Source organism: Chiloscyllium punctatum, chromosome 24 (assembly GCF_047496795.1).
Source record: "Chiloscyllium punctatum isolate Juve2018m chromosome 24, sChiPun1.3, whole genome shotgun sequence".
Lineage (NCBI taxonomy): Eukaryota > Metazoa > Chordata > Chondrichthyes > Orectolobiformes > Hemiscylliidae > Chiloscyllium > Chiloscyllium punctatum.
In genome coordinates, this window is record NC_092762.1 from 38,674,599 (window position 1) to 39,173,506 (window position 498,908).

Genomic DNA, 498,908 nt, shown 5'->3' on the forward strand with positions numbered 1-498,908 from the left:
TCTTGAACAGGGGAACCACATTTGCTCTCCTCCAGTCTTCTGGCACTATTCCTGTAGACAATGGCGATTTAAAGATCAACGTCAAAGGCTCGGCAATCTCCTCCCTAGCTCTACAGAGGATCCTAGGATAAATCCCATCTGGTCCAGGGGACTTATCTATTTTCACACTCTGCAGGATTTCTAATACCTCTTCCTTGTGAACCTCAATCCCACCTAGTCTAGTAGGCTGTATCTCAGTATTCTCCTCAACAACATTGTCGTTTTCTAGAGTGAATACTGTTGAAAAATACTCATTTAGGTCTTCCCCATCTCCTCTGATTCCACACACAACTTCTCCCTACTATCCTTGATTGTCCCTAATCTTACTCTTGTCAATCTTTTATTCCTTAAATGCCTATAGAAAGCCTTAGGGTTTCCCTGATCCTATTCGCCAACAACTTCTCATGTCTCCTCCTGGCTCTTCTGAGCTCTCTCTTTAGGAGGGCTAATTGCCCAGGGAGCAAGGAGGTGATTCCCCACCCCCATGGACAGCTTATGGTGACAGTCTATCTCCTAAACTATGGGATATCCTACTGACCAATCGCATTTCGGTTCATTGCTGTAGCCTCCTGCGCAGTCCCATGACTATGATCCAGGCCGCACATCTTCAGAATGCTGTCACACCCTACAGTCTCCATTGCCATATTCATTCCGCCTTTGGGAGTGGCCCCTAGGACTCTCCTGCAATTCCTCTCTCTTCCTCCTCTTCTGGATGACCATCCACTTTCCTGAACAGCTCCTGGCTGAGGTGCAGCCCTCCTGATGAAATGTCCAAACCAGGAAACTCTCAGTTGAATTGCTGCTCCAGTTCCGGGAATCCCATTCCTATTTCCAGAAGGGATTCTATAACTTGTTTAAACTCTGTATTGTTATCCTTCCCTGCCTCCCACAATTCTGCAATCATGCTTTCTACTGCTACCTTTTTCAGACCATTCCTTTTTCTTAACAGAACAGTTATCCCTCTTCCTGCATTGCCCCAAGTTCTGACACTCAGTAAACTACCCATGCTCAGTACATTGTTCAAGGGGTTGCTCTGAAGACCCTTCAGATAATGTTAGCAAAAGCCTACCTGCCTATCTCCTTTTCCACCTATCCACTCCACCCTGTCCTCCCTGACCTATCACCTTCATCCCCTCCCCCACTAATCCATTGTACTCTATGCGACTTTCTCCCAACCCCCACCCTCCTCTAGCTTATCTCTCCATGCTTCAGGCTCACTGCCTTTATTCCTGATGAAGGGCTTTTGCCCGAAACGTCGATTTCAAAACTCCTTGGATGCTGCCTGAACTGCTGTGCTCTTCCAGCACCACTAATCCAGAATCTGGTTTCCAGCATCTGCAGTTATTGTTTTTACCTCAATGAGGAGGGTGTGCCAAGCAGGCTAAGATAAAAGGTAGGGAGGAGGGACTTGGGGGAGGGGCGTTAGGAATACGATAGGTGGAAGGAGGTTAAGGTGAGGGTGATAAGGTGAGGGTGATAGGCCGGAGAGGGGGTGGGGGAGGAGAGATCAGGAAGAAGATTGCAGGTTAGGAAGGTGGTGCTGAGTTCAAGGGTTGGGACTGAGACAAGGTGGGGGGAGGGGAAATGAGGAAACTGGAGAAATCTGAGTTCCCAACCCTCGAACTCAGCACCACCTTCTTAACCTGCAATCTTCTTCCTGACCTCTCTGCCCCCACCCCCACTCCGGCCTATCACCCTCACCTTATCCTCCTTCCACCTATCACATTTCCAACACCCCTCCCCCAAGTCCCTCCTCCCTACCTTTTATCTTAGCCTGCTGGACACACTTTCCTCATTCCTGAAGAAGGGCTCATGCCCGAAACGTCGATTCTCCTGTTCCTTGGATGCTGCCTGACCTGCTGCGCTTTTCCAGCAACACATTTTCAGCTCTGATCTCCAGCATCTGCAGTCCTCACTTTCTCCTATATAGGGTACTGAGCCTACAGGGTCTAGTATGAGTTATGTCTCAGGATGAAAGGGTGGGTGTCTCTCAGATACTGAGTGTGTGCAGAAAATATACTTTTGTTTCCAGACAAGGTATGTGACTACAGTACAGCTGTAAGATCTGGGGTTTCTTTAAAGCAAAGAAAAACATTGCATATGAAACAGTTTCCAGGAGTTGAGGCTGAAGTTGAGGTTTGACAACTGGTACGAATCTCAGACAAGTGAAATCAAGATTGAGTGAGCGCCAGACATTTTCACAGACAGCGACGTCAATACACAGATACTTGCTAATCCTTAGATGTGGCGAAGATAAAATGTTCAGCAGCACCACCACCCATCTAATCTCAGCGAAGGGATACAAACAGGGCCCAGACTCTTGTTGTTTAAATTATGAAGATGTCAGAAAACCAGAAATAAATACACCTACAGGACATCAATAGACAACCAGCATGGACTGACAACATTTCATCATCACCAAGACAGCAACAACCAAACAAGTGACAAACACAACATGAGCATAACATCCCTATAAGGCTTTTGCTAACATCATCTGAACGGTCTTCAGAGGAACCCCTTGAACAGAGTATAGAGCATGGGGAGTTTGGTGAGTGACAGAAATTGGGCCAGTGCAGGAAGAAGGTGTTAATGTTCTGTTAAGAAAAAGGAACAAATCTGTCCAGTTCCACAGTAAGTGACTCTTATCCTACCGAATAAACACTGTCTCTGTACAGTTAACCAGTGAGTGACCCTTACCCTGCTGAATACACACTGTCTCTGTAGAGTTACACAGTGAGTGACCCTTACACTGCTGAATAAACACTGTCTCTGTGCAGTTACACAGTGAGTGACCCTTCCCCTGCTGAATAAACACTGACGCTGAACAGTTACACAGTGAGTAACCCGTACCCTGCTGAAAAAAACACTGTCTCTGTACAATTACACAGTACATGACACTTACCCTGCTGAATAAACACTGACGCTGGACAGTTACACAGTAAATGACCCTTACCCTGCTGAATAAACACTGACTTTCTCCAGTTACACTGTAAGTGACCCTGACCCTGCTGAATAAAGACTGTCTCTGGACAGTTAGACAGTGAGTGACACTTAGCCTGCTGAATAAACACTGACACTGTGCAAATACACAATGAGTGACCCTTACCCTGCTGAATAAAGACTGTCTCTGTACAGTTACACAGTGAGTGACACTGACCCTGCTGAATAAACACGGACTCTATGCAGTTAAACTGTGAGTGACCCTGACCCTGCTGAATGAACACTGTCTCTGTGCAGTTACACAGTGAGTGACCCTGACCCTGCTGAATAAATACTGACTCTGTACAGTTACACAGTGAGTGACCCTTACCCTGCTGAATAAACACTATCTCTCGACAGTTACACAGTGAGTAACCCGTACCCTGCTGAATAAACACTGTCTCTGTACAGTTACACTGTGAGTGACCCTTACCCTGCTGAATAAACACTGACTCTGTACAGTTACACAGTGAGTGATCTGTACCCTGCCGAATAAACACTTTCTCAGTACAGTTACACAGTGAGCGACCCTTACCCTGCTGAATAAACACTGACTCTGTCCAGTTACACTGTGAGTGACCCTGACCCTGCTGAATAAACATTGAATCTGTCCAGTTCCACAGTAAGAGACCCTTACCCTGATGAATAAACACAGACTCTATACAGCTCCACACTGAGTGACCCTTACCCTGATGAATAAACACTGACGCTGGACAGTTACACAGTGAGTGACCCTTACCCTGCTGAATAAACACTATCTCTCGACAGTTACACAGTGAGTAACCCTTACCCTGCTGAATAAACACTGTCTCTCGACAGTTACACAGTGAGTAACGCTTACCCTGCAGAATAAACACTGTCTCTGCACAGTTACACAGTAAGTGACCCTTACCCTGCTAAATAAACACTGACTCTGTACGGTTACACAGTGAGGGACCCTTACCCTGCAGAATAAAGACTGTCTCTGTACAGTTACACAGTCAGTGACCCTGACCCTGCTGAATAAACACTGTCTCTGTGCAGTTACACAGTGAGTGACCCTTACCCTGCTGAATAAACAATGTCTCTGTACAGTTACACAGTGAGTGACCCTTACCCTGCTGAATAAACACTGACTCTGTACGGTTACACAGTGAGTGACCCTTACCCTGCAGAATAAAGACTGTCTCTGTACAGTTACACAGTAAGTGACCCTTACCCTGCTGATTAAACACTGTCTCTGTACAGTTACACAGTCAGTGACCCTGACCCTGCTGAATAAACACTGTCTCTGTGCAGTTACACAGTGAGTGACCCTTACCCTGCTGAATAAACATTCTCTCTGTGCAGTTATACAGTGAGTGACCCTTACCCTGCTGAATAAACACTGACTCTGTACAGTTACACTGTAAGTGAATCTTACACTGCAAAATAAAAACTGACGTTGTCCAGTTACACTGTAAGTGACACTTCGCCTGCTAAATAAACACTGACTCTGTACGGTTCCACAGTGAGTGACCCGTACCCTGCTGAATAAACACTGTCTCTGTGCAGTTACACAGTGAGTGACCCTTACCCTGCTGAATAAACACTGTCTCTGCACAGTTACACAGTAAGTGACCCTTCCCTGCTAAATAAACACTGACTCTGTACGGTTACACAGTGAGTGACCCTTACCCTGCAGAATAAAGACTGTCTCTGTACAGTTAAACATGTGTAACCCTTACCCTGCTCAATAAACACTGACTCTGTACAGTTACACTGTAAGTGACCCTTACCCTGCTGAACAAACACTGACTCTGTACAGTTACACAGCGAACGCCCCTTACCCTGCTGAATAAACACTGTCTCTGTGCAGTTACACAGTGAGTGACCCTTACCCTGCTGAATAAACACTGACTCTGTACAGTTACACCGTAAGTGATTCTTACACTGCAAAATAAACACTGACGTTGTCCAGTTACACTGTAAGTGACACTTACCTTGCTGAATAAACACTCTCTCTGTACAGTTAAACAGTAAGTGACTCTTACCCTGCTGAATAAACACTTTCTCAGTACAGTGACACAGTACATGAGTCTTACCCTGCTGAATAAACACTGACGCTGTACAGTTACACAGTGAGTGATCTGTACCCTGCCGAATAAACACTTTCTCAGTACAGTGACACAGTACATGACTCTTACCCTGCTGAATAAACACTGACGCTGGACAGTTACACAGTGAGTAACCCGTACCCTGCTGAATAAACACTATCTCTGTACAGTTACACAGTGAGCGACCCTTATCCTGCTGAATAAAGACTGTCTCTGTACAGTTAGACAGTGAGTGACACTTCGCCTGCTGAATAAACACTGACTCTGTGCAAATACACAATGAGTGACCCTTACCCTGCTGAATAAAGACTGTCTCTGTACAGTTACACAGTAAGTGACCCTTACCCTGCTGAATAAACACTGTCTCTGCACAGTTACAGTGAGTGACCCTTACCCTGCAGAATAAAGACTGTCTCTGTACAGTTAAACATGTGTGACCCTTACCCTGCTGAATAAACACTGACTCTGTACAGTTACACTGAAAGTGACCCTTACCCTGCTGAACAAACAATGACTCTGTACAGTTACACAGCGAACGCCCCTTACCCTGCTGAATAAACACTGTCTCTGTGCAGTTATACAGTGAGTGACCCTTACCCTGCTGAATAAAGACTGTCTCTGCACAGTTACACAGGGAGTGACCCTTACCCTGCTGAATAAAGACTGTCTCTATACAGTTACACAGTGAGTGACCCTTACCCTGCTGAATAAACACTGTCTCTGTGCAGTTACACAGTGAGTAACCCTTACCCTGCTGAATAAAGACTGTCTCTGCACAGTTACACAGTGAGTGACCCTTACCCTGCTGAATAAAGACTGTCTCTATACAGTTACACAGTGAGTGACCCTTACCCTGCAGAATAAAGACTGTCTCTATACAGTTACACAGTGAGTGACCCTTCCCCGGCTGAATAAACACTGACTCTATGCAGTTACACAGTGAATGATCGGTACCCTGCCAAAAAAACACTGACTCTGTACAGTTACACAGTAAGTGACCCTGACCCTGCTGAATAAACGCTGTCTCTGTGCAGTTACACAGTGAGTGACCCTTACCCTGCTGAATAAAGTCTGTCTCTGCACTGTTACACTGTGAGTGACCCTTACCCTGCTGAACAAACACTGTCTCTATACAGTTACACAGTGAGTGATCTGTACCCTGCCGAATAAACACTTTCTCAGTACAGTTACACAGTACATGACTCTTACCCTGCTGAATAAACACTGTCTCTGTACAGTTACACAGTGAGTGACCCTTACCCTGCTGAATAAACACTGACGCTGGACAGTTACACAGTGAGTGACCCTTACCCTGCTGAATAAACACTGACTCTGTACGGTTACACAGTGAGTGACCCTTACCCTGCAGAATAAAGACTGTCTCTGTACAGTTACACAGTAAGTGACCCTTACCCTGCTGATTAAACACTGTCTCTGTACAGTTACACAGTCAGTGACCCTGACCCTGCTGAATAAACACTGTCTCTGTGCAGTTACACAGTGAGTGACCCTTACCCTGCTGAATAAACATTCTCTCTGTGCAGTTATACAGTGAGTGACCCTTACCCTGCTGAATAAACACTGACTCTGTACAGTTACACTGTAAGTGAATCTTACACTGCAAAATAAAAACTGACGTTGTCCAGTTACACTGTAAGTGACACTTCGCCTGCTAAATAAACACTGACTCTGTACGGTTCCACAGTGAGTGACCCGTACCCTGCTGAATAAACACTGTCTCTGTGCAGTTACACAGTGAGTGACCCTTACCCTGCTGAATAAACACTGTCTCTGCACAGTTACACAGTAAGTGACCCTTCCCTGCTAAATAAACACTGACTCTGTACGGTTACACAGTGAGTGACCCTTACCCTGCAGAATAAAGACTGTCTCTGTACAGTTAAACATGTGTAACCCTTACCCTGCTCAATAAACACTGACTCTGTACAGTTACACTGTAAGTGACCCTTACCCTGCTGAACAAACACTGACTCTGTACAGTTACACAGCGAACGCCCCTTACCCTGCTGAATAAACACTGTCTCTGTGCAGTTACACAGTGAGTGACCCTTACCCTGCTGAATAAACACTGACTCTGTACAGTTACACCGTAAGTGATTCTTACACTGCAAAATAAACACTGACGTTGTCCAGTTACACTGTAAGTGACACTTACCTTGCTGAATAAACACTCTCTCTGTACAGTTAAACAGTAAGTGACTCTTACCCTGCTGAATAAACACTTTCTCAGTACAGTGACACAGTACATGAGTCTTACCCTGCTGAATAAACACTGACGCTGTACAGTTACACAGTGAGTGATCTGTACCCTGCCGAATAAACACTTTCTCAGTACAGTGACACAGTACATGACTCTTACCCTGCTGAATAAACACTGACGCTGGACAGTTACACAGTGAGTAACCCGTACCCTGCTGAATAAACACTATCTCTGTACAGTTACACAGTGAGCGACCCTTATCCTGCTGAATAAAGACTGTCTCTGTACAGTTAGACAGTGAGTGACACTTCGCCTGCTGAATAAACACTGACTCTGTGCAAATACACAATGAGTGACCCTTACCCTGCTGAATAAAGACTGTCTCTGTACAGTTACACAGTAAGTGACCCTTACCCTGCTGAATAAACACTGTCTCTGCACAGTTACAGTGAGTGACCCTTACCCTGCAGAATAAAGACTGTCTCTGTACAGTTAAACATGTGTGACCCTTACCCTGCTGAATAAACACTGACTCTGTACAGTTACACTGAAAGTGACCCTTACCCTGCTGAACAAACAATGACTCTGTACAGTTACACAGCGAACGCCCCTTACCCTGCTGAATAAACACTGTCTCTGTGCAGTTATACAGTGAGTGACCCTTACCCTGCTGAATAAAGACTGTCTCTGCACAGTTACACAGGGAGTGACCCTTACCCTGCTGAATAAAGACTGTCTCTATACAGTTACACAGTGAGTGACCCTTACCCTGCTGAATAAACACTGTCTCTGTGCAGTTACACAGTGAGTAACCCTTACCCTGCTGAATAAAGACTGTCTCTGCACAGTTACACAGTGAGTGACCCTTACCCTGCTGAATAAAGACTGTCTCTATACAGTTACACAGTGAGTGACCCTTACCCTGCAGAATAAAGACTGTCTCTATACAGTTACACAGTGAGTGACCCTTCCCCGGCTGAATAAACACTGACTCTATGCAGTTACACAGTGAATGATCGGTACCCTGCCAAAAAAACACTGACTCTGTACAGTTACACAGTAAGTGACCCTGACCCTGCTGAATAAACGCTGTCTCTGTGCAGTTACACAGTGAGTGACCCTTACCCTGCTGAATAAAGTCTGTCTCTGCACTGTTACACTGTGAGTGACCCTTACCCTGCTGAATAAACACTGTCTCTATACAGTTACACAGTGAGTGATCTGTACCCTGCCGAATAAACACTTTCTCAGTACAGTTACACAGTACATGACTCTTACCCTGCTGAATAAACACTGTCTCTGTACAGTTACACAGTGAGTGACCCTTACCCTGCTGAATAAACACTGACGCTGGACAGTTACACAGTGAGTGACCCTTACCCTGCTGAATAAACACTGACTCTGTACGGTTACACAGTGAGTGACCCTTACCCTGCAGAATAAAGACTGTCTCTGTACAGTTACACAGTCAGTGACCCTTACCCTGCTGAATAAACATTCTCTCTGTGCAGTTATACAGTGAGTGACCCTTACCCTGCTGAATAAACACTGACTCTGTACAGTTACACTGTAAGTGAATCTTACACTGCAAAATAAAAACTGACGTTGTCCAGTTACACTGTAAGTGACACTTAGCCTGCTAAATAAACACTGACTCTGTACGGTTCCACAGTGAGTGACCCGTACCCTGCTGAATAAACACTGTCTCTGTGCAGTTACACAGTGAGCGACCCTTACCCTGCTGAATAAACACTGTCTCTGTACAGTTACACAGTGAGTGACCCTTACCCTGCTGAATAAACACTGTCTCTGCACAGTTACACAGTAAGTGACCCTTCCCTGCTAAATAAACACTGACTCTGTACGGTTACACAGTGAGTGACCCTTACCCTGCAGAATAAAGACTGTCTCTGTACAGTTAAACATGTGTAACCCTTACCCTGCTGAATAAACACTGACTGTACTGTTACACTGTAAGTGACACTTACCCTGCTGAACAAACACTGACTCTGTACAGTTACACAGCGAACGCCCCTTACCCTGCTGAATAAACACTGTCTCTGTGCAGTTACACAGTGAGTGACCCTTACCCTGCTGAATAAACACTGACTCTGTACAGTTACACCGTAAGTGATTCTTACACTGCAAAATAAACACTGACGTTGTCTAGTTACACTGTAAGTGACACTTACCTTGCTGAATAAACACTCTCTCTGTACAGTTAAACAGTAAGTGACTCTTACCCTGCTGAATAAACACTTTCTCAGTACAGTGACACAGTACATGAGTCTTACCCTGCTGAATAAACACTGACTCTGTACAGTTACACAGTGAGTGATCTGTACCCTGCCGAATAAACACTTTCTCAGTACAGTGACACAGTACATGACTCTTACCCTGCTGAATAAACACTGACGCTGGACAGTTACACAGTGAGTAACCCGTACCCTGCTGAATAAACACTGTCTCTGTACAGTTACACAGTGAGCGACCCTTATCCTGCTGAATAAAGACTGTCTCTGTACAGTTAGACAGTGAGTGACACTTCGCCTGCTGAATAAACACTGACTCTGTGCAAATACACAATGAGTGACCCTTACCCTGCTGAATAAAGACTGTCTCTGTACAGTTACACAGTAAGTGACCCTTACCCTGCTGAATAAACACTGTCTCTGCACAGTTACAGTGAGTGACCCTTACCCTGCAGAATAAAGACTGTCTCTGTACAGTTAAACATGTGTGACCCTTACCCTGCTGAATAAACACTGACTCTGTACAGTTACACTGAAAGTGACCCTTACCCTGCTGAACAAACAATGACTCTGTACAGTTACACAGCGAACGCCCCTTACCCTGCTGAATAAACACTGTCTCTGTGCAGTTATACAGTGAGTGACCCTTACCCTGCTGAATAAAGACTGTCTCTGCACAGTTACACAGGGAGTGACCCTTACCCTGCTGAATAAAGACTGTCTCTATACAGTTACACAGTGAGTGACCCTTACCCTGCTGAATAAACACTGTCTCTGTGCAGTTACACAGTGAGTAACCCTTACCCTGCTGAATAAAGACTGTCTCTGCACAGTTACACAGTGAGTGACCCTTACCCTGCTGAATAAAGACTGTCTCTATACAGTTACACAGTGAGTGACCCTTACCCTGCAGAATAAAGACTGTCTCTATACAGTTACACAGTGAGTGACCCTTCCCCGGCTGAATAAACACTGACTCTATGCAGTTACACAGTGAATGATCGGTACCCTGCCAAAAAAAACACTGACTCTGTACAGTTACACAGTACATGACTCTTACCCTGCTGAATAAACGCTGTCTCTGTGCAGTTACACAGTGAGTGACCCTTACCCTGCTGAATAAACACTGAATCTGTACAGTTACACAGTGAGTAACCCATACCCTGCTGAATAAACACTGTCTCTGTACAGTTACACTGTGAGTGACCCGTATCCTGCTGAATAAATACTGTTTCTGTATAGTTCCACAGTGAGTGACCCTTACCCTGCTGAATAAAGACTGTATCTGTACAGTTACACAGTGAGTGACCCTTACCCAGCTAAATAAGCACTGTCTCTGTGCAGTTATACAGTGAGTGACCCTTACCCTGCTGAATAAACACTGACTCTGTCCAGTTACACTGTGAGTGACCCTGACCCTGCTGAATAAATATTGAATCTGTCCAGTTCCACAGTAAGAGACCCTTACCCTGCTGAATAAACACTGTCTCTGTACAGTTACACAGTGAGTGACCCTGACCCTGCTGAATAAACACTGTCTCTGTGCAGTTACACAGTGAGTGACCCTGACCCTGCTGAATAAACACTGTCTCTGTGCAGTTACACAGTGAGTGACTCTTAGCCTGCAGAATAAAGACTGTCTCTGTGCAGTTACACAGTGAGTGACCCTGACCCTGATGAATAAACACTGTCTCTGTGCAGTTACACAGTGAGTGACCCTTACCCTGCTGAATAAAGACTGTCTCTGCACAGTTACACAGTAATTGACCCTTACCCTGCTGAATATAGACTGTCTCTATACAGTTACACAGTAAGTGACCCTTACCCTGCTGAATAAACACTGACTCTATGCAGTTACACAGTGAGTGATCGGTACCCTGCCAACAAAACAATGACTCTGTACAGTTACACAGTACATGACCCTGACTATGCTGAATAAACGCTGACTCTGTCGAGTTCGACAGTAAGTGACCCTTACCCTGCAGAATAAAGACTGACTCTGTACATTTAACCAGTGAGTGACCCTGACCCTGCTGAATAAACACTGACTCTGTACAGTTACACTGTAAGTGACACATACCCTGCAGAATAAAGACTGTCTCTGTACAGTTAACCAGTGAGTGACCCTGACCCTGCTGAATAAACACTGACTCTAAACAGTTACACAGTGAATGATCTGTACCCTGCCGAATAAACACTGTCGCAGTACGGTTACACAGTATGTGACCCTTACCCTGCTGAATAAAGACTGTCTCTGTACAGTTAACCAGTAAGTGACCCTTACATTGCTGAATAAACACTGACTCTGTGCAGTTACACAGTGAGTGACCCTTACCCTGCTGAATAAACACTGACTCTGTACAGTTACACAGTGACTGGCCCTTACACTGCTGAATAAACACTGACTCTGTACAGTTACACAGTGAGTGACCCTTATCCTGCTGAATAAACACTGACTCTAAACAGGTACACAGTGAGTGATCTGTACCCTGCTGAATAAACACTATCTCGATACAGTTACACAGTGAGTGACCCTGACCCTGCTGAATAAACACTGACTCTAAACAGTTACACAGTGAGTGATCTGTACCCTGCCGAATACACACTTTCTCAGTACAGTTACACAGTACATGACCCTTACCCTGCTGAATAAACACTGATGCTGGACAGTTACACAGTGAGTAACCCGTACCCTGCAGAATAAAGACTGCCTCTGACCAGTTACACAGTGAGTGACCCTTACCCTGCTGAATAATGACTGTCCCTGTGCAGTTAACCAGTGAGTGACCCTGACCTTGCTGAATAAACACTGAATCTGTCCAGTTCCACAGTGAGTGACCCTTACCCTGCTGAATAAACACTGTCTCTGTACAGTTACACAGTGAGTGACCCTGACCCTGCTGAATAAACACTGTCTCTGTACAGTTACACAGTGAGTGACCCTTACCCTGCAGAATAATGACTGTCCCTGTGCAGTTAACCAGTGAGTGAACCTGACCCTGCTGAATAAACACTGTCTCTGTGCAGTTACACAGTGAGTGACCCTTACCCTGCTGAATAAACACGGACACTATACAGCTCCACAGTGAGTGACCCTTACCCTGCAGAATAAAGACTGTCTCTGTACAGTTAAGCATGAGTGACCCTTACCCTGCTGAATAAACACTGACGCTGGACAGTTACACAGTGAGTAACCCGTACCCTGCTGAATAAAGACTACTCTGTACAGTTACACAGTGAGTGATCCTGACCCTGCTGAATAAACACTGTCTCTGTACACTTACACAGTGAGTGACCCTTACACTGCTAAATAAACACTGACGTTGTCCAGTTACACTGTAAGTGACCCGTATCCTGCTGAATAAATACTGTTTCTGTATAGTTCCACAGTGAGTGACCCTTACCCTGCTGAATAAAGACTGTATCTGTACAGTTACACAGTGAGTGACCCTTACCCAGCTAAATAAGCACTGTCTCTGTGCAGTTATACAGTGAGTGACCCTTACCCTGCTGAATAAACACTGAGTCTGTACGGTTCCACAGTGAGTGACCCTTACCCGGCTGAATAAACACTGTCTCTGTGCAGTTAGACAGTGAGTGACCCTTACCCTGCTGAATAAACACTGTCTCTGTACAGTTACACAGTGAGTGACCCTTACCCTGCTGAATAATGACTGTCCCTGTACAGTTAACCAGTGAGTGAACCTGACCCTGCTGAATAAACACAGTCTCTCTACAGCTACACAGTGAGTGACCCTTATCCTGCTGAATAAAGACTGTCTCTGTACAGTTAGACAGTGAGTGACACTTAGCCTGCTGAATAAACACTGTCTCTGGCCAGTTCCACAGTAAGTGACCCTTACCCTGCTGAATAGACACTGATTCCGTACAGTTACACTGTAAGTGACCCTTACCCTGCTGAACAAACACTGACTCTGTACAGTTACACAGCGAACGCCCCTTACCCTGCTGAATAAACACTGTTTCTGTGCAGTTAAACATGCGTGACCCTTACCCTGCTGAATAAACACTGACTCTGTACAGTTACACTGTAAGTGACCCTTACCCTGCTGAACAAACACTGACTCTGTACGGTTACACAGTGAGTGACCCTTACCCTGCTGAATAAAGACTGTCTCTGTACAGTTACACAGTAAGTGACCCTTACCCTGCTGAATAAACACTGTCTCTGTACAGTTCCACAGTGAGTATCCCGTACCCTGCTGAATAAACACTGACTCTGTACAGTTACACAGTGAGCGACCCTTATCCTGCTGAATAAACACTGAGTCTGTGCAGTTACACAGTGAGTGACCCTTACCCTGCTGAATAAACACTCTCTCTGTTCAGTTACACAGTGAGTGACCCTTACCCTGCTGAATAAAGACTGTCTCTGTACAGTTAACCAGTGAGTGACCCTTACCCTGCTGAATAAACACTGTCTCTGGCCAGTTCCACAGTAAGTGACCCTTACCCTGCTGAATAGACACTGACTCCGTACAGTTACACTGTAAGTGACCCTTACCCTGCTGAACAAACACTGACTCTGTACAGTTACACAGCGAACGCCCCTTACCCTGCTGAATAAACACTGTTTCTGTGCAGTTAAACATGCGTGACCCTTACCCTGCTGAATAAACACTGACTCTGTACAGTTACACTGTAAGTGACCCTTACCCTGCTGAACAAACACTGACTCTGTACGGTTACACAGTGAGTGACCCTTACCCTGCTGAATAAAGACTGTCTCTGTACAGTTACACAGTAAGTGACCCTTACCCTGCTGAATAAACACTGTCTCTGTACAGTTCCACAGTGAGTATCCCGTACCCTGCTGAATAAACACTGACTCTGTACAGTTACACAGTGAGCGACCCTTATCCTGCTGAATAAACACTGAGTCTGTGCAGTTACACAGTGAGTGACCCTTACCCTGCTGAATAAACACTCTCTCTGTTCAGTTACACGGTGAGTGACCCTTACCCTGCTGAATAAAGACTGTCTCTGTACAGTTAACCAGTGAGTGACCCTTACCCTGCTGAATAAACACTGTCTCTGGCCAGTTCCACAGTAAGTGACCCTTACCCTGCTGAATAGACACTGACTCCGTACAGTTACACTGTAAGTGACCCTTACCCTGCTGAACAAACACTGACTCTGTACAGTTACACAGCGAACGCCCCTTACCCTGCTGAATAAACACTGTTTCTGTGCAGTTAAACATGCGTGACCCTTACCCTGCTGAATAAACACTGACTCTGTACAGTTACACTGTAAGTGACCCTTACCCTGCTGAACAAACACTGTCTCTGGACAGTTACACAGTGAGCGACCCTTATCCTGCTGAATAAACACTGACTCTGTGCAGTTACACAGTGAGTGAATCTTACACTGCTAAATAAACACTGACGTTGTCCAGTTACACTGTAAGTGACACTTACCCTGCTGAATAAACACTCCCTCTGTACAGTTAAACAGTAAGTGACTCTTACCCTGCTGAATAAACACTGACTCTGTACAGTTACACAGTGAGTGATCTGTACCCTGCCGAATAAACACTTTCTCAGTACAGTTACACAGTACATGACTCTTACCCTGCTGAATAAACACTGACGCTGTACAGTTACACAGTGAGCGACCCTTATCCTGCTGAATAAAGACTGTCTCTGTACAGTTAGACAGTGAGTGACACTTAGCCTGCTGAATAAACACTGACTCTGTGCAGTTACACAGTGAGTGACCCCTACCCTGCTGAATAAACACTGAATCGATACAGTTACACTGTAAGTGACCCTTACCCTGCTGAATGAACACGGTCTCTGTGCAGTTACACAGTGAGTGACCCTTACCCTGCTAAATAAACAATGCCTCTCTACAGTTAAACTGCAAGTGACCCTTACCCTGCTGAACAAACACTGACTCTATACAGTTACACAGTGAGTGATCTGTACCCTGCTGAATAAACACTGTCTCTGTACAGTTACACAGTGAGCGACCCTTACCCTGCTGAATAAACACTGACGCTGGACAGTTACACAGTGAGTAACCCGTACCCTGCTGAATAAACACTGTCTCTGTACAGTTACAGAGTGAGCGACCCTTACCCGGCTGAATAAAGACTGTCTCTGTACAGTTAGACAGTGAGTGACACTTAGCCTGCTGAATAAACACTGACTCCGTCCAGTTACACTGTGAGTGACCCGTACACTGCTAAGTAAACACCGTCTCCGTACGGTTACACAGTGAGTGACCCTTACCCTGCTGAATAAACACTGAGTCTGTGCAGTTACACAGTGAGTGACCCTTACCCTGCTGAATAAACACTCTCTCTGTTCAGTTACACAGTGAGTGACCCTTACCCTGCTGAATAAAGACTGTCTCTGTACAGTTAACCAGTGAGTGACCCTTACCCTGCTGAATAAACACTGTCTCTGGCCAGTTCCACAGTAAGTGACCCTTACCCTGCTGAATAAACACTGACTCCGTACAGTTACACTGTAAGTGACCCTTACCCTGCTGAACAAACACTGACTCTGTACAGTTAACACAGCGAACACCCCTTACCCTGCTGAATAAACACTGTTTCTGTGCAGTTAAACATGCGTGACCCTTACCCTGCTGAATAAACACTGACTCTGTACAGTTACACTGTAAGTGACCCTTACCCTGCTGAACAAACACTGACTCTGTACAGTTACACAGCGAACGCCCCTTACCCTGCTGAATAAACACTGTCTCTGTGCAGTTACACAGTGAGTGACCCTTACCATGCTGAATAAACACTGACTCTATGCAGTTACACAGTGAGTGATCGGTACCCTGCCAACAAAACAATGACTCTGTACAGTTACACAGTACATGACCCTGACTATGCTGAATAAACGCTGACTCTGTCGAGTTCGACAGTAAGTGACCCTTACCCTGCAGAATAAAGACTGACTCTGTACATTTAACCAGTGAGTGACCCTGACCCTGCTGAATAAACACTGACTCTGTACAGTTACACTGTAAGTGACACATACCCTGCAGAATAAAGACTGTCTCTGTACAGTTAACCAGTGAGTGACCCTGACCCTGCTGAATAAACACTGACTCTAAACAGTTACACAGTGAATGATCTGTACCCTGCCGAATAAACACTGTCGCAGTACGGTTACACAGTATGTGACCCTTACCCTGCTGAATAAAGACTGTCTCTGTACAGTTAACCAGTAAGTGACCCTTACATTGCTGAATAAACACTGACTCTGTGCAGTTACACAGTGAGTGACCCTTACCCTGCTGAATAAACACTGACTCTGTACAGTTACACAGTGACTGGCCCTTACACTGCTGAATAAACACTGACTCTGTACAGTTACACAGTGAGTGACCCTTATCCTGCTGAATAAACACTGACTCTAAACAGGTACACAGTGAGTGATCTGTACCCTGCTGAATAAACACTATCTCGATACAGTTACACAGTGAGTGACCCTGACCCTGCTGAATAAACACTGACTCTAAACAGTTACACAGTGAGTGATCTGTACCCTGCCGAATACACACTTTCTCAGTACAGTTACACAGTACATGACCCTTACCCTGCTGAATAAACACTGATGCTGGACAGTTACACAGTGAGTAACCCGTACCCTGCAGAATAAAGACTGCCTCTGACCAGTTACACAGTGAGTGACCCTTACCCTGCTGAATAATGACTGTCCCTGTGCAGTTAACCAGTGAGTGACCCTGACCTTGCTGAATAAACACTGAATCTGTCCAGTTCCACAGTGAGTGACCCTTACCCTGCTGAATAAACACTGTCTCTGTACAGTTACACAGTGAGTGACCCTGACCCTGCTGAATAAACACTGTCTCTGTACAGTTACACAGTGAGTGACCCTTACCCTGCAGAATAATGACTGTCCCTGTGCAGTTAACCAGTGAGTGAACCTGACCCTGCTGAATAAACACTGTCTCTGTGCAGTTACACAGTGAGTGACCCTTACCCTGCTGAATAAACACGGACACTATACAGCTCCACAGTGAGTGACCCTTACCCTGCAGAATAAAGACTGTCTCTGTACAGTTAAGCATGAGTGACCCTTACCCTGCTGAATAAACACTGACGCTGGACAGTTACACAGTGAGTAACCCGTACCCTGCTGAATAAAGACTACTCTGTACAGTTACACAGTGAGTGATCCTGACCCTGCTGAATAAACACTGTCTCTGTACACTTACACAGTGAGTGACCCTTACACTGCTAAATAAACACTGACGTTGTCCAGTTACACTGTAAGTGACCCGTATCCTGCTGAATAAATACTGTTTCTGTATAGTTCCACAGTGAGTGACCCTTACCCTGCTGAATAAAGACTGTATCTGTACAGTTACACAGTGAGTGACCCTTACCCAGCTAAATAAGCACTGTCTCTGTGCAGTTATACAGTGAGTGACCCTTACCCTGCTGAATAAACACTGAGTCTGTACGGTTCCACAGTGAGTGACCCTTACCCGGCTGAATAAACACTGTCTCTGTGCAGTTAGACAGTGAGTGACCCTTACCCTGCTGAATAAACACTGTCTCTGTACAGTTACACAGTGAGTGACCCTTACCCTGCTGAATAATGACTGTCCCTGTACAGTTAACCAGTGAGTGAACCTGACCCTGCTGAATAAACACAGTCTCTCTACAGCTACACAGTGAGTGACCCTTATCCTGCTGAATAAAGACTGTCTCTGTACAGTTAGACAGTGAGTGACACTTAGCCTGCTGAATAAACACTGACTCTGTGCAGTTACACAGTGAGTGACCCCTACCCTGCTGAATAAACACTGAATCGATACAGTTACACTGTAAGTGACCCGTACCCTGCTGAATGAACACTGTCTCTGTACGGTTACACAGTGAGTGACCCTTACCCTGCTGAATAAACACTGTCTCTGTACAGTTACACAGTGAGTGACCCTGACCCTGCTGAATAAACACTGTCTCTGTACGGTTACACAGTGAGTGACCCTTACCCTGCTGAATAAAGACTGTCTCTGTACAGTTACACAGTAAGTGACCCTTACCCTGCTGAATAAACACTGTCTCTGTACAGTTCCACAGTGAGTATCCCGTACCCTGCTGAATAAACACTGACTCTGTACAGTTACACAGTGAGCGACCCTTATCCTGCTGAATAAACACTGAGTCTGTGCAGTTACACAGTGAGTGACCCTTACCCTGCTGAATAAACACTCTCTCTGTTCAGTTACACAGTGAGTGACCCTTACCCTGCTGAATAAAGACTGTCTCTGTACAGTTAACCAGTGAGTGACCCTTACCCTGCTGAATAAACACTGTCTCTGGCCAGTTCCACAGTAAGTGACCCTTACCCTGCTGAATAGACACTGACTCCGTACAGTTACACTGTAAGTGACCCTTACCCTGCTGAACAAACACTGACTCTGTACAGTTACACAGCGAACGCCCCTTACCCTGCTGAATAAACACTGTTTCTGTGCAGTTAAACATGCGTGACCCTTACCCTGCTGAATAAACACTGACTCTGTACAGTTACACTGTAAGTGACCCTTACCCTGCTGAACAAACACTGTCTCTGGACAGTTACACAGTGAGCGACCCTTATCCTGCTGAATAAACACTGACTCTGTGCAGTTACACAGTGAGTGAATCTTACACTGCTAAATAAACACTGACGTTGTCCAGTTACACTGTAAGTGACACTTACCCTGCTGAATAAACACTCCCTCTGTACAGTTAAACAGTAAGTGACTCTTACCCTGCTGAATAAACACTGACTCTGTACAGTTACACAGTGAGTGATCTGTACCCTGCCGAATAAACACTTTCTCAGTACAGTTACACAGTACATGACTCTTACCCTGCTGAATAAACACTGACGCTGTACAGTTACACAGTGAGCGACCCTTATCCTGCTGAATAAAGACTGTCTCTGTACAGTTAGACAGTGAGTGACACTTAGCCTGCTGAATAAACACTGACTCTGTGCAGTTACACAGTGAGTGACCCCTACCCTGCTGAATAAACACTGAATCGATACAGTTACACTGTAAGTGACCCTTACCCTGCTGAATGAACACTGTCTCTGTGCAGTTACACAGTGAGTGACCCTTACCCTGCTAAATAAACAATGCCTCTCTACAGTTAAACTGCAAGTGACCCTTACCCTGCTGAACAAACACTGACTCTATACAGTTACACAGTGAGTGATCTGTACCCTGCTGAATAAACACTGTCTCTGTACAGTTACACAGTGAGCGACCCTTACCCTGCTGAATAAACACTGACGCTGGACAGTTACACAGTGAGTAACCCGTACCCTGCTGAATAAACACTGTCTCTGTACAGTTACAGAGTGAGCGACCCTTACCCGGCTGAATAAAGACTGTCTCTGTACAGTTAGACAGTGAGTGACACTTAGCCTGCTGAATAAACACTGACTCCGTCCAGTTACACTGTGAGTGACCCGTACACTGCTAAGTAAACACCGTCTCCGTACGGTTACACAGTGAGTGACCCTTACCCTGCTGAATAAACACTGAGTCTGTGCAGTTACACAGTGAGTGACCCTTACCCTGCTGAATAAACACTCTCTCTGTTCAGTTACACAGTGAGTGACCCTTACCCTGCTGAATAAAGACTGTCTCTGTACAGTTAACCAGTGAGTGACCCTTACCCTGCTGAATAAACACTGTCTCTGGCCAGTTCCACAGTAAGTGACCCTTACCCTGCTGAATAAACACTGACTCCGTACAGTTACACTGTAAGTGACCCTTACCCTGCTGAACAAACACTGACTCTGTACAGTTAACACAGCGAACACCCCTTACCCTGCTGAATAAACACTGTTTCTGTGCAGTTAAACATGCGTGACCCTTACCCTGCTGAATAAACACTGACTCTGTACAGTTACACTGTAAGTGACCCTTACCCTGCTGAACAAACACTGACTCTGTACAGTTACACAGCGAACGCCCCTTACCCTGCTGAATAAACACTGTCTCTGTGCAGTTACACAGTGAGTGACCCTTACCATGCTGAATAAACACTGACTCTGTACGGTTACACAGTGAGTGACCCTTACCCTGCAGAATAAAGACTGTCTCTTTACAGTTACACAGTAAGTGACCCTTACCCTGCTGAATAAACACTGTCTCTGTACAGTTACACAGTGAGTAACCCGTACCCTGCTGAATAAACACTGACTCCGTCCAGTTACACTGTGAGTGACCCGTACACTGCTAAGTAAACACCGTCTCCGTACGGTTACACAGTGAGTGATCCTTACCCTGCTGAATAAACACTGTCTCTGTGCAGTTACACAGTGAGTGACCCTTACCCTGCTGAATAAACACTGTCTCTGTACAGTTACACAGTGAGTAACCCGTACCCTGCTAAATAAACACTGTCTCTGTACGGTTACACAGTCAGTGACCCTTACCCTGCAGAATAAAGACTGTCTCTGTACAGTTAAACATGCGTAACCCTTACCCTGCTGAATAAACACTGACTCTGTACAGTTACACTGTAAGTGACCCTTACCCTGCTGAATAAACACTGACTCTGTCCAGTTACACTGTAAGTGACCCTTACCCTGCTGAATAAATACTCTCTCTGTACAGTTAAACAGTAAGTGACTCTTACGCTGCTGAATAAACACTGACTCTGTACAGTTACACAGTGAGTGATCTGTACCCTGCCGAATAAACACTTTCTCAGTACAGTTACACAGTGAGTGATCTGTACCCTGCCGAATAAACACTTTCTCAGTACAGTTACACAGTGAGCGACCCTTACCCTGCTGAATAAAGACTGTCTTTGTACAGTTAGACTGTGAGTGACGCTTACCCTGCCGAATAAAGACTGTCTCTATATAGTTACACTGTGAGTGACCCTGACCCTGCTGAATAAATATTGAATCTGTCCAGTTCCACAGTAAGAGACCCTTACCCTGATGAATAAACACAGACTCTATACAGCTCCACAGTGAGTGACCCTTACCCTGCTGAATAAACACTGTCTCTGTACAGTTACACAGTGAGTGACCCTTACCCTGCTGAATAAACACTGTCTCTGTACAGTTACACAGTGAGTGACCCTGACCCTGCTGAATAAACACTGTCGCTGTGCAGTTACACAGTGAGTGACCCTGACCCTGCTGAATAAACACTGTCTCTGTGCAGTTACACAGTGAGTGACTCTTAGCCTGCAGAATAAAGACTGTCTCTGTACAGTTAACCAGTGAGTGACCCTGACCCTGATGAATAAACACTGACTCTGTGCAGTTAGACAGTGAGTGACCCTTACCCTGCTGAATAAAGACTGTCTCTGCACAGTTACACAGTAATTGACCCTTACCCTGCTGAATATAGACTGTCTCTATACAGTTACACAGTAAGTGACCCTTACCCTGCTGAATAAACACTGACTCTATGCAGTTACACAGTGAGTGATCGGTACCCTGCCAACAAAACAATGACTCTGTACAGTTACACAGTACATGACCCTGACTATGCTGAATAAACGCTGACTCTGTCGAGTTCGACAGTAAGTGACCCTTACCCTGCAGAATAAAGACTGACTCTGTACATTTAACCAGTGAGTGACCCTGACCCTGCTGAATAAACACTGACTCTAAACAGTTACACAGTGAATGATCTGTACCCTGCCGAATAAACACTGTCGCAGTACGGTTACACAGTATGTGACCCTTACCCTGCTGAATAAAGACTGTCTCTGTACAGTTAACCAGTAAGTGACCCTTACATTGCTGAATAAACACTGACTCTGTACGGTTACAGAGTGAGTGACCCTTACCCTGCAGAATAAAGACTGTCTCTGTACAGTTACACAGTAAGTGACCCTTACCCTGCTGATTAAACACTGTCTCTGTACAGTTACACAGTCAGTGACCCTGACCCTGCTGAATAAACACTGTCTCTGTACAGTTACACAGTGAGTGACCCGTACCCTGCTGAATAAACACTGACTCTGTACAGTTACACTGGAAGTGACTCTTACCCTGCTGAATAAACACAGAGTCGAGAGTGTGGTGCTGGAAAAGCACAGCAGGTCAGGCAGCATTCCAGGAGCAGGAGAATTGACATTTCAGGCAAAAGCCCTTCATCAGGAATGAAGTTGACGAAGGGTTTATGCCCGAAACATTGACTCTCCTGCTCCCTGGATGCAGCCTGACCTGCTGTGCTTTTCCAGCACCACACTCTCGACTCTGATCTCCAGCATCTGCAGTCCCCACTTTCTACTGAATGAAACACTGACTCTGTCCAGTTACACAGTGAGTGATCCTTTGAGAAATTAAGAAGTGTTTAACAGACAGAAGACAAGTTCGTAATAAACGTGTCATTCTCAGGTTAAATAAAGGCAAAAGGCAAAATGATGTGGATGCTTGAAATCCGAAATAAAAACATGGACCAAATATAATATTTCCAAGTTATGAAGACGGTGAAAAGAGACTTCAGGGGAATATAGCCAGGTTGTGGGAAGGGGCAAGAATGTGGAAATGGAAAAATCGGAAAAGCAAAAATAAGAAGTATTTCTTAAATGGTGAGAGGTTGGGAAATGTCGGAGTCTGAAATGGTCTGGATGTCTTTGGTCATGACTTACTCAATGTGAATGTGCAGGAGCAGCAAGTAATTAGGAAGGTTAATGTTGTGCTGGCCTCCAGAGCAAGCCCGTTTGAGTAAAGGTGTAAAGACGGCTTGCTATAATTATTGTGGGTGAGGGAGTGCCTGCCATTTGCTTGGAGATCTGGTCGCGGGTCCAAATCCGTCTGGCAGGGGGATAGGAACCAAACTGGAGGCTTAGATGGGTCATATTCAGATTGGGAAGCAGGAAGTAGATCATTATTCGGTAACATAGTCAGTGACTCAGAAAGATAAAAGAAACACGCGTTAAAAAGCATCCAAAGGGACTTGGTGGGGTTGAGCTGTTTAAACTTCAATGCAAGGAGTATTAAAGAAAAGGTAAATGAATTAAGGGCGCAGATAGACACGTGGCAGGGCAATGTCAATTCTATAACAGATACCTGGCTAAAAGAGGGCAATATTGGTAGCTCAATATCCCTGGACGTGGAGTTTTCAGGCAGGATGGAGTGGGTAACAGAAAAGGAGGGGGTAGTGGTATTGGTTAAAGAATTAATTGCAATTATGGTGCTGGTCCTCTACTTTTTGTCATTTAGATAAAAGATTTGGACGTGAGCATTAGAGGTATAGTTAGCAAGTTTGTAGATGACACCAAAATTGGAGGTGTAGTGGACAGCAAACAAGATTACCTCAGATTACAACAGGATCTTGATCAGATGGGCCGATGGGCTGAGAAGTGGCAGATAGAGTTTAATTCAAATAAATGCGAGGTGCTGCATTTTGGGAAAGCAAATCTTAGCAGGACTTATACACTTAATGGTAAGGTCCTCGGGAATGTTGTTGAACAAAGAGACCTTGGAGTGCAGATTCAAACGTCCTTGAAAGTGGAGTCGCAGGTAGATAGGATAGTGAAGAAGGCATTTGGTATGCTTTCCTTTATTGGTCAGAGTACTGAGTACAGGAGTTGGGAGGTCATGTTGCAGCTGTACAGGACATTGGTTAGGCCACTGTTGGAATATTGCGTGCAATTCTAATTGCCTTCCTATCGGAAAGATGTTGAGAAACTTGAAAGGGTTCAGAAAAGATTTACAAGGATGTTGCCAGGGTTGGAGGATTTGAGCTATCGGGAGAGGCTGAACAGGCTGGGGCTATTTTCCCTGGAGTGTCGGAGGCTGAGGGGTGACCTTATAGAGGTTTACAAAATTATGAGGGGCATGGATAGGATAAATAGGCAAAGTCTTTTCCTTGGGGTCGGACAGTGCAGAACTAGAGGGGAAAGATATAAAAGATATGTAAGGGGCAACTTTTTCACACAGAGGGTGGTATGTGTATGGAATGAGCTGCCAGAGGAAGTGGTGGAGGCTGGTACATATGGAACAAAGGCATTTGGATGGGTATATGAATCAGAAGGGTTTGGAGGGATATGGGCCGGGTGCTGGCAGTTAGGACTAGATTGGGTTGGGATATCTGGTCAGCATGGACAGGTTGGACCGAAGGGTCTGTTTCCGTGCTGTACATCTCTATGACTCTATGACTGCATGACAAGGGATGATAAAGCTTCATTTGTTAACCTGTTTAGTTTATGGGTTGAGCTTAGGAAATAAAAAGAGGCAAAGACACAGAGGAATATACTACAGACCACCCACATTGTGAGGGGAGATAGAAGAATGTTTGCCTACAGGAATAAGAGGCTAATAACAATAGGAGACTTTAACTATCCCAATATGAACCGGGTTTCAAAAAAAATAAGGGTGAAAATGTATATACAGTGTTCAGAAATTATATTTAAACAATATGTGACAAGACCACTGAGAGGAGACACACAATTCTAGCTTTAGTTTAGGGAAGTGAAGATGATAAAGTGGGTGAAGTGACAGTGGGCGACCAGATTGAAAATTATGCCTCCAATTCAGTTAGATTGAATATTATTATGGAAAAGGACAGAGATAAATCAGGAGGAAAAGTTTTAAAATGGGGGAAGGCAAACTTTACAAAAGTGAGAAGCGACTTGGCTGAGGTGGACTGGACAGGACTCCCAAAGGATAAATCAGTGGGAGACACTAACATATAAGATCCTTAGGGCACAAAGCATACATGCGTCCTCCAAAAATAAGAATGATCCTGCCAAGTCTAGACCCCTCTGGTTGCCTAGAAAAATACAAGGAAAGATTAAACAGAGAAAGGATGTTTATGAAAGTCACAAAACACTCATCTCTGTAGAAAGCTAGAAGGAGTATAGCAAGTACAGGGATCAAGTTAAAAAAGAAACTAGGAAATCAAAGAGAGGGCGTGAAAAATTACTAGCAAGCAAGATTGAGGGAAACCCAAAGATGTTTTACCAGTATATGAAGAGCAAAAGGGTAGTTAAGGAATATGTGGGTCCTATCAGAGATGAAGAAGGGAACTTGTATGAATATGCAGAGTATATAGGAAGAAATTGAAATTATTTTTTTTGTCTCCATATTCATAAACGAAAGGGATGATATAGATACAGTAATCCAAGAGGAGCAGAGTGAAATATTGAACAAAATAATCAAAATGGCGATAAAGTGTTACAGGATCTAGAATCCTTGAAAGTGGATACGTCACCAGGGCAGGATGGCTTGTTCTCTGGGATGTTGAAGATGGTCAGGGAGGAAATGACAGATGCCCTGAGGATTGTTTGCCAATCTTCACTAGATACAGGTGAGGTGCAGCAGGACTGGAGGAATGCAAATGTTGTTCCGATGTTTAAAAAGGTTACAAAGGGAAGGCCAAACAACTATTGGCCAGTTAGTCAGTGAGCAAATGATCATATCCAAGAGATCAGATAAAACTGTCATTTAGAAAGACAAGGACTAGTCAGGGATGGTTAATGTGGCTTTGTTAAAGGAAAGTCATGGCTTACAAATTTGATTGAATTCTTTGAGGAAGTGACAGGGAGGTCAGTGAGGGTGGTGCAGTGGATGATGTCTACACTGATTTTAGTAAAGCATTGGACGAGGACCCACAAGGCAGACTGGTCAGAAAGGGTAAAAGCCTGTGGGGTACAGGGTAATGTGTTGAATTGGATCCAAAGCTGGTTTAATAACAGAAACAAGGGGTAATGGTTGGTGGTTGCCCTTGTGAATGGAAAGCTGTTTCGAGTGGCAATCCGCAGGGCTTGATGTCGGGACCCCTGCTGACTGTTTTATACGTTACTGATTTGGACTTGAACATGGGAGGCACAATTGGGAAATCTGCAGACGACATAAACATTGGTTGTTCATGGATTGTGAAGGAGATAGCTGTAAGATCCACAATGATAGAAATGGGTTGGTGAAGTGGGCAGGAAAGTGGCAGATGGTGTTCAACTCTGATAAGCGTGAGGTGATGCATTTAGGGTGGTCAGACAGTAAAAGGGAATCAACGATAATGGGAATACACTGAGAGGGCTAGATGAAGGGAGAGATCTTGCTGTGCAAGTCCCTAAAGGTAGCAGTACAGGTGTCGACTCTAATCTCCAACATCTGTAGTCCTCACTTTCACCAAGGTTGTGAAGAAGGCAGATGGAACGCTCTCATTCATTGACAAAGGGATAGAATACAAAAGTTGGGATGATGATGATGAAACTGTGTAAGACAGTGGTGAGGCCACACCTGGAGTACTCTGTGCGGTTCTGGTCACCACATTCCAGGGAGAGAATGCAGTGAGAATTCACTGGAATGTTGCCAGGGCTGGAGAATTGTAGTGATGAGGGGAGATTGGAGAGGTTGGGGTTGTTATCCTTGGAATAGAGAAGGCATTTGGGTGGGATGGTGGGGGTGTGGCAGGGTGACATGATGACAGTATATATAAATGTGAGCAGTATATATAGGCTAGTTGGAGGAATTTGTTTCCCTTGGCTGAGAGTTCAAAAACCAGAGTCAGAGATTGAAACTAAGTGGCAACAGGATTAGTGAGGATGTGAGGAAGAGGATGGCAGGGGTCTGGAATTCATTGCCTGAGTTGGTGATGGAGACAGAGACCCATAATGCTTTGAAACAGTATCTGGATCTGCATCTTCAGTGCTGTAGGCTGCAGGGTTATGGGCTGTGTACAGGGAGATGGGATTGGAAAGGGACATCATGCACAAGATGGGCTGAATGATTCCTTCCTGTGCTGTATTGTTGCTATGGCTCAATGGGAGGATATGTTTGCCATAGACGGAGTGGATTGAAGATTTCTGGGATGGTGAAGGATTCCTATATGGAGACCGAACCTGTACTCTGTTGAGGCCTCATTGAAGCTTACAAAATTCCGAAAGGGTTTGACTGGCTAGATACAGGAAGGATGTTTTCCCACCTCAGCTGTCGTGAAATAGAGAGGAGGGCACCATTTCAGAGTGAGCTATTGAGCTGAAATTAGGAAACATTCCTTCACCCAGAGAGTGGTAAAGATTAGATTCCCTAAAATGTGGAAACAGGCCCTTCGGCCCAACCAATCCACACTGACCCTCCGAAGAGTGAGCCACCCAGACCCATTTCCCTCTGACTAATGCACCTAACACTACGGGCAATTTAGCATGGCCAATTCACCTGACCTGCACATCTTTGGAGTGTGGGAGGAAACCGGAGCACCTGGAGGAAACCCACGCAGACACGGGGAGAATGTGCAAACTCCACACAGTCACCCGAGGCTGGAATCGAACCTGGGACCCTGGTGTTGTGAGGCAGCAGTGCTAACCACTGAGCCCCACTGTGCCACCCCCAAAGCTTTGCAAATCTCCAACCCCGAAAAGCTGTGAAAGTTCGATCATTCAACAGCATCAAAATGGCGACAGGTTAAAGATATTAACGGATGCGTTCCAAGTGATGCGTGTCTTTGATAGCAGCCACTGATAGTCATGTGACTGCTTCTGCACTATCATGAAGCAACATTAAAATTGAAATCATTTCTGGAGGCCTTGTAATGTTGCCGCTCTCCCAGTAGAACCCACATGCATTATCGTCGATGTTCATCTGATCTCTGCTCCCTCCTGGGGGTGGTGTTCCTTTTCAGGGAATCAGGCCATTGGGGGCTGGGTGTCATCCTGTGTTCACTGATCCACTTCCGATGCTGGGAAATAGTGGATCTCTGGAACTCAGATTGCTTTCTCTGTAGCGGTGGAGGAGACTTGATAGAAGTCTATCAAATTATGAGGTGCATAGGCAGGGTTGACGGTCAGAACGTTTTCTCCGGAGTTGAAAGGTCTAAAACTAGGGGACATGCATTTAGGGTGAGAGGGGGAAAGTTGAAAGGAGATGTGAGGGGCAAGTGTTTTTGCATACAGAGTATGGTAGGAGTCTAGAACGTGCTGCCAGAGCTGGTGGTGGAGGTAGATATGATCGGGGCTTTTTAGGGACTTTCAGATAAGCACCTGAATACGGGTGGAATGCAGCGATATGGACCAAGGGCAGGCTGAAGGTTTCATTTGGTGGCAAGTTCAGCACAACAGTGCGGGCTGAAGGGCCTGTTCCTCTGCTGTGCTACTCTCTGCTCAACCTTCTCTGATGGCCCTGTGCCAGCAAGGGGATCACATCGGGATCTCCTGCCTGCTGTAAATGGACACAGATATTTGTGATTGTGCTGGTATATCTGCCTGTTGTCGTACTGCGTATGATTGAGTTACAACTGCTCAGCACATTCTCCTTGTAGGCTGACTCTTGTTCGGAACATTAAACATTGCTCTCTGACTGACTGGCTTTTCCAGTGCTCAGCTCTAGTAATGATTTGACAGTTTTATCAAAGTTAAATTTAACTTTCTGTCATTTCATCGTGATTCTGTTACTCACGGCTGTTGTTACTTCTGGTTTCATTATTTACTCATTACTGGAACAGCAGCGTGGGTACAGTGTGACATTAGTCTTTAGACTGGATTACCTTCCCATGGCTTCAGTGGGTGTGTTTTCCCACTCTAGGGTTACCTTGTACAAGTCTGTGATGGATTTGTACAATTTCCTTATGACCCTTTTGATGATTGCATTGCTGCCTCAGCCTTTACACTTGACTGGGGATAGTGTAGGGATGAGAGGGTGGTGTTGAATTTCTCACTCATGGGTTGAAGGCCATTGTCACTCATCACAATGTCAGAAAGGTCTGGACTGTAGTGACTGAGGAGCGTTGTCGGGTATTCTACAATCTCCCTAGTAACCGTTGCTGTCAGCTGGTCTAACTCCATCGGAGTTATATTTAGTATCATTATGGAAAAGAATAAAGATAGAACTGGAGTAAGTGTTCTCAGCTGGGGTAAGGTAAACTTTACCAAGTTGAGAGATGATCTGGCAAAAGTGACTGGTTATATATACTTGAAGGAAAGTCAGTGGTTAATCAGTGAGAGCATTCAAAGGCAAGGTTCTACAGGCACAGTGTAGACACATCCCCACAGAGAGAGATAGGATGGTACCGCCAAATCTAAAGCCACACAATTATCCAGAAGCAAAAACAGTTAGATGCAGCAGAAAGATAGACCCTGTAACAATCTCTAAAAAACTCTACATTCAGAAGCCGAGAGGAGCTTGAGGAGTACAGTGGTGAAGTAATTCAGGAAATTAGAAATGCAAAACAACGATACGGAAAACTACTGGCCTGTACAATTAAGAAAAATCCAAAGATAGTTTATCAGTGCATTAAGAGTAAGGAAAAGGTTGGGCCTGTCAGATGTACCTGGTAACATCTTCATGGATGCAGAAGGTGTGGGCAGGTTTCTGAGTAAGTATTTTGTTTCTGTCTTTACAAAGAAGAGGGTCGATGCCGATATTCTGGTTAAAGAGGAGGAAAATGAAGTCTTAGATGAAATAAGGAGGATGAGAAGGGAAATACAGGGGGAACTGACGTCCTTGAAGGTGGATAAGTACCAAAGCCAGACAAATTGAATCTTAGGCTGTTAAAAGAAGCTGGGGAGGAAATAACTGATACTCGGGAATCATTTTCCAATTCTTACTAGATACAAGTGAGACATAAGAGGATTAGAGGTCTCAAAACATCGTGCCATGTTACAAAAAGGCTGCAATGGATAGGCCAAATAGTTATCGGCTGGTCAGTCTGACCTATCAGAATCCACACTGAGAGAGTGGATTAATTTTGTTTTAGTTTACTCATGGGATAAGGGCATCACTGGCTGAGTCAGCATTTATTGTCCATCCCCAATTGCCCAGAGGGCAGTTAAGAGTCAGTCACATTGCTTTGTTATATAGAAAGGCATTGTTTAATCAGGGATGGTCAGCATGGTTTTGTAAAGGCAAGGTCATGTTTCCTTAGTTGAATTATTTGAGGAAGTAACTGGGAGGATTGATGATGGCAGTACCATGGATTTTGCCTACGTGAATTTTAATAAGGCAATCAACAAGGATCCAACAAGGTAAAAACAATGACTGCAGATGCTGGAAACCAGATTCTGGATTAGTGGTGCTGGAAGAGCACAGCAGTTCAGGCAGCATCCGAGGAGCAGTCCGAAACGTCGATTTCGAAGCTCCTCGGATGCTGCCTGAACTGCTGTGCTCTTCCAGCACCACTAATCCAGAATCCAACAGGGCAGACCATTACAAAGAAAGCTCATCAGGTCTATGGAAATGTGGTGAGTTGGATCCAAACTTAGCTCAGTGCAAGGAAACAAAGGGGTTCTTTTGTAAATGGAAGTACTTTGCTGTGATATTTACAAGGCTTAGCAATGTGTCCCCTGCTGTTAATAACTTTGAGTTAAATGTGAGAGACAAGATTGGGCAATTTGCAGAAAAGACAATATTTGGCCAGGTAGTGAAAGGGATGGCTGTTAACCACATTGGTCGAGTGAGTGGAAAGTTTGGCAAATGGAATTCAGCCTGGAGAAGGCAGGAAGTGCAAATTGCTATGGGCTCGGCCAGACTACGCAAAACATTTTGAAGCAGGCAGCTCCAGACCATAACTTTGCAATTTGTTTCAGTAAGTGTACAGTGAAAATTACCCAGAGCAAGGCAGTTTAGGTTGACTCCTAGATTTTAAAAGACAAAAATTTATTCACAGAGTTACACGATGAAACACAAAGAACAGAATAACCCCTACAGAACTCAAGCCATCCAAATAGACTTAATTACGCTGTTCTGAAATGAACACATGCTTACAGGTTGAAGTTGAAGGGCAGAAAAGAGAGAGAGTTTCCCCACAGCTCCCTGTTGAAGTTCCCAGTCCAAGAGTGAACTAAAACCGCTTAGCGCAACTCAGCTCAGCTAGAGAACTGTCTACTTCCCTTTCAATATACAGGTCATCTCGAAAGCATGATCCCTTTGGCTTGAAGTCTCACCTGTTTACATATAAACAAAAGGCCTCTCAAAATCCTTTGAACATTGGGATTATACACCAAATAATGGTGTCAATTCCTCATTTTTATACTGTAGTTATTTTCTGATCCACCTGCTCAGAGCTGTTACTACAAGGTCTAGGGCAGGTAGGACGTGGCCAATATTAACAACACTAGACACCATTCCACTAGTAAAAGGTGTAATCCACCTGTAAATCTAACTGTCTTTACTAAGAAATCCCAGACATAATGACAGATTTCATCCCGGAGCTTTCAATGTGACAGCTATTGAGGCAGTCAATGTTGCTTTCAATTTTCCAAATCTTATTAGATTTGGGGAAGGTTTCATTAGATTGGAAAATAACAAAAGTAACTCCTTATTTTCGAAAAAGCAGAAAGCAGGAAATGACAGGTCAGTTGGCTTAATATTTGTCAAAGGGAAAATGTTAGAAGCTGTTATTAAAAAGGTTATAAAACGGCACTTGGATAAGTTCAATCTAATCAGGCAGAGCCAATATGGTTTTGTCAAAAGGAAATCATGGTTTTACTAATTTATCAGAGTTCTTTGAAGAAGTAACTTGTGCTGTAGGGAAAGGGAAACCAGGGGATGCCCTGCATTTAGATTTTCTGAAGATATTTGATAAGATGCCAAATCAAAGGTTATTGTGGAAAACAAAAGCTCATGGTGTAGTTGGCAACATCGGCATGGATAGAAGATTGGCCAACTAACAAGAAACAGAGTTGGAATAAATTAGTTTCTCGGGTTGTTAGGGTGCCACAAGAGGTTATGCCACGGGGGTCATGCTTGGGACTCAACTCCTTACAAATTATTTCGATGAAAGGGTGGAAGGTTCCAGGAGCCATGCAGTTGGTCAAACCACTCGGTTTTAAACAAAACAGAATTTATTTACACATGAACAAAAGAAATCAGAATTTAGAATAACATACCTCTTTGAAAACTCAACAGACATGAAAACACAACTTAAAGAGCTTTCCTCATCCACCCATATGAGTCCCCTCAGGATCTTGTATGCATCAATTAGGTCACATTGGGCTCTTCTAAGCTCCAGATCACATAGGCCTAGCCTGTCTAGCCTTTTCTCATAAGGCAATCTGCAACACCACATAAACACACCCCTTGGCAAAAAGGTAAATTCAAACACAGGATCTTATAGGAGAGACAGATGTCAGAGGGAGATAATCAACATGGAGCTTGTTTCTTCAGGTCCCCAGCTAAAACTAACCCAAAGCTAGAAAAACCCCAGAACTGGGAGAACTGGCTGCTCCTCTTTCAGCGTGCAAGTGTTTTTTACAAAAAAATCCTGAAAGCCTTTTGTGATTGTTGACTTCGGCAGCATCTGCGAGCCATTAATAAAGTAGCCAGTTCAGACATTTCAGCACCTCTGCCTTTACAACCCCTCTTGAAAAAAAACCAAGGACAGAATAAACTTGTTAAAGAAGCAGCATTGTAACAAGGAACAACAAGCAATCGGGAAAACTAATAGGATAACATGGTTTATTGTAAAGGGAATTGAATACAAGAGCAGGAAGGTTATGCTTCAGTTATACCTGACATTGGTGAGACTGCATCTGGTGTACTGTGACAGAACTGGTCACCGTACCTACGGTAGAATGTTAACGTGTTGAAAGCAATTCAGAGAGGGCTTACTTGACCAATACCAGGAATGAGCAGATTGCCTCATGAGAAAAGGCTGGACAGACTCGACCTGTAAGATCTGGAGCTTAGAAGAGTCCGAGGTGACCCAGTTGAAAAATACAAGATCCTGAGGGGACCTATAATGGTAGATTGGAAAGTACATTTCCCCTTGTGGGAGAATCGGAACTAGGGGTTACAATAAGGGAATGCGCATTTAAATCAAAAATGAGAAAACATTGATTTTTCTCTCAGAAAGTTGATAGACTTTGGAATTCCTTTCCTCAAAAGGCAGTGGATGCAGAATCTTTAAATATGTTTAAGGCAGAGGTAGATAGACTCTTGATGACCAAAAGGGAAGGAGAGATTATCTGGGCTGTGCAGGAGGGTAGAGGTGATCAGCTGTGATCTTCTCAAATAGTGAACAGTATCAAAGGACAGAGGGGCCTACTCTTGTTGCTTGTTCGGATTTTCATCATGTACATCATTGCAAGAGGAAGGCTAACATTCCTGTAAAATGGATCCATTATGCAGTCACACCTGATCCACCATTGTTTCGTGGGGGGAGTCTACCTGACCCACAATCCCCTGCCTGCTGGTATATTCATAACATGGGTACGGTGTGAAAGCAAGACCTTTGCAAGGTCATGGGGAAAAGGCAGGGGAGTCACACCGAACGGATGAAAGGGGGGGGTTGGTTTAGCACAGTTGGCCTGCTGATGTCAGCAGTGCAGGTTCAATCCTCATACTGGCTGAGGCTTTCACGAAGGACTCTCCTTCTCAACCTTTCCCCTCACCTGAGGTGTGGTGGCCCTCAGATTAAGTCGTCACCAGTCGGCTCTCTCCAATAAGAGCACAGCCCTATGGTCTGGCAGGACTGTGGAAACTTGACTTGACTACACTTCATTCGGAGGAGATACTTAGAGATAGCTTGCATGAAGACCTCTCTGAGCTAAAGCCAAAGATCACAGTATTCCAAAGTTTCTTTTGTAATTCATTCATAGCAGACGGGCATACCTCCAGAAGGTGGGGGTGTGCTGCCATTTTGAACAGCTGCAGTCTGTTCAAACTGCTGTGGGTTGAGCCTTGGGGAGGGAATTCCAGGATTTTGACTGAGCAACGGTGAAGGAACGTTGATATATGTCCAAACCAGGATGGCAAGTGGCTTGGAGGTGTTCCTATGTATCTGCTGCCCCTGTGTTTCTAGATTGAAGTGGATGTGGGTTTGGAAGGTGCTGTCTGAGGATCTTTGGTGAGTTGCTGTAGTGTACCTTGTAGACAGTACGCACTGCTGCTACTGAGCGTCGATGGTGGAGGGAGAGACCGTTTGTGGATGTGATGCCAATCCAACGGGCTGCTTTGACCTGGATGGTATCAACCATCTTGTGCCAGGTGTGACTCCAGTCAGCAGACAGCGTTCTCCCTGAATCCAGTTTTGTTCAGGTTCCTTGATGCCACTCTCAGTTAAGGGTGACCTTATGACGAGGGCTGTCACTCTCCCCTCACCCTCTGGAATTCAGCTTTCATCCTGTTTCTGATAGATCTTTCAGACACTCCACTTCAGAGCTGGGAAACAAAACTTGTTAAACAATGATGGGCATAATGGCCTCATTCTGTCACGAAACTGTGACACTGTGGAACCATAGCAGGTAAATGGGGTTAAAATAATCACTCACGATCAGACAGATTGACTGAATACACCAGCTTGGTCAGGGTATTTAAAAAACAGCAAATTAACTGGACCACAACAAGAACAACTTGGTGCGGTTCCATTGAAACCACATAAACCAGATAAAGGTGATCACGTCCACCAAAGTCAGGCTCCAATTCCAGATATAAATCCTCCAACTACAACCAATTCGAGCGAGATCTGCACAAACCAGTTTGAATCCTGGTGAAAAGGGAATAAGTCTTTTCCCTGGGGTCGGGGGGTCCAGAACTAGAAGGCATAGGTTTAGGGTGAGAGGGGAAAGATATAAAAGAGACCTAAGGGGCAACTTTTTCACACAGAGGGTGGTACGTGTATGGAATGAGCTTCCAGAGGAAGTGGTGGAGGCTGGTACAATTGCAACATTAAGAGGCATTTGGATGGGTATATGAATAGGAAGGGTTTGGAGGGATATGGGTTGGGTGCTGGCAAGTGGGACGAGATTGGGTTGGGATATCTGGTCGGCATGGACGGGTTGGACCGAAGGGTCTGTTTCCATGCTGTACATCTCTATGACTCGGTGACTAATTCCTTTCAAAACTCAGTGACAAAGTTTGTGAAAGGTCCACCAGGAGCACCAAGTCTGCAGATTGGAAAATCTTCCCATTCCTAAAACTTTAAACTAAAAACCCACAAAATTTTCTCACCTTTTGATAGCAACAGACCCTACTTTAGCTGAGAGAAGGTTCCTGGCTCTGTGTTGGCTCTTCTGTCGGCTAGGCAGCTTGTCACTAACCTGGGAGGGAATGGGGCTGACATTGAAGATTTTGACACTCATAGCTGGATAAGGGATGAGTCAGATGAAACCACAGAGTCTTTAGCAAAGACAGAGTTCCAGCCAGCTTTCCAGTAAAGAAGGCTGTCTGTATTGGAGCTTCTTTCGGAGGGAATGCTGTATTTGAACTTCTGAAGCCAATAGACAGTGTGCGAATGGACAGGCACCTAAAGGGTGAGGTTTAGACTGATATTGAAAGACCATTTTCTCACCTTTTAGTGCTCCCAACAGAAACCTGACAGGTCGACTGGAAGCCTGGATACATTGCACAGCCTGTCATTTTAAACTGGTCAGAATAACCAGCAGCTGCCAGTCATCGTCCAGGTGAGGTCAGAGTTAGAAAATAACCATTGACATTTCATAGATATTCTGATAAGAAAAGCCCAAAATGATTGCTGTAATACTGTTTGATTATTTGGTTGTTTTTTTTAAATCAGCCATTGCCTGTTACAGTGTTAACTCCATCATCCAGTGATGTGTGTGAGTGATACATTCAGTAAACCACAATAAGGGCTTTCTGTGTAACCTCAGTGCTAAGAAGATCGTAGGTCCAGAAAGCTATTCAGCCCCTCAACTCTGCTCTATCATTCAACAGATTATAGCGAACTCGACATTTGGGAAAACATTAAGATTGATAAGTCCCCAGGGCCAGACCAGATTTCTCTTCGGCTGCTCCGGGAAGCGAGAAAGGAGGTTGCTAAGCTGCTGGCGAGGATCTTTGCCTCCTCACTCTCCACGGGGGTCATACCGGAGGATTGGAAGGAAGCGAATGTTGTTCCTCTTTTCAAGAAAGGTAATAGGGAAATCCCTGGCAGTTATAGACCAGTCAGTCTTACGTCTGTGGTCAGCAAATGTTTGGAAAGAATTCTGAGGATTTATGACTATTTGGCAAAGCACCGTGTGATTAAAGGCAGTCAGCATGGATTTGTGAGGGGCAGGTCATGCCTCACAAATCTTATTGAGTTCTTCGAGGAGGTGACAGGACAGGTTGATGACAGTCGAGCAGTGGATGTGGTGTATGTGGATTTCAGCAAGGCATTTGATAAGGTTCCCCATGGTAGGCTCATTCATAAAGTCAGGAAGTATGGGACACAGGGAGATTTGTCTATCTGGATTCAGAATTGGCTGGCTGACAGAAGGCAGAGTGTGGTTGTAGATGGAGAGTATTCTGCCTGGAGGTCAGTGTTGAGTGGGGTACCGCAGGGCTCTGTTCTTGGGCCTCTGCTCTTTGTAGTTTTTTATAAATGACTTGGATGAGGAGGTTGAGGGGTGGGTTAGTAAATTTGCAGATGACACAAAGGTTGGAGGTGTCGTCGATAATATAGAGGGCTGCTGCAGGCTGCAGCGCGACATAGACAGGATGCAGAGCTGGGCTGAGAAACGGCAGATGGAGTTCGACCTGGATAAATGCGAAGTGATGCATTTTGGAAGGTTGAACTCAAATGCTGAATATAGGATTAAAGACGGGATTCTTGGCAGTGTGGGGGAACAGAGGGATCTGGGTGTGCAACTACATAGATCCCTCAAAGTTGCCACCCAAGTGGATAGGGTTGTTAAGAAAGCATATGGTGTTTTGGCTTTCATTAACAGGGGGATAGAGTTTAAGAGCAGCGAGGTTTTGCTACAGCTCTACAAGTCCCTGGTAAGACCACACTTGGAATATTGTGTCCAGTTCTGGCCACCCTACTATAGGAAAGATACAGAGGCTTTGGTGAGGGTACAAAAAAGGTTTACCAGGATGCTGCCTGGACTGGAGGGCTTGTCTTATGAAGAAAGGTTGAATAAGCTCAGACTTTTCTCTCTGGAGAGGAGAGAGGAGAGAGGAGAGAGGAGAGAGGAGACCTGATTGAGGTGTACAAGATAATGAGAGGACTAGATAGATTCAATAGCTAGAGACTTTTCCCCAGGGCAGGATTGACTGGTATGAGGAGTCATAGTTTGAAGATATTAGGGGAAAGGTATAGAGGAGACGTCAGAGGTAGGTTCTTCACGCAGAGAGTTGTGAATGTATGGAATGTGTTGCCAGCGGTGGTGGTGGAAGCACAGTCATTGGGGACATTTAAGCAACTGCTGGACAGGCACATGGAGAGCAGTGAGTTGAGGGGTGTGTAGGTTAAGTTACTATATTTTACATTAGGATTAAACCTCGGCACAACATCGTGGGCCAAAGGGCTTGTTCTGTGCTGTACTTTTCTATGTACCTTTGAAGGCCATTTGTCTTCAGTAAAAACTAAAAATACTGGAAAACCTCAGCATCTGTAAAGGCAGAGACTGAGTCAACGTTTGGAGTTTAATGAGACTTCACCGAAACTCAAGACTCAGCAGCATTTTCTTGGGTTTTATATCTTTTGCATTACAAACCTCTTTAATGCCCTGGTAATCTGTTTCTAATGATAAGCCACCAGTAGAATCCTTTCTACATCTGAGTAGCGGAGATGCTTCTTTCATCTCAATGCAAGCAGGCAGTTGGAGATTTGGATAAACAGCTCTGGTCGTGCTGGATTCTCTCAGGTGCTGTTCTTCACAAGGGCTAACCAAACAAAATACCAGAAACCATTACGCCTAATCAATGGGAGGACTAACAACGCTGAGGTACACCAATATTAAATGCCTTTGCTCTTGTATTTTTTCTGCTTCTGGGGTGTGATGACCCTCAAGTTAAAGCGCCGCCATTGTCTCCCTCTAATGATGTGGAGCAGCTGGGGTTGTCTGGGGTGGATGAAGGTAAAAATCACACAACACCGGGGTATTGTCCAACAGGTTTATTTGGGAGCACTACTCCTTCATCAGGGAGTTAATGGGGCAGGATCATAAGACACAGAATTTATAGCAAAAGATCACAGTGTCATACAACTGATGCGATATATCGGACAAACCGAGATTGCTGTTAGAATGGGGATGCAGGTTTCGATTGATTAATGCGTAAATCTCAGACTTTCTCTCAAGTCACAGCCCCGAGATAACCTAAGGATTTCTCAGTGGATAACAAAAGGTCACATCTCAGCTCAGACAATAAAATAAAGGTGTGAGGTCAGAGTCTGCCTGAATCCTAATCTGGAGTCAGACTGGTTTTAATTCCAAAGTAGGAATTTGTAAAATGCCACATTGACTGCCTGCCTCCAGATTGTGTGCTTTTTGAACAAAACAGAATGTATCTGAAAATGCAGCGACAGAGGGGAAAGGGAATGTGTGAGTGTGTGTGTGAGGGAGAGGGAATGTTTATGCGTCAATGTGTGTGTGAGAGAGAGGGGTAGTGTGTGTTCGGGAGAGGGAATGTGTGTGTGTGTGTGTGAGAAAGAGAGAGGGAGAGGGAAAGTGTGTGCGTGCATGTGTATGTGAGGGAGAGGGAAAGTGCATTTGCATGTATGCGTATGGGAGAGGGAAAGTGTGCGAGTGAGAGGGAGAGAGAAAGTGTGTGTGTGTGTGTGTGTGTCTATGTGTGAGAGTGTGTGAGTGAGAGAGAGAGAGAGAGCGAGCACGGGAAAGTGCATGTGGGTGGGAGAGGGAACGTGTGTACATGGGAGAGGGGAAGTGTTGGCGTGCATGTGTGTGTAAGTGAGTGAGCGGGAAAGTGTGTACCTGCTTGTGTGAGGGAGAGGGACAGTGTGCACATGTGCGTGAGGGAAAGGGAAAGTGTGCACGGGCGCGTGTGAGGGAGAGGGACAGTGTGCACGTGTGTGTGTGAGGGAGAGGGACAGTGTGCACGTGCGCGTGTGAGGGAGAGGGACAGTGTGCACGTGTGTGTGTGAGGGAGAGGGACAGTGTGCACGTGTGTGTGTGAGGGAGAGGGACAGTGTGCACGTGCGCGTGTGAGGGAGAGGGACAGTGTGCACGTGTGCGTGAGGGAAAGGGAAAGTGTGCACGTGCGCGTGTGAGGGAGAGGGACAGTGTGCCCGTGCGCGTGTGAGGGAGAGGGACAGTGTGCCCGTGCGCGTGTGAGGGAGAGGGACAGTGTGCCCGTGCACGTGTGAGGGAGAGGGACAGTGTGCCCGTGCGCGTGTGAGGGAGAGGGACAGTGTGCCCGTGCGCGTGTGAGGGAGAGGGACAGTGTGCCCGTGCGCGTGTGAGGGAGAGGGACAGTGTGCCCGTGCGCGTGTGAGGGAGAGGGACAGTGTGCCCGTGCGCGTGTGAGGGAGAGGGACAGTGTGCCCGTGCGCGTGTGAGGGAGAGGGACAGTGTGCCCGTGCGCGTGTGAGGGAGAGGGACAGTGTGCCCGTGCGCGTGTGAGGGAGAGGGACAGTGTGCCCGTGCGCGTGTGAGGGAGAGGGACAGTGTGCCCGTGCACGTGTGAGGGAGAGGGACAGTGTGCCCGTGCACGTGTGAGGGAGAGGGACAGTGTGCACGTGCACGTGTGAGGGAGAGGGACAGTGTGCCCGTGCACGTGTGAGGGAGAGGGACAGTGTGCACATGCGTGTGAGGGAGAGGGACAGTGTGCACGTGCACGTGTGAGGGAGAGGGACAGTGTGCCCGTGCGCGTGTGAGGGAGAGGGACAGTGTGCCCGTGCGCGTGTGAGGGAGAGGGACAGTGTGCCCGTGCACGTGTGAGGGAGAGGGACAGTGTGCCCGTGCGCGTGTGAGGGAGAGGGACAGTGTGCCCGTGCACGTGTGAGGGAGAGGGACAGTGTGCATGTGCGTGAGGGAGAGGGACAGTGTGCACGTGCACGTGTGAGGGAGAGGGACAGTGTGCCCGTGCACGTGTGAGGGAGAGGGACAGTGTGCACGTGCGTGAGGGAGAGGGACAGTGTGCACGTGCACGTGTGAGGGAGAGGGACAGTGTGCCCGTGCACGTGTGAGGGAGAGGGACAGTGTGCCCGTGCACGTGTGAGGGAGAGGGACAGTGTGCACATGCGTGTGAGGGAGAGGGACAGTGTGCACGTGCACGTGTGAGGGAGAGGGACAGTGTGCCCGTGCGCGTGTGAGGGAGAGGGACAGTGTGCCCGTGCGCGTGTGAGGGAGAGGGACAGTGTGCCCGTGCACGTGTGAGGGAGAGGGACAGTGTGCCCGTGCGCGTGTGAGGGAGAGGGACAGTGTGCCCGTGCACGTGTGAGGGAGAGGGACAGTGTGCATGTGCGTGAGGGAGAGGGACAGTGTGCACGTGCACGTGTGAGGGAGAGGGACAGTGTGCCCGTGCACGTGTGAGGGAGAGGGACAGTGTGCACATGCGTGTGAGGGAGAGGGACAGTGTGCACGTGCACGTGTGAGGGAGAGGGACAGTGTGCCCGTGCGCGTGTGAGGGAGAGGGACAGTGTGCCCGTGCACGTGTGAGGGAGAGGGACAGTGTGCATGTGTGTGAGGGAGAGGGACAGTGTTCACGTGCGCGTGTGAGGGAGAGGGACAGTGTGCCCGTGCACGTGTGAGGGAGAGGGACAGTGTGCACGTGCGTGAGGGAGAGGGACAGTGTGCACGTGCGCGTGTGAGGGAGAGGGAAAGTGTGCACGTGCGCGTGTGAGGGAGAGGGACAGTGTGCACGTGCACGTGCGTGAGGGAGAGGGACAGTGTGCCCGTGCACGTGTGAGGGAGAGGGACAGTGTGCCCGTGCGCGTGTGAGGGAGAGGGACAGTGTGCACTTGCGCGTGTGAGGGAGAGGGACAGTGTGCACGTGCGCGTGTGAGGGAGAGGGACAGTGTGCCCGTGCGCGTGTGAGGGAGAGGGACAGTGTGCCCGTGCGCGTGTGAGGGAGAGGGACAGTGTGCCCGTGCGCGTGTGAGGGAGAGGGACAGTGTGCCCTTGCGCGTGTGAGGGAGAGGGACAGTGTGCACGTGCGTGAGGGAGAGGGACAGTGTGCACGTGCACGTGTGAGGGAGAGGGGCAGTGTGCACGTGCGCGTGTGAGGGAGAGGGACAGTGTGCACGTGCGCGAGTGAGGGAGAGGGACCGTTTGCCCATGCGCGTGTGAGGGAGAGGGACAGTGTGCACGTGCGTGAGGGAGAGGGACAGTGTGCACGTGCGCGTGTGAGGGAGAGGGACAGTGTGCACGTGTGTGTGTGAGGGAGAGGGACAGTGCGCATGTGTGTGTGTGAGGGAGAGGGACAGTGTGCACGTGCGCGTGTGAGGTGAGAGGGACAGTGTGCACGTGCGCGTGTGAGGGAGAGGGACAGTGTGCACGTGCGCGTGTGAGGGAGAGGGACAGTGTGCCCGTGCGCGTGTGAGGGAGAGGGACAGTGTGCACGTGTGTGTGTGAGGGAGAGGGACAGTGCGCATGTGTGTGTGAGAGGGAGGGGAAAAGTGTGCATGTGCGTGTGCGAGGGAGAGTGAAGGTGTGCACCTACATGTGCGAGGGAGAGTGAAAGTGTGCACGTGCATGTGTGAGGGAGAGGGAATATGCTTGTATGTGTGTGCGAGGGAGAGGGAAAGAGTGTGTGTGGGTAAGTGAGAGAGAAAGACTGTATGTGAGAGAGTGAGAGGGAGGTGGGAAAGAGGGTGTGCGGGTGTGTTTGTATGTGAGCGAGCGGGAAAGTGTGTGAGATTGAGGGAGAGGGAATGTGTGTGTGCGTGCATGTGTGTATACAGGAGAGGGGATGTGTGTGAGGGAACGCGTGTATGCGCACGTGTGAGGGAGAGGGAAAGTGTGTGCGTGCGTGTGCACGTGTGCATGTGCGAGGGAGAGTCGAGAGTGTAGTGCTGAAAAAGCACAGATGTGCTTTTCCAGCAGTACACTCTCAACTTTGATCTCCAGCATCTGCAGTCCTCACCTTCTCCCTGTGTGAGGGAGAGGGAAATTGGGTGTGTGAGGGAGAGGGAAAGCGTGTGTGTGTCTGTGAAGGAGAGGGGAAGTATGGATGTAGGTGTGTGAGAGGAAGAGAGAAAGTGTGTGTGCGTGCGCGTGTGTGTGTGTGTGTGTGTGTGTGAAGGAGAGGGAAAGCGTGTGTGTGTATGTGAAGGAGAGAGGAAGTATGGATGTAGGTGTGTGCGAGGAAGAGAGAAAGTGTGTGTGCATGCGTGTGTGTGTGTGTGTGTGAAGGAGAGGGAAAGCGTGTGTGTGTGTGAGTGAGTGAGTGAGTGAGTGAGTGAGTGAATGTTTGTGAAAGAGAGAATCTGATAGCTAAGCTCAGTATCCATGCATTCATCATCAACAGAGATATTGGATTCATGTCACACTACAGGTGACCCCACTACAGTAAACACTCTCACCCTCTCACAGACATACTCTATCAAGCACACACACACATCTAAGTCGATGGGGTGAATTTGCATTTGCAGATACGTATTTGCAGATACATGCTAATTAATCAAAAAACACACAATCTGGAGGCAGGTAATCAATGTGGCATTTTACAAATTCCTACTTTGGAATTAAAACCAGTCTGACTCCAGATTGGGATTCAGTCAGACTCTAACCCCTAACCTTTATTGCATTGTCTGAGCTGAGATGTCACCTTTTGTTTTCCACTGAGAAAACCTGAGATTATCTCGGGGCTGTGACTTGAGAGAAATTCTGAGATTTACACATTAATCAATCGAAACCTGCATCCCCATTCTAACAGCAATCTCGGTTTAAAGGAGAAAGTGAGGACTGCAGACGCTGGAGATCAGAGCTGAAAATGTGTTGCTGGAAAAGCGCAGCAGGTCAGGCAGCATCCAAGGAGCAGGAGAATCGACGTTTCAGGCATGAGCCCTTCTTCAGAGAAAGTGTGTGTGCATGTGTGCGTGTGAGAGAGAGAGGGCAAGTGTGTGTGCATGTGTGTGTGTGTGAGAGAGAGGGAAAGTGTGTGTGCATGCGTGCGTGTGTGAGAGAGAGGGCAAGTGTGTGTGTGTGTGTGAAGGAGAGGGAAAGTGTGTGTGCATGTGTGTGTGAGAGAGAGGGAAAGTGTGTTTGCATTGTGTGTGTGTGTGTGTGTGTGTGTGTGAAGGAGAGGGAAAGTGTGTGTGTGTGTGTGTGTGTGTGAAGGAGAGGGAAAGTGTGTGTGCATGTGTGTGTGTGAGAGAGAGGGAAAGTGTGTGTGCATGTGTGTGTGTGAGAGAGAGAGAGAGGGAAAGTGTGTGTGCATGTGTGAGGGTGTGAGAGAGAGAGGGAAAGCGCGCATGTGTGTGTGTGTGAGAGAGAGAGAGAGCGAGAAAGAGAAAGCGTATGTTTGTGTGTTTGTGAAAGAGAGAATCTGATAGCTAAGCTCAGTACCCATGCATTCATCATCAACAGATATTCAGAGATTCCTGAAGAGGGACTCATGCCCGAAACGTCGATTCTCCTGCTCCTTGGATGCTGCCTGACCTGCTGCGCTTTTCCAGCAACACAGTTTCAGCAATCTCAGTTTGTCTCAGTTGTATGACACTGTGATCCTTGATTTATAAATTGTGTCCTACGGTAGCTCAGTGGTTAGCACTGCTGCCTCACAGCACAGGTTCAATTCCCGCCTCAGGCAACTGTCCGTGTGGAGTTTGCACATCCTCCCTGTGTCTGTGTGGGTCTCTCCAGTTTCCTCCCACAGCCCAGAGATGTGCAGGTCAGGTGAATTGGCCATGCTAAATTGCCCGCAGTGTTGGGTGAATATAGGGGAATGGGTCTGGGTGGGTTGCTCTTCAGAGGGTCAGTTGGGCTGAAGGACCTGTTTCCACACTGTAGGGAATCTAATCTAATCTACCTGCCCCAGTAGCTGCATGACGAAGGACCAGAGCTCTGACATCTTGTACTTTCAAATTAACCTGTTGGATTATACCCTGGTGTTGTGAGAGTTGTAACTCTCTCTCTCTCATGGGAGAGCTACCCTAACATCTGAGTAGATTATGGTGACTTTACTGTTTTACCATTTATATAAAAAGTTAGGAACATTTAAAGATCCTGATGAGAAGTTGGATATTGAGTTTGAAGGTCGCGTCTTTGGAAATTGTGAACAATGCACATTTTGGGGATAATGATGGGAAAGTACATAGAAGTGCGCATGAGAGACAGGACCAGCTTGTTATATGGATCTTGCCCTGCCAAAACTCAGAACTCTGGCCAGCAGTCACCAGCTCCTTGAAGTCCAAGTGTTTGTGACTAAGTCAGGCTGCAATGTGACCGAATGATATCACTCGAGCTAGCACGCAGAGCTGGGAAAAACAACTTGAACAAAACACAGCCATGGTCAAAACCTGAGACCAGAAAAGACAGCTCAAAAAAAGTGTTTTGAACAGATACGTTTTATCTGATTGTGGGATCTTGTGTTGCTAAACCAAATTGTAAAAGAAACAAGGGTGTGGCTCTAATAAGACAAGTACACAAAACATCCTCAAGAACAATCATCTCCCCTTTGCTGCCCTGTGCTGCTTAAAGGGACAATGACAGCAGAATATTTTCCTCCCACTCCCTCCCTGGGCAATTGGGTTCAGATGACGCATAAGGAGGGCTCGAGAAGACCACCGTTGGCTAAAGCAGACAGAATGCAGGGCCAGCAGGCAAGGAGTTAAATCAGTCGCCCAGTTTCAACGATCTGAAGGTAAGTAACCACACTGGGCAGGAAAATTAAAAACAAAAAAGGTGGGGGAGGGAACTTCAGAAAGATGAGCTCTCCCTCCCACAGCCCCACACCCCAATCACCACCAGAGTTGAGTTGCTGGCACAGGACTGGTGGCATCTGGATAATTTTAATCCCAGTCCCCCTGAAACTCCGATATAACTGTTAGAAAATCCTGTTCAGTGCCAAAAATCTGAAACCTCCCTTCAGCCCAATTACTCACCGATGACCAATAAAACTCCAAGAGCAGCTGATTAAATACATCAGCCTCCACGATGATTAACAATACCGAAGAGCTGGCAAAAGGGCAATTTGCACAAAAATATTCAATTTTCAGATCATTAAATTCTTTAAAATGTCATTAATTCACAACACATGGTGTCTGAATCAAATGGGAGATTTGGTGACTTTGTGCCTCACCCAAAAACAGACCCATAACTTTCCCATTACAGCTCGTTATCTGTTTCCTGTCATAATTCACAAAAAAATGATTCTGTCATCGTTTTCACCTGCACCAGAATTTGATTTTGTGTGACTTTAGTTTGTCTTCTTGTACTGTGAGATTAGCAGGTCCATGTTCTTGGCTCAGTTGTCATGTTTTGAAGATGCTCTGCTCAAACTGGGATCCCTGGCAACCCCACCCCCCATCACAGCTGGACCAGCGATGGGGAGATTTCATTTTCTGTTCAATGCTATCTCAGAGAAGCAGAGGGGAAGGGATGATGATGGGACACTGGCCGCTTTGCCCTCAGAGCAGAACCATGTAATACACTTCAGCAGGCCATAGGCCATGTAGAACCCCAGGCCTGAGAGACCTGTACTCTAGGAGTGGATTGCAGGCCTACTGCAGCCAATATTATACCTGCTCTGTTTCGATGGGACCCCATTACCTGCTCGGCCTGGAAAAGGGAGGTCACATGCAACCAAGGCAAATGTCACTCAAAATAAACAGAAGCACACAGACAGGATGCTACACCCTCTCTCTCTCTCTCTCCCCCCTTCTTTGCTGTCTGCACAGACATTACAAACTGCTTTGGGTCAAGATGATTTGGACAAGTCAGCCCAGCTCCAAGGAGAGTGATCAGCTTAGCTCAATCCCAGCACTCTCTGCTCAGAGTACAAAGGAGAAAGTGTCATTCCTTGGGACTTGGCTTCATAATGAAAGCTTACTGATCAACCAAGGGCATCCTGCAGTATTATGGGGGGGCTGTCTTTCAGATGGCAAACTTGGCATATTCAGACAGACCTGAAAGATTCCACATGCAGGGTACCTTGTAAAACTTTTATTCCTCAACACCACCAAATTATTTATCTTAGACCATATGATATCAAAGCAGAATTAGGCAAATTGGCCTATGCAATCATGGCTGACACATCATTCTCCCCATAACCTGTGATCGTCTTACTAATCAAGCACATATCTATCTCAGTCTTAAATAAACTCAATGACTTGGCCTCCAGAGTGCTCTGCAGCAATGAGTTCCACTGACTAACCACCCTCTGGCTGAAGAAATTCCTTCTCATTCTCAGTTCTAAAGGGTCATCCCTTCACTTTGAGGCTGTGTATTCAGGTCCTAGCTTCTCCTACCTGTGGAAACATCATCTTTATATCCACTCTATCCAGGCCCCTCATTCTTCTGCAAGTTTCAATGAGATGACCTCATAGCTATCTAAACTCCAACACATGCAGGCCCACACTCCTCAATCACTCTTCATATGACTGCCCTGTACCCTCAGGACCCCCTCCAATGCCAGCATATCCTTCCTTAGATACAGTACTCAGGACTGCACACAATATTCCAAATGCAGTCTGACTAGGGCCCTATACAGCCTCAGCAGTACATCCCTGCTCTTGTATTCTAGTCCTCTTGAAATGAATGTGAATATTGCACTTACTTGCCTCACTGCCAACTGAACCTGCACGTTAACTGTTAAGAGAATCCTGAACCAGGATTCCCAAGTCCCTTTTAGCTTCAGATTTCTGAAGCCTTTCCCTGCTTCATTCCTGATGAAGGGCTTATGCCCAAAACATCAAATCTCCTCCTCCTCAGATGCTGCCTGACCTGCTGTACCACACTCTGGACTCTGATCTCCAGCATCTGCAGTCCTCACTTTCTCCTATGCCTGTATTTTTCCTACCAACGTGCATAAATAACCTCTCACTTTCCCACTTGGTATCTCATCTGCCTGTTTGCCCACTCTCCTGGTCTCTGCAAGTCCTTCTGCAGCTTTTCTCTTTTCTCAACACCACCCGTCCTGCCACCTCTCATTTGTGTCATCTGCAAATTTAGCAACAATGCCCTCAGTGCCTTCATCCACATTGTCAATATATAACATGAATAGCTGTGGTCCCAACACTGGCCTCTGCAGAACTACAGAATTCACCAGCTGCCATCTCAAGAAACACTCCTTTATCCTCACTCTCTGCCTTTTGCCAGTCAGCCAACCCTCTGTCCGTTCCAGTACATGTCCCGAATACCATGGGCTCTTATATTGTGTAGCAGCCTCTTGCGTGGCACCTTGTCAAAGGTGTTCTGGAAATTCAAATAGATCACAAGTCTCTCCATGCCATCACAGCACATCCCCTGATTCACTTACAGGGCACTGGTGACTATCATTAGGATATTGCTGTGTGTGAGGACAGGCACCCAGCTCAGACTGCACCAGGGCATCTCAAGGCTGCTTGCTTGCTCTTGCAGGGCCTACCTACCACATGTATATTCTTGCTCATGCTGCCCCTATTCAGGGATTAGAGTAAACAGGCAGGAGGCTGGAAGAACACAGCAAGCCAGGCAGCATCGGAGGTGAAGAAGTCAACATTTGTGGGCGACACGGTGGCACAGTGGTTAGCATTGCTGCCTCACAGCACCAGAGACCCGGGTTCAATTCCCACCTCAGGCGACTGACTGTGTGGAGTTTGTACATTCTCCCCGTGTCTGCGTGGGTTTCCTCCCTGTAGTGATAGGCGATGGGGTAAATGTAGGGGAATGGGTCTGGGTGGGTTGTGGGTCGGTGTGGACTTGTTGGGCCAAAGGGCCTGTTTCCACACTGTAAGTAATCTAATCTAATCTAATCTAAATATCCACTGGCTTTCCTTTGTTGAAACTGTTCGTTACCTCCTCAAAGAATTCTGAGAGTTTGTCAGACATGGCCTCCCCTTGACCTAGCTGTGCTGACTCAGCACTGTTTTACTATACACTTCCAAGTACATCACAATCTCGTTGCTAATATTAGACTCTAAAATCTTGGCAATGACCGAGGTCAGGCTAACCGACCTATAACTTTCTGTTATCTGCCCCTCTCCCTTGTTAAACAGGAATGTTATATTTGTTATTTTCCAGTTTTGTCAGATCGTCCCGGATTCCTGAAAGATCACCATGAATGCCTCCACAATCTCCTCATCCATCTCCATCAGAAGCCTGGGGGTGCAGTCCTCTGGAACAGGGTGATGTATCCATCCTTCAGACCTTGTGGCTTCCCCAGCACCATCTCCTCAGTGATGGCCATTACACTCCCCTCCGTTCCCCGATTCTCTTGAAGTCTGGTATGCTGCTGGTGTCTTCCGTTGTGAAGGCTGATGTAAAGCACCTATTCAGTTCTTCCACCATTTCATTGCTCCCCATTACTACTCCTCCAGCCTAATTTTCCAGTGGTCCAATCTCTATTTTTGTCTCTCGCTTGTTTCCAAAATAAAAACTCTCGCGATCTCCTTTTGTATTACTAGCCAGCTTACCCTCTTATTTCATCTCCTGCTTCCTTGTTGCTTTTTTAGTTATCCTCTGCTGGTTTTAAAAGGCATCCCAATCCTCTGACCTCCTACTAACCTTCACCACACTGTGTGCTTTCTCTTTTGTTTTTATGCTGTCCTTGACTGGTTGCCTTGTCCTTCCTTTAGTCCGTTTCTCCTTCCTCGGGATGATTTTCTGCTGTGCTTCTCGCATGACCCCCCCCCAGGAACTCCTGCCCTTGCTGCTCCACTGTCTTCCCTGCTAGGCTTCACATCCAATCAGCTCTGGCCAGCTCCTCCCTCATATCTTTGTCGTTACCTTTACTCAATTATAATACCATTACATCTAATTCAAGCTTCTTCCTCTCAAACTGCAAGATGAATTCTATCATATAACAGTCACAGCCTCTGAGGGTCCCTTCACCTTAAAAAGTGTCCTCATCAAGTTTGACTCATTACACATCACCAGATCCATTACTGCCTATTCCCTAGTGGGCTCACCACAAGTTGCTCTTAAAAATAAAATACCTTGCATCTCACAATTATTTTTCTTGCGATATGTTACCTACTTGATTTTCCCAGTCCATCAGCATATCGAAGTCCCCCGTTATTTCGTAGTGCCTTTTCTATCCCCTGATTTATTTTCTTCCCCACATTCTGAATGCTGCTCATGGGAGCTATACATGACTCCCATCAGGGTCTTTATTCCTTTGCGTTTCCTAAACTCTACCCACATAGACCTTATGCTTTCCAACCCTACGCCACTTGTTCTCAGTTTTAATTCTTACTAACAAGATAACCCTAACCCCTCGGCCTAGCTTTTTGACAGGACGTGTATCCTTGGATATTTAACTCCCATCCCTGATCCCACAACATCGTACCCACCAACTGCAATCTGTGCTACAAACTCCCTTACCTTGTTTCATATACTGCATGCATTTAAGCACAACCCCCTCTTGTTAGCAAGAGGTGACATAGCTGTCATGAGTTTGGCTTTATAATCCCTCTTTGTGCACTTCATCATTGCCATGATGTTCTTGGGAGATGCAGAAATAGACGTATCACTTCCTATTAGCAAGTGATGTGGCATTTCAATTTGATGTTCATAGGAACTGCACAGCATGTTGTTCATGGGCTGCAAGTCCATTAAAACAAAGGGAATTGCTACAATTCTCTACAAAGCAATGCCATGTGTTCCAGAAGTGATTCATCATGCTCTCCTTCTTTAAGACCATCCTTGATTCGATACATCAAAATACTGGAAATACTCAGGACTGACAGCGACTGTGGAAAAAAATGTTAACATTACAGATTCCCACGACCATCTAGAAGTACAAGGGTAGCAGATACGTGGGAACACCACCTTCAAACCACTCACCATCCTGACATGGAAATATATTGCTTTTCCTTCAGTGTTGCTGGGTCAAAATCCTGGAATTCCCTCCTTATTGGCATTGTGGGTCTACCCACAGCAGATGGACAAGTGGATATCAAGAAGGCAGCTCACCACCGTTTTGTCAAAGGCAACTAGGGATGCCCAATAAGTGCTGGCACAGCTAGCAATACCCATGGATGAATACAAGAAAAGATTGATCAACTTCCATCAAGATATTTGACCAAGTGTTTGATCACCTATTTCAATGTTTTCTCCTTTGAGCAATAACATTTATTAATTTCTTGTGAAGTGTATTAGAACAATTTACGTTAAAGATGCTATTTTTTAGGTTAGATTAGATTCCCTACAGTGTGGAAACAGGCCCTCCGGCCCAACCAGTCCTCACTGACCCCCTGAAGAGTAACCCACCCAGACCCATTTCTCTCTGACTAATGCATCCAACACAATGTGCAATTTAGCATGGCCAATTCACCTGACCTGCACGTCTTTGGACTGTGGGAGGAAACCAGAGGAAACCCACGCAGACACAGGGAGAATGTGCAAACTCCATGCAGACAGTTGCCTGAGGCTGGAATTGAACCTAGGTCCCTGGTGATGTGAGGCAGTAGTACGAACCACTGAGCCACCGTGCCACTCCATAAGGGGCAACTTGTTCACACAGAGGGTGGTGCGTGTATGGAATAACTTTGCAAGTTGTCTGTGAGGCTCGACTCGGGCCTCCAGCAACTTTGTCACGATTGGAAATTTGCAACACGGTCTCAGCAGATCACTGACGAATACAATGTCAGCAGCAAAACTCAGTTCCAACTCTCATCAGTCCAAGTCTATATAACAGCAGCAAGTTGAGAACACCAACACTTCCAAGTCAAACAGCCAAGTGAACATGGACATAGATCATGGACTCTTCTTGTCACTGGAACTCCCTAGCATTTCAGGGGGTCCACCTCACACAGGCTCACACAACTTAGACAGCTCACTGTTACCCACTCATCAAGGGATGGACAATAACTAGTATTCTTGCCAGCGTTGCCCACATCCTGTGAAATGAACTAAAGAAAAAATTTGGTAGCATAGTTGTGACAGAGTTGGTTTCTCTTTAAAAATAACTAAAATGTTGTCCAATTGGATATCACCAGACTTTCTCCCTGAAATAAAAAAAATTCGGGTAAGAGAACCCAGAGGGACATTCCCAAACAGAGGTCTTACTCACTCGCTCTATTGTACCATGTATTTACACCTGCTCAGAACCAATCGAGGCAGGTAACGCATTTGCACAGGGTTCAGGCAGCCACGAGAGACCCCTGTCTGTCAGGAGCTGGCTTCACTAGCCCGGTCTCATGCAATATAACAACAGCTTTGAGAATAAACAGAGGTTTGAAAGGCTGCAATAGCTGCGTGCGGCTTTTCAAAGCAGGAAACAACAGCTTATGTATGGTTAGGGAGGAAATACGCATGAATGCTTGCACACTTGAACAAGTCACAAAATATACAAAAACAAATCAGGGACAGGGAAAAGCAAAATCCCACTGGTCCCCTAGCTGCATGGTCAATACTCCCTCGTGATTTTGCACCACTGTCAACCCAACACCTCCAGCTCCCGAGTAAATTATTCTGATAACTTCACACTTTTCAAGGATGATTTGTCAAATTTGTGCCACTGATTTGCCCCTGCGGTGGCACGGTAGCTCAGTGGTTAGCACCGCTGCCTCATAGCACCAGGGACCAGGTTCAGCTACACCCCATGTCTGTGTGCGATTCCTCCAAGCATTCTGGTTCCCTCCCACAGTGCAAAGATGTGCAGTTTAGGTGGCCTGGCCATGCTAAGTTGCCCATAGTGTACAGGGATGTGTACGTTAGGTGGCCTGGCCATTGGAAATGCTGCCCCTGCGGTGGCACGGTAGCTCAGTGGTTAGCACCGCTGCCTCATAGCACCAGGGACCAGGTTCAGCTACACCCCATGTCTGTGTGCGATTCCTCCAAGCATTCTGGTTCCCTCCCACAGTGCAAAGATGTGCAGTTTAGGTGGCCTGGCCATGCTAAGTTGCCCATAGTGTACAGGGATGTGTACGTTAGGTGGCCTGGCCATTGGAAATGCAGGATTACAGGGATAGGGTAGGGGGGGTTGGTTCTGGATGGAGTGCTATTCAGAGGATCAGTATGTACTTGATGGGCCAAATGGCCTGCTTCCATTCTGTAGGGATTCTATGAATTGCGACTTCAGCATAACTGCAAAAAGGCCTTCCCCTGATCTCAATAGATGGAAATTACAGATAGCTGTGAATGATTCCAACATGCCCAGCTGCCAGCTGTCAACCCCATGCATTGCAGACTCGGGGTAAACACAGCTCTTGAATTTAAATTGAAAATCATAGGTTCTGGACCTACATTCATAAATCACTTTTCGACATTAGGCATGTTTCAGTGGCAGTATTCCAACACAGAAAATTCCAAATATTTTGATGGAAGATTATACATCTTTCCTTGTATACATCTATGGGATATGGGGTGTTGCTATCTGACCCAGCTCGAAATGCCCATCCCAAGTTGCCCCTTTCTTGCTATGGACAGACGCACAGTGCCAGTAAGGAGGGAATTCCAGGATTTTTATCCAGCGATACTGAAGGAACAACAGTATATTTCCACATCAGGACGGTGAGTGGTTTGGAGGGGAACTTCCAATGCAAAAACACAACTCTTTAATGCTGCATTGATTTAGGAAGGAGACTTTAAATTGAGTTCTTAGAACATAAAACTTTACAGTGCAGTCCAGTGCAGGTCCTTCAGACCTCGATATTGCACTGACCTGTGAAACCAATCTGAAGCCCATCTAACCTACACAATCCCATTCTCATCCATATGTATATCCAATGACCATTTGAATGCCCTTAAAAGTTGGCGAGTATACTACTGTTGCAGGCAGTGTGTTCCACACCCCTACTACTCTCTGAGTAAAGAAACTACCTCTGACATCTGTTCTAGATCTACCACCCCTCAATTTAAAGCTATGTCCTATTGTGCTAGCCATCGCCATCTGAGGTAAAAGGCACTCACTGTCCACCCTATCTAACTCACTGATTATCTTATATGTCTTAATTAAGTAACCTCTCAACCTTCTTCTCTCTAATGAAAACAGCCTCAAGTCCCTCAGCCTTTCCTTGTAAGACCTTCCCTCCAGACCAGTAACATCCTAGTAAATCTCCTCTGAACACTTTCCAAAGCTTCCACATCCTCCCTATAATGCGGTGACCAGAAGCGTACACAATACGCCAAGTGCAGCCACACCAGAACTTTGTATAGCTGCAGCATAAACTCATGGTTTCGAAACGCGATCCCTCTACCAATAAAGATGACAAACACCTGATGAAGGAGCAGCGCTCTGAAAGCTAGTGATTCCAAATTAACGATTTGTTGTGATTGTTGTGTTGTGTGATTATTAACTTTCTACCAATAAAAGCTAACACCATATGCCTTCTTAACAATCCTACTAACCTGGGTGGCAACTTTCAAGGATCTATATAGCTGGACACTGAGATCTCTCTTCTCATCTACACAAACCAAGAATCTTACCATTAGCCCAGTACTCCACATTACTGTTACTGCTCCCAAAGTGAGTCACTCACACTTTTCTGCACTGAACTCCATTTGCCACCTCTCAGCCAGCTCTGCAGCTTATCTATGTCCTTCTGTAACCTACAACATCATTCGTCACTATCAACTCCTCCATCAACCTTAGTGTCCTCTGCAAGTTTACTAACCCACCCTTCTACGCCCTCATCCAGGTCGTTTATAAAAATGACAAACAGCAGTGGACCCAAAACAGATCTTTGCGGTATACCACTAGTAACTGAACTCCAGGATGAATACTTCCCATCAGCCACCACCCTCTGTCTTCTTTCAGCTAACCAACCTCTGATCCAAACCACTAAATCACCCTCAATCCCATGCCTCTGTATTTTGTGCAATAGCCTACCGTGGGGAACCTTATCAAACGCCTTACTGAAATCCATATACAAACATATCAACCGCTTTATTCTCATCCACCTGTTTGGTCACCTTCTCACAGAATTCAATAAGGTTTCTTCATTGCCTCTCAGGTACATGCAAAGGATTCTATAGTTCTGTTCAACTATTTGACTGGTGCTGTAGGCAAATTTAAATTTCAACAAACTTCACTGAAGCTGACTAACTTAAATCCATCCTGGTCCACAGAGTGTGTAATCTGCCTTTTTTTGATGGTCAACAACAGCAACTAGACTATAAAAGCAAGTTATTGGCTGCTTTTAAACATCATGAAGATATAAAAGTCACTATTAAAATGCCTTTTAAAAATTCTGGGTTTATTTTACAATTTTATGTAGTAAAAAAGAAAATGGTGAAAATAACAAGTCTGGAAGGCATCTATGCTGAGTAAAATAGTTAATGCTTCAAGTCAATAAACATTAAGTTTGATACAATTATTTGTAGTAATCTTATATACTTTTATAAGCCCATTATTCTCAGGAGCGTGTACTTTTATAGCCATTTTCGCAACATGGCATATCCAAAGATTTTAGTCATTAAATTATTTTAAATGTCGGTGCTGTTAAAATGAAGTGAAATGTAGTACAGTAAGGTTCTATGAACAGTAAAGAGATGAAGAATCTGTTTTAATTAATGTAACAATTATTGGAAAAAGAGAAAATTGCCCTATCCTTCTCCAATGGTACAATGATTTCCTTTACTATATCTGAGGTAAAGAGGCCACCTGTTCAATAGTAATCTTAAAAATGGCATGTGCAACCTGTCCATCCCTCTCACCCACTCCAACCTCTCATCCTCACAATACACAACCATCCACTCCCTTCACTCCAACCCCAATCTCACCATCAAACCAGCAGACAAGAGGGGGGGGGGGGGGGGGGGGGGGTGCGTAGTGGTAGTTTGGTGCACTGACCTCTACACCGTGGAAGCCAGGCGCCAACTCGAAGACACCTCCTCCTATTGCCCACTTGACCATGACCTCACCCCCCCCCAATCACCAAACCATCATCTCCCAGACCATACACAACTTCATCACCTCAGGGGATCTCCCACCCACAGCTTCCAACCTCATAGCTCGGGAACCCCGCACCGCCTGGTTCTACCTCCTACCCAAGACTCACAAATCTGACTGTCCCAATTGACCCATCATCTCAGACTGCTTCTGTCTCACTGAACTCATCTCCACATACCTTGATACTGTCCAATCCCCCCAAGTCCAGGAACTCCCCACATACGTTCAGGATACCACCCACGCCCTCCACCTCCTCCAAGACATTTATTTTCCTGGCCCCCAACACCTCATCTTCACCATGGATATCCAGTCCCTATACACAACCATCCACCATGACGAGGGCCTCCAATCCCTCTGTTTCTTCCTCTCATGATGCCTTCACTAGTACCCCTCCACTAACACTCTCATTCGTTTGGCTGAACTGGTCCTCACCCTCAATAATTTCTCTTTGAATCCTCCCACTTCCTCCAGATGAAAGGGACAGCCATGGACACCTGCATGGGCCCCAGCAATGCCTGTCTCTTTGTCGGTTACGTGGAATAGCCCATCTTCCACAGTCACACCGGCACCATTCCCCATCTTTTACTCCGCTACATAGGAAGGGCTCTTGATTCTCCTGCTGCTTGGATTCTGCCTGACCTGCTGTGCTTTTCCAGCACCACACTCTCGACTCTGATCTCCAGCATCTGCAGTTCCCACTTTCTCCACGTGCAACATGAAGTCCAGCTTAGCAATAGACTACTTGCTTAACCTTGGCAAGTCAGGGAATTCGATGCGGGGACGGAGGAAGAACTGTCTGGCTTTTTACAGAATAAGAAATAATCCTAAAGTCATGGTTTGGAGGTGCCAGTGTTGGACTGGAGTGTATAAAGTTAAAAATAACACAACCTGGTGTGCTGTGATTTTTACCTTTGTAATCCTAAAGTGGGTGTGAGATATTGGAGTGCTCTGTTCTGGAGTTATTCACTAAGTAAGCAATTGGTTGGGTTTTACTGTATTTTCCCCCTGTAAATGAGATCGGTAGTTTAAACTAGGTCTGGGGAATACAGGTACTGTATTACATTTCTAGTTAACTAGTTAATGATTATTCACTTGCTATAGTTAATGATTATTCACTGTTATATAAAGTGGTTTGATAGATTTTCTAAACTTGAACCTGTTAGTTAAAGAGAATACAAGAAAGATGGCAGGGTAGGCGAGGTGATGTGTTGAAGTTGTAACATGAGAGAATTGGTGGACCCAGTGTTATCCACATCAACCACATCTGTAATAAAGTGTTAGCAGGTTCCAGAACTTTGATTCAGAGTTGATGAGCTGAAGTCTGAGATTTAGACACCATGATGATGAAAATTAGGGCTAAAGAGAGAGCTTAAATTAAATAGTGATAGAAGGGGAATGTTCATGATGGGATATTTCAAAATTTAACGAGAAAAGGGCAAGGAAACGGAGCAGGTCAGTGATGCGAGGAAGGATAACCAGAACGTGACAGGAAGGAACACAGCATCTGATCATGTGCACCAACAGTTTAGGTTGCGGGAGGGAAAAATAGTAAAAAGATAGAATTCTAAGTTCTTTATCAGAATACTCTCACATTTGTAATGAGGTAGATAAATTAACAGCATAAATTTAAGTAAACGGGCATGAACTCTCTTGGCATTGCATTATTCCAGAGACTTGGTAGCAAGGTGACTAAGGCTGGAATCTGAATATTCAAAGATATTTAACATTTGAAAAAGGTAGGTAAAAAACAAAAGGAAGTCAGGTAGTTTTGTTAGTTAGGGATGAGATCTGCATGGTTATAAAAAGTGGTCTTGGTTCTGAAGAACAAGATGTAGTGTCAGTTTGGATGGGAACAAAAACAGTAAAAAGGAAGAAGTCATGAGCATGAATGAAATATAGGATTCCTAATAGCAGCTAGATGGTAGGATAGTGTATAAATCAAGACAGATTGGGGCTTGTAAGTAAGTACTACTACAAATGTGAGTTGCATTCACCTTCATATAAAGCAAATGATATATGGAGTAAATTAGTAACAGGAACCTTAAAGATCAGTTTGTAAAATGCATTCAGAACACAATCCATCCAAGAACTGGGAAACAGTTATTTTAGACATGGAAACATATGAGAGAGGACTAATTTATTACTTCATAGTAATGAATCTTTTAGGCAATCATGATCATAACAAACTTCATATTGAGTTTGGAGTTGAGAAACTTTGATCTGAAATTATTGTCTTCAAACTTCTGGAAGGACAATTACAAAGATATTAAAGTTGGCTCATAGCAGACTTGGAAAATAAGTGAAAAGGTAGAACAGTAGAAAAGCAATGATAGACATCTAAAGAAATAATTCCTCACAGTAAATAATGTTAAATTCCATCCAGAAAGACGCAACATCAATAGGTACACACAGAAGATGTCAAATTGAAAGAAAGGACATACAATGCTGCAAAAAAATGGTAAACTAGAGACTGGAAATTTTACAAAATGAGCAGAAAGTAGGATGAGAGTAAACTAACAAGAAGCATGTAAGTAGACAATAAAGAATAGCTAATGCCTCTATTCAAGAAAAGAGGGATACTGATAGCAGGAAAACCATAGCTCAGTTAGTCTAACATCTATGACAGAGAAAATGCTGAAATTCATGAAGGGAATAATAGCAGAAAATCATAATACAATCAGAGTCAAGACGGCATCATTTGAAAGGGAGGGTGTAGTGAAAAAAAAAGCTTTCTTTAGGATGTAACTGTATTGAGAAATATATTCTTTAGGACGTAACAAGCAGGGTGGGTAAAAGTAGTTGTATTGCATTTGGATTTCCAAATGGCGTTCGTTAGGATGCGACGTTACAGGTAAGAGCTGACAGACTGGAAGTCTGTATTGATATGGTTGGAAAATTGGCTAATGAACTAGAACAAAGATTTGGGATAAATGGGTTATTTGTCAGTTGGCAAACTAACTAGTGATATAGGAACTGACTATATTGTAGCCAAATTTGCCAGCAATACAAGATGGGATGTCAAGCAAATACAGAAGAGTTCAAAAAGAATCTATGAAGGGATATAGCTACAGTACGAATTGAGCAATACTGGTATATGGAGTATAATATAGGAAAAAGGCAGCTGGAGCATTTTGTTGGCAGTGGAGAAGCAGAATAATCCATACATGTAGAGCCGTAGAATGTTGTGGTAGGAGGAATATGGGTGGCCTTGTACGTGAAATATAAGAAAGTAGTTTTCAGGTGCAGTATGGCAAATGAATACCAGTCTTTTTGCAAGCAAGAGAATAAAATTAAGGAAATCTTGCTACACCTGTGCAGAGCATTGGTAGAACTCACCCACTGTGGTGTGACTTGATACTTATATTTAAGGAATAAACTTGCTTTGGGGATATTTCAGAGAAGTTTCACATGGTCAGCTCCTCAGATGGTGGGTTGGTTTCATGAGGAAAGGTTGAATAGGTTGGGCCAATACTCATTGATTGAATTTCAAAAGAATAAGCGGTTCTTTTATTGAAACGTACAAGATTCTGAGTAAGTTCTAGGGCAGATTCTGAGAGTATTTGCCCTCGATGGGGAATCTATAAACAGGGCATGCTTTCAAAATACATAGGCTCCTATTTAGAATCAGAATCCATGACAGAATCCATAAATGGCTGTCACAATGGGTCATAATTTTAAGGTGATTGGAGGAAGATATAGGGGAGATGTCAGAGGTTGGTTTTTCCACAGAGAGTGGTGGGTGCATGGAATGCACTGCCAGCGGTAGTAGAGTCAGAGACATTGGGGACATTTAAGCAACTGCTGTACAAGCACATTGATTAGTTCAGTAGTTAGCACTGCTGCCTCACAGCACTGGGTTCCTGGAATCGGTTCTAGCCTCAGGTGACTGTGTGGGGTTTGCATGAGTCTGCATGAGTTTCCTCCCATAATCCAGAGATGTGCAGGTTAGGTAGATTGGCCATGCTAAATTGCCCACAGTGTCCAGGGATGTGCAGGCTAGGTGGATTAGCCATGGGGAGTGAAGGGTGACAGGGATAGAGTAGGGGTGGGTCTGGGTGGTATGCTCTTCAGACAGTAGGTGTGGACTCAATGGGCTGAATGTCCTGCCTCAACATTGCAGTGATATGCATCTATTTAAGATGGCGATGAGAAGGGATTTCCTCTCTCAGAGTATCGTAATCTTTGGAAATTCTTGATTCCAGATAGCAGTGGAAGCTGGATTACTGAATCAAGTTAGGCAGTTTCCTAATCTACAACGGAGCAGACAGGAAAGTGGAACGGAGGCCATGATTTTATTAACTGGCGAGCTAGCTCAATGGGCCAAACAGAATACTCCTGTTCCTATTTCCAATGTTCTCATGGTCCCTCAGCACTCCACTGGATTATGTGCTCAAATGTCAAGATTGGTGCTTAAATCCATAACATTCTGATTCAGGGCCAAGAATCAAGACTGACACCATAATTAATGTTGATTTAAAAGAATTGAGTGCAAGTGCTAATTCCACTCTCTCTCGCTCAAGGAAATCTTCCCAATACCTCATCTGAAATTCCATCCTCTCAGTATTCAATAATGTCATGTGTAGCCTCACTCTAAAAATGACTTGAATTTGTATAGTGTTTTTCAAAACTGTCAAAGCACTTTACAGTCAATGAAGTGCTTTGTTTAAGGAAGAGTGTTAATTTTAAGAGTAAAATAAATACAAAGGCACCAAAAAGAAGATATTAGCTTAGTTGATGACATTTGGAGGGAGCGGTAGGTTTTAACACAGAAACAAATAAGATAGGAGCAGGAGGAGGCCATTTGGCCCCTCGAGCCTGCTCTGCCATTCATTACAATCATGGCTGATCGTCAACTCAACAGCCTAATCCTGCTTTCTTCCCATAACCTTTGATCCCATTCGCCGCAAGTGCTATATCTAGCCACCTCTTGAATATATTCAATGTTTTGGCATCAACTACTTCCATGGTAATTAATTCCACAGGCTCACCACTCTTTGGGTGAATAAATATCTCCTCGTCTCTGTCTACTTCTGAATCCTCACGTTGTGATCCCTGGTTCTGGACGCATCCACCATTGGGAACACCCTCCGTGCATTTACACAAAAAAAGGGCAGAAATGGCTTTCACTAGGGGTCAGAATTTTAAGGTGATTGGAGGAAGATATAAGGGAGATGTTCAAGGTAGATTCTTTACACAGAGAGTGGTGGGTGTGTGGAATGCACTGCCAGTGACAGTAGTAGAGTCAGAGACATTAGGGACATTTAAGTGACACACACATGGATGGCAGTAATTTGAGGAATGTGTAGGTTAGGTTGATCTTCGATTAAAGTAAATGCTTGGCACAACATCGTGGGCCTGTGCTATACTGTTCTATGTTCTATTTGCGTTTAAGGACTGTCTTAAAGGAGTACAATCAGATTGAAGGAAAGTGAGGTGTGGAGATAACTTATGACAGTGTGGGATAGATGCAACTAAAGACGAGACCATGACATTAAAACAGGGTTGCATGACAGGCCTGAAATGGAGAATGTACACTGTTAATACAGGAAATGTAGCTGTGAATTTGCCAACTCCCCCAAACAGGATTGTGATAATCACCAGATAGCATGCCTTTGGCCAATGTTTAAAAGCTCACCTGAAATACGGCATCTCCAACAGAGCAGTACTTGATTGTTCGCTGTGATTTTTGTATTCAAGGCTTGGAACTTTGTGCTTCAAAGGCAAGAAATGCTACCAACTGAGCCACAGCTTCAGTTACATGGATCCAACGAGAGCCTTTTGTGAAATAGTTCTCCTTTCACTTGCGGTGAACGTAGCCATTTTCATTTCTCACCCCAGCCTTGCCCCAGTCACACTCCGAGGACAGAATGACCAGCAGCTTTGAGGGGATTGAAAAAGGTTTCTCGTTCATTGGTGATGCTTCTCTCTCTCTCTCAGACAGAGGCTCAGGATTTATAAATCTCAAGTTAAAACAAACCTTTCCAATATTCCGAGGGAACAGTGAGGGTTTCCTCTCTCACTTTAACAGTTCTGTGATTCTGTACATGGAGATATCAGGCCATTTGGAAGCTGCCTGGTACAATCTGGTGCTGTTAAGAAGTGTCTGATTTTCCACATCAACACACTGCTAATAACCAAAATCAAGATAATCAAAAAATGTCTTTGATTTATTACATTAAAGGTGATATATATTCACTATAAAGCAAAATAAGAGACAAAAGCACCCAAAAAAATTAGGTTAGTTGATGGCATTTGATTGGAGAAGTGGGTTTTAAGGACAGTCTTAAAGGAGGAAAGTGAGGTTGAATGGCAGTGAGGTGTGGACACAACGTTTAGAGCATGGAGCTATTGTAACTAAAGATGAGGCCACTAGTGATTAAAGTCAGGATGCAAGACAGGCCTGAATTGGAATAATGCAGGTATCTGAGGGTTGTGGGACTGGAAGAGACTGCAGAGATGCAGAGTAGCAAGGGATTTGAAGAGAGACTAGAACTTTAAAATGGAGGCATTACTTGACTGGAAATCAGTTGAGGTCAGAGGTGATAGAAGAACAAAACCTGGTACAATCCCAAAACATGGGCAGCAGTTTTGGACAACCTGAAATTTACTGAGATTCCATCGCAGACTAGGTTTCAGATAAAGGCAGGTGAGCGTCTTCAGTATCAAGTTCCTCAACATAAACCCCATATTTTTCCTCTTTTCAACAGATGGTGACATCTTTTGTTTCAAATAAGCCTGTTCTTATAGGTCTAACATCCCCTCAGTGGACATTCTTCAAGTATGTGCTGAAAGAGGTGGGAAACAGCAGTACATGAGGAAGCTCTGGAAAGTGCAAGGGATTTAAGAGCCTCCAAATTACGACACAAGCGAGATTGAGAACATGTCTGGGACATAGATTGCTGCCCCTTGTCAAAAGTTGCAGGGCTTGACTACTTGGATTTAGAGAGCACCTTTAACATAGCAAAATGTCCCAAGGCACTTCACAAGCACATTACAGACAAAACCTGACAATGGACCACAAAAACAGTTACCATAGCAGATGACCAAAGCTTAGTCAGATGTATATTTTAAAAAGCATTACAAATGAGAACAGAGATATAGAAAGAAAATAGTGTGAAAACATCAACAAAGGAGTAACAAATTCCTCACTTCGCGAAATTTATAGGTTTTTAATTAATTACTGTTACACAGAACTGGGTTCCGTTAACACTTTCTTCAATAATTGCAGGAACTCTTTATTTCCAATTATTCCTCAATAAGCTGAGCCTAGCTGTTCCTGATTTACATCCAATCCTGTCACAGTCACTGCCCATTCATAATTCCAGATGCCAGCACAATCCCCTCCGAAATACAGATTTTATCCATTAGATCTCAAACCATCCTTCCTGAGAACACAGTTGCTCCTAAATGCCCAAAGAAAAACAAACCAAATCTTGGGTCTAGAGAACACAGCCAGCATTGTTCATTTATGAAATGCAATTAATTTACTTTAAATGGCCTGTAAGCTATGGGGATTCCTTGTTACGCCCTGTTCACTGTTCATCTAAAGACTTCAATACAAATTAAAATCAACCCAATTACCATCATTGCATTCAATTATTTTGTAACTATCATAAGCTGTTCAAACAAAGTTCCCATTCAACCTGCACTGTATTAAGCAGTCAAATGTCGCAGAGACATGAGGAACAATTTGTGCTACGCCAGAAAAGCAGAGTAGGAGGAATAATCAAAAACTCAAGGAAATAGGTGCTAAGAATTGGAGATGGAAAAAAGGATGTCTTTGATACAGAAGAGATAGTGGATTCGAAGTTAGCGCAGCGTCAAGCAGGGTGGCTTAACCCAGGGCTGTGGGCAGATCCAGGACTAGAGTCAATGGGCGGGTATGGAATTTGTGATGAAAACCAAAGAAAGGAGGAAGAAAGTGGCTCATATCAGTTTGTGACATGCAGCTAATTTTGTGGAATGTGGCTGAGGGAACAGTGAAGAGGTAGAACTTATGTTAGGATGAGATGTGAAGGCTCAATTAGGGCACTTGAGAGTTACAAGTTAGCCAGGTAAGACCTAAAGAGAGAGCTAAGAAGAGCCAGGGGGGGACATGAGAAGTCATTAGCAGATAGGATCAAGGAAAACCCTAAGGCTTTCTAGAGGTATATCAGGAATAAAAGAATGACTAGAGTAAGATTAAGGACAATAGTGGGAAGTTGTGCATGGAGTCCATGGAGGTGGGGAAGCGCTAAATGAATATTTTTCATCAATAGTCACACTGGAAAAAGACAATGTTGTCGAGGAGAATACTGATATACAGGATACTGGAGTAGACGGGATTAATGTTCGCAAGGAGGAGGTGTTAGCAATTCTGGAAAGTGCGAAAATAGATAGGTCGCCTGGGCTGGATGGCATTTATTCAAGGATTTTCTGAGAAGCCAGGCAGGAGATTGCTGATCTTTATGTCGTCATTGTCTCCAGGAACAGTGCTAGAAGAATATAGGATACCAAATGTTGTTCCCTTGTTCAAGAAGGGGAGTCGAGACAACCCTGGAAATTATAAACCAATGGGCCTTACTTCAGTTGTGGGTAAAATGTTGGAAAAGGTTTAAGAGATAGGATTTAGAATCATAGTCAGAGAGAGAGGAATAAGTCGATTAGGGATAGTCAACACGGTTTTGTGAAGGGTAGGTCGTACCTCACAAACCTTATTGCGTTCTTTGAAATGGTGACCAAACAGGTGGATGAGGGCAAAGCAGTTGATGTGGTGCATATGGATTTCAGTAAGGCATTTGATAACATTCCCCACGGTAGGCTATTGCACAAAATATGGAAGCATGGGATTGAGGGTGATTTAGCGTTTTGGATCAGAAATTGGCTAGCTGAAAGATGACAGAGGGTAGTGATTGATGGGAAATGTTCAAAATGTTTGTCATTTTTATAAATGACCTACATGAGAGAATAGAAGGATGGGTTAGTAAATTTGTGGATGACATTAAGGTCGATGGAGTTGTGGATCGTGCTGAATGATGTTGCAGGTTACACAGGGACATAGATAAGCTGCAGAGCTGAGCTGAGAGGTGGCAAATGGAGTTTAATGAGGATGTGTGAGGTGATTCACTTTGGAAGGAGCAACAGGAATAAAGAGTAATGGGCTAATGGTAAGATATTTGGTAGTGTAGATGAGCAGACAGATCAGTGTACATTGATCCCTGGCACCCAGGTTGGTAGGGTTGTTAAGAAGGCATATAGTGTGTTAGCTTTTATTGGTAGAGGGATTGACTTTCAGAACTACGAGGTCATGCTGCAGCTGAACAAGACTCTGGCGGGGCTGCTCTGGGAGTGTTGCATACAGTCCTGGTTGCTGCATTATCAGAAGGCCATGGAAACTTTGGAAAGGGTTCAGAGGAGATTTACTAGGATGTTGCCTGGTCTGGAGGGAAGGTCTTATGAGGAAAGGCTGAGGGACTTGAGGCTGTTTTCATTAGACAGAAAGTTGAGAGGTGATTTAATTGAGACATTTTTAGCTAATCAGAAGGTTAGATAGGGTGAACAGTGAGAACCTCTTTCCTCAGATGGTGATGGCTAGCACGAGGGGACATAGCTTTAAATTGAGGGGTGATAGATATAGGACAGATGTCAGAGGTAGTTTCTTTACTCCGAGAGTAGTAGGGGTGTGGAATGCACTGCCTGCAACGTAGTAGACTCGCCAACTTTAAGGACATTTAAATGGTCATTTGGATAGGCATATGGATGAGAATGGAACAGTGGAGAATATATGGGGTTCAGACTGGTTCCACAGGTCAGTGCAACATCAAGGGCCAAAGGGCCTGTATTGCGCTGTAATGTTCTCTGTAACTAGTTAATAGGAGCCTTGATGTGGAAGAGCCAATGTTGGACTGGGATGGACAAAGTTAAAAATCACACAACACCAGGGTATGGTTCAACAGGTAGTTGTGAAGGACCAGAGCTCTGAAAGCTAGTGCTTCCAAATAAACCTGTAGGGACTATAACCTGGTGTTGTGTGATCTTTAACTTGGTTAATGGGAGAGAAAACTAGGGTTACAGTTGAAAGGAGATTAGGGGTTAAATCTCAGAGATGGTTGAACATGATTTTCATCTTGGTGAAGAAATAGATCATAGATCACAGCACAGAACAGGCCCTTTGGCCCACGATGTTGTGCCGAGATTTAATCCTAATGTAAAACTCACTGCTATCCATGTGCATGTCCAGCAGTCACTTAAATGTCCTTAATGATTCTGCTTCCACCACCACCGCGGGCAACGCATTCCATGCATTCACAACTCTCTGCTTAATGAACCTACCTCTCACGTCTCCTCTATACCTTTCCCCTAACATCTTAAAACTATGACTCCTTGTACACGTCAATCCTGCCCTGGGAAAAAGTCTCTAGCTATTGATTCTATCTATTCCTCTCATTATCTTGTACACCTCGATCAGGTCTCCTCTCTCCTCTCCAGAGAGAAAAGTCTGAGCTTTTTCAACCTTTCTTCATAAGACAAGCCCTCCAGTCCAGGCAGCATCCTGGTAAACCTTTTTTGTACCCTCACCAAAGCCTCTGTATCTTTCCTATAGTAGAGTGGCCAGAACTGGACACAATATTCCAAGTGTGGTCTTACCAGGGACTTGTAGAGCTGTAGCAAAACCTTGTGGCTCTTAAACTCTATCCCCCTGATACTGAAAGCCAAAACACCATATGCTTTCTTAACTTGGGTGGCAACTTTGAGGGATCTATGTAGTTGCACATCCAGATCCCTCTGTTCCTCCGCACTGCCAAAAATCCTGTTTTTAATACTATATTCAGCATTCGAGTTCAACCTTCCAAAATGCATCACTTCGCATTTATCCAGGTCGAACTCCATCTGCCATTTCTCAGCCCAGCTCTGCATCCTGTCTATGTCGCCCTCTATATTATTGATGACACCTCCAATCTTTGTGTCATCTGCAAATTTACTAACCCACCCAACTTCCTCATCCAAGTCATTTATAAAAATCTACAAAGAGCAGAGGCCCAAGAACAGAGCCCTGCAGGACCCCACTCAACACTGACCTCCAGGCAGAATACTCTCCATCTACAACCACTCTCTGCCTTCTGTCAGCCAGCCAATTCTGAACACAGATAGCCAAATCTCCCTGTATCCCATACTTCCACACTTTATGAATGAGCCTACCATGGGGAACCTTATCAAATGCCTTGCTGAAATCCACATACACCACATCCACTGCTCGGAATTCGTCGACCAGTCTTGTCACCTCCTCAAAGAACTCAATAAGATTTGTGAGGCATGACCTGCCCCTCACAAAGCCATGCTGATTGCCTTTAATCACTCTATGAGTTGCCAAATAGTTACAGATCCTATCCCTCAGAATTCTTTCCAAAACTTTGCTGACCACAGACGTAAGACTAACTGGTCTGTAATTGCCAGGGATTTCCCTATTACCCTTCCTGAAAAGAAGAACATTTGCTCCTTCCAATCCTCCGGTATGACTCCTGTGGAGAGTGAGGAGGCAAATATCCTCACCAGCGGCTTAGTAACCTCCTTTCTCGCTTCCCGGAGCAGCCTGGGATGAATCTGGTCTGGCCCTGGGGACTTATCAATCTTAATGTTTTCCAAATTTTTCAGCACATCAACTTCATCAATCTTGATCTGTTCAAGACTGTATCCCTGCTCCTCAAAGTTTTCATTCATAACAAGGTCCCTTTCCTTAGAGAAAACTGAAGCAAATATTCATTTAGGACTTCCCCTATCTGCTCACACTCCACCCTCAAGTTCCCTAGGCTATCCCTGATCGGCCCTATCTTCTCCCTGATCATTCTCTTATTTCCCACGTATGAGTAAAATGTCTTTAGGTTCTCCCTAATCTTATTTGCCAAGCCTTTCTCGTGCCCCCTCCTGGCTCTCCTCAGTCCATTTCTGAGCTCCTTTCTAGTAAGCCTGTAATTCTCTAAAGCTGTGCAAGATCCTTGCTTCCTCCACCTTACATAAGCTGCCTTCTTCCTTTTGACGAGAAGCTCCTCTGTTCTCGTCATCCAAGGTTCCTTAACCTTACCTCTTCTTACCTGTCTCAGAGGAATAAATGCGAGCATCACTCGCAACAACTGCTCCTTAAACAGTATCCACATGTCTGCTGCGCCCTTTCTGTGGAATAACTGCTCCCAGTCTGTACTTCGCAATTCCTGTCTGATAGCGTCATAATTTCCTTTTCCCCAATGAAATATCTTCCCTCGGTAACTGCTCCTTTCACTCTCCAAGGCTATGCTAAACGTGAGGCAGTTGTGATCACTGTCACCAAAGTGTTCTCCCACCGTGAGATCTGACACCTGCCCTGGCTCATTGTTGAGCACCAAATCAAAAATGGCCTCTCCCCTCGTCGGCCTGTCTACATACTGAGTAAGGAAACCCTCCTGAACACACCTGACAGAAACGGGTCCATCCAAACCATCTGCACTTAGGAGGTTCCAGTCAATATTGAGAAAGTTGAAATCACCCATAACTACAACCCTGCTACCTCTGCATTTTTCCAGAATCTGCCTGCCTATGCGTTCTTCAATCTCTCTCCTGCTATTAGGGGCTCTGTAGAAAACCCCCAATGAGGTGGCTGCTCCCTTGCTGTTCCTGACTTCTGCCCATACTGACTCAGCAATCTTCGTTTCTGTAGCTGTGATGCACCCTCTGATTAGCAATGCTACACCCCCTCCTCATTTTCCACCCTCCCTGTTCTTTTTAAACATTCTAAACCCTGGAACATTAAGCAACCATTCCTGCCCTTGTGAAACCCACATCTCTGTTATGGCCACAACATAGTATCCCCAAGTACTGATCCATGCTCTAAGTTCGTGACTCTTATTTCTGACACTCCTTGCATTGAAGCAGACACACTTTAACCAGTCCCTGTGTTTTATCACATAAGAAACCTTCCCGATAGATTCACTACATCCTGTCACTGCCCCATCTGCAACTGCCCCTTCTCAGATATGTGGCTCTGATTCCCCCCCCCCCCCTCCCCCCCCCCCCCCACCCAATCTAGATTAAACCCTCCTGAATCACATGAGCAAATCTTCCTCCCAGGACATTTGTGCCCCTCCAGTTCAGGTGCAACCCGTCCTTCATGTACAGGTCCCAACGTCCCCAGAAGGTCTAGGTATCTGAAGCCCTCCCTCCTGCACCAGCCTCGCAGCCACGTGTTAAGCTCCTCACATTTCTACAAGCTCCTCACATTTCTTAGAGGTGAATGTGGAGGGATAGTTAGAGGTTTTAAGGAGCTGATCTGTGGCAGACAAAACACATTAAGTTCAGTTTACGTTGCCTTGCAGGATAATCTTTGGGTAATGCGTGCTCTTAGAAAAGGATAATGAGGCTCAGTTCAATTTGAAGTGGTCAAACCAGTTATGCAGTAGGGAAACTCAAGCTTATGCCTTTTAGACATGAAGGAATGAAAATTTGGGGAGTGGAGAGGGAAATCACTGGAGAAGGGCTGACATGCAAGACATGAAGGGTTTGCTGAGAAAAGTTCGCAAATGTAGAAGTGTGGGAATAGCTGGAGAAATCACCAGAAGTATTCCAATGAATGGAGTGCCAAAGATTAGGAAGTTTGGAAGTGGGAGGTGGCTCTTCTGCAAAACTAAAAGGAGTAAAGGAAGAACAATAGGCGGAGATGATCTGACCTGAAAGGACACAGTATACTGCAAGATGGAAGAGTTTATATGTAGTGAGAAGTCTGGGGAGATTAGGAGCTAAGATGAAGATTGAATACTGTTCAGAGGATTGGAAGCTGGCATCTGAAGTGTGTTTGTAAGAGTCATCAAACATTTGGTTTCAGTCTTGCTAATATTAATCATGTAGTCAGATGCTGTTGCTTCCATGTACAAATAGCACCACTGCACATTCCTGACAGCAGATTCTTTAATTTCTATGGCATAAGATAACTTTCACAGAGAGCTAAGTGTAAAATCTCTTTCAGCTTTTAAAGATTATCAAGCAAAATTACAGCATTGACACAATATTAAAGTAGACATGAAACAAGCCTAACCGGGAATGTAACTAATACATCTAAGCTGGTCTGGATTTGTTGTCCTCCACCCATTAATTCACTCCAGCTAAATTCTGCCTGTGCCAGAGTAGAATCACAACTACCTTGGGAACACGGATATCTAACAGAATATTAAAAATATTACTAACCCCAACATAACTGATGCTGTAAAAGACATTTCTATACCACTGAACACTTCCATGGTATCTTAATTTAAAAATAACTACATCAACTAGAATATTGCACTTTACAATTCTTAAGATGCTTACTTTGAAATGATGGTAGATGCTTAGGTTGGCTAATCTTGATGCAAAATTTAGGGAGTAGTTTAGCTCTGGGAGACAGTTTTAAAAATATATGCATTCTCCCGCTGTTTATTAAAATAATGATGTGAAGGTGCTAATGTGGTACTGGGGTGGACAAAGTTAAAAATCACACCACACCAGGTTATAGTCCAAAAGGTTTATTTGGAATTACTGGCTTTCAGAGCGCTGCTCCTTCACTTGGTAGCTTTTAGGGCAGGATCATAAGTCACAGAATTTATAGCAAAAGATCACAGTGTAATTAAAAGGATGTATTGAACAAACCTAGATTGCTGTTAAGTCTTTCATCTTTTAGAATGGGTTGCAGGTTTCAGTTCATTAATTGGTAAATCCCAGAACTACTTTTAGGTCACATTCTCGAGATAACTTAATGTTTTATTAAAAAAGGTGACATCTCAGCTAAAATTCCTACCTTGGAAATAGAACCAGTCTGACTCAAGATTGGGATGCAGACAGACTAACCTCACATCTTCAATGTATCTTCTGAGCTGAGATGTCACCTTTTTTAATAAAACATTGAGTTATCTCGAGAATGTGACCGAAAAGTAGTTCTGAGATTTACATATTAATGAACCAAAACCTGCAACTCATTCTAAAAGATGACTTGTTCCATGTATCGCTTTAATTGCATGACACTGATCTTTTGCTATAAATTCTGTATCGTATGATCCTTCCCCACTAGTTACCTGATGAAGGATTTTACCTGAAAGATAGTAGTTCCAAATAATCCTGTTGGATTATAATTTGGTGCTGTGTGATTTTTAACTTTATTAAAATAAAACTGACATGAAGCCTAAAGATTTCAAAAGCAAAATTGCTAAAATAAATGGCTGCAATCTTATATGTCACCACATACATTCCAACTCAAGGGTCAGTCTCTCAGTTCTGCTGGCTAGCTATAGGAACAGGCCTGACAAAGAAGTTGATGAAAAATGAGAAAATAAAACAACCAGCCAGAAGCAGCATGAGACACACCTAAAACTAAAAAAACAAAATAAGACCAAATGCATAGAAAAAGCTGAATATCATGGATAAATCTCAGCGATCTACAATAACAGAGCATCCAAGCAGAAAACTGCTCAGCCACAGAAAGCAGAACAAATCCAATTTGGCCAATATCATCAACCTACACCTAACCATCAGAGATGAAAAGTTTGTCGATAGTGCTATCAAACAGCACTTAATTATTAATATCCTGCTCAACCATGCTCAGAGAGGATTCCAGCAGGATTACTTGTCCAGACCTCATCAGAGTCACAGGAGAATCGATGTTTCAGGCATAAGCCCTTCATCAGACCTCATCAGAGTCTCAGTGAGTTAACAACTATTTTCATCAACACCACGGCTGCATTTGATCAAATATGTGTGAGGAAACTTCTAATTAAATTCAAATCAATGGGAAATGAAAGAGAAACGTTCACAATGTCTGGAGTCATATAGATAGGAGAAAAGGCAGAATGTTATAAACTGGAGAAGGATTATACCTGAAACGCCGACTCTCTTGCTCCTCAGGTGCTGCCTGGCCTGCTGTGCCTTTTCCAGCACCGCGCTTTATCAACTCTGGAGTCATATACATCATAAAGAAAAATTGCTGTGAATTTTTAAGACCAACCATCTCAGCCTCAGAACATTTATGCAGCAACCCTTCAGGGCAGTGTTCGTCTTACCAACTCCAACTACTTCACCTTCTTTCCTTAATAAGGTCAGAAGAGAGGATATTCACGAATGATTGCTGATGAAGTTTATTCAATTCAATTTAAAATTCCTCAGGTGACACAGCAATCATGGACAACATGACTTATACTGACTGGTGCCAAGCAACACAAGTCCCATACAATGACCATCTGCTTTAAAGAGAATTCTAATGACCTCCCTGTCTTTTTTCAATGGCAGCTCTATATTGAATGATCCACTATGAAGAATCTGTTTTTGTTTTGTAAAGGGGATGGGGTGAGTGGGATCCCCACAGATCAGAAAATTAACATCAGCCAAATGAACACTGCTTCAAAGAACAGTTCAGAAGCTAGGAAATCTGATGAGAGACTCACCTCATGAATCCTCAAAGCCTGACCACCATGTACAAGGCACAAGACCATAAAATGTAAATGATACACAAACAACTGTGTAATCACAATTCTTCCAAACCTCAGCCAAGACTGCATGTGAAGACATAAAAATGTATATAAAGCAAGTACTTGGTGTTTGCAGAGGGGGGCAGCTCAGCTGATGGAAAAGTGCATATACAATGCAACAACTTTCACGGCACTTAAACCACTAAACCTAGATTGTGTGACGGAATACTTGCCTGGGTGAGTGCAGCTTTGACAATGCTCAAGAAGTTCATCACTATCTAGGACAAAGTATCCCATCCAACACCGTAAACATTCACTCTCTCTGCCACGAGTGCAAAGTGGCAGCAATATATACCAAATGCATAGGACTTAAACAAGCCTCCTTCAACAGCACCTTCAAAATCCACAAGTTCTACCACTTTGAAGAAAAAGGTTAGCAGATGCATGGGAAAATCACGTTCATGTTGCCCAAGTTACATCTAAACTTGAACACATACCACTACTGTTTCTTCATCACCGAGTCTAAGTCTGGAACCTCCCTTTCTGAGAAAGCTTCTTCAACACATGGTTGCAGTAGCTCAAGGAGGAAACACTACACCACCTCAACAATTTTCAGGGATGAGATATAAATGTGGATGACATCCACCTCCTGTAAAGGAAAACACAAATGGGAGAAGCAAAAAACTGTCAAAGGTGGAGAGTTATGGATAAACAATTAAATTTAAACCTATTCTATGGAAGTCAAGCAAAACAAAGTGAAGGCATCACGCAATTCTGAGTGTTAAAATTAAGACACAAACTGAATTTTAAAAAGTCATGTCTGTTTTGATGAATCCAGAAAGATGGGTATTGCTGTGCACTGTCCCTCTTCCAATCTGTTCCTAATATTATATATGAGTCACAGAATGTGCAGAGACAGACGCATCGACATTCAGAGTCCATAAAGAGAGCCTATCTGGGCAAATCTCCACAGATTCTACTGCTGAACAAGCACAGTCTGTTCTTATGATAAAGGAATTTCTGTGCAAGTGTTATACAACAGCACAGAACTGTGCTCCTTTCGAGACAACTTCCCAAAGTCATACAAGGCATGGACACGGACAAACCACAGAATCAAGTGGGATGAAGGGAACTGTAAGATATACACAAAGGAAAGATGCAGCTCATCGTGTTTTACATAAATTGGACAGGATTTGATGTGTATGGTTATCACTAGGATTTCAGCAATGCAATCATAATCCTGCCAAACTTTGGCATTGCCTGGTGTAAACACTTGAAAGATACACAAGTATGAAGACATGATGCTGACTTTAACAAATGAATTAAACGCTTCCAATGAGACGCTTAATAGTATAAATCCATATATATAAACTGTGACAATTCTCACAGCAAAACCTAGAGTCAACAGTGACTACACAGGAATGACCTATTACTTTCCCTTCAGATAGAAAGGGTGAAAATCACAGACAAGCTTTAAAAGTGGTTTCACTACTCCTGTTTGCCTTTAATGACTGTTGAAGGAACATAAAAACAGGAAGTAATTTAGCCCAATGAGCTTATTCCATCATTCAACTTGATTATGGCTGATCTTCTGCCTCAATGTTACTTGCCCTCCTTTCCCCATATTGCTTTTATGTCATTAGTATTCTGAGGTAGACAGCTCTCTGGGGCAGAAATTCCAACAATACACCACCTGTATATTTCCACAGTTACCAAACTGTGATACATAAGCTAGAATCTAGTAGCAATCACACAAACTGGCATAATCATACATACATGCACTGTCACTCTGCAATGTGCATGCTTATTGGGCACTATTTAAAAATGATCAAACAAGGATTAACCAACAATTAAGCAACAGGTTTAAAGTATTTACATGGTATAAATAATTAAGTTCACTGGAACTGACGACTTTTTTTCCGTTATTTATAAACCTACTGCTACTTACTTCACACAACATAAAGGGAAATGTTATGGGGTGTTCCAAGTGCTGGGGAAATACAAATTGTTACCATTTGACAGCAAGAACAAGCAATCAAAAATTAAGCTGGAAGAAAAACCTCAGTATAAGGTTAAATCATGCATGACAAAGGGCAATTTTCTGCATTGGATGCATTGTATTCAGAACACTTGTTAAAAGACAGACAGTACAAGACCCAAATTAGTTTCATTCCACTCATGCAGAAAGTTTAAAAGCAATGCCACACTTTCTCCCATTTAATTGTCTCTAACTTCAGTTCACTGCAAACTATTCCACCTTCCGTGCATTCAAGTTCCTCATGCCTCCTTGTAAAAGACTCAAAACCAAAATTTCAGGCATATGACATCAGCATGTGCAGTGTGTCAGGAAGAGTCTGTACAATCTTATCGGAGGCTACAAGAACACATATTTCCACTGTGCTACAATCAAAAAGTACTGAAACGTCAGGAACGCGCTGCATTGTCCAGTTGTACAGGAATGTCTTCACACATTTATTATATTAAAGAAAAGCAATGTGCAATGAGTTAAAATCTGATAGATTTTTAAGTTACACAACATTCTATTGGACAAATATAACTGACATAATGTACAAGTCTTTACAGGTTAATAAGCTGTACTGAACAGGATGGTTCCTGTCCAGGGTTTTAGTTTACTGCAATCTTGCAGTATCACTAAGGCATGTTTGATGGGGAGGTATGGGGTGGGTTGTTATAAAACATAAAACAGAACACTGTACATTTAGAATTTGCAGAAACACCACAAGGCATTTTGCACCACAAAGAGGAGAACAAACTGGGCAGTTTATATATATTATGTAATTTTTCCTTTGAGAGAGAGGGTGCAGGGGTTTGGCTTTACTTCTCTCAATACCGCAGGTAAATTTGTTAGCATCAGTAACAAAGCTTTCAAGTCTTTCATGTGCATAAACACAAGAACTGAAATAGCTGATTGACTGAGAATATTACAGGTTCTCTCTCCTTTTTAATTACAAAAAGTATCCTTTAAGTAATATCACTTCCTGCGCCCCCCCAACCGAGTCCATGCAAATGATCCCACTGGTCCACAAAGTGATTGTTTAACTGCCCCCTGGAGAGGAAGGGGAGGTTGGAGCCAGTTACTGTCCAGTGCATTCAGAATACCCAGTGTCTGCTCATTTTCTCTTTCCTTTCCATTGCTTCCGCCTTTCACTTTGACAATTCACATTCCTTTGATTAAGTGGACCAGGGCATTATTTACACATTAGACATTTCTGCTTTGCTGAGTGCTATTGCAAGCTCTAGGTCCTCTTGTTCTTGCCTTCGCAACCTTTCCAATCTCTCACGTTCTGCTCTTTCACTCTCCCTTTTTGCCCATTCCAGCTGCTGCTCTTCATTACCAAACTGGAAAGAGAAAAAAACACAGGGAAAGTATTAATACATCTTGATGGAGACATGCAGCCCTTAGTCAGAGCAACCAAAACCATGTGTGAAAAGCTGAGAAATCAACTCAAAGTGAGACAGCAACATGACAGCTGATTGATGATCAGCAGAGCTTCCTCCATACCATGACCAACTACAAATTAGATAAAAAGACCGATGTACAATTAATTTTTTAAAATTGTGCTGCACGTTTCGAGCATTTGACTGTTAGTACTGTACATAAAACTGTATTTAGCCCTTCAGGTGTTACTGCCAGGCTGTACAATTTACCCTCGAACCTGGTATAGCCTGCCCAATTTATGAAGTCAGTCAGCTAACCAGAGTCTATACTACCAATTGATTAAGATCTGCAAGCCCTTTCTGACACTCAAGTTTATAACTCCTGGATACTCGAAACCTTACTCCAACTTTGTAGGACGTTGCTGTGTGCAAATTGTTTACTGTGTTTTCTTTGAAGTAGAGCCACGATTGTATTAAAGAATTTCATAGATTGTGGAGAAGCCTAGGATAAAATCAGAAAGTGTTGGAGAAACTCAGCAGATCAGGCAGCATCTGTGAAAACAGAAACAGAGCTAATGTCTCAGGTCTGACAGGACTCCTCTTTGAAGAAGATGCAAATGAAACATGAAACAGTAACTCCTTCTCACTCTCTACAGATGCTGTCAGCCCGAATTGAGTTTTTCCAGCCTCCACAGGACTTTGCTTTTATTTAAACATTTTGGGATGGCCAGATCAAGAAACACTTTACAGCACCTTTTAATACCTCTTACCATTCAGTGAAGGTAAACCAATACACTTCATAGATTTCTTATAAATAGTAATCCACTCTAATTCTGCCCTACAAGTTGTATCCACACTTCTCCTTTCTTATATCCCATTTGCTCATATTACTCCAATTATGGTTTTTGATCCAATGTGTGCAGACCATGGAAAGTGATGGACTCACTTATTTGAGGCTGGTTACAGATTTTAAATTTGCATTCTGCATTTTTTCAGATTTCCTACAGTGTGGAAACAGGCTTTCAGCCCAACCAGTCAACACTGACCCTCCAAAGAGTAACTCACCCAGACCTATTTCCCCCTGAATGATGCACCTAACACTATGGGCAATTAAGCACAGCCAATTCACCTAACCTGCACATCTTTGGATTGTGGGAGGAAACCCATTCAGACATGGGGAGAATGTGCAAACTCCACACAGACAGTCACCTGAGGCTGGAATTGAACCTGGGACCCTGGTGCTAACCATTGAGCCACCGTGCCACTCACTCTGCAATCATATCCTCATTTGATTTTCCTTTCTCCAGTTCAGTTATTTGCATCTCTCTACACAATAGAGCCTGAGTGTGAGAATCCTACTACGTTTCACTGAACAAATGAAATGTGGTTGAACATGGGTGCCTAAGATCACACGTACAAATTAAGTGTGGTAACAAGTACAATGGAGTTAAAATTATTCTGTAATTCTCATATTCTTGAGTCACCCATGATTGTGAAAAGTTGTTATAAAGTAGCTTCGTTACAGAAGGCTGTCACGAGACTAGTCATAGAGATGTACAGCATGGAAACAGACCCTTCGGTCCAACCTGTCCACGCTGACCAGATATCACAACCCAATCTAGTCCCATTTGCCAGCACCCGGCCCATATCCCTCCAAACCCTTCCTATTCATATACCCATCTAAATGCCCCTTAAATGTTGCAATTGTACCAGCCTCCACCACTTCCTCTGGCAGCTCATTCCATACACATACCACCCTCTGCATGAAAAGGTTGCCCCTTAGGTCTCTTTTATATCTTTCCCCTCTCACCCTAAACCTATGCCTTCTAGGTCTGGACTCCCCGACCCCAGAGAAAAGACTTTGTCTATTTATCCGATCCATGCCCCTGATAATTTTGTAAACCTCTATAAGGTCACTCCTCAACCTCCGACGCTCCAGAGAAAACAGCCCTAGCCTGTTCAGCCTCTCCCTGTAGTTCAGATACTCCAACCGTGGCAACATCCTTGTAAATCTTTTCTGAACCCTTTCAAGTTTTACAACATCTTTCCGATAGGAAGGAGACCAGAATTGCACGCAATATTCCAACAGTAGCAGAGGCCCAAGAACAGAGCCTTGCGGGACCCCACTCAACACTGACCTCCAGGCAGAATACTTTCCTTCTACAACCACTCTCTGCCTTCTGTCAGCCAGCCAATTCTGAATCCAGACAGCCAAACTCCCTGTATTCCATACCTCCTGACTTTATGAATGAGCCTACCATGAGGAACCTTATCAAATGCCTTGCTGAAGTCCATGTACACCACATCCACTGCTCAATCTTCGTCAACCTGTCTCGTCACCTCCTCATGGAAATCAATAAGATTTGTGAGGCATGACCTCCCCCACACAAAGCCATGCTGATTGCCTTTAATCACGCTATGCTTTTCCATATAGTCATAAATCCTATCTCTCAGAATTTTTTCCAAAACCTTGCTGACCACAGACGTAAGACTGACTGGTCTGTAATTGCCAGAGGTTTCCCTATTCCCCTTCTTGAAAAGAGGAACAACATCCACCTCCCTCCAATCATCCAGTACGACTCCCATGGAGAGTGATGCCCTGTAATAGTTATCATGAGGTCAAATTACAACATTTCCAGTATAGGTTGGGTCAAAAGAGAAGATACATAGGAAGTTTTCATTTAATAGGACCCATTTAATAACATCCAGGTTTCATGTATTCTGATCTGAGCCTTAGATTTTAAGATGCCATGACAATTACATTAAGTCCCAACCTCCACACGATTCCCACCATTCAATCCTACTGGATGTTATCAACGTTCTTTGCATTAGTCAATTGGCAAAATAGCTTGATGCCAAACGTACTGTGTTAACAGAATTCAAATAAAAGTACTTGCTTCCACATATCAGATAGCAACAATGGATATTGAACTAATATCTTGAGAACCAGTCAGGGAGATTTTTCTGATGTCCTGCTCAACAGCTATTCTTTTCATAATGTTAGTAAAACAGCCACTCACTTAGCAATCAGTTGTGGAACATTGCTGCGCACAAATTGGATGCCACATTTCCCTCCATCATAACAAAGACTGTATTAAAAGCAAATAAGCTGCGAACTGCTTTGGTGTAGCTCAAAATAATGCCAAACACTAAGCGATTCTTTCCTTTCCTTGTCAAGGCTGTGCTATAATGTCATATTTTCTTTTACTGTTTGAGACAGTGTTCAGAATCAAAAGTGCAAGGGAAGGAGGGATGATTGACTGGGGTTCTGTACAATATTAGAGGGTTTTAGTTCATTGCAAGTTCATTAAATGGAAGTAAATGTGAGGACTTCTGGGCCACTACAATTCTGTACGAGTAACCCAAAGTTTGCATCAGATATTCATTCATTTCAAATAACAGCAGCAAAATTTAATTCAGCGTTTGGCTTTGCAAATTAACTGTTTCGTAATAAAGGTTGCTGCCTATCGTGGTATTAGAGAGGACAAATTACTCAGAGTACATTTAAGCTGTAGGTGTGCATTTGCCCATTCAACAATCTGATTCAGACAAATGTGGCATTACCATAAAGCAGGAAACCAAGTGAGTTGCTGTTTCTTGTGTGGTAACATGAGAAAACCATATTGGTCATGTGGTCTTTCTTCTGTGTATGCTGCACAGTGGACTTGATTCAGAATTATTTTCCTTTCTTTCAAAAATTTCATTAAGAATTTAAATGCATGTACGTTAGGAAGCCAAAAATGTGGGGGCCAAATTGAAAGGACACTGGTAAATTAAAAGAATGAAGAAAACCACCTCTCAGGGAATTAATCAGTACTATCAATTTCCAAAAATAAAAATTATGCAAATACTATACGAGAAGTGATGCAGTAGGCTGTAGAATTGTCCGAACTGGAAGCTCTGTAGCAACAAAGTAGTTTCTACCAGCTTAGACTGACTTGTCAGCACAATAGAAGAGCACATAAATCTCCAAAAAAGATAAAGAGAATATTACTGGATGCTGGGCCCCAATGTGACCCAGTTGTAAGTTTACTTAGCAGTTGCTGTTTTGACAAAAGTGAGTTCAGCTAAAGTTTTCGGTCTAAATATGCATACCTCTAACATCGCCTTAACTAATCTACAGGGAATATTCAGGCAGAGGAGGGGGCGTCCTTTATTCCCCACAACTGCCCGATGAGACCACAATACCAGACCCTGCCACCCTGGTTAATGTGGTCTCAGTTATCTACAGGAATGGCCAGCAATATAGGAAGGTCGATGACCTCCTTCGCACTGCTAGGTTAAATGCCTCTCTCTACAACATCCCACTCACCCCATTTTTGCTACTGCACCTACCTTCCACCAAAGCTCACACTCTAATTCTCTCATTATTGCCTGCCAAGTATTTCCTCACTCCTCTCACTCACCTAAACACCACACCCACACACACACACACCCCTTGTACTGCCTGAATACTCTCACTCGGAACACCTCACTACCTTCCTCCCCACCTACCACAGCACTAACAGCTGTGCCATCAACGTACACCTCACTGAATCACTACTTCTCTCTTAGTAGAGGAGAAAACAGCCCACAACAAGCAAAAAGAGCAAATATGATGGTAGGATGCTCTACAAAGAGAACATGCTGATTCTACCTACCCAGAGGATCCAAATGACGATGTCCAAACCCCTGGACTTCTCTTCACTTACTGTACCGGGGCCCCTAGAACAAGTGTCTCCCTAAACTTCAGTGAAAACCGCTCCCCTTAGACTTTCAGACCACGTCGTTTGCTTGCAATACATGTAGTGTGTTTACATAAGCTGCTGGCTTTTGGTGCAAGCATGAGATTGAGGCAGCAATGTGCTGTACAGAAAGAAGTCCCTTTTGACTGATGACTGCTGAACAACATGCCATACCACCTGACTTGGTGAGGGAAGACAACAGTACTGTGAACCTTTAAACTGTGGCTCAAGGAGACAAATCACAAAAGGGGAAGGCAAAGATGCTGAGAGAATCTAGTTAGGTGCTACAAGAGCAAGCAAGCAAGCAGTCCTAAGATGCCCTGGTGCAGTGTGTGAGCTGGGTACACATCCTTGTGCATAAAGTGGCCTTGCAAAGTACTGCAAAGAAGCCGAACCCTTAGAAAGATTGCACATCTACAGTTTTCTCAACAATTTCTCTTTGCATTCATGTATAAACTGGGTAAATCTGAAGCAATGAACCTGATTATATAAATACATAGGAAATCAGATGATAAGGAACAAAATGAGACTGACCAGAGTTTGTGCAAAACAGGAGTTAAGTCCCAAGATCCCATTGCTGGCTGAACAAAATGTTTAATTTTCCACCTGCCTTTTACAAAACGTTGTTGCTATTGGAAGTTTCCCAACTGAAGAGGGTAGATAGTGGTCACTCCAATAAGTTATGCAAGGGCAGAACAAGGTTAAACATCAAGAGATTGTTCTTTTCCCAAAGAATGGAGAACACTGGCGGCGACAGGGGATACGAGATTGCTGGTTTGTACAAAGGAGAATGATTCTCTAAATTCCCTCTACAACAGATAGGTCTCCTGTAAAGTTAATCAGAACCAGGGTATTGTCCTGGACTAATTTCATACGCCAAGGGATCTAGAGAGAAATGTTCAGATTTCCACGTCCACAGGCCCTTCCAATTTGTGCAAGACTTATTTGCTGTTTTGGCTGGGGTGGGAAATGTAGGTATTGTGATTCTCAAGACATTGCAGAGGTAAAAAGAAAACAAAACTGAATGGAGTAGTGTTTCTATTCCTGCCCTTGCTTCCAGAAACTTTGAGAGGTTAATAAACCCCAAAAGCTGAGATAATCAGAACACCTCAGTTTTTACCTAGGCATGAGTGAAACACTAGCTTCCAGCTGCATTCTAACCAGGTTGTGAATGTTTACAGAATAATCAAACTGGTCAAACCTTTTCTACTTTATTTCCACCAAAGATGCTTATTTGGTAGTTACAGATCTAATCATCGGCTAGTGCCAGAGGAGAATCACATTGAAGCCCGTCTTTTCTTATCCATCTCTTATCCATTCAATTTAGTGTCATCAGCAAACTTGGATATGTTACACTCTGTCTCCTCTTCCAAATGATTTATATCATGAACAGTTGCAGGACACCGGGCACTAATGCTTTAGGCCATCAGCTTTATGCCATGGTTGCTGGCATCCAACAGTCTCTCCATGCCATCACAGCTCATCCCCTGATTCACTTACAGGGCATTGGTGACTATCATTAGGATATTGCTGTGTGTGAGGACAGGCACCCAGCTCAGACTGCACCAGGGCATCTCAAGGCTGCTTGCTTGCTCTTGCAGGGCCTACCTACCACATGTATATTCTTGCTCATGCTGCCCCTATTCAGGGATTAGAGTAAACAGGCAGGAGGCTGGAAGAACACAGCAAGCCAGGCAGCATCGGAGGTGAAGAAGTAAACATTTGTGGGCGGCATGGTGGCACAGTGGTTAGCACTGCTGCCTCACAGCACCAGAGACCCTACTTCAGGCGACTGACTGTGTGGAGTTTGCACATTCTCCCCGTGTCTGCGTGGGTTTCCTCCGGGTGCTCCGGTTTCCTCCCACAATCCAAAAATGTGCAGGTTAGGTATTCTGGCCATGCTAAATTGCCCGTAGTGTTAGGTGAAGGGGTAAATGTAGGGGAATGGATCTGGGTGGGTTGCACTTCGGCGTGTCGGTGTGGACTTGTTGGGCCGAAGGGCCTGTTTCCACACTGTAAGTAATCTAATCTAATCTAATATTTCGGGTGTGTCGCTTCCACGTTTCGATTGTGACTCTATTCAGGGATTAAGCTAAGGACCGTTCTCAGCACCACACTGGATGTTGCATCTATACAGAAACCAGGAGAGGAATCAACCACTGTTTGAAATCACTGGTTAGTTATCTCATTATTGATTTCAATCAGCTGGAAAACAAAGTACCTCTTGAAGCATGATCACTGCAATAATCACAACAGCAAACTGCAATCAGAAATGGGATTGTTTTGAGGTAGTAGTGAGTCCTGACTTCTGTGGCCTGTTTTGTTTCAAATTTGATTAATGGCAACAGGATTATTTCAAACAGTATTTTCAACCTTTACCTGTGAACTGGAACTTAAATGAGGAAGTACTTCCTACATAATAAAGATCAGACTAACCGACTTAACATCTGCATAACATACCTCCTCACCCTTGGTTCGATGAAGAGTGCAAGAGGGTACGCCATGAGCAGCACCAGGCAAACTTAAGAATGCAGTATCAACCCAGATGAAGTTATAACACAAGGATACCTGAATACTAAACATCAAAAGCAGCTTGCAATACACAAAGGAGGAGATCCAAGCTCTGCAATCCTGCTACATCCAGCTGTGAATAGTCACCTTACCATTGGAAATGTTTTTAGGAATTAAGCACACTTGCACTCTTAAATCAAGTTCTTCAATTGCAGAGCCAGATAAAGGTTTAAATTGTCATTAATGTATCCTGCAACAGGCCATGTTTGCAGCCTCAGAAGAACATCTCCCTTTTGAAATTAAAGGTCACCTACATAACAACAGTTGTTCCTTATGATCTTGAATTACTATCCCATCCTATCACACAGGCAAGCATGGTAGTTCAGTTACTCAATTATGATGCTAGAGTGAATCAAATTTGAAGAATGCAGATTCAGTAAATATTGCAGTGTCATACAGCCACCACCACCATAAAAGATCAATGTTTTATGATTTGTTTAACGAAGAATGTTATAACTCCTCTAGGAATTTTAATGTCAGTTTCAGGGTCACATTGGGAGTGCTGATGAAAATCAAAGCTAAGAAATTTATTATGAATTTTTAAGTCCTAAACCATATTTCAGACTGTTCTATTTAATTAAATAGTCAATGCAGCATATGGAAAATGACTGATTTCACAATTTAACAAGCAATGCTATGTACTCTATAATAATAGTACAGATCTGCAATAAATAACCAACTTTCACTTGCATAGTATCTTGCACAACCTCTGGATGTCTCAATGAAATGTAGTCACTGTTACTTTATGGTCAAATACAACACTCAATTTGCACACAGCACACCATACTGTTTTTTTTTCCCAATAACAGTACATGTTCTTGGGATTCGAATATTGTAGGCCATCACTATCTATACTTGAGAAAGTGGTGATGAATTAACTTCCGTTAGTGGTGTCAGTTAAAGGCTAATAGGCTGGAACACAGAAACTTCCCACGTTCTTCTTTAGTCTTTTAGTACAAAACCAAATGTGTAGAATGTGCTTAATTCTCATGTGAAAAGTATGAAAAGCGCACTAGACTCTTGGGTGAGACTGTGTGCTTGAGTGCTAATTTTCCGACTTAAATACTAACCAAACTGAGTTCTCATGCAAGGTGCGATAGTTGTGTTGAATAAAGCTGAATAGTACTGTTGGTTTCAGTTTGACTAGGAAGACAGGAGCATTAGGCCATTCAGTCCTCAAGCCTGCTCTACCACTTGGCTAGATCATAGCTGATCAACCACCTCAATGCCAGGAGTCAGAGGAAAAAATCATAGTTTGCATTTGGGACAATTTCTTAATGACATTGATCAAACCAGTGATCAGGCTACTTTAGATCTGGTACTGATGTAGATTTAATAAATGATCTCAGAGTACAAGATCCCCTAGAAAAGAGTGATGATAACTTAGCAAAATGTAGTTTGAAAGTAAGAATCTTGGGTCAGAAATTATTTGCTAAACTTAAATAATGGAAATTACATAAGAATGAGGGCTGAGTTGGCTGGGATGGACTGGATGAGGAGCTTAGTAAAAAAGATGGCAAATAAAACAATGGCCTGCCATTTAAGATAAACAGTTAATAACCAACAACAAAGATATATTCCACTGAGGAAGTTGGATTCTAGGAAGGGATTAACTTACCATGGTTAACTAAGTTAGCTCAGGAGAGCAGCAAATTGAAAGACAAAAACATAAAATGTGTCAAAGATGAATAGTAAACCAGAGGATTTGGCAAGTTTTAAAAACTAAAAGATGACCAAAAAATAATAAAGAGGGAGAAAATAATCATTGAGGGTAAATGTACAAGTAATATTAAAGTGGACAGCAAGACCTTCTTTTAGGCCAAAGTGAGCATAGGCCCCTTAGACATTGAAGCTAGGGAAATTTAAAAGGGGAAATGGCAGAGGAGTTGAGGAAATAATTTGCATTAGTCTTCATAGTAAAAAACACTAGGAGCATTCCAAAAGTACTAAATAATCAAGGGCCAAAGGCAGTCAGAAAATAAGTACAGTAACTATCTCTAGAGAAAAAATGAAGGAACAATGGCCGACAAGTCACCCACCCCTGACGGGTTGCATTCTAAGAGCTCAAAAGAAGACAGTGAATGTACTGGTAGTAATCTCCCATGAATCCTCATATTTTGGAATAATCCTGGTGGATTGGAAAACTGCCAATGGAGTATCCTTATTAAAAAGGGAAGGGGTCAAAAAATAAAGTCGATTATAAAAAAATGTAACAGCACAACATTTAGAAATATGCTGTATTATCAAGCAGAGTCAGCATAGCTTCACAAAAGAGAAATCATGCCTGACAAATTTATTCAGATTCTTTGAAGAGACAACAAGAGGATAAATAAAGGTAACAAGCAGGATAGCTTAAAAAAATATATATTTAGATTCCAATAAGGTGCTTGAAAAGGTACCACAATGAAGGCTATTTAGCCTACTAATAAGATATGAGCCCATGGAGGTGTTATATTAGCATGGATAGAGGATTGGCTAATATAAGAGAAAGTTGGCATTAGGGAGCATTTGTATGGTGGCAATCTATAACTAGGAGTGCCATAAGGATCACAATTATCTACTATATTAGTCACTTGGATGAGGAAAGCTAAAAAACTATCACCAAGTTTATGGATGACACAAAATTAGGAAGGAAGGCAGTTAGTGAGGATGACAGAGACTACAGAGGATTATAGACAGGTAAAAAGCAAGTCAAAACTTGGCAGACAAAATATAATTTGTAAAATATGTGGTTGTACACTTTGGAAGGAAGAATAACAGAGCAGAATGCTAGTTAAATTTTAAAAATGGCAAAAAATGTACCTGGGAGCATCATGTGCAATTCTGGTCCCCTTACCTGAAGGAGGGTGTTCTGGCTATGGCGGGATGCAACAAAGACTTACCAGATTGATTCCTGGAATGGCAGGATTAATGTGTGAAGGGAGACTGAATCGGCTAGGACTATATTCACTGGAGTTTAGAAGAATGAGGTGGGGTGATTTGGGGGAATCTCTCAGAAACCCACAAAATCCTAAAAAGACAAGACAGGATAAATGCAGGAAGATGTTTTCAATCACTGGGGAGCCCAGAACTAGGGATCACAGTCTGAGGACATGGGAAAGGCCATTCAGGCAGAGGGATTTCTTCACCCAGAGAGTGGACAGCCTGTAAAATTCTCTGTCACACAAAAACACTTGAGGCCAAACAATGAATATTTTCAAGAAGGTGTTAGAATATTTTTATGGCTAAAGGGATCAAAGGGTATAAGGAGAAAGTGGGAACAGGATTTTGAGTGGGACAATCAGATATGATCATACTGAATGGACGAGCATGCTCAAAGGGCCAAATGGCCTACTCCTGCTTCTATTTCCGATGTTTAGTGAATTGGTGGAATTCATTACTGCAGAAGGTTGTTGGGTTTGGTTTGTTCATAATATTCAAGGTTAACACTGGCAGACTTTCAATTAGTAAGGGAATCAACAGTTATCAGGAAAAGGCAGGAATGTGAAGTCGAGGATTTTAAGATCTTACTGAATTGGTGTAGCAGACTCAATCGACCAAATTGCCTATTTCTGTTCCAAAGTCTTTTAGTCTGTTACAGTGCAATAAAAAGAAAAAAAAATTATGAAATATTTGCAGAATTCAAGTTGAAATTCCCTGTTGGCTCGTTCAGCTATGATAAACAACATCCCTACACCACCCCCACGTTCGGAGTTCAATGTCAAGTTTGAGCAGAATGAAAGGCCACTGGGATAAGGCATTTATGGATTAGTGGCCCAAGCAGCCACAGTCAGACAGGACAGGGAGCCAACTGTAGAGAGAATGAAGTCTTCAACGTCACAGGAAACTTTATCAGGATTTGTAAGACTGCTATAGTGGCAGGGAAACTTAATAAATATCTATAAAGGAAATGTACCTGGTAGTGCAGCAGTTATTTTTTTTATGGCTTTTTCAGACAACAGGGGTTTAACATCCCACAATAACAATTTGAGAAACCAAATTCAATTTAAAAGAAACCTAGAAATAAAATTGACAAATATAAAAGTGACCATGAAGCTGGCAAAATTTGTTGTAAAGGATGACTGACTTCACTAATGTTTTTTAGGAACAAACCAGCCAACCTTACTAAGATGACGTCTCAGCTGCTACTTCAGAAGAACTAGGGGGAGGCAACAATACTCCACATTCAAAAAATGAAATTAAAATGTATGGTATTACACAAGGCATTGAACACAAACTATTTACAGATCAAAAGCAAATTATTTCAAACTTGACGGAGATTGGATCTACAGATATATCAAAACTGGCATAGGTACTGATGTTAACAAAGGGAACAGAACTGCCTGTGAACGAATGTGACACAATTCAGGTCTCTGGTGATGGTGTATTCCTTTCTCTATATATAGAGGTGATGTGCAATTCTGACAGATACTGGTTGGAGGTGTGATTATGATACACACTGCTGTTTATCAACACTGTGAAGATGAACGAGCTTTTACAGAAGTATTTGCTGTGAGAGGATATGAAACTGTAGGGTTGTAGATTGGTCACCTGGAAGACTATAAACAAAATCACTAAGCGGAGCCGTTAGGGTCAAAGCACCCTGTGAGAATTACCCAATCTTGATCACGTACATTTATTTAATTAGTGGAAGGCCAGGGTTGGAAACAATTAAGACTGAGGTGATTCAATAGTTCACAGACATGATCAATTCACATTCAAACAAACAGCTGTTCTTTACAGGATTCATTCTCTTTAAGGTGGCAGGGCTGGCTTGTTCATCACTCATATCTCGTTCTGGAGGTCATGGACTGAAGTATCACTTCAGAAACTTAAGTACATACTCTAAAACTAGATTCTTCTGGTGAAATATTAAATCAAGAATCACCTGTTTTCTCAGTTGATGCAAAATGTCCCAATCCAAAGCGCCAAGAAAAGTAGGGAAAAATATAGAACATTTTACTAGGTTTTTAAGCTTCATTACTGTTTTAGGGTTCAAACAGTGACAACAAGTCAAAAATACTTAATTGGCTGCAAAACCCTTTGGGATAACCTAAGGTTGTGCAAGACCTTTTGAAATTTTCTGGCTGGCACTTTTACTAGAAAACTGGTTACAATGGAAAATACATTCGAATATATTCCATGTTGGGAGCTTAAACGGTAAAGTGGTTAATAAATAAGTCAATCTGCAGTTACAAATATACGTAACAGTCCAAGAATAAAGATGGACTAATTTCTAACCACTTCAATATATAGTATAAAAAAAATTCTTATATTAAAGTTAGCTTGGAACATACTACATAGGTGGTACATATGCAGAGTGAATAAAAATTGAATTAGTCAAATATCATCGTATTGTGTGCATTCTGGCACTAGTTCTCACATCAGAATATATTTTAACACTCTCATCTGCAATAACATAAGCAGTTTGGGACTCCATATCTGAGGAAGGATGTGCCAGCATTGGAGGGGGTAGATGAGTTTACAACAATGATCCCAGGAATGAAGGGCTTGCCATATGAGGAGTGGTTAAGAACACTGGGTCTCTACTTGATAGAGTTTAAAAGGGTCAGGTGGAAACTCAGAAAATTATAGAATACCAAGAAGTCTTTGAGAGGATGTTTCCACTAGTGGGAGAGACAAGAACCTAAGGGTACAGCCTTAGAGTGAAGGGACGACCCTTTAGAACTGAGATGAGGAGGAATTTCTTCAGCCAGAAGGTGATTCATCTGTGGAACTCATTGCTACAGAAGATTGAGGAGAAGTCATTGAGTGTCTTTAAGACAGAGATAAATAGGATCTTGGTTAGTAAGGAGATCGAGGAAGGGCTATGGGGAGAAGGCAAGAGAATGAAGTTGAAAATCATATCAGCCATGATCAGTAGGCTGAATGACCTGATTCAGCTCCTAGATCTTATGGTCTCATTGTCCATAAAAGAATGGGGGTGTATCAGAGATATTTTGCTTATAATAAATATCAGTGGAAAAAAATCCCAGCCGTCTTCAACCATTTCAAAATTGCTGTCAATATGCAAACTCTAAGAGGGAGGTCATGTACTACATAAATTCTTAAAAATGCAAACAGAATTTTGTTTTTTAAGAGTCAGATGTGATGGGTGGGAACAGCTTGGCTGGGAACAGCAAGTCAATTCTACATAGCTCAAAACTGGAGGGACTGTTTAAAGATTTTACTTTGAATGGCTTGAGGGGAGGTCTTCATTGCTTACTGTTCCTCCTCAGCAAAGAAACTGGACTGCACTGCCTGGAAATAAGTGTTTATATATTATACCAGTTACTTCAAAACTGTACACATCCTATTTGTAATAGGAAAGCTAACAGAAGTCTACTGTAGGCAGTGAAACTCAGACTGTGTGCATCAGTGTCTAATCTACTGTTAATTAAAGAGAACTTGCAATGTTTGTGAAATGTCACTCTTATAATGTTCAAAATATTATTTTGAAATATTATTTTAATGAGTGTTACTCCTCCAGCAATAAAGTACACGAAGCCCCACCATGTGGTTTAGTTTAGCATATGGCCACCATCGTAACCTTACGGAGCAGCGTTGTGTGTTACCACAGTGAGCTGTGGTCATGTGGCCTAATCAGACGTTACCAAACAATTGCGACTTCCAAATGAGATAACAATGACTGGAGCCACCAGCTACAAAGGCACAAGCTCAAAAACTTCAAATAAATGCAATGACATGGGTATAGCACTGCAAATGCTGCTCCTTTACATGATGAAAGTTCACAATCCTTTCACATATAGATACTTCTGAAATCGTGATACTCCAGTGTGTCCTTGATTCTAGCCAACTGTACAGATAAAGCCTCTGGGACGTGCTATAGATAAAGTCTTTGTGGCACGGGCATTGAACTTTGCAGTATTGTCACTTTCTGACATGCATAAAGCACTCTAGTTGCATTGTTCACAGTGCTCAATGCGCTAACCATGTATTAATCCTTTTCAGTTGGTAGGGGAGATTACTGGTTACTGTCTCCAAAAAAAACTTGACCATTGATTCGACTTTTTTGATAAGGTGAAACAATAATTCGAAAAAGTATTGAATTCTCTAAGTTTGAATATGAACCTTTTAACACTGTCATTGATGTGATAAAATTCTGTCACAAATATGAATAAAAAGTTAGCTTGTCAGTGGGGTCTAAAACTTTGAAGAAACCCTTACATCCTTATTGTAAAGCTTTCAAAAACGTTATACTTCCTAGCAGTGATTGGGTATTACCGAATCAGTTCCGAACAAATGCAGGTGCGAATGAAAGAACTGGCACTAATTATCCAAGGCTTACTCAATGATTCATCACATGCAACAGAATGTTTTTCCCTTTGTTCTTGATGATCAATTGATGTTCTTGATGGCCAGCAGTTGTTGTCCATCCAAAGTTCCCTTGAACTCAATGGTTTGCTAGGCCATTACTGAGGACAGTTAAGAGTCAGTCACAATATTCTAGGAATGGAGTCACATGTAGGCCAGACAAGGTAAGTGCACTATCAGTGAACTGGATGAGTTTTCAAAACAATTGACGGCAGTTTCATGATCACCACCGAGACAAGCTTTGAATTCCAGGTTTATTAGCTGATCTTAGTGGTGGAATTTGAATCCTCATCCACAGGCTGGGCTTCCGGATTATTAGTCCGCAATAAGTTTGTGAAGACTCCTGTCTGTTAAGAGTCATTGACTGTTGGCTGCTGTGACAAGTAGTGACAGGTAATCAGCTGATTCAGGGAGATCTTCCTAAGGAGGGTTAAAGGGAAGGGAGGTGAGTTAAAATTCAGGATTTCAGCACAACTAATATTGAAACACTTGTGCATCCATTGTCCTTAGTTACCTTAGCTCCAAGTTCTGAAATTCTTTCCTAAACCTCTGCACCTCTCTTCACTTCAAGCCATCACTTAGAAACTACCTCTTTTACCAAGGTTTGAACCATGTTTCAGATGTTTAATTAAATAATATTTGTTGTTTATTAATTTCTGTAATAATGTATAAGCACTTGATGCCAGTGATGCTATGATTCAATCTGCAGTATCAAATTCAGCAGAGGGGGAATGTTTAGCATTCTGAATGAGGAACAGACAACATTTCCATTTTACAAGGGCTGGATATTGCTGTGGACTTACAGTAAGACCATCAAGTTCTGCACCCAGGCAAATCAAAGATTCTATGCTCATTGCACTATCTCTCATGCAGCTCCCTAAGGGGATATTAAGCATAGTTTCCACCCATCCCACAGCTGAAAATGAATTGCTTTTTGCAATAACCTGTGGTAGAAGAATTAGGGTCCTGAGAGCACAATACCCCAGGTTTTGCCTAGCAGAGAGACACAAGGCAAGCAAAGATCAGGAGAAATGACAAAATACTTCAGCGAAGCATGGTAGCACACAAGAACCCAATGCAGATGTTGAGGTGAGAAGGTGAAGGAGAATGGTCTCATTTGAATTTGAAAGGGTTAAAAGAAAACCGTTCTCTCTCTTCAATTTGCTGATAGGGGTTGAATCTTCTTTACTTGGAATAGGCTAATATAGTTGACGTAATTCCTCTTGATCTGTACCATGGCCAAGTGTGACAGTCTTGTTAACTTTGTGCACTTTTCTACCTAACATATTTGCTTGAAGAACTTCTTCAAGATTCATGAAATTCATGTTTAGATAATCTGTACGACACCCAAGTGAGCATTAAACAGTGAATCTGGTTATGATCAGCAGAAGTGCATTGCGCTTTAAAATTACAGCAGCTGATAGATTTCATATTAAAACCCAATATTCAGAAATTCAATCCTCCCCTTAAGTTTAATTTAACAAAATGTTCTCTTCACGCTAACACTTCCACTGAATGATGCAATGAACTTGAACAGAGACTCAACCTATGACCTCACCAGAGCAATAATTCCCTTGGATCACGGGGTGCAATAGATATTTGGCTCCAAGATCTAAAATTCTAAACATTTTGTGAATTAGTAACCCATTACTTGTCAAGATTTGAGATGGCGTAGCAGTTTTAGTCAGTTTTTGTCCAATTCCTAAATTTTTTGTGCCTTCATAGTCATGAAACAAGACTAAGACCTCAGTTTTTCAGATGTAATTGGGTGAAGTATACTACTTTGTGACAATTTCACAAATGTATCCAATTACTGCAATGCTTGCTCCCAAATATCCCTGTTGCCCATTACATGTTTCTGGGCCAGGTAAAACCCACATCAAGGGATACACATAGGAAAAGGGGTCAAACCATTCATCACCTCAATCTGCTTAGAATCCAGTCAGTTAGAACTTAACCCTTCTGAATCTTCACACTATTTACTAACAATACTACATACTGTAATTCTCAAAATCCTCAACACCAAATAAAAATTTGGTTTAGAGGTGATTTGAGGCAAACCTTTTTCATCCTGAAGATGTTGTGAATCTGTAAGTCTTTGCTTAGGAGGGTGATACCTTTTAAAAAGTACATGGGTGAGTATTTGAAGTGTCACAACATTCAAAGCTATGAGCTGAGTGCTGGAAAGTGAGATTAGTGTAGATGGGTTAGTGCAGACTCATTGGGCTGCAGGGGCCCTTCTGTGCTGTATGACTCCATGACTATCAGATCGGTATGGAATGAAACTCTTCAATATACCCCTGCTGTCCAATTTAAGATCCATAACAAAATAATTTGTACTTTACAACAATTATAACTGTGTAAAACAGATTACATAATTTTAAGTAAAAGATTTTTAAAAATCACTCTTTTTAATCTATTCTGGAATGTTTATGACAGTGTTTTATGCAGGACTACTAACAGATGCATTTTTGTTTCTTTCTGATGTAGGGTTTTTGAAATATTGATTTGCAGGGAAAAATGTACATAAACTCATATTGTGGTCTAGCCCTTAATGGTTATACTGCTTCATACATTTTTAATGCAGTTATATACTTAGAACCTTTCCTTTTACTTTGAAAAGTGCTGAGTTTTTTTAAATGCAAGGAAAGCAGATGCAAGTGCAATCCTTGTCTCCTACTCTAGGGAATATAAGCCATCAATATTGGAGAGCCTGGCAAGACAATTTACATAAAGTAGTGCCCAAACAGTGGGATGCATCCTAAACTTAAATTCCAATCTGTACAATGCTATTTGGACTTGTAACATTTATTTTGGTTTAGATTTTTTGGGATGAATGTTCAGAAAGGACTTTGCCCAGCACTGTTTCACTGAGAGTTAATCCTACTTCATTAACATGGGCAAGTCATAGCATACAAAATAACTAAATATAAAAGATAATTTTACTTGTTGTAGAAAAAACTAAATATAAGATAGTCACTAATAAATTCAAATACAATCTAGAAGAAATACTTTAATGAAAATATAAAACTTGCTACTACAAAGAGTAGTTGAAATGAATGCATTTAAGAGAAAGGTCAGCTGAGCAGATAAGAAAGGGTAAAAGGATATGTTGATGGTGTGTAAAGATGTTTGTATGGAGCATAAACGCCCAGAGTGGAACATTTGGAGTGAATGGCCTTTTTCTGTGTTCTGTATTGAAGCATGTATTGAAAGGTTAAGGTACCTCCATCATTGTCATTTTGTACAAAGTCATGTAGCTGAAGGCAACAAAGTGCCCAGGTACCCTGACAAATACATTCATATCATCCTGAGGAAACAAACACAAGAGAGGTTGCGTTAGAGATCTGACTGCTGAATTAGAGCCATCCATTCAAAATTCTGAATGGTGTGAAGCCAGTTATTGTTTTCCTTCCACATGTTGCATTTTCCAGGATTTCAGTGAATGGCGAAACAAGCTAAATGGCTAAATGGCCTCCTCCCTTACTTATTTTACATCTTAAACTTATACGTTGTTAAGTTTCCATTTGTGTAGGTTTTCCCACTCTCTCTCTGACTAAATCTGTTAAAATACGTGATGAAATGAAAAAAAATGGAAAATTTTGAAAAAGAAAATACATCTGAAGGGTGGGTCCGACAGATCAGAACTCACTCATCCTCACAAACACACATTCCAGAATTGTTGGTTCCTTTCCAACAACTGCATCTCTTCAGGGACAAAAAAAATGCAAGAAACATTTTGAAAGAACATGCTCAAAAAGAAATGCTATCAAATGCTTTTTCTCCCCAATGTATGATAACAGTCCAAATCAATATTTCTCTCTTCAACTATCCTAGAAACAGCAAACCATTTTAGTTGATTTAGATATCAAAGCTGACAAATATGGCACAATCCCACAAAATTAAATAGAAGAAACTCACAATATGAATCATTACATTCGGGGGATGTATTGGGGTGGATAATGTAATTTTTCGGGAAGGAGGGAGAGAGATATAGAGGAAAACAGGCAATTGCAGAACAACGAATAATATGACCAAATCAAAACTCTGGTACTTGGCGAGTCCATCTGTGAAATATTATGTGCAAGCAGCGCACAAACTCATAAAACAGAAGATTCAGCACATTACATAGTATAAGAAAAACACAGGTACTGGTCTCTCATATCTATCTAGTTTATCTAGTGAAAGCGGAACCATTTAAACTAAAAAGGACCCAGTTTAAATCCATTTTACTTTAAATCATAGAATCCCTACTGTGGAAACAGGCCATTTGGCCCAAAATTCCACACCCACCTTCTGAAGAGTAACCCGCCCAGACCAATTCCTCTACTACTCTACTTTTCCCCTGACTAATGCACCTAACCTACACATTCCCGAACAATTCGGGCTAATTAGAATGGCCAATTCACCTAACCTGCACATCTTTGGACATGGGAAGAATGTGCAAACTCCACACAGGCTAGAATCAAACCCGGTTCCCTGGCACTGCAAGACCATTTAGCCCTTGAGCTTCTTCCTTCATTCATTGAGCTACTGCTGACCAGCAGTCAAAATTAATTTAACTTGGGGTGGTCATGCAACATTTGATAGTTCCAATTGTGAAAAAGTAGCAATTAGGGTTCTCACTGCATAGAAAGTTAACACAACCTCACTGCTATTGATATATGCTGTGTATTTTCTTAGTGTTCTCCTGCTCTCAAATTCTCTTGTTACACTAGAAACATTAGAAACAGCACCTGAGAACACTCCTGTACTCAAACATAGCCCAGACACACACATATTCTAACAAGGTTCACTGCGTAGTGATCAGGAGGAGGATCACTGGTTAATTGTTAGCACAGAAATCAACTGAAACATTCACAATAACTGCCCTGGCTGAGAGTAGCAAAACAAAGCCAAAACTGGAGCTGGACCCTTTTGATATACGTGCCTCAGTATTACATATATGTTACAATGTAGGACATTGTGAAAGTGACTAGACAATTCAATTACTCTAACGCCTACCATAACTGGGCATTCTTAGCGATGTACCTAACTATTTTCACAACTGCATAGAGATTCACTAGAGACAGCTGTAGTCTTTAGGAAAGAACATCAAAGCAGCAATATTACAAAGATTCTCTTATATGATTGTTATGATGACAATTATACATCAGGGCTACAGCCTCAATCCAACAGATAGCACGAAGAATGAAAATGACTTGTACACTGATTTCCACAAATTTGTGAGACATCGACAACTTTTTAAAAATTGAATCAAATAAAAAAAGAAGTAATTTATCTTGAATTTTCAACACTCCACAACCGTTACATTCGCAGAAACTGCATATCAGTTGTAGTCAGTCATTTTCTCAGTTGAAAAGGCAGCACATGTACCAAGGCCACTTGTGGCCAGCAGAATGCAAGTTTGGGTCACTGATGGATCTTAGGTTACTTAACTGCTGCTTTAAATTTCCTCACTCAAAGACACTCATTTTGCTGATTAAAAACAGGAATTGCGATCATTCCATGAGAGATTGGGCACACCTTTTTTGGAAATTTGCACCAACATATGACTATTTTGCTATATTATCTTCTTCCATTCCACCCCATAATTTTCTCGCTTCTCAGAAATCGCACCATAACCAGCAGTGTGATACAAACAATAACTGAATACTCAAAACCTACTGCAGACCAAAGCAGCATCAGGTCAGAAAACAATGAGAGTAGTTGACTGGAAGATGTATTTTCTAGAACTAGGAAGGTCACACTTAAAAACATGAAAATGAATATTCTTCCAAATTTGCTCAATCTCCAGGTACAAATATAATATGCACCATAACACCACAGAACCAAACATTGAAACTCAACCCAATGGCACTGTGCCAAAGGTCTTACAGTGAAGAGGTAGCATTGGAAATGGGCTCAAGCTTTCTCTAACGAGCACACTCATCTCTGTTTCATAATACACTCGTCAGAGACTCAGTCCTTTCGGAAGGAAGAAATTCCATGGAAGCTGATAACATTTTTTTGATCCGCCGAGAGTTGTAAAATTTGTGCAAAGCAAGACATAATTTATCTCAGTAGAGGAAATGAGACAAGATAAAAACATTAACACCTTTCTGGAGGCAAGTATAAATTCTGGCGATAAATATTCAGTTATGAATTTCAACAATTGAGAAAGATGGTATCTAAAAAGATATTTGATCTGCTTCTCCACCTATAGTGGGTTCAAAAATAACAAATTTTTAATCCTTTTTGTCAAAATCATGTTAAATTTAAGTGCTATTGTCATAAAAATTTCAAATGCTGTCAATATAGTTATTCAAAGCACAATTCAAAACTAAGATGGAAGAGTTTTTCTGAGCTATGAACAGACATCAAAAAGAAATGTAAACTTTCAATAAGCTGAGTCAGTGTTCTCTAATCAGACAAAACCTATCAGAATATCAAAGCAGAATACTGTCACTTTCTCATTTGCAGTAAAAACCTATGGAGTTAAAACTTTACATTCTCTGGATCACTACCACAACCATGCATCAAACCTTGCTGTGCCTTACGTGGTACACAACTACAGCTCTTATAAAAGGACAGACCCTGTCCCAACAATATTTAGGTTTACAACGTAAACCAGCCTGAATACATGGCTTGAATATCTACTTGACACGTGTGATGATAGAGACGTCCACAACTAGGCAGCTTGTAGCAAAATGCCCCAATTCAAGGAAAAGCTCAACTGCATTGAGAGAGACATGGAATGTTAGAGAAACCATAATTTTTACATCACAGGAGGAGTGGCCTTATGGCATTAGAACAACAGACACAGTTGGTTTAAAGTCATTGAGTATTACAATTTGTTTCTGGCTACTGCATTTTCCTCCAGTCCCTGGAGAGAAGATTAATGCAGGCTAATGAGTGAAAGACAAACTTGCTGTCTGTGTGGGTGGCCTGAACTGTTCAGTTTGCAGCAGACAAAATGGCAGCCTCTGCTGGCAATGTTTGGAATATATTTGATGTTGATTCTGAGGTCTTCAGAGGTAGCCGTGTTAACATATTAAGTGCAATATTGTTAACAGATTACAGATAAAATATGAAAAATTACAGCTAGGTGATGTCTAGTCTGCTAATGCAATTAAGAAGCTGAACAACATTGTGTTCTGGATACAGACTCATAGTTAAGTAATATCAACTAGTACATGACATCACCATCTTGTGTGCTTGGCCTTAGTTCATAGCACTCTTTCTAAAGCTCTGTCCTGTGCCAGTCTTCATTTGCCAACTTCCCTCAATTTTCAAACCAATCAGAATCAATGTCATTTTCCTTCCTCTTCCACTTTTTCAAGGTAGAAGATGGAATTATTCAAAGCCTGTTGCCCATCTCAGCAAGTGCCCTGGAGAGCCACCCTTCCCTTCATGTGCATCCCAAGGATAGCACATAAAACCACCAGCTTGAGACAAATCAGCTAGTACTACTGTTATCTAATTACAAAGCTGTCACACTGAGGTTGAGAAAGGAATTTATATTCCAGGCGCATGTTGGTTCACGCACAATATCTACACGGTTGCACGTATAGCACAGTTAGATGCAAAGTATCAGCTTCCCTTATTCTGCTCCAACAGGGTGACAAGACATCCAGGTTTCTCCCCCAGAGCAAACTGGTCTGCCTATAGATTGCTCAAATATCCATGTTTTGAGTTCTGCTGAAGCCCCGGACTTTTAATACACCCAAAAGTGTTCACCAGCTGAAGGCTGCATTGTCAAGATAGCATATGAAGTCATGACACAGTCATCCTGGTACGTGGACCTACAAATCTCACCAGGAGGACCAACATGTAGAGACCTCCAGCACAGAAAATAGTCTTTCAGCCAGTCAAAATCAAACCAACAACTAATCTAATCCCATTTTCTAACACTTGGCAGATAGCCTTGTTAGCCTTGGCATCGCAAGTGCACATCTACTTACTTCTTAAATGTTATAAGAGCTTTTGTCTCCACCACTATAGCAGGCAGTGAGTTCCAAATTCCCACCACCCAATGGGTGAACATTTTTTTTCCTATATCTCCCCTAAAACTTCTGGCTAAAATCTATGCTCCCTGGTCATTGATCCCTGTCTTTTTTTTAATCTGTCTACTGTAGCGATTCCTCTCATAAGTTTATACATTTCATGTCTCCTCTCAATGTTCTCTGCTCCAAGAAAACACCAACAGTCTGTCTAACCTCTCTTCGTAACTGGAAACTCTGCAGTCCAGATAAGATGCTGGTAAATCTCCTCCACATCCCCTCCAGTGTGATCACATCCCTTCTGTAACACGGATTCCAGAACTGCACACAATACTCTATCTGCGATATGACCAAAGTTTTATAGAGTTCAGCATAATCTCCCTGCTCTTACACTATCTGCCTCAGCTAATAAATGTAATTATTTAATATGTCTTCTCAACCACTTTATCTACCGAGAAACCAGTGGACACGCACACCAAACTCACTTCAATCTCAGTGCTTCCAGGGTCCTACCATTCATCTTGTATTTTCTTGCCTAATTGGTCCTACCCAAGTACATCACCTTACATTTATTCAGATTGAATTCCATTTGCCACTGATGAGCCCATCTGACCAGCCCCTCGATACCCTCCTTTAATCTAAGGCGATCCTCCTCACGTTCCTCTTCATTTAAATCAGGCTAACCAATCAAGGTGTTGTGTACGTCAGACAGGTTTAGAGATTTTCTAACACAATATTAAGAGATTTACTTAAATAACAAGTTTGTGGCTGAGTTAACTGTTGCGTCTGTAAGATTTCATAGTTATTGAGACGTACAGCATGGCAACAGGCTCTTCAGTCCAACTTGTCAATGTCGATCAGATCCCTCTAATCCCTCCTCATTCATATACCTATCCTTTTAAATTTAATTGTACCAGCCTCCACTACTTCCTCTGGCAGCTCATTCCATGCATGCACCACCCTGTGTGTGAAAAAGATCCCCCTTAATAGGCGGCATGGGGGCTCAGTAGTTAGCACTGCTGCCTCACAGTTCCAGGGACCCGGGTTTGATTCCGATCTCGGGTTACTGCCTGTATGGAGTTTGCACATTCTCCCTGTGTCTGCGTGGGTTTCCTCCGGGTGCTCTGATTTCCTCCCACAATACAAAGATGTGCCGGTCAGGTGAATCGGCCATGCTAAATTGCCAAACTGTTAGGTGCATTAGGCAGGGGTAAACATAGGGTAGGGAAATGGGTCTGGGTGGGTTACTCTTCGGAGGGTCAACGTGGACTTGTTGGGTCAAAGGGCCTGCTTCCATACTGCAGGGAATCTATTCTAATCTAATGTAATCTTATCCTCTTATGTCCCTTTTAAATCTTTGATCTCTCTAACCTTAATCTATGCCCTCTAGTTTTGAACTCACCCACCCCTGGGGAAAAGACCTTTTGTTATTTTATAAAATCCTGAAGTTCAAGAACCATTATAAGAGAGGACCAGGAATGGAAACTGTCGACAATTCCCCCTACCCTCATCTTCTCACTGAAGAAGCACTGAAGTCAGTTTAGAGTAGCAAGATTTACAAAGCTGGGGACAGAGAATTAAAATCACTGGTGGGGAGATGAGGCTGAGACAATTTAGAAGGTTCCTTTTAGTGGAAATAATATGGAAATAACTGCAATCAAATACCTATTAGAAAAGCAGAGATAGCACCCACAGTCCATTTCATTCTAATTGTGGAAGGCTCACAGTTCTTATAGTTATGATCAATAATTCTAATTGGTATGAAACACCAATGTTACTTAGCTGAGTGCTGAGCATCTGATGTTTAAAACCTCTGTTGGAAAACCCTATTAAATAAAAGTTGTTAGCAGTTCGGAGTGTAATTTTACACTGTTTGGACACTCGACCTCTGTTCCACTCGAAACCACTTCACACTTGTCTCATTCAAACTTTGTGCTTTTGTGTTCAGAATACATAAACATAAAAGATAGATGTTGTCTATCCAGGAATACAGAATTAATTCAGGACTGAGGTTCTGGATTTGAATCTCAAGAGTAGCCCAGTTCTTTGCCTTAGTGGAAATTTGACTTAAGAAGGTGGCAGAAATTTTAAAAAGATCTTGAAGAAACCTGGCCTGAACTGGGAAAACGTGAGTTGTCACCAGTTTTCCAGCGGTTATTTATAATCTAGATACAGGAAATCTTTTAGACTGAACCTTTCATGGTCAATTGTCCTGATGACTATTGACTACTAAAGGTTCAGTCTCAAAGATATTTCGTATATAGATTACAGAAACTGCTGGAATAAGTATCTACCACAATACTGTAATTATTTCCCAATCTCCAGCTGGTGGTCCATCATAAGGTAACGATGATAAATAGTGGCCTGCTTATACTCGGTTAAATTGACTTTCACCAACCATGTCCTTACGGGAAATTTCGAGCAAACAGGATAGTATATGCAATAGCTATGTTTGCTAACTTTAGAGCTGATTTCACAATTCTGAAAGTTGTGCAGTAGCTGAGGACACTGCAAGCAGGTGCTATATGCTGTGTTGTAACACAAAATCCAAAACCACCAATCTTGACTTCAGCTGAAGATGAAATAGTAAAAATAAACAGGTCATGAATGCTTTAGATGGGCTGTTACTGCAGCTTGAAAAATCATCTGAAGTGGAATGATTTACAATGACAATACTGAAACTATAATGTTAATTGGCATCGCACGTAATAACAAGAACTTATTTAGAACACAACATCTCCACAGGGCAAAGGCATTTGGTTAATATGCAAGCACAACAGAACTGGAATCTTTTTTGTGTGCACATTTAATCTGTCCACAAGGTGACTACAATACTTGAATGTTGTTGAATAAGGAATACGTGGTAAATGGGACAGACTTAGAACAGATCCAGCAACTCAAAACTGGACATCCATGAGGTACTGTGGGCCATCAACAACAGCAGAACTGTACTCCAGCACAATCTGTAACCTCGTGGCCCAGCATATTCCCCACTCCAACATTACCATCAAGCCAGGGGATCAACCCTGCTTCAATGGAGAGTGCAGGACTGTATGCCAGGAACAGCACCATGCATATCTGAAGGTGCCAACCTGGTGCAGTCACCGAACAAGACTACTTGCATTCTGAACAACATATAAGCAGCAGGTGATAGACAGAGCAAAGCAGTCCTACAACCAATCGATCAGATCTAAGCTTTTGAAGCAACCTTCATCCAGGAGTACTGAGTGGATGATTTATCTTGACTTCCTCCAATGGTCCCCTGCATTACAGATACCAGTCTTCAACCAATTTGATTCATTCCATGTGATATCAAGAAACAGTTGGAGGCACTGGATACTGCAAAGGCCCTCACAACATTCCGGCAATAGTACTGAAGACTTGTGCTCCAGAACTTGCCACTCCCCTAGCCAAGCTGTTCCAGTACAGTTACAAGTCTGGTCTCTGCCCAACAATGTGGAAAATTGCCCAAATATGTCCTGTACAGAAAAAGCAGGACAAATTCAGCTAACTACCCGCTCCATCAGTCTTTTCTTGGTGGAAGATGTCAGCTACAGAGCTATCAAGCAGCATCTGCTCAGCAATAACCTCCTCAGTGATGCCCAGTTTGGGTTCTGCCAGGGCCACCCAGCTCCTTGGTTTAAACATGGACACAAGAGCTCAATTCCAGAGGTGAGGTGAGAGGGATTACCTTTGTCATCAAGGCTGTATTCAACTAAGCGCAGTACTCCAGAACCGCAATAAAATAGGAATCAATGGATATCAAGGGGAAAACTCTCCAGTGGTTACAGTCAAACCTGGCACGTGTGAAGATGGTCATGGTTGTTCAAGGTCAGTCATCTCAGCTCCAGGACATCTCTGCAGGAGTTCCTCAGGGTAATATCCTAGGCCTAATCATCTTTGGCTGCTTCATCAATGACCTTCCCTCCATCATAAGGTCAGAATTGAGGATTGCATAAATGTTCAGCACCATTTGCGACTCCTCAGGCACTGTTTAATATCCACGTTTAAATGCAACAAGATCTGAACAATATCAAGTCTTGGGCTGAGAAGTGACAAGGAATATTCACACCACACAAATGCCTGGCTATGACCATCATCAACAAGAGTCAATCTAACAACCACCACACTGGCATTCAATGGTATAACCGTCATGGAATCCCCTACTATCAACATCCTGGGAGTTATCATTGATACTAAATCCAAGTGAACTCACCACATAAATGCAGTGGCTACACGAGCAGGTTAGAAGCTAGGAATACTGCAGCAAATAACTCAGCTCCTGACTCCCCAAAGCTTGTTCACCATCTCTAAGGCACAGGAGTGTGATGGAATACTTCCCCATTTAACTGGATGAGTGCAGCACAACAGCACTTAAGAAGCTTGACACCATCCAAGACAAAGCAGCTCGCTTGATTGGCACTGCATCCACAAGCGTCCACTCCTTCCACCACCAACACTCCGTAGCAGCAGTGTGTACTACCTGCAAGATGCACTGCAGAAATTCTAAGATCCTCAGATAGCACCTTCCAAATCTACGACCACTTCCATCTAGAAGGACAAGGGCAGCGGATAGATGGGGACACCATCACCTTCAAAGCTCCCCTCTAAGCCACTTAGCATCCTGACTTAGAAATATATCACCGTTTCTGAACTGTCGCTGGGTCAAAATCTTGGAATTCCCTCCCTAACAGCATTGTGTGGCAACCCATAGCAGGTAGACTGCAGCAGTTCAAGAAAGCAGCTCACCACCCCCATCTCAATGGCAACCAGCGACAGGCAATAAACGTTGGCCAGCCAGCATTGCTCATATCCCACAAAATGAATAAAAAAGTAATAAGGTGGAGGAAAGACTACAAATATCTGATGTCTTGTTTCGCTGAGATGTGATCACAAATTTAAATAAGGGCATATTTGATATGCTAAGTCTACAACAGAACAATAGCACATCAATTAGGTTGGAAACATAAAACAATGGAGGAGGCCACTTGGTCCTTCAAGCCTGCTCCACCATTCAATATGATTATGCCTGATCATCAAACTCAGTACCCTATTCCTGCTTTTGCCCATACCCTTTGATGCCTTTAACTCAAAGAACTTATTGCTTCTTGAAAACATTCAATGTTCTGGTTCAAAAACTTTCTGTGGCAGAGTTAAAAATCACACGCCAGGTTATAGTCCAATAGGTTTAAGTGGAAGAACTAGCTTTCGGAGCGCTGTTCCTCATCAAACACCTAATGAAGAAGCAGCGCTCCGAAAGCTAGTGCTTCCAATTAAACCTATTGGACTATAACCTGGTGTTGTGTGATTTTTAACTTTGTAACACCCCAGTCCAACAATGATATCTCCAAATCATGAGGTTATAGTCAAACAGGTTTACTTGGAGGCGTTAATTTTCGAAGCGCTGCTTCTTCGTCAAGTGGGTGTGAAGCATGATCATAACACAGAATTTATAACAAAAGATTACAGTGTCACGCAGATGAAATGATATATTGAACAAACCTAAATTCCACTTTAGAAATAGAACCATTCTAACTCAAGATTGAGATACAGACAGACTTTAACCTCACACCTTTAATGCTTTGTCTGAGCTGAGATGGTACTTTTGTTATAAAATCTTAAGTTATCTTGAGAATGCAAATTTAAAAAAATTCTGGGATTTACATATTAAAGAAACAAAACTAGCAAACACATTCTAAAAGATTTAATCTAGGTTTATTCAATAGATCATTTCACCTGCATGACACTGTAATCTTTTGCTATAAATTCTGTGTCTTGGGATCCTGCTTCACAACCAGCTGAAGAAGAAGCAGCTCTTCAAAACCTAATGCCTCCAATTAAACCTGTTGGACTATAACCAAGTGTTGTGTGATTTTTAACTTTGTATACCCCAGTCCAACACCGGCATCTCCAAATCATTTCTGTGGCAGAGAATTCCACAGGCTCGCCACTCTCTTAGTGAAGAAATTGCTCCTTATCTTAGTACAGAATGGCCTATATCATGCCTTTAAACTGTGATCTCTGGTTCTGGATTTCCTGATCGTTGGGAAATCCTTCCTGCGAGTACACTGTTTAGTCCTGTTAGAATTTTATATGTTTCTATGAAATCTCTCCTCATTTTTCCAAACTCTAATGAATCTAGTCCTAACCAATCCAGTCTTTCCTCCTACATCAGAACTGTCATCACAGGAATCAGTCTGATAAATCTTCATTGCAATCCTTCCATAGCCAGAAATTCTTTCTCAGATAAAGAGTCCAAAACTGCACCAAACACTCCAGATGAGGTGTCACCAAGGCACACATAATTGCAGCAGGACACTCCTAGTCCTGTATTCAAATCTTCTTGCTAACATACCATTTGCGTTCTTCACCATCTGCACGCTTACTTCCAGTAACTGGTGTTCACAGACGACCAGGTCTCATTGCACCTCACCTTTCCCAATATACCAGCATTCAGATAATAATCTGCTTTCCTGTTTTTGCCATCAAAGTGCATAACTTCACATTTATCCACATTATACTTCATCTGCCATGCATTTGCCCGTTCACTCAACTTGTCTGAATCGCAGTGAAGCATCCTCTGCATTCTCCTCACAGTTCACCCTCCCACCCAACTTTGTGTCAATTGCAAACGTGGAGATATTATGTTTAGATCTCTCATCCAAATAATGAATACATGTTGTGAATAGCTGGGGTCCAAGCACTGATCTCTGCAGTATCCTACTGGTCACTGGCTGTCACTCAGAAAATGATCCATTTGCCCCTACCTTTTATTACCTGTCTGCCAACCAATTCTCTATACATGTCAGAATGTCACCCCAATCCCATGCACTTTAATTTTACATGCTAATTTATTATGTGGGACTTTACTGAATGCCTTCTGAAAGTCAAAGGAAGTCACATCTAATGATTCCCCTGCAGACTTTTCCACCATCTGCAATTGGTAGATGAACCCAGGTCCCCGGAACAATGCCTGGGTCCCTGGATTAACAGTCCAATGACAATTCCACTAGGCCATCGCCTCCCCTTTGTAATGTATGTATCATAGCAACTTGCCTTAATAGTAAATTTGGAAGAATCATGTCATGTGAGCACACCTTTTTCACTTAATTTTTGCATTCATCAGCTGACTGAGATAGAACAGCTCTTTGGTATGTGCACATTAGTCATGGCACACCTTCAAGGTTCCTACTTCTGAACCAGACCATCATGCACCAAAAACCACTAATAAATAAAGTAATAATTTTTTTAAAATGTATCAGACCAACAGGAACACATCCAAGATGAATGACAAGAATGCTGCTGCAAATGCATTGACAGTGGTTTAACACACATGAGTTCCTAATGCTGATTGCTTTAGAAGGAAGTGCTTAACAATGGCCAGGCACTCCTCACAGATCCAGGTGTGATTACTAAGAACACTTCTCTCCACATTGGGAGAAGTAATCCCTTGAGTAGCACCAGCATAGATTCTGGGCAGGATCATTCTTCTTTCCCTATGCCTGTCTGTCTCCAATTTCTTCACAGTTTAACACATTTCTTTTTAACAAGGTGGAAGGAAATTAACAGTCAATTATGTAAACCGGCAAACTTGTTATTGCATTTTTAAACGGTTCCTTTTAAACTGCCTTACATGTATGTGCCGTGAGGTTAATCTATTGGCTGTTACAAACAGCCTCAACTGATTTCTCTGATTTTGATCAGGAGTGTAGCCAAAGTAACGCAGCGTGCTAAAATTCAAAGAATTCTCTTTCATTTCAACTTTTGCAAATACTTGAGTTTATTATTCATAGTTCAGGAATCTAAGAATGGCAAAAGACAAATAAAATCAGCTGCTAATTTAGCAGAACAAAGAAATGCTTAGTTTTACTCGCTTGTATCAGGCCTGCCACACCCAGATACTATTCACCAGGTGACTGATGTGGTTATCCTGAAATAACAAAAATTTAATGCAAAAGGGCAATTTGCAGAAAATACAGCAGACTAAATCAAAGCATCTTAACTTTGATCTGTCAGCTCAGCAGTTTGAAAACCATATTTCATTATCTTGTAAACAGCTTACTCAGGAAATCTCTCTCCTTCCAAAAATGTTATCCTTTAAAACTAGGCTGAGGCAACTCCCTTGATTGCTCCAGTGAATAGTTGAGCTAGTTCTAATCATTAATCTCCCAGGTTACACAACCAATCTGATATGTGTAAAACTTGGATACAGCAAGGATACTGTAGGTGATCTCAGCACTTACAATGGTAGTGGTGGTGGGGATGGGATGTTCATGGGATTCGGCTAAGAGGATACGGAAGAGAAGATTGCAATGCCACAGGTGATTTATTATTATCCAGTGACCCCTCACTAGAAAAATATGCAAATCTGCACGAGGTGGGGTCTCAGCTATGATGTTGCTTATATTCTCCTTGCACACAGCTGACAAAGAAAATGTGCTTTGGTGAGCTGCCACATCAACTTTGCTACTGTGTTGTGGTCTGAAAGACTTTCAGGAGGGGGAGAAGACGTGTGAAGCAAGTTTGTGTTAGCATTAGGCTTTCATAGCCCCTCCCTGATCATCACTGGATTGTTTCTACAAGTATGAACTTAAAATATTATCAATTGAGCAACAGAACAGAAGGTTTACGTATTCATTGATCTGCTTTTGCATGAAGGTAATGAAAGCAAAGCAGATTGCGATGTTAATGTAAATTTTAACACAAAACATTTATTCTCAAATAGCAAATATGGCTTTCTCAAGAATTTTGACCTGTCAGTTTCTTACTTAAAGAAGCTTCTACATGCATTGTGGGGTGCACAAATCTGATAAGATCAAATCTTTGCTGGGATCCACCTTTGCTTTGGTTAAAACAGACAGTTGATCTCACATGCTGTATGTAGGTCTGCACACAACTTTGAAATGTATTTCTTTTTAAATTTTCATGACTTCCAAGAAGCATAGCAAAATGAAACACCATTTCCTGTTGATACATCAACACCAGGGAAACAAAAAAAAATCCTGCACTGCATATTCTTTTACAAGGAGGGATGAATGGGATGGGGGAGGCAGGCAGGGTTGGTGCACAAAGGACGAAAAGAGAGGGATTGAGCATGAATACTGAAGAAGGCATGGGTAGGAAGGATGGTGGATGCAAGAGGTGTAAGGCGAGAGTGTGGTGGTGGAAAAACACAGCAGGTCAGGCAGCATCCAAGGAGCAGGAGAATCGACATTTCAGGCATAAGCTCTTCATTAGGAATAAGGTTTGTGGGCCAGGGAGCTAAGAGATAAGTGGGCGTACATATGCAGAGTAGCAAAAACATATGGGTGCATATAAACAGACACACATACAGAAAGACACAGACATACCAAAGGTCTTACAGTCATACAGCACAGAAACAGACCCTTCGGGTTAACTCGTCAATGCCGACCAATTTTCCCAAACTAAACTAGTCCCACTTGCCTGCTTTTGGCCCATATCCCTCTTAATCTTTCCTATTCATGTACCCATTCAAATTTCTTTTAAATGTTGAAACTGTACCTGCATCTACCACTTCCTTTGGCAGTTCAGTCCATGTACACACTACCCTTTGTGTGAAAAGGTTTGACCCTCAGGTCCCTTTTAAATATTTCTCCTCTCACCTTAAAAATATGGCCCCTAGTTTTGAATTCACCCACCCTGGGGAAAAGACTTTTGCTACTAACCTAATCTATGCTCCTCATGGCTTTATAAAGCTCTATAAGATCACCCCTCAACCTCCTGCGCTCCAGTGAAAAATGCCCCAGCTTATCCTTATAACGTAAATCCTAGTCTTGCTTGCTTGCTGTGGAGGTGAGTCTTTTATTTATTGACCCACCTGGGAAGTAGGTGGAACCTACATTTAAAACCTTTCCCAGTATAAAGGCAGGTCAACATTCCCATCTCACTTTCCTGAGGTAACATTATTGAGTATGAACTGAAATCTGATTTATTAGAGGACCTTCTGGGCTAAATAGCAAATGAAAAATTCAGCCAATTGGCAAATTCCTCAGTTTGCTTAATCATCTTTTCAGGCAATGAGCTGCCAGAGAACATGGTGGAGGCTGGTAAAATTACAATATCTGGATGGGTACATGAATAGGAAGGATTTAGAGGGATATGGGCCAAGTGCTGGCAAATGGGTCGAGATTAGTTTAGGATATCTGGTTGGCATGGACAAGTTGGACCGAAGGGTCTGTTTCCACGTTGTACATCTCTGACTCTATTTACTCTTCCAATTTTTAAAACTTTTAAAATTAAAGTTAGTCACAGTATCTTTCCATTTACAAATGTTTAATTTCTAAATTATACACAAACTATTCACGTGAGTTAAATTGTGCACATATTTGAAAATACTAATTATTTAAAATTCAGAAATTGCTTCCATTTCTGCAATTTTGTTTTCTTGTAGTCACAGTTGACTCTTACACAATCCATACCTGAAACTTCATTTGCCTCAGTAATAAAATTGCATGCAGCCTGGCTCAATCATATAATGACATTGTTATGGAAGGAGGTCATACTGCACATAGCGTCTGTCCTGGTTCTTAGGTAGAATTGCCCAATTAATGCCAAACCCTTGCAGCCCTTTGTACATAACCCTGCAGTTTTTTTTCCCTTTCCAAGTTATTATCTAATTCCCTAATGGTAACATCTGGGTCTGGACCCAGTTTGTATTTTCATCAAAGTAAACTGCTCGCAGTTCAAAATCCCAATAACCACATCATTGCCTATAATATGCCTAAGAAAATGAAGACAATCTAAATGACAAAAACAGCTTTGTTAGCACATCCTACCGAAAACTACGTAACCAGGTCTTTGACAACACAGATCTATGCAAGAGTTTGCTCTCACCATCTTTCCATCTGCCAGTGAAACTTTCGTCTCTTACTAAACACAACCTTCAAGCTTTTGAGGCTTTCCACTGATGTACTGTTTCTTTCACAGTTTTTACCTTTCCCTGCCACCTTCCAGCTCCTAAAGCTTCACCTTATACTTTCTTTGCAGCCTACTTGTCTCTTTCCCACTCATTCATATGGAAGATCCCCTGACTTCAGCTGAATAAATTCTGTCATAATGGAGGAGTTGAGAGGAAGTTATGAGGTAACGATAGACGTCGTCAACATACATCAGAAAACAAATGCTGTGCTTTCAAATTACATCACTGGGAGGAGCACATAGATGAAAAATAAGAGAGGCCTAACATCATTTTACTCATTCCTGGTCAGTATATTTCAGTGATATCAAACAATGTATTTATCCACAAAGTATGTCTGGAGATTTAACCAAAACAACATATTTAGATTAGATTCCCTACAGTGTGGAAACAGGCCATTTGGTCCAACAAGTCCACACTGACCCTCTGAACAGTAACGCACCCAGACCCATTTCCCTTTGACTAATGCATCTAACACTATGGATAATTTCCCCTGGCCAATCCATCTGACCTGCACATCTTTGGACTGTGGGAGAAAACCTGAGCACCCGGAGGAAACCCACGCAGACACGGGGAGAATGTCCAGGCTCCACACAGACAGTCGCCCGAGGCTGGAACTGAACCCGGGGTCGCTGACGCTGTGAGGCAGCAGGGCACTGAGCCACCGTGCTGCCCTTAGCTCAGCTTTCCTCTCCTCTCCCAATTCATAGTTACATAATTTTATGCAAACTGGTCAAGTAACCGTTTGTACATCTGACAGTCTAGATTGTAAACGTCAGTAGGTATTTGTTCATGCAAAGTCTTCATGCACATAAGTATGTTTCTACTTACTGCTGAAATGTTGACAGACCTGGTAAGACTGCACATAATGTCCATCCTTAGCCATATCAAAAACTTGTAGGCCTTATGGTGATGGTGCTGGCATGAAGTTTGGCAGAACGGTCCAGAATATTGATTCCAGTGATGATACAGAAATAGCATTGCATACCCAATTCAGTGTGTGACTAATAGGAAACTTTGAGGCTTTGATTTTGTAACAACTACGTGAAGAGGGTTGAATGAGACCCCTATCTTTTCAACCTTCACATGTGGCTGCAACAAACGGCCAAGTTATTTTTAAACACTTATACACTTAATGGTGAAGTCCTAGGGAGTGTTGCTGAACAAAGAGACCTTGGAGTGACGGTTCATAGCTCCTTGAAAGTGGAGTCGCAGGTAGATAGGATAGTGAAGAAGGCGTTTTCCATTATTGTTCAGAGTATTGAGTCCAGGAGTTGGAGGTCATGTTGTGGCTGTACAGGCCACTGTTGGAATATTGCGTGCAATTCTGGTCTCCTTCCTATCAGAAAGATGTTGTGAAACTTGAAAAGATTACAAGGATATTGCCAGGGTCGCAGGATTCGAGCTATTGGGAGAGGTTGAATAGGCTAGGGCTGTTTTCCATGGAGCGTCGAAAGCCGAGAAGTGACCTTATAGAAGTTTATAAAATCATGAGGGGCATGGATAGGATAAATAGACAAAGTTTTTTCCCTGGGGTGGGGGAGTCCAGAGCTAGAGGGCATTGGTTTAGGGTGAGAGGAGAAGAATATAAAAGAGACCTAAAGGGCAACTTTTTCACGCAGACTGTGGTACGTGTAGTGAATGAGCTCCAGAGGAAGTGGTGGGGGCTGATACAATTGCAACATTTAAGAGGCATTTGGATGGGTATATGAATAGGAAGGGTTTGGAGGGATATGGGCCGGGTGCTGGCAGATGGGACTAGATTGGGTTGGGATATCTGGTCGGCATGGACGAGTTGGTCCGAAGGGTCAGTTTCCATGCTGTACATCTCTATGACACAGCTACACCTTTCCCCACTTAAAATGTAGGTCAATAAGATGGTCAAGACAGCTTAAAGTAGGGAGGTTACACTGGAACTGTTCAAATCATTAGATTAGATAACTTACAGTGTGGAAACAGGCCCTTTGGCCCAACAAGTCCACACCGACCTGCCGACGCACAACCCACCCAGACCCATTCCCCTAACACTACGGGCAATTTAGCATGGCCAATTCACCTAACCTGCACACTTTTGGACTGTGGGAGGAAACCAAAGCACCCGGAGGAAACCCACGCAGACATGGGGAGAATGTGCAAACTCCACACAGTCAGTCACCTGAGGTGGGAATTGAACCCGGATCTCTGGCGCTGTGAGGCAGCAGTGCTAACCACTGTGCTGCCCACTTAGGCATAACTTATGAACTGTGTGCATGCAGCAGGGGTGCAAAAAGGATTTATAGGGACAGTGTCAGGACATCAAAGCTGCAATGTCAAGCATTGGGCGGCACGGTGGCACAGTGGTTAGCACTGCTGCCTCACAGCGCCGGAGACCCGGGTTCATTTCCCGCCTCAGGCGACTGACTGTGTGGAGTTTGCACGTTCTCCCCGTGTCTGCGTGGGTTTCCTCCGGGTGCTCCGGTTTCCTCCCACAGTCCAAAGATGTGCAGGTCAGGTGAATTGGCCATGCTACATTGCCCGTAGTGTTAGGTAAGGGGTAGATGTAGATGTAGGGGTATGGGTGGGTTACGCTTCGGCGGGGCGGTGTGGACTTGTTGGGCCGAATGGCCTGTTTCCACACTGTAAGTAATCTAATCTAAAAAAAAAGTAATCTAATCTAATCATATGTCCTCTGTTCACAGCACATACCCCAGCAGCTACCTCTCCCAACCTCCTCCTCTTCCCGACTCATTTAAAAGGCATCTGGACATGCACCTCATGCTATAACCTCCAGGGATACAGACCAAAAGCTGCAAAGTGGGATTAGGTTGGATGGCTCTTTTGCCAGCTGGTACAGCCATGATGTGCTAAATTGCTTTTTTTTCCCCCTCTGTGCCACAAACTTTCTATGATTCTTAGGTCAAGCAAAGATGGTTAGACCCTTGCTTGCTAGAGATCATCATTAACTGACACTTACGTGTGGCACAAATGTCGCCTGTTCCTTATAAGTCCAAATCTGGATACTGCCTATGCATTCCTCATGATGTTGGGGTTGTAAAATATAACGAAAGATGATAAAATTGTGAGTAAACAACTTGCCTTTTGATTTTAATACGAAGAAACTATCACTGAGGAAGCCAGTAAAGCTAGACAGGACAAGGATATCGATCTCGAACTCCAGAATATCCATATCGATCTCGAACTTGGAATATCCAAGCTTACGAAGATTCATTGTCAAAAACAGCCAATCACTGGTGTGTTTTGCATATGATTCTTCATTTTTGCTGCGACATAAAGTCATACAGCATAGAAACCAAACCTCCAGACCAACTTGCCCGTGCAAACCAGATATCTCAATCCGCCCTAATCCTCTTTGCCAGCATTTGGCTCCTAGCCCTCTAAAACCTTCCTATTCCCATCCAGCACCTTTTAAATGTTGTAAATGTACCCGCCTCCACCAGTTCCTCTGGCAGTTTGTTCCATACGTGCACCACCCTGTGTGTGGAAAATGTTACCTGTCAGGTCTTTTTTAAATCTTTCCTCTCTCACCTTAAACTTATGCCCTCTAGTTTCAGAAACCCCTGCACTGCGAAAAAGACCTTGGCTATTCACCCTATCCGTGCCCCTCATGATTTATTAACGTGTTTGTACCTTACTTGGAAAAATTGTGCACTTATGCTGAGGACAAATGCTTCAACCTCTCATCTTGTATTTAGCTTCATCTATGTCTGATTCAACACTGCGACAAGCCCTATAGCTGAACAAAAATGAACCTTGTTGAGCAAGTCCATTTGCTGCCAGTATTGATGGTTCTTTCTACTGTTAATGATAACAGAAAATAAGCCAAAGCAGTAGTGATTAGCCCAGTTCAATTATGTTGTTTTTATTATCAACACATACTTAGCCAATATTGGCAGGTGGAAGAAAAAAATCATACTGATTTTAGAGCCACTGGCCTAGATCTAATGCAAGGTTTCAATCAGATATAGTCAAGATCCATAGCCTTCACTCCAACCACGTGAACAGCTACTTTTCATCATATTTCTCTTAATAGATTAGTATATGATACTAAATATCAGCTATGGCGCTGGTGTCACATATTGGTTGGAGTCACACAAAGGTAGCTGATTCTCTTCCCTGAAGGACACATATAGCAGTGAGGGTTTTATAACAATCCAGCAACTTTCACTGACATTTGTCAGTCACTAAGCTACCATACCCTAATATGAGGTGGCTGGTTATGATGGGGGAAGAAACGGCCAAGATTTATTGAACAACTGGTTGTAGTGATAGAACAAATTTGGAATCTTTCACACTTTGGCACACACAATGCCACATAATGTGCCCATTCCTAGTTGCCTGGAGAAGGTAGTAGTGGTGTTTGAATATCTATATATATTGTGCTGATTATATTCTCAGGTGGAGAATACTAGGGTATTCGCCCAGTGACTTTGATAATACATACAGTAACCATGATGGTGTTCAATTAGTAGTCAATGGTGTTTTAATGGCATTTCTGTTTCATGTTCTTAGTGGGGGAACTTAACGTTGAAGTGATAGTAGTAAATTAGAATGTAGATCATACACACTGTAGCCATTGTGTACCCGTTCAGGTAAAGACAATATATCATCCGAAGGTAACAGCCATCCCCATCTATATCAATCCTGTATAATTACACATCCACATTAAATAGTTTACCTCTACTCACCTTCTAATCATACAGATTACCAATTGAGTCATAGAGATGTAAAGCACAGAAGCAGACCCTTCGGTCCAACTCGTCCATGTCGACCAGATATCCCAACCCAATCTAGTCCCATCTGCTAGCACCCGCCCCCTATTCCTCCAAACCTTTCCTATTCATATACCCGTCCAGATGCATTTAAAATGTTGCAATCCACCACTTCCTCTGGCAGCTCATTCCATACACGCGCCACCCTCTGGGTGAAAATGTTGCCACTTAGGTCTCTTCTATAACTTCGCCCTCTCACCCTAAGCCTATGCCCTCTAGTTCTGGACTCCCCCATCCACACCCCTCATAATTTTATAAATCTCTATAAGGTCACCCCTCAGCCTCTGACGTTCCAGGGAAAACAGCCCCAGCCTATTCAGCCTCTCCCTATACTGCAAGTCCTCCAACTCTGGCAGCATCCTTGTAAATCTTTTCTGAACTTTTCAAATTTCACAACATCTTTCCGATACAAAGGAGACCAGAATGGCATGCAATTTTCCAACAGTGGCCTAACCAATGTCCTGTACAGCCGCAACATGATCTCTCAACTCCTGTACTCAATACTCTGGCCAATAAAGAAGAGCATACCAAATAACTTCTTCACTATCCTATCTACCTGTGACTCCACTTTCAAGGAGCTATGAACCTACACTCCAAGGTCTCTCTGTTCAGCAACACTCCCCAGGACCTTACCAGTAAGTGTATAAGTCCTGCTAAGATCTGCTTTCCCAAAATGCAGCACCTCACATTTATCTAAATTAAACTCCATCTGCCACTTTTCAGCCCATTGGCCCATCCGATCAAGATCCCGTTGTAATCTGAGGTAACCTTCTTCACTGTCCACTACACCTCCAATTTTGGTATCATCTGCAAACTTACTAACTATATCTCTTACGCTCACATCTAGATCATTTATATAAATGACGAAAAGTAGTGGACTCAGCATCGATCCTTGTGACACTCCACTGGCATAGATTCACACTTCAGTATTTCAGACTTTAAAAAAGACTTGAAGAAAAATGAGAAACGGGGACCATAGGCTGTCACGATGATCACTTTTTAAAAGTGCCTTCAAAAGTGAAGCAAACACCACCATTTAGATGGCATTTCATCCATTCAGAAACAGGAATGCCAGTATGTTCCAGACTGAGCGTACTGCATAAAAAAAACACACCTCTGACATTTGAATTGGTTCATGGCTCCACATTACTCACCTTTGTTTAGGCTGCTAGAGGAAAGTGGTAACGGGCACATAATCCATTGAAAGTAATTATTTCCTTTTCCTAAAATCATCATCGGCACAGTCTCATCTCTAAACACTAACAAATTTTTGTTCTGGAAACTGTGGTAGCACTGTCAAAAAGGTAATGATGAATGAAGACGTGTCTATCAGGTTCAACCTTATAATGACATGCGATTGATTTTTTTCCATTGGACAACTGCTAGAACACAGAGGTAAAGCACTTCTAGAAACTCTTTAAAAAAAAAGACAGCCTCTACCTAAATTGTAAACTTTACAAACAAGTAAATTACTTTAAAAGATAAAGAAAAAGAGATACTTCCAATATCAACATAAAAATATAACAGGGAATCTTAAAAGCAAAGCTTACATTAGCTTATTGCTCAAAACCTAGTGATGCCTCTCCCATGTTTCTTGTTGGCTTGGCTTAATTCATAGTTCACTCATAACACTAAGTTCATGAACTTTATACAACTTAAATGTACACACATAAAGAATGGACACTGGTGAACACTAAACTCACACGAAACACACACTCAGTTCTGAGAGCGGAGTAGTGATACTGTTGATACAGGTTAATAAAAATTCCAGTTCATCATCAGTGCCGTGCATGCACCAGCTGAATATTACAGGAAGCTAATTGCTTCAGGCAGGGCATGGTGGAGAGATGGTGGGCAGTGGGCTGGGTAGCAGAGGAGGTGAAGGGTGTAGGGAGTGGAAGAGAGGGATAAGAAATGTTAACACTCATCCACCAACTAAAATATGCCTGGTCAAAGGCCTTGATGAATCTGCCATCATGGTTGCACTTTATTTGGAAAGATTTGTCAGCTTGGACAGAACCAAAATAAACACTTCAATCCAGTTTCTGACAGTCTCCGAATAGTCATTGTATCCAGCTTATTGATGGTAGGAATCAGTTAGCCCCTTGCCAAAGCAGAATTGGTCAGTTGCCAATGATTACAGAAATACATTTCCCCACTACATCCATCTCAAGAATACGTGGACAGGCTGCTAGCTGTCATTTAAGTTTGGCCACTTATTAGAAGATTTTTTTTTCTTCACTATGTTAGACAGAAAGAGAGGAAAGGGCAAGAGTTATTTAAGAGATCAGTATTATTATGGAGAAATGGCTAGCATGATTTTCAAAAGAATGGTAAGAGAAGCTGGTGAGGTGTCCAGTTTTACGCTTTAGTAGAATGATCATACTAGCAGAGTGGAGTTGCGAGGGGGGACAGGAGGGGGTGATTGTGGACAGAGAGTATCACTGATCTCAACTTACAGAGCTGAAGTCTGCAAAACCCAAAGAAGAGTCTTTAGAAGTTTTACTTGAGGAAGTAGGCGTGAAGGGATCTTTACCGCTGAATGGGTCACCGAGCCCCTTTTTACTTTGAAACGGGTCACCGTCATCAGCGCCAAAGGGCTGGAAAGTATCGTGGGACTTGACAGAGTCGGCCGAGCCAGGCCTGTTTACAGGGGTACTTTTACCTGGAAAGTTTAGAAAGAACAAAATTATTTCCCACCAGGAGATAAAGTCAGTCTTTAACCCCTTCACCAAAGGCAATGGATTTTTGTTGTTTTTGTCTGGGAGGGAGTTGAAGGGAAACCTTTACAATTAACTATAATAATTTTTTTTGGCAATTTGCCCAAAATTTTGAGAGTGAGCACAGGCACAATAGATCAAATGGCCACCGCCTGTACTATATAATTGAATGAAGAGCAGCACACTGACATTCCAATGCACCAGAGTAGAGGACTGCAGGTTGGAAACCCCTGCTCTACTGCACTTCCAGCCTTAGCTCTATGGAGAACCAAGCAAAGGCTACAAGTAAGTGTTCAGTATATCTTTTCGCCACAGTGTCTTTTGCATACCTCCTGGTCATCAACTCAGAGAAATGTTAATGGAGAGATAGCAGTGGCCATTGTAAATTGTGCAGCATGTCCAATTGGAGAATACATAAAACAGAAAACCTTTACACTTATCACAAGTCAACGGGGTTGGGAAAATCGCACTGTAAAGCTGAATGCAGGTCAGTGTGATCCAGATAGCACATCATTGAAATGGCGGTGAAGAGGTTAATCTGTCTTTTAGAAAATGGAAGCCATTATTTCCTGTTCGATCATACCTAGAAAAATACATCATTTTAACTGGCTGACTGATACAGCTTGAATGGCAATTGCCTGAAGGCAACATTGGCATTTGGCACTCTGCTACCTCCAGCCAAATCTGACAAGAGAACATTTTGATAATATCAAAGTTTTTGCCAAATGGAATAGTAGAGATGCTGTTTAGAACTTGCAAAGGCATGATCGAACGGCAATGACATACTTGCACCACCTGTACTGTAGCAGAGAGTGAGAGTGTCCAGCCTACCCAAGATTCTCTGGTGCAGTACTTACAGCTGTATGTTATTGCTCAAATTACTCCACACATCACTATCCCCAAGACAGAGAGAGAATGAGTTGTTACAGCATGGGCTCGTATAGGAATATAACACAATTAAGGAGTGAATAGATTCTTACAAGATTAAATAACAAGGTTAAGCATGGCCTCCTATAGGATCGAACACAATACAGTAGCAAAAGCGTGGGCACTTACAGAATTAGAAACAAAGAGAAAGGACATGGGTCTTTACAGTTAAAGGGTCTTGGTTTCTTACAGCATGGGCTCTTATGTCATTAAACACAGATTGAATGGGTAGAATTGTCTTTTACAGGATTAAACACATAGGGAGGATATGGACTCCTACAGTGTTAAAAATAATATAAAACTTGTACATTTAACTAAATAAAAGTACATCTGAAAATGTTAATTATCAGCAGCACCAAAAGGTGTTACGAGGCTTAATTTCCATCTGCTTCATCATCACATGGACCAGTGGATTCCAGCCTATTATTGTTAAGATACACAGAGGCATGACAATTTAATCAAAGAAATGAAATCAATGAGAGATCATCCCAAGCGAGTTACTGCCTGGCTCAAAATGCACAACTTCTAAAGAATACCTTATTCAGGCAATGGCAACAGCAGTTTGCTTTTTTCCTATTATAGTCAGGAGATTTATTTTTAAAAAAAACTGACAATGCAAAAGAATACCACATCAGCAATCAAGCCATTTGCATGAAGATTCAGAATGTCATTAAGTGTTAGTCAAGGTGTCTATCTGAGGCACACCACTCTGACCAAGTGACACGCAGAGGCCAGGACTTCTTGAGTGAAGGGCAAGTGGTGAGAAATAATGTCTGAGAGACTGGCCATGGATGACTCGTGTGCATGCGTACTCCAGTTCAAGAGTGGTCTGAAAAGTGATAGGCCGACCCTCCAAGTGAAACTTTATTGAATGTTAGTGGATAGGTGAGGAATAAATTATTCAATAATTAATCACGTGTTTCTCTGTGTTTAGAAATAATTTGAAGCATTCCTCCCAGGTAAGAGTGACTGAGTTTTAGCTAGATGGAAAATCCAAGGTTCAATGTCCATCCCATGCCAGTATAGCTGACCTAAGCCAGGGCTACAGTAGATGCTCAGTGAACAGGGGTAAAAAGGCAAGATCTCAATACTTGATGGTCAAGCAATAGCCACTGCCACGTGGATATTAAGACAATGATGCTCAGCTATGATGGACGTGCTGACACTCACGGTACAGCATACATTCAACACCTTCTGGACAACAGGAAGCAATTTGGCTATAAACAAAATGAAACACAAAAGTATAACCACTGCCATGCTAGCCATGATCCTTGGTGTTAGACAGCACGTTTAGGAAGGCAGCTGTTATTCACACTCAAAGCTCTCTGACTGTTTCTACAGTGTCGGAATATTATGGCCGTTGTGTGGGAAGGAAGTTCCCAATCATATCAATAGCACCTCTGAGGTTGTGTTGTTAGGAGTGACTCATTTTGAAGCATACTTTCAGAGAAATTTGCAATCGACAGAAGCAAAACCCAATAAGATGAACAGTTTGTTGGGCAGAATCAATGAATGGTACTATAGTACCTAATGTGAGTTGCTATAAAGCCACAGGTGGTTTTAAAATCTCATTGTGAAAGTGGTTAAACTGCTGCTTTTGAACTGTGCATAAATAAGCTGAAATACTTTTTTTTAAAAAATAGAAAATTTTACCTAATATCACATATTTAAACACTGCTAGTGAAAACAGTACTAGGAAATATCACTTATTCAGATTGAAAGAGCAAATTCTGTTAAGATTTTGATTTAGCTCAGTCCACCAGCATAACTGACACCTGATTATGGATAGTCATATGAGAGAATGTACTCGTTCAATGTTCTGAGAACAACCAATAACATTTAATTCGCTTAACAAGAGTTAACAAGTAAAAAATTCATAAATTACCTCATTGATTTTAGACCTTAAGATTTACAGTTGTTTAATTAAAAAGCAATTTAAAACAAATTTTCTAATGAGTATTAATTATTGTTCGCAATTTTTATTGCTTAATATGAAATTTACAGCAAGGTAATCAGAATCCCAACGTTGCATATGGAGTTTCTTTAATGACTTCTTGATACGATGAAACTCTATTCCCAGTTCACATCATAAATCATCAAATTGTTATTTCTGAATAAAGGACTTGCTAATTCTCCCCATAACTCAGCAGCAAGCTTCAATATGTCTGAGTTATGGAGGAAAATATTCTGATCATGTTTTCATGCTCAGCTAGGATATCCCCAAATAGCCCAGAAATAGTTACTGCAAAGATTTCCATTTGAGTTCACATTCAGTGACCATTTATTGGCTTCCCAGCAAATGAGGCAATACATTGATAAAATAGAGGGGGGGGAAACAGGAGAAAATTAATTAAGAATGGGGTAAGGGGACATTGTGAAAGAGACAATGAAATTACAACAAAAAAACCTACAATTCTATATACCAAATCCAGTAAGATTTGTATAGATATTCAAATCTAAACAAGACATTTATTTCTATGATTTTTAATCACTTGAACACCTGAAATCAAAGGATATTTTAACAAGATGTTAGCAAGTAAAAGTAAAATTTGTACAGATGAAATGTCTTTCCCCCAAATGACAAATGCTTCACAAACAAGCTAGAATCTATTTAACTTAAATGTACAGATTTTTCTCTTCTGCATAACTTGTGGAAAGAGACTGAACTTCAAAACAATGATTTGTTTCATTGATCAGCTCAAATCCCCTACCGTAGGAAGCTCCCCAACCTGATTTCTGACTTTCCAAGAGCATATGTGGACTAGAGATGAAGCCCTAGTGGTGTGCTACATTCCTGTAAATATCTCCTGCTGCTGTATGGATCTCCAAGGTCCATACACAACAGCTGTTTCTCAAAGACAAAATAATGCAGCAGCTGTGTAGTCATTGAATATTAGTGGTGTGTGTATTCATCTGGGTCAATTAAATTAAAGGATGTACATGGAACCTTCGAGTTTTGATAAGTGGACATCCTAACCAGCACTCCAGACATTTGAGCTGAAGTACTGATCCATGGGTTTTCTGTTTACCTCCCCCCGCCCCCCACCAAGTCATTCTGACCATGCAGTCAGTCACATTTGCTTAACTGGAGTGCTGCTTGATTTGGCACCATAAATATGCTATACCTAGAGCCATTAAAGCAAGATACATATTCTTGTAATGGAGCAAAAATTGGAGAAATGTACAGAAATTAGATATGGAATATTTTGATAACTCTCTGGTTCAGGTGAAGACCATCCTGTTTGTAGAGGTCCCACCTATGGGGTAAAAACAAGGACTGCAGATGCTGGAAACCAGACTCTAGATTACAGTGGTGCTGGAAAAGCACAGCAATTCAGGCAGCATCCGAGGAGCAGGAAAATCGACATTTCGGGCAAACGCCCTTCATCAGGAATAGAGGCAGAGAGCACCCTGCCTCTATTCCTGATGAAGTGCTTTTGCCCGAAACGTCAATTTTCCTGCTCCGAGGTCCCACCTACCCCAAACTAATCTCAAACTAAATGCTAAATTCTACCATGCTTATGGTCACTGCCCTGTACAGGATTTCTTATTCTCAGATAATTTATTAAACTTGCCTCATGACACATTACCAGATCTAAAACACACAACACATACATCACAAACAAAGGACAAAGAAAAATAACTTCCAAAATAAGTACATGAAATGAAACAAGAAAGCACATTAAATGAGAGATTACACTTACCAGGCATTTCTATAATTATATTCAAGACCTGTCCCCGTACTGCTGACAACCAAAAGTTGAATTGATTGAAGAAACTTCTCTAACAACTTTCCCCCAAACCCATCTAACAATCTTCCATCAAATCAATCACTTCTCCCAAATCAATCTCTTAAACTCTTGTTCTCTACCCTGCCTTCCATCTACTATGACTATCCTCTGAAACCTACCCAATCAGGTCTATTCCCCAAACCCACTCCAGCCCCCACCATTGCCCAAATCCACTTCTTAGGTTTTCAGTCTTCTTGGGGAATTGTGATTTTGTTTCAATACTCATCATCCCTGCTCAAAGAAATTGATTCTGAATCCTTTGTTTACCCATTAGCACTCCAGTTCTATTCTCAGAAGTGTCAAATATGTTGCCACTTCTGAGTATTGTACTCATTACTCACATAGTATGCTGTTTAAATCTTTTCTACAGCTGCAAACAGTTCTAACAAAGGCTTAAACAATGTTTGCTGTGGCTGTGACGTCATTTTAACTCAGTCATTCAGGCTCAAACACAGTCAATCACACCATAATCCTCCAATCTCTATTCTCCATTAATAAAAACAAAAAGTGCTGGAGAAACTCAACAGGTATAGCACTATCTGTAGACACAGATATAGAGTTAACATGACTGACCTCATTTCCTCCTGATCTCCCCTCCACAATTCCCACCTAATATTCTCCCACCTTGCACATCCCACTTCTACATCCTTCACAAAATTAACTAACAGGACCGGCTTGACAGACTCATTGGCTCAGCCTCTTTCTGCCTGACAGAACTTATACTTTCCTATCTTGACTGTGCCTTGCCCCCCTCGTTCAGTCTCTTTCCACTTGCATTAGTGATTCTTCTGATAACGTGGAGGTGCTGGTCTTGGACAGGGGTGGACAAAGTCAAAAATCACATAACACCAGGTTATAGCCCAACGGCTTATTTGAAACCGCAATCTTCTGGAGATCCTGCTCCTTCCTCAGGCAGCACAAACACTCACACTGACCTTCTAACATACATACACACTCACTCACACGCATATAGTCCCTCACACATTCTCTCAAGCACACACACAAACACATGTATACTCCCTCACACTCTCACACACATAAATCTGTGGGGTGAATTTATATTTGCTGATACACTCTACTTTTTCTAAAAAGCACACAATCTGAATACAGTCAGTCAATGTGGTAAATTGCTACTTTGGAAATAAAACCAGTCTGACAGAAACTGGGATTTACATATTAATCAATCCAAACCTGCACCTCCATTCCAACTGATTAAAGAGTTGATAACCATCTGATTTTTATCCTTTAATCATATGACCCTTTGATGTTTCACTTATAAATTCTGTCCAGTGTATTCTCTCACTAGCTGCCTGAGGAAGGAGCAGCAGCTCCAAAAGCTTGCTGTTTCAAACAAATCTGTTGGACTATAACCCGGTGTTGTGTGCTTTTTGACTTTTCTGATGGTTTACATTGGCACTACAACTTACAGTTTTCTGGCCTTAGTCACCTCATATTCAACATTGGTGTGCAATACCTCTAAACATCTATTCCCCATTGGGATGGTCTGAAGGCTTTCCATTTCGGCTTTGAATAAAGGGCTGCACTGTCTCCATCCACTATCGTCTTCCTTCGCTAAATAAGCTGAGCTCATTGTCACTTTGGACAAATTTTCATTCAACTCTTCTCACTTCTTCCAAGTCAAAGGTGTGGCTATGGGAACTCACATTGGTGCCATCCATGCCCAACTCTTTATTCCTTATTCCACCCACAACTCTTCCTCCAATACAACTATGGTGCCATTGGTGCTGTTTTCCTGTTTTCGACTGGACTATGAGTTCCATCATTCTCTCACCTTCACCTGGTTCATCTGTAACTCTTTTGTTCCCTTCTTTGACTTCGCTATTTCCAATTCTGGGGGATAGGCTGTCCATCAACATCCAATCCTAACAACTCCAATTATTACCTCTAATACACCTCCTGTAAGGATTCCATTTCATTTCTCAGTTTCTCTGTTGCATCTATTCTGATGATGCCATCAGTCATCAGGCTACCTCTAACATGACCTTTATTAGTCAACAAAGGAATCCTACCCCTCACCAAGACCCTTCAATCCTCTCTGACCATCTCCCTCATCCTTTCTCCTCCTTGCAGAACAATAATAATGTTCCCCCGACCTCACTTTTTACTCCATCAATCTCCATATTCAAACAATCACATTCCACTATTTCTGTCACCTCCAGCAGGATGCCACCACCAAACATATCTTCCCCTGTAGAAACAGACCCTAATCCACTCATCTTCAACAACACCCCCCTACATCAACCCCACCATGGCATCTTCCCATGCAATTGTAGAAGGTGTAACACCTTCCCACTCACATCTTTCCTGTACAAGGTCCTAAACGTACCTTCCAAGTGAAGAAGCATTTTACTTGTACTTCTTTTAATCTAGTCTACAGTATTTGCTGCTCATAATGTGGTCTTCTTTAGACTGGTGAGACCAAATGCAGACTGGGTGATCATGTTGTGGAACAGCTCCACTCTGTTGCAATGACATTGATCTTCCATTTATCTGTCATTGCAGTAAATTACTGTGCTTCTGTGCAAACATTTCTATCCAGAGTCTGCTAGAGTATTTCACCGAAGACACTGCAAACTAAAGGAGCAAAAATTTCATTTTCTGCTTAGGCACCTTTCAGCCTCCAAGACTCAATATTAAATTCAGAGCATGACTTATGTGACATCCATTTTGCTCAAAACCTCCAAAACCAGCCCCCAATAAATTATTTGGTTCTGAAGAGTTATATTGGACTCTAAATGTTAACTCCACTTCACTGCACTACACCTCTGCAACTTTCTTCAATTCCTACAACTCCAGACTAACTCTTTCTCCCACGACATAATGGATGTGCTTTAAGACATTTCAGCCCCACATTTGAACTTCTTCTCAAGTTCTCTTGACATTTCTTTGTAGAACTTTGTATCCTGAGAGTTTGATCCAGTATACTTGATATCCTTGAAGGAAGAATTGCAAGTAAATTTGTGTGTAATACTTAATGCTCTCAGAGGTCGGGAGCTAAGGTTTTGTTGTGCTGAGTTATTTTATTTATTATTACCTGTACTGATTTTCCTATTTTGCATGAGTATAATTGTGTTTGGTTTGTGTTGTTGTTTTTGTTCATTGTTATATACATATAATGTTCAGATCATGTCTTTGACCGCCTCATAAGAGAACTTGGGTAAAGGGTTTTTAATACATTAACTGGTCAAACTGTGTGTGGGTGTTTGCATGTGTTGGGTGTGTGGAGTGGTGTGGGGTGTATGTGTGGCAGTCTAGGGTGTGTGTGTGTGTGTGTGTGTGTATATTTTACGTATACATATATGTGGGTGGGTGTGTGCTGGGGGTGTGGAATGTTTACATGGGTGTGGGGTGTGTGTGGGTGGGGAATGTATGTGCATGTGCGTAGGGAATGGTTGGGTGTGTGCGTGTGGGTGCGGAGGGAGTGCACATCCAACATGTCAAAGTTTTTAAATTTGGTATTCAGTGATTAATATGCATTAATCTAAATGAAGGATCGCAGTCCCATTGAGCGTGAGCACTGATATCAGTGGAAGACAATACACTGACTGGGAATTGACATGGAGAACAGCACACCTGAGTACACTGAGGACAGAAAGGATGCTGGGAGTGTCTGTACAGATGCAGTTTGAGGATATCATCAGGTTTATTTAGGACCCCTTTCAAACAGCCTACACATGTTCGATGTTTAGGCTGACACACAGAATGCATCCTTCAGAAGGTTCATGATGCAGCTCCATCTGTGGAATTGCACTGCCTTGCAAACCAGCATTGCCCGTGAAGGAAGGTAGGAAGGACTTTGCAGACTGGGGCAAAAACAGCAAGGAAAAATGAATAAAAATGTGACCAGGGAACTGTCTCCTAGATCATTTCAACTTTAGTTTTTGATTAAAGAGTGGGTCAAGTACATAATGGCTAATTCACCATCAACTGCTTACACCTACAGATGCACTGCCAACCTTTTAATGACCAATGTATATGAATAGGAAACATTAGTGGCTGTTCACCAGCTGCTAATGCAGCATTTCTGTGCTAACAATCTCATATAAAAGTATAGTATTGTCACAGCACAGCTGGAATTAATAGGGTGATCCATAATGTTTGATTATGTCTAATGCACTTTCCATGCAATACTTTGTACAATTTTTTTTAAAAAGAAACCTTCTTTGTTGGATGTTGAATGGAAGTTAGCCACTGGGGGAGATGATGGCTTCATGGTCATATCACCAGACTTGTAACCCTAAGCAAAGTTAAAGCTCTAAGGACATGCTTCAAATCACAACATGGCAGCTGGTGAAATTTACAGTAATAGACCTGGAAGCTAGTCTGAGTAACTTTAGAGAAGGAAATCAGTTGTCCTTACTTTGATTTACACGTGACTCCAGACCAACAGCAATGTAGTTAACCCATAACTGCCCCTGAAATGTTCTGGCAAAAGGTGGGCAATAAAAGTGTCAGTGATGCCTAAATTTCACAAAATATTTTTAAACATCAATTAATCAGAGAGTCATACAGCATGGAAACAGACCCTTTGGTCCAACTAGCCCATGTCAAACATAATCCCAAACCAAATTAGTCCCAACTGCTTATTCCTGGCCCATATCCCTCCAAACCTTTCCCATTCATGCAATTATCCAAATGTCTTTTAAATATTATAATTGTACCCACATCTACCACTTCCTCTGGAAGTTCATTCCACTCGCAAACCACACTGTTAAAAAAAAATTGTCCTCATGTCTTTTTAAAATCTCTCTCTCACTTCAAAATGTGCCCCCTACAAGTCATGAAATCTTCATCCTACGGAAATGACAATTACCATTAAAGTTTATCTATACCCCTTTTCATTTTATAAATTTCTATTAGGTCGCTTTTGGTCTGGTGCATGACAAAGTTCTCCACTTTGTCCACGTTAACCTGATCTTGGTAAACACTGCCCACGCTGAAGTTTTTACAGAAAAACTGTTTAATGTGAAATGCAAGTTATGTTCATTAAAACCATCACCCTCAAACTACTTAATTGTGGTGGTCTGTAATACACTTTTCATGAAATGCAGGCCAAATGGCACACAGAATGCTGATATGGCTTTGAAGAGGGAAACAAAACAAAAAAAAAGCTACAAGTGATTGAGCTTGTAAGTACATTGGTACTTTATCGCCCTACAGTCTGATAACAAAGATAACAAGATGATAAGCTGAGAAACCTGGTGTCAGCCTCCTGCTTACCGACAATGTTTGTCACAAACCAAGAGCTGAGCTCTTTCCACAGTAAAACAAAATGCCTGGGGATACAGTGGCATTGTAATTATGATACTGATCAATCATGTTTACATACCTTTAGAGCAGTTGGGACTTCAACTCAAGCTTCCTAACTAACAACAAGAGTTTTTTGTTAACCATTCATCAGTTAGGGGTTAATAATTTTCAGGCAATGAGTACTAACTGTTGACTCATATTTCAAACTTATTGTCAGTTAGATCAGTTGGCTGAATGAGTTGATTTGTGATAGAGTGATGCCAATGGGTTCAATTCCTGTCCTGGTTGAGGCCACCACGAGCCTTCTTCACTTCACCCCTCACCAAAGTTGTGGTGACCCTCAGTTAAACTCACCAGCTGTTATCTCTCCCTCTCTATCTAATGAGACATCAGCCCTCTGGTCCATTGGAATTATGATGACTTTACCCAAGGACTCTTGTCGAACAAAGGCAGTGCAACTACCTCTGAGCCAAGAGGCATGGGTTCAAGTCCCACATGTTCTAGACGTGTGTTGTAACATGCCTGTAACAGTGTTTGTGTCATAACATGCCTGAATAGGGTGATTAAAATTTCCCTAGAGTCCAGTTTCAAGTCCTAATGTCCCAGAGATGTGTCATAACATGTCCAAATACGTCAACTAGAATCAGTTACACTGAAGCAGGCTGAAGCATGCTTTTTGGCAGCAGATGCACAAAGCATGTCATCACTTTGCAAATGAAAACCTGCATGTCCAGTTTCATCTTACATGATCTTACTACCCAATTTATATCATGTGAGATTCTCAATAATCTGACAGACTCCTCAGTGTCCTTGAAAATGCTCTATCAAGCCACTGAAGTATCTTCAAATAGTGGCTCATCAGCAATTTCTCAAATGACTATGCCTACTAGGCAATGATTGCTGGACGCACCAGCAATGTCCACATCCCATGAATGAATAAAAATGTTCCAACAAGTGCCTTTCATCATAGGACTGTATTTCTCACTACTTTAATATTGCACTATAAATTTCACTCAGTGGCTCATGCAGGAAAAGCTGTGTGAAAGCACAGAGGAAAACATGCAAAAGACAGCACGTGGAAGAGTAAGGAAAGCAAAGTGAGGAGAAAACATGATCATGGGAATTCAGAAAGCGGACGGTAGACAACAGACAATGACAATAAGGGTGTGCAACAGTGCAGAACTAAGAAAACACAAATGACAAGAATGGTGGTGATTCTTGCTCTGCAGCAAAAATACAAGGCAGTAAAAGTAATCCTCCTTTGCTGAAAGCAGCCTGTTGAGAGCAGGGGATTTCATAAGCAGCAGCAAAACTCCACGGTGACAACTGACAACTTTCAGTAAAAGCCAGGGTTTAGCGGAGGTTACCTGAACTTCACTGATTGTAGTTCCACCTATCTATCAATCATGTTACCGCCGCCCCACACCCACCCATCCAACCTTAAACATGGCCAACGCCCTTCTTCCTCAGCTTCAGCAACCGAGGTTGCAGATTTTTCAGATCATCTTATTCTAAGCAAGGGCTGGGCGAGGATAATTTGTCAGAGGACGTGGGTACAGGAGGTGAAATTTTCATAAAATATTTCCTTTAACTTATTTTTATAAAACATATGCACCTTAAAAAAAACAAATTATCAGAAAGATAGGGTCACTGAAAAACAGGCAAAAATAAAACAATGTTACACCAACTACCTTCACATTGAAACTTGTCAGTTACTTGAAAACACTTGTCAAAAGCTATTAACACGGAGAAACCTATGCTCGTTACAAGCTTTGAAACATTCTATTCAGTGTACCAAATACCCCGAAAAGCCACAGTAGCTTTTAGCCCTTACCGTGTTGGTATACCAAAACCACAACAACCGGGACCTTCAGGTTTTAGTAGAAAAACAGTTTGTAGAAGTTTCATTTAAAAACAATGTGGTACTTCAATTACTTTCATGTAACAGTAACTAGGGCAGCTTGTTCAAGATAATAGGTGGGAGACACATTTTACAGTCTATTAAAGCTGCAGCCACTGAGATTTTAATTCAGAAATGTATTGTGTGAGTTCTCACAAAGGATAATTGAATTAGCCACAATCAGAACTAATCATCGCAACATTCCTGATAACAACATAAGGGTCCTCCAAATATGGACAAATGAGCAATTACACATCAGGATTAAGGTACAGCAACTAAATTTCAAAACAAATCTGGCTCCCAACTGAATGACTGCATTCAGTGAGGTTTAAGAATGGATTTCATCAGTTAGCAGAGTTTGACAAAGAAATAAAGAGAAACAATAGAGTGAGGGAGAGAGAGATGACATAGTACAGACGAGTAGCAGTGTAATGGAGTATCAGGGTCTTGCAGCAGGGTGGAAGCATGTAACTAGGTCAAGGAAATCTGCTGGAGGGTAGGGTCTTGAAAGAGACAGAAAGAAGTTTGGGGAAATATGAATGTAAAATCCCAGCAACTCCATCATGCAAAAAAAAACTTATTAACCCGTTTGGACATGTTACGACACACCTCCATAGTTGATTGAATTTGAACGTGGACCTTCTGGCCCAATGCACACCACAACTGTGCAATGTTATTTTAAACACAACTAGATAGATTGCAGGAAAAACTAGCTGGCTCAATGACTGGCATAGACTAGATGAGGTGCTAACAAGAAGAGGGTTCAATCCCTCTTCTTTCTGGGACAAGATTTGGGATCTGCGACCTTGTACTTTCCAAATAATGGAGGCTGTGGGCAGGAAACAAAAGATGATAGGCTCACACAGCTTGTCACACCCCACATCCTGCAAGGATACAATCCCATTCTCCCAGTTGCTTCGCCTATGTTGCATCTTTTCATTCGATGCCACCTTCCAAAACAGCACTGCTGACATGGCTTGTTTCTTCCATGACCATGGCTTCCCACTGGTTGTGGTTAGCAGGGCCCCCAAAGGCGTCCGACCTATCACCCGTGCTTCTGCCTTTGCCCCAACAGTGTGATCAGGTTCCCCTTGTCCTCACTTTTCATCCCACCAACCTCTGCATTTAAAGGATCATTGTCCGCCACTACAGACAATTCCAGCAGAACGTAACCATTAAACACATCTTTCCCTCACTCCCCTTGTTTATATTTTGCAGGGACCGTTCCCTCTGGGATACCCTAGTCCATTCCACAACTACCAACACTACCCCCTTTTCCATGGTACCTTCCCAAGTAAACGCAGAAGTTGCAACATTTGCCCTTCACCTCCTCCCTGCTCACCATCCAAGGGCCTAAACATTCTGTCCAGGTGAAGCAGCATTTCACCTGTACCACCTCCAATCTTGTGTATTGTATTCGCTGCGCCCAATGTGGCCTACTCTACATTAAAGAAACTAAACACAGACAGGGTGTTTGCGAAACACTTTGGGTCTGTGCACAGGCAGGATTTGACCTTCCCATTGCCAGTCATTTTAACACAGCACCCTGCTCACATGTCCACTTGTCTGTCCTCAGCATGCTGCACAGTTCCAGTGAATCACAGCGCAAACTGGAGGAACATTTCATCTTCAGACTAAGCCCTTTATAGTCTTCTGGAGTAGTTTTGAGATCAACACCATTAAATTGTGAACCAACTCTCATTTCTTCCCTTTCTTTCCGCTTGTTATCATGTCCTCACCTCCCCCATTCCACTTACTGAACATTCAAGTCTGGCAGGAGACACATCAATGTTCTGCCTTTCTCGCATTCCAATCTCTTAATTGAATTGTCAACATCTTTTCTCCAACAACACCCTACATCCACTATACTATCACCCCTCCATCCCCCAAACTATTGCATAAATGCTGTCCCCTCCACACTTCACTTCAACTCTGATGGAGAGTCATCTTGACTTGAAATGTTAGTTTGCTCTCACCAGGATGTTGTCTGACCTGCTGTGATCTCCAGCATTTACTGTTTTCAGTAGAGATTCCAGCATTTGCAGTAATTTGTTACTAGGTTCCACTTATACTTTGCATACTTGTTCCTGAATCAGGAGGAGATTTGGTCACTTGTGGTGCAATGGCTCTGGGCCAGAAGACCTGGGCTCAAGTCCCACCAATGCCAGAGGTGTGTAATAACAGGTCTGAACAGGGAGATTAGAAAATATATTAAGTCAGGAACCTCACTCTAAACAGTTAAATAGTTAATCTGGAATGAGATTTCAATGCACCTTAAGGGGTTGTTGGTGTTGACTGTGTCAGCATGTTATACGAATATCAAACTCAGGCTTGGCTATTGTGCAGTTCAACATGCATTGCTCAATTATCTCCATCAATAATGGATTTAGTCAATTTTCTGCTCATGAGACTACTGATATGGAAAATCAGAGGAGTCATTTACCTAAATAACAACAATTCCCTCCCCAGTGTCTTTAAAAAAATCCACCGTTTGCAAAATATTTTGAAATGGCCCAAGAATGTAAAATGCAATTATAAAGGGAGAATTCTACTGTCATCTTCTACTTGAATGAAACAGCATAAATCCACCCACTGATACAGGTTTCAAAACTCAATGAGAGGTTCCATGAATATTCTGATGTTTTCTATAAACTTCAGGCAAGTAGCCTATAGGCACCTCTGTGTTAATGTGCAACCAGAATATCAAAAGGGAGCTGAGTTTCTATTGTATTTGTGTGAACACATCTTAAGTAATCCTGCACCTAGTTTGTGAACAGCCAAATTGCCGCAATGTCAAAAGAGAAAAAGCAAATGTATGAGTATACATGTTAAGAATAAGATCACATGAAAGCGTAATAACCATGATAGTACATTAAAGACAGCAACTGAATATGGATATGACAGCAACAGTGGATGTCAGAATGAGAAGGCTTTTGGGGAAAATAAGAGAAGACCCCTTGAGAGCATGCAAATGTATATGGCAGAGCATGAGAGAGTATCAATGTTAGACAGTGTGTACAATTGTGAAATAATGGAAATCTATTTGACATAGTGCAATATTTTTTATTTGGTTATGGGATGTGGGGGTCACTAGCTGGGTCAGCATCCGTTGGGAAGTTAAGAGTCAACCACATTGCTGTGGGTCTGAAGTCACGTGTATGCCAGACAATGTAAGACAGATTTCCTTCCATCAAAGACATTAGTGAACCAATTGGAGTTTTAGAACAATCAACAATCGTTACGTGGTTGCCACTACATTCTTCTTGTGAATACAGATTTCACCACCTGTCATGAATGGATCTTATAACCACGTCCTGAGAACATTAGCCTGGGGCTCTAAATTACTAGGCGAATGCCATTAATCGCCACAGCGGCATCTTCTTAAGTATAAAAGTGAGAGTGAGCTAAAGATACTACTTACTTGAACATTAATCTGAGTTATAATAATGTATAGAGAACAAGGACAAAGGGCTGGGGAAATGTATAATCGCAGAACACGTTTCCTTGCTGACAGTTCGGAACTAAGGGCAGTGATATGTTTGTGTAATGTAGTTTTCACACTGGCAAAAATACTAAAAATATCAATTTTTTAATTGTATTTTTTGATCTATCCTATTTGTTTTTAGGAAAAGCTGTTCAAGCTTTTGTAACTTTGCCTGTGTCAATATTAATAGTTTCTTATTTTCCCCTGAAACAAAACAATGAAAAGCAATCAATGCAAATAAATAAACCTCTACCTTTTAAGTCAGATATCTCAGAAGATTTGTCTTATAACGTACAAAATTAAAATGAGTGGGAGTAAGGTGGTCACAATTTAGATTGAGGAGCTTTGAAAGATTACACAAGCCACAAAAGTGAAACTTGAATATTTAGAATTTCAGGTATTTTCTAATCAATCTGTTTAGAGACACCACTGGAGCAAGTAGGACTTGAACTCAGACCTCTTGGTTCAGAAGTGGGGACACTACCATTGCAAAAGGACTTTCATTTAACTGATATAGATATGTTTAATCAACCTGTACAAAGGAGTTGTTAGACCGCTCTAGAGCAGATGAGACTTGAACCTGGGCCTCCACACTAAGGGACACTATTACTGTACTAAAAAAACAAGACTCCTCAAATTTGAATGGTTTATGTTTACCACCCAGACCCTTCAATTATACTATGGCCAGCCTACCGATCAGTCATCAACTTGCTCAACCATCAATAGCATTGACAGCTTTAAATTCGCTGGAGACCAAGAAGCAATTGCAATGTTATAGAACTATTTTTATTAAAAACGTAAAATCAATTTATCATTTTAAAGCAGCCTGTTACTTCCAAAACAATACTTAGAATGTCACTTACAGTCAGCACAAAGTCCCAGTGTGGGTCAACAGACCAACACATAATGCATCCTACGCAGATTTCATTTCTCCACCACAACCAATTTTGTCAAACACTTCTCTAGCTCCTCGACCATATTGTTTCAATGGGGTCATGGACTTTTTCATGATAATGTTAAAACATGCACCGAGTTTCACATGGACTGAATTGGCTTCAAAGAGGAAAGAGCACTGAATTAAAAAAGGCCACAGTGATCAGCTGATGACATGTTGAGCCAAGCTTCAAGAAATCATCAAAAATGAGCCAGAGTAATCTAGAGTTAACATGTCTCAGAGACTTAAACCCTTCAGCCAGATCTGTATCTACTGTTTTTAATTTATACCTGAATGGGAAATTTCATACTTTGAAGATGAAGGGCTCACTTACAATTATTCAGCTCAGAAACAATGATCACAGACTTGGGAATACATGAATGAGCTTTAATTCAAACAATCATTTTGGCAGGAGAGTCACAGTTGGATTTGACACCAGAACTAGACCCATCTCTCTCTCTCTCTCTCTTTCTCTATCAAAGAACAGAGCAACTGGTGATATTCCAAACTGGAGAGAAATATCTGATTGTTAAATATTCAAAAACAAATTTGGGAGATCCACAGCTGCTGTTAATCCATGACATCTCTAGCCATAGTCTCATTTCAGAATGTGATACCTCAAGGACATTCCAAGAGTAAAATTGCACCTACTTACATTTTCCTTTTTGCACTCCTTTTTGTTTAAATTTCACACTTGTGCTTGCATATATTTAGCGTCATATGTCAATTATTTTTCTCAGTGTTAGCAATAATAAAATTGCTCTTCTTTCCTTAGTTGTTTTTGATGAAGTAAGACCATTAAATCTCTGTTCCTGAAGAAGGGCTTATGCCCGAAACGTCGATTCTCCTGTTCCTTGGATGCTGCCTGACCTGCTGCGCTTTTCCAGCAATACATTTTCAGCATTAAATCTCTGTTGCAGACAACCGAAGAGCTTGAAGAGAGGTGAGCTGATTCACTTCCCTTCATCTGGCCATAATAACTTACTTGTTATTAATTACATGGAAGTGCTGATGGTGGACAAGAGTGGACAATGTCAAAAGTCACATGACACCAGACTAGTCTCCAATAGGTTTACTTGAAATCACAAGCTTTTGGAGCACTACTCCTTCATCAGGTGAATTCATCAGTGGGTGACAAGTGGTAATCTGCAAAAACCTTGAAAGTACCGTGATCTTTTATTTATTCTAGATTCATTTCCATTTCCTTCCAATTGGCTTTCCATTCCTGCCATAGTGATGAAATAACTCCTACCAAAGTAACAAATGACAATCTATATGACTGATCTATCTCTCCTCATCCTTTCTGGCTCATCAACAATCTTTCATGTGGTTGACAGCACCATCTTCCTCCCTACTGTCATCCAGTTGCCTGGTTCGTTGTTAGAGAATCAGAAAAAACTTCTCTATCTGCTCCCACACCTCTGGCATCATACAAGGATCTATCCTTAGACCCTCCTATTTCTCATCTACAGACTGCCACTAGGAGAAATCATACAGAAACCAAGCATTAGGTTCTACACATGAACTGACAATATCCATTTCTACCGCCTCACTACTTCTTGCAATTCTTCCAACCCCTCTAAACTGTCAGACTGCCTATGCAGAAATTTCCTCCAACTAATGCATAGGAAAACTGAAGGTATTGTTTTTAATCCTGATAGGAAACTCATTCCCTAGCCAACGCCATCCCTTTTCCCAGTAGAAGTAGACTGTATTAAACCTAATTTCATATCTGGAGCAGATATGAATTTCCAACCACACAACTACACCACACAATAGATAAGTCCCCTGGGCCTGATGGCATTTATCCTAGGATTCTCTGGGAAGCAAGGGAGGAGATTGCAGAGCCATTGGCCTTGATTTTTGTGTCCTCTTTGTCGACAGGAGTAGTGCTAGAGGACTGGAGGCTAGCAAACATGGTTCCCTTGTTCAAGAAGGGGAGTAGGGATAATCCTAGTAACTATAGGCCAGTGAGTCTCACTTCTGTTGTGGGCAAAGTCTTAGAGAGAATTGTAAGGGATAGGATTTATGCACATCTGGATAAGAATGATGTGATCAAGGATAGTCAGCATGGTTTTGTGAAGGGCAGGTCGTGCCTCACAAACCTTATTGAATTCTTTGAGAAGGTGACTAAGGAGGTAGATGAGGGGAAAGCGGTAGATGTGGTATATATAGATTTTAGTAAGGCGTTTGATAAGGTCCCCCATGGTAGGCTACTGCAGAAAATACAGAGATATGGCATTGAGGGTGAGTTGGAGGTTTGGATTAGGAATTGGCTCTCTGGAAGAAGACAGAGGGTAGTAGTTGATGGCAAAGGTTCATCTTGGAGTGCCGTCACTAGCGGTGTTCCGCAAGGATCTGTTTTGGGACCATTGCTGTTTGTCATTTTTATAAACGACCTGGAGGAAGGGTTAGAAGGTTGGGTGAGCAAGTTTGCGGATGATACGAAAGTCGGAGAAGTTGTAGACAGTGAGGAAGGATATGGCAGGTTACAGCGGGATATAGAGAAGCTGGGCAGAAAGGTGGCAAATGGAGTTCAATGTAGCTAAGTGTGAAGTGATTCACTTTGGTAAGAGTAATAAAAAGATGGATTACTGGGCTAATGGTAGACTACTTGGTAGTGTGGAAGAGCAGAGGGATCTTGGTGTCCATGTACACAGATCTCTGAAAGTTGCCACCCAGGTAAATAGTGCAGTGAAGAAGGCATATGGCGTACTGGCTTTTATTGGTAGAGGAATTGAGTTCCGGAGTCCTGAGGTCATGCTGCAGTTGTATAAGACTCTGGTGCGGCCGCATCTGGAATATTGTGTGCAGTTTTGGTCGCCATACTATAGGAAGGATGTGGAGGCACTGGAACGGGTGCAGAGGAAGTTTACCAGGATGTTGCCTGGTATGGTAGGAAAATCCTATGAGGAAAGGCTGAGGCACTTGGGGTTGTTTTCATTGGAGAAAAGAAGGTTTAGGGGTGATTTGATAGAGGTGTACAAGATGATTAGGGGGTTAGATAGGGTTGACAGTGAGAACCTTTTTCCACGTATGGAGTCAGCTATTACAAGGGGGCATAGCTTTAAATTAAGGGGGGGTAGATATAGGACTGATGTTAGGGGTAGGTTCTTCACTCAGCGAGTCGTAAGTTCATGGAATGCCCTGCCAGTAGCAGTAGTGGACTCTCCCTCTTTATGGGTATTTAAGCGGGCATTGGATAGGTATATGGAGGATAGTGGGTTAGTGTAGGTTAGGTGGGCTTTGATCGGCGCAACATCGAGGGCTGAAGGGCCTGTACTGCGCTGTATTCTTCTATGTTATATGTTCTATGTTCTACACCATTACGAAGATTATTTCCACTTCCATAACATACTAACCTGCAATGTTCCACCTTCCATAAACATGCCTGTGTCCTAACTTGCATTATAAGTTCCAGTCACCCCTTCACCTACGGATCATTACTAAATTCCATTTAAGAAATGCCCAGATTTTAAACTTCACATGGGTTTTTAAATGCATCCATAGCCTCAGTCATTTCAGTAACATCCTCCAGCCTCACAACCCTCTAATATCTCTGTATTCCTCCAATGCTGGCTATCTTGAGCATATCTGATTTTAAGTACTCTTTTTGTCTTCTGTCTAAAGGTATTTTGGTTCCAGATTCTGTAAAACCTTGGGTTGTCCCCTTTGTTCAATGAATACATATACATGCAAAATACCACGCTCACAGATTCAGCTGCAAAAACTCTAGCATATACAGCTGTTAGCTTTAGTGCGCATTCAGGGCTTCAGTGTGTAAACTCTACAGAAGTACAAACTTACATGCACAATGACAACACACTGAGATGATATTACGTCAAACTCAAGATTCAACATATGGAACTATATTATCCACTGACTCGTGTGCTGAATCAGCAGCTTCAGATATTATACATTTTGTGCCTTAATAAACTGAGATCCCCTATTCCAGCCCTAAAGCTGTTCGGCTATTGACATAAATCAAGGCTACATTGCTTTTTAAACTAAGCCTCAGAACTACACCAATTCTAGCCTCTTACTCTTTTCCAATTTTAGTTGCTCACTTTTGTCAGCTGGGGCTTATGCAACAGAAGGCACAAGCTTCCCTGCCTCTCTCTTACTCCTCTGTTTAGATGCTTCTTTAACACTCACATTTGTGACCAGGAGTTTGGTATATTTTTGGGCTAGTTTTTGTCTAAGAATGGTGGCGTGAAACATCTTAGAACGTGTTATGCGATTTAATAGATTATTGACCAGTTTTTGTAATAGGTCATAGAGTCATAGAGATGTACAGCCACGTGTGATAAATTCAATTTTATAAAACTAGCATTCTTCTGGCACCACTAAAAATGGAACAAAAGTCGCAAGGAGTGAAAAGCCTGCAGTCTATATTCACCGCTGTCAGCTGAACTATCAGAGCCACATTTACCAATGTTTGAAAATGCGGTTAATTCTGGTATGAATGGGTAGTAACATGTGGTAGAGGGTTTTATTAAAGCAACTTTTAGACACTCTAGAATTGTGCCTGTAATGGTAGCAAATTCTCTCAAAAAGTAGATTTAGCTCACATTCCTTCACTTCTCCCAAGGCACACACCATAGCCAAAACCACTAGGATACATCACCCCAGAGCCTGCCAGCATAATCTTTGCAGTCAGTTGCTACGAATCCAACATAATTTGTTTCTCTCAACTCCAAAAAGCAAAGTTCCCATTTCCTTAGATGTCATTATTGTTTTCATCAGAGGCTAGACTGATACAGAGAACTCATTGCATGGGAAATCATAAGTACACAGCAGTGAATTTTCAATTCAAGCAGCAACCTTTTGGTACATTACCATATGACAGCATCACACTGACATTTCAGCTTGACAAAAATTTTGGGCATAAGTATTCTTGCTGAAAAGTGGCAATAATTTAGGTTCTTTCTTTAGTCATTTCTCCCTCAGTTTTCCTCTCAATCTTGCACTTATCCTTGGTTTTCGCTTCTTCCAATCTTCCTGCTCTTGACCTTCAAGGTCATTTGCCAAAAGGCCAGCTACCTATCCTTTGATCCCATTTCCTTTAAACTCCTATCCATCTGACTGGAATGATGGTTACTGGGTATGACATGTGATATCCTTTTCACTGACATTGTTGCACCTTCCCTTTAAAATCTACCATCAATGACGTATTCAAAGGCCTAAACCATGAAACCGTCTACATCAGGCCTAATCGACTTGTTCCAACATGATTTGAACAGTTAGCTACATGTTATATGTACCTCCAAAAGATTTTCGCTGTTGTCCATCTTGATGAAACTGTCATTACTTGGTTCCTTAGCTTTAATTGGAGGTCAATATCCCTAGTTTTGCTTTGCATTTTATACTCTCACATTTAGCATATTCAAATTTCACCTGTGCTACCCTTCTTATTTGTGATATTATGTGAAGATACTATGTGGCTTCTAGATATGGGCCAATGATATACTATTCTCCTATTTTCATCATTGTATCATTCTGAACAGATAGCTTCTCTTACAACTAATGTCAGGTAAACTTTAACACCCTTTTGCAAAATACTGGGAAGACTGAAGTTATCACCTTTAGCCATTGCCAGCCTTCGCTTGCCTACTGCCAACTCTAACAACGCCTGCAGTCCCTGTGTCAACAGTAACTATTCACCGACCTTTGAAATCTCAGTTAATATTTTTGATGAGTCAGCCATGCCAAAAGTCACCTGAACGGCCTTCATTCCTCACCCTCCATTGACTTATATAAAACTTTATTATTTCAATCCTATCCAATATCAAGGCCAGCTTCCCATCATCCTGTCCTTGATAATCTACATTATCTATTTTTCCTCCAATAGCTCACATTTCAACTTTTCATTCTTTAAATTCATGCATGTCCTTGCTGCAACAGCGCTGCAAGTCTCTTGAACTACATGTTCCATTGATCCCACTGCTGTCAATACTTCCTATGCTTTTAATTAGAAACTCTATTCTTGGTCACTTAGATAAAACCTGCACATTTTCTCACCAACCCATCCACTTCTCCTGCACTGACAGACTTTGTAACATTCTTTCCTTTGGTCACACCTCATCATTCCCTCTGTATTGGGTATATTTGTACTAAACACAACATTGAAGTCCCTTTCAATTTTTTTTTGTTAAATAACACTGCAACTTATTATTTTATTAGGTTAACTGACAATGGGTTGCAGAATTTCATAATCCTGTTTAATAATTTAAAACAATCTGACCTATGACAGGATTTCAGACACCAGTGGGTTTAATTACATGACATGTATTCATGTCTACTCATTAACATTTTCCAACCTTCTATTTAATTGAGATTGATAAAATTATGAAATGCTGAGTTAGAATAGGATGAACTTTATTCACTTTGCAAGGAAGCCAGTAATCAGGGATATGTGTTTAATGTAATTAATAGAAGGATCACAGGGAAGATGAGTGAGTAATCTCTTAATTGCTCCACCCAGAGGAATAAACTCTGGAAATTTCAACCTGAAAGTGAATAGAGACAACTTTTACCAAAGAATTAGTTTTGCGTCTGAGTTCCAAAATTGGACAGTTAATAACAGAGAACTGTAAAGTAGCATCAGACTGCTGGACTCTTTTCCATCTGATGACTTCTGCACTTTAGACTTGTAATATTTTAACTACAATATTTCAATACAGCCCTAAGCTTCACTCATACAGTCATAGAGCTATATAACATGGAAACAGACCCTTCAGACCAACTCATCCATGCCAACTAGATATCATAAATTAATCGAGACCCATTGGCCATCATTTGGCCCATGAGTAGGAAGGGTTCTCCTATTCATCTACCCATCTAGATGACTTTTAAATGCTGTAATTGTACCAGCATCCACCACTTCATCTGGCAGCTCATTCCATACACACACCACCCTCGGCATGAAAAGGTTGTCCCTTAGGTCCCTTTTAAATCTTTCCCCTCTCACTTTAAACCTATTCCCTCTAGTTTTGAACTCCCCCATCCCAGGGAAAATAACTTATCTATTTACCCTATCCGTGTCCCTCATGATTTTACAAACCTCTAAGATCAGTTTCCGACGCTCCAGGGAAAATAGCACCAGCCTGTTCAGCCTCTCCCTATAGCTAAAACCCTCCAACCCTGGCAACATCCTTGCAAGTATTTTCTGATCCCTTTCAAGTTTCCCAACATCCTTCCTGTAGCAGGGAGACCAGGATTGAACACCGTATTCCAATAGTGGCCTAACCAATGTCCTGTACAGCTGCAACATTACTTCTCAACTCGTACAATCAATGCATTGACCAATAATGTCTTCTTCAGTATCCCTTCTGGAGAAAGTGAGAATTGCATAGGCTGGAGAGTCACAGTTGACATTGAAAAAGCACAGCAGGTCAGGCAGCATCCGAGGAGGAAAACTGACGTTTCGGGCATAAGCCCTTCATAATTCCTGATGAAAGGCTTATGTCCAAAACATCAACTCTCCTGCTCCTCGGATGTTGCCTAACCTGCTGCGCTTTGCCAGCGCCACACTTTTCGACTATCTACTCTAAATAGGCTAATTCTTAAAAACACTGCTGATGTTTCAACTGATAAGATGCATTCCAAAAGTATCACACAGAAGGGAATAAAGATCTTTCCAGTCAAAAGTCAGTAAAAGTGTGAAATTCATCAACTTTAAAAGAACCAGTACATATGTCCTTTATGTAATCTCACCTGAACCCAAACCTTACTTTACCCACCCATCCAGCCAGTTTGGGTTTAACTTCCTGACAGAGGACTACAGTCTAATTCATTTTCTCACAGAGTGAATTTTGTTTCCTTTGCAGATTTTGTTTTGCTGTGGTGGGTGCTGTTTCCTCTGAAATGAAAAGCAGCTTTCGCAAAATGCAGAGTACCACAAATTGCATGTTTCAGCATGCAAGTTCGTGCAGAAAGGGTACATAGAACATTACAGAGCAGTACAGGCCCTTTGGCCCTGGATGTTGCGCCAACCTGCGAACCAATCTGTAGCCTATCTAACCTACACTATTCCACTTCCATCCATACGTCTATCCAATGACCATTTAAATGCCCTTAAAGTTGATGAGTCTACTACTGTTAGGGGAGATGGCTCACCAGGGGAAGGCAGCTGTTGCCAGGATCATGGTACCGTGGCAGTTCTGCTGTTCAGAAAGGCGGGAAAGAGACTTGTAGGGCCATAATTATAGGGGATTCTATTGTAAGGGGAGGAGATAGGCAGTTCTGTGGCCGAATACGAGATTCCCACGTGTTCAGGTGGGAACCGATCGGCTACAGAGCATTCTGAAAGGGGAGAGGGTGAACAGCCAGGTGTCATGGTGCATATAGGCACCAACGATAGAAGTAAAAAAATGAGATGAGGTCCTGAAAGCAGAATTCAGAGAGCTAGGAGAGAAGTTAAAGAGGAGGACCTCAAAGGTAGTGCTACCAGTGCCACATGCTAACCAGGAAATAAATGAAAGAGTAGGCAGGATGAACACGTGGCTTCAGGGATGGTGTAGGAGGGAGGGGTTCAGATTTGTGGGACATTGGGACCGGTTCTGGGGAAAATGGGACTATTACAAATTGTACGGTGTACACCTGAACCAGACTGGAACTAATGTCCTCGGGGAAATTTTTGCTACTGCTGCTGGGGAAGGTTTAAACTAATGTGGCAGGGGGCTGGGAAACAGAAGAGAAGACTAATAGACAGTGAGGTGGAAAGGGACTGTAAGGAACTGAATCATGAAGTTGGCATTACCAAGGGGAAGAATAGACAGAGAGCAGATGAACACAAAGGAGCTATACTTTAATGCAAGGAAGATAATGGGTAAGGCAGACAAACTTAGGGCTTGGATTGGTGGCTGGGAGTATGTTGTTATCGCGATTACAGAGACTTGGTTGAAGTAAGGGCATGCTTGGCAACTAAATATTCCAGGATATAGATGCTTCAAACAGGATAGGGAGGAGTTGCATTGCTGGTCAGGGATGATATCATGGCTGTGCTAAAGGAGGATACTATGGAGGGCTCAAGCAGTGAGGCATTATGGCTAGAGCTGAGAAATAAGAAGGGTGCAGCTACATTGTTCAGGCTGTATCACAGGCCTCCCAACAGTGAGCGTGAGGTAGAAGAACAAATAAGTAAACACATTATGGAAAGATGTAGAGGCAACAGGGTAGTGGCAGAGATTTTAATTTTCTCAACTTTGACTGGGATACACTTAGTGTCAGAAGTCTGGATGGGGCAGAATTTGTAAAGAGCATCCAGGAAGGTTTTCTAGAGCAGTATGTCGATAGTCCGATGAGGGAAGGGGCCATATTGCACCTGGTGTTGGGGAATGAGCCAGGCCAGGTGGTAGAATTTGCAGTGGGGGATTTCTTTGGGAACAGTGACCACAATTCTGTAAGTTTTAGAATACTCATAGACACAAATGCAAGTGGTCCTAAGAGAAGAGTACTAACCTGGGCCAAGGCCAATTATATCAAAATTCGTCAGGAGTTGAGATATGTGGACTGGGGGCAGTTATTTGAAGTCCATATTTGATATGTGGGAGGCTTTCAAAGATAGGTTGGAGATGGTGCAGGAAAGGCATGTCCCTTTGAACACAAGGAATAGGAAAGGCAAGATTCATGACAGGAGAAATTGTGCGACTAGTCAAGAGGAAAAGGTCCAGGCAGCTAAGAACAGAATGGGCATTGGAGGAATATCGGGAGAGTAGGACCAATCCTAAATGAGGAATCAAGCGGGCTAAAAGGGGTCATGAAATAACTTTAGCAAGCAGAATTAAGGAGAATCCCAAGGCCTTTTATACATATATAAGAAGCAAGCGGGTAACAAGAGAAAGGGCTGCTCCACTAAAGGATAAGGAAGGAAGGTTGTGTGTTGAACCTGAGAAAATGGGTGAGATTCTGAATGATTACTTTGCATCAGTGTTCATTGAGGAGAGGGACATGATCAATGTTGAGATTAGAGATAGAAGTTTGTTTACTCTGGATCACGTTGACATAAAGAGGGAGGATGTGTTGGGTAGGCTAAAGGATATTAAGGTGGGCAAATCCCCAGGACGCAATAGAATCTATGCCAGGTTGCTGAGGGAGACAAGACAGGAAATAGCTGGGGCCCTGACATATATCTTTGACGTATCCTTCAACACAGGTGAAGTGCTGGAGGACTAAAGAGTTGCTAATATTGTTCCCCTGTTCATGAAGGGTAGTAGGGATATTCCAGATAACTACAGACCAGTGAGCCTGACATTAGTGGTGGGAAAGTTGCTGCAGAAGGTACTGAGGGATAAGATCTATTTATATTTGGAAGAGAATGGAATTATCAGTGATAGGCAGCATGGTTTTGTGCGGGGGAGATTGTGCCTTACCAACTTAACAGAGTTCTTTGAGGAAGTGATGAAGTTGATAGATGAAGGAAGGGCTGTAGGTGGAGGAACACATACAGAGGAACCTCAATTATCCGAATATTGGATTATCTGAAGGAGGTCCCGAAAGAAACATTACTTGAAAGAGCGGTTTCAACCCGCATCATGTCTTTTGTTTACACTGATTAAAAACAATCTTTGCCCAGAACAGACCTGGACATAGATGAGAGCCCAGGCACCATCTCCAAATGACTTACCTCCTGCCCTCTCCTCATACTTTCCCTGGAGTTCTACATTGGGGTGAACCCTAAACCCCCTTTCCCCAGATATTCTCTCTAACATTGTCCCGTACAGGGCAGAGGTGGAACTTGTCAAAAGGTTGCAATTGTGTGCGCGGCTCTGTGTGCGCACGTGCGCACACGCTATTTGGAGACTTACCCCAGAAAGGTAGCATCAGTCTTACTGTTGGTGTCCAGTCCGGCTGCCCTGGAGGGGGAGAGAGGCGGCCAGGGGCGGGGGTGCATGGGGGGCTGGAGTGGCAGGAGGGTGGACAGGGGTCAGATGATAGGTGAGGGTGGACAGGATTGAGGGCGGACAGGGCCTCATGCGCGGTGTGCTGCTGCCTAGCCTTCTGAACAGGGAGCAGACTTAATAGAAAACCCCCAAGCCCCAGAGGAGAGGCATTGAATTGACTAACCGAATGATCAATTATCCGAATGAAATACTGCCCACCTATCTTGTTCAGATAACCGAGCTTCCTCTGTACATGGACTTCAGTAAGGCGTTTGATAAGGTTCCCCATGGTAAACTAATGGAGAAAGTGAAGTCAAATGGTGCACATGGTGTTCTAGCTAGGTGGATAAAGAACTGGTTGAGCAACAGGAGACAGAGTAATAGTTGAAGGGAGTTTCTCGAAATGGAGAAAGGTGACCAGTGGTGTTCCACAGGGCTCAGTACTGGGCCCACTGTTGTTTGTGATATACATAAACAATCTGGAAGAGGGCATTAGTGGCCTGATCAGATGGCACGAAGATTGATGGAGTAGTAGAAAGTATAGGGGACTGTCAAAGAATACAGGAGAATATACACAGACTGGAGAGTTTGGTGGAGAAGTGGCAGATGGAGTTCAATCCAGGCAAATGTGAGGTGATGCATTTTGGAAGGTCTAATTCTGGAGCAAACTATACTGTTGATGTTGATGAGCAGAGAGATCTGGGAGATCAGGCCCACTGTACCCTGGAAGTGGCTGCACAGGTGGATAGAATGGTCAAGAAGGCATCTGGTGTGCTTGCCTTCAACAGATGAGGTATTGAGTATAGGAACTGGCAGGTTATGTTAAAATTGTACAGGACTTTGGTTCAGCCGCATTTAGAATACTGTGTGCAGTTCTGGTTGCCACATTGCCAAAAGGATGTGGACGCTTTGGAGAGGGTGCAGACAAGATTTACGAGGATGTTGCCTGGTATGGAAGGTGCTAGCTATGAAGAGAGGTTAAGTAGGTTAGGATTGTTTTCAGTAGTAAAAAAAAAGATTGAGGGGGAACCTGACTGAGGTCTACAAAATCATGAAGAGTATAGACAGGGTGGATAGAGATAAGCTTTTTGCCAGGGTGAGGGATTCAGTAACGAGAGGTCACACATTCAAGGTGAAAGGTGAAAAGTTTAAGGGGGATACATGCGGAAAGTATTTACACAGAGGGTGGCAGGTGCCTGGAACGTGTTGCCAGCAGAAGTAGTAGAGGCAGACACGGTAGATTCACTTAAGGTGCATCTGGACAGGTACATAAGTAGGTGGGAGTAGAGGGATACGGATGCTTAGGAATTGGGCGATAGGTTTAGACAGTGGATTTGGATCAGCTCAGGCTTGGACGGCCGAAGGGCCTGTTCCTGGCTGTGAATGTTCTTTGTTCCCTTTGTTCTTTTAGGGATCTATGTACATGGACACCAGGATCGCTCTGCACATCTACACTTCCAAGAATCTTACCATTAGCCCAGTACTCTTTATTCCTGTTGCTCCTGCCAAAGTGAATCACCTCACACTTTCCCACATTAACCTCCATTTGCCACCTCTCAGCCCAGCTCTGAAGCTTATCCATGTCCATCTATAACCAACGACCTTCAGCACATCCACAACTCCACCGACCTTAGTGTCATCCGCAAACTTACTAATCCATCCTTCTACGTCTTCATCAAAGTCATTTATGGGGCAGGGGCCCCAAAACAGATCTTTATGACAGACCACTAATAACTGAACTACAGGATGAACATTTCCCATCAACCACCACCTTCTTTCAGCTGGCCAATTTCTGATCCAAACCGCTAAATCACCCTCAATCCCACGCCTCCGTATTTTGTACAATAGCCTACCATGGCGAACCTTATCAAATGCCTTACTGAAATCCATATACACCACATCAACCACTTTCCCTTCATCCACCTGTTTGGTCACCATCTTTAAGAACTCAACAAGGTTTATGAGGCACAACATATCTTTCACAAAACTGCGTTGACTATCCTGAATCAACTTATTCCTTTCTAGATGATTATAAATCCAGTACAGGCCCTTCAAACCTTGATGTTGCAATGACCTGTGGAACCAATCTGAAGCCCAATTATCCTACTCTATTCCATTTTCATCCATATGTTTATCCAATAACCATTTAAAATGCCTTTAAAGTTGGCGAGTCTACTTCTGTTGCACACAATGCATTTCATGCCCCTACTACTATGAGTAAAGAAACTACTTTTGATATCTATCACACCTCAATTTAAAGCTATGTCCCCTATCTCTTATAATCTTTTCCAGTACTTTATCCACAACCAAAGTAAGGCTCACGGGTTTTAATTACCAGGGTTGTCTCTACTCCCCTTCTTGAACAAGGGGACAACAATTGCTACGCTCCAGTCTTCTGGCATTATTCCTGTAGACAATAACAACATAATGATCAAAGCCAAAGGCTCTGCAATCTCCTCCCTGGTTTCTCAGAGAATCCTATGATAAATCCCAACTAGCCCAGGAGGCTTAGCTATTTTCACAATTGCTAAACCTTTTTCTAATGAACCTCAATCCCGTCTATTCTAGTAGCCTGTATCTCACTGTTCTCCTCAACCATATCGTCTTTTTCCAGTGTGATTACTGACGAAAAATATTCATTTCGCTCTTTCCCTGTCTCCTTGGACTCCACTCATAACTTCCCACTACTACCCTTGATTAGCCCTAATCTTTCTCTAGTCATTCATTTATTCCTGATACACCTCTAGAAAGCTTTTGGGTTTTCCATGATCATATCTGCCAACGACTTCTCATGTCCTCTCCTGGCTCTTCTTAACTCTCTTTAGGTCTTTCCTGGCTAACTTGTGCTAACTCAAGTGCCCTTATTGAGCCAACAGACAACAGACAATAGGTGCAGGAGTAGGCCATTCTGCCTTTCGAGCCAGCACCACCATTCATTATGATCATGGCTGATCATCCTCAATCAGTATCCTGTTCCTGCCTTATCTCCATAATCCTTGATTCCACTATCCTTGAGAGCTCTATCCAACTCTTTCTTAAACGAATCCAGAGACTGGGCCTCCACTGCCTTCTGGGGCAGAGCATTCCACACACCCAACACCAGAAAGAGGTTTCTCCTCATCTCTGCCTTCATATCTCATCCTAACATAAGCCTTCTTCTTCCTTTTGACAAGAGATTCAACTTCTTTAGTAAACCACGGCTCCCTCACTCAACCACTCCCTCTCTGCATGACAGGTACATACTTATCAAGGACACACAGTAGCTGTTCCTTGAATGGGCTCCACATTTCAATTGTGCTCACCCCCTGCAGTTTCTTTCCCCATCTTATGCATCCTAAATCTTGCCTAATCGCATCTTAATTGCCTTTTCCCCAGCAATAACTCTTGTGTTATATACCTATCCCTTTCCATTGCTAAAGTAAACATAACCAAATTGTGGTTACTATCACCAAAGTGCTCACCTAACTCCAAATCTAACATCTGGCAAGGTTCATTACCCAGTACCAAATCCAATGTGGCCTCACCCCTTGTTGGCCTGTGTACATACTGTGTAGGGAAATCCTCCTGCACACATTGGACAAAAACTGACTCTTCTAAGGTATTTGAACTATAACTTTCCAAATATTGACTGGAAATACTAAAGTTCCCCATAACAACTACTCTGTGACTCTCACTCCTAACCATTTGCCAACAGTCATGAAGATTTTGTCAGATTTTATTAGATACCAAGACCACTGCTCAAACCCCAGCTTCAAATTGGTATCAGAATTTAAAATCACTGTTCAAACTCCAGCTTCAATGAGTGAGGATCAGTTAGTTCAGCTGCCTGGACGGCTGGTGTGCAATACAGAGCAATGTCAATAGCATGGGTTCAATTCACACACCAGCTGAGGTTACATGAAGGACTCTCCTTCTCAACCTCTCCTGGGGTGTGGTGAACCTCAGGGCAAACGACCACCAGCCACCTCTCTTTATTTAGGAAACAGTCCTGTAGTCTGCTAGGACTACGGTGGCTTTACCTTTATCTAATATCAGAGTCTCTGACCACTGTTCAAACCTCAGCTTCTACGTAAAATCAAAGTTTACTACTGCTTAAACCCCAGCATCCACCCAACAACAGAATCTAAGACCACTGCTTAAACCCCAGCTTTCACCCAACATAAAACTGCAAGGTCACTAATCAAGCTCTGCTTCTATCCAATATCTCTCTAATACCACCAATCAGCACAGTTAAGTGCAAATTTTTTTTCCTTCCATTTTGCTAATACACATTCCTATTACCTGCAGTGATCTAAGGTGTCTTCACTTCATTTCAGTACAAAATGTATTAAGATAATATTATACAGAATGAGAGTGTGAAAGAGAAATGCAAGCATTCTGGGGATGCGATTAACGGCCAACTGGGCCAAGTGAAACATGTTGTTAATGAGACAACATTTTCAGAATATTTATTGGAGAGGCTCCTTCCTGACCATCAATTTCTCAATAGCTTAAAAGTATGGAGCACATTTGACTATGACTTGATGGTTGTAATTCACTAAGTCAGAGCTGAAGACATGGAAAGTTATACTATGGTAGGACTTTCCTTCCTGAACCTAATTTTTCCCACATAGTTGCTGGTGTCAGTCCCTCACCCTGGCTTACAAAAGCAAAGGAAATTGTCAACTCTTAAATTGAGGGATTTACTGAAGCTCAAGATCAGCCATAATTGAATGGCACTGCAGGCGTGATGGGCCATGTGGTTTACAACAGTTCATATTTCTTGTGTCCTTCTAAATGTGATCCATGCATTTGAGAAAGTTTTTCCGGTGCCCCAAACTGAGGTCATCTCACATACTGAGTTGCACAGAAATCCAGACAACATCCAGACTCAGTCACACACAAAGCTAGTCACAAGTGACCCATCTAACATAGACTGACACATGAATCCAGTCACAAGTGACCCATCTAACATAGACTGACTCATGAATCCAGACAACACCACTGACTGAGCTACAACTCAAACCTAACGAAGACATGGATACAGCCAACAGAAACTGTGTCACCAATGCCAGGTAATCTAGCAGAGCAGTCAAAAACTAAGCCATATATTCAAACACTGAGGGACACTACAGAGCAGATAATTTACTAAACTAACAAAATGCAAGGATCGAGACAAACAATAATGGCATGAACCAAACCTTCTGCCAAACCTAAAGCTATGTGAATGACCAGACCTGCATCTACCCTGCACAGTGTCACAGATCAGCCATGCAAGTAAAGTTAATTATTAACAAATGAAACATACAGACCAGGAAACCAAACCGTTTTCCAATACTGAGGCTTGAAAATTGTTACAACCTCTCAGTGAGAACTGCAAGAGTGGGGTAGGGTACTGAGAGACTGGAAGTCTCTTATAGTAATAGCACAGTTGCTTTAACTCAGTTGGAGGTCCACAACATTCAATGCTGCCTTACAACCCAGGATTCCAAAATTTCAGAAGTTGGGGTCTCAACCCCACTGTGGGAAGCCCTGATAGAGACTGAACATTATAGAAGCACATGACTATATGGATTCACCAAGACTTTACAATAGCACAGGTCTGTAAAGTGAGGAAAGAGTTTTAGACACCAGACAGCCCAAGGTATAACAAGGTGACCAATGTCACCAAGTTTCTGGGCTTTAAAATCTTGAGTTATAAATGAATTCTTTCCACTGACTTAATGCATGTTTGGAAAAACTACATTTCTAAATTTTAGGTGCGGCATTTTAAAAACAAACTTTACATTTTCTCCAGAAGAAAATATTACAACTTGGAAAGTAGCTGCCTGGTGTGTTAAATCTGTTTGAATCAGTAAACTGGACCTTATTTTGGCATGAATTTTTCTTTTGCAACTAAAGTAATTGTTCAAACAGATGAATAAAACTTTAAATGTTTTCCATTGTTTTTAATGCAAACCTAAAAAAATGAAGTGAAAATTAAACTGTCACAATCTTAAGAACATAATGGCGCAATGTGAAAATTAGCAAAAATAGAACTGATTATGAACAATGTGAGCCGTTAATCTGTTCCTCAAATTGTGCTTGCTAAGAAATTATGATGGAGATCAGCCATTTTATGCGCATGCGTATCCACCTTGAATTTTTAGCATTTGCTTGTGCCACTCAGTGTAGCACTATGTCATACAGGGCAGAAGATCTCTGATTTAATTCCAAAGTCCACGTGGACCTCATTAATCTCAAGGTGGGTCAGTAACTGAGACACCATAATTGGTCTTGGCCCTCTGAGTCAGATTGACAATAGACAATAGACAATAGATGCAGGAGTAGGCCATTCAGCCCTTCGAGCCTGCACCGCCATTCAATATGATCATGGCTGATCTTTCCCAATCAGTATCAGTATCCCAATCAGATGTTGGTTCTCTTTCGTTTTCATGACAACTATGCACATGGGAGACAGAGAGAGATGGGACACAAGAGTGTTTGCACAAGCAAATATGAAGGACTGAAAGGGAAACAAGTGAGTGGTCAATGTGATCCAGAGAGAGTTCACAGCATTGAAAGTGCATGAGTCAGCAGAAAGGAGGGAGCGAAAATGCTCAATTAAATAAAACAGAGCTTGTCATCTGCCCGTGGATACTGCTGAAAGTGATTTTTTTTTTAAATAGCACCTAATTTCATTTGAAACTCACAACTCTTCTGACTCCTAATTGTTTTTTTAAACCCATGTTCACACTTTAAGTGTTTTTGGTGGATGCTTAAATGGGGGCAAAAGGTCACTGCTACGGTTGGCAGTAAATACGCAGCATTGTAAAGGTGAAAGGCTGGTCAGTGGTGCACACTTCCACCAAGTCAGCAGCAAGCAACATACCGAAAGCCACAGGGAGGAAAGTTTGCTGGTACAGAGGAAGTGGATTAGGGTGGGGACTTGCAGATGGTTCCAACTTATCAAAGTACCACTGCACCCACTTCTCCTATCATCAATCATCAACACCTACACTGAGAAAAAGAAAATCTGTTATTTAACATTGTTTACTAAATGGCTGACAATTTCCAAGAGAACTGACAGAAGATAACTACAGTTTAAACGGATTTGGCTGTTTATCAGTGAGCAACTATCTTTATTACCGATTAATATCTTTTTTTTAGGTCAGGGAAGACTAATGCTGTTGAGGAATAGATTGTTTCCCTGCTTTCTGTGGCAACTCCACCTCAGAAAACCACTCCCACATAGGGCTGGGGCAGAGGCTTCACCCACTTTCGCTACTCTTAATTCATGACACAACTGCAGAGTTTGATTGATGCCAGTTACCAATGGGTAAACTACTTCATATTTACAGTATCACTGCACACAGCCAGCGCTCGTAGGATCAGCTCCTAACATACAACTGCAACGCAGAAGTACAGCTGTTGGGGTTCTCCAAGGATAAGAACATCCAGTAATAAGGGTCTATAGTTACTTGCACTCATAGATCTGAGCATATATATTTTCAAGCTGCAGCTGCTGAGATATTCAGGTCATCTCAGCACAATGGAAAAGCAACAATTTAAATGAACTTTTAATTTATGTCCATATGTTGTTCGAGCATGAAAATCCTATAATCAGTTTGTTAGGAGGTTCTCAGTTTGAACACCAGATTAGATGTTTAAGAGACATGGTTGGATGCTACATTTATGCATGCTTTTTTTCCAGAAATGCTGCCGTTTAAAAGCTTAAACTGCAATACTGCAAAAATATATTACATTTTTAACCTTTGTACCATTGTTTTATTCAAATGAACTAAATTAATTTTGTTTCTGATCCCAAGTGTATTTGAGCATTCGTATCAAGTGTTAAACTCCCTTGAGAGGATATCAAAATGAACCTCCATTTATACAACTTAATCTCAAAGAGTTTAGCTTGAAGTTACATTATAGTATGCTGATATTCAGGGATCAAATATTTGCCAGGGGTTTAAAATGATTGGATGCTATTGCAGAAAATGTAATGTGCATTTGATCAACAGTGTGGTCATGTTTAAAGTTAAAACACCTTATGATTTTTCTTTCGGATTCATGACTAGTTGGTATTTGCCAACTTGCAACATATGCCTGTTAAGGCAAGTAAGGTTAATACTTGGAATGGAACATTACACATAGGGTAAACATTCCGAACTTATCATCTTCACCACAGCTTCAGAACATCCCCTCTCCCCAGCTTGAGTACAAGCTGACTAATGCTCTTCTACACAACAGGAAGCATATCGGAATGATCACAGACCCACCCATTTTGACTACAGTGGTAAATGCGGATAGATTTAAAGAGGGCTTTCATTTTTGATTTGGATACTAGGTAATATGCAACACATAAAATCGCATACATTAGATAAAAAAAATGTAGAGGCAGGATCAAGAAAGAAAGGAAGTAACATGAACATCCATGTGAACAACAGTTTTAACATTGACAGGTCTGCCTGCAAGATGTTTTATACCCAAATGGTGTGGACAGTTTGGTAATAAACAGCTCTAAGCTGTTTTCAATTGTCACTTAGCACTAAGCACAACTGCTTAAACACATCTCCTGGTCTCAACATTGTATAGTGATCCCAAAACAGTTGTGGTTACCAATGGATTAGGTTCGGATAGCTTCAGTGTGGGTAGGGGCTGCCATCAGGGATGTCCTCTCTCGCCATTATTATTTACGCTAATAATTGAGCCACTAGCAGAAGCTATACGGGCTGATCCTAATATAACGGCCCCGAGGATTGGTACAGGTAAACATAAAATTACCCTGTATGCAGATGATGTTCTTTTATTCCTCAGTAATCCTCTGATGTCCGTACCTCGCCTAATCCAAGTTATTAATATATTTAGCGCATTCTCAGGCTATAAAATTAATTTCTCAAAATCGGAGGCTATGCCAATGGGTGGCCTTGCTATGATACCCCACTTAGTGGATGGATCCCATTTTCCCTTTCGTTGGTCCCTGGAGGGTTTCTTATATTTAGGCATTTTTATTACCGCAGTATTTGGTCAGTTATACAAGGCTAACTTTGTGCATTTACTGGAAAGGATAAGGCAGGACCTCCAGCGATGGGGAGACCTTCCAATTTCCTGGCTGGGTAGAATAGCATTAATTAAAATGAATGTCCTGCCCCGTCTCCTATACCCTATGAGAATGCTTCCGGTGATGCTGCCGAGGCTGGCACTATGTAAATTATATGGCTGGTTGGGTTCCTTTATCTGGAATCATAGATGGCCCCTCATTAAGCTGAAGAAGCTACAGCTTCCACAGGCAAGGGGAGGATTGGATTTCCCAGATTTTAGGAAATATCAGTTAAATTCCTTATTAAGTTACATAGCTGATTGGGTCTTGTTTGATCCACAATCAATCTGGCTGGACATCGAGGCTTCTCAAGTAAAATGCCCACTTATTAACCTTTTATTTTCAGATAAGAGGAAAATTATTACGGATTACTGTAAAAACCCTATGATACTAAATACAATTAAAGCTTGGAATATAATGCGGCAAAATGAGGGCAACTCACATAAAACATTCCCCTATGCGCCGATAGTGGGAGCATGGGGATTCCAACCAGGGTTTACAGACGCCACTTTTAAACTCTGGAGATCCAGGGGTATCTCATGTCTAGGGGACCTATTGAAAGATGGGGTCTTGATGTCTTTTGAACAGCTGCGTCAGAAATTCGGATGACCTAATGAAGACCTCTATCGATACTTCCAAATTCGAGACTATATACAGAAGAAGACTACGTTATTAGATAGTCTTTATAAATCAGATAGAGAATGTAGAGTACTACGACCAATGGGGATATCCTCCATCAGTACCATTTATCATTTACTACATGATGAAGTATCGGGAGATATGGACAATCTGCTTAAAACATGGGATCAGGAATTGGTTCTAGAAATCTCTATAGAAACGTGGAATGACAGTTGGGAAAACGCCAGAAGAATCACCATCTGTAACAGAACTCAGGCTATCCAGGTGAAGATACTTCATAGGGCCCATATAGCACCGGATTGATTGGCAAAATTTAAGGCAGGGGCATCTCCAATGTGTCCCAAATGTAAAATAGAGTTGGACACTCTTTTCCATTGCCTATGGACCTGTCATAAGATCCGTAGATACTGGACTAAAGTAGCAAGTGCCCTGACAGAAATTTTAGGAACGGAAATTAAAGTGGACCCTATATCTCTCCTTTTGGGCTTTTCGAACTTACCCTCCCTGGATATGCACGGGAAGAGACTATTTTCTATTCTCTTTCTGTGCAAGGAAAAATATTTTGGTAAACTGAGTGGCTGAGAGCCCCCCTGGATTTTCAAATTGGCACAGATTAATTATGGAATGTAGTCCCCTTGACTTCCTTACAAATATGGTACACTGAAAGACCGAATTATTTTATAAAATATGGCAGCCCTTCTTGAATTATATGAATTCAGATATTTTGGCTATCCTAACAAGGGCTTTTATTTAATTGAGATTACGAACCTGGCTGGGCCGGGGCCCCTTCGGAGAGGAATCCCGCACGAATACGGGTTTTGTTACATTTGATGTTAACACATTCCGAGCATGTATCTCACTAGCCAATTTCTATGTTATCCGCTGTTTTTTTTTCTCTTTCTCTTATTTGAATAATGTAAGAGACTTAAATATACACTCTGGTTAGTTGTAGGTTAGATTAGTAGTTAGTTGAGTTTTGTTTATTTTTCTCGGTATTTTTCTTTTGTTAAATTTTGGTTATTATATATTTAAGATTTAATTGTATATCAATGTTTGTACTTGAGAGTTTTGTTTATTTTTGTAAACTTGTAAAAAATGTTAAATTTCTAATAAAACTATTAAAAAAAAACAAATCTCCTGTGAAAGAGAGGGGACCAGAACGCCAATTAATGGGATTTCACTGGATCACAGTGTATGGGTAACATCAGCATACTGCTGTTCTTGGACATGACCAATCAACTGGATACATTAAACCATTTTTGTTTTAGGGTATCTGTGGGATGAGCTGCAACTCAACATCACTTTCTCAAGGTCCCAATAAATGCCAGGCTGATCACCAACACTCATATCTCAAGAATAAATAAAATCAAAACTGAACCACTTTTACCCTGTCCACACACATTTATAGTTAGGTGCTGGCATGACTGATGTCAGATAACAAGCAACTTGCATGTGCATAACACTCACCTATGTCAGTGCAGTTCCTCAGCACTTACCGGCAATTTTCCAAACTGCGTAGACAAATACATATACCTAAATTAGTACTGAATCCCAAACCATAATAGTCTAGTCCTAATTCTAGGGATATATCCTCACTGCCACCAGTTGACATATTTGAGTCAGCTGATATTCCTATTTTAGAATGCATATAAATATCCATTAAAGACATGATCAAACTTCACCATGGTGCTCCCACAGTCAATAAACCTTTTCAATATTCACTGTTAAGGCTCACCAATTGAAAAATGCTAGATTGATAGAGGTTCCCTTACTCCAGAAGAAACCAACACTTTGAAAACATGAGAGACTGAAGGGATTAATGTTTTGTTGAAAAATCTGTTTGAAAGGTTCTCATCGGTTTGGAAGCTCAATGATATTTTTGTAAATGTAAAGAGGGGTGCATCAAATCAATATGTTTTCTCACACTTAGCCAAAGTCTGGTATTTCTGGAAAAGTGCACACTAAGAAGCCTGTGTGATGATGCTAACATATTTTCCTATCACTTAAATATTCTTAACTACAATTAAACATTGCAGAGCCTAACGTCTGCTGCAGTAAATATGACTACTGCACAAACCCATTCCAAAATCACATTCGGTGAGTTGGCTAACCAATGCATTATGGTATGCAGCGACAGGATGTGGTTTTGTGCCCAGTTTCCCACGCAAACTCCTTAACTTAAATTGAGCTATAGAAAAGGGTGAATAAAGATGAAAAAGGGTGGAAAAATTAACGCTTTGAATGAGTCAGCCCCTACTATTTACTTGCACCTTCTAGTGGCTGGTAGAGAAACAAAAAGATAAATTCCACATAGTCTGACCAGACCATGGTGTTGCTCTCTCAAAACAGGGAGAGAGTATTGGGGGTGGGGGGCAACTGGTGAATCACCATGCCTTAGGCCAGGGGAGGAGGAGAGCCCTTCATGATAACCTGAGCTGGTAAAGGAATTGAACCTAGACTGTAGGCATTATTCACAAATCAACCATTCAGCCAATGAACTAACCAAAGTTGTCAAGGACTTGTGGAAGCAAGCTGCTTGCCTATTTTCCTTGGTCAAAGAACAGAAATAGGGTACTGTAAGAACTTTGAAATAGTAACTCATTCAGCAATTAAAGTCTTCAGCAAACTTTGGGATGGTATGTAATTACAAGGGCTGGACAGCAATTTTCAGAATAATTTTATATTTCTGAGTTTTAGAACAAACCAGCTAAAGATTTTTTCACTGTGTACAGGAAGTACCAGGTTGTGTCGGTAATTATGGGATGCAGTGAAAGATTAACACTTTTTACAAAGTGATAACAAACAGTAAACCTCAAACAGAACCGATAAGAACTCCACACCTCTCTTAACAGACAAGCTCCTGTTAGCAATACCAGACTCACTTATGATAATCACAATACATAAATATATGATAATTTAAATACTAGGAAACTGCTTTTATCTACAGAGTGACAAACAAAAGTAACTCTCTCAACTTTAAGAATGCATTCACAAAATCAGCATTTGCTGTAGAGCGCTCTCTGGTACATTGTCAATTCTAACTTTTATGTGGTGGCCATGGATACTATCTATTTCTCTGTTTGTTACTCTCGGGTCATCTTCTAAATTCATAAATCAGAACACAAACTCATCCTCTTTAAATTATTATCTCTCCGGCCACAATCTAACAAGAACAAATAAAATTTAAACTATTCATATCACAGAATAAATAAAAATCTGCATGATCCAGATACAAAAATACTCTTTACAAAGCTCATGACTGAGGAAAAACTTTCCATAGCAGCACTGTTTAATGTGTGGTGTCAAGGATATTATCATATGCTCCTGAACAGTAAAGTCAGAAAACTTTGGTTACAGTACATCAGAGAATAGATGTCTGAGCCTCTCCAAGTCTTGCGCATGAATGGATGCACAGCACTCTACACCAACTCCATCTTTTTTAGTTTTATCACATTTGTTTTAACTTTTTTTCAAAGTAAACGTGCCACCTCTTCAACATCCAGCCCAACGACCTGAATCCCAAATCATAACATGAATTCCATCTTTATGACTGCAACAACTCACCAAGACTCCTCCAACAGTATGTTCCAACCTTTTATCACCTAGAATGAAAACAGCAGCAGATTCATGGGAACCCTATTGCATGCAAGTTTCCCCTACAAGCCACAAACCATTTTGACTTAGAACTAAATCACTGTATCATCAGTACCTCCGGATCAAAATGCTGGAATTCCCTTCGTTACAGTACTGTGGATGCACCTATTCTCCATGGATTGCAGAAATTTAAGAAAGCAAGTCAACACCACTGGTCAAGGGCAGCTAAATATGGGCTGATGCCAGACAGGCTAGTGATGCCTACAGCCCATGAATAAAGTTTTTTTTTGTCCCTTCTTTAAAAACACTGAGATTGTGTTAACTCCTTTTCTAGGGTTTATGAATTAGCTGAAAAGCTTTTTCCTTTTAACTTATGTCTTTTTTACAAGTTCCCTTTACGTAAAATAAGATCATGCTGTCATGGGTTCAATCCATTTCATCTGCACAATAATTTTCAAGCTCTGAAAGGTTTGGGAAAAACTGATCTAAGACAATTTTAAAAGATCTCACATAAATCACAAAAAGTATTCAATCCTTTTTCTCAACAATATATTTTACAGGCTCTCAGCTCCTGAAGCCTCACTACAAGCAAGCTAGGATTACTGCGGTGAGTAACTCACCTGACTCCCCAAAGCCTGTCCACCATCTACAAGGAACAAGTCAGGTGTATGATTGAATACTCCCCACTTGCCTGGATGAGTGCAGCCTCAATAACACTCAAGAAGCTGGACACCGTCCAGCACAAAGCAGCCCGCTTATTGGGCACTGCATCCACTCCCTCCACCACTGACGCTCGGTAGCAGCAGTGTGCACTATCTACAAGATGCACTGCAGAAATTCACCAAAGATCCTCAGACATCGGCTTCCAAACCCAAGACCACATCCATCTAGAAGGACAAGTGCAGCAGTTACATGGGAACACCACCATCTTCAAGTTTCCCTCCAAGTCACTTGCCATCCTGACGTGGAAATATATCACTGCTCCTTCACAGTTGCTGGATCAAAAATCCTGGAAATCTCTCTCTAATGGCATTGTGGGTCAACCCATAGTAGGTGGATTGCAGCAGTTCAAGAAGGCAGCACACCGCTACCTTCTCAAGGGCAACTAGGGATCAGCAATAAATGCTGGTCAGTCAGCGTTGCCCACATCCCGCAAACTAACTTCTAAAAAAATCTTCACTTTAAAATTTTGCTATCAAATTATGAGGTTTCAAGCATTTTCTTTTGGCGATCTTCCGCACAATCACCCTGCATAATTTTCTAAGTCTCTGTGAGACCCACAGAGAATTTAACATATTGACCTTTCTCTAACTTTGAATATTTTGAGGCTGCTAAAATGGTTTAAGACTTCTTTCCAGCTCTGATACTCTGAAGACTTCCACAAACTAAAAAAAACTTCTGCTGTAATGAAAAAGCTATAGAAATCTCTCTCTGACCCTCTTAATTTTGCCACCTTTCTTATTTTGTTTAAGATGCTTCTTAAAGCCTGCTTCTTTCATCAAGCTTTTGGTCATCTTATATCACATTATGTGCCCTACTATCTCATTGTGCATTATAATGCTGCTATGAAGCACCTACGGATATTTTATTACACTAAAGGTGCTTACTTAAGTAGTATGATCTACGAGATGAACTGTAGCAACTCACCAAAGTTTTTTTTGACAGAACCTTCCAAACCCTCAACTCTACCACTTAAAATAACATGGGAAGCATATACATTCAAACACATTACTTGCAAGTTTCTGTCCAAAAATACATCACTCCAATTTAAAAATACATACAACATTCCTTCATTATCTCTAGTTTAAAATTCCAAAACTTCTTCTCTAACTGCACTGTGGCAGCACCAGCAGTTCAAAATGATGACTCATCATCACTTTCTCAAAGGTGATTAGGGATAGGCAATAAGTTGGTCTTAACAAATGAATCCACTTGGTGCCTCAAAGTTCATGTGATGTGTGCAAGACCAGGATATATATCATGTCCAAGCTTTTACTAGCTATATTGTGAAACAAGAAAAACTGATGGTTCAGTGCAACAACATAGTGAGCGATTCTAAGTCAGAGTAGGTCCTCCTTATCAACCAGCTTTCTATCTCAAACAGATGACATAAGAAAGTGTCAGGGATTGAGTGGAAGTGAGAATGAGTCAACCAGGATTGAGTTTACATTTTACCTGCTTATGGTAGGAGTAAAGACAAAGGAAGAAGCCACGCCTACCCTGCCCAGGAACTTAAGGGGCAAGGTAAGTAGAGAGCTTGCAACATCTGCCAAATAAATAGCAGAACGTATTATTTCTGCTGGAAATCATTCAGCAACAAAACAGAATTCTGACTGCCCAAGCCAGCCGCAAACAGCATCCTCACATAGTACTTCTCTCACGGTCATTCCTCACTCAAACATTATCTAGAGATCACTAAGGAACACAAAGTTCTTTAACCTCTCTTTCTTAAAAGCAAATAGGCCGTATAGTTAATATTTCTGCAATCTTCTAATCCTCTTCAGGTGATATGAAGGGTTTCCTGAAGAAGGGCTCATGCCCGAAACGTCGATTCTCCTGCTCCTTGGATGCTGCCTGACCTGCTGCGCTTTTCCAGCAACACTTCTAAATTATCCAACATCTCAACTTATCCAATCCAGCCTCCTTGATATTCACCTCTCTCTCATTCTTCATTCATGGAATGTAGGCATCACTGGTTAAACCAGCATTTTTATCTCTCTCTAATTGCTCAGACGAGAGTTAAGATGAACCACATTGCTGTGGATCTGGAATCACATGTAAGGCCAGACCAGGTAAGGTTATTAGTGAACCAGATGAGCTTTTCCAACAATTGACAATAGTTTAATGGTCATCATTAGATTTTTTTAAAATTGAATTCAAATTTCACCGTTTGCCATGACAGGATTTGAACTCAGCTCTCCAGAACATTAGCTGGGACTCTGGATTAAGCAATAATTGGAGCCTAGCAATAATTCCACTAAGCCACAGCAGTCATGACTTCAGCCACCTATGTAGAAATCAGCTGGGTTCCATTCAACTTCCTTCACATCCTTTCTCTTCTTTTATGACCCTGCTTAAAACCCAAGTTTTTACTCAAGCTTCAAATGTTTGATTCACTGGGGGACATTGCTAGCTGACCAGAGTTTATAATCTGTGCCCAGTTGCCCCTGATAAGTTGGTGATGAGCTGCCTTCTTGAATCATTGCACCAAGGGTGTCAGGGACACTCCTAACTGTCTCTTTTGACTTGGTGTAATACTTAACCTCATAAAACTGAGAAGCGCTTCCAGATATTAAAAATGTTGTATGAATGCAAGTTGTCATTTGATCTTACCTGTTTACCTCCAAGACTGTGGCTTTGGGTTACCAAGTCAATATCCGTCCCCCTTCAATATAATTTAACAGAGGTCAGACTTATGCAGCACTGAGACTGCTGCATGCTTTTGACTAGTAAACTCTATAACGTGTCAGTTTCTCTAAATCAGCTATGCAGTTCTTTTGGCCTTCACTCAATCAGTGATTCTCTATGTGTGGTCCATCTAGGTACTCTCACCTCAACCACTCACATGACATCATGTAACCAGACTGGCTCCTGGTACATACCCAAATTGTCACAAGCGCAAGAAACAACATAGTTTTAAAAGAAGTATTTATGTTATTATTGTAACACACAACTGCAGCATTGGATTTTCAACACTTGAGGCTTAAAACAAAGAGGAACCACAAGCTCAAAATGGTGCATGCCAAAACTGAAGCCTTCCAGACAGGCACCAGACATCAATTGGTGTTTTATCAAAAGCAGCATCATTCTTCCTATTAAATCTGATGGCAAGTGAAAGTATGTTTTGTTGGGCTGCAGGGCGTTTTTCTCTACATAAGCAGTCCTGGAGGAAAAGACTTGCGAACCATTACTCTAAATGCCGACATAAGTGTAGCTGTAACATAATTACACATGGTCAGAGAGCTGGATCCAACTTCAGCTCAAATCAAGAGGTGATTGTGGTTTGTTACAAGGGCCTGAACATCTGGACAATCTCAAGACCAATAACTAGTTTCTCTTGCTTGTTGAAGTTTATCAAATTTCTAAACAACTCCCCTGATTTTTACACAGCTCTTCCTCAGCCAGTATATGGATCCTGATTATCTTCACTGTCGCTGGCATATTTGGCTGTGCACATAGTATTTCTTATAGCACTGGAGGTAAAATGACCACAGAATATTTCAATGGTTACTCTGGCAATGTTCAAATGGGAATTTTAAGGTTTTCAACTCAAAAGCCATATTATCATAATCTGGATGACTCATAAATTAGAAACAAGACTGCAATACCCAATCAGTTAAAATGAGCAGGTTAAAACATTATCAGGATTGAAACCTTAAAGATAATTTTAATGCATGGCCAAAACTACAGAAATTTCTATGTCTCAGTTGCCACAGGAAATACCATTTGCATGGGCAGTAAAAGTAATTGCAAGCAACCATGTGATAAATAAATCTGCAAAAACATCAAATGAGGCGTAGAAGCCAATTCCACTTTTACACAGCCACCCAAAACAACAGTGACAGCCTCGGTGGGTCACAGTCCTGTGGCATTTCTATCAATGTGCCTGTCACATTACAATTAGAGGTCACAAAAACATAAATTTTATTTTTGACTTCAATATTATAATGACATTCCACACCACCAATACTTGCTGAAAAAGTAACTTTGAGAATTCCTTTTGAAGCACAGGTTTTACTGTGCTGTTATTAATGTGAAGCGGCCATCCAGCCTGCCTTACTTGAAAGACATGGGCAACTTGAATTCTTCCCAGTGAGTTCTGGATGATCTTGAGGGCTGGACAATTGAATGGACTGGGTGCTCAAAATTGCACAGACAGTTAAAAGCTATGTTGTGGTCTGCTCGGGCAATCTGGGCAGCTTTAGTAGGCAAAGCCCTGATCACACATGGGTCTATAAATCTTTGTTATGCTAAAACAAACTCTCAGGTAGGTGGCTTCTGTCATTTGACGTGCTACAGGTACAATGTGCTCATTACATTATCAGTAAACAGAAACTCTTTGCAGAAGCTCCCTCACTCCACATCCACACGGAGAAAACATCAAAGAGAAAGTTCAAAATGAAGCATATTAATGAACAGTCATACGGGACTCAAAATGTTAACTTTGTTTCTCCCTCCACAGATGCTTCCAAATCTGCTGAGATTCTCCAGTGCCCCTTGTGCTTGTTTCGGTTAATGAGTTTCCAATAGTAGGAGTTTTACAATAATCTGACTGTTTCATGGTTTTTATTGATTATGTTTAGTTTTCATAAAAAGATAAACTGAAATTGCCATGGTGAAACCTGAACATATATTCTCTGGTTTACTGAGGTTGACTACAACCCACACAAACCCTTCACTATAAGAGATTACCAGCCTCCTTTCTATTTAATTCAGCAACATGCACACATATAGTGGTCCAAGGCCAACTCCAGCAGGCCAAAGGCCTTCAAAAGAATAAAAAAAAGACATTTATTACGATTCTAATGTCACAAAACCATATGCAGACCAAAAGTTAACAAAAGTAACGGATAAGAACACACCCATTACAAGTGCAGCTTAATGTGAGCAGATCTACGCTCTGGTCTGGACCGCAGAAAGCGCATCCTCAATGTCTAAGCAGAACTGTTAAATTAAGGGTGTCATTCAGGCAGCATCCGCAACCACACAGTATCACTCAGCCCTCAGTACGAAATAAGTGGGGACTTGATAAGATCACCCCACTGTTTACTAAAGGGTCAAAATAAATAAAATGCACACAGGATCTTACTATGAATTGCTAACCAATTAAAATATACTTCTACAACAGGTCATTTGTACTCTTAGAACAATCCTTTCTGAATACATCTGTTCCAAAGATTCAAGGCTCTTTCCTTCAATACAGAAAATAGTTTTTACCAATCATAACTTAATGTACAAATTACTGTGAAAAAATGTGTTTCTTTTAAGAAATGACTTTCTGCTTGTAATTAAATTAAATTATAATTTGGCTCCCATTTAGAGGCATGTATTGCACGTGAGAAATGCCCTAATTATTTTCCAACAAAATGGATCATGTTAAACAATGACTGCCCACCAACTCTAGTAATCCACCTGAGAACCCTCCCATAGTTTTGCACTCCACACCAAGCATCATTCTATGCCTCAATCTTCACAACCACCACGTCCTTCAACCTGTGACAAGGCACTTCATCCTGTGACATTCCCCCATCTAACCATAAAATAACTTTCTAATCAGTATTGAGCGTTTATGATTAGTATCATAGAACCATAGAATCCCTCCAGGTCATTTGGCCCAAGAAGTCCATACCAACCCTCCGAAGAATAACCTACCCAGACGCATTCCCCTACCCAATCACTCTATATTTACCCCAACTAATGCACCTAACCTACACATCCCTGAACAGAATGGGCAATTTAGCATGGCCAATTCACCTAACCTGCACATCTTTTGATAGTGGGTGGAAACCAGAGCACCCGGAGGAAACACTCAGACAGGGGGAGAGTGTGCAAGCTCCACTCAGACAGTCGCCCAAAGCTGGAATTGAACGCCGATCCCTGGCACTGAGGCAGCAGTGCTAACCTCTGAGTCAGCATACAGAATACTTAACAAATTTCTGTATGATTATAACTCAAAAGGGAAAATTTAGGAAGAATGGCAATCAAGTCATTGACTAATCATTGTAATCAATTTTTAGCAGTTAGTCTCTGAGTAACCCAGATATTATGCTAAAAAAAAACTACACAACTTTCTCTGGGATTCAAAGTCACATGCCCTTCGAAGCAGACTACACGTAGCTAATCTTGTCTGTCAAACTATTCAAAGAAATTGCAAAATATCGACTTCAGGAAGCCAGCTTACTGCCACCTTCTTTAGTTCAATTTGCTCCTTTTCTGAGAGCAACCTCAAAGTGAAAGACAAGAAATTTAGGTTTTATAATTCATACATACAGGCTTTCAGTCCTGTGCTGTGACTGAAGGACAAAGTCAGCTGCTGCCTGAACTGGAATAGACATTTCAAATTGAACAAATCAAGTAATTATTTTAACAGAACTCAAAACTTGCGTAATGACACATAAGTTACATTTATTTGATGAATATAGTTGCACTCTCAAACTATTGGCTTGTCACTGCATCAATTTTTTATGTTCACACAGGAGTGAATTTTAAAACATTTCTTTACTTATTTTATGCTGAATTGTACCTCCCCATTTCGGATTTACTCGATGTTGAAAAATGTATGTCAGGAGAACCTGCAATAAAAGCATAATACTGTGGATGCTGGAAACCTGACACAAACACGGGGTATGCCAAAGAAACTCAGCAGGCCTGGCAGCATCTGTGGGAGAGAGAAACAGGGCTGGCATTTTGAATCCTTTAGATCAGACCTGAAGCAAGCAAGAGCAGGGTGAAGGGGTTGATGGGACTTAATATCCTGCAGACATTTGATTTTTTTCACAAGATGTGAATTAACATTTACTGCCTATCCTAATTGAGCTCAAAAGGTGACAGTAAGCTGGCTTCCTGAACCACCACAATCAATTTGGAGTTACTGCACACAGCCCCTTGGAAGGGAGCTCTAATATTTTGACCCAGCAACAGTGAAGGAACGGCAAAATATTTCCAAGTCAGGATAAGCGTGTGGCTTGGAGAGGAACATGCAGGTGTTGGTGTTACCATGGAGGCTGCCTTTGTCTTTAGTGGTGCTGGAAAAGCACAGCAGGTCAGGCAGCATCCGTGGAGCAGGAAAATTGACATTTTGAGCAAAAGCCCTCCATCTTCCTGACGAAGGACTTTTGCTCAAAATGTCGATTTTCCTGCTCCTCAAATGCTGCCTGATCTGCTGTGCTTTTCCAGTACCACTAATCTTGACTCTGATGGAGTATGGCTTCCAACTCTGATGGAGACATTGCTGGAAGTTTCATCATGTGACACTCTGACCACATGATTTTCATAAATGTTATTAAAAAATTGGTGCCCTGGAATTGACTATTCTCCTGGCTTTGCACCAGCAGCTACTTTGTGTGAAGTTTTTGAGAACAAGTCAAACAACACCAGACGAAGAAGTGAGAAACGTGGAAACTGTCTTCTAAACCACCAGCTTACATCTGCTCCCATCCATTCTTTACCTTCCAATAACTTGAGCATTATCCATTGTAAGCCAAGACCCCATATCGTCAATTCCTCACTAATTCCCACCTCTACAGTTTTGTCTTTTGTGAGATGGAAATCATTTTAACTAATATCAGGGGTCAAAATAACTTGCCTTTCACCCACTGATCAAAAGTTCCCCTTGAGATTTTCTCAAGAGCTAATTTTTGATTTTCAGGGCTACCTTTTAGTTTCCACAGACTATCTTTTCATTGTGTCTAACTCCTTTTTTAGGTGCTGCATTCACAAAGTAACATACCTCATATACGTGTGCTGATTCTGTCAGCAGATTTAGAAGAACTTTCCACAGGTTTTAATGCATTTTCTCTCTCTGCAAAGATCATTAAAACTCAGCGAAATAAATTTTGATGTTTTGAAAACAATTCACATTATAGAAGAGGTGGTGTTGGAGTTCTTAGAAAACACAATGGTGGATAAATCTCTGGGACGTGACCAAGGGTATCCCAGGGCATTTTCGGAAGTTATGGGGAAAATTACAGGGCCCCTAGAAGAAACATTTGTATCGTCAATAATCACAGATGAGGTGCCAGAGAACTGGAGGATGGCTAATGTGCCTTTATTTAAGAAAGGTTGTAAGGAGATGAGAACCATAGACCTGTGAGTCTGACATCAGTGGTGGGCAAGCTGTTGTAGGTGAATTTGAAAGATAGGATTTACATGTATTTGGAGAGGCAAGGCATGGTTAGGGATTGTCAACATGGTTTTGTGCAAGGGAAATCATGTCTCACAAATTTGCTTGAACTTCCTGAGGAAGTAAGATTGATGAGGGCAGAGCAGTAGACATTGTTTACTTGGACTCTAGTAGAGCCTTTGATAAAGTTCTGCATGGTAGTCTAATTAGTAAAACTGAATCACATGGGATTTAGAGTGAGCTTTCCAATTGGATATAAAATTGGCATTAAGATAGGAGATAGAAAATAGTGGTGGAGGCCTGTGACCAGCAGTGTTTCACAGGGATCGGTACTGGGTTGACTTTTGTTTGTAATTTGTATAAATGATTTGGATAAGAATATAGGAAGCACAGTTAGTAAGTTTGTGGATGACACCAAAATGTGGACAATGAAGAAGGTTACCTAAGATTACAAAAAGATCTTAATCAATTGGGTCAGTGGGCTGAGAAGTGGCAGATGGAGTTTAATTTGGATAAACATAAGGTATTGCATTTTGGTAAAACAAACAAGGGCAGGACTTATACAATTAATGGTAGGGCTGTGGGTAGTGTTGTAGAACAGAGCTCTGGGGGTTCAGTACATATTTCTTTGAAATTTGCACCACAGGTAGACAGGGTGATTAAGAAGACATTCATTGCCCAGACCTTTTGGATATAGAAGTTGGGACAACATGTCATGGTTGTACTGGACACTGGTTAGGGCTCTTCTGAAGTACTGTGTGCAGTTCCAGTCACCATCTTATAGGTTATAAGGATATTATTAAACTGTAGAAGATTCAAGCATTTACTAGAATGTTGCTGGGAATGGTGGGTTTGAGTTATAAAAAGAGGCTGGATAGGCTGGGACTTTTTTCACTGGAGCATAGGTGCTTGACAGGTGATCTTAATGATGTTTATAAAATCATTAGGGACATAAATAAAGTGAATAGCAAAGATGTTTTCCCTAAGAAGGGGGAGTTCAAACCTGGAGGGCATTTTTTTTAAGGTGAGGAGAAAGATTTAAAAAGGACATGAGGGGCAACATTTTTAACACACAGAGGTTTATGCGTGGATTGAACTGCCAGAGGAAGTGGTAGATTCAGGTACAATTACAACATTTAAAAGATTTTTGGATAAGTACATGAATAAAAAAGGCTTGGAGGGAAATGGGCCAAATGCAGGCCAGTAGGACTAGTTTATTTTGGGAACCTGGTCCGTGTGGACTAGTTAGACCGAAGGATCTGCTTCCATCTCAATGATTCTATAAATCTTAAATTCTCTCTAAAATCACTGCACCCATCCCAATTTGTGTATATCAGTATAAAATAATAACATACGGATTACACTGCTTTGAGAAAACAGCTTACCACCAACTTAAGGGCTATTAGAGATAGACAATAAGTTGCCAGCAATGCTCACAAGCCAATAAAGAGAGAGGAGAAGTATGCTCTATTACCAACACCAGTGAACCCCACTTCCATTGATTCAATAAATTTTAAAAATACATGATACTCCAAATGATATTTCTACAATCGTTATTTTGAAGGTCTTTAATTCCCTCTTAAATATGTGCGGCAGCAATGAACTATGCTTGCAAATGTCAGTTTAAAATTCTTTTTTGTGACAACACAAATTGAGAGATCTGCTCACCATCTATAAAAAATTGCCAGACTGAAAGGTTCCTTAAGATTTCTCGAACAAAACATTGATAAAGAATAAAAAGAAAATATAACATTGATTCAAATAGGAAAGTACTGAGAAGCAATTACGCAAGGTATTTGTGGCCGTTTGTATTTTTCTTTGGAAAGCATGCTCTCGTTCACACACAAATATTAAGGTTTCCTCTTTCACATCCCTTTTCCAATTTCGTTTTAGCAATGCCATTCTATGCCCATTTCCGTTCTCATCCCCAAACAAGATTTGAAAAAGGAACACAATTTCTATCAATAGCTGCATTTAAGAACATTGCAAAAGACCAAGTATATTAAAGAAAAATTATGAGAACTTAACAGATATTTAAGCTTACTATGTCTTAATATACAGTACTACTTGGAAATGAGTACAAATCAAGATGAGACTTTTCTCTCGCAGCCATACTTGTTGTTGACCCGCTGAAAGTCAGCTCAGAAAAAAAACCCAAGCCACCCTTAACTAGCTCTTAACAGCTGTCTCAAAGTATCGATTTTAATTACTAAAGTTCCCGAGATCTTGGAAAAGTCTCAAAAGGTTGGAAAAAGCAGATGTAACTCCTCTGTTCAAGAAAGGAGACAGAACATAGGGAACTCCAGACCAGCTGCTTAACGACTGTTTCTGAATAAATTTATTATTAAGAATGTCATTGCATAGCATTTAAAAAATCTCAATGTAACCAGGAATAATTAACATGATTTTGTGAAAAGTTAATTGTGTTTAACTAATTTATTAGAAAGCCTTTGAGGAAGTAACAAGTATGGTGGACAGAGGAGAACTTATAGATGTTGTATAAAAATTAGATAAAGGAGAAACTCAGTAGATAAGCCAGTATCTGTGGAGAAATAAATACAGTTCACATTTTGAGTCCAACGGAGCTATGTTGGACTCAAAATATTAACTATTGAGGGATCCAGATAGTTTGAATCAGCGGGCAAACCATCGAAAACTGGAATAAAATGAGGGAAAATACAAACTAGCCCACTCTGGCAGGAAGAACAGAAAAGCAATGTGCTAGTTAAATGGCAAGAAATTGCAGAACAGAGAGATACAGGGGAACCTGGGTCCTGATACAATAATCACAGTGAGGCACAACAAGTGATTAGGAAGTCAACTAAAATGTTGTAATTTGTTGCAAAAGAACATAAAAGTTTCTATAAAATTATTTGACACAAATAATTAACAGGGTGGCCATTTGCCTACCTCCACAAAGCAGATTTCCAAACAGGAAAGAAATTACTGTCTCAAATAATTTTTGCTAAATACAAATCTCCAACTCTCAGAGTTGATAATTCCAGTGGCAAGTACTAAGTAACATGTCAATTTAGACCTTTGTGAAGGAGACACACATTAGTATTTCAGAAAGTTCCTGACTCCAGAGCCCACTTCCATTAGGGAGGTCCCTGGCCAACATATTTTCCTTTGCAAGAGGGTAGGTGCAAAATGGGGTCTGTTTCATCACTTCCAAAACAATGCCCAGGCAACAATGGAAACAGGCGAATTGCAATTCTGCCAGGCTGAAATATCTATCTCTATTTACTTGGACTTCAGTCAAGATCAATATCAAGCTCTCAACTCTCTCAGCTCCTTCGACCCTACACTTCCTTTAATACCCTTCAAATCTCTCATGTCCCATCAGTATCCCCCATTACCCTTTTCATGTACCCCCATAACCCATCCCTCTTTGTCCATTCATCTTCCATACCCATCTCAGAACCAGTTATGTAAAAACCATTGAGCCATTGACAAGTATAGCAAGTCTTTGAAATTATCCTGAAACATTATGCAAAGACTTTGGAAAGAGCCTTTTTAAATCAAAATGGCTCAATTTAGAATCTCGTGATCATGTCAATCAAATATCATAATATCAATGTCAGAAGGTTTCATCCATTTCAGACATCTTAATGCTATACACGTAAAAGCGGCAGTGAAAAAAACTTTGTCAAAGAATGCAATGAACCAACTTCTTGAACGGGTCCCATAATTATTTCACTCTCTAACCCATAGTTAAAGCTCATAGGGGCACACTGAGGAAATATCTCAATTTGAATTAGACAATTTTTTTTTTCATTTTCAGAAAGCTCTGCATCTTCTGTGATCTAATTCTGATTATTGGTGCAGAAAGCACTTTTTTATTGGAGATTTGGGTGCCCGAATTAATCAATCAAATACTGGATACCGTTGCCCCTCATTGACTCTTTCCCAAAAGAACCTCAAAACGAGTTTTAGAAGTTCCTTCTATGTGGAACAGGAAAGAAATTATAGTCTCAAATGATTTTTGTTAAGTATAAATCTTTGGCTCTCAGAGTTGATCCTTCACTAATCACTTTTCTCTCTCATCCCACAGGCTTCTAACCTGGCTGGGGAATCTGTTGAATGCTTCTGGTAGTAGGCACGTCTGTCGCCATTTATTAATTCTAAATAAAGTTGTATAAAAGATTTTGATAGGAAATAGTTTCTCTCTATCTACCCCATGATGGAGGAATCCGGAACCAAAACTACAGTCTTAAAATTAGAACCAGGTCATCAGGAAGCACTTCCTCACATAATGGGCTGTACAATTCTGAAACACTCCACAAAAAGGTGCTTAGGTCAATTAACATTTTTAAAACTGAGATTAACAGATTTTTGTCAGATAATGTCAGATAACATTAAATGATACAGAGTTATGATGAGCAAATGCAATTAAAATGCTGACCAGTCATTATACAGAACAACCTTGGTTATCCGAAGTTTGGATTATCCGATCAAAGTATTAAAGTCCCATAAAAACGTTATTTATTTATTAGATTCCCTACAGTATGGAAACAGGCCATTTGGCCCAACAAGTCCACACCAATCTTCTGAGCAACTCATCCAGACGCATATATTTACCCCAAATAATGGGCCCAACACTACAGACAATTTAGCATGGCCAATTCACCTAACCCTCACATCTTTGGATTGTGGGAGGAAACTGAAGCACCTGCAGGAAACCCACGCAGACATGGGGAGAATGTGCAAACTCCACACAGATAGTTGCCTGAGGCGGGAATCGAAACTGGGTCCCTAGTGGTGTGAGGCAGCAGTGCTAAGCACTGAGCCACCGTGCTGCCCGTCTGTTTTCTGAACAATCAGTTATCTGAACAAAATACCCATCTTGTTCTGATAATCAAGGTTGTTCTGTATAATTAAATGGCAGAACAGCCTTGAATGCCCTACTTCTGTTTCTGTAACGTGACTTTATTCCTGCTTTTTTTCTTTTCTCATTGCGCTTCAATTGTGGAGTTCATTCATGCTTCACTTATCATGCTGGATAATTTATCCAAGATTACCTGGTACACGTGAGCTCCAATCTTACTTAAACATATTTCATAGATTGATACTAAACGGGACCAGGTATTCAGACTATCGTGTGCGTTTGCTCTTTGAAACCGGTATCCAGTTAGCGCCATTCCCTTGTGCTTTCTGCATCATCACACAACTGTTTCCCTTCAAGCATTTAGTATCTTTCGAAAGTGAGAATGAACCTGTTTCCATTACCCTTTCTAGCAGTGAAATGTAAACCATAGCAATTTGCCACATAAAAAAGATTATCATGGTGTCTCTGCTTCCTTTTAATGGCTAGCCTAGAAATCAATTACTTAATTTTTCTAGTCTCTCCATGGATCCAAAACCTAATGTTGTTTTGTTGTATGAAGTGTTCAAGTATCAATAAGAAGATACTTTTAACAATATTTTCTCTTTTCCAGCTAAGAGTCCACTTTCCACATCAAAAGACAAGCAGACACTCCAGAAGTCAGATGAAAACATACACCTAACCAGTTTGCCTCACTCAGAATTAGTGCAAACTGTTAACTTGGCACCTAGTGAAACTGGCTGCAAGAAGCAGAAGCATAATCAAGCATAACTGAACAGAAAGGAATTACTGTTTTTTTGAATTTCTGCTTTTTATTGATTTATGACATTCTCTTGTCCTATCTATGATGCTTGGCAATTTTTATTAGGTCAGAATGTTGCTATTTGTCATTTTAAAGGGGTGCTTGCTGGCGGGCTTAATTATGGAACAATGTCCAGACACACTCAGTACCAAATGTCAAAGCAAAGTTTCAAAATATTTAATTGACCAACTATCATCCCATTGGTGTAGGTGAACAGATTTTGGGCAAACCACTTCATAAAGTACTCCACAATGGGAGTGGGCAGGGGATACCACAACATTACAAAGAGAAAGAGTGGGATGAGAATGAAAGCAATGGCGCGGTTGTTGTACACAAAGAATGGTAGTGGCATAGGGAAGATTTGATGGTATGGGATAGGGATTTCAATAAGTACTATTGGAATAAAGACATTAACTTCTCTGCACATATTTTGTGGTTGCATGCCAGTACTTATTTCTAAAAAAGCACACTGAACAGCCAAACAAGCATAGCACATGATGAAAAAAAAAACTAGCTAATGTCTATGCTGGGGGATTACAGTAATCAAATGTATACTTACCAATGAGCCAATTCAACTTACCACTAGGGGGTGCTTTAGGTCGTGGGGGTACACTTTTCTTTGGGGGCAGTGCTGGTGTATCCTGTTTACTTTGAAAAGGGTCATCAGTGAATCCATGCCCTCCAAACTGTCCCGAGCCAGAAGTAGCAAAAGGATCTGGATTTGAGGGCTGTAGATACAGTGCAGAGAACACATGGTCAATCCTTCTGTACCTTCCAGGGTCTGAGTTATTTCTCAAAATTCAAGCACAATGCTGAATTCACACCCTCCCCACAGCAAGGATGGGGCAAGAGTGATAAGTGGAATTCAGCTTGTGAAGCAACAGTGATACTGCTCCACAAGTAGTTGGAAGAAAGCAAAGTTTTATAAACAGCAACGTACCACCGCACTCTCGCTGGGAGCAGGGCTGGGATATGAAGGGAATACAAGGGGAGGTGGTGAGAGGAGAAAAGTTTATTTTGGGGGGGTGGGGAAGAGAGAAGTAGAGGAGATTGTTCCTTTCTGCCACTGGACTAAATGATTTCTTATTCTCGAGAGCTTCAACTTAATTCATCATGTTCTCTCTCTATTTCGCTGCACTCTTATCCTCCCTCCAGTTAAACATCCCAAACAATACGAATGATCAAGTCTTGACTTTGTTACCTCGTGTTCATGCTAATCATATCATATCAATCACAGACAACAGATAATCTGATCACTTTCTTGTACCACTCTTGGTCAAATGCTCTGCCCTCACCCACCTTACCTAACTCTAAATCCATCCCCAGAAAAAAGCAATCCCCAAATTACTTACAACTTCTGGCTTTTGGCCTTCTGTTCACCTTAATATTTCTGTCCCTATTATCCCTGGTACAACTGTCATCTCCACTCCCCTAAGTTCAAGGGACACAGATTTGAAAGGAAATGATGGACAAATAGTCCAGATCTGACTGGACCTTTTAAAAGACTGTTCAACTCTGCTTTCGTCTCCTAAAACAGCCTACTGTTCCAGGAACACTTGGAAAGCAAAACCAAAGCTTTTTTTCCTTTATTGTAAATATTTTTTCTTAAATAACTCTCTCTGCTGCTCTCCTACCCTCACCTCAAAACTTGTGGACTACTTGATAAATCCAATTAACTTTTACCATGTCTGCCCATCTCCTCGACAAACTGGCCATCTTCCTTTAATGTTTACCCATCCTATGAGGTATACAGGGGCCTGAAAACCAAAAAAGGTGGGGCCTAGAAGGGGAACTGGGGTTGGGGCGGAGGTTAAAGGTTCAATCTCTTACACTTTTGCTTTACTGTTCAAAATGCAAGTATATCCTTCCTTAAATATGACAGCAAGTCTGCACACTGTATCCCATGTGTAAATCACCAAAACCCTGAACAACTATAATAAGACTTCACTCTTGCACTGCAACTTTGTTGCAATGTGGATCAGCATGTTGTTTGTCTTATTGTTTGGTGCCTCTATGCTGTCTGTGTAACTTGTAGGAGTGCTGTATACATAAGCTCCTTGAAACACCAGCATTAACGACTCTTAAGAAATATCCTGCTTGTTTAGTCTTCCAACCAAAGTACTAAACCTCTCACTTCTTCACGTTGTACTTCATCTGTCAACTTATTGCCTACTCTATTGAGGAGTTTCATCAGGTGCCAGTGGCAGAAAAGCTGAGACCTTTCAGAGACCAGAATAAACTACAGTGATAGACTTCAATTCCTAATTCTCACATGTACCTTTTCAAAAAAATCAGTTTCTATCTATAAAACCGATTTTATACCCTAAGTGAGCAGTATGCACCAACTTTACTCCATATTCACAGAAGCCAGACTAATGTAAACTATTGACTCTGATAAATAAGGGATTTCATTAGGCACTTCACTCACAATCTACTCACTTCCAGAACAAATCATTACACTTGTGATACAGTGATCCACTCGTGATATTTATCACGGTAATAAATAATCTTATAAAGTTTCAGATCATATTGTCTATTGTATATAAAGACATAACTGAGATTACTGTTTGAACAGATTCACAAGATTACAATGCAAACTTTTCTGAAGGTCAAAATTCTGTGATTCAATAAAATCAACCAATGAAGTCCAGTCAATGCTGAAGCTGCTTTGATATTGGATTCTGTTGCTAATCTTGTAGTTTAGGTCTTGCAAAGCTTGTAGTTACACTGAAATCAACTAGATTTTCCCAAATAATGGCCAGAAACCCTCATCTTGTGCTGGGTCATTTTGAAACTTGTAAATATTTTGCAATGGCGTTAATTCCGTTTGTGTGATATTGTGATTCAGGGAAGGAGTAAGAAAAAGGTGGCAATAGGCTAAGGGATACTATTGCAGAAGTGTTTCTCAACAGAGGAAAAAAAAGCACAAGGTTCCTCTCAACTGGCACCAATTCCCTTAATACCAACAATTATCTTTTCTACAAGATAATCAACATGCCACATGCTCATATCTGTAATAGTCAGTTCTGTGAAAATGTGTTTCTTCAACACAAACTGGCTTGAATGCGATTGAAGAATTTAGACTATTACTTGTGGAATGTGAATTTTCCTTACCTGTACTGGCTATAATGTGATTCCAGCCCCATTACATTAGATGGCATGGCTAATCTTATAACGCGAGATCACACGAGAACAGAACTATTTCATTATATAAGAATTAACTGTACTTAACACTCCACAACATTCTTTAAAGTGAAACCCTGCACATGCAAGCACCTCCTGCTGACGTCCCTGTTCTGCAGTTTTGTAGTTGAGACAATCTATGTAAACATGTAGAATGGCATTTTCCCATGTAAAAAATAATTTGTTACTAGGTAACTGTAGATTCTAGACACTTGGTGACAGTGTGGTTGAAATTTCAATTCTCTCAACTGTGCCAACGATTTGTTTTAACCCATTTTGCCTTCAAGTTTTATTTGCAGCATCTTATCAACTTTTTATGTATTTCAAATATGTTTCTCATACTTTCATTGTCTTACTTCTCTTAACTTGGTTTTGGTGGGCAGTCTTTAGAGCTACACTGCAGTTCCCTTGCTCTAACTATAGGTCTTCAGAACCCAAATCACACATACGTAGACCAGACTGAACCCCTCTGCTAATAAATAATTGCATACTGTGGTACAAGTCTCATACCTCCAGGGAGAAAAAACAAATCTTCTGAAGCACTTATTTTATCCAAATTCAAACACAGACATACCATGTGTGCAAACACACACCTGTAACACAAGACATCCATAACAATAGGAAACACATTCTAAACTTAAAATCCTGATAACTGTAAATTAAACAGAAACAGAGTCCTTTGATAAATATCAGGTGTATGATTCAACATGACGCCAAGCTGAATATAAAAAGCAGAGAGGTGATTTTTTTAAAAATTGAAAGGATATTGCGAGGCTGGTCTGTTTAGGGTGTGAACAGGAGTTAGTGTGGAGGCACAACTAAGGATCTAAATAAGTATTGTGCATTTCCAAACAGTATGTTGCAAATGTCACAATCAAGAGATAGTGGCGATACTGAACAGGGTAAAATAAGCAATGAGGTGATATGTGAAGAGATCATAGTATTTAAAGTCAAAAAAAGTCATCCAGTCTGAATCAGACCCATACTCGTTTCTGAGGAAAGGTTCTTGGGACATGAGCATCACTGACAAGGCCCAGAGTTACTTCCTATCTCAAAGTGGTGGTGGTGAGCTGCCTTCTTGAATTGCTGCAATTCTAGTGGTCAGCTACACTCTCAGTGACTTTTTTTTTCCTCTGGTAGTTTAATGTGGCACAGTGGTTAGCACTGCTGCGTCGCAGCAGAGACCCGGGTTCAATTCCAGCCTTGGGTGACTGTCTACGTGGAGTTTCATCATTCTCCCAGTGTCTGTGTCGCTTTTCTTCAGGTGCTCTAATTTCTTTCCACAGTCCAGGTTTGTGCAGGTTTGTGCAGGACTGGTGCGGTTCAAGAATGCAGCTCATCACCACCTTCTCCAGGGCAGTTAGGAGTGATTACCAAATGCTGGTCTAACCAGCGATGCCCACATCCTGTGAAATAATGAAAAGAAAAACAAATCATAGGTTGCCAATGGGTCAAGAAGGACAAGGAGGAATAAGTTACCTTAATCAGTCACAAGATTTAGGAAGCCTAATCGGTCAGATTCAAATGTGGAATTTGGGACAAAAGAAGAGTACAGGTGAAACAAACTGCAAGGCAATGTTGATTCAACTATAGGCAGGCATCAATGCAACAAACATTCAACACACCTCAAGAGTAAAAACGAACTTCCATGTACGGTTGTAAGTAGCAACAGATTCTAATCAGAAGCACATTAATGAATAGCAGATGCTCATAACATCAAGACCAATAAATAAAACAACATACCTCAGACAACCACATCAAGCAACACAACAAATATTATTGTCAAGTGAAAGCACAGACACATGGTACACATAACACATCGACTTCAGACAAATAACACAGATACCCATAGCTTAACTAGGCCAACCACATCAACACATTTGTTAGAACAGCATGGTAGATGCAAACATTCCTCAGATCACTGCATGTCTCCTCAAAGCCACTTTACTAGATACAATGATCAAATTAGAAACTTGATAGCAATACTCCCAACCCGTTTGGACAACTGCAGCTGTAAAATCACTTGGAAAGAACATATACAATCTGCAACTGTTCGACTGGCACGGTGCCTCACAACGCCAGTGGTTAGCACTGCTGCCTCACAACGTCAGGAACCCAGGTTCGATTCGAGCCTCAGGTGTCTGTCTGTGTGGAGTTTGCACATTCTCCCCGTGTCTGCATGGGTTTCCTCCGGGTGCTCTGGTCTTTTTCCCCACAATCCAAAGATGTGCAGGCCAGGCGATTTGGCCATGCTAAATTGCCCATAGTGTTAGGTGCAGTAGTCAGAGGGAAATGGGTTTGGTGGGTTACTCTTCGGAAGATCGGTGTGGACTTGTTGTGCCGAAGGGCCTGTTTCCACACCATAGGGAATCTAATCTAGACTGGGATTAGACCTATACCTACCCGTCTATCATTGATGTATTGTGCCTACAGGATGCACGAAGGTAACTCATCAATGATGATCAAACAGCAACACCTTTATTGGTGACCTTTATTTACAAAAATGATGAGTAACAGAGAAGTCATGGGAACATCACTAAGTCATATATCACCCTGAGTTGGACATTCAGTACCTTCTCTTCATTAACAATGAGTCAATATCATGAATACTTACTGAGCACCATCACATAGGGCATATAAGCTGTTCAAACTTAGGAACCACAGCACAATACTTCCGTTGCAGAGCACCATGACTACTTAATGTCAGCAAGTGAAAAATAGTCGACTTCAGGATTACTGTTAGAACTGGTTACAATGTAGGGAACTTTATCTGGTTTGTGCTATGCTAAATGAATTGACACAGCGTCACAAACTAAAAGAACATAATAGTATTAAATGCAAAAACGCATTTTGGGCATATAGTACGAAACTTGCAATGTGCCCAAACCAGCAGAACTTTTGCTTTGAGAACCCTAGCAAACGAAAAGGTGTTCCAGAATTAATTTTTCTACATTAACCAGAAAAGGCTAATTTTACTACCTTAAACGTGTGTACAACAAAAACAACTGTTAGAAATGAGATGTTAATCTGTATGGTCTTTGAGATGTTAAAATTTCACTCGTCATTGAGATGGTGGTATGATACATACAGTGGGGCACCAATATCCAGTGCTGTGGCTGGGGGTGGGGGGGGGGTGTGCTAAAATGCTCAAACCACTTCATACCTCAGGCACTCTTAGCTGTGCTATCACAATGAGTGTCAAGTACCCAAACCATAAGAGTCAGTTGAAGTAATATTGCACACCTCCATTTTGGAACTGGCTCAGCATCCTAGAATGGAATCTTACAATAAGACCTGTGCCTTGGAATGGGAATGAGGCAGTTTGAATTAAAAGATCCACCTGTAAGTTTAAATTGTGGCAGCCAAATTGCATGTGTAATTTGTGTTAAATGCAGAACAGAAAATAAACATTCCAATGTCTGCAGCATGGTTTGGTTAAAAAAAAAGAGTAGACAATGGGTTATTCTGTGTTAAAATTAGATGGTAGATACGTGTGCTTACTTAGAACGTGAAAGCCCCCCAAGATTTGAAGGAATCTAGTTTGCAGTTTTTAATTAGATAGAGCTGCAATTCTTTACAACAGCATATGGTTTAAACAAAAACAGTACAAGTGGACCTAAAATAGGCAGTAAAATTTCTTTATTCTTCCTTATATTTATTGACTTACAATCATACATTATTGACTTACAATTATCACAGAAAAAGGTCCTTCAGTCCACCATGTCCATATCTACCAAAAACACCAAATTACAATAATCCCATTTACCTACTCATGCTCCACAGCCTGCTATGCTCTGGCATTTTAAGTGCTTGTCCTGATGCTACTTAAACATTGTAAGAGTACCTGCTCCAACCATTCAGGTAATGTGTTCCACCACCCTCCAAGTGAAAAAATCTTTATCCCCTCCAAAACAATTACTCCTCCACTTAAACTGAGACACTTTGGTCTTTGACATTTCTGTCATGGGGAAAAGATTTTCATGATCAATGCTTGTTACAATTTTGCATACTTCAGTCAGATTCCCTCCTCAGTCTCCCATGCTCCTGGGAAGATAAACCATCCTATCCCGTCTATCCTCATAACTGAGATATCCCATAGAGTCATAGAGATGTACAGCATGCAAACAGACCCTTCCGTCCAACTTGTCTATGCCGACCAGATATCCCAACCCAATCTAGTCCTACCTGCCAGCACCCCGCCCATGTCCCTCCAAACCCTTCCTATTCATATACCCATACAGATGCCTTTTAAATGCTGTAATTGTAGCAGCCTCCACCACTTCCTCTGGCAGCTCATTCCATACACGTACTACCCTCTGTGTGAAAAAGGTGCCCCTTAGGTCTCTTTTATTTCTTTCCCCCCTCACTCTAACCTATGCCCCCTAGTTCTGGATTTCCCCATCCCAGGGAAAAGACTTTGTCTGCTTACCCTATCCATGCCCCTCAAGATTTTGTAAACCTCTATAAGGTCACCCCTCAGCTCCGGCGCTCCAGGGAAAACACCCCCAACCCATTCAACCTCTCCCTATAGCTCAAAACCTCCAGCCCTGGCAACATCCTTGTAAATCTTTTCTGAACCCTTTCAAGTTTCACAACAGAACTGCACACAATACTCCAACAGTGGCCAAACCAATGTCCTGTACAGCCGCAACAGGACCTCCCAACTCCTGTACTCAATACTCTGACCAATAAAGGAAAGCATACCAAACACCTTCTTCACTATCCTTCCTACCTGCGACTCCACTTTCAAGGAGCTATGAACCTGCACTCCAAGGTCTCTTTGTTCAGCAATACTCCCCAGGACCTTACAATTTAGTGTATAAGTCCCCCTAAGATTTGCTTTCTCAAAATGCAGCACCTTGTATTTATCTGAATTAAACTCCATCTACCACTTCTCAGCCCTTCGCTCATCTGATCAAGATCCTGTTGTAACCTGAGGTAACCTCCTTCGCTGTCCACTATACCTCCAATTTTGGTGTCATCTGCAAACTTACTAACTATACCTCACATTCATTTATATAAATGAAGAAAAGTAGTGGACCCAGCACCGATCCTTGTGGCACACCACTGGTCACAGGCCTCCAGTCTGAAAAGTAACCCTCCACCACCACCCTCTGTCTTCTACCTTTGAGCCAGTTCTGTATCCAAATGGCTAGTTCTCCCTGTATTCCATGAGATCTAACCTTGCTAACCAGTCTCCCATGGGGAATCTTGTTGAGCACCTTACTGAAGTCCATATAGATCACATCTACCACTCTGCCCTCATCAATCCTCTTTGTTACGTCTTCAAAAATTCCATCAAGTTTGAGAGACATCATTTCCCACACACAAAACTATGTTGACTATCCCTAATCAGTCCTTGCCTTTCCAAATACATGTACATCCTGTCCCTCAAGATTCCCTCCAACAACTTGCCCACCACCGACATCAGTCTCACTGGTCTATAGTTCCCTGGCTTGTCCTTACTATCCTTCTTAAACAGTGGCACCATGTTAGCCAACCTCCAGTTTTCCGACACCTCACCTGTGACTATCGATGATACAAATATCTCAGCAAGAGGCCCAGCAATCACTTCCCTAGCTTCACACAGAGTTCTACGGTACACCTGATCAGGTCCTGGGGATTTATTCATTTTTATGCATTTCAAGACATCAAGCACTTCCTCCTCTACCTGACATATGCTTCAATCTTTTTCTTAACCAAACCCTCAATCTCTTTAGTCATCCAGCATTCCTTATACCTACCAGCCTTTCCTTTCACTCTAACAGGAATATACTTTCGCTGGACTCTAATTATCTCATTTCTGAAGGCTTCCCATTTTCCAGCTGACCCTTTACCTGCAAACACCATCCCAGGCAGCATACTGGTGAACCCTGTTTGTACCCTCTTCAGGACAATCACATCTTTCCAATAGTATGGCGACCAGAAATGAGCACAGTATTCAATCTGTGGCCTCACCAGTGTTGTAATAAGACTTCAGAGTTGAAAAATGTGATGCTGGAAAAACACAGCAGGCCAGGCAGCATCCGAGGAGCAGGAGAATCGACGTTTCGGGCATAAGCCCTTCTTCAGGAGTCCTCACTTTCTCCTCCTTGTAATAAGACTTCCTTAGGGTTTATGTCCAAAACATCAATTCTCCTGCTCCTCGGTTGTGCCTGACCTGCTGTGCTTTTCTAGCACCACACTCTCGACTCTGATCTCCAGCATCTGTAGTCCTCACTTTTTCCTATATTCTACACGCCAACTAATGAAAGCAAGCATCCCATGTGTCTTCTTCATCATCCTGTCGACCTGGGATCTATAGACTTGTAAACCAAGGTCCATTTGTTCCTCAGAACGACCTACTGTGCATACCCTTCCCTTATTAGAGCTCCCAAAATGCATCATCTTGCACTTATAAGGATTAAATTACATTTACTCTGACCAATTTACCAGTTGATCAATATCAAATGGAACCTGAGAACATTCGCCTATCATCAACAGCTACAATTTCATGTCATCCTTACTAATTATATTTTAATTGTTAATATATATAAAACAAACTATTGGTCCAGCACCAACCCCTATAGTACTCTGCCGGCCACAGGCTTCCATTCCCAAAAACAACCCTCCATCATCACGCTTTGCCTCCTACCTCAAGCCAATTGTGGAGCCAGTTTGCCAAATTGCCTTGGATCCCATGGACTCTTACCTTTTGAACGAATCTTTCATGTGAGACCTTGTCAAAGCAAGTCACGTAAAATGCACTACCTTCAGCAATCTATTTAGTTACTTTTTCAAAAATCTTAATGAAATTAGTCAGACAAGATCTCCCTTCAATAAATCTGTGCTAATTATCCCTGCTTGATTAATCCTGTCTCTCAGAATTGTTCCAATAAATTTCCCACCAGTGATATCAGACTAACTGCTTTCTAATTATGTGGCCTGTTCCTGCTGCAATTCTTGAATAAAGGAACCACATTAGCTATCCTACAGTCATCTAGCACTTCACCTTTGGCCAGCAAAGTATTAAATGTCTTCATCAGGTGCACAGCAATCTCCTCCACTGCCTCCCCCACAGCAGCTTGGAATACTTCTCATTAGGCCCTGAAGATTTATGTATCTTCATGGCTGCTAAAACATTTAATACCTCCTCCTTATTGGTCTTAACATGTGCTAGAATCTCACCATCCCAAATGAAATCACCAGCTACAATGTCTTTCTCCTTTATGAAAACAGATGAGAAACATTCATTTAAGACTTCACCCATGTCCATTGGTTCCATGCACAACGATCCCTTTGGTCTCTAATAGGCTCCACACTTTCCCAGGTAATCCTCTTATCTTAATATACTTATAAACTATTTTAGAATTATCCTTCATCCTATCTAATGGCCTCTCAAATGTTCAACTACTTGCTTTTTTAAGCATTCCCCCTACATTTCTGAGGGGCCTGGCTTCTTTTTTAATGCTCTGTACCCAACAAATGCTTCCTTTTTTTTCTTTATCAAACCCTTGACTACAAGGGTTCTCTGAGCTTGTTGCCCTTACCCTTCGCTCTTAGATGAACATTCTGACCCTGAACTCTCATGATGCTATTTTTAAAAGACTCCCACGTTCCAAACGTAGACTACTAATTTCAAAATCAGTTACAGTAATGACATTAAATTAATTCCTTCATTAGTCATTTTTTGTACATAATTATTGCATCTTTGGCAATATTTTAAAACAGACAAAAATTTACATCACACTTAGAAGAGAAGAATTTGACTAGTGGCCTGGCCGATATTCATTCCTCAATCATTAAAGACAGCTGGAGAGATTGTGCATGCGTAAATTTGATTCCACATGTATCAGTGGCTGCATTTTCCAAGTATCTGTTATGTATGAAGTGTTCTGAGGTGTCTAGTAGTTTGATGGAGATCTGCTGAAACAAAATGAACTGGCAGCAAGTAGAAGAATAATAAACTCTCCCAGCTGTAGGACTGTATGATGATAAAAACAATGCGTGAACAAATGGAACGGAATTGCAGTAAGCATGAATATGATAGTTAGCACAATGCAGTGGGAGAGATGTGCGAAAACCAATAGGAAATCCTGCTTTGTACTATCTGCTGGGCACGTCTATGATGTGACAATCTCACCTAATTTTAAACTTTCATTAACGCTGGGAACCTGCACCACCCAATGCTCACACACATGACTATTAATATCGGGACTTGTATTTAACTTTCCAACTTTAAAATTCAAGACACTGCTTTCAGACCTCCATCTACTTGTGCTGAATTGGAAACCAGTCACACTTTTCATATATTTAAGATGCGTTTCTTAGAATCATCTTTTTCCATTATGCACAATGCAGTAAATCATTAGATATGGACAAATACGGAGAAAGGGTACTTTCAGAGACAATTTAATCAACTTACTTTAGGCAAGATTGGCCCAGGCTAAGACAAGCTACCACAGGGCATTAGATCAGTCACATATTCAAATTTATACACACATTGTGGGAACAAATGCAAGTGAGTGAGAGAGGGAGGGAGGGAGAAAAGCCAGAAAATTATAAAGCAACTAGTGTAAAATCTGCTCTGAGGAAATTATTGGAATCTATAATGAAAAACAGAGTGACTAAACTCAAAGAAAAATGTAACTGGTCAGAGACAGCCAATTTGTAATGGATAGGTCTTATCTATTGAACAACTTTCATTTTTTCAGGAAATAACTTAGTCAGAAGAATGTCTATGGATGCTGATGCTATGGACTTCCGGGGCATTCAATAATGCTTCATAAAAACACTGTTACCTAACACTGAATCCCATACATTTAACTTGCTTAGGAGTTGGTTAAAAGACAGAAAATGGGCACATAATTGCATTATATGGAAATATGGAGTCCCACCTGGACCACTGCTACTGTCTCAACTATTAAAGACAAGCATGAATTAATTATTGAGATAATACAACTCTTCTAAATCTGCCAATGACACAAATTGGTGGCACAGTATGTAATACAGGCAATAGCTTAAAACTACAATGTGATGGGTTAAGTGAATGGACAAACTGTATTCGATGATTTTTAATGCTGGTAATAGTATGGTTATCGACTTTGAACCAAAAATGTACTATTTTAAACCTAGCTCAATATATTTTTGCAAGTTAAGAATATTCAGACCTATGATGCCAAGTGGCTGAAAGTAGTTAGGATGCATAGCAGCCATGACTACACAGAACTGCAGCAGAACAGGTTCAAGGGTTGCATGACCAACTCCTCTACCAATACTTATACTAGATTTTCAATAAAAAAAATTGAATTTGCATTTTTACTGCAGAACTTGGTAATCTGGGTATCCTGGTATGTGAATCACAAAAGGTTCACAAGCAGAAATAACAAGTGACAAGGAAGGAAAATGGAGGGCTTTGATGATTATTTGGATAGAAATAGGATGCAAAAGTATGAAGAAAAACTAGGAGACGGGCACATGGTAATGATGCTTGCTTGAAGAACTGGTGTAGCTATAACAGGCTGAATGGCCTCCTGTGCAACAATAATTCTGAGAGTCTGGAACATTGACAGTTATTGCAAAGGAATGGAATACAAAAATTGGGACGTTCTGGCAACTCTTAACACCTCTCGAATGTTTCTAGCAAGGTGCTTAATTCAAGGACAACCAGGCACTGTCAATAAATGCTGGCCTTATCAGTACTGCCCACATCGTATGAAAAAGAATAAACAAAAGTGGTTCAGAGAAGGTTCACTCGACTCATTCCCTGGATGATAGGCTTATCTTACGAAGGAAGGCTGAATAGGTCAGGCCATTAGAGGTAAAAGAATATGGGGTGAAGATCCTCAGTGGGGAGGCTTTATAGAATAGATATTGGGAGAGGTAGAAAAGAACTGGAGAAAACATGGATTTTAGACAGAGATGAAAGACTTTTTTTTCCTCGCAGAGTCATTAGTCTGTGGAATTCTTTTCATGAGAAAACAGTAGAGGTAGGTTCACTGAATTTATTCAAAACACACTTAGCTTTGTTATTGATATACAAGATTTATGAGGGTCGAAACGCCCCTGGTCTAAATAACCCCACCACCCTGTGACCAAACACTTCAACTCCCCCTCCCCCTCCCCCTCCCCAAGGACATGCAAGTTGTTGGCCTCCTCCATCACCAAATCCTAGCCACCTGATGCCTGGAAGACGAACACCTCATCTTCTGCCTTGGGACCTTCCAACCACACAGGATCAATGTTGATTTCACCAGTTTCCTCATTTCCTTTGCCCCCTCCTTATCCCAGATCTATCCCTCTAGCTCGGCAATGCCCTCTTGAACTGTCTTACCTGTCCATCTCCCTTCCCATGTATCTGCTCCACCCTCCTCTCTGACCTATCACCATCACCCCTCACCTTCATCTCCTATCCCATTCCCAGCTACCTTCACCCCAGCCCCAACCCCCTCTCATTTATCTCTCCACACCCCCCGGACCCCCCTCATTCCTGATGAAGACCTCATACTCGAAACGTCAACTCTCCTGCTTCTTGGATGCTGCCTGACCTGCTGTGCTTTTCCAGCACCACAATTTTCAACTCTCATCTCCAGCATCTGCAGTCCTCACTTTCTTCAAGACCTATGAGGGGCAGCCTGGAACTAGATCCTTGCTTGAATAACAACTTTCAAGGAGGAGAACAGCAGATAATACCCTATAATGTTAAATTTCCATTGATCAGTTACAGTTTGCTACTTGTACTTTTGAATGAATATAAACTACACATCCAGCTGAAGGGGCTCTATGACTCTATGTGGTATACTTCACCAGTGCTAAGGTTCGCATTTTATCCAAACATGCAATCTTGAATGAAAATTGGAAAAACCCACTTTTCCTGTTTATCAGCATGATCTGAATGATTACTCCACTATATCCCTGTGGCAAGTATGGTGAGTCAGGTAGGTATATTTAAAATGTCAGCAGCTATATTTTATTTCTTTTTTATAGTAAGTGCCAAAAATAAGCTGCCAAGCTTTTGAAATAAATACCATTACACGGGTGGCTTTGAAAATATTGCCGTACAGCTATTCAGAATCAGAAGAGGACTAACTATTACCCTTAACCAATTTGCTCAGATTAAAGGAATGCTTATTGTGCACTTGCCATAATGGGAAAAATCATCTGGAATTCCGCTAACGTGACATTTACCCTCTCCTCCCTTAAGGTCCCATTGAATTGCTATAAGGTACACATTGATAATTATCTCAACTCAAAAGGCAATTAATCGTCACAACACAAATTGCAAATCCACGGACCTAAATTGAGCCCTCCTGCAGAAACCACATAAGTTCTTCCCCAAATACTTCAAAGTCTTTACAGGAACCAGGTCTTTAAAATAAAGATTCTTGAACACCGCTTCAATAATTCTAAAGCAGGCGTGTATTCTAATATTTTCTATAAATTCTAAATTGCAGTCTGCACAGGAGCACAGTAAAAGAGATAGCTTCTCACAATGCTACTCACTTTAAATGAATAATCAATATAGTTATTTCAAATTTAAAGAAATGGCACAGAAATGATTCTGCAACAATGAAATTGTCAAACAGCTGGACAAAATGGTTGGATACAGACTGCATGTATAAGAATTTTAAACATGGAAATTTGTTGAGGTTGGGAATTCAGTGTTGGGCTGAAGGTGGTATTGCTTTCTCCTCCAAAACCTGAGGTTCATGTATGTTTAAAGCAGTTAATTTTAAAACTTTCCCAAATGTTTTAGCACTTAGTACTAAGTAATGCAAAGAAGCAATGGTGTAATGGTATTCTACAGTATTCCATTGATAATCCAGAAATGCAGGTAATGTTTTGGAGACCTGGCTTCAAATCCCACTTTGGCAGATGGTGGAACTTAATTTCAATTAATGAAAATTAAAATCTGTAATTAAAAATCATTGTCACGATCGTCATAAAACTCCATCTGGTTCACTAATGCACCTGAGGGAAGGAAATCTGCCATCCTTACCTTGTCTCACTTACATGTGTACCCAGAACCACAGCAAAGTGGTTGACTTTTAACTAACTTCTGGGCAACTAGGAATGGGTAATAAACGCTTGCACAGCCAGCAATGCCAACATCCCATGAATAAATACAAACAAAATGCAGATAAACCGAAGAAATAAAAACTGGAAATAAATAATCTCGGTCAAGAAATGGCAGAGCAGGCTAAGAGTCTGAAATGTAGTGTGGACAGTTGAAACTAGATTTAGAAACTTAAACACCGATGTCTCCATTGTTAATCTCTCCTGTTCAGAGTCACTGACACTGCTGACAGATTGGGGCACACTGACACATAAGGGAGGGGGATAAGTATTTGCAATTTGCTCCAGGTCTCAATCACAAATTTGGAAATACAAGCTCTGAACAGAGCTGATTGGTGAGAGTTGATAGGGCTTTAAATATTGGGGGGAAGCGGGGGGCTCAGTTACATGGAAAATTAGAAAGTCAAAGGCTTAGAAACTTAAAGGCTTTCTTTCTGAATACGCAAAAGAATTTGAATAAATTTAATCAGTTAACAGCAAAAATAGAGACAAACTAGCATGATTTGGTGAAGATTAGTGAGAAGTGGCTGCAGAGAGACCAGATTTGGGAAATGAAAATTAAAAGGTTACTCGATGTTTCAGAATTTTAGGCAGGAAGGAAAAGGAGGTGGTGTAGCTTTGTTCGGAAAGTTAGAGATTAGGGGCATAGTGAGAAATGACATCAGGACCAGAGATTAAGATGTGAATCAGTCTGGGCACAGATAAGAAATAACAAGGGAGAGAAATCTTCGGTGGGAGTAATCTATCGGTCCCCAAAAAATTAGTCCTGCAGTGGGGCACAGTATAAACCAAGAAATATTAGGGACTTGCAGGAAAGGTAAGAAATAACAGGACTGCAAGCTTATCAGCTCTGAATTATTACCCAAGCCACATGCAAATTAGCACAAGGATGAGCATACCAGGACAGTGAACACACAGCTGTCAAGGCAATGTGGCAAAGAGATCTCATCTCATGAGACACTGACACCAGTACAATAACTGGAAGGAACCACATCACTGGGAAGAGCTATATCTAAATGGTGTTAAGACTAGGATCTTAATGATAGATAGAATGATCATTTAAAATAGTGAATGGGGGCTAAGCGAAGGGTGAGGGCATAGTGTAAGCAGTGGTATAAATAATTTTAAAGAAACAAAAGGGGTGAGAATACAGCAACAGTCAGAAATTGCTCTTTAAGCACTACAGCTCAAAGGTAAAACTAAAGTGGAAAACTAATCCTGGAAACTTAAACCAGGAGAACTACCTAAGTGATCTGCAAGTAAAACTTTACAGCAGAAAGGCATGTTTGATTGTGTGACTGAAATAAGTGTTCCTTACACAAAGGTTCTGACACAAGGAAGTATTCTGTTGCAACACATTCCAAACCCAACAGCAGGCAATCTGTCCAGGTTTGGTCATGAACTAGTTTAGTTTACAACCTAAAAGACCTGTAAACATTTACTTTGTCGCATACATAATACAATCGAGTTCAAGGTAGAGTTTGAAAGGGTGAAATGCCGAACAACTAAAAATCTGTAATTAGATAATGCTATTTCAATATGATGGGGCAGAGACATTTCACGGGGCTAACCAAATACATTAATGGTAAATAACAGATCGGGCTCTAGGGGGTTACAAGGTAGCCAGGAAGGAACTGAAGAATGGACTTAGAAGGGCTAGAAAAAGCCTTGGCAGGTAAGGTTAAGGAAAACTCCAAGGCACTCTACACTTATGTGAGGAACAAGAGGACGGCCAGAGTGAGGGTAGGGCCGATCAGCGATAGTGGAGGGAATTTGTGCCTGGAGTCGGAGGAAGTCCTTAAAGAATACTTTGCATTGGTATTCACAAGTGAGAGGGACCTTGTCATTTGTGAGGACAGTGTGAAACAGATTTATAAGCTTGAACAGATTGCTGGTAAGGAGGAGGATGTGCTGGAAATTTTGAAAAACAAGAGAACAGCTAAGTCCCCTGGACCAGACAGGATAAACCCAAGGCTATGATGGGAAGAAAAAAAAAAGATTGCTGCACCTTTGGTGATGATCTTTGTGTCCTCATTGTCCACTGGAGTAGTTGTTGTGGTTCTGTTCGCCGAGCTGGGAATTTGTATTGCAAACGTTTCGTCCCCTGTCTAGGTGACATCCTCAGTGCTTGGGAGCCTCCTGTGAAGCGCTTCTGTGCTGTTTCCTCCGGCATTTGTAGAGGCCTGTCTCTGCCGCTTCCGGTTGTCAGTTCCAGCTGTCCGTTGTAGTGGCCGGTATATTGGGTCCAGGTCGATGTGTTTGTTGATTGAATCTGTGGATGAGTGCCATGCCTCTAGGAATTCCCTGGCTGTTCTCTGTTTGGCTTGCCCTATAATGGTAGTGTTGTCCCAGTCGAATTCATGTTGCTTGTCATCTCTGTGTGTGGCTACTAAGGATAGCTGGTCGTGTCGTTTCGTGGCTAGTTGGTGTTCATGGATACGGATCGTTAGACAGGGGACGAAATGTTTGCAAGACAAATTCCCAGCTCGGTGAACAGAACCACAACAATGAGCACCCAAGCTACAAATCTTCTCCCAAACTTTGAACTGGAGTAGTACCAGGTGATTGGATGGTGACAAATGTTATTCCTTTATTCAAGAAAGGAAATAGGGATAACCCTAGGAATTACAGACCAGTCAGTCTTATGTCACTGGTGGACAAATTATTGGAGAGGATGCTGAAAGATGAAATTTATGATTATTTGGAAAAACATAGTTTGATTACAAATAGAAAGCTTGGCTTTGAGAGGGGCAGATCATGTCTCACAAGCATTAATGAATTATTTGAGGATGTGGCAAAACGTATTGATGAAGGCAGAGCAGTGGATGTGGTGTATATGGATTTTAGTAAGGTGTTTGATAAGGTTCCCCATGGTAGGCTCATTCAGAAAGTAAGGAACATGGGATACAGGGAAATATGGCTGTCTGCATACAGAATTGGCTGGTCTACAGAAGTGGTAGTAGATGGAAACTATTCGGCCTGGAGCTCGGTGACCAGTGGTGTTCTGCAAGGATCAGTTTGGGAAACCTCCGGTTTTTTTATTTTTATAAATGACTTGGATGAAGTACTGGAAGAGTGAATTTGTACATTTGCCGATAACATGAAGGTTGGATACTGTGGAGTGCTGTTGTAGGTTGATTCAGGACATTGACGGGATACAGAGCTGTGCTGAGAGGGATCAGATGGAATTCAACCTGGATAAATGAAGTGATTCATTTTGGAAGGTCAAATTTGAATGTACATTACAGGGTTCTTGCCAATGTGGAGGAACAGAGGGATCTTGTGGTCCATGTCCATGGATCCCTCAATACCACCCAGGTTGAAGGGGTTGTTAAGAAGGGATATGGTGTGTTGGCTTTCCTTAGCAGAGGGTTTGAGTTTAAGAGCCACAAGGTTATGCTGCAGCTCTATAAAGCCCTGGTTAGACCACACTAGGAATATTGCGTTCAGTTCGAGTTGACTCATTATAGGAAGGATGTCGAAGCTTTAGAGAGGGTGCAGAGGAGATTTGCCAGGATGCTGCCTGGATTCGAGGACATGTCTTATGAAGGAAGATTGAGGGAGCTAGGGCTGTTCTCATTGGAGCAGAGAAAGATGAGAGGTGATTTGATAGAGGTGTACAAGATGACGAGAGGCATAGATAGAGTGGATAGCCAGAGATTTTTTCCCAGGGCAGAAATGGCTATCATGAGGGGAGATAATTTTAAGGTAATTGGAGGAAGGTTTAGGGGAGATGTCAGAGGTAGGTTTTTTGCACAGAGAATGGTGGGTGCGTGGAATGCACTGCCAGCAGTGACAGTAGAGTCAGATACATTAGGGACATTTGAGCAACTCTTGGATAGGCACATGGATGATAGCAAAACATAGGGTTTGTAGACTAGTTTGATCTTAGAGTAGGATAAAAGGTCGGCACAACATCAAAGGCCGAAGGTCCTGTATTGTTCTATGTTCTATAATCAAAGGGAGGTATTCAAACAGAAAGCCATGGATGATTAAAAAAGCAACAGACAATACAAAGATAAAAGAAAAAGCAAAACAGAGCATAGATCCTGGCAAACATCTGCAATGTACTCAACTATTTCTTTTAGGGAGCCCTGGGAAGGAAACCTTCTGTTCCTGGGAGTATGTTACATTACAACTGTGACTACACTTCATTGGCTGTAAAGCACTTTAGGATGTTACATGGTTATACATGAAAGCATAAAATCATAATGAAATAATGATAAAGTGTATAAGTGGTTAAAACTGCAGAAATTCACTTCAATGTCGGCAAACTTGAGTCCATGTACTTTGGACCAAGAAAAAACAGGTCAGGGTGCTTTCTAAATGGTGAAAAACTAGAAACACTGAGGTCCCAAAAGACATGGGAGTCCATATGAATAAGTCAATAAAATGTCCTGAACAAAAACAGAAAACAACAAAAACATTAATGCGTTCATAGCTAGAACACAAGGATAAAAGAAGGTAGAAGATATGACCCAGCAATACAAGCCCTGGTTAGACCACATCTGTAGTACTGTGAACATTTCTGTACATTACATCTCGTTGGATATATTGGCTTTGGAGAGAGTGCCTTTAGCTGCTATCCAAGGATTAAACTAAAAAGAGGGATTATACAAAACGGGTATATTCCCTGGAATTTTCAAGTTCAGGCATTTGTTTGAAGTGTTCAAGATATTAAGTGCAACAGATAAAGTATTGAGACAAGTGTCATGATAGTGACAAAGTATCGATTATGAATTTGCAAATGCTATTACCTTCTTTTAACACCTGGAACTTTCGTGGACTGAAATGATTTTACAAGGAGTAAACCACTGATTTAAAGTAGCCATTGTAATCAGCAGACCCTCACAGGTTAGCAAAGCTTCGTAAAACTAACAGGAAATAAACAAAAGTATCCAACTGAAAAGTATCTAGCTGAAATGCGCATCAGCCATGATTGAATGGCGGAGTGGACTCGATGGGCCGAATGGCCTTACTTCCACTCCTATGTCTTATGGTCTTATGAAACCTAACCAGTCAGGTGTAAAAAAAATCCTCATTTCCTATTTTGGTTTACACCTGTAAGTCCCACATATCAGAAGTGAAAGCAGTATATAATTATGAGCTTGAAGACGATTAGCTCAGACATTGAGACATACAACTTGCTTGTATTTCTGGAAGTTGTGACAGCAGAACTGAAGAAAGCTCTTTTCTCCTTGACTCTTGAAGGACAAATGAGGTGGTGGACAACACATATTGGAGAGAAACACTATATTGAGAACTTAAAGAAATCTTCAATGCTTGGTATAGCTAAGGACACAATCATAGAATCACCAGAGTGTGGAAGCAAACCATTCCGCCCATCGATTTCACACTGACCCTTCGAAGAGCATCCAACTTAGACCCACGACACTACCTTACCCCTGTAACCCTGTATTTACCATGGATAGTGTACCTAGCCTGCACACCCCTGGTCACTATGGACAATTTAGCAAGGCCAATCCACCTAACCTGCACATCTTTGGACTATGGGAAGAAACCAGAGCATTGAGAAAACTCACACTGAAATGGACAGAATATGCAAACTCCACAAAGCCAGTTGCCCAAGGGTGGAATGGAACAGGGTCCCTGCCACTGTGCTAACCACTGAGACACCGTGTCGTCCAAGACATCAATTAACCCCAGGTTAAAACTTTTATTTGTCTAGGATACCCTAAGGATGTCAAACTGTACATTTCTTTAAATTTTCCTTTTATACAGGGCATTATCCCTTCCTAACTTTGTATCTCTGTATGTATGCTTGATCTAAGGTCTTCATTACTTTAAAGTTAGCAGGTAATAAATTTGCTCTTCCCTTTACACAAGAAAACCTTGCGCTTAGCTCCTTAATACAGCAGACATTGGGTGACCACATGTTTAGTCACAAGAGGTAGAGCCTTAAACTAAAAGAATTATAAAATGCTTTCATCATCAACTGAGGAGCTTGAAAAGGGGAGGCAGGAGGTCTGATCTGGCCGAAACACCAATTATTTCTCGACATTGGGTAGTCAAAGGCAAGGGGCAGAACGGAGTTCAGAACATTAAGAAAAATTAGGAAACATTTACTCTCCTCTGTAATACTAATAGGAAATGAAATGTTAAATTTAATCCATTGTTAACTTGATGCAAATCTTAGATGAATAGATTTTCTCAAACAAATATATACTACAGGAAACAATGCAAAGATGGAGTTAAATTGCAGATCAGTCTCAATTTTATGGGGCTAAAGATCTACTATGTTCTTACGATAATAATTGTAAAAAAGGTGTTTAAGTAAGTGATGACAGGTGATAACTAACGCAAGGCAAAAACAGTTCAAAGCAAATGATATTTTTAAAATTTGAAATGAGCTTTGAATTTTTATATTTATGCAAGCGCATCAGAATCAAACCCACTTCCAAATTAAGAATTGGAAAATATGAATTAGAGTTTTATAGCCTCCAAGGAGGCCACTTAGGCCAGCAGTGGCCGTTCTAAAGCACTGCCCATTTTGCCACATCTCTCTCTATTTTTTTTCAAAGTTTTCTCAACTTCTCCTTTTAAAGTTATTGTGGATTCCGCTTTCACCACTATTTGCGGTCAGGCAATTCATGATCTAACAACTCTATGCAAAAAAATCCACAATCTCTTCCTTTGTTTCTTGGTTCTGAATTTGTAATTCCATTCCTTTCTCTGTCTCCACAATATTCATTCCCAGGACTCAGTTTTAAGTACAAACTGCTGTAATTTCATTTTTTATATTTAAGCCCCTTGTTGACCCCACCCCCCCATTTCTCAACACTATCACTTCTTCTTCACACCCACTTTTCACTCACTGTCTCTCCTCCATCCATATTATCCAGCCCTCCATGCCTCTCCTTCACCCCATTCTCCACACACTCAATGTTTTTCTTTCACTTCCATTCTACACCGCTCAATGCCTCTCCTTCAATGCATTCTCCGTCTCCAATGCGTATCCTTCCAACCCATTCACCACATCCTCACACTAAATGCCTATTCCACGTTCTTATTTTCTTATCATTACAGGCTCCTCCTTTTAGGACAATATAGTTCGTTCTTGTCCTCAACTCTTATCCTGTTAAGCTAGTTATCTGCTGGGTTACTTTCTTGAACTACCATAATTCTACTACTAACCACAATGTCCCCTTCTTTCTGGAGGCCCTATCTACCATGCCACCCTTGTTCATTACTGCATACCCTTTCTTCTGCTGTTCTTCAGCATATTCTACACAAATGCAGCAAACATAAATCATTGCTGATTTCTGTATTATTTCCCAAAGCTCACAACACTCCACACAAAACAGGATACGCCTGTTGCATGTATGCCTTCCATCTTGGCCCCTTATATTCATTCCCATAATTCATCTTTTCCATATCGGGAGATCTAATAGCAGTTTGATTAATTGCTGCTGAACTTTGATATTCTGTTTCTCAAGGCTAATCCTGATGTGTGGTCCATCACTTTAACATCCCATTACTTAAATATTACAACCTTTCTCTCAGGATTGCCTATATTATTCAAGATAACCCAAACACTAGGAATAGTACCTCAAATTTTGGAGCCATTTATTCTTAAGCATGACTTCAGAAACTTTAGACTTCAGCTCTTTTCCTAATGTTTTTCTGCACGTTTGTGTCATCCATCTTCAATTTAATTGCCAGCAAACTTGAAGGGGTTTTCTGGCCACCTTACATTCCTGATGACTCTATCTGATAAGATGATGTCTGCATTTCACCTCAGCAGCTTTTCACCTTTTGTTGAAAAGCCTATTCATAGGCTGTTAGACCTCAACTATTTTATTACCTGTTATACTCCCATCCTCTTTGTTTCGCATTAAGGCGTTGCTGCCTTTCTGGTTTCAGATCTAGAAATAGACCTACAGTCAAGGCTTTAACCAGTCATTTCCCTATTTAGATTTTGACTTTGCATTAACAACCCCCAATGATTCACTTAAAATAAAAGGCAAACGAGAGGGACAAACCATTCTAACATACCCACATTATCACAACTGCATTCTAAAAGGTGAAAGTCATCCTGACTTTCCGTGGACAACATGAGGGATGGTGAACTGATTCAAGTGCAAAAGAGTTTAATCGGTAAGTTCTTATATTCAGATCTAAACTATAAATTACCTTGGACATCTGGGTGAAGTCTGCAAAACCTCCACTTCCAAAGGCACTACTTCCAAAAGGATCCAATGTTCCAAATGGATCTGTAAACATTTACAATAAACTGGTTACAAACTATGACAGCAATATTAAATATCTTCATTTGAATTTAATCCTCAAAATATAAAACTCTTTCCAAGTGGATGGCTTTAAAGAAAGATAACTTTAATATTAGTTTGTAAACAGTTCTTCAAATCATATGCAAGGCCATAAAACTAAATACATCGTGCTTGTATTGTGCTCCACAAAAATATTTAGGAGTGTACTAAATCTTACCATTGAGTACATAAAACCAGTATAAATACAAGATAATGAGAATAAAGTATCAACTGTTAGAATTTAGTACTTTGACCCACTACGCTATATATTTTTGAAGGAGTTGACATCATTAATTTTAGTGACAGTAAAAACCTCCCACAAACTACCTCATAATTACTCTAAATACAGAATTGCATTTCTACTAGCAGTTAAAACATATTCCCCAATACTGTAATATCCCCCACCCCCAGAAATACTAACGGTGACTCAGAGAAACTTCCTTGTGTTCTCATACAGCTGGAAAATTCACCTTTTTGGTTTTCAAAACTGAACTTCCCATTCAGGCTTGGCAATTGCAAAACAAAAAGTAAATGCTTACTCAGTTTCACCCACTAGTGAAACACACCAAGTGGACGAGTTAACAGTCACCAACAGCAGCATGAGAAGCATTTCAGCCATTCAAACAAAAGGTTATTTTAAAAATTACAAAAGAAAACCTTCACTTTCTCTTTTTAATCATAGTCGGGTATAAATAAATCACAGGGAGAGGAGATTTATGGCAGTTAAACCATGTTTTATGAGTTCAGCTTTCAAAGCTGGTTACACTTGTCAATCAACAGCAACTTCTATTTATATAGTACCTTACTTTCATTCATCGTAATATCACACAGGCACTCGTGCAAAGTTTTGGAGTGTAAACAGTTCTAAACCATTTCAACTTGTTTCAACTATGTTAAAATTGCCCTCTCAAGAAACCCCTCCTGAAAAATGAACTGCAAGGCATCAGAGTGTTACGAACCTATAATTAGGTTAGCATCGCACTCATTCCCTCATTGTATAATTAATCTCTCAACTGCTCTGCAATCCATAAATGAAAACGGTATGTAAACAGAAGTGGTTCAATAAACAGAATTCACCTTTTTAAGATAAATTGCAGTGTTTTTTCCTGTGAGTGTCACATTATGCTCATCAGGGCTTTCAGATTCTCAGCTGAAAGAATGAAGATTATGTACAAGCTGGCAGCTACCACTCTGAAAAGCTCAATTTACAATTACTCTGTTATAAAAGTCACAACTTTACTTCATGGATAATCCTACTGCATTTTATGGCTATTATAAATGAACCACTCTTGCAGTCCAAAAGGTGTAATCACTTATTAATTAAACAGGAATGACAAAACAGAAAATAGTAAGACTGCATTGGAAATTTCAAATCATGTTTTAAAATACTGAATCAAAACTATGCTTTAATACTTGAAATGTTGGTAAACCTGCTTTAGTATATGGCGAAAACAACAGTTAAAAAAGTTTTCACAGAAATTATGATTCAGAATTTATGAGCAGAACTACACATGCTAGAAAACATCAGGGAGGGTAAAACATAGAACATAGAACATTACAAAGCAGTACATGCCCTTCGGCCCTCAATTTTGCGCTGACCTGTGGAACCAATCTGAAGCTTATTTAACCTACACTGTTCCATTCTCATCCATATGCTTATCCAATGACCATTTAAATGCCCTTAAAGTTGGCGAGTCTACTACTGTTGCAGGCAGTGCATTGCACACCCCTACTACTCTCGGAGTAAAGAAACGACCTCTGATATCTGTCCTATATCTATCACCCCTCAGTTGAAAGCTATGCCCCATCGTGCTAGCCATCACCATCCACAAAAAAAGGCCCTCACTGTCCACCCTATCTCACCCTCTGATCTTCTACGTCTCAATTAAGTCACCTCTCAACCTTCTTCTGTCTAATGAAAACAGCCTCAAGTTCCTCAGCCTTTCCTCGATACCAGACAACATCCTAGTAAGTCTCCTCTGAACCCTTTCCAAAGCTTCCACATCCTCCCTATAATGCGGTGAGCAGAACTGTATGCAATACTCCAAGTGAGGCCCCACCAGAATTTTGTACAGCTGCAGCATGACCCCGTGGCTCTGAAACTCAATCCTTCTACCAATAAAGGGTAATACGTTGTATGCCTTCTTAACAACCCTATCAACCTGGGTGGCAACTTTCAGGGATCTATGTACACGGTCACCAAGATCTCTCTGTTCTTCTACATTACGAAGAATCTTACCATTAGCTCAGTACTGTGTATTCCAGTTACTCCTTCCAAAGTGAATCACCTCACATTTTTCCGCATTAAACTCCATTTGCCATCTGTCAGCCCCGCTCTGCAGCTTATCTATGTCCATCTGTAACCTGCAACATCCTTCCGCACTGTCCACAACTCCACTGACCAAAATTTACTAATCCATCCTTTTAGGCCCTCATCTAGGTCATTTATGAAAATGACAAACAGCAGTGGTCTCAAAACAGATCCTTGCGGCAGACCACTAGTGACTGAACATTTCCATTAACCACCACCCTCTGTCTTCTTTCAGCCAGTCAACCTCTGATCCAAACCGCTAAATCACCCTCAGTCCCATGCCTCTGTATTTTGTGCAATAGCCTACCATTTGGAACCATATCTGACACCTTACTGAAATCCACATACACCACATCAACCACTTTACCCTCATCCACCCGTTTGGTCATCATCTCAAAGAACTCAATAAAAGGTTTGTGAGGCACAACCTACCCTTCATAAAACCGTGTTGACCATCCCTAATCAACTCTAATCCCTAATCCCTCTCTAGATAATTATAAATCTTCTCTCTTATAACTTTTTCCAACACTTTACCCACAAGTTAAGTAAGGCTCACTGGTGAGTGGTACCTGCAGATTTTAAGAATATGCCCTTCTGATTTGGACACTGTCAGGGAAAAGAGGGTGCAACTGAATGAAACAGCGAAAGAACCCTAAACGCCAGGAGTGCAAGATCCTGTCTTTGAAATGTATCCAAAAAGTTTGAGGCACTTCTATCTTGTTTTGATAAATGAGAGTTCTGAAGTGTGGATCAGCTAAATTATTATATAAGATTCAAGAATGTGGTGCTGGAAAAGCACAGCAGGTCAGGCAGCATCTGAGGAGAAGAATCGACATTTTGGACATAAGCCCTTCATCATTCATTCCATAAGGGATTCTCCTGCTCCTCAGATCCTGCCTGACCTGCTGTGCTTTTCCAATACCACATTCCTGACTCTGATCTCCTGCATCTGTAGTACCCTCACTTTCTTCTAAATTATCACATCACTTTGGTTCAGAAAGCTATTCAACTTTGGCAGTGGCAACGCTGGTAGGGGAAGGAGGCAGGAGATATAGTGCAAGTAGGGGAGAATACGGTGAGGAGGATTGACACAGTTCTTGACAGTAAAACATCAGAGGCAAAAGTGCTGTGCTGCCTGCCCAATGCCAAGGTTCAAGGACCCTGCTCAGGGCTGGACAGGAACTTTCAGTGGGAGAAGATTCATTATCGTGAGCCACGTAGGTACCAACAATAAAAGCAGAAGGAAAGAGGTTCTGCATAATTAGTGTAAAGGACCGGCATAAAATGAAGCAGAACCACAAAGGTTCTGTTATCACTGCATTATTATCTGAGCCACATGCATAGGGCATATAAGATTAGTTAAAAAGTGCATGGCTCACAAACTAGTGCAATAGAGCGGGTTCTGGTTTGGAGGCAATGCCACCAGTACTGTGGAAGGTTGGAGCTGAATCATTGGAATGGTTTGTATCTGAACCATGCTGGGACCAGTATTCTAGCCAGTCACATAACTAGGGAAGTAGACAGGGTTTTAAACTAAGTAGTGGGAGCGAGAGATCAAATTTAGAAAGATACAATAAATCAGAGAGCTGAGATCAGATGAAAGAAAATGCTACTCATATGAAAATGATAAACAGTTCGTGATAGGAAGGAGTTGAAAGGACAAATCTAAGAGCAAATCAACAGATAAGGCTCAAGGATACAAAAATAATATACGTATAAAACTAAGGCTCTACATCTGAACGCACACAGTATTTGAAACAGAACAGGTAAATTAAGCTTGCAAACAGAAATAAATTGCAGACATAAAGGATGGCACACATTCTGACATAAATACTGAAAGGTACGTGGGAAGCTAAGAAAAGGAGCAAATGTTAATTAATGATGAATTTAGCAGAGTACAGAAGAATGACACAAACACAGGAAACCAGGATGTAGAGGTAGTTTTGGTACAGGGGAGAAATGATGAAGGGACATCATCACTTGTGGCAGTGCTGCACAGGCCACCTAACAGTAATCACGTGTAGGATGAAGTGTAAAAGAAGAAATGATGGGAGCTTTAAGAAAGAAACAGTAATAACCATGGGCAATTTTGAACTAGGTAGAAATTGGAAACATCAAATTGTCAAAGGTAGCCTGAATGAGGATTTTTTTAAAATCTGGGCATTTCTGGCTGGGTAAAAACAATGACTGCAGATGCTGGAAACCAGATTCTGGATTAGTGGTGCTGGAAGAGCACAGCAGTTCAGGCAGCATCCGAGGAGCAGTAAAATCGACATTTCGGGCAAAAGCTCTTCATCAGGAATACAGGTAGAGAGCCTGAAGGGTGGAGAGATAAGTGAGAGGAGGGTGGGGGTGGGGAGAAAGTAGCATAGAGTACAATAGGTGAGTGGGGGAGGGGATGAAGGTGATAGGTTGTGGGGGAGGGGGGAAGAGGGTGGAGTGGATAGGTGGAAAAGAAGATAGGCAGGTAGGACAAGTCAAGGGGATAGTGCTGAGCTGTAATTCTGGATTAGTGGTGCTGGAAGAGCACAGCAGTTCAGGCAGCATCCAAGGAGCAGCAAAATCGACATTTTGTGCAAAAGCCCTTCATCAGGAATACAGGCAGTGAGCCTGAAGCATGGAGAGATAAGCTAGAGGAGGGTGGGGGTGGGGAGAAAGTAGCATAGAGTACAAGGTTTGGAACTGGGGTGAGGTGGGAGAAGGGGAAATGAGGAAACTGTTGAAGTCGACATTGATGCCCTGGGGTTGAAGTGTTCCGAGGCAGAAGATGAGGCGTTCTTCCTCCAGACGTCTGGTGGTGAGGGAACAGCGGTGAAGGAGGCCCAGGACCTCCATGTCCTCGGCAGAGTGGGAGGGGGAGTTGAAATGTTGGGCCACAGGGCGGTGTGGTTGATTGGTGGAGGTATCCCGGAGATGTTCCCTAAAGCGCTCTGCTAGGAGGCTTCCAGTCTCCCCAATGTAGAGGAGACCGCATCGGGAGCAACAGATACAATAAATGATATTGGTGGATGTGCAGGTAAAACTTTGATGGATGTGGAAGACTCCTTTTTGGCCTTGGATGGAGGTGAGGGAGGAGGTGTGGGCGCAGGTTTTGCAATTCCTGTGGTGGCAGGGGAAGGTGCCAGGATGGGAGGGTGGGTAATAGGTGGAAAGGGGTGGGGAGGGAAATATATCGCTGGTGGTGGGGTCTGTTTGGAGGTGGCGGAAATGTCGGTGGATGATTTGGTTTATGCGAAGGTTGGTAGGGTGGAAGGTGAGCACCAGGGGCGTGCTGTCCTTGTTACGGTTGCAAGGGTGGGGCCTGAGGGCGGAGGTGCAGGATGTGGACGAGATGCATTGGAGGGCATCTTTAACCATGTGGGAAGGGAAATTGCGGTCTCTAAAGGAGGCGGCCATCTGGTGTGTTCTGTGGTGGAACTGGTCCTCCTGGGAGCAGATACGGAGGAGGCGGAGGAATTGGGAATACGGGATGGCATTTTTGCAGGAGGTAGGGTGGGAACAGGTGTAATCCAGGTAGCTGTGGGAGTCAGTGGGTTTGTAAAAAATGTCGGTGTCAAGTCAGTCGTCATTAATGGAGATGGAGAGGTCCAGGAAGGGGAGGGAGGTGTCAGAGATAGTCCAGGTAAATTTAAGGTCAGGGTGGAATGTGTTGGTGAAGTTGATGAATTGCTCAACCTCCTCGTGGGAGCACGAGGTGGCGTCAATGCAGTCATCAATGTAGCGGAAGAAGAGGTGGGGAGTGGTGCCGGTGTAATTATGGAAGATCATCTGTTCTACGTAGCCAACAAAGAAACAGACAGTCTTGGAGGAGGTGGAGGGCACGGGTGGCATCCACCTGGACACCCCGTGCTGGCCTATTACCTGCCCTCGACCTCTTCATTTCCAACTGCCGCCGGGACATTAACCGCCTCAACCTGTCTACCCCCCCTCCCCCACTCCAACCTCTCACCCTCTCAACCGCGCAGCCCTCCAATCCCTCTGCTCCAATCCCGACCTCACCATCAAGCCAGCAGATAAAGGGGGTGCAGTGGTCGTCTGACGCACTGACCTCTACACCACTGAAGCCAAACTCCAACTCGAGGACATCTCTTCCTACCGCCCCCTCGACCATGACTCCACCCCCCATTACCAAAGCATCATTTCCCAGACCATACAGAACCTCATCACCTCAGGAGGTCTCCCACCCACAGCTTCCAACTTCATAGTCCGGGAACTCCGCACTGCCCGGCTCTACCTCCTTCACAAGATCCACAAGCCTGACCACCCTGGCCGACCCATTGTCTCAGCGTGCTCCTGCCCACTGAACTCATCTCTACCTACCTCGACACTGTCCTATCCCCCCTAGTCCAGGAACTCCCCACATACATTCGAGACACCACCCACGCTCTCCACCTCCTCCAAGACTTCCGTTTCCCAGGCCCCCAACGCCTCATCTTCACCAGGATATCCAATCCCTCTACACATCCATCCGCCATGAACAGGGCCTCCAAGCACTCCGTTTCTTCCTCTTCTGCCGCCCCCAACAGTACCCTTCCACCGACACTCTCATTTGTTTGGCCAAACTGGTCCTCACCCTTAACAATTTCTCCTTCGAATCCTCCCACTTCCTCCAGTCCAAAGGGGTAGCCATGGGCACCCGTATGGGCCCCAGCTATGCCTGTCTCTTTGTTGGCTACAAGAGCAGGTTACAGGCTAGGAATACTGCGGCAAGGAACTCATCTCCTGACTCCCCAAAGCCTGCCCACCACTGGAATATTCCCCATTTGCCTGGATAGTGCAGCTCCAACAACATTCAAGAAGTTTGACACCATCTAGGTCAGAACAGCCCACTTAACTGGCATCACATTCACAAGCATCCATTCCCTCCACCACCAACTTTCACTAACAGGTGTACTATTTATAAGATGCACTGCAGGAATTCACCAAAGGTCCTCAGACAGCACCTTCCAAACCCATGATCACTTCCATCTACAAGGACAAGGGCAGCAGATGCATGGGAACAATGCCAGCTAGAAGCTCCCCTCCAGACTTGGAATTATATCATCGTCCCTTCACTGTAGTTGGATCAAAACCCCAAAATTCCCTCTCCGATGGCATTGAGGGTCAACCCATAGAGGTGGACTGCAGCAGTTCAAGAAGGCAGCTCACCGCAACCGCCTGAAGGACAATGGGCAATGAATGCTGGCAAACCAGCAACATCCACATTCATTTTTAAAAATTAATGTACCACAATACTCAATTGTGCATTCGTTTTGACACAGAATACAGTACAGGTCCTTCAGCCCTCAATGTTGTGCCAACCTTTAATCCTACCCAAGATCAAACTAATCTACATACCCTTCATGTTACTATCATCCATGTGCCTATCCAAGAGTCATTTATATGTCCCTAATGTATCTGACTCCCACCACTGCTGGCAGTGCATTCTCACCACTCTGTATAAAGAACCTAACTCTCTAACACCTCCCCTAAACCTTCCTCCAATCACCTTAAAATTATGCCCCCCTCGTGAAACCCATTTTCACCCTGGGAAAAAGTCTCTGGCTATCTCTGTCTATTCCTCTCTTCATCTTTTACACCCCTATCAGGTCACCTCTCATACTCTCCAGTCCAAGCAGCATCCTGGTAAATCTCCTCTACACCCTCTCTTAAGCTTCCACTTCATTCCCATAATGAGGCAACCAGAACTGAACACAATATTCCAAGTGTGCTCTAATCAAAGCTTTATGGAACTACAGCACAACCGCATGGCTCTTAAACTCAATCCCCCTGCTAATGAAAGCCAACACACCATAAGTCTTAACAATCCTATCAACTTGGATGGTAACTTTGAGGGATCTATGGACATGGACCCCAAGATCCCTCTGTTCCTCCACACTGCCAAGAATCCCAAAACAAATCACTGCAGAACACCACTGGACACCGAGCTGCAGGCTATCTACTACCACCCTCTGTCTTCTATGATGGAGTTGTGGATAGTGAGGGCGGCTGTTTTGGCTGCAAAGGGACTTAGATATGATGCAGAGCTGGGCTGAGGAGTGGCAGATGGAATTCAACCCTGTCAAGTGTGAGGTTGTCCATTTTGGAAGGACAAATAAGAATGCGGAATACAGGGTTAACGGTAGGGTTCTTAGTAAGGTGGAGGAGCAGAGGGATCTTGGGGTCTATGTTCATAGATCTTTGAAAGTTGCCACTCAGGTGGATAGAGCTTGAAAGAAGGCCTATGGTGTATTAGCGTTCATTAGCAGAGGGATTGAATTCAAGAGTCGTGAAGTGATGTTGCAGCTGTACAGGACCTTGGTTAGGCCACATTTGGAGTACAGTGGAGTGCAGTTCTGGTCGCCTCACTTTAGGAAAGATATGGAAGCTTTGGAGAGGGTGCAGAGAAGATTTACCAGGATGTTGCCTGGAATGGAGAATAGGTCATATCAGGATTGATTGAGAGGGCTAGGCCTTTTCTCATTGGAACGGCGAAGGATGAGGGGTGACTTGATAGAGGTTTATAAGATGATCAGGGGAATAGATAGAGTAGACAGTCAGAGACTTTTTCCCCGGGTACAACAGAGTGTTACAAGGGGACATAAGTTTAAGGTGAAGGGTGGAAGGTATAGGGGGATGTCAGGGGTAGGTTCTTTACCCAGAGAGTGGTGGGGGCATGGAATGTGCTGCATGTGGGAATGGCAGAGTTAGAATCATTGGTGACCTTTAAGCGGCAATTGGATAGGTACATGGATAGGTGCTTAAGCTAGGACAAATGTTCGGCACAACATCATGGGCCGAAGGGCCTGTTCTGTGCTGTATTGTTCTATGTTCTATGGACCAGCCAATTCTGTATCCAGACAGCCAGATTTCCCCATATCCTTATCTTCTGAACGAGCCTACCATGGGGAACCTTATCAAACACCTTGCTAAAATCTATATACCCACACCCACTACTCTACCTTCATCGATGTGTTTTCTCACATCCTCAAAGAATTCAATAAGGCTTGTGAGGCATGACTTGCCTCTCACAAAGCCATGCTGACTATCTCTAATCAAGCTATGGTTTTCCTGTCTCTCAGAATCCTCTCCAATAATCTGTCCATCACTGACATAAGACTAACTGGTCTGCAATTTCCAGAGTTATCCCTATTCCCTTTCTTGAACAAGTGTATAACATTTGCAACCCTCCAATCATCTGGTACTAATCCAGTGGACAGTGGGGACACAAAGGTCATCGCCAAAGATGCAGTAATCTCTTCCCCCGCTTCCTCTAATAACCTTGGTTAGAACCCATCTGGCTATGAGGAGTTATCTATTTTTCAAACTTTCTAGTACATCCCCCTCCTTAACATGAACCTGTTTGAGCTTATAAGCCTGTTTCACACTGTCCTCACAAACGACAAGGTCCTTCTCATTAGTGAATACTGAACCAAAGTATTCATTAAGGCCCTCGCCTACTTCCTCCATCTACTGGAACAAGTTCCCGCCACTATCTTTGATTGGCCCTACCCTCACTCTGGCCATCTTCTCACATAAGTGTAAAACGCCTTGAGGTTTTCCTTAATCCTACTCACCAAAGCTTTTTCATGCCCCCTTCTGGCTCTCCATTCTTCAGTTCCTTCCTGGCTACCTTGTAACCCTCTAGAGCCCTGTCTGATCCTTGCTTCCTCAACCTGAAGTAAGCTTCCTTCTTCCTCTTGACTCGATGTTCCACGTCTCTTGTCACCCAAGCTTCCTTCACCCAACTATCCCTTCCTTGCCTCAGCACTCGCAAGTGCTCCCTAAACAACCTCCACATTTCTGTTGTGCATTTCTCTGAGAACATCTCTTCCCAATTTATGCTCCACAGTTCCTGCCTAAAAGCATTGTCATGTCCCCTCCCCCAATTAAATACTTTCCCATACCATCTGCTCCTATTCCTCTCCATGACTATAGTAAAGGTCATTTGAAGGACTAGCATGGAAATTTGGCAGTCCTGCACTTGACCTGATGAGTATTACAAAAAAAGCTCTGTTATCATGCCTTTTCATTCAGCAATTCACACTTAAAAAAATACAATATGCAAATCTAATTTGATCATCTCTGGAAAATGCTAATTTTGTACTGCATATCTCAAATTCACCACATACGGCTCATTTTATATTCTTCTCACTGCTCACAAATCGAACAATGAATCTGCAGAGAACAAATATCAAAAGACAGCTAACTCATTATCAAGCAAATCTAACTAAAACAAGAGGTTTACTCTGCACAGCAATAACCTGCAAATACATACCTTCCATAATGCCCTGTAAGGAGATTCACTCAAGAGAAACAGACAAAAAGCAGTTGAAGATTAGGTCATGTAAATCAAAGACAAAGGGGATGAGATTTGAGGAGTTTTTTGAAAATTGAAAAAGTTGCAGCAAAGTGGAAAGGCTTAAGAAGAAAGTTCTAAGTGAGGAATCAACACACTTGTATGACCTACTCTTGATTGTAAAGTGGAAGGTCAGATGGGAAAATAAATAAGAGACAAGTTAGAGTCATAGAGATGTACAGCATGGAAACAGACCCTTCGGTCCAACCCGTCCATGCTAACCAGATATCCCAACCCAATCTAGTCCCACCCGCCAGCATCTGGCCCATATCCCTCCAGTCAAGAGTGAACAAGTGAATAGGAAGAAAACCATGCCTAGATATGCACAAGTTGCCATACTGTAAAACTGGATTCAATAAGAAATAACAAACTCTGAAACACAAATACGTTACATTGATACATCCCAGAAATATAACACTTACCCTTGCACAATTGCTTTGAAGGAAACTAGCCCTTCTTTATATCAAAGTTCAAATCACCAACTGGATCTCTGTTGTGTTGCTGTTTATATTCATGAATAAATACAACACTCTGATAACAAATAATTTATAAAGTCTTGACCTGAAGAGCAAGACTCACATTTCTAAGTATTATACTTAATCCTCACATATGACAGCTGTTACAAACTGGCTTTCACCATTCTGTTGCACAACAGAAAGTGTGAACCACAAGAATGAATGACAATTACTGTTTCTGGGAGTATTACTTTTAGTCAACCGAAAGAAAAGGCCAGTGGAAAGAAGATAGTGCTGGAACAGAATACAGAGGTTTATTCTCTGTCCAAACCATGTTACACATTATCTCTGAATGCCTAACATTGTGTTAAATATAAAAAGTATTCTTGTATCTGCCTGATTATCATAGAAATGAATCAGAGGGATAAGATATACATGTCTTTGTAAAGACAAGGTTTGCTTTGGAGTAGTCAGCACGGCTTTATCTGTGGGAGATCATCCTTCATCGGAAATTGCAACAGGACCTTGATCAGCTGGAGAAATGGGCTGAGAAATGGCAAATGGAATTTAATATAAATGTGAGGCCTTGCATCCTCCTTCCAATAACTATTTCAATGTACATTCTGGGTACCGGGATTCTAATGGAAAGTCCAATAAAATGCTAACACTACTTTGGAACAGAATTCCCAGCATGCTTAGTAATAGGTTCCACTCTCTGATGAGTGTACAAACTTTCTGTAGCTGGTGCTATATACAGTCACAGAGATGTACCGCACAGAAACAGACCCTTTGGTCCAACTCGTCCATGCTGACCCCATAATTCTAAATTAATCAAGTCCCATTTGCCAGCACTAGGCCTATATCCCTCCAAACCCTTCCTGTTCAGATGCCTATCAAGGTATAATTGTACCAGCCTCCACAACTTCTTTGGCAGCTCATTCCATACACACAGCACCCTCTACATGAAAAAGTTGTCCCTTAGGTCCCTTTTAAATCTTTCCCCTCTCACCATAAATCTATGTCCTCTAGTTCTGATCTTCCCCACCCCAGGGAAAAGACCTTGTCTATTGACCCTATCCATGCCCACGATTTTATAAACCTTTATAAGATCACCACTCAGTCTCTGACGCTTTAGTGAAATTATCATCTTCCATGCAGTAATGTAAAGAAAAGATAATGACAGCCTCACTATTACCATCAGAAACAGCACTGCCAATAGGGGAGGTTATCATCACTACTGGCGGCATTGATGACTCAGTGCATCCTCATTAGAATAAACAATATGATTCCTTTCCACTCCACTCCAAGAAGAACAATTTGCATTTATCTAGCAGCTTTCATGACCCTGGGTCATCTTTAAAGCCAATTAATTTTTCCTCGCTCTAATATAACAAATGTTTGCAGCTAATTTTCACATGGCAAGATCCCATAAACAGCAATAAGGTATTGACCAGATGATCTATTAATAATTGTTGATTAAGGAGTAGATTTCAGTCACTGCATCAAGGAGAATGTTCCTGCTCTTCTTTGAATAGTGTCAAGGGGCCTTTCACATCCACCTGAAGGGCTGGCAGATTCTATATCTAATCTAAAGATGACAGCTCCTCAGTATGCTACTTCCATTTCGGTCTTCAGCGTGGTATATGAATCCATGGCTTTCTGACACAGAGTAATCCGGGGTAGACACAGGCGGCTGTATTAATGAAGTTTTGCCAGCCATAAAATCAAAACATAAACCACAAGTTTGGAACTGTCACAATATTAACAGGTCAAATTTCAGAGTCCTTTACCCAGAAATGAAGTGACCAGTAATCTAGATGCAACAATAGACTTGACCGTCCACAATAATGATTTGAAACGTCAGACTGCTATCTACGTCTCATGCCGCAAGATGCGAAAAAAGTACAATATCAGTAAAGACAATTAAATCCTTTGAACCTCTCAAAACACTCCAAATGTGTACATTTAATAATAAATTTCCATTTAAACTATATTTGCTGGCATAGATGGCAATAGGGAGGAAACATTAATCAGGTTTCAAAGGTTTTGAAATGTGTCTGCAAAAGACAGAAAACATGCTTTGCATTTTGTACAGCAAGATGCAAGCTGAAAATAGAAAATTATTTTATTTCAGAAAACAAAGTACATATTGTAAAGCAGGGACCAGAGCACAGCTGAAAACCAAAATCATGCTGGTTCTATTTTTATAATGCCTGCACTTAAACATTTTGCTGAAGAAATTGTGGGTCAATTGTTGAAAAACAGACATTTAATATAAGATATTTCAAATGTTGGCATAATTTTAGTGCTTTTGCAAGTAATTTTATACGATTTGCAATTTATGACTTGGTATCTAAAATCTTATGCGATCTTATACAATCTCTTAAGCAATATACTCCTGATTAATTAGTATGCAGTCCATTTTCACGTACAAACATTTGAATTAAACAACTGAAAAACATTGGAGGGATCTTCTGCACGGTTCCACCTATACAGAAATTTAAATTAAGCAGTTTTGAAACAGGCCATGTATATTACATTTTTCTAAACTGGGTGAGACACAGTAAATTCTTATATGTCTTGAATGGATAAAACTTTCAAATTGGGTTTGCACCACCAGCAACATAAGAGGAAACAGGGAACTGAAAATGGCTCTCTGATATTAACAAGTACTTCACAGGGAGAGAACTTTTTTTAATATTTATTCACTTGTGGGGCGTGGACATCGTTAGCTGCTCTGCATTTTTATTGCCTGTTCCTGGTTGCCTTTGACAAGGTGGCGGCGAGCTGTCTTCTTGAACCATGACAGTCAACAACGTTGACCCACAATACTCTTAGGGAGGGAATTCTAGGATTTTCACCCATGTCAGAAAAAGAATGGCAATATATTTCCAAGTCAGGATGGTGAGTTTGGAGGGGAACTTGAACATGGTGGCATTCCCATGCATCACTGCCCTTCTCCTTCTAGATGGAAGTGGACATGGGTTTGGAAGATGCTGTCTAAGGATCTTTAGTGAATTTCTGCAGTGCATCTTGTAGTTTAAATGGTTCATATTCCTCCATTGGCCAAGTTTGAGGAAGTCCAAAATATTCATATTTCCTGGTGCTGATAATTCCACTAAGATTGTGTACATACAATTGGGAAAAGGAATCAGGATGTAAAGCAGAAATTCAGGGAGCTAGGGTGGAAGCTTAGAGGTAGAACAAACAAGAGTTATTATCTCTGGTTTGGTGGTTGTGCCATGTGCTAGCAAGATGAGGAATAGAGAGAGAGAGAGACAGAGATGGTGCAGGAGAGAGGGATTCAGATACCTGGACAATTGGGACTCATTCTGGGGTAGGTGGCACTTCTACAAATGGGATTGTCTACACCTGAACTAGAAGGGTACCAATATCTGGGGGGGGGGGGAGAGGTTGTGGCTTCGGGAAGGTTTCACCTAATTCAGCATGGGGATGGGAACCGGAATTGTAGCTCCAGTGTACAGGAGGTTGAGGGTAGTGTACCTGCAGCTAGGAAGGTTGTTTGAAGTGTGTCTACTTTAATGCCAGGAACATCCAGAATACAGTGGGTGAATTTACAGTACAGGTTGGTACCTGGGACTTCGATGTTGTGGCCATTTCAGAGACATGGATAGAACAGGGACAGGAATGGTTGTTGCAGATTCCAGGGTTTAGATGTCGCAGTAAGACCAGGGAAGGTAGTAAAAGAGGGGTAGGTGTGACATTGCTATTCAAGGATGGTATTACGATGCCAGAAAGGATGCTTGAGGACTCATCTACTGGGGTAGTATTGGCTGAGGTTAGAAACAGACAAGGTCACCCTGTTAGGAGTTTTTATAGGCCTCCGATTGGTTCTAGAAATGTAGAGGAAAGGGTTGCAAAGATGATTCTGGATAGGAGCAAAAGTAGCAGGGTAGTTGTTATGGGAGAATTTAACTTTCTAAATATTGACTGGAAACACTATAGTTTGAGTACTTCAGACTAGTCAGTTTTTGTCCAATGTGTGTAGGAGGGTTTCCTGACACAGTATGTAGATAGGCCAACAAGAGCCTAAGCCACATTGGATTTGGTATTGGGTAATGAACCCGGCTAAGTGTTGGATTTGGAAGTAAGCGAGCACTTTGGTGATAGTAACCACAATTTGGTTATGTTTACTTTAGCGATGGAAAGGGATAGGTATACACCATAGGGCAAGAGTTATGGCTAGGGGAAAGGCAATTTTGAGGCAATTATGTAAGATTTAGGATTATTAGGACAGGGAAGGAAACTGCAGGGGATGGGCACAACTGAAATGTTGAGTTTGTTCAAGGATCCTTGATAAGTATGTACCTGTCATGCAGGGAGGAAGTGGTCGAGCGAAGGAACCATGGTTACTACAGAAGTTGAATCTCTTGTCAGGAGGAAGGAGGTGGTTTATATTAAGGTAGCTAGGAAGGGCATAAAGAGAGAGCTAAGAAGAGCCAGGAGGGGACATGAGAAGTCTTTGACAGGTAGGATCACGGAAAACCCTAAAACTTTCTAGACGCATGTCTGGAATAAAAAAATGATTAGAGTAAGATTATGGCCAGTCAAGGACATTAGTGGTAAGTTGTGCATGGATTTCGAAGAGATAGGAGAAGCGCTAAATGAATATTTTTAGTCAGTATTCACACAGGAAAAAAGCAATGTTAGCGAGGAGATACAGGCTATTAGACTAGATGGGATTGAGGTTTATAGGGAGGAGATGTTAGCAATTTTGTGAAGTGTGAAAATAGGTAAGTCCCCTGGGTCAGATGGGTTTTATCAAAGGACTCTCTGAGAAGCTAGGGAGGAGATTGCAGAGCCTTTGGCTTTGATCTTTATGTTGTCATTGTCTACAGGATTAGTGCCAGAAGACTGGAGGATAGCAGTTGTTCCTTGTTCAAGAAGGGGAGTAGAGACAACCCTGGTAATTATAGACCAGTGAGCCTTAATTCAGTTGTGGGTAAACTGTTAGAAAAGTTTATGAGAAATAGGATTTATAATCATCTAGAAAGGAATAAGTTGATTAGGGACAGTCAACACGATTTTGCGAAGGGCAGGTCGTGCCTTTCAAACCTCATTGAGCTCTTTGAGAAGGTAACCAAATGGGTGGATGAGGGTAAAGCAGTTGATGTGGTGTATAGGCATTTCAGTAAGGCATTTGATAAGGCTCCCGACAGTAGGCTATTGCAGAAAATACAGAGGCATGAGATTGAGGACGGTTTAGCGGTTTGGATCAAACATTGGCTGGCTGAAAGAAGACAGAGGGTAGTGGTTCATGGGAAATATTCATCCTGGAGTTCAGTTACTCGTGGGATACCGCAAGGATCTGTTTTGGGGTCACTGCTGTTTGTCATTTTTATGACCTAGATGAGGGCATAGAAGGATGGGTTAGTAAATTTGTGGATGACACTAAAGTTGGTGGAGTTGTGGATAGTGCCGAAGGATGTTGCAGTTTACAGAGGGTCATAGATAAGCTGCAGAGCTGGGCTGAGAAGTGGCAAATGGAGTTTAATGCTGAAAAGTGTAAGGTGATTCACTTTGGAAGGAGTAACAGGAATACAGAGCACTGGTCTAATGGTAAGATTCTCAGTAGTGTGGATGAGCAGAGATCTCAGTGTCCATGTGCATAGATCCCCGAAAGTTGCCACCCAGGTTAATAGGGTTGTTATGAAGGCATATGGTGTGTTAGCTTTCATTGGTAGACAGCTTGAGTTTCGGAGCCATGAGGTCATGCTGCAGCTGTACAAAACTCTGGTGCGGCCGCACTTGGAGTATTGTTTGTAATTCCGGTCGCCGCATTATAGGAAGAATGTGGAAGCTTTGGAAAGGGTGCAGAGGAAATTTAATGGATGTTGCCTGATATGGAGGGAAGGTCTTATGAAGAAAGGCTGAGGGACTTGAGGCTGTTTTCATTAGAGAGAAAGTTAAGAAGTGACTTAATAGAGACATACAAGATGATCAGAGGATTAGATAGGGTGGACAAGAACAGCCTTTTTCCTTGGATGGTCACGGCTACTACAAAGGACATAACTTTAAATTGAGGGGTGATAGATATTGAACAGATGTCAGAGGTAGTTTCTTGACTCAGAGAGTAGTAAGGCCATGGAATGCCCTGCCTGTAGTAGACTTGCCAACTTTAAGGGCATTTAAATGGTCACTGAATAAGCATATGGATAGTGTAGGTTAGATGGGCTTCAGATTGGTTTCACAGGTCGGCGCACCATCGAGGGCCGAAGGGCCTGTACTGCGTTGTAATGTTCTAACATTAGCATTAATGAATTTGAGTGGATGATCTAGACAATACAAATTAATTTATTCAGTAGGTTAAGAAATTAGCAAAAATATCAGTAATAGCCTTGCTATAAACAACTCTCCCAAGGTATATACAACACAACGTAACGTACTCAATAACGTCCACCATCTTTAAAAATACATTGCTGTGTTTGACAGCAACTGCGAATATACAACAATCTCTGAATTCGATGAATGAGAAGAATGGAATATAAACTTTATTTTTCCTGAAAAATATAATGATTTAATATTCTACTAGGACTTATCAATCCTGTTTTAGTGGCTTAAGGCAGCTAACTTCTCATTTACACATAGATTTTTTTTAATTAAAATATTTTCAGGATATCAACACATATGACTGAAACCAAGGTAGGCGTGACAGGCAGCTTTTCAGCTCTTTGGACCTTAAAGGATAACATGCTCATTATTTTACCAGATTTCCAAACTGGAGTACTGCTGTACACCCATGGATAATACTATGTTTTGATTGTAAGTATATTCCTAAACACACTTCAATGAAAAGTTTCCATTGTGCATATCAATAGTATTATGTGAAAATAAGCAATGAGGTGATTCTCCGGATCACATTAAAAATCTGATCTCTGTGCAAACTTCTGCATGCAACTGTTTAGTTTGCATAACATTTATATACATCTAAGTGCACTTTCCTCCATTATAAATTAATATCCACCTTTATGATGGAAATTACGGTTTTAAAAGTCTCACTGCAGTTGAAACCCCTTACTCGTGATGCCATTGCTGTGCGTCAGTTTTGCTGTCCCAGTTCCTCAACCTATATTTCAACTACCCACCTTTCAATAAAAATAGTATATCTAACACGCTCAGAATGTGTGACTTTAAACTGGAAACTGAATTAAAGCATATTCCCCAAGATAATTTAAACATCTTAAAGCAACATTCCAATAAAACCTCAATTGCCTAGCATTCCCTTTAGCAAGTTCCACAGAGTAAAGGCTCAAGTTACAGTGTTAATTCTGCTCATCAATATGATGTCATCTAGGGTTCTGCATCCTCAAGCTTCAGGCAGCAGAGTTCCCACTCTTGATCATTATGGAACATTGCATGAAGAACAGACATTACAGTAAAGTACTGGGGCAAAGCCAGTGATATCTTTCTTTCAGAAGCAGTACCACACAGAAAATTTGTAATTTCTTTAAAATGCCTCAGGAACTGAAATGGTTTTTTAAGGAATGTTTGGAAAGGACTTTTAAGAACTTGCATCTATTGCAATTTTATTAAATAGTAAGACATACTTGTCCATGTGACCGAGCGCCCTACTACTTGCAGCAGTACCAGCAAAAGTGCTGTGTGGTCATACATAAAGATAGACAAACAAAGAAGCTATACTATCAATAACAAAGAAGAGCTGCATTGCAGGTTGGCACAAAACAAAGGCATATTTACAAAGAGGTCTGTGTTTGTAATAGTTATATATTGGGCAGAAAGCTGAAGAGATGGTTAGAGTAGGGATTTATAGGTAAGACCATTTTACTGCTACTGCTACAGTTTTGCCAAAGCCCATTATTTAACCAAGTTCAAACGGGATTTAATAAAAGACTCTCATGGGAATCTGTGCCTGGAAGACTGTTGTGATGCTAACCAAAGAAGTCTACAGGACTATGCTGTTAGGGTGATGATTATATCTTGGATGGAATACGACTGGTGAATGCGACTTGAAGGCCACATCAATTGAGTGATCCTCTATACCAAAGGTCAAGTTAGAGAACTTTGGAATTGCATGTGGTTATGCAAGTTGTCTTTGTTGTACCACTATTTGTGAAAATGACCTTTGTACTTGGAGTACCATAGGCCTGTTAATTCAGATTTAGTTTACACTGATTCCAATTCATTTTAAGTTACCAGTACAAGGAGAGAACTCTTGTTAGTAATTTCTTTACTTCATTCAGTAAATTTGGCTCACTGTTTACCCATAGAGTCTGTAACAGCCTACAGCCATGTAATTCTACTTCCTACCCCAAGGCGTAAGTCAGTACAATCTAAGATCTGTGTTGAATAAACACATTTCACAAACGGAAGACCTCTGAAAGCTCTGTATAGTCAAATATTTAAGAATGCTCCCTGCTGTAAGAAATGCAGCAAAAATATTACATTTAGGAACCTCCCACAACAGTAACTAAATAATGGAAAAATAATGGCCAGCAAATAGAATCACAGCGCAGTTACATCAAAACAGGACATTCATCCAATTGAGTCTGTGTCAGCTGCCATCGAAACCAACTAAGTTCCTTTCAGTCCACTCTCTTTTCCTACAAACTTTCCATTCAGGTTCTTAACCAATTCCTTTTGAAATCCATAATTGAATCCTTTAACCCTTTCCATTTTTGATAATGTTGTGTGAGAGTTAATATTATTTGAAATCCTGTACTCATCTTTGAAATAGTGCCTTTTTTTTTGTTCACCCAACAAGCTACAAAGGGCTTTCACTCTGACCTAAAGATGGCATCTCTATCAATTCAATACTCCATTACAGCATTAAAGTATCATCCCAGATTTTATACCCAAACCTGAAGTGAGTAATTGCTGCATTGCCAAGAGGCATAAAGTGGTACAATTAATGTCAATAAAAAATAAAAGTTTCTACAGAGTAATACTGATTTGGTGACTATGGAGTGGCAAGGTTCACAATATGATTCTTTCCTGTAGAGTGTGAAAAGGATATATAGAAATCAAACTCTTAAATGCCGTTTGAAGTGGCCTAACAGATTACCAATTACATCAAACAGCTACAAAGAATTCAAAGCAGTTAAATAAAATACTCTACCACCATCATCCTATAGCAAAGATGGATAGGCAGTAACTATCAGCCTAGCCACAACACCCACATTCCAACATCTTTTAAATGACACTTTTTTTTAAAACACAAAACAGAATATTTTCCAACATATACACTTGGCTGTTTTTTTTCTCACTTTCTCTTAGTTTCATTTGACAAATTGCTTTTACAAATAGAACTGCATCTGATTTGCTTTAATGTCTAATTTATTTCAGTTCCCTGGTTCCTTAACACTATGCATGAGAGAAGAAGGCAAACTCAGCTACAATGGAAGATGAGCAGTCCCATGTCACTTTGAAACTAATCAGTGATCAAGGCAGCTGATCACTGATGAGTTAATCAATAGTAGTGGCTTCAATTCACACAACATTGGTTACTTAAGAATTCTGACTTGCTCAAGAACTCCATTCAATCACAAAGTTCCTAGCACACCCAGTTTACAAAAGGAGCCCAGTTGTCTAAGAGGAAGTTACAGGAACTTTGATTAAAATCTAATTAAGTAATTTTAGTGCATTGAGGCACCATACAGCACACACACATAGCACCCTGAGCAACACATACATTGGCACTTCCTTGATAAATGTCAGAATGTACAGGAGAATTTAGAGGAAAAGCTACTATAAACCTATTATAGTCATATGATTCAAATCTACCAATTTCTCTTACCAGTCAGGCATTGGGTTGACTCAAGTTTAAATGTCAATCTGTTTCTCTGAATGAATTGTTGCTCAAAGTATCAACACTTATCACAGGGTCTCCCGCGGCATGATGGTAGCGTCCCTACCTCTAAAACAAGAAGCCCAGGTTCAAATCCAATCCTGTTACAGAGGTATGTGATAGCATCTCTGAACAGATTGACTAGAAAATAGGGCTCTTGCGACACAACCATTGTGTCCCTACATCTGAGCTAGGCAGTCTAAGTTCAAGTCCCAAGAATCCCAGACGTATGTCACAATATCTCTGAACAGATTGATTTGGAACATATCAACACTCCTATCACTATGAAAATAAAGTACTTCTATTACACAACAGCCCACCTAAAGTATGTAACTCGCATTGTAGCATGGGTTCTCAGATATCTGCAGCTTTCTCAGATCGCACTAAAGCAGTCATTTTTCAAGTTTCATATACATTGACAATTCTACCATAGAGGGCATACAGCCCCTGTGCTGTCCTCACTGAGAATTTTCTGAAGCTAAATGTTAACTGAATAAAATGAGGAGCAGGAACCTTCACTGACATTCATCATTAGGAACAATTAGGACCAATTTTAGAAAATTGCTAAAATAAAACCAGCATTTACTTGGCAACATAGAAAATGTTGGCAGCAAGGTGGCACAGTGGTTAGCACTGCTGCCTCACAGCGCCAGAGACCTGGGTTCAATTCCCGCCTCAGGCGACTGACTGCATGGAGTTTGCACGTTCTCCCCGTGTCTGCGTGGGTTTCCTCCGAGTGCTCCGGTTTCCTCCCACAGTCCAAAGATGTGCAGGTCAGGTGAATTGGCCATGCTAAATTGCCCGTAGTGTTAGGCAAGGGGTAGATGTAGGGGTATGGGTGGGTTGCGCTTCGGCGGGGCAGTGTGGACTTGTTGGGCCGAAGGGCCTGTTTCCACACTGTAAGTAATCTAATTTAATCTAATCAAAATGGCCCTGGTAAATCATGCTCATAAAATCTAGGACCAATCCAATCCAGACAATTATCACCCTATCAGTCTTTGAATCATAGTAAGATGAGTGACTATGTTATTAAGCAGCACTTACACAAAATTACCTGTTCACTTATATCTAGTTTTGGGTTCCACCAAAGTCTCCCAGTTCCAGACCTCGTTACAGCCTCAGTTCAATTACAGACCAAAAAAAAACAAGTTCCAGTAGTGAGGTGAGAGTGACTGCTCTTGACAACAATGTAGCATCTAAGTATGGATTCAAAGAGTTGCATGAAGTTGGTTTCAGAGCAAAACTTTCCACTGGTTGGGAAGCATTCCTGGCATATATGACAGTGGTTGTTGGAGATCAGTCTTCTCAGTCCCAGAATATCACTGCAGGAATGTCTCAGAATAGTGTCCTAAGCACAACCATCTTCAGTTACTTCACCAATGACCTTACCTCCACCACAAAATAGGAATTGGGTATGTTCATTGATGATTGCACCATGCCATTTGTGATCGCTTAGATACAGAATCACTACAGCCTGTATGCAGCAAGAACTGGACATGATCCATGCCTTAACTGGTAAGCAGCAAGTAAAATTTGCATCATAATGCTAGGCAATGACTATCTGCAACGAGGGAGAACCTAAGCATCGTGTTTAACATTCAATGGTACTATCAATGAATGTCCCACTAACTACAACCTGAGAATTACCAGTGACCAGAAACTGAATTAAACCAGTCATAAAAAACCACGGCAACAACAGCAGGTCAGAGACTGTGTATCCTGCTGTGAGTAAGTCATTAAACTCTGCAAACTTAGTCCATCACTCACAAGGCACAAATCAGAAGTGCAACAGAAAAATATTCATTCGCTTCATCATCAAGGCACAGAAGCAGCAATATGTATCTTTCATAGGATGCACTGCAGCAACCCACCAAGGCTATTTCAACGCAACACTTAAAACTAGTGACCTCTACCATCCGGAAGGATAAGGGCAGACGATGCATGGGAACATTACCACCTGCTAGATCCCCTTCAAGCATCCTGACTTGGAAATGTATCATTGTTCCTTCAGAGTTGCTGGCTCAGAATCGTGGAATTCCTTCACTAACAGCGTCATGGTTCTACCTATAGCAACAGAAAGTGAGGATTGCAGATGCTGGAGATTAGAGTTGAAGAGTGTGGTACTGGAAAAGCACAGCTGGTCAGGCAGCATCCAAGGAGCAGGACAGTCGATGTTTCGAGCATAACCTCTTCATCAGGAATGAGGGAGTGGGCTGAGAAATAAATGGGAGGGGTTGGGGCTGGAGGGAAGGGCGTAATTGCAGGAAGTGGAGGGGCATCGTTGACCACATGGGAGGGGAAATTGCAGTCTTTGAACAATGAGGCCATCTGGGATGTTCTGTGGTGGAATTGGTCCTCCTGGGAGCAGATGTAGCAGAGGTGGAAGAATTGTGAATAAGGGAAAGCGCAGGGTGGGAGGAGGTTAGTCCAGGTAGCTGTGCGAGACGGTGGATTTGCAGTAGATGTCCATGTGAAGTCGGTCGTTGGAAATTGAGATGGAGAGGACCAGGAAGTGGAGGTAGGTGTCCCAGATGGTCCATGTGAACTTAAACTACCTTGTAGCAGTTCAAGAAGGCAGCTCACCACCACTTTCTCAAGGGCAAATAGAGATGAGTAATAAATACTGGTCTCATCAGCAACATCCACACTCCACTACCAGATAAATATAACCAAACTGGAAATGCCTAGCTCTAATTTTTTGATTAGGGTACACGAATTAGGCTCCCACACAAAGACAGACATTTCTGCCTATCAACACAATCCATTTGATTCATGACCCTGGAAAAGCTAACTGAACCACCTACAAGTGCACTTTTTCACAATATAACCCTTCTAACTTTAGTATCTCTCTGAGATATAATGCCTAGAACTAACAAAGTATTCAAGATAGGGATAACCAGAGTTTTATGCAACTGTAATATAATTGCCTCTCCTTTGGTTCCACCTCTCAAGAAATTAAGGCCATCATTCAACTTCTCTTTCTTCCTGCCTTTTGTGTTGGACTGTCCACTTGTTTTTCTACCGACTTCTATATTTGGGACAGCTAAATCTGTCTGCTCCTTCACAGTTCCTAGCTTCTCACCATTTTTCAAATATACTGATCAATCTTTCTTTACTTTCAAAGTAGATGACCTCACACTTCCCCATGTTGAACACCATCTGCTTTTTTTCTCCCCATGTTTAATCTACCAATTTACTTACAACTTTTTGCCTTCATTTACACTAGTTACTAGATCAATTAACTTAGAGTCATCAGCAAACACTGCATATACAGCATTCTGTTTCTTCAGCTAAGTCATTATAGCTATAGTAAAAAGCTATACTGGATATTTCAGCAAGTGGAAAATAAGCATCAAACCACAATCTGGGTAACTTCTTACCTATTGATGCAGAATTTATTTTCTGGGATACAGGTGTCATTGACAGGTTCAGTTTTTTATTGTTCATGCCTAAATGCTCTTGAGAACCACTGCAATCCATATACTGTTTAACATTCATGCTGCAAGTACCAGTATTTCAGCTACACAATGGAGGTGTTAATCAAATTGAAATGACTCAACATATCAGATGTGCTTTCAGTTATTAATTTAACAGCACAGAGTGTTGGGAATCAGTCAATCTATGTGGATGACTCAATGCTTGAGGAGAGGGGAGGGAGGGGAGGCATAGTAGTCTGCCTCCACTGTCCCAATTTACAACCTAACTTGAGGGTTGAGAATATTTTTGTACTGTCGTGAAAAGGGACTTTACCTGATGCTGAAAAGCTGACTCAGTTACTGTTGTGGGTAACCATCAGCTTGGGAACTCTATTAGGTTCTTTTAGTGCAGTTTCAGAATGAATATTTAACCCGCTTAATAGCTTTTGGGGTTTATTGAAAAGCTTTATTACAAAATTGTATTTCTCCTTCTTTCAACATGTATTTAAACAAATCTCTGTTTACTTACTTAATACAATGGTTCACACATAGATCAAACATGGAATCTAGTTGGAAAATTTAAGTGACTCTACATTTGCATACCATCCCATTGTGAAAGGTTACTTGCTATTTGAAATGAAGGTACCATATGTGATCAGATATTAAGATAGCGACTGGTGGCTAATTCATGGATTGTGTATGTTTATGGAAAAGATGCCAGAAACAACACATTCATCCCTATGCAAGAAGGTTTGAGATGCAAATCCCAAGCCGAGGTTTAAGCATGCAGTCCAGGCTAATAACCCAATACACTACTGAGGAAGCACTGTACTGTCTCATATACTGTCGCTTGGATCCAAAGTTAAATGAAGTCACGTGTGCTCTTTCAATGATGTAAAAGGTCTACCAACACTCCTGGAAAAATACATTCTGGACAATACTCATCCCTCAAGATCATTCGTCCCTTGCCGTTGTGGCACTTAACTGAGCAAAAACGGCTTGTTTTTGTTTTCATTATAACCATGTCTACTTTGCCAGCTATGAAACACTTTCATATGCCAAAAGACCCATGCCCCCAAGTGCAGCATTAATGTTAACTTTTTATTTGATTTCAGCTACTATCATGTCCATGGAATTTAAAAGTTCAAACATAAAATTTAAAAAACATGGTTGAGCAATAATTTTTAAATTTTAATTAAAAATGGGACTGCAAAATATAGGATACTGTATTCAAGTAATTAAAAGTCAGCCACGAGTATGTTGGAAAACTAAAATTTAGAAGTAACAAATGCATGAAAAAGAACTTTAGCAGCAGATATGCTGAGGCAGGGTGAGTAGGCAATGTCATAAAGGTGAACTGGGCACTTGCAACAATGGCTTAGCTGTGTGGTTAGACGTTCATGGTGGGGTCAAATAAGGCAAAAAAAAAAGGTTGCAAACAGTTTAGGTGAGGTGGTTGGCAGGGAGAAGAGTCAGTATTCGAGAACAGAATTTGGAATAGGGATCAAGGCAATGGCTTCAGTCTTCTAACGTTTAATTGAAGGAAATTTCTGCTCTTTTAGTTCAGGATGTCAAATCAGCTGTCGAATAAGTTAGCAACAACAGAGGAATTGAAAAAAGTAGTTGCAATGTTAAGCTGGTTGCCAAGAAAAATGTAAAATCTAACACTGTGCTACCGGATGATGATGCTGAGAGGCATAGATGGGGCTACAAGCAGGTCTTTGAGGGGAGACCAAAAGTAACAGTAAGAGAACAAGAGATGTTAACTGAAAGTGATACTCTGGCCACAATAATGTATCAAGGAAAGTACAGTCCACTGAGGCATACGGGAGCAACAAAATATTGAAGGAGGACAATGTGGTCAACCATATCAAAGAACCAGGCTGGTGAAAAAAGGAGGATGCCACTTGTGACTTTGTGGGACAGGATTGGATGGAGTCAAATACAAATTCCAAAAGGATAGGCATGGATTTGAGAGCCACCAAAACCTGAACAACTTTGATGAGGAAAGGGAAGCTAAAGGTGTCGTGGTAGTTTGCAAAAGCTTTGGAGTCATGATTTGGGATCTCTGAGGAGAGGATAGTTTACTTCAGTTTTAATGGAGGGAGAGAGAAAACCCTTGAACAGACAGAAACTTTTAACATGATCATTTACCTAAAGGCTAGAAGGGGAAATTGAGTGATCAGCTGTTTAGCAAGATTAGGATCAAGGGAGTAGGAACTTAGTATCTAAGAAGTTTGAAAGTCAATCAGCTGTGGATGGTGTAGCAAAATGATACCGAAAGCAGCCATACTTGCCATCGACCTAGGTGCTCTGACATCACTAATAAATCAGCTTAGATCTAGAAAGATAAACCTATCACTGGGGTCAAAATTTTTCCATTTGGTTTCACATACCTGAAAAGTCAAGGAGAGCCTTTTGCAACACTTCTGCCTGTAACGCATTATGTAGAGTTTAAATCATTCCAGTCAGGGAAGTAGAGAAAGGAGTTCCAATCCTGAATTGTGTGTTGACATTCAAAGCTATGATATGGAGGTGCTAGTGTTGGACTGGGGTGAACAAGGTCAGAAGTCACATGACATCAAATTTCAAATAAATCTGGTGTCATGTGACTTCTGACCTTATTCAAAGCTATATGATAACAATCGTCCGAATAAAAGATTTAACACAGCAAAATGTCCTGGAGTACTTCACAGCAGAAATCAAAAGGAATTTCACACCTAGCCACATAACAATGTATCAGGATAAATGATCAAATACTTGGTCAAGAAAGGACAGGGTACAGAGATTTAGGAAGGGTATTACAGGTATTCAAAACTAGACAGTTAATGCATAGCCATTGATCCTACAATAGTTGAGCCAGGCAAGTCAGAGCCAGAATTGGAGGAGTAGAGAAACTTGAGGGTTGCAACATTGAAAGAGATTGCAAGGAAGAGCATGAAAGGAGGTAAATGAAAAGAAAGATGGGGATTTTAAAATTGAGATAAAATTGAAATGAGGAACAAGTGTAAGTCAGCGCACAAATGACTGACAGGTGAATGAGTCTAATTTCTAGTGGGTGTAAATGATCATAGACATTCCACGATCAGTCATTACCTTGACTACGGGATCCCTTAAAACTTCCTCATATACAGTACTAACAATTCTATCAGCTAGTATAAATATGGTTATCACATGGAACAAGTGTTTATTTGAAGTGAATTCTTTCACTACTTCACACTAATTTCTCAAAGAGAAGACTGAAAAGAAATTAGAACAACCTGGCAATCCAAAAATAATTTAAGTATTCTTAGCTGGATATGCAGCTAATTAAACTCCAATAGTATCCTTACATACATGAGAGTGTCTAACCCTCAGCTCTTGTACTCTACATTTGAATTCTCCAAACATTTTAGATGAAGAGTGTCCAGAGAAGAGAAAATGTATGCCAGACATAAGCCAAATAGAAACTCTGATACAGAAACAGAAATTTCTGGAAAAACCCAGTAGGTCTGGCAGCACTTGTGGAGAACAAGCAAAGGCAATGTTTCAGGTCTGGTGACCCATGATCAGTTTTAATGACAGGTCACTGGACTGAAGCATTAACTCTGTTTTTCTCTCCACAGCTGCTGCTAAACCTACAAAGTGTCTTCAGCAATTTCTGCTTTTGTTTCATATGTACAGCATCCACAGTTCTTTATTTAATTTATTGAGAAACTCTATTCTGAAGTAGTTTGGTTTAGAAGTGGTAAATCATAGTGATGGTTTGCTACTTACATTGGATATCTAGCTAAACAATTTATTTTTAAAACACTATTATTCAACTAAGGCACAGGGAGAAAACATTAATATGAAATAGTAAGGATTGAACTCTGTTTACAAGGAAGTGAATATACTTTCCTCGAATATTCTCACATATTGGGTGGCACAGTGCTCAGTGGTTAGCATTGCTGCCTCACAGCACCAGGAACTTGGTTCGATTCCAGCCTTACGTGACTGTTTGCACATGCTCCCCATGTCTGTGTGGGTTTCCTCCAGGTATTCCAGTTTCCTCTCACAAGCCAAAAGCTGCAGTCAGGTGAATTGGCAATGCTAAATTGCCCATAGTATTCAGGGCTGTCTAAGTTAGGTGCATCAGTCAGGAGAATGAGTCTGGGTGGGTCACTCGTCAGAGGGTCGGTGTGGACATGTTGGTCTAAGTGGCCAGTTTCCACACTGTAGGGATTCCATGATTTCATGACACACTTAACATTTTTTGAATGAAGGAATTCTCTAAGCTCCGACAATAAAGGAGAATGTAAAATCTCATTTCAAAGGACATGGATATCAATTCAGTGAGAAAGTAAAATGAAGTAACTCGCACTGTGGTTTCTATCTAAATCAAATCGTCTTTGTTGTTTATTAGTTTATGTTTTGAAGACCACCACTCAACAGTTCAACAGGATCCGCATTCTTTAAGGGAAAACATTCAGATATTAACTGTCTTCCACAAATTACCACAACACATTTTCGTTGGTAATTTGATTATCTTAAATAATTACTTCATCTATTCTCCAGTCTAAGAGCTGGTGAAATGGAAGGGGTTGTGACAAGGTCTGGGTGAAGATGGAGAGGGATGATGGAGATGGAATGGAAGAGAGAAGGTGGAATGTGCAGGAAAAAGGATACAGAGGTGAGTGAGGAGGTGAGGGTAAGGGGAGGGGAGGAGAAGGGAGAGGCAAGAGAAAGGAACAGGAGGTGGAAAAGGCAGAAAAGTGGTTGGGGTTGGGAAGGTAGGAGTGTGGTTGGGACAGAGAAGGGAGGGGAGAGGACAGCATTCAGGATCCAAATTCAGGTAACTATTTAATGATATTGCTGGAAGTGGACCTTAGACCAGGAGCAATTACAGGGTCAGCTGTGACTGCCATCACAATGGGGTATCTGTTGGTATGCACAATGAAAGTTTTTTTTGAGGTAATGGGACAATTCATGTTTCATGAATAGTATCAATAAAAACTGCTACTCTTGAGGAAAGAATGGAAGGCTTTAGAAAAATAAACTGTCACCCACTATTTAGCTACTTGTATTTCTTTTATACTTCCTTAATGTGCAGAAAGAATTAACTGTGAGACATTTGAGACCATCAGGAAACTGTGTACAAATTTTCTTTGAAATTAAGCTGCTTAGGATACAAATCAAGCTTTTGCTAAAAACTATTTGCATAATCACAAACTTGACATCTTGCATGAAGCTGTGCAACGGATCATCATAAAAATATTTGTTCATTTTTAATCTTTCACTGAAAAGTATAATGTCGAAATGGGCACCATTTCACAGCTACAAATCTGAAATGATTTAGGGAGATGGTGTCACTGGACTAGTAATTCAGATGCTAAGGCTAATGTTTGGGGACATGAGGTCAAGTCCCACCTCAGCAGCAAATGGCATTTAAATTTAATTAATAAATTAGGAATACAAAATGAGTTATCAATGATGTTGAGAATAACAACGATCATTAATTATAAACACCAACCTGGCTCACTGATGCCCTTGGAGGAAAGAAATCTGCCAAGTCTGGGCTAAATGTAATGGTGAACCATTAACTGCCTTCTGACAGCCCAGCAGTACGGTCAAAGGGGCAACTAGGAATGAGTAATAAATACTGGGAGACAAGAGAGAGGTAACTGTAGCCAATTTGCCTAATGTCTTCTGTTGGAAAATTATTGGAATCAATTAATAAGGAAGTAATAGCAGAACATTTGGAAAATCATAATCTAATGGCATCATGACGGAAATCATGTTCGACAAATTTATTAGAGCTTTTTTGAGGAAGTCTCAACCAGTAGATGTGTTGTATTTGGACTTCCAGAACGTGTTTAAAGGTACCTCACAAAATATTAAACACAAGAGCCAATGGTACTAGAGATACTTAGAGGCATGGATCGAGACCTGGCTAATGGGGAAGAATCAGCAAGAGGGTTCTTTTTCAGGGTGGCAAACTGTGACTAGTGTTGGGACCTCAACTGTTTACAAAGTACATTATTGACTTGGAAGGAGGAAGTCAAATATGCAGATGACACAAAATAGATGGATAGGCAGGATGTCAGTGGGATGCAGTCTACAGAGTGATGTTGATAGGTTAGGTGAATGAGAAAAATGTTGGTAAATGGAGTAATATGTGGGAAAACGTGGAGTTGTTCATTTTGGAAGGAGAACAACACAGTATAATCTAAATGGTAGAAAGCTGCAACACAAAGGGACGTGGTGAGGGGGGCGGGGGGGGGATCTTGTCCATGAAATACAGAAATCTAGCACACTGGTGCAACAGTCATCAGGAAGGTTAATGGGATGTTGACTCGTATTTCAAGGTGGTTATAGTACAAGAGTAGGGAAGTCTCAATGCAATTGTACAAGGTGCTGATGAGACTACATCTGAAGTGCTGTGAGCGCATTTGGTTCCATAAGTTATTATTTCATTGGAGGCAGTTCAGAGAAGATTCACTAGGATGAGCCCTGGTGTGGAGGGATTGTCTATGAGCAAAGGTTGTGACTCAGAGTTAGAAGAATGAGAAGAGATCTCACTGAAGTATATAGGATTCCTAAGGGGCCTGACTGACAGGCCGTTTCCCCACATGGGCGAGTTGAGGACCACAGGGCATCAGAATTAAGGAGTGTCAATTTCAGACAGAAAATGAGGAGGAATTTCTTCTCTCAGTGTTGGAATTCTTTAGAATATTTTGCCACAGAGAGCTATAGGGGCAGAGTCTTTGTGCATAATTAAGGGCAAGAAAGTCTTGATCAGTCAGGAAATCAAGGGTTATGGGGAAAACGGAGGAAAGTGGGTGAGAGTAATGTCAGATCAGCCATGATCCTGTTGAAATACAGAGCAGGCTCGAGGGGCCAAATGGCCCACTCCTATTCCTCCTCCTTATGGTCTTTCCACTGATGCTCATATCCAATGAAGAAATAGGAAGTGCTAGGAATGGTCAATAGGTCAGAGTACTTCTGCACACAGAGAAACAGTTAGCATTTCAACTTGACGGCTTATAACAGAATTTGTGAAAATACTCTGGAGGCTAGTCAGAAGTATTTCCAATAATTTCTGTTGACTGTTGACTGTTGTGACACTGATGGAATCAGACAATCACTTTACAGCATAAAAGGGGCAAAAACTCACCTGGGCCTTTGGTTGTAGCTGGTGCAAATGGATCACTACTTCCAAAGGGGTCAGCCTAAAATTTAAAGAAAAAAGAAAATGAAAGTTCTAAAAGACTCCAATTTCTTCATATTAAACCAGTGTCAACATAACTACATGCATTGTTCTATGATACTGATGATCTTAAAATAAGCAGATATTTTAAGCAATGAAAATAAAAATAACTGCCACTGAAAAAAGACAGTGTAACTAAATTCATGGAGGGGCTCCGAAACTCTTTCCATCAGAACCTCACTTCAAGGCTGGAAATTTGTCATGACTCCTCAGTAAGACCTCCAAACGCACGAGGGTGATGGGTCACACCTACAAAGGCACAACTTGAGGGCAGGGTTCGGTGGGGGTTGACTTAGTATGAACATGGATGTGGAAGGGAGGGGAACATGAGAAGAGTTGGGGGTTTTTAAAAGTACTTCAGGACAGCCACTTTTAAAGCTGCAGGAACTAGGCTACAAGCTTGAATCACATTGGCCACAATTACAGTTGGAAACTTTGACAGCATTTAAAGGTGCATCACAGCTGTTCACTCCCTCGGGTTTCACAGCCTCAAGATTTCAGCATGCAACCAACTCTCTAACACTGTACGCTTGACTGATTCTGAAACCTCAACTTTGATAGAGTTTTATGAAGCTCTAACATGGTGACAGAACTGCACATTCTTCATTCACACATTGTAAATGCTACCTACACTGGAATTTATTGCCTATGCCTAATAATTTGGCCTGCTGGAGATGGTTGTGAGCTGCCTTCTTGAACTGTTGCAATCCTTGGAGTGTGAGTATTTGTATATGCTGTTGGGACTTGAGTTCTATGATTTTGACCCTGCATCAGTGATGGAATAGAGCTTTGGTTCCAAGTCAGTATGGTCAGTGTCTTGAAGAGAAATTTGTAAGCAGGGTGTTCTCATGCATTTGCTGTCATTGCCCTTCTAGCTGGTCAAGATTACAGGTTGGAAGATGCCTTTGAGAATTACTGCAGTGCATCTTGTAGGTGATACACTGCTGCTGCCAGGTAACAGTGTTCAAGAGACTGAATGCTGCTGATGATGCGGGAGTTACCAAGTAAACAGGTTTTTTTTTGTCCTGGGTGTACCAAGCTTCTTAAGTGTTGTTGGAGCTGCACTCATCCAGGCATATAGGCAGTATTCCATCACACTTTTGACTTGTGTCTTGTAGATGGTGGACAGGTTTGGGAGGGAAGTGGTAAGCTACTCACTGCTGAATTCCTAGCCATTATATGGCTAGTCAAGATCAGTTTCTGTTTTACGGTAATGACAAGGATATTGAAAGTGTGATACTCAGTTTTAGGAAACAGTTTTAGTTTAGGAATGTCCAGTGGTGATTGGATTCTCTCCGATTGAAGATGGTCACTGCCTGACACTTGTGAGGGATGAATGTTACTTGTTACTGGTCAGCTAAAGCTGTCCGGGTTTTAATGCATTTTGAAGCTTCTATTACACGCATGCTCTCTGTCTCTTGCATGCGCATGTGCACCCCCTCTCTGTCTCTCATTCTCAGATGTGCACTCACACTCCCTCACAGGCGCATGTACACACCCTCACTCTCTCGCGCATACACACACACTCTCTCTCTCGCATGCGCACAATGACTCTCTCTCACATGTGCATGATCAGTCTCTCGCACATGATGCACTCTCATCCTCTCCCGCATTTGCAAGCATACACACACTTGTGCGCACATGTTCACTCTCGCTTGCACATGCTCGGTCTCTCTCACGCACATGCACAATTGCTCTCGTGCACGTGTATACACACGATCACTCTCTCGTACGTGTGCACATGTGCTCAATTTCCCTCATCCACGCATGCTCTCTCTCCCTCGCGCACACGCTCACTCTCTCTCCGTTGTACACTCGCTCATTTTCTCGCCCGCACGCATACACGTACACGCTCACACTTTCTCTATCACGAGTGTGTGCATACGTGATCATTATCTCTTTCTCGTGTACAAAGCCGCGCTCTTGCTCTCTCACATATGCACACATGCCCTCTCTCGTGCACACAAACACACAAGCTATCGAGCACAAACACGCTCACACGCATTCGCTTGCACAGATGCTCTCCCTCTCTCGCATGCTCGCACAGACTCTCTTGCATGTGCTCGCGCACACACTCTCCACCTCACATGCGTGTGCACTCTCCCTCTCTCGCGCACACACACTCACTCCCCTTGCACAGATATTCTTGTACTCTCACGCGTGTGCGCACACACACTCGCATGTGCATTCACACTTTCCCTCGTTCACATACACACATGCACTTTCTTGTGTGTACACACTCTCTCACTTTCCACACGCACTCGCTCACTCTTTCGCCTACATCCTCGCTCTCCCTCTCTCATGCGCACGCACATGCTCATACTTTCTCTATTGCGTGTGCGCGCATACACAATTATTAATTAATTCACGCGCGCATACATACTCTCTCCTTAGCGCACACCACGCTGTCTCTTGCACGTACACACCTGTGCTCATTCTCGCTCACAAAGCTTTTCTCTCTCTCTCTCGCACACACATACACGCTCTTTCTTGCACGCAAAGCCACTCTCCCTCTCTCACATGCATGCACACACACACACACACACACACACACACACACACACACAATCTCACACATGCACAAAAACATACACATTCTCTTTCGAGCACAGCCAAACACATGCGCTTGCATGAGCCCACGAGCGCGCACGCGCACTCTCTCCCCCTCCCCACGAGCGCGTGCTCACTGTCCCTCTAGCAAGAGTGCACACTCTCACTCTCGTTCACTCAAGCATGCATGCACACACTCACTCTCCATGGCGCATCCACGCACTCTCACCCTCTCCAGCGCGCGCACACACAAGCTCGCCCTCTCTTGCGCGAGCACACACACACTCGCTCTCTTGCTCTCTCTAGTGCACACACAAACTCATTCTCTCTAGCACGTTCTCACTCTCGCTCTCTCCAGCGTGTGTGTACACTCCCTCTCTCTCTAGCGCACCTCTCTAGCACAGGACCACTTCTGCTCTCTCTAGCATGCACACACACTCCTGCTCCCTCTAGCACATGCACACTCTTGCTCTCGCTAGCATACACATGCACTCTCACTATCTCCAGTGCACATGCACACTCCCCTTCTCTCTAGTGCCCACAATGACTCTTGCTCTCTCTAGCATGCACAATCTCGCTCGCTCCCTCCCTCAAGCACACTTTCGTTCTTTCTAGCGCGTGCAATCTCACTCTCTCTAGCATGAGTGTGCACGCTCTCGCTCTCTCTAGCTCACGGGCACAGTCTTGCTCTCCCTGGCGCACGCACACGCACTTCCCTCACGCACTCTCGCTTTCTAGCACGCTCACTATCTCTCTAGCAAGCATACTCTCCCGCTCTCTAGCATGTGCACTCACTCTCGTTCTCTCCAGCGCACGTATGCACACACTCGCTCTCTCCAGTGCACGCTCACACACCCACTCTCTCCGGCACGCACACTCGCTCTCTCTAGCACATACTCACACTCGCTCTCTCTAGCGCGCACGCACACAGACATTCTCATGCACGTGCACTCACTCTCTCGCACAGACACTCGCGCCTTCTCTAGCTCACACTCTCAAGAGCGCACACATATACACACACAAATATGCACACACGCCCTCTCTCGCCCACACACATATACATGCACACTGGGAGGAATTATTTCATTCAAGATTCTTTTCTGTCAAGAAAAATGTATCTCAAATTTAAACAGATTTGAAGTGGGACCTCACATCTAAAGTGCATTGTCTAACCTGAGATATCACTTCTTCTACATTGATAAAACCTTTAACTACCTCAGGACAAAGAATTGAAAAGAATCTGGATTTTGCATTTTAATCAGGAGTCTACTTCCTAACTGATAAAAGTATTCAACAAGGGCAGCTCATTTTAAAGTTGTTAATTCTCTGCTTATAAATATTGTGTCTTATACCTTTCTAACATACCATGCCTGAGGAAGCAGCGGAGCTCCGAAAGCTTACAATTTCAAATAAACCTGTTGAACTATTTACAATGTCATTTGTGGCAAAATTTGCATCTTTCAGATTGGTCTCTCCAGCCATCAGCAAAAAAGTGTAAGTGAAACTATCGTATCACAAATGGATATGTTCATTATTTCATAGGTGGAAAGATGCCAATTACAAAAATATTAAAACACCCAGCTGTAATTTGTTACCTTCAGATTCAACAATTCCACTGTTTTTTGTAATTTATTTTTGCATGTGCAATATATTCATTGAACCATTTAAGTTTATTTTTCCATGATTTATATGTAGCCTGCATGATAGCTCTGTCACTTGCATTTTTGCATTTGTTTTGTCACAATACCCAATTGTGCAACTTGAAAGGATCTTTGTGCCTTCTATGCACTCCATATCCTCCCCTGCAATAACCTACCTGCCACTGCACCCTGGTTTCTGATACATGGAAATCTCATTTAAAATACCCACCAAATTTAGATCTTTCCTCGGCTTCATGCTTTATTTCTGCAACCTTCTCCAACCCTGCAAGACCTCATCCCAGTTACCTTTGTTACCGGTGGTGCCAGTCAGCTGGAACCTATACTCTGGCATTTCTCCTCTAACCCCTCATTCTGTCTCCCACCTTGTAAGGCCCTGCTGAAAGCTCATCTTTTTGACCTTGGATAATTGTCTTAAAAATGTAAAAACAATGACTGCAGATGCTGGAAACCAGAGTCTAGATTAGAGTGGTGCTGGAAAAGCACAGCAGTCTAGGCAGCACTGCTCCTCAGATGCTGCCTGAACTGCTGTGCTTTTCCAGCACCACTCTAATCTAAATTGTCTTAAAAAGTCATTTTTCACATTTTATTAAAAAGAAACCCCTCCTAAATTCTCTTTTGGACGTTTTTTCTACATAAAAGCCAAGTTATTGCTTATGTATGTAGTATTTAAAGTTAAGGACAGAACTGCAGTCAACCCTTACATACTTGCATACTCATTTAGAGCAATGCTCACTAAAATATGCACCACCTAACTCAATAATCATAGTTTTAGTCTGCTTCAATTTATTGGGGTACAAGTGAATTCCTAGTTATTAGGGCAATTAAAAACAATTCATATATAATTAGCCTACAAGTAATTGGCTGTCACAGGCATTGACAATGATTTGTGGTAGCACACCGACCATCACACAAATCTGGTGAAGACAGTACACACACTCAATGAAAACATCTTGTGTCAAGCTAAGCGTTCAGAGAAGACACTGACAAAGAAATTTCTGATGGAATAACAGATGTCGAAAAAGATAATTGGAACAGATTACAGCCCAAAACTAAACATCTATGAAGTGCTTCAGAGTCAAAATCCTGGGGCTAGTCAAACCCATCAATCTGAGGAAGGGCTGAGAGACTGGAGGTGGGACAAATGCATAAAATTAGGCCCATCTCAGACTTTAGCACTTAATGCCACAAATGGGCCTTCTATCCAAAGTTTAATAGAGCTAATCAAGTGGCCAGTTGTCAGTCTCTTTCCACCTTTACTGGCATTTAGTAAGATGCAAGGGGCTCTCCACCACTTGGGGAGATTGCTAAATAAATCCTGGTAGGCTTTGATTCAGGCACTCTCTGGTCTGTGACTGCTACTGATGAGATGTGGTACTGGGTCCCATTATTGAAACAGGACTGTCCTCCCAGCCTATGGGAATGTCCACTGCCTACACTGAATTGGCTCCTGGAATTTCGAACCTGTTATCAAGCACAACAGGGATTACAGTTATTCAAGATAGTCTATCTAAATCTCCACTGGTTATCTAGGGAAAGGTAATAAATGTTGTTTTGTCACAATACCCAAAAGTGGACTGGAGAACAAAACATGGAGTATCAGCTCTAAATAGTTAATATATACTTAGCATTTGGCATGTTTTATCATGTTAAACACACATTATAAATGTAAGTTACTCTCTCCCATTGCAAACTGCCAGAGTTAGAAATGTAGCAAGGATAGACTCTCACTTGGTTCAGACATGCCGTACCCATTTTTTTCCAGGGTCGCAACTCTGAAAAACTGACAAATCTCTTTGGGTACTGGATTAGTGGTGCTGGAAGAGCACAGCAGTTCAGGCAGCATCCAACGAGCAGCTGCTCGTTGGATGCTGCCTGAACTGCTGTGCTCTTCCAGCACCACTAATCCAGTATTTGATTTTCAGCATCTGCAGTCATTGCTTTTACCAATCTCTTTGGGTGTCAACCCAGCTCAATAGTAGCACACATGCTGCAGAATAAATTAACAGGGAGTGCACGCTGCCCCCCAACATGCACCGGGCCTTGGGATTACCGTGGCAGCTGCTTCTGGGTCCTGATAGCAGGTCGGACAAGATGGAAATACAACACTGAGGAATTGTTTGAACCCTGTGATTCCATCTTGGGAAGAAGAATGGTGGTGATTTAAGTCAAATAAGTTTCCAAGTTTATAGCTCAGAGAATCAAGGATGAAATCAAACAAGAAGTTTATCAGGATACATGTTCAAATTTTATAGTAGCAGCCCAGGACAAGCCAACAGTTTTGTACGAATCACTCTTGTATGGTAAATAATCAATGACACATTATAGAAACAGAAACTGGTATAAGTGCTATTGGCAGATGGATAGATTTTGTAACTTCTTCTGATTTTATTTTAGATTTTCTGGAGTGTTCTTTCTGTGCCTTTCGGTTGTAGTTATATTCATAGTAATACCAGGTGCTCCTCAGACTGGTGGGGCTCTGCCTCATCAGCATTTCACAATATTTAATTTGAGGTTTTTCAGTTTACTGACAAAAGTCCAAACCAGTCTTAAGATAATAGACATGACTTTTAACATTATTTCTCAGGTTGTCAAACAGGAGAAGAAATCAAACAAAGAGCTGCGATCAGATTCCAGATGGAATTTGATCTTAAATTTCATTTTAAAATTGTTCAGAGCTTGGAGAGCAACCTGAGGGAGCATTCGGCAAAACTGTGCAGCTTTTACCTTAGACATGTGAGCCATGGTGTTGACAGGGTTAGAAACATAAATTTTATTTTTGAGGGCAAGTGAAGGTGATGACCCAAAGAAGACTTCTTGGGGCAGCAGGGATCAGAACTGTCGGCCCAAATTTTAAAGTTTTAAAATTTGCAAAATAAGTTAGCCTGCAGTCAGACATCTCAACTCAAAGCTCAAATCAGGCAATCACACATACAAGTATAATTTATTAATAGCAGGACTGGGTAATTCGGCCCCTCAAGTCTGCTCTGCAAAACATATTTCCAAATTTGACTAAAATATTATCTCTCTCCTGTAAATATTGCACTAAAGTATCTTACCTAAGTATCACTTTCAGATACTACATAGAACCATAAATACAATCCTAATATATGTTACCTTGCAACATTACCATGGGCATATGAGTGAAATTCAGATGTTCATTTTAAGTTATTTATACATATAAACGTTAGAGAACTATAATGTCTTGTTGCACTTCTCTCACTCACTTGCACAATGAATCCCAATGGTCAGGACTTGATTGAATACTTAGTGCATCATAAGCCTTGGAAACTATAACAATTGCTTTCAATATCATTAGAGTGTGCTACTGGAGTCTTCTGTCAGCCTCTTTAATCAATGTATCTCATCAGTTCTAACATTCACTTTCTGATTAAATAATAAAATATCCATAACTATTCACGAAATAGGTCTTTAGAAAAGACAACATATACCAAATGACTGCAGGCGGCCCTGCTGAAAATTAGAGTCACTCGGCAGAAGTGAAAATGCTGAATAGTCTCAAGGTCAGTTTAGGTTCAAAACAAATGTTGAGGTTTCAACCACTTTTACAATGAGGCTGGTTTCAGTGTAATTATGAGAAACCAACTTCTGTAATCCAAATGGATATATTGGCCTGGGCGGGAGTGCATAGATTCACCGCAACAAAACCAGACCAGAAGAATTAAATTTTGAAAATAGCTAAGTTTCCAATTTTCTTGTCCTAACCATCACTTCCTTACCATGAACTTCCAATCTCCTTTTACCTCCATCCATTATTAGGGTGATATAAAGGATATCCGTTTCTTCCTTGGACAGAGGTCCAACCAGTTTCCATAGACCACACCTTCCTCTGACTATTTACACATAAAACAATTTCTTCTATAAATCGTCTTACTTCCTCCAAATAAAAAAAAATGTTGTTTGGACAATCACATGCGAGTTATGTGGAACTTTTCTTGTTCTAGTCCTACTGAGGCTCAACTCTCTCAATAATGTTTCCAGTATTTTGATGATTGCTTTGGTATGCATTCTCCTCTCATTCTGAACTATAACTCATTTTTGCTTCCAAACATCAAAATATCTTGGCACATCTTTTGTTTCTTTCCCTGTTCCATCATCATTCTGTAAGACTATATCTTGTCATTTAATAGCTCCCATCTTCCACCCTGTCAGAGGCCTTCCTTTGCCCTTGTCCCAAACACCCCTTGCACAAAACCTATAACATTCTTAATGTTTCCCTGTTCTAATGAAAGGTCATTGACTTGAACCATTAATTCTGTTTTTCTTCCTTTATATGCTGTCCAACCTACTGAGGATCTGCACGATTTTCTGTTTTACTGTACAGACTTGTTTTGTTTAAAAGATAATTTAACTGAAGAGTTTAGAATGATTAAAGGATTTAATAGGACAAGTAGAGGGATCTATTTCCTTTCAGGCACTGCGTACAACAATTTTAAAGGTAGAGCTAGGTCATTCAAATCAGAGGACAGTAATGACTTCTGCATCCGTAGGCCAGTGGAAATCTCTTCCAAAGGCTGCTGAAACTGGGGTCAGTTGAAACTTCCAAAGATAAGATAAATAGATTCTCATTTAGATAAGTGCATTAAGGGAAGTGGAATTTAGTTTTGTATGTAATTGAGTTGTATATTGAGTTAGGATACTGATCAGCCAAGATCAAATTGAATGACAGAACTGGTTTTGGTGGATGAATAATCCCTTCATCTTTGTACGTTGCCAATTTTGTTCCTTGTCTAGAGGATGAAATCTGATTCTTATTTTCTAGCAACAGATTCACAGGCTTAGGAGCAATTAAAAAGACCAGCTTTAGCAACGCAAATATGGGGAGGCTACCAATGGACACACATCTCTGAAAAAAGTACCTGCATTAAAAGAGCTTCCCCACCTTTGATTAAAATCAAATTAGCACTTTGAAATCACACTTACTTTAGGTGGCACGGTGGGCTCTCTGCTGAAAGGGTCAGTGGATGAAGATGTGAAAGGATCACTCTTTGACGGTTTCTTGAAGAATTCATCAGATGATACATTATGGAAGGGATCACTTTCTTTAAATGGATCGGCACCAAATGGATCTGTACAGAAATCCAAGGTCAAAAGGAGCTAGATTGAGCACATGACTGCAGGATGTGACTTCAAACTAAAGATGAAAAGCTGAAAATGTATGATAAAGAAACATGCAGGCCATCAGCAATCTCTGCCTAAAATGGAAAAAAGTTACGGAGGGTGCTGGAAATCTGGAAACATTCAGCTAGTCACTGGAAAGAAAACCAATACAATCTTCAGAGCAGGGCTAATATAACAACATTGATCTGAACAGTGTTTTTCTCAAAACAGATTTCATTTGACATATACACAGAAAACGTTAGAGAAACTCAGCATCTGGAGAGAGAGAAATGGAGCTAACAACTTTTCCCTCAGATTGGACTCAAAATGATAATTCTCTTTCTCTCTCTCCAGATGCTGTCAGACCTGCAGAGTTTCTTCAGCATTCTGTGTTTGCTTCAGGTTTCCAACATCAACAGTAATTTGTCTTTAGTCCATTTGACACGTCAAAGGCTTTCAGCATTTTAGCTTTTTTTTAACAATAAGAATTATTGACCAAACTAAGCCCACTTAGACTAACGAGTTTGGTTATGCTACTGTACCTGAAGTACTGCCAAAAAAGAAGAAGTTGACCTATTAATTCAAATTCAAAGGCTAAAAGATTTTGAATTTGAAAGGCATCATTCCTTCAATCATACTTGCTTTACTAAGGGCCATTTAGTGGTATCTGATTTCTCAATACAATAGATGGGTAGATCCTTAAGGCAAGAAGATGTAGCAGCTAAAATAGATCATTCAGCCCATTCAGGCAGCTGCGCTATTTAATGAGATCACAGCTGATCTGAAAATCCTCAACTTCACTTTCTTTCCTTTACCCCATAACCCTTGATTCCCATACCAATTAAAAACCTGTCATTCTCAGTCTTGAACACACTTAACAACCCAACATCTTCAGCTCTCTGTACTAAAGAATTCCACAGACTCACTACCCACAGTAAAGAAATTCTTTTCATCTCTAGCTTAAAAGGACAACACCTTAAGCTGAGAAGGTGCCCTCTGGTCCCATGAGTTGGAGGTGCCAGTGTTGGAGTGGGGTGTACAAAATTAAAAATCACGTAACACCAGGTTACAGTCCAACAGATTTATTTAGAAGCACTAGCTTTCGGAGTGCTGCTCCTTCATCAGGTGGTTGAGGAGTATAAGGTCATAAGACACAAAATTTATAGCAAAAGTATACAGTGTGATGTAATTGAAATTATATATTGAAAAACACCTGGATTGTTTGTTAAGTCTCTCATCTTTTAGAATGAGAATGTTAGTTTCAATTCTTTCATATGTAAATCGCGGAACATTTAAAAATTACATTCTCAAGTGAACTTTAACAATTGGTATCATGTCGGCCCTGATGACGCATTTAAGGTGTGAGGTGCCCTGTGTGACACTGTCTGTGCCACAACGGTCAGACTGATTCTAATCTAAAAAATGGATTTACAGAATCTTACATGGATTCATGCAGTTTTTGAGCAAAGTAAAATGTAATTCTGCAAGTACAAATTCACCCACAAACTTATACGTGTATGCGTGCATATGGGTGGGCATACAGACACTCATAACTCCCACCATCCCCTACACTCACATGCACGCATACACATATAAGTTTGTGGGTGAATTTGTACTTGCAGAATCACATTTTACTTTGCTCAAAAACTGCATGAATCCATGTAAGATTCTGTAAATCCATTTTTTAGATTAGAATCAGTCTGACCGTTGTGGCACAGACAGTGTCACACAGGGCACCTCACACCTTAAATGCGTCATCAGGGCCGACATGACACCAATTGTTAAAGTTCACTTGAGAATGTAATTTTTAAATGTTCCGCGATTTACATATGAAAGAATTGAAACCAACATGTTCATTCTAAAAGATGAGAGACTTAACAAACAATCCAGATCTTTTTAAATATAAAATTTCAGTTACATTACACTGTAAACCTTTGCTATAAATTCTGTGTCATACGAGCTTATACTCCACAACCACCTGATGAAGGAGCAGCACTCCGAAAGCTAGTGCTTCTAAATAAACCTGTTGGACTATGACCTGTTGTTATGTGATTTTTAACCTCTGGTCCTAGACCTTCCAGTAAAAGGAAACAATCATTCTGCATTTATCCTCACTAAATGTTTTTAAAGCTAAGATAGATAACTTTTTGCACAGAAAAGGAATTAAAGGTTCGTGAAAAAGGGCTGATGCCTGAAATGTCGATTCTCCTGTTCCTTGGATGCTGCCTGACCTGCTGCGCTTTTCCAGCAACACATTTTCAGCTCTGAAAAGATAGCCATGCTCTTAATGAATGGTGGATCAGGCTCGAATGGCCAAATGACCTACTCTTGCTGCATCTTATATTCTTACCACATTATATTCTTAAATCCCCTAAAAATCTAAGAATTCTACATGTTTCAATAAGGTTGCTACTCATTCTTCTGAACTCTGATGAGTACAGGCTGTAACTACCCAATCTCATCTCATAAATCAGTCCCCCCACTATCAACAAAATCAGCCTAACAAACCTTCTCTGTACTGCCTCCAGTGCCGGAGGATCTTTCCTTGGATAAGAGGCCCAAAACTATTCATACCATCCCAGCTGTGGCTTAACTAGTGCCTTGTGAAGTTTTAGCAAGACTTCCCTATATTCCACTCCCTTGGAAATAAAGGTTAACATTCCGTTTGTCTTCCCTATTCCCTGCTGAACTTGGATACTAACTTTTTAACATTTATGCACAAGACTATCAAATCCCTCTGTTCAATAGCTTCCTGCAGTCTTTATCTATTTTAAATAACATTTAACTCCTGCATTCTTCCTGCCAAAGTGCATAACTTCACATTTTTCCATGAGAGGCTTCCAGTTGAGAGATTCAGAAAAAAAAACTAATCAAGCTGGTGCTAATTCCAATAATTCTAGAACATGATGGGAAAGTATGTTGGGGATGGAACAGAAAAGGGAGCTTGAATCACATTAGAAGTCAGAAAGGTAACTTCAAATGTGCACTGCAATGAAAGAGCACAACAGGAGTCTGGGGAATGGCTGTATGTCAGGTACTGAGGAAACCGAAGCTAAATTCTAACTATCATACCTGTTGCAGCAGCTGCCTGTTGTTGGGCAAAAGGGTCATTTTGGAATGGATCACCTGCTCAAGAAACACAAAGAATACAAATAAAACGTGGTTAAATTGATTCATTAATGCACACTGATGGTTCGAAAATATACTGCCCCCAACTTTTCTCTTTCAAAAGTTACAATCTACTCACTATCTTTGAATGGATCAGCTCCTTTGAATGGATCTGTCTTGAAAGGATCTTCTGACTGAAATGGGTCTGTGTGCAGTTCTTGAACATTATTATTGAACGGTGATGCTTTGCCTCTGAAGGGATCATCCTGAACACAAAATAAACTTCAATCTATTGCCAGTGCAGAAGCTCACTGATAATCATCATATAAACACACTTGCATTCTCTATATTTGATTTTATCAAATTGCAAAACATGTTTTTGTCCAAATTGAATGGCTCAGCCAATTCAGTTGTCCATAAAGTCTTCACACATTTCCTTGCTTGGCACTGCTCTTTTCAAACAGCATCTTCCTTGCTTTTACTCACCTTTCCCAAGCATGCTGTTGTCTCTTGGTTAGGATTAAGTCTATCAGTTCTAATCAACTGAAGGGGTATAACAGTACGATCCTTTCGGTCAGGGTGGTGGGGCAAATTACAAACATTTGTACATTACACAGAAAATAACTAACATGGTTATTTGTCAAAATGATCCCAAATGACTGCAGGAGTAAATGGGGCACAGGAGCAGAGAGAGGTGAACACATGGATGTCAGATGAAAATTAAAGTGGAGAAATGTGAGTTGGTACAGTTTAGATTTTAGACACAAGAGATGTAAAGTATAAAGGCAAACAGGAACAAAGCTATAAAAGGTTTCCGATTAGGCTTTGGTTAGAATAGTGTCGAGATATGGGCACCTTACTTCAGAAAGCTTGTCGAGGCCATGGAAATAGAGTGCAGTGGAGATTTCGCATGCTGGTCCCAGAGATGAGAAGCTTAACTTTACAGGAGAGACTAAAGAAACTGGGATTTTCTTCTCTAAAAGAGAGAGAAAATCATGAAGAGGAACTCGAATTCTGAAGTTTTGATGAGGTAAATCAAGGAAATCTATTTCTACTGGTCAATGAGTCTGCAACAAAAAGCATATATTTAACATTAGCACAAAAACTCAAAGGGAGGGGTTGGGAGGAATGTCTTTTATGAAAATATCCAAGCATTGTTTGGAATAGAATGTCCTATGAGAAACAGCAGAGAAGCAAAACCAATAAGGTATCCACCTTATTTAAGTTTTTACAGCTGGACACAACTTCCCATTTGCAAAACTTTACAGTCTGATTTCATGATTCCATGAAATGTATATGTTATTACTTTGTCAATATTTATGATGAAAACAGATTGCATTAATTTGTCACACTGTGAAAGATATCCTGCCAGGAGTATTAATATCTCAGTGTAACACTGCTAGGTCACAACAGTCCTTGTGCAACAAGCTGACTTTATGTGCCTTAGGTTTTACTTACTTGACCATAAACAACATTAGGACAGAATGTATGACTATGACAGACATAAATATTTATATAATAGTTATCTGTAATTGATTAAAAGTCTTACAGCACATGTGGGTCCATATATCTCTCATCTTCTTACCTTACACACACAGTTAAAACAGGTGATGGGCCAGTTAAAGATTAATGTTGTTAAATTATGATTGATCAATGCAGATTTGATAGGCTAAATGGCCTCTTTCCACACTGTAGGGATGCTGTGACTACTGCTTTGGAAGGAACAACAAGAAAAGGTAGGTAGAATATTGCTTGCTGAAATAGAAATAGTGTTCAATGCAAGCAGATAGAATCATTTTAAATATATATATTGGAGTTCTTTCAGCCAAAGAGCAATCAACAATCTGCTTTTGCTAGACTGCTCCTTTGTAAGAATTATCTTTCAGTGGTGAGAGGATAAAGAGGAGGAGAGTAAAGGACAAAATAAAGCCGATGAAATAACTCTACTGTGTGTCTCCCTACCCACCATTGTTGCAAAGCCGCTGTCTCTCTCAGCGAGGCCATCACTCATGTCTGCCAGGTTAGTCATGCTCCCACCATGATCAGTTAATGAGCCGTTCAACGCATTGCTGTACTGGTCAATGTTTTTACTAACTTCCTGCTGTGAGTCTTGTAATTGGGAAAGTTTACTTCTTGCCTAGAGATATGAGAGCATAAGGGATCACATTAGGAACTTAACATAAGGTGCTCAATATAAATACAATATTTAAATTAGAAACAAAGACTGCTATTTATATAGCACTTTTTATTATCACATGCTTTTTCAAATTGTTTACAGTCAATGAAGTACTTTTGAAATGCAGTCACTGTTATAGTGCAAAGACTGGAGCTGCAAACTTTCACACAGCAAACTCTCACAAACAATGTGATCATGACCAGATAATCTGTTTGATTTCTACACAGAGTTAAGTATTGTCCAGAACACCAGTATAACTGCCCTACACTAATTTGAAATAATGGCATGGCATTTCCAACTGTCCAGCACTCCCTCAGTGTGGCACTTGGGTCTCAACCTTGACTAATGCGCTCGAGCCGACGATGGAAACTGAACCCAGAACCTTGTGACTCCACGTCAAGAGTCATGGCTGACAGAGTAGATACAAAGACAGTTCAGAAGAACATAAATGCACTGTGTGTTTGGAGTAGTACTTCAGCAGGTAGCAGGAAACTGCAACTAATCTTACAATCCTTAAAGATGCAGAAAGTGAGTGATATCACTTATAGTATTGGTGGACAGACATCAATGAAATGTAACAGCATTAGTCGTATACTGCCATATTACCCGCCTTTACCACATGTTAAAGTTTGAAAGTAATATCACATAACACTACATAAGCACTAATGCTAGGCAAATCGGTGAAGCTATTCTGCCCCCAAGTGGCAAGTTTGCATTACTGCACATTTGTAAACAATGCAAGTTAACAGCTGGACTGTCTCTAAACAGTGCATAACACAAAAACTGTGACCTCTCATTTGCTAAGAACTTCGTGGAATTTTTATAATAATTACAAATGAGATCACAGCAGATTCTGAGACAACTAATTACTGAAGAAAACAGCACAGATAACCTCCACAAGCCAATAAAATCAACAGAAAGATACAAGATTTACAAGATGTGGAATTTTATTTTTCACTTTGCTTCAAAGTTTGACTCTCAGTCTGTCCCTCAGTACTTTTTAAAAATTCATTCCATTTGTTTTTCATTGCATTTCCACCTCTTGCATTCCTTCTTACCACACATCAGCTTCAGTACACATATTCCTTCTTATCACTGCTTCCCCCATTCCGCACTCAATTCTCTAAGCTACCATAGACACTCATCTGCAACCCACGCACTACAGTAACTGCACAACAAGACCTTGCTGATCTGTTCTTTTGCCATTATGGAACAATTCAGTCCATGAAAACATTATTTTCACAACTCAAACACTTTGCAGAAAGAAAACAAACTATTGTCTAAAGCAAACAGCACACAGTTCCAACTGCACAATTTGTCCAGCTGCTTACATTCTCTGTTTTGCTAACTGTGTTAAAGCTGCTAGGTTCATTTCTTGACTGTGTTAGAGCAGAACAACATTTATTTTGTGACTCTGACTTAGAGAATCCTTTAAACACTTCAGGGAGGAAGGCAGAAAGTACAAGATAAAAGGAGGTAAAGATGTACAGCCAGAGAGGTAGTCAAAAATTGGGCTGTGGAGATTCTACTAAAAGAAAGTGGACAGGGGTAGAGGGAAACTTGAAATTCACTTGACACCAGGTCATAGTCCAAAACAGAACAGAGAAGTTTTTAATCTCTTTGTTGCTGGACAAATCTGCGCCAGGTCTGCCTTAATTTATTAAACAGGTAACATTGCTTTAATCAGATCGCACTCCAGTGATCCTTTTGACCATTCTTGAACCAAGGGGCCCCTCTGGAGGGGTCCATATCTTCATTTTAGTCATGTCACCTTATTACATTTGATTGATCTTTTCTTGTCATTAAAGCAAAAAAAATACAAATAATGTGTAATTTTTGAATGCAATTGCGCAATTTCGCCACGGAGCACAGAAGCTTTAACCTTTGTGTGGCTGGACAGAATTGCATCAGGCTGTCTTATTTTATTAACGTGGTAACCTTGCTTTAAACAGATCATACTCATAGTGATTCTTTTGACCAATCTTGAACCAAGAGGCCCCTTTGGAGGGGCCCATTTCTTCATTTAGTAAAACAGGTAAGCATCCTCCAAGGTGGACTTCAAGATCGTAACAAGGTAGAATCGCCGAGTAGAGACAGATAGCCAGGTTTCGTACCCATGAAGATGGCCTCAACAGTGATCTTGGGTTTGTGTTGCACTACAGGTGACACCGCCACAATGCTCTGTATCTATACAATCTTCCTTACTGTACTGTTTTGACAGCATCACTGTGATAAATTGTTATGATCTCTTTACCTTAAATAGTTTGTCCAGTTTTGAATTAATTATTGCACACTTTGACACACACACACGTGCACGGAGACACACTCTCATAAACATACTCGTGCGCGCACACTCTCTCTCGCACACACATGCTCTCGCACTCTCTCAAGTGCACTCACACACACACACATATGCCCTCCATCCAAACACACACAAAATCTATGGGGTGAATCATTTCACCCAAGGTGTTTGTTTATTTGCAGGTACATTCTATTTTGTTCAAGAAAAACACAATTTTTAGTCAATGTGGCATCTCATAAATTCCAGCTTTCAGAATAAAACAAGCCTGATTCCAGGCTAAAACAGACAGATTCTGAACAAAGCTTCACACCTATAATTTAGTGTCAGACTTGGGATGTCACCTTTTGTATATTCCTATTGCTCTGCCTGGTTGTCATGACATCACATTCTGGATTAGTGGTGCTGGAAGAGCACAGCAGTTCAGGCTGCATCCGAGGAGCAGTAAAATCGACGTTTCGGGCAAAAGCCCTTCATCAGGAACCATTGACTTTAGAAACACTTTATTCACAGTCTTAACATTCTTGGTCACTTGTAGAGATATATTATCTGACACTCCACTCATACCAGTTATATGATCTTTTGATCTCTCTGCCTATATACTTTGTATGTGTGCCCTGCTCTCTCACCACACCTGATGAAGGGGCTGCGCTTCGAAAGCTTCTGTGATTTCAAATCAGCCTGTTGGACGATAATCAGCCTGGTGTCATGTGACTTCTGATATTGTCCATCCCAGTCCAATACTGGCACCTCCACATCAGGATAGAGGGAGCTGGAATGGGGTCTTGAGGTGAATACAGTAGGTCAATGAAGATCTGAATGGACAAGGTGATCAAGGAACAGTCTGGATAACATTTTACCTAAAAAAGTTGGAATTAAAAATCTAATGACGTCCATGAATGCATCATCAATTGTAATAAAAAAACTCAACTGATTCACTAATGTTCTTCAGGTAAGGAAACTGTCACCCTGACCTACATGTGACTCCAGACTGCCCTCTGAAATGGCTTAACAAGCATTGAGTCATATTAACACTAGAAATGTAAAAAGAAATAAAACCAGACAGACCACCTGGTATTAATACACCAGAAACAGCAGTAGCAAACATAGCCCCACTGACTATGCAAAGTCCTCCTTACTAACATCGGAGGGCTCGTGTCAAAACTGGGAGAGCTTATCTCATAGGCTAGTCAAGCAATCATAACCCACACGATGTCCCAGACAGAACTATCACTATCCCCTGAGTATGTCCTGTCCCATAGTGGTATACACTCAGGAGGCAGTTGCCTATGAGTTCACACCATTGATTCAGATTCACAAAGTCTCATGACACCAGGTCAAGCATGGGTGAGGAAGCCTTCCACTGCTTATCACATATGGCACACCTCATTCAGCTGCTGAATCAGTACTCCACTGTTGTAAACACCAACTGGAGAAAGCACTGAGGGTGGCAAGGGCACAGAATGTATTCTGGATGGGGGACTTCAAATGGTCACCACCAAGAGTGGCCCAGCAGCACCACCACTGATCAAGGTGGCCATGATCTAAAGGTCATAGCTGCTAGACTGGGTCTGCAGCACATCATAGAGTCATGGAGTCCTACAGCACGGAGACAGGCCCTTCAGCCCAAACTGGTCTATGCTGACCAAAATATTTATCCACGTTAACCCCATTTCCTTGCACTCGTCCCATATCCTAAACCTTTCCTATCCATGTATTTGTCCAAATGCTTTTTAAATGTTGTTAATGTACCCGCCTCAGCTATAGAATTATGATGTTATGGCCATACAGAGACTTGGATATCACAGGAGCAGGAATGGTTGTTGGATGTTCCAGGGTTTAGATGTTCAAAAGGAACTGCGTGGAAAGTAAAGGAAGTGGAGGAGTGGCATTGTTAATCAGGGATAACAGCACAGCTGCAGAAAGGGAGAGCGTCGAGGAGAGTTGGTCTATATTGTCCATATGGAAGTCAGAAACAGGAAAGGAGCAGTCACTTTATTGTGAGTTTTCCACAGGCCTCCCATTAGCAACAGAGACACAGAGGAGCAGATTGGGAGGCAGATTTTGGAAACCTGTAGAAGTAACAGGGTTTTTATCATGGGTGACTTTAATTTACCTAATATTGATTGGAACCGACTTAGTTCAAATACTTCGGATGGAGCAGTTTTTGTGAGATGTGTCCAGAAAGGGTTCCTGACGCAGTATTTGGATAGGTTGATTAGAGGGGAGGCCATATTGGACTTGGTGTCGAGTGTGTGGTGCTTGAAAAGCACAACAGGTCAGGCAACACCCGAGGAGCAAGAGAATCGACGTTTTGGGCAGAAGCCCTTCATAAGCCTTTCTCAAGCATCTGCAGTCCTCACTTTCTCCATATTGGACTTGGTGCTTGTCAACGAACTATGCCAAGTGTCAGATCTCTTGGAGAGCATTTCAGCGATAGTGATCACAACTCCATGATCTGTATTATACTCATGGAAAGGGATAGGAGCAGACAGTATGGGAAAGTTTTTAATTGGGGGAGGGAGAATGAGGCCAGCCAATTCTGCATCCAGAATGCCAAATTTACCAGTATGCCATGCCTCCTTACTTTCTGAATGAGCCTACCATGGGGAACCTTATCAAACACCTTGCTAAAAAGAATGTACACCACATCAATCGCTCTACCTTCATCAATGTGTTTTGTCACATCCTCAAATAATTTGTTAAGGTTTGTGAGGCATGACCTGCCCCTCTCTAACCAAACTATGGTTTTTCAAGTAATCATAAATCCTATCTCTCAGAATCTACTCCAATACTTTGCCCCTCACAGACATAAGACTGACTGGTCTGTAATCCCAGCGTTATCCCTATTGCCTTTCTTGATCAATCATCTGGACAGTAAGAACGCAAATATCATTGCCAAAGGCTCAACAATCTCTTCCCTCACTCCCTGTAGTACCTGGGTGTATCCTGTTTGATCCAATGGATTTATCTATCCTTACGTTTTTCAAAATTTTCAGAACGTCCTCCTTCCCAATGTCATCCTGTTCTAGCAAACCAGTCTGTTTCATGCTGTCCTCAAAAATGTCAAGGTCCTTCTCAGTACAGAAACCAAGATATTCATTAAGGACTTCTTTTACTTCCTCTGACTCCAGGCATATGTTCCCTCCACTATCCCTGATCTGCCCTACCCTCAATCAGGCCAATTTCTTGCTCCTCATGTAAGTGGAGAATGCCTTAGGTTTTCCTTAATCCTACCCACCAAGGCTTTTCCATGCCCCCTTCTTGCTCTCATAAATCCATTCATAGAACATAGAACAATACAGCGCAGAACAGACCCTTCGGCCCTCGATGTTGCGCTGACCTGTGAACTATTCTCAGCTCGTCTAGGGCTTATCTAGGGATTGTTTAAATCTCCCTAATGTGGCTGAGTTGACTATATTGGCAGGTAGGGCATTCAATGCCCTTATCACTCAGAGTAAAGAATCTGTCTCTGACATCTGTCTTAAATCTATCACCCCTCAATTTGTAGTTATGCCCCCTCGTACAAGCTGGGGCTTGTTCAGTTCCGTCCTGGCTACCGTGTAACCCTCTACAGCCCTGTCTGATCCTTGTCTCCTCAACCTTAAGAAAGCGTCCTTCTTGCTATTGACTAGATGTTCCACATCCCTTGCCACCCATGGTTCCTTCAACCTGCCATTCCTTCCTTGCCTCAGTGGGAGAAACTTATCCACCACAATCAGCAGTTACTTCCTCAACAACCTCCACATTTCTGTTGTGCATTTTCCTGAGAACCATCAGACGGAAAGTATTCAGCCTGGAGTTCAATGACCGAGTGTTCCACAGGGACTAGCAGTATTCTGGGACTTCTGCTCTTTGTGATTTTTATAAACGACTTGGATGAGGAAGTGGAAAGGAGGTTAGTAAGTTTGCCAATGACATGAAGGTTGGTGGAGTTGTGGATGGCGTGGAGGGCTGTTGTAGGTTGCAACAGACATTGACAGGGTGCAGAACTAGACTGAGAAGCAGCAGATGGAGTTCAACCTAGAAAAGGGTGAAGTTATTCACTTTGGAAAGCTAGATTTGAATGCAGAATACAGGGTTACAGGCAGGATTCTTGGCAGTGTGAAAGAACAGAGGTATCATGTGGTCCATGTCCATAGATCCCTCAAAGTTGCCACGCAAGTTGATAGGGTGTTGGGTTTCATTAGCAGGGGGTTTGAGTTTAAGAGCTGCGATAAGCTGCAGCTCTATAAAGTCCTGGTTAGACCACACTTGGAATATTGTGTTCTGTTCTAGTCGCCTCATTTTAGGAAAAATGTGGAAGCTTTAGAGAGGGTGCAGAGGAGATTTACCAGGATTTTGCTTGGACCAGAGGTCATGTCTTATGAAGGAAGTTGAGGAAGTTGAAAGGAGGTTAGTAAGTTTGCCAATGACATGAAGGTTGGTGGAGCTGTGGATGGTGTGGAGGGCTGTTGTAGGTTGCAACAGACATTGACAGGGTGCAGAACTAGGCTGAGAAGCGGCAGATGGAGTTCAACCTAGAAAAGGGTTTTTCTCTTTGAAGCAAAGAAGGTTGAGAAGCGACTTGATGGAGGAGTATAAGATGTTGAGAGGCATAAAATGGAGTGGATAGCCAGATACTTTTTCCCACGGCAAAATGTCTATCACAGGGAGTGTAATTTTAAGGTGATTGGAGAAAGATTTAGCGGAGATGTCAGAGGTAGGTTCTTTCCACAGAGTGGTGGGTGCATTGTTAGCAGTGGTGGTAGAGTCAGATACTTTATGGACATTCAGGTGACTCATGGAATAGATACATGGAAGTTAGTATAATGAAGAGTATGTAGCCTAGTGGGAGAGAAGGCCGGCATAACATCGAGAGCCAAAGGGCCTGCACTGTGCTGTGCGGTACTGTTCTATGTTCAACCACTTCCGTTGGCAGCTCATTCCATATGCGTACCCACTCTCTGTGTAAAAAAGTTGCCCCTCAGATTCTCTTTTATCCTTTCCCCTCTAACCTTAAACTGATGCCCTCTAGTTCTTGATTCCCCTACCCTGGGAAAAAGACTGAGTGCATTCACCAAATTGCACCCTATTGTAGCAGACCCCTCCACCACTTTAAACGGCTTGGCCCCCGAGCACAAGATTGTTACTGTTTTGGACATAGCCAATGGTTTCTGTTCTATCCCGTTACACCCTGAGTCCCATGACAAATTTGCTTTTACAGTAAGGGACAGGCAGTATATGTGGACTCACCCGCCACAAGGGTTCCACAACAACCCCACTATTTTTCATAGGGTGATGAGCATCATTTTGAAGATAATAGATCTACCAGAGGGTAGCACTGCCCTCCAGTATGTAGATGATATCCTAATTGCCTCAGAGTCCAAGTCAGGACACCAGGAAGCTTTAGGGCTAGTATTACAGGAATTGGCAACCACAGGGTTAAATGTTAGTCCCACAATGGGACAAATGGCAAAACACAAGTCTTATACCTGGGACAACTTATATTCCAGGGACTCAAAGGAATGCCAAATGACCGCAAGAAGGCAATCCAACAGATGCCACGACCTGCCACCGTCAGGGGGGTCAGAAAGGTTATGGGGCTATTCAACTACAGTCGGAGCTTTATACCGGAATTCGCAAAATTGGCTGAACTGATCCAGAGACTAATTAAAGGAAGCAAGCCTGCCTTGGAAACTGTAACCTGGGGGCCAGAACAGGAGGAGGCATACAGTCAGCTTAAAACTCGGCTCATATCAGGCTAGGGCTGCCAGATCCCAGCAAGGATTTTCACATCCACTGTAATAACGAGGGAGGATTTTACTCTGCAGTGGTCACCACGACCACAGTAGCAGGAGAAGGCCCGTAGTGTACTACTCAACTACAGAAGGGCCAGAAGTCACCGGGGTTGCTCAGGTGCATAGCAGCCTTAGACTGTGCTGCTTGGATCATTAGGGTTAGCGAGCCCATAGTAATGACAGGGAATGTCATCCTCCACACTAAACACACCCTAGTAGAGATGCTAAACCCAGGGAAACAGAGAGGCATCTCCAATATGAGAAGGGCAAAGTGGGGGGCAGTTCTTTTATCCCCAAGTCAGTCTGTGGTAATAGTTAGGGATATCAGAGAAAACCCAGTTGGGGAATTCTAGTCACAGAGGAACCGCACAACTGTGGGGATATAGATGGGGATGAAGATGGGGGGACAGTAAAGGATACCAGCCAAGGAGACCCTCTTCATGGGTCACGAAAATACGTAGCAGGGTCGCCCCGAATAGGATGCGCTATGATAAATGATAAGTTAGAAACAGTTATGTCCGGAAGGATTGATGAAAGTCAGTCTGCACAGGTAGCAGAACTGGCAGCACTCACCAAAGCACTGGAACTAAGCAAAAGGAAAAATTGTGTATATATATCATACAGACAGTCAATATGCCTTTGGTGTAGTCCCATGACTACATAGCGGCATTGGGTAGAAGAGGGTTCACCATCGTGGGGAGATCCCCTATCAAACACCAACTAAGAGTTCAGGCACAATTGCATGTCAGTGAACAGCCAAAAGAGGCTGCAGTAATAAAAATACAAGCCCATCAAAAGGAGCCAGCAAAAGAAAGTCCAAGTTGTCTAAACTTCAAAGGAAACTAGGCAGCAGCTCAGAAAACCTAGGACAAGAAGCCACTGATGATGCTGCCATAGTCACTATTGAATTATCAAAAGATGCTATCCAAATTCAGCAGCTACAGGAGGACAACCTGCAGGGAGAGAGAGAGAGAAATGAGAACTCTAGGGGGCATTCAAAGGGGAGGGATGGTGTCTGGAGGCGAGCAGATAAGGTGGTAGCACCAGTGTGTATACAGAACACATTGCTTGAACTGCACTACGGGCTCTCCCATACAGGTAGAGAGGCCATGATAGCAAGCCTCGGGAGAGAGTGGTGGTGGAAGGGAATGGGAAGAGATGTGGCTAAGTACTGTCACAGATGCATGGTTTGTGCACAACATAAAGCTGCACTGCGACCACTGTTGCCAGAATATTAGCAGAGGAGGTGATGCCAAGGTGAGGGGTAGCCCTCCAGATCGACTCCGACAAAGGGACATATTTTACAGGCAAGGTCATGAAGACTGTCTATCAGTTACTCGGCATTAGACAAAAACTTCACATTCCCTCTCACACCAGAGCTCAGGGGTGGCAGAGAGAATATATAGAATGCTCAAAAGTTACTTTAGCCAAGGCTACGCACACCTCAAGCAGAATATGGGCTGAAGTATGGCCAGCCATACTAATGAAATTAAGAGCCACCATGAATCTGGCAACCTGGCTAACACCACATGAATAAATGACCGGGCGAGCAATGCAATTGTTGGAGACAATAATCACAGGTGGCACCTATGTGGGTCCACTAAAGGACAAAATTCAGCGGTATGCGATAGAATTAAATGACCAATTGAAAGGCATGTAGAAATCTGTAATTGATAGACAGGACAAAAAGGTCAAGGCAGGGGAACTTGAAATCTTCCCTGAGGTCCCAGCAGCAGGAAGCCGCGCCATGGTGCGAGCACTGCCTGACAAACCAGGCTTTGCCCCAAAATGGAACGGGCCATATGACGTGGGAATAAGTGGGGACACCTGGGCCTGCATAGATAGTATAGGGAAAGGCACATGGAAGCACTGGACCCAACTAAAACCGTTTAAAGACTCCTGTGACCAAACTAATGTCATTGACCATTCTTCAAGCGCAGACAGGAGCGGCAGCCAAGAATGTCATCCCGAGGGGAGTACCAAAAACATGACAGGACAAACCACACAGAAGCACAACTGCACTTCCTGACGAAAACAAAGAATTTGACTGATAACTTTAGTTTAACTGCAAAATGCATATACATGTCTGTATTTAACTGTGTCTAAGTGTCGCGACTGTTGGGATCATGTCAGGATTTGAAGATAATCTCTTCTATAAAACCCATCTAAGTCTACATGGAAACTGAACTGTCTGCTACCAACCAGCATGATCAGTAGATTCACTATTTGTGGCCACCCGGTGTGGGCCCCTCACGACCTGTGCACAGTAGACACCTCAGGAGCGCCGTGTAAGGGGTAGATAGGGAAACACAAGTGTGGACTCCAGAGTAGATGTGTACAGCTGGACAAGACCACCAGCCCCTGGGGCCGGGTCCCCCAGCCTAGGGAAGGAAAGACCCATTTAAAACCCGGTAATTACCTACTCTGTTTCACAGGGCAGAGTTGGGAATGCGTTTATGCCCTGGTTCCCAAAAATGACTCATGCATCCAGGCACAGCACACATATCAGCACTATACAGTCACCAGGGGATAGTTTACCTGCACCCGCAGCGAGCAGGCATGCTTGAATGTGATCACAGGCAGACAATTCATACATGATCAGTGCAATGACACCCATGTCAGCTGTCACATTGATGTAACCGTTCAATACTTACCAGCTGTGGGAGGCACCTGCGGGATCAGGGGCAACATGGGTGGACAGACAGACAGAAGGACAGGACAATGTCTGTTACTGAGCAGTGAAGGGATGTGTTTTTCTATTTAAGGGGAGTTATGCAACAGACACCCCAAACGTGTTTGCAGTAGGGACAATTGCACCCTTGACTGTACCATGCCCCAGCGAGGTACATATTCAGAGAAGGATAGTGACCCGCTCCATCAGTCAGGAGTTCTGTGCAGGACCCCCAACTTTGGAGTCATCATTGGGATATGGATTTTTGGGATCTCTATCTTTGCAGAGGGCTGGGGGGGGGTGGGGGGGGGGGGGGGGGGAGGCAGTAGCAAGGGTTGTCAGTGCTAAAAACCGAAATTACCTTGCCTGACTGTCTTAGGCAATAATACCTCAAAAGCTCTGGAAGCAGTTAATATAGAATTGGTGAACTCAGACTCTACAGACAGCAGACACGTTACGCGGTGGCTTATCAATTAGCACAGCAAGGGGGAGTTTGTACAATTGTTGGTGACAATTGTGTCACCCATGTTGTTGATGCCTTTTATAATATTACTGAAGCCATCAAGAATATCAGACACCAGCTAGATAATTTTCGACAGATAGCCATTATTACAGACAGCTGGCTAAATTGATTGAGAGGCAAATCTTGCGGACCCTATTTGACACACGCGATAGTTCTCTTCATTGTACTCATGCTGGTATTCTGTGTGGGCCTCGGGTGTTTAAAGCTCTGCTGTAAGGCGCTACTGACAAGAACTGTACCAGCAGTGAGTGCCATCAAGAAAAGCCCCCAACGAAATTGGCACTCCATGATACCCCTCAGGAGGAAGAATCCCTAGAAATGACCTACTGTACAAGTGAATTGGGTGATCTGCAGGAGATCTCCAAAGTCACCTCCTTGACCACAAAGGGGGGAGTGAAGTGGGAGATGGCACGGGGCAGGGTGACACACAAGATGGCCTCTGAGCCACACGTTGGCTACTTGACACACAAGATTGCCGCCAGACCACAACATGGAGAGAGACAACACAGCAAACACAGATACTGCCTGGGGCCACCAAAATGCCAACACAATGCACTCACAACCCAAATGATTAGCTTAAGGTGGGTGGGGGAGAGAATACACATGAGCAGCGTACACTGCCCAAAGTGTCTAGGTCCAGCCAAAACCTTTGATAGAAATGCTAACAGACTCAATACACAGTGATAACAGCCAGGGCTGCAGTAATCATCCTTCTCATTACTACAGCAATGGACTTCCACACAAACATCAAAACTGACAACAACTGCACTGAAATTAACAATGACTGCGCCGAAACTACTAACGATTCTGCAATGTTTACCATAAACAAAACATGTTACAAAGACAATAACCTCAACACTGAGCTATTATTACAAAATGTATAAAAGTATCTTGACGTGCCCGGGATTGAGAGAAGAATCACAGCTGACCACTGTACTGTTGGTGTCTTGCTCTCCCCAGAGCTCCGGTATTCCCTTGTACACTAAACTCTGTCATTGAACCGCAACTCTGACTCCAAGGCTGGTGATTTTCCCCACAATAGTGGTAAACGCATGAAGGATGTTCCCAATAATTAGGGAGTCCAGAATTAGGGCTCACAGTCTACGGATATTGGATAGGCCATTTATGACTAAGATGAGGAGAAATTTCCTCACACAAGAATGGTGTGCCTAAGGAATTCTTTGCCACAGAAAGCAGTTGAGGCAAAAATATTGAATGTTTTCAAGAAAGAGATAGATATAGTTGGGGCTTATGAGATGAAAGCAGGAACAGAGTACTGAGCAGAATGATTCACTGTGATCATTTTGAATTGCAGAGCAAGCTAAAAGGGTCAAATGGCCAATTCCTGGTCCCACTTAATAGGCTTCAAAATCCAGTCATGAATGCTGGTGGACATTTGAACAACTCACAGGAGGAGGCAGCACCATAAATACCTCCATCTCAATGGTAGGGGAGCCTGGTATATCGAGCAAAAGATAAGGCTGATGCATTTGCAACAATCTTCAACCAGAAGGATTGAGTGGTTGATCCATCTCAGCCTTGTCCAGAGATCTCCTGCATTACATATGCCAGTTTTCAGTCAATTTATTTAATGTGAAATTAAGAAATGGCTGGAGGTACTAGATATTGCAACGGCAATGGGACCAGCCAACATTTCAGCAATGGTACTGCAGACTTGCACTCCAGAACTTGCCACATCCCTAGCCAAGCTGTTCCAGTACAGCTACAACACTGGCATCTACCCAATGATGTGGAAAATTGCCAAGTATGTCTTGTCCACAAAAACAAAATAATTCCAATTCAGTCAATTATCATCCCATCAGTCCAATCATGATCAGTAAAATGACGGAAGATGTCATTAACAGTACTATCAAGCAGCTTAGCAATAACAGTTGCTCAGTTTAAATTCCACCAGAGGGCACTCAGCTCCTGACCTCATTACAGCCTTAGCACAAACATGGACAAAACAGCTAATTCTTAGGGTGAGGTGAGTGACAGCCCTTGACATCAAAGCTGCATTTGACTAATTTTGGCATCAAGGAGATCTAGCAAAACTGGATCAATGGGAATCAAGGGAAAACTCTGCCAATTAGAGTCATACCTGGCTCAAAGGAAGACAGTTGTAGTTGTTGGAAGTCAGTCATCTCGGCTCCAGGACATCTCCAGCAGGAAGTTCTCAAGGGAGTGCAGTTGGCCCTACCATCTTCACTTTCGAACAGTCATGTCAGACTCAAAACATTAGTGCTGTTTCGCTTCCCAAATGCTGCAAGACCAAAGTTTTGCCAGAATCCTCTATTTTTTTCTTTCTAAATTAATCTCCACTTTATTGATTTGCTATCAGGTTGGTTTTCCAAAGTTTTATAATCTACTATATTTTTCAAAGCAGGATCCTACTGGTAATCTGGTCTATAAAAGCAACATATTCACTATGTTCTTTTATGTAGAAGTGTAAGGTGTTCAGTGATGGACACTTAGTCATTCCTCAATTTTCTCTCTCTCTCTCACACACGCGAACACACACATATTAAGTCTTCAAGGGCCATAAAACCAAGCAATGGGGAAATGCAGACAGCAATTAGAAATAAAAGCCACAAATCTATAGGTTGATTATCACTCTTTTTCCACGATGAGCATATTCAATAAAAGACCTCTTTGTCAAATCATTGAATTGATGGTGAAGTTACTCCACAAAGTTAATTCATACAAAAAGCAAGGCTATGGGAATGAAAGGTAGAGAAAGCAGTTTTTCTTGCCTCCTCCAATTTGGTAGTCTGAACTATACTCAATAGTTCTTTCCAAAAGGCATTTCTTCCGTAAATTTATGGAGACTTCTTGATCTCTATCCTGCTTTTAAAAACGTACCTGAGGCTGTGAGAGATGCAGAAAATCTGACGTAATAGGAATGCAACTGATATACATAGTTCTCACCTGGTTAATTTCATCCTGAGTAGATTTTAGTGACTTGATGATCGTCTCAAGTTGTACCTTGCCAGCCTCAATGCTCTGTTCCAATTGTGATTCCTCTTGCTGTAGTTTATTTAGCTCTGTCTTGGCTTTGTTCAGCTCCTCTTCCTGGGATTGCATGTCTGACTCCTGATTTGCAATCTGTGTCTTTAGCGATGAAATCTGTTCCACACAAAGTCAATATAATTAAATCATGTAACACCAGCCAGATGACAATTATCAATAAACCTTGAGAAAATACAGGAGACGATGAATCATTTATACTTCGCCTTCAACTATCTCATTATATGTGCAGCTTAGTCACAACCCATGTATCTTCTGGACAATAGAAGCTGGACAATAGTTACAATATGAAAACTGAAGTTTATACAATAATGATTCACCCCATGAATTAGTCACTAAAAATACCTTCAACTCAACATTAGCTGAGACAATTTTACTAGATTAAAAAAAACACAAGATGACAGGTTTGCACAGTAAAAGACTTCTTCAGCAGTTAAAAAGATACAACTATTTGATTTACAGGATACATACATACATATATGCATACTCATACACACACTTCTAGATCTCCCATGACAGTTCTCCTGTCAATTCTGATAACATCGTTGTTTTGAATTTGGTATACAAAATCAGTCTGTAGGTCAAATTTGTCTTTATTTCATGGAAAACAAATCTGTGTTGAAGCTTTCGTGACTGTGCTCAGCGATTCAATCATTTCTTCATCCAAATCATACATCAGTAATGCCCATCAAATGAGAGGAAAGGTGAGGAGAAAAACTAACTAACAACTACGTGATGGCAACCAATCTGCTTTGGGATGTACAATGTATAGGTTGGGGTGAATTTCAAGACAAAGACTTAATGAACCATCCATGTGTTTAAGGGTAGTGATACAGAGCATACAATTAAAACAGGAAGGTCAACATGAAGTATTTAGACAGACATGAACAGAAAGGGAATAAAGGGATGCAGACCATGTGCAGGCTGATGGGATTAGTTTAGAATGACAATATGGTCAACACAGATATGATGGGTCAAAGGGCCTGTTCTATATTCAAACATCTGATCGGCCTCTCCTCCCTTGGCCTGAGTCATTGGATCTCAGCTCTCGCCTTCCTTGTAGTTCAAACAAATATTCCTGTTGTTAAAATTTATCTTCAAAGGGTTTTACTGTTCTTGGTGCCACTTCTTGAGAAATTATTTGAAACAGTAAACACATTGCTGCAGCTTGAAAAGACAAGTTGTGGGGATTGCTCAAAAGGATCACAGTGATCGATGCCAGTAAATTTTTCACAGGCTTAAACTGTCATACTGCAAGCTGGATATATAAGTGCAGGGATAACTCTCTGACACTGAGCACGAATGAATTAAAACATAAAGGCCTGGATTCTGTGGTAACAATGACTGCAAAATTGTGAGTATCCACTTCCATATTCCTCTAGAACTGATAGAAACTTGCTGTTTGAGAGTGCATAGACACAATTAAACATAGCATTCCAGAAGCTGGTGAGTCTTTGTTTCTCCATAGGTTGCATTACTGAAGAAAGTCAGATTTCAAACAATTAGAAATCAGTAACATAATAAAAACAACTTAATTTACACTGTTAGTCTTGCGCAAGACATTTGAAAATGTTGCATTGGGTTGAATTGAGTTTTTTTTTAAAATTGACATACTAAGCTCCTAATCATTGCTAAAAATTCTGACTTTGAGAAACTAAGTTTAAACGATGGTTTTAAAACACCTTAGATGATAACAGCCAGTTCTCTATCACTTCCCTAAAGACTACTTTTTGGCTTCCTGACCCTTTTTCAATAGCAGGTGTAAGAGTGCCAGGATGGAGGCCAGGTTACATAAGAATTTTCTGTAATAATTCACAACCTCCAAGAGAAGATGAACAGTTTTCTGTTTGCAAGGGCAGCCATTGTCCATTGCCATTTGCCAAGGCAACTTTGAATCCAATTCAACACATTACCGTGTATCCTATGGTATTTACTTTTTTGATCAATCTGCCATGTGGGACTTTGTCAAATGCCTTACTAAAATCCATGTAGATGATAACCACTGCACTACCATCATTGCTTCTCCTTGTCACATCTTCAAATTTGAAAGGCATGGCCTTCCATTACAAAATCATGCTGACTATCCCTGAGTAGCTCTATGTGACACTTTATCTGATCTCTCAGGATTGATTCTAACAATTTGCCTACCACCAAAGTAAGACTAACTGGCCTATAAATGTTTAGCATTTCCTTTGTACCCTTTTTAAACAACAGAATCACATTTGCATTCCTCCAGCACCTCACCTGTGTCCAGTGAAGATTGGAAAATAATCCTCAGAGCATCTGCTATTTCCTTCCTGACCTCCTTCACCATCCTAGGGAACAATCCATCTGACTCTGGTGATTTATTCAGTTTCAAGGATTCCAACTCCATTAACACTTCCTCCATTGTTATAATTATATTGTCCAATAGTATGTCCACTGCTTTTCTTAGATTACTATATCCACATCATCCCTTTCCCTTGTGAATACAAAGACAAAAGATGCATTTAAAATTCATCCCATACTCTCTGCATCTTCACACAAGTTCCCTTCTTCTCCTTTGATAGATCCCACCTTTGCCTTACCTCTCCTTTTTTTCTCTTTATATATTGAAGTATCTCTGAGTATTCCTTTATCTTGCTTGCTAATATTTTTTCATGCCCTATCTGATTTTCTTACTTTTTTTATTAGATCCCTGTCCTGTCTATACTCCTTCAACTATCTGCTGTAGAGTTTTTTTTGTGAGAATCAAAAACTTTTTTGGGGGGTTTAATCATCCTCTGTATTTTTGTAGACAACCATGGAGGTCTAGAGTTAGCAGTAGCATTCTTATTTTTGGAGGGGACATGTCTGCTTTGTTCCTAAAGATCTGAGTTTTTAGTGCCTCCCACTAGTTTGTCCAGTCCACCCAAGCCAAATCACTTCACAGTTTTGTAAAATTTGCCTTCTCTCAGGTTAAAAAATGTTACTCCTGATTTATCTTGGTCCTTTTCCATAATAATATTAAATCAAATCAAATTGTGGTCACTATCCCTGATATGGTCGCTCACTGTCACTTTACCCATTTGTCCATCATTATTTCCCAAAATTAAACCTAGTATTATGTATTCTTCCATTGGGCTTTTCACATATTGTTTAAAAAAAAATTCCCAGACACAGTACCTGAATTCTTCACCCTCAATGCCATTTGTTTGAAATCCAGTTGATATTGGGATAGTTAAAGTCTCCGATCATTGTTGCCCTCTTCTTCCTACAGATAGAAATTTATCTACATTTTTGTTTTTTTATCTCCTCACTATTTTAGGGTCTCTAGTACTTGCCCCCATATCTTTTCCTCTAGCACCCTGTTCTTAGGAAGGGTCACTGAACTTGAAACGTTAACTCTGATTTCTCCTCATATATGCTGCTGGACCTGCTGAGATTTTCCAGCAACTTCCATTTTGGTTTCTGATTTACAACATCCACAGTTCTTTCAGCCTGCTGGCTGTTGGAGACCTGTAATCCAAACCCATTAAACTGATTCCACCATTCCATGAGCTCTACCCATATGACCTGACTGGATATGCCTTCCAGTTGTCACAGGGAATTCTTGAACCACCAAAGTCTAATTTCTGCCTGTGGAGTCTTATCCTGCAGTGTGATCACCTCTCTATACATACTATCCATAATTCGGTGGTGGGCAAGTTGTTGGAGGGAATCCTGAGGGACAGGATGTGCCTGTATTTGGAAAGGTAAGGACTGATTAGGGATAGTCATCATGGCTTTGTCCATGGGAAATCATGTCTCACAAACTTGATTGAGTTTTTTGAAGAAGTATCAAAGAGGATTGATGAGGACAGAGCGGTAGATGTGATCTATATGGACTTCATGGGAGACTGATTAGCAAGGTTAGATCTCATGGAATAAAGGGAGAACTAGCCATTTGGATACAGAACTGGCTTAAAGGTAGAAGACAGAGGGTGGTGGTGGAGGGTTGTTTTTCAGACTGGAGACCTGTGACCAGTGGAGTGCCATAAGGATCGGTGCTGGGTCCTTACTTTTTGTCATTTACATAAATGATTTGGATGCGAGCATAAGAGGTACAGTTAGTAAGTTTGCAGATGACACCAAAATTGGAGGTGTAGTGGACACCTCAGATTATAACAGCATCTTGACCAGTTGGGCCAATGGGCTGAGAAGTGGCAGATGGAGTTTAATTCAGATAAATGTGAGGTGCTGCATTTTGGGAAAGCAAATCTTAGCAGACCTATACACTTAATAGTAAGGTCCTAGGGAGTGTCAGCAAGATGTTATGAAACTTGAAAGGGCTCAGAAAAGATTTACAAGGATGATGCCAGGGTTGGAGGATTTGAGCTATCGGGAGAGGCTGAACAGGCTGGGGCTGTTTTCCCTGGAGCATCGGAGGCTGAGGGGTGACCTTATAGAGGTTTACAAAATTATGAAGGGCATGGATTGGGTAAATAGGCAAAGTCTTTTCCCTGAGGTCGGGGAGTCCAGAACTAGAGTGCATAGGATTAGGGTGAGAGGGGAAAGATATAGAAAAGACCTAAGGGCCAACTTTTTCACGCAGAGGGTGGTGTGGGTATGGAATGAGCTGTCAGAGGAAGTGGTGGAGGCTGGTACAATTGCAACATTTAAGAGGCATTTGGATGGGTATATGAATAGGAAGGGTTTGGAGGGATATGGGCCGGGTGCTGGCAGGTGTGACTAGATTAGGTTGGAATATCTGGTCAGCATGGACGGGTTGGACCGAAGGGTCTGTTTCATGCTGTACATCTCTATGACTCTAAGATCTAAGCTCTGGTACAGATGTGGGAGCCAGGGGCCCTTCGATCATCCTCACTTTCTCTTCTAATGGGTGTAACCTGGTTTTGTCAACTCTGTAACCCAAGTAGATCACTTGGGGCACCTTCTCTTCTAAGGCGTACGTCTGCCTGGGAGAAACCTATGAGCACTATGTCCAAGTTCTCCAAGCTTTTTATTGGTCGACTCTGTTATTAGTATGTCATCCAATGAGGGTCCCCCTTGACCTCACCTCTCACCCCACCAGTCTCCACATCCAATATATCATCCTGAAACAATCCCGCCAACACCAATTAGACTCCATCATCATGAACATCTTCCCCTTCCCATCCATCTCTGCCTTCTGCAAGAACCGTTCCCTTCGCCAATCCTTGGTTATGCCACCAACCTCTCCAGCTTCCCCCCCAAACCCCCTGGTACCTTCCCCTGCAATCGTAAAAGATTAAACACCTGTTGGCACACTATGCCCCTCACCTCCATCCAGAGCCCCAAACAGTCCTTTCAGGTGAGACAAAGTTCACTTGCCTCTCCTCCAAACTAGCTTACTGTATCCGGGAAGACCAAACATAAACTCAGGGAACGTCTCGCCGAGCATCTCAGCCGGGCCCGCAAGGGCCAACCTGACCTCTCATTCACTGCCCATTTTAATTCCTCTTCCCACTCCCTTCGCAAACTGATCATCCTTGGCCTCCTCCACTGCCAGCCCAGACCCTGAAGAACATTTTAGCCATTTGGCCGAGGCTCAGCTTTGTTGTGGCGTTTTGCTATGGGTTGGCAGAGGGTCCCTCTGCTCAGCACATGCCGTGCATGAGACTCTGCAATTGGCTGCACTCAAGTAGTGTTCCCAAGCTCAGTCGAAAAAGTACGAGTGTCCACTTCCCTTACAAGATGCCCTGTAGTTCCCATGTTCTACTTGCCGCATTTTCTAATATTCCTTAACCAGCTCCGTCAACTTTTGGAAGGTTTTAGTGTCTGGTGCCTCTGGGAAAGTTAAGCCCTGTATAAGTGAAAATGATGCAGGTCCATAAGCACAATCAGAAGGATTATTTGTTGCTTTTCATCTGCCTCAATGTCATTTACCCAGAAAAACATTGTATTTTTTCCACATTACAGGCTCAGTCTTTGACAGCAGGGTCAAATGAGTCAAGCTTCCCAAATGAAGGGATGACGCCAGAAATGCTTACCCCAAATCCAAGATGACAGTTACAGGCAAATGTTTTTCAGCTATGTCCTGTTTCTCCTGTCGCCAATGAAATAACTGTACAGGGGCTGGGTCCCATCACCAGGTAGTCCTTTATTTACTAGTACACAGTACACTGCAGCCAGCAAGCTCAGTCAGTCACCCGGACTAAGGAGATTCTAATCTCCTGGTTACATTTATTTTGTTGTCACCATGTCACCTTTTATTTACTAGTGCATAGTACATTGGTTGTGGGCGGCACGGTGGCACAGTGGTTAGCACTGCTGCCTCACAGCGCCAGAGACCTGGGTTCAATTCCCGCCTCAGGCGACTGACTGTGTGGAGTTTGCACATTCTCTCCGTGTCTGCGTGGGTTTCCTCCGGGTGCTCCGGTTTCCTCCCACAGTCCAAAAATGTGCAGGTCAGGTGAATTGGCCATGCTAAATTGCCCGTAGTGTTAGGTAAGGGGTATGGGTGGGTTGCACTTCGGCGGGGCAGTGTGGACTTGTTGGGCCGAAGGGCCTGTAAAGCCAGCTCAGTCACCCGGATTGAGGAAATTCTAATCTCATGGTTATATACTTTTTTTCCTGGTTGTCTCATACACAAATGTCAAGCCCAGGATCTATCCACTGAAATAATGGCTCAATGGCCAGGTCCCTTCACCAAGTCATCCTTCAATTCACCAGCAGGTTCAGAGTCAGTCCTCAGTGAGGAGATTCTAATGTCCTAGTTTTATTTAGTCAGCTTTCCTGAATGGCCCAGGTTAACAACTCCAAGAAGCTCAAAGTCAACGAGGTCCACCTGGTCCCAATCACTCCAGTAAGAATTCTGTTCTGATTTGTTTGGGTCTTCTAAAGGATTTCAGTGTTTTTTTGCCACTTAAACTTTATGGTTAAAAAAATTTCATTAATGTGAAATTCAAGTCAACTAGAGTATAATACCAGAAGTGAGAGGCAGAGATACATATATTAAAAAGTGATTCATCTATGGTGCTAGTCATGGAAATGTTTGTAAGGGGAGAGCCAGGATTGTGTGCTGACAGAGAAATAAATCAATGAAGGATTTTTTTTGATTGGCTGCATGAGCAGAGCAATAGCATTTATGGCAGGCAATTGAAAAAAGTCTTTATTCGATAGATACACTCTGACATGAGCAGTATGGCAGATGGAAATAAGTTGGAATTTTTAAAAATCCAATCAACAAAAATAAAGTCATAAGTTTTCTCACCAGTCATTATTCGAGAGGTAGTATTTCTCTTGCTGCTTTAGGATATGACATCCGAGTTAAAAAACACTGCAAGTCAAGCACGGAGTTTTAAGACATTTTACATGCTAGAAGATCTCCCAGTGTGTTGTTCATTTAAAGTTGGTCATTCACACTTTATTAGTGCACGAACACTACCAAATGTAATGCACAACAGATCATTCTGCTCTCAAAATTAACGCGAGAGTTCAAAAGACACAGAATACACAAAAAAAATCAGTAGGCCATGTGGGCACTCGAACTTGCTCTGATCATGTTGGAAGTTCCACAATGCCAATTTCTTGCCCAATTCCTATATCCCTTGATTTATGTAGTAACCAAAACTCTTGAGTTTAGTCTCAATATACACAGATATTTATAACGATGAAATGGAGGGCAGAATGTCTTTGGATTCTCTCAGCAAAGAAATTCCTTACCTCAGTTCTAAAACACCAATGACTTCTCTTGATACCATTGTCCCTCAATCTACACTCTTCAAGGGAAATAGCTTATCTCCGTGTATCCTGGCAAGTCCTTTTAGAATTTTATATTTCCAATTATACCACATCTGACACTACTGAACTCCAGTGTTTGTTGACCATTCAAACTCAATATCTATTTTAAAAAACAACCCCATCATACCAGGAATCAGTGGTTGCCACTTCCTCTAAAGCAAATAAAGCAAGTATATCCTTTTTTAGATATGGAGACTAAACAATGCACTACACCCCAAGTGTCGTCTCAACCCAACGCTATTGAGATGCAGCAACAATTTCCCATTCCTACCTGCAGCTTCGACTTGCCTTAACAGTCAGGCTGCATTTGATGCCTTAGTAGAGGTACTGATGAGAAAATCATGCACATAACACTAACAGAGACTTGTAGTATTGGGCTGAGCAAGTCTTGCATTGGATTACAGCAGAAATAGGTAACTATATGCAGCTCAAGACAATAGTTATACTACTGTGGGGCTCCCAAAACTGAGAGTTTGGGTACAAGATGACATGTTGGGTCTGTGGATCCCCAAGGCAGTAATAGCTTTTTTCACGTTGATAGGCTGCAAACAAATAGCCTCTGAAAAGGCTGAGGTTTTCTTATTTAACTGCAGTTTAAAGAATTCCCACAAGCTGAACTTTATTTTCCTCCCCAACTAATCAGCAGAAGGCACCACAACCCCCATCATGCTCAGCAGGCAAAGCCAGGCTCACAAAACCCTTCATTTCCCCTCCCCTTTAACAACTCTTGTTCGGCACCCCAAATTGTCAATGCAAAGTCGGACTTTAAAATGGAGTTGCGCTGAAGAAAGTTGAGTATCACGAACTTTTGTGTAGACTGGCTAACTCTCCAAATCCAGTGGATCTCCATGAGAATAATGGACAGGAAGTTGATAAATGAATAAGATGAGAGCCAACAGTCAAAATCAATCACAAAAGGAAATTAGCCATCTGTCTCCAATTGCATATGCTTATTAACAGCTGGGTTTGCTATACTTTTATTTTCCAAGGAAAGCTTATTCCAACTCTTATCCTCCTCATTCCAATGTATTGAATTCAATATATAAAATGTCAAATGGATTACCGTCTGTTAGAACACCCATGACTGACCTCTGGGAATTCAGATCAGATTGGGCTTAATGTTGCAGAGGTGAACAGAAAGCAAATGATTTGAGTTTGGATCTGGTTCAAGTGGGCATGACTACACACCAAATAACTACACGACCATCTGGTGAAATTAACCAATCCCTTACAGTGGACATTGCTTTCTGATAGAAGGCATACACATTCTTATCAGGCTATTTGTGAAGGCAGAAAGTTAGACAAAAATTAGTTTCGCCCTCTGTCTATGTTTGGCACTGTCCCTAAACAGCAACTTTTGAAAATATTCCTTTCCTCAACTCTCACATTCTTCAAACAAAGTTTACAGTTTAAAAAAAGATGAGTAAGAATTCTGTACACCATAACATAACATGTCAGTCCATTCAAATTCAACCAGAAACTTTGATTAAACTCTACCATCTTGCAATAGTTAATATAAAGAGAATGTTCAACACCACAGGGAAAATTCTTCAAACAAGCTGAAATATGTGCACATATTTTTTGGAATCATGTGAAAAAAATGCAATACTCCAAAGGTTTATCTGGGAACACAGCCACAGCACTGAGAGTTAATGGCTGACATTTAGAAAAACATTTGTGTGAGGGAGTGGTCTGCCTCGTGGGGAAAGACAAACTGGCTGACGGCAGGCGCTAAACAGCACTGATGGTGGCCGTGAAGAAATCAGTGGTGACCTGGACCACCCTATCCCGTCCTTCCAGCTCGCACAAGCTGTCTATGAAGCCAGATACCACATGGGAATGATACTTTGAAAGCAAATTACAAACCTGATGATTTATTGGAACATTATTCCTGGCATGCTCAATGATAACATGCAGTTGTATTGAACTAGAAGGAAGGATGCAGGGGCAAGTTGTTTTTTGCACTGTATGGTAATTCTATACAACTGAACAGCTGGTTGGAAGGATTACTTTGCTCTCAAGGGATTCAGACAATAACATAAACTGCACAACTGGACCTTGTGCAGCTCACACAGTCATTGGTACCAGACTCATGATGCAAGCTTTTAAGTCCCAAACAATATTTTTATTTCCATTCTTATTTTTCCATCTCCCATCTCCAAACCATTTGACCTCTGTCAGAATAAAATTCCAGAGTCTTCAAGAGAACCTCATCCAAGTCGTCATTCTTAAACAAGGAACCTGGACAAATGTGATCAATTGCCTAATTGACAGTGATTGGGAAGCACTGGGAATGATTAAATGGAACTTGACAGTGCCCAGATTCACACCCAGTAATAGGCCCCACATATTGATTGGGAGCAGGCCTATTGACTGATTATTCCTGATCAGAAATTAACTGTCCCAGCTGATGTGAATAGAGTCAGCACAGTGTAGGAATTGGGCCTGCAAAGTTCCTCATCCAAACTGGCGACTGTACTGATCACTTTAGCTTTGAACAGACAGCGCCACCTTCAGCCTTATTTCCAATTTTCAGTAGCCATTTATCTAAATTGTTATATTTGCTCAGCCACTCTATATCGTAATCCAAAGATGGGCAGGCTAGGTGGATTAGCCATTAGAAATGCAAGGTTACAGGGATAGGGTGGGGGTAGGGTGAGAAGCTCTGTAGGGGGTTGGTGTGGATTCGATGGACCAAATGGCCTGTTTCCACATTGTATGAATTTTATGCATCAACTAGAGGAAAAGGAGACTTCTTCTTTACTGTTTTTAATACAGCAGCTTTGGATTGTAACAGTTGCCCAATCACTTCGAGTTTAGTTTAAAAACTTTTACAAAGTTTATCATTAACTTTCAGTAACAACAATAATGTGCTTCCTAAAAATAACTGCAAATAGGAAATCATAAAACAAAATAATTGGAACAGGGAAAACCTTGTATTGCAAATTTGATTAAATTCAGAAGAGTGACAGATTCAAGGTTGTAATTCCCACTTGGGGGCCCAGTGACTATAACAAACACTGACCCATTCTGCAAATTCCCAACCACCTAGAATGATGTTTATAAAAATAAATCAACCACTGATTTGCAGCCATAGTATATCCTTGTAGTGGTTCCAACTAAAGCCTATAATTTGATATTCTGCTGAACTATGGGGTGGTTTTGCAGTACATACCAACCCAAGCTGACACATAATCCTCAATTTTTATGTCTCTACCATTTTTGTTTAACTTTCTCAACTCTCTAACAGTTATCTTTTTCCTGTTAATCTGCAAACACTAGTCCTACATGTTCTTCATCTGCTTGCATCTTCACTATGTCAAAGCTAAATTTCATTACATTGCTTTCTCCAGCAATTCATTCTTCCTTTAGTTTCAAAATTCCATCAATTGACATGATTGTAACCATTTCCTAAAAAACTTCACAATGTTTCAAAACCAACATTAGCTTTATATTTATAAGTAAAGATATCTGCAAACATACTGAATAGATGCAAATCCTTATTATCATTACCTGATTATCAAGCATGAGCTGGAGCCCCAGGTTTTGTGATCATCTTTTACTTTCAGATAAACTTGCGTTCTCCCTTCTACAGAATGCTCAAAATTATGATCTGATCATCTGTCCCAGTAGGCCCATAATTAGATTTCAGCTTTTTGCCACTATAGTCCTAGTCTCTTAATATCAGCATCACATTAAAGTAAGTAGAAAAAATAACAAAAACCCTTACAGTTTCCAGACAATGGAGACTTTTAAGCCATCAATACAAATTATTATAATGCATATCCCAAACGACAATTGGTTGAAAGAACCACACATTATAAATATTAAACCATCATTTGTTGTACATTCCATACTGCTTAGAAATTTCAGTTCACAGCATGGTTGTGAAAGAATTGGTAATAAAAGTATCATCCAAATCAAACGCTTACAGTCTCCAGGTTGCAGGTTTCCCTTGTTCTTACCGTCTGGTTCTCCTCCTGACACTTCTGCCGGATGTCACTGAGCATGTCCTCAAGCTTGGCCTTTTGTTGGTCCATTTCATCCAGCCTGTCCTGGGCAGCCTGCTTCTGGGATTCCAGCTCCTGCAGGCTATTGTTCTCTCTGTCCAGATCATTTTGTAGTTCCTGCCAACACACAGAGAATCAACCTTTGGTAATACAATTATCCCCAAAAATAGAGAGAATCTTTGGCAGCACAATTATCTCTAACAATAGAATGCTCAGCCTCACTTAAAAAGACTGCTTTACAAATAAAAAACATAATTTATTTTAACTTCACACAGGAAATTCAGAGTATAGATAGAGCATTGCAAATAAATAAATCACATTCTAATTCCTATCAATTCATGGAATATTCCAGGGGAACACCTCATTGGCCTTATTCAGCTTGTGATTTTAAATGCAAGCTGTGCACATTATAAGAAAGTACACAAAACACTTCATGAACACACTACGTCATTTCTACTTGTGGTCAGAGTTGCCTTATTCCCCATTTCAGAAAGGCTCCAAGTGAAGCTGGTCAAGATTTCCCAGCCTTCTCTCAGCCTGATTCACATTTCATCAAGATACAAAAGATCAGGTTAAGATTTATTTTCTCTCATTCACTCCCCCATCCACCCACCTAATCAACTATCACTATGGTGTAACCACCAATAAAATGATTTGCAGGATATGAGTGAGACTGTTTGGGACAATCTGCACATTTCATACATTGAGCACACAACTGAATGCCATAGCACATCTGGAGCTTCAACCTTCTGTATGCAGACCACCCTCTCTGCTCTTTCCAGATTTATATTAGACTATTATAATTTTTGTAAAAATCCCAGCTTCAGCTAAACTCTGACTAGAAATCAAGCTTAAAACAAAGATGAACTGTTTCTGGCTATATAAATATTGGTCAGGACACCAGGGAACTATCTGCTTTCTTTTTTCACCTTTTAACATCCACCTGAAAGCTCACAAATTAAAAAGGCAAGAACCACATTTCAGGAAAACATGAGCCTGACATAGTCCACATTTGGATTCTGGATTATCTCAGGTTAGTAGATATCCTGCTAAAAGTTTTCTTGTCTGCAAGAGTCCCAGAATTTGTAGACAGCTTGGTCAATAGCACATCTGCATCAGAAACGTGTATGTTCAAGCAGCACTACAAACCTTAGCGTGTAATCTAAACTAAAACTTTAGGACCAAAGGAGAACTAGATGTGTACAGTTTAATTGGCTTAAAAACACCTTGTCATTATTGAGAAAGAGACCTCTGGTGTCCTGACCAACACTTAGAATCCACTGACAGCATTAAAACAAACCAACCGACATATCCATTCATTGCTTATTTATGGGATCTGCATGCAATCTTGCAGAAACATTTGTCAAATATTCTGCACTTACAGAATTAATCTAACGGATATTGCATAGGAATGATGGAACAGATCCAGACCAATCAGTTGAAGTGGTACACATTGATGTTCATGCCTCCTCCCACCTTACTTCAGTCAACCCTATCAGCATTCCAAACCACTGGTTCTTTCCTCCTACTTACCTAGCTTTCCCGAAACGGCCATTTGTCTCAATCACTCTCTGTTATAGTGAATTCTTATTTTACTTGGTCTAAGTGAAGAATTTCATTTTGAAATCTATACTAGTTTTATCAAAGACTATCATATATTTATGGCCACTCAATTTAGATTCCTTTACAAATGGAACCATTCTCCTAAGGACTACCCAATCAAGCCCTTCAAAATATTAAAGGCCATCAACAAATTTAAGCTTAATTTTGTCTAATCGAGAAAAGAATGACAGCAAGTTCAGTATTTACTGACAGGTATAACCTTACAGCTGTAGTACTTTCAAATTCTTTCTGCACCTGTCTGTAATATGGAGACAAGAATTGCAAACAGCATTCCAAAGATAGCCCAAACAAGGTTTTAGGTTATGTTTAAAACGACTTCTGTTTTCCATTTCCTCTAAAAATGAACCTCCCTACTTTGTCTGTCTTTTTTATGACTTTGTTTTTCCCATTGTTATGAACCTGAGGCCTCTTGATCCATTTGTTCCTCTAATTTATGTAAATTCTTGTTTTGCAAGTAGCTGGCTTTTCACTCCTTCTACCTGATTTGCTTACTTTGAGAAGGGTACAATTATTTACTGACAGTCACAAATGAGAAACCTTTTAGTAGATAAAAACTGCATTCAATCTTTGGGATTGAATTCTTACAGGACTTTATCACAGGATTAAAGTGATATTCAGTTCACAAAACTCAGGAACAACCAGTTGGGCAAAGTCGTCAGGGAAGCAAATAATCACAGTTGGATTGGGAAAGGGAAGAGACTGAGAAAATCATTTCTCCTTTGTCCTACCCTTAATCTACCCTCTTTGCCTGACCTGCAGCATTTGTTAAGTATTGTGCATTTATGGAAGTAATCAATTGGATATCACATACAAACTAACAGATTCAGACCAGTCAGTCTCCTGGTTCATGGAACTTCTCACACAATTGCTACAGGTTCAAATGATAAATGAAGAGTTTCAACTAACAAGGGAACAATCTACTAACAATTTGGATGTACCAGGTCATGACAAACTCCAAAATGCTTTGTCCCAAGATTGGAAACTATATTCCACACATATCAGGTACTGGTGATCTGCTCAATGACCTCAACACAACCCCAGAACTTCAAACATTAGAAACTGTTCAAAGTTTGGGAGAACATTTGTAGCTCAGGTGCTCGTTGTTGTGGTTCTGTTCACCGAGCTGGGAAGTTGTGTTGCAAACGTTTCGTCCCCTGTCGAGGTGACATCCTCAGTGCTTGGGAGCCTCCTGTGAAGCGCTTCTGTGATGTTTCCTCCGGCATTTATAGTGGCTTGTCTCGGCCGCTTCCGGTTGTCAGTTGCAGCTGTCTGCTGCAGGGGCCGGTATATTGGGTCCAAGTCGATGTGTTTGTTGATAGAATCTGTGGATGAGTACCATGCCTCTAGAGGGAATTTCCTCTAGAGGCATGGCACTCATCCACAGATTCTATCAACAAACACATCGACCTGGACCCAATATACCGCCCACTGCAGCGGACAGCTGCAACTGACAACCGGAAGCGGCAGATTCAAACCACTATAAATGCCGGAGGAAACATCACAGAAGCGCTTTACAGGAGGCTCCCAAGCACTGAGGATGTCACCTCGACAGGGGACGAAACGTTTGCAAGACAAGTTCCCAGCTTGACGAACAGAACCACAACAATTAGAAACTGTAGCATACTGAGACAGATCATCCAGGACAGGTGTCTGGAGGATATTAATCCATTTCCGAAAGCTAGTGCTTCCAAATAAACCTGTTGGATGATAACCTGGTGTTGTGTGATTTTTAACTTTGTACACAGCAGTCCAACACTGGCACCTCCAAATCCACCTCCACCTCTCAAATTTGATTGGGATCCAGCAGACAATTCAGTTGCTGCCTCAGCAGCCATCCCACCACGTGGAGGCTGCCAACCTCTAATCCCAGAATCGAGGCATGCCTTCCTAAATGGAAGAAGATCCAGGGTAATAATAAATAGGGAAACAGAAAATGATTGAAATCACATCCTGCTAGCAGGACTCAATCCCACAAGGGCATTAAAAAAACAGTACTGATGAAGATACAGCCAAACCTAAAATATTTAGATCGTGGATTTATGCATGGGAAGTCATGTCTGACAAATCTTTTTGGGTTTTTCGAAGAGGTAACCAAAAGGATTGATGGGGGTAGGGCAGTGGATGTTGTCTATCTGGACTTTAGTAAGGCCTTTGACACCTTCCCACTTGGCAGCCTAGTCATGAAGGTTAGGTTGCAATAGGATCCAGGGAAAGTTAGCTAATTGGATTCAAAATTGGCTCAATGGTAGGAAGTAGAGGATGATGGCTGAAGGTTGTTTCTTCAGACTGGAGGTCTGTGACAAGTGGTATGCCACTGGAGTGGATGCTGGGACCTATGTTATTTGTTATTTACATAAATGTTCTGGATGTGAATGTACAAGGTGTGATTGGTAAGTTTACAGATGATACAAAATTAGGAGGCACCATTTATAGTGAGGAAGGTTGTCAAAAACTACAGAGGGATTTTGATCAGATGGGGAAGTGGGTTGAAGATTGGCAAATGCAATTTAATACAGGTAAGTGTGAGGTGTTTTAACTTTGTAAAGTTAAACCAAAGTAGGACTTATACAGTAAATGATAAGGTCCTGAGGATTGTTGTGGAACAGAGGGACCTAGGAGCACAAGTATATGGTTCTTTGAAAGCAGCATCACAGGACAGGATGGTGAAGAAGGCATTTAGCATGCTGGCCTTCATCGGTTGAGTCACTGAGTATAGGAGTCGGGACATTATGTTACAGTTGTATAAGTTGTTGGTGAGGTCACATTTGAAGTAATGTAAAAGTTCTGGTCACTCTGCTGTAGGAAAGACGTAGTTCAACTGGAAACAGTGCAAAGTAGATTTACAAGGATGTTGCCAGGAATAGGCCTGAGTAATAGGGAGAGGTTGGCCAGGATAAGACTTTATTTCTTGGATTATAGGAGATTGAAGGGTGACCTTATTGAGGTGTATAAAATCATGAGGGGCATAAATAGGATGAAAGCATATAGTCTTTTTCATGGTAGAATTGAAAATTGGAGGACATAGGTTTAAGGTGAGAGGGGAAAGATTTAAGAAAGACCTGAGGGGAAACCTCTTCATGCAGAGAATGGTGCATATATGGAATGGGTTGCCAGAGAAAGTGGTTGAGGCCAGTACGATAACAACATTTAAAAAACATTTGGATACATACATAGATGGCAAGGGTTTAGAGGGATATGGACCAAATGCGGGCAATTGGAACTAGCTGAGTGGGCACCATGGTCACCAAAGCACTTGTTTCCATGCTGTATTAATCTATGACTCTATATCGTCTATATAAAACCATTTTCAAAATAAAGACACAAGTCCCCTGATGCACTAATGTACACGTTTATATTTTTTTCTTTTGAAATTTATATACATGGTACTCAGTCATCCTACAACTTGGCTGTCTTCTTGTATTTGATCACAATTATCTTTACCATTATGCATATACTCAGTTTTGTATTTTCAATTCCCAGCTCCAAAGAGCTTATCTAAACTATGAACCACAGTCCCAATATGAATCCTTACTTCAGACTATGAAAGTTTGAGGATGTGAAAATAATGATATAAATTTAATGATCTTCTTTATACCAATAAGACAGAATCCAAACCTGAAAAATGTGAAGATTTTGATTTCATTCACTTTTACCCCTGTAAAGTGAAGCTCCCAACTGTGTGAATTTTGAATCAAAATGTCCAGAGTTTTAATTGAAATGTCTACAAATTCTTGACTACCCAGGTCATCTCCTTTAATAGGTAGCAGTCAATAGAAAAGTTTTATTCATTTGAACATATGTGCTAAATAAGGTTGGCAAGTTGCAGTGACAGATAACCATGCTGAAATATCATGTCAAAATAATAACAAGCAATCTGACTCTAAAAAAGGGCTGCTCGAGTACCAAATATTCCAGGATACACAAGCTGTTTAGCAAAGAAAACAGGAAGGGTGGCAACAGCGATTAAGGAGTGTACTGGTGCATTAGAGGGAGAGAGGATGAATGTAAGTCAGTCCTGGAGAGGTTAAGTTCTGAATCTATTCGGTGCTATGAGGTCATTTTATATTTAATACTGCTTGGACGACTGAAGTTTTGAAGAAAATTGATTTATTTCAATCTTTGTGGAAATACCTTTAAAAGAGGTCATTGGAAATCTTTGGGAGATCTAGCTCTGGCAATGAGGTAGGTCAAGTGAATTAAATATCAATCACATCTAATGGAGTACTGTATTGAGGAGACAGTGATCCCAGTACCATAGGTTCCTGATTCTGACCTTTTGCTTAGTCCACACATTCTTCTTAGCATCCACAGTTCAATATTATCCTGTTGCTTGTTCCTACTGCTAAAGATTCTGCACATGGCCAGTCTCACAACTGTCTTGGAGATTCTTCTTTTCAGTTTCAACAATATGCTTCTATTCTATAACTCTTCATTGCACTTCTCCCAATACTCTAACCAGAACTAATCTGTGACTCCCTTGTAGGTCTTCACTACACTCTGGGTGATGAATTTCAAAGATTAACAACCCTCAGAGAAAAAAAATCCTTCCTGACATATAGCAGCTAAAATTTAATGCAGGGTAAGTGTAAAGTGATTAATTGTTGTTGGAAAAACAAGGAGATAAAATAATGGACATAATTTTAAAAGAGATAGAGGATCAGAGGAACATGGGATAGATGTATACAAATAACTGAAAGTAGCAGGACAAGTTAAGAAAGTGCTGAATAAGATGTACAGAATCCTGAGCTTTACAAACAGACAGTACAGAATTGAAGAGTTGTCATGATTATATTGAATAGTATTTTCAAAATTTAGTAAGATAGCATAGTTGTAGATTTACAACTCAAGTGCAGGTGGGGAGCATAGATTGTGATAACGGAGGTAAAAGTCAGTAACAGAGAAGGTTTGGAGGCTAAACGTAAGATGGTCACAACCTAAACAAGATTACAAGGGTCTTGCATAAGAGTATTCCCCTCGGATATGATAGCAATATTCCAGTCTTGGATAAGCTTGACTTGAATTAAATATCAAACAAATCCTTAGAATATTAAAGGGGGTCAAAGTTTTGCCAGTGCATGCTAATTTTCTGGTTGATTTTTATTCCTCCCAGTTCAGATAATTCATGTGGTGTATTGCCCATGAAAGGTAGCCACACTCAATCTCACTCAGTGGCCCACGGCTAATAGGTGGAGATGGGGAGGCAATGCCCTAGTGGTAGTATCATTGGACTGTTAATCTAGAGACCCAGATAACGTTCTGGGGACCTGGGTTCAAATCTCACCAAGGCAGAAGGTGGAATTTGAATTCAATTTTTTTAAAAACCTGGAATTAGGAATCTAGTGATGACTCCGAATCCATTGTCGACTGTCAGAAAAACCCATCTGGTTCACTGATATCCCTTAGAGAAAGAAATTGCCATCCTTACCTAGTCTGGTCAACATGTGACTCTAGACCCACAGCAATGTGGTTGATTCTTAACTACCCTCTAGGCAATTAGGGATAGGTGATAAATGCTTCCTAGTCAGCAATGCCCTCATCCCATAAATGACTTACAAAAAACAAAGACAATGTCTAGCCACTATTCATCAGGTGCCATTGGTGATTTGGCTGGGACGTAGATGTCATTGTTTTAAGTCGAGTTTAGCCCACACAATGTCTATGATCACAAATACACCAACAGAGTGAATGCATTAAATTTTATGCAGGCAACATACATACCTGGACTTCATTTGTTTTCTGTCGGATGGCCTCTTCTTTCTCTCGGATGTCCTGTTCCAGTACATATTTCTCTCTGTAACAAAGATACCATCAAGCATTCTGTATACATTTGAGAAAACGAAACTTGTTTCTCTATTGTGTATTCTTTTTAAACAAGATATACAGGCTAATTAGAGATAAGGAAGACTCAATAACTCAAAAACAAATATTTCAGAAATTCAGGTTGTGAAAACTGAGATCAGTTAATCTACTAATTGCCGAAATGACATCAGATACTAACTAGAAAAGCATCCACAATCCTTCAGAAAAATAACATGATTTGGCAAAGCCAAAGAGTTTTGAAAATTAATTCCTATTTAATAAATCTATTAAGACGTTTTTGAGTTTGTAACTAGCAAAGTAACTAAGGAGGACACAATGGTTATAGTAAATTAGAATTTCAGAAGGCATTCAAAAAAATGTCACAGAAGTTGTTGTTAAAAAGATAAGGGATTGGGGTAATATGCATGAATGGAGGATTGGTTAAAATACAGAGAATAGAGTAGAAATAAATACATTATTTTTGAGATGCAATTCAACAAAGTCAATTTTTAGAAATGATCATGAGAGCAACTTCCACAAATTTTCTGATGATACAAAGCTAAGTGGGAAACTAAGCTGCGAGAAGATAAAGGTTGCAAAGGGGAATAGACTGGTTAGGTTATTGACCAAGAAGATAGAGCATAATGCGGGAAGGTATGAAATTATTTGCAAGGTTTTTTTTAAAAAGGTGAGAAGCTAATAAGGATGAGATCTGAAAATTCTTTAACAGAATTCTTGTAAGTAACAGAAAGTTAATATACCGGCACAGCAATTAGGAATGTTGGTCAATCAGGCTACAACTGGTAAGTTACTTTTACTGAAAAGGATTGAAGTAAAACAGGAAGCAAGTTTTGCCACAATTTCTTAGGCTTTTGGTGACGCAAAGTGCTGCACACAGCTTTGCCTTGCCTGCAAAAGGATGTACTCGCTTTAGAATGCAGTAACATTTCTGGGAAAAGGTGACTGTCATTTAATAACAGATTGAATAGACAAGGCCTATATTCCTTAGAATTTAAAAGAATCAGAGGTGGGATCACTGAAACATAAAAGTATCAACTGGCTTAACAAGGTAGATGCTGAATAAAGAGTCTAAAACTTGAGGGTTGTTGTATCAGAGTAAGGAGTTTGCCAATGGTAGAGACAAGTACAATTACAACATTTAAAAGACATTTGGACAGGTACATGAACAGGAAAGGTTTAGAGGATTATAGGCCAAATGCAGGCACATGGGACCAGTTCAGTTTAGCACACCTGGTCGGCATGGACAAGTTGGATTAAAGGGTCTGTTTCTATACAGTGACTCTAGAACTTTATGAGGAGAATGTCTTCACTCAGGGTGCTGTGAATGTTTAGAATTCTCTACACAGAGAGCTATGCATTCTTCATTGTTGAATAGATGAGGTCAAAAGATATTTGGGCACCAATGTAATAAAGGATATGGTATGAAAAGTGTTGATGAAATGCAGAGTTGATGCAATTCACACTGAACATTTTAAATAGGTGAAGTAAGTTTAGTCTAGATCTTTTGAATAGTGAGGTGGCTTAGGGAGTCATAGCTTTTGCTCCTGCTCCTATTTAATGTATTTCAAGAAAAGGAATGGGCCAGCCTGACCCAATCTAGCCAACATAAAATCCTAGTTTCACAGTATTTGTTAATGCTGAATGGTTTTGCACAACAAGGAACGGCTTTTCAAATGTCATTCATATCCAAAGAATATATCACTCATGGAAAAATTTAGTGACTGGTGATTCTACCACACAGAAACATTGCACATTTAACAGTGCTAGCAATATTCATAAAAATATTCTACACAAATATTTGAAAATGAATGAAGTAATCATAATTCCTATCACAAAACATCTATTATTAAGCATTTTAATATATTAACATGGCCTACATTTAAAAAAAACTGCGGCAACTGTATATCTTCAACTGGTGAAACTACCCTTAAATATCCATGACATGGCAATGGGTATATGTGGTGCTGTGCTGTTCTGTTCTGGCACAGGGTTGACAGTGAGATAATACTCCAACAGGAAACTGGAACAGAGTCAATCCCATTGAGTTAGGTCACCAATGACAGAAAAGTCCTCAACTACTACAAACGAACCAATTTGACACAGAGAAGATCTGGAGGGATAGCCCAGTCACTGGGGCTGAGATTTTTACCACCCACCTGTGGATGGCTCTACAGATCAATGTCTCAATTCAGTATGCCTGATGAAGAATTAGCAACAGGTTTACAGGTGCATATGGTAGTAAGTTGCAGTTTTAATTAAACTCCTGCAGCACTCCAAAATTACATCTTTGAACCTAGTTAAGTTAGGCAAACATGAATAAGCCTGGATGTACGTGTGTAGGTGGGTGTGGATCTGAACCACACCCAATCTAGTCACCATAGGAGCTTCATGTTTGACATTTACCCACTCCCTTTCAACAGTGCACCCCAGAATACAATTGGGCATGCTCGCATTAGCATTTCAAAACAGAATGCAACAAAAAAACATGTTTGTTTCCAGACTGCAAACATGGCAACCTACTGTGGGTCATGTGGTTCACACCACACTGAAACACAAGAACAGCTCAGTCACTTGTGGTTTCTGTGGTTCTCAAGCTCACAGAACTAGTTTACAAGAAACTTTATATGAACTATATATAACTACCAATCACCAGAATCCAGTCATGGTATGTTAAAATTAAAAACATTTCTAAACTGAAATGAACACTTGTTGGCTATAGTTCCACCAGTCAGGGTCAGCTCAAAATTTTCAGAGTGTCTAAGAGATATAGGGCATGCAGCTAAGGATACGGTCTGGCTGCCTCAGTATTAAGCTGTAAGTGTTGGCCGGAACTATCCACCTCCTTCTGACCAGTCCTTCAGTAACGTGAAGATTGCCTAGTGCTGTGGGTGGCAATGTTGAGAACAGATTAGCGTACTTAGGAGCTGACTGCCCCAATAGTTCCTTCAAACCCAACTTCACATTAATGCTAGGGACTTGCAGACTTGCATCTATTTCACTCCAAGCAGCAAGAAGATAGCCTTTCATACTGTAGTACAAACTCAACAAACTCACAAGGAACACATATATTCCAGCACATAATGCATGAGTACATACAGAGTAGCAAAAAAAATCTTTAAGCCTCATGACACCCAATTCTGATCTCCCATATTCATCCCCACTAGTTTGTAACTCCAGTGATTATCATATTTGCTGGTGCAAAATTAGCCATTGACCAGGACACGATCTAGTATTCCCACTCAAATAAGTGGAACTGCACAATGCCCTCAATGGATGTATCTGCAAAAATTCCTTCATGGTGTGTACACGCTAATGGCAAGGTCAGAATTAGTTGCCTAGTCCTAACATGCCTTTGAGGGCAGTTAGGAGACAATGACATTTGCTGTGCGTCTGGAGTCACATGCAGGCCACAGCAGGCAGGGATCACAGACTTCCGTTTGCAAAGGAAATTACATACTTTCCAGGCTGTACCAACAACGTCAAGTCAAGAGTGGTTTTATTTGTCAACTCTACCATTTACAACTGATACAGTAAAAGTGAGATAGCGTTCCTCCAGTACCAAGGTGCTACATGGACAGCACAAATTACACAATCACACGCAAGACAGCACAGTAATTCCTGACACCTCAAGACAACAGGCACAGTGGTGTATAAATTACAGTGTAATAAAAAAATACAATTTATAAAACATTAATAAAGTAACGTGGTGAGCACTCAGAATTTTTAATGCAGGCGTCATGATTCCACTATTACATTGCCTGCTGCCACAAAATTCAAACTTTCATACACAAAGAATGACCATTTGATTAATATAGCAAAATCCACGAAAATGAAAAATAAGCACTTGTAGCAAAGAAAATGGAGAGCGTGGGAGAAGATGAGTGAAACACTTGATCTCACCTGCACTCTGACCAAGAACCTCTGATTTTGAGTTAGATTTTAAACAAGTCAAGGTCACTGAGTGGTAATGTGCTTTTCTTCTGCACAGACTAAATATTTCAGTATAGTGCTATCACTTGTTACAATTTTCACTGATCTAATTTTCAAGTTTTCGACAAACTACAATCACACCCTCTTCTGAATAATGTAAACACTACAGCTTTCCCACTTCCTGATTGGATCATACTGGTAAACACAATATTATCTTCAAAACTGAATAATTATTGGTATTCATGAGTAATAACCAGTCTAAATTAAAACAATAAACAAAATCTCTGATACGCTGCATTCCTTAATATTTTCTTTCATGTACAACATGCAAAAATCACATGCAAACAAAACTAAGTGTTTACTTTAGGTAAACAATACTGTATGCATCAAGCTCCCGATGATGATTTTGCAAACTTTATGGTTGCATTCATTTTCCAGTTTGAATATTTGTTTTGCCTAGCTTTAACTCAAAAAAAATCAGGTGCATAAACTACATGCCTTTATGGATAATCTTGAAAACAAAACAAGTTATTATTAATCTTAAAACCTTAGGCTTTACCTATAAATTGATTAAAAGGAGATTGGTTGCACTTTAGCAAAATATTTTGAATGGAATAAAACAAGTTAATACTAACCTTCACAGAGGAATGGTGTTAAAAGGAGTTCAATGGCATCATTAGCTGCATATCAAAACATTGGTATTTCAAAACATCAAAGCATTTAAAGAAAGAGGTGATGAAAGACATTTTCAGATCGGGAAAAGGAACAAGTGGATAGATTGTACATAAACAGAAGATGCATTTTCTCCATAGTATCAGGACTGTTCAGATTAGATTAGATTAGATTATTTACAGTGTGGAAACAGGCCCTTCGGCCCAACAAGTCCACACCAACCCACCGAAGCGCAACCCACCCAGATCCATTCCCCTACATTTATCCCTTCACCTAACACTATAGGCAATTTAGCATGGCCAATTCACCTAACCTGCACATTTTTGGAATGTGGGAGGAAACCGGAACAACCAGAGGAAACCCACGCAGACACGGGGAGAATGTGCAAACTCCACACAGTCAGTCGCCTGAGGCAGGAATTGAACCCGGGTCTCTGGCGCTGTGAGGCAGCAGTGCCACCGTGCCACCCACTATATCACAATGATCTTGGTCCTTTACATACCAATACATTATCATTAATTAATGAACATCATAAGAATAAAGAAGTCCAAAGATGTGCAGGTCAGGCGACTTGACCTTGCTAAATTGCCCATAGCATTCAGGGATGTGTAGATTGGGTGCATTAGTTGGGGTAAATTTAGAGTGAAGGGGAATGGGTTTGGGTGAGATACTCTTGTAGATTCTATGTCTTAATATATTAGAATAACGTGTTTGGTGCAGGGGACACTATTTCAAGAGGAATAACTTTCGTCTCTTGATATTATTTGGGTTTCAATAATGGTCATCTCTCTTTCTTGAAGTAGAAAATGTTTGACTTGCTGTGCCTTTCCAATATTTTTGATTTTAAACCTTTTATGGAATGGATACACGTGCAATATGTATTCCAATCCACCACTTTTGCATTATTGATCCATAAGTAAACTCTCGTCTACCTTATTTACTCCTATTAACATTTCACATAAACTGAATGCTATCTCCCAAACACCAATCAAAGTTTGTCCTGAATTTACACAGTGCACCAATGTTACTCTGAAGACTACAAAATAAATCAGGTTCATCACATCAGGTTAGAACAACTTGAAGATGCTTCAGACATTCAATTAGTGAAAAGAGATAAGTTCAAAAAGAGAATAATACATAAATTTGAAAGGAATTATAATATCCAAATAGATGAAAATACATCGGTACTTGTGCTGCACTGGGGAAAACGATTCTATTTCCTAATGCTGCCTCTCACTATGTCAGAAAGGAAAACCTGGCAATAGTGGGCATTAAGACATAATTGGTGTCACAACCTTAAGAACGATTGCCAAAAATCAAAGTTTCCATTTCTCGACACATGATCAATGAAGAAAAAGGGAAGTACTCAGCATGTGTTAGGAAGGAAGGGTACATGCAAGCATACAAAACAGCAGCAGAATTGGGCTATTTGATCTGATATATTTATCGCCATGCATATCTTGTTATAAAAATACAGCAAAAAGCATTGTATAGCATCGCCAATCTCTGGTGCCATTTTAAAACACAGAAAAAACATTGAATATAAAAGCAGAAAAATGAAGAAATAAAGAAAACATGTCCAACTTTACATTCCTTCATGTAAAGTGCTCCATCATGGGCCATGGGCCTGGTGGCTAGGCACGGGTGCCCTACACAGCGCCACTACCAATGGAATGAAAGTTGCCACTCTTCAGCAGCATCTCATCTCCACCAGCACCCTCACACCATGTGCCTTTGTTGGACCTTGCCAATGCAGAGCCACTAATGCTGCCCAGTATAGCCTAAACCTGACTCCACCACCACCATGAGTCTGTTTTGCGCCCACCTCGCTAATGTAGCCACTTCTGATGCCACCTGGTCTTATACTGGCACAAACTCGCCTCCTTCACCACCCCCTTGAATCTGTGCTGGATGAAGATGTCACCAGGAATCCAGCCTCACCTCCATCACAGCTGCTGAGTCAACACTGCAGAAGCTGCCACGAGTCTGTGCTGCTGTGCCTACTCGAGTCTGCACGACTACGCCCACTCACCGCCAATGCCATCGCCACAACTGAGCTCTTCAGCAAGAGATTAATAAAATAAGAGAGAAGAAAACAGGAAGAGAAGAAGGAAAAAAGAAATGAAACGAAAACAAAAGCAGATGGAGTGGACAAGCTCCAGGCTCAGACGCCCTATTCCACCACCATCTTACCGGCAGCTATTTGGCCCTTGGAACCTGTGCAAACTCCACATAGACAGTCGCCCGAGGCTGACCTGTTCATGTTCAAATTCCACATTCTCATGCACCCAGATAATCTGTGACATTGCTGCCTGACTTCCTGACTATCCACGTATGCCTTAAAGTATTCAGACAAAATTTCAGAATACTCAAATGCTTGCTTGTTTTTAGTGAATTATTTCAACAGAATTCATCATATATCAAAGACCATGGGACAGCCCCAAGATATCATAGAATGTTTTATAAATGAAAGACTTTTTAAGATTAGATTCCCTACAGTGTGGAAACAAGCCCTTCGGCCCAACAAGTCCACACCGACCCTTCGAAGAGTAGCCCACCCAGACCCATTTCCCTCTGACTAATGCACCTAACACTATGGGCAATTTAGCACGGCCAATTCACCTGACCTGCACATCTTTGGGCTGTGGGAAGAAACAAGAGCACCCAGAGGAAACCCACGCAGACACGGGGAGAATATGCAAACTCCACACAGTCAGTCGCCCAAGGCTGGAATCGAACATGGGACCCTGGTGCTGTGAGGCAGCAGTGCTAACCACTGAGCCACCATGCACCCACTTATTATTTATGTTAAAATCCTGAGGAATGTTTCTACATTATCTCCCCAAACCCTAAAAATAAACAGTTGAGCAGGACAATTCAATGGCTCTTGACAAAGATGCCACAGACTGAATGTCCTCTCAGAATGTGCCAACCATTTGAATTTATTACAAGATGCAATTCTGAGGAAACACTGAACTTTTCTTGCTATCACATGAAGGGGCTCTGAAATTTCAGATTTCTTTATGACACAGAATAACAAAATTAATATTGATAGCCTGAGCATCCAGAGTTGAAAAGTGTGGTGCTGGAAAAGCGCAGCAGGCCAGGCAGCATCCGAGGAGCAGGAGAATCGACGTTTTGGGCATAAGCCCTTCTTCAGGAGTGAGGCTGATGTGCCAAGTGGGCTGAGATAAAAGGTGCAGGGGGGTATTTGGGGGAGGGGCGCTGGGAATACGATAGGTGGAAGGAGGTGAGGTTGAGGGTGATAACCCGGAGAGGGGGTGGGGGCAGAGAGGTTGGGAAGAAGATTGCAGGTCAAGAGGGCGGTGCTGAATCCAGGGGTTGGGACTGAGATAAGGTGGGGGGAGGAGAAATGAGGAAGCTGGAGAAATCTACATTCATCCCGTGTGGTTGGAGGGTTCCTAGGCAGAAGATGAGGCGCTCTTCCTCCAGGCGTTGTGTGGCCAGAGTCTGGCGATGGAGGAGGCCAAGGACCTGCATGTCCTTGGCGGAGTGCGAGGGAGAGTTAGTGTTCAGCCATGGGGCAGTTGGGTTGGTTGGTGCGGGTGTCCCAGAGGTGTTCCTTGAAACATTCCGCAAGTAGGCGGCCTGTCTCCCCAATGTAGAGGAGACCACATCAGGTGCTGCAGATACAGCAAATGGTGTGTGTGGAGGTGCAGGTGAATGTGCGACGGATATGGAAGGATCCCTTGGGGCCTTGGAGGGAGGTGAGGGGGAGGTGTGGGCACAAGTTTTGCATTTCTTGCGGTTGCAGGGGAAGGTGCCAGGAGTGGAGGTTGAGTTGGTGGGGGGTGTGGACTGAGAGGGAGTCGTGGAGGGAGTGGTCTCTCCGGAACGCTGATAGGGGATGGGGAGGGAACTATATCCCTGGTGGTGGGGTCTGTTTGGAGATGGCGGAAATGACGGAGGATGATACGATGTATCCGGAGGTTGATGGGGTGGAAGAGGAGGACCCGGGGGGATCTGTCCTCGTGGCGATTGGAGGGGCGGGATTCAAGGACAGAGGTGCGGGAAGTGGAGGAGATGCGGGAGAGCATTGTCGACCACGTCTGAGGGGAAATTGCGGTCTTTGAAGAAGGAGGCCATCTGGGTTGTTCAATATTGGAATTGGTCCTCCTGGGAGCAGATGCAGCGGAGGCGAAGGAATTGGGAATATGCGATGGCGTTTTTACAGAGGGCAGGGTGGGAGGAGGTGTAATCTAGGTAGGTGTGGGAGTCGGTCGGTTTGTAGTAAATGTCTGTGTTGAGTCGGTCGCCCGAGATAGAAATGGAGAGGTCGAAGAAGGGGAGGGAGGAGTCGGAGACAGTCCAGGTGAATTTGAGGTCGAGGTGGAAGGTGTTAGTAAAGTGGATGAATTGTTCAACCTCCTCGTGGGAGCACGAGATAGCACCAATACAATCATCGATGTAGCGAATGAAAAGATGGGGGATGGTGCCAGTGTAGCTGCGGAAGATGGACTGTTCCACATATCCGACGAAGAGGCAGGCATAGCTGGGGCCCATGCAGGTGCCCATGGCTATTCCTTTGGTTTGAAGGAAGTTGTTAAGAGTGAGGACCAGTTCAGTCAGTCGAAGGAGGGTGTCAGTGGAAGGGTACTGGTTGGGGCGGCAGGAGAGGAAGAAGCGGAGGGCTTGGAGATCTTCGTGATGGCGGATGGAAGTGTATAGGGACTGGATGTCCATCGTGAAGATAAGGCGTTGGGGCCAGGGAAGCGAAAATCACGGAGGAGGTGGAGGGCGTGGGTGGTGTCCCGAACGGAGGTGGGGAATTCTTGGACCAAGGGGGACAGGACAGTGTCGAGGTATGCAGAGATGAGTTCGGTGGGGCAGGAGCAGGCTGAGACAATGGGTCAGCCGGGGCAGTCGGGTTTGTGGATTTTGGGCAGGAGGTAGAAATGGGCGGTGCGAGGTTGTGGGACTATGGGGTTGGAGGCGGTGGATGGGAGATCCCCTGAGGTGATGAGGTTATGGATGGTCTGGGAGATGATGGTTTGGTGGTGGGAGGTGGGGTCATGGTCAAGGGGGCAGTAGGAGGAGGTGTCCGCAAGTTGGCGTCTAGCTTCAGCGGTGTAAAGATCAGTGCGCCAAACTACCACTGCGTCTCCCTTGTCTGCCGGTTTGATGGTGAGGTTGGGGCTGGAACGGAGGGAGTGGAGGGCTGCACGTTGTGAGGGTGAGAGGTTGGAGTGGGGTGAGAGGGGTGGACAGGTTGAGGCGGTCAATGTCGCGACGGCACCAATCTTTACACCTGCTTTTCATTTGCTCTGCACAGTATGTTCTGCATGTTCAGTAGGAGAGGGTCATCACAAGATTCCACTGGCCCATGTTGCTAGGTTGCCTGAAACTGAGCATGGGGGACTTTATTAAGCAAATGGACTAGGTGAATTATGTGGCCGGTGGATCCAAAGAAAGGGAATTCATGGAATGCTTACGGGATGGCTTTTTGGAACAGCTTGTGATGGAGCCCACAAGGGAGCAGAGTACTCTGGACTATGTAACGAGCCAGACTCTAGAAAAGATCTTTAGGAAGGGAACACTTAGGAGGCAGCGATCATTATATAGTAAAGTTCAGTCTGCAGTTCGAAAGAGAGAAGGCAAACTCGGATGTAATGGTGTTACAGTTAAATAAAGATAATTGCAGGGGTATAAGAGAGGAACTGACGAAAATCGACTGGAAGCAGAGCCTAGTGGGGAAGACAGTAGAGCAACAATGGCAGGAGTTTCTGGGTATAATTGAGGACACAGTACAGAGGTACATCTCAAAGAAAAGACAGACTACTGGGGAGTGTCGGGAAATTAGACTACCATGGCTGACGAGCAAACTCAGGAAATGCATCACAGAAAAAGACAGAGTCTATAAAGTGGCCAAGAGCACTGGGAAACCAGAAGAGTGAGAAGACTACAAAAACAAACAGACGATAACAAAGAGAGAAATAAGGAAGGAAAGGATGAGATATTAAGGTAATTAGCCAGTTATATTAGAAATGATAGAAAAAGTTTCTTTCAATACATAAGAAACAAACGAGAGGCAAAAGTAGAAACTGGGCCGCTCCAAATTGATGCAGGAAGACTAGTGATGGGAGATAAGGAAATAGCTGTAGAACTTAACAAGTACTTTGTGTCAGTCTTCACATTGGAAGATATGAGTAATATCCCAACAATTAAGGAGAGTCAGGAGGGAGAGTTGAGTATGGTAGCCATTACAAAAGAGAAAGTGCTAGAAAAGCCAAAAGGACTAAAAATTGATAAATCTCTTGGCCCTGATAGACTACATCTTAGAGTTCTGAGAGAGGTGGCTGAGGAAATAGCGGAGGCATTGGTTGTAATCATTCAAAAATCACTGGAGTCAGGGAAAGTCCCAGATGATTGGAAAATTGTTGTTGTAATCCCCTTGTTCAAGAAAGCATTAAGGCAAAAGATGGAAAATTATACGCTGATTAGCCTAACTTCAGTTGGAGGGAAAATTCTCAAATCCATCATTAAAGATGAGATTTCTAAATTCTTGGAAGTGCAGGGTTGAATTAGAACAAGTCAGCATGGATTTAGTTAGTGGAGGTCATGCTTGACAAACTGTTAGAATTCTTTGAAGAGGTAACAAGTAGGTTAGACCAGGGAAACCCACTGGATGTTATCTATCTAGACATCCAAAAGGCCTTTGATAAGATGCTTCAGGGGAAGCTGCTGAGGAAGGTGAGAGCCCATGGTGTTCGAGGTGAGCTAGCGGCATGGATTGAAGATTGGCTGTCTGATAGTAGGCAAAGAGTTGGGATAACTTTTTTTCGGAATGGCAGCTGGTGACAAGTGGTGTCCCACAGGGTTCAGTGTTGGGGCCGCAGCTGGTCACTTTATATATAAAATGATCTGAACAAAGCGACTGGGGCATTCTGGCAAAGTTCACCGAAGATACGATGATAGGCAGGTAGTTCTGAGGAGGTGGGAAGCCTGCAGAAAGATTTAGACAGTTGAGGAGAATGGTCCAAGAAATGGCTGATGAAAGTCAATGTGAGCACATGCGAGGTCTTGCACTTTGGAAAAAAGAATACAGGCATGGACTATTTTATAAACGGTGAGAAAATTCCTAAAGCCGAAGTACAAAGTGATTTGGGAGTGCTAGTACAGGATTCTCTAAATGTTGACTTGAGGTTGAGTCCATGGTTAAGGAAGCAAGTGTAATGTTGTCATTTATCTCAAGAGGGTTGGAATGTAAAAGCAGCAATGTGCTACTGAGACTTTCTAAAGCTCTGGTTAGGCCCCATTTGGAATACTGTGTCCAGTTTTGGGCCCCACACCCCAGGAAAGACATACTGGCACTGGCCAGCTGCAATTCACATGGATGATGCTTGGAAAGATAGGCCTAGCATACGATGAATGGCTGAGGATCCTGGGATTGTATTCCATTAGAGTTTAGAAGGTTGAGGGGAGATCTAAAAGAAACTTACAAGGTAATGCATGGCTTAGAAAGGGTGGACACTGGGAAATTGTTTCCGTCAGGTGGGGATACTAGGACCCGTGGGCACAGCTTTAGAATTAGAGGGGGTCAATTTAGAATGGAAATGAGGAGACCTTTCTTCAGCCAGAGAGTGGTGGGCCTGTGCAATTCATTGCCACAGAGCGCAGTGGAGGCCGGGATGTTAAATGTCTTCAAGGCAGAGAATGATAAGTTCTTGATCTCGCAAGGAATTAAGGGCTACGGGGAGAGTGCTGGTAAGTGGCGTTGAAATGCCAATCAGCCAAGATTGAATTGTGGAGTGGACTCGATGGGCCCAATGGCCTTACTTCCACTCCTATGGTCTTATAATCTTATGACCATTGTCAGTAAAATCATTGAGAGCTGAAGTGTGAATCACTGACGGGTTGGAAGTTCTGTCTGGGATTGAGAGAAGCTGGAGTCACAGAAGGAAATGACAAAAGGATTAATGGTGTGAAGGATGTGATAACAGGACAGGAAACAAAACTTGGGTCCATGGAAGGTAATGAATGGCAATGCTTTCCTAGGCTTTTAATCTCTCCTGTTTCCCTGCCTATCACAGATCTTTTGCTCCCTGTTCTTTTTCTAAATCTCTACCGCTTTCACTTAGAGTCATAGAGATGTACAGCATAGAAACAGACCCTTCAGTCCAACTCATCCATGCCGACCAGATATCCTAACCTAATCGACTCCCATTTGCTAGCACTTGGCCCATATCCCTCTAAACCCTTCCTGTTCATATACCCATCCAGATGCCTTTTAAATGTTGTAATTGTACCAGCCTTCACCACTTCCTCTGGCAGCTCATTCCATAGACACACCACCTTCTGTGTGAAAAAGTTGCCCCTCCGGTCCCTTTTATATCTTACCCCTCTCACCCTAAACCTATGCCCTCTAGGTCTGCCCCCCCCCCCCCCCCCACCACCATGGAAAAGACTTTGTCTATTTACCCTATCCATGCCCCTCATGATTTTAGAAAACTTTTTAAGGTTACCCCTCTCATCCTAAACCTATGCCCTCAACCTCTGACCCTCCAGGGAAAATAGCCCCAGCCTGTTCAACTTCTCCTTGTAGCTGAAATCCTCCAACACTGGCAACATCCTTGTAAATCTTTTCTGAACCCTTTCAAGTTTCATAACATCCTTCCAATAGGAAGGAGACCAGAATTGCATACAATATTCCAAAAGTGAACTAACCAATGTCCTGTACAGCCGTATCATGACTTCCCAATTCCTATACTCAATGCTTTGACCAATAAAGGAAAGCGTACCAAACGTCGTCTTCACTATCCTATCTACCTGCGACTCCACTTTCAAGGAGCTATGAACCTGCACTCCTTGTTCAGCAACATTCCCCAGGACCTTACCATTAAGTGTATAAGTCCTGCTAAGATTTGCTTTCTCAAAACGCAGTATTTATCTGAATTAAACGCCATCTACCACTTCTCAGCCCATTGCCCCATCTGATCAAGATCCTGTTGTAACCTGAGGTAACCTCCTTCGCTGTCCACTATACCTTCAATTTTGGTGTCAACTTACTAACTATACCTCACATCCAAATCATTTATATAAATGAAGAAAAGTAGAGGACCCAGCACCGATCCTTGTGGCACTCCATTGGTCACAGGCCTCCAGTCTGAAAAACAACCCTCCACCACCACCCTCTGTCTTCTACCTTTGAGCCAGTGCTGTTTCCAAATGGCTAGTTCTCCCTGTATTCCATGAGTTCTAATTTGCCACCCAATCTCCCATCACTTGCTTAAAACTTATCACAGCACTCATATTTTACTATTTCTGATGAATGGTCATCATGTTAAATTTACTTCTTTCCCCACGAATGCTGCCCCACCTGTGGTTTATCCAGCATTTCTTTTTGCTATAAAGTATCGCTGCTTGTCTGACAAACTCCAAATGTAAAAGTTATATGTATAGTCTCCATTACTTACATCAAGAAGCACATTGGTCCCACCATGATCTTCCCAAAATATAACGGGTGCTAAACCAAGTTGATAGGTAAATAAATCACATCTAGCTACCACGCTTGTAACAGTTACCTTCATTTTAACAGTATGCAAAATTTTATCACTAAGATCAGTTGGAGGCATGGACAGAAAAATGGCAGATGGGAACTTAATCTGGCCAAATGTGAGGTGACAAGCACGGTCACCAGTACTGTACACAGTGCTCCAAATGTGGTCTCACCAATGCCCTGTACCCCTCTCAACAAAACATAACATTCAATTAGCCTTCCTGGTTACTTGTTGAAGCAAGCAATTAATATCGTCACAGATAATGGAGTACCAGTTAATTTTGTTTGGGTCTGTATGAAGGCAATTATAGGAATGGTTAGAATTGAGGTGGTCATAATTAGTTGCTGAGATTGTGCAAAAAGGGAAGAGGAACTCCTCTTTGGATTTCACCTGACGAAGGAGCAGCACTCCAAAAGTTTGTAATTTCAAAACAAACCTGTTGAACTGTAACCTGGTGTTGTGTGACTTCTGACCCTCTGGAAAAGACAATGCCATAAATATCTGGTAAAGAGTGGGAGTAGCAGATGATCATTTATCCATAAAGGAGCAAGCTGGGAAGGTTTGAAGAGGGAGTTACTTGGATTTCAGTTTCATTCAGAAATCACACTATGTTTGAAAATTCTTTAAGCGTGAAATTGTTGCAGATCCACCCACTGGTCACCGTGTGGAACTGTATGCCAGTTTAAAACCACAAGTTTAAAACTACAGTTATTTTTAATGGACTTAATATCACATAATACTTTAAGTTGTTCAGCTTCTGATCACAAGGTTACCTATACATCTAACAAGTATTTAAGGAACTCTAACCCACCGACTGATTTGAACATATACCACGAGGTGTAATAATTAACACACCACCAAAGAAGAATATCAAGATCATCAGGTAAAGTAGGTCGTTAGTCAGTTACTTTGTTCTGAATGATTCTGTATTGTGCAGTTTTCTATTAGCTCTCAGAGCTTGTGTATGAGGTGGTTTCTTCAGAGAGTAATACTGTACATTGTATTTTGATCATAAAGCAACATTATGACTTCCAAGTCCTTTCAGGGATCAGATTTAGTCTCTACCACTTGCACTATTTATACTTATCATAAGGATCTAATTAAAGACAAGACTCTGACTATTAGTTGAAGTACTTAAGCTGTACAGGCTGATTTGAAGGACCCTTCTGATTTCAGCCAATATCAGGTCTTCAGCTTTTAAACATTTGAAGTATGATTATCTTACAAAAAAACAAATAACAAAGAACCATACAGCTCAGGAACAGGCCCTTCGGCCCATCAAGCCTGTGCCAACACATTTTGTCCTTCATTTGTATCCCTCTATTGCACTCCTATTCATATATTCATCCAGGTGCTTCTTGAATACTGCTATTCTGTCTGCTTTCACAACCTCCTCTGGCAACACATTCTGGGCACTCACCATCCTTTGTGAGAAAACTTGCCATCTCTTGAAACCCATCTTCCCCTGCCCCATTGCTCCTAGAACTTGCGTCCCCTAATAATTGACGCCTCCACCGTGGGAAAAAGCCTCATACTTTCCATTCTATCCATTCCATTCACAACCCTGTAAACTTTTATCAGGTCATCCCTCAACCTCCTGCTTTCCAGTGAAAACAAACACAGACTATCCAATCTTTCTTCAAAGCTAAAATCCCCCATACCAGGCAACATCCTAATAAACCTTTTCTATACCCTCTGCAAAGCATCCACATCCTTCTGGTAGTGTGGTGATCAGAACTATACGCAATTGTCCAAATATGGCCTAACTAAAGTTCGATAAAGCTGCAGCATAACTTGCCGACTTTATACTCAACCCGCCTTCCAATGAAGGCGAGCATGCTATAGGCATTTTTCACTATCAGTGATGTGTGGATGACCCACCTTGATCGCTCTGCATATCAATGCACCCAAGGATGCTTACAGAAGGAATTGAAGCAGCTCAGAGAAGGTTTATAAGACTAATATCTGGAATGTACTGATTGCCTTATGTGGGAAGGCAAATCTGCATCAGTTCTGAAGAAGCATACCCAACCCAAAATGGTATCTCTGCTTCTCCCTTCATAGGTGCTGCCAGACCTGCTGAGTTTCTCCAGCATTCTGTGTTTGCTTCAGATGTCCAGCATCTGCAGAATTTTTCATTACATGACTACAGTTTAACTATGACAATAGTTGAGACATGAACTGCCCTTATTGGTTATCCACCTGTTAATACATTATTTTGTGCTGAAAAATCTATCTATCCAAGTACCTCACCTGAGGGGGCTACTCTAATGTTAGTGGGTGAGCACAATAGGCCAACCCACCAATCTGCTCAGTACAACCAGGCAGTATATTTACTTTATGACTTTCGGGAACTTCATGAGCACTGTTTCTAAATCCGATGATAATTCATTTGATAGGAGCAAAACAAAATGGCACATAGTAGACATCAGCAGATTTATATTTTGAACAGCTGTGTATTTCTTTGTTACATGACTGTTAGATCCTAAAGCTGAGAGGAATCTACACCCTGCTGCATTGCTACTTGTAAAGATCTCACCTTTGTAGTTCACTGATTTCATTGCTAATTGCATCCAGTTCTTTGATTCCAGTAAAATCTCCTGAGCCAACGGAACTTGCGCTATCCTATTGGGAAAATTGAGAAATGAAAAGTACATTACAAAGGAGGCTAAGAGAAGACATAACTGAAATATAGCAGCTGAACTACTACTTTGAATAAATAAAAACAGAAAATGTTGAAAACCCTCACAGGTCAGGCAGCATGTGCAGAGAAAAAAAAGAGTCAATGGAAATGTCAACTGCTCCCTCAACATATATTGTCCTATCGGCAAACCATCTTCAATTTTTAATTTCAGATTTCCAGCAGCATCAGTATTCTGCTTTCCAGTGTTTTGAGTGGTCAAGTGACTCTGTGAAGGCTGAGAAATGAATACACCTGCTTCATTATAGATCATTGTAACTGCAGTTTGTACTAGAGACTTCCAGTGAGTAATTTCAACTCAAGAGCTCCATCTGATGGGAAAAAGCAGCGACTAGAGTCAAACAGTTCAAAAGGAGACACCTTCAATTATTTCGCATTTCTTCGGCCTTGTCTTGTGAAATTCTCAAAACTATGAACTTAAAAATAACTGCATTCCACTGCCAGCTTCAATATTCAGGACCAACTGCACAAAAAAAAGGACAGTGCACCGACTTTAATTACAGATTAATCTGAAAATATTAGCATAGTTTTCCATTTCTCAAGATCTGGACAAAGTTTGCAAGGCTGTATTCTTTGTCCATCCTTAATTGTCCAGAAGGCAGTGAGCCTCTTGAATTGCTGAAGTGTTTACAATTATTCGGCAAGAATCCAATGATGATGAATGAATTGTCATACAATTCCATGATGATGTACAACTTGGAAGTAATGGCATTTTCACATTTTTGCTCTTGTCCTTATTACTGGCAAAGATCTCAGAGGGAGAGGGCATGTTCAAAGTAACCATGATGAGACAGGCAACTATAGCTAACCAAGGAAATTATGAATTGCCTAAGTTGAAAAGCCTAGTAAAGTTGCCAGAAATGGAAGTCAGGGAGAAAGTGAAGACTGTTGATGCTGATGATCACAGTCGAGAGTGTGGTGCTAGAAAAGCACAGCAGGTCAGGCAACATCCGAGAAACAGAAGAATCGACATTTCGGGCATAGGCTTATGCCCGAAACGTCGATTCTCCTGCTCCTCGGATGATACCTGACCAGAAATGGTAGTCAACCTGAGAATAGGGAGTATTTTAGAATTTAGCAAAGGAAGACCAAGAAACTGACAAAGAGAAAATAAAAAACAAATTTAAACTGGCAAATAAAAAACAAACTTCAAGAGCTTCCACAGATATGTAAAAAGGAAATATTTGGCTTAAATAATTGAGAGTCCGTTACAGGCAGAGCCACAACAATTTATAATAGGGAATAGAGAAACTGCACAGAAGTTAACTTATTACTTTCTGCCTGCCTTCACTGAGGAAGTTAGAGAAAATCTCCCAAAACAAGTGATCCAAGAGACTAGAGAGAATAAGGAATATAAACAGAAGGTGCTGGAGAAACTCAGGTGGTCTGGCAGTGTCTCTGGAGGAGGAAACAGAAATAATGTTTCAAGTCCACCAGAAATAATGAGCATTTGTTGGAAACTAGTATTTGCGTATTGCTGAAAAGGACATTTTTGTCAAAGCTTTTGGCCTGCACTCATCAGGATAATTCACAAGAACATTAATAAAGGGCGAAGCCAACAGTTACACTGTGCAGGAGAACTGTTCTGATTGGTTGGCAAGTGGACTTCGAGTGGTCAAGGCGTTGCCACAGGTTAAACCTGCAGGGTTTAAAATCTAAAAGTCTGGATGCTAACCGTCAAATTATAAACAAGTGCATTGACCATGGCAATGTCTATATATTGAGCTCATGGCACATGCATCAATCAACTGAACTCATATGCCACAAATGGCACTAGGACTGAGTCAGTGTTATGGCTGAACCATCCAAACAAGTAGTGAACATTTTGTCACAATTCTGACTTGAGCCTTGTAAATGGTGGAGAGACCTTCAGAATGTGAATTCTTGACAGAGGCAGATAGTTTCTATTCTACAGCCACTGTTGTGACATCACAGTTAGTTCTATTCAGCTCTGGATAATGACGATCTAATAAAAACTTGGCAGGAGATACTGCATTGACATGGCATCAAGGAGGGTTGGGTGGGGAGAAGGAAACACAGTGCCAGAGATTGTTTAACAATGATGTGGCAAGAATTAGGAGAAGTGTGCATGCTGGGCATATCCAACTACCCAATGGAACAGTCAGTTAGTCTTGATCTGTGACATGTTGCTCTGAAATGGAAATAGACTAGCTACTGTTTGTGCAAGCACTCCCAATCACCAAGAAATTAAATAAATCAGAACATTTTCACTTCAATGGCTACTCAGAAAGTTCTAAAGTCCTCAAGTTGTAACAACAGGTTAAAAAGAGATTTTTGGTTCAGATGTAATGAGAGCCCCCTCACCCCACTCCAAACTCAACACAATGTCAAAGCTTGCATAAAGAATGCAAGATACACAGTGATGAACATTTGTGGAACTGCATCTAGGTGTCACTTTATAGTTCCAGAAAACAACAGAAAAGAGCAAAAAACTCAATGGTTTGGTACAGTTGCAACTACATTTTCATCTGGACTGAAACCAGTGAGGCACCGCCAAAAAAGACTCCCAGTCACCTACTCCATTTAAAATTCAAATTTAGTGCAATGATTGCTAGTGATTTTAAAAACTAATTAGTATTTTGCAAAAGAAACATCTAACATAAAGGATTAATAAACACAGAACAGATACCACAAAAATATGTTGGTCATTAAAATTGCCCCATACTTTGCTCACTGTACATATTTTTCATGCATTATAGAGGCATTCAAGTCTGATAAATCAATATCCTAATATCATAAGGAATACTTTAAGTCAGTGAACAGTCTGCCTTTCAGCCTCAGTTCCTTGATGCTCACACCAATGCAGATTATTGCAAATGCAACTCTGTTTAACCTTGGTCACTGTTTGGATTACTTACATTAAGCCAGATGGGGGAATCAATCCTGTGTAGTTGCTTATGACAAGGGGTATTTTCTTATGGCAATTTGCACTATTCTACTCCCCATTTTGTTGTCATACCAGCTCCAATTTATCTTTTAATTATGAGCATCTTAGCAGCAAAGTTTGGCATGGCATGGCATCAGCGAAGGTAAGCCTTGGCAGCAAGGGATAGGGTCACCGCATCAAAGAGAGTCACACAGTTCAGTGCTTATATCAAAAAATGGCAATCCCATTACAACACTGATTCTCCAAGACAAAGTCGGACATTAATGCTACTCCTACAAAGCAAATCCAATACCACTGCTTGCAGTGCGCCTCTGATTTAGAAAGTAGAACTTGGCAAGTTCAGGACTCTATTGACATTTACTTGTGAAATAGGAAACTAACTGTAACTTAAAAGCAAATTCGCAAATAAAATTCAATTCAAGAGCAAAAATGTAAGTTCATGAATGAGAAAAAAGAATGCAGGAACAGAGGTATGAAAATACATAAAGCACAGAGGTTACACAATCATCCCTCAAAATTGCCACAATCTTCCAGGCAAATTGTTATATTCATGATGTGTGAGCAGTTCAAACATTAATAAGGGATCTTAATACTGTAAAAATGGAGGAAACCTGACATGAATTTTAAAATTATTGACACAAAGGCCAGAGAGAGAGAGGCAAGCAGAAATTCTTTTTACTCAGCAAGACTTGGAGATTGAAATGCACTGGCTGAAAAAGTGGTAGAATAGTACTTTCAGAAATAAAGTTACATACTTACATTGAATGAAAACATTTGCACTGCCATGTCAAGAGCATGGGTATGAGAGTATAGCAGATATTTTAGTGAGCCAGCAAAGGCATACTATTGTTAATAGTCTCCTGCTATATGGCTTAGTTTTATTAAAATAACACCCCCTTTACTTATCAAATCAGCAGTTTCAGAGATTTCATATATTCAATCTGCTCTGTAAGCCAACAGTAGTGTTCAGCTAAAGGAAGCCCCCAAAAAAAAGGAAAGCTGGGAAAATACATTTGTCCCTATAAAATGAAACTGCTGAGGATTTTTTTAATCTAACATTTCAAACAAATCCTGTGAACTGTGGCATTGTCAGCCAAATCATGGCGTTACATTTTTAATTCCCCTCAGGGAACACCAGTACTTTTACATGTTGCTGTGAATTCAGGGTCAAGCTGAATTCAAGTGACATGGCCAAGCTGACCTTTGAGACTACGTTTTATCAACATTGACCTTAATTTGAGCTCACATTCTGCTGAAAACCAGGATCCAGAGAACACACAAGCTACAATGGATCATTAGTAAACCTATGAAATCAAAACTTTTTTTTAGTGCTTATCGTAAACTAGGACACAAACAGCCACGTGCTTTGGACTGAATTTTACATGCTTTAGCATTTTGAAAAGTTGGTTTGAATAGTACAGCCAAGCAACAGTAAGCATTGATACAAGCAAATTCAGGTATCCATGCAGAGGCACCTCAGTACGTAAATCCAATAAGCATCTCAAGGCTCCTCATTCTGCTGTAATTCTGGTTATACCTCAATGCAATTTGTAAATATCTCACATTATAACAGTACAGTAGTAACGTAGTAGAGCATTCACTAAATAAAAATTAATGACTCATTTATAAATGCAACTAATTATAAAACAGATCTAGACTGAAAACTACTAAATTCTTTCCTTTATATGTTGAAAATATATACTTGATCACACACACACAAACAAACACACACACAAAAAAGCTGTGGCTCCCTGTTTATACATTAAGGCATCTGGGCTTAATGCTGCAAACCACCAAACTGCAATTAAGTGATATATCTGGGTACAAAATCTGACCTATTCACATTGGTCCACCAGTGATATTCAGGTTTTCACTAAAACTTTGCATTATTGTGGGAAACTACAACAAAAATAGACATGATAGTTAGGGTTGATCCAAATTGTTCCTCACAATTTTGCCTCACTGTAGAAGTTAACATTTTACTACAGAGTAGCTCTGCAATATCTGAAATGGAAAGGCTCTGACTTTAGGCTTTATTCAGCTCACCCACAAACGAAGCGTTTGCTTGACAACATTCATACAATTGGGTAGGAGGAGAGTTAAAATGCTTATCATAAGTACATGAAAATGGCAGATGATAAATTGTAAATATATCATGGGCACCTCATAGGTTCAAACACCATTAGTATAAAAGAGTAATAGAATCATAGAGAAGTCCAACTCATCCACGCTGACCAAATATCCTAACCTAATCTAGTTTCATTTGCCAGCACTTGGCCCACATCCCTCTAAACCCTTCCTATTCATATACCCATCCAGATGCCTTTTAAATGCTGTAATTGAACCAGCCTCCACTACTTCCCTGGTAGTTCATTCCATGCACGTACCACGCTCTGCATGAAAATGCTGTTCTTTAGGTCCCTTTCAAATTTTTCCCGTCTCACCCTAAACCTTTGCCCTCTAGTTCTGGACTCCCGGACCGCAAGGAAAAGACCTTAACTATTTACCCTTCATGATTTTATAAAGCCCTCAGCCTCCAGGAAAAACAGTCCTATTCAGCCTCTCCTTATAGCTCAAATTCTCCAACCCAGGCAACATCCTTGTAAATCTTTCTGAACCCTTTCAAGTTTCACAACATCCTTCCAATAAGAACTTTGATACCCTTTCTCACACTGCATACCTAGACAAAGTATTTTGTTTGGCAAAAGAAACTTTACTTACAGAGTCCTTGTGCCCTCATTGAGCCCTTAGGATCTGCTTTACAATTCCATCAGATCATTGTTGATTTAAATTCATAGAACGGCACAGCTGATTACATCTCATCTACTTTCAATATATGTGCAACAAAAGATTGTCCAAAGGAATAGAAAGTTGTAATAGAAGTTGAGAGACACTACTAAGATGGTTTTACACAGCTTCAATCAGCAGTACTGGCAGAACATATTCCTCCATTAACATTCTTCAAAAAGAACAGCGATTGGAACCCATAACAAGAAATCATTGATAGCAGAGGATCAACATTTATCTCAAAAATGCTGATTATAATGAATTTCTGCTGCACATGACACTACTTATCCACTATACACGACAACTGTCATCCCTGCCTCTGAGCCAAAAGGTCTAGTTTCAAATTCCACCTCTCCCTGATATGTGACATATTATATCCAGACAAGATGATCAAAATAATAACATGACAATCGATACAGTGGCTCTGGTAAAAACCGTTAAGAGTTTCCATTATTGCACTGAACATGAGGACAGACACACCTACAGAGAGGTTATCAACACACCTATAGTACAGGAGAGAGAGGAGGATGAGACATAATGATTATCATGTACGATTTCTGTAAACGTGAAGAGCTTCTCTTTATTCTCAGTGGACATGGCATCGCTGATTAGGCCGGCTTTTGTTACCATCCCAAAGTGGACTCAAAAAGCTAGTGGTAAGCTGCCTTCCTGAAATGCTGCAATCCATATAGTGTTGCTAGGAAGGGCTTTGCAGGATTTTGACCCAATATTATTCCAATCCAAGATGGTGTGTGGCTTGGGAGGAATGATCATGTGGTTGAATTCCCATGCAGTTAGTTTTGAAGATGCTGTCAAAGGAGCCTTGATGAATTGCTCTTGTGCAATCTTGTACTTGGCACAGAGTGTTACTACTGTCTATCAATGGTGGAGGGTGTGAATGTTTAAGTGGCTGTCAATCAAGCAGATCACTTCGTCTTGAATGGCGTTAAGCTTCTGATTTAGCTCGGGGCCATACTCATTCAGTCCAGTAGACACTAAGGTAACACAATCCTGGCTTAGGTCTTGTGGACGACAGACAAGCTTTGGGAGTCAGGGGTAAGTCATTCGCCACATAATTTCCAGTGTTTGACCTACACTTGGAACTTAATGTTTCCACAGTTCAGTTTCTGGTCAATGGTAACTCTCAAGATATTTATAAGGGGGACAGGGTGATAGTAATGCCAAGGGAAGACATTCTTTCTTGTTTGAGATAGTCATTGCCTGGCATTTGTCTCGCACCTATGTTGTTTGGTACTTATCAGCCCAAGAACTGAATGTTGTCCAGGTCTTGTTGCATTTGGACAGACTGCTTACATAGCTGAGGAATTTAGAATGTTCCTGAATACTGTGAAATCATTAGCAAATGTCCCCATTTATGGCCTTATCATGGAGGGAAGGTCACTGGTGAAGTAGCTGAGGATAGTTTGGCATAGGACCTACCCAGAGGAACTCCTGCAGTGAAGACCTGAGACTGTATTGATATACACATACGCATTATGTGAAAAAGCACTAAATTAATCTAATTATACAAGTCCACTATAGCAAAAAAACTAATCAAAATTGTCAGCAATATTACTATCTCAATTTAAATTATTGATTTCAGTGCACCAAAATCTAAATCTAAAATTAAAGGCAGCTTGAACTGAACAAAATAAATGAAATACTTAATGTGAGAAAACCAATAACTTTAAAACTTATTTCAATGAAAATAGATTTTTTTCACTGATATAAGCAACTACCTATTTAAATATTAATGCAATGAGATCTGTATTTATTTTGCAATTCAAAGGCATCCTTTCATTTAGCCACGAAACTGAGTGTTATCTGTCAAAACCAAAATTGAACCCATATACAAGATTATACCCATATAGCTGGTAGTGACCAGATCACTCATGAGTTTGTTAACATTTAACATGCACAGACTCACAACAGACACAACAATTGGATGAGATTCATTTCAAGCAATGTGCAAAAGGCAATGGTTAGCAAATGCTTAAAGCAGACAGCCCTGATACTATGTTCACAACAAGTTACTCACACGCCTCATTTCTGTTAGTTGCGAAATCTCAGGCCCAACAGGAGTCATGTAGCCTGAGAGGCTCTATAGAGAGAAAGGAATAAAGTCGGTCCACAGATACATGCAAAGATTGTTATCGTAAAAACATCAAGAGTTTTGGCACTGAGCTCACTTCGAGAAAAAAAAAGATCTTAACTTGGTCAAATTCAGCATGATCAAGTGGACAGTAAAATATCAAACTTGGGTAAAAAATAAAAAACCTGTGTAAAATGAACATCATCTAGAAGCAATTGAATCTGCTTGTGATTTCTTCAATTTATGCAATTTACATCAGCAATCTATTGACACAAATTTGCTGAGCTAAATCAAACACAGTGGAAATCTGTAAATTAATGACACTTTGGGGCCTGATCTAAGCTGTCCTTATTTTCAAAATGGTCACTGAGTGCATGTAATCATCTAGAATTAAGTGGCAGGCTCTTTATCAAGCACCATCACAGCAGAGAAGCTTTGCTCTCCTAATCCCAAAGATGAAAGAAGGAAGCAAGGCGAAAGGACAAAGACAGTGGTCTTGACTTGATATGTGTTTCCGAGGTTAACTTTACAACAGGCTGCACCCTGTGCTTTAAGTTTAAATTCTCGCGTAGACATCATCTGATGTTTTTAATTAAGTTGGGGATGGGAAAGTCAGGACATCATGGTCAATCTCAATTTCATAATCATAGCTTGGGAACTCTGGCACCTCTTGTGCCACTCCAAATGAGATGTGACATCAAGGAGGGAACCAACAAGAGTAGCAAGGCAATGGGTGCACTTTGCTCTGAAAGGGTCTTCCTGAGGACCTGCTTTCACATTGCAGGTTTGCCATCAAACAATTAACTTTTTTGGCACCTCAGTTACTCATAATGTGAGTTAAACAAACACGTCATGACTGCACAGTTCAACATAGAGGAGATCAGCATGCACCTTGGAACATTTAAGGCAACAGATGGGGCCAAGGAAGGATTCCACACTGACCTTGCCCAATCTCCAAGCAGGAGACAAACAAATCCTTAAGTGAATGGACAAAAGTTGGCAGATGGGGTGTATTGTGAACAAATGTGAGCTTATCCACTTTGACAAGAAGAAACAAAAAGTAGTATACCATTAAATCATTGAAAGACTGCAGATTTCAGTGGCACAGAGGGATCTGGGAATCCTGATGCACGGATAACAGTGTTAATAGGAAGGTACAGCAACAGACTACAAGACAAATGGAATGCTGCAATTTAGTTCAAGGGAAATGGAATATAAAAGCATTCACTGCAACTGTACAGAGCTTTGATGGGACTACATCTGGAGTACGCAGTTTTGGTCTCCTGATTAGAAAAAAAGATAAAATTGCTTGAGAAATAGTTTAATTAAGTTCAATTCCAAGGATGAAAGGATTCTCTTTAAAGAAGACAAGTTGAACAGATTAGATCCATTCCCTTTAGAATTTAGACGAACAAGAGGCAATCTTATTGAAGCATTAAAGACATCAGGTGGATAGGCAGAAGAGGCTTCTTGTGATGAGACTAAAATTTTAGGGCATAGTTTAAGATTTTGCCCTCCATGTTAAGGCAGAGGTTAGGAGATTTTGTCTTGTCTCAGTGGATTGTTAGAATGTGGAATTCTCGTCTCCAATTCTCTTCCTCAGAAGGGAGGGAAGGCTGGGCCTTTAAATATATTCAAGGCTGAATGAGATTTTTGATAAATAAAGGAGTCAAGGGTTATGGGGTGCAAACACAACCCCCAGACAGGCCTTGATCCTACAGAATAGAGGAAGGTGGTCCAAGGACCAAATGGCCAGCATAAGTCTTATGTTCCATTTATTAAGATCAGCAGCAAAATCCTGAAAAATGTAAACAGAATGCAGACACAGACACAGACATTTTTCATAGCTATGAAAATACCAGCTCAGCCGCCAACCAACTGTGGAAAAGTGTTTTTGAAGACTAGGAGAGAACTACCCATGTTCCCATAGGCTTTGGAGACTGGGATAACCCACAGCAGTCAACTCAAAGCACAAAGTGAAGTACAGGCAGTGTTTTTGTAATAACCTTTTAATCTGGTGGACAGATGGCAGTTCAATAAAAGCATCTTCTCTCAAGCCAACTTGTCCACCATGTTGGCGTTAATCACTCTAAATCAAATTCACTGAGCAGAATATGTCACTTGCGTGCCTGACACTGGATCCAGCTAGCAATTACTCAATGGAAAACTCAATTGTGGTACTAGATTCCCCGTAGAATAGTGGAAATATTTTAGGCATGTGCACAAAGCACTCCGAAGAGGTCAACAACTCCACCAACTCCTGATTTGTGACTAACCAACACGGAGAAGAGTCAATCGCGAAGGCAACACTCACATCAAGATTCTTCATGGAGAACATTCTAATGACTCAACTTCACCTCATTCTGATGACTCAGCTGCACAAACACCCAACCCTTCAAACATCATCTGCCCTGCATGTGGTAGATGTGCAAAGCATGTGCTACAGTTAACAGATTATAGAACACATCATAACTGAGTAGAAACAATGCATCCTCAATCCTGATGGGATTACCTAAGAAGAAAAACATAACTAAGTTTGCAGGTGCTTTTAAAACTTGGTAAGGTAACACAAAATGCAGTGGACAGTAATAGACTTCAGGAAGTGGTGAAATGGGAAGGCATATACAGATGAAACATTAACAGGGGAGTGTTAAGTGATAAGTTTGTGTCGGTAAAAATGGGAATAGGTTGTCTGGGATACGTGGTGCAATGTTAAAAGGGATAAAGAACAAAGAAATCTGGGTCTGTATGCAAAAAGCCTTTGAAAATGGTCAGACAAGTTAAGAAGGCTCTTGGAATAATATGCACAAGAAAGGAAGTTGGGATAAAATGTTGCTTAAGTACACCCTCTAACTGAAAGAACAAACGGTATACTTATTGTCTTCCACAGTCCAAATGAATACTGAACCTGCCACCCGCATGTCACTGAAAGCCTAGTGGTGACATTTAGTGGCTCACTATTAACCAACTGTGGTTCAGTCTTATGTCTTGATACTTCATGCTGAATTAATGTCTCACTCTGCAATCTAACCAGAAGATGGGGAGGTTATACAATAACTGCTACATAGATCAACAAGCCTAGTTTTCTTCCCACCAATTTTCTTACCCTGCGCCCCACTCTCCTGATATTTTGGTCAGTACAGTTCCACAGCTGCTAGCCAAATATTAGGATGACCAGCCCAAGTGATGAAATGTACCAGATCAGACTGGTGTAAAGCTAAGTGAAGCTCATAATTCTAGTAGAGTTGGAGTTGTGTCAAGTACTTACTGATACTGGCGTAGTCCTCTCTGATGGTGGTACCATTTCAGGAGTAAGCATCTGTGGAGGGTCAATTCCTTTGCTGACCTTCTGCTGAATCAGATACATTGCTAAAGCAAACTGTTCCCTGTTCAGTTTCCCTATCTGTTTTGTGTCGGCCAGTGCCCTGTTGGGAAATAGTTTACTAAGTAAAATGAAGGTTCAGTACTGCAACTGCAGCAAAACCATCTCATCTGCTATGCTTAATATAACAACAAACTATTAAAGGAAGATACATGTCAACACATCAGCAGTAAAATTTGATGGAGAGGTAAACAACCCAGTCACAGTCTGCAGTAAGGAACGTATAGCAGGTGACTGGAGACAAGGTAAAGAAACCATCTGAAAATGATTCCTGGCTCAGCTGAATGCTATGCATTAGTATCTCCTCACAAAAGCAGGTAAAAGAATTGGAGAGTTGCTGACAACAACCTCCTGGCAGTTGAAGGATCACTGCAAGCCTCAGATCGGGACATCTATTTAAAAAAAAATCAATGGGCACTGAGGATCAAACCAATTTATGGCCACGTGTACATGATAAAACCAATACAGTATAGTAGTATAGTACATTTCTATTCAGTGGACTTCTTTTTAAACAAAATATTAGATCAATTTTATCAGACTATTTTCAGCTTATCAATTTGCTTTTGACCAAGTGCAGACTGTCCACTTGATAATATTTGACATGCAGATGCGACACAGCATCAGTACAGTCAATATACGCAACTTCATTAAAACAACATTTTATCTCATGGGCAAGATGATGACCGTTTTATTTCCTCGTCATACTCAAGAGTTTATGGAGCAATCTAATTCCGTTTTTTAAGATGATTGAGAGAGTCCATAAGGTAGATAAGCGGCAAGCCCTGACAGTTCAGTCAGTAGAACAGCAGACTTTTAATCTGAGGGTCCAAGGTTCAGGTTCTTGGGGCCCTCTTGTGGCATAGTGTTAATGCCCCTACCTCCAGACTGAGAGGTCTCGGTTCAAGTCCCAGCTGCTTGAGAGATGTGCAATCACATCTCTGAATAGGTCAATTAGGAAAATAGGTTAATACAAAAAGCTGGATTGAAATGATTTCCTCTGGTGTGGCCAATCCAGAACAAGACGGCATCATATTATAATTGCAGCAATGCAATTGGATGATGATAAAATGCAAATACACAAAGGTTAGTGGAAACTTGGCTTGTCTCACAAAAAAGCAATTGAATTAAGGGTTTTGAAAAATATCAAAACTCACTGATTGGGAGAAGACAAGATTATTGATGGTTAGGGAAACAAGATAGTTCGACAAAGTTAAGATATAGATTAGCTGTGATCTAACTAAGTGGAAGAACAGACTCAAGGAGCTGAATACCTACTCCAATTCAATCCATTAGTAAAATACCATCACTGATTGTGAAGTCAGTTACCTGAAGATACCTTGATCTTTTGTCAGAATCTGCTTTGGTTTCGAACAGTGTGATGTGTGTGTCACACATTCAGCTATTCACAACTCACCACTTTCTGGCTCAGAAAATTTCAACACTCTGATGTTTGCTGCATTTGTGTAAGGACATTGTGCTGTTGTTCCAAAATAATGGCAGTCTCATGATATTAGCATAGTGAATTCAGTTCAGCATATTTAGAAGTCAACAAAGTTGTAAGTTAGAGGCAGTTAAGGAGATAACTGAAATCTGCTGAAGTAAGGTTGATTTTTTAAAAAACTTTACGCAGTGCAATTATCTGCACAAGACATTTGGTAGAAGCTCATGCCAAAGGAGTGCAGGGGAATCTTCAGATAATGTCTATTTAGCACAGATGAACCAAGATGACCCAAATACTAGAAATACTTTCATACTAGAAATAAGCTAGGACACTCAGTCTGTAAATTGTAAAGTCTTACCATATATGAGCCAGGATGTTCTGATGAAGTGCCGATTGCATGAAGATATCTTTGACTTCCAAGCCACTGACATACCCATCCATATCTAAATCTATTTTGAGGAAGATGTCATCATACCGCATTTTGTCATTTGATGGCACAACCCAGTTAACTGGCTGCAACAAACAAGATTGTTTCCAGGTCATTGCAATTGAAAATTAAGGGACAAAGCATGGCGGATCACAAGTCAGAGCACCAAGAAGAACAGTTACCTGATCCATTCCTCAACCAAATCTGATGTGAAACAACTAAGAGGACATGATTTGGAGATGGTATTGGACTGGGGTGTACAAAGTTAAAAATCACACAACACCAGGTTATAGTCCAACAGGTTTATTTGGAAGCACTAGCTTTTGGAGTGCTGTTCCTCCATCAGGTGGAGGTGGAGAATAAGATTGTAAGACACAGAACTTATCACAAAAGTTTACAGTGTGATGTAACTGAAATTATATATTGAAAAAGGCGTGGATTGTTTGTTAAGTATCTCATCTTTTAGAATGACCATGTTGGTTTCAGTTCTTTCATATGTAAATTCCAGAACCTTTTTTTAAAAGTTACGTTCTCAAGTGAACTTGACCAATTGGTGTCATATCCGCCCAGATAACGCATTGAAGGTGTAAGTTTCCCTGTGAGGCTGTCTGTGCCACAATATATAATTCCTCAATATATAATTTCAGTTACATCACGCTGTAAACTTTTGCGATAAATTCTGTCTTACAATCTTATTCTCCACAACCACGTGATGAAGGAGCAGCGTTCTGAAAGCTAGTGCTTCCAAATAAACCTGTTAGACTATCACCTAGCGTTGTGATATTTTTAACTAAGAGGACAATTTACTGTAATATCTGATCAATTTCTGTATTTGCAATGAGATAACTAGAATGAAAGCTAGTCAAATGTACATATATAGGAGTCATCCAGTTCAAAACCATGTGGATTTAAAACCTGCACTAGTACTTTTTTGTAACGCTGCACCATAAAGCACTTAATTTAGACTTATAGAACAATATTATGTGCACAGTCTGGTTCTGGTAATTGCTTCTACAGAAATTAAGGATCTTCACCCAGGGTTGCTTCTGAAAGCAAAAGCTCAGCAAAAAAGATCAATCCCCACCTTACGAAGGAGTTTAAGGATGGTATCAGAATAAAAGTAAAACCTCACAATGTTGCAAAGTACAGTAGTAAGTTTGAGGTTTGAAAGTGGTGTAGATTGCAGCAATGAGCCACCAAAACTTGATAAAGTGGGGAAAATATAGAATGCAAAAGTAAATCAGTTAGGACTACAGAAACAAACTGTAAAAGCTTTTACAATTATATAAAGGGAGAGTAACTGAAGTAAATGTTACTCTCTCAGAAGCATAGATAAGGAGAAATAATCATGAGAAATGAAGAAATCACAGAGACATTGAACAAATTTTGAACAAATTTTTGTGTGTGTGTCGGCTCAACATCGAAGGCTGAATGGCCTGTACTGTACTGTTCCATGTTCTATGTCTTCGTGATAGAAGACAGAAGTTACACAACAAAAACTGAGAGTAACTTAGGGCTGAATAAGAGTTAAGAAATTACGGTAATTATTACCAGCCAAAAAAGCATGTGAAGAAAAGCAGCATGTAAGACACTAGGACCCAATGTCCGGGACTTGCATCACAAGGATCATACGGGCAACTATTGAAAAATAAAGATTCCAACCCTCACCATATTTTGGAATGACGAGTTTGAGGGGATGAATGTGTGTATGTTGCAGGGGGGTTGTACAGAAAAAGAGATAAAATATGCAAATGCTAAGCTTCCCTTGCAGTAGTCTAGCCTACATATATTCTCTTACCAAGGACGGAGCCACGACAATACAAGCTATCTTAAGAAAATGCAAGTGAAATTCTTAGCTCATCACCTGTTTAATGTGTTTTGGAGAGATGCTGCCAGCACTATTTAGGCTGTTAATACTGCCATGTGAAGGAGTAGATCGCAGGCTATCTTTCGGTGGAGGGCTGGCAGGTAGCACTGGTACAGAGCCAGCGAGTGTTGGTCCTTGTTTCTTTCTCTTGGACGGTGGCAGAAGTGAAATTGGCAAAACAGACGGAACTGGCTCTTTTTCCAAAGCTCTATAAACGAGATGCATCGCCTGCAAACACAACAGTAACGGGTTGGTCACAGTCTGTGTCAATATTTCAGCAGCAGAAAGAGTTCTGCGTGTTCCCAGGATGGGGAAGGTGTACAGAAATAATGTCTGTTTGTTTGTCCACGCCTGTGCAAAAGACCTTTGGTTACGACATGGCAGTGAATCCCTCTGCTAATTAAACCAAACAGCCAGAAAAGCTCACCTCGCCTCATAATCTGTTCATATACGAGTGACAGAGAAGTCCCCAATTTCCACTATTTAAAGAAAAAATATCAACTTATTCTTTAACTCTAAAAGTGAACATTAAACAACAACTACTTACAACTATAAGCCTCCTTTCTCTTAAAGTTTTGTTATCTACCTCCAACTCTATAACAATATACTGTTCCAAAAAGAAGGCCCTATTAAAATTACATTAACTTCATTTTAAAACCAGCCAGCGGCTGTTGTTGGTGTCTTTCTTCCTTCAGCTGAAGATCTCCCTGGGTTGCCTTCAGTCTTTTGTTATAGAGATGTTTCATATGAAAAGGTACCTTTGATAGAGAGTGTTTTGCTGGTAATTACTCTGACAATGGTAGTTGGTTGCACTCTCTGGCTAACTCTCAAAACACCTCTTTCTTTATACCCCCAACATTGGATTGTCTCATCAGTTCAAGGTTGCCAAAAACAATAAATTCAAATTCAATTGGGTTTTAGTATCCTGGGGAATAATTTAAACCGATTGGTTGAATGAAAATGGTTGCTATGTTGACAAACTCAGGTATTTGTTTCACAGCCAAATGTTACATATTTTCAATTTTCCAGTCTATTCCGAGACTGCTATTCAATCACATGACAGTTGCCTGCAAAACAGTTTTCACTCTCTCTTAAGTGTACAGTTAACACCTTCAACTTCATAACACTTTTTCTCCAATTATATCAAATATGGGTAAAGGCCTTGCTCTGGAAGGACCATGTCAGCATACAAACTCTATTCCATAATAAGAACCTACTTTCAAGCATTGTCCATTCCGCAAAATGATGTTTTGGACTTGGAACATTCAGACCATCATGGATAGCCCCAACAGTGACAAATGTGAACATCACACTGCAACTGTCACTCCAGAATTTCAGCACTATGACATTGATATCTTTGCTTGAAGTGATACACGATGGGCAAAAAACAGCCAGCTCAAAGAACTAAGGTGTAGATGTGCCTTGTTCTGAAACATTAAACAATCTTAACTCAGCCTTTTTCTGCCCCAAGACAGCAGTGTCAACAGAAGGATTGTTGCAAAAAACTTAATGTTACTAGACTCCAGATTCCTACAAAGTAAGATCTACTGAAACAGTGAATGACTGTCAATTTGGTAACAATCAATAAACAGAAACCACAGGACATCCACAGTGCTTAGTCTGCTGTCAAATCCATTGTAAACTGTTCTTATGAGATGTGTGCAAAACCAGCATTGAACCATTTAGTGATTTCAAGGCCCACAACGCGGACTGAAAGGAAGTCACCTTTGTGCCTCGAGGACAATCTAAGAAGAAATAGTCCAATGTTGATCTTCACAACCTGCCATAGGTGGAACAGGTGGTCTTGGTACTAGACCAGAGCTAGCACAGGTTGAACAATTGCCTGTTCATCCTGTAGAGAAGCTCCACTCCAGTGGGAAGCTTCATCGATATGCAATTCCAAAACTGTGCCTGACCCCAATGTATTAGAGAAGCTGGTGAGGATCATGGCATGTCGAGGATGGTGACAAATTTCTGCAGTCATCTAAATATGGGGAGAATGCTCCATTATCCTTCTCAGTTGAAAGCCCTTGGGAGGTTGAAGGAGGCCATGTCTAAAGGTGCACTGCTGTTCTCTGCCTTTCTGGACGTGTCTTGCTGTTAAGATCATGTCCACTTCTTGTTGATGGATGGAATCTGCATGGAGACTCCGGTAGAAGCGCTTAGCTACTGAGGGGAAGCAACTGAAGGGGATCCTTACAATGACTTTACCTGTGGGAAGCCCATCTGTTGTTAACATAATAGGTCACATCTCCATTTTGAAGATCATCATAATTAGGGGAGGAGATGGCATTCGTTATTGTTACTAGACTGTTAATCCAGAGATCCAGATAAAGCTCTGGACACCCAGGTTTGAATCCAGCCATGGCAGATGATAGAATTTGAATTCAATAAAAAAAAATCTGGAATTAAGAGTCTAATAGTGACCACAAATCCACTGCAAATTATCAGGAAAAACCCATCTGGTTCATTAATATCCTTTAGGGAAGGAAACTGCCATCCTTAGCTGGTCTGGTCTTTATGCAACTCTTAACCACTCTCTGGGCAATTAGGGATGGCCAATAAATGCTGGTGACACTCTCACTGTGAATGAATTAAAACAAAAATTCTGGCATCTCTGAGATCTGCTGGCTTGCTTTCCTTCTTCCAGTTCATGTGTTTCTGCATGGGTATTTCTTTGCTTTATTTTAGTGAGGACTCTTGTCACTGGACTGTTAATCCAGAGATTCAGGTAATGTTCTGGACGCCTGGGTTCAAATCCAGCCATGGCAGATGGTGGAATTTGAATTGTACTGTATTATGATAACAAATATACAACAAGGGTCATGGTTAGGAGGAGGGATGGGGTCAGGAAGAAAAAGGGAAGAGTGGTCAGGAGGGACCATTACACTCATAAGTCATAGAACATAGTGAAGGAAATAAGAGTTGGTGCCTTTGGTGACACCAACTCTTACTGGAGTTGGAGTGTACTATTTACATGTGATGTAGCAGCAGACTATTTTATTTTGAAAGGACAGGGGCTGCTGTGGCAAGATGGAATCTTGACTTAGGCCCTGCTCAATACTGGATTCTGGAAACCAAAGATGGGTGGGAGTGCAATTTTCCAAATGTGGCATGCTTCATCTTCAAGCATATAACATCTGATTTACAAAAACTGTCAACACTGATCTCTGTGATAATTATAGATAACTATTAGAGATTACAGACACTATTTTGAATAAGTTAACTTAGTAAGATGAAGGCGGAGTGAGTTACGAAGTACACTACTGGAAACTTGGTTCAAAATGGAAACTGGTGCAAAGGTGAACAGAGATACTTTAACTAACATTTACTGCATGTAGTAAATTCTCCAAAGTGGGAGGGATAAACACATGGATTGAGAAGCCAACCAACTGCACAGAAACATGCCAAACCAGTGCATGCAAGGAAAGATACTTACTGCTGAGTAGGATTTGTGAATGTTTCTAGATTTTTAAAGTAAAATTAAGGACTTTAATCTGTGTTTTGGTTTTCAATGTTTCTCCTCTCTTTTGATGCAAGTGACTTTTTTTATTGTTAAAAATGAAATGTAATTACAGTGAACTAACAAGCTGGGAATGTCAATTGATTAACTTAGAAGTTAAATCAAATACAATAGTGATGGTAGGACAGGTGATGTAACAAATGGAAGTTGCTGGATACCAATGTGATCCAGAGCGAACACATCTGCGGTAAGTGCTTACAACTCAAGGAACTTCAAAGCTGAGGAACTACAGTTTGAGGTGCAGACATTGTGTCACATCTGGGAAGGGAAAGGTTACCTGGACGCTGTACTCCAGTGGGCAGTCACACCCCTTAGACTAGGTAATTCATTAGGTTTGTGATCAAGGACAGGGAATGTAACTGCAGGGGCAGGTATGACAACCTAAGGGATTAAAATTAAGAAGCCTCAGCATCTACAATTGTCCAACAGTTATGATATTCTTGCAGCTGGGAGAATAAGAGTGGGGACTGCATTGAGAATAAGCAAATTGGCCACATCACCTTAGCACAGAGAGCCATTCAAGTGGGGAAAGGAAAGAAGAATGTAGTTGTGACTGGGGATGGCTCCATTTGGGGGAATAGATACTATTCTCTGCAGCCTTGAGTGCACATTCTGAAGGCTGTGCTGCCTTAAGGATATCTGTTAAGGATATCTCCTCGGGCTGGAGAAAACCTTGGAGAGGGAGGGGAGACAGCCAGTCGTCAACATCCAATTTGGTACCAACAATATTGGTAGAACTAGAAAGGAGGTTTTGCTGAAAGATCTTGAGCAGTTAGGCACTAAATTAGAAAAAAAAGAATTTCCAAGATAAAAATCTTTGGACTACTACCTGAGCCAGGACAAATACACAGGGTTAATAAAGTGAAGGTAAATGCATGGCTCAAAGATTGAATTGATACAATAAGTTTCAGTTTATGGGTGCTAGAACTAGTACTAGAGTAGAAGGGTTTTCTGGTGAGGTGGGCATCTTTCGAACCAAACAGGGGGCCAGTATCCTGCTGAATCCTGGTTTAGACCAATTAGTTTGAGGTGGGAGGGGGTTGGGAGAGGCTTACAAAGCAAGAGGTTATAGCAAAGTTACAGGCCAGCTGTTTGGATAACAACATCCAGAATGGGAAAGGATGGGGCAGTGTACACAAACATAGATTATCAGCGGTAAATAGGGTCAACAAAGGGAAATAATGATAAAAATACATCATTACTTGAATACACAGTATTCAGAATAAAATAAATGAATCAACAGGACAATACAAGTTAACGAAAGTGATCTTACAGCCATAACAGAGATATAATTATAAGCTAGGAACTAAATATTCAGGGGTATGTGACTTACTGAGAGGGCAGATGAGAAGAAAAGGGTGGTGGGGTAGCATTGTTGCTTTAACTAGGATAAAAATAAATAATCTTGGATGTGAAGACATAGAATCCCTGTGAGTGGAAGTAACAAATAAAAAGGGAAAGAAGATACTGGTAGCAGTCATCTATAGACTCTCTAACAGTAGCTAATCAATGGAACACTGAATAAATCAGGAGATAATGAGGGCATGTAACTAGGGCAGTAAAATTAATCACGGTGATTTTAATGGTCATGTAGCTTGGGATAGTTAGTTTGGAATTTCTTCTCTCAGAAGGGAGTGAACCTGTGGAATTCTTTACTGTACAGGGCTGGTCATTAAGTATATTCAAGGCTGAGATAGGCAGATTCCTAATCACTAAGGGAATCAAGGGTCATCGGGAAAAGCCAGCAAAGTGGAGTTGAGAGTTATCAGATCAGCCACCTTTTCACTGATTTGCAGAGCGGACTCAATAGGCTGAATAATCTACTTCTAATCCAAATCTTACAGTTACTCAACTAATTATTTCAATCTTTTTTTCTTCCTTAGTCCACCACTTTTCAGTCCACAAACATGACCCAAGCTTCCAGTCACCTGTCGTTTTCTTTCTGCACCTTGTTTGTGTGCGTACTGTCTGTCCTTAGTCTCATATAGTGTTCCAAACAAGATCAAGAAACAACACCTCATTTTTCCATTAGGCACCTTATAATTTCAATACTGAGTTCAACAATTTCAGGCCATAATCACTGCTCCATTTTCTTTCCTTTCCTTTGCAAGTTTTGGTTTTAGTCTTTTTTTCTCTGGTTTCTGCTTTAGGTTGGTAGCTGTTCATCATTCTGCCATTTACACCTCCTAACATAGAACAGTACAGCACAGGCATGAGCCCTTCAGCCCATGATGTTGTTTAGGGTGTAGGTTTGCTCGCTGAGCTGTAGGTTTGATATCCAGACGTTCATAAATAGAAAGCAGGAGACAACAGCTTCGCTTCACTTGGAGGTGGCCACTGATGATGTTACCTAGCCAGGTAATGAAACGTCTGGATATCAAACCTATAGTTCAGCGAGCAAACCTACACCCTAAACCTCAACCTGAGCTACAAACCTTCACAAACCTTGCCATGATGTTGTATCAAACATGATGCCAAATTAAACTAATCCCTTCTGCCTGCCCTTGGTCCATATCCTTCCATCCTTGCATTCATGTGCTTATCAAAAAGTCCTTCAAAAGTCCCTATGTATCTGCCTCCACCACCACCCCAAAGCCTTCCAGACTCCTACCACTCTCGGTGTAAAAACAACTTTCACCTCACATCTCACTTTCCCCCTCTCACTTTCAATTCATGCCCCTTAGTATTAGATATCCCAACTCTGGAAAAAAGATTCTTACCGTCAACCCTATCAATACTTCTCATGATTTTATAGATTTCTATCAAGTCCCCCGCATGCTCCGCCATTCCAGATAAAACAACCTGAGTTTTTCTAGCCTGTTCTTAAAGCTTATACCCTCTAATCCCGGCAGTATCCTGGTAAACCTCTCTGAAAAAAACCCCACATCCTTCCTGTAATAAGAACACAGAACTGAATGCAATACTCCAAGAATGTCCTAAGCAAAGACTTAGAAAGGTGCAACTTGACATTCTGAGTCTTGTACTTAATTCCCCAACTAATAAAGGAAAGCATGCTATTTGCCTTCTTTACACCCAATTTGCATGGCCACTTTCAAGGAGCAATGGCCTTGAACCTCAAGATCCATCTGGACATCTTGTCGTTTAGGGTATGCTTTTACTGAACATTTGATCTCCCGAAGTACAGCACCTCACACTTGCCTGGTTTAAACTCCACCTGCCATTCCTCTGCCCATATCTGCAACCGATCTGTATTCTGCTGTATACTTTGACAATCTTCTACGTATCCCCGACTCCAACAATTTTTGAAAAACTTACTAACCCACCCCTACATTTTCATCCAAGTCATTTATATTTATCTCAAATAGCAGAGGTCCAAGTATAGATCCCTGTGAAACACCACTAGTCATGGACCTCCAGCCAGAAAAAGATCCTTCCACAACCACCCTCTGCATTCTAAGGGCAAGCCAATTCTCAATCCACGAGGCCAAGTCACCGTGGATCCCGTACTCACAGCGCTAGGGACCCGGGTTCAATTCCCGCCTCAGGCAACTGTCTGTGTGGAGTTTGCACATTCTCCCTGTGTCTGCGTGGGTTTCCTCCGGATGCTCCGGTTTCCTCCCGCAATCCAAAAATGTGCAGGTTAGGTGAATTGGCCATGCTAAATTGCCCATAGTGTTAGGTGCAGGGGTAAATGTAGGGGAATGGGTCAGAGTGGGTTGCTCTTCAGAGGGTTGGTGTGGACTTGTTGGGCCGAAGGGCCTGTTTCCACACTGTAAGCAATCTAATCTAATTAATCTAATCTAAATCTTCTGGATGAACCTACCATAAAGGACATTGTCAAAACCCTCATCAACTACCTTTGTCACGTCCTCAAAAAATTCATTCAAGTTAGTAAGACATGACCTACCTGCACAAAGCTATGCTGACTGTCCCTAATTAGGTCATGCTTTCCCAAATGCATATAAAACCTAACCCTAAGAATTCTCCCCAATAGCTTCCAAACCATTGATGTGACACTCACCGGTCTATAGTGTCCTGGTTCCTATAGTTTCTTCGTTGTCTAGGCATACATTTTGTTTCTTTACTCATGACATTGCCACTCTCTTTGGCTCTGCAATACAAGCCCTTATCATTTAATCCCTCTTGTTTTTCACCCTATCACAGGCTTTCCTTTGAGATCTTTTCCTAAACTATCCCCACTTTGACTTGATTGAAAACTACACCATTTCTGGTTTTCACCTGCTCTGGTGAAAGACCATTGAAACAGCATTTCTCTCCCACAGACACCGCCTGACCTATTGTGTATTTTTAGAATTCCCTGTTTTTATTCTTATTTCCAGAATCAACAGTATCATATTATTTCATTAGGCAACTAATGTGGGCTAGCCAGTAACCCCATATCCCATAATATTTACATTTTCACGATCTCAAGTTCAAGGAACTTGGATTTGAACACAAATAACTGGTTTAAGCATCAATCTCCAGGTGTGCCTGCAACACCCAAAACATAATCCTACCCTCTTCTTTATCTCTAAAGGTCATCTAATGGCTCAGATGTAACCTCTGGGATTTTATCTCTACCACAAATCATTTACCAGATGGCAAAAAGTTGGTGCACAGATTGATAGGCTTATAAATTGCGAAGCAGTGAAGGACATATGCTCAGACAGTTTATTGATAATTCTTATCCTCCTCAGGAAAATATGGAAAACATAGGATAGAGAAAGAGAGAGATAGGGAAGGCAGCGAAGATAAGAGGGAGCAAGTGAGCACACGAGAGTCAGCAAGAAAGAGAGAGATACAAAGTGAGAGCGAGCGAGCAAGAAATGCAGTGCAAGCAAAAGAGAGCAAGTGTGTGACTATCTAAATGAAGGAGAAAAGCACATCAAAAAATGCAGTGCATTCATTTGAATGAGCAAATTTTAATCAGATTGTTCATTTGTAGCAACTACCAGTTCAATCCGAGATATTCTGCTTTCACCACACAACCAAAGGTAGGACAAGACTTACCACAGCAAACTCATCTCTATCCAGGTGGCCATCCTTATCAACATCACTCAGATCCCAAACCTAATGGGAAAAAAAATTGAAATCAAGAAATCAAACTGTCTTAGCTAGGAGAGGGCAGAGGTGAAATTTATCAGAGTCACAACAGATGTAAACAACCAAAATACCATCTGTGTTCCATCTTGATAAAGGTGTTCAATCAAGCTTGTGCATTTCATGAATTTCTCTTCGTAAACAGCACTTCCTCTTCAGTATTAAATTCAATTACAGGTGCCAGTCCAAAATTGTACTGAGCTGTAGCTTAAGAATGATACCCTTGCATTCTGGAAGTCTGTTGTTTGATTGCCCACATTAAATGGGCAAATAAACATTATATAAAATTACTAAAGTCATACAACATTAACATAATAAGCCAACATTACAAATACCCTCAGGAAGTTTTCCAGGACAAGCATGTCCCTTTTTACACTCTGGCTCTTCATTTTGGCAAGTTGCAGAACACAATGAAAGCTGAATAATATAGAGCTCAGATCCCAAATCAACTTCAGACTTTTATCATGTAAAATAGTTAACTGAATGGATAGGTTTACTGCTTTTCTCGAGTACTATTGGAATTGTTTATATATTAACATAAATAACATTGGTCACTCAAAGAAGAATTTGAGCAGAAGTAAGATGGCTGTTCAAAGCTCAAGAAGATTTTATTGTATAGATTATTTGGCTTCTCATTGTGCTTCATTCCAAATTGAAGGTGATACTTTCCCATTCGTGGACTTATAATCAGTTTTTCAGCAAACCATAACAGGTATTTCAAAATTACACTGAACAGAACTGAGACGATACACTCGAGCTTTAAATTTATCAAGACAGCAGTACGCCTCGTACCCGCGGGAGATACATTCCAGGACCTACTGTGGAATCCCAAAGCCGTGGACCAGAGTGAACCCATTCATTTCAATGAGAAACATACCTTCCCAAGTGCCTCCTGGTCCCTCTGTTCTCCATAATATGTTTGGGGCGCGGTAATTCGCAAGTAACTGAAACTGCGGAAACAATTCTGCAGATACAGGGGTCGGCCTATAGTTATTAGCTTAGATATATCTGTAGTGTTACCTTTTTGATCTGCTGCTCTTCTCAGGATGATTTAAAGGACTGCAATTTAACATCAGAACATGTGGAGGATTGATTCAGGTATTTTCAATGGCTGTATCTGGACTCTAACCCACACTGGAGAGGTACAACACATGTTGCAAATATTGCCAGCAAGACTATTCCCATTTTTCCATTCACCAGCAGGAGGTTTCTTTGGAACTAAAGATCTATTCATCCTACCAAGTCGAGAATGTCCAACTTATTACCTTCACACTGGAATTTCAGACTCTCTTATTTTATTTCCGTCAACCAGCTTCCAAGTTCTGACTGTTTGACCAGTGCCTCAGAGTTGCACAGTCAAACGTACATACACATAAATCTCTTTAATTTGCTTGGATGCAGTAAAATACCTAGGGTTTCCTCAATTACAGAGGTTAAAACTTTGAGAATTCTAACAACAATAGCAGTTTGTAACCTAATGCTTCTCTTGTTTGAGAAAACAGTTTGATAGGTGGTAAGGCTCAAAGATTGATATGGGTGAAGGTGGAAGCTGTTTTACATTTCACATCAATTTGAGTAAGTCATAAATCAATTTTATGCAGAGGCAGCATGGGATGTTTCTAGTGAAAATTAAAGATTAACGATCAAGCATTTGTTTCTGCTGTTTGCTTATTATATATTAACTCAAACTTGAATATCTACCTTTTGGATGCAAATGCAACAGTGCTCGGCTAATGAGACTGGAGAGGATTAAAACATTACTGCAACATGGCTTTAAATTCATCCATGGGACGTGAGAGTTGCAGGCTGTCCACCATTTACTGCTCATCCCCAGCTGCCCTCTAAAAGGTGGTGATGAGCTGCTTTCTTGAAGTGCTGTAGTTCACATGCTGTCGGTAGACCCAAACTGCCCTTAAGCAAGAGAATACCAGAATTTTGTCGCAGCAACAGTGAAGGAACAGTGATATGTTTCCAAGTCAGGATGGTGGTTGCCTGGAGGGGAACTTACATCGGTGGTGATACCAGCCAATGTTTTGTCCTGGATAATATTAAGCTTCTTAAATGTTCTTAGTGTTGCACATATCCAGGTAAGTGAGGAGTAATCCATTACGATCCTGGCCTGCCCTTATAGATGGGGGACAGGCTTAAGGGAGTCAGGTGGTGAGTTAATCGCCACAATATTCTCGGCCTCTGACCTGCTCTTGGAGCTACTGTGCTCATGCGGTGAGTACAGTTGAAGTTCTGTTCAATGGCATCCCCAGGATGTTGATAGTAGGGGATTCAGGGATGGTAACCCTCAGTATGCTCCTGGTATGCCCACCTAAATTCTCAACTGAATCAGGGTTGATTCCCTGGCTTGATGGCAATGGTTGGGTTGGGGTTATTGCCAGGCTATGAGGTTGCAGATTGTGCTAGAATACAATTCTGCTCCTACTAATGACCCACTGCACCTCATGGATGTCCAGTCTTGAGTTGCTAGATCTTTATGAAGTCTGTCCCATTTAGCATGGTGATACTGCCACACATGATAGAGGGTGTTCTCAATATGAAATGTAAACATTGAAATACCCTGTTGTGGTTCTGTTCGCCGAGCTGGGAATTTGTGTTGCAGACGTTTCGTCCCCTGTCTAGGTGACATCCTCAGTGCTTGGGAGCCTCCTGTGAAGCGCTTCTGTGATGTTTCCTCCGGCATTTATAGTGGTTTGAATCTGCCGCTTCCGGTTGTCAGTTCCAGCTGTCCGCTACAATGGCCAGTATATTGGGTCCAGGTCGATGTGTTTGTTGATTGAATCTGTGGATGAGTGCCATGCCTCTAGGAATTCCCTGGCTGTTCTCTGTTTGGCTTGCCCTATGATAGTAGTGTTGTCCCAGTCAAATTCATGTTGCTTGTCATCTGCGTGTGTGGCTACTAAGGATAGCTGGTCGTGTCGTTTCGTGGCTAGTTGGTGTTCATGGATGCGGATCGTTAGCTGTCTTCCTGTTTGTCCTATGTAGTGTTTTGTGCAGTCCTTGCATGGGATTTTGTACACTACATTGGTTTTGCTCATGCTAGGTATCGGGTCCTTCGTTCTGGTGAGTTATTGTCCAAGAATGGCTGTTGGTTTGTGTGCTGTTATAAGTCCTAGTGGTCGTAGTAGTCTGGCTGTCAGTTCGGAAATGCTCCTGATGTATGGTAGTGTGGCTAGTCCTTTGGGTTACGGCATGTACCTCGTTCCGTTGTCTTTCCCTTAGGCATCTATTGATGAAATTGCGTGGGTATCCGTTTTTGGCGAATACATTGTAGAGGTGTTCTTCTTCCTCTTTTTGCAATTCTGGTGTGCTGCAGTGTGTTGTGGCCCTTTTGAATAGTGTCCTGATGCAACTTCGTTTGTGTGTGTTGGAGTGGTTGCTTTCATAGTTTAGGACTTGGTCTGTGTGTGTAGCTTTCCTGTAAACCTTTGTGGTGAATTCTCCGTTCGGTGTTCTCTGTACCATCACGTCTAGGAATGGGAGTTGGTTATCCTTTTCTTCCTCTCTAGTGAATCGGATTCCTGTGAGTGTGGCGTTGATGATCCGGTGTGTGTTCTCTATTTCTGTGTTTTTAATGATTACAAAGGTGTCATCCACATATCTGACCCAGAGTTTGGGTTGAATTTGCGGTAAGACTGTTTGTTCTAACCTTTCACCTCTATTGACAAAACCCTAGCCAGAGAAACAATAGCCAACCTGCTGGACATACAGAACAGACAACAGGACGTTGAACCTATCAACAAAGACGGCATACTTACTGGACCTGTGCCTCACAACACACTTCACATTCAACAACCAGATATATGAACAAATCAACGGAACACCCATGGGCTCACCCATCTCTGGACTCATAGCAGAAGCAGTAATGCAAAGGTTAGAATCGCTGTTTCACCTGGAAGGACTGTTTGGGGGCCTGGATGGAGGTGAGGGGGGTGGTGTGCTAGCAGAATTTTCATCTTTTACAGGTGCAAAGGAATGTACCAGGGGGCTCAGGGGGGCGGAGTTGATGGGGGAAGTGACACGAATGAAGAATTAGTTCATTGCTTTGTGCATGGGAACATAGAGCAAAGAAAATTACAGCACAGGAACAGGTCCTTTGACCCTCTAAGCCTGCATCAATCCAGATCCTCTACCTAAACCTGTCACTTATTTTTCAAGGATCTGTATCCATTCATGTATCTGTCTAGATACATTTTAAATGACACTATCGTGCCCGCCTCTACCACCTCTGCTGACAACATGTTCCAGGTATCCACCACCCTCTGCGTAAAGATCTACCCATGCGTATTTCCCTTAAACCTTTCCCCTCTCACCTTGAACTCGCGACACCTAGTATTTTCAACTCTCACCCTGGGAAAAAGCTTCTTGCTATCCACCCTGTCTAAACCTCTCATGATTTTGTAGACCTCAATCAGGTACCCCCTCAACCTCAGTCTTTCTAATGAAAATAATCCTAATCTACTCAACCTCACAAATCTGTTAGAGTTCTTTTATGAAGTAACCAGGAAGGTTGATGACGGAAGGGCAGGAGATGTGGTCTCTATGGATCTCAGTAAGGCCTTTGATAAGCTTCCACATGTTAGGCTGCTCTGGAAGGTTAGATCACATGGAATCCAGGGGGAGCTGGCAAATTGGATGCACAGTTGGCTTGATGGTAGGAAGCAGAAGGTAATAGTGGAAGGATGTTTGTCGGACTGGAGGCCGGTGACCAGTGTTGTACCTTAGAGGTCAGTGCTGAGTCCAGTGCTGTTTGTTATCTATATCAACGATTTGGATGAGAATGTACAAGGCATGATTTGTAAGTTTGCAGATGACAATAGGCGGTATCGTGGACAGTGAGGAAGGTTGTCAGAAATTGCAGCAGCACCTTGATCAACTGGAGAAGTGGACCGAGAAATGGCAAATGGAGTTCAATATGGATAAGTGTGAGGTCTTGCATTTTGGAAAGTTAAATCAAGGCACGAGTTTCATGGTGAATGACCAGGCCTTAAGGAATATGGTGGAACAGAGGGATCTTGGAGTTCAGGTGCACAGTTCTCTGAAAGTGGAATCACAGGTAAACAGGGCAGTGATGGCAGCTTTCATCAGGCAGGGTGTTGAGTATAGAAGTTGGGAAGTTATATTGCAGTTCCTCAACACGTTGGTGAGGCCACATTTGTGTACAACTTTGATCACCTTGTTTTAAGAAGGATATGACTAAACCAGAAAGAGTGCAGAAGAAACTTACAAGAATGTTGCCAGGACTCAATGGTCTGAGTTAAAGGGCATGTTGAACATATTAGGACTTTTTTCTTTCAAGCATAGGAGCCTGAGGAGAGGTAGCTTATGGAAGTGTATAAGATCATGAAAAGCATGCATAGGGTGAATGCACTCAGTCCTTTTCCCAGGGTCAGACAGTCAAAGACATCAGTTTAAGGTTAGAGGGGAAAGCATAAAAAGGAACCTGAGGGGCAACATTTTTACACAGAGGGTGGTACACATATGGAATAAGCTGCCAGCGGAAGTGGTTGAGGCAAGTACATTAACATTTAAAAGGCATTTGGATAAATACATGGACTGGAAAGGGTTAGAAAGACATGTGCCAAGTGCAGGGAAACAGAGTTAGTGTGCATGGATATTTTGGTAGGCATGGACCAGTTTGGGCCGAAAGGCCGGTCTCCATGCTGTAGAACTCAATGACTTTATGACGCGAGTGAACGTGCACATATTGAGCACAAGAGGAAGTGATTGAGTGTAATACCCCAGACGGCATTAACACTGGACTCCCTCAGTGCAATTATGTTCTTATGTTTTTTTTAAAGGCTGCAAGTTGAAGATTTAGGAAGTCACAACATATGGGATGGAAAAGAAGTCTGATACCATCTCAGAAAATATGAGATTATAAAGCTACAGAAACTGGAAACAGTGAAAGTAAAATATTCAATGTCTACAAAATTAGGTCTGCACTTGGAACAAACTTATTTCAAGCATGTTGAGCATTTAAAAATCAAATAAACTGTTTTATTGAACAAGAAGTCAGTTATAATAAAAAAAACTACTAAATTCTACAATCCGTAAGGATTAGAACATTGAACATTACAGCTCAGTACAGGCCCTTCGGCCTTCGATGTTGTGCCGACCTGTGAAACCAATATGAAGTCCAAATAACCTACATTATTCCATTTTTGTCCATATGTCTACCCAATGACTATTTAAATGTCCTTAAAGTTGGTGAGTCTGCCGACTGTTGCAGACAGTGCGTTCCAGGCCCTGACTACTCTCAGGGTAAAAAAACTACTTCTGACCTATATCTATCACCCGTCAACTTAAAGCTATGTCCCCTTGTGCTAGCCATCACCACCTGAGGAAAATCTCTCACTGTCCACCCTACCTAACCCTCTGATTATCTTCTATGCCTCAATTAAGTGACTCCTCAACCTTCTTCTCTCCAATGAAAACAGCCTCAAGTCTCTCAGCCTTTCATTGTAAGGCCTTTCATCGTAAGACCTTCCCACCGTACCGGGCAACATCCTAGTAAATCTCCCTGAACCCTTTCCAATGATTCAAATTCCTTCCTATAATGTGGTGACCAGAACTGTACGCAATACTCCAAATGTGGCTGCACCAGAGTTTTGTACAGCTGCAGCATGATCTCATGGTTCCGAAATTCAATCCCTCTATTAATAAAAGCTAACACACTGTATGCCTTCTTAACAACCCTATCAACCTGGGTGGCAACTTTCAAGGATCTATACACATGCCTACAGAGATCTCTCTTCTCATCTACACTACCAAGGATCATACCATTAACCCAGTACTCTGCATTTCTGTTACTGCTTTCAAAGTGAATCACCTCACATTTTTCCGTATTAAAGTCCAGCCCAGCTCTGCAGCTTATCTAGGTCTCTCTATAACCTATAACATCCTTCAGCACTATCCACAGCTCCACCGACCTTAGTGTCATCTGCAAGTTTACTAACCCACACTTCTACGTCCACATCCAGGTCATTTATAAAAATGACAAACAACAGTGGCCCCAAAACAGATCCTTGCAGTACACCACTAGTAACTGAACTCCAAGATGAACATTTCCCATCAATCACCGCCCTCTGTCTTCTTTCAGCTAACCAACCTCTGATCCAAACCACTAAATCACCCTCAATCCCATGCCTCCGTACTTTGTGCAATAGCTTACCGTGGGGAACCTTATCAAACGCCTTACTGAAATCCATATACACATCAATCGTTCACCTGTCTCGTTACCTTCCCAAAGAACTCAATCAGGTTTGAGCGGCACGGCCTACCCTTAGCAAAACTGTGTTGATTATCCCTAATCACCGTATTCCTTTCTAAATGATTATAAATCCTATCTTAGTAACCTTTTCCAACACTTTACCCACAACCAAAGTAGGGCTGACGGGTCTATAATTTCCAGGGTTGTCTCTACTCCCCTTTTTGAACAAGGGAACAATATTTGCTATCCTCCAGTTTTCTGGCACTATTCCTGTAGACAATGACGACATAAAGATCAAAGCCAAAGGCTCAGCAATCTCCTCCCTGGCTTCCCAGAGAATCCTAGGATAAACCCCATCCAGCCCAGGGGACTTATCTATTTTTACACTTTCCAGAATTGCTAATACCTCCGCCTTGTGAATCTCAATCCCATCTAGTCTGGTAGCCTGTATCTAAAATTTGCTTTGCCAACATTGTCTTTTCCTAGTATGAATACTGATGAAACATATTCATTTAGCGCTTCTTCAACCTACTTGGACTCCACACACAACTTTCTCAATCCTATCCGCCAACGACTTCTCGTGTTCCCCTCCTGGCTCTTCTTAGCTCTCTCATTAGTCTTTCCCGGCTAAATTATAACTCTCAACTGCCCTAACTGAGCCTTCATGTCTCATCCTTACATAAGCCTTCTTCTTCCTCTTGACAACAGAATCAACTTCTTTATTAAACCACAGCTCCGGCGCTCAACAACTTCCTCCCCACCTAACAGCTACACACTTAAAATAGACCCACAGTAGCTGCTCCTTGAATAAACTCCACATTTCAATTGTGCCCATTCTCTGCATCCTAAATCTCGCCTAACTGCATTGCAATTGCCTTTCCCCCAGCTATAACTCTTGTCCTGCTGTATATACTATCCCTTTCCATTACTAAAGTAAACATAACCGAATTGGGGTCAATATCACCAAGTGCTCACCTTCCTCCAAATCTAACTCTTGACTAGGTTCATTATCCAGTACCAGATCTAATGTGGCTTTGTCCCGAGTTGGCCGCTCTATATACTGTGTCAGGCAACCTTTCTGCACACATCAGATGGGTCCATTTTTGTCCAAAGTACTCAAATTATAGTACTCGCAGTCAATATTTGGAAAGTTAAAGTTCCCCATAATAACTACCCTGTTGTTATCACTCCAATCCAGAATCATCTTTGCTATTCTTTCCTCTACATCTCTGGAACTATTCGGAGACCACACACATGCACACACCATCCTCAACACCCTCACCACCGCCTCCCCCCATGCATCCCCCCGGCCACCACCTTCTCTATTCATACTGAAACATCTAAATCCTGGAACCTGCAATAACCAATCTCTGAAATGGCCACAACATTGAAATACCAGTTACCAACTCATGCTGCAAGTTCACCCACTTTATTCCAGATGCTCCTGGCATTGAAGTAGACACACTTGCCGGTGCCCTCACGCAACCTTGAAACCCTACTTCGGACCTCCCTACTCTCAACCTCTTGTATACTCGAACTACAAGGTCCCCATCCCTCTGCTGTATTAGTTTAAACACACCCAGAGGGCATTAGCAACGCCCCCCCCAACGTATTGATGCCACCCTGGTTCAGGTAAAGACCATCCTTTTTGCCGAGGTCAAACCGACCCCAGAAAATGCCCCAATTATCCAGGAATCCAAAACTCTTCCTCCTGCACCATTCCTGTAGCCACTTGTTCAGCTCCTCTCTCTCCACATTCCTCGCCTCGCTAGTACGTGTCATAGGCAACAAACCGGAAATAACAACACTGTCCTAGCTCTAAGATTTGACCCTAGCTTCCTGAACTTCTGCCTTACATTCCCAACTCTTTTCCTACCTATGTCGTTGGTGCCTATGTGGATCACGACTTGGGGACCCTCCCCCTCCGGTTTCCAAAAAACACTGTCAGAGACATCACGAACCCTGGCACCTGGGAGGCAACACACCAACCATGAGTCTCTCTCGTTCCCACAGAACCTCCTATTTGTCTCCCTAATTGTGGAGTTTTCAATGACTAATACTCTGCTCCTCTTCCCCTTTCCCTTCTGAGCAACAGGGACAGACTCTATGCCAGAGACCTGTGGCCCATTGCTTACCCCTGGTAAGTCATCTCCCTCAACAGTATCCAAAACAGTATGCTTGTTGTTGAGGGGAACGGCCACAGGGGATCCCTGCACTGCCTGCCTGTTCTCCTTCCCCTGACAGGAACCCATCTACCTTCTTCTTGTACCTGAGGCGTGACTACCTCCTTGTAACTCCTCTCAATAACCGCCCCCCAAAAGAGCCGAAGTCCATCCAGCTCCAGCTCCAATTCCCTAATGAGGTTTGTGATGAGCTGGAGTTGGGTACACTTCTCCCAGCGGCATCAGCAGGGACACTAGTGGTGACCATTACCTCCCACATTCTGCAGGAAGAACATTCAACTGCGCTAACCTCCATTCCCACTATTCTAAAGTCCCAACAAGACTACTGAAAACATCAAAAAAACTAGTCCACTTACCAATCGAGTGCACAGGACCTTGAGGTAGACAACTTTCTATTCTAAAGATACGTTACAAATTAGAATTTATATTCCTCCAAAGTTCATCCTTTCCTGATTAATCAAAATTCTTTTTATGGACTGAATTCAACATTTTCCCATAGGTATCTGTAACATTCCTTTCAGCAAGATTTCAAAACAAGTCTGAAGACAGCACTGAATAAAGAAGTGCAGAACTATTTTCACTGGTCACGGATAAAGTGCTGAACATGGAATTGGATGACAGCTGTTTGTTTTAAATCCTCCTCTGTTGTTGCATGCAGATCAACAAGGTTTATTTCATCAACCTGCCCTAGTTTAAATCATTGGCATCTACCTTCGAACAAAAAATGAAATGAACTAAAATTGCATTACACTCAAGTTTTGATTTAACAATTGAAACCTCAAGACAAGTTTTGGATTAAATTAACTATGTGCTTAGATGTAACATGCTTACCCTTCCCAAGACATCCAGCGGTAGGTTTGAATTTATCAACACAGGTTTGACCTTATCACCCGAGAGGAGACCATTTACTGGAGTCAAACTTTCAAAAATTCCATCAAACTTGGCTCTCTCTTCAGGCTGTAGGAAGGATACAAGGTGGGTTAAAATTTTCTATTACCAACATGCTGAAAATGCAATGATGCTGGTCTTAAAGGCTAACTAGATGAACATGCTTTCATTAGTCTTGAAATTTCTGGTCTGTTCCAATTACCATAATTACTTTCATGTGGTCAGTCCATTCATTTATTGTGTTAGACATTTTTTAACCTATGTTTTCACACATCTTTGATAGTTGTTTTACATTTCTGTCAGGATCTCCAGTACTTTTGGCACCAATTACTATCCATGACCTCTCACAAAGTGAAGTTCTTATCTATATCACTTTCTCTCTAAATGTCCAATGCCACATCAATACCCCACTCTGATTATCTTTTAACCATGATGCTTTTGGTTCCACCCTAAATTCAATAATCTTCTTAGCACAAGCCCACTACATAGAACATTTCTTTCTCTCATACAACAATGGTTAAAATAATTGAGTGACATTTTGAGACAACAAAAAAAAATTAAAATCTGATTTCTTTCAATGTTTGATTCGCTTCAAGTCAGTTCTGCCTTATATAGATAATTTAGCAGCCGATGATTGATCATTTACTTTCTATCTATGCCACCCTCTTCGATCTGTCATAACGTAATAGATACAACTAAAAAAAACAGAAGCAGGAATAGACCATTAGGTGCCATAATCCTAATCCACTATTCATTAAGAGATGCTGACAGCAATGTCAAGCAACTTCCAAAATGTCCAAGAGGTTCCAAGCTGCCCTTCAGATTGTGAACTTCAATTTCCTGTCTGCCCACCAGAACTGTCATCTTTTTTTTCCAGAAACCTTTCTTCATTATTATTGACACTAAATATCTATCAAGTTTTGATCATTTACACAAAGTGTTGCCACCTCAAAGGAGAACTATAAAAACTCACATGACAACCACAATTTTCAGTCCTCCTTTACCATCATCATCTGCTAAGTACCTACCCAACACATTAACATATCAGGAATACACAACATTGGCATCTACCTAACAATAGGGTAAGTTGCCCAGGTGAATCTTGTACACAAAAATCAGGACAAACCTAACCCAGCCAATGAATGCCCTAACACTGTGGCACGGTGGCACAGTGGTTAGCACTGCTGCCTCACAGCGCCTGAGACCCGGGTTCAATTCCCGCCTCAGGCGACTGACTGTGTGGAGTTTGCACGTTCTCCCCGTGTCTGCGTGGGTTTCCTCCGGGTGCTCCGGTTTCCTCCCACAGTCCAAAGATGTGCAGGCCAGGTGAATTGGCCATGCTAAATTGCCCATAGTGTTAGGTAAGGGGTAAATGTAGATGTAGGGGTATGGGTGGGTTACGCTTCGGCGGGGCGGTGTGGACTTGTTGGGCCGAAGGGCCTGTTTCCACACTGTAAGTAATCTAATCTAATCTAATCTATTCTCTATTATCAGGAAAGCAAGAGAAGAGGATATCAACAGTGCTATCAAGCAGCACTTGCTTAGCAATAACTTGCTCACTGGATTCCACTAGAGCCACTCAGCTTCTGACCTCTATACAGCCTTGATTCCAACATGGACAAAAAAGTTGAGGGGGACTATCCTTCACATCATGTCACATTTGACTAAGTCTGGCATCAAAAAGCCCGAGCAAAACTAGAGTCAATAGAAATCAGGGAAAACTCTCTGCTGGTTAGTGTTATACCTGGCACAAAAGAACATCATTATGGCTGCCGGAAGAGAGGTTGAGTAGATTCATTAGAAAGATGAAAGTTGAGGGAGGAACCTGATTGAGGTCTACAAAATCATGAGAGGTACAGACAGGGTGGATAGCAAGAAGCTTTTTCCCCGGAGTGGGGGACTCAATTGCTCAGGGTCACAAGTTCAAGGTGAGAGGGGAAACATTTAAGGGAGAAATGCGTGGAAACAGAGGGGTATCTGGAACGCGCTGTAGGCGGAGGTAGTAAAGGCAGGCACAATAGCATCATTTAAGATGTATCTGGATAGACACATGAATGAGCAGGGAGCAGAGCGATACTGATCTTTAGAAAAGAGGCGGCATGTTTAGATAGAGGATCTGGATCAGTGCAGGCTTGAAGGGCCGAAGGGCCTGTTCCTGTACTGTGATTTTCTTTGTTCTTTTTGTAAAGTCAATGTAAAACTTAGAATAAAACTTCTTTGAACCCCTCCAACTTTAGAAGACCATGATGGATTGCATTATTCCAACCTTGCTCCAGTAATCCGTTGTCGAGAGTGTGGTGCTGGAAAAGCACAGCAAGTCAGGCAGCGTCCGAGGAGAAGGGGAATCGACGTTTCGGGCATAAGCCCTTTATCAGTAATCCTTTGTCGCTTTCATGTTAATTTAGTGCAAAATCAGAGCATTTCTCAATGATTAGCCTACTCTCACTAGATTGAAGGTGAGCCTACACAAATAAAATGCTCATGCGGAACTCACAGCAGGGACTCTCAATGCAATCAAACTAAGCTCAACTCAAAGTTATCCAAGATGAAAACTAACCCTATTTGATTGTATGAAATTGGTTGTCTGACTCACCCTTACAGCCCACTGCGTGTCTGTGGAGGGAGGAGGTGCTATCAGTGAGGGACTACTGCTGTCATGCTGCCAAAAGATAAAAAACAATCCATTAGTTAAAAACTACGTAAAAGTTCTACATAGTGAAAACTTGGAATAAGCCATACCTGCATTTATTTACCAGCCATGAAATAAGAACTGAAAAATGTAGGGTATCTGAGACACCTACTTTCAGTGAGGAAACAAAGTTTACCTATCGAAGACAAGTTTCCTGGGATAGTATTAAATTACTTCAGACCTACAATGGACAACAACTCACAATAAATGGAAATATCTAATAATAATGTCTGATACTCCAGGATTACACAACTTGAATAAATACCTTAACTTTTGCTGTCACTATGTACTTCAAGTCAAGCAACCAAACCATATAGCACTAGTACACACTGCAACTGATCCTCCTTAAGTACAGAGCACCAGTGTAAGTACACACCAGGCCCAATTCTCCCAGAATACAAGACTAACAAACACCAGGAAAGATGCTCCAGAATAACAATGCAGTCGTACAAACTACAAATGAAACTCACATTAGCACATGCAACCAAACCATTATAAAATACTGACTTCAGCTAAATATTGTGTTTAATTCAGGAGCCTAAACTTACGAAGAACTTAGCAAGGCCACTACAAGAGTACTAGAGATGAGGAATTTCAACTATGTGGAGAAATTAGGGCTATTCTGCTCCTATCATGGGAGACTGAAAATAAACTTGAAAGCAGTATTCAAATCAATGCGCACACTGATAGATATTATAAGAAGAAATTGTTTCCAATCACAGAAGCATCAGTAACCAGACAATGAGTTAAGGGCAATTGACAAAAGAACTAGAGACAACGTGAGGAAAACATTTTTTTAAGTAGCAAATTGTTATGATTTGCAATGCATGGCCAGAGTGAATTGGAAACAGATTCAATAATTTTCAAAAGGGAACTGGATAAATATTTGCAAGGAGAAAATGTTCACAGCAATGGGGAAAGAGCAGACGAGTACAACTAATTTGATAGGTTTCTTCAAGAACAGTACATGCATGATGGATCTCTTGACCTCCTTCTGCATTGTTTCATTCCCATTTTCTAACTGATTCACACTCCTTACCCAACCAACAAGAGACAACTATAGGTCATTCTGGTATAACACGATAGCTGTGTTCTTCTGCAACCTCACGCTACGGAAAACCACTATGGAAAATCATACTGCAGAAGATCGCTAATAGAAAATCACTATACCTGTTCAGTAGAAAGTTTACATTATCCAAACAACATCCAAAAATCGCCAAACGCGTTATAGCCAATTTGCACTGACAAAATGTGCATTATAGCAGAACGTCCCATAATCTCTTCCACCACACAGCACAGAAAAGAATGAAAACAAGGGAAAGAACAAATAAACTTGCATTTATTAAATGGTTCAGAAAAAGACAGGATGAACGAAAGCATTTCATCGCCAGTGTGCTACTTTTGAATATAGTCAAATAAATAATGGAGGAAATACAGGAAATACAGAAATTCTGTGCCACACGTAAATGAAAAAATGACTAGAAAATCTGCATTTGTGATAATGGTTGAGGCAAAAATGTATATAAGACAATAGAGGACTGCTCTTCTCTTCATAAGATAGAAGATGCCATCACCCTATGATTATCTGAAAATGAAAATGGTGCTTCAGTTTAATGCTGTGGCAACACGTATGGTACGTCCAACAATGCTGCATTCTCTCAGTAATGCACTGGAGCATCATTTTGAGCAATCATGGAGTGGGTTTGAATACTAACTTGTAAAGTGTTACCTCTGAACCAAGCCTTAAAGCACCACACTGATGCTGCTATACAATATAGCACCAGTATACATCACTACCAATCCTAAAGTGGAAAACAGTTCTTGTACAGTGATCTTTCACACAAGTAACAGTCACCCAACTGTGACAGAATTGCAGCCTTTTACCACTGTACCTTGAACCATTGCTGGACCTCATGGAATATGTACTGAATAGGAGACTCGATACTATGTATTTGAAAAAGTGCTTGATCATGACAGCAACATCAACAGGTATTCAGTTATAAGCTTGACAACAAGCAGTTTCACTTGGCTAGTTTAGGAAAATGGAAGAATGTGTTTGCAAATAGCATGCCCAATTACATTTCCTGTTGAAAAACAACACAAGAGAAATCATGCAAATTTATGTTGAAAATACTGCTGTGTTAATTGAAGTTAGTAAGTGTAAATTAACAATTGAGAATTCTACTGCACACCTTTAATTTCATATCAGTCAGAATACACTGATTTAGAATTTGTTTAGAGGTTTAGACACTTACAAATTTGGGTGGTGGCAATGTCACATTTAGACTGCTCAGGCTAACATCATGGCCATTCTGTGCACACGCTACCAGGCGTAAAGCCACATAAAAGCCCTAAAATGTAAACAAAGGGTTAAGTATGAGAGGAATTAGTGAATAATCATTGGAGCAGAATCAATGACAAAGCATGACTCTCATACCTGTTTATCTAGGTAGCCCTTGCCTTCAGGGTCTGCCAAATCCCAAATCTGCAGAAACAAATGAAGGGTTACATAAGCACTGTAGCCAAAGGGATCTGTCCCACTCCTGACAAACTCAAGAACAGAGACAGGAATGATCAGGCACTGTTTTCTTCCATTTTGTATTCCAGAAACAGACTTAAATACACTCATCCTCATCATGACACCAATTCATAGTAAGTTAAACGGCCTTGAAGGCTATAAAACTGTTAAAGGTGGAAATAATCTCGACAAATTTATACTAAAATATTTGATATTGCTAACTTCAGCTCAATAAGATCAAAACACTGCACTTCGATTGGTAGTGATTTGGATCTTGGCAACATCAGCGCAGCAAAAAAATAAATTAGGATACGGCTAGATGAATTTTATGTAAATAAAATCAAACACTGGTCTGGAGCAATATCAAGTCATTTCTACAAATATTAGTACCCAGACACCTTCACACTTACACTTCCACATATGGAGCATTTGAGAATCTCAGTCTGGACTGCAATCAGATAACAATTAGTTATAGAGCAGGAATTCTGTCATGGCAGCAGCAACGGTCCAATAGTCTATCAACATATTTAGTAAAGTCTTACAGGTTATACTAAAGGATAGATTGTAGCTATATTGAACTATAAACAGGAATGAGTTAATACCATTAGAAGAGAGAGACAGAAGTAGCTAATTCGAATAAAACTGTGTAAGTCATAGAGGTCATAGAATCCCTACAATGCAGACACAGGCCATTTGGCCCAAAAACTCCATACCTACCCTCTGAAGTAACCCACACAGATCACCCTTACCTTCAGCCCTGACTAATGCACTATGGGCAATTTAGCATGGCCTGTTCACCTGATCCTGCATGTCTTTGGATTGTGGGAAGAAACCAGAGCACCTGGAGGAAACCTAAACTAATGTCAGAAGAATGGACCTTTAGCTACCTATGCTGTTGATTCCTGAAAGGTCCACTAGACAACAGCCACACCCTTCCCACCAGACTCTCATTCCTTTCACATGAAGCTCTTATGCATAACAAAGACAGAAAATGCAAGAAAAACTCAGCAGGTGTGACAGCATCTGTGGAGAGAAAGCAGAATCAACATTTCGGGTCCAGTGACCCTCCTTCCTCATGTTTTGTGCACATTGCTGGGTAACTCCAGCTGCCCGTTCAGGCATCAATGAGCATGAGTGACACAGTCATCGATTTTTATTTCCATTCAATAGAATTTTTGGGTGCTGAAAAAAAATGTCCAGGGTAAACAGAGTTACAGACGAGATTACACACTGGAGTCACATTAGGAAATTTAAATTTGTGTTTATTTTTGCTGGAAGAGCAATATAGGTGCCTTGTTACTGATATTCAAACTGAAATAATTACAGGTATCTGTGGGGAGGTATCAATCATCCAGCTTCATGATTCATATTAATAGTTTAGATAGCTTTCAGTTTTCAGAATTAAGTGTAGATAACTAGAAACGTACCCATAAAGCACCCGAATGCATATGCAAATCAAAGATGTTTGGATTGATTGCAGCTACAAGTTAACCTATATTCAAATTAAAAGTTAAAAATCACACAACACCCAGGCTATAGACCAAAAGGTTTATTTTTAACGTCATCCAATCACAAAGCAGTACCATCCGTGGTCTCAAAACGAATCATAACATTATCCTCAAACCAGCACAAGGTTCTGCACAATTAAAAGTAGCACCTCGGAAAAAAACTTAGATAATGGATGATCTAACTCCAAGCATGTAAAAGAACAAGAAGGTTCTCCAAAGATTTAAATTATGCACTTTGTTCCCAGATTGAGAGCTTGAAAACTATTAGAAAACATGGGTGTTGTTTGACAGATCCAGCAAGCTTTGATTTTTAAATTATTTATGTGGGCTACCCAATCAAATAACAGTTTTGAAGATAATATACGGGAAGCCCTCACTTAAAAGTTGTTGCTACTCTCCCAAAAAGCATAACTTTTAAGTAAAACAATTTTATGTAAAGCATCATTTACCAAAAGAATCAATGCTGTATCACAAAAATGGATGATTAAGGCAGAATTATAGAAACCCAAGTTTCTGCAACATCCAACTTGGGCTAATAAGTTACGCATAATATTTACACCACATCTTACATTAAATAGAATCTAAATATCTACCCTTGACTTTCCACAGCATTACATTATTGAATCCCGCACGATCAACATCATGGGAACTATCATTGACCAGAAACAGAACTGAACCTGTCATATAAAGTCACAGGGTAAAAACAATGACTGCAGATGCTGGAAACCAGTCTAGATTAGAGTGGTGCTGGAAAAGCACAGCAGGTCAGGCAGCATCCAAGGAGTGGTAAAAAGTCACAGTCCTACAGCACAGAGACAGGCCCTTTGGCCTAAACTGGTCCATGCTTACCAAAACGTCCATCCACGTTAACACCGTTCCCCTGCATTTGACCCATATCCTTCTACACCTTTCCTATCCACGTGTTTATCCAATTGCCTCTTACATATGTTGTTAATGTACTCGCCTCAACCACTTCCGCTGGGAGCTCATTCCATATGCACACCACCCTCTGTGGAAAAACGTTGCCCCACAGATTTCCTTTTAACCTTTCCTCTCTAACCTTAAACTGATGCCCTCTAGTTCTCGATTACCCAACCCTGGGAAAAAGATTGAGTGCATTCACCCTATCCATGCCTCTCATGACCTTACACCCTTCTATACGATCCCCTCTCAGTCTCCTACACTCTAAAGAAAAAAGACCTAGCGTGTCCAATCTCTCCCCATAACTCAGACGATTGAGGCCTGGCAACATCCGTGTAAACTTCTTGTGCATTTTTTCCGGTTTAATAACATCCTTCCTCCAGCAAGGTGACCAAAACAAAATGCAATACTCCAAGTGCGGCCTCACCAGTGTGCTGTACAACTGCAACATAACTTCCCAACTTCTATATTCAATGCCATGACTGATGTAGGCCAGTGTGCCAAAAGTCACCTTTACTGCCCTGTCTACCTATGACTCCACTTTCAGAAAACTGTGCACCTGACCTCCAAGGTCCTTCTGTTCCACTGCATTCCTTAAGGTCCTACAATTCACCATGAAACTCCTACCTTTATTTGATTTTCAAAAGTGCAAGACTTAGCTACATTAAGTTCCATTTGCCATTTCTCTGCCCACTTTCCTCATAAAATGGACAAGACACCCACATCCACACTCACATACTTTCGCTCTCACATACATTCCCTCACACATATTTGCTCACATTCTCTCTTCTCTCACTCTCTCCCACACACTTCCTCACATTGTTTCACAATCAATCTCTCTCTCTCACACCATCTTAGCCCAGATGGGGTTAGCATGGCTGGACACTTTTGGCCGAACGGCCTATCCCTTTGCTTTATGACTCTACGAAAGGTTAGACAGACTTGTCTTGTGTTCACTGTACTTTAGAATAGTAAGAGATGATTAAACATACATAATTCTAAGGGCTACTGTTTAAAATCAAAGAGCTCCCTTTGTAAACAGAGATGAGGCAACTCTTATCTCAGAAGGTCGTGAGTCTTTGGAGTGCTCTTCCTGAAAAGGTCATTGAAACAGAGTCCTTAAATATTTTAAAGGCAGGGGTGGATAGATTCTTATTAATCAAGAAGGTGAAAGGTAGGTGTGAAAATGTACTGAGGTTACAATCAGATCAGCATACTTTTATTGAATGGAAGAGCTGGTTCAAAGGAAGAGCTGAAGTGGCCTACTGCTACTCCACATTCATATGTAACCATTCACAGTTATTGACAGGACCAGCAGACAGACAGCCGTATCAAATAAATTAATGCAGTAGAACATGAACCTATAATAAACAACAGGCTCTGAGAAGAAAGTCTATTCAGTAAAACTATTTTACAAATTTTATGATGTGGAGGTGTCAGTGTTGGACTGAAGTAGACAAAGTTAAAAATCACACAACACCAGGTTATAGTCTAGCAGGTTTATTTGAAAATACTAGCTTTCAGAGCTCGTACTTCCAAATAAACCTGCTGGACTATAACCTGGTGTTGCGTGATTTTTAACTTACAAATTTTAGAATACAGGAATAAAACTATTATAAGTCAATCAAGGGAGAAGTATGAAAATGTGGGGACTGTAATTCACAGAAGCAGGAAGCTAATAGATATACTGCAAAGGTTACTTGCAACCTTAATTAGAATTTAAACATAACCATCATTTAATTCCCCTTACACAACAGCTGACTGTCCAAATATTACGCAATATTCACTTTACCTCCTGTCAGTTTAGTACGTTATCTTAATAGCAGCTCACTCAAGAATAGGATAACAAGGACAAAACTGTAGAATTTGTGGAATTTACACTTCAGTCCTCTTTGTCGCAAATATTTGTAGCACAAGAATATTGTGTGCCAGATCATTCCAGTCTCTACACGGAAATATCTAACCTATTGTGCAGCTGAATCAAAACAAATAATAAATACAGGTTTTTACTAACAATTGGAAACAAAGCAGTGTTCAAGGTTGAAGACGGTCACACCAGGGATATATTACCACAAATTTCAGTGATCTTCTCCATAACATGTTTCACTGCATAAGTTAATAACAGGTTGTAAATGTTCTGTTCTGTAAATGTTCTGTCAAGTACTGTACTTCCACAGCAACTAAAGGACAGTCCAATAGTTAATCAGCTGTCTGCAGCTCAACATGCACAACACGAAGTGTGGTTCTGATCAACACAGATGAATGGTCCCATTTCAATCAGGGAGTTTATAGATTTCAGGTGAAGCAACAATAATGAGATTAAATTTGTCTTCGAGAAAAGAGATGATTTTTTTTCAAACAGCAAGTTGTCATAGGCTGGAATGCAATTCCTGAAAGTGATAGCATAACTAATATTAAATTTCAAAAGGGAATTAAATTAAATACATGAAATCACTACATTTATTTGGGTTTAGGGAAAGAACCGGGACGGGAAAATATCAAATTGGGTAGCACTTTCAATAAGCATGAACATAATGGGCCAAATTACCTCATTCTACCCTGTATCATTCCAGGAAAAGGAGAAGGGAAGAGTGATAGTGAAGAAGAGAAAATGAGTACCTGAAAGGACAGGGCAGCTGCAGAGTTGGAGCCAAGTACACTGTTCTCGTGATCCAAGAGTAACAGGATGGAACAATCATTTTGATGGAATTATGAAGCTGCAACAGCTAAACATTAGGAATACTGGTTTGAATTTCATTAATACCTACTCCTTCAGCCAGCAGTCAATAATCCAACATAGGCAACTTCCTGTTAAAGTGCTTGTGTCGTACTCATGGGCACATCATTCAGGCCCACCAGGTTGTAGCTTTTGAACAATGTTTCTATCTCAAACAGTAAGCATTGGTCAGGCCTCAGTGGTAGTCATAAGGCAACTGTATCGAACTGTCTTCAGAACTGATGAAGAATCATACCAGTTAAGTCTATTTCTCTCTCCACAGATGCTGCCATACATATTGAGTTTTACTAGGGTAACGTTTGAATTCTTCTTTATATTAGCTGTCAATCTCTTCCCATATTCTCAATCCATCCCTAATTTCCTTTCTTGTTAGCCCTCTGAACATTCAATGGTAAACCTGACACTCTCTTGCACGGTCAGCTTGGCACATGTCATATGCCTCGTCTTTGGCATCATTTTACTCTCTAACTCTTGCATCATCTAGAGGGGTCTGGCTTTTGGAAAAGTACCTCAGCAGTATCCTAATCATCTCCTCTGAAAGCGGTCCATTGATCCTTTACAGTTTTGCATGCCAATCTTTCATTCTAATTTACCTGGGACAGATCTGTCCTGAAATTGGCCATCCTCTAAGCATTAGATTAGATTCCCTACCAACCAATCCACACTGACCCTCCGAAGAGTAACCCACCCAGAATCAATACCCATATTTACCCCTGACTAACACACCTAACTCTATGGGCAATTTAGCATGACCAATTCACCTAGCCTACACATCTTTGAACTGTGGGAGGAAACTGGAGCACCCAGAGGAAACCCACACAGACACGGGGAGAATGTGCAAACTCCACACAGACAGTCGCCCGAGGCGGGAATCGAATCTGGGTCCCTGGTGCTGTGAGGCAGCAGTGGTAACCATTGATCTACCATGCCACCCATATAGATAATCTAGTTTTGCCCTCCCCTTTTTTATGGCAGTCAGCCACAGCTCAACCATAAGTTGTGGACCGGGCTGGAGAGACTAAATGGCTACTCCTTTTTCTTTGCACTTAATGTACCCTTTCACTACCACTCATTCCTTTTGAATTCAACCCAAACCTGACAGAAAGGGTGCATTTTGTCTGTACAAACCAAAAATCCTAAGTAGTGAGACCCCAAAATACAAGGATCAGTGTTAGATTCTTTTTCTGGAGATCCTTACACCCTTGGTGCAACTGCAACATGCCAACTTCTGTGAACAACCAAAATTTTATTAAGCAAGTACAAGCTTTCTGGAGGACCCCTTAACACACTTCACAGGGCTTGCGGAGCAGTGTCAAAGATCTCTCTGAACAAAGGAAACAATTCTTCCTTTATACAGTACAAGAGTTTCACGTTACAGTCAGTAATGCCCACAAGACAACTCCCAGCCACTCCCCCACAGTCACAAGACACAATGCAGTGACCTGTTTCCAGAAACAATGCAACGTAAATCATCCCTTAATAGCCAGATCTGTTGTAAATTGTTTTTTTATCTACAGGATGTGGTTAGAATTTAACTGCAATGTTCTTATTGATTTATGAATAGGGGATGATCGTGTTAATTCTTTTACTTTGAATAGCTAGGAAATGGCCATGCAAATGGCTCTGAATGGCAAGAGGTGAGAATGTAAACTCTTTACATTCCATCTGTAAGACAGAGACATACCACCCTACCCCTGGGACATCCAATTTCCTGCCGGTCAGCAAAGCAAATTAACCCTTTAATATCTCACCAGTACCTCAAACATCAAATATATAACTACAACACAAAAATTGGGCAAGGGCTTTTAAACTACCTCTACCTTGGTATCAAACACAAGCTTCTACTAGAGCTGCCTATTCTCAGTTATAGTAAGTCACTTATCACAGTAAAGCTCGGAGAAATGTGGATTACATCAATGTCACAAACGGCCAAAGCAGAGTTTTGAATTCGTCTTCAACTAATTTCTCAAAATAATTGCACCAACATTATCACAATTCATATTGCAGGGATGACCCCAGATTTGACATGCTTTATTCCCTTTGATATAACCAGGGTAAACTTGAGTAATGCATTTTGCCTTTCAGCTGTGAAGACTTTCATACAAAGACCATGGATAAGGTTGTTACCATTAATTATCAGGAAATAATCAGCTAAAGATTCTGATAAAAACATGTTTTCAGTTTCACATGTTTCACAATGCTGCTTGGTCATAGTAGCCTCAACAATTAATTACTCAATCACAGACTTCACACAATGTACTCAATATTAATTATCGCTTGTATTTATTAGTATAAATACAAGTATATATGCAAGCATTTATTCTTCGAGCCATAAAATAGTGTAAAATATAATACTAATCCAAATAAACACTATGAAGAAAGTAACTTTGCTTTGATAGCTACTGCAGACTGCAAATCTAATCATACTTGTATCTCGTAATAATTAAGAATTATGTAACATGCTGCCACCACTAGAGGGTGGGATATGATGACCAGAAGTAACGACCACTACATATTTACCAAACAATGATGGAATATTCCAGGATAGTGCCCAAACATCATTTTATCATTTAGTATTCCCAAAGGATGCAACGTTCATATGCTGGTTATGAAGAAAATAATTAAAATTTGTGATCTTTACTGCAGTATTGTTTGCTTAAAGTTAACGTAAATACAGTTTCAGGTATCCATCTTTTGCCACTATTCTCAATTGATTAAAACTACAAGCTTGCTTATCCATTCATTTTCAGAGTGCTGCAGTTCATTAAATCAACAGTGCTGGACATCATGTTCATACTGTTCACAACAATAACTGAATTATAATATACATACTGCTCGACAAGGTCACAGTTCCTTCATGTCTTAAGGGGCTTGACAGGGTAAATACTGAGAGGATGTTTCCCCTCATGAAAGTGTCTAACACCAGACAGCATCATCTTAGAATAAAGGGGTGCCAATTTAAGACTGAGATGAGGAGGAATTTCTTCTCTCAGTGGGTTGAGTGTCTTTGAAACTCCTTATCCCAAGACCTATGGGAGCAGAGGCATTGTGTGCACCTAAGGCTAAGAAAGATTCTTGATCAGTGGGAAAATTAAGGGTAATGGAGAAAATGGATGAGGATTGCTGGATCAGCCATGCTCCTACTGAATGTTGGAGTACGTCTGAGGGGCAAAACAGTTCCCATTCCTTATGGTCTTAGGTGTATTCCAGCTCTAAATGTTTCAGAACTGAACAGTCAACCATACCTTCCCTTCTCCAAGAATGCTGCCTGACTTCCTAAAAGAAGAGGGAGAAATGACAGCAGGAAATCTCTTTACTAGCAGAAGGATGGCACCACAACACAATATGATCCAATGCGAGTACTACCATCTGTTATCAGGAAACAGTGAGGCCTCATCCCAGCTTGCACTGGAAGAGCTCTAGCAATAACCTGGTCTGGATGTGTTCAGCACAGACAGTGGGATCAGAAAGTAACTACACCCTCAATCTATCACTTTCCTGCCTTTCACACAAGCATTAAACTCAGCCAAAAACAAAATTAGTGCAACAAATATTTTGCAATATTTTACTCTAACATGGACAAATGGTGCTACTCCTTAGTGAATAAGTCACTGTAGAAGCAGATATTTTAAGCATCAAACATCTTAAAATACCACAACTAGCTAAGTCCGACAACCCCGGATAGTTAACAGCTTAAATACTGATCACATGGCCTACAGAGAGTACCCAGGGTCTGACAGCTCAGTAGATTGTTGCAGTGATGAATTCATGGCCAAATTCTCTCCAGTCAATTCCTAACTTGGGCTCTGTTGAGTTCTCACTGAGAAAGTGTCATAGTCAGGTACAGTTTCTCAAAGCAACATTCTGGTGTGAATTCAGTGACAGAAACAAGATTTATCCAGCAATTTTTACTGGCAGTGATGGCCCTTTCAAGAAAGGATGCATTTAAGTACTTGATAAACACTTTATGCATTTAAGGATTCAGTTAAACTGGCACTTGAACAGCTTATTTGTGAGTATAACATAGTTGGCAGGTATCTAATACTTCCACCTTGACAGCACCAGTGTATGAGGCACCACCATTGTCTCAACTGAATCTGCTCCTGTGGACTCTTCAGTTGCCTCGAAATTCCCAGGACTGGACTCAATTGTCTGTCAGCATTAATTACAAATTCCCTTTTCAACATAACTTTCCAACAAACTGGGCCAGCATTAGGAAATCAGAGTTGATAAAGTACAGATATGTGCTCAAGAAGACACATCTGGAGGTAGAGTTCAACACTGTCACCCTCATTGAGTTGAGTGAAACCATTTAACACAGAACATACAGAACTTATCTAATTCTGTCAACTATTAAACATTCCTTTCATCGTTTAACATTTTCATCATTTAACATCCTAGATAACAGAAATACTATTGGTTTAGGAGATTTGTTTTGCAGGATTCTTACCTTTCCTAAGGTAACGTCAGAGAGACCAGACTTCTTCAGGAACAATGCTGCTTCATTTGGCCCAACCTTTCCTGTATGAGCTGGATCCACCTATAAACAGAAACACCTATTCAGCACACATCAGTCACTCCCTGCACAAACACTTGCCTCTCTTGTATCTCTAAAATTTTCTGCACAAATTGCTACCAAATTCAAAACTGAATATAATGTAAAATAATAAATTTAAATTTCATTATTGGCTCATCGATTCATCAGAAGGCTGCAAATTCTAGCCAAACGTCAGAGATTTTAGCACATAATCTGAGCTGGTATTCAGTGTATTACTGAGGAAGTGTTGCAATGTCGGGAGTGCTGTATTTCAAATCAGATGTTAATCCTGAACACCCAGCTGCCTTCCCATAGGAATGTAAAACTTGCCACAGCATTATTTAAAGAGAACTAAGACATTCTTTTGTTGTTGTGAGCTATATTTGCCGTTCAACCAAGACCTAAAACATATGATCATTTACTTCATCCATATTTGCATGTTTTCCATATTATAACACCAACAACAGCCCAAAGGTAGTTCATTACCTATAAAATGCTTTGGAACATCTCAAGATGATGATGGATGCTAGAAAAATTCATGTTGCCTTTTGTTTTAAGTTGCTATTAAAATATGATTTGAAAAGGAGCTGAAACCTTGTATACTTTTTGTTGAATTAGGTTTACAATTTTGCAATATTTGACACTACTTTGCAGTCACCTTGAATCTAAACACCCAGTGCAGCTCCACCCATTTACTGCTTAACATTTGAATGCTACAAATACTTAATTAGAACTTTATGCAAAAAAATGTTCTAAACATCTCACATGAGAATTACCAAAACCTGTTAGACTGGATTGTAATAAGCAAAACTTTCAACTTAACCAATTTCATTCAGGTTTATCTTCCCTACAAAGTAGAACAGGTAGAAAGTCAACATTCAATTACTCGGTGATGATGGCAGAATTCTGGCGACGTAAGCTTCAAATTGCCCTCAAAAAACAGTTGTAGTCATATCCTCATAAATTTGAAACAATTTTTCAAACATCCATAGAACACAATATACAAGCCTCCACGGTCAGATCAAAGAGTGCAATGAAGTATTGTTGATGTTATTCAGCTATATTTTTCTTGGATATTAATTGCAACAAATGACTGGTGTCACAGGTTCCTATGGAAGAACTAAAACCACAGCCTGTCTCTGGGAAGCTTTCTTAAGCTACAGGAAATGGGCAATTCAGGACGATCTGTGTCAGGAATTCCCCTGCAATAAACAAGATGGAAATATCTTCATAATTTCCATAGCACGATTTATCTCCCTATTTGAAGGCAGTTACAGTTATCACATTTCTCAAGTTGGAAACTTACATTCCCTACTTTTGGGGTTGGGGCAGATGCAGGGTGAGCATTTAGAGTTCTTTTTTTTTCCCCACATCCATAGGATTGATGTCAGTAAAACCTTGCCAGCAGTAAAAAATCTCAGCTGGAAAAGCATCAGTGCTGCAGGCTTTGTAGTTTCTTATCTGTTTGGCTTTTTTTTGTGTGTATTTTTCCTTAATAGCAGATCATCATTCGATTCCACCAGAGTTCTGGGGGGTAGCCTGGTGACTATCAGCAGCCACTGTGGATTCAAGTTGGAGCTTTTTGAAAATGTCCTTTTCACCACTGACAGTTGGTACTGTTAGCTGAAGAGGGAAAACATCACCCTGTGACCAAAGGAATTTGGTCCTCCAAAATTGGTCTGCAGCCAAGCAAGGCTACATGATGGCCTGATGCTATTTACAATTGACCTGACATTGGTTACTCACTTCCAAAATGATTGGTATTCAAATATTTGTCAACAATAAATGCCACTTGGATAGAAAACCATTCAACCTCATTCATTGCAATGTCAAAACTAAACAAACCACAACAGATATAAAAGACCATAAGATATAGAAGTGGAAGCAAGGCCATTCAGCCCTCCACAAAGACCCACGCTATGCCAATGACTACATTGCTAATGCACATTCTAAACCAGTTTGTGAAACATTTTCAACCTCTTCAATTCTCCAAAGGAAATCAGTCTATCCTTATCAAAATAAAACTCAGGTGAACCTAGAAATGGACAGTCGAACATTGCATCTTTCTTAAATATTGAAGAAAATTTGAGAATATGATAGATATTTCTATGCCTCGATAGTCAGCAGTAAAAAGGCTACCATTGGCGAAGAGATTCAACACCAAACTGGCTGCTCTTAATTAAGCCTTTCATAGACTACAACAGTGAGTGCTTAACAATAAACACCTCCTGAAGTGTTCTACTGCACAGAATAGTTGTCATCACTATGCTCCTGCACAGCACTGAGACCCAGACTATATACCACTGATGCATAAGAGCATTAGAGAAATTCCACCAACATTATCTCCACTCCTCCTCCATTTGAACATGCAACTGTCCTTCTTGAAACCAGTTCCACAAGCATTTAAACATGACTGCTCAGTGGTTGGCACTGCTGCCTCACAGTGCTAGGGACCAGGGTTCAATTCCAACATCAGGCAACTGTCTTTGAAAACACTGCACATTCTCCCTGTGTCCGCATGCATTTTCTCTGGGTGTTCCGGTTTCCTCCCACAATCCAAAGACTTGCAGGGTAGGTGGAATGGCCATATTAAATTGTCCATAGTGTCCAGGAATATGTTGATTGGATGGCTTGTCCATAGAACATGCAGGGATACAGAGATGGGATGGGTCTGGGGGGATGCTCTTTGGAGGGTTGATGTGGACAGGATGAGCCAAATGGCCTGCTTCCACACTGTACGGAGTCTAAAACATCTCAAAATCAACTTCAATGTTCTGTGTCTAAATGGCTTGAAATCATCTCCCCACAGCAACTTTTTTAATACTCAGGGAATGAGGGCATCACTGGACAGGCCAGCATTTAGTGGCCATCTCGCTGGAGGGTAGTTAAGAGTCAACCACAGATATGGGTCTGGAGTCACATATACGCCACACCAGGTAAGGATGGCAGTTTCCTTCCCTAAAGGGCATTAATGAACTAGATGAATTTTTCCCAACATTCAACAATGGATTTGTGGTTAATATTAGACACTTAATTCCAGACTTGTTTTATTGAATTCAAATTCCACCAACTACCGTGGTGGGATTCGAACTTAAGTCTCCAAACATAGAACAATACAGCACAGTACAGGCCCTTCAGCCTTCGATGTTGTGCCGACCTTACATCTTACTCTTAAGATCAAACTAACTTCCATACCCTTCAATGTACTATCTTCCAAGAGTCGCTTAAATGTCCCTAATGTATCTGACTCTACCACCACTGCTGGCAGTGCCTTCCACGCACTCACCACTCTACATCTGACATCTCCCCAAACCTTCCACCAATTACCTTAAAATTATGACCCCTCGTGATAGCCAGTTCCACCCTTGGAAAACATTTCTGACTATCCACACTATCTATGCCTCTCATCATCTTGTACACTTCTATCAAGTCACCTTTCATCTTTCTTTGCTCAATGAGAAAAGCCCCAGCTCCCTCAACCTTCCTTCATAAGTCATGCCCTCCAACTAGGCAGCATCCTGGTAAATCTCCTCTGCACCCTCTCTAAAGCTTCCAAACCCTTCCTATAATGAGGCGACCAGAACTGAACACAATATTCCAAGTGTGTTTTAACCAGGGCTCTATACAGCATAAACTCGCGGATCTTAAACTCCATCCACCAGCTAATGAAAGCCAACACATCATATGCTTTCTTAACAACCCTCTCAACTTGGGTGGCAAGTTTGAGGGATCAATGAACATGGACCCCAAAATTCCTCTGCTCCTCCACACTGCCAACAATCTGGACTTTAACCCGATATTTGACATTCAATTCGATCTTCCAAATGAATCACTTCACACTTTTGCAGGTTGAACTCCGTCTGCCATTTCTCAGCACGGTTCTGCAAACTGTCGATGTCCGCTTGCAACCTACAACAGCCCTCCACACTATCCAAAAATCCACCAACCTTTGAGTCATCAGTTAACTTACTAACCTACCCTTCCACTTCCTCACCCAAATCACAAGCAAGTCAAACAAATCAGGGTAGGAAGGGACAAAGCAGAGAACAAGGTAGGACTGATAAATTAAACTGCATTTATTTCAATGCAAAAGGCCTAATAGGGAAGACAGATGAATTCAGGGCATGGTTAGGAATATGAGACTGGGATATCATAGCAATTACAGAGATGTGGTTCAGGGATGGGCAGGACTGGCGGCTTAATGCTCCAGGATACAAATGCTACAGGAAGGACAAAAAGGGAGGCAAGAGAGGAAGGGGTGTGGAGCTTTTGATCAGGGATAGCATTACAGCTGTACTGAGGGAGGATATTCCTGGAAATACATCCAGGGAAATTATTTGGGTTGAACTGAGAAATAAGAAAGGGATGATCACCTTATTGGGATTGTATTATGGATCCCCTAATAGTCAGAGGGATATTGAGAAACAAATTTGAAAGGAGATCTCAGTTATCTGTAAGACTAATAGGGTGGCTATGGTAGGGTATTTTAACTTTCCAAACATTGACTGGGACTGCCATCGTGTTAAAGGTTTAGATGGAGAGGAATTTGTTCAGTGTGTACAAAAAAAAATTCTGATTCAGTATGTGGACCTACTCTTGGGAAATAAGAGCAGGTGACTGAGGTGTCAGCGGGGGAGCACTTTGGGGCCAGCAGCCGTAATACTATTAGTATTAAAATAGTGACGGAAAAGGATAGACCAGATATAAAAGTTGAAGTTCTAAATTGGAGAAAGGCCAATTTTGACAGTATTAGACAAGAACTTTCAAAAGCTGATTGAGGGCAGATGTTCACAGGTAAAGGGATGGCTGGAAAATGGGAAGCCTTCACAAATGAGATAACAGAGAGTCCAGAGACAGTATATTGCTGTTCGGGTGAAAGGGAAGGCTGGTAGGTATAGGGAACGCTGAACGACTAAAGAAATTCATGGTTTGGTTAAGAAAAAGAAGGAAGCACATGTCAGGTATAGACAGGATAGATCAAGTGAATCCTTAGGAGAAAGTGAGGACTGCAGATGCTGGGGATCAGAGCCGAAACAATGCGTTGCTGGAAAAGCGCAGCAGGTCAGGCAGCGTCGACATTTCGGGCTGAAGAAGGGCTTATGCCCAAAACATCGTTTCTCCTGCTCCTTGGATGCTGCCTGACCTGCTGCACTTTTCCAGCAACACATTTTTCAGCAAGTGATCCTTAGAAGAGCATAAAGACAGCAGGAGTAAAGTTAAGAGGGAAGTCAGGAGGGCAAAAAGGGGACACAAGATAGCTTTGGCAAATAGAGTAAAAGAGAATTCAAAGGGTTTTTCCTAGGTAACTAGGGAGAGAATAGGACCCCTCAAAGATCAGTAAGACAGCCTGTGTGTGCAACACTAGTAGTTATGAGGGAGATACTAAACGAGTATTTTGCATCAGTATTTACTGTGGAAAAGGACATGGAAGACATAGAATGTAGTGAAATAGATGGTGACATCTTGAAAAATGTCCATGTTACAGAGGAGCAAGTGTTGGATGTCTTCAAACGCATAAAGGTGGATAAATCCCCAGGACCTGATCAGGTGTACCCTAGAACTCTGTGGGAAGCTAGGGAAGTGATTGCTGGGCCTCTTGCTGAGATATTTGTATCATTAATAGTCACAGGTGAGGTGCCAGAAGGCTGAAGGTTGGCTAACGTCGTGCCACTGTTTAAGAAAGATGGTAAGGACAAGCCAGGGAACTATAGACCAGTGAGCCTGACATGGGTGATGGGCAAGTTGTTGGAGGGAATCCTGAAGGACGGGATGTACATGTATTTGGAAAGGCAAGGACTGAAACTTCAAAGGGTTCAGAAAAGATTTACAAGGATGTTGCCAGGGTTGGAGGATTTGAGCTGTAGGGAGAGGTTGAATAGGCTCAGGATGTTTTCCTTGGAGCATCAGAGGCTAAGGGTTGACCTTATAGAGGTTTATAAAATCATGAGGGGCATGGTTAGGATAAATAGACAAAGTCTTTTCCCTGGGGTTGGGGAGTCCAGAACTAGAGGGCATGGGTTTAGAGTGAGATGGGAAAAATATAAGAGACACCTATGGGGCAACTTTTTCACTCAGAGGATGGTACGTATATGGAATGAGCTGCCAGAGGAAGTGGTGGAGGCTAGTACAATTGCAACATTTAAAAGGCATCTAGATGGGTATATGACTAGGAAGGGTTTGGAGGGATATGGACTGGATGCTGGCAAGTGGGACTAGATTGGGCTGGGATATCTGGTCTGCATGGAGAAGTTGGACGGAAGGATCTGTTTCCATGCTGTACATCTCTATGACTATTTATAAAAATCATGAAAAGCAGAGGTCCAAGAACTGACCCCTGTGGAACACCACTGGTCACCAAGCTCCAGGCTGAATATTTTCCATCTGCTACTATCCTGTCTTCTATGGGCCAACTAATACTGTATCTAGACAGCCAGATATTCCTGTATCCCACGTCTTCTTACTTTCTGAATGAGCATACCGTGGGGAACCTCTTGCTAAAATCTATGTACACCACATCAACTGCTCTACCTTCAACAATGTGTTTTGTCACATCCTCAAAGAATTCAATAAGGTTTGTGAAGCATGACCTGCCTCTCACAAAGCCATGCTGACTATTTCTAATCAAGCTATGTTTGCCCAAGTAATCATAAATCCTATCTTGCAAAATCCTCTCCAATGATTTCCCCACCACAGACGAAAGAATGATTGGACTGTAGTTCCCAGGATTATCCCTATTCACTTTCTTGAACAAGGGAATAACATTTGCTGTTCACCAATGATCTGGCACTACTCCATTGGAGAGTGAGGACACAAAGATCATCGCTAAAGGTGCAGCAATCTCTTCCCTCAGTTCCTGTAGCAACCTTGGGCCCAAGAGAATTTTTCTATCCTTACATTTTTCAAAATTTTAAGCACATCCTCATTCTTAACATTAACCTGTTCGAGCATATCAGTCTGCTTCACACTGACCTCAGAAGCGTCAAGGTCCAGCTCAGTAGTGCGTACTGAAGCAAATAATTCATTAAGGACCTCACCTATCTCCTCCGATTCCAGGCACAAGTTCCCTTCACTATCCCTGATCGGCCCTAGCCTCAATCTGGCCAACCTCTTGTTCCTCTCTGAAGTATAGAAATGCCTTAGAGTTTTCCTTAATAATACACACTAAAGCTTTTTCATGCCCACTTCTAGCTCTAGGTCCATTCTTCAGTTCCTTCCTGGCTACCTTGTAACCCTCTACAGTCCTGTCGGATCCTTGCCTCCTCAACCTTAAGTAAACTTCCTTCTTCCTCTTGATTAGATGTTCCCCACAACCCTTGTCACCCACGATTCTTTCAACCTACTATCACTATCTTGCCTCAGTGGGACAAACCTGTTCAGCACTATCAGCAAGTGCTCCCTAAACAACCTCCATATTTCTGTCATGCATTTCCCTGAGAACATCTTTTTCCAATTTAAGCACCTCAGTTCCTGTCTTAACAACACTGGAATTCCCTCTCCACGAATTAAATACTTTCCCATACAATCTTCTCCTATCCCTCTCCATGTGCATAGTGAATGTCATGGAGTTGAGAGCACAATCACCAAAATGTTCTCCCACCAAGAGACCTGACACCTGGCATGGTTTGTTGCCAAGAACTAAATGCAATATGGCCTCCCTTCTAGTCGGCCTATCTAGATATTGAGTCAGGAACTGTTCCTGGACACAACTGACAAAATCTGCTCCATCCAAACTATCTGAACTAAGGAGGCTCCAATTAATATTAGGGAAGTTAAAGTCACCCATGACAACTTCTGCACTTTCCCAAAATCTGCCTCCCAATCTGCACCTCCATGTCTCTGTTGCCTGGGGAGGGCTGTGGAAAACTCCCAATAAAGTGATTGTTCCTTTCCTGTTTCTGACTTCCACCCATACTGACTCTGTCGACAAACCCTCCTCGATGACCTTCCTTTCTGCAGCTGTGATACTATCCCTGATTAGAAATGCCACTTCTCTACCTCTTTTACCTCCCCCCACCATTCCATCTGAACTCTGGAACATCCAACAACCACCCCTGCCATGTTATATCCAAGTCTCAATAATAGCCACAACATCATAGTTCCAAGCAGTGATCCATCCTTATTCTTGATACTACTAAAATTCAAAAAGACAGACATCAACCCATCACACTGACTGCACCTTTGCCCTATCAACTGTCTATCCCTCCTCACAGACTCTCTGTACACTATACCTGGCTGCTTACTACCTACTCCATCGTCTGCTCCATAGATCCTGTTCCCATCCCGCTGCCAAGCCAGTTTAAACCTTCCTGAACTGGGTTTGCGAACCTCCCACCCAGGATATTGGTGCCCCACCAGTTCAAGTGCAACCCGTCCTCCTTGTATAGGTCCCACTTACCCAGAAGATATCCCAGTGATCTACATATCTGAAGTCCTCCCTCCCACACCAGCTCTGCAGCCACATATTCATCTGCACTTGCTCTTTGTTCCTAGCCTCACTAGTCTGTGGCACTGGTAGCAATCCTGAGATTACTATTCGACTTGCCCTGCCTTTTACCTTCCAACCTAACTCCTTATATTCTCTTTTTAGGTCCTCATCCCTTTCCCTATCTATGTCATTGGATGTGCACCATGTGGATGTGTACCACAACTTCTGGCTAATCTCAATCCTCCTTCAAAATTCTGTATACTCAATCCAAGACATCCCTGACCCTGGCACCCGGGAGACAACACACCATCTGGGAGTCTTGCTCGTGACCACAGAATCTCCTGTCTGTTCCTCTCATCATTGAATCTCTTATCACTATTGCTCTCCTTTCCTTCCCCCCACCACCCACCACCGCTCCCCCCCCCCCCCTCCCTTCTGAGCCACAGGGCCAGACTCAGTGCCAGAAATCTGGCCACTGTGGCTTTCCCCTGGTAGGTTACCCACAAAACAGTATCCAAAATGGCATACTTATTATTGAAGGAACAGCCACAACGGGCCTCCCTGCACTGCCTACCTATTCCCTTTCTTCCACTTTCAGTAACCCAGCTACCTTTATCCTGTATTGGGCGGCACGGTGGCACAGTGGTTAGCACTGCTGCTTCACAGCTCCAGAGACCTGGGTTCAATTCCCGACTCAGGCAACTGACTGTGTGGAGTTTGCACATTCTCCCCGTGTCTGCATGGGTTTCCCCCGGATGCTCCGGTTTCCTCCCACAGTCCAAAGATGTGCAGGTTAGGTAAATTGGCCATGCTAAATTGCCCGTAGTGTTAGGTAAGGGGTAAATGTAGGGGTATGGGTGGGTTATGCTTCGGCGGGTGCGGTGTGGACTTGTTGGGCTGAAGGGCCTGTTTCCACACTGTAAGTAATGTAATGTAAGTGTGACTATCTCCCTATAACTTCAGATTGTTCAGGAGGCAGAGGGGATAGTAGAGTGAAGTTCATCCAGCTCCAGTTCGCAACGTGGTCTGTGAGGAGCTGGAATTGGGTGCACTTCTCATAGGCAAAGTCACCAGTGGTGACCATTACCTCCCACATCCTGCAAAAGGAGCATGCGACTGTCCATGCCTCCATCTCCTCGGCCCTAAGTTGTCAAGAGAGATTGAATAAATGTAAAAGAAGCCTTAGCTTACCAACCCTCCACACAAGATTTTTTTTTTGGTTAGAGGAGGATAGCAGCTGGGAGACACTACACATGTAGTGTCTTGGGTTTAGCCAGAGTCCAAACATATCAGCTCATGAATTGAGCAATCCCTGTGTCTGCCTCCACTCCTATTGAGCCTTTGCTCAGCCTATTCGCGAGGTAAGTCTATAAAAGAGAAATTTACCTTCCCGGCAGCACCCTGGTCCATGCTCTCACTGCTCCTGCTGCTGTAAATAGAAGCCACTGATTCATGAGCTAAGTCTTTAAGCATTACCTGGGTCTCTAGATTAACAATCCAGTGATAAAACTACAAAGCCATTGCCTCCCTGGGCAAGTGCTGTTCTCTCAAGTTTCAAATGGGCAACATTCCAGGGAAGAACAAAAGAAACACTCCAAAGTGACTTTAAAGCTCTGCTTGTAGCATAATGACAGTGAACTTAATGAGCAGGAGGAATTTGTTACCAATCATTCAAAAATGTGACAACTTTCCCATTAAGCTGCAGCATGTTTTAAATCACAACACCTTAATAATGGGGCAGAGCAGCAGCTGCAAGGAAAAAAAAGGAAGCAAGTCCTGAACTCCAGAACCCACTAGCTCATAGGATGCTCCACCCCATGTGCCCAAAGATCTGCAAGTTGAGAATTGGCCTGTTCAGTCATACTAAAACCCATGACATAAATTCATGACCCTCAGCCTCAAATTGCAGGGCAGCCAACAGCAATGACAGCAGATTCTTTACTGGCAAAGATTTGAGGAAGGCTTGTCTCTGTGGAATATGGCACAACAGTTGGTGACTAAAGTGGTCCATTCTTGTTCTGCAGGCTCTGGAACAGCTGGGGCACTGTAGCTGCTTGTTTGGAGGGGCTCTGGTTTTAGGAAACTCTTTTCATTATCTGCATCTTTCTTCAATAGTCTCTGCTTGTTTCAAACTTGCAATTTGCTTTCCTGGTTGTTGTGTGACCGCACAACTTCCTGTTCCTGCACATTCACTTTTCTATAAAGTGTTCCATGATGTGATTGTGTTATAAGTAGTTTTTACTATCCATAAGTTTAAATCCTACATCACATTATCACCTTTGGTAGAATTTTAATCAACCATGAAATCTTGTATTATCAAAATTTTGCAATTCATAGTTTTAATCAACAGAGTAGCTAACTCTTACTGTTCACCCATCACTTCTTGGGTAATTTGCCTGCAGTTTCCTTGAGCAGCAACAGTATCAAACCTTGTTTTGATGGGGCATTATATAAAAGCAATTAGTGATTATCATTGTTGTAAATACCTTAATAACATTGAAAACTTTATAGATTCTGAGAGACAGTGTAGAAATTAGTGTAGTTATTTACTTGGTTAAACGTTCAAAGGAGGGTATAACAAAAAGGTACAAGTAGCAGCAAAAAGCAGAAGGTTTAGAAAGATGTGTGAGGTGTTCAGAAGAACATAATCAACATGGTTAAAGGTGACTTCAAAGATAGGATAGGAAAAGAACAGAACAACAAAGATCAAGGGCAAGAAATTGTGATTGTGACCAGAAAAGGCTGTAAAGTTACATTCTAAGAAAAAGGAATGGGGCGGTTGAGTTTGCAATATGATTCACTAAGAGCCAGGATAATATCTTTCTCAACTATACACAATCTGCAAATCCCTCAGTTCTCTTACTATCCAAAACCTTTGGTGATGTTCTTTGCGAAGGTTGGTGGAGAGGTAAATAGTGTGGAGGGCTGTTGTAGGTTGCAAGGGGACATTGACAGGATGCAGAACTAGGCTGAGAAGTGGCAGAGTTCAACCTGCAAAAGTGTGAAGTGATTCATTTTGAATGGGTGAATTTGAATGCAGAATACAGGGTTAAAGGCATGATTCTTGGCAGTGTAGAGGAACAGAGGAATCTTTGAGTCGTTGTCCATTGATCCCTCAAAGTTGCCACCCAAGTTGAGAGGGTTATTAAGAAGGCATATGGTGTGTTAGCTTTCATTAGCAGGGGGAATGGAGTTTAAGATCTGCAAAGTCACGCTGCAGCTCTATACAGCCCCGATTAGACCACACTTGGAATACTGTGTTCAGTTCTGGTCGTCTCATTATCAGAAGGATGTTGAAGTTTTAAAGATTAGATTAGATTAGATTAGATACCCTACAGTGTGGAAACAGGCCCATCGGCCCAAGAAGATTTACCAGGTTGCTGCCTGGGCTGGACGGTATGTCTTAAAAAGAAAGGTTGAGGGAGTTAGGGGCTTTTTCATTGAAGTGAAGAAAAATGAGAGGTGACTTGATAGAGTTTACATGATGATGAGAGGCATAGATAGAGTGGATAGCCAGAAACGTTTTCCAGGGCGGAAATGACCATCACGAGGGGTCGTAATTTTAAGGTGATTGGTGGAAGGTCTAGGGGAGATGTCAGAGGTGGGTCCTTTACACAGAGAGTGGTGGGTGCATGGAATGCACTGCCAGTAGTGATAGTAGAGTCAGATACATTAGGGACATTTAAACAACTCGTATGCAAGTTGGTCAGATCTTAGAGAGTAGGATAAAGGGTTAGCACAACATTGAGGGCCAAAGGGCCTGCACTATTCTATGTTCTGTGACCTAGGATTGAATATACTCAACTATCCACAGCACTCTGGTAAAAAATTCCAAATATTCAAAGCTATGAATTAAGACACTTCCTATCTCAATCCGGTCACTGATATAGTGTGGAATAAGCTTATTGAAGTATTTTTAAATAGGTTGAAGACTGAAGATGAGTCAGGGGTGGTCAGCCATTTAGAATATTGGTAAATATCAAGACAGAGATCAATGATCGAGTGGTCAGATAATGAGTGAGGTGGTTATCAGGACAACAGGGAATAGACTGGTCACAGTCAGCAAGAAGCTGCAGAATGAAATGTATTCTTTGCTTCCACTTCTAAGGATAAGAATAGGAGCAAAACAACTGTGAGGATAGACTCAATCCTGTAAGTTCCTTGAATTTTGCAAGGATAAAAAGGCTAGGCAAGGGCAAATTGGAATCATCGGGAAGAAAAATGTCACTATCCAATGATACGCAGAAGATAATCTAGCTATTGACAAAGAAGCAGCTGAATTAGAAATGTCAATCCAGACATGGCATAGCTAATTAAGATGATTTTGCAATAGATCAATTCAAATCTTCCTCTACACTGCCAAGAATCATGCCTTTAACCCTGTATTCTGCATTCAAATTCACCCATTCAAAATGAATCACTTCACACTTTTGCAGGTTGAACTCTGTCTGCCACTTCTCAGCCTAGTTCTGCATCCTGTCAATGTCCCCTTGCAACCTACATGAAGGGGAGAGCTACATGGCAAGGACTGAATGGCAGATGTGGGATACAAGGAAATATTTAGTGAGACAAGTGTGTGAAATGTCAAATGGCAGGACTGTAATCTAATGGCAAATTAAAGGCTTGAAACAAGGAAATTGCAACATGTGGTGAAGGAATTAGAATTGCTGGGTCATTTTATTTCTAGGAAACAAACCAAGGAAACATGGGCAGAAAGAAAGAAATGCAGAAGTGATCAGGAGCGGTACAGTGGCTTAGTGGGTATCACTGCTTCCTCACAGCACCAAGGGACGCAAGTTCGATTCCTGCCTTGGTCAGCCGTCTAGGTGGAGTTTGCACATTTTCCCAGTGTCTGCATGGGTTTCCTCTGGTCTCCTCCCACAATCCAAAATTGTGTAGGTCAGGTGAATTGGCCATGCTAATTGCCCATAGTGTTAATCAAGGATAAATTTAGGGTAGGGGAATGGGTCTAGAGGGTCGATGTGGACTTGTTGAGCCAAATAGCCTCTTTCCATATTATAGGAAATCTAATGTAACTTAGTCAATGATCATGAGTAACTCACTACAAAGATTGTTGTTTTGAAAACTCCAACCAAGACAAAGACAAATACAAATACAGGGGAATAAATAACACAAATAGCTCTTAGTTTGTATGTTCTTATGTTCAAATGTAATATATATCATTTCAACCTTTTTGCAAAACCTCAAATGTTGACTGACATCATCTGCTGCTGGGTAAAGATTTAGTTGTAGGTTCCGCAATTCTGCATTTGACATTTTTACTATAATTGCAAACAAATGGATGCCCCCTTATTACTTTAATAAAAGCAATGCCTCGTGAATCGAAACTACTTAACTTTCTTACAAACTAATAAACAAGATCAAAAACAAATCAGCACTTCTGAACACATCATAAAATTCAATTCCAAGAATACAGAATAATGTGAGAAGATAAAACACAAATTTCATGTTCTTAAACATTGATTTTAAGGTCCAAGAACCAAGAAAACTGATAACAAGGCATTATACCAAGTACTGCCATTGGCTTTAGTGATTAACCAATCAATTCCTCCCTCTTTCAAGACAATGCACTAATATCTCAAGGTCACAATCAGAACTTTGAGTGGAGAGAAGGTGACACATGACCGCACCAGTACTTATGACAACAGTAAAGGCAATTTTAGTACTGATATTATTTACATGGGCAGTTTGACAAACGTTTTATAAGGAGCTGAGACAACTTTACCTTCATTTAGGGACACAAAATAACTTGTTTAACAATGAGCTGCTCACAGCCAACCTTTATGTTTGTGCAGCTGTATGCCTTATCTGAATATGTGGCACTTCAGTTCCACTATAACAATTTATCCTCTCAGTCACAAAGAAGCTCAACTTCATTTCAAAAAGTAACTTTTTGTTTTAGGTATTTTTCATTTTTAGAAGGCGCCACTCCAAATGGCTTCTCCTTTATTTCTGGGTCCATTTTTATCAAATTAGACACTTCTTGTTACGTGACTGTACCAAAACAAAGTTAAAAATCAGACACCACCAGGTTATAGTCCAACAGGTTTAATTGGAAGCACACTAGCTTTCGGAGCGACATTCCTTCATCAGGTGATAGTGGAAGGCTCGATCGTAACACAGAATTTATAGCAAAAATTTACAGTATGATGTAACTGAAATCATACATTGAAAAATTGATTGTCTGTTAAGCCTTTCATCTGTTAGAATACAGTGATAGTTTCACTTCTTTCATGCGTAAATCACAAAACCTTTTTTTTTAAAAGTTAAAAATCACACAACACCAGGTTATAGTCCAACAGGTTTAATTGGAAGCACACTGAGCGACACTCCGAAAGCTAGTGTGCTTCCAATTAAACCTGTTGGATTATAACCTGGTGTTGTGTGATTTTTAACTTTGTACACCCAGTCCAACACCAGCATCTCCAAGTCATGACTACTATCGACACCTTTTTTTAAAAGTTGCATTCTTGGGTTAGCTGTTAACATCGGTGATAGCTTGACAATATGTTGAAGGTATTGGCCCCCCGTGTTCTCTGTCTATGCCATGACGTTTAGATTGATTCTAATCTAAAAAGTGAGATAACAGAGTTTTACATAAATTCATGCAGTTTTGAGCTCAGAGTTCTACATGAATGCATGCAGTTTTTGAGCAAAGTACAATATAACTCTGCAAGTACAAATTCACCCCACAAAATGTGTGTGCGCATGTGGGTCTTTGTCTGTGTGTGCGTGTGCGTGTGTCGCGATTGTGAGAAAGTGTGTGTGTGTGTGTGTGTGTATGTGTAGTGAGTGCAGAGTGTCTTAAGTCTGTGAGGGGGTGCATGTGAGAGTGTGGGAGTGTGTGTGTCTACAAGAGTGTATGTGGGTGTCTGTGTGCGCGTCTGTGTGTACCTGTGTCCGTATGTATGTGAGAGTGTGTGTGTGTTAGAATATCTGTGTGTGTGTGTGTAGTACAATGGTGATCACCTGTAATGTGACATGAACCCAAGTCCTGGTTGAGGCCCTCCCTATGGGTACCGAACTTAGCTATCAGCCTCTGCTCGGCCACCTTTCTCTGCTGCCTGTGCCGAAACAAAACTATCTTACTGCATTTCCTTCCCGTTCTGCTCTGTCCCAGGCACAACTAAAACATTTGGAAGTAAACTGCTCCCAGATAACCACACACGGTGCTCTCTGACTGCAGCAAAAACAAAACTCACCACAAGTTAACTTGCTTATTTGACCTCTGCTTCCTTAATTGTTACAGTGGAAGCATTTGGGGGTTGGGGATTAGCAGCAAAAACGTAACACTAATTAAGCTTCCAATGCACAACTCAACTGACCCTTTGTCAAGAGCATGGGAAATTTTGGCTAGAATGTTGAGGAGGACAGTAACTAGACAGCTCCTTTCAAATTCACAACCATTTCCATCTAGAAGGACAGGGTAGCAGATACACTGGAACACCAACCCCTGCAAGTGTCCCTCTAAGCTACTCAATGCCAACTTGGAAATATATTGCTGTTCCTTCAGTATCACAGAGTTGAAATCCTGGAACTCCTTCCCTAATGGCATTGTGGATTTACCAACAGAAAATGACTGCAGTGGCAAGAAGGCAGCTCAATGACACCTCCTCAAGGGCAACTAGGGTTGGACAATAAATGCTGTCTCAGCCAGAGTAGAAGATGGCAAGTAGTAGAGACAGGCTGCAATGTTGGTACAAGGACTGAGAGAGGGGTAAGGGGACAGGTAATGAGCTGCAAAGGGGATGGAGAGAAGATCTCTGTAATAAAGCTGCAGGAGTTCAAGAGCTACAAAAAAAGGGAAAATACATGGCTGCAATTTTGTTAAGATTTGCATTCATGTGTTATCAAATACACCATTTAGATGTGAACCATCAGTCTTTTTAAAAAATATTTCTTCTTGGGATGTGACTGACTATGTCAGCCTCTATTGCCCAAACATGTCATTGGGGACATTTAAGAGACTCCTCGATATACATATGGTCACAGAAATTTGAGGGTGCATACATGAGGATCAGTGGTCAGCACAACATCGTGGGCTGAAGGGCCTGTTCTGTGCTGTACTGTTCTATGTTCTATGTTCTATAATAGCCTAACAAAGAGTGGTGGTGAGCTGCCTTCTTGAATTGCTGCAGAAGAATTTCCTTCTGAATCCCATTGACTTCAGTTTTGTTAGGGATCCTTGACAGACAAGCAGAAGGCTGGAACAGGCAGCAAGAACAGGCACTATCAGGAGGTGGAGAAGTCAACACTTCAGATATAACCCTTCTTTAGGACTGGGGGTGGGAGTTGGGGAGCTGCAGATAAAGGGGGTGGGGGAGGTTTTTGGGTGGGGAGAGGGGCAGAGTGGCGAGGTGGTGATAGGTGAACACCAGTAGTCGGTATGACCAGGTTGGTCGATAGGTGGAACAAATCCAGATGGTAGCTGGAAGAAAGAAGCACGAAATAAAGAATTACCCTGAAGAAGCCTCCAGTCAGGGATCCTTGCTTTGGTCAAATGCTGACATGATGTCAAGGGAAGGCACTCATACCTCATTCCTTGGGTTCAGCTATTTTATCCATGCTTGGACCAAAGTTGCAATAAGATCACTGCTGAGTGGCCCTAGCAGAGTGTCTGTGAACAGGTTTATATTGAACAAGTGCCACTTGACAGCACTGAGGCCCCCTCCATAACTTTGCTAATGATCGAGAATAGACTGATAGGGTCATTTTTGCCCGGGTTGAATGCATCCTGCATCTTGTAGACAGGACAATTAACCCAGTATTGCAGATGTAACCCTTCTCTTTTGCTGAGCTCGCCCATCATTGGGGATGGGATATTTGTGGAGCAGCCTCATCCTCTTCTGCAGAAAGCACATTTATGGTGATGATTTTTAGAAGTGTTTGACAGCTATTTTTAAAATAAAACCATTTATCACTAATTTATTACTGTTGTCCTGTACTTATTTAAATATTATGAGCAGGAAATTAATGCTTTCTTTGTGCAAGTCTGGCTTTAAGTTTAATGGAGCAGTGATGATTACTGCAGATATAGATGCAATATTCTCACTCTGCTTCTGTGAAATCCAAAACATACCATATATAAACAAAGAGAGATGGTATTATTACTAAATGACTACCTAATGAAGGAGTAAGTAAGACTGACAAACTCTGGAAGACCAAAAAGTAGCCTGTAAAATCAAAAAGAATTTTCGAAAAATCTTAAAAGGAACATGAAATAAATAATTATTTTGAGTGCTGATATAGCCTGGTTAACAGATGGCTGATGAGATTTAAATTAGAGGAGTATAGAATGATACAGTTAGGTTCGAGAAGAGAAGAGACAATATGATTCAATGTTATGGTTCAATAATGGACACGTAAGCACAGCACATATATAAACTATAAAAGGTGGAAGGTAAAGTTAAGATAGTTGTTAAAAAGGCATGTTTATTAATAAAGTTAAGGATCTCACAAAGAAAAGTATAGCACAGGAACAGGCCCTTTGGCCTTCCAAGCCTGAGTCGATTATCATGGCTGCCTGATCTGCTATGCTTTACAGCACCACTCTAATCTAAACTACAAAAAAAGCCTTTTGCCCTTTTTCGGTCTGTATTCCTCTATTCCCTCCCTATTCATACACCCATCTAGATGCCTCTTAAATTCGCCAATGTACCTGCTTTCTGGGGTGGCACAGTGGCTCAATGATTAGCTCTGCTGCCTCACAGCACCAGGGTCCCAGGTTCAACTCCAGCCTCAGGCGACTGACTGTGTGGAGTTTGCACATTCTCCCTGTGTCTGTGTGCGTTTCCTCCGGGTGCTCCGGTTTCCTCCCACAGTCCAAAGATGCGCAGGTCAGGTGAACTGGCCAGGCTAAATTGCCCGTAGTGTTAGGTCAGTTAGTCAGAGGGAAATGGGTTTAGGTGGGTTACTCTTCAGAGGGTTGGTGTGGACTAGATGGGCTGAAGGGCCTGTTTCCACACTGTAGGGAATCTAATCGAATCTAAAAACCTCTTCTGGCAGCGCCTTCCAGACTCCTCCCACACTCTGCGAGAAAAACCTCCCTTAAACTGTGCCCCCCACCCCCAACGTTGAACCTGTGCCTCCTTGTAATTGAAACTTCAATCCTGGGAAAAAGCCTCTGATTATCTACCCTATCAATGCCTCTCATAATTATGTAGACCTCTATCAGGGCTCCTCTCAGCCACCATCTTTCCAGTGAAAACAATCTTAGTCTTGATAACCTATCGTCATAGCCAATGCCCTCGAGGCCAGGCAACATCCTGGTGAACCTTCTCTGCACTCCCTCCACAGATTCCAAGTCCTTCTGATAGTGTTGTAACCAAAATTGCACACTATACTCCAAATGCAGCCTAACGAAGGTTGTATATAGTTGCAACATGGTTTGCCAACTCTTGCATTCCATACCCCAGCCGATGAAGGCAAGCATGCCATATACCTTCTTAACCACCTGCGTTGCCACTTTGAGAACACTGTGGACCTGCACCCCAGATCTGTCTGTATATTAATGTTCTTAAGGGCTCTGCAATTTACAGTATAATTAACACCTACATTTGAACTCCAAAATGCATTACCTGCATTTTTCTGGATTAAACTCCATCTGTCATTTCTGTGCCGAAGTCGCCAATCTGTTGTATCCTTTCACAATCATCAGCACAATCAGCAATTCAATCAATCTTTGTGTCATCTGCAAATTTACTAATTAAGCCACCCACATTTTCCTCCAAATCACTTATATATACTCCAAACAACAGAGAACTTAAAAGTGATCCCTGTGGAACACCAATAGTTACTGGTCTTCATTCTGAAAAACACCCTTCCATCCCTCCCTTCCGTCTTCTATGACCAAGCCATCTAGCCAGCCTACTCCAAATCCCATTGAATTTTAGGTTTTGTACCAATCTGCTTTGTGGGACATTAGCAAATGTCTTACTAAAACCCATACAAACTCCATCCACAGCCATTCCCTCATCAATAATCCTTGTCACCTCTTCAAAAAATTGAATCAGGTTAGTGAGACATGACCTTCCCCATACAAAGCCACACTACCTGTCACCAACTAGTCCCAGTTTCTTCCAAATATGCATCTATCCTGTCCCTCAATATATCCTCCAAGAACTTCCCCATCAAGGATGTCAGGTTCACCAGCCCATAATTTCCTGGTTTATCCCTGCTTCTTTTCTTTAATAAGGGAACAACATTGGAGGACTGCGTAACAAAAAAGCTCAGCTTTAAACACAATAGGTTAGTTTACACCAGTTTTCCTAAGTTCAATTCTGGGCACTATGCCTCAGGAAGGATTTCTAGGTCTTAGAGAGGGTGCCAAGGAGACTTAGTGAAATTGTACCTGAGACGAGGCAAGGACAGTCACTGGAGAGAATACAGAAGTTGGTTTATTCTCCTTACAGAGGTTAAGGAAGAGATTGATAGAGAAGTTTACAATCATGAATGGTTGAAATTACCACAGCAAAGCAGCTCACCTGACGGTAATAACTCTCATACACGGGATTTCCACTGGAGAGCTGAGGGAAAGAAGAACATCAATTAACATCCGTCATTTTACAAACCCGTCACTTAATTAAGACCAGAGCATTAAATCAAAAATCAAAACAACTTGAACTCTTTACCAAGATCACAGATCAAGTGCTGATGCTCAATTTGCAAACTATACAAATGAGATACTAGTACATAAATCACAGGGATAACATTCTCAAACTAAGAAAGAAGTGAAAGAGATTGAGAGTCTCAAAAGAGATCACGGCTCACTTAATCCAACACTAAAAAAAATCAACAAATCCAACAGAACATTTAACTATATGACTAGCACTAAATGACACAAATCAGAGAGAATGCTGCTCCAAGCCTACAGAACTGTGATTAGAACCTTGATTCAATATCAAAGGAGAATGTGTTGCTGGAAAAGCTACACATTTTCAGCTCTGATCTCCAGCATCTGCAGTCCTCACTTTCTCCTCAATGTCAAAGGACTAGAGTTTAAAACATAACGAGAAATCAAACTTTCCAGCCCTAAATGGGCGGCACGGTGGCACTTGGTTAGCACTGCTGCCTCACAACACCCGAGACCCAGGTTCAATTCCCGCCTCAGGCGACTGACTGTGTGGAGTTTGCACGTTCTTCCCGTGTCTGCGTGGGTTTCCTTCGGGTGCTCCGGTTTCCTCCCACAGTCCAAAGATGTGCAGGTCAGGTGAATTGGCCATGCTAAATTGTCCGTAGTGTTAGGTAAGGGGTAGGTGTAGGGGTATGGGTGAGTTGCACTTCGGCGGGTCGGTGTGGACTTGTTGGGCCGAAGGGCCTGTTTCCACACTGTAATGTAATCTCATCTAAAAAACTGAGAAGTGATTTTCATTCATACAAAGATACAGGACTGAAGTAGTAATTTTGGATGGATATCAGGAAGTTCATCAATTAAATCAATATAAGGAGTGGAGTTTGCACTCGGGCAGTGCCAGCAAAAATCCTGAAATATTTAAGAAATAATTTGGAGTTTTAGAAATTAAAATGAGCTGAATGATCTTTCATGTTTAACATGAGACACAGACTAAGTGACAACTTTAATCAATTGTAGCAACCAAAGGAACACATGTTCAAGCCAGACAGCAGGATATGAACATATTATCTAAGCTGATACTTGAAATGCAGTATTACAGCCATGTTAAATCACTGGACAGGCTGTCATTGGACGGGCTGTAATTTGGATTAGAGATTACACCAACATCTCAAATGTCTGCAAAGGTATGTAAAATGTCTCTCTGTTGTCCTGGCAAACATCATTAAAACAGATTAACAGACTTGATGGAAAATTAATGGACCTTAAATATTAACTCTATTTCTCTGTCCAAACGCTGCCAAACCTGCTGAGTAGTTTCAACATCTTCAGTTTTTTATTTCAGGCCTCAGTAATTCTCTGAATTCACGAAATTTGACATGTCCTCAGAATTTTGAGTACCCACCATTAAAATTCAGGCTCTTTTACAGTTCATTAACCATGTCCAGAATAAAAGATCCACTTCCAACAGCAGACCTACTTCTTCTAGAAGCCAAAATGTATAAGCATAGGTACAGCATGACTGGGACATTGGTTGAAGCATTTGGTTAACTTAACACTTTGGCACTTAGCATCAGAAAAGTTTTGAACTATTACACTCCTAGTCACTGCAACAGGTGGAAACTGACTACACTGCAGTCATACTATTCAGCTTAAATTTAAAAGTGGGCTTTATTGACGATAGGATTATCCAAAAACAATGGAACATAGTGAATAATCAGTTATGCAACTGCCTGATTATATCAAACAAGGCTACCAAAGCCTTTCGCCCTTCTGCACTACAGATTAGTAGTGCCTCAGAGAACATACAGAAAATTTGCACTCTGTAATGGACAAAGTCAGAACTCCTCAAAGCATTTCAAGAAAGTAACCCGATCCCGAACTTTTCTAGTTGTTGTAAGCAAATGTAAAGTGGATATTATTCCAGGAGTGATACAGTCGGCCCAACTACTTAGTTTTAAATAAAACAGAATTTATTTGCAAGATTACCGAAGGAAACACAAACAAAAAAGAACAGAATATAGAATAATTTAACCCATCTGAAAACTCAACAGACTATCCCAACTTAATGACGTTGTTCCAAATGCCTGCAACAGTCCCCATAAACACCTCCTTTGCAAAAAGGTAAAATCAGACACAGGTTCTTACAGCAGAGACAGACGGCAGAGAGATTCAGCATGGAACACTTTCTTCCATGCAGCTGTTTCTTTGGATTCCCCAGCTTCCTGACCAGCAGCTCTGAACAGCCTGACTGCTAAAACCAAAATCAAAACAAACCAGAGTCAAAGCTGAGCTGGGAGAACTGGCCACTCCCCTTTCATTGTAGAAGTCTTTTACTTAAAACTTGAAAGCTTTTTGCCTGAAGCAGTATCTGTTAACTATAATCAAATTGGCCCGAAAACTCAAAATCCAGACACAATGAAACCCATGCATTTACGACCCCTCTGGAAATAAAACCAAAGACAAATAATCTTATTAAAGGAGCAGCATTATCATAACTCTGATTCCCATTCAATTGTCCACATCTCAAGCTCTTCTACTCTAAGATCAAACTAACTTACATACCCTTCATTTTACTATCAACCATGTGCTTATCCAAAAGTCACTAAATGTCCCTAATGTATCTGACTCTACTACCACTGCTGGCATTACATTCCACACACCCACCACTCTTTGTGTAAAGAATATCTCCCCTACACCTTCCTCCAATCACCTTAAAATTATGCCCTCTCGTGACAGCCATTTGCCTATCCATTCTATGCCTCTCATCATCTTGTACACCTCTATCAAGTTACCTCTCAACCTTCTTCACTCCAATGAGAAAAGCCCAAGCTCCCTCAACCTTTCTTTATGAGGCATACTCTCCAGTCCAGGCAGCATCCTGGTAAATCTCCTCTGCACCCTCTCTAAAGCTTCTACATCCTTCCTATAATGAGGCAACCAGAACTGAATACAATATTCCAAGTGTGGTCTAACCAGGGCTTTACAGAGCTGCAGCAGAACCTCATGGATCTTAAACTCAATCCCCCTGCAAATGAAAGCTAACACACCATTCGTCTTAACAACCCTATCAACTTGGGTGCCAACTTTGAGGAATCTATGGACATGGACCCAAAGATCGCTCTGTTCCTCCACACTGCCAAGAATCCTGCTTTTATCCCTTTTCTCTGCATTCGAATTCGACCTTCCAAAATGAATCACTTCACAACTTTCCAGGTTGAACTCCATCTGTCACTTCGCAGCCCAGCTATACGTCCTGTCAATGTCCCATTGCAACCTACAACAGTCCTCCACACTATCTATCACTCCACCAAACTTCTGTCATTAGCAAACTTGCTAGCCCACCCTTCCACTTCCTCATCCAGGTCACTTATAAAAATCACAAAGAGCAAAGGTCCAAGAACTGATCCCTGTGGAACACCATTGGTCACCAAGCTCCAGGCTGAATACTTTCTATCTACTATCACTCTCTGTTATCTAATGACCAGCCAATTCTGTATCCAGACAGCCAGATTTCCCTCTATCCCATGGTTCCTTAGTTTCTGAATGAGCCTAAGGTGGGGAATCTTATCAAACACCTTGCTAAAATCCATATACACCACATCCACTGCTCTAACTTCAATGTATTTTGTCACATCCTCAAATAATTCAATAAGGCATGTGAGGCATGACCTGCCTCTCACAAAGCCATGCTGACTATCTCTAATCAGACTATGGTTTTCCAAATAATCATAAATCCTGTCTCTCAGAATCCTCTCCAATAACTTGCCCAACATCGATGTAAGACTCACCAGTCTATAATCCTCAGGGTTATCCTTATCCCCTTTCTTGAACAAGGGAATAACATTTATTGAAATAGAAATAGATGCCGTATTGCGATTTTAAGCCAGATGGAAATTAGATTATATCCCAGCAACTGAACTATGAATGCAAAAAGAAAATATGTATTCTTGCTCCAGTTTAACTGAAATCGGAATTTTATTTCTGAAATAGCAATCAAATAATAAAGTTCAACTCAGACTAAATTTTTACAGAGATTAGATTCAAAGTCTATAATACTTTAAAATACAGGTGTGAAATACATTGGTTCTGATAAAATGCGATAGTTCGTTTGCGTGCGGTCTCAAGTTACAATAAACTTGTGCAATAGCCACATCGCATTTTTTAAATAGAACTTCAAAGCAATAATATCTACCTTAAAAAAATGTGAAATTGTTGCACTGACAAGAGTCCCTGGTTGAGCACCTAGCTAGAGATGGGTAATATTTTTTAGAACTCCCTGCCTTTTGCTTAAAGTACAATGCTACCACAGATCAATGGAGAATCAATGTGTAAGTAGAAGGGTAAGAAAGTTGCCCAAGCATCCCTCCCATTTGCAATTGTTAATCCACTTAAATCATGGATAAAAGTTAAAATGTAAAATGACAATTATAAATTATTCTTGTTACAGGACACTTTAATTTCACTGCTATTGTAATCCAGCCACGGTTCTGATCAAGTCTATTATCCTTATGCCACCATGAGACACAAGTCCAACAGTAACTGAACAATCATGACACAGTTATCTAAACTAAACAACAACAAAACAAGCAAACAACAAAAATAAATCCATTATCCCACTTCCTCAAGATGCACTTAGATTGCACTATGTTCAGGACAATAAGAACTTCAGCCTCTGCTACAAACAATGGGAACCAGTTTGTTACGCACCTTGACTTGGTTTTTCTGCCTTAATAGAAGAAATAGACAATGCAGCTACAATTCTGTCTTGAAAGAGAACTGTCCCCTACAAAAATACCACTTTGCAATTCTGTCTATTCCTGAATATGAATAGTCTACCCTCACTGCAGGGTCCTGACCCCACCTGCAAGCCACATATTAAATTTACTTTGTCTACAAACATTAGACATGATAGAGCTACTCTAACACATCTCCTGGGGATCAGCAAATGGGTCAGATGTATTCTTTCCTTCTGTGACCAGCACAGACAACAGCAAACAGCCGAAAGGAAGAACAGCAGCTATGTTAAATATGTGGTTCAGAAATAAGGTTTGCTCCTCTACTATTCTTCCCAAAACAGTCCATCCATGTTAAATATTCAGCACAATGGTAAAACCAACATCGTTTTGGCAAACTACTATCAGTTAAGTAATTTATACCTCTTGCTGTCAGTAGTTTACATGTCCCAAAAATTAAACTCACACCAAGAATTATGAGAATGTGTATAGGGTATAAGCAGGCAGGGAAAGAGTTAAGTTCTGAGTTTTGTGAAACAAGAGGTTCAGCTGAGCATGACTCAGATCAGATAATAACTTACAGTTAACAATGGGATGCTGGAGGCAAGGGTAATGGGTTAACAAGGTAGAAAAACAGTCATTATACAGCCATTTAACAAGATGAGGTAGCATTCAATTTGTGAGGTCAGTTTAACAAGGTGAAAAGTATTCACTATGTGAAGCTAGTTAATCATTGTATAACAGCAGATGGCTTAATCTTTACTATTGATGCTTACTGATTGTAAAGGTCATTCAATTAATATGCATGTTGCCTTAGCTGGATGCTCCTCCCCGTAAAATGACTATGTAAGTTCATTGAGAAAATGCTGTTCCAGAGAAGACTGTGAAACTCATGTCTCTGTGCATATAGGCAATTGCTCTCTCTCCCTCCACAGCCCAGAAGAAAGATGAAGGAAGTAAAACTACACTGTGCCTCTGAGCGTTTTGCTTCAACTGAAGGGGGGGGAACAGGACGACAATTAGTAGTTGTTGTGAACAGCATAATCTTTCTATCAAGCTATTTCAAAAGAAGATATTTCTTCAACAATTCAGGAGAAACACAATGCGTTTCATTTTTCACAGTCAAATGGGTCATAATGCAGCTGTGTATTACATGCAAGAATTTTCCATGAAAATTAACTTCACAAGTTAGACTGCAGTCTTCCTCTGGACAGCAAAGATGTAAGAAGATGCACTTTACACCATGGGCTATCAAAGCATAGAGCTATTTCCTCACGAATTTAATTCACAGTAAAATGTTTTAAAAGCGAATTTATTTCATAACTTTCCAGAAAGAGTTTATAAATCATTTAGTCATTAGCACATTGCTGTTTTAGACAGCTTGCTAGGTGCAAATTGGTTGCCACATTTTGTCCAACAGCCATCAACAATCAGCCATTTTGTTGCATGCAGCCAATATGAGGAGTACTGTATGAATGTAAGTTTTCTTTTTTCAATGATGAGAGGTGCCTCCTAATGGGAAAATCAAATCAGTTGAGTGTTTGGAGTCTTCCTTCAAATGCTGCCTCATATCCTGGGCAGGTGTCATTCAAGACAAAGACCTCAGTGATATTTAGGTCACTGAGCATAGTACTGATATCTGAAGTACTATAGACCACAAACAAAAATTTTAAAAATAAAATAATTTCACAAGCACGATGCAGATTCTAATGAAGAAGCCAAATTAGATTTCATATTGCCAGGAATACCAATTGCAGCCTTAATGCTCACTCAAAACAGACAGAACTTTGATCTTACAAAGTGTTGATTAGATTCCCTACATTATGGAATCAGGTCCTTCGGCCCAACAAGTCCACACCAACCCTCTGAACAATAACCCACCCAGACTCATTCCCCTAACTAATGCATCTATCACTATGGGCAATTTAGCATGGCCAATTCACCTGACCCGTACATCTTTGGATTGTGGGAGCACCCGGAGAAAACCCACAGAGACGCGGGGAGAAACTCCACACAGTCGCCAAGGGAGGAATCGAACCTGGATCCTTGAGGCTGTGAGGCAGCAGTGCTAACCACTGAGCCACCGTGCCGTCCTGTTCTCCATGTCTCACACATCACCCAATGCTTCTCCCAATGTCACCTATTGCCAGTCACAAAGAAATCTGAAAATGCAGTCAAGGGATGATTTTCTCTCTCTCCTTAGCTGAGGTTAGGAATGTGACATATTAAAGATCAGCAAGGCAGCCTTTGTGTGAAGCCACAGGAGATGGGGGAAGATACTAAACAAGTATTTGGCATCGTGTTTACTGTGGAAAAGGACATGGAAGGTATAGAATGTAGGGAAGTAGATGGTGACACCTTGAAAAATGTCCATATTACAGAGGAGGAAGTGCTAGATGCCCTGAAATGTATAAAGGTAGATAAATCCCCAGGACCTGATCAGATGTACCCTAGAGCTCTGTGAGAAGCTAGGGAAGTGATCGATGGGCCTCTTGCTGAGATATTTGTATACTCACAGGTGAGATGCTGGAAGACTGGAGGTTAGCTAACGTGGTAGCACTATTAAGATAGGTGGTAAGGACAAGCCAGAGAACTACAGACTAGTAAACCTGATGTCGGTGGTGGGCAAGTTGATGGAGGGAATCCTGAGGGACAGGATTTACACGTATTTGGAAAGGCAAGGACTGATTAGGGATGGTCAACATGGCTTTGTGCGTGAGAAATCATGTCTCACAAACCTGATTGAGATTTTTGAAGAAGAGGATTGATGAGGGCAGAGCAGTGGGTGTGATCTGTACAGACTTCAGTTAGGCATTTGACAAGGTTCCCCATGGGGTACTGGTTAGCAAGGTTAGATCTCATGGAATACAGGAAGAACTAGCCATTTAAATACAGAACTGGCTCGATGGTACAAGACAGAAGGTGGTGGTGGAGGGTTGTTGCTCAGACTAGAGATCTGCGACCAGTGGAGTTGCCACAAGGATTGGTGCTGGGTCCATTACTTTTTGTCATTTATATAAATGATTTGGATGTGAAAATAGGAGATACAGTTAGTAAGTTTGCAGAGACATCAAAATTGGAAGTGTAATGGACAGCAAAGAAGGTTACTTATGAGTACAACAGGATCTTGACCTGATGGCCAATGTGCTGAAGAGTACAAGGCATAGTTTTAAGGTGAGAGGAGAAAGATATAAAAGGGACCTAAGGGACAACTTTTTCATGCAGAATGTGATGCATGTATAGAATGAGCTGCCAGAGGAAGTGATGGAGGCTGGTGCAATTGCAACATTTGAAAGATTTCTGGATGGGTATATGTGGGCGGCACGGTGGCACAGTGGGCAGCATTGTGGCACAGTGGCTAGCACTTCTGTCTCACAGCGCCAGAGACCCGGGTTCAATTCCCACCTCAGGCGACTGACTGTGTGGAGTTTGCACATTCTCCCCGTGTCTGCGGGGGTTTCCTCCGGGTGCTCTGGTTTCCTCCCACAGTCCAAAAATGTGTAGGATAGGTGAATTGGCCATGCTAAATTGCCCGTAGTGTTAGGTGCAGGGGCAAATGTAGGGGAATGGGTCTGAGTGGGTGCGCTTCGGCGGGTCGGTGTGTTTCCACCAAAGGGCCTGTTTCCACACTGTAAGTAATCTAATCTAATCTAATCAGAAGGGTTTAGAGGGATATGGGCAAAGTGCTGGCAAATGGGACTAGGTTAGGTTGGAATATCTGGTCAGCATGGATGGGTTGGATCAATGAAAATGTGTATAAGATATGAGCAGGTAGGGAAAGAATTAAGTTTAGGGTTGTGTGAGACAAAAGGCTCAGCTTTCATGACTCAGATCAGATAAGAACTTGCAGTAAACAATGAGGTGCTGGAGGCAAGGATAGTGGTTTAACAAGGTGAAAAAGCATTCATTTATGTAAAGCTATTAAACAAGATGAGGACGCATTCAGTATGTAAAGTAAGTTAACAAGGTGAAAAGCATTCATTATGTGACACCAGTTAACAAGGTTAAGAATATTCATTGTGTAACAGCAGATGACTTAATCTTCACTATTGACATTCGCTGGTTATTATGGTCACCCAATAAATATACCTTATCTGGATGCTCCTCCCTGTAAAGTGACTGTATAATTCATTCAGAAACTGCTGTTCGAGAGAAGACTGAGAATTCATGTGTCTGTGCACATGGGTGATCATTCTCTCTCACTCCAGGGCCTGGAATAAAGATGAAGGAGGTAAAACTACTGTGTCTCTGAGTGTTTTGCTTCAACTGAGGGAGGAATGGGACGACACCCAAAGAGTCTGTTTCTGTGCTGTACATCTCTATGACTCTATATTGGAACTTCAAAGGTGTCCATGCTGAACACAGGCTCGGAGTTGGCCTTTCAGCCCTTAACTTTCGTCAGTTAATTATATCACAGTTGATTAGTATCTCAACTCCATTCCTCAGAATACTCTAGCCTAATAATGGTCCTCAATCTTGGGTAGAGGTGTCTCGTCTATGGAAATGTCACAATCCAGAAGTCCTAGGCTATTCAGAATATTGATTGACAAAGATTACAGAAATCTTAGTTCAATAAATATCAAAGGGAAAATAGACAAAGGAAATAAAAGCAGGATCCAGTTGGCCTCCTTCTGTATTCAGCTAATCTACCTCAACACAACTGCACTGAATCTTTCAGGTGAAATGTTAAGGAGATTGAGAGGGGACATGATTGAGGTTTACAAAATCATATAGACAAGGTGGATAGAGACAAGCTTTTTCCCAGGATGAAGGATTCAATAACAAGAGGTCACGCTTTCAAGGTGAGAGGTGGAAAGTTTAAGGGGGATACACTCAACAAGTACTTCATACAGAAGGTGGTGGGCGTTTGGAATGCGTTGCCAGTAGAAGTGGTAGAGGCAGGCACGGTAGATTCATTTGAGATGCGTCTGGATAAATACATGAGTAGGTGGGGAGTAGAGGGATACAGATGCTTAGGAATTGACCGACAGGTTTAGACAGTACGTTTGGATCGGCTCAGTCTTGAAGGGCCGAAGGGCCTGTGCCTTGGCTGTAAATTTTCTTTGTTCTTTGTTAAATATAGACCTGCTTGAATGCAAATAAAATACAAAGAATTACATTTGAGGAAGAATGGTGGAGGTTTCCAGTGTCCTGACTAAATTATATCCTTCAACCAACAGCATGAAACTGTATCTGGAATTTTATTTCATTGCTGTTTATGGGTCTTTGCTGGCTCACTATCAGATGAATCCATTACAATATTGATGGCACCCTAAAAATATTTACTGGCTATTAATCAATTTGAAATCTCAAGTCTCTGACAGGGGCTATATAAATGCAAGGTAATTTCTTTTTACATTTTCAGAATAATGTCAGTTGAATACAACTTCATTCATAAGGTTCAGTTAAAATATGATCAGTAAACACAATTTTAAAGCTAGTTGCCCGAAAACAGGGGTCAAGTTTAGAGTGGTGCTGGAAAACACAGCAGGTCAGGTAGCATCCAAGGAGCAGGAAAATCGATGTTTTGGGCAGGAGCCCTTCATCAGGAATGAGGCTGGAAGCCTCAGGGGTGGGAAATAAATTAGAAGGGGTGGGGCTGGGGAGAAGGTAGCTAAGAGCGCAATAGGTGCTTGGTGGTGGGGCTAAAGGTGATAGGTCGGAGAGGAGAGTGGAGCAGATAGGTGGGAAGGAAGATTGACAGGTGGGACAGGTCATGAGGTTGGTGCTGAGCTGGAAGTTTGGACCTGGGGTATGGTGGGGGAAGGGGAAATGAGGAAACTGGTGAAGTCCACATTGATGCCCTGGGGTTGAAGGGCTCCGAGGCAGAAGATGAGGCGTTCTTCCTCCAGGCGTCAGGTGGTGAGGGAGTGGCGGTGGAGCAGGCCCACGACCACACGTCCTCAGCAGAGTGGAAGAGGGAATTGAAATATTCAGCCATGGGGCAATGGGGTTGATTGGTGTGGGTGTCCCGGAGATGTTGCCTGAAATACTCTGCGAGAAGGCATCCAGTCTCCCCAATGTAGCGGAGACTGAATCGGGAGCAAACGATACAATAAATGACATTTGTGGAAGTACAGGTGAAACTCGGATGGATGTGGAAGGCTCCTCTGGGGTCTTGGATGGAGGTGAGGTGGGAGATGTGGGCGCAGATTTTGCAATTCCTGCAATGGTGGGGGAAAGGTGCCAGGAGGGGAGGGTGAGTTGTTGGGGGCGTGGACCTGACCAGGTAGTCACGGAAGGAACCGTCTTTGCGGAAAGCGAATAGGGGTGGGGAGGGAAATATATCACTGGTGGTGGGGTCAGTTTGTAGGTGGCGGAAATGTCAGCCGATGATGCGGTTTATACAGAGGTTGGCAGGGTGAAAGGTGAGGATCAGGAGGGGTCTGTCTTCTTGTGGTTGGAGGGGTGGGGTTTGAGGCCAGAGGGGCGGGACGTGGTTGAGATGCATTGGAGGGCATCTTCAACCATGTGGGAGGAGAAATTACAGTCTTTAAAGAAGGCGGCCATCTGGTGTGTTCTGTGGTGGAACTGGTCCTCCTGGGAGCAGATGAGGTGGAGGAATTGGGAATATGGGATAGCATTTTTACAGGAGGTAGGGTGGGAGGATGTGTAACCCAAGTATCTGTAGGAGTCGATGGGTTTGTAAAAAATGGCAGTGTTGAGCCGGTCAGCATTGATGGAGATGGAGAGGTCCAGGAAGGGGCGGGAGGTGTCAGAGATGGTCCAGGTAAATTTAAGGTCGGAGTGGAATGTGTTGGTGAAATTGATGAACTGCTCAACCTCCTTGTGGGAGCACGAGGTGGTGCCGATGCAGTCATCAATGTAGCAGAGGAAAAGGTGGGGTGTGGTGCTGGTGTAACTATGGAAGATGGGCTGTTCTATGTAGCCAACAAAGAGACATGCATAGCTGGGGCCCATGCGGATGCCCATGGCTACCCATTTCATCTAGAGGAAGTGGGAGGATTCGAAAGAGAAATTGTTGAGGGTGAGAACCAGTTCAGCCAAATGAATAAGAGTGGAAGGGTACTGCTATGGACATCGGGAGAGGAAGAAACGGAGGGCTTGGAGGCCCTAGTCATGGCAGATGGAGGTGTAGAGGGAATGGATGTCCATGGTGAAAATGAGGCGGTGTGGGTCAGGGAAACGGAAGTCTTGGAGGAGGTAGAGGGCGTGGGTGGTGTCCCAAACATATGTGGGGAGTTCATGGACTAGGGAGGATAAGATAGTATCAAGGTAGGTGGAGATGAGTTCGGTGGGGCAGGAGCAGGCTGAGACAATGGGTCGGCCAGAGTAGTTAGACTTGTGGATCTTGGGTTGGAGGTAAAATCGGGCGGTGCAGGGTTCCCGAACTATGAGGTTGGAAGCTGTGAGTGGGAGATCTCTTGAGGTGATGAGGTTGTGTATGGTCTGGGAGATGATGGTTTGGTGATGGGGGGTGGTGAGGTCATGGTCTGGATTAGTGGCTTACTCACATATTCTCATTCCTATCATATGCAAGATTTATTGCTTGCAAGCCCAATAATCTTAATAATACAGATTAGACACAAAATTATCATGACTACTCCTACTAATTCAAAGTAGATTTAGGCATTAAAAACAAAAAATATTCAATATGTTGAATTATTATGTAAATAACATGTGGAAATCCAATGTCAGAAATGGAGTTTGAGACCTAAGGAATTTTGAATTTAATTTGATCAGTTGGCCTTCATAGTGACAGGATTCAAATACAAGACCAGGAATGTCTAACTGTAATTGTACATTCCTGAAGGGCTTATGCCTGAAACATTGATTCTCCTGTTCCTTTGATGCTGCCTGACCTGCTGCGCTTTTCCAGCAACACATTTTTAAGCTGTAATTGTACAGGACCTTGATGAGACCACACCTGGATTTTATGTGCAGTTTTGTTCTCCTTATTTGAGGAAAGATGGTCTGGCTATGGAGGAAATGCAATTAAGACTACCCAGACTGATTCCTGGGATGGCAAAATTGATGTATGAAGACAGATTGGACTGGTTGAGACCATATATTCATCGTAGGTGAGATGAATGAGAGAGGATCTCACTGAAACCTATAAAATTCTAAAAGGACTAACCAAAGACAAGACAGGGTAAACATAGGAAGGATGTTCATGATGATCAGGAAGACCAGAAGCAGCAGTCATAGTTTAAGAATCAGGGGTAGGCCACTTAGGATTGAATGGAGGAGAAATTCTTCACCCAGAGTGCGCTGAGCCTGTGGAATTCTCTGCCACAGAAAGTGTTGAGGAGAAAACATTGAATGCTTTCAAGGAGGAGATAGATATGATTCTTAGGGCCAGTAGGATCAAAGGGTCTGGGGAAAAGGTAGAAACAGAGTTACTGAGTTGGATGATGATATTGAACAATGGAGCAGGGATGAAGGGTTGAATGGCCTACTTCTGCTCTATTTTCTATGTTTCTAGACAATATGGCACACCAAACCATTTCAAACATTTCACATAGTTGCTGAACTTTAAAATAATTCTAAGAGTACCTAACGAGGCCACTTAAAGATCAGCAAAGCTGCCTATGTGTGGAACCATAAGAAATAGGGGAGATACTAAATGAGTACTTTGCATCAGTGTTTACTGTAGAGGAGGCTATGGAAGGTAGAGAATGTGGGGTGCTGGATGACTTAAATTTCATAAAGGTGGATAAATCCCTGGGACCTAATCAGGTGTACCCTAGAACTGTGTGGGAAGCTAGGGAAGTGATTGCTGGGCTTCTTGTTATAGAGTCATAGAGATGTACAACATGAAAACAGACCCTTCGGTCCAACCTGTCCATGCCGACCAGATATCCCAACCCAATCTAGTCCCACCTGCCAGCACCCGGCCCATATCCCTCCAAACCCTTCCTATTCGTATACCCATCCAGATGCCTTTTAAATGTTGCAATTGTACCAGCCTCCACCACTTCCTCTGGCAGCTCATTCCATACACGTACCACTCTCTGTGTGAAAACGTTGCCGCTTAGCTCTCCTTTATATCTTTCCCCTCTCACCCTAAACCTATGCCCTCTAGTTCTGGACTCCCCGACCCCAAGGAAAAGACTTTGTCTATTTATCCTATCCATGCCCCTCATAATTTTGTAATCCTCTATAAGGTCACCCTCAGCCTCCGACACTCCAGCGAAAACAGCCCCAGCCTGTTCAGCCTCTCCTCATAGCTCAAATCCTCTAACCCTGGCAACATCCTTGTAAATCTTTCCTGAATCCTTTCAAGTTTCACAACATTTTTTGTATCATCGATAGCCATACGTGAGGTGCCAGAAGACTGGAGTTTGGCTAATATGTTGCCACTATCTAGGAAAGGTGGTAAGGAAAAGCCAGGGAAGTATAGACTGGTGGGCCTGACATCAGTGGTGGGAAAGAACTTGGAGGGAATCCTGAGGGACATGTATTTGGAAAGGCAAGGACTGACTGAGGACAGTCAACATTGCTCTGTGTGTGAGAAATCATATCTCACAAACTTGATTGAGCTTTTTGAAGAAGTAACGAAGAGGACTGATGACGGCAGAGCAGTGGATGCAATCTATATATAGACTTCAGGAAGACATTCAACAAGGTTGTTGATAGCGAGAACACGTGAACCAGTTAATAGGTTTGAACAGATTAACAGTAAGAAAGTGGATATGTTGGAAATTCTGGGAAGCATCAAAGATACGTTAGTCCCTAGGGCCGAAGTTGAAAATGTGTTGCTGGAAAAGCGCAGGTCAGGCAGCATCCAAGGAACAGGAGAATCGACGTTTCGGGCATAAGCCCTTCTTCAGGAAGGGCCAAACCAGATATATCCAAGGTTACTATGGGAAGCGAGGAATGAGATTGCTGCGTTGCACCTCTGGCAGCGATATTTGCATTCTCACTCTCCACGGAAGTAGTACTGGCTGATTGGAGGGAGGCGAATGTTGCTCCTCTGTTCAAGAAAGGGAATAGGAAAATGTCTAGGAATTACAGACCAGTCAGTCTTACATCTGTGCTAAGCAAGGTACTGGAAAGAATTCTGAGAAATAGGATTTATGACTATTTGGAAAAACATAGTTTAATTAAAAATAGTCAGCATGGCTTTGAAAGGGGCAGGTCATGCAGGTCAGGCTTTTGATAAGGTTCCCCACGGTAGGCACATTCAGAAAGTTAGGAGGTATGGGATACAGGGAAATTTGGCTGTCTGGATACAGAATTGGCTGGCCAAAAGAACATAACTAGTGGTTATAAGTATTCCACCTGGAGGTCAGTGACCAGTGATGTCCCGTAGGGATCTGTTCTTGAGCCTCTGCTCTTTGTAGTTTTTATTAATGTAGATAGTGTGGAGGGCTGTTGCAGACTACAACATGTCATTGACAGGATGCAGAACTGGGTTGAAAAGTGGCAGATGGAGTTCAACCTGGATAAATGTGAAGTGATTCATTTTGGAAGGTTGAATTTGAGTGCTGAATACAGGGTTATAGACAGGATTCTTGGCAGGGTGGAGGAACAGCAGGATCTTGAGGTCCACGTATATAGATCCCTCAAAGTCACCATCCAAGCTGATAGGTTGTTAAGAAGGTGTATGGTGTTTTGGCTTTCATTAACAGTGGGATCGTGTTTAAGAGCTGCGAGGTTTTGCTGCAGCTCCATATTAACCTTGATTAGACCACACTTGGAATATAAGACCACTTCTGGTCACCTCATTACAGGAAGGATGTAGATACTTTAGAGAGGGTGCAGAGGAGATTTACCAGGATGTTTTCTAGATTGGAGGGCTTGTTTTATGAAGAGAGCTTGAGTAAGTTAGGGTTTTAGATACTGGTGAGAAGAAGGAGCGGTGACTCGACAGAGGTGTACAAGGTAACCAGAGGCATATACAGAGTAGATAGCCAGAGACTTTTCCTCAGAGCAAAAATGGCTGCCACAAGGGGTCCCAATTTTAAAGCGATTGGAGGAAGTTATATGGGAGATGTCAAATGTAGGTTCTTTATGCAGAGTGGTGGATGCATGGCATGTACTGCCAGTGGTGGTAGGAGAGTCAGACACACCAGGGACATTGAAGTGACTGCTGGACAAGCACAGGGACGGCAGCAAATTGAGGGGTGAGTAGGTTAGGTTGATCTTAGATTAACCAATGTTGTGCTTGGCACAACATTGTGGGCAGAAGGGCCTGTACAGTGCTGTACTGTTCTACGTTCTATGTTTTGAGGTTAGATCACATGGAATACAGGGAGAAGTAGCCATTTGGATACAGAACTGGCTCAAAAGGTAGAAGACAGGTGGTGGTGGAGAATTGCTTTTCAGGCTGGAGGCTTGTGAGCAGTGGTGTGCCACAAAGATCGATGCTGGGTCCACTGCTTTTCATCGTTTATATCAATGATTTGCATATGAACATAGGAGGTTAGTAATTTTGCAGATGACACCAAAATAGTGGACAGTGAAGGTGGTTACCTCCGATTACAATGGGATTTTGATCAGAAGGGTAAATGGGCCGAGGGGTGGCAGATGAGTTTAATTGAGATAAATGGGAGGCGCTGCGTTTTGCAAAGGCAAATCAGAGCAGGACCTAAATTTTAAGTTACTGGGGAGCATTGCTGAACAAAGATACCTTGGAGTGTAGGTTCATAGCTCTTTGAAAGTAGTCACAGGTAGATAGGATAGCAGAGAAGGCATTTGGTATGCTATCCTTTATTGGCCAGTGCACCGAGTACAGGAATCGGGAGTCATGTTGTGCTGTACAGGACATTGGTTAGGCCACTTTTGGAATATTGTGTGCAATTCTGGTCTCCCTGCTATCGGCAGGACATTTCTGAAGCCTTTTAAGTTTCACAAAGATTTACAAGGATGTTGCCAGGGTTGGAGGGGTTGAGCTATAGGGAGAAGCTAAATAGGCTGAGACTGTTTTCCTTAGAGCATTAGAGGCTGAAAGATGACCTTTTATAAAATCAAGAGGGGCATGGATATGTTAAATAGACAAGGACTTTTCCCCGGGGTGGCAGAGTCCAAAACTAGAGGGCACAGATTTATGGTGAGAGGGGAAAGATTGAAAGGGGCCTAAGCAACAACTTTTTTATGCAGAGGGTGGTACATATATGAAAGAAGCTGCCAGAGCAAGTGGTGGAGGCTGGCACATTTACAAAATTTAAAAGGCATCTGGGTGGCTATATGAATAGGAAGGGTTTAGAGGTATATGGGTCAAATGCTGGCAAATGGGACAAGATTAATTTAGGATATCTGGACATGTTTCAGCTTGTCCTGGGGCTACCAGACCTGCCCTTTCTGGGTGAGCACAGGAAGAGGTTATTTAACACTCTTACAGACTGTGCGAGAAAGAACATTCTCATGAACTGGATATCAGAAAAACCTCCAGATCTTGTGCAGTGAAGCAGACTTGTGATGGAGCAAGTCCCCAAGATTATTTGGCAAGTATGGTGCACCATGGAACTGAGCAATTTTATAAGACATGGCAGCCATTTTAAATGTATATGGTGGTCGGGGGGCCCCTGAGGGAGGAGGCCGAGTAAATACGGGTATAGTAACTGTGGCTCCCGTGGTCGGGAGCTTTGGTGGAGGTGTGGTAAGTGGAATACAGTAATGCAATGTAGTGTAATGTAATTTAATTTTACTGGATTGTAATTTAATTTAGTACTATTTCACTTGAGTTTACTTTAATTCAGGTTAAGTTAAATAAATATGAAACTATTGTATCTTGAAGAGTCATGTAGTTTATTGTTAATACTGCTGTAATATAATATTATTTCTACTTTACTGTATTTTTATACTTACAACTTTTTTGTAAAAAAGCAAAAATTTTTCTATATATACATTTTTAAAAATGGTCCAGTCTCTGGCTTTACAACAGGGCAGCACAGTGGCTCAGTGATTACCACTGATGCCTCATAGCACCAGAGACCCAGGTTCAATTCCAGCCTCAGGCAACCGTCTGTGTGGAGTTTGCACATTCTCTTCGTGTCTGTGTGGACCATGCCAAATTGTCCACAGTGTTCAGGTTTGTGTAGATTAGGTGCATTAGCCAGGGAAAATGTTGAGTAATAGGGTAGGGGAATGGTGCTGGGTGGGTTACTCTTCAGGAGGGTCGGTGTGGACTTGTTAGGCCAAATGGCCTATTTCCACACTATAGGGATTCTACGATTCTATGGTCAGCATGGACGAGTTGGACCGATGGGTCTGTTTCCATGTTGTACATCTCTATGACTTTATGTAGGCTAACATGAAGAATATCTCAAAGCCATGAGAAACAGTGACTTGCATAATCAGATGATCTGTTTTTAGTGAGATTGATAGAAAGGAAGGCCAGGTCACCAGGGGAAAAAACTCCTTGCTCAAATTTGATGCTTTGCACCATCTGTTCAGTTCAACATTAATAAAAGACACCTTCAGTAACACAGTTCACCCTAACACATCAGAATTAGCGAGTTTTGAGGAGATTTGTAGCTCAGGTTGAGGTGCTGGATGTATGTTTGCTCGCTGAGCTGCAAGGTGCATTTCCAGACATTTCATCACCACACTAGGTAACATCTTCAGTGGGCCTCCGGGCAAAGAGGTTATCTAGGGTGACGAAATGTCTGGAAATGAACCTTTCAGCTCAGTGAGCAAACCTGTATCCAGAACCACATCAAAATATGGACCAAGATTATGAACTCAAGCATTGGACAGAATTTAGCTCACAACTCTTACTCAAATGAAATGGACTGTTACCAAATCAAACAAGCTAAGAGACCTGAAAAGCATACCTTGACAAAGGAAGAGAACCCAACACTTGAGACAATACCAGTAACAATACCAATGTAAAAATCAGAATTATCACTATAGTTAATATAGAATTCCACTTTGCTATTAAGACTTGTCTTAATGCAGTTTTCTGTAAATACTGAATTTCTTTCCTTTCTCATGGAGCTTTTATAGGAAATGCTATTACAAATTATCAATAATTTCTGCTCACAGGAAATTATCCTTCCACACAGATGTGTTTTGGTCAATCATTTAAATTATTCATAGGATAGCCTATACGAGGACTGTAAAACAATATAGAAGCTGCAGGCAACCCCACAGGAATGCAATGTACTGGCCATGTACTAAAACAAGCATCATTGAGGGCTATGTCAGATCTTCTAAACCTACATAAACAAATGCTGTATATTTTGCAGAGAGTCTGGTAATTCAATTAAGAAATTATAAAGACGAACTGAAAAACACAGTTAATAAACCATACCTCTAATTAAAATAATTAACGCAGCAGACCAAATATCAGTTTGTCACACTTTAGATAAGTTACAATAGGTCTATTATTATATCTCAAAATGGAGAGAACTTCCCACTCCATTTGTAGCTAATGGAACTGCCCAGAAAATCTCCCAGTTGTGGTTTGACTACATTATGGGGGTGAACCAGTGAATTTGCCAATAAAAGAAACATTGCGTACCTTCAATAATAAAGGTTAAAAGATGGATTACAAACAAGTTGCTCCAGAATTAGGAAAAGTCTTGCACAGGATACATTTCCTGCAGAAAAAATAATGAACTTCTATTCTATTTTTTGTGCTGCTGTAGCTATATTGCTACCACTGCACACCAACATTTTGTCTGTATCCTGCACGATACAAATTATCAGTATTTATGCTGCAAACTGAACAAAATGTATTACAAGTTTATCAGTTCCAGAATAAGTTGATTCAAAAATTAGAAATTCAAGTTTGAATATGCTTTCTAATTTCATCCATGATATCAAAGTCACCAGAAGAAATAATTTTCTTCAATCATTTGAAGACTAGTGTCCATAAATCAGATGTCAAGGAATACTCCATTCCATTGGAGAACAACATTTATTAGTTGAAATCATAACACATAGGTGAAAGGATAGTGTCTTGATACTGTCCCAGTTTCCTCTCCACTCAACCTGCATCACTTCTGTAACACTTAACAGTTCTGAAGAAGGGCTACTGGACTAGAAATTAGATTAGATTAGATTAGATTACTTACAGTGTGGAAACAGGCCCTTCGGCCCAACAAGTCCACACCGCCCCGCCGAAGCGTAACCCACCCATACCCCTACATTTACATCTACCCCTTACCTAACACTACGGGCAATTTAGCATGGCCAATTCACCTGACCTGCACATCTTTGGACTGTGGGAGGAAACCGGAGCACCCGGAGGAAACCCACGCAGACACGGGGAGAACGTGCAAACTCCACACAGTCAGTCACCTGAGGCGGGAATTGAACCCAGGTCTCTGGCGCTGTGAGGCAGCAGTGCTAACCACTTTGTTATTAAATATTAAATATTAACTTTGTCTCCAGACCTGAATTTTTCCAGCAATTTCTGTTTTTGTTTCAGAGATCCAGTATGCACAGTTTTTTTGTTTTATTTCACTGTTTACCCCATATTCTTTCTTTAAGCAGCTGTTTTGAGTAAAGCGATATGGAAAAATCCTCCTTAGTAACTATGGCAATAAGATAAAACATTAATGAACATCTGAGTCACATCAGCTGAGGTAATCCTAGAGAGAACATACCACTAAAAGGGTTTCTACAATGCCAGCTGCTATTCAAGAAGGAAAATACGAGTTTAAATTTGCCAATGAGGAGTATGAAGTAATCACCCACTGACCTGAATCAACACAATGGTCAATTCATTCAGCGGTCTTTTTTGCCGGACCTGACAGAACAATGCTGCAGACTTCAGGTTGGTAACTACGTTGTGTAACTACTGAGCCACAGAATGTTGCAACATAACCTACACTATAATCTACAAGATGCTGCAGGTAACAAATCTTACACTAAAATTCCAATCCTTCATGTTAGATATCAGATGTGGTTATAATTTATTAGTCTTTGAAATAAAAGTTACCTTTACTGCTCTTGAAGTCTTCAAATGCTATTCTATAGTTTCTGCATTCCCTTTCCAAAGCTGCACACCATTCGAGTTCATGAAAGCATTAATACTGAGAATATTGTTATCCATACAGTAACTACACTACAGAAAATTAATTTAAAGGTCAGTTACGCAGTAATCACTACCATAACGGCACAGTAATTTAAAACAACCATAATACTTCTTATGTGAAAAGTGAGAGCACACAATAAATTGCTAGAATGTTGGCTGTAGTATACTGGAGGAGTGTTAGCTACTTTGGAATTGGCACTGTCAAATTCAATATAGAATTTGCTAAATCAAAATGAAACAGAATAAATAGTTGTTTATTAGAACAAAAATGTGTAAGACTTGAAGAAAAACTCACGTTTGCCATTCTTGCACACATTGTCTAAAGCACATACACAACTTACTCTAGCAGCCTTTTCCTGATATCTGATATTGTTTATGATATACAAATGTTGGAATGAAACCAAAAGGAGAAAAACTCTTGTGATTTCATCCAGTGCAACATGATCATCGGCTGTCAACGTTTTTGAATTGGGCAACCTGCAGAATTGTTCTTTAACTGTTACCACACTTCAATTTCAATTAGAAACAGTGGGTTTGGAGAGATAAAACTAGCTGACTGGAAAATAAAACCAATTTGCATGATTAATGTAAAGTAAAGCAAACCAAAAAGTCAGCAAGTTCTTTTAAGACCTTGTTTATATTTCAAAATTAAATCAAACTGATTCAAGGGAATAAGTCCAGTTATGAGTTCATAATAAGATGTTCTCAAAAACTGCAACTTAAATTGCACCCCAATAATGATCTGTGTGATCAGATATCTATGGCCTCCTCCATGTAGTTATTTTATGAATCATGAGATAATAAATCAATCAATCAAATAATCTTCAGTGGTTACAGGCTGTCTAGAATGAATTTTCAGTTTACTATGAATATCCTAAAACCAGCATAGTTATTTAACAGTTATGATCCCAGTTGATGTCAATCAAATCCAATCTGAAATCTGGTTTAATAAATTATTTTTATTGATTTAACAATGTGGCACAAGCATGCAATGCTGTAGATTTGGTTTTAACAATAAAACAAGAAGTTTATTACACAAAATAAATGAAGATAAAATAGCATAAACCAAAGTATTCTCATACAGCACAGGTTTAAAAATATCAACATATACCAGTAAAATATAATCCAATTAACCCTAATAGTACCCCTTTATAGTACTCAAACACCAGAGAGAATTCCTTTCTCTATCACCTCTATAGAGCTTAAACAATACTCCAAATTCTGGACTTAAGAATCTGATAGCTTCTTCCTGAAATCTTCATGCAAGTGAACTTAAATTTTCTCAATTTTGAATAACCTCTTCGGGGTTTTAACCAAATTTCTGGTCTGAAGGTAAACTCCTTACACTGAAGTAACCTGTCTCCCCTCTTCATGAGACACTATTTTACACACTCAACTTCAACCACAACTGCAAACTAAAACTGAGAGTGTTTCATCCATGTCAAAACAATATCCTTCCACCACACTGCTTATGTTATTCACTCAACAACATTCCCAACCTAAATAAATTCCTATTTGGCCTCCAAGAACATACTTTTCATACTTTATCTAAAACAAATCTGGTTTCAGCAAGCCTTATAGACTACTAAAGCACATCACCTACTCATATTTCTGAACTGACAGCCAGACTACTACGACCATTAGGACTCATAACAGAACACAAACCAACAGCCACTCTCAGACAACAACTCACCAGAACGAAGGACCCGATACCCAGCATGAGCAAAACCAAATGTAGTGTACAAAATCCCATGCAAGGATTGCACAAAACACTGCATAGGACAAACAGGAAGACAGCTAACGGTCTGCATCCATGAACACCAACTAGCCACGAAACGACATGACCAGCTATCCTTAGTAGCCACACATTCAGATGACAAGCAACATGAGTTCGACTGGGACAGCACTACTATTATAGGACAAGCCAAACAGAGAACAGCTAGGGAATTCCTAAAGGCATGGCACTCATCCACAGATTCAAACAATAAGCCCATCGACCTGGACCCAACATACCGACCACTGCAGCGGACAGCTGGAACTGACAACCGGAAGCGACAGGTGCAAATCACTATAAATGCCGGAGGAAACATCACAGAAGCACTTCACAGGAGGCTCCCAAGCACTGAGGATGTCACCTAGACAGGGGACGAAACGTCTGCAACACAAATTCCCAGCTCGGCGAACAGAACCACAACAACTCACAGATCAAATCCCACATGCCACTATTTCAAAATCAAAATTTTAAAATAAATTACATTAAAATATATACATACCTTACATCTCACAGTGAATCAACTGAGGTTTAACTTCTTTAAGATTAACTTCTCCCTTCTCAGCTTTGAGCTCACACCTTCCTCTAGTTTTCCTTCAATCATAGACTCCATACAGTGCACAAAGGCCATTCAGCCCATCAAGTCTGCACCAAACCTCCAAAGAGCATCTCACCCTGATCCAGTCCCCTACCCTATAACCATGGCCCTGCATTTAGCATGGATAATCCAGCTAACCTACACATCTTTGAACTGTGGGAGGAAACCAAAACACCTGGAGGAAACTAACATAGTCACCAAGGCTGGAATCAAACCTGGGAGCCTGGCATTGTGAGACAGCAATGCTGACCACTGAGGCATTGTACCACCCTTCCCTCAAGTGCACTCTAAATTCATCTTGCCAAGGAGACCCAGCTTTCACTTTCTCGATCTCTAAACATTTGATCAGCCATCACCTCCTCCTGATCCAATGTTTGCTAATATTTTTCCCGCCTTCAAGTGTTATCTGCCATACTTCTAAACTCCCTAGCCAGAGGAAACTTTTTCCATAGTATCTATGCTATTAAGCTCGTTAAGAATTTCATGTTTCAATACAATATCTCTCACTTCTAAACTTGAGGAAATATAGCCTCCTCAAAATATAATGTAATTCCTATTTTGAAGAAGGGGATAGAAAGTAGATTAGATTTCCTACAGTGTGGAAACAGGCCATTTGGCCCAACAAGTCCACACCAACCCTCCGAAGAGTAACCCACCCAGGCCCATTTTCCTACATTTACCCTGGGCTAATGCACCAAGCACTATGGGCAATTTAGCATGGCCAATTCACCTAACCTGCACATTTTTGTATTGTGGGAGGAAGCCGGAGCACCCAGATGAGACCCACACAGACATGGGGAGAATGCGCAAATTCCTCATAGACAGTCACCCAAGGCTGGAATTGAACCCAAGTCCCTGGAGCTGTGAGGCAGCCGTGCTACCCACTGAGCCACCATGCCGCCCCAAAGCACTATTAACCAGCTAGTAAAATATAGTATTCGGTGAAAAAAACCAAGGAATTACTTACTGGAATAGAAGAAATATTAGAAATAAAAAATATATATGAATAATTAAAATGGACTTTCAAAAGTGTTAAGTTCACTGCTATTCACACAATTTACATTTGAATTCCAAATCTAAAAAAAATCTAAATTTGTAGATGATACCAAACTGGGGATGTGTCAATGAGAAGAACTTCAATGTATTGCAAGAGGATATTAATAAATCTTTGCCCATACTTTACAGGGTAATCCCTCTATCCTGGAGATGAACTCCAGTTACTGAACCATAATTCAAGAAGCAAGAAACATTTTCAGGAATTCAGCAATTTGGCCTATTCATAAATGTAAAAGAACAGAAAGTCTCAAGCGAAGGAAGAAAAATACAAAATTTTGATTCCAACTTAGTATTAGAATTAAAATACAAATTTTCCTTGAAAATTCATACTTCCTTTGGAAAATGCAGAGAAAACTCCCTCAACCAGTGAGGAATTAAACAATTAAAGGAAACCCAATGAAACATGATTATGATTTACATTTGCAAGATTCAAATACATCAGTACATATGGATTCAGCCGTATAAGCTTGTGATCTCAAATTTCAAAACCAAACCATGCAATCACAGAAAAAGTACTATTATTTTACAAGCAGCACTAAAAACACACCAATCAATATGCCAGTTATGATGATCTAGAATGTACTAGCTGAAAGATCAATGGAAGCAGAGTCAATAATAAATTTACAAAACGGAATTAGTTAAATATATGAAAGGAGAAATCATATAGAACTATGAGAAAAAGAACAGGGAATGTGACTAAATGGACATTTCTTTAAATGGCCCAGCACAGGCATAACAAACTGGGCAAAATGGCCCCATTTTGTGATAAGGGAGGGAAGAGGGGAGAAAAAATGTAGAAAGAGAGAGGCTAAAGGTCTTTTTCTTTACCAATCTTTTTCCCTTTAATCCCATTATGCCCTCTCCCCAAATAAACACCTAATTGTTGTCTGCATATCTCTAAGCTGTAATTTTTCACAAGTGACACACCTTTAAGCGAGGAAGGCTATTGGTTTCATGGGGCTAGACTACTCCCACAACTTCCATTGATAAAAACACATTTCTCAAATAAAATTGTTAATTTTATGCTCGCTACTGCTTAACACAGATGCCAATTTGCAACAGCGACTAGCTAAGTACAATTCTAAAAAATCTGGAACCTGGCAAGTTTCAGGAGTTATTTGAATTCTCCCTTTACAAACTCAGTCATTATATCTCAATTTTTCCTATTCAAAATAATTCTATCTCGAAGGGATAACCTGCAAATTGACTCCTACTAAAACCATTCGATGCACATGTACTGTACAAAAAAGGTAGCAATTTTTTCCCTTGGTCTGAACTTTTCTTCGTTTTTATCCTGGGTCTTGCTACAGCAGAATTTTGCAACTTGCAAAATAATGTTCTGATATGACCACAAGACAATTTCTGAACAATTTTGTTTGAACTTCCACAGTCTGTATAAAGTAGTATTCCAAGATACTAGTGATACTATAAATGCCGGAAGAAACATCACAGAAATGCTTCACAGGAGGCTCCCAAGCACTGAGGATGTCACCTAGACAGGGGACGAAACGTCTGCAACACAAATTCCCAGCTCAGCGAACAGAACCACAACAAGGAGCACCCAAGCTCCAATTCTCCCAAACTTTGAAGTGCAATTTCTCCCAAGCTGGAGATGGCAAGTAAATGAATAAGATGGCCACATTTCAGGAATTGCACGAGGCAACAAAGTCATTGGGTGACTTTCTGAACTTACCATCAGTGAGGACTGCAGATGCTGGAAAGACAGGGTTTGATTATGAGCAGTCAGCACAGCTTTATGCATGGGAGAAGATGCCTCACAAATCTGTTAAGAGTTCTTTGATGAAGTGACCAGGAAGGTTGATGAGGGCAAGGGGGTGGATATGGTCTATATGAATTTCAGTAAGGCTACTCAGTTGGCTACTCTGATAGGTTCAATCGCATGGAATCCAGGAGGAGCTCAAAAAATTGGATACACAATTGGCTTGATTGTAGGAAGCAGAGGGTAATAGTGGAAGGCTGCTTGTCGGACTAGACGTCTGTGATGGATGGAGTGCCTCAGGGGTCGGTGTTGGGCCCATTGCTGTTTATTATCTATATTTTTATGAAAGTGTAGGTGTGTACTGTACCTTTGAGAGAAAGGAAGCTGGCAAGGACTGACTGACAGCACAGAGTGTGCTGAACAATTTAAAAACATAACTTTTGGTTGAAAGAAATAGCTGGAGTTGTGTTGCCATGGAACAAAAACAAATTCAAATTCAGCCAATCAGTTTAAATTATGCCCCAGATAGGAAAATCCAATCAAATTTGAATTTTACTGTTTGGGATGACATCAAACCAATGAAATCATCCAATGTTTTGGGGTATAAAACCAGACATTTTGAGCAGTTAGGGGGAAGAACAGCAAATAGCATCAACAAGTAAGATTGCTAGGTTATCAGAAATTGCAGGAGGACCTTGATAGCTGGGGAAGAAGACCAAGAAATGGCAAATGGAGTTTAATATAGATAAGTGTGAGGTCTTGCATTTTGGAAACTCAAATCAAGGTAAGAGTTTCATGGTGAATGGTAGGGCCTTAAGGAGTGTAGTGGAACAGAGGGGCCTTAGAGTTCAGGTGCACAGTTCTCTGAAAGTGGAGTCACAAGTAGACAGGGTGATGAATGAGGTTTGTGACACACTGGCCTTCATCAGTCAGGGCAATGAGTATTGAAGTTGGGAAGTCATGTTGCAGTTGTATAGGACATTGGTGAGGCCACACTTGGAGTATTGCATTCAGTTTTGGTCACCTTGTTATAGGAAGGATGTTATTAAAGCGGAAAGACTGCAGAAGAAATTTACAAGGATGTTACTCAGACTCAGTGGTCTGAGTTACAAAGTCTTAGAGATGTACAGGAAGGGGTTGGACAAACTAGGACTTTTTTCTTTAAAGTGTAGGAGACTAATCTTTTAAAAGTGCATAAGCTGATGACAGGCATGGATAGGGTGAGTGCACTCAATCTTTTTCTCAGGGTTGGGGAAATCGAGGACTAGAGGGCATCAGTTTAAGGTTAGAGGGAAAAGAATGAAAAGCAACCTGAGGGGCAACTTTTATTTTTACACAGAGGGTGGTACACATATGGAATGAGCTGCTGGTGGAAGTTGTTGAAGCGAGTACATTAACAACACTTAAAAGGCATTTGGACAAATACATGGATAGGAAAGGTTTAGGAGGATATGGGCTAAGTGCAGGGAAATGGGGTTACTATAGGTGGTCACTTTGGTCGGCATGGACCAGTTTGGCCCAAGGGCCTGTCTCCGTGCCATAGGACTCTATGATTCTTATGATCCCTATAGTACCTCACCAGTCACTATCTGTCACTTGAAAAATGACCTGTTTATTTCTACTGCCTGCCAACCAGTTTTCTATCCATGTCAGTAAATTACCTTCAATCCCATGTGCTTTCATTTTAATGCCAATGTTTTATGTTTTAGTGGAAGACTTTTGAAAATCCCAGTAAACCACATCCACCAGCTCTCCTTTATCAATTTTACTAACCATATCCTCAAAACAATTCCAGTAGATTTGTCAAGGTCGATTCTCCTTTTGTAAATTCATGCTGACTCTTTCCAACCCTGTCACTGTTTTTCAAGTACCCTGTGACTCAATCTTTTATAATGAACTCTAGCATATTCCCTACTGAGGTCAGGCTAACCAGTTTATAATTCCCTGTTTTCTCTCTACCTTCTCTTTTTTCAAAAATAGAAGGTTACACCAGCTACCCTCCAATCCAAGGAACTATTCCAGACCCTACTGAGTCTTGAAAAGTGATCACTAATGCATCTATTGTTTCTAGGACCACTTTGTTAAGTATTCTGGTATATAGATTAGTCTCTCGGCATTTAATCAACCTTTAATCCAATCAATTTCCCCAACGCTATTTCCCTCCTGTTTTCCTTCAGTTCCTCCCCCTTATTAGACCTTTGTAAAAGCCAACCAAAATATGTATTTATTAATCAGCCATCTACTTGTTCATTATAAATTCCCTTGTTTCTGACTAAAGGGGCCTGTTTTTATCTTCTTTAATCTTCTCTTCACATACCTGTAGAAGGTTTTACAATCAGTTTCTATGTCCCCTGTAAGCTTACTAATATATCCTATATTCCGCTTCTTAATCAATTCCTTTATCTTCCTTTGTCAAAATCTAAACCAGTCCCAATCCTCAGGTCCTTTGGTTTTTCTGGTCAATTTTTACACTTCTTCTTTGGACTAATACTATCCCTAATTTCCCTCTTAAACTATGGATGGGCCACCCCATTCAATTTATTTGTGTGCCTGTGCAACCATTACCATTCTGTCCTTCCCACCATTGCACAATTTTTTTAAACTTAAAGTTGTCACCAGAATACTATTCTGCAAATGTCACCACAATACGTTACACCTTTCCATTCACTTGGGATCCCACTCTCTTCCTAATCCCAGTGCTACATGCCATTTCCCACTAAGAATTATTACTGTAGCAACTAGGGGCAATGCAACATAGCCTCAGAAACACTTCCACTAAATCACTTTGGAGTTCTAACATTTTACAGTTTCCAAAATGGATAATGTAAAATGTTGGTACTTACTCAAAAAGTAGGTCAAATTATGAAGAAAGTTTGGGTTCATGAATTAGGAGCACAAAGTAAAACACTAAAATTGATAGAACATAAAACAATACAGCGCAGAACAGGCCCTCGATGTTGCGCCGACCTGTGAACTATTTTTAGCACGTCCCCCTACACTATCCCAAAATCATCCATGTGCTTATCTAGGGATTGTTTAAATCTCCCTAATGTGGCTGAGTTGACTACATTAGCAGGTAGTGCATTCCACACCCTTACCACTCTCTGCGTAAAGAACCTGCCTCTGACATCTGTCTAAAATCTATCACCCCTCAATTTGTAGTTATTTGCAATAACACAGTTTCTTTCATTCATAAAACCGTGGTTCTGTAGCATTCAAATATTAAAAGCAACTCTTTCAAACCCATTACTGCATTTCCATTCCTTATCAGCAGACAGAACAATACCATCCCTATCAAGTCTCCACAAGACATTATAATATTAATGAGCCCTTACCAACCATCTCCTGGACCTGAACAGATTAAGTTACTGTTAAATACCTTTTAACTGGGCCATTATCCCTTTAAGAAATTAACTGACAAACCAGCGCTTGCATGAAATTGCATGAATAAATGAAACTTACACCAGTAAATAGTAAATAAATCTCACAACCCAACTGCAGTTTAATATTCTTTAGTCAGTAATCAGTTTAATATCCTTTACTAAGACTTCTAACTTACAAAGAACAGTACAGTGCAGTAGAGGCCCTTTGGCCTATGATGCTGTGCTCAGCATTTATCTTAATCTAAAATCAACCTAACCTCCATACCCCTCCATTTACTGCCATTCATGTGCTTGTCCAGCAGTCACTTAAATGTCCCTAACATCTCTGACTCTACTACCAAATTCTACTAGCATATAAGCCTAGCATTTTTACTAACGTTTACTAATTTAAAAGACAAAAGGGCTAACACCTCTTAATTATGCAACACCTCCTAATTATCCCATCCGAAGTAGCAGCCAGCATTTAGCACTTTTTAACCCATCTCCTGTCTCCCAGAACAGAAGCCCCTCAAACCTTTGTGTACTACAGATTAAAAAAAAGTAACATTAAAATTTCATTACTATAGTGTATGTAAGAATTGTGTATAAAGGGTCTCTTTTAAGAAGTGTATTTCAGGACTTTATTGCCACCTCAAACTTGTGCTGTGATTGCTGAATTAAGGTGTTATTTTTGCCACTCACTGATTTTGGTTGTTATTTGAGCACGATCCCACAATACTTCAGCACTGGATTAGTAGATCTTTCTCCAATTATATGTCAGAAAGACTAAAGTCATTGTTTGTCATCCCTTCTCAAATCTCTGCTCCCTAAAGAAGATGGATAGTGTAGGGTAATGGGCTTAGATTAGTTCACAGGTCAGCGTAACATCAAGGGCCGAAGGGCCTGTTCTGCACTGTATTGTTCTATGTTCTATATGTTCTAATATAGACTTTATCCCTCCTCCTGGTAAAACAGGTATCAAGCCAGTATGATGGCAAGCTCAAAGTCATTTTTGACACTGACATGAGTTCCCAACACTATATTCTAGCCATTAATAACATCACTAATTTCCACTTCCATAACGTCATCTGAATTTATTATGTCTCAACTCCTGACACCTGCCAATCAGTGTCCTATACTAATTTAGAAGCAATTCAAGGAAAATATCAAAAGCCAGAGGTGAGTTTTTGTCAGGAAGTGCAGCCATCATTTGAAAGGAGTAAACGGAGGGAGAGAAACTAAGCTAAATGCAAGATTACTTAACAAATTACTACTTTGTTTTTCATTTTTGCGATTAATTTTAAATCATCCAACTTATTTTGCATTTTTTTTGTAATACTTTTTAGAAAGAGTCAAACCAACTCAGCTTGGTTGTCCTATTTTTCTTGAACCCTTGCTGAAGGACCTTATTCGTACTGAGGTCTAGTATCAGGGTGCTCAGAGTCCAAGAACTGAACCTGAAATCTTCAGATCTGCATTGGCATTATAATGTACCCACAAAATAATTACTTATCCCTAAACTTATTAAAAATTACTGCATTTATATATCTTGTCAACTTTTTATGTTACAAATACTAATTGCCACATGTAGTGCAGTACCAACGATGAGGAAGTGAGAGCTGGGAATTATTAGAGTTGTGCTCCTGGAAGCTTAGAAAGTTAAAGGCAACTTTAATCAAGGTACAGGTAGTTCTTCAATAACGTGATGGTTGCATTCTTGTGCGACCCTGTGCTATATAAAAATCTCACAATAAAAATAGTATTTAAAATGTTGGTGATGCAATCACGTTATAGCCAGTACATATTTTAAAAGGTCGCGCATTAGGAACAGCATTCCCCCATTCGTCAATCGTGCTATAGCTGATTTGTGTTGACGAAATGCACATTACAACAGTACGACCTGTATTCAAACTCATGAAAGACTGTTGATTACAGAAGTGAAAAATATTTGTGGTTGTAGAGAGTTGGTAACCAGAGGACACAGGTTAGTATAATTAAGATCCATAGGCCAAAACCATCTGCCCACACTGATCCATGGCCTCATCTTTCTCATCTCTATCATCTCCTCTTGGCCCACGATTCTCCAAGGTATCTGCTCTCCTCTAATTCTGGCTTCTTGTGAATCTTCACTTTTAATCAATTCGTCATCTGCAGCTGCATCATCAACTTCCAAGACACAAAGCTCTGGATGACCCTCCCAACATCTCCCCTCATTTCTACTCACTTTCATTTTTAGGTCACATCTTAAACTGCAGCTATTTGACCAAGACCAAAGTCACCTGTCTGATTATTTAATATGGCTTGATGACATACTTTTATTTATAATGTTCCTGTAAACAGCCTATTGATGCTTTATTAAAGGCAGTCTATAAATATATAAATGCATCATATATAAATATACAATAAGGCTATTATGACAAAGCTTATATTATCATTAAAACATAAGTGCCATTATACCTGACCAGCAATTGTCTCACTATACTGTATAGGGTGTCCATATGGGTTTACCAGTAAACTTTGCTCACAATCTGGTACACAGCAAATATCAGCTAAAAGACACCAATCAACAGTTAATTTTTCCTTCATCTTTGAATGCAGTAAACAGCTTGCTACTTAGATAATCATCAGTGATTCATTCATCTTATTAACTGCTGACAGCCTTTCCAGCAATTCATCATGCATCAGGGTCACTGTCCAAGCAGCTTCTGTTTTGAGCAGGCTTCACAAACCAAACTGTTGACCCTTACCATGAGAGAAAGTAGATCTGAACATAAATTACATTACCATTTTTAACCTCCAGCTCAATGGAATCAGCCTCAGCACACTTTCATTTCCGTCAATTCTGCCCCCATTAACTTATCAACCATGCTTTGTAATTAAAAAAAACAAGATGCATTGTTCACATAATTCAGATTTTGCTCAAGGTCAAATTCACAGTTTAGCTAAGAATAGCAGCACCAAAAGTGGTTGGTACTATCAAGCAGTAAACTTGCAACAAAATTATAACAATCAAAGCACAGCAAAACAGCCACAGAATATCAAAACCGAAAAGTCACAATGACCCCATCAGCAGAATTTCTATGGTGGCTGAACTTGAACATTATCAGCAAGTCTATACATTCAAACCCTGGCTTTGTCCTCACTAATGAACGCAGAAAAAAAACAGATTTGACATTGAAATGACAATCCCGGCAAATCCCATTAGTGATATAGTTGTTGTTTAAAAGAATTACAACCTTAGGAGTAAACTTCCTTACTAAACAAATTCAAAGGGTATCAAAATGCAAATTACCATGTTCAAAATAGCTTACAATTGTTTGATGGTCAGCTGTAAGAAAAGGCCGGACAAGAAGGCAAAGACTATTATCCCATAGTCAAGTTCAAGTGACTTTCACAGCTCTGTGAACATGATCTCCACTGGCTAAAAAGTTGAGTGAGTGATAAAATACTTTGGATTATTTGGAGATTGGAAGAAGGTCCATCATTACTCTGGTGTTTAATTCCTTCCAGTCTTTCTAGTTTGGCTATTCATCAAAAATTGACTTGATCCCATCTTCTATAAAATGTCATTTAATCTTCCAAGTGGGTTTTTGATGAGACTTAAAAATGTACTACTGGATGCGAGCATAAGAGGTACAGTTAGTAAGTTTGCAGATGACACCAAAATTGGAGGTGTAGTCAACAGCAAAGAGGGTTACCTCGGATTACAAAAGGATCTTGATCAGATGGGCCAATGGGCTGAGAAATGGCAGATGGAATTTAATTCAGATAAATGCGAAGTGCTGCGTTTTTGGAAAGCAAATCTTAGCAGGACTTATACACTTAATGGTAAGGTCCTAGGGAGTGTTGCTGAACAAAGAGACCTTGGAGTGCAGGTTCATAGCTCCTTGAAAGTGGAGTCGCAGGTAGATAGGATAGTGAAGAAGGTGTTTGATATGCTTTCTTTTATTGGTCAGAATATTGAGTACAGGAGTTGGGAAATCATGTTGTGGCTGTACAGGACATTGGTTAGGTCACTGTTGGAATATTGCGTACAATTCTGGTCTCCTTCCTATTGGAAAGATGCCGTGAAACTTGAAAGGGTTCAGAAAAGATTTTCAAGGATGTTGCCAGAATTGGAGGATTTGAGCTATAGGGAGAGGCTGAACAGGCTGGGGCTGTTTTCGCTGGAGCATCGGAGGCTGAGGGGTGACCTTATAGAGGATTACAAAATTGAGGGGCATGGATAGGATAAATAGACAGAGTCTTTTCCCTGGGGTGGGGGAGTCCAGAACTAGAGGGCATAGGTTCAGGGTGAAAGGGGAAAGATATAAAAGAGACCTAGGGGCAACCTTTTCACTCAGAGGGTGGTACGTGTATGGAATGAGCTGCCAGAGGATGTGATGGAGGCTGGTACAATTGCAACATTTAAGAGGCATTTGGATGGGTACATGAATAGGAAAGGTTTGGAGGGATATGGGCCAGGTGCTGGCAGTGGGACTAGATTGGGTTGGGATATCTGGTCGGCATGGACAGGTTGGACCGAAGGGTCTGTTTCCATGCTGTACATCTCTATGACTCTAGTGAGAGAATTTTTGTAATGTCCTATTATCCAATGGAGATATTAGAAGGAAAGCAATTTTATAATTTGGAACAAAAGGTATGGCACAGTGGCTCAATGGTCACTGGGTTTGATTTCACCTTAGAGCAGCTGTGTGTGTGGAGTTGTTACAGTTTCCTTATGTCTGCATGGATTTCCTCTGGGTGCTCCAGCTTCCTCCAACAGTCCAAGGAGGTGCAGGTTAGGTGTTTTTGTTTTGTGAAATTGCCCATAGTGTCCAGGGATATGTAGGCAAGATGGATTCGCCATGGGAAATACAGGGTGACAGGGATAGGTAGGGAGGGTGGTTCTGGGCGGGATACTTTTCAGAGGGTCGGTGTAGACTCAATGGGCTGAATGGCCTGTTTCCAAACTGTAGGGATTCTATCATTCAATGAACGTCAAAAATTCTAAATGAAATGGATAGTAAAATACAAATAGAAAGGAGAGCAAAATAAAGCATTTATTATATATTTTAAACTAAAATCCTGTCACAAATACATTCTTAGTTATGGAAGAAATACTACTATCAATGTCAGAGACCCTTTCACTGCTGTCTTTGACTCTCGCAGGTCGTGCTATTAAACAGCTACCAACAGACTGCTTAGAGAGATGCGCACAGTTTCATGTAAGGAAAGCACATTTCTCAGTGGGAAAAGAAATACCTGGCATGTCAATCACTTCTTTAAGTGATCACAATAGATACAACACAATTTATACGTATCTGTCCTCCACTGGCTAGTAATTTCCCTAAGGAAATGTAATTTATATCAAGCAACTAATTTTCACGCATTGCATTGCCCGGGAATTACCTGCAATTTCACTCATTAAGTATAATCAGGTCAGAGGTCAATACGCTTTTCAATTCTAAATATCAAGGGACTTAACAATGGCCATGAAACAAGTGCCGATTGTTAAGAAAAATCCCAAATATCCTTTAGGGAAGGAAACTTCCATCCTTACCTAATGTGACCTGCATGTGACTCCAGAGCAACAGCAATGTGGTTGACACTTAACTTGCCTCTGGGCAATCGGAAGTGGGCAATAAATGCTGATCTAACTAGAGATGGGGGGTGGGGAAAGAGTGTGTATGTGAGTGAATGAGTGAGTGAGTGAGTGAGTGAGTGAGTGAGTGAGTGAGTGAGTGAGTGAGTGAGAGAGAGAGAGAGAGAGAGAGAGAGAGAGAGAGAGAGAGAGAGAGAGAGAGAGAGAGAGAAGAAAGTGGAGTGGCACTTCAGTTCAGGATTAAGAAACAGCGCTCCCACTTAGCCATGGCCATCGAGCAACAGTGGATCAGGTGTGATAGATGATTACATTTTTATGTAATTATTTCAATTATGTGAAAAGGCCAAAATTTGGTATTGTACTCTTAGAAGAAAAGACAATTAAAAGTGAAATAAAAATAGAAAATGCTGGAGAAACTCAGAAGATCTGGCAGCATCTGTGGAGAGAGTAACAGAATTAGCATTCTGACTTCAAAGACTCTTATTTAAAACTGAGATTCATAAATTAAAGATTAAAAGTGAAATATTGTGAAATTAAAGATTAAAAGTGAGAAACGTCCTCAGAATTATGAAGGATTTTGATAGTTCATCCCTGTTTACTCTACTTTCACTGGTAGGAGAACAGATTTGAGATAGTTACCGAAAGAACCAGAAGAGCTTATACTTTCATTAAAAATGCAGCAAAAAAAATAGTAAACTGGAATCACAGATGTGCTATGTGCATAAGGTGACCATTTAGATCTGCACCAACTCTTTAAATAAATCATTACCTAGTACCAAATCCCTGTTTTATCCCATTTCCTTGCACATTATTTTTTATAGAAATATTCAATGTCCTCCTGAATGCTCCAATTGAACCTTTCACAACCACATTTCTAGGCAGTACATTTCATACCCAAACAATGGGCTGAATGAAAACATTTTTCTTCACTTCACCCTTGCTTCTTTTGCAGGTGCATTGTCTAAATGATGGCAACACATTCAATACAAACTTTCAAAAAAGAATTTGGCTTTTACTTGGGGAATTAAAATAAAAAGCACTAAGAGACAGAAAGGGACATTGGTACAAATGTAGCTCCTATTTTGCATACTACCATGAATAAAATTATGAATAGTAAGATACAAATTACAAAGATACAAATAAAAATCAGTGAAGCAGAATCCAAGTATGAACAATTTCTAAATGAAGATTAAATCTAACATCATATATTAAATAAAACAGGAAACAAATTAAGCTTTTTAAAGCTTTCCTTTTTTTTGTTTCTTTCCACTACCAATAATTGTTGCCATCATTAACTTCCTATTTGACTCTGCATGGTGAGACTGCCATTTTAAATCTCCACATCATTTCCTGTTAAGAGACTGATATAAAGAATTTTTGAGAAGTAGCACTTCCATATAGAGAATTACGTCATGCAGCTCTGTAGTACATAAATACCTTAGAGGTACTATTACCATTTCTGCAATGTGTGACAGCTGACCAATTGAAAACCACTTCCGTACAACTCAAATATGATCAATACGCACAACTATTAATGTGACTGTTATACCAGTAAAGACAACACCCGTCCCTTCTACCTCATGCACAACAAAAAGATTCGATTAATCAACAGTTTCCTCTTGCGAACTCTGTTAAAGCCTGATAAAGGAGAACACATAAATATTCTTGTCAGAGAACCAAAAGCACACTAATATATGCTAAGAACCCAGCCTATTAAACCACAGACCTCAAAAAAAAGTGTACATTTTGCTCAACCTTTGCACTGAAGACAGTCAATTTCTCTAAATTAGGAGAATAGAATCATAAATTTTAAGCCATGTACTTTGTGTAATGTACAGTGTGTGTCATAATTATTTTACTCATGCATAGAATGCAAATGCTTCTGGAAAAGCCAGCATTCATTGCCCATGCAGTATTATCCTTGAGAACATAGAGGAGAGTTACCTTCTGGAACCAGTTTAGCAAGATATGTTGTGTCGGTACACCCATACTGCTATTAAGTTAGGAGTTCAAGGATTTTGACCCAGCAATGGCGAATATATTTCCAACTCAAAACACTCTTTGGCTTATTGGGGAACATGGAGGAAATGGCTTTCACCAGTGTTGGAAGGAATGAATGTTCAAGGGGTGAATGAAATACTTATCAAATGGGCTGCTTTGTTCTGGACTTTAATGTTGTGGAGCTTCACTCTTCTAGGCAAAGGGAGAATATTCTACTGTCGTTTTGACTTGACCATTGAAATGGAGGAAAGATTTGGAGCCAGGAGATGACTTACTTGCCAGAAAATACCCAGACTGCTCTTGTAGTCACAGTATTTATATACCTGATTCACTTAGGATTCTGTTCAAGAGTAACCCTACAGGATGTATATGCGTGGTATTCACAATTGAAAAATGTGTTGCTGGAAAAGCACAGCAGGTCAAGCAGCATCCAAGGAGCAGGAGAATCGACATTTCGGGCATAAGCCCTTCTTCAGGTATGAGGAGGGTATGCCAAGCAGGCTGAGATAAAAGGTAGGGAGGAGGGACTTGGGGGAGAGGCGTTGGGAATGCGATAGGTGGAAGGAGGTTAAGGTGAGGTGATAGGCCGGAGAGGGGGTGGGGGCAGAGAGGTCAGGAAGAAGATTGCAGGTCAAGAAGGTGGTGCTGAGTCCGAGGGTTGGGACTGAGATAAGGTGGGGGGAGGGGAAATGAGGAAGCTGGAGAAATCTGCATTCATCAGGTTGGAGGGTTCCTAGGCGGAAGATGAGGCGTTCTTCCTCCAGGTGTCGTGTTGCCATGGTCTGGCGATGGAGGAGGCCAAGGACCTGCATGTCCTTGGCAGACTGGGAGGGGGAGTTAAAGTGTTCAGCCAAGGGGCGGTTGAGTTGGTTGGTGCAGGTGTCCCAGAGGTGTTCTCTGAAACGTTCCGCAAGTAGGTGGCCTGTCTCCCCAATATAGAGGAGGCCACATTGGGTGCAGCAGATGCAGTAAATGATGTGTGTGGAGGTGCAGATGAATTTGTGACGGATACGGAAGGATCCCATGGGGCCTTGGAGGGAAGTGAGGGGGGAGGTGTGAGCGCAGGTTTTGCATTTCTTACGATTGCAGGGGAAGGTGCCGGGATTGGAGGTTGGGTTGGTGGGGGTGTGTGGACCTGACGAGGGTGTCGCGGAGGGAGTGGTCTTTCCAGAACGCTGATAGGGGAGGGGAGGGAAATATATCTCTGGTGGTGGGGTCTGTTTGGAGGTGGCGGAAATGATGAAGGAACCCAACCGCCCCGTGGCTCCAACCAACCTAACCGCCCATGGCTGAACACTTTAACTCCCCCTCCCACTCGGCCAAGGACAAGCAGGTCCTTGGCCTCCTCCATCGCCAGAACATGGCAACACAACGCCTGGAAGGAGAGCGCCTCATCTTCCGCCTCGGAACCCTCCAACCACAAGGGATGAATGCAGATTTCTCCAGCTTCCTCATTTCCCCTCCCCCCACCTTATCTCAGTCCCAACCCTCGGACTCAGCACCGCCTTCTTGACCTGCAATCTTCTTCCCGACCTCTCCGCCCCCACCCCCTCTCCAGCCTATCACCCTCACCTTAACCTCCTTCCACCTATCGCATTCCCAACACCTATCCCCCAAGTCCCTTTTATCTTAGCCTGCTTGGCACACCCTCCTCATTCCTGAAGAAGGGCTTATGCCCGAATCATCGATTCTCCTGCTCCTTGGATGCTGCCTGACCTGCTGTGCTTTTCCAGCAACACATTTTTCAGCTCTGATCTCCAGCATCTGCAGTCCTCACTTTCTCCTGGTATTCACAACTGTCATGCCACTGAACATCAAAGTCAGCATTAAACCTCAGTCTTTTTGGAAATGGTTATTGCTTGGACTTATTTGACTTGGATATCGTTTGACATTGACTAATAGTGCTATCAGGCAGCATTTTGATTCCATTGAGGGGATGCAGTTGTATCGGAGACAGTTCAGAGGAGGTCCATTGGACTGATTCCAGGCATGAGGGGTTTGTCTTATGAAGAGAGATTGAGCAGTTTAGGAGTTTACAAGAATGAGAGGAGTCCTAGTTGAGGGAGATATGATGCTGAAAGAGGTTGAGAAATCAGATGTAGAAAGTACAATTTCTCACGTGGGGCAACCATAATGAGGTGTCATAGTTTTAGGATAAGGAATAGCAGATTTAAAACAGAGATGAGCAGAAATTACAGGTATACAATCCTTTATCCACAACCCTCAGGACCAACTGGTTTGCGGAATTCTGAATTTTTTGGATTTCGGAACGATTGAGTTTAATGGTGAATTTTTTTAAAATCTTACTAAACAGCAGACTGAGAGTTCTAGGAGCCCTGAGAGAGGATTGACACCTGCCAGTGCTAGGCCACACCACTACATCACATCTGAGTGATGCGGGTCGAGTGTTTGTAGAGTTGGGTTAACTGCTTGCACGCCAAACAATCTTGTTATGGAGGAAAAAAAACTTTGGATTTCGGAGCTTTTCAGATTTCGGATAAAGGATTGTGTACCTGTGCTTCTCTTAAAGGGCTGCAAATCTATGGAATTCAGTGGATACTAGTATATTGAATAAATTTAAGGAGGGGATAGACAGATTTTTAATTAGTAATGGGTTGAAGGGTATGGACAACATGCAGGAAAGTAAACTTGAGGCCAAGATGAGATCGACCTTGATCATATCATATGGGGGAGCAGGCTTGAGGAGCTGAATTGCCCACTCATGCTCCTAGTTCTTACACTACAAATATAGAACACAGAACAAATAGAATAGCACAGGAACAGGCCCTTTGGCTCACCATGTCTCTGCCAGCCATGATGCCATTCTAAACTAAACTGGTGCCGAGGTCAATATCAGATGGTCTGTCTGGTTTTAATTCGTTTGAGACTTTATAACAATTGCTGTTTGCTCAGCCATTTCAGAGGGGAGTTAACAATCAATCATATCTCTAAGTTTAGAGTTACATGTAGGCCAGACCAGGTGAGGATAGCAGTTTCCTTTCCTAAAGGACATGAGCGAACCAAATTGGTCTATTCCTAATAACTGGCAGAGTTATAGTTAAGTTATTGTCATAGTTAAGTTCCTTGATTTCTTCAGTTTTAAAAAATCTATTAAACTCTGACCTGATGGCCAGGCCAGGTAAGGACAATCATTTCCTTAAAGAACATTAGTGAAGCAGATGGGTTTTTCCAACAATTGACAATGGTTTTGTTGTTAGACTTTCATTCCTAGTTTTGTTTTAGTGAATTCAAATTCCACCATCTACTGTGGTGAGATTCAAACATTACCCGGGTCTCTGGATTACCAGTCTAGAAATAGAACCACTATGCCATAGCCTTCCCAGTAGAAGGGAGGATATGAAGAGAAAGCAGCAGTACTTTATTGGTAAATTAGAAAGGACAGATGTAAGACTTTAGTGGGAATCATGTATAGGGCCGCTGGTAGGAGTTGCAAAGTGGCATCTGCATAAAGGGAGAATAAAGCATTTGGAAAATACAGTTTTGTGTACTGTTTTATTTTCATAAGCAGACAAGGATGTCAACAAAAGTAGTAAATTTCCTGACTGTTCATAGAATGCTTTTTTTGCAACAGTACTTTCCAGAACTAAAAAAATAGGTATACAGATTTAGTAATATGCAATGAGTGAGACTTAGTTAATAGCACAGCAATATGAAGATTTATCCAATTGTGATCTTAATATAATCAATTTTAAGGCATTGGTGAAAATGGAGAAATGCAAAACAAGATTCTAGATATAGGTGCAGCTCCTCCAATGCAATTGGACAGTATGTCTAAAGTAAACAGACTATGAAAAGAAAGTAGTAAGAAATATCAAAAAGCAACATTTTTTTATAAATAGATTTGAAAAAGAGCATGTTCCAAGGTAATGTAGGGCCTTTGAAAGCTAAAACACCAACTTTGTCAATAAAAATTGAAAAAAGTATAACCATACTAAATAATCTTGATTCAGTATATGCAGTAGAGGAAGAACCCAACATGACAAAATTCACAAGAAAAAATAATACTTAGTCAAGAGACAGGGACTCATCAAAAGACATATAAACAAAATAACGGTGACAAAGAAAATATGACACAAAATAGGAACACCACCCCAGGACCAGATGGTTTTCATTCCAGAGATTTAAACAAAAGAATTTCACAAAGAGGCTGGGGAGCAACGTGGATCTTGCAGTTGCTGCTGGGATTACAGGCTTCAAGATTTATTATCATTTTTTAACAGTTTTCTTAGCATTTCAGTTTACTAATAAGAGTATTTTGTCCTTTTTTTTTGAATGTTTAGAAAATAAAAAAAGTTTTCTTTCAAAGACTTTTTTTAAACAAGATTTTAAGGGTCTTGTGTGAAGAAAATCGTCTCATGGTAAGGAAGCCATGGTAAGTAAAGTCACGGTTGACACCCAAATTGGTGGCATCACATGAGAATGTGTATTGGGCATAATCAGGCAGGGAAAGAGTTAAGGTCTGAGTTTAGTGAAAAAAGAGGTTCAGCTGAGCATGACTCAGATCAGATAAGAACTTACAATTCACAATGGGGTACTGTAGGCAAGGGTAATGGATTAACAAGATGGAGAAGCAGTCAATATGTAGAGCCATTTAACAATATTGGAAGCATTCAGTATGTGAGGTCAGTTTAACAAAGTGAAAAGTATTCCTTATGTGAAGCCAGTTATTCATTGTGTAACAGCAGGTAGCTTAATATTTATTATTAACAATTGCTGTAACAGTCACCCAATTAATATGCATGTTGCCTTATCTGGATGCTCCTCCCTTTAAAATGACTATATAGTTCATTGAGAAACTGCTCTTCCAGAAGACCGCAAACTCATGTCTCTGTGCCCATGGGCGATCGTTCTTTCTCCCTCCAGGGCCTCGAATAAAGATGAAAGAGGTAAAACTGCACTGTGTCAACTGGGGGGGAGGGGGGGGGGGGGGGGAAAGAGAGAAACAGAATGACAAGTAGACAGTGAAGAAGGTTTTCTAAGATTACAAAGGGATCTTGATGAAATGGGTCAACAGGCTGAAAAATAGCAGATGGAGTTCAATATGGATAAGTGTGAGCAGTGCATTTTAGTACAACAAAAAAGGGTTAGCTTATACAATTAAAAGTAGGGCCTTGTGTTGTGTTGTAGAACAGATGGACCTAGGAGTGCAAACACATAATTCTTTGAAGTTTGCTTTCATTGCTCAGTCCTTTTGAGTACAGGAATTGGGACATTATGTTGAGGTTGTACAGCACATTAGTGAGGCCTCTTCTGGAGCACTGTGTCCAGTTCTACTCGCACAGTTATAGGAAGGATATTATCAAGTTAGAGAGGGTTCAGAAGAGATTTGGGATGTTGCCAGGTATGGAAGATTTGAGTTATAAACAGAGGCTGGATAGGATAGGACTTTTTTTTTTTAACTGGAGCATAGGAGGCTGAGAGGTGGCCTGACTGATGTTTATAAAATAATCAGAGCAATAGATAGAGTTGATGGTAGTCATTTTTCCCTAAGGTAGGGACTTCCAAGAAGAGGGGCCACATTTTCAAGGTGAGAGAAGAGAGATTTAAAGAGAACATAAGAGGCAAATTTCTTGCAGAGAATGATTCGTGTGAGGAATGAACCTCCTGAGGAAGAGGTGGATATGGGTACAATTACAACATTTGGATGGATGCATGAATATTAAAGATTTGGATGGATATGTCAGGCACAGGCAAGTGAGACTTGTTTAGTTTAGGATTACATATGGTGTGGACTGGTTGGACCAAAGGATCTGTTTTCGTGCTCTATGACACCAAGTGAAAATAATTTAAGTATCCTTACTATAATTTCTTAACGTGCTCTCAATTTGAGAACCATTCTTTGAGATTAGATTCTAAAAGAAAATGGTGGGAGAGGAGAACCAAGGAACTATGTGCATTCCAAGCATCAGTTTGTAGGAACTAAATAAAATGTACAACTTAAGACAGAGGAACTTACATTTTTCAGCTGATCAGAGACAGATAACATGAATTTGCAATGTATGTGTCATGCCTGACTAACTCGAATAACTTTATTATTGAAGAGGTGATTAAAGCAGTGGGTGGGGAAATGTTTATAGGTTTTACATAGTTCAATTTCCAGAAAACATTTAATAATTCTTCTTACAAGTGATGACATAAGTTGACACTTGTAGAAGTGAAAAATTATTGATGGATTCGGAAACTGGTTCAGTGGCAGGATACAAAGAATAAAGATACTGGAGAGATAGTCTAACTGGATGTTCTGCAGTAGTATTCCACAAGGACCTATACTGGGATTTAAACAATTTATACTGGGTGACATATTAGAGAGTCACAGATAGGAATTTTCCATTGATACAAAATAGGTGGCATTGTTAGCAGGGAAGGTACACAAACAATGATATTTCTTTGTATTTTTAAGTAAATGACCAAAATGACGATAAGTAGATTTCAATGTAAACAAATGGGAGGTTGTCAACTTTGTACCTAAAGAGAACAGAACAAAGTTCTACCTGAAAGTTAGAAACAGTGTAGATCAAAAGAAATGTGGTCGTCCGGTATATGGAAATGTCATGAAAAGGCACAGAATAGCCAAAATGGCTTTTTTATTGCTGGTTTTTACATCTCGAAGTCCAAAATACAGGGGGTAGAAAAGACACTATTCAAAGCCCTAACCAGCCAACACCTGGAGTCACTGTGAGCAATTCTGCGCACCATATCTTTGAAGGATAATCTGGCATAGAGTAGAATGTAACATAGGTTTGCCAGAATTTTTGCAAGGTTGAGGTTTAGGGTGTAGGTTTGCTCGCTGAGCTGTAGGTTTGATATCCAGACATTTCATTACCTGGCTAGGTAACATCATCAGTGGTGACCTCCAAGTGAAGCGAAGCTGTTGTCTCCTGCTTTCTACTTATATCTTTCTCCTGGATGGGGTTGCCAGGTATGGAAGATTTGAGTTATACACAAAGGCTGGATAGGATGGGACTTTTTTTTACTGGAGCATAGGAGGTTGAGAGGTGGGGTCCCAACCCAATCTAGTCCCAGGAACCCCATCCAGGAGAAAGAGATAAATAGAAAGCAGGAGACAACAGCTTCGCTTCACTTGGAGGTCACCACTGATGATGTTACCTAGCCAGGTAATGAAACGTCTGGATATCAAACCTACACCCTGTTTACCAGAATTTTACCCAAATTCCGAGGGTTAAATTATGAAGAGAGAATACACAAATCAATGCTGTATTCCCAAAACTTAGATGGTGAAAAGCTTATTCAAGATATTAAGGGGAAGAGATATTGTAGATAAAAAGAAACTAATTCCACTGGTTAGGATGTCTAAGACAAAAAGCATAGACTGCATATTAGCACCAGGCTTTGCAGGAATGAAACTGGCAAACACATCCACATATAAATGATGTTACAAGATAGATCTCTATTAAAGTCATTGAGTTATAGAGATGTACAGCATGGAAAAAGACCCTTCGGTCCAACTTGTCCATGCCAACCAGATATCCCAACCCAATCTAGTCCCACCTGCCAGCACCTGGCCCATATCCCTCCAAACCCTTCCTATTCATATACCCATCCAAATGCCTCTTAAATGTTGCAATTGAACCTGCCTCCACCACTTTGTGGCAGCTCATTCCATACACGTACCAGCCTCTGCGTGAAAAAGTTGCCCCTTAGTTCCTTTTTATATCTTTCCCCTCTCACCCTAAACCTATGCCCTCTAGTTCTGGACTCCCCCACCTTGGGGAAAAGACCTTGTCAATTCACCATATCCATGCCCCTCATGATTTTATAAACCTCTATATGGTCACCCCTCATCCGACACCCCAGGGAAATCAACCTCAGTCTATTCAGCCTTTCCCTACAGCCCTTGCCACATTCTTCTAAATCTTTTTTGAACCCTTTCAAGTTTCACAACATCCTTCCTACAGCAGGAGACTAAAATTGAACACAGTATTCCAAAAGTGGCCTAACCAGTGTCCTGTACATCTGCAACTTGATGTACCAACTCTTATACTCAGTACTAACCAATCGAGGCAAGCATACCAAAATGGGACTCCACTTTCAAGGAATTATAAACCTGCACTCCAATGTATCTTGTTCACACCACTCTTCACATACCTCCTGTCTGAGAAGCAACCCTCCACCACCACTCTGTCTTCTATCTTTTAGACAGTTATGTGTCTATATTTCTTCCTGTATTCCAAGTCATCTAACCTTGCTAACCAGTCTATCACGTTAAATAAAGCTTCAAAACAGTTATACTCTGAATTCAAGTATACTTGCAGTTAAGCAGGGGGGCCTAGACACCAAAGTCAAGGCCAAATCTAACCAAAACGAAAAGAACTCTCGTGTGTTGCTGAGGTAAGGCGTTGCAATTGATATTTCTTGTGTATCGCATGATTGATTAAAAGTTTACTATCAGTTGGTTAGTTGAATAAGACCAGAGAAAAATACTAGAAATTATTTAACTCAAATTTGTATAAATTAATTAAATAAGTAGAGATGCCTGGACAGGTGATGTGCTATAGTTGTATGATGTGGGAGCTGGCTAATCCCATTGTAAGCGGCAGTGACCACATCTGCAGCAAGTGTTGGTTGCTAGAAGAATGCCGGATCAGAATTGATGACGTGGAATCTGAGCTTCATACACTGCGGCACATCCAGGAGGGGGACAGTTACCTCGACGCTTTGTTTCAGAAGGCAGTCACACCATGTAGATTAAGTAATTCAAACTCAGTTAGTGATCAAGAACAACAGGATGTGACTGTAAGTGAGGCAAGTAGGGGGATTCTGGGTTAAGGAGTGGCAGAGCCTCAGCCCTTAATCTTGTCCAACAGGTATGAGATTTTTGGTCCCTGTATGGATGAGGAAAAGGGCTATAGGCAGGATGAGCCAGCTGACCAAGGCACCATGGTGCAGAAGGCCATTCAAGAGGGGGGAGCAAAAAGGACAGAATGTTTCCTGAAGGGCTTTTGCCCAAAACGCTGATTTTCCTGCTCCTCAGATGCTGCCTGACCTGCTGTGCTTTTCCAGCACCACTCTAATCTCTAGCATCTGCAGTACCCACTTCTGCCTAGAGATCATTATGTGGTAGAATTCAGACTGCAGTTTGAAAGAGAGAAGGCAAAATCTGATGTAGTTACATGGGCATGAGAGAGGAACTAACAAAAATCAACTGGAAGCAGAGCCTAGTGGGGAAGACAGTACAGCAACAATGGCAGGAGTTTCTGGGCATAACTGAGGACACAGGACAGAGGTTCATCCCAAAGAAAAGAAAGATTATCCTGGTGGGGATTAGACATGACAAAGGAAGTCAGGAAATGTACCAAAGAAAAAGAGACAGCCTATGAAGCGGCCGAGAGCACTGGGAAATGAGAAGATTGGGAAGACTACAAAAACAAAAGAGGACAACAAAGAGAAAAATAAGGAAGGAGACGATCAAATATGAAGGTAAACTAGCCAGTTATATTAGAAATGATAGTAAAAGTTTTTTTCAATACATAAGAAACAAACGAGAGGCAAAAGTAGAAATTGGGCCGCTCCAAATTGATGCAGGAAGACTAGTGATGGGAGATAAGGAAATAGCTGAAGAACTTAATAAGTACTTTGTGTCAGTCTTCACATTGGAAGACATGAGTAATATCCCAACAATTAAGGAGAGTCGAGTATGGTAGCCATTACAAAAGAGAGTGCTAGAAAGGGTAAAATGTCTAAAAATTGATAAGTCTCTTGGCCCCGATAGGCTATATTCTACAGTTCTGAAGGAGGTGGCTAAGGAAATAGCAGAGGCATTGGTTGTAATCTCTCAAAAATCACTGGAGTCCAGGAAAGTCCCAGATGATTGGAAAATCGTTGTTGTAAACCCCTTGTTCAAGAAAGGATCAAGACAAAAGGTGGAAAATTATAGGCCAGTTAGCCTAAACTCAGTTGTAGATAAAATTCTTGAAGCTATCGTTAAGGATGAGATTTCTAAATTCTTGGAAGTGTAGTATCAGATTAGAACAAGTCAGCATGGATTTAATAGGTGGGGGGAGATCATGCCTGACAAACTTGTTAGAATTCTTTGAAGAGGTAACAAGTAGATTAGACCAGGGAAACCCAGTGGATGTTATCTATCTCGACTTCCAAAAGGCCTTTGATAAGGTGCTTCACGGGAGGCTGCTGAGTAAGGTGAGGGACCATGATGTTCAAGGTGAGCTACAGACATGGATTGAGGATACGCTGTCTAACAGAAGGCAGAGAGTTGGGATAAATGGTTCTTTTTCGGAATGGAAGCTGGTGACAAGTGGTGTCCTACAGGGTTCAGTGTTGGGGCTGCAGTTGTTCACTTTATGTATTAATGATCTGGATGAAGGGACTGGGGGCATTCTGGCCAAGTTTGCCGATGATACAAAGTGAGGTGGACAGGCAACTAGTACGGAGGTGGTGGGGAGGCTGCAGAAAGATTTAGACAGTTTAGAAGTGGTCCAGGAAATGGCTGATGAAATTCAATGTGAGCACATGCGAGATCTTGCACTTTGGAAAAAGGAATACAGGCATGGATTATTTCCCAAACGGTGGGAAAATTCCTAAAGCCAAAGTACAAAGGGATTTGGGAGTGCTAGTCCAGGATTCTCTAAGGCTGACTTGCATGTTGAGTCCATGATTACATTTGCTTTCTTAATGTTCTCAGTTTTCTCAAGAGGGTTGGAATATAAAAGCAGCGATGTGCTTCTGAGACTTTATAAAGCTCTGGTTAGGCCCTATATGGAAAACTGTGTCCAGTTTTGGCCCCACTCTTCAGGAAGGATATACTGGTACTGGAGCGTGTCCAACAGAGATTCACATGGATGATTCCTGGAATGGTAGGCCTAACATATGATGAACGGCTGAGGATCCTGGGATTGTAATCGTTAAGAGTTTAGAAGGTTGAAGGGAGATCTAATAGAAACTTACAAGATAATGCATGATTTAGAAAGGGTGGACGCTGGGAAGTTGTTTCCGTTAGGCAGGGAGACTAGGACCTGTGGGCACAGCCTTAGAATTAAAGGGAGTCAATTTAAAATGGAAATGAGGAGACATTTCTTCAGCCAGAGAGTGGTGTGCCTATGGAATTCATTGCCATGAGCAAAATGGAGACCGGGACATTAAATGTCTTCAAGGCAGAGACTGATAAATTCTTGATCTTGCGAGGAATTAAAGGCTAAGGGGAGAGTGCAGGTAAATGGAGTTGAAATGCCCATCAACCATGATTGAATGGTGGAGTGGATTCAATGGGCCAAACTGCCTTACTTCCACTCCTATGTCTTATGGTCTTATCATAGTTGGTGATAGTAATCCCATGGAAGTCTCTAATTATTGCAGTGAAGAATCAATTTAGGTATGTGCTTTATAAACAAAATGACTGCCATACTTATTGTTAGAAACTGGTGTACAAATTGACACCTGTGCTTATTCACAAGTGACTATACTTCAGAGATAATTCATTAACTGCAAATTACTTTGCAGCATCCAGAGAATATGTAAAATTGAATTTAATAAGCATGTCTGCAGGATGGCATGAATTAGAATGAGTCTTCGGGGGTACAGGACATTTAATCATAATATTAACACAACAGAGAGGAATGACCTAAGCAAATCAAGATATGGAAGAGAACAAGATGTTTGAGTAGAAATTAGCAATAAAGACAAGTCACTTTTGGATTAGTATGTAGGCCCCCTCAAAGTTACAACACAGTAGTGTGGAGCATTAAAAGAAAATGAACTTTTCTCAAAAGGTATGGTGATAATCATGGGACATTTCAATCTACATTGACTGGAAAAGTCAGATGGCCAAAAATAGCCTAGATAGGGAATTTATAGAATATTTTCAGGATAGTATTTTTTAAACTTGCAGGTTCTACAGCCAAACAAAGAACAGGCTTTACAAGACAAGGTCTTATGTAACTAGGTGGGATTAATTAACTATTTTATCGTTAACAGACCCCTATTTAGCACTGACCGTAACTGGTTTGAATTCCACATTTAGTTTGATGGAGAAGGTAGTCGGCCTGAGACAATTTTAAAAATTTTAATAAGTGTATATAGGAGTGCATGAAAGAAGAGCTGGCTAAAAAAAATTAGCAAATTAGATTCAGAAATATCAATAGAAATGCAGTGGCACACACTTAAGGGGAAATTTCACAATATACAAAATAGATAAATTCCAAACAATTGACCCACCATCTGTGGTTAACTGGAAATGTTAAAGATAGTATCAAACTAAAAGAAAAAGCATACAATTGTGCAAAGACAGGTGGCAGTTCAGAAGATTTCACAAAATATAAACACTAGCAAAGTTTGACCAAAAAAATTAATCAGAAACGAAATATCTCAGTACAAGAAAAAACTAGCCAGAAACATAATCAGATCAGCGATGATCTTATTGAATGGTGGAACAGGCCAGAGAGGTTGAATGGCCTACTCTCGTTCCTGATTCACACCTTTGTTTGTTTGGCCAGTGAAGAGCATGGTCAGTGTGACGGAGATATGGCATGAGCGAAACAGAGGTTGGGTGAGTACATCTGGGAATTAGAACAGAGCAGTACAAGCCCTTCAGCCCACGATATTGTGCCAAGCATTTATCTTAATCTAAGATCAACCTAACCTACACATCCTTCAACTTACTGCCATCCATGTGCTTGTCCAGCTTAAATGTCCCTGATGTCTCTGACTCTATCACCACAACTGGCAGTGCATTCCACACACCCACCACTCTCTGTGTAAAGAACCTACCTCTGACATCTCCCCTAAACCTTCCTCCAATCATCTTAAAATGATGACCCATTGTGACAGCCATTGCTGTCCTGGGGAAAAGTCTCTGGCTATCTACACTAGCTATGCCTCTCATTACCTTGTACACCTCTATCAAGTTACCTTTCTTCCTTCTTCTCTTCAGTGTGAAAAGCCCTTGCTCACTCAACCTCTCTTCATAAGGTATGCCCTCCAAGCCAGGCAGCTGTATCCTGGTAAATCTCCTCTGTACCCTCTCTAAAGCATCCACATCTTTCCTATAATGAGGCGAACAGAACTGTACACAATATTCCAAGTATGATCTAACCAGGGTTTTATAGAACTGGAACAAAACCTCGCAGCTCTTAAACTCAATTCCCAAAACAGCATACACCTTCTTATAACCTATCAACTTGGATGGCAACTTTGATGGATCTCTGTACGTGGACACCAAGATCCCACTGTTCCGCCACTCTGCCAAGATTCCTGTCTTTAACCCTGTATTCAGCATTCAAATTCGACCTTCCAAAATGAATCATCTTTCCCCAGGTAGAACTCCATCTGCCACTTTTCAGCCCAGCTCTGCATCCTGTCGATGTCATGTTGTTGCCTGCAACTGCCGTCAACACTATCTACAACGCCACCAACCTTTGTGTCATCAGCAAACGTAGACCCACACATCCAAGTCATTAATAAAAACTACAAAGAGCAGAAATGCACTGAGGAGAGCTAGGAGGGACACCACTGGTCACTGACCTCCAGGCAGAATACTTTCCATCCACCATCACTAGTTGTCTTCTATCAGCCAGCCAATGCTGTATCCAGACAGCCAAACATCCCTGTATCCCATAACTCCTAACTTTCTGAATGAGACTACCGTGGGGAACCTTAACAAATGCCTTACTAAAATCCATATACACCTCGTCAACTTGTCTCCTCACATCCTCAAAGAATTCAATAAGACTTGTGAGGCATGACCTGCCCCTGACAAAGCCATGCTAACCATCTTTAATCAAACTATACTTTTCCAAATAGTCATATTTCCTATCTCTCAGAAACCTTTGCAATATCTTGCTTAGCACAGATGTAAGATTGACTGGTCTGCCATTCTAGGGATTTTCCCTATTCCCTTTCTTGAACAGAGGAACAAAGTTTGTCTCCGTCCAATCAGCCAGTACTACTCCCATGGAGAGTTACGATGCAAAGATCATCACCATAGGTGCAGTAATCTCATTCCTCACTTCCCGTAACATTGGATATATCTGGTCTTGCGCTGGTGACTTATCTGTCTTGATGCTTCTCAAAATTTCCAGCACATCTATTTTCTTAATATCAATCTGTTCAAGCCTATTAACCTGGTCCACAGTGTTCTCATTATCAACAAGGTCCATCTCTCTAGTGAATACTGAAACAAAAAACTCATTTAGGACCTCTCCTCCCTCTTCAGACTCCAGGCACAAGTTCCCTACACTATCCCTGATCAGTCCTACCCTCTCTTTGATCATTCTCTCATTCCTCATGTAAGTGTAGAACACCTTTGAGTTTTCCCTAATCTTTCCTGCCAAGGCTTTCTCATGCTCCCTCCTACCTCTCCTCAGTGCATTTCTGAGTTCTTTCCTAGCTACCCTGTAACCCTCTAAAGCTGTGCCAGATCCTTGGTTCCTCAAACTTCCTTCTTCCGTTTGACGAGAAGCTCCTCTTCTCTCGTCATCCAAGGCTCCTTCACCTTAACATTTCCTTGCCTGTCTCAGTGGGACAAAGCTATCCAATACTCGCAACAGGTGCTTCTTAAATGGCCTCCGCATTTCTGGTGTGCACTCCCCTTCGAACAATTGTTCCCAATTTATACTCCACAGCTCCTGTCTAACAGCAGTATAATTTCCCTTCCCCCCATTTAAATATTTTCCCATGCTGTCTGTTCCCATCCCCCTCCATGGCTACGGTAAAGGTGAGGCAGTTGTGGTCACTGTCACCGAAATGCTCTCCCACTGAGAGATCTTACACCTGGCCTCCCCCCAGTCGGCCTATCTACATACTGAGTCAGGAGTCCTTCCTGGACATACCTGACAAAATCAGCTCCATCTAGACCATGTGCACTAAAGGAAGTTCTAACTCTGCTCCATCTGCACCTTTCCAAGATCTGTTATCCAATTTGTTCTTTCATCTCTCAGCTGCTATTTTGAGGGAGGGGGGGGGGGGGGGGGTGCGCGGGGGAGGGGGAAGAATCTATACAACAAACAACAAAGTGACTGCTCCTTTCCTGTTACTGACGTCCACCCATACTGGCTCAGTAGACAAACCCCCCGTAACAGCCTCCTTTTCTGCAGCTGTGATGCACTCTCTAATTAACAATGCTACTCCCCCTCCTCTTTTATTACCCCTCCCTGTTCTTCTTCAAAGATCTAAACTCTGGAACATCCAGCAACCATTCCTGCCCCTGTGAAATCCATGCCTCCGTTATGGCGATGCCACCATAGCTCCAACTATTGATCCATGCTCAAAGTTCATCACTCTTATTCCTGACACTCCTTGCATTGAAGCAGACATACTTCAACCCACCGCTTTGCCTCAACAACTGTGTATCCTTCCTGACAGACTCTCTGCATTCTACTTCTGCCCGTTCAACAACTACTCTCTCCCCTGATCTGTCCCATCTCCCTGCCAAACTAGTTTAAACCCTTCCAAAGTGTTCAGAACAGAGGAGGAAAGCAAAACATTAAGATTTGCTCCATGAAGTAAAAGACGTGGAGCAAGAAGCCGACCGAGCAAGAACAGGGGCAAATTGACATCATGAACCACAACAGGACAACTGCAGGAAAAGCAGCTAATTAATGAGCAGTGTTCAGTGAGAACTTCTAGGCTTCGAAATAAAAGGTCTTCAGTTTGTGGTTAGATCTTGTAGTTTATTTTTATGAAAAAGAGATGAAATAGGCATAAGATTCACACTGGTATTAAACAAAATCTAATCACAAAGTGTAAAGAGCATAGCATCTTTTAAATGTAAAGATGCTAGAGTAATTAATCAATTAATAAAATACAATAGTGATAGCAGGATAGGTGATGTGTTGCTGCTGCAGCATGTGAAAGCTACTGAACACCAAGATGATCCAGGCTGAACTCATCTGTAACAGGCTGAGGAACTTCAGGTCTGAGTTAAGGAGCAGGAATCCAAGCTGTAAACATAGCACCACATAACAGACGAGGAAAATTACTTGGACAGTTTACTCTAGGAGATGGTCACAACTCTCAGATTAAGCAATTCAAATTTCGTCTATCATCAGGACCAGGAAGGTGTGACTACAGGTGAGGCAAGTCTAAGGAAGTAGCATAAGTAGCATCCACTCCTGCAAGTTACTAGGCTCCTGCAGCCATGAGGAAGAGCGAGTGTAGATTGCAGGGGTAATATGTGAACTGACTAAAGCACAGTGGTGGTGGTAGGGACAGTCTAATTCTCTACAACTATAAGCACAAGTCCCAAAGGCACTGGTGCCTACCCAGTGCCAGCGTTAAGAACATCACCTTAGGACTGGAGAGGGTGGAGAGGGATTCAGTTGTCATCATCCACACTGGTACCACAACATCAACACGACTAGGAAGGAGGATCTTGATTGAAAGAATTTTAACAGTTAGGAGCTAAAAAATTAAAAGCCGACCTTCCAAGGTACTCATCTCTGGATTACTACGTAAGCCATGGGGTAAACTGGCATAGGATAAATGAAGTCAATGAGTTAAATACGTGTTGGGGGCTGGATGGTAAACAGGCAGAATTAATGGCTCTTTACTTCCATGTACATAGGATTTGAAGAAAAAGCAAATGAATTAGTGGAAAAAAGGTTATACATACGATCTGACAGCCAAAAAGAGGGGCTTGGTTATATCAAAATCAAACCTTTCAACTAAATATTCAGAGTTGTCACTTTTCAAAAGGACACCCTGGAGAGAGAGCAGTGGGGAAACTTTGCTAGCATGAGACGGATAACTACAATAGCAGCACGGTGGCTCAGTGGTTAGCACTGCTGCCTTATAGTACCAGGGATGCAGCTACGATTTCAGGCTCAGCTGACTGTGTGGAGTTTGCACATTCTCCCCAGGTGTGCGTTGGTTTCCTCCAGGTGCTCCAGTTTCCTCCCGCAATCCAAAGATGTGCAGGTTAGGTGAATTGGCCATGCTAAATTGCCCATAGTGTAGGTTAGCTGCATTAATCAGGGGTAAATGTAGAGTAATAGAGTACAGCAATAGGTCTAGTGGGTTACTCTTAGGAGGGTTGGTGTGGACCTGTTGGGCCGAACGGCCTGCTTCCACACTGTAGGGATTCTATGATAGCGAGAAATGACCTTGGCAAAAGCAGAGTTCAAATGGGTGAGGTAAGAAATAGCAATGGGAAGATGACACTGGTAGGAGTAGTTCAATATCCCCTAACAGTAGTAATACTGTAGGGTAGAAACTAAATCAGAAAATAACAAGAGCATGTTAAAAAAAAGTACATTGATCATAAGTGACTTTAATCTTCAAGTAGATTGGGAAAATCAAATTAGCAAAGGTTGTGACAACGAAGAATTCATAGAATGACAGAGTCAAAACACAGAAACAGACCCTTCAGTCCAACTCATCTGTGCTGACCAGACATCCAATCTGACCTAGTCCCATTTGGCCCATATCACTATAAACCCTTCCTATTCATATATCCATCCAGGTGCTCTTTAGATGTTGCAATTCCAATTACCTCCATCACTTCCTTCTGCAGCTCATTCTATATATGCACCACCTCTGTATGAAAAAAAGTTACCACTCTTTCAAATGTTTCTCCTCTCACCTTAACCTATGCCCTCTAGTTTTGTATTTCACCTAAAGTAACATGTTGGAATCAGGCTATTTAGAGAGTCGGGCAATTTGTAATGAGACAGTTTTAATTAATGATCTTGAAGTCAAAGATCCCACAGGATCCCACACTCTCTCAGGCACTCACAATCCCCCACCACACACACACACACACAAACCCACATGCACACATACATATACATGCTGGTGGGTGAATTTGTACTTGCAGAGTTACATTGTACTTTGCTCAAAAACTGCACAGATCCATGTAAGATTCTATTAATTCATTTTTTAGATTAGAATCAGTCTAAACATTATGGCACTGACAGCAGCATACCTTCAACACATTATCTGGGCTGACACTAATTGTTAAAGTTAACCTGAAAATGTAACTTTTTTAAAAAAGTTTTGTGATTTATATATGAAAGAAGTGAAACTAACATGGTCATTCTAACAGATGAGAGATTTAACAAACAATCAAGGTATTTTTCAATGTATAATTTCAGTTACATCACACAGTAAACTTTTGCTATAAATTCTGGTCTTACAATTGCGGACTCCACAACCACCTGATGAAGGAACAGTGCTCCAAAAGCTAGCACTTCCAAATAAACCTGTTGGACTATAACCTGGTGTTGTGAGATTTTTAACATAGTATAACCAAGTTGAATGAGCATGTGTCAACGAATACCAACTCATGTTTGGCAAATTGATTAGAATTCTTTGAAAAGGTAACAAGCACAGTAGAGAAAGAAAAATCAGTAAGTGAAAGGGTTCAGAAAAGATTTAGAAGGATGTTGCCAGGGTTGGAGGATTTGAGCTATAGGGAGAGGCTGAATAGGCTGGTTTCACTGGAGTGTCGGAGGCTGAGGGGTGACCTTATAGAGGTTTATAAAAATCATGAGGAGCATGGATTGGATAAACAGACAAAGTCTTTTCCCTGGAGTCGGGGAGTCCAGAACTAGAGGGCATAGATTTAGGGTGAGAGGGGAAAGATATAAAAGAGACCTAAGGGACAACTGTTTCACGCAGAGAGTGGTACATGTATGGAATGAGCTGCCAGAGGCAGTGGTGGAGGTTAGTACAACTGCAACGTTTAAAAGGCATCTGGATGGGTATATGAATAGGAAGGGTTTGGAGGGATATGGGCCGGGTGCTGGCAAGTGGGACTAGATTAGGTTGGGATATCTGGTTGGCATGGACAAATTGGACCGTAGGATCTGTTTCCATGCTGTATATCTCTGTGACTCTACGTAATATAACTGGACTTCCAAAAGGCATTGACAAGATACTACATACAAAGCTATTTAATAGGTTAAGATCCCATGATGTTAGGGGTAGTATATTAGCATGAGTAGATGATTGGCTTGGGATCTTCTGATGCAGTGGTAGCATCTCTCCCTCTCGACCCAGAGATCCAAGTCTCACCTGCTCGAGAGATACATAACATCTCTGCACAGGTTGATTAGAAAACATCTAGAGAATTGGCTAGCTAATACAGAGGAAGGAGAGAAAAGGACACATTTTCAGGATGTCAACCTGTAACTAGTCGAGTGGCATGATTATTTACAATATAATGTCTTGAATGAGGGAAGTGAATGTACTGTCAAGTTTGCAAAGGTAGGTGGGAATGCAGCAGAATTACATAGGTTAAGCAAGTGTACAAAAGCTGGTAGTTGGGATCAAATTTGAAGACGTGAGCTTATGCATTGATAGATTTAAGGGTTCTTGTACATTGAACACAAAAAGCAGACAATGCAGAAGGCAGATGGAAAGGTGACCTTTATTTCAAGGAAATGAAGTACAAAAATCTTGCTAAAATATACAAGGCACTTGTCAAACCACACAGTTTTGATCTCCTTATCTGACAATGGAGACAGTCAAAAGAAGGTTCGCAAAGTTGATCCTAGGCATGAATATAGATTCTCTACAAGAATAGGTAGATTTTGTACTCATTGCTGAGGCAACCTTATTAAAGCATACAAAATTCTTGGGGGCTTGATAGGATCATTGCAGGGAGGTTGTTTCCCCTTGTGGGAGATTCTAAGATCAGAGATATAATTCCAGAATAAATGTGCTGCCTTTTAAGACAGAAATGTGCAGAATTTTGTTTTCTCTCAGTGGATACAGAATTTATGGAGTTCTTTGATACAGTGCATTGTGAAGGCTGTTATTAAGTATATTCAAGCTGAGACAATTTTTAATCAGTATGGGAATCTAGGGGAAAAGGGAAAAAAAGCAAGAAGCTGAAGTTCAGGATTATCTGATCAACCACAAACTCATTGGTTGGCAGAGCAGATTTGATTGGCCAAATGGCCTACTTCTGCTCCTATAAGTCGTATTTCTATGATTTGTATTTCTAGGATTCGATGAACAAGTTATGGCTTTCTTCAATTCAGCAGTCACTGTTAAGGCTGACACATTGAAAGACCACAATCATCTGCAGCATCCCTCTCCTTCAGGGAATAATGTAAAGGGGGACAAATCTTTAAGTGTGAAAAGAGTTATCCAAGACTCAAAACAAATCTTCATGAAACCGAAACAGACAAACATCAGCAGTAAGGCAAACTTTCACTTATTACCACTTTCAGTGGAACAGATTACAATTGCAATTGTTCTCATCTCTAACCTTAGTAAATAATGACTACAGTAAGCGATGTCCACAGATGATCAGAAAATAAAGAAGTAGCAAATGTAACTGTCAAACTGAAAACATCACACTATTAAATGACAGCACAATACCAGACATTTATTACCTTATAATCATCATAACCCAGTCACAAGTCATTTTACTGAACTGTCTCCAAATGACTCTCTGCAGTCAGATTAACATCATAATCGCAGATTATTGAAGTTGAAATGACTATACTAAGGCTATTTTGCAAAAGCTGGAATGAATTTCTCAGGTACAGTTTTCTGGTGCCTACTGCCTGTTGTCTCTGATGTGTACTTATTTATAAATGCCCTGACTGTCATAAACAATTGTTTGTTTTCAAATCTCCATGACTATTCATGTGGTTTGATAGAATGTATTACAGTCCTCAAGGGTGGCAAATATCAACCAGGGCTTTCCCATCTGAATCCAGTAACTCCCAATGGAAATTGCTGGTCAGCAAATGATAATGAGTTGATAGCCACTTGAACTCAAATGCCACAGAAATCACTACCTTGAATAAATAAAGGAGAGAGTAAGGAATCTAAAGCACAATGTACACAAAGTTGTATACAAAGTATAGTTTGTCGATAACAAAACAGGAAGGCATTCCCTGTCAACTACAATATTTCACAACACTAAACATGAATTTTCTATTTGTAGCTCAGTGTTGCACAAAACCAATTTGGTGAATATGGGCATTAGTACATTTTCTGGAATCAAGTTTGCAAGTTATAACTCATTGCAATAAAAGATTAACTTCCTTTAGCGTCTTTGTTTACACAGTTATAGCACAGAAGGAAGCTGTTCCACCTGTCTTAGCTATGTTGTCTTCCTCTAAGAGTTATCCAACTAGTCTCACTTCCATGTCTTTTCTACACAGCATCAAATTTCTGTCATGTAATTATCCAATTCCCTTAGACAGCTATATTCAAATCTGCTTTCACTGAACTCTTAGACACTGCATTCCTGACGCTAACCACTTACTCCATAAAGGCTTTTGCTCATGTCACCTTTATTTGCCAATCACCTCAAATAAAAGTTTCCTCTGATTCTTGACCTTTCCACCAATGAAAACAATTTCAATCTGCACTTCACTAAAGGGGCTGGCTGATCAACCAATAAGCCAACACTTTTAATCTATTTATTCTCCAATTTCTCATCTTTTTGTATGTTTCTAAAAACAGACCAATTCCAAACCTTCCCCAATGATTAAACTGTTTTAGATGAGAGCTTTTGAGCCACAGACCATCAGATTCTATTAGTACTAAGTTAGATTACAACCTCAAGGCCCTAAGCGAAAAAAATCAAATCATGGTTTCAACTTCTCAACAGAATATTTTAAAAATTGGCAGCCCTGCTCCAAGTATGTAGACTGTACAAGGACAAGGCTGGGTTTGATTATGAGAACAGTGCCAGTACAGCAAAGCAGCAATGTTCCTGGATTAGTAATTCAGAGGCATAGACTAGTGCTCAAGTGATGTGCATTTAAGTCACACTATGACAGTTTGCAGTATAGGCCCTTCATGCCTTGATGTTGCGCCGCCCTGTGAAACAAATCTGAAGCCCATTTAACCTGCACTATTCAATTCTCATCCTTCTGCCTACCCAATGACCACTTAAATGCCTGTAAAGTTGGCGAATCTACAACTGTTGCAGGCAGTGTATTCCACGCCCCTATTACTCTCTTGAGTAACTTCTGTTCAATTAACAAATCTAGAGAAAGTGTTGGCTTCATTAAGTATGATCATGAAATTACTGGGCTTTTGCAAGTCCCTCTGGTTCACTAATGTCCATCAGGGAAGGAAGCCAGCCATCCTTACCCAGTCTGATCTATATGTGATTCCAGATCCATAGCAATGTGACTGATTTGTAACTACCCTCTGAAACAGCCTAGCAAACTATCAAATCATTAAAGAATATAATTATGGAAGTACTAGTACTCCATGGACTAGAATGGTCCAAGTAAAGGTGAACCACCCTTCTCAAGAAGATGGGCACAAAACGCTCCTTTTGTCAGCAATGTTCAAGGCCCACAAAAAATACACTTAAAACTCTTTATGGTCTAAAAGTGTGCAAAACAACCACACTATTGACACAAGGCAGTTGCATTGAATAACAAGGAGCAAAAAGCCAGGTTGATCAGATCTCAGTGAACCACACCACAGCAAAGACTGTGATCCAAAACTAGGTTTACTCTGCGGCCTAGAAAATAAAAATCCAGACCATTCACAAGAGATCTGAATCATCGCTGCTATTTTAAATCATACCTGTATAATAACCAAAATGGACTTATTAAAGTTCAATGCAATACAAACACTCAATGAAAGACAATTAAACTCCTCAGCCAAACTGTCACTGCATTTGAAATGTCAATCTTGTGTTGATTCTATCTGTTACATTATGTATATTCCAAGTTTGATAAAAAGCCCTGCAGTTGAATGTAGCTTCATCTATATTCCAGGTTCCATCCCCTATCCGTACTGAACTGGTTCTAATGATTTGGAGGTGCCAGTTTTGGACTAGGGTGTACAAAGTTAAAAATCACAATACCAGTTATAGTCCAACAGGTTTATTTGGAAGCACCAGCTTTTGGAGAATTGCTCCTTCATCAGATAGTTCAAGGCGATTTAAGCAGTAAGGTAAAGGTAATGTCAGCACAGTGTTGTCAGATATTGGGCTGCTGTCCCATTAGAGAGAGAAACAATTGGTGGTGGTTTAACCTGAGGGTCACCATGCCTCAGGCAAGGGGAGGGGTTGAGGAGAGTTCTTCATAATAGCCTCAGCCAGTGTGGGAACTGAACCCACACTGTTGCATCACTACGCATCACAAACCTTTTTATTTTAAAAATATACTTTATTCATAAAAAATCTTTATATACACAGTCACTAGAGCAGTACAGTTCCATACGCAATCCTTACATATGTAGAACAAACAAACCCAAGATATTTCTTACTAATACAAGCCTATATTTACATGCATTTGACGCACCGGGGAGGGTCTGATAACTGAATAGACTCCCTTTGTCTCTGGCCGAAAGACCTCAGATGGTGCATTTCCCCATGCACCTTGGCGGTAGCTGCCCAAAGCTTTAAAGGATCCCTCAGCATATAGTCCTAGACAATGGAATGTGTCAATCTGCAACACTCAAGTCGAGGTCAACCCCTTGATCTGGAAGGCCAACAAGTTTCAGGCAGACCAAAGAGCATCTTTTACTCTTGTGACGGTCATCCAAGGGAGGTTGATGTTTGTCTTGATGTGTGTACAGAAAAGCCCGTAGATCACACAGTCCTGTGTCACAGAGTTGCTCAAGACAAACCTCGATTCTGCATCACAAACCAGCCAGCCCATTTTTAATTCCCCTGTGACCATCAGGGAAATGCCAGAGGAGTGTGTGTGTGTGTGTGTGTGTGTGGTGTGAGAGAGAGAGACTGACTAATGTTGTTCCACTTTTCAAGAAGGGTTGTAGAGATGAATACGGAAATTACAGACTGGTGAGTCTCACGTTCATAGAAGGGAAACTCCTAGAGAAAATTTTAAAGAATTATTATACACTGGAGAGTCATGGGTTAATTCTGGACTGTCAGCATGGCTTTGTCAGAGGGAGGTCATACCTAACAAATTTGTTAGAATTTTTCAAAAATATAATCAAGTATGTGGATGAACAGAGTTCAGTTAATGTAGTTTATATGGATCTAACAAAGCTTTTGACAAGATCCAACATGGGAGACTGATTGAGAAGATTAAAGCATATAGAATTCAGGGAATCTTGGCGATATGGATCAGAAACTGGCTCAGCAATAGGACACAATGGGTAGTGGTAGAAGACGGTTTGACTGGGAGCTGGTGTACAGTAGTGTACCACAAGGATCAGTACAGGGTCCCTTCTTATTTGTTATTCAGAGTTAGAGAGATTACTCTATATAATATGGAAACAATCCCTTCGGTCCAACCCATCCATGCCGACCAGATATCCCAACCCAATCTAGTCCCACCTGCCAGCACCCGGCCCATATCCCTCCAAACCCTTCCTATTCATATACCCATCCAGATGCCTTGTAAATATTGCAATTGTACTAGCTTCTACCACATTCTCCGGTAGCTCATTCCACACACTTATCACCCGGAGTGAAAAAGTTGCCCCTTAGGTCTTTCTTACATATCTTTACTCTCTCACTCTAAACCTATGCCCTCTAGTTCTGGACTCCCCAACCCCAGGGAAAAGACTTTGTCTATTTCCCCTATCCATGCCCCTCATGATTTTATAAACCTCCAAGGTCACCCTTCAGCCTCCGATGCTCCAGGGAAAACAGCCCTAGCCTGTTCAACCTCTCCCTACAGCTCAAATCCTCCAACCCTGGCGGATAAATCTTTTCTGAACCCTTTCAAGTTTCACAACACCTTTCCGACAGGAAGACCAGAATTGCATGCAATATTCCAATAGTGGCCTAACCAATGTCTTGTACAGTTGCAACATGACCTCCCAACTCCTGTACTCAATATTCTGACCAATAAAGGAAAGCATACCAAACGCCTTCTTCACTATCCTATCTACCTGCGACTCCACTTTCAAGGAGCTATGAACCTGCACTCCAAGGTCTCTTTGTTCAGCAACACTCCCTAGGACCTTACCATTAAGTGTACAAGTCCTGCTAAGATTTGCTTTCCCAAGATGCAGCACCTCACATTTATCTGAATTAAACTCCATCTACTACTTCTCCACCCAACTGATCAAGATCACGTTGTAATCGGAGGTAACCTTCTTTGCTGTCCAGTACACCTCCAATTTTGGTGTCATCTGCTAACTAAGTCTCTTATACTCACATCCAAATCATTTATATAAATGATGAAAAGTAAATGATGATGGACCCAGCACCGATCCTTCTGTTACTCCACTGGTCACAGGCCTCCAGTCTGAAAAACAACCATCACCACCCTCTTTGAGCCAGTTCTGTATCCAAATGGCTAGTTCCTCCGGTATTGCATGAGTTCTAACCTTGCTTACCAGTCTCTCATGGGGAAACTTTTTCTAACGCCTTACTGAATATAAATCACATCTACCACCCTGCCCTCATCAATCCTCTTTGTTACTTCTTCAAAAAACTCAATCAAGTTTGTGAGACATGATTTCCCACGCACAAAGCCATGTTGACTATCTCTAATCAGTCCTTACCTTTCCAAGTACATGTACATCCTGTCCCTCAGGATTCCCTCCAACAACTTGCCCACCACTCACCTCAGGCTCACTGATCTATAGGTCCCTGGCTTGTCCTTAGCATCTTTCTTAAACAGATGGCACAGCGTTAGCCAACCTTCAGTCTTCCGGCACCTCACCGATGACTTTCGATGATACAAATATCTCAGCAAGGGGCCCACCAATCACTTCCCTAGCTTCCCACAGAGTTCTAGGTTACACCTGATCAGGTCCTGGGGATTTATCCACTTTTATGCGTTTCAAGCACTTCCTCCTCTGTCACATGGACATTTTTCAAGATGTCACCACCTATTTCACTACATTCTATATCTTCCATGTCCTTTTCCCACAGTAAATACTGATGCAAAATACTTGTTTAGTATCTCCCTCATAACTCCTGGTGTTCCACACACAGGCTGTCTTGCTGATCATTGAGGGGCACTATTCTCTCCCTAGTTACCCTTTTGTCCTTAAATGTATTTGTAATAACCCTTTGGATGTTCCTTAAAGTCTATTTGCCAAAGCTATCTCATGTCCCCTTTTTGCCCTCCTGACTTCCCTCTTAAGTATACTCCTGCTGCCCTTTATGCTCTAAGGATTCACTTGGTCTATCCTGTCTATACCTGAAATATGCTTCCTTCTTTTTCTTAACCAAACCCTCAATTTCTTTAGTCATTCAGCATTCCCTATACCTACCAGCCTTTCCTTTCACCCGAACAGCAACATATTTTCTCTGGACTCTTGTTATCTCATTTCTGAAGGCTTCCCACTTTCCAGCCATCCCTTTACCTGTCAACATCTGCCCTCAATCAGCTTTTGAAAGTTCTTACCTAATACCGTTCTCCAATTTAGAATTTCAGCTTTTAAATCTGGTCTATCCTTTTCCATCACTATTTTAATACTAATAGTATTACGGTCGCTGGCCCCAAAATGCTCCCCCACTGACACCTCAGTAACCTGCCCTGCCTTATTTCCCAAGAGTAGGTCAAGGTTTGCACCTTCTTTAGTAGGTTCATCCACATACTGAATCAGAACATTTTCTTGTACACACTGAACAAATTCCTCTCCATCTAAACCCTTAATACGATGGCTGTCCCAGGCTAAGTTAAAATACCCTACCATAGCCACCCTATTAGTCTTACAGGTGACTGAGAACTCCTTCCAAATTTGTTTCTCAATTTCCCTCTGACTATTAGGGGATCCATAATACAATCCCAATAAGGTTATCATCCCTTTCTTATTTCTCAGCATCCCTTTCTTATTTCTCAGTTCAACCCAAATAACTTCCCTGGATGTATTTCCAGGAATATCCTCTCTCAGTACAGCTGATCAAAAGCTCCACAGTCCTTCCTCTCTTGCCTCCCTTTCTGTCCTTCCTGAAGCATTTGTATCGTGGAACATTAAGCTGCCAGTCCTGTCCATCCATGAGCCATGTTTCTGTAATCACTATAACATCCCAGTTCCATGTTCCTAACCATGCCCTGGAGTTCATTTGCCTTCCCTATTAGGCCTCTTGCATTGAAATAAATGCAGTTTAATTTATCAGTCCTACCTTCTTCTCTGCTTTGTCCCTGCCTACCCTGACTGTTTGACTCACTTCTCAATTGTACCAGTCTCAGATTGATCTCTTTCCTCACTATTTCCCTGGGTTCCACCTTATTAGTTTAAATCCTCCTGAGCAGCTCTAGCAAATCTTCCTGTCAGTATATTAGTCCCCTTCCAACTCAGTGCAATCCGTCCTTCTTGTACAGGTCATTTCTACCCCAGAAGAGATTCCAATGATCCAAAAATGTGAATTCTTCTCCCATACACCAGCTCCTCAGCCATTTATTCATTTGCTCTATCCTCCTATTCCTACCCTCACTAGCTCATAGCACCAGGAGTAATCTAGACATTACTACTCTCAAGGACCTCTTTTTTTAAATTCCTGCCTCACTCTCTATACATAAATGATATAAACGAAAATATGGAGGGCAAAGTTAAGCATGTTTGCAGACAACACCAGGATTGGAAGAATGGTTAATAGCGAAGATGACTGTAAGTTGTGGGAAAATATAGATGGGTTGGTCAGATGGGCAGATGGCATGTAACGCTAATAAGTATGAGGTGAGGCACTTTGGAAGACATAACAAGATGAGGGAATATTTAATGAATTGAAGGGACACAGACCAGCTCAGAGGTACAGAAGGATCTTGGGATAATTATTCACAGATCACTAAAGTCAGCAGAACATGTCAAAAGGATAGTTAAGGTGGCACATGGGACATTTGCTTTCATCAGTGTTGACATAGAGTTTGAGGAGGTAATGTTGGCATTTTACAGAGCATTGATTAAGCCACAGCTAAAGTCCTGCATGCAGCTGTAGTCACCTCACCACAGGAAGTGAGTGACAGCATGAGAGCAGGTACAGTGGAGGTTCACCAGAATGTTGCCTGCAATAAAGAAATTGATCTATACAGAGAGTCTCAAGATGTACTGAGGATTATTTTCTTTAAATTAACGAGGACTAAGGGGTTACAGAATTGTAGAGAACTGCTGCTCCCCTTGGTTGAAGGGTCAATCATGAGGGGCATAGTTTTAGGGCAAGGGTCAGAAGATTCGAGGGGATTTGAGAAAAAACTTTTTCACTCAGAGGGTGGTGAGAATCTGGAATGCACTGCCTAAGGTGGCAGTGGAGGCCGGAGGTCTTATAACCTTTAAAGGGTATTTGGATGAGCCATTGAAATATCACAACATTCAAGGATATGGGAAAAGTGCAGGGAATTGGGATTAGTATGCCTTCAGTGGTAGTTATGTTAGTGTAGATTCAACGGGTTAAAGGGCCTTTTCTGCATTGTATGACTAAGACATCACTCTATAACGTAGCTAACCTATACCCATTTTCAAACAGTTCCAATGTTATGGATAGCTATCCAACTCTTCTTCGGGAAGGGAAAATTCAGCCAGCACCAGTGCTACAATCACTATCCAGTTATCTCTACTGAAAACCTCTACATTTAAGGAAGACCTGAATCTGGTTGTTACAAATGTCAAACAGCTTGTCAATACTTAACTTCAAAACAAAATACTAAAAGACCACCAATGATCATCATAGGACTTTACTGGGAGCTGGTATTTATATGCTGTTCAGGAAAAGAGGTTAAAGGTTTTCATTCTTTAGTATTTTAGACATTGTCTATTGTTTTTTCCATTGTGATGGTCTATTCAAAAATCTGATAACAGCAGGAAGTTAAAAAAACTTACTATCCTGTGAATGCAACTTCTAAACTCCAGATTCTGCAACAAAATCAAGTAATTTGCTCAGAATTAAACAAAAAGTATTATAATCTTAAACTAAAGTCTTATTTAGACAACAAACAGTTCTGCCTCAAGTGCAAAAAGAACACTATGTTCCAATCGATTAACACTATATTGAAACTGCACTATTCAATGTTGCTTTAATAAGCTATTAATAACCACCAATATCCAAGAATCTTAATGTGATTTAAAGACGCAACATGAATATTGCACATTGTCAATATGCGCTCTTCATTCTATAATCTCTACTTTAGACAGAACACAAAACCATGCTTGCTTGAGACACATTGGCAAAGTTCATACAACAGAATCATTCTGCTCATACAGCCAGTACTTACTGTCAATGCCTGTAAAGAGGTTAAAAGTATCAATATCATGTTTGAATATGCTTCAAATGCTGTTCTGAGTTAGCTAATGGATCTTTGGCAACAGATGTCAATTTTGGGACACATTTAATACTGATCTCCTAAACGACTCATCCTAGAAGTTTGCTTAGATCCCGAAAAATTAGCAATTTTTCAACTTCATTCCAACAAACAAACGTGATACTCTTTAAAAAAAAAAGTCAAAGAAGTCACAGAATCCCTATAGTGTGGAAGTAGGCCATTTGGACTAGATTGGGTTGGGATATCTGGCCGGCATGGACGGGTTGGACCGAAGGGTCTGTTTCCATGCTGTACATCTCTATGACTCTATGACTAATTCCACACCGACCCTCTGAACAGTAACCCACACAGACTTAACCCCTTACCTTTACACCTGACTAACGCACAATGGGCAATTTAGCATGGCCAATTCACCTGACCTGCACATCTTTGGATTGTGGAAGAAACCAGAGCACTAAGAGGAAACCCGCGCTAATGTGGGAAGAATGGTCCTTTGGCAACCCACGCTTTCAATTCCTGAAAGATCCACTAGACAACACCCATACTCTTCCATCCAAAATCTCTCTTCCTTTCATATGAAGCTCTTATACATAAGAAAAACCAAAATTGCAAGACAGACTCAGCAGCTATAGCAGCATCTGTGGAGAGAAAGCAGAGCCACCATTTCGGGTCCGGTGACCCTCCTTCCTAATGTATCATGCACATATTCTTGACCTATTCCCACAACTATTGGGGTGTCTTTTCTGGAATTACCACCGTCCACTTTTTAAATCCATGTCACACCATAAGACCATATATTTAGGAGCAGAGTTCGGCCATTCGGCTCTTTGAGACTGCTCTGCCATTTGACCACGCTGATATGTTTCTCAATCCCAAGCTCCTACTTCTTCCCAGTAAGTTTCTCCCTTACTAATCAGGATAATGTCTATCCTGGTCTTCAATACACTCATGACATGGCTTCCACAGTCTTCTGTGGCAACGAGTTCCATAGATTCACCACTATCTGGCTGAAGAAATTCCACCTCAGCTCCGTTCTAAATAGTCATCCCTTCAGTCTGAGGCTGTGTCCTCAGGTCCCAAACACTCCTACTGGTGGAACTATCTTCACCTGATCCACTGTGTCCAGGTCTCTCAGTATTCTGTAAGTTTCTGAGATGCTCCCTGAAATGTTAAGGGGTTAATTTGTTCTGCTGACCTGTAAGAAACTGGATGCCCTGGGGATAAGGTGGTATGTTTCTCTGTTTTGCAGGTACTATGTAAAACACTTTCATTGCCATCTCTGACTATTCAGAATCACATTGTCATCTCCACTCTTTCAGAATAAGAACATTGCAGTTGGAATTCTGACCACACCCTATAGCTTAAAAAAAAGATAAACAACAGATCTAGCCATTACATTGTTTTTGGAGATGATCAGGTCACTGCATTGAATCTTGAGTGGCATGTGACTGTGGATTGTCTTGTGGGCATTGCTGACTGTGATGTGAAAATTTTGTAGAAAGGAAAAAAACTGTCCCTTTCTCAGAGAGCTTCTCTTGACACCCTTTCCAAGCATTGCAAAGAGTGTTAAGTGATCCTCCAAAGCTTGTATTTGCTGAATAATTTTTGGCTGTTCACAGAAGTTGGCATATTGCAGTTGCATTAAGTGTGTAAGAATCTCAAGAAAAAGAACCTAACACCCCCTACTTCATCCTTCTAAACTCTATCCAGTATAGATATGTCATATTATGAATTTTCAGTCAACACTCTAAAAACATTTTTGACATTTGGATGACAGTCAAGTCTCCACCAAATACCCTAATTAAATACAAACAGTCACAATTGTAAGGACTTCACACATCATCTTGCTTAAAGATGTGTCAAAACAAAAGTCCATTAAGTTTTCCAACTGCTTGTCTCCATGATTCACAACAAACAAAGGAAAACATCAATAGTCAATAGCCACAATAAACTTCCCATTATGAATCATAATGACCTTCCCCATCTGTAAGACCATAAGACGTAGAAGCAGAAACAGGCCATTCAGCCCACCAAGTCAGCTCCGTAATTCAAAAGAAATCCTGGCTGACCTAATAATCCTCAACTCCAACTTCCTGCCTTTTCCAGATAACCCTCAATTCCCTTACCGATTAAAAATCTCTCAGTCTTGAAGATACTAATGACCCAGCCTTAACATCCCTCTGGGGTAAAGAATGCCACAGATTCACAAGAAAGAAGAAATTATTCCTCATCTCTGTCTTAAATGCATGACTCCTTATTCTACAATAATTCTCTCTGAACCTAGACTCTACCACAAGGGAAATCAACCATTCTGCATCTAGCCTGGAAAGTCCCCTAAGAATCATGTATGTCTCAGTAAGATTGCCTCTCATTCATCTGCGTATTCCAGTGAGCATAGGCCACATCTCCTCAACCTCTACTCATAAGACAGTCTCGCCACACCTGGTAAGCCTACTGAATCTTCTCTGGACTGCCTCCAATGCCAGTACTGTATATCTTTCAGAGAGTCACAGAATCATATAGAACAGAAACTCATCCATGCCTAAACTTAACTAGTCCCATTTGCTTATATTTGGCCCCTATCCCTCTAAATGCTTCCTTTCCATGTACCTGTTCAAATGTCTATTACTTCCCTATGTCAAAACGTTAAGTTCACTGGCTTGTAATTTTCCATTTTCTGTCTCCCTCCCATTTGGATAAAGGAATTACACTCACCATTTTTCTTTTGCAAAGAAATCTTCCTAGAAACTTGGGTATTCTGGAAAATTAAAACCAATATATCAACTGCTTCACTAGCCTTTTCTTTTAAGACTGGAGGGTGAAGTCATTACAAAATGCCACACGGTGAGAGAGTGTCCTTTTTTTAAAAAATATAAAAATCTGCTTTAAAGATCAGCTAAGATTTGTTTGCAGACAGATCCAACAGAACCATCAAATCACCAAGCCAGTCGTGAATCTAAATTGGAAGCCAACTACAAGATATTAAGCAGGCAAAATACTTAACTGTTCCAGTTTCAAATTACACCTGACAAAAAAGCTCAAACTCAAATACAAATAACTGACTTCAACTTGCTGTGAAAACCCGTCACTTTACAAAACCATTACTTGAATTTTAAAGCATTAAATCCATTCCAGAAACCACACGCCTAACATATGAAAGACTGAAAATTATAAATCAGAGAATGTGATAACCACATTCTTTACTTTACCTGTTAGTAATGTGAAGTGCATATGGATGAGAGAGACAATTTGGTGATGTTGCCTTGTTTTGGGGTAAGCATAAGAAAATAACTCACTTTGTTTTTAAACTCACAAAACAGAATGAAATACTTATGTAAATTCTATACAGTCCCTATCCCCGATCCACTACTAATTTCCTTGGAAAGCTGTCCTGCTTTTTCACTTTATACAGTGAGTTATAAAGCTGTTTAATTAATTAATTAGAATTTACACAGAGCAAGAAAAGGCATTCCTCTTTCCATTCAAAAACAATGATCACAGGCAGTAGGAGACTACACATTCTCCCAACAACACATAATTAAGAACCACATCCCAATCATCCTTTCGAATCAAAGAATATGAAATTAACAGAAAAGAAATTCATCATATTAGGCTTAGCACCCATTTTATTCTCAATCCTTTGAAGCATATTTGACATATTTCTATATTTAAGAATCCATACAAATATAAGTTGCTATATGTGCTTTTAAATACCAATGCAAAAAATTGAAACATTAACAAAAAGTTACAGAGTAACCACTCACATATCTTTGCATATGGTACATCAGCTACAATTTGTATGAAAGACTCCAATTCCAAACACGGTCATTTATTTCACAGGAAAATTAGTACAACTTCAAGGTTAAGGTCTTGAAATTTAATCAATTAAACACCAAGTAGCAGACAATGAAGGAGCGAACTGAAAGATATTATTCAGCCTCAGGAACTCTGCTAACATAACAGTTACATAAAAGGGAAAGTGAATAGTCATTAGCAACACTGGCTCACGAAAGACTGACAGTGCGGATATCGTCAATGATTATGGGGAAATGGCAGACATGTTGAATAATTATTTTGCCTTTATTTTATAAAGTAGAAAAGCAGGATAGCTTGCCAAGGAAATTAGTAGTGGATTGGGGATAGGGACTGTATAAAATTTACATAAGTAAAACATCAATAATGAGGAACTAAAGAATGATAAATCCCCAGAAACAAAGAGTTTCCATCTGAGGACTTTAAAGAAAGTAGGGGAGCATATTGTAGATGCCCTAACTATAATCTTTCAGATGTCTCTAGAGACAGGAATTGTCCCTCTGGAATAGAAAACTGCACGTCATTTCACATTTTAAGAAGGTGTAAGAGGAAAATGAGAGAATTACAGGCCAATTAGCCTAGCATTTGTGATGGGGAAAATATTAGAATCTATATTCAACACATTGAAGATTTTCAGTTAATGAGGGAAAGACAGCATGGTTTCAAGACAGGTGGATGAAAATGAAGCCTGCAGATGCTGGAGAACAGAGTCAAAACATATGGCACTGGAAAAGCACAACAGGTCAGGCAGCATCCGAGGAGTAGAGTCAACGTTTTGAACATAAGTCCTTCAGTCAGGTCATGCCGGACAAATCATACTTATTTTTTCTGAAGAGTGACTAATGCCTCTGGATGTTCATTACAGTGTATATGCACTTGATAAAGTCCCACATACAGGGCTGTTCACTAAAGTAGAAGCTCATGGACTGAGGGCAAATTACTGACATGGCAAGTTACAGAAAGGCAGGATGAGACCAGTGGCACCGCAAGGACTGGTGTTAGGGCCTCAATTATTCACATTATTTATTAATAATTTGAATAATAACATCAAAAGTCACAAATCTAAATTTTCTAATGATAAAGTTAGGTGTCATTATAGACATTGTAGATGATAGCATAAAATTATAAAAGGATATTGAGGGATGAGCTGAATGCACAAAACTGTGGCAGATGGAATTCAATGTAAGCAAGTATGAGGCTATCCATTTCAGACCGATCAGGGTACTTTCTATGTGGTATGAAGTTAAATACTATAAATGCATTAACAGATTTGGGGTTCCAATGCATAGATCTTCAAATTTCCATGAGTACATGCAGAAAGTAATCAAGGTAGTTAATGGAATGATGATCTTTATAGCTAGAGAACGGAGTATAAAGAATGCAAACGTTATGCTGCAGTTATATGAAACCTTGGTCAGATCCTGCCTGCAGTACTGAGAGCAGATTTGGGCACCACACCTTAGGAAAGATAGATTTGACTATGGAGAAAGGACAATGTGGGTTTATAAGAATGATATATTTGAGTTCAGGGGTTAAGTTATGAGGAGCGATTAGACAAATTAGGCATTTTTTTTCTAGAATTTACAAGGTTAAGGGGAGATCTGATCAAAGTCTTCAAGATATTAACAGGAAAAAAAGGGTGGTTGAATTATTTCCACTGGTTGAAGATTCTGGGGGGGGGGGGGGGGGGGGGTGCAGAGATAGTCTGAGAATGAGGGCCATTCAAGAGAAAGAGAGATGTTAGGAAGCACTTGTACATACAAAGGGTGGTAGAGGTTTGGAGCTGTTTTCCACAAATTGCAGGTAATGCTAGCCCAGCTGTTAGTTTTAAATCTGAGATAGGGGTTTTTGTTTAAGCAAAAGGTATTAAGGGATATGGGCCAAGGGCAAGTATATGGAGTTAGACTGCAATATCATCCATGATCTCATTAAAGGGCTGAACAGACTCAAGGAGTTGAATGGCCTACTCCTGTTCTTAACATTCACAATAATGAACCTGCAAATGAATTACTTGACCGAATTTGCCCACTTGCTCTCTTGCACAATATACAGCAGCCTAACAATTTCAACACCAATGCAAAGGACTAGATTTTATGTTGAAATATTTATGTTCACTGGTTTAAGGCAAAGGTTTTGTTCCATCATGTCCCTCTTCCAGAAAATAAATTAAAAGGGACAAAAGGCCAGTGACCAGATCAAATTTTAGTATATTAACCAAAAGAAGGACAATATAGGTCAGTCAAACATCAAACATTTTCTAGTTTGCTGACAACACAAAACTGAATGAGATTGAGAGTTGTGAGGAGGATGCAAGGAGGCTTCATGGTGATTTAGGCAAGTTGATTGGGGTGGGCAACCACATTGTTAAACATGAAGTTACACATTTTAATGTGAAAAACAGAAAGTAAAAGGTTAATTAAATGGAGAGAAATTGGGAAAATGTGGATGTACAAATGGATCTGGGTGTCCTTGTACACCTGTTCATGAAAATAAACAGCAAGCAATAAGGACGGCAAACTTAAGGATACACTCAGCATAGAGGGAGTGAGCAGAGGTTCACTAGGATGATGGCAGGATTGTCATGAGAGACTGGCCTGTATACACCAAAGTTTAGAAGGATGAGAGATCGGATTGAAATGTAAACAATTCTAACAGGTTTAGACAGACTAGATGCAATGAGGATGTTTTGTCCCAGTGAAGAGACTAGAACTTGGGGGCACAGTCTCAGGATACAGGGTGAGGATGAGGAAACATTTCCTCACTCAAAGGATAGTGAATCTCTGGAATTCTCTACTGCAAAAGAAGGTGGATAGAATTTTAGATTTTATAGATGTTATGGCAGACTAGAACCCCTTAAAATATTTTAAGGTAGCTAGACTTTAACTTTTTCTTATTTTAAAGGCAAATGTAAAGTGTGCTGTGTCTAGATGCAATTTGACTGGTCAAGCTACTCAACGTTAAGCAAAACAGAATGTATTCACACTATAGTTAAAATGCAAAAAAAAGAATAACTTAATTCTACTGGAAAATTTAACAGAATGATAGATACAATAACTATTACTATTTAACTGTTCCAATATAGTAGCATCCCATAAACACACCTCTTGGCAAAGAAGACAAATTCAGAAAACAGATTTTGTCTCACATGCAATCCAGTAGCCTAAGAAGAGAACCCCCAACTTTTGGCTGTAGTCAAAAGGGAGAAATAGCTTCTACTTCATCAAGACTCCAGCAGCTTCTACTAAATCTAAAAGCTTAAAAAAAAAACTAGAAATCCTGGCCTATGAGAGCTGGTCACACCATTTAGGCTGCTTCTGCTGTTCCAATTCTTTAAAAACACTCCAGCTGTTTACATTACTGCACACTGCTCCCAGCACCCCTCATTCAGTCTCTCTCTTAAAAAAAAAGACAAAATGCACTTCTTAAAGCCACAGCATTGTCACATCTTCCCCCCGTTTAAAGAAAATCTACAAAAATTGGCTTCATTTTTAAAAACTCTTCGTCTTATGCTATTATTACACTACAATACATACACATTACATTGTAGTAGTGAATGTCTGCATCCTTAAGAGTCAGTCTATTTCAGCCTGTTTATTCTTATCCCCAAACACCTCCATCTTTCTTCAAAGTCACAACAATGCCTCAGCAACTACTTTCTCGTGTCCTGCCACATATGTAATTTTCAAACTGAATGGCTGCAATAAAAAGCTCCATCTAAACAGTCTAGAATTTTTGGCCTCACATTTCTCCAAAAACCTTTAAGGGGTTATGATCAGTATATGCAATTAACTCAGACATTACTGGCCATATAAATGTTGAAATGTTGTAACACCAATACCAATCATGGATTGTTTCTGTTTAATTTTCTGGAAAAATAGCTATGAGGTCTTTCTTTCTTTTCATTGTCTTCTTGGAAGAGTGCAGCACTGACACTCACATCACTCACAGTGATAGCCACCTTGAATGGCTTTGCACAATTAGGTGTGGCTAACACTAAGAAAGTGGTAAAACAGCTTTCAGTTTGACAGCCTTTTGACAGTCTTCCATTCACTGAAATTTTCTGCACTTCTTCAATTAGTCAGTCAGTCAGCGAGCGGAGCAACCACACTGCTAAAGTTCAGAGCAAACTTTTTCCAATAAAATGCACTCAATCCCAGAAGTCATTGTACTGCCCTGTTCATCATAGGTATGGGAAACTCTGCAATAACCCTTGTTTTCACACCCAGTGGGACCATCTGTCCATGTACAAAAATATGGCCCAGGACCATGACTTGGGTTTTTGCAAACTCACTCTTTGCCAGGTTTATCACCAAGGCTACGTTCTACCTTCACCTCCACCCTTCTAAGTCAACTCTCCTCTCTGTCTACTTTTGAAGTTCAAACTCTCTCTTAAAAGAGGCCAGGACAAAGTACACCACTAAAGCCATAGCCTTGTTGCAAAGGCTTCAAGGACGTGAGGAGAAAATAGGAATATGGCATTAAGATAGAGGACTAGCCTGATCCTATTGAATGATGAAGCAGGCCCAAATAGTTCTAGTTGCTATCAAAGCAGTATCAATAGAACAAATCAATAGGGTCCAAAGTGAAAGGCTTTGGGTTAGTGTGGACAAACATTTTGGTGAATGTGGACGAACATTTTGATCAGCATGGACAAGTTTGGGCCAAAGGGCCTGTCTCCTTGCTGTAGGACTCTATGACTCTGAATTACTCCTGCTTCAGTACATAAAAGCAGCTAAACATTTAAGACACATTTTTGTTATAAATTAGGAACTTATAGGAAAGATGGCAACTCAGGTAGAACTTTTCCAGCAAGCTAACAGGATTGTGAAGTTAAATGGGAACTTGTAACTGGGATAGAGCAGGAAAGGCAGGGTTTACACATAAACATAAACTAAGTTTCTTAGAGCACAGACCTTTTTAATGTCTAACAACCGTGTCTTAGTCAGCAATTATTAAAGATCCAAAAAAAAAGGTTCAGAATTCTGTAGAATGTAAAGTAGAAGCAATTTAATTCCATCTGGCCCTCTAATACACAACCATGTTACCTTTATTAATTGTATTGTCAACGAGAAATTTTACAAATACTCCGCACCCTCATAATAACAATCAATTAAATCTAGGATTCAGGTGGCACAAAATATAGACTCATACCATTGCAATTTTGGTCAAACAGATGGTAATTAGACAGATTTTAAAAAGGAATAGGAGGCAATTCAAGATGGCGGCAGCCCAGCAAGTCTGAGTCTGTAGTGCTCTGCCTAAGACTTGGGCAAAGTGGGGCACCCACCTTCACCTCACCCTTTAAACCATTTAAGATAGTACACTGGGCAAAAGCTCAGTCATTTTACATCAAACTTGTATAGTTTGGTGCTGTTTTTAAAATGACTAAGGGCAAAAGCTCCTACAGCTCGCAACAGGCAGGGACCCCTCCCCCACCCACAGCAGCAAAGACGTCCGTGGCCGCTTCGGGGGACTTACCTGCGGAGGTGAACCTGCTCTCCGGGATCACCATACTCCAAGAGAAGATCGACAAGACCTGGTCCAGGTGTGCTGCAGAAGCATGACCGAGAGATCAAAAAAACTCGAGCTGCGCGTTGGAGGGGCGGAGCAACAGGCCATGGCTGCTGCTGAGTCATCCGTGGGTCAGGTCCAGGCTCTCGAGCAGCAAATCTGGACCCTAGAGGAGCGCATCGATGACCTCGACAATCAGGGTCGTCAGAAAAATATTTGGTTGCTGGGCCTTCCCGCACGGGAAGAGGAAGACCAGCTTGTGGACTTATTGGAGCAATGGCTCCCACAATTTTTGAAGTGGGGGTCGGAACCAGCTGGGTGCGGGTGGAACGGGCTCACCAGGTTGCTGTATGCAGCCCCAGGTCGGACCAGCGCCCCTGCCCAGTTCTAATCCGACTCCAATGCTACAAAGAAAAACATGCTCCTGGAAGCCTCCAGAGTCCTGGGGAAGGACCCCCAGGCCACGATGCAAAAAGGTTCCAGGATAATGTTATTTCAGGACTTCTCTCCAGCCGTGATCTGCAAGAGGAGGGCATTTGATGAGGTGAAGAAGCGTTTGAGAGACCTAACTATTCAATACTCCATTTGTTACTCAGCAATGCTGCGCCTCAGCCATGGAGGATCCGTTTATAACCTTGGTTCACCGGAGAAAACAAAAGAATTCTTGGACTCTCTTAAATAGACTGCGGGACTGGAACCGTATGGATAACGACTTTATTTTGCCCCCGTGTTTACGCTTTTTTTCCCCTCATCTCTCTTCCACTCATTGGGGGGGGGGGGGGGAAGGCTTGTCCTTTACTCTTTCTTTAGTCTCTTCTTTGCATACTTCGTGCGGCTTGCTCGATTTGTGAGGGAGGGGGGTTTGTTCTGTTTTGCTTTTTTTCTGGAGCGGGGTTTTCCTCTTTCTTCATTTTACTTAGTTGCCTAATACTTGCTGGGATTGTAATTTTGTAACTTTATATATTTCTATTTTGTATTGTGTTTGCTAAACGCACCCAGGTGTTGGTGTAGAGGGGTTTTGGGGGGGGGGGGGGGGGGGGGGGTCACTCACTTTTAACTCATTTTATAAAACATTTGAATTTGTCTACTCTATTCTGTAATGCCTCAGCCGAGGGCAGGGCCCTAGATAGGAGGTTATGGTGGGGTTACTGATAGGTAGTTATGCCCCCTGGGAGCAAGGGGGAAAAGTCTCCTTTCAAATATGTTTTGCGTGGTTTTTTTTTAAACTTAGGAATAGTTTTTAATGGTGTTAATTTAAGTGTTCTAAAGAATTTTTGTATTTATGAATTTTCTATGGTCTTTATTCAAGGTCTTTTGGGTGGGGTTCTTCCTCCTCGGGGGTCTCGGGCTTGCCAGGATGATCATGGCTAGCCATTCATTTAGGTGGTGCACCTGGAATGTCAAGGGGAGCAATTCACCAATCAAAAGGAAAAAGATATTATCAAGTCTTAAAAAAAGAAAGAAAGGAGACACATCTACTTGATAAAGAACACAAAATTACAATAGGGTGGATTTGATCAGGCTTTCTTTTCATCTTTCAGTTCAAAAAGTAGGAGAGTAGCCATTCTTATTCAGAAGAATCTTCCTTTCCAAATGTTAAGCCAGATAAAAGATTAGTCTGGACAGTATATATTGATCAAAGCCCTAATAAGTGGAGGAGAATATGGAATTTTGAATCTTTATTGCCCCCCACCCCGGCACACCCTTTTAAAATTTGTAACGGAAGCGTGGTCTAAATTGATGGCATTTGGGATCTGCCATACAGTTATACGAGGAGATTTTAACTGTATTATGGACCCAGAGATAGATAGGATACCTAGGAGCACTACGGGTATATCTCTGAGATCTAGACAACTGGCGGATCTGAATAAGGAGCTCGGACTAGAAGATGTATGGAGGTACCTTCATTCCCAGGGCAGAGACTTTACTTTCTACTCTAACCCACACAAGTGCCATACCAGAATTGATATGTTTTTTGCCCCCTTGACCCTTTTGAATTCCATACTGTCCTGTAAAATAGGTAATATAGCTATTTCTGATCATGCCGCAGTATTTAGGGAAGTCAAGACTAGGGATGATGGGGTAGGCCCTCGACATTGGAATATGGATCCTTTTTTATTGAAGGATAGCAAATTTATAAAGTGTGTTTCACAGGAATTCAAAACCTTCCGGGAAATTAATTCAGATATGTCCAGTAACCCGGCGATGATGTGGGAGACCACTAAGGCATACATGCAAGGTTTGATCATCTCATATTCTGCAACCTGCAAAAGACAAAATGAAGAACAACAGCGCCTGCTCAAGGCTCCCTTAAAGACAGCTGAGACAGCATATGCTGACAGGCCTTCCATTACTAGGATCACACCCCTTAGGTAAAAACAATGACTGCAGATGCTGGAAACCAGATTTTGGATTAGTGGTGCTGGAAGAGCACAGCAGTTCAGGCAGCATCAGAGGAGCAGCAAAATCAACGTTTCAAGCAAAAGCCCTTCATCAGGAATAAGGGCTGCCTTGAATACCCAAACTTACCCAAACAGCAGAGTGGGAATATTATTCTGTTACTTGAGTATGGCGACAAGCCTGACAGCTATGTAGCATACCTTACCAGAAAGAAAAAGGCCCCTCAAGCCATTATGTCCATTAGAGAAAGCAATGGTACCTTGACTTATGATCGCAAAAAGATCAATACAGCCTTTAGAGAAGTCTATTTTGAACTGTATAAATCGCAAGACTGAGAGGAGAGGATAGAACTAGGAAGATGGAAGCCTTCTTCAAAAATTTGGCCCTTCCAGGCTTAACCTCGGAGCAGGTGTCGATCTTGAATGCCCCCTGACAACTCAGGAAGTACTCGACGTGGTTAGGCAGCTTCAGAGTGACAAAGCACCTGGACCAGACGGATTCCAGGTTGAGTTCTATAAAGAATTTATAGGGGAACTGGCAGGGCCACTCATAAATATGTACAATTACTCACACAGTCAGAGCTACCTCCCGCCTTCGCTGAGAGAAGCAAATATTTCTCTCATTCTTAAAAAGGGAAAGGCCCCAGAAGATTGCTCGTCATATAGACCCATATCCTTGCTAAATGTTAATTTCAAAAATCTTTCCAAAATATTAGCATTAACACTGGAGAAGGTCTTACCATACATCATAAAAGAGGACCAGACGGGGTTTATAAAGGGCTGCAGGTCATATTAGAAGGGTCTTAAATATGATACAAGCCTGTCAACAGGGAACATTACAGGGTTTAGTTGTCTCCTTAGACAGAGAAGGCATTTGATTGGGTAGAATGATTTTTTTTAATACACTGGAAAGGTTCGGTGTCAGAAAGATATTTACTAAATGGGTTTCAGTATTAAATAATGATCCCAAAGCAGCAGTGATCACCAATGGTTTAGGTTCGGATAGTTTTAGTATTGGCAGGGGCTCTCGTTAGGGCTGTCCTCCTTCATCATTATTATTCACGCTAGTGATTGAACCACTAGCGGAAGCTATACGAACTGACTCTAACATAATGGCTTCGAGGATTGGATCAGGCAAACAAAATCACTCTCTATGCAGATGATGTCCTCCTCCTCCGTGCCCTGCCAAATTGAAGTGGTCAATCTATTTGGTATGTTCTCAGGTTATAAAATTAATTTTATGATATCAAAGGTCATGCCTTTGGGAGGTCTTACCAGTGTATCCAATTTCAGTGGTCACTTGAAGGTTTTCTATATTTAGGTATTTTTATCACTCCAGTATTTGGTCAGCTATATAAAGCCAATTTTGTGCACTTAGAGAAAAGAAGGCAGGACCTTCATCGCTGGGGAGATCTCCCAATATCCTGGTTAGGCAGAGTAGCCTTAGTTAAGATGAATATTCTACCTTGTCTTCTATATCCTATGAGAATGCTCCCCCGATACTGCCAAGACATGCGTTGCGTAAGCTCTACGGCTGGCTCAGCTCCTTTATTTGGAATCATAAACGGCCCCTTATCAAATTAGAAAAGCTGCAGCTTCCAATTAGGGGAGGACTGGACTTTCCAGATTTCAGGAGGTATCAATGGAGTTCTTTATTCTCCTAGGTAGCTGATTGGGTCTCTTGTGACCCACAATCAATCTGGTTAGATATTGAGACTCCCAAGCAAAATGCTCCCTCATCAATCTTTCATTTATGGACAAGATGAGAGCTATTATGGATTATTGTAAACACCCTACTGTATTAAATACAATTAAAGCCTGGAGGATAATGTGACAAGATGAGGGTAAGCTGCAAAAAACCTCCCCTTATACTCCTATAGTGAGAGCATCAGGATTTCAGCCAGGGCTGACAGATGCTACATTTAAAACTTGGAAGTCCAGAGGTATCTCCTGCTTGGGAGACCTGTTCGATGAGGAGATTATGATGTCCTTTTGAGCAGTTGAATCAGAAGTTTGGACTGCCTAACAGGGACCTCTTTCGGTATTTCCAAAAAAGAGACTTATACAAAAAGACCACACTGATAGTTAATCCCTACAAATCGGATAGGGAAAGGAGTGTGCTATGGTCGATGGGGCCGCCCACAGTCAGTACTCTTTATCAGTCATTATATAATAAAGGTATCGAAGGACATGGAACGATTATTTAAAACCTGGAATCGAGAATTAGGGTTGGAAATCTCTTTGTACACATTTTCGAAAGTTAAAAATCACACAACACCAGATTATAGTCCAACAGGTTTAATTAGAAGCACACTAGCTTTCAGAGTGCCGCTCCTTCATCAGGTGATTTAGAAATGTCAGAAAGATCCCTATTTGTAATAGAACTCAGGCTATTCAATTAAAGATAATCCACAGGGCTCATATGGCACCTGAACGACTCACAAAATTCAAGGCAGGAGTATCCCCAAATGTGTCCTAAATGTAAAATAGAAGTTGGCACTCTATGGACATGCCATAAGATCTGCAGGTATTGGGGCAGAGTAGCAAATGCCTTGACAGAGATCTTGGGTACGGAGATTAGATTGGATCCAGCGTCACTACTTTTGGGCTCTTCAGACTTTCCCTCCCTAGATGTGTACAGGAGGAAATGATTTACCATTCTCTCCCTTTGTGCAAGGAAAGTTATTTTAGTGAATTGGGTAGCTGAAGGCCCTCCAGGACATACGAACTGGCACAGGATAATCATGGAATATATCCCCCTGGACTTCCTCACAAATATGGTGCACCAAAAAACGGAATTATTCTATAAAACATGGCAGCCCTTTTTGAACTATATCAACACATATTTTGGCCATACCATCCAGGGGTTTTGTCTAGCTGTGGTAATGGTTGTGGCTGGTTCAGGGACCCCCGGGAGGAGGAATTCTGTACAAAAACGGGTTTTATTATGACTTGATGTAAATCTATTTTGAGCATGTATCTAGTTACCTAATTATTTTGTCATTTATTTCTAGTAATGTACAATATCCTATTTTATGTTTTGGTTGTTTGTAGGATAGATTAGTTGTTAGTTGGGGTTTTTTTGGTTATTTAGTTTTTTTTCTCTTATTTATTGAATTTTATATTGGTGTTCATACTTGTTTGTATTACTTTTGTAAAAAAAATCCCCAAGACACCTCCCAGCAATGCAACTGGATTAAAAATTCACATGAAGCCAAGGGAGACACTAAATAAGGTCATTGAAATGGGTTTTAAAGTGCATCTTAAAAAGGATTGGTGGGGGGGCACAGGAAAATAAGTTTGAGGGAATTCTGGAAATTATAGTTTAGAGAGTGAAGGCATTTACCCAGTGGTGTGAGGTAAAGGAAGTCAAAGATTCAAAAGATGTTAGAATTCAAGAAGAGTAGCGATCTAAGGTTTATAACATTTTGGAAGATAAACAGACAGGGAGCAGCAAGATCATGCAAAGATCTGAAAACAAGATGTGTTTTTTTTTAAACATAGGATTTCTAGACTAAGGAAATAACGTGTATAAGTGAAGGGCTGTTCCGGTGTTGTACTGTTCTATATTCCACTGCAGACGACGGAAATCTGAAATAAAAACAAAGTGTTGGAGGAAGTCTGACAGCATTTTTGTGGAGGGAACAAGATTTCAAACTATTGAGTGCAATTCTTTTCAACTCCAAAGACTTCAAATGCTCACACGTTTTCTTTCTCCACAGAACTACCAGACTTGCTGAGCTTCGTCAGCACTTCACCTTTATTTCAGCACTGGAATAGTTAAGTCAGAAAATACACATTTGGGAACAGATGAAAACTTTAAAGGATTTCGCTCAGATTTATGCCAGCATTCTCCATCTTTTCACCATAAATATTGTCCATAAATAGGACCATTGGAAAATTATGGCACAGAAAAGAGGACATTCAACTACTGTGTCTGTGCCAGTTGAATAAGTAATCCTACTTTCCAGTACTTGCAGGTTTACACAGCTCCAGGTGCAAATCCACATTCCTTTTAAACGAGTAAAGCATTTTCATTTTAATACTAGACTGGTCAGCAATTTCCACACTCCCAGAATCCCTCCTCCAGTGAAAACGTTTTTCCTCACGTCCCTTCTAATTCTTCAACCCAATCACTTTAAATCTACACCCCTGGTAACTGATCTCTAGAAGCAGATCCTCCCTGTTCCAATCTGTCATTATTTTATTCACCTCAGTTAAGCCACACCCCACTGTTTTGAAGACACAACTTGCAAGCCCTAGAAGCATTCTTGTAAATTTAATCTGTACTCTCCCTAGATTCCTTCCCATGTTAAAAACATCAAAACCACCATAATCCAAGAGGGCCATCACTTTTTAAAATGAGAGAACAAGCTGTGAGGAGTTTAACCCAAGGATAACCACACTGAAGGCCTAAGGGAGAGATCTTCATGGTGACCTTAGCAAATATGAAATTAACCCATGTGGTCTGCATCACTTTGCATTGCAAACTTGCTGTCCAGCCAACTGAGCTAACTAAACCCAAATCATGCCTTTCATATTTAAATCAAAATGATTAATATATTTAACAAACACCAAGGGACCCAAGACTGAGCACTGTGGAACACCACTAGAAACCATTTTCCATTTACGAAAACATAGTCAGCCATTACCCTTCATTTCCTGTCACTAAGCTAATTTTGGTTTCAATGCGCTACATTTCCCTCTATCCCATGGGCTTTCATTTTTCAAACCAGTCTGCCACATTGGTCCTTATTAAATGCCTTACTAAAAATCAAGGTAGAAAAAATCCATTGTATTGCCCTCATAAATCATTCCAGTTACTTCCTCAAATAATTGAAAAGTAACATGTGACTTTCAACAAAACCATGCTGACTATTGTGATATTAAAGAGTTAATTTGCTCTGCTGACCTGCAGGAAATTGGATGTCCTAAAATTAGGAAGGGATGCCTCTGACTTACAGGTAAATCGTAAGGAATTTACATTCATAATCCTTGCCATTCAGAGCCATTGACATGGCCATCTCCTATTATTCAGAGATAATTTATATTTGCATCATCATCCTATTCAAAAATCAATAAGAACATTACAGTTGGAATTTTGACTACTCTCAGTAGTTTAAACAAGAACGACTTGCAACAGATTTGACCATTAAAGGGATGATTTACATTTTACTGATTCTGGAAATGATGTGGTCACTGCATTGAGTCTTGGGTGGCATGTAACTGTGAAAGAGTGGCTAAGGGCTGCAGGTATTACTGACTGTGGTCACTACTGACTGCGATGTAATAATCTTGTATATAAAAAAAAAGAACTGTTTCCTTTGTTCAGGGAGAAGTCTCGACACGCTTCGCAAGCATGGCGAAGAGCGTTAAGAGTTTCTCCAAAGTTTGTACTGTATTTGCTTAATAAAATTTGGTTGCTGTTCACAGAGGTTAGCGCATTGCAGTTGCAGCAAGTGTGTAGGAAGCACAAGAAACTAAATAATAGGAGATGGCCATGTAAATGGCTCTGAATGGCAAAGGATGGGAATGTAAATTCCTCACAATCTACCTGTAAGTCACAGACATCTCACCCTAGCCTTCGGACATCCAATTTCCTGCAGTCTCTTTAATATCACAACTATTCCTGATTCAACTAAATAACCATTAATCACGTCTCTCAGTACTGATTCTAGTAATTTGACCACCAAATGTCAGACTGACCAGCTGATAATTATTTGGCCTATTTATCGCAGCTTTTTTGTAACATGGCACAACATTTGCAGACCTCTAATCCTCTTATACCTCGCTTGTATCTAGTAAGAATTGGAAAATGATTCCAGAGTATCAGTTATTTCCTCCCCAGCTTCTTTTAACAGCCCAAGATTCAATTTGTCTGGCTTTGGTACTTATCCACCTTCAAGGAGGTCAGTTCCCCCTGTATTTCCCTTCTCATCCTCCTTATTTCATCTAATACTTCATTTTCCTCCTCTTTAACCAGAATATCGGCATCGACCCTCTTCTTTGTAAAGACAGAAACAAAATACTTACTCAGAAACCTGCCCACATCTTCTGCATCCATGAACATGTTACCAGATACACCTGACAGGCCCAACCTTTTCCTTACTTTACTCATAATGCACTAATCAAATATCTTTGGGATTTTCCTTAATGTTAAAGACTATTTTTTTTGTATCCTCTTTGCTTCCCTAAATTTCCTTTTTCACCTCACCCTTGTACCTTCTATACTCCTCTAAAGTTCCCAAAATATTTTTGTGACATTGTCATCAGCTCTATTTTTCTGCTTTATCTTTATGCCAATGTGTAACCAGCAGCTATAGATTTGGCAGTATCACACTTTGCCTGATAACTTGCAAAGTTATTTAATACATAAATTTTGAAAGTATTTTACATCTGTACACCAAAAAGTAGATTTATGTCGCACCTCATGACTAAGCTGTTCGCTTCACCTCTGCATGTTATGGGTCTCAGAGGATATTTACACTGATTGCATCTGTTCACATCATGTTTTGTTACCAAGAAAATTTTTAAAAACTCAACTCTATACTGATCAAATTAACCAAATATTTCTTTAGCTCATTCCTAATTCTGTAACATTTTTAAAAATCAGAAAATTGGGATAAGGTAGCAAGTCAGGTGGAACTTTTCCAACAATAAGAAATATAATTGTAAATGTTATCAGGACACCAGTGAAACAGAGCAACAATTATGTTGTTGTCCGAAATGGGATTTATTAAGCTTTATGGGACTCCTGAATTTTCCCCAGATCCCAAACTTCTTACAGCTCAGGTCAAACTAAGGAACTGATATTCAGTTTGTAACAAATGCAGCCGAGACCTGTGTACAAAAACAGACCTGTCGCTACAGATGAATTAGGCAAAAGACGATAGGAACAACAAATGTGATATGATAAGCACAATGGAAAGGAAGATAATGAGTGACTCAATCAATCAATCTCAGAAAGATCAATAACTTGGGTTGACTTTTAGCCATGAACATCTTGAATGGAAATGATGCTTGAAGGCTACTGTGGGAATACAGAGCACTTCCTCATAATGAGGGAACTGCAGAGTACAATTACCCTGGTTACTTTTAAACACATTCTAAAAGTAGTGCTCAGAATGGGCCAGGAAAGGCATCTCTGATTCAACCTCCTTGGCTAAAGAATGTTCATAATACAAGATGTGCCATGAAAAGGGAATAAAAAAGTGAAAAAACACACACACACACACAAATTCTATTGCAGTTATTGAGAGTCGAGGACTAATGTGCACTGCCATGGCACTAAAGCATTAATGTCAATGATAATAGAGAAGCTGCCATAAATATTTTCAATTACAATATACAGTACTCAAAGTCAGCTTTTATGCTACTTAGCCATTACTTATTTACATCCTTGTACCACATTACCAGTAAAACAAAAGGAAGTCCAGTTTTAATGATTAGTTTTATTCAGGCACATTTTCACTGTAATATGGTTTAACTCCACTGATTCTGATCGATTTTGGACTTCAGATATATAAATGCATTGAGACAAAGTGCTGAAGCACAAACGTATAATAACAACAAAAACTGGAAGAAATTGCTAACAGTTAATACAGATTCAACAGAAACACAGAAGTAGACCATTCAGCCCAACAGCTCTGTGTCAGTGATCACACTCCACTCAAGCAGCCTCCTTACTTCACCTAACTCTGTCTGGATATCATCCTACAGTACTCCCTTCTCCTTCATGTACTTGTCTAGCCTTCTCTCAAATATATATATGCCACATTGGAGTTGATACAATGAAAAGGATAGGCAGTTCCCGATTCAACAAGACTATGGATTCTATATTGAACTGTGAAAGTCCATGTTGAGAAACTGGATAAGAGACTGCGTTGTACAGAGGAAATTGTACCCTTATGAACAACATGAATGTTAAATTCTCGAAAAAGCAAAGGCTTGGCTGGGGAACACCTTCACAGCAACCATCCTGTTAAGTGCTGTAAGAGCCTTAAAAATAAGTGCGCCATTTGGTCCATTGACAAGATGACTGATGCCAACCTCAATTCCACTTCCTACAACATCTCCACATGCTTCAATTCCCTTAACCAAACATCAAACAACTTCAGTCTTGACTCATTCGCAGTCTCAATGACCAGGCATGCAATACTGTCTGGGACAGGGAATTTCATAACCATGGTAAGTTAATTTCTTCTAACTTCAGCCTCAATAACCAACTCCTTAGTCAAAGTACGTTCTGCGTTCTGGACACTCCAACCAGGGGAAACACCTTCCCAGTTCCTATTTTAGTATATGTGCTGTTGAAGCGAGCACAAGTCAAGCTCCTGAAATAATTTAAAATGTTTCAATTAAATCTCTACCTTTTCTTCTAAATTCCAAACAATTTAGGTCCAGCCACTGCAATCTCTCCTCTTGGAACATTTCCCCTTCCCAAGAATCAACCAAGTGAACCTTTGTTATGCTCCCTCTAGGAACAAGTAAATTCTTTCTTCACTGAAGTCATCCAAAACTGCACACAGTATTCCAAATGAGGACTAACCAACACCTTAAGTGAGACTTATTTACATTTATGCTCCAAGTTCTTTCCCACATAATAAAGGCAATCCTTGAAGTTTTCGTTTGTGGAGCTGTGGTGATGTCCCTATCTCTGAACCAGAAGGAAGATGGTTCAAATCCTACCTGTCCCAAAAAGATTCTTTGTAATAAAAGCGAACCAACCAGTTGATTCATGTGCAAAGAAACCCAAGTCAGACTGAATCTGAACATTTCCCAGTCACTGGTCATTCAAAACTATTTAACTTATTTGTTTTTCCGACCAAAGGGGATAACTTCACAATGCACCACATCATTTTCCATCTGTCATGTTTTTGTCCACTCACCCAATCCCTCTTTAGCCTCTCTGCATGTTCCTCACCAGTTAACAAGTAACATTGCATTGGCATAACACATCACTACATTAAACTCATAACACCATAAGCAAAGTAGGAAAATAACTTGTAACTTAGTAAACTGAGTGGAATATGCACGTAATAGAACAATCCTGATACGTTTTCACGTATACCACACTGAAAAGATTTCAATTTATGACCGAGAGAGAGAGAGAGAAAATGAAAGCGCGCGAGAGACCGAGAACGCGAGAGAGCGCGAGAGCGAGTGTTGTGGATTGAATGTCTGTTTGTTGTTCCCTGGAGCTCGAGATCTGGGAAGGTTATGAATTGAATTTGCATTCTAGGAATCCAGGATGATTTTAAAAGTAAAGCCATTTTGTAGGACAATGATACTGGACATGTTAGCTGAGCAAGGTTACCTCATGACCTTTCCACATGGTTTTGACTCATCCCTCGTTATGATGTACTGTTAAAGGGGAAGGTTATCAAGCCAAAGCAATCGACCATTTGGGGCCTGGTTGAATCAAGGTTTCCCACTCTGATGTACACGTTGCTTAATTAGTCAGACCAGTCAATGAGTTTCTCTTCCTCTGCAAACCTTTGCCATTTTATTGCTGCTTATCTGATTAAGAAAATTGGAATTTTTGTACCAATTTCTGTATGAAGATACCTTGTTTGCAACAATAAGGGAGGGGTAGACTGACAGAGCTCTTAGGGATAACAGCTGGCACCACTACTCTGCTAAAGCTGGCTTGTACGTATCTATGTTATAGTGTAACATTGACGCCATTGGTAAATTTAAACCAAACTGTCTGCAAGAGTTTTATATTCCAGACTACCTCAGAGTACGATCTCTGGGATAAACCAAGACAGGCTACTGGTCAAGTCCATCAGGGATTCCCCGAGCCGTCTTGAATAGCTACTTTAGTACCACTTCTGACCTTATGATGGAAAGAAAGTCATTGATGAAGTAGCTGAAGATTGCTGGGCCAAAGACACTCCTCTGAAGAATTCCTGCAGACATGTCCTGAGCTGAAGTGACAGACCACTACACCACACACATCTTTCTACGTGTCATGTACAACTCCAACCAGTGGAGAATTTTCCCATCGTTTCCAACTGACTCAAATTTTACTAGGGCTCCTTGATGACAAGTGTGGTCTTGATGTTAAGGGCAGTCACTCTCACTTCACCTGATGTATATACATTCAGTTCACGTGAACACTGGATAAGACTTTGCTTTAACTGTGATGCCATTAAACAACCAGTCAACAATTACTGTTATATGGAGTCATGAAAGATAGTTAATAAAAATAGAAAGTGCTGGACAAACTCAGCAGGTTTGATAGCATCGCTGGTAAGAGAAACAGAGTTAACATGAGTCCAATGATTTTACTTCAGAGTGAAAATTATCCTGACAGAAGTTAATTCACTTCGAAGAGATGAAATAGAGGGAAAGGTCACATTGAGATTTGCAGTTCAGTTATTTTTCTTTCTCTCAAAAATACATCAGTAACTGATCAGCCTTTTCCTGGCATCTGCCAGGGCCAGTCTGAACTAACAAGTTTGAACAGCTACTCTTTCAGCTGTGAAGAGTTGAAAAGTGGTATACTGATAGAGACAGCTACAATAGACTATACTCACTGACAACAAAATACACCAACATGCTTTGTTTTTAACTATTTACTTGAAATGTGAACCACATAACTCTATTTCTTCCCCTTCTGTGTTTGAATTCTCTTCCACATTCCTCTTCACCCACTAAACCTGTCACTTCTCAAATCCCTTTCATTCCTTCCGTATTATTACTTTTCCATCCTAAACCTCTCTCATCCCCTCCTTCAAAAGTCTCAGTTGAAACATAACCTGCACAGCAACACAATAATACACTCATTGCTGGGGTTTTACTTCACCAATGTGTGGAGAAAGTATAAATGAAAATTCTCTTTAAAACTTTAAAAGAAAGTCAGGGAAAGATCTGACTGCTTAGTAAACCTCTCTCCCCCTCCAGTGCTAAATAATTATCACATCAAATAAAGGCGAGGAGAGAAAAAGTAAAGGAAAATAGACAAAAAGGGAGATAATGCTTGTATTACTATTTAATTCTAAATTAAACACAAAACTCAAAGTACTGCATCCTGTAGGTAACAAATTAGCAGGCTGCAAAATTAATTTCTGTGGTTTGTAGCAGTTCTTCAATTCAATAACGAATCAGAATTATTTTCAACATTTATTTAACTGAATTTACAATCCTTACAAATTCAGCAAAACTTAAATGGAAGTTGCTGTCTTCTCACAACTAGCATTATTTGAATGCTTAACTGCTAAGTTCACGCATGAAGTCTCTAAATTGTTTCTACAATGTGCAGGACTGAGTACAATAGCCAGACAGCTAGACAAAGAAACCAATGAGCCACAATGCAAGAAAGTTGCATATAACTCACATCATCTTTATTGTCCATTTTTATGATCAGGTTTGTGCATGTGCGCACGCGCGCACATGCAAAACATCTCATCCCTGTAAAGGAGCACTCAACGTCTTACACAATGCCAAATTATTTCAATATATCTCTCCTATTCTCACTGCAAATACTAAATTGCAGTTGAACTACCAAGTTGATGGGTATATGAAGGATTGTAAAGCCATTAAATAAAACAGGACCTGGCGATGCACACACACAGCATTGATTGGCTAACACTATTTAACTAAGTTTTCCCAGCCACTGAGAATCAGACATTTATACTTGCCTTACTACAGAACTTTCAATGTACAATGAATTATTTAAACTATCTCCAAAACAAGGTCAGAAGTCAGACAACATCAGGTTTTGGTCCAACAGCCTTATTTTAAATCACAAGCTTTCAGAGCATTGCTCCACTATTGTAGTGTGAAACTATACCTGGGAGTTCAAAATATTAAAGATTCACCAAAGAGATTATTTTTTAAGAAGTCAGATTCCATTTCTATTAGCAGACAATAGCTACAGTACACATTGAATCTGGTGTATAAGCAGCAAATACCAATGAGTTAAATCAGCAGACTCCTAGCCACAATGCTAGTTCAACCAGTTTTTATATTAATACAAATTTTATGCCAGAGGCATGTTACAGATTGCAAGAGAAATAACTTTGAAACAATTCAAGTATAAACTGCTTCTTCCACTCATTGGGCTTTTGCCCGAAACGTCCATTTTGCTGCTCCTCGGATGCTGCCTGAACTGCTGTGCTCTTCCAGCACCACTAATCCAAAATCTTCCACTCAGTTTGCCTTCACACTAGATTGCTCACTGCAATTTATTCAGATTTTAATGCTGCAACTGTCTGACCTACAAAGTTTTAACAAAGTTAATATACTTCTCAAATTTCATGTGCAAATGTAGAGGGAAAAGATAGAATACAAATACTTATCATACAATGTCACTACCTATATTCAGTAGTCCTTTTTAGCAATGTAAACAGTACAGATTCAAAAGCGCAATCTAACATATATACATGCACAAGACACTGATAAAATTCATTCCAAATTCAGAGGTAGTCCTCAGAAATATATAGAAGTCTCAATGTTCCACAACTTTGAACAGAACAAAAATTAAGGTCCAAACCCTAGCAAACTTTAAACCATCTTAGAACCGAGAACATTACAATGTGGTTAAATCTGTTGATTATTTTCCAGAGAATGACAAAGGTTTCATCAGATGTGAAGTAACATACACTGTCAGAAAATAGGCATGAAAATAAAAAGCAACAGAGATAAGTCACCACAGCTTGTTAATCAGGTCCTGCAGGCCTGAATCAGAATTCAATTGTCTAGATAAATAATCAATTCACAAAATTAATTTTAAAAAAGTATCCTTTTGATTGTATATACTTCACAGGTAGACAGAAAGAATTATTTTAAGTTGGTGTTGCAAGCATAAAAATCTTTTATGTATCAAAGTTACCTTCAGCACCAAGGAAATCTATCTCCTAGTTGACAGGAAAACAATAATTCTGGTATAAACTGCTTCTCCCACTCTCATGTCAAGAATGGGAAAAATAGAAAAAGTTGTAAACACTCAAAGGTTGTTAGTCTAAAGCATTAACTGTTTCTCTTCCTGCAAAAGCTACCTGAACCGATGCTACCAACATTTGTTTTTAATTCAATATTGATATTTAACCAAACACCCAAAAATTTAACTTTATTATCTATCTCTAATACATATACCATCTACTAATTCAAACCCCTGTGTATACACATCAATATGAATGCATCATGACTAATATAAAATGATAACTGCACAGCGAATTCCAAATATCAAATGTGACAAACAACATTCCCGAGCACAAGACTGCTCACAACTCACAAACCAACAAGACCAGAAAGAATCTCTCAGACTTAGACCACTATATACTGCCCAAAATACAAATGATATTATTTGGTATAAATGCAATTGCAGCAATGCTAAATCACATTTAAGGTCTCTGTCAATGTCAAATTTTGTGCACCTCAGACCACATTCTACTCTTAGAAATTCTAGCACCTAACCTGAGCCAATACTTCTTGTAAGCAGTACGACTCTGCAATGCCTACCTCATGTTTATAGCAAAATGCCTGCCTGTCTGGTATCAGGCCACCAACTTCACAAGCTAAATTAACCTGAATCATATTCACGATGGGGCTACTAGAATTATTTCAGGCAAAGGCAAGAAAAACGTGAGCCAATTGTCCAGTGACCCCTGCTGGCTGTTTATGCTTTATATAGGTTTTTTTTGCATAGATGTCAGGCTCAGTTGTGAAAACCCATCCCTGTCAAATAGCACAACAATCACCAACACGGCTTCCTGATCTGAAGAATGGACACTTGCAGAGTCATTTGAGAGGTTAACAGTGCCTGTGAAACTCCATCTCAGCAGGCTGTCACATTCAGGAGAAGACGACGAAGGAGTCAGCTGAAAATAAAACCTTGTGAGCGCCTACATGGTGCTCTGGGACAATGAATAATTTCTCAGTCAACTTCTACTGCTCGCTGGAACGAAAGGAAGCAAAGCAGGAAAACTCTAGATCCACGTCCCAATATGAGAAAGGCGATACAAACACCGATCAGTAGGTATTTTTTTGGAAGCATCAGTCTTGGGAATATCTAAGGAAGTATACATATGAGGGGGCAGGGGTGCAGACTTCCGCTGGGAATAGTGGAAGACAGTGCAGCAAGTGGAGACGCACCAAGCCTCCACACAGCAGGCTGATTGTAAACAAGCAGCAGATGGAGGGAGACCCCATACTCATGAGTGACAGTAAGAGGAAAGGGAATAAGGGAGCGTGCTCTGCATTCACACAGCCGAGGATCTCTGCTGACGGAGCGGGGCCCGGAGCTATTGCTAGGGCGGTGCGGGCTGGGGACGCGGCTACCATTCAAACCTGTACCCACCTCCTCCTCCCTCTCACTCCCACCCCCCCCCGGCTCGGGCTCACCCCCACCCCCGGCCGCGGCCTAGCCGTCTCTCCATTAGCCTCTCATTGACAGCGAAATAACTCGAAGACCCCGCTCCAGGGGCTTCGGGCTGAGGCGCAGGGAGGATTCAAGGTCTACTACTGCCGACCCGGGCTCGCCCTCTATTCCTTTTCACTCACCACCCCCCAACCCAGCAGCTAGATCATCCTCGGTACCTGAGTGAGGGAAACAAGCGCCGCCATCTTCCCCGCGGAGCAGCAGCCGCGCTCAGACCGCGGGGACAGGGGGGGAGGGAGCGCGCCCGCGCATGCGTGCACAGGCCTGAGTCCGCGCGCGCGCGCCCCCCGCACACGCTGGGGGCTGTGCCTGACGCGCTGCCCGCGCACGCGCTGAGGGCCGATTGATACATTGCCTCTTCCCATGTGTGCGCTGAAGTTGCTGTCAAAAGGCAATGAGCTAGACTTTAGGAAAAAGCGTGTCCCTAAAATATCGCTCTCAAAACACTTTTGAAAAATAAACAAACCAGAAGCGGAAAGAAAACCCGCTGGTGCTGAGAAATTGATACAAAAACAGAAAAAGCTGGAAATACTCGGTGTTCTAACGAAAGGTCATCTGCCTAAAATGTTAACTCAGTTTCTTTTCTCTCCGTTGCTTGACTGGTTGAATATTTCCAATAAGCTGTGCACTGTGATGATTGCAGTAAACGCTGGATACCTCATGGGGTTTTGTGCATACACGATGCTAATTGAGCATTTGTCGGTGTACCAGCATCGTTTTTAGGACAGAATTCTGAAATTCCCTACCCCGTACCATCATGGGAGCACTCTCACTTCAAGGATTGCAGCAATTTGTCCGGAGGGTCTATCAACATGCCTTCAGGACAACGAGGGAACAATATTAACTATCAAAGGACATTGTGTTACTCAGATGCTGACAATTAAATATATAAACGATTTGAATGTCAACATAGGATGTATTGTTACTAAGTTTGTAGATGACACCAAAATTGGAGGTGTAGTGGAAAGCAAAGAAGGTTACTTCAGAATACAATAGGATCTTAATCAAATGGGCCAGTGGATCGAGGAATGGCAGATGTTGTTTAATCTAGATAAATGTGAGGTGCTGCATTTTGGAATGGCAAATTCAGGTAGGATTTATACACTTAATGATATGATCCGAGGGCATGTTGCTGAATAGAGACCTTGGCGGGCAGGTTCATAGTTCCTCGAAATTGGCATCGCAGGTACTTAGGATAGTGAAGATGTTTAGTATGTTTGCTTTTGTTGGTCAGTGCACTGAATATAGGAGTTGGGAGGTCTCTTTTGGAATATTGTGTGTAATTCTGGCCTTTTTACATCTTTTCTGAACCCTTTCAAGAATTCAAAGTTCGTGCGAAGCTTTGTAGCTCGGGTGCTCGTCGTTGTGGTTCTGTTAGCAGAGCTGGGAATTTGTGTTGCAGATGTTTCGTCCCCTGTCTAGGTGACATCCTCAGTGCTTGGGAGCCTCCTGTGAAGTGCTTCTGTGATGTTTTCTCCGGCATTTATAGTGATTTGTATCTGCCGCTTCCAGTTGTCAGTTCTAGCTGTCTGCTGCAGTGGCCGGTATATTGGGTCCAGGTCGATGTGCTTATTGATTGAATCTGTGGATGAATGCCATGCCTCTAGGAATTCCCTGGCTATTCTCTGTTTGGCTTGTCCTATAATAGCAGTGTTGTCCCAGTCAAATTCATGTTGCTTGTCATGACAATATACTTGGACCCAATATGTCACCTAGACAGGGGACGAAACATCTGCAACACAAATTCCCAGCTCGGCAAACAGAACCACAACATTTACAAGAGCGTTGCTAGGGTTGGAGGGTTTGAGGTATATGGAGAGGCTAAATAGACTGGGGCTGTTTCCCTGGAGCGTCGGAGGCTGAGGGATGACCGTATAAAATCATGAGGAACATGGATAGGGTAAATAAACAAGGTATTTCCTTGGGTTGGGGGAGTCCAGAATTAGAGGGCATAGGGTTGGGGTAAGAGGGGAAAAAATTAAAAGGAACCTAAGAGCCAACTTTTTAATGTAGAGGGTGGTTTGTATATGGAATGAGCTGCCAGAGGAAGTGGTGGAGGCTGGTACAATTACAACATTTTAAAAGGCATATGGAAGGGTTTATGAATAATAATGGTTTAGAGGGATATGGGCCAAGTGCTGACAAATGGGAGTAGATTAATTTAGGATATCTGGTTGGCATGGACAAGCTAATGAAGGGCTTTTGCCCAAAATGTCAATTTTCCTGCTCCTCGGATGCTGCCAGACTTGCTGTGCTTTTCCACAACCTTCCTAAAATGCGGTGACCAGAACGGGACACAATACTCCAAATGTGGCTGCACCAGAGTTTTGTACAGCTGCAGCATGATCTCATGGTTCCAAAACTCAATGCTTCTACCAATAAAAGCTAACACTGTATGCCGCCTTAACAATCCTAACAACCTGGGTGGCAACTTTCAAGGATCTATGTACCTGGACACCAAGATCTCTTTGCTCATCTATATTACCAAGAATCTTACCATTAGACCTTCCAAAGTGAATCACCTCTCACTTTTCCGCATTAAACTGCATTTGTCATCTCTCAGCCCAGCTCTGCAGCTTATCTATGTCTCTCTGTAACCTGCAACATCCTTCGGCACTATCCTTAGTGTCGTTCACAAATTTACTAACCCATCAGTGTATGCCCTCGTTCAGGTCATTTATAAAAATGACAAACAACTGTGGGCCCAAAGAGATCTTTGTGGTGCCCCACTAGCCACTGAACTCCAGGATGAATATTTCCCATCAACCACCACCTGTTTTCTTTCAGCTAACCAATTTCTGATCCAAACTGCTAAATCACCTTTAATCCCATGCCTCCATATTTTGTGCAATAGCCTATCGTGGGGAACCTTATCAAATGCCTTACTGAAATCTATATACACCACATCAACTGCTTTACCCTCATCCACTTGTTTGGTCACCTTCTCAAAGAACTCAATCAGGTTTGGAAGGCATGACCTACCCTACAAAACCGTGTTGACTATCACTAATCAACTTATTCCTTTTTAGATGATTACAAATCCAATCTGTTATAAACCCTTTTCAACACTTTACCCACAACCGAAGTAATGCTCTCAAGTCTATAGTTTCCAGGGTTGACTCTACGCCCCTTCTTGAACAAGAGAACAATATTTGCTCTCCTCCAGTCTTCTAGCACTATTCCTGTAGACAATGACGACATAAAGATCAAAGCCAAAGATTCAGCAATCTTCTGCGTGGCTTCCCAGAGAAACCTAGGATAAATCCTATCCGGCTTATCTATTTTTAGACTTTCCAGAATTGCTAACACCTCCTCCTTATGCACCTCAATCCCAACTAGTCTGGTAGCCTGTATCTCAGTATTCTCCTCGACCTCATTGTCTTTTTTTTTATTAGATTACTTTAGATTAGATTACTTAGTGTGGAAACAGGCCCTTCGGCCCAACAAGTCCACACCGCCCTGCCAAAGCGCAACCCACCCATACATTTACCCCTTACCTAACACTACGGGCAATTTAGCATGGCCAATTCACCTGACCTGCACATCTTTGGACTGTGGGAGGAAACCGGAGCACCCGGAGGAAACCCACACAGACACTGGGAGGAAACCCACACAGTCAGTCGCCTGGGGCGGGAATTGAACCCAGGTCCCTGGTGCTGTGAGGCAGCAGTGCTAACCACTGTGCCACCGTGCCACCCTATCCAGTGTGAATGCCAACAAGAAGTATTCATTTAGCGCTTCCCCTATCTCCTCTGACTCCACGCACAACTTCCCACTACTATGCTTGATTGGCCCTAATCTTACTCTAGTCATTCTTTTATTCCTGATATACATGTAGAAAGCCTTAGGGTTTTGCTTGATCCTATCCGCCAACAACTTCTCATGTCCCCTCTGGCTCTTCTTAGCTCTCTCTTTAGGTCTTGCCTGGCTAACTTGTAACTTTCAAGCACTCTAACTGAGCCATCACATCTCATCCTTACATAAGCCACCGCCTTCCTCTTGAAAAGAGATTCAACTTCTTTAATAAACAACAGCTCCTGTGCACAACAACTTTCTCCCTGTCTGACAGGTACATACTTACCTTAAATAAGCTCCACATTTCAACTGTGCCCATGCCCTGCAATTTCCTTCCCCATCCTATGCATCCTAAATCTTGCCTGATCACATCGTAATTTACCAGCTATAACTTGTGCCCTGCAGTATATACCTATTCCTTTCAAACACTAAAGTAAACATAACTAAATTGTGGTCACTATCACCAAAGTGCTCATCTACCTCTAAATCTAACACCTGGCCGGGTTTGTTACCCAGTACCAAATCCAATGTGGTCTCGCCCCTTGTTGGCCTGGTACATTCTGTGTCAGGAAATACTCCTGCACACATTGAACAAAAACCGACCCACCTAAACTACTTGAATGATAGTATTCCCAGTCAATACTTGGAAAGTTAAAGATCCCCCATAACCACTACACTGTCACTCTTGCTCCTATAGAAGATCATTTTTGCTATTTTTTCCTTTACGTCTTTGAAGCTATTCAAAGGCTTATAGAAATCTCCGAACAGGGTAACCTATCATTTCCTGTTTCTAATCTCAGCCCATATTACCTCAGCAGATGAGCCCTCAAACGTCCTTGCTGCAACCGTAATACTGTCCTTGACTAACAGTGCTACAACACCTCCTCTTTTACCATTTTCTCTTTTACTGAAACATCTAAAATCCGGAACCTGCAATAACTTTTCCTGTACCTGCTCTACCCATGTCTCTGAAACAGCCACAACATTGGAATCCCAGCTACCAACCCATGCTGCAAGTTCACCAAACTTATTCTGGATGCTCCTGACATGAAGTAGACACACGTCAAACCAACGTCTTGCTTGCCTTCTTACGATCTTGAAATCTTAGTTCTGACTTCACTACTCTCAACCTCCTGTATACTCAAACTACTATTTCGGTTCCCATCTCCCTGCTAATATTTAATTCAAAGCATTCGCTGTTTCTGTCGAGTGCTGATAATGTATTTATGAAGGTGACAGAAGCAACAGAAAAGATGTCAGAAATAATTTGCAAAACCCACAGTGCCAGATTGAGGAAATCTAGGTTATTTATAAACATTGAAATTGGTGGGAAGGAAAAGACTCAGGTTCATCAAACCTAATCCTTCTTCTAAAAGATGTTAGAAAAGAAGGCATTTTTAAAAAAACCCTTTTTTAGTAGATTTTTAAAAAAACTCATTTTTCAGATCCTCTGTATCATCCATTGAAGTGGCCAAAACTGAATATATCATTCCTACTAGGTTCTTGTCGAAGAAGAGCAGTGCTCTTTATATTGGCTCAGTCAAGCAAGACATTTTAATTCTCATTTGTGTTTCTTTAAGTTTTATATTGTTATGGGCGCTGCACAAGTCTTGAATCTTCAGAGACCCATTTCCTAAACACCTCAGTCTCCTTCCTGCTCAACAGACCAAGTTGGAACCCTACGTGGTGCAGAAATGCATGTTGTTAGTCCAATGTATGTGCATATTGTATTGGTTTACATTACATGTCATCTCCTATAGCCATTTCCACATCTTTCTCAGTTCAAATCTTTGTGTCATCCACAACTTGTAGAGAGTTCCTCAAACCTTCACCTAGATCTTTAATATATAGATCTGTCTGTCTCTCCTTCCCTGTCATTTCTGAAAGTTGGGCATGGACTTCCATTGGGTTGGCCCAGGCTTAAGAGCAACATAATTGCAGTAGTTTGCCATTGCCTTCTGTAGAATAGCAGGCCAGGAAACTCTTCTGCTCATAAGATGTTCCATCAGATATATTGGAAGGATTTACAAGCAGACAACCTGTCTGTTTGACTCTTTATGAACATACTTTCCATGGCCAATAGATCTTGGTATAGGGGTCAAATGCAGACTTCTGGCCCAGATAGTGACATTAGTATTATGCTGCAAGACCTCCCAGATAATAGAAGGATACTGAAGAGTAAACATTCTCACACCAATACCTAATGCCGACATGAATGTAATTAATTCTTCATCCAATCCAGGATCTGTCCACTTAAACCTCTTATCTAAATTGGACTATATAGCCCTTTTTCAATTTTTTTGAAGATCTAAGCATACGGTATAAGCCAAGTGAGCATCAATTTCCTCAGCACATTCAATCAGATTGGTGAGAAATGAAAAGACCCAGGTAATGTTCTAGGTACCTGGGTTTGAATCCCTGTCACAACAAATGGTGGAATCTGAATTCAATAAAAATCTTGAATTAGGAGTCTGATGATGACCATGAATCCATTGCCAACTGTTGGGGAAACCCCATCCATTACACTAATGTCCATAAGGGAGGGAACCTGCCGTCCTTACCTGGTCAGCCTACATGTGACTCGAGACCCACAGTAGCGTTGTTGACTCTTGACTGCTCTGTGGCAAATTGGGAATGGGCAATAACTGCTGAACTTGTTGATGACACTCTCAACCTGTGAATGAATTTTTCTCAAAATATCTGCACTGATCATAAACATGATGTGGAGTTGCCAGTGTTGGACTGGCGTGGGTAAAATTCATGAAGGAACAGCGGTCCGAAAGTTAGTACTTCCAAATAAACCTATTGGACTATAACCTGGTGTTGTGTGATTTTTAACTCTGATCATAAACAACCACCTAACTACTCCAATCCCAGTTTCCAGCACTTAGCCCATAGCCTTGCAATCTGTAACATGCCTCTGGCATCATGAATGTACATCAAAACATTTCTTTAATGTTATGTAGGTTTCTACTGTGTTCCAGATTCCACCACACTCTGGGTGAAAATGTTTTTTTTCTCACATTCTCTAAAACTCCTACCCGTTACTTTAAATCTATGTCCCCTGGTCATTTATCCTTCCATCACAGAGAAACATTTTATCCTGTCTACGCCTCTCATAATTTTATTAATCTCATCTCAATTGTGTCACCCTGCTCCACGCTTTTTTTAGATCAAATTACATTACAGTGTGGAAACAGGGTCTTCGGCCCAACAAGTCCACACCGACCCACCAAAGTGCAACCCACCCATACCCCTAACCTAATACTACAGGCAATTTAGCATGGCCAATTCACCTGACCTGCACATCTTTGGACTGTGGGAGGAAACTGGATCACCTGGAGGAAACCCACACAGACACGGGGAGAACGTGCAAACTCCACACAGTCAGTCGCCTGAGGTGGGGATTGAACCTGGGTCTCCAGCGCTGTGAGGTAGTAGTGCTAACCACTGTGCTACCACACCGCCCACTAAAACAACTGTAGTCTGTCCAATCTCCTTCCATTGATTCAGTATGTAGATGTAACTACTAGAGAAGGTGCAAAACTTGACCTACTCTTGGGAAATAAGGCAGGGCAAGTGACTGAGGTGTCAGTGGGGGAACACTTTGGGGCCAGCGACCATAATTCTATTCATTTTAAAATAGTGATGGAAAAGGATAGAACAGATCTAAAAGTTGAAGTTCTAAATTGGAGAAAGGCCAATTTTGACGGTATTAGGCAAGAACTTTCAAAAGCTGATTGGGGGCAGATGTTCGCAGGTAAAAGGACGGATGGAAAATGTGAAGCCTTCAGAAATGAGATAACAAGAATCCAGAGAAAGTATATTCCTGTCAGGGTGAAAGGGAAGGCTGGTAGGTATAGGGAATGCTGCATGACTAAAGAAATTGAAGGTTTGGTTAAGAAAAAGAAGGAAGCATATGTCAGGTATAGACCGGATAGATCCAGAGAATCCTTAGAAGAGTATAAAGGAAGTAGGAAGTATAAAGGAAGGAAGTAGGAGTATACTTAAGAGGGAAATCAGGAGGGCAAAAAGGGGACATGAGATAGCTTTGGCAAATAGAATTAAGGAGAATCCAAAGGGTTTTTACAAATATATTAAGGACAAAAGGGTAACTAGGGAGAGAATAGGGCCCCTCAAAGATCAGCAAGGCTGCCTTTGTGTGGAGCCACAGAAAATGGGGGAGATACTAAGTGAGTATTTTGCATCAGTATTTACTGTGGAAAAGGATATGGAAGATACAGACTGTAGGGAAATAGATGGTGACATCTTGCAAAATGTCCAGATTATAGAGGAGGAAGTGCTGGATGTCTTGAAATGGTTCAAGGTGGATAAATCCCCAGGACCTGATCAGGTGTACCCAAGAACTCTGTGGGAAGCTAGAGAAGTGTTTGCTGGGCTTCTTGCTGAGATATTTGTATCATCAATAGTCACAGGTGAGGTGCCAGAAGACTGGAGGTTGGCATACGTGGTGCCACTGTTTAAGAAGGGCGGTAAAGACAAGCCAGGGAACTATAGACCGGTGAGCCTGACCTCAGTGGTGGGCAAGTTGTTGGAGGGAATCCTGAGGGACAGGATGTACACGTATTTGGAAAGGCAAGGACTGATTAGGGATAGTCAACATGGCTTTGTGCGTGGGAAATCATGTCTCACAAACCGATTGAGTTTTTTGAAGAAGTAACAAAGAAGATTGAGGGCAGAGCAGTAGATGTGATCTGTATGGACTTCAGTAAGGTGTTTGACAAGGTTCCCCATGGGAGACTGATTAGCAAGGTTAGATCTCATGGAATACAGGGAGAACTAGCCATTTGGATACAGAACTGGCTCAAAGGTAGAAGACAGAGGGTGTTGGTGGAGGGTTGTTTTTCAGACTGGAGGCCTGTGACCAGTGGAGTGCCACAAGGATCGGTGCTGGGTGCTCTACTTTTTGTCATTTACATAAATGATTTGGATGCAAGCATAAGAGGTACAGTTAGTAAGTTTGCAGATGACACCAAAATTGGAGGTGTAGTGGACAGCGAAGAGGGTTACCTCCGATTACAACAGGATCTGGACCAGATGGGCCAATGGGCTGAGAAGTGGCAGATGGAGTTTAATTCAGATAAATGCGAGGTGCTGCATTTTGGGAAAGCAAATCTTAGCAGGACTTATACACTTAATGGTAAGGTCCGAGGGACTGTTGCTGAACAAAGAGACCTTGGAGTGCAGGTTCATAGCTCCTTGAAAGTGGAGTCACAGGTAGATAGAATAGTGAAGGCAGTGTTTGGTATGCTTTCCTTTATTGGTCAGAATATTGAGTACAGGAGTTGGGAAATCATGTTGCAGCTGTACAGGACATTGGTTAGGCCACTGTTGGAATATTGCGTGCAATTCTGGTCTCCTTCCTATTGGAAAGATGTTATGAAACTTGAAAGGGTTCAGAAAAGATTTACAAGGATGTTGCCAGGGTTGGAGGATTTGTGCTATTGGGAGAGGTTGAACAGGCTGGGGCTGTTTTCCCTGGAGCATCGGAGGCTGAGAGGTGACCTTATAGAGGTTTACAAAATTATGAGGAGCATGGATAGGATAAATAGACAGAGTCTTTTCCCTGGGGTCGGGGAGTCCAGATCTAGAGGACATAGGTTTAGGGTGAAAGGGGAAAGATATAAAAGAGACCTAAGGGACAACTTTTTCACACAGAGGGTGGTACGTGTATGGAATGAACTGCCAGAGGATGTGGTGGAGGCTGGTACAATTGCAACATTTAAGAGGCATTTGGATGGGTATATGAATAGGAAGGGTTTGGAAGGATATGGGCCGGTTGCTGGCAGGTAGGGCTAGATTACGTTAGGATATCTGGTCGGCATGGACGGGTTGGACCGAAGGGTCTGTTTCCATGCTGTACATCTCTATGACTCTAAAACTGTCCAGCGCAGGCAACATCCTGGTAAATCTTTGCAGAACACCTGTGGTCCATGCAGAAGAATGATCCCCACCTTATCATTTTAACACAGCATCCTCCTCGCATGCCCCATTGTCTGTCCTCAGCATGATGCAATGCTCCAGCGAATCGCAGCGCAAACTGGGAGAGCAACCTCTCATCTTGAAACTCACCAGAGCTGAAATGTTAACTTTGATTTCTCTTCACACATGCTGCCAGACCTGCTGAGCTCTTCCAGAGACTTCTGTATTTGTTTCTGATTTACAGCATCCACAGTTCTTTTCGGTTTTTATCTTTAAACTAGGCAGTTTACAAACACTTGGGCTCAATATTGAGTTCACACTTTGAAATTGTGAACCCATTCCTCCCCCTTCTTTTAGCTTTGCTTGTTACATTCTCTGTCACCACGTCGTCTCTCCCCTTCCCCCACCCCAGCGGGACTGTCTTCTTTCCAGTCTGGCAGTTAGACACCCCATTGTTCTGCCATTCTCACATTCCAAATCACTTAAGCTCAACTATCTACATCCTTTCTCCTCCAGCAGTCCAACCTCCACGCCCACTGGTGCATAAATGCTGCCCCCTCCACGCTTCACTTCAGCTCTGACAAAGAGTCCATCTAGACTCAAAGCACTTGCTTGCTCTCTCTCCGTGGATGCTGCCTGACCTGCTGTGATCTCCAGCATTTTTTGTTTACAACACAGATTCCAGCAGCTGCAGTAATTGGTTCCTATTCGGGCCAATCTCCTCTGCTTATTTTTTGCCTTTGATTTATGAGTTTTACAACATACACAAATAGCAACCATATTAAACTGCATTATAATTAATATTTAATGCTGTCAGAAATAGAGAAATGAACATTCACAATTGATATGGAATAAGTCAGACAGAACTTTTTTTTAGAAAATGGGCAGCAGGTGGAGCAGTTCAAAGCATTTACACATTTCAGCCAAATTCACATTTAGATGGGTTTCCCCAAAAGAGGAAAGAGTGAAAATCCCCAAAAAACATAGACAGTAAAACCTAGACATTATCCCTGGCAACACTCAATAGTCAAGTTATGTGAGATTTCTATTTGTTAATATTTTGAAAACATTAACTTCCTCTACCGATGCACATGTACCAATTGAATTCACCCTACCATCTTATCCCGTACTTCTTCTTCAAAGGGAAGACTATGCCCAACAGAGGGGTATCAATAGGAACAACATAAATTATAAGTAGGAGATGAACAGGCAAATGGGAGAATCCATGGATGAGAGAAAAAGAATAGCAGCTTCATCTCCTTACATCGAATATGTCAAGCATCTTCCAAATCTGTGACTTCTGCCATCAACAGGAACATAGAAAGCAAATGGGCAAGAAAGCCACAAACTGCAGTGATTCAAAAGATGGTCCTGAGCCAGCTTGTCAGGGGCAATTAGCAATGAGCAATACATACTGACCTGGCCAAACACATCCCATAGATAAATACAAACAAAAGGTAAGACAACAGAATACCAGTGGAGGTTTTTAAAATAACACACTTAATGTCACACAACCAGGTGAAAAGAGTTCCACTTATAAAAAAATGATATGGCTAACTAAAGAGATCAGAGACAACATAAAACCAAAAGAAAAGACATACAATAATTTCAAAAATGAGCAAAGATCCTGGTGAACTTGAAAAACCATGAACAAAAGGTGACAAAACAATGAGTAAGAGCTATAAAATGGGAGTCGTGCCCATCCAATTTCCTTTTGAAATCACTGATTGAGTCCAATTCCATAATGTTTTGTAGGTACTGAATTCCAGATCATCTTTGCTATTGCATAAAAGAAAGGACTCTACCTATCCACACCTCCCAAGGCTATGGCTCAAAACCTGAAAGCTCGACTCTATAATTTTTGTGCCAACAGTTACTGGGACCAGCTTCTCTTTGTCTACTTTATTCAAACTTGCCATAATATTGTACATATCTATCAAATCTTCTTTGCTCCAAGGAGAAAATCCCAGTTTTTCCAATCTAACCTTTGTAGCTAAAATTTCTCATCCGTAGAACCATTGTATTAATTCTCTTCTGCACAAGCATAGAATCTCTACATTGTGGAAGCAGGCCATTCAACCCTCCAAAGAACATCCCACCCAGATCCATCCTATCCCTGTAACCCTGTATCCCTGCATTCCCCATGGTTAACCAACCTAACCTGCTCACCTTTGGACTCTGGAGGAAACTAGAACGCAGACACGAGAAGAATGTGTAAACTCCACACAGACAGTCGCCTGAGGCGAGAATCAAACATGTGTTGGTGGCACTGTGAGGCAGCAGTGCTAACCACTGAGTCATCGTGTCATCTAAGGGACGTTAACATTCTTCCTGAAGTGTAGTGACTAGAACAGGACATAATTAGGTCACCTGACAAAGCGGCTATGCTCTGAAAGCTTGCAATTTCAGAAAAACCTGTTGGACTAAAACCTGGTATTGCGTGACTTCTGACATTTTACATAAGCTGTGCTATTGTTGCGTCACAGGGTAACCCCCCCCTCCCCCCGCTAATTTAAACCAGCAACACAGACAAGATTTACCCTGTGCGGTAATCTGTGAAAAATCTGGAGGCCAAGAAAATGCCCCAAAGGTGATTATTTAAAGTAAAAATAAACAATTGTTTTTTTTTTACAGTCTAACAGGGGATAATTAAGTAACAACTATTTACAACTCCTTTCTCGAGCCTATTTTTTATTTTCCCATGTATAACACTGGTCCGATAAACCCCCCAACTAAGATTTACCAAAAAATACAAACTTCAAAACCAGGAAGCTGTTGAATCTTCTCTTTGTATCTTCCTCTGTCTTCTTTTCTTCTTCTTTGGGTTTCTGTTTCACAGGTCATTGATAGATAAAGGTACCTTTAAGAGAGATATTCTACAGGCAGTCTGCGTATGTTGGTGGCTTGGCAATTCTCCCCACCTGTTCAATTTTCCCCAGTCTTATACCCTAAAGCATCAGATTACCAAGTTCAAACTTGATTGGAGTTTAATATCTTAATTTAAACTGATTGGCCGAATTTGAATTTGTTTTTGTCTCACAGCAACCCAGGTACTGCTAGCTGCTGGACCAAATGATACATTGTAAATTCTCCAGCACTCTGCTTGCTCAGCCATTCAACTCTCTTAAAGGTACAGTACCCCTGACACCTTTAATACTCCTTCCCCTTAAGAAAACATGAACCATCATAATGAAAGATGGCTTCATTTTTTTCTCTATTATTTAAACACATTACTATAAAAAAACAGATAACTTTAATCTAAGTTCACCTTAACTTATTCCCATATACACGTATATAAAAATTGGATAAATACAAATCTCACCTAAACTTTATCAGTTAAATCCACGATAACGCATCTGCGATTACATTCTTTCAACCCGCAACATGTAAGATTTTTAAATTAAAAGTCTGTAACATAAGAGCCAAGAGTGTGTTGCTGGAAAAGCACAGCAGGCCAGACAGCATCCAAGGAGCAGGAGAATCGACATTTCAGGCAAGAGTCCTGTCGTGGAAACTAAATCGACTTGACTCAATAATTAGCAAGAGCAAAGCAAGGATCTTTATTAAAATTTTTTAAGATTGACTCATTCCACCAAGCCAGATGCCTTAATGCAATGAGTATCGAAACATTTACATAGACGCCTGCCTTATAGCATTCCTTATCACACTCTCGAGGGCAGAGACTGGGGAAACTCAAGTTGTTATCCTCTCATCCCCTGGTCCTAGACATAACAGTTATTCAGCTTTTGCTGAGTTCAACTATCGCAAGGTCGAGTTGACGCTTACAGAATTCAAACAGAGATAAGCTAACTGCAAACCTACATCAAAGCATCGTTTACAAAGCTTAGCACAGCATTGATTTAAACAAAACATTATCTTTAAATTTCACAGTAAATGGATAATTTTCCATTACATTTTCCCCCTTTTTGTCATTTTATGACAACAAGGACAACTACAGCAACAATAAAAAATACAGAGCCAGAATAGCTATACATCAGAAAATGTTGAGGAAACACCAGGCCTTTCCTCAGATACACCGACCCGAAACGCAGCTTTGTGGTGGTATTGTCACTTGCTCTGGTGTGCCCTGTACACAGCCCATGTTCACATGTCACACACGTCAAAGCCATGGTAGGGTGGGGTCCATGCAATGCCCCCTGCCCTTATGAATAGTCCTACCAGGGCGCTCGCTAAAAGTGTGAGCTGGGGCAGCCCCATATTCGTATGAGGTTTCTAATCACTACTTGCACTTAATTGGTTCCAGCACTGTCCAATGTCTCCTCAGGCCCAGCTACACGCTTGCAATGGCTGGTGTGTATCCATGTGGCTCTCTGCAATCTTAACTGGTGTCTGTGTTGTAAGGAGCACTTGAAACAGTCCCAGCCACCTCTTCGCTTTCCAGTTTTTCTTCCTGAAGTCTTTCACCACTATCCAGTCTCCCAGTTCTAGATCATGCAGCTTTCCTTCTGCTGGTTGGGGTAGTGCTGCTTTCACTTGATTCTGTACTTGAGATTAAGATGTAGAGAGTTTTATACAGTAACACAACATCTCATCCTCACAGTGGCCTGTTATCTGTCTTACCTTAGGTCTTGGGCCCATTCCTGTGTTGGGCGACCGACCAAACAAAACCTCAAAAGGGCTAAGGTTAGCTCTTCCTCTCCTCTGAGATCTTATATACATCAGCACAATTGGGAGTGCCTTTGTCCATGTCACCCCTAGTTCCTCACAACATTTTGTCAATTTATTTTTTAGGGTAGCATTTTCTCTTTCCACTGCCCCACCACTCGATGGGTGGTGGGCACAGTGTTGTCTCTTGTTTATTCCCAAATAGTCACTGATCTGCTGTAAGGCATTATTGACAAATGGTCCCATTGTCGCTACTGATCCTTTCAGGGATGCCCCATCTCAGAATTATCTCAGTTAGCAAAGCCTTGGCTACTGCACTGGCATCCTGTTCAGATGCGGAGAACGCTTCCACCCATTTGGAAAACATCTCAACTATTACCAGACAATAACTTTTCCCTTCGCTGGGAGTTAATTCAATGAAATCCATCTGTAAATGTTCAAACGGTTTTTGGGATTGGGGGTGTGCTGCCTGACTCATCTGTATTTCCCTCCCCACATTATTAGTGGCACAGATAACACAACGCTCGCAATATTTCTGGGAGTAATGAGTAAATCCTTTCGTGTACCAGTGTGCCAAAATACCCCCCCCTTTTGACACATGGTCCTTACCGTGTGTCAGTTTGGCATAGAATGGAAATAATGATGGTGGTAGACAGGGTTTCCCATTGGGACCACACCATACTCCTTCCCTCACACTGCATCCTGCTTCCGTCCACTCACGCTTTTCTTCTGGTGCGGCCTGTGACTGTAACTCCCGTACGTCTGCTGTTGGGGTACAAATTTTTCTCATACACATGTCAATCTGCTCACTTATTGGCTGCTGGGCTGCTGTTTTTGCTGCTGAGTCTGCCCTTGCATTGCCTTGAGAAATAAAATCATTATTTTTTGTGTGGGCTTCACACTTACACACAGCAATTGATTTCGGCAACAGGACCGCTTCCAGGAGGTCAGAAATCAGGCCACGGTATGTGATGGGCTTTCCAGTGGAGGTCAAGAAGCCCTTGTGTTTCCACAGGGTTCCAAAATCATGTACAACCCCAAATGTGTATCTGCTGTCGATGTAAATATTCACTGTCCTTCCCTCAGCCAATTTACAGGCCTCAGTCAAGGCAATCAGCTCCGCTACTAGCGCTGACAGATGAGAAGGGAGTGATCCCGCTTTGACTACCTCGTAGGTAGTCACTACAGCATACCCAACACAATTCTGGCCTATCTCCTTGCTCCTGAATGGTGACCCGTCCACAAAAACCTCCATATCCAGATTCTGAAGTGGTGAATCCTGCAAGTCTGGTCTAGGGCTGCAAATTTCATTAGTCACAGCGACACAATCATGTGGGTCTCCGTCTCCTTCTGTGGGGAGAAGGCTGGCAGGGTTAAGGACGTTACATTGCTTTATTGTAATGTTACACATCTCCAAGAGCATACTATTATATCGGAGCCAACGTGCTGCTGACATGTGTGCGGTCCTTTGCTCGGGAAGCAGTCAGGATACTGCATGTGGGACCAGAAGGGTTAATTCACCAACGCCGACTATATCCCTGGATGCTCCAACAGCCTTTTCAGCTGCAGCCACAGCTCACAGGCATTGAGACAATCCTGCTGCTATGGGGTCTAGTTTAGCTGAAAAATAAGCTACCGACCTCAATCTTCCCCCATGATCCTGCAACAGCACAGATGTCGTGCAGCCACGCTTCTCATCCACCGTTTGTACAATAGCCTTGTTTGGATTCAGAATCCCCAATGTAGGTGTAGTTTGGAGGGCCCTTTTTAATTCAACAAAGGCACTCTCGGCCTCTGGGGTCCACTGCAACAGTCTCTGGTTCTGCAAACCTTTCCCATGGCTTTGTCACTTAGGGGCGACTCAAGGGTTGCGTAATGTGGGATAAACATTCTACAGTAGGAGCACATGCCCAAAAAATATAATAATTGTTTCTTCATGTAAGGCTTTGGAATTTGCTGGATTGCTTGAACTCTGTCTTGAACAATAGCCTTCCCTTGTTCAGATATTAAGTGACTGAAGAACTTCACCTGTTGCTGTACAAATTATGGCTTTGCGAGACTGGCTTTGTGCCCTTCCCTTGCTAGATAGCAGAGCAACGCAACGGTATCCTTCTCACATTGTTCCTTTGTTGGTGCCACTATCAAGCAATCATCTACATACTGCAAAAGCGCTGACCCTGGGGTTAGAGCAAGAGTCTCCAGACTCCTGCGTAGAGCCTCGTTATATATGGTGGGGGACTTACAGTAACCTTGACAAAGTCGCGTGAAGGTATATGATTTCCCTTTGAATGAAAAAGCGAACCAGAATTGACTGTTAGGGTGCACTAGTACACTAAAGAAGGCATTTGCTAAATCCACAACAGAGAACCATCTACTGTCCGGTGGAATTTGAGCCAATATAGTGTAGGGGTTAGGAACATTTGGGGTGTGCGGGGCAACAGCGCTATTGGCTGCCTGCAGGTCTTGGAAAAACCTCCATTCCTCCGGTTCACCGGGAATGTTTGCCTTTTTGACCAGAAAAATGGGGGTTCTCACCGGTGAGTTTTCACAGGGGCTTATCACTCCAGCCTTTAGGAGGAATTCAAAGACTGGAGTAATTCCTTCTATGGCTTCAGGTTTTAATGGGTATTGTGCTCTGCAAGGATGATACTCAGACTTCGAGGTTATCCTTATGGGCTCACAGCCCTGTATGAGCCCCACATCATGTTTGCCCTTTGCCCACAACTCAGTAGGGACCATTTTTAATCTTGGGTCTGAGACTTCTATCTTAGGGAAACTCCAGGCTATCCTCCTAGGCTTCTCAGGGTTAGTGGGGGTTACCTGGACTGTCCTATCTGCCTGAGTTAGCCATTTTAGTTTCTTTTTATATATCCGCATATCTGCATTGAACGAGATACCCACATCATCCCTCTAGACCCAACCTTTCATTCTTTGTGCCTTTAGCATCCATGGTCCCAAATCCTGCCACCTGTCACTAGAAGCCTTCGCCAGTGGCACGTGAGGAGTGGACCCTTCCACATCAAAAAGACAGGGTCTACTTGCTGTTAACAGATACCTTCGATAAGTTTACACTGACTGCACATCTGTGATCACTTCAATAAAAATTGCACAATAACAAGTGATCTGGTCTAACCAATCTCCTGAACCAATCCTTCTCATATGATTCATCAGGGCCATCACGGTGTATGTGTGCTGTGCAGTGCAACATATCTCCAGCAAGAAAATCTGTGTTAATAGGATTAACATGGTTGCTTGCTTCCAGGGCAAGTGAATCGCTCACTTAACTTATTGCTGTCTGGCTTAATCGCCACTCATAGACATACATCGGAGGTCGTGGGTCATATTTTACAGCCTGCATCCTTTGAACCATCTGCAAGCCCATCGGAGTACTGAGCAAGTCCAACCCCAGTCTCCCTATGAGATCCCAAGCCATCAGATTTAAAGGACAAAATTCTGATATCAAGAAGGAGAATTGGAAAGTTTCCCCGTTAGTAGTTTCACACAGGATTTCAAAGCTACTTGGATGCTGCCTGAACTGCTGTGCTCTTCCAGCACCACTAATTCCAGCACGGACAATCTCTCCCTCACCACGACTCCTGATGCACCCATTGTGTTCAGGAACCTTTCACTCATCTTTATTTGTGTTAATTGTCTAAATTGGCTTAATGTAAGGTCTGAATATGTTGCCCCTGTATCTACCAAAAAGGTAACTGATGTACCTTCCACATATAACATAGAGGTGGGCATTGACTTTTATGCATCTTTGTGATATTGGACATACCGTCCACACTTCGCAATCTCAACGCTCAACATAGAGGTGTGACATGTCTCAGTGCCCGGAAGGTTAGTAGAAGATTAGCATAAGCGAGTCTTCATTGCCAACCGTAAAGGAAAGAGGCTTACCTGTACCTCGTGGGCTGCCCACCTCTACCTCAGCCTTCCCCCTGTCGGTCACCCTGACACTCAGCCTCCAGGACCGATTGGGACTGTCTGTGTGGGCACTGCCTCACCCAGTAGGCCACTGTTCCGCAAACAAAGCACCCGCCAGATCTACCTCTGCCCACGCCTCTTCCACGTCCTGTTTTCCTGCAGCAACTTCCTCCAACTGCTGGACGACCATCTTTTTCGCTATTTCATCCTTCATTCTATTAATGAAGCTGTTCCTCAGGTGTGCCTCATATGGCATGATTTCTGCTGCCATTATGTCTTCAGGTGGTCTCAGTAGTCTATGGACATTATGGACTTCAGTGAGGTGCATAAGGTACTGGGACACGGTCTCAACTTCCCGTTGTTTACACATTGCTATTTTGGTCATGTCCATTCACACCAGGAATGCCTCACTACAGGCAGTTGCCAGCGCTGCAACAAAAGCATTAAAGTCTCTGTTCTGCTCCGCTTGCGGGTTGGCTACTCTGACATGGACGTTTACGGCTGGCCAGTTATACTTCTCTTTGCCTTCTTGCTTCGATCTGTTGGGGGTACGAGATGCTACCAGTGATTCAGCAGGCCCTGAGGCGGGGCCACTGATGTGGAACTTTCGCCAGGTGGATCTCGTAGGAGGGCTGCAGGTCTCAGAGGGCAGTCATTAAGGTCAGGATCTGAAACAGACTTAAGACACTGTACAGCTTCGTTAGGTTGTTTGCTGCATGTGTCTGCATGGGTGCTGGTGTTTGCATGTGTATTTGATCTATCTTTTACTTGAGATTTCTCTGATATCAGCCTCAACCTTCCACATGCTACAAGCACTCCAATTCACAGGTTCTACTTTTCCCTTCCTTTTCCCCTTCTCTCACTCCTCCAACCTCGACCTATTTCCAGCTGTCTTTTACTAAAACATCCTCCCTCTGGAAAATCACATTCCTTAATCTACAATTCTAACTGCTTCACAGACTCTGGGCCGTAATTATTTAACATGTATTGTATTTTTGGTTGGCCATTCCAAGTCCTGTGCAGACTCTCCCTTTGTTTACTCTTGCCGGAGCCCATTTTTAGTGTAACTGGAAAAGTGTTCAGCTCTCCCTCTCTCGCTCGCTCTCGTGGTACCGTTATCTTTTCCCTTTTGACTTTCTTTTACCTCCGGAGGTCCCCTCTCGCATTAGGCGCGTCCACCTCAATGCCTTGGTTTTCGTAAACCAAGAAACCATGTACCCGGTACGTCTTAGGCGAGTCCAACTCAGCCAGTAGTGGTTCCAAGTCTAAAACCACCCTTAACCTTGCTGTCTCCTAAACACTCTTGAGACGGCAAGTCCCTTCCCCTTGGGGTTTTACTCTAATACCACGCAAGAGTTCACTGAATCCTTTTCTTGCTGTATTTATTCTCTTAGAATGAGTCTCTATGCAGGATTACTTAACCTACAACTCTTACCATGACCTTATTTGATTCAAAGACCCCAGCGCTAGGGCGATCCACAGATTCCCAGTCCTCTCAAGCAAAAGGGCCAATTCAGTGCTCGAGATGAAGTGAAAGACCTTCAAGGTGCAGGCGCCTGCGCCTCCTGGGAATCTTCAGAATCCCACCCAGTCGCGGGATCCTGGATGAGCCCCCAAATTTACTGTCATGGAAATTAAACCAACTTGACTCAATAATTAGCAAGAACAAAGCAAGGATCTTTATTAAAATTTTTAAAGATTGACTCATTCCACCAAGCCAGATGCCTTAATGCAATGAGTATCGAAACATTTACATAGACGCCTGCCTTATAGCATTCCTTATCACACTCTCGAGGGCAGAGACTGGGAAAACTCAAGTTGTTATCCTCTCATCCCCTGGTCCTAGACATAACAGTTATTCAGCTTTTGCTGAGTTCGACTATCATAAGGTCGAGTTGATGCTTACAGAATTCAAACAGAGATAAGCTAACTGCAAACCTACCACAAAGCATCGTTTACAAAGCTCAGCATAGCATTGATTTAAGCAAAACATTCTGTTTAAATTTCACAGTAAATGGATAATTTTCCAATACAAGCTCTTCATCAATTCATTCCTCATTCAGCTCTTTCCTGAAACGACGATTCTCCTACTCCTCGGATGCTGCCTGACCTGCTGTACCTTTCCAACACCACATTCCCGACTCTGACCCCCAATATCTGCAGTCCTCACTTACTCCCTTTGTAACATAAGACTCCAACAAAATAATCTCATATTCTTGTCTTTAAAGTGTTCTAAGAAGTTAAGAGGATTGTGATCGGTGTACACCATTGTCTCAGACACATTGCTTGTGACCTACACATTAAAATGTCATGCCAGTATCAAACTCAAGTTCTTTTTCGATCGTGGAGTATTTCGTCTGGTCGATGTTGAGTTTCTTCTAAAAATAACGAACAGGCAGTTCAATCCCTTCCTCATCTTCCTGTAGCTCCAACTCCTATGTCACTAGCATCGATGGCGAATTTAAAAGGTTTTGATAAGTTTGGTGTAGCTAAAACTGGTTTGGTGGTTAATATTGCTTTTAAATGATTGAACGCTTCCCGGCATGGTTCTGTACACCAAACCTTTGTGTTCTTTTTCAGCAAATCGGTTAACTGTGCCACTACACTGCTGACGTTTGGAACAAACTTCAGATAGAATCTGCTGAGTCCCAAAAAATCGAAGCACCTCTTTCTTTGAGGCTGGTCATGGAAATTTCTCAATGGCCTTTGTCTTCGTGTTTCATGGGGTCAACCTTTCTTGAGCGATGTTATGTCCCAAACACGTCACCTCTGCTTTCGCGAATTCAGTTTTGTTTGAGTTTATTACCAGTTTTGCTTCTTGTAATTGTTCAAAGAGCTCTGCCAACTGTACCATGTGATCTTTCCAGGACTTATTAAACATCACTACATTGTCCAAATAGTCTGCACAGTTTATTAACCCAGCCACAACTCTATTCATGAGTCTTCAGAATGTGGCGAGTGCATTCTTCAATCCAAAGGGCATCACTTTAAATTGATTTAGCCCATTTGGGGTTACAAATGCAGAAATTTCTCTTGCCAATTCTGATAAAGGTACCTGCCAGTAACTACGCAGCACACATACATATTAAAATATTGTAAGGCCAGTACCAAACTCAATAGTTCCTTTTGAATCATGGAGTATTTGCTCTGGTGGATGTTGAGTTTCTTTGAAAAGTAACCAACTGGCAGTTCAATCACCAGTCCAACTTGGTGATCTAATTGGCTTGTCCAACTTTCTTGATACAGTCCTCCAATCTAGGAATTGGATATGAGTCCGATTTTATAACAGCATTGATCTTCCGATAATCCACACAGAATCGTTGAGTCCCATCCGGTTTGGGAACTAAGACCATCGGCAAACTCCATTCGCTCTGGCTTAGTTTGATGATGTCCTCATTGAACATGGCCTCCACCTCCAGCTGGACCTGTCTGGCTTTGAAAGGATCAAGCTGATAGGGGTGTTGTTTTATTGGAGCAGTATTCCCTATGTCTACTTCATGTACAATAGCATTAGTCCTCCCCATCTGAGTCTTCCATACGTCCTTATACTGCAGTAACAAATCTTTCAACTGTGTTCTATGCTCATGAGACAGATAGCTTATTAACCTATTCCACTCCTCAAGAACTCCTTCATTTTTAATCTATTTTGAGGAACATCAAAATCCACATCATCTGGATTTGATTCCTCACTCTGCGGGGCAGTAACTAACACCTGTTTCTCCAGTTCTTTCTCCCTAGTATAATATGGTTTCAATATGTTCACATGACATACCTTTTTTTGCTATCTGACATTTTTACTAGATAGTTCACGTGACTCAATCTTTTCTCCATTTGATAGGGACCACTAAACCTGGCTTTGAAGGGATCTCCTATCACTGGTAACAGTACTAACACATCATCTCCTCGGAAAAACATCCGAGTCTCAGAGCTTTTATCTGCTACCTGCTTCATTATATTTTGTGGCCTCTTTAGCTGCTGTTTAGCTAACTCACCGAATTGATTTAGTGTCTCTCCCTCACCTCCGATGCATAATCTAAGTGTGAGATCTCCAACTTTGGTCCTTTCAATTTTTCTTTAATTAATTTCAAAGGGCTTCTCACTTCATGACCGAATATTAACTCAAAGGGAGTAAACTGAGTAGATTCGTTTGAGGCATTTCTAATGGCAAACAATACGAATGGGATATCTTTATACCAATCATTCTGGTAACCCTGACAGTATGCCCTCAACATGGTCTTCAAGGTTTGATGTCACCTTTCTAAAGCTCTCTGGGATTCAGGATGATACACACTGGAGTAACAGTGTTGTATACCTAAGCTATCTATAATCTCCTTAGTCTAGCAGTAAAATTTGACCCTTGGTCCAACTGAGTCTCTCAGGGTACCCCATACCTTGTGAAGAAAACTACTCCTCTATTACCCTTTTGTCTCGATACTCCGTAATGGAGTTGCCTCCGGAAATCTGGTAGACACATCCATTATGGTTAACAAGTACTGGTTCCCGGGAGGGATTCAAGATGGTGGTGACCCAGTAAGTCTGCCCTGTTGAGATCTGCACCAGAACCCAGACAAAGTGGGGCACTCACCCTCTCTTTATTACCTATTGCGGTAGAAATAATTATTTTTTGACCCCTAGAACTGTCCTGTGTTAGTTTGAAATTATTAAGAAAATGACCAAAGGGAAGGTAACACGGGGATCGCAACAAACAGGGTGCCCCCCCCCCCCCACTGCACCAACGGACGCGCCCGTGGTGGCAGCGTCAGCCTCCGCCATCACCCCAAGGGACTTACCTATAGAGCTGAGCCTGATCTTGGAGTATGTGAAACTCCGAGAGAAGATTGATTCTTCGATGGAGGAGACCCAGACCAGGCTTGAATCAGTCTCAGTCATGTTGCAGAAGCATGACCAGGAGATCCAGTGTCTCAGGCAGCATTTTGAGGAGGCGGAGCAATGGGGCACGGCCTCCAAAACTGCAGCGGAATCCTCGGCGGGTCAGGTCCAGGCCTTGGAACAGCGGGTACAGGCCTTAGGGGAGCAAGTTAATGACCTCACAAATCGAGGTTGTTGGAAGAACATCTGTCTGTGGACGCTTCCTGACTGGGAAGAGGGAGGCCAGCTGGTCAGCTTCTTGGAGCAATGACTCCCACAGTTTTTGAAGCTGGAAATCGGGTTGGGCCGGGTGGAGGTCGAGCAGGCCCACCGGGTCGCAGTGCGTAGGCCCAGGTCAGACCAGCGCCCCTGCCTAGTGCGACTCAGCACTATGGAGATAAGCAAATGATGCTGGAAGCCTCAAGAGTACTGGGGAAGGATCCACAGGCTCTGATGTACAAAGATTCACAAATTACGCTTTTCCAAGACTTCTCTCTGATCATAATTCGTAAGAGGAAGGCCTTTGATGAGGTAAAAAGGAGGCTGAGGGACTTGAATATCCAGTATTCCATTAGATATCCAGCTCTATTATCTTTTAGCCGCAGAGGGTCTGTGTTCAATTTTGACTCACCAGAAAAGGCAAAGGACTTCTTGGATGCTTTATAATAGACTGACTGGTGTGAATAATATGGACAATTATGTTTATTTTGTTTTTCCTCTGTAATTTGCCTGGTTTTCCTGGTTGTTGGAGGGGTGGTCTTGTTTTTTTGAATATATATCAATTTAATAATTGTTTCCTTTTCTCTTCCTTTTCTCTCACCTCTCCATTCTCTCTCCCTTCCTGTCATCCTTTGTTTCCCTGTGTTTTTTTTATTATTTCATTCTGTTCTTCTTTCTTGGTGTGGGACTGGGGGGGGGGGGGGGGGGGGGGGTGGTGGGGTTGGGATGCGGTTGGATAAAGCAGGGAGAGGATATGTATCTTTATTCTACCAGGAGTGCCGAGGGTTACAGTATGTAGGGAGCAGGTTGAGTGCCCACTTTTAACTTTCCTGTTATAAGATGTTTGTATTTTTTCCTTACGTCATGATGTCTGGGGTGGGGTCATGGTTTCAGCTAGAAGGAGTCGTGGAGGGGTTAATGGATGGTATGATCGCCCATTAAGGGGAAAGTCTCCTTTCAGTTGTGTTATAAGTTGGTATGTTGTAGAAGTAGCTGTTAGAAGTTTTGATTTGGCAGTTTTGGAAGTATTTTTAAATTTATACAAACTGTTTATGATTTTCACTCAGCGCACTATGATTAGGGTTCTTTGTCCCAGGTCTGTTTCGGATAATCATGGCTAGCCATTAAATGGTGCACCTGGAATGTTAAGGGGAGTCATTCACCAATTAAGAGAAAAAAGATTCTGTCAAGCCTTAGAAAAGAGAGGGTCGATGTAGCCTTGCTGCAAGAAACATATTTAACCAATAAAGAGCATGTGAAGTTGCAATGGGGAGGGTTCAGCCAGGTGTTTTCCTTGTCCTTTAACTCAAAAAGTAGAGGAGTTGCTATTCTCATCTGGAAGAACCTTCCATTTGAAATGTTAGGCCAAATCAAGGATGAGTGTTGGCAACTTATAATTCTTAAAGCTTTGGAGAAGAATATGGGATTTTGAATGTATACTGCCCCTCGGCACACCCCTTCAAATTTTTAACGGATGCGCTCTCCAGGTTGATGGCACTTGTGGCACGCCATACAATTATAGGGGGAGACTTTAATCGTATTATTGACCCGAAAGTGGACAGGATGCTTAGGGGTCTTGTGGGTATATCCCCACAATCCAGCCAATTGGTGGTGGACCTGAACAGGGAGCTGGGGTTGGTGGACATGTGGAGGTGTCTTCACCCCGAAAGGTAGGGATTTTAATTTTTTTTCTAATCCATCTAAAGTGCTATACTAGAACTGGCATTTTTTTTGTCCCATCAACCTTTTTGAATTCAGTGCTGCCTTGCAGAATAGGGAGCATAGCCATTTCTGATCACACAGCAGTGTATGTGGAGCTAAAGGCCGGTGATGGCAGAACGGTCTCCTGGCACTGGGTGTATGGGACCCTTCCTCCTGAAAGGTAGTGAGTTTATCGAGTACTTTTCACGAGAATTTAAAATCTTTTGGGATATTAATTTGGGTACAGCCAGTAATCCACTGCTGCTTTGGGAGACCGCCAAGGCCAATGCACTGGGCTTGATTATTTCTTACTTGGTGACCTGGAAGGCTCGCTGCTGAGCTAGCATACTTTGACAGACCGTCTGTAACCAAATTGCAGTGGATTACAGCCCTTAGAGCTACTTTGAATGCTGCACTCACCCAAACAGCAAAGGGGGAAATCTCTTTTGCGAAACAGAGGTTGAATGCGATGATAAACCTGATAGATAATTAGCGTACTTGGCTAGAAAGAAGAATGCCCCCCAATCTATTACATCCATCAGAGAGAGTGCTGATACTCTTACTTGCAACGCCAAAAAGATTAATGCAGTATCTAGGAAGTTTTACTCTAAGCTGTACCGGTCGGAGGGCTGTGAGGACAGATTAATGAAGATGGAATCCTTTTTTTCAGACCCTGGACTTTCTGGGTGTAACTTTAAAACAGGCGTCCTTTCTGAATGCCCCCATGACAATTCAGGAAATACAGGAGGCAGTGAGGCTGCTCCAGAGTGGTAAAGTGCCTGGTCCAGATGGATTTCAAAGTGAGTTTTATAAGGAGTTTATAGACATGCTGGCCAGGCCACTCTTGGACATATACAATTAATCATGCAGTCAGGACTGCCTCCCATCCTCTCTGAGAGAAGCAAATATTTATCTTATTTTTAAGAAAAGAAGATTGCAGTCCAGAGGATTGCACTTCATACAGGCCCATATCGTTACTGAATGTGGATTTTAAAATTCTGTCGAAAATGCTAGCATTAAGGCTGGAGAGGGTATTGCCTTTCATTGTAAAGAAGGACCAGACAGGTTTTCTCAAGGGTCCTAGGTCTACCAACAATAGTAGAAGAGTATCAAATATGGTCCAAGTATGCCACCAAAGATCGATTCCAGGTTTGGTGGTCTCCCTAGATGCAGACAAAGCTTTTGACTGGGTGGAGTGGCCATACCTCTTTTGTGTCCTGGAATGGTTTGGCCTTGGAGGGCTCTTTGCCAGGCAGGTGGCAGTGTCACATAGTGACCCGAAGGCAGCTGTTCTCACTAATGGTGTACGGTCAGATAAGTTTAGAGTCAGCAGAAGCTGTCGACAAGGGTGCCCTCTCTCGGCACTATTCTTTACAGTGGGGATTGAGCCACTGGTGGAGACCATCTGGAGGGATCCCAATATAATTGCCCCAGAGGTAGGATCAGGCAGGCATGAAATTACCCTCTACGCAGATAACGTCTTTCTTTTCTTAACTGATCCAATGGCATCTGTGTCCCATTTAATACAAATGATTCATCTATTTGGTTTGTTCTCAGGGAATAAAATTAATTTCATGAAGTCAGATGCCATGCCTGTGGGGGAGGTGGGTGGGGTGCCCTTACTAGTATATCTGATCTTGGGGATGGAACCCGTTTCCCTTTCAGATGGTCTCAGGGAAATTTCCTGTATTTAGGCATTTTTATTACCCCAGCCTTCGATCAATTATTTAAAGCTAACTTTGTGCAGTTGCTAGAGAAGATAAGGCAAAACCTTCAACACTGGGAGGATCTTCCGATAGCCTGGTTGGGTAGAATAGCTCTGGTTAAAATGAATGTTCTTCCTTGTTTATTATATCCCACGCGAATGCTCCCTTTGATGCTGCCCAGGCAAACACTATGGAGGCTTAACATGTGGCTTGGATTTTTTATCTGGCGCCATAGGTGGCCTCTAATTAAGCTTGGATAAATTGCAGCTCCTGCAGGGGAAGCAAGGTTTGGATTTCCCAGACTTTAAGAAATATCAATTGAGTTGCTTGCCCGGGTGGGTTTAACCTAGCTCAGCAGGGGTATGGGAACCTGAGGTGTAGTTGCAGTGCACAGGAGGATGAGAGTAGGGAGGGCAGGGACAGGATTTCACAGTCACAGGAATGTGCTGGCAGACAGCAAGCTGGTTTGAAATGTATCTACTTCAATGCCAGGAGTATCCGAAATAAGGTAGGTGAGTTTGCAGCATGGATAGATACCTGGGACTGCGATGTTGTGGCCATTTCGGAGACATGGATGGAACAGGGTGAGAAATGGATGTTGCAGGTTCCAGGGTTTAGATCTTTCATTAAGAACAGGCAAGGCAGTAAAAGAGGGGGGGGTGTTGAAGGGCTGACAAGAGGTGAGGCCACACTGGATCTGGTACTTGGTAATGAACCAGGCCCGGTGTTTGATTTAGTGGTAAGTGAGCACTTTGGAGCAAGTGACCATAATTCAGTTATGTTTAGTTTAGTGATGGAAAGGGATAGGTACGTGCCACAGGTCAAGAATTATCGATGGGGTAAGGGCAGTAATAATGCAATTAGGCAAGAATTAGGATGCATAGAATGGGGTAGCAAAATGCAAGGGATGCAGACAATCGAAATGTGGAGCTGGTTTAAGGAACAGATATTGCGTGTCCTTGATAGGTATGTCCCTGTCAGGCAGGGAGGAAGTGATAAGGTAAGGGAACCGTGGTTTACAACAGAAATTGCATCTCTTGTTAAGCGGAAGAAGGAGGTTTATGTGTTGATGAGACAAGATGGTACAGATGAGGTGATGGAGAGTTACAGATCAGTTGGGAAGGATTTAAAGAGAGAGTTAAGAAGAGCAAAGAGAAGACATGAGCAGTCTTTAGCAAATAGAATAAAGGAGAACCCTAAAGCTTTCTATAGGTATGTGAGGAATAAAAGGATGATTAGGGTAGGAATAGGGCCAATCAAAGACAGAAGTGGGATATTGAGTGTGGACCCTGTGGAGATTGGAAAGGTGCTAAATGAACATTTCCCATTGGTTTATACTCAGGAAAAGGAGAATATTGTAGAAGAGAAGCATGAGATATGAGATATTAAACTAGAAAGGATCGAGGTTAGTTACGAACAGGTGTTATCAATTCTAGAAGGAGTGAAAGTAGACAAGTCACCTGGGCTGGATGGGATTTATCTGAGCATTCTCTGGGAAGCTAGGGAGGAGATAGCAGAGCCTTTGGCTTTGATATTTGAGTCATCATTGTCTACAGGTTTGGTACCGGAGGACTGGAGGATTGCAAATAAAGTCATAGAGTCATAGAGATGTACAGCATGGAAACAGACCCTTCGGTCCAACCCGTCCATGCCGACCAGATATCCCAATCCAATCTAGTCCCACCTGCCAGCACCCCGCCCATATCGCTCCAAACCCTTCCTATTCATATACCCATCCAAATGCCTCTTAAATGTTGCAATTGTACCAGCCTCCACCCATTCCTCTGGCAGCTCATTCCATACACGTACCACCCTCTGCGTGAAAACATTGCCCCTTAGGTCTCTTTTATATCTTTCCCCTCTCACCCTAAACCTATGTCCTCTAGATCTGGACTCCCTGACCCCAGAGAAAAGACTTTGTCTATTTATCCTATCCATGCCCCTCATAATTTTGTAAACCTCTATAAGGTTGCCCCTTAGCCTCTGATGCTCCAGGAGAAACAGCCCCAGTCTGTTCAGCCTCTCCCTATAGCTCAAATCCTCCAACCCTGGCAACATCCTTGTAAATCTTTTCTGAACCATTTCATGTTTCACAACGTCTTTCCGATAGGAAGGAGACCAGAATTGCACACAATATTCCAACAGTGGCTTACCCAATGCCCTGTACAGCAGCAACATGACCTCTCAACTCCTGTACTCAATACTCTGACCAATGAAGGAAAACATACCAAACGCTGCCTTCACTATCCTATCTACCTGCGACTCCACTTTCAAGGAGCTATGAACCTGCACTCCAAGGTCTCTTTGTTCAGCAACACTCCCGAGGACCTTACCATTAAGTGTATAAGTCCTGCTAAGATTTGCTTTCCCAAAATGCAGCACCACGCGTTTATCTGAATTAAACTCCATCTGCCACTTCTCAGCTCATTGGCCCATCTGGTCCAGATCCTATTGTAATCTGAGGTAACCCTCTTCGCTGTCCACTACACCTCCAATTTTGGTGTCATCTGCAAACTTACTAACTGTACCTCACATGCTCGCATCCAAATCATTTATGTAAATAACAAAAAGTAGAGGGCCCAGCACCGATCCTTGTGGCACTCCACTGGTATGTTGTGCCCTTATTCAAGAAGGGCAGTAGAGATGACCCAGGTAATTAATGACCAGTGAGCCTTACTTCTGTTGTAGGAAAGGTTTTGGAAAGGATTATAAGAGATAAGATTTATAATCATCTAGCAAGCAACAATTTGATTTCAGATGGTCAACATGTTTTCATCAAGGGCAGGTCGGGTCTCACAAACCTCATTGAGTTTTTTGAGAAGGTGACCAAGCATGTAGATGAGGGTAGGGCAGTTGATGTGGTATACATGGACTTCAGTAAAGCCTTTGATAAGGTTCCACATGGTAGGCTGTTGGAGAACTGCAGAGGCATGGGATTAAGGGTGACTTAGCAGTTTGGATTAGAAACTGGCTTTCTGAAAGAAGGCAGCGAGTGGTGGTTGATGGAAGATATTCAGCCTGGAGTCTGATTACTAGTGGTGTGCCACAAAGATCTGTTTTGGGACCACTGCTTTTTGTCATTTTTATAAATGACAGACCAAGGCATAAATGGATGGATTAGTAAATTTGCAGATAACAATAAAGGCGGTGGAGTAGTGGACAGTGTGGAAGAATGTTACAGGTTACAGGGGGACTTGGATAAACTGCAGAATTGGGCTGAGATATTGGGTCAATGGAAAGATTCTTGGTAGTATGGATGTGCAGAGGGATCTTGGAGTCCATGTACATAGATCCCTGAAAGTTGCCACCCAAGTTGATAGTGCTGTTAAGAAGGCATATGGTGTGTTAGGTTTCATTGGTAGAGGGATTGAGTTCCGGAGACGCAATATCATGCTGTAAATTTATAAAACGCCAGTGCGGTCGCACTTGGAATATTGTGTACAGTTCTGGTTGCCATATTTCGGGAAGAATGTGAAAGCATTAGAAAAGGTGCAGAGGAGATTTATCAGGATGTTGCCTGGTCTGGAGGGAAGGTCTTATGAGGAAAGGCTGAGAGACTTGGGTCTGTTTTCATTGGAAAGAAGAAGGCTAAGGGGGGATTTGATAGAGACATACAAGATGATCAGAGGATTTGTTAGGCTAAACAGTGAACGTCTTTTTCATAGGATGATGACGTCAGCTTGTACGAGGGGACATATCTACAAATTGAGTGGTGATAGATTTAAGACAGATGTCAGAGGTAGGTTTTTACTCAGAGAGTGGTAAGGGTGTGGAATGCTCTGCCTGCCAATGTAATTAACTCAGCCACTTCAGGGAGATTTAAACAATCCTTGGATAAGTGCATGGACGATGATGGGATAGTGTAGGGGAACAAGCTAAGCATAGTTCACAGGTCAGCGCAACATTGAGGGTTGAAGGGCCTGTTCTCCGTTGTATTGTTCTATGTTCTGTGTTCTGTCCTATATGGCTGACTGGGCCTGCCAGGACCCGTGATCAATCTGGTTGGACACTGAGGCCTTCCAGGCAAAATGCCCCCTCATCAATTTATTGTTTATGGACAAAATGAGGACTGTTATGGACCACTGCAGAAACCCGATTGTCCTTAGCACAGTTAAAGCATGGAGAATGATGTGACAAGGTGAGGGGAATCTACAAAAAAACTTCCCCTTTCACACCCATACTGGTAATGTTGAGATTCCAGCCATGGTTGATGGACTCTGGCTTTAAGTTCTGGGAGCCTAGAGGAATCTCCTGTTTGGGAGATTTACTTGACAGGAAGGTCATGATGTCTTTCGAGTAGCTGAGTCAGAAATTTGAGCTACCTAGGAGAGATCTCTTTCGTTAATTCCAGGTTAGGGGCTATCCAACTTAAGATACTCCACAGGGCTTACTTGGCACTGAAAGGCTTGCGAAATTCAAGACAAGAGTATCCCCAATGTGCCCCAAGTGTAAAATGGATGTTGGTATTCTTACCCGATGCTTGTGGTCATGCCCCAGGCTTTGCAGGTATTGGGATGCTATAGTCACCGTTTTGGAAGAGGTTTTGGGAACTGAGGTTAAGCCGGATCTGGTGTCCCTCCTCTAGGGTCTTCCAAATCTCCCCTCTTTCAAAGTGCATGGGAAGAAATTTTTTAATATTCTTTCATTTTGTGCGAGGAAGTACATTCTGATGAGCTGGGTGTCGGAGAATACCCCAGGACTTTCAGGCTGGCGTAGATGAACATATCCCCCTGGACTTCCTTATGAGTATGGCACTCAAAGAACATGACACCTCTTTCTGAATTATATTCATGCAGACTTGTCGGCCTTTGTGTAGTCATGAGGGCTATGTCTGGCAGTCCAGGGGCCCGTGGGGAGGGGGTGGGGGCAGGGGGGAGGTGGAATTCTGAATAAATATGGGTTTGCTAATGCTCCCAGCGGTGGGGAGCTTCGGTTGGATTGTAGTAACTTAATTGAATATAATTTAAGTTACCTTGGTATAACGTGGTTTAATTTTTATTTTGTTTATTTATTATTTCTCCTTTAGTTATTTATTGTAGTTATTGTAGAGTTTTTTTCTCTCTCGTTTCAGCGATTTGTGGAGTAGAGTAATAGTTTCCTGTTATTGTCATTATATTATAAAGTTGTCACACTATTTTGTAGTGTTTTTGTAATTTTATAAAAAACTTAAAAATACTTACAAACCAAAACAAGTATTGGTTCCCACTTTTAGTGCTTGGGAGGGGACCTACACAATCAATTATAACCCAGGTGAAAGGTTCTTCAAGTGTGGGAATTGGCAACAAAGGGGCTGGTTTTCTTACCACCTGTGGCTTACCTACCATTTAGCATGTATGACATATTTGGCTAAATTTAACCACATCCTTGTGCACTCCAGGCCAATAAAAATGTTTTTGTACCTTAGCCTGAGTCTTTCATACCCCTAAGTACAGGTAGTACATGAACTACCTGAAGGACAGGTCCAGGTTCTACAGGTACTTCATGTGCTACCCAAAACCCTTCCTGTCTGTATGCTACCAGCAACACAATCTGGTGCACTTTGGCCCATTTCTCCTCTGCACTAACCTGCCGTGGTCACCATTTCTGTCTTAGGATTCTATCTTTCAGATAATAACTCTCAGAAATATTCTCTGCTTCCTTTTCGGAGTACACATCCACATATATACCTTTTATCGTCTTGTCTTGCTGTTGCAAGCCCCTTAGCCTTTCAGGACTAAACACTTCTGTCTGACCCTCTGCCTGGTCAGGTTTCTCCTGCACCATTATGTCAAACAGGGTGTCCACTAACTGAACCTCAACTCCTTCATCTCTCTCTTTTGTTTTTGATTCGTGCTGTGACTTATGACAGTGGGATCTGGTTACTACACAGTCTGGGAAAATTCCAGAATATTTCTGTTTTAACTGCTCAATTCCCTGATCTTCCTTAGGTTTCTCCAGATCAAGGGGTGTCACTCCCACCTTGATTTCTGCAGAATCATTCCCAAGAACAAACTGTATTCCTGGAACTGACACTCTGTCAATTACTCCTACTGTAACTTCCCCAGTTTTGAGCTGACACTCCAACATGATCTTACATAGAGGAACGCTAAATTTCTGTCCATCTATCCCACAAATTACCACACTCTCGGCTAACAGACCAGAAAGAGTGCATATTCGCTCATCTCTTACTTTCAGTGACTGGTTAGATCCTGTTTCTCTCAAAACTATAACTGCTTGTCCCTCTCCCCCTGTTCTTGCTGAGTAAACTTTACCCTCAGTGACAAATCTTTATAGAGATCAGGCACTAATCCAGACCCAGCCCCTGACTAGGCTCTGCACTCTCTTGCAGCTCCTTTGCTCTTCTTGGAGTCTCCTTTACTACCTTTACTAATGCCACTGGCTTAGCTTCTTTTACCACATCGTTTCCCACAGTGCCTTTGTTTAATGACCAGCACAGTATCTTTACATGTCCCACTTTACTACAGTGGAAAAACCTGAGACCTTTTACCTCCTTTCTATACTCTTGGGCTTCTTTTTTATCCTGTGGTAAAATCTTACCAGTGTTCTCTACTCTTGGTTTTGTAGTGTAGGATCTCCCCTTCTCCCAACTTCTATCCCTCACAGGACAAGATTCTGGCTGGAAGCTTATGCACCAACATATACTCATCTGCTAATTCTGCTGCCCTTCTTACTTCCTGAATGTTCTGTTCCACCACGTGAATTCTTACCATCTCTGGAAGTGAGTTTTTAAACTCTTCCAGCAGAATAATCTTTTGTAGAGCCCCAAAGGTCTTATCCATTTTTAAAGCATGCATCCATCTATCAAAATGAGTGTGTTTAATTATTTCAAACTCAACATAAGTCTGACTTGGTTCCTTGTTTATGTTTCTGAACTGCTGTCTTTATGCTTCTGGTACCAATTCACAAGCACTCAAAACAACTTTTTTAACCTCTGCATAATCTCTTGACCCCTCATCTGACATTGCAGCAAATACCACACTGGCTCTGCCTACCAGTTTAGTCTGAACTAGCAATACCCATAAATCCTCAGACCACTCCATCTGCATAGCCAATTTTTCAAATGAAATAAAGAAAGTTTCAACATCTTTCTCATCAAAACATGGCTGAGTTTTGATGTTTTTGTATATGTTACTCCCTCCTCTTTTAATCTCCATCCTGTTAACTTGACTTTGCTGACTAAGCCACAACTTCTCAAGTTCAAATTCTCTCTCTTTTTCCTCCATCTCTCTCTCTCCCCCTCTGTCTTTGTTTATCTTCTAACTCCATTTTCCTCAATTGTAATTTAAGTTTTTTTTAACTCTACTGCACTTGTCTGTTTCTCTGACACATCTAAGCATTTGAGTAATCCCCTTACAATTTCAGCTTTACTTTTGCCCTTGGTTAAACCCAAATCTACTTCCTTAGCTAATTCTAAAGTATGGACATTTTCTTTCTTTCTAAACTTTCTCGGCAAATTTAAGAATCATCTTTAAATCCCAGAATGTCTTTAGCAATTTTACGAGCCATTTGTCTCACATCACTGAAATTTAAAAAATTGGTTCACCTATGTTTTACTGAAAGGTCTATGACACTAATCTGCTAGTGTCTAAATCTGCTGGGATTTTTATACCCATAAATCTATTCAAACCAGTTCAAATCTCAACAGGAAAAATCCCAAATTGTTATGACATGGGGTACACCCCCCACCCCAACCCCCACCCCCACCACCGAAAATTTAAACTTGCAACACAGACAAGATTTCCCTTGTCCAGTAATCTGTAAAAATTCAGGAGGCCAAGAATTATTCCAAAGGTCACTATTTAAAGTAAAAATGCATAACTTTATTTTATTAAAGTCTAACAGAGAATAATTAAGTAACAACTATTTACAACTCCTTTCTCTAACCTGTCTTTTATTTTCACATCCAGAACTCTGGTCTGATAAAACCCCCGATTAAGATTTACCGAAAAATACAAATTTCAAAACCAGCCAGCTGTCGAATCTTCTCTTTGTATCTTCCTCTATCTTCTTCTTCTTCGGGTTTCCATTTCACAGATTGTTTACAGATAAAGGTACCTTTAAGAGAGCTATTCTCCAGGCAGTCTGCAGATGTTGGTGGCTTGGCAGTTCTCCCCCAACTGTTCAATTTTCCCCAGTCTTTTAGCTCAAAGCATTGGACCATTTCATTGGTTTTAATATTGTCAAAATACCAAATTCAAACTTGACTAGAGTTTGGTATCTTGGGGCATATTTTAAACTGATTGGCCGAATTTAAATTTGGTTTTGTCTCATAGCAATCCAGGTTCTACTAGTTGCTGGACTAAATGTTACATTGTAAATTCTCCAGCACTATGTGCTTGCTAAATCCTTCAACTCGTTTAAAAGTACAGTATCCCTTACACCTTCATAACGATATGTATTAATATTATCTCCTCTTATCTTGTCTAATAACATGTATCACTTTATATTTCTCTAAGTTACATTTCATCAGCCCTTGTCCGTCCATTTTGATCATACATCAACACCCTGTTGCTTAAAATTGATATTATCCTCGCTGTTGGTCACTCCTCAAAGTTTGGTGTTATAGACAAGTTTGAAATTTTACTGCATATTCCAATATCCAAGTGAGGGACAATACCAGCAACGAAAGCCCTTTCTTTTGAATTAGATTTACATAGTCATAGAAATTTACAGCATGGAAAAAGACCCCTTGGTCTAATTGTCCATGCTGAGTACATACCCAAACCTAATCTAGTCCCATTTGCCAGAATTTGGTCCATATCCCTCTGAACCATTCCTATTCATATATTCATTCAGATGCCGTTTACATGCTGTATTTATACCAGCCATCACCACTTCCTCTGGCAGCTCATTCCATACACACACCAGCCTCTGCGTGAAAAGGTTGCCCCTTAGGTTCTTTTTATCTCTTTCTCTTCTCACCCTAAACGTATGCCCTAGTACATCACTGCTGACTGTTCTTCTGAACTTTAGTTGCTGGTTCCATGACTTTTTATTCAACTTGTTCACAGGCTGTGAGCACCACAGGCAAGACCACATTTGTTACTCATCCTTATTCACTGTGGTGAAGTTTGTGGTGAGCTATCTGTGCAAATCACTGTAGCCTAAGTGCAGTAAATAATTAATGTTGGTTAGAAAGAAAATTCTTCACCGAAGGATAGTAAATGAACAGTTCCAGCGCAGGATGATTATGTGACTCGACGACCAACCTGTACGAAGCAGCTCACCAGCATCCCCAACAGCAATTATAGAGGGGCACAAATGGGCATACATTCCATGGAAGTATCAGGAAAAAAAACTTACAAATTGCAGGGAAACGTAGGCTCAATCTACTCAGCCTGTACTCATAGGGTAATCTCCTTATTTCAGAAATCAGAGTAGTGACAGTACAGGAAGGAGATCAGACCCGTTCACAATATTCCATATGCAACCTCACCATGACCATGTACAGTTGCAGTAAGACTTCCTTTTCTCTTGTGCTCCAATCCCCTTGAAATAGAGTCCAACATGTTATTTGTTTGCTGTGTATTAACCTCCCGTAGTTGGTGTACAAGGAAAACCAGAACCCATTGAGTAATGTTTCCTAATCTTGCACCATTTGAAAACATACTGTTTTCTATTTTTCTTATCAAAGTTGAACACTGTCACCTGTTATAGTCCACCTTTTTGCAAATTTACTTAACCCGTCATTTAGTCAACTTTTAGTCCCATTAATTTCTCCAGCACTATTTCTTTGTCAAGACTCATTTATCCACAATAGCCTTTGTTCCCTTTTACTTTGGGGATGATTTTTGTCTTCAAACAAACACATTTTTGCAGTAATGTCACCACTGTTTCCTATTAGAATCTCTCATCTCTATCATTAAAGAGTCAAGTGTTTACTTTGCTGAACTATTCCTTTCTGATGTATCCATATAATTTCTTCTGAATGTCATTTGCTAGCTTATTCTTACGTTTACTCATTCCTAAGTTAAGAGTGTCACTGGCTGGACCAGTATTCATTGCTCATCCTCTAGGTTCCTTTGAGAAGATGGTGGTGCGTTGCCTTCTTAGATGCTGCAGCCCATTTACTGTTACTGAACAAATGGCAATATATTTCCATATTCTCTGTCAATTTCTTGGTTATCCCTTGAATTCCAGACTTATTACTCTCCACAGGAGAAACATGTATATTTTTAATCTAATATTATCTACTTACTAGCCACAGTTGAAACATTCTCTTCTACGGGGTCCTAAAGGGAAAGTATACTCAGTGAATTATTAATTAAGACTTTAAATGTTTGCTAATATTTTATTACAACTGTGCCTTTCAGTAGCGTCCAATCTACCCCAGCTTCCCTCTTCCTCAAATCTACATAATTTATTTTGTTCAGTTTTATTACTGTACTTTCAGTTTTGACTTGTATTATGTACAAATTCTTCTAACTGTGATCACTCTTCTCCACAGGCTTCTTTACTCTGTGATTAATCAATAATTTTCTGCTGCACAATATCAGATCTAAAATAGTCTGTTCCCTAGTTAATTGCTCAACATACTGTTTTAGAAATCTTGAGTGCACACAACTATGGAAAACCTGGTTGACCGAATCGAAGTAAAGAAAACGGCAATGGTACGAGTTGGCTACTGAGTCATAGAGCTGTACAGTATGGAAACAGACCCTTTGGTCCAACTCGTCCTTGATAACCAGTATCCTAAATTAATCTAGTCCCATTTGCCAGCATTTGGCCCATTCCCTCTCAAATCTTCCTATTCATGTACCCATGCAGATGTCTTTTAAACGTTGTTATTGTACCAGCCTCCACCACTTTCTCTGGCAGCTCATTCCATACATGCACCACCCTCTGTGTGAGAAAATTGCCCCATAAGTCTCCTTTAAACCTTTCCCCTCTCAACTTAACTCACACCCTCTAGTTCTGAACTCCCTCGATTCTGGGGAAAATACCTTGTTTACTAACCCTATCCGTGCCCCTCACGTGATAGATTGGGGACCGTTACTTTAAGAAATAATGCTGGAAAGCAACAGTAAACATTCTAAAAGCACATAGATGAACTGCAACAATTGCCGATTCCTAGAGCTCTGAGGAAGGGTCACTCAACCTGAAACATTAACTCTGTTTCTCTTCCCAGATGCTGCCAGACCTGCTGAGCTTTTCCAGCTACTTCTGTTTTTGTTTCTGATTTACAGCATCTGCAGCTCTTTCAGATTTTAATTATTGATTCCTGTCCAGAACAAAAGGTAAGTGGGAAACGTTGCCAAACCAAGGGAAATTAGAAATAGTATTAGATCCAAGGAAGAGGGATACATATTGGCCAGAAAAAAAACCCCCACAGACCTGAGGAATGGGAACAGTGTAGAATTCAGCAAAGGACAAAAGATTGACTAAGAAATGGAAAAGAGATTATAAGAATAAGCTTGCAGGGAATATACAAACTGACTGTAAAAGTTTCTGTAGGTTTAGGAAGAGAAAAAAGACTGGTGCAGACATTTACAGGTATTTTGTAATGGAGAACAAAGAAATGGCTGATTAACCAAAGACATAGGTGCAAGTGAGGACTGCAGATGCTGGAGATTAGAGTCAAGAGTGAGGTGCTAGAATAGCACAACAGGTCAGGCAGCATCTGAGGAACAGGAAAATCGACATTTCGGGTTCATCAGGAATGAGGCTGGGAGCCTCGGGAGGGGCAGAGAGATAAATAAGAGGGGGGTGGGTGGGGCTGGGGCAAGGTAGCTGAGGGTGCAATAGGTGGATGGAGGTGGGGGTAAAGGTGATAGGTGGGAAGGGAGATGGACAGGTCATGAGGGCAGTGCTGAGCTGGAAGGTTGGAACTGGGATAAGGTGGGGGAGGAAAAATGAGGAAACTGGTGAAATCCACATTGATGCCCTGGGGTTGGAGGGTTCCGAGGCGGAAGATGAGGCGTTCTTCCTCCAGGCATTGGGTGGTAAGGCAGTGGTGATGGAGGAAGCCCAGGATTTGCATGTTCTTGGTGTAGTGGAAGGGAGAATTGAAGTGTTCGGCCACAGGGTGATGGGGCTGGTTAGTGTGAATGTCCCGAAGATGTGCTCTGAAGCGCTCTGCCAATAGGCGTCCTGTCTCTCGAATATACAGGAGTCACATCCGGAGCAACGGCTGCAGTAAATGCAGGGAACCTTGACTTTGAGGTCATCTCATTAAATCTGCCTCTTTACTTCGGACCAGATTCAAACTAGACTGAATCTTGGAGCACCTGCCTATGAAACTAACTTATCGTCCATGGAATCCAGAAATCCGCTCCCTGAAAGTCCTCAATCACATCCTGAAACAATTCTGTGTCTACAGCCATGTTGCCTTCCTCAGTATTTGCCTGTGAAGCCAATTTATCCTCCATGGATTCCAGAAATATGTTCAAGACACCACCCACGCCCATGACTTCCAATTCCCTGGCCCCCAATACCTCACCTTCACCATAGATATCCAATCCCTGTACATCTGTATCCCCCATGAGGAAGGCCTCAAAGCCCTTTTGTTTCTTCCTCTCCCACTGACCCACCCTGTCCCCCTCCACCGAAACTCATTTGATCGTCGGAACTGATTGTGCAAGTGTAGGTGAAACTTTGATGGATATGGAAGGCTCCTTTGGGGCCTTGGACAGAGATGAGAGGGGAGGTGTGGTCGCAGGTTTTGCATTCGCAACCAAATGCATACTTTGGTTTTGTGTTAGGGATTTGGAACAGGAGTAGGCCATTCAGCCCATTGAGCCTGTTCTATCATTCAATGAGATCATTGCTGTCAGCTAACTCCTGTGAGGTGGAATGTAAGAACCAGGGGAAATCCTATCCTTGTTGCAGTTTTGGCGGGGGTGGGGGGGGGGGGGGGGCACAGTTCAAGGACAGAGGTGCAGAAGATAGAGGAGATACAATTGAGGTCATTGTTGAAGACAAGGGAGGGGAAGTTACGGTCCTTGAAGTAAGAGGATATCTGGGATGTCCTGGAGTGGAACTGCTCACCCTGGCAGCTGATATGCTGGAGTTGGGAGTAAGGGATCACATTTTTACAGGAAGCGGTTGGGAGGAGGTATAGTCAAGAGTTGATGGGTTTGAAGTGGATGTCAATGTGAAGTCGGTCACCAGAGATAGAGGGGCCCAGGAAGGGGAGGGAGATGTTGGAGATGGTCTAGATGAATTTGAGGTCAGGGTGGAAGGTGTTGGTGTAGTAAATGAAGTGTTCAAGCTATTTGTGGGAGTATAAGGCAGTGCCGATACAGTCATCCATGCAATGGAGAAAAGATGGTGGATGGTGCCAGTGGAGCTATTCCATATATCCTACAAAAAGGGAGGCATAGCTGGGACCCATAGCCACCCCTCTGGTTTGTAGGAAGTGGAAGGATTGAAGGGAGTTTTGCTTATTTGGCTCTTCGCAATTTTAGTTTAGAACTGATTTGAACTGTAGCTTTTAAGCTGTGACTTTGAAATCTATTGCAAGGAATTTTAGTTGCTATCTAGTTAAAGAAGTACTGAACCTCTAATCCTATTATAAGAAACAGTGTATACTCCTCAGAGCCTCCTGTAAGATTGTGCATTTTCCTTATTCATTCATTCATTCATTCATGGGACAAGAGTGTCGATCAGTTCCGACAATCAAATGAGTTTCGGTGGAGGGGGACAGGGTGGGTCAGTGGGAGAGGAAGAAACAAAAGGGCTTTGAGGCCTTCCTCATGGGGGATACAGACGTACAGGGATTGGATATCTATGGTGAAGGTAAGGTATTGGGGGCCAGGGAATTGGAAGTCATGGGCGTGGGTGGTGTCTTGAACATATTTCTGAAGTCCATGGAGGATAAATTGGTTTCACAGGCAAATACTGAGGAAGGCAACATGGCTGTAGACACAGAATTGCTTGAGGATGTGATTGAGGACTTTCAGGGAGCAGGATTTCTGGATTCCATGGACGATAAGTTAGTTTCATAGGCAGGTGCTCCAAGATTCAGTCTAGTTTGAATCTGGTCCGAAGTAAAGAGGCAGATTTAATGAGATGACCTCAAAGTCAAGGTTCCCTAAGATACAGTGGCCATAATATGGTAAACGTAATATTCAGGTTGAGTGGGAGAAACTTGTGTTGGAAACAAATGTCTTAAAGTTCATTGAGTGTATTTGTAAAGGAATGCAGGCAGAGTTGAAATGGACTGGGAAATGAGGTTAGCAGCTGACAAACAATGGCAGACTTTGAAGAAAATACATCATGACTCACAAAATATATCCCAGTAAGAATTTTTTATAGAATGGGGATGAACCAATTATAGATTATATAAGGAATTTAATGACAGCATCAATTCTAAAGACCAAAACCTTCCATGTAGCAAAGCTTAGTAGTAAGCCAGAAGATTGAGAAAGTTTTAAAAATCAACAAATAATTGAGAAAATAAACATTGGGGAAAATGTGCAAGTAATATCAAAATAGACATCAAGTTTTTTTAATATATAAAAAGATGAGAGGGGTCAAAATAAACATTTCCCTCAGACTGGGAAAATAATATGGGGAAACAGTGTTGAACAATTTCATTCATTTATTTTGCTTTTCTCAATTTTAGTTTAGAACTGGTTTGAACTGTAGCTTTTAAGCTGTGACTTTGAAATCTATTGCAAGGAATTTTAGTTGCTATTTAGTTAAAGAAGTACTGAACCTCTAATCCTCTTATAAGAAACAGTGAATATTCCTCAGAGCCTACTGTAAGATTGTGCATTTTCCTTATTCATTCATGGGACAAGGGTGTCACTGGTTAGGCAGCAGTTATTGCCCAGAGGGCAGTCAATAGTCAACCACATTGCTTGGCTCTGGAGTCACATTAGGCCAGACCAGATAAGGATAACAAGCAGGAGGCTGGAAGAACACAACAAGCCTGGCAGCATCAGGTGGAGAAGTCCACGTTTCAGGTGTAACCCTTCTTCAGGGCTGGGGGTGGGTTTAAGGGTAGCTATAGATAAGTGTTGGCGGGGTGGGGGGGGGGGGGGGGGGGGAGGGGGAATATAGGTGAACACAGGTAGAGGGAACGACCTAGTTGGTGGATGGGAGGAATGAATCCGGTTGGTGGCTAAAACAAAGGGATGGAGAGTGCTGGGTAGGGAGTCAGGTGATGGGAAAGGAGGTTATTTGAAATTGAAGAAGTCAATATTGAGTCCTTTGGGCTGTAGGCTGCTGGCACACCGTTCCCCTCACCTCCATCCAGGGCCCCTAACAGTCCTTCCAGGTGAGACAGAGATTCATCTGCCTCTCCTCCAACCTAATTTACTGTATCTAGTGACTCTCTTCCCAGCCCCTGTCCCTCTCCCTTCCATTCCATTCCTCCCATTGACCCTTTCTTCTCATCACTCCGAATCATTCCTCCCATTCACCAACCAGGTTGTACCCTCTACCTGCGTTCTCCTATCCTCCCCCACCCCCACGCAATGTCAACACCCTTTATGTGCTCCTCTCTACATCGGGGAGAACATAAACTAAAGGAACATATCACCAAGCCTCTCAGCCAGACCCACAGGGCAGACCCAACCTTCTATTCAATGCCCATTTTAATTCCCCTTCCCATTTCCTTTCCAACATGACCATCCTTGGCCTCCTCCTTCTCCAATTTGCAGTTTGATTCGTTGTGGCGGAACACCTCATCTTTTGCTTTGGCAGCCTACAGCCTAGAGGACTCAACGCCGAGTTTTCCAATTTCAAATAGCCTCACTTCCCATTCCCTTCCCCTCCTCTCATCAACCTTCCTTCTCGCCACCAACTGGATTCATTTCTCCCATCCACCAACCAGGTCATACCTTCTACCTATGTTCACCTTTCCCCAACTCCTTTGTCAGCAGCTTTCCTTACACCCACTCCCAGTCCTGAAGAAAGGTTACATTGACTTCTGCACATTCTGATGCTGCCTGGCTTGGTGTGTTCTTCCAGCCTCCTGCTGGTCTATCTTGGATTCCAGCATAGAACATAGAACATAGAACAATACAGCACAGAACAGGCCCTTCGGCCCACGATGTTGTGCCGAACTTCTATCCTAGATTAAGCACCCATCCATGTACCTATCCAAATGCCGCTTAAAGGTCGCCAATGAATCTGACTCTACCACTCCCTCGGGCAGCGCATTCCATGCCCCCACCACTCTCTGGGTAAAGAACCCACCCCTGACATCTCCCCTATACCTTCCACCCTTCACCTTAAATTTATGTCCCCTTGTAACACTCTGTTGTACCCGGGGAAAAAGTTTCTGACTGTCTACTCTATCTATTCCTCTGATCATCTTATAAACCTCTATCAAGTCACCCCTCATCCTTCGCCGTTCCAACGAGAAAAGGCCGAGAACTCTCAACCTATCCTCGTACGACCTACTCTCCATTCCAGGCAACATCCTGGTAAATCTTCTCTGCACCCTCTCCAAAGCTTCCACATCTTTCCTAAAGTGAGGCGACCAGAACTGCACACAGTACTCCAAATGTGGCCTAACCAAAGTCCTGTACAGCTGCAACATCACCTCACGACTCTTGAATTCAATCCCTCTGCTAATGAACGATAATACTCCATAGGCCTTCTTACAAACTCTATCCACCTGAGTGGCAACCTTCAAAGATCTATGTACATAGACCCCAAGATCCCTCTGTTCCTCCACCTGACCAAGAACCCTACCATTAACCCTGTATTCCGCATTCTTATTTGTTCTTCCAAAATGGACAACCTCACACTTGATAGGGTTGAACTCCATCTGCCACTCCTCAGCCCAGCTCTGCATCATATCTAAGTCCCTCTGCAGCCGACAACAGCCCTCCTCACTGTCCACAACTCCACCTATCTTTGTATCATCTGCAAATTTACTGACCCACCCTTCGACTCCCTCCTCTAAGTCATTAATAAAAATTACAAACAGCAAAGGACCCAGAACTGATCCCTGCGGAACTCCACTTGTAACTGGACTCCATGCTGAATATTTACCATCTACCACCACTCTCTGACTTCGACCGGTTAGCCAGTTTTCTATCCAATTGGCCAAATTTCCCTCTATCCCATGCCTCCTGACTTTCCGCATAAGCCTACCATGGGGAACCTTATCAAATGCCTTACTAAAATCCATGTACACTACATCCACTGCTCTACCCTCATCCACATGCTTGGTCACCTCCTCGAAGAATTCAATAAGACTTGTAAGGCAAGACCTACCCTTCACAAATCCGTGCTGGCTGTCCCTAATCAAGCAGTGTCTTTCCAGATACTCATAAATCCTATCCCTCAGTACCCTTTCCATTACTTTGCCTACCACAGAAGTAAGACTAACTGGCCTGTAATTCCCGGGGTTATCCCTATTCCCTTTTTTGAACAGGGGCACAACATTCGCTACTCTCCAGTCCCCTGGTACCACCCCAGTTGCCAGTGAAGACGAGAAGATCATTGCCAACGGTACTGCAATTTCCTCTCTTGCTTCCCACATAATCCTAGGATATATCCCGTCAGGCCCGGGGGACTTGTCTATCCTCAAGTTGTTCAAAATGTCCAACACATCTTCCTTCCTAACAGGTATCTCTTCTAGCTTATCAGTCCGTTTCACACTCTCCTCTTCAACAATACAGTCCCTCTCGTTCGTAAATACTGAAGAGAAGTACTTGTTCAAGACCTCTCCTATCTCTTCCGACTCAATACACAGTCTCCCACCACTGTCCTTGATCGGACCTACCCTCGTTCTCGTCAATTCTCAGGTTTCTCACATACGCATAGAATGCCTTGGGGTTATCCTTGATCCTGCAGATTTTTGTCAGAGACCAGGTAAGGATGGCAATTTTCCTTTCTAAAAGTACATTGGTGAACCAGATGGGATTTTCCAACAATTGACAATGGTTTCATGATCATTATATTCTCAATCCCACAGTTTTAAAAATTGAATTCAAATTTCACTATTTGCTGTGATGGGATTTGAACCAGGGTCCCCAAAACATTAACTGAATCTCTGGATGATCAGTCCAGTGATAATACCACAAGGCCATTACCTCCGCTGAGGAAAAGACCTTTGCTATTCACCCTATCTATGCTCCTCATGATTTTATAAACCTCAGGTCACCCCTCAATCTTCAACGGTCTAGTGAGATAAGTCCCAGCCTTTCCTCATAATCCCAACCCTCCAGTCCCAGCAACATCTAGTCACTCAGACGTTGGTGGGTCCTGCGCAGGTATGGTTTGACGGCCAGCTCAGGGCTTGGAACTCGCAGCGGAGTGAAGATGGATTCTCTTTCAGCTTTGTCTTTTTATTCTTGAAGTATTCAAATTGTGACGGTTTGTGGCAACAGTTGGAGCTTTTCACTATACAATGAACAATATGGTAAAATAGAGTGCAAGTGACAATAAATCATAACAAATCTTTTCTGCACCCTCTCCAATTTAATAATATCCTTCCTCTAGAAGGGCAACCAGAATTGTAGACAATACTCTAAAAGTGGCCTCACCAATATCCTGTACAATCTCAACATGGCGCTCCAATTCAATGGCCTGAGCTACGATGACAAATGCCTTCTTAATCTGTAATGCAACTTTCAAAAGTAGTATGTACTTGAACCCCTAGGTCTCTATTCGACAACACTGCTCACGCAAGAGCTGGCCTTGTTAAACCAAAATGCAATACTTCACATTTATCCAAATTTAACTCCATCTGTCACTCCCCAGCCCATTGGCCCAACTGACCAAGATCCTTTTGCAGTCTTAGATAACCTTTCCTGTCCACCGAGAGAGAGACAGGTTAAATTAGTGGACAAAAACTTGGCAAGTGGAATATAATGTGAAAAAATGTGAAGTTATGCACTTTGGCAGGAAGAATAAAAGCTGAATAGTATTAATGGAGAAAGATTGCAGAAACCTGCAGCATGGAGGGATTGGGGGCCCTTGTGCATAAATCACAAAAAGCAATCATATAAATTCAGCAAGTTACAGGAAAAGGCACAATGGATTACTGGCCTTTATTTCAAAGGAAATAGAGTATAAAGTAAGGAGGTCTTGCTAAAACTATACAAGGTACTGGATAGACCACATTTAAAATATTGTGAACAGTTTTGTTTCTTTATTCATTCACAGGACGAGGGTGTCACTGGCTAGTCAGCATTTATTATCCATCCCTATTTGCCCAGAGGGCAATCTGGAGTCACATATAGGCCAGATCAGGTAAGGATGGTAGTTTCTTTCCCTAAAGGACATCAATGAACCAGATGGATTTTTCTGACAATCAACAATGGATTCGATGGTCATCATTAGATTCTTAATTCCAGATATTTAATGAATTCAAACTCAGGTACCCAGAACCTTACCTGTGTCTCTGGATCAATAGTCCAGTGATAATACCACTAAGCCATCCCTTCCCTTTTGGTGTTCTTATACAAGGAAAGATTACCTTGCATTAACAGCAGTGCAGAGAGGGTTCACTGGATTGATACTGGGTATGAAGGGATTTTCTTAGGAGGATGGAGACTGGACTGGTGTTCAATGCAGTTTTGAAGGAAAGATTACATTATAATATTGCAGATTCCGAGGAGGCTGGACAAGATAAGTGTGGAGTTTGTCTATCTTGTAGGACACAGCATAATTTCAGAGCAAGGGGTCACCAATTTAAGACTGTGATGAGAAGGAATTTCTTCTCAGTTAATCTGTGAAATTCTTTACTGCAAAGGACTATTGCAGCTGATCATTAAGTGTATTCAAGGCTGAGATGGATAGATTTTTCAATCAGTAAGAGAATCAAGAGTTATAGGAGAAGTCAGAAAAGTGGAATTGAAGATAATGAGATCAACCGTGTTCTCATCAAATGGCAGTGCAGACTCAATGGACCAAATGTCTCTCAGCCACACCTTCTGGCCTTTGGTGAATTCTAAACTGCTCCCAACTCTACTTGCTGGCTACTTTTTCCTTGCAACTTTACAGGACTCCTCTTTGGATCTAATATTAATCATTAAATTGATTTTTTTAGTCATGGTGGAGCCTCTATTCCTGCTGTATTTTTGAACCAGAAAATAATGTGCACATTTGTTTCCAAAATATTAGCTATTGCTTATCCCATGTCCTGCCTTTTGATGATGGCCAGCTCACACCTCCCATACCTTTATAGCTTTCTTTACAGAAACTTAATTTCAGACTGGAGTATTTCATTTTCAACCTCAATGTCTAACTCTTTAACATTTTATGATCTGTCTTTGAAGGATCCCACACATTATTAGTGAACTCCTTTTCCTTGCAAACTACAAATCTGGGATAGACTATTCCCTAGAAGATTCCTCAATATGCTGGTCTGAAGTAAAATCTTGCACACATTGCTGGAATTCATCCACAACAGTATTATTGCTAATGGGGTTTGCCTACTCTCTACAGTTTCAATTCACTTGATTACTGCAGCATCCTTGTTACCTGCTTCTCTAAATTTCCTGTACTTGAACACTACTGATTGAAGGTTAGAGAACACAC

At 41.7% G+C, this 498,908-nt stretch overlaps 1 protein-coding gene across 8 annotated transcripts; it reads right to left on the reverse strand.

Annotated features, from left to right (window-relative positions):
- Positions 1-74,037: 74,037 nt before the first annotated feature.
- eps15l1a (epidermal growth factor receptor pathway substrate 15-like 1a) lies at positions 74,038-451,912 on the reverse strand. 8 transcript variants are annotated; one of them, XM_072593642.1, is made up of 25 exons: positions 451,830-451,912; positions 359,589-359,630; positions 339,573-339,662; positions 329,876-329,923; positions 329,694-329,789; positions 327,343-327,408; positions 324,693-324,818; positions 314,367-314,426; positions 305,870-306,100; positions 303,937-304,091; positions 302,024-302,180; positions 298,702-298,764; positions 290,807-290,892; positions 274,046-274,118; positions 266,660-266,821; positions 254,874-255,071; positions 240,463-240,633; positions 238,636-238,762; positions 238,461-238,514; positions 235,212-235,357; positions 225,967-226,021; positions 194,352-194,431; positions 171,541-171,688; positions 115,744-115,949; positions 74,038-74,949 (listed from the first exon to the last, which is right to left on the reverse strand). In XM_072593642.1, exons 1-25 carry the CDS (start codon positions 451,854-451,856, stop codon positions 74,803-74,805), a joined length of 2,814 nt encoding a protein of 937 aa, XP_072449743.1. In that variant the 5' UTR covers positions 451,857-451,912; the 3' UTR covers positions 74,038-74,802. The 8 variants fall into 8 exon arrangements, with proteins under 8 accessions (XP_072449743.1, XP_072449746.1, XP_072449745.1 ...); XM_072593647.1 differs by having other exon boundaries at positions 74,846-74,949; positions 115,821-115,949; XM_072593646.1 differs by having other exon boundaries at positions 74,851-74,949; positions 115,791-115,949.
- Between the last annotated feature and the right edge of the window lie 46,996 nt (positions 451,913-498,908).

Bases quoted from the DNA above. Each gene is read 5' to 3' on its own strand.
- eps15l1a (XM_072593642.1), bottom strand. From the start codon at position 451,856: ATGGCGGCGCTTGTTTCCCTCACTCAG. The intron at 238,515-238,635 runs GTGAGTAGATTG...TTTCTTGAGCAG, and splicing joins AGCTGATCCATTCAAAGATA to GTGATCCATTCCAAAATGAC. The intron at 194,432-225,966 runs GTGAGTTTTTGC...AAATGTTTACAG, and splicing joins AGCTACAACCAAAGGCCCAG to ATCCATTTGGAACATTGGAT.